This window comes from Macrotis lagotis, chromosome 5 (assembly GCF_037893015.1).
Source record: "Macrotis lagotis isolate mMagLag1 chromosome 5, bilby.v1.9.chrom.fasta, whole genome shotgun sequence".
Taxonomy (NCBI): domain Eukaryota; kingdom Metazoa; phylum Chordata; class Mammalia; order Peramelemorphia; family Peramelidae; genus Macrotis; species Macrotis lagotis.
Genome location: NC_133662.1, coordinates 192,498,352 through 193,070,356, shown reverse-complemented (window position 1 = coordinate 193,070,356; position 572,005 = coordinate 192,498,352). Strand labels below are relative to the sequence as shown.

The 572,005-nt window shown below is 38.3% G+C and overlaps 4 protein-coding genes and 1 non-coding gene across 11 annotated transcripts; 3 read left to right on the top strand and 2 right to left on the bottom strand.

Annotated features, from left to right (window-relative positions):
- Positions 1 to 31,396: 31,396 nt before the first annotated feature.
- GCLM (glutamate-cysteine ligase modifier subunit) lies at positions 31,397 to 55,448 on the top strand. Of its 3 annotated transcripts, none has more exons than XM_074188197.1 (7): positions 31,405 to 31,677; positions 37,669 to 37,734; positions 40,129 to 40,213; positions 44,480 to 44,536; positions 45,487 to 45,689; positions 47,351 to 47,465; positions 52,193 to 55,447. In XM_074188197.1, exons 1-7 carry the CDS (start codon positions 31,552 to 31,554, stop codon positions 52,360 to 52,362), a joined length of 822 nt encoding a protein of 273 aa, XP_074044298.1. In that variant the 5' UTR covers positions 31,405 to 31,551; the 3' UTR covers positions 52,363 to 55,447. The 3 variants fall into 3 exon arrangements, with proteins under 3 accessions (XP_074044297.1, XP_074044298.1, XP_074044296.1); XM_074188195.1 differs by lacking the exon at positions 31,405 to 31,677 and adding an exon at positions 36,080 to 36,261; XM_074188196.1 differs by lacking the exon at positions 40,129 to 40,213 and having other exon boundaries at positions 31,397 to 31,677; positions 37,669 to 37,732; positions 44,498 to 44,536; positions 52,193 to 55,448.
- A 2,438-nt stretch (positions 55,449 to 57,886) lies between these two features.
- DNTTIP2 (deoxynucleotidyltransferase terminal interacting protein 2) lies at positions 57,887 to 70,271 on the top strand. The gene is made up of 7 exons (XM_074188194.1): positions 57,887 to 58,134; positions 58,459 to 59,867; positions 61,279 to 61,417; positions 63,961 to 64,056; positions 65,337 to 65,501; positions 68,105 to 68,214; positions 69,705 to 70,271. The coding sequence occupies exons 1-7, from the start codon at positions 58,063 to 58,065 to the stop codon at positions 69,796 to 69,798; spliced, it is 2,085 nt and encodes a 694-aa protein (XP_074044295.1). The 5' UTR covers positions 57,887 to 58,062; the 3' UTR covers positions 69,799 to 70,271.
- A 14,078-nt stretch (positions 70,272 to 84,349) lies between these two features.
- On the bottom strand, positions 84,350 to 84,434 carry TRNAR-UCU (transfer RNA arginine (anticodon UCU)). Its single transcript is given in 2 exon segments — positions 84,350 to 84,385; positions 84,398 to 84,434. It is a non-coding gene; the product is annotated as a tRNA-Arg (tRNA).
- A 190,789-nt stretch (positions 84,435 to 275,223) lies between these two features.
- Positions 275,224 to 445,749, top strand: BCAR3 (BCAR3 adaptor protein, NSP family member). 3 transcript variants are annotated; one of them, XM_074188188.1, is made up of 12 exons: positions 275,224 to 275,594; positions 288,341 to 288,668; positions 317,988 to 318,027; positions 409,471 to 409,602; positions 416,518 to 416,960; positions 421,576 to 421,679; positions 423,942 to 424,594; positions 434,799 to 434,914; positions 436,982 to 437,153; positions 441,957 to 442,068; positions 442,805 to 443,017; positions 444,910 to 445,749. In XM_074188188.1, the coding sequence occupies exons 2-12, from the start codon at positions 288,349 to 288,351 to the stop codon at positions 445,086 to 445,088; spliced, it is 2,484 nt and encodes an 827-aa protein (XP_074044289.1). In that variant the 5' UTR covers positions 275,224 to 275,594; positions 288,341 to 288,348; the 3' UTR covers positions 445,089 to 445,749. The 3 variants fall into 3 exon arrangements, with proteins under 3 accessions (XP_074044289.1, XP_074044290.1, XP_074044291.1); XM_074188189.1 differs by lacking the exon at positions 275,224 to 275,594 and adding an exon at positions 276,248 to 276,390; XM_074188190.1 differs by lacking the exons at positions 275,224 to 275,594; positions 288,341 to 288,668; positions 317,988 to 318,027 and adding an exon at positions 354,840 to 365,802.
- Positions 441,465 to 547,818, bottom strand: FNBP1L (formin binding protein 1 like). 3 transcript variants are annotated; one of them, XM_074188193.1, is made up of 16 exons: positions 547,576 to 547,818; positions 495,927 to 496,042; positions 485,626 to 485,679; positions 483,541 to 483,688; positions 483,104 to 483,166; positions 480,661 to 480,765; positions 475,528 to 475,656; positions 474,799 to 474,945; positions 466,900 to 467,103; positions 465,398 to 465,556; positions 460,950 to 460,964; positions 457,685 to 457,794; positions 455,488 to 455,620; positions 454,211 to 454,305; positions 452,810 to 452,958; positions 441,465 to 451,849 (listed from the first exon to the last, which is right to left on the bottom strand). In XM_074188193.1, the coding sequence occupies exons 1-16, from the start codon at positions 547,597 to 547,599 to the stop codon at positions 451,671 to 451,673; spliced, it is 1,830 nt and encodes a 609-aa protein (XP_074044294.1). In that variant the 5' UTR covers positions 547,600 to 547,818; the 3' UTR covers positions 441,465 to 451,670. The 3 variants fall into 3 exon arrangements, with proteins under 3 accessions (XP_074044294.1, XP_074044293.1, XP_074044292.1); XM_074188192.1 differs by lacking the exons at positions 460,950 to 460,964; positions 465,398 to 465,556 and having other exon boundaries at positions 441,465 to 450,440; positions 451,691 to 451,849; XM_074188191.1 differs by lacking the exons at positions 460,950 to 460,964; positions 465,398 to 465,556 and having other exon boundaries at positions 441,466 to 451,849.
- Between the last annotated feature and the right edge of the window lie 24,187 nt (positions 547,819 to 572,005).

Here is a 572,005-nt window from a genome sequence, read left to right as displayed (position 1 = left end):
TGTGACTCCATTTGGCATTTTCTTGGCAAGATACTGAAGTAATTTGCCATTTTATATGAAGATGAGGAAACTGAGGCAAATAGGGTTAAGTGACTAGCTCAGGGTCACATAACTAGAAAGTGTCTGAGGTCAGATTTGAACTCAGGAAGATGAGTTTTCTTGAAGTCCAGGCTCTATCTCTGTGTGGTCCAATGCATTCTTTATTTTTTTTAAAGTTGCATTAATTTTTTTTGTTTTTACATCACATTCATTTTCAAATATGCCCCCCTTTACCTGCACTCATAGTTTCCCAATTCTCCCATGAAAGAAAGGAGGTGCATTTTTTTATCTTCTCTAGGCATAAATTTGGTCAGTATAATTACACTGAATTCAATTTCATTTTATTGTTATTTCCATTTACACCAACTGGACATTTTTGGAGGATCTGACTTATTTCCCATTCCTCAGAGCCTAAGGGAGTGGCGAATCAAGGAATTTGGTTCTACTTGCTTGCAATGTAGAATTGCAGATTGTCTTTGTTCAAAGTTCTCCACTTTGCAGAAAGCAACAACCCTAGTTGTCCTAGGGGCCATTACTGTTTATTTGAGATTATATGCCTGTCTAATTTGAATTCACTATGACTCTGCAGAATGTGTCCTCCTCTAAAAACTTAAAGTTGTTTTAGTAGGAGACAGTGTGAATGTCACTTTGTAAAGCACTGGTTATAAGACAAGGAGAAGGTTCAGCAGGGTCACATATATTAAATTGTACTTCAGAGTCAATCTTAACTAGTGGTAGAATCAAAATAAGCTTCAGGTTGGCAGCTTGAGGTATCTACCAACTCTTTGTTTTGTTGACTAGGTAAAAGCTGTTAGTGATTATGGTCCTTGGCCCATTCAATAAATAAGATTCTAGAACTGCAATTGGGTAGTCTCCCAAGGTTCATGGATAGTGTACTAGGGCTGGAGTCAAGAAGACTAAAGTTCAAAGCTGGCCCCAGGTACTATTAGATGCAAATCTCTATTTGCCTCGGTTTTCTTAAATGGAAAAGAACACCTATTTTCCTTTTTCCTTTCTTTCTTTCCTTCCTTCCTTCTTCCCTTCCATGGCCTAAAATTCTACAAGGAAGGTTAGCCCAAGAAGTGTGAGAATGAGATTGTGATGAGAAAGAAAAATGGAGCTTATCTAAAAAACTAATGGAGTTTCATGGAGAACTCAATGACCAATTCAAACTTTGGAAAGGCATTTATAGGTGGCCAGTGGATTGAACACCAGCCCTGGAATCAGAAGGAACTGAGTTCAAACCTGACCTCAGACACTTGTCTCTTATAAACTGTTTGGTCCTGGGCTAGCATTCAACTCCAATTGCCTTGGGGGAAAAAAATTACCCAATAATATAAACACAACTGACAATATATATCACTTTAAAAAATAAAAGAAAATAGAAATGAGGGCTGAAAACAAAGGATGAATATTAAAGAGTAGCATAGTTCTTAAAAGAACAGTGTCAGGTACCCCAAAGGTCAGAATGAGCAGACTCTAAAGCTATAGGCTAAGTACAATAAAAAGGACGTTTTTAGGGGTTCTTAATCTTTTCTATGGACTCCTTTTGCAAACCAAAAGATAAATCTCTCAATGTTTATCTATAGTTAGGTAAAATAAATTCCCAGATTAGTCATGTTCAAAGTTGTCTGTCTTTTTCTGCATTTTAAGTTTAAGTTCAGAAAGGAGGTAAACACCATGTTTCATCTTCATTCTTTAGGATTTGTGGCTTATTATTGTATTGGTCAGCATTTTAAAGTCTTCAGAGTTGTTGAAAGTTATCTTTGAAAATTTGCAGAAAAATGAGAAAAGGATTGGAGATTGGGAAACAATGCAAAGGAAATGGACAGAAATGGTATTCTATATAATAATGGCTTTGATATAGATTCTTTGCAAACTTCTAGAATGCATCCAGTGTGACATTATGGAAGAATGCTTGATTTGGAGTTTAGATTCCAGCTTTGCCATCTATTTCCTTTGTGAACTTGTATAGTCACCTGTGTCAACTCTCTCTAAGTTCCTACATCTGTAAAGTGAGGAGATTGAACTTGGTGACCTCTAATTCTGAACCCATAAATTGTAGAGAATAACTTGCAGTGGTTGAGGAAATTTCCTTATCCAAGGAGTTCCCTAAGCCAACAAAATCACAAATCCATTTTTCTCCCCTTTTATAAATAATATAAATATTAATCAGATTAAATAAATAGTAGCTCTCTGTAAAATTTAGTAGCAATTACTAAGAGTTTGCATGGCTTAGGCAAACCAGAATTACCTTATTCTATCTCTTTTTTTAAACAAGTTATGAGTTCAGAAAGCATTTGATAAAGTTCACAGGTTATCTTTGTAAACAAAATGGCTAAATATGAATTCTGCCAAAGATGCAGCCTACCCAGCTCACTCCTGAGTGAGGCCTAAACCAGATTAAAATAAACTGGGAAAATATTTTTAAAATTAAATAAAAATATAATAAATCAGATAACATGAAATTTTAAAACTTAATATTGATCAAAAACAAAATGTGTCCCAGAGGGATCCTTATCTATGAATTAGTTCCTCTCCTTTTCTTGACATCATCATTGTAGATAGTCATATTTTAACAAAGCAGTTTAACAGAATCTCTCGCTCTATCTTGTAAGGGACTACTGTGTGTGTGAGAGTACTGTAAACTTTTATCACCTGGTGTCCTCCAGCACCAGAGCATTATTTACTGCTTGACTGGAGAATGCCATGGGAGTGGGAGTGGACCAGGGACTGGGGAGAATATTTTGGCACTTGTATCTTGGTAAATAAAAGGAGAACTTAGAGAACTTATCATCTTTGTCTCCTTCCTCTTCAGTGTTTGCCTGGGTAAGGATAAGACAATCTAGCAGGAACCTAACACTATCTTTGTGAACAGAATGATCAGACATGGATTAATCAATAATATATATAGGCAGATCCAGGCCTACTTGAATGACTGACTCCAAAGACTAGTCAGTCATTAAAGAATCAATACCGGGCGGCTAGGTGGCGCAGTGGCGCAGTGGATAAAGCACTGGCCCTGGAGTCAGGAGTACCTGGGTTCAAATCCAGTCTCAGACACTTAATAATTACCTAGCTGTGTGGAATTACCTAGCTGTGCGGCCTTTGGCAAGCCACTTAACCCTATTTGCCTTGCAAAAAAACAAAAACAAACAAACAAAAAAAAAAAGCTGACTTGTTTGGGTGGCTAGGTGGCATAGTGGATAAAGCACCAGCCTTGGGGTCATGAGTACCTGGGTTCAAATCCGGTCTCAGACACTTAATAATTACCTAGCTGTGTGGCCTTGGGCAAGCCACTTAACCCCATTTGTCTTACAAAAAAAAAAAATCAATACCAATAAACGGAGAGGCTCCTGCTCTAAGAATCTGAAAATCAATCCTTGCCCTTCCACTATTCAACTTTTTTTTATCAGTGATATGAATAGGAACATAAATGATGCAGGTAACACAAAATTGGGAGCTGTCAGCAAACATGTCAGCCCCCTTCAACTATTTTAAGGACTGTCATGGAAAAAGGGATTAACTTTGCTCTTTATAACCTCCCATGAGCAGAGGAATGGATGGGAGTAATAGAGAGGTAGATATTGGAGCAGTGGCTAAAGTGTGGGATCTGGAGTCCAGAGGACATCAATTCATATTTGACCTTACACATTACTAAATGTGTGACAAGTCATTTAATCTCTATTTTTTTCAGTTTCTCGGCGGTAGAATGGGAATAACATTAGCATTTAAATCTCAGGGGTGATCATGAGGAACAAATGAGCAATAATATATCTAGCAGTGTCTGGTACATAGTAGGGATTTAATGAATGCTCCAATAATTAGAGCTGCCTCAAAGTAAAATGTACTACTTCAGTTAAGTGGTGTGGTAGATTGAGTGTGGACTGGTCATTAGGAAAACTTGAGGGACAGCTAGGTGGCGCAGTGCATAGAGCACGGGGCCCTGGAGTCAGGAGTCCCTGAGTTCAAATCCAGCATCAGACAATAATTACCTAGCTGTGTGGCCTTGGGCAAGCCACTTAACCCCATATGTCTTGCAAAAACCAAAAAAAAAAAAAAAAAAGGGAAAGCTTGAGTTTGAATTCTGCCCCAGACAGTAGCTATGCATAACCTTGGACAAGTCACCTAAACTCTGCCGGCCTTGGTTTCTTCATCTGTAAAATTTGGATAATAAAAGGACCTACTTAATAGGTTTATTGTGAGCATCAAATGAAATAATGTTTTTTTTAATTTTGTTTATTTAAGTCAATGAGACTAAGTGACTCACCTGAGGTCACACAGCTAGACAATTATTAAGTGTCTATGGCTGGATTTGAACTCGGGTCTTCCTGATTCCAGGGCCAGTAATAGTCTCTCTTTTATTAGAAAAATAAGACTCTCCATTACTAGAAAGAAATATTCAAACAGGGATTGGGTCCTCATGTCATGACCACTTTTTCCCTTGCTCATAGAGAGGGGGGGGGGTCTGGTTCACTGTTCAGTAGAGAATCTGGCATATTAAGTTGCATATTAAACATATTAGGTTGTAGTATTCCCTTAATAATGAGAGGATTACATGAAAGCACATTGTAGATTGGATTCCTGTTCATTAAAGGCATTAGGTGATCTTTGAGGTCCCTTCCAACTCTGTGATTAAATGATCCCCAACAAATCCCTGGTACAAACCCTATCTAGCAAGTCTTCCTGCCTCCATTCTTTCCAATCCACATATCATGCTACTTTTAGAATAACCTTTTTTTACTTATATGTGAGCAGGACAGAGACTTTATAACTGGGAGGGTCAATTCTATTCTTCTCCATTTCAGTCTTGCTAGAGGAAGGAGTGGGAGTGAGAGAGGGTGGGAGGATGATCTGCATGGACCACTAGTGACATAATAGGAATAGAAAACATTGAAATGAATTAACAGTTTAAGCACAAATAAAGATGTTCAAAAGATAGACTTGTCTAAAGTCATAAAGAGAGACTTACAGTTAGAATTGATAGGATCATAAGTTTAGAGATGGAAGAGATCTCAGAAGTCATCTAATCCATCTTCTGAAGAGATGTTTTTACAGACTCACTTTACAAATTCAAATTCAAGTTCTCTAGCCATTAAGCAGGTTCTTTTTCCATTACACCACACTTGTCTGACATTAGTTAAGATATTATGCTCTCATGAGGATCATAACAGAATCATTCTGGCACAACTAACATAAACCTTAGTCAACTTACTTAATTTCCCTAGGATAAAGCTATATAAATAGCAAAGAAATATATGAACAAAATCTCTTCTCTGATAGGTAAATGATCAAAGCAGATGAACAATTAGTTCTCAAAAGAATTGTGAACCATTATGGGGTGGCTAGGCGGTGCAGTGGATAGAGCACCATCCCTGGAGTCAGGAGCCCCTGAGTTCAAATCCAACCTCAGACACTTAATAATTACCTAGCTGTGTGGCCTTGGGCAAACCACTTAACCCTATTGTCTTGCAAAAACTAAAAAGAAAAAAATTGTGAACCATTAGTATCCATACAAAGAATTTTCTAAATCAATAATGAAGGAAATGCAAATAAAAACAATCCCAATGTTTCTTACCTAGCAAATTAACAAAGAAGACAAAACAATGGACTAAGAGTTGTGGTGTATTGTTGGGGCCACAAATGGTGGAACCATTCAGAAGAGCAATTTGAAATTCTATAAACAAAATGAATAAAATGTCTGTTTCCTTTGACCCAGACATTTCTCTCTTAGATATACCTAAAATAAGGTCAATGACTAAAAGAAAACACCCACCCCCAAGACACACACACACACACACACACACACACACACACTTTTTTTTAAGGTTTTTTTACAAGGCATATGGGGTTAGGTGGCTTGCCCAAGGCCACACAGCTAGGTAATTATTAAGTGTCTGAAACCGGATTTGAACCCAGGTACTCCTGACTCCAGGGCCAGTGCTTTATCCATTGTGCCACCTAGCCACCCCTGTATATAAACACTTTTTGTGGTCTTAAAGAGCTAGAAGCAAAGTAGGGAATGACTAATTAGTTATGCTTTATGAATGTAATGGAATAGCACTCTGTAGAAACAATGAATATAATGAATAGAGAACAGAGAAAAACTTTGGAAGACATATGAATTCATAAAACATGGAGAAAGGAAAACCAAGAAAATGATATATATACCATGATTATAACAAAGTAAAACAAACAGAAAAAACCAAAACAATAAATCATAACTGAAGTATACAAAATTATAGCAACCAAAATTATAGTAATATTGACCACAAAGGAAAGACATGAGGACACCTTTCTTTCTGTTTCATTGCAGAGATAGAAGGCCATGAGTATGGTACATTATATAGAATATCAGTCTTTTAAAATATGTTGTCTAGTTTGTAGAATTTATTCTTTCATCCTTTCAAAAAAGATTCCTTATTTTAAGGGTTGGAGGCAGTTAGGTGTCTCGGTGGATAGAATGCAGGCTGGGAGTCAGGAAGATCTGAGTTCAAATTTGACCTTTGACACTTGCTAGCTTTGTGATCCTGAGACAGTCACTTAACCCTGATTGTTTCAGTTTCCTCATCTGTAAAAATGAGCTGGAGAAAGAAAATTCCAAATGGGGTCACAAAGAGTCAGACATGATTGAAATAACCGAAGAACAATGCTATGTGTTGACTATATGGAAAGATTTGGGAGAATTTATACAGTGGAATATATATTTGATATAAAAAACAAAATATGTCAATACAAATTTATCTGTAAAAAATTTCTCTGAGACTCAACTCAGCTGAAAAATTAAGATTAAATTAAATGATATTTTGTGGCTCTTAATCCTATTTGAAAAATTGAAAAGGTGGAGGTTAGTCAAGCTTCAAGTGGGCCTTTCACATCCAGAATACTATGTTAGATACTGGGAGAAATAGGAGTTGAGATAAAACATGGCCCTGCCCACCTAGAACAGTTTGACAACAGGTATGACAGATAACTATGACCATTGATTCACAGTGCTATTCATCATAGGGGTAATGCTTTAAAAGGCATAAAATTATCGCCATGGCTTTTAAACTAGGTAGGAGTGTTCAGACAAATAATAGTGCAAATTGGGGATCCTTCGGAATTGGGATCTGTTGTATCTGTTCAATCTTTCTGTTGCTCTCTTCTCTACAGTCCTACCTACCCATTCATGTTTATATATATATATATATGTGTGTGTGTGTGTGTGTGTGTGTGTGTGTGTGTGTGTATTGGGGGTGGGTGTTTTCTTTTAGTCATTGACCTTATTTAGGTATATCTAAGAGAGAAATGTCTGGGTCAAAGGAAACAGACATTTTATTCATTTTGTTTATAGAATTTCAAATTGCTTTTCTGAATGGTTCCACCATTTGAGAAAGATAAACTCCATTTGAGTCAAGATTTCCTTCCCCACCACTCCAACCTTACTTTCTAAATCTGGGTTCCCTTTGGGACAGGTAAGCTGTCTCCTCAATTGTCTCCCTGACACATCATGTTCCTTTATGCCTCCATATCTTTGCTCAAACTTTCCCCTCAGCTTGAAATGCCCTCCATGTTTCCCTTCAACTACTTTTCCAAAACCTAGTTTAAATCCTAGGGAAGCCTTCCAGTCCAGTTTAGTTTGCTCTTCTTTGAAGTCCAAGTACACCTACAGACATTACCTTCTAGTTTAGCTTGTATAAAAAGGCTGTAAGTTCTTTGAGGGCAGGGACAGAGAGATAGATAGGTAGGTAAGTAAATATTTAGACAAATAAATAATAGATACATAGATAGGTGATTATCATCCTTTGTTCTCAAAGAAGACCAAAATGGCATTACTATGTTGGAATCAAGGTATAATGTGTCCAACTGTGGCTGCTCAGACTTGTATGAGTTTAGAAAGCTCTACCTCAGATTGGGTATAAATAATCCATATATCCACATAATGGATATATATCCATATGATGGATATATACTGATACATTTATATAAACAGGTACAGCTATAAATATATTTGATATAGATATTGAGAGTACCTTCAACATTTCTACATTTTATATTCCTTCTCTTTTTTTTAAGACTCAGATTAGGTACTATCTCTTCCCTAAAGTCTTCCCTGATCCCCTAGTTGAGAGTATTTTAGGAATGTTCAAGGTTAATGTTTACCAGATAGATCAATGTACTTTTCAATTTAATCTTCATCATCATTTTCTCCTTCACTTTCTTAAACCTAGACAATCAATAAAACAATAAATCAAACCCCTTGGGAAGTAGGTTCGATTATTAGTCCCATTTTATAGATAAGGACACTGAGACAGACAGGTCAAATGACTTGCCTTAAGTCACTGTCATACAGCTAGTAAGTGTTGAAGGCTAGATTTGATCTCATGTTTTCATAACTCCAAACCTGGTGTTCTATTCATAGTACTAATGAGCACTCAGAATGTGGGTTAGATCCGGGGCAGAATCCAGGTTTTTCCCTCAAGAAGCTTACATTTGAGGGGAGGAGAAACTTCTTTTGATATTGTTGATATCTTTGGTAGTATATAATATCAACTTTATAAGAAAGTTCTCCAAATTGCAATTTTAAATTAATCTCTCTCAAAAGTATGTTTATATTGTATGTATACATATGATGATGATGATCATATTTTTGTCCTTCAGTCTCAAAGACCATGACATCAAGGAAGATGATACCAGGACAAGCAAGTGAGTTGAATTTGAGTGAGAGAGTACCGTGCTAAGTCACCAGCTTCACTTTCTTCTCCAGAGACATCTGGAGACATCTCCAGTGACCAGTTATGATCAGGCAGTCAAGGTTAAGTGACTTACCCAAGGTCTTGCTAAGTGTCAAGGGTATATATGTATATATATATGTGCATGTGTATGGCACCTTCCTCCTTCAATAAGTCACTTCCCTTCTTCCCTTCAATTTCCTGATCAGCAAAATGAAGGGGTTGGACTAATTGACCTTGAATATCTCTTCTGGTTCTGGATCTATGATACTAGAATTTCCCCCTTCTTTGCAGAAGTGAGGTAAAACATCACACATTATGTCATATTGTGTTGGTCTGGGGGAAATGTTTTGTTTTTCTTTTTTTAATTTTTTTTTTAACAACAGATGACACTGAATAGAGAGAAAAGAGAGTGATAATGTTCAGTACCAAGGATGATGCAAAAATGAACCATATCAATAAAACAGATTTGAGGGGGGACCAATCCTAATTTCATTCTTGCAGTGAGCAGTCTACATTTTATAATCTGAAATAGCTTCTTAAGGCATTAAAAGATTAAGTGACTTCCCCAGAGACCCAAATCCAGAAGGTTTCTGAAAGTAGGATTTGAACTCAGGTTTTCCTAATTTAGACCAGTTCTCCAAATGTTATGCCATGCTGCCTCTAATACATACAAACAAAAATATACATTTAAACATATGTATACATATATTCCAATTTTTCATCAGTTTCCATCATGTAAACAAAAGACTTTTAGTCTTAAGTAATTTAAATGAATTGCTATCTGAAGAGGGTTTGAAGAATCAAGAAAACACTCTAACACTGATCCTGGTAACTGTAGAGAACACTAACAATTTAGATGTCAACAATAATTAAAGACTATGGCTCAAAGGGAAAGAAAGCCTTTTCTCTAAATTAATAGTAAGCAACTTAATGAAAGCTCAAAGTTGGACCAGCTGGGTAATCAGATTTTAATAGCAAGTGCAGTATTAAGCAAATTTTGAATAAACTAAAAGGAAATTTCTTTCATTATCTAATAATTCCCACTGGACTAAGGCTAGCCCTGAGGAATCTAGCACACTAAAAATTTCATAAGGAAGAAAGTGAAGCAATCTCTAATCATAGCAATTAGCAACTAGGATTTTTCTCAGAAAAATGTCTGAATAAGTGGTTTGGACTGATTTCCAAATTCCCTTCTAAACTCTGAAATCCTATAATCCTAGAAAAGATGGTAAATATTTGCCATACCAACCTATTGTTGCTTTTTTTCTAATCAGTTGATTTACCAAATAAAATACTTTTTCCTGTGAATATAGCCCAGAGTGTCAGAGAAAGAGAATAAATAAAAAAACCAGCTATGGAACCAGGAGGACTCAGTTCAAGACCTAACTTTAACAGAAACATACTAGTTTTGTTTGTAACCTTAGGGAAGTCACCTAACTTCTTAGAGTCCCAGACAAATCTCAGTCTAAGTTATGAACTAAAGATTCTGATATGAATGAATGAAAGGGGTCTCCACACTAATGTGGTCATAGAACCACAATCAAAGGTTCTTAACACTTGATAGTAACAGTATGTATTGACCCTTTTATTGTATTAATAGAGCTTTCTCAATTTGACAAGGTATTTTGCAAATATCTCATTTTATCCTTACAACAATTCTATGAGGTAGCTGCTATTATTATAATACCCATTTTATGTGTGAGGAAATTGAGGCAAACAGAGTTAAGTAATGTGCCCTAGTTACTCAGAGTAATTGAGACAAAATCAGCTCTCAGGTCTTCCTGACTCCAAGTCCTCCATCAACTATACCACATAATTGTATGTTTCCCATACATTAAACTCAGGTCTTCCTGCTCTGAAGTCAATTTCATAATCAATATGACATGCTGCCCCATCACATCACCTTAGTGATAAAAAATAATTTTCAAGTTATATGAACTGTGTGAAACTGAGGAAAATATTAATCATTATCTAGGCACCTATATGTTCAATGATGATGATAATAACAGATGCCAATATAAAACCTTATTCCATGGTCATTTAGTGCATTTTTTTCCTGTTTACTGTGGAATAAAGCAGTGTTAATTTTAAAAAAATTATGACCTTTGTTTTAGTATCATATTCATTTCCCAGTGTCTCTTCTCTCTCCTACCCAGGAAGTCTTCCCTTGGGACAAAGACAAAAGAACCAAAGATAAAAGATAACAAAGATAAAACAAAGATTAAAAAGATAAAGAAGAGATAACAAAGATAAAAGAATCAAAACTAACCAGCATTCAATTGGATAACATATGTAATTTTCCACAACCCTATTCTCAGACCTCTCCAGTTCTAATATTAGTCATTACTGGGCAACTTTTAGTTTGGCTTTCTTGAACTTTCCCTTTATATTATTGCAATCATTGCGTATGTGGTTTTCTTGGTTCTGCTTACTTCACTCTGCAACAATTCATATAACTTTCCATGCTTCCCTAACTCTTCATACTCATCATTTCTTATGATATAATTCCTTCATGGATCCTAATTCATTCAATCATTTCCTAGTCAAGAGGCAACTCCTTTGATTCCAATTTTTCTGCCACCAAATTATTGTTATGACTGATATATATATTATATAAACATACATATATATAATTTAATATATATTTATATCATTTAGAAACATAATATATCAGTACCATATTGTACATATGGTACTTTTCTTTTTGTCTATGATCCTCCTTCTTTCCTCCCATTTGAGATATAAACTTAACAGTGAATTATCTGGGTCAAATAGTAAGGACATTTTAGTCACTTTACCAGCATATTTCCAGATTGCTTTTCCAAAGTGGATACACTAATTCACAGCTCTATGGGCATTGTAATAGTATGCTTGTCTTCCTGTAGTCCCTACATCATTGACTATTTCTGCAATGTCCCATTGATTTTTAGCCAACATAGCAATTGAATAGATAGCCTTCCAGTTCTGCCAAGTATGGCAGAATAATGATCTACATTTGGAATTTGAGGGGGAACAGAACTGCTAGGGAAGTAAAACCTGGCTTTGAATAATACTTTTATCTGTGCTTAAACCAACTCCTTTGAAGGACAATTTGCCTAGTCACTGTCTACAGAGGTTGTACTGCCAACAGGATTTGTGACAGCTGCCTAGTACTTGTAAGATATCTTGAGTTAAATCCCAAAAGTTCAATGAAAGTTGATTAGGCATGCTTATGTGGAAAGAAAAATTGCAAAAAAAAAGCATTCATTTTATAGATTAAATGGAGGCGAACTCAATTGTCCAAAGATACACAAGTAGTGAGCATCAGAGGTGGGATTTGAACCCAAGTCCTCTGATTCCACAGTCATTTCTGTCTTCATTATACCCATTCCTGTATGCCACTTACAAATCAATAAGTATTCAGCAACTACTTCCTGTGGTGCTGATTGACCATACTGCTCAACAATTGTGGAATATGCAAAGGAAGTTTATAAAAGGGGCTTTTCTTTCAAAATGCATATAATTTCACTGAAACAAGACTAATGCACCTTAAGCAACATTAAAGAATCAACTACTACAGAAGGTAAAACATATACTACAGTACTAACTTGGGGACAGCTACAGCTGGTAAGTTTTAATACTACCTTGCAGTCTTTGAAATGAAAATGGAAAACCACTTCAGTATCTTTGCCAAGAAAATCCCTATAAGAGACATGGAGAGTTGGACATGACTGAAAAAAAACCAACTGAATAACAAAAAGGAAGCTTGCATCCATTCTTTCTTTTAGTAAATGGAAAACTACTAAATTGAAAAGTTTCATATATATATGTTTATATAATATATATAAAATATATATCAGTCACAGTAAGTTATGCTTTTTTTTATTTAGCTTTGTTCAGGAACTATATGGGGATAAGTTCCACTGGAAAAACACTGGGGTTTATATGATATATAGTAACAAAATTTATTAATACCAAAGTTTTAAAAATAAAAATATATCTCATTAGTATTATGTTTGAAAATTTAAAAGTCAGAGTTAAACAACAAACTTGGAGTAAGATAAATAATTCCCTCTGGTTTATTTTTTTGTTTATAACATAACCATATTTGATGAAAGAAACATTTTAATGTGTATTATAAAATATCTCATAATTATAAAATAGGCTCATCTTTCATAAGGACTGGGTTAATTATATTTTTAAGAAAAAAATGTTAGTTCATTTAGAATCATAAGCAGTCCTACAGAAAGCCACTTTTTCAAAAATTTACAAAAGATATGCTTATATAGATTTGTAGAGAATATAGGACCAATAGGACTTGTACACACACACACACACACACACACACAAATATGGGTTTTGGAACATTTTATTACACACATAATTATTACAATAAAATATATGGTGAAATGGTTTTTATCATGTATCTCAGTGGGTCCATTAAGAAGTTTGCAAACTCCTTAGAGTTGTGACGATCATCTGGCAGATTTGCTTCAAAAAGTCTTTAGTGGCACTTGAAATAGTAAATAATTGCAGAATATTATGAGTAGTATATTATATTAAATCCTTGGAAGTCAGGGTATGAGGAGCAAAAATGTTGAGAACTACAGGTGTGGCATGGCTAAGTGGCGCAGTGGATAAAGCACTGGCCCTGGAGTCAGGAGTACCTGAGTTCAAATCAGGTCTCAGACACTTAATAATTATCTAGCTGTGTGGCCTTGGGCAAGCCACTTAACTCCATTTACCTTGCAAAAACCTAAAAAAAAAATCTTACATATAATTGGGAAAAATACTATTTAAAAAAAAACCTTTAAAAAAAAAGAGAACTACCGGTATTTTCCAAAGGTACTAAAGAACATCATTTTGTGAGACATTTGATTATTTCATATGCAAGTGCTCCTAATAAGTATAATAAATATTCCCAAGAACATAACAGAGCCCCCAAAATAGGAAAATCATCATGGCCCATGCACAATATTTGTTGCAAAAGAGAATTATTCAGGGAATTTCAGAAGACCTTCCATATTAAATCAACATATACTGTAGTATTTAGGTACTTCATATCAGACACACTCAATGGGTCTATGGTGAAAAGGTCAGAAATACTTATCAGGAATAGAGAGTGAAGACCAAAGACTTAGAAACTCCACAGATACCTTCTGCCATATACTTTATAAGTACTTTCTTCCTGGAAAAGAATCAGAGGATGTTAGACATGTTGAACACCAAATACACCGCAAAAAAATGAATTTAATTATTTTTCTCAGACAAGAAATAACTCATTACTAATGAGGAAATAAAAGAATCAGAAGATGTTAGACATGTTGAACAGCAAATAACACCACAAAAAATGAATTTAATTATTTTTATCAGGCAAGAAATAACTCATTACTAATGAGGAAATTGTTATTGAATATACAGTCAGACTACCAATCTATTAAAGAAAAATTCAAAATTAATACAGACCAGAAGAAAGAATATAAATGAGAAAAATATATGACATTTAAATAATATGACAACCTGATCTATTTGAAGAAATTGTTGGCAATGCAAAATGGGTTTTGGATGGAAGTATATATAGATAATAACTACATTAATTTCATAGAAAAGTCATAGTAAATTAACTGCTAACAAGACCAAAAGAACCTTAAAAAGCACCAACTTCAGCAAACACTTGACTTCTCTTGCAAGCAGAGAGACAATAGTTTAAAATATAAGCATGTTTGTAAAGTCTCAGAAAAAATGACAATGGAAGATAATCAATAGTATCATTCTAGAGAACCAAGAAACAGTGAAAGGTCAAATCAATTTAAAGAAAGTTTGACAAGAGATCCAACTAGCAAAAACTTACTGGGGGCAGACAGGTGGTGTCAGGTGGCACAGTGGATAAAGCACTGGCCTTGGAGTCAGGACTACCTGAGTACAAATGTGACCTCAGACACTTAATAATTACCTAGCTGTGTGGCCTTGGGCAAGCCACTTAACCCCATGTGCCTTGCAAAAAACCTAAAAAAAAAAAAAACCTTACTGAAAGCATTTAAGGTTGAAACTGGAAAGGCAACAAAGAAATGAAAAGGAAAATCATCTGCAAAGGTTTTTGTTACAAATTATTTTCACCATCAAGGAAAATGGACATCATCATCTTAGATGCGCTATTAAAGATTGAAAAACCCCTAAAGAATTTTAGAAAGAATATGGGGAAGAATGGTGTGGGTTTTCTATTTCTCATGACAGGGGTACGTGAGAAAAAGAATAAACAAACAGAAAAGGTGGGGAGAACTGAGCATCCCATGAACCTCAATTTTATCTGAACCAATCAAAGGAAGATTGAGCACAGAAACATAAAGAAAATCAAATTAAACTCCATAGGGAAACAGTGATAGTAAAAGGGTAAATGATTATAGAAGAGAGAAAATGGTCCTGTTTTCACAAGCAAAACAAGCTTTGGCTTTGGGAGAGTTGCAGATAAATCGTATGAGAATCCTTTTAAAAAAAAGTAAATCAAAGAAGAATTGAATGGTTTTATAAAAATGGTTCTCCAAGGATGAACTAAAAGTTAAGTGATTCATGTTCTGTTCTATGAAAGTGTTAACTGAACTTTCACTTGAGTTCTGTAATTGTTTTATTTTACAGTGGAATTTTATCCATTTGAAAATATTAATAACCTGAAAATGGCTTATCAGAGAGATTTTCAGAGGCATGGGCAAGCTTTGCTAGTGGTTTGACCTGACCAGGCAGAAATATTTAGAATTTTTAAAATCTAAAATAATGAAAATTGTTTCTGATATGTTTGTGCTTAAAATACAGAGTTTTCTTCCAGTCTTAGGATTTCTGTTCCATCACCTGGGATCAAGGAAAGAAACAACAAAAGAGGCAACTGGTAACTTGATATCTGAGAATTAAGACACAAACTCACATAGGCATTTGTCTTCTCATTGCCATGTACATGTAGCCACCAATGTTACTCCTAGGGAGAGGAAAGGGATTCCATGATGAAAGTCTAAAAAAAAAGGTCCAGCAGACTCCCAAATGGCATTCTAGAAAGAGAGAATGTGAAGTGGTTTCTCCTTTTTTTTATTTTGTTTTTGCAAGGCAATGAAGTTAAGTGACTTGCCAAAGGTCCCACAGCTAAGGAAGTATTAAGTGTCTAAGGATCTGAACTCAGGTCCTCCTGACTCTAGGGTAGGTGCTCTATCCACTGTATCACATAGCTGGTCCAGTGTTCTCTCCTTTTATAGCTTATCCTTTCCTACCTTTCCAGTCTTCTTACCCTTACACCTCTTTATAGACTCTACTGTTCAGTGACACTGGCCTCCTTTTTCACACAAAACACACCATTTCTCTAACTCCTGTGCATTTTTCACTGGCTGTCCTCCATGCTTGGAAACTCCTTCCTCACCCTGTATTTTTGTCTTCCCTCAAGTCTCAGAAAAATCTCACTTTTTGCAAGAAATTTTTTTCCTGATTCTCAATAATCTTAATGATTTCCCTCTGAGATGGTCTGTATATATTTTGTTTGTATATAGTTTTTTGCAATGTTGTCCCCCCATTAGATAATGAGCTCATCAAGGGCACCAGTGCTTAGCACAGTATGTTATATAGAGCAGTTTAATACACACTTGTTAACTTGACTGCTTCTGGCTCAGTTAACAAACATGTTTGACTCCCCTTGCCTGACTTTCATGGGGACCAAGAAATTAATTAAGAGTTTCTGGTCATCGTGGGTGACTAGGTGGTGGCTAGGTGGTGCAGTGGATAGAGCACTGGCCCTGGAGTCAGGAGTACCTGAGTTCAAATCCAGCCTCAGACACTTAATTCCCTAGCTGGGTGGCCTTGGGCAAGCCACTTAACCCCATTGCCTTGCAAAAAAAAAAAAAAAAGAGTTTCTGATCACACTTAAGTCCTTTTAGAAAAGAATTTAGTTCAATTAGAGATGCTCCAATCTAAGGGTGGCTAGGTGGCACAGTGGATGTAGCACCCACCCTGGAATCAGGAGTACCTGAGTTCAAATCCAGCCTCAAACACTTAATAATTACCTAGTTGTGTGGCCTTGGGTAAGCCACTTAACCCCATTGCCTTGCAAAAAAAAAAAAAACTAAAAAAAAGAAAAGAAATGCTCCAATCCACTACCAACCTCCTTTTATTCCCCCAATACATCTACTTTTCTAATTCTCCCCAGGGAAGCATGCCTTCTCTAGAATTGAATAGCCCATTACTGCCACAAAGCATCAGGAGTTTGTGGAGAAAGATAACACATATTAATATCTTCATCTTTATATCTTTATTCTTTAGGAGACTCTCCTTCAATAGTGCTAACCTTTATCCTCACATCTCACTCTCTGCTTTGGGCTCTCTAGTATTGTAATTAGTGATGAGAAAAGGTGCTATTTTAAGAGTACTCCTACTTCTAAATCTGTGCTGAGAATTGTAGATATCTTTATTGGTTGAGGATGTAAAATATCTGGTATGGCTAGTCTTTAGCCTTGCAAGTTTAATCTCCATGGGCATATATGGAAATGATGCTGTGGGGAGGGGCAGGGAGCTTTATCTTGTAGGTGCTCATAACTTAATATGAGAAGGAGTTGAAGAAAGCTCACACAATGAAACTTCTTCAGGAAAACAAAAAAAAGTCAAAATATTGTGTTTTATGTGTTCACTTACACTATGAAATATAAATATCTCTTTTTACTTCCTATTTTCCAATTCTTTTACAGATACATCACACACACACACACACACACACACACACACACACACACACACACACACACACACAGCTCTCCCTCACCTGGATCCAATTTACTTGCATATCATGAAATCACTATCCTATTGTCACAATCCTCTTCAAGAATGATGGACAACCAACTATAACAATACATACATGATAAGCACTCAAAAATGGTATAACAGTCACTAATTGAAACTAGAGTTCCCCATGTTCCCTTCCACCCCATATAATTCATCATTAGAAATTTTTCCAACCAGCTATGTAAGTAGAAGTCCAATTCTAGTTTCTCCTTTCTTAATAATAATAATAATAATGACAATAATAATGACATAAGTAATAGCTAAAACCACTGCTTTCTGTGCCCATATCAATCTATTAATAAACATTTGTTAAGTACTCAGGTATTGTACTAACACTGGGGAATCCAAAGACAAAAGTAAAACTATCTCTGTCCTCAAGGGACTTATTCAAGGATAGCAGTTTCATATTTTCTTCCTCATTTTTATGCCTTTGACTGGAAAGCTGTTGCCACAATGGTGTGGTCTCACTCAGGCCTTCCCCCCATTATCACCTTTCTCTTTCATAGACAATCTTTTCTGTAATCTCTTGGGATGGAGGGTTAAATGCTACCATTTCCCTCCATTCTTCTAAATTCTGAAGTGACCAAGATGCCTTCTTTGGCTTTCATGGTCTGATACCAACACAAAGCATCAGGAATTCTTGGATAAAGATAACACATATAATATCCTCATCTTTATGCTTTTATTCTTTAGGAGACTCCACTTAATAGTGCTAACCTTTATCCCTCACATCTCACCCTCTGCTTTGGACTCTCTAGTATTTAGTTGGCAATGAGAAAAGTTGCTATTTTGAGTACCCTTACTTCTAAATCTGTGCTGAGAACTGTAGATATCTTTACTGGTTGAAGAGGCAAAAGGTCTAGTCTGGCTTGTCATTAGCCTTGCAAGCTTATCATCCATGGCATAACTAACTAGAGGTGATGGTGTAGGGGTGGATGGGCACTGAGAAGTCAAAGGAAGAGGAAGAATAATTTCAAGTCACTTTCCTTCCCAATCTCAAGAATCATCTGTTCTGGAAGAATATCAGTAGCAGAAGGGTAGATTGTGAATTCTTTACCACCTGCAGATACAGCCTCACTAACCAGCTATAACCTCTCATTCCAGCTCCAATATAAACTTCGATCAAACAGTAGCTTCCTTTTTATCCTGACAACCATAGGAATCAGAGGAAATGACATCCCTTTGTGCTCCTTTTCTTTGGTCTTCAGTCCCAGGAAATGGGTGAAGATGGGACTAGACAGCTGAACAAGATCAAATGATGATAGATATGAAAAATTCAGGAAAATTTGGAAAGTTTTACATGAAATGATACAGAGTGAAGTGAGTAAACCTGGAGAAGAATTGACACCAGGAATGAGCATTTATTAAACACCTGTGATGTGTTAGCCTCTGTATTAGGGACTTTACAATTACTATCTAATTTGATCCTCACAACAACCCTGGGAGGTAGGTGCCATTATTACAACATTTTACAGTTGAAGAAATTAAAGTCAACACAGGTTAGGTGATTTGCCCACGATCATAGAGGTAGTAAGTATCTAAGGCTGGATTTGAACTCAGATCTTCCTAGCTCTAGCTCCATCACTCTATCCACTAAATCTATCTCAACCACAACAAGGTCAAGTGAAGCCCAAGAAAGCCAGTGGAATTTGGATCAATGCAATGATTAATTGGGGCTCCAGTCACTTTCAGCAAAGAAGAGGTAGATTATACATGTGAAGTGGGGTATAGATTGTCTGAGGGTACTCGTCAGGTTGTTTTGTTTAGTTAAAGATTATTTCAATGAACATTTGGGGGAGAGGTGTGAAGGATGGAATAATTGGAAAGTGACACTCTTTTGAAAGTTGTGCACTTCAATATGTCCATCAATGAACTTACAATATTATTAATTTGGGTACTCCTTTCAGAACTGCATTTTATAAAATATCTGTCTACTCTTCCCTATTTGATTTTTTGCCCATGCTCTGTAAATATAAAGAAGTAAAAAATTAAAACATACTTTATGATTCAACTTTTTTCATGAAAAAATACATTGACAATGGCAATGTAAATTAATTTATTTTTTCATTCTTTCCTGTTGGAGTATTCATTAATTAGGCATGAAACATTTTATAGCATACATACATGTATGTATATATGCTTTTATATATATACTCAGAGATATTCAAAAGAAATTAGTGCTTAGTTTGTTTTTGGTTTTTTAATAAGATGTAATGTCCAAAAATTGGGTTTGGGGTTTGTATATTGTCTGATGATAATGTTTATTGTCTGAACATTCTTTTTGTCTAATAGATAATTAACTTCAAAACAACAAAAGAAACATGACTGATTTTTTAGTAAAAAAAAAAACCAAAGACCAAATACTGGTATATGTCTTCAATTAATTATATATAACTAAAACCTGGGTGGATAAATGAGGGGCAAAGCTCTGGTTAGATTTCATGGTACTGTTTGATTTTTGTTTTTTTCCTTCCTCAGCCTTTATCACTATGGAAACAGAACAGGAGAGCAAAAATACAAGGAAGTAATTATCCTGTTAGCCTCTCTTTGACTTCTTGTTCTGCCCTATTTTCTATTTTGTTTTGAACTAAGAGAATCTTATCAGGCAGAGTAGCCTAATTTCTCATCCTCTGTCTCTTGTGTAAATGCTATATAACTATGTCATCAGCTTCTATGCCTGAACTATAGCAAAATGAATAAAGCTGTATTTTGGCTTCATGTCTCCTTTCCATTTCTATAACCACAATATGAAAGTGGGAGGGAGCAAGACATGATGGGAAATATTATTATTTGTTAATAGTTGATGTTGGCACTGAAATGAGAAAGTACACCATGACCTGGAATGGAGAGACACTTGTATTCAGATATTGCCTTTGACAATAAATGACCATATCTGCTCTCTGCCTCAATTTCTGCAGGCACAGTAAGATCAGCAATGTCTGCTTCTCTGGATTGGTGTGAGGACCAAATGAGATAATGTATTTAGAGTAGTTTGCAAATGACTAATCACAATTCCAGAGACTATATGATGAAGCCCATGGTGTGCCTCCTGTCAGAGAGGTAATAGATTCAAAGTGAAGAATCAGAAGTGGGTTTTTTGAAACAATCAAAAAAAAACATTTAGTTATGCATATTTTTACAAAGATTTTTTTCATTTGGAGGGAGAAGAGAAAGAAGAGAAAATCATTTATTAAACACCTACTATGAGCCACATACTTTGTTAAATAATTTATAAATATTACTTTATTTGATCCTCGTTACAACTCTAGGAAGGAGGTGCCATCATTATCCCCATTCTACAATTGAGGACAGTGAGGCAGAAAGAGGTTAAATGGCTTGCCCACAATCATGCAATTAGTGGTCAAGTAGCATGATCAGTGCTCCCTCCATGAGCCACCTAGATGCCAAGTTAGGAGGAAGAGAAAATAGAGTTTGTTGTTCATTGAAAAAATTAAATTTAAATTTAAAAATTCCAAATTAAGGGGCAGCTATGTGGCACTGTGGATAGAGCACTGGCCCTGGAGTCAGGAGGACCTGAGTTCAAATTTGAATTCAGACACTTAATAATTACCTAGCTGTGTGATCTTGAGCAAGTCACTTAACCCCATTGCCTTACAAAAAGCAAAAAAAAAAAATTTCCAAATTAAATAAAGTATTTTGCACACCTTAGAGTGATATGAAAATTTCAATGATTAATTCTGAAGGGGGTCCTGATTAATTTTTACTTGAGTAAAATATAGACATCTAGGTGACTCAGTGGAGAGAACTTTAGACCTAGAATCAGGAAGATCTGAGTTCAAACACTGCTCAGACTCTTACTAGCTATCTAACTCTTGACAAGTTACTTAACCTTTGTCTGTTTCAGTTTTTTCACCTATAATATGGGACCTTTCAGGTCAAAAACTTCTTTTTTTTTCTTAGTACAGCTTGCTTCATGAATTTATTTATGATCATAATTCCCTTATCCTTGGCATCCTTACTTCTTAGATAGATTTTCGGGAATCATTGAACTTCAAAGAGAAAAAGTTACATGCATATTTTCACTAACTTTTAAACTGAAATTTAGCTTCAACTAATCAGAAATATCATTCTGAGAAAGGCTCCCTTTTCCAAACTGTCCAAAGGGCACAAAAAGATTAAGCACCCCTAACTAGAGGGAGTTGGCGTTATAGAATGGGAAGAACCTTAGACCAAATGTCAGAACATAGGTTCTAGTTATGACTGTCACTTTCTATTTATTTGACCTTGGACAAGGTATTTTACTTCTGTAGCCCCCATTTACTCAACTATCATATTAACATAACAGAGGTGAGATGGGGGTGGTAGGCAGGAGCTTAACTGAAAGCTGAGTAATTATGATGATACAGTAGTGGGCTCCCTCCAAAAAGGAGTACAGTCCCTTGAAAAGCAAGACTGTTCAACCACTCCTATTTGCCCCCTTATCCTACTACCTACTGACTCATTGCAAGATATTTCTAATATAAACATTCCTTCTCTACTCTAGGAAGTTGTATCAAAGGATATATAATTCTTTCTATTTCCAAGTCCCCAGCAAAACACCTCAGTAATATGTCTTTCTTCTCACTGAGGATGCTTCCTCCCCTCAGTTGCCTCCTCCCAATTTTCAATAAGTGCATCCAAACTTAAAAGGGGGGGGGGGTGGCAAATGTTGTTTACAAAGACAAAGTCAACTTCTAAAAAATGAAAAGTAAATCTACTTTCCTAATCCCAGAGGAAAAGAATTTAGACTTCTATGAGAGTTGCTGTTGTTTGTCCTTAGTTCTCAACCGAGAAATCAGGAAGGGGATACCCTACCTTGCAAGTGAATTGGATTTAAGTGAGGGAGGGTTGTACAAAGTCACCAGCCTAACTCTCCCCTCCAGAGCCTTCTGGGTCTAGTAGCAAGATATAGATCAGAAAGAATAGAGATGGCACTGCTCCATGAGAGTGTTCCTTCCAGGAAAGGAAATACAGGATTACTTTCTAGGGGGGGGTTCTATAGTCAAGGCAGAGTGTTGGTTCCATTACTATAGCATCTTTTCCAATTGACCCAAATAGCTTTGATACCAGAGCCTAGGCCTCTTTCTTTGTAGAAATGTTGCCTCCAGTTCCATTCAGTTTCCTATAGCATCCTTCTTTCCGACTCTGGGAATCCACCAGAATCTCTAGTCAAGAGGGTTGCTTTTCAAATATAATTTCTGTCAAAATAGTCCTTTAAAATGTCACCTCGGGTATGTGGACTATCATTGTTTGTCTAATCATTACTTCCTGTCCTAATTCACTCAAGACATTTGTTTTTCACACCCCATAAATAAATAATAAAGCATTCATTAAGCAATTAAGAGGCAGGTACAATGAGCTAGAAATACAAAAATAAGAAAGCTAGAAAGCCCCTGCCCTTTCAGAGCTTACTTTGTTAGGGGAGGGGGCGGGGCTGCAAATAAGGGAAGCAAGAAAGGGAATGGGGTTGGGGGACAAGACATTGAAAATGATTGCTGAGAAATGTAAACCTGATTCAGGCAAATAAGGCAAAAATTCACATATGAGAGCCCAGAGTCTTATTATCTTGATTTTATTGATGAAGAAACTGAGCCCTAAAAAAGTTAAGTGACTTATCCAGGGTCACATAGGTTGAGTCAGAGTCTGGATATATAACTTGTACTTCCTGACAAGTTCTCTAAGACTGGATTAGAGCAACTGACTGAGTTAGGGAATAAGGCTTTCCTTTTTGTAAATTTAGTGCTTGGTCATTTTTTTTTTAATTTAACAGCCTTTCCAAACCTGCAATTTTGTGGAGGAGGAGTGAAGTTAATGGCAAGAATTGGAGATGCCCAAACAATTTGTGGTTGTTGTTTGTTTATTTTTTGCTTTTGTGAGGCAATGGAATTAAGTGACTTGCCCAAAGGTCACAGTATTAAGTGTCTGGCTGGATCTGAACTCAAGTCGGCCTGGCTCCAGGGCTGATGCTCTATCCACTGCACCCCTCAGCTGTTCCACATGGGTTGATTTTGAAAGAATGACTCACTCCAAGAAGAGCAATCAATCAATCAATCAATAAGCAGCAAACATTTATTAAGGGCCTACTTTGTATCAAGCACTCTACTAAGTACTGAGGATACAAGAAGGGAAGGGAATTTATAATTCCTGGAGGGAGACAACATGAAAACAAATATATATACAAAGTAAATTATATATGAAATAAATATGAAATAATAAACTGGGATTATAGGAAGGCATGTAAAGTTAGTGCCAGAAGATGGGATTTTAGCTGGGACTTAAAGGAAACCAGGAAGGTCAGTTTGTCAGAATAGGGGAGGGAGAGCATTCCAGGAATGGGGAATAGACAGAGAAAATGCCTGGAGCCAAGAGATAGAGTACTCTCATTAGGTACTAAGATTGTTTTGAGGGATTACTAATGATCAGCACTGATGATGGATGGAGAACGTGTCAATATTCTCTCTTTAGGTGACTGTCTGGAAAGTAGACTCTCTTCCAAGCAGAAGTCTTATTGAAGTTAGGGGGTGAGGGAGTGGGACTAGAATATCACACTATTGACTAATAATGAACTTGCAGGCATTAGCATCCCTTAGATCTTTTTTAGACAAACTGCAAGCTAACCTTATGATTTCCCCATCATATGCATCTTATGCATTTTTGAAGGTGACTGTTTTTGAAACCATATAAAATTTACTTTTGACTAAATTTTCTAGCCTACCAAGGTTTTTTTTTGAATTCTGAACACACCCTGATCCTCTCAGTTTTGAGTCATTTGCAAGTTTTCTTTTTAAATATAAACTTAATTATTGACAAATATTTCAATGTACAAATAATAAAAAAGAGAATAACTTTGGAATCGTAAATGATCGACTTGTGAAAATCACTTTAAATTTAATAAGCTAAATAATAAAATTGAGAGATTATGTGGAAATAATACTCAATATGGAAAACCTGGATGCTAGACCTTTAGCACTAATAGGGATATGTGATCTTGGAAAAGTCTCTTAACTGGTACCCCAGGCAACTCTCTAAGTCTATAAATGGCAGAGAATGTGTAGATCTACAATAGAAGAAGGAATTCCTTACCAAAACCATCCATGAAATCACAGGTATGGTCCAGAAAAAGATAATAAAATTGCCCTATTTATTTGTATCCTCTAGTGGATTTTCTTTTAGTTCCCCCCCCACACCCCCACGGCACACTAATTCTCTAAGAAGATTGGATTAAAGCAACTGATTTAGGAAGTTTTTGTAAAGTTAGTGCCAGGCAAAGTCCTTTTAGTGTTATTTTGCTTGTTTGTTTTAATTTAATAGATTTCCCATAAAACCATTTTTGTATCAATCCTCTTTTCTTTTTAAAATAGTTTTTGTACCTCTATCACTACCACTAATGCATATCTCTATACTCACAGCTAGATAGAAGCCCTCCCTCTCCCTTGTAAGAAGTATAATCAGTGCTGGTTGATAAGCATTTATTGGGCACTTACTATTAACCAAGTACTGTGCTAAAAGTTAGGGATACAAAGAAAGGCAAAAGACAGTCCCTGCTCTCAAGGAGCTGGCAGTTTAATATGGAAAACAACATGAAAGTGGGGCAGCTAGGTGATTCAATGGAGAGAACACCGGACCTGGAGTCAGGAGGACCTGACTTTAAATCTGACTTCAGGCACTTACTAATCATCTAGCTGTGTGACTGTGGGCAAGTCACTTAACTCCGTTGCCTTGCAAAAACCAAAAAAAAAAAACTTGAAGGAAATCAAGAGGCAGAGAGAAGAGATACTATTCCAGGCAGGAGGTGAAACTAATGAAAATGTCAGTAAATAGGGAGAATATATTGTATGAGAAACAATAAGGTTAATAATGAAACTGGATTGAAGAGAGTATGTGGGAGGGTATAAGAAGACTGGTCTGGGTGGTGAAGGCCTTTAAATGTTAGAACAAAGGATTTTATATTTAATCCTGGAAGTGACGGGGAGTCACTGGAGTTTACTGAATTGGGGAGGTGATATGGGTGGATCTGTGTTTTAGGAGGATTAATCTGACAACAAAGAAGAAGATGAACTTTGTTCTGACATTAAAAACTTCATCATCTGGTCCCCCCCACACACACACATTTATAGTCTGGGAGAGACTTAAGGCCGGCAGACCCACCAACAGCTTGCTACAACAGTCCAGGTTGGAGGGGATAAGTTAATACCAAAAGGTATTAACAAGAGAGAAGCAGGAGTATACAAAGATATTATAAAGATACAAATTGACAGGATTTGGCAAGTATGGGAAGTCAGTATGGAAGTATGGGAGGTGAGTGAGTGAGAAATTACAAGCCTGGGTGACTAGGAGGATGTAGTGTCTTTGACACTTAAAGGAGAGGATTATGGAGAAGGAATTGGGGGTAGAATGATAAAATCAGCAAATAAACAAAATGACATTCTAAAAATGTTATGTCTCATTCTTCTAGTCCTTCCACTCCCTCTCTGCCTAGAGACACAGCAAATTTGATAAGCATGCCATAAGCATAGTCCATGTTATTGATAAAAGTACTAAAACAGCACAAGAATAAGCAAAGATGCTTCCCACTTACATGACACTACAATTATGATTATAATTCCCCAAAAAACATATTTTAATTCACTCTGTGCTCCTAACTCTAAGTGAATTAAACCCTTCATTTTAATACTTTATTTCTCAAAGGAATTAACCTCTTTGGTACATTTGGTCCATTTAGTCCAACTCCCTTATTTTACAAAGAAGGAAACTAGGATCCAGAAAAATTAAAACAATTTGCTCATGGTTACCTAGATAATGAATGTCAAAGGCAGGATATAAACCCATGTTCTCTGATAACAGATTCTATTCTTCTCACTGTGTCACCTTAGCTCCCAAATATCAAACAACAAAGATTCATGGTTTAGAGAGGAACATAATGGAGGGGGGAAACCCCTAGGACTACGGCAGAAAAACCTGAATTGAAAGTGTAGAGGGTAGTTTGTGATTGCTGTTGTTGTTTGCCCATGCCTATACTGCCTAAATCCATATGGGTTTGTCTAGATGAGAAAAGACATTTCTAGCATCTTTTCCTTCTGTTCTTCTCTAAGGAAGAATTTGATTCTTGCCAAGATGGAAAGCAGGATATTTGGACCAGTCACTCTGCTTTCCTCAGAGAGGAGAGATATGAGGCTAGAATTATATCTGATCCCTTAATTTATTATTAGTCTAGGACCTAGAACCTCTGGCCTGTAGACCACATTAGTCTGGCATTACCAAAGCAATTGCAGGTGAAATCCAATTAATCTGGTAACTGTTAGGGGTGAATTAAATGTTTGCCCAAATATAGCCTGAAAATGATGTTAAGAATGTCCAAATGGCCCTTGTCAGCCCCCCTGGTCTAAGAGAAGTAAATTAAGTTCTAGGGATACTCCTGATCCCTAGACTTGACTTCTTCCTATCAGATGTCAATTCCAAAATGAACACATATAGCAAACAAACCCTTTTATTCAAATATATAACAAACAGAAATCAAAGAAAGTGTTCATATAAGGTAAGAGCTATGAACCAAGATAAGCTAGGTGTGGCCAAACAGGAGATAGAAAGATTAAACATTAATGTCTTGGGTATAAGTGAATTTAAATGGACAAGATTAAGTGCATTTAGTGCAAGTAATCACAATAAATACTAATCTTTTAATTTTTTTGACAAGGCAATTGGGTTGTGACCTGCCCAAGTTCATCCAGCTAAGTACGTATTAAGGTGTCTGAGGCTGGACTTGAACTCAGGTTCTTCTGACTCCAGAATCATTGCTCATTTCACCACCTAACTGCCCTATTATACATACTATTGTGGGTAAGAATCCCTTAGAAGAAATAGATAACCCTCATAATCAATAAAAGGATGAGAAAAGAATATATAGGCATAATATCAAAAAGAACAGAATGTTATCTATCTGGACCCAAGGCAAACTGTTCAACTTCACAGAAATACAGGTCTATGTTCTATAGAATCATGAGAAGACTAAAAATAGTAACAGCAACTTTGATGATCAACAATAATAGACTTAACTTTTCTTAGTTATACAGTGATCAAAGAAAATTCTAAAAGATTCGTTGTGAAAAATGCCATCCACATCTAGAGAAAGAATTATGCAGTCTGAAGACAGATCAAAGCATACTATTTTCAGTTTTTAAATTGTTTTTGTTTTATCTTTCTCATGATATTCTTTCATAACATGACTATTATGGGGGAGGGGGAGAAATAACTTATAGAGTATATCATGAGAAATGCTGGGACAGATGAATCAAAAGTTGGAGTCAAAGTTGTCAGGAAAAATATCAGCAATATGCTCAATTATATGATTCACAAATTGAACAATTTCAATAAAATGGAATGATTATGATGGAATCCTACTATGCTATAAGAAGTGATGAACTGGAAAAAAAAGAAATGATAAATTGGTTGATTTTAGCTTATAGTAATGTCACGAGGACCTCAAAGAAACAAATTTCCTATTTGTATGTGGGTTATTTACCTCTAAAATGAAGATTATCCCTATTGTAGTTCCCAAAGACAAAATACTAAGTCAAATAGGATCCCAGTTCCCCTACTTAAATAGAAGTGTGCCTTTAGTGTAACTCATTGGTTTTCCTGGGTCTCTTTTTCCTCATCTCAAATGCAAATTAAAAGGTTGAATTAAAAGACCTCTATGGTCTTTTGCAGCTCTACATCTATGATCCTATGAAGAATCTTGAACTTACACTGATACTAAATTTAGGTAAAAGTATGTTTTTCAAACTTTACATCATGACAATGTTACTAAAGTGAGCATATTGGGACAGTAAAAAATAGCTCTGGATTTGAAATCAGAAGACCTGGGTTCAAATCCTAACTGTACCACTTATTAGCTATGAGATCTTGGGCAAGTCACTCAACTTCTCTGAGACACAGATTAGTCATTTCCATATAGAGCTGGACTAAAATATTTTTAAGTTGTCTTTAAAGATTAAAAAACTAAAATATTTGAGTATAAGGGCCCTTTTTAATATATATATATGTATATATATATGTATGTATGACAAAATTACAGGGGCTACAACTTCCAATATGATAGGACTTATACCTTAGTAGCCACTGATTGAGAAAAATAATGTGCAAAAAGACACTATGAAGCTAGTACTGCTTTTAAATGAATTTATATTTTAAAAAATCACCACAGCTAAAGAATAGTGCATATTATATTCTAAGGAATTGAAAAAAATTCAAGTACAAATTAAGCATATAAAATTGGTACCATAAAAATCAATCTTCAGATTTGGTACATAAAAATCAAAATGATTGTACTTGACATACAGAAGGATTCTTTGATCCCTTGCAATAACACTAGGTCTCACCAGTGATATATTGAGCATCACTGATATGGCCTAAGGAGAAAGTCCTTACATTCCTGAGACTAAGGTTTGGGAGGACAATTATGATGACCTGTCTTCAAGTTTTTTATTATTGGATTGATTCTGCTAAATCAGACTCTTAAAAATTTAGCTTATATTTTCTGTTAATTTCTCCTTTATGACTCCTATACAGAGTGTAACTAGATAATGAGTGCATCTAGGTGGCACAGAACATAGGGTCTGAAGTCAGGAAGACCTGGGTTTAAATATGGTCTCAGATACTTACTAGATATGTAATCTTAGGTTTTTGCCCTAGTTTCTTCATCTATAAAATGAGTTAGAGAAGGAAATGACAAAAGTTAAAATAAAATATATAAAAAAATGACATGATGAGAGAATATCAGTAAGGACGTAGGCTGTCCATCTATCATCCATTATCCTTTCTATGAGACCAGGTCTTCTTTTCTTCCTGTTGTACATGTCCTTAATACCATTCTTCATCGCAGCTTGCCTTCTGGATTATATTTATTTTCAATTTTTCATAGGCTGTTATTATCCATGTCTTAGAGTCATAAATACCACCCAAGGGACCCAACTACCCTGATTGGTAAGTGAAAAGTCATAAAACCCATTATATTTAGCTGACCCCAGAGCACCAGACCATTGCTTTCAACCATGTCATCTAATTGCAATTTTTCCTACTGCTTCACAGGTACTCCTCTTTTTCCCTCTTGCACTGAGAATTGTAATCGATACCACCTTTGTTTCTAAAAATAGGCTATCAATCAACTCCCCCCATAGCTCCAGGAACCATTCCTTTGTCTTCCCAGACCAAAATATCTTTCCCTAGCCATCTTTACCTTGCATATGTTTATCCCTATTAAATTAATTGAAAGCAGGCATAGGGTGGCTAGGTGAGTTCAAATCTGGCTTCAAACACTTAATCACCTAGCTGTGTGGCCTTGGGCAAGCCACTTATCACCGTTTGCCTTGCAAAAACTAAAAACACAAACAAACAAAAAAAAGAAAGCAGAGAGATTCTCTTTTGTATTTGTATCTCCAGAGTTAACATAGTGGCTGGCAAATGTGGGTACTTGGATAGTCACCATCTACTTTTTCCACAATCGCTTCTAGAATTTTCCCAGAAATCAAAGTCAAGTTCAATGGCCTATTCATTTCTCTCCCTTTTTTGAAAATCTGGACCTTTGCCCCTCCAGCCTCGTGGTATCCTCCAACTTTTCCAAGTCTTTCAAAGATTACTCACAGTAATTCAACATGGCATCACTCAATCATTCGATGAATAAACATTGTTAAGCACCTAGCCAGGAACTGGGCTAAGCTTGGGAATGCAAAAAAGATGCAAAGTTGTTTCAGGATCTGAGGAGGTCTTTTACCTGGGCAACCAGGGGCTCCCTTTACCATCTCCTCACTGAATCTGGGCCCTGACCACCCCTAAGGGGAAGGAATACAGAAGTGAGTGAAGCAGCCAGACCTCGCCTTAAGGAGCTTAGATTCTATTGGAGAGATTCGACACACTGAAAGAGAGTATGATATGTCTCCGAGAGGGGAGTAGGAGGGTCTCGAGGCATCGGAAGGCGAGCAGGCCGGAATTCCAAGCTCGAGTGACATGCTGCAGGTGCGACGCTGGGCGGCAGGAAGACGCTGAACCGTCCATGTGCTCCCAACCTCCGGGCAGGTCGGGTTCTTTGTCTATCCCCCCCCCCCCCCCCCCCCCGCCCCAGTCCTAAGCTGAGGGCAGGCCCGGCCGGGGAGGCTGAGGCTGGGTTTTGAGCGGGAGCATGGAACAACAACAAATAAAAAACAACTCTTGGGTTTCTCAGGAGAAAAGCTCGGTCTCTCAGTCCAACCAAGCGACCTCCCCAGGGCGACCAGGGGTCGTCCTGGGAACGGCAGGAGGCGCCCCCGGCGCCCAGAGGCCGAGGCGGGCCCGGCCCCAGCCCAGTCGCCTCAGGCTGACGCTCGGGGGTCGCGGCCCCTCCGGGGCCACAGCTCTCTAGGCCCCACCGAGCCAGGAGGTAGCCCGCCCCGGCCCAGCTCCGCCCTCCCCGGCCCAGCTCCGCCCTCCCCGGCCCAGCCCCGCCCCGGCCCCGGCCCAGCTCCGCCCTGGCCCAGCTCCGCCCTCCCCGGCCCAGGCTCAGCCCCAGCTCCCCGGCCCGGCTCAGCCCCAGCGCCCGGCTCAGCCCCAGCTCCGCCCGGCCCCGGCCCGGCCCCGGCCCCGGCCCAGCTCCGCCCTCCCCGGCCCAGCTCCGCCCTCCCCGGCCCGGCCCCGGCCCAGCTCCGCCCTCCCCGCCCCAGCTCCGCCCGTCCTCGCCCCGGCTCCGCCCCAGCTCCGCCCTCCCCGGCCCAGCTCCGCCCGGCCCCGGCCCAGCTCCGCCCCAGCTCCGCCCGGCCCCGGCCCGGCCCACTCCCGCGGGTGACGGGTAACGGTTACAAAGCATTTTCTCCCGCCGCTGTTTTTGCTTAGTCATTGCCTTCCAGGAACCAGCGGCTCCCGCGGGCCAGGCCCAGACTCCCGCGGCGGCGGCGGCGTCCCGGCTCCCGGCCCGGCCCCGCGGCTCCTCGGGTCGCGTTCCAGACCCTCCCCCTCCCTCCGGGGGCCCCGAGGCCCCGCCATGGGCACGGACAGCCGCGCCGCCGGGCTCCTGCTGCGCCGGGCCAGCACCCTGCACCTGCAGACGGGCAACCTGCTCAACTGGGGCCGCCTGCGCAAGAAGTGCCCGTCCAGCCACGGCGAGGAGGTGAGCGCCGCGGGGCCCGGGCCTCGGGGGCCGCCCGAGCGCGGGTGCGCGCGTCCGTGTGCGGGGTCCGTGCGCGCGTCCGTGTGCCGGGGTCCGTGTGCGGGGTCCGTGTGCGCGCGTCCGCGTGCGGGCCCGGGCGCCGGGGATCCGGCAGAGCCGACAGCCCCCCCGCCCCCCAGTTCTGGGCTTGAGCGCCCGCCGGCCGCCCCCCGGGGCCCAGGCCAGACCTCGGCCCGGGGGCCCGCCGGGGCAGCCGCGACTCCGGGCCGGGCCCGGGGGCGCCGGGGAGGAGACTGAGCCCCCACGCGCGGCCCTCTCGGGAACTTGGTTGGTCCCGGTTACGGGGAACAGTGAGAGAGGCGGCTCCGCCGCCCGTGGGGCACCGCCGCCGCCGGCCCTGCGGACAGGCCGGCCCGGCCCGGGGAGCCCCGCGGAGCCCCGCGGAGCCGGGCCGCGCGGATTGTGCTTCACCCTGGGGCGTGATCCATCTAACGGCGCCTTCCTGCCAGCAAGATAGGTTGTCTGATGGGGGGGGGGGAGAGAGAGAGAGAGAGAGAGAGAGAGAGAGAGAGAGAGGAGGGAGGAAGAGAGAGGGGGGAGAGAGAGAGAGAGAGAGAGAGAGAGAGAGAGAGAGAGAGAGAGAGAGAGAGGAGACAGAGGGAGGGAGAGAGAGAGAGAGAGAGAGAGAGAGACAGAGACAGAGAGAGGAGACAGAGACAGACAGACAGAGAGAGAGAGAGAGAGAGACAGAGACAGAGGAGACAGAGGGAGGGAGAGAGAGAGAGAGAGAGAGAGAGACAGAGACAGAGACAGAGAGAGGAGACAGAGACAGACAGACAGAGAGAGAGAGAGAGAGAGAGAGAGAGACAGAGACAGAGGAGACAGAGGGAGGGAAAGAGAGAGAGATAAGGAGAAGGGAGGAAGAGAGGGAGAGAAAAAGATAAGGAGACCGGGAGGAAGAGAGAGAGAGAGAATGTGTGTGTGTGTGTGTGTGTTTAATTGAGAGAGACAAAATAAGGGACAGAGAGAATGAACATATGAACCATCACTTGGTGTCTAACTTGGGAGCTGAGCTGCCAGCCTGGCAAGGTCCACCTTAGCCTGCTGTCTGCTGGCACAGCCATCCACACAACTCAGGTTCACTACTGGTCCTTTCTAAGACATAGGAGCAGGTGCCTGGAGGCTTTAAAAGGGTTCTCTTTCACATTTAGTCAAATTAATAATCTTTTTCTTTTACACATTTGATACTTTACAAAGTTATTCTTTTTCATGCCAGGAAAGGGGAACTATGATAGAAATAATTTTTAAGAGTTTTTATATATATATATATATATAAAACTTTAGAATGAGCAATCAATTAACAGATTAAAGCACCTACCATGTGGCAGTCTGTGCTAAGTGCTAGAGACACATAAAGGGGCTAAGACTCTCCTGTCCTGGAGGAGTTCACAATCCTTAGGGAAGTCAACAAACCTATCTACTGAATCCAGGGGGAAACAATGAACAAAGAGAAGGCATGAAAATTAGATAAGGTCTGGAGGGTATTCCTGGAGAAGAGAGACTTTAACTAGAACTTAAATCGATCCAGGGAAGTCAGTGGGGAAGTTGAGGAGGAAGAACATTCTAGGTATGAGGGACAGCTCAAGAAAAACCTAGACCCAAAAGATAGAGTGTCTGGTTTATTGGAACAACCAGGAGACCAGGCTCACTGGACTGAAGAATAAAGTAAGGGAGTAATGTGCAAGAGAACATTGGAAGGGTTGGAGGAGGCAGGTTATGAAATGTCATGGTATTTTATATTTAATCCTGATGGCAAAAGGGGGCCACTGGAGTATATTAAGTAAGGGTGGGGCAATATGAACAAACCTTTAATTTAGGGAAATTAGTATCTAAATGGAGGATAGATTGGAATGAGAAGAGACCCAAGGCTGGCAGCCCTACCCTCAGGCTCTTGTGATATTCTAATTGTGTGTCCTAAGGGCCTTTCTAGGCAGGGTCAGAGGAAAGAAGGGGGCACATTCATGAGGTGTACAAAGATGAATCCAACAGGACAATGGAAATAGATTGGGGGGTGGGGGTGGGATGAGAGGACCATATCCAAGACAACTCCCAGGTTTTAAACCTGGGGGAATGATGTTGCTGTCTACAGTAATCAGGAAGGTAGGAGATGGGGAGAGTTTAGGAGAAAAAAATATTCTATTTGGATATGTTGAGTTTTAAGATGTCTACTTGACATCCAGTTTTTTGGGTTTTTTTTAGATTTTGGCAAGGCAAATGGGGTTAAGTGGCTTGCCCAAGGCCACTGGCTAGGTAATTATTATTAAGTGTCTGAGACCAGATTTGAACCCAGGTACTCCTGACTCCAGGGCCTGTGCTTTATCCACTGTGCCCCCTAGCCACCCCTATCCAGTTTCAAGGTCTGAAAGGCAATTGGAGATGTGAGAATGGAAGTTAGAGGAGAGATTGGGGAGGTGAGAAAAGTTGTGAGCCAACTAACAAACTTATTGAGGAAAGAAAGGCAGTGAACCAGGGATCTGTAGACAACAGCTACCAGAGGTAGATACGATTAGTGGAATACTCAAAAGAGAAGAATTGGGTGGTTGTTGTCTTTCATTCTCTAAAAGAGACAGGTTTCAATATGAGCTTGAAATGCTCAGTCACAGGTTAAGCACAAATACCTAGGGTGGATTCTGCAAATTTGCACAAAACAAATTTCTTTTGAGACATTGGACAGTGCAGGTAGGGGAAAGAACCTGGAAATGACTGAGAAAGCACAGAGCATTCCAACTCCTTCATCTTGATCAGTGAGCCAAGGAGGAGTAAAAGTGCAGCCAGGATTTTGAAGGGTGACCAAGGAGGCTGTGTCATCAGGGAAAAGCCAGATTTCAGTAATAAGGTTTAGGATAAAGGGAAATGTGTTGCTGTGGAATAATCATTCCAGAGGAAATAGTGGAAGGACTGGGAGGTTTTTGATTGAAACTTTGAGGTGAGAAGGTTGAGTAAATGAAAGCAGAAATTGAGTAGTGGGATTGGGGAATGAGGTTTGGATGATGGGTCTACAGGGATTCAGAATCACGGGGATATGAAGACTATGACCAGGTGTGAGAATGTTCATCAGTGAGTAGAAGGCATCACCTCTCTTTCTAAAGGAGGTTGGAGATCAAACTGGAGGCCAGTGCAGTACAAGATAGAAGGCTTCACTCCTCTTCTTCCCTCCAAAGAGTGGAGTTGAGTCAGGAAAGGTGACCCGTGACTCAGCAGGAGATGCAAGTTGAACCTGCTCCAAAGGGGAAAGAAGTCTTTTTCCTGCCTTTCCATACCAACTTTCTTCTTCCAAGATTCAGGCACAGAAGGAGATGGAAGGCCTGAGGTCAAGGGGAAGGTTATTCCTTTTTGCCCAAGTAGACATTGCCTTGTGCTGACCCAGATGGAAGTCATTGCTTTGGAGAAGGTAGAAGACATTCAGCCAGGCCCCTGAAAGTAGCAGGAGAAAAGGAAAGCTTGGCTCTTCTTCTCTTTAGAATATAGTGTATTCTCTTTCTGTAGCAAATTTACCTCCCTAATTATATTTTGTCTTGGCTGATTGTAAAAATTTGAGGTCAGATTTGAACTCACATGGATGAATCTTCCTGACTTTGGGCCTGGTACTCAATTTGCCATGCCACCTAGCTGCTGGCTTAGGTACATATTAAGAGGTTTAGCCCACAATTAAAAATATACTATGATGCTGACAAAATGTGTAAAATTTACATAGAAGCCCTTATTGCCATGTTAAACAGAAAAAATAAATTTTATAATGCCCAATTTCCTGTGACCTATGATCCTGTGAGGTATGTAGTCCTGATCATTGCTAAGGGATATCTGCCAAAAATGATTAATTATGAAATTTCATTTCCTATTTGTGCTGGATCTGAGCCCAGTCAAGTTTAATATTGTTAATCATCAGTGCACTTTTACAGATGAGATCTTTTGGATGTGACTTTAATAGCCATAAGTGATCAGAACCTGTACCTTCGTTTGTGTCCCAAGTTCTATCTTGATCAGTCTGTTTTCTCATATGCTCTTTTTCCTTTAAATGAATATGCTCCTCTAGATTCAATAAATATATTTATTCTTTATACACTGTCCTGCATTTGAAAAAATGTTATGAGATCTTTGGATGAAAAAAAAGTTACCCTGTAAGTCTCATTGCCATAAGCACATTGCTTTCTTTTGCTTTACTAGAGTTAAATTTTATCAAATATTTTTTGAGATAAGTGGACCATGATGTGTGGGACTTTGAAATTCTTTTTTTAACCAAGATTTTTGTTGAAATGGAATTTGGCCAGTTGAAGCATGTCTTAGGAATACTTCAAAAGATCCTTGATTCAATCTCCATAGCTTAGACTTTTTTTTATGTTTATGTGTTTTAGAAAAACAAAAACAACCTTCACCTGGTGACCAGACCAGCTTTCTAGATGCTGAGCCTTCCTGAGCATAGCCCCGCAGACCCTTAGAAAAATGAACACAGAACTCAGCACCCTTCTCGCCTGAAAAACCCAGTAGGAAAGTCTTATGTACACAAATGGCCATTCCTCCAGCAGTGTAGGTACCCTTCCTAGGATGGGTGGAGACTTTTAGTTCTGCAATCTGATCTTTCATTAGTCTGGGAGCTCCTTTAGGGTAGGGACTGTTTTTTGCCTGTCTTTGTTTGCCCATGTCTTAGCACAGTTCCCGTATATCAGTGCTCTCTAAGGAAATCATACATGTGTCTCAGGAATTTTTAATAGGATTGTGGAATTAGAATTGGTAGAGGAACTGTAGATATCATTTGGTCCAGTCTCTTTACAGATTAGAAAATAGAGGTACAAACACACACACACACACACACACACACACACACACTTTAATGTATCATGGTTCTCTGAGGAGTGTCCATATTTGAGCATATATACCTTTCTCAAAAAAGGATAGTGCTTCACAAACCAATAAATATACCTACTTTAAAAAATGATATTAAGTGATCATCTTTTTTTGTAAAACATTAATAAGTGATTAATATTAACAAATTTTGGTAATACGCAATCTCAATTTAGATAATGAGAGAGGAAACCCTTGATCCATGCTATCCTATTGCTAGCAGGAAGAATGTTTTATAATTCAGGACTTTGAGCCTAGTTGCTTATAACAGTTGTTGAGAACCTTCTCTATTCTAATGATCTTGCTATCAGTCATTGGGCAGATTACAAAGACGAATGGGACAGTCTCTGACCTTAGGGAGTAATCCGTTATTTTTAATGTTTGTACCTATTTTTTAGGCATCACTAGGAACATTATATAGGAGTTTTGTGGTGTTTTGTGTGTGACTGTTTGGTAATCGTTTGAGATACTTTCTCAATCTCATCTATTACCATATAAAAGTAAATATGTATGTGTATGTTTTATATATATAATTCAAGTTGATTCCTGCATTTTAGATATTTCTGTTGTTTACCAAATTAGAAAGGCATCAATTCAACTAAGTTTCCTCAGTTCTAGTTCTAAAATTATAAAATTTTAAGGTGTTTAAAATGTTGCCCTTTAAAATATAATTCTACATGAATGCTTTTATGTATTAAATGAACTTTCAAGAATTTAATTTTAATTATCCTTGTTTAGTTTTTAAAAATAAAAAGGCCACAATTTCAGCTCTAAAGTGGAATGTAAAATAGGTTCAGATTTGCCCCTATTGAAGGAAGAGAATCTTTGGATAACAGAAAGTCTGAGCTTGTGATAAAAGTTTATTCATTTTCTGTTTTAACCAGTGACTCCCTTTATCAGTGTGGACCCGAAACCATTGTGCAGTTGATGGTTTTCAAAAGTTGTCTGAGACAGACAGGATGCAGCAGTCATGTCTCAAAGTCAGAACTTGTGAGACCTGTTATCTGCATAATACAAGACTGCCTAATAGCTGATTTTCTCTATACTTAAATCTGGGATAATAATTTTAATGACCAATGTATTATTTTACAGCTACGAGATTGTATTCAAAAGACCCTCAATGAATGGAGCTCCCAAATCAGCCCTGATCTAATTCGTGTAAGTGAATTATTGACTTTTAAGTTTAAATATAGGTAAATAATTAAATATAGGTAAATAATTAAATATTAGTACTGGATTTGTTTATATCAATAGTGAAATAAGCATAAAGTTCATTGTGTCTTTTGCCAGAATAATGTTTGACTTTTCATGAGGAAACCATATTGAATTAACATCAAAATTCCAGTTGATAATTTTCAATGACAGTTTGTTTTACTGGACTACCAGAGGCAAAAGACCAACTGATTCAGAAACATTTCACTAGACTTTGTGAAAAAATAATAATAAAATTCTAATAATGTGATGGGGGTTTTATTTAATGTAAAACGTGTATATGTAAATTTATGTTTATATGTATATACATGCACATGTGTGTTTGCTTATACATGTGAAGGGAGAGAGAATGTAGCACTGCAATTTAAATGGCATAAGTAATTATTAAGTGAGGAAACTGTCTCTACCGATACAAGTTGGCATCTTCTCTGCAGTTGATAGTCTTAAAACATTTTCTGGAGTCTTGAGGCAAAACATGAAGATATGTCAAAGGCAGTTCTTAAATCAAGATGTTCTTGGCCCTGAGGCTGTCTCTCTGTCCACCATAACATGATGCTTTTTGTCTCAAAAATTAAGGTCTCTGAACAACTACTGGTCCAGGGGCTGGCTTTTGGTGATAGTGTTTAAAATGACAAGAGAGAGACAATGAGTCAGAGAGAGAAAGAGATGTTGTCAATTTTTATTGCTTATATATAACATAAATATATGCATGTAGATATTGGAGTGGATGGTATCTAGTTCTAAGCGCTAAAACTGCACCAAGACTTTTGCAATTCTCTGTATATAGCCATTTTAAACATTTTACTAGTTTATTTATCCCAGGCAGAAGTCCTTAGAATGTAAATTATAGTAGGAATAAAGACAGAAATGAATGGACCATTTAACTGCACATATTTCTACTTATTTCCCCTAGTTATATTACTAATTAAACACCATTTATTATATTAATTTTTTTACCTCCAATTTTGAGACTACATACAGTTTTCAATCTGCAAGGTATATCTAGGCCACACCAGGAGAGACAGGAAAGTGGACAGGCCCTCTCTGGAAGGTTGGGTTCAGTTCTGGTGCCTCATTTTGGAAGGAGCTCTGATGAGTGTGTCTATTGTACAGTTTGACAAAGAGCCTCAAGATCATTTAATGTATATGGATCAATTGAAGGAACTAGGGATACTTGACCTTGAAGGAGAAGACTTGGTGATTGTCTTCAGGTATTTAAAAGACTATTATTGGGATAAGAGAGGAATTTGACTTAGTTTTCTTAGTTTCAGAGAGCAGTGCTGAGGGAAGGTTAGAAATTGCAGAAGCTAATTTAGATTTGATGAAAAGAAAAACTTCCTGTCTCAAAAAAGAAGTGAGTGGCCCTGCAAAGCAGTGGACTCCACTTCCAAAAGCCCCAGGCAGTCCTAGGAGAAAGGACAGTTTCTACTAGTTAACAGGCTGAACTAGATGACATAAGAGATACTTTCCAATTTTGAAATACAGTGATTCTGTGATCATTTGCAAAAAGTCTTCATCCATTCAAGAAACTTTCAAAGAAATCTTATAAATATAAATGTTAAGTCCATGTTTACCAACAATTCATTACTGTCATCTCACATAATATTTTTAATTGCAATGGAATTGCTTTTTGTGCCTGAGATTTAACATAAAATTTTGTCCAAGTGTATTGGAGGCACAATAGAACTTGAGTCCAGTTCTTTTATTTTATGAATTATGCTTTATAAATGGTGGTAATAATATTAATAGCAATAATAATAATAATTTTATGTAAAAGTTTTTCTTTTATAGAGGGCTTTCATAGAGATACATATTACACTCCAAAAAGTTTTAAACTAATCTGTATATTTTGAAGAATACAGAAATTTTGAAATGCTAATGCTTTGCATGTGCTGTTTTGTTTTTTTGTGGGTAAATATGATACTTTAGTCAAAATTTTCCATTTGTTTTTGTTTTGTACTGATAATGTTTGCTTAAGGTCATCTTGATTCTAAAACAATTGGCTTTAAGGAGGAAAAGGCAGCTAGGTGGCACGTTGGATAGAGTGCTAGACTTGGAGTCAGGAAGACCTGAATTCAAATTTGGACTCTATATTTACTAGCTGTGTGACCCTGAGCAAATCATTTAACCCTTTTTGCCTCAGTTCATTCATCTGTAAGATGAGCTTAAGAAGAAAATGACTAACCATTCCAGTATCTTTGCCAAGGAAAAAAGCTCTAAAAGGTATCACATAGAATTAGACAAGACTGAACAATGACAAAATTAAGGAGGAAAAAACATAATTATTCATTAGTATTTCTCTTATGAACTCTACTCTTAAACCTTATCTCTTTATTATAGGAGTTGCCAGATGTCTTGGAATGTACCGTAGCTCATGCAGTAGAAAAGATAAATCCTGATGAAAGAGAAGAAATGAAAGTTTCTGGTAAAGTCCAGTTTTTAAAATCCACCCTATTAATACTTATACAATGATTGTAGTATCCAGATCTTTGTTAGAACAGATTGAGCCCATAATCCTTCCATAGTAGAGGATGACTGTCCACACAAGTAATTCATATGAATGGAGGAGTTGTGCCATGCTGGCCAGAAATGGAAGAAGGAAATTCATCTAAGACTTGGATTTAATCAAAAGACAAAAAAAGTCATTTGTACATAAATCAGGTGTCAGATGTAAAACTAGGGCATGGGGATTTTCTGAAGTCACAGGGTAGAATCTCGATTAAGTGTTTTTTTATGGTGCTGCTTAACTACTCTCCATGTGCTTGATAAGGAGAATTAGATAAGAGGCTGTTGGAGCAGAAGAAATGGAAAAGTAATATAAAGACTTTTTTGTTCCTTTTTAAGAGGAGATGTCCTTGTTGGGAAGCTATCTGAGAATAAGGATCTCAGTGCATTTAAAATTAATGCAAGGCAGAGACACTTTGGACATAGACTTGGAACTGAAGGAGACCTTGGAGGCTATTGAGTACAACCTCCTCATTTGAGGAAACTGAGGCACAGAAAGGTTAGGTGACTTGCTTAGGGTCAAATTTAAATGCAGCTAGTAATTGTTCCACGAAAGCTTTGTGATTGATTTGGTAGAAGGCCACTCTTCTAGCTTTGTCTTTTACCCATACACTTAGAATTTGAATAGGTAACCTATCCTTTAATTCCTGAATTAAAATCAACCAACAACCATTTATTGAATGCCTACAGGAGTTGAGAATACAAAACCAAAAAATGAAACAGTCCCTGGTGTCAAGGAGTTTATTTGTATTGGAGGAGACTTGTAGCTCTATATACATATATATGTGTATATACATATATATATGTATATATATACATATATATACATATATATATGTATATACACATATGTATATGTATATATGTATATGTATATATGAGAAACGGCCTGTTTGGATGGACCATAGAGGATGAGCGCAGGAGATGATGCTGCAAAGATGGGTTTAAGCCACTCTCTGAAAGGCTTTCAAAGCTAGGAGGAAGAGCTGATAGCTCATCCTGGTGGTCACAGAGAGCCCCTAGAAGAGATTCAGTAGGAGAGTAGCCTGGTCAGACCTGACGCAGCTTTGTGGAGGACAGGTAGGGAGACTGTGATTTATACAGCAAGTTGTCCCCCACCCTTAGAACCCATGATGAAGTGAACACATAGATTATGAAAGCTTCTGATCACAGCTGTTGCATATCCATTTTTTTTAACAAATTAAACTTTTGTTCCTCTTCCCATGAGAGGAACAGAATGGCAGAGTGGGGAGAGCATCCTCAAAACCAGGAAAATCAGGTTCAAATCTGCCCCTGACCCATCCTGGCTCTTGCGACCCTGGGCCAAGTCTCTTAACTTTTAGTTTTTGAAGACTTGAGGAGTGTAACCTGCATTGATGGAGGGAGTTTCCTTCCCTGGGAGGTCTACAAATCAGTGTAGTCTAAGAGTCAGATGTAAAGGAAAGTCAGAGTGTCAGATTTGTGAGGGGCTTTCAAATCCAACCAGAGAGCGGTCTTTGGATTTTATTCTTCAGGCAATAGGGAGCCACTGAAGCTTTCTGAGCTGTAGAGTGCCAAAGGAGACCCATGTTATTCTAGCAGCTCTGTGGAGGATGGAGAGAAGAGGCTTCTCCTTAATAGGATTCTTCTCTTTTCATTTTTCTGTTTCTCACTATAAAAATGGAAACACCTACTGCGAAAGTCACTTCTTGCTTCCAGGAAGCCAGAACAACAGTGCCAAGGCAAAAGAAGCATCAGGACTGCTGGTGTTCCTGCTTGCTGCTGTGGAAACGAGAGCTTTGGGGGAAAATTATCCTTCCCCTATCCAGCCTATTAGAGCATTGTTTTAACTGTAATATAAAGGACTATATTATAGTGAGTATCCTTTTTGCACGTGCTACACAACTTCAGTTCAACAAACACTTATTAAGTACCTACTGTATGCATTGTGCTTGACCCTAGGGATACAAGGGATACTTCTTCCCCTAGGGAACTTGTGATCTCTCTAGCTAGAGACCCTTGAAGCAACAGAACCCACTGTGATACAAATGAGCATGTGAGAATAGACATCACACCAGCCTTGTAAGAGATGGGAAGCAGGGGCTCAAGTTGATGTGTGCAGCCCTGAGCCAGGCCTTGGAGGAGGGGTCTAGATTTTGACAGTGGAAAGCTCCGGGGCTCATGAGGGACAAACAGCCTGAGAGGTCCAATATTGGAGAGCACTCTGGAACAAGTAGAGCTTTGCAGGGAGGTCAGTGCCTAGGCTGGAGAGGTCAGTGGGAGCCAGCTTTGGTTACCCTTGAGAATGCTCAGTCAAGAAGTCAAGCTCTCAGTTTTAAAAAAAATGGGAGATTTCCAGGATCCAGTCTCTGAGCAGACCTAGGTTAGTGAATTCTCTCTATTGATCAGCCTGTGATCTTGATCCTTGGATGCTGATCATATATATTTCCTCTTAGCTCATCCAGGAGCAGTCCAGAAAAGAGAGAATGTTCTGGTGCCCCACGGAAGGGCCTTCATGGCCCAAGAAGAGGGAATGACATGTAGTAACATGTCCTTGGGAAATTATATAAATTTGGATGATGGTAAACTGAGTTTTAAATATGGAAGGTTGGTAATTATTTAAATAACCTTGTAATGAATGTTCATTCACTTAATTTTTAAATCAGATGTCAAATATCTAATTTGTACCTAGTGCTAGCAGTCACATTGAAAGTACACATAATCCCTGCCTTTAAGAAGGGTTTACAATTTAAGGAAAATGAGATAAACACATGAAAAAATTAAATAACAATATGAGACTATTGTTATGAACTGTTTTTGAGAGTGTTGGTGCCAGTAGATAAAACTCCCTTTTAGATTGGTAACTTGAAGGGGCACATGGGTGAAATGTAAGCTTTTTCAGATATAGAAAGACCTGTGTCTGATTAAAAGTTTTAAAGGAACTAGAAAGAGAAAGAGATTTAAAATGCTAGCAGGAGAACAGAGATCCTTGATTTAATGAGGTCCCAGAGGAGGGTAAAATAGATAAAATCTAATAATAATGTGAATAACCCTTGCCTTTCTTTCCTTCTCACTTTTTTCCCTTTTCTGGATGAATTCTTTGAATAAATTTAGAGTTTTGCATATCAGGTTTATTTAAAGTAGAGCATATTTGTGGTGCTTTTATTGAGTTATTGGAAGAAATTGTAGGTTGTAAACAGTGACCACTTTACATAAAATAAAAATCATTATCTCCAAAGGATTTCTTATTTTTCTCTTTCAATTAAACTGAAACCATCAAGTCAAAATGCTTTACTAAATAATTGAAATATAAAATGCTGAGTTCAAGGTGCTCAAGTTTCCACTAGCATGAGGGTGTCTTTGTTTGAGGTGTAAAGTCCATCATCAGTGCTGCCCCTCCTGCTTTCTTCCCCAGAGGACTTGTGGGTATCACCTCCTGAGAACAGGTCATTAAAGGTCAGAATTGGACTCATAGGATAGCCAAGATCGACAACCCCCTCTAGGTACATACAAAAAAAGATATAACTAGGGACCTTTATAAAAAAATTTTTTTTAATGCATTTATTTTTGATGCCAGAAAGTATTTATCTCTATGGCACATCAGTATTTTGTGGTCAATAAAGTTGCATTTATTTTAATAAATAAATAAAGCCTCTTGTTGGACAGACAGTACAAGAGAAACCCTGTTGGCTGACTTCCCACAGGGTAAACAAGTTCCTTGCCCTGGCTTAGCCTAAGGTGCTGATAGGTGACGCCACTGCCTAAGGATGTAGTTTGGCAGACAGCTAAGTACTTCACCTTCTGTTCTCATAGAAAGAAGGGAAAGATTTTCATGGGATTTCATTTAATGGGAAGGATTTGTACTGATAAAAACTGTTGTTCTCTTACTTTTGTCAAATAAACTCATGATCTGAATTGTTTGCTTAATCTGCCTTGTTCCAAGTAATATAAATGTGATTTAAACTTTTTTTTTGAATGAGTAGATTTCTGCTGAAATGGCATATTATTAAAGAATTATTATAGATATAAACCTTATAATTAGAAAACTAAATTCATTGGATTAAATGAGATCAAAAAAATTTCCATATTATTTAGAAAGGGTCTTGGATTCTTCTGTGCATATTAATTTTTTAAATGTATATTTTTTTGTATTTAGCAATGAAAAGTGAATGCTTACCAACCTGTTTTGTTTTTATTTGGTGCCCAGCAAAACTCTTTATTGTAGGATCAAACTCTTCATCAATGAGAAGTGCGGTTGAAATGGGTAAGCAAGAACTGAACTGCTTTTTCCTTATTATTGAACTCTATGTCAATACAATCTTATATATTGCCACTAACTGACATCAAAGAAAGTATACTGATCTTAACAGAAATAATTTTCTCTTTTAAAAACTCAAAGCGTGATTCAAATATATAAGGTTGATAATAGATTAATATTTTTGTATATTAAAAGTGTGTTTAGTCTGTCTTGCATTAAGTACATGTATATATGTGGTAGATTGAAGATTATTATGATTTAACAGCATTTTATTAGTTTTATTGCTACTTGAGAAATAGCACAAATTATAGTTTACCTTGTATAATGTTTTCCACAATCTGTTTTTACAGCTTGGTAGTAACTTTGGTTTTAGGTGTATAATATACCGTATTGGTTTTTTCTCTTACTAATTGGAACTTGATGTTGACAACTGAAATGAACAGTCCATAGATTCCAATCTTTAGAATCAGCAGTCATATTTAAAAATATGCTGATACTGATAAATTCTTATGCCTTATGGAACAGTCATTTACCAGGGTCTTAACTTTAGATAAGGGAATATCTCAAAATATCAGCCAAGAAACTTTAGACACATATGCTTCAGGTAGCATTGAGCAGGTAGCATTTTTTTTTTCTTTCTACCTTTATAAGAGTAGTAGAGACATGAATGGAGGCTTCCAGTAGGAGCCTTGAGTTCTCAGAACCAGAAGAAAGGGACTTCATTGTCTGTAGTTAGAGGCCTTGTGCAAGGGTGTGCTCTGGAAAGACAGGGAGGAAGAGTTAGCCTGCTGTCTGCTGGACAAAGCAAGACCAGAGGTAAATTCTAGGATTGGAATGGGGGAAGAGGCAGCCAGGGGGAGCCAGCTGCCTGGCAGTGCCTTTGGGCTGGGAAAGGCATCCTCCTGATGGGTGACTCTGAAGCTCCTGAACTGTTTGCTCTCTTGCTCTCCTGCCAGCCTGCTCTGCCCTGGGGATTGCTCAGCTGGATTCTGTGATCATCGCCTCCCCTCCTGTGGAAGATGGAGTCAATCTTGCCTTGGAGCATCTACAACCTTACTGGGAAGAACTAGAAAACTTGGTGCAGAACAAAAAGGTTGTGGCCATAGGGACCTCTGACCTGGACAAAGCCCAACTGGAGCAGCTGTACCAGTGGGCACAAGTAAGGACAGAGGCGGGAGGAAGCTTATAAAGACCTCCAGGAAACCATCTGGGGTTGTTGAACCCTTTTCCTTTCCCCTTGGCTGAGAGACTCCTTAGAGTGATTCCTATCCCTGATTAATATTAGGGATGAATACTTTTAGCATTAACCTCAGTTGAGTAAGTTTTTTTTTTCCCTTACATGTTCACTGAAATATTCATAGAGAAGAGAAGATACTGTTTCTTTGCTCCTTATGTGATCTCAATGTGGTATCCTTAATGTTGAAGTTACGTTAGATTCATCTGCCAGAGTAGAATACCCCTAAATAGCAAGATTTGTTGCTAGCATTATTTACTCAAATTCTTACTTATTAGAATTGTCTATGGGAGGGCCCCTATGCTACAAATCTAAGTGGGAGAGAGAAGTTCTGAAGGTGTCTTTATATTCCCCGCATAATTTTTACTCCTTTATTCACCTCCATCCTTCCCCCCTTAAGCATTTTAATCTTATTATGGCTCAGAGAGCCCAAGGTCCAGGAAATACCCATCCTCAAAATAGTGAGTGTAGGGCAGTGGAAAGATTGCTGGATGGAGAGTCAGGGGGCCTGGGCTCAAATCTTAAATCTGTTACTTTCTGCCTGTTTGTCTTTGGGAAAGCTTCAGTTTTCGGGCCTCATTTTCCCCAGTGTAAAATAAAGAGGCTGGACTGGATGATCTTTCAAGTCCTTTACAGCTTTGACCTTCCTTGATTCTGCGGTTCCGATCTCTTCCTTCCTCAAAATGTTACTCCTTGGGGCTAGGTGGCGCAGTGGATAGAGCACCGGCCCTGGAGTCAGGAGTACCTGGGTTCAAATCCAGGCTCAGACACTTAATAATTACCTAGCTGTGTGGCCTTGGGCAAGCCACTTAACCCCATCGCCTTGCAAAAACTAAAACAAAAAACTAAAAAAAAAGTTACCCTTTGCTTTGCTACTGGTCTTTAAGACTAGAATGTTTATTTTAGAATAAATTTGACACCTTGCTAAATGGCATTTTTAGCAATGGATAGTTAGAATTTTTCCCTATCTTAACCATTTACCCCTAACTCAGTTATCATTGATATAGGCTAGTGAATATATTCACAATTTGGACATTTGAAAATTTAGTGATAAAATGATTCCTTTTTTAGCTCCTAATGTAGTTGAATTAACTCATTGTCACTATGCTACAGAAGCACATTAGTGTCCTTCCTCTTATTTTTATACAGCATCATTTGTAAACTTTTATGAGACCTAAAGTAATTTTTTAAAACTCTGACCAATGTTCCCCCTCCCTTTTTTTGCTATTATGACATTCTTCTTCAGGAAGAATCATAAATGGTAGCAACCTCTGAATTTCATGATAAAAAAAGTCAATAACAGTACTGAGCTTAGTTCATAAAATCTTACACTTTTAATCTACATTTTAAAAGAACTTTAAAAATTGAATATGTCTGTCTATTGAGTTTTTATTTCTTTGTAGTGTGTATATTTTTCTTATGTGCACCAGTGACCCACATATGTGTCCTTGAACTAGAATCTGAATGAAGCTGGTTGAAACCCTGCTAGGGAAGGGTTTTCTTTGAAGATGGGAACTTGTTTATTCCTAAGAATTTAAGATTGGTTTAGAAAATCTTAATTAAATGAAAATTCTTTTCACTTGCAGGTAAAACCAAATAGTAACCAAGTTAATCTTGCCTCCTGCTGTGTGATGCCCCCTGATTTAACAGCATTTGCTAAGGAGTTTGACATCCAGCTGTTAACGCATAATGATCCCAAAGGTGAGCCAGATATTTTCATTTATAAAGATAGACACATTAAAAAAGTCTGCTATTTTTTAGTTATGTACCATATTAGATATGCAGCTCTGGAGTCTGAAATGATTCAGCTGAGTGAATTCAAAATTACCTTTTAATCTTATTTTCAGAAATTATTAAATTTCTTTCTGAATAAATGGAAAGAAGAGAAGTAGAGTAGAGAGTATTCTGAAAGTCTGGTCTCGGGGCGGCTAGGTGGCACAGTGAATAGAGCACCGGCCTTGGAGTCAGGAATACCTGGGTTCAAATCTGACCTCAGACACTTAATAATTACCTAGCCATGTGGCCTTGGGCAAGCCACTTAACCCCATTCATTGCCTGAAAAATCTAAAAAAAAAAAAGTCTGTTCTGTTGACATATGCAAACTGTAAGTCAGAATTGGAAGGGATGAATTTTTTTCCCTCCTAAGATATTCCAAATAATACTGTACTTGTTGAACCTGATGCAACATTATTTTCAGAGAACCAAGTTGCCTCCTAATGAAAGAAGATGGTTATCTGGAAAAAGTACTTGGAATTTAATCACAATTTAAGTCATCAAAAACCTCATATTTATGACCTACTATTTCAAGTTATGTATAACTGTACATTCTACCACCCACAGTTATCAGATATTTGTAGTTTATTGATCCAAAATATCATTTGGATCAAGGCATTCTGATTATGAGGGGAAATAATCCACCTTTCATAAAATGTTAGCCATATAATCCAAATTGATTTGATTGGCAATTAGAGTGAGAGTTTTCACATAAATGTTACATCAAGCTGAAGCCTAGAATATTCTCATAGTTGTAGATCACCTTATTTCTTTTTGTGTAGTCCTTGTGAACAGGGACAGTGTTTGTACCCCAAAATACAGAGCAGCTGACATGGTACATGATATGCAATTAATGAATTTTTGTCCTTGTCATTCATTCATTCATCAGGAAAAACCTTGTACAATTGTTTAAAACTCCAAGGATGTAAAGTCTTCCAAGAAAGTTATAAGTACTAAAAGGGCATGGTGTATACATAAGTAATCCATACAGCATGTTACTGTAGAGGAATGATATTGAAAAGTGATATAAAATGACATGATATCCTTTTATACAAGAAAGGAAAAGGTGGATTTATCATGTAAGAGAAATGAGAGTTTATGGTATAATATTGGCAAAAATTATAGAGAAGAGGAGACTGCCATCTGCACTTACGGAAATATGCCCACACTGATGAAAATACTGGTACCAAGTATTAACCAAATCAAGAAAAATCCCTTTTGCACTCATACAAACTGTTCTGAGGGGATGGGGGAAAGGAATAAATCCTCTATTAGTGTTTAAAAGGTTAGCCCAAGCTACTCATATAAGAGAATGATGATTGGATTTAATATCATTACTTTTAAGTATGCTTCTGATCAATGGGAATAAATATGGTTTAATCTCTAATTAATAGAAATAAACATGATTTAATTTCAGAGATTAAATCATATTTATTCCTATTAATAAGTAAAGGAATATTTTTCAACCATTGGAACTCACAGACTGTAACCATACTAGATGCTTTATTGGTATAAAGAGTAATTTCTATCGACAAAGATCACAGATTCTCAAGGTAATCAATAAATCCATCTATTTTTTTGGCTGCTATACTATTTTTTTTCACTGCTTCTTATAACTTCATCTGATAATATGTCAAACTTAAAGAAATTTACTATTTCATAAAACATATCCACATGATAAAATCATAGCATTGTGTACTAGATGAGAATAATATAGAAATTAATATTTTGGGGCGGCTAGGTGGCCTAGTGGATAAAGCACCGGCCCTGGAGTCAGGAGTACCTGGGTTCAAATCTGGTCTCAGACACTTAATAACTACCTAGCTGTGTGGCCTTGGGCAAGCCACTTAACCCCATTTGCCTTGCAAAAAAACCTAAAAAAAAATATTAATATTCATTTCTCTAAACTGGAGACTTGATTCTAGAGGAAGCAAAGGGAGTTTATCAGAAAAATATTTTTATAGAGGTTTTAGCAGACTTAGTAAGTTGACCTTCAATAGAGTACAAATAGGAACAAACACTGCTTTTGCTGGTTCACTGCTTCTCTATGTGACATTTAGATTAAATTGCCACTCCATAATTATGGTAGCTTAAATTCCTGCGAGAATCTGTTACTCTTTTGAGTAGGTATGTACGTATGTATGTATGCATGTGGAAGTAGTTTATAAGTACATTGGTATGCAAACTAAAATAGAGAGATTGTGGTGCAGTGGATAGGACAACTGGCCCTGGAGTCAGGAGGACCTGAGTGCAAATTCGGCCTCAAACACTTAATTATGTCCTAGACTGTGTGATCTTGGGCAAGTCCCTTAACTCCATTGCCTTAAGTAAAATTTTTTAAAATTAGAGAGATAATTGATTGCTTTATGTGGTGCTTTATTTCTCTTTGCATCTCCCTCAATATGCTAGCATAATACTTTGCACCTAAACATCTAATATGTATCTGAATGATTAAATTTTTTGTCTAATTATTGACATTCAGGCACTGTGGCTTCATAGGTTTGATTCTAAGCCTTCAGGTTAGAGAATTTTATCTAGATCAATTCTGGGCATACTGCTAAAAAATTCATGGTAAACTTTGACCCATAGTGGAGAAATTTTTCTCTTAAAAGAAATATCAGAGGAAGTTATTTCAGTCATTCCTGAAGAATTATGAAGTAGTTAAATATTGGAACAGGTATAGCTCTATTTGATATTTGAAATAATGTTAATTTGTTTAGTTCCCACACTGATGACATCACAGCTTGAAACAGCAAATAACTTCTTTCTTAGGACAAAGGCCTAACAAGTTTAACAAAGTTCATAAACTTCCTAAACAAAATGGTTTTTAGAATCCTGAGATTCATTTCCATGAAAGTTAATGAAATGAAGGATAAATTAACAGACCACAAAGGCCATTTTAGTTCAGAAAGAAGAGCCCTGATTCTTGTGGAATAATCTTGATTACTTACCTCAAATTTTTTACTGATTTTGTCATTAATTGGTCATGTGCTCAGGAAAGTACAAGCTCATTTGATTATTAAAATAAGTAAAACCCAATTTAGGAAGATCTCTCTGCTTTAAAAGAAAATTCAAAACTATAAACCTGGGTCAGAATAGGCAATTTTTAAAGTAAACACATGATTGTATTAACTGTTATCAGCAATAACAATAGCATTTGACCTTTACACAAATGGAGAGCTTTCTGACCCTGGAGTCAGAGGATCTAGGTTCAAATATAGCTCTACCATCTGCTAGTCATATGGCCTAAGGCAAGACCTTTCTAGGTCTCATTTTCCTCATCTGTAAAATAAGAGGTTGAACTAGATCTCTAAGATCACTTCCAGAGCTATCACTTCCAGATTTATCTGAGATTAATGTTCCTCACATCATTCCTGAGATATGGGTGGATTTATCTCCACTTTTTTTGTTGCAAAAACAATAGCAAGAATAAGTGAACTTGCCACAGGTCCCTTGGACCAGAGAGGATGTTTGCAATCAGACTCCTGATGCCCGGTTTCAGGCATGTCTAGCCACCATAACCCCTCTTGCCACATTCATTTAGAAAATCCAGGTTGGACTGTGTAGAAATTTCTAACTTAGACTTTAGGGTCCTGGCAAATGTGGACAGATAATCTCTAATTTCATTTGACATTCTATTTGTGATGATTAATTTCTATAAGATTATAGCAGTATCTGGGGATGGAATGGGAGCAGTGTTTCTCTTGATTTTTTTCTTGTATTTCAAAATTATCCAAATTTGAATTTGGTCCCTCTCAGAATTAGTCATTTTGTTCTATGAATGACTTGCTACAATATTTTTCATTTCTCTGATAGATAATGGTTTTGTTTTTTCTTACAGTTTTGATTATAACACTTTCCAGTCTCTTTAGTATAATGCTCCTTTGCAAAGATTTGTCAATGACTGAGTAGGAAAAAAGAGAAATAGCAGAGTTAGCACTGTACTGAGAAAAAGAAGCCTGGTTTGTATCTTGGCTCCTCCTTCTGGTGACATGAGCTTTTTTTTTTTTAAGGTTTTTGCAAGGCAAATGGAGTTAAGTGGCTTGCCCAAGGCCACACAGCTAGGTAATTATTAAGTGTTTGAGACCGGATTTGAACCCAGGTACTCCTGACTCCAGGGCCAGTGCTTTATCCACTGTGCCACCTAGCCACCCCTGACATGAGCTTTAAGTAGAAGATTTTGGACTTCCCCTAATTTCTTTATCTGAAACATGAAGAATGTCAGTGCCAGTGATCTCCAGTTTATCATGAGAATTAAAAGTGATGACAAGTGTGAAAATGTAGAAAACCTTATATAAATATAGAAAAGCCCATAACTGGACCTTTTACAGTCTTAATATAGCTAAAAGCTAGTGGTGCTTGTCCCAGATTAAGTAATTCCTCTATGCTTAATTAGTTAATATCCTGGTCCTCTGAAGAAGGTACTTCAGATTCAATTTGGCATCTCTGATTGTCATTTGGATCTTGAGCTTTCAGTCCACAGTAATAATATGAATTTCATAAGAATTTCTATATAAGAAGTTTCTGATAAATATGATGGATATTAAATTTTTCCCGATTTTGAGTTAGATTTTAAATCTTTGCTGCTTGTGTATGTATATGGTGGAAGGGCTTATGTGTCACTGTTGATCACATGTGATGATCTCTCTCCCTAGAACTGCTTTCTGAATCGAGTTTCCAAGAAGCTCTTCAGGAGAGTCTCCCTGACATCCGAGCAAATGAGTGGGTGCCCCTGTGGGTACTTCGGTATTCCGTCATTGTTAAAAGCAGAGGAATTATCAAATCAAAAGGCTACATCATACAGGCCAAAAGAAGGGATTCTTAATCTTTCATTTTAGGGTGGCCTAATGACTTTTTACACTGCAGAAAAGTAATTTTTTCCAAGTCAAAAATCCTTAAGGTCTAAGAACCAAAAGTCATAAACTTTAAATTGTGTCAATGAGGCAAAGAGTCTAGTCATATTTTGATACAGTATGTTTTCAAATACTGTATGCTTCCTTCCTTGTCTCGACCAATTCACTCATATATAAAACATTGTATTGTTTTCATTAAACTATTGTTTTCTAATAGAAATTGTCTATAAAGAAAATACTTACAATATAATCTTTATTTTTATGGCTAATATAAATCAAGAAAATTGTTGCTAGATATATTTTGGTCATAGGCATCAGGGTAAGAGATATAGATATATATAGGTATATATAGATTGATAGATGGGCATATCTATCTATCTATATTTTTTATTTACCAAGAAAAACTCATTATTTACTTAATTTTTAAGGCCACAAGTACAGTTGTTAAAACTAAACACTGGAGAATATTCTTTCTATCACTGATTGAAATTACATCTCAAATTAAATAGTGTTTGTAGCTGAATTCTGCTATACTATGGTTTTTTTTTCTTTTCAATATATGAATGAAAATTTATCTTTTTTTCCTGGATTTAGCTATAATGATTTAGCCTTGTTCTTGTGCCATATTTCTTCTCACCTATGTTTCCTACAAGAACAAACTAATGTGACTGAAAAGAAACTAGTAGCATTTTTTAATCACAAAATGACTGAGCTTTTTTGGACAATAATAATTAGCTCTTCATAATCCTTACACCACCTGAACCTTCCTGAATAGTCTGCTATCCAGCTGTTTTGGCTGTCCAATCAATTGAGTACACTGTGTGCCAGTCCGTACTAGTGATCATCAGGTGTAAATGACTACCGAGAAGAGATGACTGAGAGCCACAAATGGGATTTTTTAAATGCCCTTAATTCAGAACCAAAGTTGCATGTAGTAATAGGTATAGTCCAATTGTTTGAAAAAAAAAAAGGTGAATAATAGTATTTTAGTAGTGGAAGGGACCCTAAAAACATTTTATTCATTTGCCATTCATTGGTTCTTAAGCTAATTTTTTTTCATAGTCTGCAGGCCCTAGCAATTGAATTTGAATATGACCACAAAATTTGTATTAACCAATTATTCTTTGGATTACATTCAATATGTTTGAATCATGAAGCCAGAGGAAATTGCAGAAGTCGTTTTTTTTTTCAGCTTTCTCAGCTTAGTTAAACAAGACCTAGGTAAAAATATACCAATATTTAAGATACCATATACATTCATTATATCCCAAGAATTTTTTATGTAAGTGAATGGCTTATTTGATAACGGGTATTGCCATATTGAAATCAGTCGCCTAATTTTATTTCTGGAGATGTAATTATTATCCAGACTTTGAGCTTGCTTAAGCTTTATAGCATTTTTATAGTAACTTTTAATATTGTGTGTTCTCAAAAGCTAAGCAGTAGTTTTAGAAATGTGAAACATTTTTCCCATCTAATGTCTTTTAGACAAAAAGTTTACAATAATTGTTTAAACCTGTAAAATGAATTATTCTCAAAAATATAGAGAGCTTAAATATTAACATTAATTTTTTTTAACTTTGAGTTTGTAAAAATTTAAACTGTTGAGTTTGGGGGTTTTTTATTTTGTTTTGTTTTTAATTGCTTTGGTGATGCTTCTACTGAACCCTAGTTATATCTTGCCTTCTTTTGCTTTGAGCTTACTAAAGAATATACATTCATTCTGTGAAGGGGAAGATCATGTGTGTTGTTTTTTTAAATGAGCTATTGTTCCTTTTGTCACTGAATAACATCCATAGCTTATTGAATTTTTTAGACTTTCTAGTTGTCTGTGCTTTATTTCTACAATTCTTTTGTTTCTAAAAATATTATAACATGATGATTACCTTTCTTTTTTTTATATATTTAGGACTTATTAGAGTGACAAAGCTCCAACACTAAGAATCATAACACTATTAAAAAAAACTGGGTTTTAAAAAAGTTATTAATATCATACATGAAGGATTTGTTTCTGGGGGAGGTATGGTCAGTGAAACAGTATAAATAATTTACATTACTATCTTTTTCTATACTGTAAAAGAGGCTGGCAAGTTATAAATTGGTTTTTTCAGAATATGTCAAAGCCTTATTATAATATGAGCAGTAGTATTATGGCATCATGTGTAAAATGGATCTGTATTGAACCTCATCCAAGAACTTTTAATTCCCAGAAGGACCAAAGTCTCAACATTTATTCTGAAAACCCCATTATAGTAAGGCTCCAATGTAACTCCTACTCAAAAGAAATTAAGTTAAATCGTGATTGGAAACTGATTTCAAACTGTGATCCTCAAAAATAAGTCACTTGGGTGGCTAAGTGTAAAATATAATATGGCATTTTTCTCTATTTGCATGAATGTCCCTTTTTTCTTATTTCCTAGTAATGATTGACAGAAAAAGAACTTTGTTTTCCTAGAAGTACCAATCATACAAAGACCATTCAATTATGTGTATTAATAGCAGATTTTCATTTTAACATTCCACCTACTCGGTGTATTCTATATTGGGGGGAGTGTAAACCAACATACTAATGATAGTCATCAGGTAACTTCTTTTCCAGTCAAGATGTACATTTAGAGGTCATTTAAAACTATTTAATTGTGAATTTAAACTCTTGCTTTAATAGACTGATGTATGTTCTTGCTATCATTTAGATATCCATTTTTGACCATACTTTTTTTTAAAAAGTTAACTGTATAATGTATCAAAGCATTCTTTTTCCATCGACAGATTTGTTCAGTTGGTAAAGGGTAGCTTGCTAGTGGTATTTTTTTAAAAAATAAACATGTAACATGGCTTTCATGATATTTTTATAGTTCTTCAGCATTTCAAATCTATTTAAGAGGGATAAATGCTTTAATTTAGATAGTCTTGCATTTTCTTGTTATATATCTCTTTAGAGGTGTGCTATAAAATTAAGGTAAAATAAAACATATTGCAATATTTATAATAGTTTTTAATTTTACCTCATGAATTTAATTAAAATAAAAGTGTGAATTGAATAGGTCTGAATTGTCTTGCATTTCAGTTGGGGAAATTAAACAGCCCGAAAGCATAACTTAACATTCTTTCAATTGGATATCCTCTCAGCACCTGAAACTCGACAGGCCCCAAATAGATCTCACCTGCTTTTCTTCAAACCCAAGTCTCCATCAAATATCCCTGTTTCTATTGAGGCGACCACTATTCTTCCAGTCACTGAGATCTAAACATTATTCATGTCCCACCCCCAACTCCCCCCAGCCCCACAGAACTGACTGGCTGCCTGGCTTTATCAAGTCTATCTCTTCTCTCTGTTTCTTCCCCTTTGCCCTCCCCCTTCTCTCTCTCTCTCCCCCCCTTTCCTTCTCTCCCTCCCATCCTGTCTGTCTCTCTGTCTCTGTCTCTTCCCCACCCCTTCCTCTGTCTCCTTCTCTCTCCCTCCCTCTGTCTTTTTCTCTCCTTTTCCTCTCTCCGTTTTTCTCTCTCTCCTCCACCCCCTCCCCATCCTAGTCCAAGCTCCTATCACTCCTATCTCCCGATGTTGCATTTTCATCTTTGTATCTCCAAGTCCTACAGCTCTGCCTGGCACATCGTGACTACTTAATAAATGCTTGTGGATTGACCAATTTGTTCCATACATTTACTAAACTTGCCTACCAGTGGAGAGGGAACTAGCTTCAGAATCAGTAACACATGAATTCGAGTTCTGTTTCTAACATACTGACTACTCTGGGCAAGCCACTTAATGCTTGGTTTTCTGGGCAATTCTTTATAATTTATAAAGTTCAGATACCAGTCTTCATTTTGGGGGGGATGGGGTGGGAGGAGCATTCCCTTCAACAATGAAATCACAGATCTGGACCAAAAAATAAGAAAATGAAATTAATCATTTATTCTTATATAATATGTTGTACTTTTAAAAGTTATTTATAAAATGAAGATGACAAATACTATGCATGTTTATGAAAAGCTTAGACTCCAGGTAGACATTAGAAGACACTGCTTCCCCAAGCAGCATTTTTAAAAATTTTTTTTAGTTTTTGCAAGGCAAACGGGATAAGTGGCTTGCCCAAGGCCACACAACTAGGTAATTATTAAGTGTCTGAGACTGGATTTGAACCCAGGTACTCCTGAGTCCAAGGTCGGTGCTTGATCCACCACGTCACCTAGCCACCCCACAAGCAGCAGTTTTTAAGCGACCACTGTATAACCAGGCTGCCTAGGGTGCCATAGATATAAAGAAGTGGAACTTTAGTATAAGGACCCGGGATCCTTATATGATAGACATAGTTGTGGTGGGAGACAACCACATGGGTGATGGTCCACTGGGCTGAACTGAAGAGAGTGGTGGGCAAGATCATCCCGTGAGGATTGGGAAGCACCCATCCTCAGTTTGGAGGCTGTGAAGATCCTCTGAAGCATCTTGAGCCAATGACGTCACCGTATTTTTGGAACATCAATTCGACAGAAATGTTAAGGATGAATTGGGGAGGAGAGAGGCTGAATGCAACAACAACAGTCCAGGTTATTGGTGTTAAAAGCATGAATAGCAAAGACTAAGTTGAGAAAAGAGTGTGGATACAAGCATTAAGAAGGTTTTAAGACATCACACACTCCAGGCGCTTCATTTTTAAAAATGAAGAAAAGAGGGGTGGCTAGGTGGCGTGGTGGATAGAGCACCGGCCTTGGAGTCAGGAGGACCTGAGTTCAAATGCGACCTAAGACACTTAATGACTTAGCCGTGTGGCCTTGGGCAAGTCATTTCAACCCTATGGCCTTAAATAATAAAATAAGTTAAAAAATGGAAGAAAAGAATCACAGAGCTAGCTAGATGGCGCAGTGCAGAGAGCAGAGGCCCTGGGGTCAGGAGGACCTGAGTCCAAATCCAACCTCAAGACACCTAACACTTACTTATTAGCTGTATTACCTCGGACAAGTAAAAAAACAAAACCCAGAAAAGCAGTACAATTCCATCTAAAAAATATTTATTGTGCCAGGAACTAGGAGGGAAAAATAAAAAATAAAAGTTCGTGCCAGGTAGGAGTCTCCATTCAGGGTGAGGGTGGACTCCTAGAGCCAAAGTCCCTGGTATTTGGCTGTTTTTTGCATGTTCACTTAGTTTCTGTATTTCCTGTCTATTTCTTTGCTATTTCATTACAACTAAGGTCACTCCAAATAGGGCTGCGTTCCGCCCGGTGTCGGATTCCCAGGAGGGGCTCGACGCTTTGTTGGCTGGTAGGAACGCCACGATATTCCGGCGGCGGAGGCGCGGCCCGTCCGAAGGCACAAACCGATCCAGCGGGCCTCGGGAGCGGCCTCCCCGGCGAGAAAACCGGAAGAGGCGGAGCTTGGGGCGGCGGTGGGCAGCCCTTCCGCTCATCTGCACCCGGAAGTACCCGAGGAGGCGGGGCCTCTGGCGGAAGGGGCGTGCCTTCCCCGCTCTTTCTTCGCTCTCCTTGGCTCTTCCGGCTCAGCCAGCGCGGCTCCGGAAGCGGAACGGGAGTGACGTCATCCGGGGGAAAGGCAGCCCCCGGGGACTGGAAAAGATGGCTAAGACCAAATTATTAAACGTATTTCCGGGGCGTTCTGAAATAAAAGGAAGTGTCAGAGGAGAAAGACAGCCATAGCCGGCGGAGGAGAGACCCGGCAGGATGGTGGCCACCAGATCGATGCGGAGGCTCTCGCCGAGGCCGATTAAGACCAATGAGTCCCCGGGGCACAGGGTAGGGGTCAGGGATCCGCTTGTGCTTCTGTTTCCCGTTCCCTTCCCCTGCTTTGCAAACTGTCTGTCCGCCCCAAGAGCCTGCGGAGGGCCGCGCTGGGGGGAGGGGCTCACTGGCGCGGCGCCGGGGCGCATGGGCGGGGCGGTCCGGCGTAGCCCCGCCCTTCCGGCGGCTCCGCCCCGCCCCTTCCGGCGGCGTGGCCCCAGTTGAAGCGTTTGGCACGGTCCGTCTCGGGGGGCCGGCCGCCGCGGACAGAGAGGGGGGACCCCGAGGCTCGGGGGCGGCCGCCCCCTCACGGCCGCTCTGTTCCCGCCTCTCTTGCAGGTGCCCCCCGCCGCCGAAGTCATGAAGGACCCCGAGGCCGAGCCCCGGGCCGCCCCGCAGGAGCAGGCCCCGGCCAGGGCCCGGCCCGGCGCCGAGCCGGCCACGGACGGGGAGGTCTCGGAAGCCGAGTCCACCTGCTCGGGCCTGCAGGAGCCCACCGTGAGGATCACCCGGCGGAGGCGCATCGTCATCCCCTGCCCGCCCGAGCCCCGGGCCAGGCCCCGGCGCGGCGCCCGCGGAGACGCCCTCAAGTCCGGCGACGAAGGGGAAGCCTCGGAGGCCGAGTCCTGCTCCTCCGTCCTCTCCGCCCTCCTGGCCTCCCCGGGCCGAGGCAGGACCACCAGGCAGGGGGAGACCAAGTTCCATCTGGACCCGAATTCCGCCCTGTTGGCCGAGGACACGTCCGACGCCGAGTCCTGGTGCTCGGGCATCTCCTCCGTCGGAAGCCGCAGATCCACGCGGAGAGGGCCGAGGAAATTAAAAGCCGACCCTGCGGCCGAGGGGGAAGAGGACAGAGACCGGCCGGATCGCGGGAAGGAGAGTGAGCGCATACCGCCTGCCTACCTGGAAAGCATCTCAGAATCGCCCCTGGCTCCTCCGGGGGGGAAAGAGGAAACTCCGGCCTCGGAAGAGAAGCCCGTCCTGAGAAGTTCAGCACAGGCCGGAAAGAAGAAAGGTGTCGTCGCAAAGGAGGCTTTAGAAGGGGCGCATTTAACCAAAGGGCCTCCTACAGCGAAGGAGGAAGAAGAAACATGTAGTGAGGAATTTCAGCAGTTTGCTTCTCAAAGTCAGTCAACACCAGAGCACAAAAAAGCAGAAACTGACGGGGTAACAAAGGCACTTGCTCCTTCTGATGAATGTAAAGAGGGAAGCCAAGCAAACGAAAAGGGAGAGGATCCTAGCGATGTTATAGAAATTACTGAGAACGAGAACGAGAACAGTGACTGTAAAAGCAGCACCATTGAGGACACTAGTAACAAAAAAGAACATTTAAAAGGTGATGAAGGGATGAGTTCCCCCTCCGGTTCCAACAGGTCCCAAGATTACAGTGAATTTGTTCTGTTATCTCTCAGCAGTGATGAGGACCAGGTGTCTGAAGAGGGTGAACGTGGAGAAGATGATTTGTGTTTTATTGAGACTACTGAGCAAAAGCTTCCTTTAGAAAAAGATTCAGAAGATAACCCATCAAATGATGTATTGTTCGTCATTGATAAAACTCCCGGATTCAGTTCTGGAAAGAATTATTATATAGAAGAAGAAAAAACAAGTGAAGTAGCCAGTGAGCAGGAAAATGATGAGGAAGAAAGTGAACAGGAGGAACTTATAGATGAGGAAGAAAATGAAGAGGAGTTTATAGATGAAGAGTTCAGAGATGAAGATGACTTACTAAGTAACACCAAGTCTAGCCTGTAAGTTTGTATATTTATTTGAAGAATCTTTTTCTTGCCTGTATGTTTTACTAAATCCCTTTAACTTCCCCTGCAAATGATGGGAGATAGTAAGCTGGCAGTGGATCCACGAGATGAATATTTTCTGCCTCAGAAGTGCTCAGTCTGTCTTGTTTCCTGTGCTTCCTTGGGCATATTAGGGCAGCTAGGTGATGCAGTGGGTAGAGCACTGGCCTTGGAGGCAGGAGGATGAGAGTTCAAATTTGGCCTCAAAACCCTTGACTTTTACTAACTGTGTGACCTTGGGCAAGCCACTTAACCCTGATTGCCTCAAATCCAGAGCCGTCTCCAGTTGTCCTGATTCATATCTGACCCCTAGGGTCAGCAAGGCTGGTGACTTAGCACAGCCACCCTTAGTCAAATCCAATTATTGTGCTTGTCATGGCATCACCTCCCTGATGTTGTGATCTCTGAAAATGAGGGACAAACTCTACTGTTCCTAGGCTTATAGTTTGTAGATGAAGAGATCTCTGAAGCATGTATACAGTGAAACTTAGCTTTTGAGTGTTGTTGGAGAGAAGGACACAGTTGCTTTTATTTTTTGGTTTTATTGTTGCTGTTGCTGGGCTTGCCCTGGGTCACACAGATAGGGTTTGAGTATCTGAGGTCAGATTTGAACTCAGATTCTTCTGATTCCAGGGCTGGTGCTCTCTCCACTGCCTCACCAAGCTACCCCTATTTGAAGCTTCTTTATAAGGTCAAGTATAATCTTATCAATCTAAAGAATTAGTATTAAGACGATGCCTGTAGGGGGCTGCTAGGTGGTGCAGTGGGGAGAGCACCAGCCCTGGAGTCAGGAGTACCTGAGTTCAAATCCAGCCTCAGACACTTAATAATTACAAAGCTGTGTGGCCTTGGGCAAGCCACTTAACTCCATTGCTTGCAAAAAAACTAAAAAAAAAAACTAAAAAAAACCAAAACCAAAAAAGATACTTTAGGATTATTGCCAAGGAGGTCATTTTTTCTCATAACATCTAGAAGAACAAAATGTCTTTGAATTTGGTGAATTAGGGATTTAAAAATTATTTGTGATCTTGAAGAGCATTTGAATTCACATTATCAGTATACTACATAAAAGGAAAAGGCTTTGGGAAACGTGCAGACCAATTAGCTTGCCTTGTTAATTTCTATTCCCTTAGGTGTGTCTTTTACTTTAAAAATCCCATTCATGTACTGAAATTTTAAGACAAACTAATGTACAAAAATTTAAATTGTGTAATTGGAGAGGAATTTATCTCTTGGGAAATGTGAGGTCTTAAAAGTCAAATAGTCAAGGGAGGGAAAGATAGGTTTTTTTCAGCTGACCCACCCCTTTGTTTCCATCTTTGTTTAATGATTTAACTTTTTAATTAAATGAAAATTTCTTTTTCAGCTTGAAGTTGTCAAGTAGCAGCATAGACCCTGGTCTGAGTATTAAACAACTCGGAGGCTTGTATATTAACTTTAATGCAGAAAAAATGGACTTTAACAAAAATGCCCTTATGCAAGTAAAGGAGAAAACCAAAAAGGAGGTAAGTTTCCTAAGATATCCTGTTATATTTTTCACATACCCAAACTTCTGGAATACATATTCATTTTCCTTTATTTGTTAAAAGGTTAAATGCTCAATCTGATGCATACTTTGTTTTACTGCTCTACTAGAAAGTTTATGGGAAATATTCTTCCTCTTCTGTTTGAGGCCTAGTTTCTGGACCATTTTTATTCAGAAAACCCTCAAATTTTTATTTTTAGCCTCCAGGTCTGTATTTCTTACTGTATGATAAACATGTCTACCTCAGTATTTCAAATGGAAGATAAAGCTCACTCTTGCCTTTAGCTAACTACCCCTTATTTTCCCTAGTTTTGTTTGTTCTCTGTCATGTGGATGCACAATTTGATGGGTCATCTTTCAGATTGTCCTCTGCCTCCCTGTCATATTGCTGCAGTCTCCACTCTGTCCCTTATTTTTTCCATTCTCACCAAAGCCCTCCAAGAACCATCTGGCTGATCATTTTAACATGTTCCTAATGGATCTCCATATTCTTAGTCTTTTTTTTTTTCCTGCAGTCCATCCATTACTGCCAGAGTAACTTTGATAAAACATAAATGATTGTATTACTCCCTCTGTTCAGAAAACTTCAATTAGGTTTTTGTTGACTGTTGAATAATGTCCAAATTTCTTAAAATTATACAAGGCCTTCCCAGACCTTATCTTTCTAACCTCCTCTACTCCTCCACTTCTTAGCATTCCATGTTAACCATTATGAACTATTTGTTGCTTTTTTTTAATGTATTTTCCTTCCTCCGTCTTTCGTGCTATGCTATTCCATCATCTCTCCATCTACCTGTCTTTCATGGACTTAACTAAATACAATCTCCTGCCCCAGGCAGGAATTTCTTTCTTCCCTCCTCTGACCCATTGCCTCTTTACCTCTCCTTGAATCTTGCTTTCTATTGTATTTGTGACCATGCTCTAGATTTTCTTTTGTCACCAAAAGTATTAGACCACTCAGGCTTTGACCTTTATCCAGTCTAAGAACCTAAGGCAGGTTCCAGTTCTGAATCTGTGTAATGGATATCCAGGTCTACTATGTTCCCCCAAATACATGCCCAGTAGCAGGTTAATGAGAACAGCTCTGTTTCCTTCCTGACCTTTAGCCCTTGGCACAGGACCTTACAGTTGTAAAAATTAGGTGAATTGAAGATGATTTGAACTGTTCTGCATCATTAACTAGAATTCTATTGTGTTCAGGTGATTTGTAATATCAGATCCAGCTATAAAAGTGTCTGTAGGTTCATAGCACTGTCCTCATTGGACCTTTGCTGGCAGTCATTTTTGACTCTTCCTTCAGCCTTCTTGTGGTATTGTTCTGGCGCACTGAAAAACAGAAGGAACACGATGATGGGGAGTAGTTATGCTACATTATAATTATAAGCAAATATATCCAAATGGATCTTTTTTTTTTTTTTTTTTAGTTTTTGCAAGGCAATGGGGTTAAGTGGCTTGCCCAAGGCCACACAGCTAGGTAATCATTACATGTCTGAGGCCGGATTTGAACTCAGGTACTCCTGACTCCAAGGCTGGTGCTCTATCCACTGTGCCACCTAGCTGCCCCCAAAATGAATCTTAAACTTTTAAAAGTAAATCACAATATTGAGATGGTGAAATAAGATAATACAAGCTCTATAAAAATTCATAGAATTTTAGAGCTGGAGAAAATGTATTTTTTAATTCCCCTCATTTGACAATAAACAAACAGATTCAGTTAGAAGTTTCTCCAAGTTTTCACAACCAGTCAACAGTAATAATAGTAGTAGTAGGTAAGACAAGAATCCAGGTCTAGGGATTCCAGACCCTATGTCCATTCCTCCCAAATACAGATGAAGAAACAGGCTTAAAAATTAGGTGACTTGTCTATAGTCACAACTAATGCGTAGATTCAAATCCAGTTTTTATGATTCTAGATCCCATCTTCTTTCCACTGTGCTATTAAGCTTTTCCAGGATAAAGTCTTAGTGATTGATATAGGAAACCTAAAGAAACTGTCTCCCTAAATTCTGAAAACCTATATAACCTTTACTGAGTAACTAATTGGATGTCATTGATATGTGAGATTACAACCCCAACCAAGCAATAGATTGCAAGAGGATTTTTTTATTTGTGCTCAGGGAAAATTTGTTCACATTCAGAAAAGTGATCATTTAAGTTGTTTGCAGCTCCTTTTCAGAACCATGAGCACCTGTGACAGAAATCTAGGTGTTGCTAAAAGATAGTCCTCTACTCTCCCAAACCAAAAACCTTCTAGCACAATCAGAATAGGCATTTCTAGGACTCTCCCTTTTAGATCCTACTTTTTTCTCTGGTGAGTTATAATTGTGTTACACTAATAGGAAAAAGAGCTATTATGATATGTTCGTGATTCAGTCAGATTTTGTGAGAGAAGAGACTTTTTTACCCATCCCATTGCCTTAGTTGGTTTTTATGGTGATATTTGGAGGATATTAAGTATAGTCCATTCAAAACACAAACTATGACTTGTTTATAGCAATCGGGTTCATTCGTTTTCTTTATCAGCTTTTGCAGAAAACTGTAATTACTCCTGATTTTGAAAAGAAGGATTGCATCCCACCATTCAAAGAATCGCAATTTCAGCTTAAGAAAAAACGCAGAGTAAGTAGCAAGATCTTGGGTTAAGATTTATTATTTTGTTCCTTCTATTATAGAAACATTTTGAAGTAATTTATATTTTACAAAAACCTAGGTGGCATCAAAAATGGTAAATGGTTTTGTGTTGAAGCTCAGAGTAGTGTAGAACAGGTGTAGCCAAACAGCACAGCATGTGAGAAATGGATCTACTTTTTTGCATTAATTGACTGGTAGGTATTTCAGCAAAGTGAAGTTCAGTCAGGGAATGTTTCTGTTTTTGGTTTTTTTTTGAAAGATTTTATTTATTTTGAATTTTACAATTTTTCCCCAATCTTGCTTCCCTTCCCTACCCCCCCCCCCCACACACACACAAGGTAGTCTGTTAGTCTTTACATTGTTTCCATGGTATGCATTGATCTAAGTTGAATGTGATGAGGGAGAAATGATATCCTTAAGGAAGAAACATAAAGTATAAGATATAGCAGAAATGCATAATAAGACAACTTTTTTTAAATTAAAGGTAATAGTCTTTGGTCTTTGTTCAAACTCCACAGTTCTTTCTCAGGATGCAGATGGTATTCTCCATCACAGATACTCCATGTTTCTCTTTTTAGTGAACATAGTGGTAAAACTATGCCATTTTCAATTTTTTTCATACACTTGTACACACTGAGGATTTGGTTATATTAAGTCCAGGGACCCTTTCTTCTCAGAATATTATTATGAGTAAATCATAAAGCTGTTAAAAACCATAGATTAAGGTTCCTATCACTAATGTGAAATAGAGTAGGGACACAAAATTAATATTTTATCCCTGGGTAGTTTTGGAAGAAGAGTAATTTATTTTTATTTTTTTCTGCACTGTTAAAAGTAAAAGGAATAAGTGACTTTCAAAAATATAGGAGGAGGAATGAAAAGTTTGGTTGTTTTTCTTAGACTCCTGATTGTGGAAGTACTTTATATTCTATAAATTATTTGTTACATGTATCATCAGAGTGGTAGTATGTGTTCAATAGAAAAACAATTATAGAAATTATAGTTTTCTTCCATTCTTTTACCTATCCCTTCTCCTTTGTCAGGTAATCAGTATACTTATACTTGTCTGAGAAATCCTTTTCCTTTTCAGTACTCATTCTCTTTTATATAAAATGAAAAACCAGGAGACAGATTTTTTTTTCCAAATTCAAATCTTACTGATGCCAATTCACAAAATATTCTTCAATATGTAATTTGAATGAAAATAGTATTTTGTGCTGTCACAGAAAAGTTATAATGATGTTTATACTCTGCCATCTCAATTTCAGGAGGAACGGAGTAAAACTGCAGGAGATGGCTGGTTTGGTATGAAAGCCCCAGAATTGACAACTGAACTGAAAAACGATCTCAAAGCACTGCAGATGAGAGCCAGTATGGATCCTAAGAGGTTTTATAAAAAAAATGATAGAGATGGTTTTCCTAAATATTTCCAGGTAAGAAACACTAATCTTTTATTTTAATTTGGATTAACAGCTAGAATTTGTTTTCTTTTGATGGTCTACAGAAATTTTTATATTGTCTGTCCCAAAATTGTGGCCAAAATCAGAAAATTTTAAATCACAAAAAACCTCAGAAAACATCTTTGATCCATCTTTGAACTTATTTCCTATAGATAGTTAATAACTGACAAAGAGATCATGTTGTAGAACTTTTTGCTTATGATTTTTGGAACTTCAAAGATATTCCTGTAAAATGGGATAGATTACTGACTATAGGAGAAAGTCTATTTTTGGATGAAATGCAGCTGAAAAATAAGGCTGATGGTACTAGTCAGAGCAAGGAAGAAAGGAAAAGGAGCAAAAGAGTGTCTTCTTTTATCCTTCCCATGGAGTCAGTGGATAACTTTTTATTCAGTCATTTTCAGGCATGCCTGACTCCCATTTGGGGTTTTCCTGGCAGAGATATTGGAGCGTTTTGCCATTTCCTTCTCCAGCTCATTTTTACAGATGAAAAAACTGAGGCAAACCAAATCCTCCAGGGTTACACAAGTAGGAAAAGTCTGAGGCCAGATGTGAAATTGGGTCCTTCTGATTGCTGGCCTGGCCTTCTAGTGAATGTTCTACCTAATAACCCTTATGTAGAGAAGGGAGGGAAGGGGAGAGACAGAGACTCAGTTCAGCTTTGGCATTGGTCTAATGTTGAGTAAGCAGCCTGCATTTCACAGTCGTGACCCTGCTCCCCTTGTCTCCTATCCCTCAAATATTTAAGGTTTCTTGTTTTTTTTTAAATAGATACTGGATTTAATTCTCTCAGAACGTGATCAATATGGATCTATGTTTAGCATGGTTATAAATGTAGAGCTTATATCAGATTGCTTTCTGTCGGGGAGGGAAGAAGTAAAATGTAAAACTCAGAACTTTGCAAAAAAAAATGATAGGTAAAAACTCTGTGTTGCTGGAAAAAGAACCATGATCCCAGGGCTACAGAAAAAGGAAGTATAGTATGGAAATTGTCAGACTTTTAGATGAAATTTTGGAATCTTTATTATTGTCTTTATCTTTTACTGGTATATCACCTTAATGAAATCAACTAGTATCTAAAAATATCTGTTTGGATTTGTTTATCCTGTTTATTTTTGAGTAGGTAAAGTTTCTCCAAGTGCTTTTTCCAAAATAAAATTTTTTTCATGTAAGATGTCAGAAAGTATAAACTTCATTCACATTTGATGAAATGTCACAGCCTCCAAGGTCAGCAAACTTCTGTGCTCCACATTGTAGAATAAAATGTTGCAATGACTTCTAGTAAAACTTGCTGTTCATTGACCTTCTTAGTTGTGAGATTTTGGCCAGGTTTGGGAAAACTTGGTCTTCTGTTCTTGCCCTGGCATGAGCTTGACCTACTGATTTCTTGGGAGAACTTGCATTCAGGATACCAGTGTTGGCTTCGTTAAAGCCCTGTGATTTCTATCCAAGTATGTATTTTCCTGCATTTCTCAGACCCGCTGACTTAGTAGGTAGATTTTGAAAATAAGTTAAAACAAAAGTTTTTAAAAAAGAAAAAAATTGGTAGCCAACCTCCCAGTTAGTGTACATATGCATTTAAACATGTTAATGATCCGCTTCTGTGCTGTGGTGGAAGAGCAGTTTAGGGGAGGATTTATCATTCCACCCTTTGGAAATTGGATATTCTTCTGTTCTCAGTTCTGAGAACCATCCACACCATCATATCTCAGGTAAAGTCCACCTTCCACAAGACTTTTTTTGGTTCTCCATAACACTTTTGCTTCCCCCTGGGATTGTCTCCTACTTCTCTCTCCTGAATGTAATGGTGACTAACTGGGGAGTAACCCAGCAGGGCTGGTTTTGCCTTTCTTCATATCCCCAGTGCTAAGCCCAGAGTTTAATAAATGTTCACTGACTGGACACCCCCAAATCCTTTCTCCATGTGTTTCTGAAGTAACCAGGAGGAGCTAACAAATAATTGTGAGTCCAACTGACCTCAAAAAGAAGTGACAATGCAGAGCCTGGATGCCATCTTCTCTCCTTCCCTGACCCTACTCTTTGTCCCAGTCCTCCCTCCTCACTCCATCTTTTCTACTCGTTCCCTTTCCTCCTAACTTGGATCCTTTGTTTGCCTCTTTGATATTTGACTAACTCCCTAGAAGCCCCTTTAACTCCCTGAACACAGCCCATTCTCAGCCTATAAATCCCTGGGTAAATCTATATCATCTATTTTTTGGCTCTTGTTCTGCAGCTCTCAGCCCCCCTAACCTAGGCTGGCCCCTCCTCTTCTACTGATTAGCTTTTTTCCTTTCACACGTGATGCCACCTCTTGACTCCCTCCACCTGGTCAGGAATGCTGCCTGCTCCTCATGTCCTTGACCCTTCCCAGTTCTCTCCATGTCTTCTCTCAGCCTTGCCTCTGAGGGTACCTTCCATCTGTGCTGTATAGACAGTCTCACCTTGCATCTCATCATAAGAAAGTGAACTCCTTGAGAACAAAGACTGTGTTTTTGCCATTGTTTTTATGCTCAGCCCTTGGCAACACTTTCCTGGCTTCTTGACTTTGGGATTACTGTTTCAATCATATTTTTCAGGTTGGAACAATTGCTGATAATCCCGCTGACTTCTATCATTCTCGAATTCCTAAGAAGCAAAGGAAAAGAACAATTGTGGAAGAATTGCTGGCTGACTCTGAATTCAGAAGGTAGATTGATCCATTTGGGGTTTAATTACAAGTATCTCTGTCATGGTGGAAAGAGGCCTTGGGTTTGGGTCCCTGCTCTCCCTGCTGCATAGGTGGCCCACCCCCCAGTAAGCTAGTAAAATTTTCCATGATTCAGTATCTCCCCAACTGTGTGTAAGGGGAGCTCCACAGGCAACATCCCCATATTATAGATGGGAGACAGGCTCTGTAAGGTGAAAATTACTCAGGAGGCCTTGGTTTACAAATTCTTTTGAGGAGTCACTTCCCTTCTCAGTTTATATCTCGGTTTCTCATGCGTAAAATGAGAGGACTGGACTAGGTCATCTCTTGGTCCCTTTTGTATCCTGTTGTGTATTAAAGTGTAAGAAATGAATTTTCGTATTTCAGATCACTTAAAATACATCAGAGGAACTTGAGAATCAAAAGATTTTTATAATTATTTTGTAAAGCAAATGGTAACTGAGTAATGTTTCTTTAGAAAAAAGCATTTTTTAATAATGGTTTCTTAGTATAAACTGAGCCTGCGATGTTGGTGAATTGTCACTTAATTTGCTGACTGTCAGATGCACACTGAATCATGGGAAAGCTTGTTTAAATAACCAAGTGAAGACCACGACAGCAGGGAGGTGATGCCATGACAAGCACGTGAACTGGATTTGAGTGAGGGGGGCTGTGCTGAGTCACCTGCCTCACTTTCTCCTCCAGAGCCATCTGGATCTAGTGACCAGAGATTGGTCAGAGCAACTGGAGATGGCCCTGGATGGGAGGCAGTCAGGGTTAAGTGACTTGTCCAAGGTCACATGTCTGAGACCAAATTTGAAGTCAAATTCTCCTGACTCCAGTGCTTGTACACAGATATCAGATAACAAGCATGATATATGGGCAAATCCAAAGGGGGGGCTGGTCTCTGATGGCTAGCCAGGTGGGAGATGGAGTGGGGGGGTGCTGCTGCCCTTCAGGCTCTGCTGGGGCCACCCTTGGACTACTTCATCTTTGTTGGTTTGGTTTGGCATGTTTGCTATGTAAATCACAGGAAAGTTATGAGTGAAAGATCATTGTGACAGTGTGGATACACTGCTGAGAACAAAACAGGCTCCAGGAACTCCTCAAGATGCACTGGCAATACAGTTTTTAATAAGTATTTAATAACCTCTTGGATTATTGACTATGAACAGTAGGTATTTTTTCAGTCCTTCTGAGATTCAAGAAAACATCAGCAAATCTTCACTCAGTAGAAAGCTTTGAGTTGTGATTCTTCAAAAAGATCATTTGTTTCTTCAAATGAAAGTAAATTTCCTTTCTTTTTGCTCTGTTACAGTTCTTATTTTTCCCATATGCTTTTGTTTCATTTAAAACACTTTGCAGCTTCTGGAAGTAGTATTTGCTGAGAAACTGAAGGGATTTGATTTACAAAAGTCAAGATTTTTTCTATCCTATTTTAGTTTTATCTTACTGTATTATTCCTAGTTAACATTTCAATGTCTTTTCAGGTACAATAAAAGGAAGTATACGGAGATCATGGTGGAAAAAGCCACTAATGCAGCTGGAAAGAAGTTTCGGAAAAAGAAGAAATTTCGAAATTAATTCTACCCTCAAGATTTTTATTTTCATCATTTTTTCCTTTATTCACTAAAGTTGTGTTGAAGGCTGCTGGTGTCTAATAATATACTATAGGGCTGGCCCCACTTATAAAGCTTTTCAACTGGGAAAATAGTTATTTAAGAAAGAATGAGGGGTTTTTTTGGATTTTTTATATTTGTAGTTGAAATTGATGTTTGCTTTTTTGGAGAAAAGAAAAAAATGTGATTTGGATAAAAATGTGCAGGTCGTTAAGAGCCTCAAAAAGGCTTTTTTTTTTAATTTTTAAAATATTTTTATATTGCTGAAATTTTTGTAGTTTGTATTGTCTTTGAGTAATTTAAGCAGTGAGGAGTGTGCCAACATTTTCCAAGGATTTTTTTTTCTGCTCTTCTTAGAAGGGCTTTATAAAGATTCATGTACTTAATTGGACAATAATTTTTAGATTTGAGATCAAAATAAATTGATTATCAGAATGATAGATAGTATCACCTGTTTCACTTCACATATTTTAGTATAAAATTTTGCAGATACCTACACTGTGCTGTATATGAAAAATTAAAACTCATTAAAGTGAGTTTTAAATAAAACATTTCTAATCTCCATTGAAAGTATAAAAGTTAAGAATTATGTTCACTTCCTGAAACTGTTGTCATCTTCAAAATATGCATTCCTGCCCCTTTGGGTGACATTTTAGAGAGTATTGAGGCCTGAAGTTATATATGCACCTGATTTATGACTACAAGGTACCTTGTTTTTTCTTTTTTAGGTTTTTGCAAGGCAAGTGGGGTTAAGTGGCTTGGCCAAGGCCACACACCTAGGTAATTAAGTGTCTGAGGTTGGATTTGAATTCAGGTCCTCCTGACTCCAGGGGTGGTGCTCTAGCTGCCCGTAGAAGGTATCTTTAAGGTATCCTGTACCTCAATCTTCATTGATACTAGAAATTCTGAGAGTATCCTCTAACCCAATAGAAATGTGAATTGTTGGGACTGTTTTCAGCAATGTCATGGGGAGGGGGAGGGAAAGGAGAGAGGTAGAAAAATGTTGGACTCAAAATCTTACCAAAAATGAATGGTGAAAACTATCTTTTACATGTAATTAGAATAAAAAACTAAAATATATTTAATAAAGGAAAAAAAGGGACAGCAAGACTGGACCCTGGGTCTTCTTAGCTCCAGATCCAGTCTGTGTGTTGTCTGCTGTACTGTCTGCTCCTCAGGAAGGGAGTGGAGCTGCACCAACTGAGGAGGTTGGGCCTAATTAAAAAAGGGGAGAGGCAAAAAACATCTTTGGCCTCAGATTCTTTGAAGGGGTTTCATGTTGAGACTTTAGATAGAGTCTTCTTTGCCTGGGGTGGACAGAATAAGAACCACTGGGTAACATCTCCAAACTGCTGAGCATCTCAGTAAATGGAAGAACAAAACCCAGAAGACAAGCAATTATTAAGTGCTTTTGTACCAAGCCCTGGGACTATAATGAAGGGCAAAAATAAGGCAATGGATGGAAACTTCAGAGGGAGGGAGAAGAGGTGAAGGTGAGGAGGGAGAGTGTCCAGCTTATGAGTACAGCCAAGTCCCCAAATGTATAAGGGGATATCTTAATGTTTGATAATTATTGGAGATTACCGAGTAGGGATTGATGATGCTCCTGTCTTCCCATAGGTCACAGCTAGAATTACACAAGAATGCTTTGTGTGCTCCCTTCCCCCATACTATAACAAGCCTTCCCTGCTTATCTCCAATTTATCCTGTTACCTCCCCTATTGGATCATGAATTCTTTTTAGGGGAATGACTAATTTGGGCCTTTCTTTGATTCTCCCTGTGCTTCAGAATGGTTGTCCCATCAATTAGTTTATGTAGAATAGCCCAGAGTGGTGAGAAACTGGAGGCAGGAGGTTGACCAGAAGAGGTGATAAAGGCCTGTAGTAGATGGGTCAACAGATTGGCTGTGTAAGGAAGGGGCTGGTGAAATGGCCTCGGTCTTTTCAGTTAGGTATATTGAATAGAAGTTTTCAGCTGAGAAGATGGGCAGAGGGAGCCACAGAAAATGAGCAAGGTAAAGGTTTGGAGAAGGAGCAGGTGAGATTGGGTGTAACAAATTGTAGCAGCTCCAGATAACTGGATTTCATGAATTTCCTCAAACACCCTAAAGCAGATGGTTGAAGTGATCCACAGTTAAGTTGGCAAGACAAGATCTGCAATCATTCTTGTAGAAGAGACTATAGTGTTAAGAGGATAGGGAAGGGGAGCCTAGGTGGCATAGTGGATAAAGCACCGGCCTTGGAGTCAGGAGTACCTGGGTTCAAATCTGGTCTCAGACAATAATTACCTAGCTGTGTGGCCTTGGGCAAGCCACTTAACTCCATTTGCCTTGCAAAAACCTTAAAAAAAAAAAAGATAGGGAAGAGTCCAGGCATGATGGAGGCTATTAAATACCATGCTCTAGGAAGTTTAACTTTGCTCTTTAATCCCAGTTTTTCTTGAGAGAGAAATGTCTAAACTGGTAAAAATGGCCTCCAATCCAAAACAATTTGTAGGAGTGTTAACTGGTTGTGACCAAGGAAAACATCGCAGAACAATAGTCAATACTTCATCCCTTGGCCCCTCCCAGCCCTTGCAGTACTGTGTAAATAACAGAAGAGGGCACTTCCATCTTTGGACAATTGCTTTAGAGGATGGAAAAAGCAAGGATCTAAGAAAGACCAGGCTCAAATTTAGTTAATCCATTTAAGTAAGAGGGAACCCTTAGCTTATGTTCTACCTTTTTTTCCCAAAGGAAAATGTCTGCAAAGAGTTTTAGGCTGAAGAAACTACTCCTTTAATAGTTTCAGTTGAAGCCCCCAAATATTTTTGAAGTGCTTCCTCAAGGTACAGGAAAGAACTGATGGGTGGAAAAATCAGATTTAGGCTTTTGTCTAGATAATTGCAGCTCCTCTTGCTTACCATGAAGCCACTTAAAATTAGCAAGAAACATTTTTGATACCCCCCATGTGCTTGGTGTGGGGCTAGCTAGTGTAGAATAGAAAAGAATTATGATTGTTGCCTGTTAACTCTTTTGAAGTCAAGAATTTAATCCCATCTTGTATTTTATAAAGATAGTAAAGCTTAGTTTATTAAGTTATATATTTAACAGGACAGGGCAGCTGGTGATTTTCCAGGGAGCTCTTAAACTTTTTTTTAGCATCTTACTGAATTTAGCATCTAAATAACAAGAGTGATTAGTTAAAATAAGGTAAAACTGGCTACATTCTTTTCCCCATAACAAAACAACCTGACTTTGTATTCATACATCTCTGAGTTCATCTCTCTTGGGGTTAGCATTTAGTGCCCATTGGTTGCTATCCGTTTTTCTCTCTGTATTCTTTGAAATCTGCACTTCAGTAATCTGGAATGTATATTAGATTAGACCTCAGGTTCGTCTCATCACAAAATCTATGAGAGTGTTTCTGGTCATTTCCTTCTAAGACTTAACATTTCAAACACCCCCTTCCTACCCAAACACAATTGGTTCCTCTTTTCTGGTAACAGTTCCAGAAAAAAGCTCCTTGTTTTGATTTCTCCATTTTTTGAAAGTTAAGTAAAAAATTATTAGTTGCTTTGCTTAGAAATAGAATGCACTTCAGAAAATGTCCTCATCACCATTAGTCATGTTTTTGTGCCAGGGTTGTGATTATTCCCCAAACACTTCAACTCTTTCCTCTTTCTGTCCAAATGACTTGTAATGTACACCAGTGATATCCCTTCTGTTTCTTCTTCCATTGATCTTTAAAATACTCTACTAAACTTTACCGTTTCCTGGATTTTCTCACATTTGTATATATCTTAATACATAATACTAACCTCCCCCCCTCAAAGAAGTCCTATTTTGTTCATGGACTAGATGGAGAGGTGTAAAGTTTAATTAGTGTATTAATATCCACTTAGAGGGAGATATGTAATGGAGTGCCCTGAAAGACTTCCCCTTGGTTTTGTGTCATTAATGGTAGTCTATGTGCAAACAGGTCTTAAGTCAACCAGTTTTTATTAAGCATTATTCCAAGTATTGGTTAAGTGCTGGGGGTGTGGTTGTAGTACAAACTCAACCTCCTACCCCAACCCTCACTTGAATTGGCATATCAAGACCACAAATGGAGGTTGCAATATCTTTGGGTTCTAGGTGTTGGTCATGAGGACTTGTGACATGAATGAATGAAGAATTTATTAAATATCTATATCCAAAGCACACAAGTAGGAAAATAAGGCAGTACTGATCTCAAGGCATGCATGCCATTATGGAAGTCAACACACTGTTTCATGGTTGTAGAGTGCAATGGCATAGCATATGGTAATGCCTTCATTATCGTTTCCACTGATAAGATTCATGCCAATTTCTGATGTTGAACCATTTGACAGTGACAAGGATTTTGGTGGCAGGAACTTTCTTTTCTGGTTCTTCAGGAGATGTGGTTATAATTCCTGAGAGATCAATTACCAGATTGCGTCTCCACTAAGGATACTTCCCAGAATTATGTTTTCTAGCATGGACTAAAAATCAAGAGTCAAAAAAACCCCAGAATTCATTAAGTGCTTACTATTGTTATTTACTGTGAATACAAATAAGGATGGATTATTTATGAAATGGGAGCAGGCACACCCAGTTTCTCATGAAAGAAAAACCATGATTGGCAAAGGGGAAATAGAGTAGCCACACATACCTAATTAACCCCAGAGATGTGCAGTGACCAGGATACAGAGGGAAGTAGTATGGAGATGGGATGGGATGGGATGATAAAAGGACTGAGGAAGGAGGTGGAGAGGGGGAAAGGAGAAGCAGAAAAGATTACTCATATAACTGTGGATTAGAGACAGCATGGACCCAATGGAGATAGAACAATGTTTGGGAGAGCAGGAGACTGAAATCTCATTTTTATAGATCTTAAGGTGTAAGGGGAACATACTCTTATCTGTGCCACCTTGGGAGTTCATTGACTTATCCAAATCACCTCAAAGTTATCAGTAAAACTTTAAAGTTAACATGTCTGTGTCATCCCAAAGTTATCAACACCTTTTGATGTTTTGCTGGTCTGGAACTGAAAGTCTGGAATTCATCTGGGATTGACAAAACAGGACCAGAAAGTCCTGACAACAGCACCTAAAATAGCTTTGCTAATTCAGTACATCTGACCAAGATGTGAATTTTGGCTACTATATTATTATATTAGTAGTAGATTATGTGCCTTTGAGCTTTGGAAAATGGTTTGTATGAGACTTACAAGTTCCCTCTTGCAATTTTACTTCCTGCTATTGTACTTAATTCTAGATATTGAACATTAATAGCTAGAAGGGGGTGGCTGGTCAGGGAGACCTGGACAACATATAATTTTAAAACAAAATATAAGCAGAAAAACAGTCCCTGCCTTCAAAAGCTTAGCATTCTTAAGGGTCCAAATAACAACCAAAAGGAAGGTGAAGGTGGAGGGGATGTGGTAGGAAGGATCTACCTAGCCCTGGGGCATGAAAATCTGGGATTAAGAACTCAAGATATAATTATCCTGGGTACCTTTCTTAAGTAGAGATTCCAATAGGAGCCATCAAACCACAGGAAGAAGCTCCAGGAAGGGAGGGTACTGTCAATGTCTAAATTTCAAGTTGGAAGCATCTTCCACTATGAAAAGATTTTTGGAGGGTGATAAAGGAGTGCAGCCTGAAAGGAAATGAAACTATTGCTACACCCAAGGTTGCTCTGCAACAGTCTCCATCAGATTCTGAAAGGATATGGTGATAAAGTTGCTGGTGCTGGCTTGGCTTATCCTTTCTATGTTCTCTTCTCTCTCTCTCTCTCTCTCTCTCTCTCTCTCTCTCTCTCTCTCTCTCTCTCTCTCTCTCTCTCTCTCTCTCTCTCTCTCTCTGGGCACCATGATATTTCACTTATCTGCCTGATGAGTGTCAGTTGGTTGGCAATTGGTGGAGGATGGTTGACCCTTTCTTCACAGAAGTTTGTCCTCCAGATAGTAGAAGCAAGGTTGAAAGCAAGAATAGTAGTCTGGGTGGTATTCTCACTCCCAAAGTTCTTGTGTCTATCTGCCCACTGACGGCAACTGGACAACAGCTGCTGACCAGTGGTGATGAGGAAATGAAGATGAAATGAAGCTTGAAGCTGAGATAGAGATTTAGGAGTGAGGGAGATTTTGAGACTCTGGAAGTAGAGAGAAAAATAAAGGGTTATCTTGAACCAGAAAGAGTTGTCAGTCCAGGAGACCACAGAGAGTAGAGAAAGAGAAAGCCAGACTGTGCAGCAGATAAGGGCTCCTTGGAGCAGATGTGGGCTAATATCCCCAATTGTACCCACCTCCTTAAGGATCAAGGGAAGTTTTAAGAACAGGTCTGTTCTTTCCCCAGCTTCTTTATCTAGCATGTTTATCTAGCATTAACATGTGAATATACTATGCTGCTTCTTAATTGAAAAGTTTCTTCTGGTAAAGTGAATTTTCGCCTCAACCATCCAGAGACCAGGATACATACAAATGTAAATTAAAGCAAAGAGACTAATTTTGCTTCATTGTTAAGAATTTTCCTAACTGGGAAATTGTGAATGTACTCCTAACTTTTTAATCTAATTGAAACCCCATAAAACAGAGGAGAAAATTACATGGACTTGAATGACTCCCCTCAGGAGTAAAACATTATTGTCCTAAGAGGGTGTTATACTAATGGTTCAATTAGAAAACTGTTTATAAATAATAAGAGGTTTTTTTTTTTTTTTAACAAAAATGGAGATTGGGTAATTCACACAATTGAAGTAGTGCTGGCTCTTGAATGGGAGGACCTAAATGCTCTTCTTACCTCATGTGGGATCTTGGGTAAGTCATTTAATTTTTCTAGGCTTCAGGGTTTTTTTTGTTTGTTTGTTTGTTTTTGCTTTTTGCAAGGCAGTGGGGTTAAGTGACTTGCCCAAGGCCACGCAGCTAGGTAATTACTAAGTGTCTGAGGTTGGATTTGAACTCAGGTCCTCCTGACTCCAGGCTTCAGGTTTTTAATTGTCAAACAAGGAGGTTAGACATGATAGCATCTGAGGTCCCTTCCAGCTCAAGATCTATGAACTATGAATGATGAGCTAATTAATGCTCTGAATTAATAGGAAGAAAATTATACCCACAGAGTCAAGGGGTGAATGACAGTTCTCATTCAGAAAGAATAATTCATTCATTAAATGTCATAATTATATCAACAACAAACATTTCATATATATATATATATGAAATTTAGCATTTTTATATATATATTCTAAATTATAGGGGCTATAGTGCTAGGTGCTGAGAATATAATAAATAACTCCCTTTTCTCAGCTACAGAATGAGGCACACATGGTTAAGTCTATGCATTTATTTGTTTTGTTTAAATTCACTTCTTAGATATATAAAGCAGTATTCTATGGGGATAGGGCACTAAAAAGTGACAACAATGTTAAGAATGTTTTATTAACAGTGCTTTTTAAAAAGATTGTCATATTGAATCTGAATATATATTGAAACATACTTTTATCTTTTTATTTTTCTTGAGGTTTTTTGGTCTATATTTTCTTTCACAACATAACTAATATGGAAATGTTTTGCATAATTACACATGCATAACATCACATTTTTTGCTTTCTTGATTCAAGGTCGGGTGGGAAGGGAGGAAGGGAGAAAATTTAGAACTCAGTTTTAAAAATGAATGTAAAAAATTGTTTTTGCTTGTCTGGGGAAAATAAAATACTAAATGAAAAAGTTGGGAAAAAGCACCATAAATATTCCTTATAAAGTACACTGGATCCATTTATCAGTAGGGAATGACAGTACTCTGGAAAGAAATTTATATTTGTGCAATTTCATTCAGTTTCCTTCTCCCCTACTCTCATTCCCAATAAATAGAAAATGATCATGTCAACAACAAAGATGTTTATGTTAAAATAAACCTTTAATATATGTCACTTATCATTTTTATATATTTATTATATACTGTAGTGGCTACAGTACAAAGTGCTGGGAACATAGTTCACAGTCCATAAAAGGGTTAAGATATGTACACAAATAATTATTAACCTTATTCAATTAAGGAATAAAGGAAAAGAGAATGTTCATATTCCATGAATTACAATTTATTATTATCAATATAAAGTAGAGATGAAAGGACATAACAAGGATGCGTTTAGAAGATTCTCCAATAGAATGTCCAGGGGAGCTGTCCTTGGTCTTCTACGGTTTTTCACTTGTATCAATGACTTGGATAAGGTCAAATATTGCATGTTTATGACATTTTCAGACAACAAAGAGCTGAGAGGAATAATGCCCTGCATGATAAAGTTGAGACACCAAAAGACTTAGAGCAGTGAGTCAAAACTATTACAATGAAATTTAGTCGAGTCTTTAAGACTTTAATAAAATCTTACACTTGGGGGAGAGGGGGGCATCAAACATCACAAGAGTATAAGAATTTATTCAGTACCTATTATATATTAAACACTTTGTAAATATTATCTTATTTGATTCTCCCAATAACCCTGGAAGACAGGTGCTATTATTCTTCCTATTTTACAGATGAAAAGTTAGGCAAGCCGAGGTTAAATGACCTGCCTAGCTAGTCCGTTTTTGAAGCTGAATTTGAACTCAGGTCTTCCTGACTTCGGGTCCATTCACTTTGAATAAGATCTAGTTATTTTAGTGAATTATGTACAACCTAAATCAATGGTTTAATATAGCAGCCCAAAATGATGTGATCTTCAATAAGAGGCAAAATGTCCAGGAATAAGGAGAAAATAATCCCATTATATTTTGTCCTGTTCAGATCCCATGGGAAGGATTGTGTTCAATTCTGAAAATCACTGTTCGGAAGGATGTTGATAAAGGGGAGAGTGTCGAGATTGAGGAACTATTTGCTGAAATGCTATATTGAGTCAAGCAGGAAAGAAACAAGTATTTATTCAATTTCTACCAGTTTAATAACCATATTTATTTTAAAAAGTCTGACATGATCCATTTTTGGTGAAATCTTGTGGCCTTTTGGATTTATTATCAGATGTTCATCAGTCACCTTTTTAAATCATCCATTCTAGAATTTCCCTGGGAATAGATATTAAAGCCATCGATCTATAGTTTGCGGACTCTGTTCCATTCTATTCTGTGAAAATCAGAACATTTGCCCTTTTTCAATCCTGTGATGCCTCTCTCATCTTCTACAATTTTTCAAATATTACTAATAATTGAAGACAACCTCTGAGGTCTCTTCCAGTTCTGAGATTATGTGATCCTGTGAATCATGTGAAAATCCAAAGACTATATTATTTTCAGCTATACAGTCCATGCAGAATACCATTAATAACTCCCTTCTCTCAGCAAAGAAGCAGTGCACCATAGGTAAAGAAAGCCTCATGCATTGTTCACAAGCATTGATTCCATTCTCTCAAGACACCAGAATGGCATTTCTTTGACTTAAGTGTCTTGAAGACATTTTTTTCCCTTTTCCTTTTTTCTCTTGAGTATCCATTCTCTGTTCTCCATTTTTTTTTTCTTATTTCCACTCTGAAAACCATCATTCTTTTAGGCAGAGAAAACAGGAATTAATTCAACTTTGCTTTTCTATTGTTGGTTGTCATGTCCACCCACTTCAAACCAAGTTCCCACCCCTTCTTTGTTCCTTCTTTTTATTCCCAATTTAGATTTTTGAAAAATTGCTATCCTTAGCTTCCTTTACCAACCTCGGCACATTCAGAGTATCAATTCTTCAGACATTATTTTTACAGGTCCATGTTATGCTTTTCTATGTCTCCACTATTACCTACTCTTGCTTCCATCTTCTTCATATCTCCTTGTGTGTAAGGGCAGTTAGGTGGTGCACCAGCCCTGGAGTCAGAAGGAGGGGAATTCGAATCTAACCTCAGACACTTGACATTCACTGGCTATGTGACCTGGGCAAGTCATTTACCCTGATTGCCTCATATCCAGGGCCATCTCCAGTCTCCATATCTGGCCCCTGGACCTAGATGGCTCTGGAGGAGAAACTGAGGCACACCACCCCTCACTCAAATCCAATTCATGTGCATGTCTTGGCATCCCTGATGTCATGGTTTTCTTGGAGAATGAGGGACATACAGGGTAAATGGTGACCTAGAACTGCTTTTAACCAGGTGCCCCCTCCTGCCCTTCAAAGATGGGTTAGGTTAGTTTTTTCCCTCTGGACCAGAGTGGCCCAGGGCACTAAGGTTCAAGTTTCTCCCTATTTTACATAGCTTCTTTGGTAACCTCTGGCTATACAGACATGGCTTCTCTGCTTATCTCTAGAGTCAGAACCCATGTCCAAGTATATTATCGCATACTGCCTTCTTGACCAGACTGGTTTCCAATGGAAATGAAAGGAATGTGCTTTACTCAAGACAAGCCCTAGAATAACCTTGTTGAACATTCTCTCTAGGCTGTTCTAAGTGAACCTTCTTTGTTAACTGAATGATCTGAGTGCCTCATTCCACCCCAGCCTGAAGAGTTGGTGAGGTCCCTATGTATTCACATAGGTCTTTTCAATCAAATCCCATTATTTCTTTTTTTTTCTTTTTTTTTTTAGGTTTTTGCAAGGCAAATGGGGTTAAATGGCTTGTCCAAGGCCACACAGCTAGGTAATTGTTAAGTGTCTGAGACCGGATTTGAACCCAGGTACTCCTGACTCCAGGGCCAGTGCTTTATCCACTGCACCACCTAGCTTCCCCAACATAAACTATTAAAGCTTAAAACTGCACTAAGACTTTTGGTATATCTTATATAATATAGGAGATAAGGATTAAAGGTGCAAGGGAGCAAAAATCATATTAAGTTCACCTAGCCGCCCCTAAATCCCATTATTTCTCCTGATTTCTTTTTTGTATCTGGAGAATTTCCTTCTTGGGCATCTCTCAGCTCTCCTGAAATTCCACAGGATCCCTACTGACCTTTTTTTTCTGAATCCTTTGAAATATGCATTCCCCATATCTATAGTATATATATCAGACTATGACCTAATTTTTTTTTCCTCCTTGATTAGAAATTCTAGGAGGAAATGCTCACTTCTTTCCCAGCAACTAGTCTCTCCCTGTTAGTGAACATCAGATCCAGAACAAAATTTCCTCTTGTTGCCTCCTCCACTTTTGAAGGATAAAATTATATATAAATCAGGCACATTAACAGTTTAGTAGATTGTATCAAGTATTGCAGTTTTACAGTATAATTGATCAATCAGTATTTATTAAACGTCAGGCTAAGTGTTAAAAAAGAGGCAAAAGGCAGTCAACATAAACTATTTTTTTTAAGATTTTGCAAGGCAAATGGGGTTAAAGTGGCTTGCCCAAGGCCACGCAGCTAGGTAGTTATTAAGTGTCTGAGGCTGGATCTGAACTCAGGTCCTCTTGACTCCAGGGCTGGTGCTCTATCCACTGCACCACCTAGCTTCCCCAACATAAACCATTAAAGCTTAAAACTGCACTAAGACTTTTGGGATATCTTATATAATATAGGAGATAAGGATTAAAGGTGCAAGGGAGCAAAAATCGTATTAAGTTCAAGTGTTCTGAGAAAATCTGGTGGTTGAAGGGAAGTAAATAAAGGAAAGCTTCCTAGGAGAGGTGACATCTAAATTGAGCTTTTCTGAAAAGCAGAGAAGAAAAAATGCATGGTTGCTATTTGGGAGAGGGAGGCAGGGAACAGGACAGAATAGTAATCCAGCTTGGCTGTAATTCTACTACAGGAAAGTAGAGTCATGTGGTATAAGGATGGAAAAGGGATAGTGGTGGGTCTTCAGTGTCACCCAAAGGCACTCATATTTTATCCTTTAGGCAAGAAGAAGCCACTAGATGGTTCTGGAACAGGAGAGTGTGTGGTTAAAACCTGTGTGTTTTGGGGAAGATCTACTTGGCAACTATGTGAAGAATCAAAGTAGCCTGCCAAAAACATTCCAGGAAGAGAAAACTAATCGCATCTTTATTGATTAACATTTACTAAGGACTTCCCATGTGTTGAGTGCTGGTACCAAGGAGATGAAATTTCAGCGGGGAGACAAAACAACTGGAGGGCTTCCCATACTTTGGGTAAGTTGACCAACCATGTCTTCATTCCTCTTCAGGATGCCTTCCTGTACCATACCCCTTGCCAGGTATCTTCATCTTCCCTTCTCCCACTTCTTCAGCGACCTTTTAAGAGTTATCTTTTCCCACTGTGGTGTAAGCTCCTTGAGGACAGAGTCTATTTTATTTTCTTCTTTGCATTTGTATTCCCAAAACTTAATGTAGTGTCAGACACATACTCAGAACTTAATACTCATTTACTTGACTTGAAGAAACAAAGACAAACAACAAACAGTCCTCAAAAAACTTACATCCTAGTAAGGGAAATGATGCTTATACTGATGGGGGGAAAATATAAGACAATATTAAGAGGGAAGGGGAGAGGACTAAAGTTAGGAAGATTAAAAACGTTACATGGTGGAGATGCCTCAGTTAATGCTTGAAAGAAGTGAATAATTCCAAGGTGAAGGTGAGATGGATTTAAATTCTATGACAAAGGTCTGAAAATTGGAGAGGAATATCGAGTTTGTTTAATAACAAGCAGGTTGGTCTGGCTGGGATGTAGAATGTGAGGAGGGCAATAACGTGAAATGAGTCCGAAGGTCTCCTGGAGTCACTGTCCCAGTCAGATTTGGGCTGGGCATCCTGTTGAAGGTATGTAAGGTTTGGGAATTTAGAGCCTACTGATAAGCTTAGAATGCCTCTGTGATTCCTTTAATCTTGAGAAAACAGCATCGAATTTACTTGTTGGTCTTTTAGAATATGTGTGTCTTGGGACAGACACGTGAAATTTCAGCTCCTTTGTTTCTCAAACTTCAGGATCATCATCTGCTTCTTTCTTTTGCTCACGGAAAGGCGAATCCCCCAACCTTGACTCGTGGTTCTATTGCAGACTACCTCCTTCCAGGTCTTGAAATCATCTCCCTTTCTCCCGTCCCATCTGCCTAGAGACACACTCAGATGCAGTCAGTCTTAAGAGGAAACCTGACCTCTTGGCCCTTTTAGTCCGTGTCACATCTCTTTTCCTCTCTCCAATATTGAAGTGAAAATGGTTATACTCTTTGCTTTCCACCTACATGTTCAACTTTTTGGGGAAAGTTTGGATGATTCAATTTTGGGAGGGGGGTGTTTTTTTTTTGCAAGGCAATGGGGTTGAGTGGCTCGCCCGAGGCCACACAGCTAGTCGTCATGAAGTGTCTGAGGCCGGATTTGAACTCAGGGCCTCCTGACTGCAGGGCCGGTGCTCTATCGGCTGAGTGAGCCTGGCATCCCCAAGCAAAACGAGCTTATCCACGGACAAGGAAAGGATGACCTTTTTTTGATGACCTTGTTTCTCATGTAATATCGGAGATGCCTTAATGGCTTGGTGGAGGGCCGCCAGTCTGTGTCCTAAGTACTTCATTCATTCACTCATTCACTCATTCACAATCTGTGCCGCGTTCTTTGCGCCTGCAGCCCGGGCCCCGCGGCCCCTCCCCGTGCCAGGCGCACTGAGCTGCAATGCCGGGGGCCGGGGGCCCGGGGCAGCTCCGGGGGGCCGCGCAGCTAGGTCGTCACTGTCTGCGGCGGGACTCGAACTCAGGGCCGCCGGACTGCAGGGCGGGAGGCGGGGCCGCGGGCAGAAGAGGCTGGAACACAGAGGTCCGGCCCGGGCGGCCCGCTCCTAGCCACGCCGGGCTCCGGGCTCGGCTCCGGTGTCTGGGGTCCCCCCCCCCCCCGTGTGCCACACCTCCACGGAGACGCGTCTTGGGAGCCAGAGGGCGGGTCCCCCCAGCCGCGGGGGCCGGGCGGCCCGCCTCCCGGGGCGCTTCTTGGGGGTCCCTGCTCCTCCTGCCTGGTCACTGCACCGGGGGCCGGGCCGGGGCTGGGCCGGGGGCAGCGGGGCCGGGCCGGGGCCGGGGGGCAGCGGGGCTGGGCTGGGCCGGGTCGGGGCCGGGGGCAGCGGGGGGGGCCGGGGCCGGGGCTGGGGCCGGGGCCGGGGGGAAGCGGGGCCGGGCCGGGGCCGGGGCTGGGGGCAGCGGGGCCGGGCCGGGGCCGGGGCCGGGGGGCAGCGGGGCCGGGCCGGGGGGCAGCGGGGCCGGGCCGGGGCCGGGGCTGGGGCCGGGGCCGGGGGGAAGCGGGGGCCGGGCCGGGGCCGGGGCTGGGGGCAGCGGGGCTGGGGCCGGGGCCGGGCCGGGGCCGGGGGTCTCCGTGTCCGGGCCGGGGCCGGCCCCGCGGGCTCGCCGGAGGCTCGTTGGGGGCCCGGGCGCCCCCCGCTCTGGTCCCGGGCAGCCTGGCCCCGGCCCACTCGGACCCTCTCCGGGCCCGGCTCCACCCGAGGGGCTCGGGCCAGGCGGAGCCCCTCCCCTGCCCCGCCTCCGGGCCGGCCGCGCGCGCGGGACGGGAGCCGCGAGGGCCGCGCGCGGCGTGGGCAGCGGGCGTGGGCCCGAGAGAGGCGGCGCGCGCGGCCGGAGGAGGGAGGAGGGGGCTGGGGAGAAAAGCAACCGAAAAGGAGAAAAAAAACCAAAAAACATCTCGCGACTCCGCCGGGACTCGAACCCGGAACCTTTGAATGGCCTCAGCCTCTAGAAGTCCAATGCGCTATCCATTGCGCCACGGAGCCACCTGTTGGACTCGCCGCGCAGCTGCCCCATAAAGCAGAGGCCGGGCCCGCGCCCCGCCCCCCGCCCGCCCCGCCCCCCGCCGGGGCACCTGGGAGCGGCCGGCGGCCCCGCCCCCGGGCCCCGCCCCTCCCGGCCCCGCCCCCCGCCGGGGCACCTGGGAGCGGCCGCTGGCCCCGCCCCGGGCCCCGCCCCTCTCGGGCCCCGCCCCTCCCGGCCCCGGAGCAGCGCCGCAGCCGGCGGGGGCGGGGGGAGCCGTGTCTGCACGCAGGGAGCGAGCGCGGGCCGCGCGCGTGCGTGGGGACGGGAGCGTGGGCACGGGAGCGTGGGCGGAGGCGCGGGGCCTAGTGGCCCTCCTGCAGACCCACGCGTGCCCGGGGGCGGGCGGGCCTTGCGGCACGCGGGGGCCGTTAGGTCAGATACCTCGAGGGCCCACGAGTGACGCGCCACCCCCTGGCTGGGGAGTGCGTGCGCGTGCGCGTGTGACTCACTCGTGCCCGCGGTTCATGCGCCACCCGGCACACCCGCGACGAGAGATGTCGCACACGGTGGATTCTACAGAAATTCAAGGTTACACCCTAAATAGCGGCTACGTGACCCACTCACACAGGTGTGGGGCTCAGGGTCAGCGCGCGTGCGCGTGCGCGTGTGCGTGACGTCCGCTGACACGTGAGCGCACGGCCCGCCCGTGGGGCGCCGGGGCGCGGCTCACGTGGGGCACAAGCGCCCACGCGGCTGCCGCGCACCTCCGCGGGAGCGGTGAGCCCGGCTTCCACGCCGGCGCGTGCCGGCTCCACGCGCGCCGCGGCCCCGCCCCCGGCACCATGGCAACCAGAGAAGCCTTAGTGCCCCCCCGGATCCGCAGGGATGCTCCTACGGAGCGGCCGGGGAGCCCGTGGGCAGGGCCTGGTCCGAGCCGGACCCCCGCCGTGGGCAGGGCCTGCGTGACGCGCCCGGCCCGAGGCCCCCCACAGCCAGTCTGCGGCAGAGGCCCCCCGGCCGCCGCGGCCTCGGGGGCGAGAAGCGTGGGTAGAGACAACACGATTCGTAGAGAATATGATTAATAAAGCTACAGCCTAACCCCCCAGCGCATGGAAGCCCCCAGGCGTGGGGAGGGCCCCGCGTGCGCCCCCGCGCCCAAAGGACAGTCGTAGCACGGCTTCCCCTCCGCACATCCAGCGCAAGCCTGCAGGCGCCTGGGAACGGCCGACACGCGGGTCAGCGGCGCGTGGCACAGGCTCCGGGCCTTCATCACGCAGGACTCAGACCGCGCCTGCCTTGGTGAGGCCGCCGCTGCGTGCCACCCACGGCGCGCCCTTACCCATCGCCTGACCCGGGCAAAAGGCAGTCGGGCTGGCGGGGCGCCTTGGCCGCGCGCTGAGCCCCATTGGCCTCGCAAACACCTAAAAACCCTCAGAAAGGCCGTGGAAAGCGTCGGGCAAATCTAGGCTAAACTAGATATGTCAACATGCAGCCCTCAGAGAGCCTTCTGAATGGGTTAGTGCCAGCCCCGCCACACACGGGGTTTTGAGAGGGGCATCGAGGTGGCACAGGGGCTAGAGCACCGGCCCTGGAGTGAAGAGGATCGGAGTTCAAGTCCAGCTTCCGACACTTAATAATGACCTAGCTGTGCGGCCTTGGGCGAGCCGCTTCACCCCATTGTCTTAAATTTGAAAAAAAGTTCCATAGAACTCCATTGTTCTCCTGAGTCTTCATATTGAATCTGTTTTGCTAGTTTGTTAGTTGTGGAATATGGAAATATTCAGCATTTGGGGGACAGCATTCTTCCTCTTGATCGATTGTTGGGAATCTCAGATGAGATTTTTCATCTCCCTGAAGGTTATTCCAAAAGAATGGCATTTCTTGTGCTGACCAGCAGATGGTAGCAACACTTTGAATATTCATTTATTCCAAAGCCTCCTCTTTGCCTCTGCGGTATCAGTTAAATAGCTAAATCCTAAATTAAACATTACTTCTTCTTGCTATTTTAAAGTAAAATTACATTGTATAGCTCTGGGTAACTCATACTACATTACTGAGGTTTATGAAAAAGAGACTTAAAAAACTCATGGTTTCTCCACAAAATCTACCTCTTATCATTAATAAATCTTATCATCATTAAATGGAGGCGGCCTTGCGTTCTGAGACTGGGGACACACATATGAGAGAGAATGGCTCACCAAAAAATGAGATTTGTAGGTCAAAGATTTGTAAATTTTCTAGGAGTCTCACTTCCATATTGTGAACATTTTATGTGAGTAAAAACATTAGTTGGGCCTAAATATGGTGAGCACCAAATAATACCATAAAGAATGAAACATATTTTAATAGACAGGAAAAGACTTGTTCAGTGATATGGGAGTCATCTCTGAGCCAAGGTATCTGTATAGGTATAGTCAGACCATTGACTCATCAGAGCAATAAGTTGCTTAGAAAAAAATTAAAATAATGAGAAAAGGCTATGGTTTACAATTTAAATGACTTAGCCCTTGATAATATAAACAAATTGTCATAAAATGTTAAGTGAATAAAATGACTCTGACTATAATTCATCCATAAATTTTAACCTATGTATATAATAAATTGACAGAACAATACCAAAAGTCCAGAAAGAGCCTTGGCCTAAAAACATATGAATGTTGCCAAAGACAGCTATGGATTAGAAGAGAAAGGTATTTGTAAAATCTTTGGAAAAAAAAGATGATGTACCATCATGAATACTATCTTCTAAAGCAGACAGAAGCAATAAAAGATATTAGGTTTATTATTATTATTATTATTATTTGGTTTAGATTTCACAAGGCAATGAGGTCAGATAAGAAATTATTAAGTATGTGAGGTCAAATTTAAACTTCTCTTCCTCACTGCAGGGTGAGTCCTCTCTCCACTGCACCATCTTAGCTGCCTCCTGATGCCAGTTTAAGGAAGCTTGGCCACATCTGAATCAAGTTCATTCAAAAATGAAAAATGGAAGGATTACAAAAAATAGCCTTGAAGTAGTATATGCATATATTTTCTATCTTCTTCCAAACCAACAATATAGAAACATCAGGGAACTGGTTTCTGGCCATTAATTCAATACCCCTTAAAAGATTGGTCTCTCGGGGGCAGCTGGGTGGCACAGTGGATAGAGCGCTGGCCCTAGAGTCAGGAGTATCTGAGTTCAAATCCGGCCTCAGACACTTAATAATTATCTAGCTGTGTGGCCTTGGGCAAGCCACTTAACCCCATTCCCTTGCCCTCCCCCCCCAAAAAAAGATTGATCTCCCAATTTGGCAAATCTGCCCTCCATGTCTCCATCCAAGTCATTAATAAAAATATCCAACAAAGCCTTCAACATTCCATGAGCGACCTCTCCAAACTGACGCCAATCACCACGTTAGGTTCCAGTGGCTCACTCCTTTCCAAATACACTTAATTCTACTTTCATCCAACCCATATTTATATATCTTGTCCACAGGAATATTAAGAGACTTTCTCAGATGTTTTGCTGAAATATCTAAAGTGTTTCCCTGACTTACCAGTCTAATGTTCCTGTCAGAAAAATGAAATTAGATTTGTTTGGCAAGGCTTATTGTTGATGAAACTATGCTGGTGCTAAGTGATTACCATTTCCTTTTCTAAATACTCACCCACTATTCCCTTAACTATGCATGCTTGAATTTTGTCGGGGGTTTGGAATTGATCCAGCTGGCAATGGAGATCTATTTAGGTTGTGGGCTTTCATGCAAGACCTCATTCACTAGACATTTCCTAATCTCCTGCTGTTCTACCAGGCCAGAAACCTCCCCCTGAAGAACTCAACCTTCCTATTCGTTTTCAAACCAAAACATCCCTCCCTGTGATTATTCCCCTATATATATTTTATCCCCCCTTGTTAGAATATAATCTCCTGAAAGACAGGGACTGAATTCATTTTTGTATTTGTATCTCTGACGCTTGGCACAGTGCTTGAACCATTAATACATATTTGTAAAAAATAAATGCTTTTTCATTCATTCAGCAGAGTAACATTATAAAAGCAGTGTTTTAGGAATGTCAGGTGTGCAGGTTGGAGTGGATTAAGGCTTGGCAGGTTACTAGAGGCAGAAAGAAAACTTTTTGATTTGTCTTTGTGTCTGCATATTTTCTTACTTTCTTTTTCATAAACAGGGTTTATTTATTCTATCAAATTATAATCCCATCTAGGACAAAAGGAACCACTTTTCCTTTTGTAATTTCCCATTGTGTTCAATATTAATCTACTTATAGCAAATACTCAGTAAATGTTTGGTGGGTTGATTTTGGCTAGATAGGGAAAACTGTGATGTAGTCATTATCTAACAATAAACTCAGTTTATTCTAACCTCTTAGAATCTCTAGTTTCATTGGGAAACTTAGCTTTCTTGATTCTAGCACAGCTTTCTACTTGAAGCCTTTCCTGATACCCATTATGGTGGCTACCTTCCCTTTCCAAATCATTTTTCCTCTCTTTCAAATACCTAATTTGCCCATGCTGTAATCCTAAAACTACTCTAAGCTCCTTGGGACTGGTAATGCTTCACTTTCACCTGTTTGTCCCCAGTGTCTAATATCCACTAGACAATGAATCAATGCTCATTGATTCACTGATTGATCTTCAGGGTTTGGGTTCCCTTCAGTACTTAGGCAATAACTCAACCCGAATCTCTTGTTCCCATAAGACCTTTGACACTGATTAACTAGATCACCAGTAATAAGCTCATGATATCAGGGAGGTGATGCCATGACAAGCATTTGGCCTCACTTTCTCCTCTGGAGCCATCTGGGAATCAGGACGACTAGAGATGATCCTGGATGCAAGAAAAATCAGGACAAGTGACTTGTCCAAGGTTACACAGCTCGTTATGTGTCAAGTATCTGAGGTCAGATTCAAACTTGGGTCCTCCTGACTCCAAGGCCAGTGCTCTATCCCCACACCACCTAAGTGCCCCTTATCACCAGTATGCTCTCCCTCCCTCCCATGAAGCTTACCTGTTTTGAACATCACCCCCTCACAATTATTTTTCTCTGCTTTCTGGTGTGTACATTAACTAATGTGATGAACTCATTCTAACTAATATGTCAAGGGGAGTGGACTCATTCAATCCACTTTTGTGTCCATAGCAAGGACCAGTCCACTGAGCTTTAAGTAGCCAAATCCCCTAGAAATTAAGAAAAAGTCAGGAGAGGATCAATGAACACAAGTACTTTTCAGAATTAGGAGACTCAAACTTCCAGCATTCATTAGAGCTTTTAGGGTGTGAGTTATTGACTTTTGTTTTGTTTTGTCTTTACAAGGCAGTGGGGTTAAGTGACTTGCCCAAGGACATACACTAGTTATTATTAAGTGTCTGAGACTGGATTTTAACTCAGGTCCTCCTGACTCCAAGGCTAGTGCTTTTAATAAGCAGTTTGGATAACTCTGCTAAAAGGGAAGAACCAATCTGATTTATTGTTCAAAGAAAATGTTCCAGGAATAACCCAGATTCCTTTACTTTCCACTAATAAATAACAAGGAATAAAGAATGTGTCCTATTGAGAATGATCAGTCAGAGTGAATTGAGTGAATTCAGTGAATATCAGAATAACTATAAGAAACGGGGCATGCTAGACAGTCTTTTTTTTAATTTGTCTACTCTATACTAATGTGGATACAAGTAGGCTAAAAAATGGACGCATAACTGAAGTTTAAGATGATTGAAAGTATGCACTCATATCTTATTTAAAAGGAAGTTCTTTAAAGCTGGAGATTTGCAAATATCTAAGGCCTTCTTTTTTTCTATATGTACTTACCAACAGGTCTTTCATCTGAGACACTTCTCCAGGCTTACTTGACCCAACTCCTACTCATATAGACTGAGCAAGTCTCTAGAGAGTGACTGATTAATTCTCCTTTCTGGGTAACCCTAAGGATCTGGGATTTCTAGTAATATTACTCATGAGCCCCCTTCAGTGCATTCCCCTTTGCTTATCGGCTAGACTTTCTAGAAAAAGTATTTACTACAGAAACATTGCCCCCAAACCAGAGACACATGCTTCCCCAAAAGACAAGAGATTCCTGGGGAGAGTGGGCTCAAGCTTAAGAAAATACATTAGCTAAAGGGTAAACTCACAGGTCTGGGCTCCTGATAGTTCTTTTTCTTAGTGTGGCTCTCTACTAGTCTTTCTTTGTAAGTCCTGAAGCTTTGTGTGTGTGTGTCTCTGCCTAGGCTCTGTCCTTGGCCCCTTTTTCTTTTCCTTTTATACTATATTGATTTATTCAGCTCCATGAGTTCAGCTACCATCTTTAGTTAGATGATTCTGAAATATATGTAGCCATTCATAATTTCTTTCCCAAACTCCAGACCTGCATCACCAACTGCCTCTTAGAAAGCTCAAGTTGGATGTCCTCAAGTTAGGCATCTCAAACTCGATATATTTAAAACAGAACTCAATATCTTTCCTCTCTCAATTGTCCTCTTTCCCAGCCTTCCCAGTTGAGAAAACCATTATCTTTCTGGGCACCCCAGCTCTCAATCTAGGTTTTACACTTTACTCACTTATATTCATCCCAATTATCCAGTCTGTTGTCAAATGTCATTTTTACCTTCATGACATTTTTCCTATATATCTTCCTTTCCCCCCTCACACAAGCTACCTTTGAGAGGTACAGGCCAGGAGCAGCTAGGTGGTGTGGTGGATAGAGCACTGACCATGGAGTCAGGGGAAGCTGAGTTCAAATCCAGTCTCAGACATTTAATAACTACCTAGCTGTGTGACCTTGGGCAAGCCACTTAACACCATTACCTTAAATAAATAAATGAAATAAAAACAAAAGAAGTTCAAGCCATAAATAAAATAAAAACAAAAGAGATATGGGCCACTTCTTTCTTGGTCTGTTGCAATAATCTTGTAATTGGTTTCTCACCTCTTCTCCCTCCACTTTAGTCCATTCTCTCTGTTCAATTGCCAAAATGATTTCAATAAAGTAGAGGTTTGAGATCATAAGAAATAAGTGAGATAATACATGTAAAATACTTCATAAACCTTAGTAACATACAAATAAAAACTATTATAGGGGTGGCTAGGTGGCACAGGCATAGGCCCTGGAGTCAGGAGTACCTGGGTTCAAATCCAGCCTCAGACAATTGATAATTACCTAGCTGTGTAGCCTTGGGCAAGCCACTTAACCCCATTGCCTTGCCAAAAAAACACCTAAAAAATTAAAAAAAAAACTATTATAGTATATAGAGTCAATGTGACATGACATGTAATAGACTTTTTGTCAAGAAAGATCTGAATTCAAATTCTACCTCAAAGATTTACTGTGTGACCCTAAACAAATGAATGTCTCTCTGAACTTTCTTTTTTTTAATATCTGTAAAGGAGGGATGAGAGGCAGTATAGAATAGTGGATAGTGAGCTTACATCAGGACCAAGAAGACAAAATTAAATTTCCCTAGGGTCACTTGCAGAGCAGGTGACTGACAGTCTGCATTGGTAAAGGGAATTTCCTCATTGGTAATTCTCCAGAATGATGAAATCATAGTTTGGGCTCCAAAAAGCAGGAAAATAACACCTTGAAATACTTACTTCATAGGATTATTGTGAAGCCCAAATAAGATGCTTTAAGTAAAGGGCCCTGAAATATTTTAGAAAATGCCATATAAATATCAACCATGATGATGATGATGATGATTTTGAGATGCATCCCTGGGTTTCTTTAGACATAATATAGACTATGAGTTCAGGTATCATGCCCAAACCATGCAGATATAGCTTAAGTTCACCCTGGTGCTTCTAGATAGATTCATTTTGAATGAATTATACACTTGTTTTGTTAAATCAGACCATGTGTACCCTTTCTAGAAGTCTACCATTATGCCAGCCCAACAGATACGCAGTACTAAACCTGATGACTTAAAAGATGAAGTTAACCTCATGCCACTCAAGACAGAATGGGCCCCTTGGAGATGTGGTGCCTCACCTGAATTTGGAAGAGATGGATTTTTCCATCTGTCAGATCCAGAGAAGAATGGTACCCAGGTAGAGGGGCTCTTCCTGGAGATTCTAAGCATTGGGGTGAAGCCTACCTGAAATCTCCCATCCGTGAGGGAAATTTCTCCCCAGGGCCCAGGAACTGTTTGTCAGATGGTCAACCCTCTGCCCATAGTCCTAGGGCAAGGGCCATCGCGGCTCTGGCCCCTTCCTCCTGTTGACAAGAATGATGCCTGGGCAGCTCCCAGAATGATTGTGATGATAACTTGGAGCAGTAAGCCATGCCAGCAGGGAGGAAGGCAGACTGACAAGGAGGAGCCAGAGGCTCTGTAGCTGCTAGGTTTGGAAAAACAAATCAGCAAAAAATTGTCAGTATTTCTCATTCGCAGAAAATGTGAATGGAAAGGTAGGTGAAGGTTAGCTTTAGTGGGGGGCATGGATGAGGTAGAGGAGAAGGTGAGGAGGAGGCAACAGCTAGGGATTTGGGGGATTAACCCAGGACAATAACATTGACTGAATCAGAACCCTGAAAAAAATGTGATTATAAAAAAGCAGAAAGGAGCTTACCTCGTTGGGTGCATTCTCAACTGCAGGGCTTGCCTCTTCTCCTTGGTCTGGGGAAAATGGTTTGCTTCTCCTTCAGCCTATGTGATGCTGTCGTCAAAGGCTGGCTTGGTGCAGTGCAGAGAAGAGAGGGAAGTGAGGAGCAGGGGAGGGGGCGCCTGGGCACCGTGATGGAAAGCGGGCCATGTTGTTCACACGTCTTTTCCACTGAGGGAAAGGGGTTGGCAGAGGAAGGTGGAGGATGGGGAGGGGGGCAATGTTTGATTTTAATAAAGGCGATGGTGTTGGACTCAGCCTGCCAGGGGAAGCTCAGGAGCCCTCAGCAAAAGGAAGCCCAGTTTGAAATGTGTTCAGAGCTCTTCTTTCCTAAGGGGCAAAAAAGGTTTTCCCCTGCACAAAGTGTAACCTGCCTGCAGACAGCAGGGGAGGAGGTGTGGCTACCTGCCTCTGGAGCAGAGAAAAGCAGCTTGGGGAGGGGGGATTCTCACCAGATGGCTGTGCCAGTGATGCAGTGCGCCAGCCACACCCGCGGCTGTGGGGGAAGCTTCCCGTGCCAACTGGAAGGTGTCAGAGGCCACTGCGCCTAGGAAATGAGGCTGCAGAAGCTCCTCAAGGATCTCTGGCCCTGAGGTGTGAGAAATGGAACTTATTCCTTAATTATACTCTTTCTTACCTAGCTGGGAGCTTCTTAAGGGCAGGGCCCGCGTTCCAGTCCAAATGGCTCTGCCAACCAATTGCTTAGGTGACCTTGGGCAAATCGCTGTCTCTGCACCTCAGTTTCCTCCTCTGAAAACATAAGGGGGTTCAGCTTTAATTGACTACCAAGATCCACTCCAGGCCTCTGATCCTGTACCACCTATTTCTTTCCTGTCTTTCACAGGGCAGTAGGTTCTCAACAGATTCTTACTGGACTGTTATGGGGAGCCAGACCTGCCCCAGGTGCTTAGACATCGAACTCTAGCATCAAGGAGTCCGTGGAAGGGCTGGATTTCCTGATAAAGTGAAAATCTCTCTGAAAACCCAAGCACAGAAACTCAAAAGCCCAGGAAGGAGTTTATGGACTGTGATAAATCCGATTCAAATGAGCTTTTGATGCAAAGGGAAGGAGATGGTGGGGGGAGAGGAGAAGAAAGAGAAATAGAAGGAACAAGAGGAATAGAGAAAAAGGCAAAGGAACAAAAGAAATGAGAGGAGGAGGAGGAGGGGGAGGAGGAAAGGTCTCCTGGCTGAGGTCTCCCAAGAGAGAATGAAAGAAAGCATAATATAAAGAGTGGGTGAAGGAGACAAAGGGGTTTATTGGATAGCAAGACTGACTGGAGTGGGTTCAGAGAAAAAGATGTAGGAGGGAAGGAGAGTCAAGATGTAGGGAGTGAACCAGTGGACAAAGACTTGGTAGGGAGCCCCATGGAGGAACAAAGAGCAAGGGTTTCCTTCTAAGCACATTCACGGACACACAAAGTCCTCTGTATATTTATTTGGATTTGATGGGACCCAGTAATATAGACTAACAGGCATGCTGGTAGTAGCCCAAACAGCTTGGGTCATCTGATCCTTCCTACAAAGTCATAGCCCTCATCTTTTATCTGGAGTCTTGCTGAGTTCTCTATCATGAACTTTCCCTCTTTAAAGAAAAGGAAAAACTGTTAGGCAGCTCACCCAAGGATGTTATCAATAGTAAGGTATCATAGATACCAAAATATGTATAACTACATCATTTCTAGCAGTAAAGAATTAGAAACAAAGTTAAGTGCCCATTGGTTAGGGACTTGCTGAATAAATGATGGTATAGGAATGTTATGGGATACCATGTAAAAAAGACATGAATATAGAGAAGCAGGGGAAGGCTTATATGGACTGATGCAGAAATAAGCAGAAGAAGAACCATTTACAAAAAGTAAATGGATTGAACAACAAGACACTGAACACTGTAATGTGTTTAGTATGAATAATCAAGAATGACTCGGAAGGAGATTCACTTCCCTCATTGTGTGACTAGTGGTGTGGCACATTGCATATACTATCAGACTCAGCTGGTATGTTAGTTAATTTTTCTGAAAAATTTTCAAAATTGCTTTTTCTGTTTTGCTCTTCTTTTTTTCTTATTTGTTAAAATAGGTTCTGTATAACCTATATTTTATTGCTTGTTGCCTTGGGGAGGATGAAAGGAAGGAAGGAAGGGAAAAAAAATCTTACAAAAATAACTGATGAAAACTATCTCTGCATGTAACTGGGAAAAAATAAAGATAAAAATAAGATTAAAAAAAGAAAAAAATAATGGGTCATTCTATGGGTTGGGGAGAGAAAGGGCTGCTTCCTGGCTGCCCTAAAATTATTTGTCTAGTTAAATTTTCTTTCACTTATTTCATATTAGAACTAGAGCCACAATTTAATTCTCCCTGGTCATTCCAGCAATAGCAAAAGCAATGAGTTAGTCAGTGGATAAATATTCATTAAGAGCCTATTATGTGCCTGCACAGTGCTAAACACTGAAGATACAAGAAGAGGCAAAAGTTCCTGCCCTTAAGGAGTTCATTAAGAGCACCCCAGACAGAAAGACAGAGACAAAAATATAGAGACAGAGACACAGATTGACACCTACAAAGAGACAGAGAGACAGACACGGGGTGTGGGGGGAGAGAGAGAGAGAGAGAGAGAGAGAGAGGAAGGAGAGAAGAGAGTCCTTTTTCAGATCCATGCTTCTCTGCTGCCTCCCTTCAGTTAGGAAAATAAGGTCATCAGAAAAATATGAGGCTTGAGGCTACATTTCTGAAATTTATTAAGATGTTTGGAGACATCAAATATCCAGGAAGACAATGATATATAAAATGGGATTAATAGCACGTACCTCAAAGGGTTATTCCTACAATCTCCTAAGGGACAACCACAACATAATATGTCCTATTCCTCGCCTCCTCACATCTTCATCTTTCTCAATCTTCCTACCCCAACATTCCCCTTCTTAACACCACATTGTCCTGGTTCTTCTTCACTTTTTTTAAAGCTTTTTGCAAGGCAATGGGGTTAAGTGACTTGCCCAAGGCCACACAGCTAGGTAGTTATTAAGTGTCTGAGGTCGGATTTGAACTCACTCCAGGGCCGGTGTTCTATCCACTGCGCCACCTAGCGGCCCCTAGAAGTCTTTTTCTCCCTTTGTTGGGGAGAACCTCTGAAGTTCCCCTTGGGCATCTTGCAGGTTTTCTGCTGAGCTGCCTGTAGAATTTCCTCTGTGTCCAGTGTCTTCTTGGTTTCCAACACAAGGACTGCTCCTACTATTTTCAGAATAGTCCTCCCAGGACTAGGATGACAAGTCTGGAGTCCTCTGACCCTCAGAGTTTACCAGGGCCTTTTCTTTTCAAGAATTGATACCTGGGGGTGGCTAGGTAGCACAGTGGATAGAACACTGGCCCTGGAGTGAGTTCAAATCCGACCTCAGACACTTAATAACTACCTAGCTGTGTGGCCTTGGGCAAGCCACTTAACCCCATCGCCTTGCAAAAAAAAAAAAAGAATTGTTGCCTGCTTGGAAGGGCCCTGTGGTGATGGTAGTGGGGAACTTGCTTGTCTTTTACTCTCTCAAACAATTTTTGACTGGACCAGGGATAGCCCTTCTCTCTATGATGCCAGAGACTTGAATCCCTAAGACAAAATACAGAGTATGACCAAGAATCTCAACCATTCAAACAGATTTCCTATTACACCTAGTTGAAGTGCCTTTAGTTGGGTTCACTAATTGATTCAACACACAGGTTCTCACCTAATGAAAACACCAGAGCTAAGTGGAGAAGGAAGGAATGGAAGAAGGGAAGGAGGGAGGGAGGAAGGAAGGAAGGAATTTCAATCAGCTATAGTGCTACCAAAGAGCCTGTAATGGAATTTCCCTTCAAGTCACAGGTTCCTCTAAAGAACTCAACTTCATCCAAGTTTTTGTGTGTACTTGCTTTTTTTTGAACCCTGAAAATGCTACATGGTGCATTTATGAATTTTTCCTGATGGGCCTAGCAGGAATGTAATTCCAGTGGCTAGCAGTTCAGGCCAGGGCATAAGACTGAGAAAAACCAATATTTCTTTAGAATGTTCTTTAGAACATTAGTCTTAGTTCCTAGACTAACTTTTGAGGTCAGGGACCAGTCCCCTCTCCCTCCCCTCCCTCCTTGTCTCTCATGTATTTGTCACATGGAAGGTATTCAATAAATTCTTATGAAATCATTTTGATTTTGCCCAAGTTTCTCTTTTCCTTCTATTTCCCTAATCTATACATTCAATTCAAACATGGTGGGAAAAGGCAAAACTACCTCTCCATCCCCATTCTGAAGATCCCTAAGTTTTTCCCCACCACAGACTTTTTTTATATTTAATTTAATTTTTTTAAGGCAATGGGGTTAAGTAACTTGCCCAAGGTCACACAGCTAGGCAATTACTAAGTGTCTGAGGCTGGATTTGAACCCAGGTACACCTGACTCCAAGGCCAGTGCTTCATCTACTGCACCACTGCTGCCCCTGCCACAGACTTTTAAAGGAGCAAGCAAATTTGGAGACAATTAATCAACAAGCATCATAAAGTACCTATGACATATCAGACACAGCTTCTTTAATGATAGAGATAGAGTTTACATCCAAGTTTTTACCTTAATATGATTGAAGATAGCATCAGCTTGTGGAACACAGAGAAAAACCAATCAGGTTTATGATTCCTCAGAAGGTTGACCCACTCTAGAAGGCTTAACACTGTACTGTTCTGTTGATTGGAAATCGGGGGGGACAACCAGAAGCATACTGTCCCAAGGGAGAGGATGGAACTAGACCATCATGATCCAGCCTTGGGTGGCCTGCAATCATAGACTATAGGACACAGAGACTTCAGAGAGTTGTTTAGAACTCACTTCTTACTTTTCCTTCCTCCCCTCCTAGATTGTCCAAAGTCCCAGTTCTGTGGTCAGCACTCTTTTTTGATTCAAGGACACACAAATGCTAACTGGATAACTTTGGTTAAGTCATATAAACTCTCTGTGCCTCAATTTCATCATCTGTGAAATGAGGGGATTGGTCTAATGGTCTCTGAAGTCCCTTCTAGCTCTGAATAGATAGACAATTTTACAATCCATTACACCAGCCATGAACATATAGGATCTGGAAGCAATTAATGGGAGTGATTAAGAGCCAAAAGACAGGAAAAGGAGCATTCTTTAAAAAAAAAATCTGATAAGGACTTCTGACCTGTAGCTGGCGACTGAAAGTGTCTCTGGATTGTGTGGCTTCTGACAGTGGGGAAAAGGTGGCCGATAAGCATAGGCAGACCTGGAGAGTTTATTTTAGGGCTGCACAGTCACCTGAATTTATATCTAGATCACCTTGCTCTCCTTCCAGTCCAGTCTCCATGACCATCCTTCAGAGAAGCAACTCTCATGGAGAAGGGGGCCATCTCTCCTCACTATGGAATAGGCAAGCCAAATTAGCTGAAAAATCAAAGACATGGCCTAGGCAAGTCAAATTTCCACCACCACCTCCTCCTCCTCCTCTCCTTACATCCTAATTGGAATAGCCACACAATGATCCTGGGAGAGAGAGGTGCTATAATTATTCTCATTTTACTACAGGGGAAACTAGACCTACAAAATGACTTGCCTAGCCTCACAGCTAGCAAGTGTCTGAAGCTGGATTTGAACTCAGACTTCAGGCCTAGTATTCAATCAACCACCACATGCCGCTGTCTAAAGCCACACATTCCCACCTTTTTCAGGGGTAGTTCTGTTGACATTAGTAGGTCTTCATTTCTCCTGACCCTCCATTTGAGAGATGTTCCAGGACCACAATTCAAATCCTTCAGTGTTGATGAGACTTTCTGCTTTCCATAAAAACCTAATATTTTACCACAAACTTTCCTTCTCTTGAAAGATAAGACCCTATATAATCACTCTGACTTGCAACACAGACAGATGACTGCCTTGGTGTAAGATAGCCCCTCCTTAGGAAGATTCTGCCTCATTATTATTTTCTCTTTAGGAGAGGATTCTGTAGTGGGAGATTCAAAATATCCACCAGTGGTTTCAAAGCATTCTAATTGTCTTCCAGTGTGCTTAACAAATGATCGATCGATTGATTTTCACTTTAACATTTTTTGAATAAAAGGATGACACTTCTCTTATTGAATAACCTACTTTTCCCTTTATAATCTTTTCTATTCTTCAAAATTATACAAGCCAAATGGAATTGCAGTAGTTCAAAAGGAACTTGAGATGTGCAAATTTAGACATCTCTCCTTCAATTGTTCATCTGGGCTATTTGTGTACAAACTATGATAGAACCTTCTGAGTCACTGTTGGCCACACAGTACCTTGACCCCATCATAGAGATATCATTCTGGTCCTCTTCAAGAACAAAGGACCTCCATCAGCTATCCTTCAAAAGGAACTCTGGGATTGAAATAAACACACAGAAGTTAGAATTTGTATTCTCTAAAGTTTCATTATTGAGTATAACCGAAATAGTGTTGGATCTGGAATTAAAAAACTAGATTTCTAATCTGAATTCTAGCCTCAACTATCTTCTGGGACTTTGGACAAGTCTCTTCAAGTCCCCAAGCTTCACTGTTTTAATCTATAAATGGAGGGTAGGGTGAGGGAAGGGCAATTGAACTAGATGACCTCTCAAGGTCCCTCATGCACTCTGACTCTAGGATGGCATGATTGCAAGGGCTGGATGACCTCTTGTCAGGTAGGTTATAGCCTAAGGGAATCATGTTCAGTTACTGGTTGGAGTGATAGTTTTTGAGGCCCCTTCCAATTGTACAATTCCATGAGAATTCTCTTGTAGAAAGTAAATTTCAGATGGATTTTTGGTAATGACATACAATTCTCATTTCCCGTGTGTGTGTGTGTGTGTGTGTGTGTGTGTGTGTGTGTGTGTGTGTAGTGGGTGTGTTTTCTGTATTTTGGAATGCCTATAGGACACCTTGGGGAATACCTATGGGACACCTTAGGGAGGTATGTATAATGGAAGATAAAACATCAGAAATCATAGAAGCTAAAGAATATTTTCCCAGCATTCATTTATTCAAAAAAATATTCTTCAAGTATCTACTATGGGCAGACCACTTTGCAGGAACCAAGGGAAACAAAGGCAAAACAAAAATTGAAAGGATTTTACAAAATTCTCTTTATTGGTTATAGAAGTCCTTTCAATATAAGTGGTGAATTTACAGGTTGTGCCTTTGAAACCCAGAAAGGATTTGTCATTTGTCCCTCTTTTTGGTAGTTGCTTTGTTCCAGAAAAATGATATGGAGGAAAGGAGAGGGGAGAAAGCAGCTCCTTGCTGCTCCTTAGTCCGAGTAATTTGATGGCTAAGGGTGGAGTTGCTTTTATCAGGCATTGATAAGTGATGGTATAAGGGGCTTGATTTAGAGGGTCCTGCAGAGGAATCCTTGCCCAAATAAAACTAAACCAAAATTTCTGTAGTGCAGCATCATAGTATATAGAGTACAGAGTCTGAAATCTTCCTTAGTTCAAAAACTACTTCAGACACTTACTAGTGTGTTACCTTGAGCAAGTCATTTAACCCTGTTTGCTTTAGTTTCCTCATCTTTAAATGAGTTGGAGAAGGAAAGGGCATACCATTCCCATATTTTTGCTAAGGAAATCCCAAATGGGGCCATGAAGAGTCAGACAGATTGAAATGACCAAACAAAAATTCTGTAATTAATGTGCCCTCCCATAATATAAATGTCTTTAGGAATGTAGCACATTAGCATGCATGTAGGAGATAAGGAAAGTATTTGAGTCTATATTTCATTCTACCAGGGAAAATGACTTTTTTGAATAAATATTAATCTTTTTGACTCAATCTAATATTTGCTGCACCCCAAAAAAGCTCAGCAATTTTTTAAGATATGGTCTGCTATTTCAAATTGTGTGCAAAAGTCTACAGGTTCTGATTCTGGAGATTGATTTGGAACTCTGCCCAGAGAACTATAAAACTGTTGGGAGAGAGAGAGAGAGAGAGAGAGAGAGAGAGAGAGAGAGAGAGAGACAGAGAGACAGAGAGAGAGAGAGAGACAGAGACAGAGAGAGAGACAGAGACAGAGACAGAGACAGAGACAGAGAGAGACAGAGGGAGACAGAGGGAGGGAGAGAGAGAGAGGCAGAGAGACAGAGAGACAAAGAGACAGAGACAGAGGCAGAGAGAGAAGAGAAAGAGAGAAAGAGGGAGAGGACTAGAGAGAGAGAGAGAGGGACAGAGAGAGAGCAAGACAGAGACAAAGACAGAAACAGAGAAACAGAAATATTTTTAAAAATAGATAAAATTTTAAAAAGTCCAGGGTTCCTCCTCTTGGTTTTTTCAATGATATTCTTCCCAAAGGCAGGCAGATTCCCTTCAAAATGGAAAAGATAATGGGTTGTTCTATTAACAAAAAAAAAATTACCAAGAAGACATCAGTGAATCCTTATCCACATGCTTACTTTCTCACTTTTTTGGTAACAGGATCAAAGGGTATTTTTATTCTCATTGTTTAAATGGAGAAGTATAACAAATAGTAGACTTTGAAGAATTATTTCTTTCAAAAGGAACTGGCAGAGGGGCAGCTAGGTTTTGCAGCAGATACAGAACTGATCTTGGAGCAAGGAGGACCTGAGTTCAAATCCTACCTCAAGTACTACTTAGCTATGTGACCTTGGGCAAGTCACTTAAACCTGTTACTTCCATACAAATAAGTTATGAAAATAAAAAGCCTGGTACTAAATTCATGGAACTTTTCCCTCTATCATTAGGAGCTGTGAGAAATACAAAGAAATATGAGAAGAAAGATGAAGATGATAATAATAGCATTTATGTGACTTTAAATTTTGAAAAGTGTTTTACACTTATTATCTCATTTAATGCTCACAATAATTCTGTGAGGTAAGTGCTATTATCATCATCTCCATTTTTAACAGATGAGAAAAATGAATAGGAGAGGTTAATTGCCTTGCCCAGGGTTATACAGTAGATTTGAACTTGAGTTCTCCCAGACGTTTGCCTTCTTTTTGTCTGGTTGTACTTTCAGGATTTTACAATTTAGTTGGAGAGACAAGACATAAATTTTTAAAAAATTAAATAATACAAGAGTTAAATAATAAATAGTAATACAAGAAATGTTACAAAGCAATTCACGATTGGTTGCTAAATGAGTAGCTTAGACAATAAGTCCTATGAATTCAGAGGAGAAAAATTACTGCAGACAAGGAAGCTGAACTTTGAAGGATGGATAGAGTTTGCCTAGTGATTCAAATCAAAGGTGAAAAGCATCAAAGTATGCTTAGTGTGAGAAAGCCCTGGGGAGGTATAAAGAGAGAGCCCGGGCAAGGTAAATGATCATTTTGACTAGAGAGGAGGGTTTGTGCTGAAGAATAATGGGAAATAAGATTAGAAAGTGTGTTGGGACCAGTTTGTGGGAGCCTTGAATGCCAATCCTATTTTGACTTTTCAATGGATTTACAATTTCACTGATATGACTCTTTCCCCGGTGCTATGTACTGAACTCATTCACACCTAGTCATCCTCTGCACAAGAATGCAAACTGAAGTTATAGTAGGGATTCTTACCCTGGGTGAGTGAATTTATTCACTTCATAGTTTGATCACTGTATTTTGATGTTAGATTTCCTGTTTATTCTGCCCATTTTGTTGTTGAGTCATTTTCAGTCATGTTTGACTCTTCTTGACCCCATTGGGGTTTTCTTGGCAAAGACACTGGAGTGGTTTGCTATTTCCTTCTCCAGCTCATTTTATAGATGAGGAAACTAAGACAAAAAGGGTCAAGTGACTTGCCCGGGGTTACACACCTAGTAAATGTCTCAGGTCATATTTGAACTCAGGAAGAGGAGGCTTCCAGACTTCACATTCAGTAATCAATCCACTGCACCACTTAGCTACCTCCTCTATGCATTTTATTTGATGCATTTAAAAACATTATTCTAAGAAGGGGTCCCTAAGCTTTATCAGACTGTCAAAGGGATCCATGACAAAAAAAAGTTAAGACGCCCTGATTTAGAACATGGATAGTGAAATTGGACCAGGTGGCAGTACTGGCATGAGGGTGGTGGTGTGAGAAGGACCTACAAAAGTCTTTTCAGAGGAAGAAAATTAAGTTTGGGGGCAATGCTGAAGAGGACAGGGGGACTGGAGAATAAGAGGGAATTCACTAGGTGTGGATGGGGGAGGACAGGCTCTTTGTCCCTACTCTGGAATGGGAGGTGATATTTAATGCTGAACTGTCATCTCCAGGCAATCTCCCTTGATGCCCTTTCTGACAGCACTAAGATTCATACAAATTAAAGTACCTACAAGAAAATGATAGGGGAGAAAAAAAAAACACAAGCCACAAAACCCTCCCAGACAGCCTAAAGCATCAGAGATTTCTCTTATCTGGCTTGTTTTAGTTGACACAGGATGCGGCGGGACCAGGAAAACAGATGGCTGAAAATGTAAACGTGGAACAATGTGGGTAAAGTATAGGTCTCCAGGCCACAGAGAAGGGAATTCTATTATTATAGCTTCCCCGCCCCTCCCCCCCAACAGAGTTTCCTTGCCTGTCCCTGACATTTTCAGGACCTCAGCAAAATACAAGTTTGCACCTGTTTTTGTAATTATAGCCAAAGCTAGTTTCTTTTTCCTTCATCTTTTCATGCATTCAAGACCATTCCTGCTGCTGCTTTGACAGCTCTCTCGAAGCACAAAATGGGAAACTATTCAAATGTTTTCATGGTGGTTACCTATTGCTTGCTTAAACAGAATTGTGATTTTGAAAGGATTTTTAGGAATTGTTGATCAAAGGAAGGAGCACCTAGTATAGCGTCTGAAATGTAGTAGGCACTGAAGAAATATTAATTGATTGATAGAAATAGAAGTTGCCCTATGTTGGACTTGTCCATCTCAGCCAGTACAATAATCAGACAGTTCTAAAGGAATTGTGATTGAAAATATCACCCATATCCAGGGAAGGAACTATGGAGTCTCCAATTTTTAAAATGTTTTGATTTATGTTTTTTTTTCCTTTTTGTTCTGATTCTTCTTTCACAACATGATTAATATAGAAATATGTGTAGCACAGTTATATATGGTATGTACAATATTCACCGGCCTGCTGATGGGAGTGGGGTGGGAAGGGAGGGTGGAAGGAAATTATGTAACTTAAAAATGTGCAATTGAATATGGATGAATGTTGAAAAACTTTCAAAACATGTAACTTGAACAATAAAATAAAATATCAATTGAAAAAACATAGTTGTACATGTATAGCCTATATTAGATTGCTCTCTGGCATGGGGAGGGAGAAAGGAGGGAGAAAGAAAAATGTTGTACTCAAAACCTTACAAAAATGATTGTTAAAAACTATCTTTACATGTAGTTGGAAAAATAAATTTGTTTTAAAAAGAGAAAGAAATAGCAGTTTTAGCACCATCCCAAACTACTCTAAGGGATAAATAGTCAAGATAACAGGAGTTCTTCACATGGGGTCTCTCGATAGATTTTAACAATATTTCTGATAACTATTTCATTAGAATTGTTTTTCTTTATAATCTTACATTTTTTATTTTATGTGCTGAGAAGGGATCCGTCGGGTTCACCTAGGAAGGGGTCCCTAACATTTAAAAAAGAAAGGTGAAAAACTTCTGCAATAGAGAAAAGAGAAATTCTAACAGACTACCAACTCCTAATCTTTCTTAGGCTGCCATTCAGACAGCTCTACACAGCAGCAGAAAGAGCTATATGGGCTTCAGCGGGGTTACATATGTGATGTCTCTAATATGACACCAACTCTTGATTTTATTACTGTGACTAATCCCTCTGAAGATGCAGATCACTACCCTCTCTCACTTAGTAGAGGAAGTTTAAGAACAAATGTGGAGCAGCTAGGTGGTGCAATGGATAGATCATAGACCCTGGAGTCAAGAGGACCTGAGTTCAAATTCAGCCTCTGACTTAAAAGCTGTGCAATCCTGGGAAAGTTACTTCACCTGGCCAGAGTCTCTGCTTTGCTTTGAGAGTTCAGGCTGTAGTGAAGCATGAGAAAAGCATGATAGAGATGACCTACTGTCTCATTAGCGATTATTCAGTCACATCCAACCCTTGATGACCTCATTTGGGGTTTTTGGACAGATACTGGAGTGACTGGCCATTTCTTCCTCCAGTGGATCAAGGCAAACAGAAATTAAATGACGTGCCCAGGGTCACATAACTAGAGTCTGAGGCTAGATTTGAACTCAGGACTTCTAACTACAGATCCAATAGTTTACCTACAGAGTCATCTAAATGCCCCTGTTTAATTACCATGTTGAGATGGAAACTGAGGTCATTTGGTTCCAATGCTATTTGAATAGCTATTTGCTATTTCTTGCAACTAGAGCTGAAAGGGATACGGGAAGCCAATTAATTCAACCACATCATTATTGCAGATGGAGAAATAAAAGCTTTGAGAAGCTAAATGACAGACTTAGGTCATGCAGGAAATAAGTATCAGAGATATGATTTGAACTCAGATCCTCTTGCTCCTGAAGCAGGGTTCTCTCCCCATTTCCAGCAGCCCCATGCCTCCCCATTAATACAATATAACCCAGAAAATTCATTAGATAGGGATCAGCTTTAGAACAGCAACCTTAGAGTGAGATTTGCCTTCTGGTCCTTTCCAAGAGCTGTCAGCCTTCCTTGAGGAGCTTTTTTGTTTCCATCTGAAATCCTTCCAAGACCTGAAGATGATAGGTTACATGTGCTTCTGAGAACATCAGGATGGCTTCTGTTCCCAAGGCAACAGCTAAGAATAGTTAGCCCTGGTTCCCGTCTGAGACTAAATGGAATAGACCCTGCCTTCTGAGAACAAAGCTGAGTAACAATGACATACCTGCTGGTTTGTTTTCAGGCTGAAAAATCATCTCTACCCTGATCTTCACATAAATGGTCATTCCTCCTTTTTCTCCATCATCCTATTTTTCTTAAAAAAAAATGCCCCCCCCCATTCCATCTCCAGGGTTGCTCTCTAGCTAGGGCTGCAGATTTGTCCATTAGGAGTTCAGAAATGTATCCAGGACTTTGAGGGGCTTAGTAATAAATATAACTCATCATTCAGAAATCAGAACTCTCAAAAAGACATAGACTCACAAGCAGTCTTAGGTGCAATGATTAGAGCCCTGGACCTGTATTCAGATTTAGCCTCCAAAACAAACTGTATGAAATTGTTGGATCACTTAACATCTCTCTGCCTCAGGTTTGTAATCTGTAAATTGGGTAGTGGAGCACTTTTCTTGCCTTCTTGATGGGTGGAGGAAGCAAGGAAACAAGAGAATTTGGAACCCCCAAATTTTTATAAATTAATGTTTAAAACAAATCAATAATAAATTTCTTTAAAAGTGAGGAGGATAGGGGTGGTTAGGTGACACAGTGGATAGAGCACCAGCCCTGGAGTCAGGAGTACTTGAGTTCAAATCTGACCTCAGACAAAAAAAAAGTGAGGATGATAAGAGCACTGACCTCCCAGGGTAGTGGTCAGGATCTAATGAGACAACTTTTAAGCAGCATATAATTGGTAGCTATGTAGGGCTTATGCCCATGACCAGAATATCTCTAAGAAAGATAAAAATTTGGCTTAGTTTAGTCCTCCCTTAAGGACATTTATCTCCACTCTTGCAAAATGACCCAAACCTCCAAGTTAATTGAATTTGGAAAAGTTAGAGTAATTTTACTTCAAAAATATATTTAGGAAAGAAGAAACTGTAATGAACCATCCATCCTGAGAAATGCCATCATCTTTCACCCTTCACTTACTAGCTGGGTGAAAGTCATAACATTAAGAGAGGAAGTCCATGCTTTCTTTGTTCAGTGGAGTCATAGTTCTCAGGTCACAGTTTATGTCTCCCCTCTCACCTCATACCTTCTTGTCAAGGACAGCGACAACTGTTACTGGTAGGGTAGATGTTATAAGCAGACTGGAAAGATGAGGAAGAGCTCCATTATGAAGGAATTTGAAGAAAAAATAGACAATTTTATACTATATTTGTATTTTATATTTTATGTGATATCTAATACTCTTTTGAACTATGTATGCTATTTCTGCTGAGGGCAGTTAGGTGGAAAAGTGGATAGAATACAAGGCCTGGATTCTGGAAATCTCATTTTCCTGAATTCAAATATGACTTCAGATATTTAACCAGCTATGTGACCCTGGCAAGTCGCTTAAGCCTATTTGCCTCAGTTTCCTCATCTGTAGAATGAGTTATAGAAGAAAATGGTAAACTACTGCCAAGAAAACCCCAGAGTCACAAAGAGTTAGATATGAATGAAAATGACTGGCATTCCAGGCAAGCATATGTATGCTTGAAGTGGGTTTGCTTCTGAGCATGTGTGACAAAACCTTTCCCCACACTTTGGAGCATGTTCAGTAATTCCTACGTGGCTTCAATCTAATACCTGGAGAGCTAGTGAACATGCTGCGATCTTGAAATGGAAGGACTGATGACTCAGGAGAGGCTGCATCAGAATGGATTGCACATACAAAGAGATTTAGCAAACAGTCTTACATTTTCTTCCCAGGTAGGATTTTAGGAAGGAGACCTGGGGAGGAGCAGGCTATCCTATCTCTTCTCCAGTTGCCATGTGTCTCTATGTATGGTGACTGTTTCTATTGTGTATCTTAGGTAAATGTATATTTTGAGATGGTAATGCTCAGGTAACCAGTGAGAGCAGGAGATATATTAAAGCCATCAGCAATGAAAGTTGCAGCAAAGTCCACTAGATCCAGTTATCAACAGAAGCTAAGTTTTCTGAAGGGCCAACACATTGAATGATTTACTTGAACTAGCCAGCTGTGGACTGAGCTATCAACTGAAATACCATGGCAGCCCAACAGAGCAAGGGCAAATCTCACCCATGTCCAGTGTCACCAAGAAGGAAAATTAATTGGGATTCATTAAAGGGAGAAAAGGACTGCCAGGACCAGGAGTAATATAGTAATATTACACTTTAGACCCATGTATTCTCTATACATATACTTCAATAACATGGATGGGGAAATTTTTGGAAGCTCATTTATGGCACCTGGCCCAACTTATCCATTCATATGATGGGTATCATATCATTCATATCATCTTATACCATCTATGATTAGTATGGACTTATTCAAACTTAGAGCTATCAAAATATTCATTTGACCCCCAAGAAGTACTAGAGTAATCGCTGTTACATTAGAGTTTTTGGAGTCTTCATTATTTAGATCAGATTGTTTAGGTATATTATATTTGTGTGTGTGTGTGTGTGTAAGCAAGGCGCACCCCTGGTTTGGGGTTATGATAAATTGTTTTTTTGCCATATGCTCTCAAAAATTCTTTTTTGTAAAAGATTGATATTGGGAAGTACATTAGATGGGGACTCAGGAATAACAGTATTATAAACCCTAGCCTTAGGATTTCTAGATGATAGTTTCCTTTTTTAAAAATAGTATTTTTTTTCTCTAATTGCATGTAAAGAAAATTTTTGACATCTTTTAAAAATATAATTGAGTTCCAAATTTTCTCTCTTCCTCCCTGCCCTCTCCCTAAGACAGTAAGCAATTTGATATAGACTGTACATGTGCATTCATGTAAACTATATTTCCATATTAGTCATATTGTTAAAGAAGAAACAGAACCACAGTAAAAAAATAGGAAAAAAATGAAAATAGCATGATTTGATCTGCATTCATACTCCATCATACTCCATCATGCTCCACTTCTTTCTTTGGAAGTGGATAGAATTTTCTATCATGAATCTTTTGGAATTGTCTGGCAATGTTTTGGAATTGTCCGGCATCATTGTGTTGCTGAGAAGAGCTAGGTCAGTCATGGTTGACTTAGATAATAATAACCTGAAGGGAATTGTTATTATCTATCAGTACCTTCTGACCCAGCCTTCCCATGCAAAAAGGAACTGGGGCAGTAACCCAGTGGAGTTACTACTCTATGATCCTATTAGTATAGTAATATATATATATATATATATATATATATATATGTAATTTCTTAATTAATAAATTTACATATATTGGGGGTATATACTAAACAACATTTTATTGATGAGGGGGATGGGGTAGTGATAAAAAAAAGTTTGTAGAATTGATAGTACCTTCTAAGTTCCCTCCCAGATCTTTCAGTGGTTCCAATTTCTAGGTCTAAGAACAGTACCTAAGAACAGTATTTAAAAGCAAACACTATATTGATTGTAATGACAGTGGAAGTCTTCCCTATCCAAATCTGTTTTGTATAAAATTGAGTACAAATACATAATTCTGATGCTAATTCATTTAATACATATTTAAGCACCTACTATATACATTAATCAGGCAACTAGGTGGTAAAGTGGATAGAGTACTAGTTTTAGAATCAGGAAGACTCTTGGAATCAGGAAGATTCTTCCTGAGTTAAAATCTGAACTCAGACACTTACTAGTTATATGACCCTGGACAAGTCACTTAACCTTGTTTGCCTCATTTTCCTTAATTGTCAAATGATTGATGGAGAAGGAAATGACAAACTACTCCAGTCCAAAGGGGATCATTAAAAATCAGACAGTACTAAAACCAATGAAGCAACAACAAAATTGGCAACAGCCAATAAGAGATATAGGAATATTAGGTTCTTGGCTGGTAGACTATAATGGATGAGGCAGAGATGAGGGAGCTTCAATCAGCAGAATCCGTTTAGGACAGCCTCAGTGCATCGCCTTGTTGACTATTCTATTACCTCTGGGAAGCTCATTTTCTTCCAGTATGTAATAAACTACCAGGGACCGGTCTCAGTTAGATGCAGCCCAGAACAGTGTGTGTCTTAGCTATTTTTCAAGGATACTTTGAAATGACTGTCCTTACTTAAAAATACCCCATTCTCAGAAATACAGCAATCCAAGACAATTGTGAAAAACTTATGAAAAATGCAATCCATCTCAGGGAAATGACTGATGGAGTCTGAATGAAGATTGAAGCATATTTTTTTAAAATTGCTTTCTTTATCTTGATTTTTCTTTTTTTTTGTTTTCTTTCACAACTTGACCAACATGGAAATACATTTTTCATGACATTTCTAGCCTATATCAAATTGCTTGCTTTCTCAATGAGAGAGGGGAGAGGGAAAGAAAGAATTTGTAACTCAAAGATGTTTCTTTATTATTGGAGCATTAGGGTTAAGTGACTTGCCTAAGGTCACACAATTAGAAAGTATGGAGTATCAAGTATCTGATGACAGATTTGGACTCTGGTCCTCCTGACTCTATCCACTACACTGCCTAGCTTCCCCTAACCCCCCTCCAAAATTAAAGAAAAACCCAAATGTTAGAATTGTTTTCGTGTAATTGAGAGTAAAATAAAATATTGAATTACAAAAATACCCCTTTCCTAAAAGCTAATGAATTCTTGCTGACTCAATGATATTAACTGATAATATCAGTTAATAGCAGAGGGAGGTTATAAGATAGCATTAAAAATTACCCCTATGAGTCTTCTAAACCCTGAAGGTCATAGTTTGTTGTTCTCAAAGGACTTTACCTGCCAGTGTAAGTAAGGGTTGGGCCAGCATCCCCAGAGCATGTGGCGCAACATGATCCTATAATTGAAAGAATCCCTAGTGAAGTGAGCTACCTTGGGTGATACTAGGTTTTCTCTCCTTTGAGATTTTCAAGTCGAAGCTGGATAATCATTTGTCTGGTATGTTAAAGAGAGCACTCTTGCTTAGAAATGGATTGGACTTGGGGCTGCTAGGTGGCGCAGTGGATAGAGCACCTTCTTCGGAGTCAGGAGTACCTGAGTTCAAATGTGACCTCAGACACTTACTAATTCCCTAGCTGTGTGGCCTTGGGCAAGCCACTTAATCCCATTGCCTTGCAAAGTCCCACAATCCTAAAAAGAAATGAATTGGACTTTACCTCTGAGATGTCTTCCAACTCAAAGTCCTGCGTCTGACTGAGACCAATCCCTGGTAGTTGATCACATACTGGAACAAAATGAGCTTCCCAGAGGTAATAGAATAGTCAGCAAGGAGATGCACTGAGGATGTCCTGAACTGATTCTGTTGATTGAATACTTTCCAAAACTGGTTGAACAAATTCACAGATTCACCAATGGTGAATTAGTGTATCTGTCTTCCCATCCTACCCCCTTTTCAAAAATGTGCTTTGCATAGATATATTTTGACACAAGTGCTTATAGGATCACCGATTATAGGCTGGAAGGGAACTTAGAGCCATCTCCTCTAATTCCCTCGAGACTTTCCCCACTCAAGCTCCCACAAAAAAACCTCCTTAATGAGTACTTCCCTCAAACAGTTAAAAGCACAGCACAATCAAGACTGATAACCATTTGTACACTTTACAGATCTTTGACAGAGACGAAGGATGTGAGCTTCCTTTAGGACATCATGTTACTATTGGTGGTGCATTTCATTGGTCCTGAATTTAGTTGCCATTTGGTGGCATTTTTATTTACATTATTATATTTACTGTTCACATATTCTGTTTGCTTTTTTCTATGTCACTTTGATGGAGTAAACTAAAATTTGGTATAGTTAACCCCATCAATTTTATTTAAAACTCTCTATATTTCTCTATATTCTTCATGTGTATCATTAATTACAATATGATAATTTTCTATCATAATCACATACCAGATTGTCCATTGTTCCCCAATTGCTGGGCAATCATTTGTTTCTTTTTTTTTAGTACTCTAAAAAGTGCTGCTATGATTATTTTTGCATTCATGGGTAATTGTGAATATTTTCCTTCATCTTTGCTAACATTGAATTTTGCTACTTTTAAAGATCTTGAGCAGTTTGTAGTACAAAGTACAGTACAAAGGCCAGTTTGATTTGTGTTGTTGTTTGGTCCTTTCAAGGATATCATTCATTCTATATCTTATTCATTTAATCTTTCAAGTGATATACTTTCTACTTTTTTAAAATCTAGCTCCAAATAGTGATTCTAATTACTTCTTTTTTTTTTTAAGATTTTTGCAAGGCAATGGGGTTAAGTGGCTTGCCCAAGGCTACACAGCTAGGTAATTATTAAGTGTCTGAGACCGGATTTGAACCCAGGTACTCCTGACTCCAGGGCCGGTGCTTTATCCACTGTGCCACCTAGCCGCCCTATAATTACTTCTTTATATCATAATTTGATGTCACTAATTCAATTCCCCTTTCTTAATTTTTTTCCATTTTTCACTTTAAATTCTTGACCTTTTGTTGTAGTCTGTCTTGGTGGAGAGAGCTCCCATTTTGACAAGATATAGATCTTTGATATATTAATATATTTACATCTTTGTCTAGGCATACCATATTACTATGAGTCATGGAATACTTCATTTCTTGAAGAATCAGCTTTGAACAGGTTAGTCATTTCTTTCTTTTTTTTCTAAGCATCTTTCAAATTTTTTTTTGGAATGTTTGGACCAATTTGCAACTCTTCAAACAGTGTGTTAGTGTGACTATCTTTCCATTGATTAATTCTACTTTTATCATCACCAATTCTCTGAGTCAGGATGCTTTGATGTACATTTCTCTTTCTACTAGTGATCAGGAATATTTTTTCATGTGGTTGATGAATACTTGTATTTCTTATAAACATGCAGCAATACCACCACTCCATCTTTAGGCCGAGGAAGGCAAAGGCAGGAGGAAAGGTACCCCATTCATATACCAAGATGGCAGCACTTTTTGCAGTGATAAGAAACTACAGAATAATTGCCTACTGCTTGAGGAATGACTAAATAAATTGTAGTATATGATGTAAAAGAATATTATTGTACCATCATGTTTTTGCTGACCTCTATATTATTCTTCCAGAGGTAAAAAGGGATGATAAATTTGCTCTGATCCAGCCTCAGGTTCTTTCCTGGTTCTCCTTGTAACAGATAATTAATTGTACATACTAGCTAGAAAAATCAGTTGTAACTTTCCTTACTACTATGCTGCAGCCATCTCCATCAACCTTTATTTTTCCTCTTCTCAACTTTCAGAGAATCATTTCATCTAACAAATAAATTTTTTTAAAAGAAAGAGAAAAAAATCAAAAGCAATTACTACATTAAAAATGTGAATATAGGGGCGGCTAGGTGGCGTAGTGGAAAAAACACCAGCCTTGAAGTCAGGAGTACCTGGGTTCAAATCCGGTCTCAGACACTTAATAATTACCTAGCTGTGTGGCCTTGGGCAAGCTACTTAACCCCATTTGCCTTGCAAAAACCTAAAAAAAATGTGAATATATATAGAATATTTCAAGCCCATAAGACCTTCCACCTCTCCAAAGGACTCAGGGGAACTGTCTTCTCATAATTCTTGTTTGGAGCTAAGCCTGCTACAAGGTCTTAAATGATGAAAATGGTCTCCCTACTACCTCAAAAAGGATCTAAAACTTTCTCTTGAACAACCTTCCAGGGATAATTATGGAGAATGTGTATTTGTATTTGTATAGGTCACCCCCCCCATTATTTTGTATTTCCTAAAAAAGGAGTCTATCCCTTTTTACCTTCTTTCTTCCCTCCCTCCCTCCCTCCCTCCCTCCCTCCCTCCCTTCCTTCCTTCCTTCCTTCCTTCCTTCCTTTTTTCCTTCCTTTCTGCCTTTTCTTCTTTTCTCCCTTCCTCTCTCATAGTATAATTAGAGTTTGAATCATAAAAATTATAGGGAAATAGAAGACCAAATGAAATTTTTTTTAATCCAAAGCCCTTATATTGGAGGTATAAACAGAGACCTATAGAAATATAATGTCTTCCCTAAGATCATACAATTAGTAATTTTATGTCTGAGAAAGGATTAGAGCAGGTCTTCAGTTCCTAATCCAATACAATTTCTAATGGATAATACAAACTTTTTCATAGTTCACCTCCAGATCAGAGGCGTGTCTCCCAGATCCTGGTTACTTTCTCTACTGTGTTGCTCCCACTTGTTCTCCTGGTTCTGTTACTACTGCTAAAGAAGCTTCAAAAAAGGATCTCTCTTCGAACTCAGAAGATGCCCATGCTTTCCTCAATCCAGCTAACTAATTTTCAAGATCTTCCTAAGAAGCTAAATTTGGAAGCACTACAGACTCAGAAAGTGTAACCCCTCCATGGGAAGCAATCAAGGGGATCAAGGGAAGCCTGGGGCTCTCAGTTTCTCCTTGGAACACAAGGACCAGAAACTCCTGGCCAAGGATTCCATACCACTTCTTTCCCTTAGTTAGGAGAGGAGACTAAAGGAATTCAGAATAGAGAAGGAAAAAAGTGAAGTCATGAAGATTTAATTAGTTTTAAATCTAGGAGGGTGTTAAAAAATGTTATAACTGTTATTCTTCATCATCAAAGAAGAGAAGAGATTTTAAATTTCAGTGAGATCCAGAAAGGACTTTCAAATTAAGAGAAGAGTTGCTGATCCCTAGAAGAGGTTCCTGGGAAGACCATGGAATCTCCATGCCCAAAGATTTAACAATTATAGTTTCTCCTTCTTCCAAATCCCCTGATTACTTTACAGTTCTCATAAGGGCTTATTTATATCCAGATTTGTACTGTAGTTATTTTTGTGTCTACTTAGTCTATCATTCCTAAAAGATAGATTGTAAATGCCCTAAGGATGTCTTCTTTATCTTTGCATCTCCTGTAGTGAACATATAATAGGCACTCAATAAATATATTTGTTGAATTGAAAAAAAAAAGGAGTCTATCTAGGAGAGGTGCTTCTTATCTAACCTTGCAAAGTTCAAGAATTTTGTCCACATCAAGGCTCCTAGAATGTTGGGTGTATCATTGATGTTGAAATTATAGGAGGACCCTGGTTAAGATTTGCTCAGGATGTCCAGATGTGGGTGGGTTGCAATTTGCATAAGAGAGATAAAAATCACAGATTCTTTGTGTCTGACTCCTTGTGACCCCATTCAGGGTTTTTTGCTATTTCCTTCTTTTGCTTATTATATAGATGAGGAAACTGAGGCAAACAGGGTAAAGTGATTTGCCTAGGGTCACAAAACTTGTGTCACACTAGTTGCCTCTCTATGTATTTTATTTGCTGCATTTAAAATCATCATTCAAAAAAATTATTAAATGGCTTGCCAAGGATCACAGAACTAGTAAGTGTCTGAAGCTAGATATGAACTCAGGAAGACTCTCCACTGAGACCCCTTGCTATGGCTAAGTGGTGCAGTAGATTGAGCACTAGCCCTGGAGTCTGGAGGACTGAATTCAAATTTGACCTCAGACATCAAATACTTACTAGGTGTGTGACCTTGGACAAGTCACTTAACCCTGACTGATTCATATCCAGAGCTGTCTCCAGTTGTCCTGATTCTTATCTGGTAACTGGACCCAGATGACTCTGGAAGGGGAAAGCGAGGCTGGTGACTTAGCACAATCCACCCCTCACTCAAATCCAATTCTCTTACTTGCCAAGACATCACCTCCCTGATGTCGTGGTCTTCTTCAAGAAAGAAAGACAAACACCATCACAAGACACTCCATCTCCTGGCACAAGATATTGTCTCTCGTATGCCTGGAATACTCTCCCTCCTGGCTTCCCTGGCTTCTTTCAAGTTCCAGCTCAAACCCTACCTTTTATTGGAAGACTTTCCAAATCCCTTTTCATTTCTAGTGCCTTCCCTCTCTCAATTATTTCCACTTACTGTCTATACCTTGCTCGTACCCATTTGTTTCTTTGTTTTATTCACTAGATGGTGAACTCTCTGAAGACAGGGACTGTCTTTTGCTTTTCTTTGTATTCTTCATGCACATTCCCCAGGCATGATGCTTAGCCCATAGTAGTCACTTAAAAAAAAAAGATGATGATGATGATGATTGTCCTTCCTACCTCCTTCTTCTCTTCCCCTCCCTCTCTGCCCTGTGACATCAGGGAGATGATACTGTGACAAGCACATGATTTGGATTTGAGTGATGGCATGCTGTGCTAAGTCACCAGCCTCACTTTCTCCTCCAAAGCCATCTGAGTCCAGTGACCAGATATGAATCAGGAGGACTGGAGATAGCCCTGGATTTGAGGCAATCAGGGTTAGGTGACTTGCCCAAGGTATTACAGCTAGTAAGTGTTAAGTGTCTGAGGTTGGCTTCAAACTCCCTTCCTCCTGATTCCGAGGCCAGTGCTCTATTCACTGTGCCACTGACTGACAAAACAACTTATGAACAATTCCCAGATAACCTCTATTGAATCAAATCAATCAAAGGTATAATAAACTGGCTTAGAGGTGCTTCCTAGAGCCATTAGATGAAATTGGATTGAGGAAAGGTGTTCAGATTGATTGAAAAGAATAGCCAAACCTCTGGGCCTAGATGTACCAGAGAAGGGATCTGAGTAAGAAAACAGTTGTGCTCTGGGAGTTCTTTGAGAAGCTAGACCCTTGCTTTTGCAACTAGAAAGCAAAAAAAGAGAAAAGGGAGGACAGGAGAGAGCTCAGAGAGGGTGTTATCCTTCCCTTCTCTTGTTGCCCCTCTTTCTCCCCCGCCTCCATCGCTTCCTACCTTCTCTTCTTCCCTCCCTCCTCTTCCCACCTCTTCTTCCTCTTTCTGCACCCCCCCTTGTCCCTTCTTCTTCTTCCCTCCTCCTCCTCTCCTCTCTTCCCCCCTCCTCTTTCTTCTTTTCTTTCCTTCTTCTTCCTACCTCCTTCTTCTCTTCCCCTCCCTCTCGTCCAACTTTCCTCCTTCTCCCTCTGGTACTCACCTTCCTCCTTCTTATCATGTTCCTCCTCCTCCTCCTCCACTGACCATGCCATTTCTGAACCTCAGGGTCTTCATCTCTGATTTAAGGGGAGGGAATGTTGATTGGATAATTCCCCAAGACCAGTTCTGGCTCTAAATCACTGATTGAAAGACTAATTTGTTGTTAGAAAGAATGACATCATATTCCTTCTCTGAGTGTCCTTGGGCAAGACCCAGGGTCTCACTTTTCTTAACTACAAAATGCAGGGGTGATTGGACTAGTTGATCTTGAGATCCCTTCCAGTCCCAATCTCAGGTCCTCTGAGAGCTCATTGAATGACCAAGCCACTTTGGATGACCGGCTCTACTCTCTTTCCCAAGTTTCCTTCAGTGACTAGGGCCTCAGGGATTCCTTGGAGGGGAGGGAATTCTTCCCAAATTTCAGTAATTACATTCCCTTAGTTCTTGGTATCTTAAATATTTAAACTGTATAATGCATAATTCTCAACCAAAATAAGAGGAGAGCTAGTCTCTTCCATAGTGCCAAAGTCAGACTTTGCTAAGGTCACAGCTTTGCCTCCGGCTAACCCTGAAAACAAAGACCTTCTCTCTGGAACAGAAGTGGGCAATGTTCCCACCAATGATGTCCTAAACCAGCTCTGAAGATTCCTCAGTTCTTGTCATCCAGAGATAGAATGTCCACTTTGTTCTGTGAAGGAATCACGGTTATGTTTCCAAAATGTCGACAGACAACTGTAAGTGTGGATGAAACAACAAAAAGAGATCGCTGAACAGAGAGAACATTCAGACTTTTTTTTTTATATATATACACCCCTTGAGGAGATCCTAGTGAATGACAGTGAAAATAATCTCTTAAAAGCAGACAAGGAATATGGTGACAGATCATTGTGGTTGTTTGACTCTTTTTTTTTAGGTTGTTTTTTTTTTTGCAAAGCAATGGGGTTAAGTGGCTTGCCCAAGGCCACACAGCTAGGTAATTATTAATTGTCTGAGACTGGATTTGAACCCAGGTACTCCTGACTTCAGGGCCCATGCTCTATCCATTGTGCCACATAGCTGCCCCATTGTTTGACTCTTTGTAAACCCATTTGGGGTTTTCTTGTCAATGATACTGGAGTGGCTTGCCATTTCCTTCTCCAACTAATTTTACAGATGAGGAAACTGAGGCAAAGAGCTATAAGTGATTTGCTCAGGGTCACACAGCTAGTAGGAGTCTAAGACCAGATTTGAACAGAGATTTTCCTGACTTTGGGCCCAAAACTTAGCTGTCCAGTGCAGATCACAGCCTCCTTTTAAAAAGAAAGTAGAAAAAGAACTGAACTTGGTATCTTAAGAATTGAGTTCAAATTCTTATTCTATCACTTAATAATTAAAATTTTGAGCTGAAGGGGACCTTAGAAATCATGAGATCCAATGCCCTCATTTTACATAGCAGAAAACTGAATTCCAAAAACATGAAGGAACTTGTCCAAAGTCACATAAGAAGTAAATGACATAAAGGACAAATGAGAGTTGTTTGGCTTTTTAAACATCTTTTCCTCTGCTATCACTGAAATAGTTTAACTTTATGTAGAAAGAACTTGTGCTTTGTACAGCTCTAGTGGGAGACCAACTGTCAGTTTACCAAGTATCACCACTAACTTTTGCAGACTTTACCTGGTTGTAACTTGAACACTTTGGTATTCTTTCCCTTGCCTTGGCATCTAACTTCATTTATATTGCCTTTACCAGGAATACCACGTGTTTAATCTGAGGCCCTCTCCTCCTGTAATGTGTTGAATAACACGATTATGGATGGAAGTAAACATCAGAGCTAGTGTTTGAACCCAGGACTTCAAAGCCAGTATTCTTTCCACTATTCTATGCTGTCTACCTGGGCTTGGGCCTTACTTTGACTTCAGACAGAGCACTGGACCTGAAGTCAAGAAGATCTGAGTTCAAATTTGTTTATAGACACTAGATGTGTGACCTTGAGCAAGCCCTTAAATTATATCTCATTTACCTCAATTGTATGATGAGAGTAATAATACTACCTATCTCACCTTGATTTGTGAAGACCAAATGAGATTATATATCTATATCTATATACATATATGTATGTATGTTCAGTCATTTCCCTATATATGTATATGCTTACTTCCCTCTTTCCTTCTTTTCCTTCCCTCTTTTCCTTCCTTCCTTCCTTCCTTCCTTCCTTCCTTCCTTCCTTCCTTCCTTCCTTCCTTCCTTCCTTCCATTAAAATGAAGGCTTTGAATGCCAAGGGCAACCTTCATTCAACGATCCAATGTCTTCAGTGCAGATCACAGCAGCCACTCAATCACACTGTTTGCACTGGAAACCTTCAGCAGGGACAGATTTTTGATAATCATTCAATTTCAAACCAGTGCTCATTCCAGACTTTGGCATCTGTTGTTTGCTTCCTTCGGTTCCAGTTGTTCTTTTGCTCATCTGTGTTTAGTGTAGATGAAAGAGTTTGGGGTTTGGAGTCCAGGTTTTTCTTTTGCCTGTGAACCTTCAACTATATAGACAGTCCCTTATCCTTCTCTAACCTCAGTTTACTCATTTGAAAAATGAGAAGGTTTGATTCTGATGCCTTCTACAAGGCCATAACCTATTATTTCAGAAATGTCTATTCACTTTTGGATATATCGAATACAAAGGAATACTAGTAACCCCTCTCTTTATTAAAGAGGTGGGGGGACAATGGATGCTGAATATTACTCGTCTCATCAGACTAGGTTGATGAATTAGATTTGCAGAATTGCATTCACCCCCCCCCCACACACACACACTACATCCACCCCCACCCCCCCTTCTAAATTTTTTTGTTACAGGGAAGTTTCTCTAGGTGAGGATATAATTAGAAATGAAGGTGATAAAAGAGACAGACATCAAAATAAAAAAATTTTTTTTGGAGAGAAAAGAATGCTGATCTCATTCCTTTTACTACAAAAACCAATTGTTTCTCTGCAGTGAAGAAACAAGGACGACTCCCATTTAAGTGGTGATTTAGAGTTTAAGAAATCCCTTTATCACAACAACCTTGAAGATGATAGTATAACACTTGTCCTTTTTACAGATGAGGAAACATAGATTTTGGTGGCTTCCCCAGGGGCACACAATTCATCTTGGTGCGAGTTTGGGTTCACATTTAACTTTTTTAAAAAGCATGTTGTTTTATTAACTAAAATGTTTTATGACAAGCCTTTGCTTCCATCCAGAGAATGTTAATGACTGGGGTTAAGAATAAGGATCCTTAATCTTTGACACTGTCACTGAACCATTTATTTATTAGGAAGTCAAATTGAGGAACTACAGTATGTTAAAGAACTTCATAAAATACACAGCAGGATTATTTTTTCCCTAGTCATTAAGGTCGCATGACTCAGCTCTTTAGAAAACTTTTGTCTGAGATGAAAAACAAAAAGGGAAAGAAATTATTTATACAAGGATATTTATAACAGCTGTTTTCTGGTGGCAAGGAATTGGAAATTGAGGAGATACCCATCAGTTGGGGAATGGCTGAACAAATTGCGGTATGTGATTATGATGGAATGCTTTTCTCTTATAAGAAATAATGAGCATAAAGCACCAGCCCTGGAGTCAGGAGTACCTGGGTTCAAATCCGATCTCAGACACTTAATACCTAGCTGTGTGGCCTTGGGCAAGCCACTTAACCCCATTTGCCTTGCAAAAACCTAAAAAAAAAGAAAGAAAGAAAGAAAAAGAAATGATGAGCAGGATGCTCTCAGAAAAACCTGTAAAGACTTACATAAGCTGATGCAAAGTAAAATATATTATGTATAAAATAACAGCAATATTGTAGGATGATCAGCTGTGAATGATTTAGCTGAAGGATTTATGATGAAGAATGCTATCCATCCCCAGAGAAAGAGCTGATGGTGTCTGAGTACAGCTTGAAGTGTACTTTTTAAAAATTATATATTTTTTGAGATTTCTTTTTTTTGGGGGGGGCTATATTTTCTTTTATAACATGGATATTATAGAAATGTTTTGCATGACTACACATTTATAACCTATATCAAATTGCTTTCTCAATGGGGGAGGAGGAAGAGAGAGAATTTTGGAATTCAAAGTTTTAAAAGTTGAATGTTTTTGTTTTTATTTTGTAATTATATAATTATAATTATTTAATCTATTTACATTTATAAAATGTTAAAAAATTATTTTACATAAACCAGAAGAAAAGTAAAATAATAAATAAAATAAAATAGAGAAAAACCCCAACTTCTGTCTTAGACAGTAAGATCCCTGTAGCACTTCCATAGCATCTATCAAATCCAGGCTTGTATTGTAGATATTTACATAGGTATCTTAATTCACCTTGTTATTGCTCAGTTATTCCAATCATGTCTGATGGACCCCATTTGGAATTTTTCTTGGCAAAGATATTGGAGTGTTTTGCCATTTCCTTTTCCAGTTCATTTTACAGATGTGGAAATGGAGACAAACAGGGTGAAATGACTTATCCAGGGTCACATACTTAGTAAATATCTGAGGCCAGATTTGAACTCAGGAAATTGAGTTTTCCTGACTCCAGTTCTGTCATTCTTTGCACTATGGCATCACCTAGCTGCCCTCTTAATTGCCTTACTGAGTTTTAACTTTAAGCTTTAAATGAAGTCATTTCATTTTCCAATAGCATCTGTGCTTGGCTTTGATTTCAAGGAATGCCACGCCTTTATGGAAATGATGGAAAAGAGAAATTAAGAGAATTTTGAGGAGATTAAAATAAATACACAGAATGAAAACAGCAGAACAAAGTCAAATATGTGGATTTTTGTGTGTGTGTATATATATATATATACATATGTGCAAATATCTATTTATATATCATTAATATATGTAAAAACATATATTTCTATTTAATGACTGCATTAATGTCATTGAGAAAAGTACCAAAAAAATTCAAATTTGACACAAAGCCTATGTTTGGTTCCAGAGAAAAAGATGAAATAGATTTTTTTTCCTTTAAGCAGAGAAGTAGGACTGGATACACATAGTCAGGCACATAGCCCGTGTCAGCTTGTTTTGATTTCCTATCTTTTTTTCTTCCAAGAGAGGGTTTGACCAACACAAGGGATTTATTGGGAAGTGATAGTGATATGAAAAACAGAAAATATCAATAATACATTTAAAAATATTTTCCTCTTTGCATTCTACTTCCCTAATTCACTTTGATTGTTACCCAGACTTTAAACATTTGGTATAGCTCTTTGAAGTCATGAATTTTATAGTGACTTCATTTTTTATGCTTTGTTCTTATATTTTGTTGTTGAATTTCTGGGCCTCTCCACTCCAACTCTTTTTTCCTACTTTGAATCTATTCTCCATGGTAGTTGGCCAGGCAGAAGGGTGGAGAAGCCTCTTCCACCTTTCTGCTTGGCCAGCTACCATGGGTGGATCAGTTCATAATTCTACCAATTATGCATTATCCCACAATTTTGCATGAATACACCCCTATACACACCTCTGGAACTTTATAGTGGCCTTGAATAGAGAACAATATCTAAAATAAAATTTTTATGGACATATATGAAAGATTAAAAATTATAGAACTAATTTAATTCCTAGATAAAATTTTAATCTCATCTTCATACTTGGGAAGGGGAACTATTTTTCAAGATCTTCAATATGTACTGAACCAAGAAATATCAGTGTAAGGAATATAGGGTGTTTGACTTCCATAGAATGTAAGAGAAGATTGTTAGCTAAAAAAATATATACTTTACAAAGACTGGGGTCTGTCTGTGGCTATTGTGCCTCCTTGCAGGTATGTGAGAGTAAGACAAGAGGGGAGATAAAGGAATTGATCCCAAACAATCACAAAACTGGAAGAGGTCTTCCAACCTGACCCAAAAATGCCAGATCAAGGCCTACCCCAACTAGTCTGGGTTGATCTAGGGATCTGACCTCTGCAAGTGAACTTGCTTAATAAGGTCCATGCATATTATTATACACACCCCCTGTGACAATTGAGGGTCATCATATTGATTAGATTGCACCTGTGTTGATTTAGGCTAATGACTGACTTGGAGGGGAGGAGAAAGCCTTTCAAATCATATATAATACTGGACATTGTCACAATTCAGAACTTTTTTCCAATAGGGGAAATCGCCCTTTTCTGCAGGAAAAGTTAATAAAAGTAAATTCAATCATTCCAGGCTAAATTTTTATAATTATGTGTCATTTATAACACCAGCGAGCTGAAAAAATTAAGAAGAAACTCTCAGAGTTAGACTTAAATTGAATTTTATGAAATTTGTTAGTTCACCTTCAAATATTGACATATTTTGGCAAGTCTTTTTGGTGAACTGTCACTATTACACATCAAATAAAAAAGCAATATATCAAATAACTCTCTAAAGAGACAAACTTTACCTTCCAAAATATATCATTCCATTCTAGAAATTGATGAAATCACTTTGCTTATTTGAAAATTTCTGGCAAACTTATGAGGACATTTTTCATTAAGCAGCTAATAAAAAAAATCCCATTAGAAAAAAAAAAGCCCCTTCATTCTTATCCAGAGGGCTTCCAGGATAGTGAAGGGTCTTGAGTCATATCATATAAGGATCATATAAAAATTGAGGCAAAAGATGACTGAGATTTGGGAAAGACCTTAACTTAAAAAGGTTAAGGTCTCCCATTGCATCTGGGGTTATCTCCAGTCATCCTGTTCTATGTCTTGCTACACTGAACTCCTGGGACTCTGGAAGAGAGAGTCTTTGCACAGTCCTGCCTGGCTTAAATCCAATTCACTTGCAAGTCAAGACATCCCCTTCCTGATTTCATCTGATTGGGGCGACTAGGTGGCACAATGGATAGAGCACCTGCCTGGGGTCAGGATGACCTGAGTTCAAATCATGCCTCAGACACTTAATAATTACCTAGCTGTGTGACCTTGGGCAAGTCACTTAACCCCAATGCCTTGCAAAAACAAAAAAAAGTGATATTCTAAATTCTGATTTCATCTGATCTTCTTCAAGAACAAACAACAACAACAGAGGAACACATGTCACAAATTTAAAATCTTGATAACTGTATTTCAATATAATGGTTTCCTTGTAATTATCTTTATGTTTTTACAAATATTTATGATACATAAATATGTATTTGTGTATATATCTACATACACAAACACATGCACATATTTGACTTTGTCCTGCTGTATTTTCTTTCGGTGTCTCTATCTTAGTCTCCTCAAATTCTCTGAATTTCTCTTTTCCATCATTTCCTGTAGTAAAATAATACTACATGGCCCTTTAAGTTTTGCAAAGCACTTTATAGGCATTATTTCATTTTATTCTCCCATGATGTGACCTTCAATAGCCAGATCATGTAGCTAGTTGGAGTTTATCTTGGTATATGGTTCAAGCTATTGATGTAGTCCTAATTCCTGAAAGATTGCTATCTTGTTTTTCCCATCAGTTTTTGAAAAATACTTTGTAACTAGAGTCTCTGGGTTTATTGAATTGTCTGTTTCTATATATTGTGTACTCCACTCCTCTTTGTGTCCTCTCCTCTTTTTTACTATGTGCATTTCAAATGATTTTATTATTAACATATTATTTATTTTAATGTGATATATTATATTTATAATCTTCCTTATGTTGAATCAACCCTAAATTCCTGATATAAACCTAACCTGGTCTTAGTATATAATCTTTCTAATGTGTTATTGTAGCCCATGTGTTAATTTTTGCTTTCTTTTTTTTTATCAGGGATCATTTAGAACATTTGTAATTTTTTCCTCTGATTTGTCTCTACCTAGTTGAAATATTAAGACTATATATAGGGGCAGCTAGGTGGCACAATGGATAGAGCACCAGCCTTGGAGTCAGGAGTCTCTGAGTTCAAATCCAGCCTCAGACACTTAATAATTACCTAGCTGTGTGGCCTTGGGTAAGCCACTTAACCCCATTGCCTTGAAAAAAAAAAGACAATATATATATATTTAAATCATTGAAGCAGATTGTAAGGATAAGATTGTAAAGAGTTATATAATATTGGAATTAATTGTTCTTTGAATATTTGTAATTCATTTGGTCCTTGAGTTGTTTTTTTTCCCCCTTTGGGAATTTGTGGCTTGTTCAACTTCTTTAATTAATTAAAAAAAAAACTAAAATAGATCAACCCAGATTAGTTGGGGTAGACCTTGATCTGGCATTTTTGGCTCAGGTTGGAAGACCTCTCCCAGTTTTGTGATTGTTTGGGGTCAAATTCCCTTTTCTCCCCTTTTGTCTTACTCCCATATACCTGCACATACTTGCAAGGAGACACAGTAGCCACAGCCAGACCCCAGTCTTAGTAAGACTAGCCTCCTTCTTTGACTCAGGGGCTGCTCCAGTACTGGTTTCTGTCTGGGGGTTCTTGACACAGGGCCCATAAGACATGCTGAATTCTTACCTCAGGTTTTGGAGATTCTCCAGACTGACCTTTCTTCTACTAGTGCTACCATGGAAACCATGATTTTGCCCTAGGCTCCTTTCATGGGCACCTCAGAGATGCCTCAGGCTAGTGCTTGCCCAAGTCCATTCTCCTGCCCCTGATTTTGTCTTTAGGAATTGAGGGACCCCACGGGGACTGCTCTGGGTCCTGCTTCCCATTTACCAAGTTTATCTATTTCAGTGTCTCTGCAAAATTCCCAGAGTCTTCTATGGATCTCTGGGCTGATTGGAAGACACTACAGGCGATTATTCTTCTTTTTTGAACTGGAACATTTGCAGGGTACTTTCTACATCTCTCATTCCACTTCTCTTTCTGTTGTTTAATTTTTATCACTGACTTTGATCAAGGGATAGAAGTATACAGCTGATTCTAAGCTGGGAGGGGTAGCTCTTGTGACTCTGACCCTGAATTTTCTCTCTCCTTTTATCTGTCTCATCCTATTAGATTGTAAACTTCTCGAGGGCAGGACAATCTTTCCTTTTATTAATTGTACAGTTATTCCTTCCACACCTTGACTTTTCCCATTGAAGTTTCTATATATTGAGGGTCAGCATAAATAATTAAATAGATAATTGGGAGAATTTTGTGGAAACCACGGGTGACACAAAAAGGCCAGATAACACAGAGCCTATGACAAAATACTTCCAAATTTTACAGTAAAGTCTTGTATATATTCCATAAAAGAAAAAGAAAAAAAATCAGACTTCTTTTCTGGCACAAAGGGAAGACCAAAGCATGGTACAAGGATTTTCCAGATCCCAGGGGTACTGTGCCCCTAACCCCTACAATGTGGAAGTGAAAACTGTTCCCAAGCACTTTGCACAGTTCTTAGCATATAGGATTGGGCTGAATTGCATTTTCTCTAAGAACTAGGGCTTCTTATCACTTCCCAGCCTGTTCCACAGGCTCTATTAAAATGTAAGCTCCTTGAGGTCAGGAACTATTCTACTTACTCCCCCCCCCCCCCCCCCCCCCCCAGTGCTTGGCAAATAGCAAATGCTTAACAAATGCCCACTCATTTATTCATTCATGATTAAATTTCAGAATCAAGATCCATGAAGATCCTGACAAGGTAGAATGTTAGTATGAATCTCATAAAATTAAATTGGATAGGGATGAACACAGAGTCTTACATTTGTCTTTCAAAAAATCACCATCACAAGTACAAGATGCTGAAAGCATAGCTAGATAGAACTTTCTCTGAAAAAGATCCAGAGGTCTTAGTGGCTCAGAAATGGAGGAAAAAAAGCATCATTTTTTCCCATTTCACAGAATTCATTTTTCATACATTCAGAAGTAGGAAAAGATCTTGAAAAATGATCTGGGTCATCCTCATATTTTTAAGCAAGGATAACTGTGTATTTTTTAAAAATGAAGAAGCTTCCCTTGGAATTCCTATGAACTGGGGATGGCTAGGTGGCATAGTGGATAACGCACCGGCCTTGGAGGCAGGAGTACCTGGGTTCAAATCTGGTCTCAGTCACTTAATAATTACCTAGCTGTGTGGCCTTGAGCAAGCCATTTAACCCCATTTGCCTTGCAAAAATCCTAAAAAAACAAAAAAAACAAAAAACAGAATTCCTATGAACTGAAATGAAGTCTCTCCTGGTTTGAAAGTCTCTTGTTTTCTATCTAAAAGGGAGCAGGGAGGAATGATCAAGTGTTATTTTCCATGCTAGAGACCTATAAAGGTCTTCTGCTCTTCCCCTACCCTGCCTCAGCTGAAATCTTCTCTACCTGGGCTCTCCTTTGACTTGGGCACTAAAAAAATGAAAAGAGGGTCCTGTGTATTGTGTCCCATAGAGAGGTTTCCCTCCAGAGATACATTAGTAATAACTCAGATCTTTTCATTGCTTTGCCTTTAAATTAATGAAGAGTTGTAGCTCAACCTATGTCCTTGCCAACTTTTTTAAAGAAAAGTTATATTGGATGTCATCAAATTTTTTTCCCCCTTTCTTCTTTCCCAGCTCCTTTGTTAGGAAATCACAAAGCCATCTCTCCTTGCTTGTCTTAGAAGCTGACATTACTACCATTGAAGCAAAGACTTTCAAGGGCTTTTAGAACTGGGGATCAGAGACCCTTGGGAGTCAGTATGGACACACTCTAGTCTGGAATCTATGGCAGTCTGCTGCTGTCCTTTATTGGAAGGAGGCCAATCCATGGGGAGTAGATAGGGAAGATAATTATTACTTTAGTTTGCATTACTTTTGGATGCAAGAGATCATTTTCATCTGTATTAGATAAACTCTCCTCATGAGTCTGCTATAGAATTAGATTTGAGGATCCTTTTCTTATCAAGGATAGAGAGAGAAGGGTTTTTAGTATCAAGGTTGCCTGCCTCTTGTCCTAGAGGGGCCTTGTTCCGGATGTTTCATAGATACTCAATCGTAGTGAAATGAGAGGCTCCCGGAGTTCCTTTCCTTCCTTCAGATATTGCCCTATCTCTGCATTCTGTGATATGGGCCTGGGGTGGCCGGCCCGCTGAAATCAGATCCTTCATCTCTCATGGCTGATTGTATGTTATTTTTCTCTAATTCTTCCCACTCTCTGGCCATTTTTTTAGCTTTCTTTCCTTTAGGAAGATTTTACACTTTGACTTATTCTCATTTGCCCCAGTTGTAACTTCTCTTTGCCTAGTTCTGTGGCCTATCCCAGGGTTGAAGAGAGATAGGGAGGGGGGAGAGAAAGAGAGAGAGAGAGAGAGAGAGAGAGAGAGAGAGAGAGAGAGAGAGAGAGAGAGAGAGAGAGAGAGAGAAATATCCTTTCTATCTCTGAGATCTCTCCAGTCTCACCAGCTCTAAGTAGCTTTGAATTAATTCACCGGGGTCATTTTCCCCCTACATTGGGGGAGTAAACCTACCAGGATGTAATAGCTTTATTTATCAGACTTGGCTCTGATTCTGCTTATCATTCCTCAAGCTAAATCTATATACTGTTTTTTGGTTTAGTTTGTTTATTTTTTGCTATCTTTCCCTCTGGTCCTGTTCTGGCTTTTCTTTCCCTAGTGATTTGACCATACTCTGTTTTACAGCTTTATCTAACATTTCAATGAAGACATTTCTCTGGCAGTAGAATTCTTTGTTATGACATTTAGTATTTATCCTCAATAATTTTTCCCCTTGGTCCAGGACTGTAGAAAATCACAAAATCCCCCCCCGCCCCTTGGTTTCTATGCATCCTTGTCCTCAACTCAAGGATCTATTTGAGTATTTGAAGAAACTCTGTAGAAATTTAGCAATAACCCCCCCCCCCCCCAACCCCATGCTGATTTATGGAGTAACACTTTGATGTGACTCTTTTTTGTTAAACCATCAGCTTCTCTTTACTTTATAGTCTGAGAGAGTTGTTTGGGGTCATTGAGAGATTGTGACTTGTCAGGATCATCTGAGCAACAGGTATCAAGACTTAAACCCAGGTCTTTCTAACTCCCAAGACTGGTCCAGATCTAATATGCTACATCACCTTTGGCCCTCAATGACAAAGATTGAGCATGAAACTTAATATATTTGGCTGTCTTTTTGAGAGGAGAAAGTGTAGGGATGGAAACCACCTCTCACCCTCACTCATAATTTCACTAAATAGGAATACTTTTTGATTGAATCACATATTTAGAACCAAGGTGCTGGGCCTTGTATGTCTCCTTGAATTATTAAAAGTATGAGAGACTATGTTCTATTCTAAACAGTTTATATAAAAGGTTGGGACACATGGGGCATGTACTTTTGAGGAATAAAGAATGAATGGAACTGTGCAGGTATGACAGATATCAAAGAGAGTCAATAATTCCACAGGCATCTCAGAAGATGGGATCAGATTGAGGGAAGTTCAAGGAAAACATCATCTCTTTCCCTAATTTCCCTTCCAAAGAGTCTATATTATAATATTTCCTAGTTAAATGAATTTTGCCTCAACATCAGTGATGCCAGGAGAAAAACTAGAGATAGATATATAAATGTAGGTTAGGAAAGACCTCAACCAAGGTATAGATGTTAGATATTTCCCTATCTGGGGCAGCTAGGTAGTATAGTGGATGGCCAGGCCTGAAGTCAGGAAGACTTCTCATCCTGAGTTCAAATTTGACCTCAGACATTTATTAGCTATGTGACCCTGGGCAAGTCATTTAACTGTTTGCCTCAGTTTTCTCAACTATAAAATGAATTGAAGCAGGAAATGACAAATCAAATTCCAGTGTCTTTGCCAAAAAAACAAACAAACAAACAAACAAACTCAGACATGACTGAATCAACTGAACACAAGTTTCCTAACTAGGGGCTTGGAGTTAATGTGATTATACTCAGAATCTTCATCTTCAACTCCCTAAAGCTGAACACAAGGGAACTGAATGGGATTTAGCTATTATATTGTCTCAAAGGTTTAAAAGGAGTTAATTATTGTTGCAGGATATTACAGTGGGTAGTCAGGATTGGTCCAAACAGAAACAAAGAAAGATAAATTTTCTTGTTCTTATCTGGCAGTATCTATTTTTTTTAAGTGTAGTGGGGGAGACTACAGTAATGGAAATAGTGAGGGGGAAAAGATAAGATTGCAGCAGTATGGATTGAGAAGGGTAAGTCAGAAGACACGTAGAGAAAAAGGAATGAAAGAAAATAAAAGAAACTTAAAAGGATAGGCACTTAGCTTTCTCTTAGAAAAAATGTTGAAGATTTACAGTGGGGTAACAAAAGCAATTGATTCTAAACTGGTTGATATTCATGAGAAATAAAGCCTTTCTGATGAGTAATGGGTTGAGAGAAGCAGTTTTGTCCTGACAGTACTTCTCAAAGTCTTTCCTTGCTGAATACATGGGAAAGTGGAAGAGGGGGAATTCATCTCTGGAACAGGTGAATTGTACCCAACTTTTTATAAATCAACAATCTTGTTAAGCACTGGGGCAGTGAGGTGGCACAGTGAATAGAACACTGACCTTGGAGTTAGGAGGAAGGGAGCTCAAATCCAACCTCTTACTAGTTGTGTGATCTTGGGCAAGTCACTTGATACTGATTGCCTTGCTATCTCCAGTTGTCCTGATCCATAATCTGGCCACTGGACCCAAATAGCTCTGGAGGAGAAAGTGAGGCCGGTGACTTAGCACAGCATCCCCCTCACTCAAATCTAATTCATGTGCTTTTCATGGCATCACTTCCCTGATTTCTTCTTCATAAATGAAGGACAAACATTATATGACAGGGTGAATAAGTAAATGCTGGAAACATCAAGCTTCAGTTGACTTATTTTAGTCCCAGGCAAAAAAAGACTTGCAGCTTAACTTATAATATCTCCAATAAGGATCACATATCTCCAGTGAAGAACAAATGGATAATGTATGTAAAACCCTTTGCTAACATGGAACATTGGCCTCACTTTGTTTGATCTGTATAGGTCATTTCAGATTAAAAAACTATCCTCATGGTATGAAATGTCCTAAGAGCTTTCCTTTTCCCACATCTCTGCATTATATGAATTTTTGATCTCAAGCATCTTTAGCCATGTGTAACTTTGTTCCAGTGTCTTTCATCTTAAAACAGATTCCATTAGTGGGGGCTCAGTGAATTTGCCATAGTTAATCAGATGAGAACTCAATAAATTCCCTGGAAACCTTCAACAGATACACTTGAAAAGATTCAGCACAATGGGTTTATCCCATAATTAGAAGATTACAGCTGTGATACCATCAAAGGAAGTGAGACTGTATGTCTGCCTCTTTCTAAGGAATGGTTAGGCTAACTCTTAGAAGGCAGTAAGCCTTGTGTCAAATGTTAATGGCTTGAAAGGTCTGGCCTCATTTAAGGCCTAAGAAATTTCTCTCAACTCAGAAACTTGGAAAAATCTCTCCAGCTGGCTGACACCAAGTTTTCAACATGTGTGATATACTAGAAAGAGCTCGGGTCTTCAGTCAGAATTAAGTTTGAGTCATAATCCCAACCTTACCACTATCTGACCCTAGACCAGTCCCTACATGACAAGATCCTTCTACAAAGGTGGCTATCCAACTTCTCCCTGAAGCCCTCCAGAGTAAAAAGGAACCATACAGCTCATTATACTTTGGGATAGGCATCAAGCCAGAATTCTGCCTCTTCACCTTCTACCCATTGATGCTATAACTAATCTAAGATAGCTATCATGTCATCATGTACACCTAACTAGATTGTTCAATGGATAGAACCTGGGGTCTAAAGTCAGGAATACCCACGTTTAAATATGATCTCAGGGCACCAGTTAGGTGTGTGACCCTGGTCAGGTCACTTAACCTTTGTTTGCTTCAGTTCCCTCAATAATAAAATAGGGATATAATAGCACCTACCTCCCAGGGTTGTTGTGAGAATAAAATGAGCTAATATATGAGCCTTATACCTGGTGCTATATAAATACTAGCAATGATGATGATGATGATGATGATGATGATGGTGAGGAGGAGGAAGAGGATATCTCAACCATTCACTCCATCTTGTTTCTTCCAGGTTTAACATTCCCAATTTCTTCCATTGATTATTCTATGGCATGTTGACCAGGCCTTTTAGTATTCTAGTTTCCCTCTGGAAGTCTTCCAGTTTGTCTCTTTCTTTCCCAAACTATGTTGTTTGTAATGGAACATAGCTCAAATGCGGTCTGAAAAAGACAAACTAGAGAACTGTTGCCTCTTATGTTATTGTTGTTTGTTTGAGGGTTTTGGGTTTTGGGTTTTTTTTGGTTTTTGCAAGGTAATCGGGTCAAGTGACTTACCCAAAGTCACATATTTAGGTAATATTAAGTGTCTGAGGTCAAATTTGAACTCATATCCTCCTGACTCCAGAGCTTGGTGTTCTATCCACTGAGTCACCTAGCTAAATAGTCTGCCTACCTCTTAAGCCAAAAATAGCACTAACTTTGGGGGGTGCAGTAAGATAATGTTGTATCACATTGAACTTGAAGTCCATTCAAATCCTAAGATATTAAACTATTGTTTCCTAGGCACATATCCATCATTCTCTATATCTGAAATGGACTTTTTAAAACCCAAGTTCTATATGAACTTCATACTTAGCATCATTCAATATCATCAGACTTGATTCAGTTCTTTGTCCTTGCCTGTCAAGATATTTTAAAAATCTGAACCCTATCATCCAATGTTGTTGATGTTGTTACCCCCAAGTTTCTTTCATTTGTCAATTTGATAAGTATGAAATTATGCCTTTATTGATATGCATTGGTAAAATGCTTTGAACAGCACAGGCCCATGGACAGATTCCTAATCCTAATTTGATATTAATCCATTATTTGAAATCTGTCAATCCATAAACTTCACATCCACACAAGGGCACTGTAATTCTGTCCAAATGTCTCCATTTTGTCCATAAGGACAGCACAAAAGACTATTTTTAGGCTTCTTTGAAACCTATATCTATTATATCTATAGCATCTTTTGATTTATTAGTCTCTTGTTTACCTTGTCCAGAAAGGAAACAAAATTAAGCTGGCATGATTTGTTCTTTTGTTTTATTAAATATTTTATTTATTTATTATTTTATTTTTATATCTTTAATTTATTTTATGAAATATTTTATTTATTTTTCCAACTATATGCAATTACTTCCAACTACATGCAATGATTCATTTTTTTTTTTGGCATCCTGTATCATCTTATTTTGACTTTTGTCTTGCAATCAGACTTCAATAATTGTGGATGAAAAAGTGAGGCTGACAACCTTATGCAACTTTGCCTCACTTAAATTCGGTTCATGGGCAAGTCAAGACATCATTCCATGATGTCATTCATCCTCTTCCCCAGTGTCGAACAAACAACAACAGCTTTGGGGAAGAAGTCAAGTTTAGATTTCACCACTCTTCCAAATTCCAAACTATTCCATCTCCAGAACTGAACTTGGAAACTCTTACAGGATCATTGCTATAGAAATTGCTCCTCACGTTACAAATGGAGGTCTTTCTCTATCACAGTCTCATTCTTCTACCTCTTCTCTGCTTCACTTCTCTGGAATATGCTCTTCATCTTTGATTCTCTTTTGCTCCCTCTTTTCCAAGTCTAAGACCTTATGGGATGGTAGTTTTGATGCCAGCCTCTGCAGAGACAGGCTGTTGGCCATTACCTACTGTTTGACCTCAGCATGTGATATTATCACTGGAGATTTATAGATGGTAATAAATCTGGAAAGCAAAAATTTGTCCTCAGCAAATAGTCTTTTTCCTCTTCCTCTTCTTCCTCTTTTTTTTAAAGCAGAATGATCCAAAGAAATATTTAAAACACATTTTTTAAAAATGTGAGTAGTGTGCATGGATTTGCTGATTCAGGAAGTAAACAGGGAGGCCTCAATTGCAGCACAATTATTAAAAATACCTATAATCATGTGCATGTTAAGGTTGGTTCAATATTGCTCTGCCTGGATGGGTCTTGAATCCCTTTGTCTTTCACTGAGCTGCATAATCAAGAGTGCAAGAATAGCTTAAAGGCCTGGAAAATTCACAATAGCTGAGCTAGTGCATTCTTTCAGAGAGCCCAGGACTTTATCTCCTGAACATTTGTTAAGATCATAGATGATAACAATAGATTATGGCATTTGAGGACAACAGACTGTGGAGAGACCAGCCCCTTTGTGCTGACCACTGTGGAGCACAAAACTCTGGCTGTTAACAAAAGATAATGTTTTTTTGTGTGTTTTTTTCCCTGAAGGAAATGGAGCCAAATTCTCTAACTTTTTTCAGCATTTTCTACCCAGCCTAACCTCTAAAATTTGCATGGAACAAAAAGGATGATGTGAGAGTTGAAAACAGTCTCTCCATTAAAGTTTCACTTAATCCTTTTCCAGTCTACTGAAGTGGAGTCCCAGGAATACTCAGACCAAGGTGTATGATTAGAAGTAAAAGGGATTTTTGATCATAAATAAGAACCCGAAGAGCCAGAGGAAGTGGTGAAAGAGCGGGAACCTATCATAAGAATTGAGCAGTATTATTAGTCTAGGTTTGCTCAATCTCCTGGCTAGGTAGGTCTGCTTGTTTGTTTCATTTATTTGTTGTTCAATTGTATCTGACTCTTTGGGCCCCATTTAAGATTTTCTTGACAAAATTACTGTAGTGGTTTACCATGTCCTTCTCCAGGTCAGGAGGAAATTAAGTTAAATGAATAGTCCACCGAGCTAGTAAGGTCTGAGACTAGATTTGAACTCATGAAGATGAGTCTTCCTGACACCAGACCCACCACTCTATCTACTGTCTCACTTCGGTGCCCACTTTAAACCTAGATTAGTCACTTCAATTGGTCCTTGTCGTGCAGGTTTACTAGCTATTGGAACCCAGCAGATGGTAGCAGAGAGCAGAAGATTGTCCTAAAGAGGCTAAATAGTTAAAAACCCATGGATGGTAACAGACTACAAGACCAGAAGAGATATTTACGTGATAGGAGCATAATTCAGAGTAGAGAGTGAGTAGAGAGCAACCCAGTTTTTTTTTTAAGCAAAGTGATCCAAAAGAAATATTTAAAACACATTTTTAAAAATGTGAGTAGCGTGGATGGATTAGTTGATTCAGAAAGTAAACAGAGAGGCCTAAATTGCAGCACAATTATTTAAAATGCATATAATCACGTGCATGTCAAGGTTGTTTCTATATTGCTATTTGAGTGAGGACATCAGTAATTTTACAATAGTAGAAGTATGAGCTGTGCTCTGGTCATACTCATCCCTATTTGTATACCCTGGCCATAGGGGTTCTGGGGTGTGCATCCCTTTACTCATATTCCTTGGACATATGTATCACCCAGGTATATTTCCTGGAAATACTTAATCTTTATGAGATACTCTCCATCGTGTTCCCTGGTCATGTAGTCTGTGTGTGTGTGTGTGTGTGTGTGTGTGTGTGTGTGTGTAGCAACCCTGACTAGTGGTAGGGTTTTCAGTAGGATTTTTATTGTTGTTCAGTCAAGTCTGATGCTTTGTGATCTCATTTGGCAGAGATATTGGAGTGATTTGCCATTTCCTTCTCCATTTCATTTTACAGATGAGGAAACTGAGGCAAACAGGGTTAAGTGACTTTCCCAGGATCACAAAGTCAGTAAATGTCTGAGATGGAATTTAAACAGGAAAATGAGTTGTCCTGACTCCAGGTTCATCCTGTTATCCTTTGCACATCTTTCTGCCCCTATTGAGTCAGATAATGTACCCCATTTATATTTAGGGGAATATTTTCTTATCACTTAATTTACTATGCTTTTTTAAAAAAAATGTCTTTTGCTTTGAACCAAATTTGAACTCTGACTAGTAAAATTCATGAAGTTGTGGTTTTCAGTGAGCACCAAATGGCCTTAATCTGGGATAGCTTTTAGACTCTCTCTGCATGATGGGGTGCCTGAGTGAACATTCAGTGAGTTTGGAGATTAGTGCATGTGAATAAGCTTCTCAGTCAGTTATTTGATATCATATGTTCTTCCTTTGGGGAAATTTGCTCTTGCTAACTTGGCCAAACAGAGGTAAAGTAGAGTCTTTGTTGGGCAAACATTTGTCTGCTTCACTTTGAAAAGCAGAATGATCTTTGTGACAGTTTGAGCCCTCAGAGATACCACTGGTTAGGGAGGCATCCAATTAGATGAATGTAGGGGATTCATTCCCAAACTCCCTGAAAAGGATGAATCCACAATCATTGGGTAGGAGAGCTCCCAAAGGGCAAGAGCAACAAGCTCAAAGGAAACTTCAAATGATAGAAAGAATGCTAGATAAGGAGACAAGAGCAAATGATGCTAGTCTGAGTTCTGACTCTTTGGACCCTGGTTTCTTCATTTGAAAATGAGGGGGTTAGACTTGGTGACTTCTAAGGTCTATTTTGGCTTTAAAATTTAGTGATTTTGTGTCACAGATGCTGAAGTAAGATAAACATGAAAAGATGTTTTGGTGATAATATTTCAACAAATTATGTAATTCATTCAAGTGATGTCAAGTATCTCTTTGGATTGGATTGTTTATTTGTTTCAGTTGTGTCCCACTCTGAGAATTTTCTTTTTTTTTCTTTTTTCATTTCTTTTTTTTTAAGTTTTTCAAGGCAATGGGATTAAGTGACTTGCCCAGGGTTGCACAGCTAAGTAAGTATTAAGTGTCTGAGGGGTGGCTAGGTGGCATAGTGGATAGAGCACCGGCCCTGGAGTCAGGAGTGCCTGGGTTCAAATCCGGTCTCAGACACCTAATAATTATCTAGCTGTGTGGCCTTGGGCAAACCACATAACCCCGTTTGTCTTGCCAAAAATCTAAAAAAAAAAACAAAAAAACCCAGAAACAATAGTATTAAGTGTCTGAGGTCAAATTTGAACTCAGGTCCTCCTAACTCCAGGACCAGTGCTCTATCCACTGTGCCACCTAGCTGCCCCCATTGAGAGTTTTCTTGGCAAAATACTGGAGTAGTAGTTGATCATGTCCTTCTCCAGCTTATTTTACAGATGAGGAAAGTGAGGCAAACAGTTAATTGACCTGCCCAGCATCACACAGCTTGTAATTCTGAGGCCACATTTAAACTCAGGTTCTGCTGATTCTGGGCCCAGCACCACATAGCTACTCTAAAAAAGTAATGATTGATTCTCTTCATAGGTCCATAGGTACTATCCAATATCCATTGAGAATGGAAGCATATATGTAGCTTATATATGCAACTCATGACAGTATTTTAACTATTTGAAGATAACTCTCATTTTTCCCCTAAGACTTCTCTTCTTAAAGTCCCAGTTCCTTCATCTGATTCTAATATTGCAAGAACTCAGGATCCTTTATCATTCCCAATTATCCTCTTCTGGACACTCTCAGGACTGTTCCAAGATTGTGGGGAATAAGGACATCCTGAAAGTATATCATGTGGAAGCATATACTTGACTCTGTGGCATATCAATTTAGGCCACTCTGGTTCTTTTAATATCCAGTCTGGTGCTTGAAGCCTCAGATGGTCTTGCCTGAAGTTCCAGTATGGCAATGTTTTGGGATTTTTGGTTTTGGTTTAGATCTGTTACCTTATTAGTGTCAGAAATTCCAGGCATGAAAACTTCCTCTATTAATGCAAACTGTAACTTCTCTATAATATAGAGAGCGGTCTAGGGGACAATGAGAGATTTAATGACTTACTCTAGGTCACTTAATCAGTATATGAGAGGGAGCATGTTAACACAAGTCTTTCTGATTCCAAGGTCAACTATATATTCATTATATCATATTGTATTTTATACATCATCATATGATCCTGTTTAGGGACAATTTCAAATAATATTTTAATAAAATAGCATGGCAAGGTGATGAGATAACAATAATTAACAAATATTGCTTCAGTCCAAGCAGTTAGGTAGGACAGTGGATGGAGAGCACCAAGCCTGGAATCAGGAAAATTCATCTTCCTGAGTTCAAATGTGACCTCAGAAACTTAATAGCTGTGTTACCCTGAGCAAGTCACTTAACCTTGTTTGCCTCAGTTTCCTCATCTGTAAAATGAGTTGGAGAAGGAAACACCAAACCACTCCAGGATATTTGACAAGAAAAAAAAAACAAATGGGGTCTTGATTGAAACAATAGCAACAGCATCAGCAACAAGAACAACAAATCCCTAGTCCCGTACTAGAAATTTAAAAATCTGGCCTGTCTCTTGGGTTGCAGATTGTAGCTCCTCCATGATTTGGTAAATAGTCTTTGAGAGTTGATATGACTGAAAATTCATCAGCCTGCAGTCAACTTAGTCATTAGCCTTTCTAAATTAAATAGTCTGATGTCTGACTGTCAGGCATAAAAGATATTAGCAGTCCAGAGGTGCCAGAGGCATAATTAAGGTATGTGGCTTAACTAATTTGACCTCAGGGTGCCAAAATAAAGGAGGCCCATGACTTCAGCACATAGAAACAACTGAACAGAACACCTAACTGGCAAGGATAATTCACTAGAACAAGAAGTGATCTGGTGGTGTTCATTTCTTTTCTCCTATGTATACAACCCTCCCTCCTTCCTGGGTAGGCTGGATGCTATGGAATGTTTGCACTGTGTCCTGAAGTTTGGGCTTAGAGAACCATGTCTTTGATTGCTGCTTATGTGAAGAGGGGAAATGCTCCTTAGTGCTCTGTGAGGTCCTAAGGCAGTAGCTCTTAAAATTATTCTGTTCATCTATGCAATGAGGAGTCCTAGAACCCTCTAGAAGAACCAAAAGAATGGTCAAGAAATCGGAAGATTTCCCTCACATACCTATCAGAAACATGTAATACAGTATTTTACTACCAAATGCTCTTTGAGGGTCACTGTAAAAAAGAATCTTACAAATTTGTATTGGTGTGATCAGCCACAGTCAGTCATTTTGGTCCTCTTCAAGAATTTATAAAAGTGTCAACCTCCCCATGGGCTAATTGCATCTACCTCTATGGGTACATGAGGCTCAAACATAGAAAATAACTAATGAAGAAGATTGGGCAACTAGGTGGCATAGTAAATAGATACTAGGCCTGAACTCAGGAAGACACATCTTCCTCAGACACTGTGTGAGAACCTGGGCAAGTTATTTAATCCTCAGTTTCCTCATTTGTAAAATAAGCTGGGGAAGGAAATGGCAGGCCACTCCAGTATCTCTGCCAAGAAAATCACAAATGGGGTCATAAAGAGTCAGATATGATTGAAAAATATCTGAACAGCAACAATGAAGAAGATAATGTCTATAAGGACTTAATATACTGATACAATAAGATGACAATTTTTTTTGTAAGAGACAGAGAAGGAGAATATAAGACAAGGGTTTAATTTTACAGAATAGAGAATAAGTTGGTTGATAGCTGATAGTCCCTTGTTGTTGAGGAGGACCAAAGTGTCTGACTTTGACTGATCAGACCAATACAAACTTGGAAGATTCTACCACAACTTGGGCACAAATAGTTCATATGTACCTGTTAAGTGAATATATCAGTAAGTACAAAAAGAGAAGGTGAAAACCAAGTGGATTTGAATCATTAAAAAAAGTGGATAGAGACAGAATGTTGGCAAGGTCTTCTAGGATAGTAAGGTCTCAATGGTCCAGAGGACCAGAGGATTATAGATCCATATCTGGAAGAGACTCTGGAGTTCATGTGGTTATCCTCATCATTTTTGGGATGAAGAAGTTGAGACCCCGGGAAATTAAGTGATTACCCAAGGTCGTGTGGGTATTGTCAGAGGAGGGATTTTAATCCAGTCATTATCTTTCTGTTTTATCTCACTGCTCCCCTGTAGAAGAGCAGAATTGATTTCAGGGAACAGTATTAGTAAAATCTCTCAGATGAGAGTGAACTTAAAATGTCTGTGAAGGGGTATCAGAGATAGGGAAGGGTGAGGAGACTGGGTGGATTTCAGTGGACAGTTTATAATGAATTATAAAGGGAAATAAGGTGAAATAGCTATGATGCTGGCAGGTTGTGGAGGGCAAATCACAGAACCTCCAAACTGGGAGAAATCTCAGAGGTCATCTTAAGCCTATGTCTAAAGAGGAATTTCCTCTATAACTTCCCAGTCACCCCAAAAAGGAATGGGCTGCCTAAGGAGATGCTGAGTTTCTTATTTCTCTGACAAACAAGTATCAGCTACGGCTTAAAGACTCCTAGTAATTATGAACCAGCTGCCTCCTGAGATGGTGGTCCATTCTTCTGTGGGAGAGCTTGAGAAGGATAAAATGAAAGACAGGCCGAGAAGTTTAGACTTGATATGGTGGCCAAAGGAGATCAGCCAGCAGTACTGGAGTAAGAGAGTGATGTATTCATCTGGTAGTTATCAGCAGTATTTATTGAATAGATTACAGACAAATTGTTTCTCTAACACAGCATGTGACAGTTGTTAGAGATGCAGGTCTGGCTTAGGATGATGGCAGTGAGATTGGGAAGGAAGAGACCTATGCAAAAGACCTGGCAAAACAAAAGTTCAATAAAATCTGGATGTAATTAGTAGAGGAGAATGAGGAAGAAAAAATGATTTAAAAGTTTAGAATTTGAGAATAGGAGTCAAAAGTTGACATTCTAGAGGAATGACAAAGTTGGATACGGAGCCAATTACCATTGGAAAGAGAATTAAAAAGCATAACATGAAGATGTTTTGTGGTTTTTCCTCCTTTTTATTTTCTTTTCTCTTCCTTTCTGTTTTCTTCCCTTTTTCCTTCCTTTCTTCCTTCCTTCCCTCCCTCCCTCCCTTCCTTCCTTCCTTCATTCCTTTCTATTTTTCAAATAAGTCCTTGGGCAAAATATTGGAGTATTCTTGGTCTCAGTTTCTAGGTTGTGAAAAACAAATAGTCTTAGTTCCATCCCTAAATACAAGAGGGAAAGAGCCAAGTTTGATTTTGGTGTTCCCAGGTTCTTCTTCTTTCTCTGCCCTCTTCCTTCCCTGTGTGTCTCTCTCTCTCCTCCTTTCCCTTGTCAAAACCCACTTTTAAAGTTTTAAATTGAAAAGGGAAGAAAAAGAATAAAAATACTTATGTAATCTACAAACTAGTTAGTACAAAGAGTAACTCCAGTGTGAAAAGGAGAATAACAATTGAGATACTGAGGTCACAAGAGACAAAATCCAAGAAAGGATCTAGTAATAAAACACAGCCTCCATTTGTATCCACAAATGCACCAAGTATAGGTAACAAGCAATGATAAAACTACAGATTTGTATTCATGAAGGAAAATCTGGCTTCATCAATATCAGTTGAGACAAGAATATTATTTGGGCAGGGAATAACTTACTTAAAAAACAAAGTGGCTAAATGGTCTAGTGGATAGAGCATTGGACCTAGAAGATCTGCGTTCAAATTTGATCTCAGATACCTACTAGCTCTGTGAGTCTGGACAAATCGCTTAACTTCTATCTGGCTCACATTTATCAACTGTAAAACCAGAATAATAATAGCAGTATTTGTAAAATGTTTATTACCGCTGCCTGGCTAAATTGTTGTTTAATAATTGATTGTTGGGGCAGCTGGGTGGCACAGGGGATAAAGCACCGGCCCTGGAGTCAGGAGGACCTGGGTTCAAATCCGGCCTCAGACACTTAATAATGACCTAGCTGTGTGGCCTTGGGCAAGCCACTTAACCCCATTTGCCTTGCAAAAGCCTAAAAAAAAATTGATTGTTCTCTTCCCTTCAAAAGAGACAAGATGGGTGAGGGTGGGATAGGTTTAAAGGTATTGTATATTCAGAATATATACTCAAAGAGTCAGTTTCCAAAAATAACTGGATAGACTTATTAGAATGTTAGACAATCTAATTAGAAGAAATTGAATCAGTGGCATAATGGATAGAGCACTGGACCTGGAATCAGGAGTTTAAATGTGGCCTCAGACACTTAATACTTCCTTAGCTGTATGACCTTGGGCAAGTCACTTGACCCTATTGCCTTGCCAAACCAAAAAAAAAAAGAAAGAAGAAAGAAGGAGGAGGAGGAGGAGGAGGGAGAAGAAGAAGGAGAAGAAGAAGAAGAAGAAGAAGAAGAAGAAGAAGAAGAAGAAGAAGAAGAAGAAGAGGAAGAAGAAGAAATTGAATTAGGATCAGGATTGGGGAATATATAATTAGAACCTTGTCTGAAAAAGATCTGGAAATATTATGATTCTTTTAAATGTATTTTTGGCTGGTTTGAAGAGGAGGAAGAGAATTCAACTCTCTTTTGAATCAATAAAATCAGGGATTTGGGGTAAGAGGTAATAAGTAATAATAATAAGTTCACTTTCATCATTCCCATATGATCATAACAAGAAACATTTCAACTCCTTTGGAATGATGCAATTTTTGAAAGACCCCAAAGAGTTTTAAACAGAAGCATTCTATACATAACCTTAACTGTGCAGTTTCTGGGCATCCTCCACAAATCTTGATTAACAAAGGCCTTGTTCATTTGCAGAGGAGTGAAATGATCTGTCACAAAAGGGCTTGAATCCTGGAGGGCACATGAAAGCTGAGGCTGACTCGCAGCACCCCGGCCTCTCCCCCCAATGAGAACCCATAACATCCTTCCTCTTCTGCTGTGTTCTTAAGTCCTATCACTTAAAGTCCCCCGTCTAACCCATGGGAGTGACTTGGAGCCCCAAATTACTGTTCTCCATGAGTGGCTCCACCTGGATGCCCTTTCATCACTGGATTTCTGAATGGGGGTCTGTTTGTGAAAAAAAGAGATCCTCTGCCACCCCTAAAGTCCTGACTTTCCTTTAGACCCAGAATCAACAGGTAAGAACTTGTCAGATGAGTCACAGAACGTGCCTGGGTTCTATTTTGAGTTAATGGGAAAACAATCCTAGTTTTCACCTTAAAAATAAATGCCTGTAGGACTTGGCCCCAGTTAAATCTAAAGCTGGAGAAGGGCTGGGAGGGAAAGAAGAAACTTCACAGTTTGACTCAATTGGGAGCTGCTTTTTTCTTCTTTCAGACATCATGTCAATTTGCTTCCTAAGGGGATTTCCTGGTAGGGGAGAAGTTATATCCATTGAATTGGAATAAATATCCTGTTTAATTAAGGCCATAAATCAGCTTCAGTGAGGGAGGTCCTTGAAAGCTATACCATATAAGGATTACATATGGGACGAGAAGGAATGGGGCAGGCAGGCATTAACCTCCCGGGAAGCTTCCTTCAAGGCTTTGCAGGGAGCTTCTCATTAGTAGAAAGGGTAACACCAAGAAGAGAACCAAGGAACTGCAGGGAGGCATCTGCCATCTACTTCCCAGTCCATCTCCAAGTCTACTTCCATGGTCCAGATATTTTTTTCTTAAGGATCTGAGCTCTAGAAAGCTACACTGAATTGAGAGTTCATAGGATCATAGTCAGCTGGAAGAGACCTTGAAGGTCTTTTTGTCTTTCCACTCCCTCTTTTTATAGGTAAGAAAACTGAAATTAAGAAGATTGAGTAACTTGCTCAAAGTCTTTGAAACTTAAATACTTTGCCCCAAAGATAGTAAGCATCTGAGATGAGATTTGAACCCAGGTTCTCTGATATTGGGGTTCACGTTTTTTTTTTTTTTAGATTTTTGGCAAGGCAAATGGGGTTAAGTGGCTTGCCCAAGGCCACACAGCTAGGTAATTATTAAGTGTCTGAAACCAGATTTGAACCCAGGAACTCCTGACTGCAGGGCCGGTGCTTTATCCACTGCACCACCTAGCTGTCCCCATGTTCTTTTTTCAATGCCTTCTTAGAAAAACTGGATTCAAATCTCAGCTTTTTTACTTGTACTTGTTGTGTAACATTAAACAACTCACTTCCCTTCTTGATATTTCAGTTTTCTAAATTAGAGATTTCCTTAGATGATCTTAACAGCATTATAATAGGACCTAGAGTTGGTGCCCTCATAAATAAGTGATCAAAGCATGAAAGCAAACAATTCTTGAAAAATCGCAGAGTATTAACTACCATAAAAAGAATGTTCCAAATCACCCAAACCATAAGAAATGTAAATTAAAACAATCTATGGTTTCACTTTACATCCAACAAGTTGGAAGAAATAATAAAAGGAGGGGAATAATCCATGTTGGATTGTTGAAAAGGAAGTCCATTAATGTATTATTGATGGGTTTATAAATTGGTTCATCAATTCTAGAAAGTGAGTCAGAATTATGGAAAATAAGTGACTAAAATGTCCCATACCCTTTGACACACATGATTATTAGGCATAGACCTCAAAGATAAAAACAAAGGCTATTGATAACCAACAAAAAACTAGAAACAAGAATGTAATTAAAGCTAACATTTACAGAACACCTACTGCTATGACATACTAAGAGCTTTATATTTATTTTCTCATTTTATACCACAATAACCCTGGAAGATAGGTGTTATTACCAGCCCCATTTAACAGTTGAGGAAACTGAGGTAGACCAAGGTTAAGTAACTTGTCCAAAGCTGGTAAATGCCTGAACCTAGAATTGAAATCAGGTCTTCCTGACTCCAGACCAAGAGTTCTATCTACTGGACTACTTAGCTGTCTCTGAATATTAGTATGTATGTAGCATTAGCATTATATTAAGTTAATATTACTTGAATAATAGTAAGCAATACTTCTCTAGCAAATTGCCCCCTCTATCATCCTCATTCTCTCACTTACCTTCTTTCTACTGGTTGCTTCCCTACTGCCTACAAATATGTTCATGTTTCAAAAAATCCTCACTTGATCCATCCATCCCTGTTAGCTTTAATCCATATTTTTTCTTCTTTTTTGTGGGAAGGCAGTCTATAATAGGTGCCTCTACTTCCTTTCTTCCTTTCTTTTTAACTTTCTATATTCTGGCCTCCATCATTCAAATTACACTGTTTTCTCCAAAGTTAATAATAATCTCCAACCACTGCAGTATCTTTGCTAAAGAAGCCCCAAATGGGGTCACAAAGAATCAAACATGAATGAACAACAACAAAAAAGCTTTGACAACTCTATACCAATCCCAGTTCACAAAGAAGCCCACCAATTTCCAAGGCTGCCATCTCTACAGTCATACTCTACAAAGGGCTCAATGTTCTGAATTGTTTCTGTGTGGCCATAGTCCTATTTAAGGGACACCAAGCAAGTCTTCCTCCCCACTACAAGCTATCTTCTATACCTGCTTTTCTCAACAATGCTTCATGACAGACAGTATGGTAAAGAGAATAGAGTACTGGACTGAATGTCAGGAAGATCTTGGTTCAAATCTTATTTCTTACAAACCATATGACCACAGATAAGTCATTTGAGTTTTATTTCATCATTTTTAAAAAGAGGCTGAAGCTTCTTGCAGAATATAATTGATGTCAGTGTTGGATTCATTTGAGACAATGTTGGCTTGTAAGTTCACAGATATAGCTGGAGGGAACATTAGAGGTTATCTAGTCCAAGTTTTTCATTTTGCAGATGAGGAAACTGAGACACAGAGAGAATAGGGAGCTTGTCTGATGGTCACACAGGTAATAAATGGCAGCTCTGGGTTTCAAATCCAGGTCATAGTCATAGATTGAGAACTGCAAAGGACCTCAGAAGGAACCTAGTCCAATCCTTTCATTTTACATTCTCCATTTTACAAATGAAGAAACTAAAGTATCTTTCCAAGGTACAGGTAATAAGTATTGGAAATGGGTTTTCTCCCTCCAAATTCACCATTTCTATTGCAACTATGCTCTATGGGGAACAGTATAGAAATACCAGCTATTCCATTTATGGATTATTAAAAAGTAAATATCTTTGGAAATGTCTTCTCAGGCACTAGCACTTTTGTGATGATCAGTTTCTTTTTCTTCTGATAGGAACCTGAGAGGAGAATTTTAATAGATAGGAGATGAGGAGGTGAATGGGTCCAGGGCATAAGGTGCCCCCAGGAGAGAATAGGCCTGTGGATCTCTGGGTAGCCAAGACTGGGAAAAAAAAGGGAGTCAGGAAGATCAGAATTCAAATTGGGGCTAACTTGGTGATACTAGAAAAATGTCTTCACTCCTGACTCAGTTTTTTTCATCAATAAACTGGGAAAAAGAAGAGTATCTCCCTTCCAGGTTTGATGGGATCAAATGAGATTTTTGTAAAAAGCACTTTGCAAACCTTAAATCACTACATATGTACTTATTTATTTTGTGGCCACTGGTTCCATATGGAGGGAAGACACTGGGAAGGAAGAAAGGAAATCACTGAGGAGGGAATGATATTTTTATAGGAGGGGGAAAGGATGAAAGGAAACACTTGGTTTACCTTACAGTCTGGGCTCTATACTCTCATTGGAATTCCAACAAAAATGAGTGTCTTTGAATTGTCTCACCAGGTCCTAGGTTTTTAGTGTCTCTGGTTTAAAGACTCTTATCATTTATCTCAGCTTGCTTCTTCTCCAGGCCTTGGCCTGTGGACCCAGGCTAATTGTGCAAGCCTAGCTTAGGGCCTCTCTTTTATCTTTTGCAAGGACACCAAGCATCAAAGCATATATATATATATATATATATATATAGAGAGAGAGACAGAGAGAGACAGAGAGAGAGACAGAGAGAGAGACAGAGAGAGAGAGAGAGAGAGAGAGGACTGGGTTGTGCTAGAAATAGAAGGAAACAACATTTTGGAAGAGATTAAAGGCCTACTATCTTTAACACTTCAAAAGATCTATGATTTCCTTTATGAGGCATACTTGCCCCTGAGGGAAAGTGTGACCCTCTACACCTAGAAGAGGGCCTTTGTCATTTTGTGTGGGCAGTAAGATTCCTAAGCAAGTGGCAAGTCTTCTGGTCACTTCGTCAGGCTTGATCCTTAAAAAGGAGACACCCAATACATTACCAGGATCCTATGTGAAATCTTTCCAGCTTGGTAGAACCTGCCAGAATCTAGCTTGCATAGCCTTCAAGTGCCCAGAGTCACCTCCTGACCTTGAGGATGTGAATGAACAAATTAAACCAGGGCCAAAGTCAGCAAAAGGAAAGGGAGAGAAGTTAAGAGATTTGTCCTTAAGAGAGGGAGAGAGAGAGAAAAGGAGGAATAGTGAGAGATACAGATAAAGAAATTTATAGGAAGGGAGGAATAGAGACAGAGAGACAGAGACAGACATGGAGAGAGAGAGAGGAAAGGAGGCAGAGTTAGAAAGAGAGAGGAAGGGAGTGAAGGAGAAGGAAGGGGGAGAAGAAGGGAGGGAGAGAGGGAGGAAGAGAGAGGAAAAGATAAACTCTAATCTGTTCCCTACATTGCTGCTAAAGTAATTTTCCTAAAGTATGGAGTAATTATGACCAAACAAGAGATAGCATTAGAGATGTAAAATGGTTAATTTTGATTAAATTAAGTTTAAAAGTTTTTGCCAAACAAAACCAATGTAGCCAAAATTAGAAGGAAAGAAAAATTGGGGGGGGGAGAAATTTTTTTTATACCTAGTGTCTCTGATAAAGGCTTCAGTTCTTAAATATATAGAGATTGAGTCAAACTTTATTTTAAGTTTAAGTCAATTTAAAATTTTTTCCAATTACATATAGACAAATATTGACATTCTTTCTTGCCTAAATGAATTAAAAAAATTTTTAAACATTTTTATTTAAAGTTTTGAGTTCCAAATTCTCTCTCTCCTTCCCGTGCCTGTTCCCTTACATGGTAAAGAAGTCAATATATATTAACATTAATTTTTTAAAATTTTTGAGTTCCCATTATTTGACAAAAATTGTTGGGAAAACTGGAAAATAGTATGGCAAAAATTAGGCATAGATCCACATCTTATACTCCATTGCCAGAATAAAGTCAAAATGGGTACAGGATTTAGACATATAAAGGGCAATATCTAGACCAGTTAATAGATCAAGAATTACTCTATCTCTTGAAGCTATGGAAAGGGGAGAAATTTATAACCAAACAAGAATTAGAGTACAAAATTTCAAAATGGAAGATTTTGACTATATTAAATTAAAAAGGTTTTGCACTAATAAAACCAATGCTGCCAAGATTAGAAGTAAAACAGAAAACTGGGAAACAATTTTCACAGTTAGGGCTTCTGATAAAAGTCTCATTTCTAAACTATATATTGAATTTAAACAAAGTTATAAGGTTACAAGTCATTTCCCAATAGATAAATGAATGAACAGGCAGTTTTCAAATGAAGAAATTAAAGCTATGTATTATCACACAAAAAACCTCTCCAAATCATTACTGATTAGAGAAATGTAAATTAAAACAATTATGAGTCATCATTGGCTAAGATGACAAAAAGGGGAAACATTCGATGTTGGAGAAGTTGTGGGGTGATTGGGACATTAATACACTATGAGTAGAGTTGTGAACTGATCCTACCATTCTGGAGAGAAATATGGAACTAAGCTCAAAAAACAATAAAACTGATCACACCCTTTGATCCAGTAATGCCATTATCCAGTAGTTAGATCTCTATTCAGAAGAAATCATAAAAAAATAAGAAAAGTCCCACATGTTCCAAAATATTCAGAGCAGCTCTTTTCTGTAGTAGCAATGAATTGAAAATTGAGGGTGTGCCCCTCAATTAAGGAATGGCTGAACAAGTTATGATATATGAATGTTATGGAGAACTATTTTTCTATAAGAAACCATGAATAGTCAGACTCTAGAAAAGTATGAAATGAATTACAGGAACTGATGCTGAGTGAAGGGAGCAGAATCAAGAGAACATTGGACATATTAAACAACATTATGAGTTGATCAACCTTGATTGATGCAGTTCCTCTCAGCAGTTCAGAGAGCTAGGAGACTACCCTGGAAGACCTGTTAAGGACAATGCTATCCACATTCAGAGGAAGAAAAACAAAAAAAAAACAAAAGAAAAACTTACAGAATCTGAATGAACATTATGTGCACTTTTAAAAAATTTCTCCTATGTTTTTCTTTTTTTTCTCATGTTTTTCTTTCTTTTCCCTTAGTCCTAATTCCTCATACTAATGACTAATGATTAATTTGTAAACATGTTAAACACAAATGTTTATATACAATGTTCACCAGACTGTTCACCATTGAGGAAAGGAGGGTGGAAGGGAGGGTGGAAGAAAATTATGTAACATAAATATGCATATGCATGTGGATGAATGTTGAAAATCTTTCAAAACATGTATTTGGAAAAATAAAATAAAATATCAATTTAAAAAAAAATTTGCATTACAAATTTTCTTCCTCCCTCTTTTACCTCCCTCCTCCTTGAGACAGTATGCAATTTGATATAGGTTATATATGTGCAATTGTACAAAACATATTTCCACATTAGTCATGATGTGAAAGAAGACACAGATTCAAAGGGAAAAACCCCACAAAAGTAAAGCAAAAAATGGTATGCTTCAATCTGCATTCAGATTCCATCAGTTCTTTCTTTGGATGTGAACAGTAGTTTTTATCATGTCCATTGGAATTGTCTTGGATCTTTTGCATTGCTGAGAATAACTAAGTCATTCACAACAGACTCATATTAATACAGGTCATTCCCCAATTGATAAATAATCAAAAGATATGAACAGGCAGTTTTCAGATAAAGAAATAAAAACTATCTATAGTTATATGAAAGAAATGTGATTAAATTGGTACACTAATGCATTGTTGGTGGAGTTGTGAACAGATCCAGCTATTCTGGAGAGAAATTTGGAACTATGCCCAAAGGACTATAAAACCCTCTAACCCAGCACTGCCACTACTAGGTATGTATCCCAAAGAGATTTTTTTTAAAGGTAAAAAAGACCTAGTTATATATACAACAATATTTATAGCAGCTTTTTTGTGGTAGTAAAGAATTAGAAATTAAGGGGAAGCCCATCAATTGGGGAATGGCTGAATAAGTTGTGATATATGACTATGATGGAATACTATTGTGCCACAAAAAAGGATGCTCTCAACAAAACCTGGAAAGGCTCACATGAACTCATGTATAGTGAAGTGAGCAGCATCAGGAGAGTATTGTGCACAGTAACAGCAATATTATACCATTATTAGCTATATAAGATTACTGAACAATTATCAACAATACAATGATCCAATATAATTCCAAAAGACTCATGATTAAAAAAAAATACAATCCACATCCGAAGAAAGAATTGATAGAATCTGAATGCAGATCAAAGTATACTAGTTTTCATTTGTGATTTTTTTGGTCTGTTTTCTATCACAACATGATTAATATAGAAATACATTTTGTTAACCCATGTCAAATTACTTGCTGTCTCAGGGTTGGGGAAGGGGAGGGAAATAATTGAGAATACAAAATTTTAAAAAATGAATGTTAAAAATTGCTCTCTATATAATTGGAAATAAATAAACTATTTTAAAAAGTGAAGTACAAGAAATATAATATAGATTTACATCTAGATATCTAGAGTCTATATAAATACCTTATATGTCTATATTGCTATTTATCTACATATCCTGAAAAATAAGGATTCACAATTACTCAACACTACTTTCATAGACATTATGAATCAGTTATCTTATCATTCCAATCATATCTTATCATTCCAATCATCATTCCCTCTGAATTCTCTGTCTGAAATATTCCTTTTAAGTCACTACTCCCATATATAGAGATACATATATATATAAACATATATATATATGTTGTCTTCACTTTGTAGAATATAAATTCTTAGAGAATTCTCATATTCTTTAGAATTTAAATTCTTAGGGGACAATCTTATCTGCTTGTTTGTATCCCCGGAGATTAGCAGAGTGCTCAACACATAGTAAGCACTTAATAAATAACTTTTCAATAATTTAATTATTTAATTTTAATTAAATTAATTATTCATTATTATTGTTTAAGAGGAATAAGTTTAATGTACTGAGCCATCACCTGCCTTCCTAATCAGAATTAACTTGCTTACATGTCCTTTGTCCTTACAGCCCTTTCTCAATATTAACTACCATTTATTTAGCATTGAACATGCATTATCTCTTTGTGATCTCCACAACAACCCTAGGAGAATTGGGCTTGGCATTAGGTCAAATTATCCATTGGTCTTGTTATTCCCATTTTACTTTGACTGGATCTGTGAGTCATTGGTGGGGTACTTCCAGATGGGTACCTGCTTTCCAACTTAGAATCTTGTCTGGAGCACTGACAATATTGGGGATCCCAAAGTCACCATCTGTCTGAGGTGGAACTTGAACCCAACTCTTCTGACCCTTAGGCCAACTGTCTCTTTACTATAACTCACAACCTCCAATCATCCTGATCTATATCTGGCCACTGGACTCAGATGGCTCTGGAAGAGAAAGTGAGGCTGGTGACTTAGCATAGCACCCCCTCACTCAAATCCAATTCATGTGCTTGTCTGGCATCACCTCCCCCTGATGTCATGGTCTTCTTCGAGAATGAAGGAAGGAAGGACAAACAGCACCATCATTTTACAAATGAAGAATTTAAGACTAAATGACTTGCTCTATGTCACATAGCTATAAAGTCCCTGAAGCAGATTCAAACCCATATCTTCCTAACCCAAAGGCAAGCTTTTGGCCCACTACACCATGGCTGTCTCTAGACAAAGAAGTCAGTCTAGAGAATGCCCAATTACTTGGCGTCCCCAAAAGACAAGGTCCTGGAGGAAGGCAACATCAGCATTTTCTTCTTTATGACCCATCATTTTATGGTGAAAGGACCCATTGAAGGAAGAATGAACTAAATTTATTTATTTTTATGAAAAGGCTGATGCAAAGGCTGTAAATTTCAGAGCTGGGGCATTAAAGCTGGGCAATGAAAGATTTATGGTGCAGGGAGGAGGCTGTTTATGGCACTGCTGGCTATTGAAGAGTTACTAGCCCATAGATCCAGAAATTAACTGTCACTTCCAAATGATTTTCACTTGGTACTCAATTTTCTCTTCAGCATGGCCCAGTGGGGTGAGTTAAACATGCCAGGAAGGTTTATGTGTGAAACTAAGGGACCCAAACTATTTCCCATCTACTTTGCAATGAAAGGGTCAGAAGGGACAAGACCTGGTCACATATTCTAGAAGGGTAGAAACTTTTTATTTAGGTAGTATTGGCCAAAGATTTTTGTATATAGTAATAATAGTTATTCCATTCCTATGACACTTTGAAGTTTGTGTAACACTTTATGCCAGGTGTTTCATTTGAGCTTAATGACAACCCTGTGAAGAAAATACTTTTTTCCTTTTTTACTGCTAGGGAAATAACTCAACAAAGTTAAACAATTTGTCCTTGCCCAGAGAGATAGCGACATATCCAAGGTGGAATTTGAACTCAGATATTCCTGATGCAACCCCAGCACTTGATTCATTATGCCATATTCCTTTTCTAGTTGGTACATGATACATGTTGTATCAAATGGTAATATTTTAATTTCCCTAAATTGAAAGGTGGTTGTGATTTCATGTTAAGGAAATAGTTGGCATGTAGAAAATACCTATTAAATATTTATTAACAACTTAAGTAAGCACAGGTTTTACTTCTCTGAGAGGGAGAAATTTTGAAAAATAACCCATATTTGGCTGGAGATGTTCCAGAAAGACTGCCTTGTATGCTAAATTCATTGAAGAGGAGGCTCACTATAGAAAAGGGAATAGGATGCTACAGGGAAGGGGGTGGATAATCTCAAACTGCACTGAACGTAGGAGGTACCCTTGAGATCTAGGAAGATTCAAGTATGCAGGAAACTGATGAATTGATTGAGTTCCTGATTGAACTGGGTCTTCCACAAGTATGGCAAGACTACTTAATGGGAAAGTTGTTGACATTTCTTGGCTGGGCCATCGTGAGAGTGAGGATATTAGGGCTGCTCCCTACATTGGTGTCGTTTGGGGAAGTGAGTTCAGGGAGAAGGCAAAGGCTTTGGGCCTTTGGAGGTTAGAAGAGAAAGGGGAGAGGATAGTCTAACTCCCCATTCCTCCATGATCACAATGACAGACCAGAAAAGGGCAAGGGGCTAGGGCCATTGGGGTGCAGGAATGAAGGAATGAAAGAGAAGGGTGTTGTCCCAGGGAATTGGCTTCTGTTCAGCCACCCCCTGAGACAATACTCTGGCATCCCATAGTAACTGTTACTCTCAGTTTTGCCTCCTCCCTGCTTCCATTGCCCTTCTCCTACCTAGGATGTTCCTTCTCAAACACACAAGGAAATTCTGCATTTTAAAGTTCAATTGCTTTCGAGTTATCTCCACAATGACATGACCAAAATTGCCTTTAGCCTAGGCTTCCTCTGATGTCCCTTTCCAAACAATTTTTGTTGAATTGATTTGGCTCCCATCTCCATCTCCGATAAACCAAGACTTGACCTGATCATGGGTAACCTGCGAGAATCATTTTCCACTGTAATCATAGACTGAAAAATAGTGACTTTAGATAAGAACTTGAACCCCGTTCCTTTGCTCAACACCCAGCACTCTTTGTACCATACCAAGCCATTCAGGCAGAGATGTATACTAGGAAGTTACTTGGCAACACAGGCAAGAAATTCAGGAATAAGATGAAAAATAAGAGTATTTTTAAAACAAACAAATCAATGGGAAAAGGTTTAGCAAGTCTAGAAAAAAAAAAGCCGATTTTTCTTTCTAGCTCATCTTGATCTGAGGGAGGTGGCATTTCCATAAGTGCCCTTTTCAAAGTGATGGGATTTCTTCAATTGCCTTCTTTATCCAGTGGCATTTTGGCAAAAGGATTGCTTTTCACTGTAGTGGCATTTCTGAAATAGTTGTGTGTAGCTCTTGTTTTTGTTTGTCTTCTAAATAGTAGGTTTACAAAAAAGGTTCCTGTTTCAGTTTTTTAAAATAACACATTTCAGCAGAAGCCTGGGAGGGTTCCCATAGTTCTTTGAAGCACATGAAAAAAAAGACTAGCTTGTCTAACCTAATTCATACTATAGTGGTGGGGTTTCTTAAACGAGCATAGTCATTAAAGCATATGTATACTGAAAAACTGCTTGTAATTGATGCAACCAGTCAAGTGGTTCCTTGATTTCTAGACCCAACGTGGGGAAACTGGAAAGGAGTGTGTGTGTGTGTGTGGGGGGGAATTCTCCTCTGGAATAGGTGAATTATGCACAACTTTTTAGTCAATCATCAAGCATAAGGGCAGCTAGGTGGCACAGTGGATAGAGCACCGGCCCTGGAGTCAAGAGAACCTGAGTTCAAATGTGGCTTCAGACATTTAATAATTACCTAGCTGGGTGACCTTGGGCAAGTCACTAAAACCCATTGTCTTGCAAAAAGACAAAAAAAATCATCAAGCAATATTAGGCACTCATTATTGTTAGACATGTGCAAATCCTTGACATTTAAAAAAACTAATGACAATCTTTGCCCTCAAGGAGTTTATAGTCTACCTGGAAGAGAGCAGGTTCACATGAATGCATATAGGAAATAAATTGGAGAGGCAATGAGGAGGAATAGGTAGAGCTCTGACCTCTGAGTTTAAGAGAAATTTGGGTTTAAGTCCTTCCTACACTGGGTTAAATTCCTGCTTCAGGCAAGCCACTTAACCCCATTTGCCTTGCAAAAACCTTAAGAGAGAGAGAGAGAGAGAGAGAGAGAGAGAGAGAGAGAGAGAGAGAGAGATACTAAATATAGGTGATTTTTTAAAGATCATTTGAAACTATAAATTACTTGTTAATCCAATAAGTGATGAATCCTGCTATCTTTAAAATGTCAATGATTAACTATTTCAAAAGTCACCATTATTAAATACCAAATCTAATGACCTTTTATCAGTGTTTGTCCTTCTCAACTTATCTATGGCATTTGACACTGCTGGTTGCCCTCTCCTACTGGATAACTCTTTCTTCTGAGTTTTTATGACACTGATGTCTCTTGGTTTTCCTCCTATCCACTGATTATTTTTCTTCTGTTTTTCTAGGTCATCATCATTCACATCATGCCTCATAAATGTGGGTATATATACTCAAAAGCACTATCTTTTTTTCTGAGGATGGATCTCATGGATTCACTTGTCATCTCTTTTATCGCTCTTGAGCGCCATTCCTTTATTGCTTAATGCCTATTGGATAACGTTTGACTCCTTTTTTGAAGAAGACCATGACATCAGGGAGGTGAATCCATGACTAGCAAGTGAACTGGATTTGAGTGAAAGAGCATTGTGCTATGTCACCACTCTCACTTTCTTCTCCAGAGCCATTCGGGTTCAGTAGTCAGATATTAATCAGGATTACTGGACATGGTCCTGGATGTGAGGCAATCAAGGTGACTTGCCTATGGTCACACAGTTAGTAAGGATCAAGCATCTGAAGCTAGATTTGAACTCCCATCCTCTATCCATTTTGCTATCTAGTTGCCTATTGGACATTTCAAATTGATCTATAATATTGATCAAATTGATCAATAAATATTTATTCATACCTACTATGTGCCAGCATTGTGTTAAATACTTGAGCTACCCCACTCAAAAAAAAAGGCAAAAATTAGTTCTTCTCTTCAAGGAGCTCATAATCTAATGAGAGAGACAAAATGCAAAAAGAATCTGAAAAGCAAGGGGAATGGGGAAAAGTATATTTAAATGCGCTGGCAAACTCTGTAGAATCAGAGCACAATTGGGAAGGAAATGAAGGATGACTCGTCTGAACCTGTCTTCAAAATGGAGGACAAAGAAGGAATTCTACAATGCGAGGGGGGGGGGGGGCAATGTTGAGATATGGCAGCAAAGTCTTACAATCTTCATGAAACAAAGCTTTAAGCATCTCAACTTAATCTATCCAAAACTGTAAGGGACTGTTTGTGGGTGGTAGTACTGTAAAGTTTCATCACTTGGTGTCCTCTGGCACCAGAGCATAATTTACTGGTTGATTGAAGAGTGCCACGGAGTGGACCAGGACCTGGGGAGGATATTTAAGCACTTGTATTCTGGTGAATAAATAGAGATCTAGGAGATCTTGGTGTACAGGGAAAACTTGTCTCCCACCCCTTTCAACGATTGCCTGGGGAAAGGTTAAGGGAGTCTGGAAAGTGACTCAACACAAAACAGAGCTACAACTTTCCCCCCCAAATCTGTTTTGTAAACTTTACATTTTTGTTGAGGATACCACTATTCTTCCAGATACCTAGGCTTTCAATCTCCTTATCATCCTCAATTTCTCTTTCCCAGTTACCCCACATATCCAATCAGTTGCCAAGACTTGTTCTCTCTCACTCTTGCATTTGTCCCCTTTTCTCTATTCACATAGTGACCTACCTTGTTCAAGGGATTATTCCATATTATACCATTCACCCAGAATTTTGAAATAGCCTCCTAATTGATCACCCCACCCCAAATCTCTTTCCTTTCTGATCTACCCACCACAGGGTCAAAGGAATTTTTCTGGAAGTGCAGATCTGACCTATCAACTCAATAAACTCCAGCGACTCACTATCAAGTCTAGGATCAAAACAGCTAGGTGACACAATGAATTGAGTGTCTGACCTTCTATTTCCTTGCTAAGATCATACAAGTGATCCAGACCTGAGTAGTAACAGAGGAAAAATTAGCAAAGATGATGGCCCTGTCCATAGACTAAATTTTCACCCTGGAAGGTTCATTAGATTTCAAGAGGAGCCCCTCAAAATGGATCTCCCTTTCATTCTTTCACCCACTGTGGATAATAGATTTAATCACAATGAAGTTTCAGTCTAAATGCTCCTTCCTTCACCAGTGCCAGAGCTATGGCAGTGGGGATGGGGTAGGAGAGGGGGAGGAGAGGAATTATAAAGCTTGATGCTAGATGTAATTACTATTAACTGTCTAACAGCAAACCTTCCAAGATGGAAGAGAAGCACAATTCCCTATCTAGAATTCTCCACTATGCATTTTTCCATTTCTGTGACCACTTTCATTGTTATGAATGCTCTAACATTTCTTACCCAGCTGTATTTCTTAGGACTTCTCTTTCATGCCCTTACCCTAGAATATCTTTCTCCTGCGCCCCCCTTTTTTTTTAGTTTTTTTCAAGGCAAATGGGGTTAATTGACTTGCCCAAGGCCACACAGCTAGGTACTTATTAAATGTCTGAGACTGGATTTGAACTCAGGTACTCTTGACTCCAGGGCGGATGCTCTATCCACTGTGCCACCTGGCTGCCCCCGAATATCTTTCTCCCTTTACAATTTTCTTCTGTATTTTGTCCTTCTGAATTAGGTTGCAAGCTTCTCAAGCACTTTCTTTTTCATAATTATGCCCTCAGAGCTTACTACAGTGTCTGGCACATAGTAGGCTCTCAATGTTTGTTGACTGACTGACTGTTAGTGAGTTTGGAGATGTCGTCACTAATCCAGGGATATAGTTCTTGGGATTATACCCACACATAAAAATTCAGAGTTAAAACAGAATTTTATTTAATAGAGTTAAATTTTGAAAATTCCATTTAATAGAGTTATATTTAAAAAATTTAATGGGGGGCAGCTGGCACAGTAGATAGAATGCTGGCCCTGAAGTCAGGGGTACCTGAGTTCAAATCCAGCCTCAGACACTTAATAATTACCTAGCTGTGTGGCCTTGGGCAAGCCACTTTAACCCATTGCTTTGCAAAAAAATCCAAACAAACTAAAAAAAAAATTTAGTGGGGAAAGCATGAAATTTATACTTAGAAGATCTCAGTTTGAACCCTGGAACCACCACTTATGAACTGTGGAGACTTGGACAAGATTGGTAACCTCTCTAACCTCAGTTTACTTCTTTGCAAAGAAGAGGGTTGGATAAAATGAGATTTGGGTTTCATTAGGCTCTAAAGCTATGATCTATTTCTGGCTAACATATTCATTTAAGTTAACCAGGAGGTTTGATATCAACTAAGCTAGAAATATATGGGCCGAGCTACCCAGATCAAAAGCCAAATCCTGCCTTTCCTGATGCATTGCTGTTATCAATCAGGTCAGGGCTAGAGCCTGTGGAAATTAATTGGAACTCTTTTATCTCAGGGCTAAACCCAGGTGTCTGTTAGTTAGAAAAACAGCAGGTGTTCTAGGGTAATTCCAATTTTCCCATTGAAAGCAAATTAAAAAAATATATATCTACCAGATTTCCCAGTAAGTCCCCTTGAGTTGGCTGTAATCCTCTGATACCTATCACCTAAGATAGCAAAGATATTGGACTAGACTGATGACCTAGAACAAAAATGATGGGAAAGGGCATTCTCTCCCATGACCTCTGCTCCATCCTGAGCAACTGAACTTGTGGGAATCCAGATGCAGTGTCCTGGACTGGAGGTTATGAAGGATAAGAGTTAGGGAAGAGGAGTAAAGTACAAAAGAAGCAAACAGACCCTGAGGGAAGAGAGGAAACAGGGCCAGAAGGTCTCCCTTCCTCTAGAAAACACTGTCCCACATAGGAGGTCTATTCCCACAGAGGAGACCAGTGAAAAGTATTTGCCATAATGAACAATATAACTAAGAACCAGACCTGACAGTAGGATCTGTCTAGATGACTCGATGGTGTCTTAATGGTTGAAACTAAATGGAGCTCCCCACTTGTGGTCTAAACTCAAGAAAGCTTCCTCTCTACAAGATGCCGCATAAGTCTGGGCTGTTCCCGCATGTATCTGTGTATGTGAGTGTGTGTGTGTGTGGGGGGGGGATGCTTCTTTGGGAACATGTTGACTTTTCTAGGCTTGACGGAACACATCTGGTAGTTGCTACTATGTCAGTGGGTAGCCTCAAGCTGAGTAATCTGGACACAGCTGGCTGCTGAAAACCCATCATAATGTGATTGTTTTCCCCCAGAAATAAAAAAGGACTTTACACCCATGACTTTGCATCACTTTACAGAATTATTTTTCCAGACCAATTTCAGAAACCAGTTATTTCCTCCTAGGAGTTTTGTCTACAAATCAATGACCACCAAGTTAGCAGTTGACAATGACTTTGTGGCTCAATTGATGAAGTTTCCATGGTCATGGTGAAAGTCAAGGATTACATGGTATATATATATTCCTACTTATTTTTCTAGCAAAATAATAATATTCATCAAAATCGAAAAGCAAAACTTTTTACTTACTCATAAAAAGATAATTGAGCAAAATTTTTTCTATCTTAATAGTATTTTATTTTTTTCTAAATACATATACAGATAATATTCAACATTCATTTTTCCCTTCCTGCTTTCCTTCCCCACTTCCCAAGACAGCAAGAAATCTGATATAGCTTATATTCATGCAATCATGTTAAATGTATTAGTCATATTGTGAAAGAATCAGACCAAAAGGGAAAAATCATGAAAAACAAAACACAAATTAAAAAAAAAGTGAAAATAGTATGCTTCGATTTGTATTCAGACTCCATAATTCTTTCAGTAGAGCAAAATTTAAGGAAAAAACAAAATCCTAGTTTTGGTACTCACTAATATTCAACTGTTTACAAGAAATATTTCATATAATGCTGGATTTACCCTCAAACTCTATTAGAATTATATTACTTATTTATCTGAAAGTTCTAAATCCCTAAACCAACTTTGCCAGAGGTTAAAATCTCTGCAAGTCTCTTGGCTGCTCTAGGTTTACTCTACTTGAATCTTTATTTTAGCAGAAAATGCCATGTATTCTAATTCTCACAATTTATAGGAGAAAGTTCCTAGAGCCTTGTTCTTTTCTTGCTTTCATCATTCTAGGTGGCCTTTAAAAAGGGGGCAGAGGCAATGTACACAAGTACACATTATGCTGGGCCTTCTCTCTGCTGCTTGTTTCCAAAGTTGTTTCCATGTTCTTTCCTCCATTAGACTGTGAGCTTCTTGAGGACAGCACTATCTTTTCCTTTTATTTAATATTTTTTCTTTTATTTATTTTAGGTTTTTTGCAAGGCAATGGGGTTAAGTGGCTTGCCTAAGACCACACAGCTAGGTCATTATTAAGTGTCTGAGGCCAGATTTGAACTCAGGTACTCCTGACTCCAGGGCTGGTGCTCTATCCACTGTGCCACTTAGCCACCCTATCTTTTCCTTTATTGGTATCCCCAAAATGTATTGTGATGTCTGTCACAGAGTAGATGCTTAATAAATAAATACTTGTTATCTGATTGGTCCCTATAAAAACTCTTTGGTGGCTTTTTTTGAATATTGCTTTATTTTATTTTATTTTTTCAATTACATGCATCTTTTTTGTAAGCTTTTGAGTTTCGCATTTTTCTACCATCTTTCCTTACTTTCCCTCTCCCCATGTCATCCAGTAATCTGATATTGATTATACATGTATAATCATGCTTAACATATTTCCATATTAGTCATGTTATAAAAGAAGAATCAGAACTAAAGGGGGAAAAACCCGGAAAAAAAGGAAAAAAAAACATAAAGCAAGTTTTAAAATGTGAAAATAATGTGCTTTGGTCTGCATTCAGACTCCATCGTTTTGTCCTCTGGATGTGGCATTTTCTAACATATCTTTTAGAACTGTCCTTGATCACTGATCTGCTGAGAAGAGCTAAGTGATAGTCTTTTTCTAATCAATCAATAAATATTTGTTAATCCCCTTCTGTGTGCTGCATACTCTACTAGATAAGAAATTCAAAGTTGTTGAGTCATTTTTTACCTGTGTCCAACTTTTCATGACCTCAAAGTTTTCTTTACAACAATATTTGTGTTTGCTTTTTCCAAGTCATTTTACAGATGAGGAAATTGAAACAAATGGGTTTAAGTAACTTATCGAGAGTCACACAGCAAGTAAGTAGCTGAGGGTGGATTTGAACTAAGGTCTTCCTGATTCTGGGCCCAACACTTTTATCTACTGTGCTACTTAGCTAGCTTAGATCTGAAGATTCAAAGGCAAAAATGAAAGATATATAACATATATAAAAATTAATATAAAGTAATTTATAGTGGGGTGGGAAGGGGTCGGTTTGATGGAGAAAGGTATCAGTTGAGCTCAGCTCTGAAGAAGACTATGCTTTTTAGAGTGGTAGATAAGGAAGCCAATGCATTCCAAATCTCAGTTACTTAAAATTTTGGGCAGGTCTCAGTCCAATAACTAAACAATAATATTCATCTCTGATAAGGTATGATTCTGATTCTGGGTCAGATCTTCATTTATTTGAAAATTTTTCCTGTTTACAATCTTTCCCTTGAGCCTTTCCTCATGTGGGTAGACCTCTCTAACCCCCATTTCCCCCAGACATTGACACAGAGACTTGGAGTATTGAGGGAGTTGTCTTTGGACCCAACATTTCTGAATTTTAACCAAGAGTGCCCCAAATTTCTGGGGCTCTTGTCCCTGGAGAAGAACCTTCCTCCTTCTGGGAAGCCTTTGCTTCCCAGGAGAAGGGACCATTCAGTTCTCACTGCTTCCCTGGGGAAGAGACTGGTCAGACCAGTCTGACCATTCACTTTTCTCCAGTCTAGTCGGGGGGGGGGGGGGGCTTGTGACCTTTAAATGAAGAAACATTCAGATACTTATTTGCCTGCAAAACTAAGAATGTCCAGCATTTATTTATAAAGTACTTCAAATTGTGCAAAGCATTTTATAAATCATATTTAATTTGAGCCATACAGCAACCCTACTGGACAGGTATTTTTATTATCATCTCCATTTAAAGAGGGCAGGAAGAAATTTAGTGACTTCCCAGGTTCACACAGCTAGCAAATACCAGAGGACAGATTTGAATTTAGATTTTCTTGATTTCAGACCCTCACTCTATCCACTGAGTCACCTAACTGGTTTTAAAAGAAAGGGAGTAGGGAAGTAGTTCAGCAAAACCAACCAGCATTATTTCCCTTAATGACATTGCCTTTGCTTGCTGATTTTTTTGTTATGTTACTGTTAATGTAATTTTATGTTAATAACCATTTAGTTATGTCTGACTCTTTGTGATTCCATTTGGGGCTTTCTTGGAAGAGATACTGGAGTGGGTTGCCATCTCCTTTTCCAGCTCATTTTCCGGATGAGGAAACAGAGGAAAACAGTGAAGTGACTTGCCCAGGGTCACACAGCTAGGAAGTGTCTGAGGACAGATTTAAACTCAAGTACTCTGTATTCCAGGCCCAACACTTTATCTACCGTGCCACTCAACTGATTATCTTCTATTTATCCTGAATATACATACATAGTTATTTTCTTATTTTTTTCCCATTAGACATGGGAACTCCTTGAAAGCAGGGACTGTTTTTTTTAGCCTTTCTTTGTATTGCTAGTGCTTAGTACTGTACTCCTTGACCAAGATCACACAGGTAGCCACTAACTCTGGAAGTTTCCTAACTCTCACTCACTCCAAGGACCTTTCTTGTTCACCACTTTACCTCCTACCCAGACCTGAAGTCTGGATCTTTATGTGGAGCCCATAATCACAGGCCAAGAGCTCGTTTCGTCTCCTAGTGCCAGCCACAGACACCTCTTTGACCTGTAGCCAGCATTCTAAGGCTAAGGAGCATTCCTTTCTAGCTCAGCTCATCCTTGGCACCCATCCCCACAAAGGAGGATAAGTACTGGGGGGGGGGGGCTGCGCAGAGATTGCTTCGTCCTCCCCAGCCTTCAGGGTGGGCTCTGGGTGGGAGGGAAGCTGCTACTGTGGTTTAAAGATGGTAGTTAAACTCCTCCTGGCTTTTTTTCTCATAAGACTCCAGAGGGATCTCAATTTATTCAAACTTCCTCTTTCCACTCAAGATACTGGGTGAGACTTCCCCCTTCTTAAAGTCTTTTGCATATTACCTGTCCTTTGCTTCTCCTTCCTAAGAGAAACCCACTCAGTTTTGTGACTCTGGCCTGGGCCAGAGCTGTACTAAAGAGTAAATGAGTTAATGAAAACTCACATAACCAACTTAATGTAGATATCCCCAGACTATACTTTAATTAATCATTAAACATTTATTCAATGTCTACTATAAGTCAGAAGGGCAGTTAGGTGGCACATATCCTAGAACTTTGGGTTTGGAATCAGGAAGACTTATTTTCCTGAGTTCAAATCTGGTCTCAGACACTTACTAGCTGTGTGAACTCAGCAAGTCACTTAACCCCATTTGCCTCAGCTTCCTCCTCTGTAAAATGAGCTGGAGAAGGAAATGACAAAATACTCCAGAAAATCCCAAATGGAGCCATGAAGAGCCAGACAAGACTGAAAAAATGACTCAGCAACATTAACAAAAGGAGGTTCTTGATGCTGAGCCAGATGAGCAAAACCAGAACATTGTACACCCTAACAGCAACATGGGGGTGATGATCAACCTTAATGGACTTGCTCATTCCATCAGTGCAACAATCGGGGACAGTTTGGGGCTATCTTCAGTAAAGAACACCATCTGTATCCAGAGAAAGAATTGTGGAGTTTGAACAAAGACCTTTAATTAAAAAAAACCCACAACATTATCTTATGTAATTCTGCTATCTCTCATACTTTATTTTTTTCCTTAAGGATATGATTTCTCTCTCATCACATTCAACTTAGATCACTGTATACCATGGAAACAATGTAAAGACTAACAGACTGCCTTCTGTGGGGGGGGGGGGGAGCAAGATTAGGGGAAAAATTGTAAAACTCAAAATAAATAAAATCTTTCTTAAAAAAAAAACCCAAAAGGAGGTTCTTCCTGACCTTGTGATTTGAGTTGCTAGGAATTCTAAGAGGGATCGGTGAGAAAGGATCACGTTCTACATTAGGGGATTAACTGTACAAAATCCTGGAGGTAAAGGATGAAATTTCATGTCTATAGAAGAGCTAGGTCAGTTTGACAGACATGGAGGAGATCATGAAGTCTTGTATGCTTAAAGAAATCAGAGCCCAGAACTATTCTTGTTGTTTTTGCAAAGCAATGGAGTTAAGTGACTTGCCCAAGGCCACACAGATAATTAAGTGTCTGAGGCTGGATTGAACTCAGGTTCTGGGGCAGGGGGCAATGCTCTATCCACTGTGCCACCTAGCTGCCCCAAGAGCTACTCTTGATAGGAGCTCAGTTTGGGACCAAGTTCTTCACATGTCTGCCTCAAGGTTCCCCATCTCAGTAATGGGACTCACCTTCTTCTTACCTACATGAAGGGGGATTGCAAATATCAATTAGACAGTATCTCCAAGACACTTTGAACTCCTCGGGGAAGATAGAAACTATGTAATTACAAACTCACACTGTTATTTATGTCCATGATGTCTACTATCCATGGAGAAGCAACCTGCTTTAGTGAAACCTCAGCAGCCTGGGGCTTCCTTCCTTCTCCAATATGTGTATTAGTTCCAACTTCCCCAGGGAAACTTTACAAAGCTGTTGGTCCTATAAGAAAAGTCACTAACTGTAATATCTGTTTATTATTTTCTCCCCAAACCCCCTATACAAGGTCTACCAGACACATCTGGTTCAAAAATTTTATTGTTTTATTTTGAAAATAACATTTCTGACCGTATTGAAGATAAACAGTGTCTCACTTGGGGTTCATGATTTTAAGCAAATAAGAACTACTGGAAAAGGGAGGAAAACTCTCCCAGCTGTGATAGAGGAAACTGGTATTCCTTTGTGTTTACATGGAAGCTTTCATCTGAACAACTCAGGGCTCTCCACAGGAATTCTCAGTTGATTAATCTTCCTCCCACCTCTAGCCCTGTTGGGAAGGACATCTTGGGGAGAAAGACACAGAGAACATTGGCCTCGAGATTTCTTCAATAAGTGCAACTCAGAATAGAACCCAGGATGTCTGCTATAACCAGAAGACAACACATCCTTCCTGAAAACTGCAACCCCACCAGCAGTGGTGGGTTTTATTCTTAACCCATTCTTGCTAAGGCTCCATACTGAGTAGAGCTGGAAACTTTGGAAGATGGGAGTGGGAAGGGGAGATAGGAATGGAAGTGGGAGGGGGAGATAGGAATGGAAGACTCAGGGTTTTCTGCAAAAGACATTACCTCTGTTGGTCTGATAATTGTTGATCCCATATGCCTTAGATTAAAGAAAAATCTTTCCTGGTCCTCATTCTCAGTGGACTAAGAATCTTAAAATTATAATTGAGAGGAGGAAGAATTCTCCTAAGATCTTCTAGTGCCAATGGTTCTTTGGTTAGAGTAGAGGAGGTGGATTCAAGATGTTTATTATTGTTCAGTTCTGATGGACTTTTCTTGGCAAAGATGGAGTGGTCCGCCATTTCATTCTCCAGCTCATTTTTACAGATGAGGAAACTGAGGCAAACAGAGTTAAATGCCTTGCCCAAGGTCACAAAAAAAAAGAGTTGAACCCAGATCTTTCTGATTCTGGGTCTGGCACTCTCTCCTACCTAATCCTTGCAATCAGGAAAATGTGAATTCAATTTCTTCCTTGGATGCTTACTAGCTGTGTATTCCAAGGCAAATCACTTGACCTTTCTCAACTTCAGTTTCCTCATCTGTCAAATGGGAGATAACAGTAGCACCAATCTTGCAAGGTTGTTATGAGGATCAAATGGGTTAACAAATATAAAACATTTTTACAAACCTTAAGAAGTTATATAAATGCTAGTTATAATCATAGAGATCTCATTTTTCAGATAAGAAGACAAGAGTCCTGGAGAAATAAGATGACTAATTGAAAATCACACACAGCTATATAATTCTGCTAAAGCTAATTAAAACTAGGTTCTGATATTGAAACTTTCAGAGTCTTGGTCATTTCATTCCTGACCCATTCATTATTAGTGGTGTGATTTATGGTCTGAGTTTGCTATTATCTCATTGTGGGGATACCAAGAATATGGTCCCTTGGTGAACTTTCCCCCTAGCCCCCACCTTTTTTTTTTTTTAACATACTAGAGTTGTGTTAGGAGGAATTCAGTTCCTAAGCCCCATAACTGGAGGGACCTAAACAAAGAGATTTGGCAGAACTTAGATTCTTTCAATAGGTAGAAATAACTGGCTTCAACTATTTAGCAAAAAAAAAAAAAAATAGGAATAGGGATTGAACTTTTGAGTTTGTTGGCATAGAGAACTCTGTGAGGAGGGAACTCCCTCTATTAGTTCAAATTGCACCCTCTCTACTTATGGTCCTAAAGAGTTTTCTAGAGCAGGGGTATACAACTCAACTAGGAGCAAGGACCTCCCCACCCAAACCAGACAAAGATACCAGCTGCCTATATATTTACTTAGAAAACTACAAATTATCATTATATATGTTCTATTATATTTTCATATTTTGTTAAATATTTCCCATTATATATTAGGTTTTTGCAAGGCAAATGGGGTTAAGCAGCTTGCCCAAGGCCACACAGCTAGGTAATTATTAAGTGTCTGAGACCAGATTTGAACCCAGGTACTCCTGACTCCAGGGCCAGTGCTTTATCCCCTGCGCCACCTAGCCACCCCTATTTCCCATTATATTTTGATCTGGTCTGGTTTACTCCACTTCATTAGTCAACCTGGTGACCTCGGTGAGACTTACTTAGAACAGAAATCTTATTAGCTTGACTATATTTTAGAACTCCTGTAGTTAAGTGACCCTACAGCCTCAACCTCCCCAGAAGCAGAGATTACAGGCATGTGTCTCCATAGCTAATTATTCTTGGTAATGGAATTACTAGGAAAAAGAGAATAGCACTGTTAAAAGGAAAATACTTTGTTTTAGGTTTTTACCCTGATTAATGAGGCAAAACGCAGGAAAATGAGAATTAAAAGAGTTCATTAAAAATTACATCAAGGTAGCAACATGTTAAGGGACTGGCAATTAGATCTCAGCAAGGAATTCAAGATGGAATCAACTTTTATTGATGATTTTTGTAAAGAGATAAAGACTATTTGGGAAGATGGATGTCAACAAAGGGGATGAGCCATTACACCTTAGCTTTTCCCCATTTACCTTATCATAAGGAAATGAGATCATTGATAAGGGAAATGGCCCTTCTATGTGTTGGCTAACAGGTAGGGGCTAACCTGCTACGTGCAGAATAGCAGGTAAAACAAAAGGGGCAGACTGGGTAACACCTCCCCAAACAGAGCCTCTCCAATAAAGATTGACAAGCTAAACTGGCAGCAATGGGATCACTAAGTTAGCTTAACTTTCTCATTTTTGTATTTTATTTTATTTTCCCCTCGGTTTCATGCAAAACCAGGTTTCAGCATTCACTTTTAAAACCCCAAGTTCTGAATTCTCTCCCCTCCTCTTACTCCAACCCCCCTCATTGAGAAAGCAAGTAATTTGATACAAGTTAAAAATGGGTAGTCATGAAAAACATCACCACACAGACAAGCTGTAAAAGTAAACAGCCCCCCACCAAAAGAAACCTCGATAAAAATAAAGTTTAAAAAAATACAGTATAACTTTTAATAGCACACTAGAAAAAATTGGAGTCACCTGGTTAAAATGTATAAATATAACGGACTGCTGTGCTGTGAGAAAAGATGAAGGGGTGAGTTTTAGGAGAACTTGAGAAGACTTGAATGAACTGATAAAAAGTGAGCAGAAGCAGGAAGATAATCTACAGTTACAGCAATTTTATAATCAGCTTTGAAATAATTAGTTATCCTGAGCAACACAATGACCAACCTCAGTTCCTAAGGACTCATTATGAAACTTGCTAACTCCAAATAGAAAACAGATGGATTCAAAATGCATCTTGAATCCTTCCTTTCTTCTTTCTTTCCTTCTTTTATTTTTCTTGCATTCTCCATGGGTAGAGGAGGGGATGAGAGAAACCACAACTGAAAATAAAATAGAATTTAATTTTTTAAAATCAGTTTGAAGGGCAACTAGAAAGCACAGTAGATAGAAAGCTTTACTTATAGTGAGGAAGACTTGAGTTCAAATTCTATCTTAGGTATTTATCAATTGTGTGCCTTTTGAGTACATTGCTTAGCTTCTCTCAGCCTTGTTCTCCTAATCTATAAAGTGGGGACAACAAAACCTCCCTCTTAGAATTGTAGAGAGGATTGAATGAAATGATTTGGTAAAATACTTCGCAAACTTTGAAGTACCATATAAATGCTGGCTATCATCATTATTTAAAAATCAGTTTGATAATGCCTTCCTCACTGTCTTGGAGAAAGCTAGGTAGCACAGCGGATAGGGTGATGGACCTGGAGTCCGAAAGAACTGAGCTCAAATCCAACATCAGACATTTACTAGCTGTGTGACCCTGTGCAAGTCCCTTAACCTGTTTTGCCTCAGTTCCTCATCTATAAAATGAATTGGAGAAAGAAATGACAGACCATTTTGCTATGTTGCCATTTACCACTATCTTTGCCTAGAAAACCCCAAATGAGGTTACAAAGAATCAGTCACGACTGAATAGTAACAAGCATGCCCTCCCTACCAGGATCATTGCTCTCTTGGTGTTGCATATTTTTTCTGGGGCTGTTAGGGAACTGGGTGTGGGTGCAGAGACTAACCATTGCTGATGGAGATGCTTAGGATTCTATCCAATTGGAGATTGCTCTACTGACCTTTGCTAAGAAGTAATCTTTGCTGTAAATGATAAAAGGGAACTGGGGAGAAGGCCAGGAGCACCACTATGCGAAGAATGCTCTATCTGGGACTGACTCTTATCAGGGGATTTGAAAATTGTTCCCAGTCTGTAATAGAACCATTCCATAGAAAATGTGAGTCAGGTAAACCACATTAGCTCTTGAAGCAACCAGTGCTTGCTTTTGAGGTTCTTTGGATTCTTGGCCAAAATGAAGTCCATTGCCAAATACCCCAAATGGCAATATTTTTCTGATTCACATAGGGGCTGATAGAATTCATGCATTTAATGTTGCATTATCTGGAGTCTGGGGCCTAGATGACAGGACTTTTAAACAATTAGAAATGTATACAATAACAGTTATAAGGACAAACGTTTTTGAAAGACTTAAGCATGCTGATTATTGCAATTACCGACCACCTTCATTCCCAGCCTAACAGACTCATGGTGCCAAATGAGGCAATTGTTTTGTACATGGCCAATCTGGGAATTTGTTTTGCTTGATAATGTATATTTGTTACAAGGGGAAGATGGAAAGTAAAGGAAAATAAAATTTAATTTAAAATAAAATCAATAAAAATAACTACTTAGGGTCCTTTAAAAAAGCTTTTCTCCATCATATCTCTGTATTTCTCCATGCCCATCAAGTAATACCAGCTCTCCTTTCAGATAAAGTGTCTTTGTTGTTGATACAAAGCATCCTCTAATGTTGAATTCAATTATCTAGGAACAGATTTAATCCTGTAGTCCTCATCCTTTGCTGTTTTTCCCATCTGATTTGGTTGACACTTCTGAAGCTGTTTCTGCAAATTTATTTCTTTTATTCCAATATGCTAAATTTTTCTTTTCCTTTTTGTTCCCTTTCCTCTTCTCCCCACCCCTGGAGAATATAATGCCTCACCTGGGCTTGCCAAGACATAGAAAAAGGTCCTTTGGTTGTCTTCCTTTGTTTTATTTTACTATGGGACTGGGAGTGGGGAGGATGGTCCCAGTTTAAATCCCACCATCTATAAGAAGCTTTTTCTGAATACCCTTAATGTTAATGCCAATGCCTTCCCTCTGAGATTATCTCCAATTTATTCTATCTATATTTTGTTTGTACATACTTTTTTTTCATCTTGTCTCCCCCAGACTACACTATAGGTTCCTTGAAGATAGAAGCTGCCTTTTGTCTTTCTTTATATCCCCCAGTGTTTAGCAAAGTTCTTATCATGTAGCAAATGCTTAATAAATGCATACTGATTTATAATTAGAGCAATCCCATAATATAATGAGTTATCTTGGGGATGGGGGTGGGACATTGTAGGTTCCACAATGGATAGGTGTATATAGAGCTATTTGAGGAGGGGGATTCTTATTTGCATATGGATAGCCCTAATGTCCCTTGCTTTATAATGCTGTAGTGCATCCTTTGGGGCTGTGTTCAACTCAAACTCAATATGACTGAGTCCCAAGAGGGGCCATTGCTACTCTCTTCAAAGTTCTGGGGTAACATTGAGGAATGGTGGCTCTCCAATACTGTTCCTCAAGAATTCCATTAGTACCACTCTCAGAATCAGTTGAACTTCAATAGCTTTTAGAACGAATAACGAGATTAGTTGGTACAAAACATTACCCCCATCCATTGGGCTCACAAGATCCCTGAAGTGGGCTTAAACCAAAACAGTAGCAAGATACTGGAAGTCAGATCCTGTGAACGCAGATATGGACTCTGGTCACTGGTGGAACTTCGGATGGGATCTCTAGACCTTCCAAATTCACTAGGTCATCTGGGAACTTCCATTTTGGAATATTCACTCTTTTAAGATCAGAAGAGATAAATGCAAAATGAAGGAGCCACACACTCAAAGACCCAGGGTGGGCAAGCATGAAATAGGACAGCCATCTCCACCACCAACAGCTCAAAATAGTCCTGACTATTCACAGCAACCCAAGAAAAGAAACAGATTGTCAGGTCAAACTTTTTGTTCATCCAGATAGTCCCAGATCAAATACTCCTGACTTGCTGGTTCTTGGGCCTCCATGGTCAGTCAGAAGATGTCATCATCACACTGTATCAATACTGAAGCATTATGGCCAGACCCAGGATCCCCAAGCTTTCCCATGCTCTGCACATGTTCTAAGGACTGAAACCAGGTAGGAAATGCATACACACATACCTAACCACACATATTTAAAGGCTGTCCCTCATCAGTTGGCCAGTTCCCTATCATAAGAGAGTCTTTATCGGTTATTCAAGAAATATTTATTATGTGCCTACTAGGCACTGTGAATACAAAGAAAAGACAACCAATCCCAGCTTTTAAGGAGTTCACAGGCTAATCGGTGGCGGGGAGAGATAATATGCAAACTGGAAATAATCAGCAGAAGAAAGACACTAGAAATTTTACAGAAATGTATTAGTGCTAACTTATACTAACTTGAGAGAGCTTATTATTAAATTTTCAATGTGAGCATTTTCACTTCATGAATCTATTTGATTTATTGCTTTGTTAATTATCTAGACCAGAAGTGAGCAAACTTTGTCAACAAAGGACCTGAGAGTTAATAGTTTTAGATTTTATTGGCTGCAAGCAAAATTGAGGATACTGTGCTAACACAAGAAGAAGAAAAACAAATCCCCACAAATGTTTTGTTGATGAAATTAAAAATATTATAATAAGTATAATTTTAGTAATATAAGTCTACTAATGAGAAGAATAGAATTCCTTTTGGGGGGATATTATTTCTCTTAATTGGGGTTCAAAATTGGTGTCAAAGTTAGTTCAAAGTCCTATGATGAAAAATGATTGCAAATGTTCATCTGTTAATACTGATCTGTAATGAGATTTTACATATTTCATCTTCAAAAATAGGTAGGTACTGCCAAATACTAAAACCTGTATGATTTTATATGATTTAATTGAGTTAATAATTTAAACAAGTTTATTTTTTCATATCTTCAACTGTTACTTTCAAGCACAATTTCATTATATTCTCCATTGTAATTGCTTTCCTTGCTTGTCTAACAAGCAAGCCACTCATAAATTTACTTTATTGTAGCCTCTTTGTTGATTTTTTTTTAGATTTTTGTCAGATAATTCTTCTATTTTAAATTTTCTTATTTTTCTGACCATTGCTTTCCTGTGAATATTGTAATACATGGTTTTTTTTTAAATTTAAGGTAATTGCCTTAAGTCACACAGCTAGGCAATTGGGCACCTTGCCCAAGGTCATACAGATAGGCAATTAAGTGTCTGAGGTCAAATTTGAACTCATGTCCTCCTTATTCCAGGGCCAGTGCTCTATCCTCTGTGCCATCTAGCTACCCCCATAATGCATGTTTAGTCTGCAATGTTGACTTAAATTGTATTCTTTTAGCAGAGCTATAGTATCCTTGCATATGTGAGTCAAGAAGCAAATGAACATGGAATGACTGGTTCAAGATTAGAAAAGGAGTAATACAAGACTGTCTCTTGTCCCCCTATTTATTTATTTTATATGCAGAGTAAGTCATGTGAAATTTCATACCTGATGAATTAAAAGGTAGAATTAAGGTTGTTGGAAGATATTTACAATTTCAGATTTGTAGATGATTCCCTTTTGATGGTGGAAAGTGAAGAGGAATTAAGAAACCTTTGAGGGCAAAAGAGGAGTGTAAAAGCTGACTTAAAGATTAACATCCACAAACCCCCTCAAAACTAAGATCCAGCCAACTGGTTCCATCACTTCCTGGCAAATGGAGGGAGAAGAAATGGAAGCAGAGTCAGACTTTATATTCTTGGGTTCAAAGATCATTGCAGATAGTGATTGCAGTCATGAAATTAAAAGATGTTTCTACCTTGGAAGAAAAGCTATGGCAAATCTGGACAGCATATTAAAAAGCAGAGAAATACCTTGCCAACATAGGCCTGTATAGTTAGATCTGTGGTTTTTCTAGTAGCAATGTTTAGCAGAGAAAGTTGGATTATAAGGAAGGCTAAGTGCCACAGAATTGATATTTTCAAATTGTGATGCTGGAAGAGAGTTTTGAGAGTCCTTTAGATAAGGAGATCAAATCAGTCAATACTTAAAGAATTAATCAAGCTATTCACTAGAAAGTCAAATACTAAAGCTGAAGTTTAAACATTTTTCATCATATAATGAGAAGATGGAATCCATTGGAAAAGACCTTGATATTGGGAAAAGCTAAAGGAAGGAAAACGGGTGGCAGAGGATAATTTCAAACGTCATATATAGCTATACTGACTTTATTGTTATTTTTAATTTCTAGTGCATGCTTTGTTGTTATTCAATTGTATCTGACTCTTCATGACTCCATGGATCATAGCATGCCAGGCTCTTTTATCCTTCATCATCTCTTGAAGTCTGTCCAAGTTCATGTTCCTTGTTTCCATGACATTATTTATTCATTTTATCCTCTGCCACCTGCTGCATCATTGCCATTTGTAATACTCTGAACAACAGCTGTGCTAATGAGAGAGACACATGTAGTCTCTGTCCTTATTTACTCTGCAATTATAGCACCAAGGTAGCCCATGTTCTAATAAAATCTGAATTTTATATGATTTTCATGTATAATGAAGCATTGTTCTTATGATTTTTCCTCTCGATCATTAGAAAAAAATCATTCTTGATTTATGGATGGTACAAAAACAGGACATGGAGGCCAGATTAGACCTGTGGCCTATAGTGGCCAACACTTGGTCTAGATTTAAGAAAGTAATAGAGTGGCAACTTAGGTGGTGCAGTGGATAGAGCACTGGCCCTGGAGTTAGGAGGACCTGAGTTCTTCAAATCTGACCTCAGATACTTAATACTTACTTAGTTGTGTGACCTTGGGCAAGACACTTAAATCCTATACACACACACAAAAAAGAAAGAAATAGAGAAAATCTTAATGACCTAGATTAAACTTTAGAGTGTTTTTTTGATGTGTTTTTAATTTTATTTTTTTTCCAAGATAGCCAATTGTCAAACATTTACCAGCATCCTTCTTGATCGTGACTTTTCTTGTAGAAAGTAAGAATTTTCCAACTCTCCATTAGGCAGTTTTAAGTCTTGGGTTTTGACTGTGGCTTTGAGTATAATTAACCTCTTAAAAGAGCTGTTTGTATTTTGATTCTTGATGATAATGCTGATGAGATTTGAGTTATTATAAATAATAGTAGAATATGTATTTACTATCTATTAAGAAACTTTCCTCTTTGAGTTTACATGGTAAAAGACTTAATGACAACATAAAAAAAAATTTTGGCTATATTTTAATGTAACGGATGAGTTATAAGGTTACTGTGACAACATGATCAAGTGGGTTTCAATGAACCCTGAGTGTTTTTGAACAAATCTGAAGGATACGAGTTTCCTGTTGACAGTTTGGTCCCATTGAGTATTGTATGAGCTTATCATTGGGCCTCAGACTTTTCACCTTTCCCCCCCAACACCCAATAAAATGAGGTCCTTGACAATTATTTAACTTACATTAAATGGGGGGAGGGCAGAGTGCCAGATGTAGTATATCAAGAGACTTTTCTCCTGCCAAGAAGGCATTTTTGGGAGCTTTTTCCAATGGTATTTTTACAGGCAACCAGGAGCTCCCTTTTGCAAAGAGATGTTTATAAGTATTTAGATTGTACAGAATCTAGGTACTACAGACTTCAAAATATAGCTATCTCACACAGCACAAAAACTAGCCATTTTCAATCCCTAAGCATGATGGGTAAACAGGAAACATGCAGGTTTTCAGACTGCTGCATATAAAAATGGAAGAATTACCCAAAAGGATTGTGTGGTTCCAAATATGTCTCAAAGAATTGTTACTATATATCACACATTGTTTTTATGTCATTTCAGTTGTATCCAAATCTCATGATCCCATTTTGGGATTTTCTTGGCAAAGATCCTAGAGTGGTTTGCCATCTCCATCTCCAGCTCATTTCACACATAAGGAACTGAGGCAAACAGGATTAATTGACTTGCTCAGGTCACATAGCTAGTGAGTGACTAAGGCCAGATTTACACTCAGGAAGATGAGCCTTCCTGATTTTAGGCTCAGCAGTCTATGGAGCCACTAATCTGTCCCATAGCCTATTTTACCTCTTGTTGTTTGTGATTTCCGTCCATGAGGAAAGAGTATCATACCAATGGGTTTGGGGGATCTAGTTACATATGAAAAGTGCTTTGTGCTCTATAAAAGTGCTATATAAATGTCATTTCATTTTTTTAATATTATATAACATTTATTATTATTTGTAATTATTAAAACCATTTAATAAGATTTATTTAATTTATATGTTTCTTTTCAAATTCATTGACATTGGGGGACTGAATAGAGGTCTAAAATCACTCTTCTGTGTGAGACAATCAATTTAAATATACAAGCAGATCTCAATATACAACACACCTCCTCTTGAGCTAAGTACCTTTGGCTGAAAGGAATCAGGGAATCAGAGAGAGAGTAGTCCTGTACTGAAGTCAGTGTAGTCTTGACCTGAATCCTATCTGGGACACTTGTGTAACCATGGGGAAAGTCCCTTAAATCCTTTGATGTGAGTTTCCTCATCTGTAAAGTGAGAATTATAATAATATCTGGAGCTTCTACCTTGGAAGGAACTTTGATTTTGGTTATTGGTAATAGGATGAAAATCACCAACTCTTTTTTTTGTCTTTTAGTTGCCTTTTCTAATACACAATCCTTGTGTATTACATGAAAAGGGGAAGTTAGGAAGGGTTTCTTCATAATAGTTTCACCAGTTTCTCAGTAGTTTTACTTAGTAGAACCCTAGAGAATAAATGACCTGAATCAGAGAGGTATGATAAAATGTAAAATAAATTTTCTGGGTGTAATGCAATTAAAAGTTAAACTGAGAGAATCCAGAAGACTTAAACATGCCTAAAGGTTTCTTTAACTTGCTGTCTAGATATGTCTAGCTAGATATTTGTGTCAAAAAAAAAAGTTAATCATAGCCCCTAGGACAAACTACTTAAAGAGCTGTCAGATTTCTTCTTATGAAACTGAATAATAACTTAAGAGTAATATATTTTAATAGCAAAAACAATAGGAGAATGCAGCAAAGTATCCAGCAAAGGGCAGCAAGGCAATAAAATGTGTTCAGTCATTTTTTAGTCACAGCCTCCTTTAGCAAAGATATTGTAGTATATTTGTCATTTCCCCCCGCTACATTTCCTACATTTTCCTACATTTCATTTGCATCTAAGCCTTGCCCAGTGTCACATAGCTAATAAGTGTCTGAGGCTATATTTGAACTCAGATCTTTCTGACTCCAGACCTGGCAATCTATCTAATGTACCACCTAACTGCCCTTAAGTAAATGAGAGGAGTGGTAGAAAGAACCCCAGCTCAAACATTATTTTTTTTAAAATGTATTTATTTATTTATTTTTGAATTTTACAATTTTTCCCCCAATCTCATTTCCTTCCACCCACCCCTCATAGAAGGCAGTCTGTCAGTCTTTACATTGTTTCCATACTATACATGGATCAAAGTTGAATGTGTTGAGAGAGAAATCATATCCTTAAGGAAAAAAATAAAATATGATAGCAAAATTACATAATGAGAATATGATTTTTTTAAATTAAAGTTAATAGTCTTTGGTCTTTGTTCAAACTCCACGGTTCTTTCTCTGGATATAGATGGTATTCACCATCACAGATATTCCAAAATTGTACCTGATTGTCAAACAGATTTCTTGATAACAGCTTTTGAGGGGGCGGCTAGGTGGTGAAGTGGATAAAGCACCGGCCCTGCAGTCAGGAGTACCTGGGTTCAAATTTGGTCTCAGACACTTAATAATGACCTAGCTGTATGGCCTTGGGCAAGCCACTTAACCCCATTTGCCTTGCAAAAAACTTATAAACCAAACCCCCCCCCAAAAAAAACAACTTTTGAGGACCAGGGCAATCTGCAGCATTACAAGCATGAGTTGTCCCCAAGACATCCATTTTCACTGGTAATAAATGTTCTCTGGGGATAAATATTTTCCCTCTTTGGGAATCCTAAAGAAGCTGGGGAATCACACTGACAGATTGTCTTCTATGGGGGGATGAGGGGAGGGAAACGAGATGAGGGGGGAAAAAAATTTCTCCCAAAGCTGGAACCTGGAAGACCAATGTCTCTCTTTTCCCCAAGATCTCATTCATCTTTGAAGCAGGATCAGAACACTGAAAACTTAATCTCCACTAATACAGAGAGTGCCCTGCAAATGGCCTCTGAGGTTTGGGGATGACATACACTTCAGACACATCATCAACTTTAGTAGACTAGTCTAGGGACCCAAGAATCAATTATAACATTTCTTCAAGAAAATGGGTTCAGTTCTGAATAACAGACTAACCAATGAAATTATGAAACCATTGAGTGCTGTTTGTGAGTTAAGAACTGTATATATTTTGCTTTGTCAAAGGACTTTCCTGTTGCCCAGGAAACAGGAGGTATTTTTTTTATGCCTTAGTTTATACTTTTATGATATTGGAGATGGGGGGGAGGGGAAGGCAGGGAAGCACAGAGGAAATTCAGAGGAATCCAGTCTGAGACCTTCAGTAAATCAGCAGACAGAGGGGGAAATTAAAGGTCACCTCCTGCTGTCTTTCCCAACTGACTGCTAATCTTGAGGCCACACATTGCTTTTGCCATGGCCTCAGCCCATAAGTGAGATGGCACTTGTCAAATCCGCCTCCTTTGTTGCTCTTGGAAGCTGGTGTCCAGAGGAAGGAAGCAGGAGACTAGAGATTTGGGAAAGCAGTGGGAGAGAGCCATGACTCTGAATCCAAACAGAAGGATCTGGTGTCCTCATGTAGAACAATAATCCACAAATTAGAGATTGTGCCTTTGGTCATTGAAATTCCCCCCCTTACAGTGCCTCTTTCTGGGGCAGCCTCAAGCTATCCCCAAATTAGGAGGATCTCATGGGCTTCCAAGGGAAGTGATGAATGAGCAGCCACCTACTGGGGTACTGATGAGACGTGGAGGGGAAAGCAAGTCCACATTAGAGGCATCTTTGTTGCCTAGAAATTTCAAAAGGATGTGAGAACTAAAAAAGGACAAAATTTGTCATGAGTTTTTAAATTCTTAGAAGATCAAAAATTACTGTTTAGTATTTTTTTCCAAGTTAGTCGTTCAGGTGTTTTAGTCATGTCCTACTCTTTTTGACCCTTTGTGAGGTTTTCTTGGCAAAGATAATGGAATGGTTTTCCATTTCTTTCTCCAGTTCATTTTCTAGATGAGGAAACTGAGGCAAACAGGGGAAGTGATTTGCCTAAGATCACAGAGTTAGTAATTGTCTGAGACCTGTTTTGTTCTCAGGATCTTCCTGAGTTCACTTCTAGTACTCTTTTCACTGTACTACCTAATTTTATATTAGAGCATTGATCAAAAAAAATATTTGTTCAGTATTTGACATAGAGGTAGCATGATATTATACTATATTTGACATAAAGGTAGCATGACATTATAGAAAGAATATAGGCTCTGGAGTCAGAGGCCCTGACTTCAAATCCTATGTGCCACTTTTTGCCTCTTACTTTGAGCAAATTGCTCCACCTCTCTGGGTCTCCATTTCCTTAAGTCTAAAATGAGGGAGTTGGTTGACTGAATGGCCCCTAATGTCCCTTCCTGTTCTAAATCTAGGGTCCTTGTGAAACAGTGGTCATCTTTCCTGAAAGGCATGCCTGGAACTCGACCCCTTCTGAAGCCATATAGACTGTCTTTGGAGCTAGAGGCCTTATCCTACTGTGCCATTTGTTCCGATTCTTTCTGGTAGGTCTCTTAATAAATGATAGGTGCAACCAGGGCCTTCTAGGAAGTTCCTAGGAACTACCTCTCTGTTCCACCCAGGATGGTTTGGGAAAGGGTGGCTGCATTGAGGAGTTGCCCACTTGGTTTGCTTGTTTTCCTTCATTTCTGAAGAAAACTAAAATGACATCACTATGTGAAAGTCAAATGTCCATCTATGATTGATCAAACCAATAAGAGCTCAGAATTTTCCACCACAGTTCGGCACAATTAGGCCATGTGATCATTTGAGGTGAATTCTTTGATTTTTTTTTTTGCATCTTTCATTTCTTTTGAGCTATTCCAATTCTGTTTTGTGCATAAAGCAATCACCTTCTCTAATGAGGGCATGCCATGCTGGCCAGTCCTGTGCCACTCTCCCCTGTCATACAATTAATTTCAAAGTTCTGACCACTGTTTGGTGTGAGTGAACTCTGACCACTACATCAGTGTGAGTTTTCCATCTTAAAGACTTTTTGGAAATCATATGGTTGGTGTTCCAACAGCATAGCCAGTCCATCAGAGTTGCCCTCTCTGTAGTAGAGTTTGAATGCTTCACAATTTAGTTAACAAAAGACCTCAGTGTGTGGCATATCTTAGCCTGCCATGTGAGCTTTTACAATTCAAGTAGAAACAATTCAGTTTTCTGGCATGGCACTGGTAGACTGTCCAGGTTTCACAGGCAAGATGATAATGATTAATAAGACTTGTCCATTCTTGAAGAAGACCATGACATCAGGGAAGTGATGCCATGACAACCATGTGAACTGGATTTGAGTGAGGGGCTGTGCTAAGTCACCAGGCTCACTTTCTCTCCTCCAGAGACATCTGAGTCCAGTGACCAGATATGAATCAGGACAATTGGAGATGGCCCTGGTTGCCAGGCAATCGGGGCTAAGTGACTTGCTCAAAGTCTCACAGCTAATAAGTATCAAGTGTCTGAGATCACATTTGAACTCAGGTCGTTCTGACTCCAGGTCCACTGCACCACCTAGCTGGCATACAACGAGGTCCACAAAATGGCTCTGTAGATCTTCATTTTAGTTATCAGTCTAATCCCTCTTTTCTTCTACACTTTCCATAAAGAGAACAGCAGTTCCCACACAGGAATTCTTCCTCCTCTTTTCTGGATGTATAGGTTTGTGTTTGGATAGCTTTCCCTTGAAGTTACTGTGAGGAAGAGGGGGCTCCTCCCTTTCCTCCCCACCTGCAACTCTGGTGGCTATTTATTTAAATAAATCTGGGACTGAATCTCAAGGTCCTGACTGCTACTTCTGTTTTGTGTTTCTTTCTCTGAGGAGAAATGACTGAATAGCAGTCCTGAAATGGATATTCCAACTCCCTCAAGGACTCAAGAGGTTTGGAATTCATTGAGAGGGATGGGTAATTAGCAGCAGGAGCTGTTCCCTAAAGACATTGTCATGTTTCTTTTTAAATGCCATTTATTTTCATTTTTTCTCAATTGCATGTAAACAAAATTTTTTGACATTTAGTTTTTAAAATTTTGAGTTACAAATTCATTCCTTTCCTCCCTCTCTCCCACCCCCTCTCCTTGAGAACCAATTTGACATAGATTATACATTTCTATATTGTTTATTTTTATTTTTTCTTCAATGTTTCTTCAAAAAAGAGCTATGCCCAAGCCTCACCCTGTCTTGTCAGAAGACACAGATCTTAATGGAGTTCATGTTGTTTAGTTGTCATACATGTTTCATATTTTAAGTATTTATCTCTTGGGAGAGTAACATGGAAGCTCTAGGTTACTCGTTCATATTTTAAGTATGTCAATGTGTTTCTAAGGCATTTCTGATGTGGTGTAGGAAAGAAATAGCTATCTCATACCTAATCAGCTAGCTAGGTGATATAAGGGCTAGAGCACCAAGTCAGAGAAATAGCTTCCTGAGTTCAAATCCAGACTCAGACACTTATTTAGCTTGGGCAAATCATTTTACTCCTATTTGGCTCCATTACCCACCTGTAAAATGGGAACACATTGGAGAAGGAAATGTATCTTTACCAAGAAAAACTTAAACGGGATCATGAAGAATCTGAACCACAACCTGCTCTACCTGAATAGCTATTTAGGAGAGACCCTGATCATACCTTTGGGAGACACATGTGACAAGAGCCATAGTAAGGTTTAGGAGATTTCCCTCTGGGAGCTCTTCTGTGCAAATGTAAAGATCCAGAAGGTGTGAGAAGAAGCTGTTTTTCCTCTTTGGATCCAGGCCACACCAGGACTGAACCTGGTGGGCTTAAGGCCCAGAACTACGGTTTCTCAATGTGAGAGGGATCTCTCTGGCTCCAGCCCGTGTGCTGTTACACTGATAACAATTCACATTTACATAGTATTTAAGATCAGCACTCTGCTAAGTACTTTGGACCCTTGACTTCAAGGAAAGGTAACATGGCTCTGTGTGAAGAACATCCAGCTTGGATCATTGAGACCTAGGTTCAAGTCGAAGCTGTGACACTAAATTTGTGACCTTGGGTGAGGGATTTGGATTCAGTGTAACTATTTCTTGTTCAAGTTCTCAGTAAATAATTATTTTTATTCACAGGGAAATATGTTAAACATGATTATGAATGTATAATCCATATCAGAATACTCACTATCATGGGAAGGGGGCAAGGAAAGGAGAGAGGTAGAAAAATGTGGAACTCAAAATCTTACAGAGATGAATGTTGAAAATTATCTTTACTTGTAGTTGAAAAATAAAATAACATTCAAAAATCTATTTTTATTATAAAATTGATAGCCCTCAGTAAATATAGATCTTCAAAAGGATATAAACAAATCTGACCATAGGCATATACTAGCAGTGACCCTGGTCAAGTCACTTAATCTCTGTTTTCTCCCCTGTAAAATGAGCTGGAGAAGGAACTAGAAACCACTCCAATATCTTTGCTAAGAAAATCCCAAACTGGGTCTTGAATAGTCAGACACATTTGAAACAACTGAACAACATATGAAGAAACTGAGACATAGAGAGACTAATTGACTTACCTTTAAATTAAGGTCTGCCTGACTTCTGGTCCACCTAACTGTATATAGCAAGAATGCAGATTTTGCTGGATCATAGGAGTATGCAAAGAATGTGGAAGGGGGTAAAGTGTAAGAAGACTGAAAAGGTAAGAAGGGGTCATGTTGTAAAGGGCTTTATAAGACAAACAGAGAATTGCGGTTCTGTTCCTGGAAGTAATAGGGAGTCACTGGAGTTTTTATAGGGGAGTGGGGGGTGGAGATAGTTGGTGGTTGGTGTTACTGTCTTTCATTCTCAAAGAGAACCTAAATATCATTGTGTTAGAGTCAAATTAGTGTGTCCAATTGTGACCAATCAGACCAATACAGGTTCAAAATGCTCCTACCATAGATTGGTCATAAATAGTCCTCTAAATGGGTTCTCTAAATTTGCACATCTTATGTTTCTTTGAAGTTGTTTCAATTCTTTTTTTAATCACTCAAATTTTAGAAACCAAATCAATGAATGAGACATATTCATTCTCTCACGTGTTTTATATTTGTTTCTATTTTTTGCTGTTTAGTATTTTTTCCCAATCATATGTAAAAACAATTTTAAACATGCTTCCAAAACTTTGAGTTCCAAATTCTCTCCCTTCCTTCCTTCCTTCCTACCTCCCTTGTTGAGAAGGCAAGTAATTTGATGTCAGTTATGCAAAACATTTTCATAATAGTAATGTTGTAAAAGAAAATAGGTACCCAAAAAAATTCCTTAGGAAAAATGAAGTAAAAGAAAGCGTGCTTCAATCTGTGAATGGATATCATTTTTCATTATAAGTCCTTCAGAGTTGTCTTGGATCGTTATATTACTGAGAATAGCTAAGTCATTCATAGATGATCATTTTAAAATATGGCTGTTACTTTATACACAGCACATTTCATTTTGCACATAAGTCTTTCCATCCTGCTTATCATTTCTTACAGCAGAATAGTATTCTATCATAATCACACACTAGCTAGCTACTTCAATTCTGCTTTGTTCATAGAGCACTGCACCTTCTTTGATGAGGGGACATCATGCTGGGAGGTTCTATGCCAGTGTCTTCCATGTTACACAATCAATTCCAGAGTTTTTCAGAGAGACTTTGAAAGTATCCTTGCATTACTTCTTCTGACCTACATGTGAACATTTGCCCTTTGTGAGTTCTTTGCAAAATAGTATTTTTAGGTAAGCATATGTTTGGCTTCCAACCACATGGCCAACCCATTGGAGATGCCCTCTCTGTAATAGAGTTTGAATACTTGGCAGTGTTCAAGAAAGGACCTCAGTATTTGGTATCTTCTCCTGCCAGGTGATCTTCAGAATATTACTAAAACAATTCAAACGAAAACTATTCAATTTCCTGACATGGTACTGTTGGACTGTCCATACAACAACGAGGTTAGCACAATACCTCTGTTGATCTTCAGCTTAGTAATCAGCCTTATACCTCTTCTCTCCAACTTTGCTTTGGAGTCTCCCAAGTACTGAGCTAACTCTGGCAATGTATGCATTAACCTCATTATCAAAGTGTATATCCCTGGAAAGTAACTGCCAATGTTAGTGAACTCAGTTACAGCATGTAAAATTTCTACCAATGGTTCCACATATGGATGTTGTGGTGCTAGCAGGGTAGCACCTAAATTTTCTTGGTATTAATTGTTAGGTCAAAATTAGCATAAGGAGCAGAGAATAGACCTATACTCTGTTGCACCTCAACTTTAGAGGCTGCATTGAGTGTGGTAAAGCAGTGACTTGGAACAACCAGAAATACATAGGAAACTAAATGCAAAAAAGAAGTCAACAATAAAAATCATTGCCTCAAGTATCTATATACAAATGCTTAGGGAACAGGGAAAAAGCAAGATGAATTGTAGATTCTGCAGGGAAGGTACAGGTAACCTAATATATATCACTGATACTTAGTGGAATGGGACTCACAACTGGACTATGCCTCTGGAAGAGAATAAATACATCGTTGAAAGAAAGGCATACATAAAAGCTAGTAGTGTTGTACAAATTAAAGTGATATACAGTATGAGAGAAGCCAGGGAAGGCTTGTACTGAGAAACAATGGAAGAAAGCAGCTCAGTGAAGATAAATGGAGGCAGAAACAGAGAAAATGGAGAAAAATATTTACAAACAGAGTTTGGTATCAACCACTCAGACAGAAAAAGAAAACTGATGAAGAGTTCATATCACAAACCTGGAGAAGAGGCATGGTATAGTAGGGAAGGGAAACTTCAGTTATCTGGATGACTTCTGAAGCCCCGTCCCTGGTGAAAGTGGCACAACAATCATTTTTTGACTTGTTTGGGTGGCATGCTAGATAGAATACTAGGCTGGGAATCAGGAAGACTCATCTTTCTGACTTCAAACATGGCCTCAGACACTTACTAGCTGTGTGATCTTGGGCAAGTTATTTAACCCTATTTATCTCAGTTTCTCATCTGTAAAATGAGTTGTGGAAGGACATGGCAAACTACTCCAGTGTTTTCATCAGAAAAATACCAAACAAGATTATGAAAAGTTAGATATGACTGAATAATAACTGGACAACAGCAATTATTCTTACCATGAGCTGTACTCCCTTCACCTATATGGAGCAGTAGATAGAACACCAGGCCTAGAGTTGGGAAAAACCTAAATTCAAATCTAGCCTTAAATATTTCTAGTGGTATGACCCTGAACAAGTCACCTAACCTCTGTCTGTCTCAGTTTCCTTATCTGTAAAATGTGGAATAATATTAGTATTTACCTCCCAGTGTTGATGTGAGGATCAAATAAGATAGTATTTGTAAAGCACTTAGCATAGTTTCTGTCACATACTAGACACACAATAAAGACTTGCTCCCTTCCTCTCCCATTTCCCTTTTCCTCTTTTTTCTTTTTTCCCTTCTTTTTCCTTCTTTTTTCTTTTCTTCTCATCAGTGATCCTCTAAGTCATTACCACTGCTCAGCTTCACTTTTCTCCCTCCCAATCTTGATCCAAGTCAATCAGTTCTAAGATACACTGTCCTCTATTCTCTAAACCATTACATTGCTATTCTATCTGCTCATGTCCTGCCCAAAATGATCTTTGAATTCCCTCCACCATTTGTTTCTTCCATTCCATACATGCTACTGAATTGTTTTGGAGAGTCATACAACCCTGTTGTATACATTACAAATTTGATCTAATCTCACCTATCTTTTCATTACTACAGGTCAGGCCTCTGATTCTGTCCTGAATGATACTATTATACTCTCCACAATATCTATTCCAAGAACTTTGCCTTTTTTCCAAGACTTTAATAACATCTCTTCCTACTCCATCTTGGCAGAAGGCCTCAACTCATACTCTGCTGGGGAAAAAAAAATCAGGCCATTTGATATAAACTTCCTCTTTTCCCCTTCTCTATATCTGAAAATCTCTTGATGCATCCTCCATTCTTTCCTTTATTCCTGTCTCTGAAGAGGAGGTCACTCTTTCATTATAAGTCCTTCAGAGTTGTCTTAGATCGTTATATTACTGAGAATAGCTAAGTCACTCATAGATGATCATTTTAAAATATGGCTGTTACTTTATACACAGCACATTTCACTTTGTATGTAAGTCTTTCCACTGTAGAGCCAATCACTCTACAGTGTAAGTTCTGGATACCATTCCCTTCTCTCAGTCAAAGATTTTAACCGAGTTTTCTTTCTGAGATCTTTGGTAATCTCCTTCTTCCTCCCTTCTCTTCTCCCCATCTTTTCCCCCACAATCATTCCTATCCCCAATATTGAATCTGTTCTTTCAAAAATGCCTACAAACATGTCCAGATCTTCATCCTTAAAAAAAAAAATTCTCACTTGACCCCATCAAGCCATCATTCCAGATGTCTCCACTCTTTCACAATCAAACTTCTAATAAGAGTTGCTTATGCTTATTGTTTCATTTCCTCTCCTTTTTATTCACTTCCCAACCTCTTGTAATCTGGCAATTTGTAGCTTCTGATCTCATCACTCCAGTGAAATTGCTGTCTCCATAATTATCAAGGAATGCTAAATCGAGTGAATTTTTCTTGGTCCTCATTCTTGAGATTTCTAAAGCATTTGATATAGTAGAGCACTGTTTCCTGAAAATGCTCTGCTTCCTAGGTTTTGTAGCTCTGCTCTTCTACCTATCAGGTCATGCCTCAGTTTCCTTTGAAGGATCATTATCTATGATCTACCCTTTAGCTATCAGTGTTTCTCAAAACTCTGTTCTGGGACCCTCTTCTGTTTTTTTTTCTCCCTATATCATCTCTTTCTGTGACCTCATCGGTTCCAATGCCTTTAATTATTGTCTCTCTGCAGATGATTATCAATTATTTATATCTAGCCCTATCACTCTTATGAACTGGCCCCAAATCATCCATGGTCATAACTCTTGATCTGACTATAATACCTGTAAGTGTTCCATCTCCATGATAAAGAATAATATGGTTCCATATCATAAGCTGTCCATTGAACATTTTGAACAATATATCTATCTTGCAGGTGTGTAGCAAACTCAACATGCCTTTAGCTGAACTTTCCCTATCTACTAGCATCTTTATTTTAATAAAGTCATTATTAAATTCAGTGAAGAATCTTTATTTTATACTTTTAACAGGGGGGGAAATTTAGAATGAAGTAACCTTTCTGTTGAAGTGAATACTATCCCCCAGCCTTCCACATTTGTAATTCTGGAGTCATCTTCAACAATTTGCTCTCCATCACCTTATTTTTAATGAGTTGCTAAGAACTTCCAGGTCAAGTTAGAGGATTAGATTTTCTTAGATCCTCATGACCTCTCAAACCTTTCCAAAGTAGGAATTATGCACAGGAGATGAGGCAATGTCAGATACCTTCATAACCTAGGAAGAGAACCCTGAGGAAATAAATAACAAACTGATGAGTTAACAGCAGTTAACTCAACACCCCCCCCCATTGTCTGCCAAATTTTTCAGAGCTTCAATAGCTGACCCACAGACTTGCAACAGAACTCAATTCTACTACTGCCTCCTTCTAGTGCCAAGGAAAACCAAAAGGCAGAAGTCTCTCCTGCCAGGGATAGCAGTTTGTCTGCACTATGTTCTGCAAAAGGACCCAGCCAAAGAACTCAGAAACAGAGGAATATGGGGCAAGAGGTATGTGTGGTTGTATGGCACAACACTAAGCCTGGGGGGTCCATCTGGTTCAGTTATGCCCTAACAGAAGTTACTTGGGGCAGAACTTGAGGCCTGTGAAATGTAATGCCCAGAGTGAGGGGAATCTGAGAGAAGAGGAAAGACAATACCACTTACTAGATCTATGTTCCAAAGAACTCAAATAAAGGCTAAAAAGTTCCCCCAAATAAAAAAATATATATAGCTCTGTTTTTAGTGGCAAAAAAATGGAAACTGAGATAGCACCTATCAATTGAGAAATGGTTAAGCAAGATATGGCATATAGGGTGACCCAGTAGATAGAATGCCAGCCTGGAGTCAGGAGGACCTGATTAAACTTAGGTACTTAATAATTACCTAGTGGTATGACCTTGGGTAAGCCACTTAACCCCATTGCCTTGCAAAAACCCAAAAGAAAAAAAAAAGATATGGCATATAAATTTGACAAAATACAGTTGCATTGTAAGAAAAGAGCAGGTTGTTTCAGAAAAATCTATGCAGTTAGTGGAACCAGAAGATAAATGAATCCTATAACAACCCTTTTGAAAGACTTGGGCACACTAATCAACCATGATTCAAGAGAACTCATGATAAAACAGACTATCCATTTCCTGATGAGCTGATGAGCTCAGACTTTTTTTTGGACATGGCCAATCCAGAAATTTGTTTTCCTTGTCTATACATGTTTGTAATAGGCACATGTTTTTCTTGTTTTCTCAATGCGGTGAGTGGAAAGGTGGGTGGAAGAGAAGGAAGATTTTTGTTTGGAAAAAAAATTTAAGGGGCAAGAAGTCAGGAAATATAAGTGGGGGAAAGGAGAGAGAGAGGAGAAGGGAGGGAGGGGAAGAGAATGAGATTACCAAAGATCTCAGAAAGAAAACTCAGTTAAGGTTTTTGAGGATAAGAAGATAATTAACAGGAAAAGTAATAATAGCAGAAGGGGTATGATCAGCTAAACAGTCCAGACATCCATATAATTTGACACAGTAGAGCACTGCCTCCTGAAAATGCTCTGCTTTCCAGATTTTGTAGCTCTGTTCTTCTGCCTATCAGCTTATGCCTCAGTCTCCTTTGAAGGATCATTATCTGTGGATAATGGACAATAAATCAACACCTGGTTAGAAAGAAGAACCTGTGGATTTCCAAAAGTGCATAGAACCACAACAGGGTGTTCCTGAATGATTTAAAAGAAAATGAGATTTGTGGAGGCAAAAATTTGTGACCTGTAGAGCAGAAATAATTGGCAGAATAGAAAAACTTGAATCTATTGCGAGTAGCCAAGTTTTACCTTCACAGCATCTCTTGCTTCCATCTCTTTGTGTCTATTCAAATAGTTAGCACTCTATTTCAGGTCCTCATCATTTTTCACTCAGAGTTTGACCTCAGCCTGTCAATTTGGCTCCACCTACATCCAGCATCTTCTCTCTTCAGTTCATCCTTCACCCATCTCCCAAAGTGATATATTTCTGGCACAAGTCTAAACATAACATTCCCCTTGCTCAAAAACCTCTAGTGACTCCCTATTAGTGCTAAGATAAGATACAAATTACTCTCTGTTGTATTTAGAACCCTTTACTCTTTGGCTCTAACCTACCTTTCCTAGTTTATTAGACTTCACTCTTGTCCCAGAGGAGTACCCGTCTCCCACATGTCATTTTCTCTTTAAATACTTTAAAAAAATCCAAAAAACCCAACAAACTTTAAAATATAAACCAGGGATCAATCACAAAGAATTCACAGCAACTAATAAACAGAAAACTTGTAAGGCCTTTAAAAGATCCATATAAGTCCACAAATGCTTATAAAACACTTTTTAATCTATCACTTCCACCATATTCTTCTAAAGGTAGAATTTCACATGTATCTCAGTCTTCACTGTCCAAATAGCACCTCAAGATCCAAGTCTCTGCCCAGCTGGGTCATGGCTAAGGATTTCAGGTTCTTGGATAATACTATTGGTGGTCATCCCTTTTCCTAAGAAGTGGCTCAATTGCAGAAAGCACTCCACAATGCGAGTCAGCATTCATACTCTGAAATTTAGAATACCTCAAACTCAGTTATGAGCAGCCAAGTCTAGAAATATCCACCTTGTGATTGTTGAAGAAACTCAAAGCAGAAGATACAGCCAGGAATTAGAAGTCTGGCCTTGAGCTAGTCTAGGTGAGCACCAGTTCTCCCTGCTATGATGGCTCATCTGTCTGGGGAATTGGGGGAGAAAAAGGGCAAAGAAAGCTAACTCATTCTCCCCCCCACCCAAAGAAATCAGTGGGAGAGCTATTGGAGACTCCAGCCACAAGTTCAAAGAAGGGAAGAGATCTTTCACAACATGATTAATTTGGATATATGTTTAACATAGTTATAAATGTATAACCTATGTTTGATTGCTTTCTGTCAGGGAGAGGGGGAGGAAAGGGAGGGAGGGAGAAAAATATGAAATTCAAAACCTTACAAAGATGATTGTTGAAAACTATCTTTGCATGTAATTGGAAAAGTAAATAGATAAAATAGAAAAAGAATGAGAGAAACAGAGAGCTATTGAATTTGATATATTCACAACATAGAGATATTGTTCAAAATATCCAATGGCAACTTATGATATGGGACCACATTATTCATAGATTTCTTTATTGTGGACTCCAGTGCATAACACAATGCCACTCAAATAGTAGGTGCTTAATAAATGCTTATTGACTGAGTGGAAAAATAAAAATGACTAATCAGCAGTTGATACTAATTATAAGTAAGGTGAGAGAGAACAGCTGACTGCCTTTCCTGAGTTTAGTTCACCAGAACAACTTTCCAGGGTCCTGAAAGAATAGGTAAATATGATTCCTGGACAAATGTCGGTAATTCTTGAAGGATCATGATAGCAGCAATACCACAGAGAATGCCCTAGAGAAAGGTAAATGTTGTCTGGCTAGAAAATAGAGTTAACCAACTATCAATCAGTGAGTTCAACTTTGATTTCTGGCAACATTTCTAGAATGTTTTGTTTTAACATTCCTTTTTTTGTAAGGTTTAGAGTTCCACATTTTTCTTCTTCCTTTCTCTTTCCCCTTCCCTTGACAACAAATAATCTAATATAGGTTATACATATATAACTTTAATAAACACATTTCCTTATTAATCACGTTGTGAAAGAAGAATCAGAACAAAAAAGAAAAAAAACCATGGAGGGAGACATAAAACATACTTTAACAAACATAAAATAATCTTTAAAAATTGAAAATAGTAAGCTTTGATCTGTATTCAAACTTCATAGTTCCTTCTTGGCTGTGGATGCTAGTTTCCATCACAAGTCCTTTAGAATTTTCTTTGGTCATTGTACTGCCGAGAGAGGCAGTCATCATAGTTTATCATCACACAATGTTGTTAACGTGTACAATGTTTTTCTAAAATGTTTTGCTATAACGGATAGTTTTTAAATAGAATAATTATTAGTGAATATTTAGCAAAGAAACTATCAATAACAAGTAGCCAGCATGGCCTCATCAAGAGCAGATCATGGGCTAAACCAGGGGAGAGTAAATAAAGCAAAAAAAAAGATTTTTACATTTTTTAAAAAATGTTTTATTGAAACATGGCTATTTAGGTATTGTCTGTGACTGGGTTTGATTTACAAAGGCTGAGTTCACTAGCTGCAAGATAATATGTGGCACTTGAATCTCTCCCCACTGCTACTAGGCTCACCACAAATCACAGTGATGCAGTTATGGCTCAACAGTATTTCAAGTGTCATTCCAATCATCATGCTGTAATATTTTATTTTTATAACCAATATATAACCGTTATGTCAAAATAAGAAAAGAAGGAAAAAAGTTTTATTATGATTTCTTGAGCTTAGAACTGAGATTGAATTTTTCTGAATGAGAATCACTCTCAATCATTTTTTAGAATAAATTTATTTATTTATTTTTATTTTTGTACAAATGATTTTTATAATTACTAAAATATTCTTGTTTAAGAGTAAACATAATACCCCCCCCCAAAAAAAAAATATAGACCCTCATGAGAAATAAAGTAAAGGAAAGAGAAAAAAATGTGCTTTAGTCTGTGTTCCAACACTATCAGCTCTGTCTTGGGTGGATCACATTCTTTATGATAAGTCCATCACAAAAGCTACTTCCATATTTTTCCACTGTTGCCATTGCTGATTGCAACTCCCTCCATCTATTCTTTCCCACTACCATCTATTATATTTTCTCTCTCCTTTCACTCCATCCCTCTTCTAAAATGTGCTGTAGCGTAGCTGAGTGGAACAGTGGACTGATTACCGACCCTGGAGCCAAGAGGCCCCGAGCCCACATACCACCTCTAAGGCCCAGCAACCACTGGCCTATAGTCCCGGACAAGTCACCCAATCCCAGCCCCTTGCAAGAAGTAAAAAAAGAAAATGTGCTATATCTGACCACTCTCCCCTATGATCCACCCTTTCCTCTATCACTCACATCCCCACCCTTCCCCCTGTCCCCCTTCTCTTCTTTTTACTGTAGATGTCTATACCCCATTGAGTGTATATGCTGTTTCCCTTCCAAGTCCCCTCTGATGAGAGTGAAGGTTCCCTCATCCCCACCTTGCCTTTCCCCCTTCCATATCATTGCAATAAAAAAATCTTACTATATGAAATATCTTGGCCTATTCTACCTCTCCTTTCTCTTACTCCCATTACATTTCCCTTTTAGTCATTCACTCCATTTTTACAATATATTATATCTTCAAATTCAATGCTCTCCTGTACTTCATCTATAAAAGCTCCTTCTACCTGCTCTATTAAATGAGAAGTTTTATATGAATATTAGCAGTATCATTTTTCTATGTAGGAATGCATGCAGTTCATCATCATCAAGTCCCTCATATTTTACCCTTCTTCCTCCACTCTCTATGCTTCACCTGAGTCCTGTATTTGAAGGTCAAACTTTCTGTTCAGCTCTAGTGGTTTCAACAGGAACAATTGAAATTCCCCTGGTCCATTGAAAGTCCATCTTTTCCCTGGAAGAGGATGTTCACTTTTGCTGGGTAGTTGATTTTCGGTTGCATTCCAAGCTCTTTTGCCTTCTGGAATATTGTACTACAAGCCCTGCGAGCCCTTAATGTAGTTGCTGCTAAGTCCTGTGTGATCCTGACTGCAGCTCCCTGAGATTTGAATTGTGTCCTTCTGGCCACTTGTAATATTTTCTCTTTGACTTGGAAGTTCTGCTGCTATAATATTCCTGGGGGTTGTTTTTTTGGATCTCTTTCTGGGGGAGATCTGTGGATTCTCTCAATTTCTATTTTGTCCTCTGCTTCTAGAATATCTGGTCAATTTTCCTGTAGGAATTCTTTAGAAATGAGGTCAAGGCTGTTTTCCTGATCATGACTTTCAGGTATCCCAATAATTTTTAAATTATCTTTCCTGAATATGTTCTCCAGATCAGTTGTTTTTTCAATGAGATGTTTTACTAAATTTTTGAGAGACAGAACAGAGATGTTCTAATTTTTTATTCTTTTTTGGCGTTGAAATATTGTGTCTTGGCTCCTCGTGAAGTCATCAGCTTCCTTTAGCTGCATTCTACATCTAAAACATTTGTTTTCCTCAGAGAGCTTTCATATCTCTTTTTCCATCTGGCCAATTCTGCTTTTTAAAGCATTCTTCTCCTCAATAACTTTTTGAACTGTTTTATCCATTTGACCTATGCTGGTTTTTTAAAACATGTTATTTTCTTCAGCATATTTTTGGATCTCTTTGACTAAGCTGCTGACTTCTTTTTCATGTTTTTCCTGCATCTCTTTCATTTCTTTCCCTAATTTTTCCTTCTATCTCCCCTACTTGATTTTTGAAATCTTTTTTGAGCTCTGTCATAGCCTGAACCCAATTTCCAGTTGGTTTTTTTTTTGGAGTCTTTAGATGCAGATTCCTCATCTTTCAGATTGAGTATTTTGATCCTTCTTGGGATCATAGACAATGCATTTCTCAATGGTGTTTCTCTTTTTTCTCTGTTTACTCATTTCTCCAGATTGTGCCTGGTTTTGGGGTGCTTCCTGAGCTTTTTGAGTATTATTGGGACAGCCCCCACAAGGATCTCAATGTGTGAAGCTCTGACTTCCCTGCTCATCTGTAAATGACCACAAGCACACCCCTCTGCCATGGGGCTGAGGTGGTGGGGGCCCTGTTCTGTGAGGGGCCAGACTGTGACCAGGGTCTGAATGTGGCCAGAGCCCCAGAGTCCTGTTCTGGGTACAGAGCACAGACCTTGGAAGTCTCTCTCTACTCCCCTACCTTCTGTGGACTGAGCACTCAAGGCTCAGTTGCCTGGGGCTCCTGCTCACTGGCTCTGCTCCTACTTACTGGCTCCACACCTGCTTCTGTTTCCTGGATCTGGGCTGCAGTGTGGCCACAGCCGCTGAGCTGACCGTGCTGACGGTCGCAACTGCCCTGAGGGCCTGGGCTTCATGTGCTCGCTCTGGCAGAGGTCTCCTCTGCTGATCCTCCAATTTGTGCCTGGTGCTTGCTGGGGGGAGGTCAGGAAACTGCCCCAGCTGCCATGAGCTGAGGTTCCCAGGTGCCCTGGGGCTGCCCCTCTAACCCCATGGAGAGGAGCCTTTCCACTATTTTCCAGGTTACCGTGTTCTGGAGAATTGGATCAATGGATCTTTCTGTGGATATGTCTATTGAAATTTTAGAGTCATAATTTTAAGATTTTTGAAATATTATGGAGAGAACACCTAGGAGAGGCTTTTTTCTTGTCACCATCTTGGCTCCCCTCAATCATTATTTTTTAACATTAACTTTGGGAATTAGCTTTTGTCAAAGATTGAAGAATATTTCCTAATAAATTCAATCTAAAATTACAAGGCAAAATTGGTCTTATTTGTATGTGGTAAATTCAATTTTATGGCAGCATGAATAATAATTGCTAAAATTTATATACCACTTACTATGTGCCAGACTCCATACTGTGCTTTACAATTATTATCTTGTTTGATCTTCACAATAGTAGGAGGCATGTGTTATGATTCTGCCCATTTTACATCTGAGGGAACTGGAGGCAAATGAAGGCTAAATGACTTGCCCAGAGTCATAGAACTAGGGAGTATTTGAAGTTAGATTTGAACTCAGGTCTTCCTGATTCTAGGCTTAGACCTATCCATTGCACCACATCGGCTAATAAATCACAAGCAATATCAAGCAACTTTATTCATTTGCCATGCTTTCAAAGGTTAAAATGAGAAGGGAAACTTGCATTTCCATAAAAAAGTACAGCAGGGTTGGCTAGGTGGCACAGTGGATAGAGCACTGGCCCTGGAGTCAGGAGTACCTGAGTTCAAATCCAACCTCAGACACTTAATAATTACCTAGCTGTGTGGCCTTGGGCAAGCCACCTAACCCCATTGCCTTGCAAAACAAAACAAAAACAAAACAAAAAAAGTACAGCAGACCTATTTTCCTAATTTCAGCTAAAATTCCAACAGTGTTTGTCTGATTTTGATATAAATGCAAAAGAAATTTCTATATTTCAAAGTCCATTTAGCTGTTCAATTGAAAAGTTTCCATCTAATCTTCAATTGGAAATGATTAATCTTCAATGTAAAGTCATGCTAAAAGGTAAATATCAGGAGAATATAATAGAATTGTAAAAATACCCTTCTATGAGATGAATATGTTCCGTTAAAATCATATGCTCATGGATTGATATAAGTTCTTGGCAGTACCCATCTTCATGAAAGATGATTTCAAAGATGAAATACACAAACTCTCAGTTAGTAACATTAGGTTTCATTAGTAGACTTGCATTTTTTTAATATTCATTATATATATACACATATATATATAATTTTTTTTTTTTTTTTTTTTTTTTTTTTTAGTTTTTGCAAGGCAATGAGGTTAAGTGGAGGACTTGCAGGTCCTTGTCAATTCAATAACCCTTTTCTTCCCTTGTGACTTTGCATGGGCTGTCTCCTCTCTGCTGGGAATGCTCTCCCTCTTCCACTTTGACCTCTTGGAATTCTTAGTTTCTGGTTATCAAGGTGGTGCAAGGGATAGAGTCCAGGATACAGCACTGGCTCTGGAGTCAGGAGTACCTGACTTCAAATCTGGCTTCAAGCATTTACTAGTGACTCTGGGCAAATGCCTTAAATAGGATTGAACTAAGGTCTTCTTGACTCCAAATTGAGCATTCTTTCTTTTTATTTTTTTATTTTTTAGGTTTTTTGCAAGGCAATGGGGTTAAGTAGCTTGCCCAAGGCCACACAGCTAGGTAATTATTAAGTGTCTGAGGTTGGATTTGAACTCAGGTACTCCTGACTCCAGGACTGGTGCTCTATCCACTGTGCCACCTAGCCACTCAGTATTCATTATATTTTGAATTTCATCAATGAAATATGAAAAAAGTTATTTTCCTTTTCTTATATAAGTATCATCATCATAACCTCTACATTCCCTCTTGGCCTACAAAGTCTAAAATATTTATCTGGAAAAATTTTTCTGACTCCTGAACTGGACTGATTTCATTTCCTTTTTCTGACTAGGTTATCTGACTTGTACATCAAGGGACTTCTATAAATCTAGTTTATATTTTAGCAAAGTGTTTGATAAAGTATATTGTTCTGGTTTTGTGGACAACATGGAAAGATGTGGGTTAGACAATTGAAGAACTAGGTGAATTAGATATTGGATGAATGTTAGACCCAAAGAATAGTCATTAATAATTTGATGTTAACTTGGAAAGAAATCTCTACTTCTGAGAGTGCCCCAGAAATCCTGGTTAGCTTTGTGGTGTTTAATGTATATGTCAGTGACATATAAAACCATATATGGTATGCTTGTTTTGAAATCTGCATGTAGGGAGGCCAGCAATTTGGTTGCTAGGAAAAGTGAAGTAGGGCAAAGGTTGCCAGCTCAAGTAAGATTAGGGGGAAAATTGTAAAACTCAAAATAAATAAAATCTTTAAAAAAAAAAAAAGGTTGCCAGCTCCATAAGCTCCATTCTTTCATTCTTTAATAGTCATTTACTAAGCATCTACTATTTACTAGACACTTCCCTGCCCTAAAGGTACTTACATTCTATTGAGGGACAATATGTCCCCCCCAAAATATCTATGAAGCAAATTATATACAGGATAAATAGAAAATAATTAAAAGGAAAAGCACTCAAATTATGAGAGGATGGAGGGTCAGATTTTAGTTGGGACTTAAAGGAAGCTCCACTCAGTTTCTTCCACTCATCATCTTCCTCTTAAATTATTGCATGGACCTAGATTAGAACTGGAACATGATCAGGGGTTGAGAAGAATCATCATCAGTTCCTTTGCACTGGAAGTTCTAGGAGGATTTGGAAGACCCAGACTGGAATCAATGGGATAGATTCTAAAAAGGGAATTTTTCTGATATAACTCAAATAAGAGTTGAGGCTGAAAGAATCCAAAGAAGCAGCAGAGGACCTCAGTTAGTTTTCATTTTTTGTACCTCTAGCATCAATGCCTTGTCTGAATTATGTTCCTAGAATTGAAGGGAAATGAAAAGGATGTGTAGAAATGGACTTTGGAGAAAGGAGAACACATTTATTTCTCAACTGGGCAACTTCCACACCAGGGCTGAAGCATCACATTCTGACTGGATGGCCAATCTCAAAATGCAGTCCTTGTCTTACTATGATAAGAAGAAGCTGATGATCTTTGATATTTTTTTTAGGGTTTTTTTTTTGCATCTTTGATATTTTTGGTTGGGTCTTCTTTGAATATCTTCTTGCTCTAAAACTGAGTTATGAACTTTAGAAATATACAAAGAAATGGTTGTAAAATATATTGAAAACCTTTTATTTGTGCCTTTTTTTTGTAAGGCAAACGGGGTTAAGTGGCTTGCCCCAAGGCCACACAGCTAGGTAATTATTAAGTGTCTGAGACCGGACTCGAACCCAGGTACTCCTGACTCCAGGGCCAGTGCTTTATCCACTGCACCACCTAGCCACTCGTATTTGTCTTTTTTTAAACAGAATTACTTTCAAATCTCCCACCCCATAATTCTACTGAAAGAGACTGTCCTGAACCCTCACCAGACAATCTACTTGACTCTGGAGTGAGCCATGATACAAAGCTGAGGTGATATGGCTGTGTACCTCAAATATCTTACTGTCCCAGAATCACATTAGCCCCAGTATTCTAGATGCATTGTCATGTCAGACATGTCAGACAGAGCTAGAGATTATTGCTGTTTCTGCTCCTCTCCATTTCTCTTTCTACTCCTTTATAAGGGAGATACAATCAAATCAACATCAGATTTCCTATTCTGGAGGGGCCACCTATCTGCCACCCTTTGGCTCCATTACCCTATGATTCTGATTCTTAGGTTGCCTAGGAATAAATTTTCTTTCCCTGACCACTATTTTCTGCTTCGATTAACCCATTCCTCTGGTGTCCCTATCCCACTCTTTCTTACTCTTCCCTTATGGAACCTATAATTTTAACAAACTATCCTAGACCTGTGCCCTGCCCCTAGAAATTGCATTGTTTATATTTTGTTTACTTATAGACTTACTTATAGACATGTTATTTCTCTCTAATAGAATTTAAGTTCCTTGAAGGCAGGAACTCTTTTGAAGTTCTCTTTCTATCTCCAGAGCCCAGTACAATATTTGTTATTATTGTTCAATTGTGTCCAATTTTTGGCAAACATACTGGAGTTATTTTTCATTTTACAAGAGGGGAAACTAAGGCAAATAGGGCTAAGTGACTTGCCGTCACAAAGCTAGTAAGTATCTGAGGAGATATGAATTCAAGATGAGCGTTCCTTAGTCCAGCCCCAGTACTTTATTCAGTAGCATCCAGCTGCCCTCAACATTCTTTAGGGAAGCCCATTTAAAGAAGGACTCATTTGAAAGTCTGGTATATGGATAAGTCTTAAAATTTTTTCCCTTCTGCTCACTTGCCACTTTGCACCAAAACCAGTCATGCCCTTTTGAGTTTTCATTCAAATGTCCCATCCCACCCTTTGTGGCCTTTTTTTAATTTTGTCTCTCAAAATAGATGAACTAAGAACCTAAAGGAGACTAGCTAGATGGCCAATGCTAACCACTTTGTCTTCCACTGTGTACAACGGAAAATCCTTTTCCCTTTGGGAAGTGGGCACCTTCTGGGTCTGGGGTAAAAGGGCAATAAGAACATTGAGATGAATGGCTAGAGAGGAGGGATGGGTTAGGAGGTTTTGGTTTTGGTTTTGCCTTGTTATATGATGTCTTCCAACAATTATTAAGGGATGAATTAGAATGGGAGATTGATAGACCACACAGGAGAAGGAATAGGAAGATTGTTCGGAACAGAAAAGGGAAATTCCAAAGCTTTTTTGTTTGTTTGTTTGTTCGTTTTATAGGCAGGAAATTTTCCCCAGAGGCTCAGAAATCCAGCTGTTTTTATTTTTTAAATGTTTTTATTGATACCATTTGTTTTTAATATCACCTACATTGACCAATAAAGCTCCTTTCTGTCTCAGAGAATGTCCTTTTCTCTCCATTAATAACAAAGAATTTTAAAAAAAGGGAAAAAGTGCAGTTAGATAAAATTAACCATCTCAGCAATGAAGGAGAACAGGTGTATTTTTATATCCCTTCTTTGGGGTCATTTGTTATTATATATAATTCAGAGTATTTGGTTTCAATTATTTTGTTGTTCTTTTTATAGTCTTTGTACATTTTTTCCTTGGTTCTTATTACTTCACTTTGTATCAATTCATAGCTGTCTTCCTATGCTTTGTGTTTATTACATTTGTCCATTCTTTCTACACATTACATTCATGTGTTAACAAAGTATTTAGTCATTTTTCAATCAATGAACAACCCCACCTGCATAAAGGACTTTCTGTCTCTTTTCCAATCATCTGCTTCTCAGTTTGCCACTCAATTTCCATCCCCTTCTAGAAGCATGCTTCATAAATTACAGTAGTAAAGGACAGCTCCCTCAGACAGTCTGTCAGAGAAAGAAAAGAATGATCATTTTGGAAAAGGGAGTGAGGAAAGAGGAATGAAGTGAAGAAAACAAGTGAACTTCCACCTTGGAACAGAGTCATGGGAGAGAATCACTTCTGCCCAGACAAAGGACTGATGAACCCTAAACTTCTACCTCAAAACTGTGTCCTAGTAAAAATAAGAGACATTTCTATGAGGCTTTAAGATTTATAAAGCATTTTCTCTGTTATTTTGGGTAGCTTAGGTGGCACAGTGGCTAGACTGCTGGGCCTGAAGTCAGGAAGACTCATCTTCTTAAGTTCAAATCTAGCCTCTGACACTAGCTGTGTGCCTCTGGGTTAGTCACTTAACCCCATTTGCCTCAGTTTCTTCATTTGTAAAATGAATTGGGAAGAAGAAAATAGCAAATCACTCCAAAGCAAATCCACTTCACCAAGAAGACTCATAAGGGATCCTAAAAAGTTGAACACAACTAAACAACATTTATTATTTCATTAGATACTTATAGAAACTCTGTGAGGTAAGTTTTGGTTGATTTATTTTAGTGAATAGAGCACCGGCTCTGGAGTCAGGAGTACTTGAGTTCAAATCCAGCCTTAGACACTTAATAATTACCTAGCTGTGTGGCCTCAGGCAAGCCACATTGCCTTGCAAAAACTAAAAAAAAGAAAAGTCTTGATACGTAATGTTTATCAATTTCCCATATAAAGACTCTGAAATTTAACAATCCCCAAGCAGGTAATAGCAGCCTCCACCCATCATGTACCTGCCTCAGCCCACAGTCCAGGAGAGGAGGTAGGCATAAGGTGACTGTATTTTTCTAGCTCTAATAAATATTAATTATTTCAGATTTATCTAATGTAACAGTGTATCCTAGTGGGATTTCAGCAAAACTGAGAGGGTGGAAGAAGGAAAAAGAGAGGGAATTTAAAATGCAAAGGGAAAGTCCTTTCTGGCTAAAGAAAATTTCTACCTAGGAAAGGGTTTCTGGCTAGAATTACTTTTGAGAGGTCAGTAAAAATAACCAAGTTGCCCCTAGGGCACAGGCTGCATGTTTACCTTTGTCCCTGAACATTCCTGTTTTGAAGATCCCCCAAGGAAGAAAATACAGGTTGATGAATCAGAACTGATCACCATAAACTGAGAGGGTGCTAGATTGAGAGAATTAAGGGAACTGGTGCTGAACCAGAAAGCTAAATCTCTCCCACTTCCTACTTGGAGATAACAAACCTTAGAGACCAGGCTCTAAGACAGGTAACCCATGAAAAGTTTCTGTCCCTTCTAGGCTAAAAGTCACACATAGTACCAACCAGCAGAGCCAATGATTGAAGGGAGTGAAAGATTATAGTTGCCTATGAGGAGCAAGCCCTTTGAGGAGCAAGCATGACACCCCATCCAGTATAGGTCGGAAGCATAGTGCTAAATTACAAAGAAAGGCAAAAGATAGTCCCTTCTCTCAAGGATTTCTGTAGAATGGGGGGAGACAAAATGAAACCAACTATGCAGGTCAGATACGCACAGGATAAATTGGAAATCATCAACAGAGATTACATCTTCAGAAAAGAACAACTACTAAGTGTCCTACCCAGATGATGGCAGCTGTCCATCATCACTCTGGGGTCCAGAAGTCAAGGCTCCTGCCTTGTTCGGCCCAGCAGCAATTTCTCAAAAGCCAAGTGATTCAATCATCCCTTCCAGGACTCACCCCGAAAAGCAGTAGAGTAAGTTTTCAATTCACTGATGGACTGATGTCACCCTCTAAGTAACCTGGTTCTTCCTGAGAAAGAAACAACATCTTCCAAAGTTGTATATTGCTTGGTCATATGTATTCCCTATGCAAGTGCCTCCCATTAGTTGTATTCTCACTTTTTGGCTGCCCTCCTCTAGGGGATTTAGGTGGAGCCAGGATGACCTGAATTCAAATTTTGCTTTCTTGCCTCAAAACTCTAAGACCCTGGGCAAATTACTTAATGATTCTTCTCTATAAATTAAGGATAATGCCTCCCAAGTGTTTTGCAAGGATAGAGCATTTTGCAAAGGGTCAAGGAAGAATTGCTAGGTGTGGTTATTATCATTAGCCTACCTTTGTGCATATTTGAGAGAGAGACAGACAGAAATGGAGGGAAGGAGGAAGACAGAGAGAAAGGCAGAGAAGGAAGCAAATAGGGAGAACAAGACAGAGAAAGAGAGAAGGGAGGGGAAAGAGAGAAACAGAGATAGAGAGACAGAGTGACAGAGAGAGAGAGAGAGAAAGGGAGAAGAGAGTAGAGAGACAGAGACACACAAAGAGACAGAAAGAGAGAGCCTCTGAGTTTGGGGAAAATGCTTTGTAACAATTTTTCTTGCTAAATCATTTAAGTAAGTAAATGCCTTTGCTAAAGAATTGAATCCACTGGCCAATTTGTTAAGTGAAAACAACTACTTACCTTAAGAGACAGGATTGACCAGTGAAGAAAGTTTTGGGCTTGGAATCAGAAAAGCTCTGGTCCTTAAGAGCTGTGTCTCCCCCTTCACCTCTACCCTTTTGTCAGTCAGTCAGTCAATAAACATTTATTAAGTGTTTGGCACATGGTAAGTACTTAATAAATGTGCCAGCATTGGGCTAGGGATGCAAAAAAAGAACCAAAAGGCTGTCTCTACCCTCAAGGAGCACAGGCTCTAATAGAAGAGACAACATGAAAACAAATGTGCTTGGCAGCTAAGTGGCACAATGGACCTCCGGTCAGAAAGACCTGAGATAATTCAACCTCGATACTTATTAGTCATGAGACCCTAAGCAAGTCATTTCATCTCTGTCTATTAGTTTTCTCACCTGTAAATGTAAAATGGGGTTATAAGAGTACCTATTTCCACGGGTTCTTGTAAGAATCTGTTTAAATAATTACAGTAAAATACTTAGCACAACTCCAGTTCTTAGTAAGTACTATGTTAATGTTAGGTATTTTTTTGTTTTCATGTTAAGCATATTTCCATATTATTCATACTGTGAAAGAAGAATCAGAACAAAAGGAAAAAACCATGAGAAAGAAAAGACAAATTTTAAAAAGTGATAATAGTATGTTTTGGTCTTTACTCAGACTCCATAGTTGTTTTTTTTTTAATGTGGATGATATTTTCCATTACATCTTTTAAAATTTTTGTTGATTACTGTATTGCTGAGAAAAGCCAAATCTATCACAATTGGTCATCACACAATATTGCTGTTACTATGTACAGTGTTTTTCTGGTTCTACTCACTCCTTTCAGCGTCAATTCATGTACATCTTTTCAGGTTTTTCTGAAATCCACCTGTTCATCATTTCTTATAGAACAGTATCCTTTAAAATTTTAGATATTATAATTAAATATGGATGAACAAGTTATATACAAGAAAAAATAGGAGCCAAGATGGCGACATGAAGGGATAGAGTCTTAGGAGCTCTCTGATAAAAACTCATAAACTAAGGACTGTAACTAAACTTTTGAGAGACAGAACCCACAAAGGGACCCAGTGAGGCAGTTCTCCTACTCAAGGTAACCTGGAAAAGAGCAGAAAGGCTCTGCTCCCCGGGGCCGGAGGGGTGGCCCGCCAGAGCCAAGGAACTTCAGCCTCCCGGAGGCAGCCCCAGGGCGCTGGGGGCCTCAGCTCGCAGCAGCAGGGGAGTCTCCTGAGCTTCACCCCCGGGAGCACCTGCACGGAGTGGGGGAGCAGCAGGGGACCTCGGCCAGAGCGAGCACGTGGAGCCCAGCCCTCAGGGCACACAGCCAGCAGCCTGGTCTTTCGGCAGCCTAGACCCAGAAACAGAAGCAGGCGGAGCCAGTAAGCAGGAGCCCCCAGGGCATGAGCCCATTGTGCTGAGGGAGGGGAGTGAAGAGAGAGAGACTGCCTAGCTCTGTCCTCTGCCTCTGAAACAGGACTCTGGGGCTCTGACCACATTCAGATCCTCATCGCAGTCTAGGCCCCCCCATAGAACAGGGCCCCCCCACCTCGGCCCCATGGTAGAGGCAGGCGCATATGGTCATTCACAGACCAGGAGGGAGGACAGAACCTCACACACTGAGACCCTTGTGGGAGTGTCCCAAAAGCTCAGGAAGCACCCCCCAAAAAACAGGCTTAGGCTGAGAAAATGAACAAACAAACAAGAGGAAGACCATTGGGAAATATTTTGCAAATGAGCCCAAGAAGGATCAAAATACTCAGTCTGAAGATGAGGAAGCACAAGCTCCTGCATCTAAAGATTCCAAGAAAAACAGAAATTGGAATCAGGCTATGACAGAGCTCAAAAAAGACTTTGAAAATCAAATCAGGGAATTAGAAGAAAAACTGGGAAAAGAAAGGAGAGAGATGCAGGAAAAACATGAAAATGAAGTCAGCAGCTTAGTCAAGGAAATCCAAAAAAATGCTGAAGAAAATAACATGCTAAAAAACAGCTTAGGTCAAATGGATAAAACAGTTCAAAAAGTTATTGAGGAGAAGAATGCTTTAAAAAGCAAAATTGGCCAGATGGAAAAAGAGATAAGAAAACTCTCTGAAGAGAATAAATCCTTCAGACAAAGAATAGAATTCAGGGAGATCGATGAATTTACCAGAAATCAGGAATCAATACTTCAAAACCAAAAAAATGAAAAATTAGAAGAAAATGTGAAATATCTCATTGAAAAAACAACTGATATGGAAAATAGACTTAGGAAAGATAATTTGAAAATTATTGGAATACCTGAAAGTCATGATCAGGAAAAGAGCCTTGACATCATTTTCAAAGAATTACTACAGGAAAATTGCCCTGATATTCTAGAAGCAGAAGGCAAAATAGAAATGGAGAGAATCTACCGATCCCCCCGAGAAAGAGATCCCAAAAAACCAACCCCTAGGAATATTATAGCCAAGTTCCAGAACTCCCAAGTCAAAGAGAAAATATTACAAGCAGCCAGAAGGACACAATTCAAATATCGTGGAGCTGCAGTCAGGATCACACAGGACTTAGCAGCAGCTACATTGGAAGCTCGTAGGGCTTGGGATACAATATACCGGAAGGCAAAAGAACTTAGAATGCAGCCAAGAATGAACTACCCAGCAAGGCTGAATGTCCTCTTCCAGGGAAAAAGATGGACTTTCAATGAACCAGGGGAATTTCAAAGGTTCCTTTTGGAATGGCCAGAGCTGAACAGAAGGTTTGATCTTCAGATACAGGACTCAGGTGAAGCATGGAGATTGGAGGAGAGGGGGGAAATATGAGGGACTTAATGAGGATGAACTGCATGGATAGGAAAATGATACTGATAATATTCATATGAACCGTCTCAGTTAATAGAGCAGGTAGAGGGAGCTTTTATAGTTGAAGCACAGGAGAAAGCTGAATTCGAAGATAAAACATAGTGTAAAAATGGAGTCAATAAGAAAAAAAGGGAAATGGAATGGGAGAAAGAAAAAGGAGAGGGGGAATAGTCCAAGCTATTTCACATAATAAGATTTTTTTTTTATTACAATGAGCTATTGCAATGATATGGAAGGGGGGAGGCAAGGGGGAATGAGGGAACCTTTGCTCTCATCAGAGATGGCTAGGAGAGGAAACAGCAAATATACTCAATGGGGTATAGACAACTGGAGTAAGAAAGGGGGGGAGCAGGGGGAAGGGGTGGTGATGTAAATAAAGGAGGAAAGGATGGACCATGAGGGGAGAGTGGTCAGATATAACACATTTTCTTTTTTTACTTCTTGCAAGGGGCTGGGATTGGAAGGCCTGCCCAGGACCATAGGACCAGGTGGATTCTGGGCCTAAGGGGTGGTATGGGGGCTCAGGGCTTCTTGGCCCCAGGGCCAGGGATCTGTCTGCTGCTCCACTCAGTGACCCTACAGCAGAGTCAGAGTGAAAGGAGAGAGAAAATAGAGTACATGGTAGTGGAGAAATAAGAAAGGAGGGAGTTGCAATCAGCAATGGCAACGTTGGAAAAATATGGAAGTAACTTTTGTGATGGACTTATCATAAAGAATGTGATCCACTCACGACAGAGTTGATGGTGTTGGAACAAAGACTGAAAGACATTTTTTGTTATTATTATTTGGGAGAGGGTGCAGGGCAAGTGGGGCTGGGTGGCCTGCTTGGGGCCACATAGGGTGATCATTGGGTGTCTGGGGTCGGATTCGAACCCAGGTGCTCCTGGCTCAAGGGCCAATGCTCTGTCTGCCACCCAGCCAACCCTACTATTATTACTATTTTATTTTATTTTGGGTCTTTTTTTTTTTTCTTCTTTTTGGTTTTTGCAGGGCAGTGGGGATCAGGTGGCTTGCATGTCACATGGCTGGGTGATTATTGGGTTTACGAGGCTGGATAAGGACTCAGGTGCTAGTGGCTCCAGGGCTGGTGCTTCGTCCATTGCGCCACCTGGCCATACCTACAATTATTATTATTATTTTTTTAATTTTAATTTTTTCTCCCCCCTTTACTTTTATGCCCAAGCAAGTCTATCTATATTCATGGGGGGAGGGGTATTTTGTTTACTTGTAAACAAGTATATTTTATTAATGTAAAGAAAAACATTTGTACAAAATGAGAATAAAAAATAAATTTAAAAAAAAGGAAAAAAAAAAGAAAAAAAAGAAAAAATAGCAAATAATTAAAAGAGTGAAGCCAGTAAAATGAAGTAGGGTTGGGAAAAGTTTCCTATAGAAGATTCTATTTGAGTTACTATAGTTTCTGTTGAGACCCAACTCAAGCATCCTTTTCAAAACCCATAGCTTTGTCCCCTTTCTTCCCCCCATCACCTTGTGCAGTCTATATCTCTATCTGCATGTGTTCTCTACTTTGATGCAACCTAAGTCCTTTGAGGATAGGTACTCTTTGTGCCTCTCATCCAGGGCCATCTCCAGTCATCCTCATTTATATCTGGACCCAGATGGCTCCTCAGGAGAAAGTGAGGCTGGTGACTTAGCACAGCCCCTTCAATCAACTCCACTTCATGTGCTTGTCATGGATTCATAACCCTGACATCATGGTCTTCTTCAAGGACAAAGGACAAACACAACAAATGGTACCAACTACATGGCTAAGGATGTTCTTTCCAGTTGTCAAAATCTATTTCTAGTCCCTAGTGCAAAATAGGATTAAAATTTTTTTTAAATTTTCTTCAAAATGAGATTTTTTAGAAATAAGATTAATGAATACTTGTTGATTGACTGTTTTTTTGAATTGTAAAAGGAGTTCTCCAAATATCATAGATTAGAACTGATGGGGTCTTGGAGGACATCTTGATCAACCTCTTTACTTTACTCATAAGGAAATAGAGCCCTGGGAAAGTGAATTCACTAGCTTAGTACCACAAATCTAAGCTATCTGAGGTAGGATCAGAACCCAGCTCTTCCTAGAGCAGGTCCAGTTCTCAGTTGTCTGTTCTCCACTATCTCTAAAATTGACCTGATGTGCTGGTATTTGGCAATCTTTAATGGTCTTGCTCAGAGGTTTGCATTTACCAAGGTCTCTAATCTCTGTTCTTAGGATAGTGACCCTAACTGATATCATCAGGGTTCCCATCTATTTGAATCTCTCAAACTTATTTTTTCTTACTTGAATTGAAGGGTTTGACTCTCTAGGGACCTGATTTTGAGTGAGTGACTCCCTCTCCCTCTCCTTCCCAGAAGGAAGGACTGGGTTTGTTTGCAGCTCTAGTGAGCTCAGGCCTCTTGTTAGCCATCAGAGCACAAATACATTCCTCTCTGTGATTTCCTGCTCTGAAAGTCTCAATCTGAAATACAAGCTTCTTCTGTTCTCCCTGATGCTATTTCACTGAGGCTGCCACATCTGGGTGAAGGGTTTACAATAAAGAAAAACATAAATCATGCTATCAGCCCATGAATGTGATGGAATGGGGAGGCAGATTGTGTTGGGTATAGTTCAGCTCATTCTAAATCCTTGGAGTGAGTCCTAGTTTACAGGCTAGAGGGAACCCAGAGGAATTAAGAATACTGGACCAGAAAGCCTGAGTTCTAATCCTACCTCATACACTAAGTGGCTAAGGTGACCCTGAACATTTGGCCATTTTGAGTCTCAGGACATCTTCTATAAAATGAGGGAATGGAAATAAGGTGCTTTCAGTTTTAATCTATTATTGGATAGAGATTGAGCTTGTGATTTTACTGGTATAGAGAACTTCTGGAGGAGGAAGGTCCTTAACCTAGAGCCTTTGATAGTAACCCAGTAGGTTTATTTACTTGTCCATGAAGCCAATATATGTCAGAGCTAGGACATGAATCTTTGCTTCAAGGACAGTTAATGACATATTAGACCAGGCTGACTCTTATGCTATGAAAGTTGAACTCCTTTTATTACTCAGATCTATGGAGCTGCCTAAGTCACATGAGGTTAGAAGACTTGCTCAGGGTCATGAAGCAGGCTAGGCTTTCAATATACCTTCCTAGGAGGCCTGTGAGGTCATGTGTAAGAGGGGTGGAGTAAATGGATTGGGTTCTGTTGAACACCAAATAGTCCCAGTAACCTCAAAGCACCCTGAGGAGTTTGGCTTGCTTAGCAACAACTAAAAAGCACATAATTAAAGTATTGTGTTACAGCCAAGAATTCTGGGTTAATCCAAATTTTATTTTTATAGCTACCTAAAATAGTTCAGTCTCAGAGGAGGGAAGAAGAGGCCAAAGAACTGAAAAAAATTCAGGCAGGTTTCTTTAGAAATTACATTGGAATAGGTATTGGGGGGTAACTGATATCTCCCCAAATGTGATCATGTCCTTGAATAATAATAACTGATATATTTATATATAACCTCATTTAACCTGAGGATAATCATGAGGTATAGTGATGAAAGTGTTGGATTTTAGAGTTCAGAGATCATAGGTTAAAATCCTGACTCAGTTACTTGTTATAACCTTGAGCAAGTCATTTCAATTTTTCCTTGTTCTTGATTTTGCCTTCTATAGGTAGAGAACGTACTCTGGCACACTTTCCTAGAGCCAGATAGCTACATGTTCACCTCAAGATTCTAAGGTCCCCTGAAGAGTTTGGGGGTGCCTCTTCTTAACTTCATCAGTTTGAACTCCCATCAGGTGGGTTCTCTCTTATTATTTAGCAAAATAATAAATATTTGGGGGCAGTTAGATGGCACAGGGGATAGAGTACAGGCCCTGGAGTCAGGAGGGCCTGAGTTCTAATCTGAATTCAGATACTGAATAATTATTTAGTTGTATGATCTTAGGCAAGTCACTTGAACCCAATAGCCTTCCAAAAACCAAACCAAAAAAAATTTAAACATTTGGCTCTCTTCCAGCCAAGAAACCAAAGTGAATGGTAGGCATTTAATTAATGATCGTGTAGATCTGCGATGGTTGTGCTTTACACTTTGATAAGCCCTAGGGATACAAGAAAAGCAAAACACTGTTCCTGCCCTCAAAGAGCTCACTTTTTTTTTTTTAGGTTTTTGCAAGGCAAATGGGGTTAAGTGGCTTGCTCAAGGCCACACAGCTAGGTAATTATTAAGTGTCTGAGACCGGATTTGAACCCAGGTACTCCTGACTCCAAGGCCTGTGCTTTATGCACTGTACCACCAAGCCGCCCCAGAGCTCACTTTCTAATGGAGGGAAGAACCTGAACAAAATTGTTGACATATAATAAATCTCTATCAGACAGAGACAGAAAGATAGGAGAGGGAAAAGAGGAGAGAGACAGAGACAGAGGGACAGAGACAGAGAGACAGAGAGAAAGAATAAGTTGGAAATAATCACAGAGAGAAGGCACTAGAAATAAGAGGGATCTTGGGGCAGCTAGGTGATGCAGTGGATAGCACACCCGGCCCTGGAGTCAGGAGTTCCTAAGTTCAAATCCAGCCTCAGACACTTAATAATTACCTTGGGCAAGCCACTTAACCCCATTGCCTTGCAAAAAAAAAAAAAAAAGAAGAAAGAAATAAGGGGGAATCCAAAAAGGCTTTTTGCAGAAGTAGTTTTATTTTTATTTTTTTATATTTAAAGAAAGCCAGGAGAAAGAGACTGGGAGAAAAGCATGCCTCCCATGGGGAACAGACAGCCAGTGAAAATTACCTAAGCTGTGAGATGGAGTATTTTATGGGAGGAATAGTAAAGAGGCCAATGTCATTGGATTGTATATCTACATGGAAGGGAGTAAAGTATGATGACTAGAAAGGTAGGAAAAGGTAAATCCCCATTCACATTAACAGGTCAAATCTCTAGAGGAAAGCTGATTACCAAATATCTAAGTACCCACAAGTACCTACAGAGTTCCAAGGAAAATAGACTCAAGCTTAAAAATATGATAGCAAAGAAGTAATTTTGGCTTTGAATGCCATAAGAGGAATTTATAGTTCATCCTAGAGACGATAGGGTTTGGATTTGAGGGGACGGGGATCCTGACAAAGTCAGACCTGTGCTTTAGGAAGATCATTTTGCATACTAAGTGGAAGATTTCATGCAGGGAGAGGAGCCAGAAGATTATTTTAATAATCTAGCTATGAGGAAATGAGGAAGATAATTCAAATCTGAAAGCAAAATAAAATGAAATGAAAAGATATAAAGAGGAGAATGAGCAGTATCATATGCACCATGAATCCACTCAAATGGATGTGCTCAGTGGATGTCACCCCATTGTTGCAGATCTCTCTTGCAGCCCAAGCTTTGAATCTGTGGCCTTTTTTCAGTCTATCTCTTTCCAGTCTTGAGTTTTACTCCCAAGTCTCCTTGAAACTCTGGGATGTATTTCTCCTTTATGTTAATATTGCTACTTAACTATGTTTCTCATACCCATAATCAGTGTACTTTTCCATAGGTAGCTGTCTATAAAATATTGATTCTGTTCCTTTTTCCTGTTATTGTTTCCCTCTGCCCACTCCCCCTCCCCTTTTAGCACTCAATCTGGGCTCATTCAACCCACAGTCACATTAAGAAGTTAGGTCCCCAGAGGAAAGTTGATTACTTCAATCCCATGGGCTCTAGGGATAGTCACAGATCCACAAAGTTAGGTGAAGGAGAGAAGGTCATGAACCCCATAGTTGTACTTATCAATTATGTAGCGCTATTCGTTAGCCAGTCAGAGTTTGTTAGCTTTTAGAAAAGAGTGTTTAGTAAGAATTATTGGTACAAAAACATTTTCCCATATATCGAGTCAATACCTTCCCACAAGTGCACACAGAATTCAAAGGAAAATAGACTCAAGCTTAGAAAATACCTATAGCATAGAAGCAATTCACAGTTCTAATTGGATAGAAGTTTTCTCCTTTTGTAGAGTTCTCATAAAATTCCTCTGAGACTTGTAGTTCCCTGATTAGAACTTAGACTTTTAGAATCCTGATGCTATACTTCTCTATGTATGTCTGGTTTGTCTTCCTTCAGCTCCTGGATCAATACTCTATATGCTGCTGGACTAATCTCTCTAATAAAATAATCAAGTGGTAGGAGAAGGTTGAGGGAAAGAGGGAAGGAAGAGTGAGACACTTCTTTTGGGTTTACTCCCCATACTAGTCATACAATCTGGTACTTATACAATGGTACTTCTCAAAGTGCACCCAAGAGTGACTCCTGAAGCAATTGCTGGAAAAAAATCTCCTTCTAGAGTTTCCTTCTTGGCATATACCAGATCCATGAGGACAATTAGATGACCTCAGACACTTGACTCTAACTAGCAGTGTGACCTTGGGCAAGTCATTTAACCCTGTCTCATATCCAGGGCCATCTCCAATAGTTCATCTCCAGTCTGGCTACTGGAGCCAGATGGCTCTGGAGGAGAAAGTGAGGCTGCTGACTTTAAGCACAGCACCTCCTCACTCAAAACCAATTCATGTGCTTGTCAAGCACCTCCCTGATATTGTGATCTTCTTTGTAAAGGGAGGACAGAAAAAGAAGAAAAAGCAAACAAACATACCCAGATCCAGAAAAGTGTTTCTTTTCACTAATCCCACTATATTTTGTTATCTGATTTCATCCTGTGATTCAAAGTAATTCACTCCTCACATCTAATTTACACCTTTGTCTGGTTGTCTGATTCCTTTGTCTAAGTGATTCAACTGAGGCTATCTAGGACCTAATTATTTATGTTTGATTGATTCTGCAACACAATTTGAGACAATCTCAACAGATAAAGATATCTGAGTATTCTTAAGCTGTGGTACATTGATACTCAAGAAGTCATTGGATATATTTCAGGGGATTTCTAAATTTGGATGGGAAAATTACATATTTATTTTAATATAATTGCTTTCTTTTGTAATTTCATGTATTTTATTGTATACATTTGAAAATATTATTCTGAGAAAGGTTCTGTAGACTCCACCAGACAGACAAAGGAATTCATGACACACAGAGACACAAACACACAAAGATTAAAAATTCCTGGGGTAGAGTATCCCATTTGGATTACATTGAGAACCATGCAGCACTTCATTATGCTTCCATGACATTCTCATTCTCTGTGGAATCCTGTTTTACTATCTTTATCTGAGAGTTTGGTTTTTTCCTTCCTTCCCATCAAATTTCAGTTTAAATCCTTCTTAATCACATCGGGGAGGATTCTGTCAAATGTTTTCTTAGTCTTTGTGAGATGTTCTATATGCCTCTCTGGCAGCCCATTATTTCAGAATCTTGAGCCAAATGCTGTTCTTTGACACCTTCTCTCCAGCCAACTAAAAAATTCCCTTGGCTTCTTTTCTCTTCCAAAATCTCAGACTCCCATCAGAAGAGCTCAAAGTGCTATGTATGTACCTGAGTCTATCAATTTCCAGCTTTTAAAATCACTAGGGACATTCCATGTTTCATCTGATCATATCTTTTGCATCTTCATGAATTAGCAGAAATGGGCAACAGTCAGAAAATTTGACAAGTCTTGGCAAATCCTTCCATGTAGCCATGTGAAATCTGCATATGGCGCTGTCCATACCCCTTATTTTGACTTCATCAAACACCAAGACACATCTCTTCCTGCTGGGAGTAAAAATTGGATTTCTCTCACTTGTTAGTGACTTTATATAGTCTTTGGTTTTGTTGAGAATAGATTCTTATTTATCCTTCTGAGAGTCCATATTTACTTGTTACTGTATAACTAATAGTGAAGTGGGGTTTTTTTTCCTTTCTTTCTCTTTGGTGTCACATTCTTTTACTTATTAACCTCTTTGCCAATTGACTCTAATTTCCATCTGTCCACTCTATTTTCTTCTTTATAGATTCAATATTCTTTCCACATCCCCCCAATAGATTTTACTAGGGTCCAGTTCTAACAGTCTATATGAAAGGGGTACTATTGCTCCTCCAGTTTCTCTTTCCCTGACCCATTCCTTATTCTAATGAAATCTTAGTGCTCCACATCAGAGAAAACAGATAACCTCAAAAGCCTCTCTTCTTTCTCCTACTTAGCCTCATCTCCATCCCTCTCCCTGTATTCACTGTTTCCAGAGTTCTCTTCTTAAGGCAGAAGATACATAATGTAAGAAGAGGGGAAGGTAGGGAGCCCCTGGCCATTGGGCCTCTAGGAGGTATTCCCCAGAAGAACCTGGAATGAATTTTCCTGTAGAAATGTTATGAAGCATTTCTGTTGGTCAATATTTGGGGTACCAAGTGTGTATTTACTTATTTATATATTATGTACAGACAATGTGAGAATCGGAATAGATTGGTGAACAGAGAGGTGACTGAAACCAGTAAGATCTAGGTTTAAATCTGCTGTGATGGTCTTGCTTATCTCAGTAGTACAATAATCAAAAACTATTTCTAATGGACTTGTGATGGAAAATACCATCTACATCCAAAGAAGAAACTATGGAGTCTGGGTGCAAACTAAAGCTTAATATTTTCAATTTTTAAAAGTTGCTTTATGTCTGATTCTTCACAACATGGATAAATGTTTAACATGGTTTTATATATATATATATATATATATATATATATATATATATATATATATATATATATATATATATATATATATATCCTATATCAGACTGTTCTGTCAGGAGGAGGAGGGAGGGAGGGAAGGGAGGGAGGGAGAAAAATGTGAAACTCAAAGCCTTACCAAACCTTTGGAAAAATAAATGAATTAATTAAAAATAATTTTTTAAAAGAACTGAGTTCAAGTGCTAGCTCTGATACAGACTGCCTAAGTGACCCTTGGTAATTTATTTAATCTCTCAGGGCTCTGGGCAGCTCCAATGAAGGTGACCTAATTGGAGTTTCCTCATCTGAGAATTATCTATGTAGCACAATTCTGCACTCACTTTCTCAGCCCACATGTATGCTATCAAAATTATCTGACTACATCTCCCCCTCAAGGCTTTGGGAATACTCCAAAGGTGCAATGAGGTTCTTCTAATACTATTATTGGTTCAAATCCCCATTCTAATATGTATTACTCCAATATCAATCGCAAATGCCAGTTATCATCCCATTATCATTTAACCTATTAATTTCTTCTCAATGTTGATTAACTAACTTTAATTTTACTGAAACAAATTAGTAAAAATCAAAATACAAAAACATTTCCCAGAACTGGGTCACAACCTCTTTGTACCCAGGGGAGAGTGGGTTCAAACTTACACTGGAGGCAGCAAATATTCTTCTCCCTTCCAAATTCATTCAGGGAGCAAGTTGCTCCTTTCTTTGTAGGACATGGTATCTCAGTTACCAAGTCAATTGACTGCAACCTGGGTCAAGCAGGTCACTCCTCACAGTTGACTCCTTCTTGGGCTTGACTTCTGTTAATTCTTCTAATCTGTTAAAGCTCATTGAGTTGCAGCCTGGTTATTCCATCTCTAATATGCACAAGATTAAGTAAAAATAGACTCAACAGCAAATAGAAAGATCATGTACTTACAGATACATGTGACCTTTGTGGAAGAGAGAGCCCTAGGATCCTCCCAGGAACCCATAGCAATCTTTTAACAATCACCAGGTATCATATAGAGCAGAGTATAGTACAGTATAGTACAATAGAGTATAGAGTATAGTTCTGTACTATATAGTACAGTATAGTATACTCCATTACAGGATAGTAATTTGTAACCTTTTATATGCATCCTCAGTTCCATTTTAGCAGTTGATTAAAAGGCTTTTTTTCTTTGCCATACTGTAAGTAAACAGAATATAGTCACAAGATACCTGCACATGCTCTCAATAAGGAACAGGATCCCTTTGTTGAATTTCCTCATGCACCTAAAGAAGAGGGTTCTCCAAATGTCCCATATGGGGAAATCTAATCATAATCAGACCGTCTTGTAGTTTTCTCATCCAAAACAGTGCCAGACTTCCCATTCTTCCTGATGAGGTCTTTCGTGGGGGGCTAGGGTAGGGGTGGGGAGATTGCCAAAATGAAAAGAATTTGTGAGCTCCTTTTGTGAATGTGAGCATTGCCTTTAAAAAAAAAATCTGAGTCACAAAATATTTTGCAAGATTTCAAAAACTGACCTTTCCCCACCACTCAAATGGACTCATTTACTGAGGTTGTTGGCATCCATCTTCTGAAGTCACAAAATACCAGAATTATGGGTCACATTTTCCATATGTTCTCTTCAGTCCAGTAACACTGGTCTGACTGTTCCACTAACAAGATATTCCTTCCCTCTACTTCTTGTATTTTCTTTTGCTCATCTCCAAATCCTGGTTTCCTGTAAGTCCCAGCTAAAACCCCATTTTCTACCACTCTCACTTAATTCTAGTGCCCATCCTTTGTTAATTATTTCCCATTTATCTTGTAAATACCTTGCTTTATGTTGACATGTTATCTCCCCCATTAGATTACAAGATCCTTGAGGGCAAGAAATATCTTTTGCTTCCTTTTGTATTCCCAGCACTTCCCATAGTGTCTGACACACAGTAGTTATTTAGCAAATGTTTACTGATTGATTTTATTTTCAAATGCTTATTTCAGGGCAGCTAGGTGGCATAGTGCATGGAGCACTGGTCCTGGAATCAGAAGGACCTGAGTTCAAATCCAATCTCAAACACTTATTACCTAGTTGTGAGACCTTAGGCAAGTCACTTAACTCCAAATACCCCACCAAAATAAATAAATAAATAGATAAAATAAATGCCCACTTGATTGCCTATTGATTCAATTCCACAAGTATTCATGAAATACCTACTATGTGTTTGATGTGAGATGTACAAAGATAAACAAGGGACAGGTTGTTTGTCTCCTTTACATGTGAAACAGTTCACATCAAAGGCATGGAGAGGAAAGAAGTTGACATCCTGGTTAAAATTAAATTGGGGGAATTTGTGGACTTTGTCACTTGTGCTTTATCCCTAGCCCCCTGGAATGGCCTAATTGAAAGTTGGCTGAGCTCTCCTCAGATGTATTAACGTCTGTTTTGGCAGGTCCTGACACAAATCCAAAAAGGGCACTATCAAGGCCAGGGCCTACAGCTTTTATCTATGGGAGCTGGGAGAGGAAGGAGATAATGATTCATGGTCCCCTTGGTTTTAAACTTTCTCCTGAAGGGCAACCATCTGTCTACCATCTGAGATAAAAAGAGCTGTCAGACCTATTATTACCACCCTGCCCCCTGCCAAGTTGTCAAATCAAATCAACAAATCTTTCTTTTTTTAAATACAATTTTATTTTATTTTCCTGATGTGTTCTCCCCGTCCCTTCCCCTCTTTTCCCTCCCCACTTCTACCCTTGAGAAAGCAAGAAAAACAAAATCCATTACAAATGCATTGTCAAGCAAAACACATTCATGAACAATATATGGATAGTATAGTATATATAGTGTGTTATTGTATAGTGTATAGCATGGTACAGAATGATATAGTATATAGTACAGTATAATATAATACAGTACAAATGTATCATCAAGCAAAATGCATTCATGCATAGTACATAATACAGTAGAGAATTAGAGTACATCATAGTATTTTAAAGTATAGTATATAGTATACTATAGTACAGCACAACAAAGTATGGTACTGTATAGTACTACATAGCACAGAATTGTACAGTACAGTATAATATAATATAAAGTACAGTACAGTATGAAAGCACAGTATAGACTGTGTCAAGCAAATCACATTCATGAACAGTGTAGAATACACTATATAGTAACACTATAGTATTGTACCATATACTATAGTATACTACAATGTACTGTATTTAGCACTTATAGTGTTTTAGTATAATATATAGTATAGTAAATATTATACAATATGGCACAGAACTATATAGTACCACATAGTATGGTAATAGTACAATATAATACAGTATGGTATCATATAGAGTACAGTACAGCATAGTACAATAGAGTATAGAGTATAGTTCTGTATTATATAGTACAGTATCGTATAGTCCATTATAGGATAGTACAATATAGTATAGTACATCACACTATGCTATGGTACAATATACTATACTAAACTATAACATAACATAGTATAGTGTGACGTGATATATTATATTATGTTGTTATGTTATGTTATAATGTAGAATTTGTTTCAATCTGCACTCTGAATCTATCACCTCTCTTTCTGGAGATAGATGCCATGTTTCATGACTTCTCTGGAATTGTGGTTGGTCATTGTGTTGATCAGATTTCCTAAGTCTTTCAAAGTTATTTCAACAAATATTTTTTTCTTTTTTTTTTAAGGTTTTTGCAAGGCAAACAGGGTTAGTGGCTTGCCCAAGGCCACACAGCTAGGTAATTATTAAGTGTCTAAGACTGGATTTGAACCCAGGTACTCCTGACTCCAGGGCCGGTGCTTTATCCACTACGCCACCTAGCCACCCCTCAACAAATATTTCTGAGCACTGTGTTCAAGGTCCTGAGTGGAGAAATGAGGAGTTGCAAAGAGGGTAAATAACTCCAGTACAAATACAGACTCTAAAACATTTGTGAGAATTCAATAAATAAACTGTACAGAAACTGGAAGATTATCACAGATTAAAAACGATGGCCAAATTGGTGCTGATCCATAAGGAAATGGAGGGGAAGAACACAAGCATTTATGAAATGCTTATCATTTGCCAGGCACTATGCTAAGCCCTTTACAGATACCAGCTCATTTGATCTTCACAGTGACCCTGCAATGACTCTGAAAAATAAGTGCATAAAATGTAATATGACATTTTAAATTGATGTCACAATAGTAAAAACTTTCAAAATATAGAGACCTAGAAGATGAAACCAAAATCATGTGGGGTTAAATAGAATCCCCATCATCTTATTTGTTAATGAAATTATCCAGAAATTCCTTTCAGGAAGCCTACAGAAGATGAACTTACATCCTAATACTTTAATTTTTAAAAGTAACTATTCACCTTGCAATAATCTGCTTATCTTATTTTAAATATATTTGCTAATATTATGCTTATGTTATATTTATTTATATTAGTTAATCTGCTAGTACTATTTTTATATGAAATAATAATTGCAACTAAAATAAGAATGATCATCATTATAATGAGAGGCAGAATGTTATGACAGATAGATATCTGGCCTTGGAGTCAGGAAAACCTGGCTTCATGTCCCATCTCTGGCAAATATCTCTCTTAAACATAACCTTTAATTAATCATTCACTCTCCACTTTAGCTGGCTTTACGTCCACTCTGATCTGCTTCATATCCATGGCAGTTTCCTGGCCCCTTGGGTATGACTCCATCCTGAGACCAATTCAGTCATTGATAAGTCCCCGCCTGGAATCTCCAGGTCATGAGAAGACAAGACACACAGCTAAACTCTCCACTATTGGTCATTTTCAGCCTGCTCCACTTCCATACCAGTTGTCTGATGTCTGGTCCCTCTCCACACCCCAAGCTACCCTCTTTTCCTCTACAAATTCTTCTTTCCAGCTCTCTTTTATGTTCTTTTATTAGAATGTAAACTTCTAGATAATAGAGTTTTGGGGTTTTTTTTTTAACTCAATCCTTAGCACAGTGTCCAGTATCTGGTAAACATCTAATAAATGCTTTATCTATCCATCCATCCATCCATCCATCCATCCATCCATCCATCCATCCATCTATTTTTCTACCTACCTACCCCTCAGTCTGTCTAAGAAAGTTTTCTTGCATGGGTGGGGGGTGGGGGAGGGAAGTAAGATTGGGGGGAAAATTGTAAAACTCAAATAATATCTTTAATAGAAATTAATTAAAAAAAGGAAAAAAAAGAAAGTTTTCTTGGTGTTTTGTTACCTTTATACAAAACACACACATACACACATACACATACACACACATGTGTGTGTATGTGTATGTATATGCTTGGGATATTTTTAACTGCTGCAGTCATTGTTACTCTGGAAAGGTACTTAGAAGTTCATACCCAAAGAAATCAAAGAAAGAGGGAAAAGACCCACAGGAACACAAATCAGCTGTTTTTGTAGTAACAAAGATCAGAAACTAAGGGTGTCCATTAATTGAGGAATGGTTGAACAAATTATGGTATATGAATACAAAAATATTCATATACCATTATATATTATACTATATGTATACTATATACTATTATGTAGTAAGAAATAATGAAGGGGTGATTTCATTTAACAGAAAGTTGGGAAGACTTTTATGAACTGCTGAAGAGAGCAATGAGCAGAAATAGAACAATTTATACAGTACCAACAATATTAGAAGGACTAATAACCTGGAAATATTTGAATACTCTTATCAGTGCAATTACCAGATATAATTTCAAAGGACTAATGGTGAAACATGCTACCCATGTGTACAGAATGAGACTTACTTTTTTTGGATCTGGCCAATGTCAGCATTTTTCTTGTTTCTTACAAGTATTGGTCTTTTTTTTCCATAATGCAGTTACCCATCCATGTCTGATGAAACACATTTAGTTTTTGTTCATATCTTCCCAGAAGGTTGTCATGGAGGTCAAAGGGGGGGGGTCTTTCTCACTTTTTGTGATTTTTTGTGATTTTGCATGTCTAGCAATGAAATACACAAATACACATTGTCCCTTGATCTCCTACATGGATTTTTAGCTGGACATGAAATTTAGAGGTCATTTAGTCAAACCCTCTCAATATACAGATGAAGAAACTAAGGCTGATAGTAAGACCTGTCCAGTGGTCACACAGCTAATATGTATCTGAGACAGGATCTGAATGAGGCTCTTGCTGATGTCAAGTCTAGGCTTCTTTCCATTGATACTGAGAGATTAAAAAAGGTTAGGAGAGATAGTCACAGGACAGCTAAGTGGCTGTGGATAGAGCACCGGCTCTGGAGTCAGGAGGACCCCCGGCCTCAGACACTTAATAATTATCTAGCTGTGTGACCATGGGCAAGTCACTTAACCTCATTGCCTTGCAAAAACAAACAAAAACCTAAAAGAGATAATCACCAGAAGTCCAGGTGCTGAAATTTAGGCTGGGATTTGCACAGTAGTCTAGATAGTAGTTCAGTTTGGGTGCCTATTGGTGGGTTATCCTTTTATGTATCAGCACTCCCCACTGGTGCCTTACTAATCCTCAACACCCATGATGGGTGGTGGGGCCCAGATACTGAGTCCCTCCCTGTGCAATTCCTGCCATGAACTATAATCTGTTCCTAACAATTTAAGAAAGCTGTCCATGAGGTCATCATCACAGAAAAGAGTCCCCTTCTCTCTTTAGCTTGTATCAGGCTTGCCATTTAATGTATTACTATTGGCATTCTTTCAGACCTCTGTCAGAGAATAGTTTAGCTCTGACCATTGAACCCTGAATACACAAAAGCCTTCCCATTAAGGTGAGACCTTGGCAAGCGCTTGGGCAGTCCATAGCTCTGCTTCACTGGAGTGGAAAAGGACCAATTCTGAAGATGTAGTGTGTGTCAGACTGTCGGTGCTCGCTCCAAACTGCTTCCCATTTGAGTGGATTCATGAGTCCCTCTTTCCTTTCAGTATGCTTTCACCAGTGCCTGAAGAAAGGGGTAGACAGAAAAATAGAAGGGAATTCGGTCTCTTCTTCATTTCTGAGGGTCAGGAAGTCCGACCTCCTTCAAGGACAAAGAAACCATCTCCCTAATTATCAATGAGGATGAGCCTTCATTTCTGAGTGTTTGTTCTCTGCCTTCCTGCTTTCTGTTCAATTGGCATTTGAACCAGACACTCTGGGAATGAAAAAGAATCTGCATCCACAGGGACCCCCCAGATGCAATTCAAGTAACAGAATTAAGGCTTTTTAGGTTGTGACAGCACCTTTCTTGGTGGTCCTGTTTTTTTCCCCTTAATTACCTATCCCAGATGTGCAATAAAATCCCCAATGATGCTAGAAATGTGATCTTTGTCTTGTGAGTCTGAGATTTGGGTGCCAATACCCATAAAAATGGATGCACCTGGATATGAGGAATGCTCCCGTCTTCCTTGGGAAGGGAACAGATTTTACCATCCTTATGCTTGTAGCTCCAGCAAAACGTGGCAGGAACAAAAGAAGCCATAGCACTGCCTTCTATTGTTCTACTCTGGAAAAAAAAGGAGACCCTTAGTGGCAACCAGAGGGATCTGGTGACACAGTAATTAAAAAGGACAACTTTATGGTGGGAAAGATTTTTTTTTTAATTCATAAAAGGATTTGTAACTAATTTCTGGAAGAATAACAAGTTTCATTTAAACAACATTTTTCCTATCACTCTTATGGATAAAGGGCTATTTCTTTTTCTTTTTTAGAACAGATTAATTGATTTGTATATTTTGTTATTTCCCTGTGCCCCTTCTCTAAAGTATTTTTAGCTGGGTAGAGGGATTAGATTTTTCTGTCTTCTCAGCACAAAAGAAAACCATGCTGGTGGAGGAAGCCTTGATAAATTCATGGAGAGATTAATCTGAGTTTATTAATTTATTGTAAGTCCAACTAGAATGTAAAGGACCTCAAACTCATGCCATATAAGGATTTGTTGAAGGAAATGAGGATTTAGTCTGGAGGAGCAAATGTTTTGGAGGGGGTGGGACAGGCAGTGCATATGATAACGTTCTTGCCCCTTTCCATTTTTCCAGCCTTCTACCAGGTTGGTCCCCATTCGCCTGCATTCCTATCCATGGGCAGCTATGTGGTGCAGTACACTGCTCTTGGAATTAGGAGGACAGGAGTTTGAATCCAGGCTCAGACATTTGACTGTGTGGTCTTGGGCAAGTCACTTAATCCTGATTGCCCCACATCCAGGGTCATCTCTAGTCATCCTGATTCATATCTGGCCACTGGACCCAGATGGATCCAGAGGAAAAAGTGAGGCTGGTGACTTAGCATAACTCCTCGCTCAAATCCAATTCATGTGCTTGTCATGACATCTCTTCCCTAATGATGATGAAGGACAAAACATTATATTCCTATCCAGCAAAACCAGCCTTTGTGGTCCTGGGCAAGTCACTTAATCTCCTTTAGTCTCAATTTACTTGGTTGTTTAAAAAAAAAAAGATTTAGTTTTGACTGGATCAAAAGATTTATTTTGACTGATACAAATAACTTCCAGGAAGGAAATTCCCTCTAGGGAAGCACTTCAGCAAACTCTCCAAGGTTTTTAGGTTTCCATAGCTCCCGGGGCATTGAGAGGTTAGGTGAAACATAGGAAGGCCTTAAATATTAGTCTCACTAACTCGGGGGCCAGTTCTCCCTGCACTAAAATATACTGATTCTAAGACTTGTTCAGTTCTTTTTCAGTAGTGCCTGACTTTCCATGACCCCTTTTGTGGCTTTCTTGGGGGAGATACTGGAATGGTTTACCATTTCCTTCTCCAGCTCATTTGACAGATAGGGAAATTGAAGCAAACAATGAACCGACCTGCCCTAGTTCACTCTAAATATCTGAGGTTGGATTTGAACTTGGATCTTGACTCCAGGCTCAGCATTTTTACTTCTTCACCATCTAGCTACTCTATTTACCAAGTCCCATTACAATGGGGCCAACAATAACATCCATATCACAGAATCGTCAGGTGCATGAAATGAGAAAATCCATATAATGCTGTTTTTAAACCCTAAAACACTAGATAAACATTGGCCAGTATTATTCTTTTCACTGTTGAAGTCAAGGACCAGAAAAGAACTCCTCTGATAGCCTTCATTCAGACTTCCCAGACTAAATAAAAACATTTCTTCCTTTCTCCCTGTCCTTCTTACATGACTGCCCCTTCACTCACTTATACATACCTGCTCCTAATCTCCCTCCCTCCCCCACCCACATCCAAGCCTGGGACATAACTGTTTGCTTGTTGTTTTAGTGATGTTTGTACCTTATTTTTGAGACTTTTAAGCCAGCCTGGCTCAGTATTGACAGTCTTAGTGGGTAAACCTCCCAGAGGGTGGAGGCAGAATCTCTTACCATAGCACCACACCCATGTAAGCCTATAATGTTTAGAAAAAAAGTTTAGGTTTTTTAAAGAGGATAAAAATCCATTTGTAGGGATAAAACATGGAGTGTTCTTTGTCCCCATCTTCAGCTTGGGGGATATTTTCTCTGACTATGTGTATTTGCCTCATCCTGTCTTAGGGACCATTTGTGTTCAAGATGAAAGATTCTCCTTTGCCTGGAAGAATGACTTAACCTACTTAAGGCCCACCTGGTAATTAGGCACCAGGACTGAGGGCTAGTGAGTCACTGTTATTTATCATTAAATCAGCAACTATTCAGACAACTTGCAAAAAAAAATGGATTCTTCCCCACCCCATGACTCCCATGACTCCAATGTTGGTTGAGTTATTTAAGAGAGTACTGGATATCGCAAAAGTAGTCCTTAATCATCCAAGAGACTTAGGGGTAGACAGACCTGATACTGCTGGGTTACTCATTATCCTGCACCCTACAGATCAGACACAGCTCAAAGAGATCTATGCTAGCTCTTTCCTGGGTGAGTTGTAAAAATTCTCCAATACAGAACTAGGGATTCTGCCATACTCTAGCATCTGGGATAGCTCTAAGGGAGTCTAGACCAGTTGCATTCAAATTCAGCCTCAACTTATATGACCCTAGGCAGGTCCCTTCACGTCTGTAGCTGCAAAATGGAGTAGTTGGATGTAATGACTTCTAAAGCCTTTTCTGCTCTAAATCTTTTATTTGCACTTCACCAAAGCCAGCCTTAGGACATTCAAAATTCAGAATCAACTCAGCATTACATAGTGTAAAGAATGCTGGTGCTGGAATCTCAAGCCTTGGGTTCAAGTTCTGCCTCTGGTGCTTAACAACCTGTGTGACCTTGGGTTTATTATTTAATTTCATAAATTTCTTCAATGGGAAAAAGATGTCCTCTGAGGCGGGTCCCAAGGTTTAACATTCACCAGTTGTTATTCAATTGTTTTTCTTTTTTCTTTTTTTTTGAAATAAAACAAAAATTTGTTTAAAAGGTTACAAGACAAAGGAAGAGATAGGGAGAGAGAGAGAGAGAGAGAGAGAGAGAGAGAGAGAGAGAGAGAGAGAGATGGGTCATGGTCAGAGAAGACTGACTGTTCAGTCATTTTTCAATTGTGCTTGACTTTTTCAGATGCCAATTAGAGTTTTCTTGGCAAAGAAACTGGAAAGGTTTACTGTTTTCTTCTCCAACTTATTTTACAGAAGAGGAAACTGAGGCAAACAGGGTTGAGTTATTTGCCCATTGTGACACCTAGTAGGAGTCTGAGGCCAGATTTGAACTTGGGAAGAGTAGTCTTCCTGACTTCAGGCCCAGCATGCCATTTACTGGGCAACCTAGCTGAGCATTCATCATCTCCACCATTCCCTAATGAAGGAGAAAAGAAGTAGAGGCACCTTTGTAACTAGCAGAAGAGGAAAGGGACTTTACACAGGGTGCCAATATCTGGGAGGGGTATAGCTCCTCTAGATTCCAGCCCTGTGGCATTTTGCCCCCAGGAGAGGAAAGAACAAGACTCTCCAGCAGAAGAAGCTATACCCTCTTATCTCAACCACACTAGGGACAAAATAGTCTGGACCTGTGCACCTTTCCCCCACCCTCTGAATTTGCCACATATACAAGTTTCAGCCAGCTAAGGTTTTGGGCAAGAAGTTCTTCTCTTTTATTTCTTTAAGCCAGAAAATTAGGGATAATATTTGACAAGTAAGATTGGAGCCAAGGTTGTTAGGTATCCTTAGATATGACTTTAAAAGATTTATTTTAAATTTTATTTAAATTTCAAATTGACAAACAGAAAGCATTATCATACACGATAGAAGTGGAAAAGAGCAACTTGCTGAGACCCAACTAGAATGGTGAAGGGCTTCAAACATTCAAATGAGAGAATTGTGCATTGAAGCTACAAACTCTAGTATGTACAATTTGCTTTTCTTTTTAAATACACACACACACACACACACACACACACACATATATATAATAGGTTCAATTTGTAGCTTTCAAAGCTGTTGGATAGGATTTTGAAGAGGGATTGAAGATGGAAATCTTTTTTTTAAAACTAGAACAGGGGTGGCTAGGTGGCACAGTAGATAGGGTACAAGTCTTGGAGTCAAGAGGACCCGAGTACAAATCTGGTCTCATCTTACTAGCTGTGTAACTCTGGGCAAGTCACTTAACTCCAATTGCCATGCCATGCCCGCCTCCACAAAAGTAAATGAATCAATTGGAACTGTGATTTAATGACTTTATGAAGCTATCTCCCAGTGGCTGCAGTGACTTCCTTTATCAATATTGCTTGGCAACAACTTTGATGCAGTTTTAGAGTATGCCTGGGCTACTGAGAAGTAAATTGAATTACTCAGGACCACACAGTCATTCTATGGCAGAAGAAAGATTAGAACTCGGATCTCCCTGACTCCCAGGCCAGCTCATTCATTCACTAAGCATGGCACCTCTCGGAGATGATGTTCTTCTGACTCAGCTTTGGGCAGTCTGGGGTTAAGTGACTTCCTGAGGGATTCTGACATCCCTGTTCATCATTTCCTTGAGAGACAGACTTTATAACTCCCAGCTTAGCAATAGGATCTAGCTCTCTCCACGTGAATTTTGGGGATTGGGAGTGTAAGATTCATTATTGGAAAGGAATTTAGACCCAAGTAACTGTAGAAGACCAACAAGCTGTGGAGGCAGCAAGATCAGAGTACAGGGCAGTGAAAAGAGGACTGGGTTTAGAAGAATAGTTGTATAATATGACATCCCTAAGCCTTAGTTTCCCCATTTGTAAAATTAGCCAGAGGAGGAAATGGCAAACCATTCCAATATCTTTACCAAGAAAACCCTAAATGGGGTCACAAGAGTTGGACATGACTAAAATGACTGAACAAAGCAAAACAAAATGGGACACCAAGGGGTTAAATAAGATGAATTAAAAGGTCCTTTCAAAATCTAAATCTATACTGTTGATTCTAAACCTGACTCTCTACTTGAACATATCTTATAAGAATTTATTTTACTAAATTTTGTTGTTCAGCTGATTTAGTTGTGTCTGATTCTTTATTGATCCCATATGGGCTTTTCCCGGCAAAGATACTGGAGTGGTTTGCCATTTCCTTCTCCAATTCATTTTACAGATGAGGAAACTGAGTCAAAGAGAGTTAAGTGACTTGCCCAGGACCACATAGCTAGAAAGTGTCTGAGTCCAGATTTGAACTCAGGAAGGTGAGTCTTCTTGCCTCCAGAACTAGCACTCTTCTCGTTGTAACAACATCATATTTTCCTGGGAGCAAAAATGCCAAAATAGAGTTAACTTGTTTTACTAGTTTCCAGAGGGAAGAACTCAAAATAAGGGGTGGAATTTACAAAGAGGCAAATTTAGGCTTGAGAGAGAAAACAGTTTGCTATAGATTAGAATGGGTGGCCTCAGGAAATATTGGGTTGTTTCCTCGTGGTGACTTTAGACCATTCCCAAAACCCACTGGCTAGCCTCCCTGCCTCCAGTGTCTCCCCACTCCAATCCATCCTCCATTCAGCTGTCAAAGGGATAAAGCATATGGCTCACCCTACTCAATAAACTATATAGTGGTTCCCTACTACTTCTGGGATCAGAGATAAATAAAAGCCTCTGTTTCGGCTTTTAAAACTCTACATAACCTGGCTCTTCCTATTTTTCCAGTCTTCTTACATCTCCCACTCCTTCCATATATTTACATATACCTTATATGTATGTATGTGTATATGTACAAACACACACATATGTATTTATATCTTTACACGTAGTTTGTCTCCTTCATTAATTTAGGAGTTCCTGGAGAGGGCAGGTTGTTTTTTGTATCTTTTTGTATCCCCTCATCTTTACTATATTATGTGGCATAAAATAAGAGCTTAATAAATGCGTGTTGATTTGATTTTTTAAAAAGAAAAACTGAATGGATACTAGCTGAGGGTCTTGTAGAGAACATTCTTGTTCTAGACTCAATCCTTGAGTTCTCTTTCTACTCTGAGATTCTAGGATTCTGTAACAATCACCTCGTATAGAATTTCTTAACTTGGGGTCCACAGACCCCCATAGTTTTCTAGGGGGCCATGAACATGGATGGGGAAACATCACATCTTTCATTTTTAGAAATGTCTCAACTATAGCATCTCCTTCAGTTATGAATGTAGAAAACATACATGGTTCTGAGAAGAGGTCCCTAGGACTCACTACTCTACTAAAAAAGAATAAGAACCCTGATCTAGTTAAACTTCCTCAATTTTCTAGTGAGGAAACTGAGGCACATAAAAGTTAAGTAGCTTTCTAAAGATGGGATAGTAATTAGTGGAGCTGGGATTTGAACCCAGGTCACAGAATCACAGAACCCTCAAAGATTATCTAGTCCAATTGGTACCTTATCAGTAATCTCCTCTAAAGTATCCCTGGAAGGTGGAGATGCAGCCTCTACAAGTGGTCCTTCAAATTCCCTGCTTATTCCATTACTATATATTACCTAAGTACAGTTAGATAGTACAGTGGATAGAGCACCAGGCCTGGAGTCAGGAGGACCTGAGTTCAAATTTGACCTCAGATACTTGACACTTACTAGCTGTGTGACCTTGGGCAAATAAATCACTTAACCATGATTGCCTCAAATCTAGAACCATCTCCAATGGTCCTGATTCATGTCTGGCCACTGGACCCAAATGGCTCTGGAGGAGAAAGCAAGGCTGGAGACTTAGCACAGCCCCTCTTTACTCAAATTCAATTCACATGCTTGTCATAGCATCACTTCCTTGATGTCATGGTGGTTTTCAAGAACAAAGTACAAGGGGTGGCTAGGTGGTGCAGTGGATAGAGCACCGGCCCTGGAGTCAGGAGTACCTGAGTTCAAATCTGGACTCAGACATACCTAGCTGTGCGGTCTTGGGCAAGCCACTTAACCCCATTGTCTTGCCAAAAAAAAAGGAAAAAAAAAAGAACAAAGGACAAACATTATTGTAGTTGGTGATTTGTTTCATGGGTTCCGTTCTGCCCATGAGATGAATTGTGACTCAGATTGGGGAATGCAGATTTTGGAAAGAAAATAGAGATTTATTAAAGGAAATTACAAGATATTAAGAAAGTAATAGAAAAGTTAAAAAGAGTTTAAAAAGACCACGTGGATTGCTGATTGAATTGGCCAGGCCAGCTGAGGTTCAGCTAGAGGCTAAATGGTAAAAGAGAGAGCCCCTTCCTCAATCTCCTTAAATTCTCTCCCAGAGTCCATGGGAGGGGATGGTGACCTAGGAGTGACCCAAGTCCCACTTTGGAGATTTTGCCCTTTGGGGAGGGGTCTCTTTTGGGTGGTCTTGGGTGTTTCCAGTGCCCTGGCTGCCACAGCAGAAGACCATGCAATCCATAAATCAGGTTGATGATCAGGCCCTCAGGTGTGGCCTAGATTACATGATAAAAGAAGAAGGAAGATTCCCTTAACCATGCAAACAAAAGATTTAGAAAATTGGTCTTCAACTAATCTCATCACTCCCATGCCCAGGTTTCTCTGCTTCATTATCATCTTTGGATCCCCAAACAGGCTTCTATAGATAATGCTATTGTATGGAACGAGTACCCTGGATAAGCTCCTTATTTGAGGCCTGAGATGTACAGGCCTCAAAATCTGAGCATGCATCAAAGAAAACCTGTAGCAGTCACAGTCCCTTCTCTCCATCTCTGTAAGAAATTGGAAAGTGAGTAAGCATTTGGAATTTGAAATAGGAAAAGAAAGGGGGCCCAGAGGCACTTGGAGACTGTTTTTTTTATTTAAACACTCCTTTGGTGCTGTCTCTAGGCCAAATGAAACTATGAAGGAGAAGTAAAGAGATTTATATCCATTAATGCTCTCTGCTCCCCTCCCAGGAAGCACATCAGTATTATTCTTTCCATCTCATGTGCCAGAACCTGGAGGACAGGGTAGTGTTGCCAGCAAAGTCAAGGTCACAATCACATGCTAAATTGGTAAGTAGAGCTGTAATGAGGAGCCTAGACTATTTTCCTAGTGACTCTTAAGATGAGACTCTTGGATCACTTTTGAAAATACATCTGTATTTTATTGTGAAGAAACTTCTCTCCTGCACACATATCCTTTGGATGCACCTGGGACAAGGCACTCTGCGTAGTCCTGGCAAAAACCAGTTCTTGCTCTCAAGGAACTCCCAGACAAATGAGGGAGATAAATAACTATGCATAAACAAAATATATACAAGATAAGTTGTAGAAAATCTCAGAAAATCTCAGAAAATCTCAGATGAATGACAATAAGACAATAAGATTGGGTAATATTTGGAGAACTCTCCCTTTGCCAAATTCCTCAGATTTAAGAAGACCATTAACTTCACAAATAATCTGTAACAAATAACTGAGAAGTTTGACAGACTTCTGAGAATTTTAAAATTTGAAAAGACGTTAACAAGTATCTAGTTCAAACTCTTCATTTCATAGGCAATAAATGAGGCCAGGAAATTTAGGGATAGAATCCCAATGATAATTTAATTCTCCAGATTTTGCTACCATACCTTAGCTGATTTCTCACTCTGCAAGTTCCCTTAAAACCTGTCCGGCCTTCTTACCCTGGTACATCCTTTCTCTCCTTCAGTCTTCTTACATTGGTAGTTTCCTTCTAGGACCTCCATTTTGAAGAAGGACCCCAGCCAGGTCTCCCTCATTTCTCTCCTGGCTTCTGACTTCCTGGATTTACCCCCAAGGTACCTCCCCAACATCCCCTTTAGTTTTTTTTAATGTTGTTTTCTCTCCCATTAAAATGTAAGTTCCTTGAGGGAAAGGAATGTCTTTATACCTATTTTTTGTATCTCCAGGATTTAATCTAGTGACCAGCACTGGTAAAAATTCTTGTTGACTTGACTAATAATATTTACCATCTATATGACAATTTATGGTTTACAAAGCAGATTATGATTTTTATTATTGTTCCATTTGCCCTCACAACAACCCTGTGAAATCAGAACTATTATTATTCTCAGTTTATAGGTTAAGAAACAGACACACAGGGTTTTAATGATTTTCCCTTAATCATAAAGTTACTAAAAATCTGAGGCAGGATTTGAATGAGTCTTCCTGACTCCAAGTCCAGTGGGTTATCCAATGGATCATTTAGTTAGCGGCAAAATTGGGGTATCCAATCTAATCCAAATCAATTCAATCTAGTCCAAAGCAACAAACACTGAGGAAACACCATCTCTGTGCAAGGAACTGGGATAAGTACTAAAGAGAACAGTTCCTGGCCATGAGAAGCTCATATTCTACTGGAAAGATAAATTTAAATAGATAAATAAGTGATTTTTGAAGGAGGAAAGTGTACCTTTAATCAATCATCGAATTAGCAAACATGTAAGACCGGGAGATACAATGCATATCTCCACATCCCAAAGGATCACTTTCTTTTTTTTTTTTTTAAGTTTTTGCTAAGCAATGGGGTTAGGTGGTTTGCCCAAGGCCACACAGCTAGGTAATTATTAAGTGTCTGAGGCCACATTTGAACTCGGGTTTTCTTGACTCCAGGGCTGGTGCTCTATCCACTGTGCCACCTAGCTGCCCCAAAGGATTACTCTTACCATTTTATAGTCTCCCTGGGTAATTAATAGTTACTGAGTCCATTGTCATAGCTGGTCATCTTGTTTCCTTTTTAATTCATCCTTCCAGTTTTCCTCCTCCACAATCTGTCATTCACAGAAATGCTTGAGTAATTTTCTTAATACCCTTCTCTAATCAAGCCTGTCCCCTGCTTAAAGACCTTCAGTGGTCCCCCATTGTCTAGCTAATAAAATATAAACTTCTGACCCTGCTATTCAAGGCTTTCCACAACTGGCTCCCACTTACCTTTCTCTCCTACCTACCTCCTAGACATTATACTTCATGATAGAAATGGCCAGGCTTGTTACTCCCAACCCCTCCCAATCATCTCTGTCTGTTGAGCTTCCTTCTACTCCTCTCCCATAAAAGTGACAAGGTAGTTGGGGAACATACTGAATTGAAGGCTGGATTTGAAGTCAGGAAGATCTGAAATAAACTCCTACTTTAAACACTGGCTGTGCGACCCTGGGCAAGTCATTTAACTCCTGCCTACTTCAGTTCCCTCAAATGCTAAGTGGGAATAATAACACTTCTCTTGCAAGGTTATTGGGAGAATCAAATGAGACACATTGAAGGTTCTATATAAATGCTTATTCCAGGAATTCACAGTGAGGGGGAGGCAGAGGGGGACAGAGCCTCACCTCACCTCATCTCTTACTGTGAAGGAATGAATGCCTATAACAAGTACATATGTGATTAACCCTTCACAATAAGAGATGAGGCACATCTCTGCCTCCTCTGCCTCTCCTCACCTCATATCCCTGCTTGAAGACAATTATATCAGAAGAAATAAAAGTACTGAGTCTGTAGTAATTTTTTTTCAGTATTATTTCAGTGTTTTCATTTATTTTTTCAGAATATTCGATATTCAGTATTATTTTTCAATATTATTATTTTTAGTATTCAGTGTGACATAGTGGATAGAAAGTTGGTCTCAGAAACAGGAAAACCTGGGTTCAAGTACCACTGAAATGACTCATCCAGAATTGGCTCTCTAAATTACATAGATGGCTCCAGTCTACATCACAAGGAGTTCCCTATATTAAGAAATCACTGTCCATTCCTTATCTGTTGGTCAGTGGACTTCTACCACCATGAGACAAACAGGTATTGTGATTGGAAAGTATGCAGGCAAGCCTTGCCTTAAGAAAACTCTCTCTGATCATGCAAAAGGGTAAATACATCACTTGTACAAAAATAGTCATAGCAGCACTGTTTGTGGTAGCAAAGAATTGGAAATCAAATGAATGTCCCATCAGTTGGAGAATGGCTGAAATTGTGGTACATGTGGTACACTATTGTTCTATTAGAAACCAAGAGGGGTGGGAATTCAGAGAAGCCTGGAAAGACTTGCATGAACTGATGATGAGTGAGATGAGCAGAACCAGAAGAACACTGTACACCCTAATGACAACATGAGAGTGTTGATCAATCTTAATGGACTTGCTCATTCCATCAGTGCAACAATCAGGGACAATTTTAGTGCACCTGCGATGGAGAATACCATCTGTTCCCAGAAGAAGAACTACGGAGTTTAAAGAAAGACCAAAGTCTATTACCTTCAATTTAAAAAAAAAATGTCTTATGTACTACATAATTTTGCTTTTACTTTATTTTTTAAAATCGTATTTTCTCCTCAAGGATATTATTTCTTTCCAAACACATTCAATTTCAATCAATGTAAAGCATGGAAACAATGTCAATTACCACACTGCCTTCTTTGGGGGGATGAGGGAGGGAATGGAGGGTGGAAGAAAGATTGTAAAATTTAAAACCTTACAGAAAATGATGAGTAAAAACTACTATTGTATATAATTGGAAAACAAGTAAAATATTAATTAAAAAAAAGAAAACCCTCTGTGGTTATGATTCTTGAATCTTTTTTCTATTTCCAACTGCCTGGTGCCTAAACTCACCCAGATATAGGATCATTAATTCAAACTGTTCACATAGCCACATATGTGCTTTGATGGCTCAACCTAGCCTTTCTTAAACACCTGTTTTCCTGTCATTATCTGGGTTCTGAGGATGCAAATACAGAGAATAAAGCAATCATTCTCAAGAAGCTTGCATTAGGGGCGGCTAGGTGGCGCAGTGGATAAAGCACTGGCCCTGGAGTCAGGAGTAACTGGGTTCAAATCCGGTCTCAGACACTTAATAATTACCTAGCCGTGTGGCCTTGGGCAAGCCACTTAACCCCATTTGCCTTGCAAAAAAAAAACCTAAAAAAAAAAAAGAAGCTTACATTAAAGTACTTTGGGGGATTCAAGAACTATCAGATCAACTCCTGGTGGAGCTGCAGGTACTTTGGGGGAGGTGGATTTGGTGTCAAAGGACCTGAATCAAATGCCTGCTACTCTATCACTTCCTACCCTATGCCCTTAGGCAAGAGGGCCTCTTCTTTTTCATCCTCCAATGAAGGAGTTGGCCTACAGGATCTCCATGGTCTGTTTTATCTCTAAACTCTGTAATACTATCTCTGAAAAAGAGTTCATTATCTTCTACCCATTTCTTATCTATTTCTATCCAACATCTTTTCAATCTCATGAATTCATCTTTAACCCCAAAACTTGGAGTTGAAAGGGACCTTACAGATTATATGATCTGGCCCCTTTATTTTACAGAAGAGGAAATCAAGGTCCAGAAAGTTGAGTTATTTCATCGTTTTCCCAGGATGATAGAAGGGACTAGAAGGGACTTAACAGGTCATCAGATCCAATCCTGTCATTTTCCAGATGAGAAAACTGAGGCAAAAAATTTCAGTGACTTAACCAGGCTCATGTTGGTCCTGGTTTCAAGTCTAGTCCAAACTCTACTATACTAAGGACATATAGTAACAAATCTGAGAGTAGAACCCAAATCTTTAGATTCTCAATCCAGGACTCTTTCATTACTCTACACTAATTTCCTTCCCTTACTCTACACATCTAGTCACTTGAAAAGTTCTATCGTTTCCATTCACAACATCTTTTTTTTTTTTATTACTGGCATCACAGCTAGTTTAGGGCCTCATCACTTCTAAAATGATTCTAATATCATGACCAGTCCTCTTGCCTCTGATCTATTCCCTTCCTAATCTATCCTCCATTCAGCAGTCTCAACAATCTTCCAAATACAATACTGTGACTTTCAAGAGATCCCTGTCACCCACTCCATGAGGATTACCATGACATTTAAAGACCACCATCAGGTTCTAGTTCAGTTTTATCTTATACTTTTCCTTTCCTTTCATTTGTTGTATTTTTCCATCTAAATTTTGCCATTCTCTGCCCCATTCTCTTTCATCAATACCTTCCTCCTTCTGCATGTCCACATCCATGTCCCATCTCTGAGAATCTCTAGAATGGTTTCCTTTCTCATCTCTACTTTCTGGCTCTCATCAAGTGCTAGATAAAACCCCACATTCTACAAGAAGCCCTTCCTGATCCCCCTTAATGTTAGTGGCTTCCCTCTGTTGACTGTCTCCCCTTTATCCTGTATATATTTTGTTTGTTCATTGTTGTTTGCATGGTGTTTCCACCATTAGACTGTGAGCACCCCAAGTGATTGTCTTTTATCTTTCTTTCTATCTCCATTATTTAGCACAGTATGGGAAACAAGCAGGTACTCATCAAATGCTTACTGACTGACTGACCCATCTAACTTACCTCCATCTGTTGATGTTCCTCTTGTCTTTCAAAGCTCAACTTAGGCCCCAATTCTTCCATAAAGCCTTTCCTGACTTCCCACTCCCAGATAAAAATGGTAGCTTTCTTCTCAAATTACCTTACCTCGATCTCTCCTTTACAGTTGTCCCACTCTCCCTTGGATCTTCATAATTTGTGTACCTGTCTTTTTTTAAGAATAGGATCTGTGTAATATCTAGCTTTGTATCCCAAGAACTCAGTGCAAGGCCTAATAAATAGTAGGTGCTTAATAATTGTTTGCTAAATTGAATCAAGTTAGAAAAATTTACAATCATTCTGGAAAGCAATTTAGAACTATCTCTCAAAAGTTAATAAACCATGTATATCCTTTGACCCAGAACCACCATAGATAGGGTCTATTAGAACTATACCACAAGGAGATCTAAGAAAAAGGAACGAATGCAAAAATATGTACAAAAATATTTAGAGCAATTTCTGTTGTGGTGGCAAGAACAAAAACAAAAACAAAACCAAAACAAACAACTTGAAATTAAGAAGCTGCCCTTCAAATGGACCAAACTAACTGTGATATAGAAATACAATAGGATACTATTGTATGATAAGCAGTCAGGAAATTATTTCGAAAAGGATTATTTCAAAAAGGATTCAAAGAGACTTGACAAGACTTGTATGAATGGGTACACAGTGAAATGAGCAGGACCAGAACAGTTTATAGAATATCAGCAACTAGAAAACAAACAACTTTGAAAGTTATAAAAGTTATAAAAATTCTGATAAACCCAAAGCCCTTCCAAAATTCCATGACAATGAACATATTATCCACATTCTGACAGAGAGGTGAGCAATTGCTGTTGTTTAATCATGTTAGACTCTTCGTGATTCCATTGGGTGTTTTCACAGCAGAGATATTGAAGTGATTTGTTATTGCCTTGTCCATTTAACAAACTGGGAAACTGAGGCAAACAGTGGGTTGTCCAGGTTTACACATTTAGTAAGTAGTGTGTGAGCGCAGATTTGAACTCAGGTCTTCTTGACTCTAGGTTCAGCTTTCTATCCATTGTGAGTGTACATGAAAAGTAGATTTCTGGGGACATTAACAATGAGGAAATTTGTTTTATCTGTGCGTATTTGTTACAAGAATTTTATTTCATTTGCTTCCCTAATAAAGTAGAATGGGGAGGAGATAGAAAGGAGAGAAAATAGATTTCTGTTTAATTTTTAAAATAAAATTTAATTTAAAAAATAAAAGGATTAATGTATTCATATGTTCCAATACAGAGTTATGGCAGTTAGTCAATTCCTCTTGGACATTTAAAGTATCATTGATCAAAGCATAAAGTGATAAACTATCAATGATGCTTTGTGGGAAAGGCATTGGATTTAGAGTCAAAAGTCTGGGGTTCAGGACATGCTTTTATCACTAGCTCTGTCACTTTGGGAAGGAGATCAGGGGTTATTTCTACATCTTTAAAATGAGGGAATTGCATCAATACTTAAATGTTGATAATAAAGCCTCTTGTAGTAGCAAAGAAATGAAAGTCAAGTGGATTCCTATCAAATTGAGAAATATCAAAGAACTTGTGATATATAAATGTTACTGAATTATGAAAAATCAGAATATAATGAACTTCTTCATTTTCATTTTTTGAATAAGGTAAAATTATAAAGAACAAACTTACTCACTAACAAGAGATATGAAAAGATATTTCTCCCCACAATTCTTTTGTAAAGGTAGGGAATAGAGATGGGACTGAGATTGGCATTCATGAATATGTACCATTGCAAATATTGTCAACTTTTTCCAATTCAAAGACTGACCAGTTTTGCTGAGAGATTTTCCTCATTAAAAAAAAAAAAAACCAGAACTCCCTAGAGAAAGGAGAGGGGTGGGGGAAATTTGGGTAACAAAAATAAAAGATATTAGTAAAGTTTATTTTAAAAAGAAATAATGAATACAAAGAAGCATGATGAACTGATAAAAATAAAATAAGCAGAATCTGGAAACAATATAGGTAATGACCACAATAATATAAATCAAAAAACCAAAAAGTTACAATTGAATGTTGAATAATAATAATAACCAAGGTTAACCTGGAAGAACAAATGTAAAATGTACTATTGCACATACTATTTGATTTCATCAATGTCTTTGCTTAGCTTTTGGTTAGTTTTGCTGGACTGTTGGACACATCTTCCTGAGTTCAAATCTGACCTGTGTGACCCTGGCAAAGTCACTTCATTCTTTTTGCCTCAGTTTCTTCATCTATGAAACAAACTGAGAAAGAAAATGGCAAACCACTCCAGTATCTTTGCCAAGAAACCCCAAATGGGGTCACAAAGAGTCAGACACAACTTAAACATGAGTTTCTAAGATAATGTCTTTTGTATACACCAAACACACCTATGTATTTTTCCATTTAAGACGCTTAGCTTCAGTAAGATTTCAGCTCATCTTTTGGGGCATGTGAGCATCTCTAGACTTTGAGATTAAGGCCTGCCCCCAAATGACTGTGAGTTCCAGCAGCATTAACTGAAAAAAAAAAGAGCCCTTGTTTCCACAGGGATACCAATACTCTTGAAAATAAAAGGTAAATGTGGAAGCAAGCATTCCTTCCCTTCCCTTGGGAGCTGCTAGAACCCATGTCCCTGAAATCCTAGCCCTTAGCCTTCCGAGGAGGGCTTTCAAGCTAATCGGTTCCATTCTGCTGAACTGCCTGACAGCTGCTATGTTTTCATACTTAGGATGAGTTGCTGTTATCTTACCTCTAGTCTTACATGAAATGTTTTGGTTTCATTTCTGTCCTTGACAGAGTGATGTGTCTAGGAGCAATGGAGCCAAACTCAGGGACATTAAATACCTTTCTCTCAAGTCTGGTACCTTTCCTTTTGGCTCTCGGAGTCCCTGAGTAATGACTCCCAAGCAGCAGTAGGTCAAAGATCTTTCATTCTGTAGTTCTTGCTTCTGGATCTCTGAAAAGTCAAGATGAGCTTGTTAAGAAAAACTGAAAGTAGGAAGTGTTTAATTTTTCTGCTTCTGCCTCTGGCCCTGTGATCTGTGTTTTTGTTTGTGTGGGTTCCTTGAAGACACAGTGGATGGAGCTCTGACCTTGGAGTCAGGAGGATGGGAGTTCGAATACAGCCTCAGATACTTTACTAGAAGTGTGGCACATCACTTAACCCTCATTGCCTCACATCCAGGGCCATCCCCAGTCATCCTGATTCATATATGACCACTGAACCCAGATGTCTCTGGAGGAGAAAGTGAGGCTGGTGACTTAGCCCACCTCCCCCCTCACTCAAATCCAGTTCACGTTCTTGTCATGGCATCACCTGCCTGATGTCATGGTCTTCTTAGAGAATGAAGGACAAATATTGTGAGGACTAGATACCTCTGTTCCATGACTCTGACTCTCAGCATAATAAGACCCTTGAACAGACAGCTTGATTGATGATAACCAACCTTAGGAAGTTATTGCTTAGTAGTATGAGGATAGTACATTAGCCTGGGAGGCAGGAATAGCTGAATTTGAATCCTGCCTCAAACACTTACTAACTCTCCCAAAAGTAACTTAACACAAAGCATCCCTTCAATTGTCATTGAGGTGAAATGTGCACATTTCTTAGAGCATTTTAACTGAGACACTATATTCCCTGAACAACCATATGTACCACATTCCATAAACAATAAGCTACCACCAAGAAATCTAGATCATCTGGGTCTTTAGGTGACTTGGATGACTAAGTCTTCTCACTCTGGAAATATTTCATAGGTATTTAAGTGGGGTGGTTGGCACTAATGACAAATATTTCTATGAAAAATAAGATAAAAATTATTAAGCACCTACTATGTGTAAAATTTTGCCAATAGAAACTAGTGTGGTACATTAGAAAGAATCCTGGATTTCAAGTAAGAGAACCTGGTCTCAGATTCCAGCTCTGTTACTTATTGTCCCTTTGACCCTGGGCAAGTGACTTTATGGCTCTGAGTTTGCTCATCTCTAGAATGTGGATTAAAATATCATTGACTTTATAGAATTTATGATATTGATTTAAAGGTCAGTCAATAAATCAAAAACAAAACATTTATCAAGGTCTAGCATGTACTGGTGATACAAAAGAAAGGTAAAATCCAATCCCTGCCCTCAAGGAGCTCACCATCTAATTGGAAGAGACAACAAGCAAACAAATATGGACAAGTGCTATGTACAAAAAAAAAAAATAGGAAATATATTTTTAAAAAGAGAAGGCATTAGAATTAAGAGAAATTGGGAAAAGCTTCCCATATCATTGGAATAAGTAATCTTTTTTTCTGCCAAGGGCCATAATGCTTGTCCTTCATTTTTGAAGAAGACCATGATATCAGGAAGGTGATGGCATGACAAGTCTATGAATTAAATTTGAGTGAGGGGATGTTGTCACCAGCTTCACTTTCTCCGCTAGAGACATCTGGGTCCAGGGACAAGATATGAATCAGGATTGGAGATGGCCCTGGATGCAAAGCAATAAGGGTTAAGTGACTTACCCAAAAGTCAGATATCTGAGCCTGGGTTTGAATTCCTGTCCTTCTGACTCCAAGGTCAGTGCTCTATCCACGAGCTACCCTATTTGGATATTTATATCATTCATGGCCATACAAAATTATCAACTTAACAAATAAATTAGCCTGCTATATTTGAGCAAATATTTAATTAATTCACCCCTAAAAAACTCCTAGAGTTATTGAATTTTGAGTACCTCCTGTGGATTGCCTTGGCAGCACCACTCCAAATTGATTTTACCAGGCATTGGGCCCCTGATGTAGGAGGTGGGGGTTTTTTTTTTAGGTTTTTGCAAGACAAACGGGGTTAAGTGGCTTGCCCAAGGCCACACAGCTAGGTAAAGTAGGTGGGTTTTTTAAAAAAATTGTTTTAAGGCAATAGGTAAGTGACTTGCCCAAGGTCACACAGCTAGGCAATTATTAAGTGGCTTGAGGTCAGATTTGAACTCAGGTTCTCCTGACTCCAGGGCCAATGCTCTATCACTGCATCACTTAGCTGCCAAGAAAGTGGGGTTTTAACTGGAGTCGAAGAAAATCAGAGAAGTCAGGAACCAGAGATGAGAAGGAAGAGCATTCCAGGCATGGGAGAGCATATGTGGGACCAAGAATACCAAGGAAGGCAGTAACACTGGATTAGAAAGAATGGTTGCAGGTATGATAAGATGTAAGAAGCCTAGAAAGCCTTCTCTATCCCTCTCTTCTCTTCCTTTCACCAACCAGATTCTAGACCAATAGGGCCTTCTTCTTTAAAATGAGGGTCCAGGGATAGCTAGGTGGCAAAATGGATATAGAGCACTGGTCTTGAAGTCAATTCAAATTTGATCTCAGACATTTGATTCTTCGTAGTGGTGTGATCTTGGGAAAGTCACTTAACTCCAATTGCCTCACATATACACACATGCATTGTAAAATGTAGATCAAAGAAAGGTCACTTTCTAGAACCTCAGTACTTCCCTCCTTGATAAAGTCAGTCTTAGTTGAGTCCCCTGTTTCCTCTTAAGTGGAAAGATTTCAGTTGAACTCCATTCAAGAACTTGTTTTATGCCATCTCCTTGAGGGATGTCTTTCCTGATGTACTTAATTGTTGGGGCTCTTTACCTGCATAAATTAGGATGAATTCACTTATCTATTTACATGTTGTATCTCCTTACTTAGGAGTTGTACACCCTTACTTACTCCAATAGAATGTAAATTCCATAAGGGAAGGAACTGGTTTTTTTGTTTCTTACTGGGAGCCTAATACACAAAAAATGGAACTCAGTAGACCCTTAATAAATGTTTTGAGATTGAATTGGAGTAAGATCAGCCTACATCCCTCAGCCTTTCCTGAAATTCTAATATAGCTCTTTCCAGGTCCCAGTTCTATGGTATTCCTGTGCATGTAAATGACCCAGTGATTTCCCGTAAGGAGAGCAGACTTATTACCTTTATCATGATCTGCATCTCAGGTACACAGGAAATAGATCCCTCCCTGATTTCACTCTCACATATGATTGATGATTCACAAGAGAGTTTATTCTTCAGAAAAGAGCAGTCTATAAGACCCATTATACAATGTAAATAGAAGTAGAGAAAAAATTGTGATGGGACCCAAGTGGAAAGGAGGACAGCAAATATTAGGGAAAGGGGATACACAAATAATTGACCTCCAGGAAGGCTGAAACCCTATATACAGGAACCCCAGGTCTCAAGACTTTGAGCAAAAGGTCCTGTCATTTTGGAAATAGTGTGACAAGATAACTCTCTAGGGAGGCAGACAGGGAGAAATGGAAGTAACATAAGGAAAAGAATATAAATAAAATTTCATTTATAAACTTATCTAGCCTAACCTGTCTCCCTTCTGTGCTGAGGAGAACTTTTGATATGGAATGTTGTGTGTACTGTTACACAGTTAATGTAGTGATGGTGTTGTTGAACTGTTTTTTTTTTTTAAATCTTTGTTACAAAGAATAGCTCATCGGGGAGGAGGGGAAGAGGGTTTTAGGAATGAAAATGTTAAAAAAGATGTCAAAGTTTTGTCAGTCAAAAGATGTCAATAAAATGGTTTTTAAAAAGAAAGTGAAAATAAAATGAGCTTTTAAGATATGTTTAATTACAGGAATTTATTGGGAATTTTTTTTCTTCTAGATCAGAGTACATCAAATGTTATTTGAATGACTCAGAAGTACAGTCTTTTGTCTGCCTCTCTCCCTTCCTTTCTACCTTTCCTCTCCCTCTTTCCTTCCTTCCTTCCTCTTTTTTCTTCTTCCTCCCTTCCTTGCTTCCTCCTCCCTGTCTATCCTCCTTTCCTTCCTTCCTCCCTTCCTTCCTTTCATCCTTCCTTCTTTCCCTCCTTCCCTCATTCCTTCCTTCCTACATTAATATTCACCTACTATGTATAGAGCACTACCGTTTGCCCAAGACCTTAAAAAGAGAAGGTACTAGAATTAAGAGAAATTGGGAAAAACTTCCCAAATATTAAGTATGCTCCTTCTGGTGGATGATATAAATCCAGATAACCAAAATATATACAAAACCCTTCTGGGTCTCAGTTTCTTCATTAGTAAAGTGAGGCAAATTAGATTAATGACCTCTGAGGTCCTCTTTACCTCTGAATCTATGATCCACTGATCCTAGGAGCCTCTTCTATGTCTTAAAAGAGAAAGAATGATCCAGTGAACTTGGCAGAGCCTTTTGTGCAAGGGTTGGGTGGATAACAGAAAAGATATCCCTGTAATGTTTATACAAATGAAATTAAGTATTAAGAACCTGCTATATATGGAAGACAACTTGATAAAGGAAAAATGTATGTTGGATTTGAAATGAGAGGCAAGGCAATGCTAGGCATTATACTAAGGGCTGAGGGATAAAAATCATAAGCAACCAGACAGTCTCTTACCTAAAGGAATATATATTCTAATGGGGGAAAAAAGACAAAAAGTGGGAAAGGGAGTGGTTCCCTTACTGGGGCATGGTGTCCTAAGTCTGGAAAGTTGGAAGCAAGACAGGGAAGGTTTGAAGGTTGACTGGAGGTCCTAGGGAGCTAATGACAGGAGGAAGGCATGACAAAGTGAGAAAGTACCACTGGCCTGTAGAAGTGCCAGGGTTAGAACCTCTGGTTGACTGTGGTAAAGTTCAGAAAGTCAGAGGCAGAGCTTCTAAAGTGGAAAGACCTACTTTCAAATCCTGTTTATGATACTGAATTCCTACGTAAGGTTGAACAAGTCATTCAATATTTCTGAACCTTAGATTTCTCATAAAATAAGGTCACCTTAAAGATGGTGTCTAATTCTAAATATGCGACCTATATTGGCTACATGGGTCATAGAATAAATATTTGACACAATACTGACTCTCAATAACTTATACTATATTCAAAAGACTGACAGTGAAACAGGATTGTTGTTCAGTCATGTTTGATTCTTCATGACCCCATTTTGAGGTTTTCCTGGCAAAGATACAGGACTGGTTTGCCATTTCTTTCTCCAGTTCAGGTGACTGGAGACTGAGGCAAATAGGGTAAGTGACTTGCCCAGGGTAATCATAGTATCTGTGGTAGGATAGCTAAGTGGTGTGGTGGATAGGGGACCAACCCTGGAGTCAGGAGGACCTAAGTTCAAATCCAGCCTCAGATACTTACTAGCTATGTGACCTTGGGCAAGTCACTTAACCCTGATTGCCTCCCATTCAGGGGCATCTCTAGTCATCCTGATTCACATCTGGACACTGGACCCAGATGAGTCTGAAGGAGAAAGTGAGGTTGGTGACTTGGCACAGCCCCTCCCGATCTAATTCATATGTATGTCACAGCATGCATTCCCTAATGAATATCTAAGACCAGATTTGAACTCTGACCTTCTTGACTCGAGATGTGATGTTCTACCCACTGTGCCACCTCAATGCCCTGCACTACAAGAGTAAGCAACTCCGTATGATTACGCACTCCATTATGTGGCCCAGAAATTATCCTTTCCCTCAAAGGTCTGAAAAAGTAATGACCTACTCTCTTGATGAGATGCTTATTCCCATGGAATATTGTGGCAAGATCTTTCCCAATGGCACCTGGTGGCTCTTTCTACAAGCAAAGCCTGCAGAGGAAAGATTATCAAAATATTTGCCTGTCTCACAGGGATCATTTAAACTCTGCCCACTTGCATTGTTCTTCCTGACTTAGGTTTCCTAGTTTGACCCGGGAGCAGTAAGTGAAGCCTGAGATGCAAACAGAATCTATATTTAGCCTCTTATGATCCATTAGTGTATCTCCAGTGAAGATGTCTGCCATAGATAGGTACACACAATCAGGTATTTTAGAGTTTTCTGGGTAAGAATTTTAGATTAGATCCAAATCCTGAAACTGAGTAAAAACCAATTAACATACTACTTAAAGACTGAGGTATGTAAGAGCTGTCCCTACGGTAATGATAAACCTTCTTTTAAAAAAAAAAATATTTTGATTTATTATTTTGTTTTAAGGTTGGAGTGGAATGGGGAAGGGGAGCCCCAGTGGCTGAGTACCAACTCAAAAAAAGTAACCTGAGTAGAGAAACTGGTGTTCCTAAAAATAATGAAGCTTCTTATTAAAATGATAGCTCTCTTTTCTATAGTGGTTCTTTTTTTTAATGACTTTGTGAAATAAGCTATTATAAGTCTTTTTGTTTGTTTGTTTGTTTTGAAGCAAATGGGGTTAAAGTGGCTTGCCCAAGGCCACACAGCTAGGGAATTATTAAGTGTCTGAGGCCGGATTTGAACTCAGGTACTCCTGACTACAGGCCGGCACTCTAACCACGGCACAACCTAGCCACCCCGCTGAGGTCTCCCCTTGAAGGAATGGGCTACAAAGTAATTAAGTGGAAGAGCCAGGACTTGAGATTTTCTCATACCTACTCTCCTATTACATCCTCTTTATTGGGCTGTCTTTCTCTTCTGTATTCACAATCAACCCATTTCTTACACTGTTACTTTCAGGGCAAAACTTCTACCTGGTTATTCACCTGTGTAAAAATACTGAAGACAGGGGTGAGAGAAGAATCCCTCAGTGCAATTTTCTATGACCTACCTTTATCATATGAGAAGCCTTGTAGGCATGCAATAACTTTTTAATTTAAAAATCAAATTTAAAAAATCTCATTAAAAATCTAATTTAAAACAATCTAATTTTAAAAAATCAAAACTTTAAAGTTTTCAAAAATACTTTACATATTTTCTCTCATTTGAGAATATGTATGGGATGCCAGTTTTAGTTTAAATTACTAAATTACTAATCATAGGTTTCCAAGTAATTAAACTGTGCAGGATAGTGGAGAGAGACTTAGTCAGGAAGACTGTGTTCAAGTCCAGACCCTGACATATAGTCTACTGGTAGAATGACTTTGGGGAAGTCATTTGAACTCTCAAATGACCTTCTGAATCTATAAACTACAGAAAATCTAGTGATAAATACGGTGGAGCATGGGTGTCCAACCTTTTAGCTCTTCTGGGCTGCATTGCCCAACAAAAACTTGTCAAGAGCCAAATATAGAAATTTATATTTATTTATGATTACAATGTAAGCCATATAACCAATAAGTATAATAATAAAATATAATAATGTCATAAAGTATGGACTTTGAGGGCTACATGCAGCCCATAGTCCATGGATTGGACACAACTGGTAGAAAGTTTCCTCAGCAGGATTTCCTTGTACCTGATGATGATGGTAGTGGTAGTGGTGGTGGTGATAGTGGTGGAACATTTTAGATACACTACCTTTTCTCATTTGATTTCATGTTCAGGGTGTGGAGACAAGGGACCCTGTTTTAAGTTTTATTTTATTTATAAAGTAACCCATCAGCAAAACAATTCCTTTTCCTTTTCTTCCTATTTTAGGATTGAATGTTTTTCCTTTTCTCTTTGATGGTTCACAATATCTCTCCACAGAGATTAGCTAAGAAAGGGAGAAGGGAAGTACATCCTTCTGCCTGTTTATCTCTCTCCACCAGCCCCCAGGGGGACCTGAGGTGACCAAACACTCTAAGTTCAGGCTGACACTGTGGGGTTCCAAAGTTTCCCTGTTCTAAGTGTTCCTCAGGCAGGTTAGGGCACATAGTGGGCATGTCCCTAGGGAAGGGGATAAAATTAAAGGGTATGTGTAAATAAGGAAAATTAAAAGAGGGGGAAGGAAGTACAATCACCTCCACCGGCTTGCAAAATTACCATAAATGAACTACTCAGCCCTTTTTTGCAAAAGTTTTCTTGAAGAACCAAAGACAGAGACTGACAAAACATCTCCCAAAGCCAGCAGGGGCATTTCTTCGTATGAAGCATTCCAATATCCCTGCACTGGCCCTAGGGATCTGATGGGGACTGAGGATGTGATTGCTTGTGCCTCAGTTCTTTCCTCTGCCTAAGTCCCACAATCCCTGCCAGAGTCTCAAGACCACCTGTTGGGAAGGGTGTGCTCCAGAGCTGAGTTTCTGGTGTTTTTGCCAATAGCCATAGGAGGCCACTCCCTTTGGGAAACTCTCAGTTTGACAGGGATGGGTTTCTTGGGTGGTCCTCCCAGTTCCCTTTAGAAAGAGAAGTTGGAAAGTTTTATCCTGGGGCCACTACTTGGATCCTCTCCCTTGACAAGGTGAGTGACAATACTGATTTCATCTATTTTTCCTTTAGGGAGAGCAGAGATAACTAAAATGTTTTGATAATCCTAGAGATGAATATGAAGTCTTGTTCTTGGGGGTTTAAAAGTCAACTTCACAAGTACAAGAAGGGGAAGTCACTGTGGCTAGAAAAAGATCAGGAAGTTTTAGTGGACTACAATCTCAATATGAGTCAGTCCTATCATATGACAGCCAAGAAAGCTATAATAACGGCATCTCAAGGTATATTAAAAGAGGTTCAATGTCCAGAATGGCAGCAGGTAGGTGGCACAGTGGATGGAGTCAGAAAGACTCATCTTCCTGAGTTCAAATTGAGTCTCAAACACTTACTGTATGACCCTGGGGACAAGTCATTTAACTCTGTCTACTTCAGTTTCCTCAAATTGGAGGAGGAATTCCAAACATATTGGAGAAGGAAATGGCAAGCCATCTTAGTAGCTTTGCTAAGAAAATTCCAAATGAGGTTACAAAGAGTAAGACATGACTGAAAAAAATGAATAAAAGACAAGAAGTAGCAATGTTCAGAATGAGGGAGGTCTTGGTCCCATTGTCCTCTGCCTTGAGCAGGCTATACTTGGAGTACTGTGTTCAGTTCTGGGGGGAGTGGGGGTCACTTTTTGAGAAGAGCATTGATTGCTAAACTGGAAAACTCATCCACAGGAGGGTAAATACAGATGGCAAAGGGATCAGAGACCATTCTATGTAAAATGAAGGATCATGAGATCATAGTTTAGAGGCCATCTAATCCAACTTTCCCAATTTGTAGATGAGGAAATTGAGGCTAAGAGGTACTGATTTGTCCAGGATTGCAGAGCTAATGAGAATTTAAGATGAAATTTAAGCCTAGAGAATGCCAGACTTCAGGTTCAACCTCCTGTCCACTATACCATCAACTGAAGGTGGTTAGTCAACCTCAAGAAGAGAAAAAATTTGGAATATTAAGATATGAAAAATATCTTAAGTATTTGAAGGTATGTCTCATGAGGAGGGGTCAGACTTATTCTGTTTGTTCCTAGGGAACAGAACTAGTCACAAGAAGCTACAGTCACAGAGAGGGCAGAGATATTGAATAGCCACCTCAAAGTGGAATGGGCTTTCTTGGAAGGCAGTGGTCTTCTATCAACTTTGGTCCTCAAGGCAAAGCTGAATAGCACAGTGCCTGAAAAATACTAGGCGCTTAATAAATATTTGCTGGTTAAAATACTGATTGATTAATAGACAATTAGTCTTAGGGGGTGTAAGAGGAGAAATTCTTGTTCCAATTATATATAGGTCAGAGCAAATGACTTCTTAGTTCTCTTCTTAACTTGTGCATTTGGAGGTTTAACCAATAAACAAGCATCGGATGGGATGTGTGTTTCATCTCTTGTTGGGTTACACAGTGATATGATAGCAAGAGAAAGAATAGAAAGATAAGGAATTAGAAATAACTGAATTTTTTTCAAGAATCATTTGGTTTTTTTAAAATTCAAAAATATGACCTTGGCCAAGAAATCTTCCCTGATCCACTCAGGTTCTAGTGCCTTCCCTCCTCAAACTACTCAATATTCATTTTGTACATGCTTGTCTATTTATATATTGTTTTCTTCAGTAGCATGTAAGGTCCTTGTAGGTGGGGGTTGTATCACTTTTGTCTTGATATTCCCAATGCATATTCCCAAAACTAACATAGTAGGCTCTATAAATAGTTGATTGACTGATTGATGGCTGACATTCATTCAAGTTTTTACAATTTAAAATATTTACCTCACAACAACTCTATGCGGGAATAGGTAATAGAGATTATTATCCCTACTTTACAGGTGAGGAAACTGAGGTTCAGATCGGTCTATGTATCAAGGACCAAGTTAAGTCACAAACTAAATAATCTATCCCTGAGTTAATAACTATTTTGTTATAGCAAAAATCACTATTAATAAACAATCAAATTATTACATAAAATTATAATTATTTCCAAAATGAAATGATTGCAAATTATTGCACACTTGAAATGGATTGTAATACTGAAATTATTGCACATAATTACAATTATTTTAAAAATTGAAGCTGGCTGTTTTAGCTGTGGTCCTATATAACTTTCTCCCCTGAAGCAATCTTGTCACCTATAAAGAGATAGTTCTCCCCAGGTTCCTCCCTCCCCTATCTCTTCTAGATGCCTACAAAAGTTTGCCCTTTCCAGTTTTGTTTGTCTTTAGTGTTTGCTTCTCATCCTTGCTTGCACAAGAAGCAAATAGCAAACACCCTGGGACCTCTGGCCCAGACAAAAGAAAGCCTTTAATTGATCCCATCTAGCTCAGTTTTCACATAGGGGCAATAAAGAATATAATAAAATGCATGCTTTCTGAAAGAACAAATTCCCACCATTCATCCTATACTGCTGGGATGAATGGTGCCCCTTAGTGCTCAGATTAATTTAAAGATTAGTTTTAACCATATCTCTCCCTGCTCCAGCCCCCAACTCAATAAACCCCCATATGACTCCCTGGTTACCTCCAGGATCTAATATGAAATCCTCTGTTTGGCATTTAAAGCTTTTTGTCACATCACATGGTCCCTTTTGACCTTTCCAATTTTCTTACTCTTTACACCCCTACACACATACACACACACACACACACACACACACACACACACACATACACACACACAGATCATCCTTGCCTTTGTGCTGGCTGACCCCCAAGACTGGAATTCTTTCTCTCCTCACCTCAGTTCTTTAGCTGGTTTTATCAAGACTCACCTCCAATAGTATCTCTTGAACACTTTTCTTAGTGGGCAGTACCTTTCCCTCTAAGATTCCATCTACTCTGTATATATCTTATGAGGAGCTAACTATTTTCATATTTTTGTCCCCATTAGAATGTGAATGCCTTATTTAGTGGGAACAATGATATGAATAAATTATGCTAACTATATATCAAATTGCTTACCATTTCAAGCAAGAAGAGGCTAGGAAGGGGGAGATAGAATATGGAACTCAAAACTTAAAAATGTTTCAAATTTTTTACATGTAATTGTGGAAAAATAAAATATTTGAAAAATAAAAAACAAATGTTACAGATAACAAAAATAAAACAAATAGTTAAAAAAACCTCTTAAATCAGAGCCTACTCTACTCAGAGACCAGGTGATGTAGGGGAGAGGGTGTCCCAAGTGTTGGAACAGAAAGGATTGCATTTTTGTTATTGTTGTATCTTCAAAGTAGATAACAGTTTGGAAAAAGTGATATTTACAAAAAGAAGGTGGATTCCTTGAAGTTAGGGAGCCCTAACTCATGATTTTCCCTTTTTTTTTTCGTATCTGGATTTTAATATAGAATCTGGCTTATGGTAAATGCTGGTCTCATGTATAAGTTCCTTTGGAGGACTTTCCCTCTTACCACACAACTTTTCTCCAACAGACTGTTTCGGGATCTTAGGTCTAAAACTGGCCAAATAAAATTAGAGTAGTTAGCATTTACCTGTATAGCGTGATTTCATGGCCCTTTTCCACTTCCCCCAGCCTCAAATACCAACCTCACCTGTTCCCCTAATGCTGGAAATTACAAAGTCAGCATCATATGATGAGGAAGATATGGGACAAAGACTCAGGAAACCAACATTCTAAGTCCCAGTTATGTCCCTAATCAGTTATATGACCTCTTTCTCACAACATCCCTATCTATAAATGAGAGGATTGGAATAAATAATACCTACCACACTTCTTGCTCTAGAATCCATTTCTAATTAGATTCCTTCTTTAAGTTCAGCTTTTTTTTATCTCTGTTAAAATGCAAATATCTCTGGGGAGAGCAATTATCAGTCTTTTATATCTCAGTTTGAATTAATTTACTAGATCCTTCAACAAGTTTTGATAGGAGGAAGGATGAAGAGAATACTACCCTCTTTTTTCACCAGTGAAACAAAAGATTGGATTAGATTAGTGATTTACAAGGGAGGGAGTTTGATCTAAAGAAAATGGATGATCAGCCAACTGAAAGTAGGAAAATGGGTTGCCTCCCACCCTATCAGGCAACCTTATTAATTAGGTTAATAAAATAAACCTTGTTTCTGAACAATATATCCAAACAACCTAATTATTTCTTAAACAAAGAGAAGCAAAAGACAGTCACTGCTTTCAAACTACTTACAATCTAATGGGGCAAGCGAAAGAAAGAATGTATAGCATAGGATGGGCATGGCATAGATCACTGTTAACTCTTTTACACACCTTATTACATTCCCTTCCCTCCAAATCTACCCATTTTTTTGATATTCTCTATTTCCACTGAATGTAGCCCCAGCTTTCTAGTGTCCCAGGTCCTCAACCTCATCATAATACTTGATTCCTCATTCAAGGAAAACTACACTTTTCAAAGTTACTGATGATCTCTTAATGGATAAATCTCTTGGCATTTTCTCTTCTCTTTCTTAATCTCTCTGCCACACTTGACATTGATTGCTACCCTCTATGCTTGGTTTCTCTTCTCTAGATTGAGGAAAATTAGTGAAGTGTCACCTATAAAACTCTCATCCATGTACATTTCAAAAAAGTTAACAGAATTTTCTAATCTGTTTGAAAAAACTTTCAAAACAAATTGTGTGTGTTTTGAATTCATTTGCTAAAAGATATAAAAATGGGGCAGCTAGGTGGAGCAGTGGATAGAGCACTGGCCCTGGAGTCAGGAGAACCTGAGTTCAAATCCAACCTCAGACACTTAATAATTACCTAGCTGTGTGGCCTTGGCCAAGACACTTAACCCCATTGCCTTGCAAAAACTAAAAAAATTCATATATATATATATATATATATATATATATATATATATATATATGTGTGTGTGTGTATATATATATATATATATATATGAAAATGGAACCAACTATGTGGTACAGTGTATAGAGCACCAGCCCTGGAGTCAGGGGGACCTGAGTTAAAATCTGGTCTCTGACACATACTAGCTCTATGACTTAACTTCAATTGCTTCCCCCTTATATGTTCCCTCTTCTGTCCAAAAGAAAATTTAAATAATTGATGGACAGAATTGAATATCTAGATGTGTCAAGGACAATCAATGATTGTCTTCTTCCATTTGGTTTTACCTTTTAGTTATGACAACCACTGAAATCAAGTATCAAAATAAACTGATCTTAGAACTGGACTTTTGAATCACCTTATCACAGTGCTAAGTCAAAATGTTAAATATGAACACATTCAATCATTGCTCTCATTACATTATTCTTGCAAACGATTGTTTGAGTGTGAGGAAAAAAGGCTTTTTAAACCATTAAAAATATTACTTTCAAAAGGTTATTTAATCTTTTTTGAATTTCTGTCTTTGGGGTAAATTTTATCATGTGCTCGTTATCATACAGTAGTGCATAGGTACAATTTACAAAATAATAATAATATAAATTAGTTATATTTATAATTACATTTAAATTGACAATTTATAAAATTTATACATAATAATACATATGTATAATTTATATGTATATAAGTCTACATACTTACAAATATATATAGAATGGATGTTCAAAAATCTATTGATGAGTGTATATAATCAAAAAAGTTTGAAACATGACCTAGAGACCCCCTAAAAAATCTCTAAAGTCCCTTTCAGCTCTAACATCCTATAGTTCAATTTAATAAAATCTAATTCACTTAAATGTATTCATTAATACAAAGTTTAGATTAAAGATGGCTGTTGTGAAACTTGCAGACCAATAGGAGATATAAGGTAAGAAGCAATAATATAGAATAAAACAGAGTAAGTATAATATAGAGATTACCAAAGAGTGGAATGTGAGGTTTAAGAGAAGGTGGTTAATAACAGATGAATCAAGGAAGACTTTATGAAGATAACAAGATAACAAGCAGTATTTTCAAACTACTTTGAAAGAATGCTACTAATCTATACATATGGATCTCTGCCCATGCATTTTTGTCTTAGTTTTTAAAAATGTAATCTCTGTTACAAATCCCTGCTTAAAATGTTATCTCTGTTTTAGTGTATTTTTATTTAGCTTGTTAAATGTTTCACAATTACATTTTAATCTGATTTGGCAGTACTTTGGAGTGTTGGTGGCTAGTTGCATGTGGCTTGTGAGATGTATTAGACAATTCCAACATAAAGTTCTCAGAAGAATTAGGTCTGAAAGGATGGATAGGTATTTAATGGGTGGAGGTAGTGAAGGAGGGCATTCTGATCATAGGGAACAGAAGGAACAAGATAGGATAGCAGAGGTTGGGTTTGATGGACAGAGAAGTAGCCAGAGCAGAAAGCACCCAGAGGAGCAGGATGTAAGGTAAGAAAATTGGATGGATAATCTCAAGTGTCCCTCACCATTCTGGTCACCTTCCTCTGATCTGCTTTCAAAACGAATCTTTTTAAAATCAGGCACAGAATTGCCGATGTGGCTTATCATTGTTAGAGACCATAAGGATCCAGGATCATGGGACTTTTAGATCTAGATGGAGTCTTAGGGTACATCTACATCTAGTCAAATTTCCTCCCTCATTTCTAGCCAACCCCATTTTGTAGATAAGGAAACCAAGATCCAGGGAGATCACTCAGTCAGTAAGCATTCAAGGAAGAATTTGAACTTAGATTGTCTAAATCTGGGGCAATTTTCTTTCCACTGTACTATGTTGATATTAATCTTATCATTAAAGCTCTTTGTGACTAGTCATTCAATCATTCTGAAGTCTCATTTATTTTTCTTCTGTATTTCCTTCCCATTTTTTCCTTATTCTGAGGGAGGGGGTTCAGGAGCACAGCTTCAATAGGGAGAGAGAGAGAGAGAGAGAGAGAGAGAGAGAGAGAGAGAGAGAGAGAGAGATTTACTCAAGGTTTAGGCATTCCCCATGCCCCACCCAGGAACTCTCCTTTCAAAACAGAATCAGAGAGGGGTACTCATGTGTCCATGATTCATATAAGCTGTATTAAACAGAATCTGATCTTCTGGATTTCTATATGCTTACTCCATATTATTATGGTCTGCCTTTTGCGTGAGTGGGTGGGGGAATATAGGGAACATTGCTAGAAATAAGGTGACAAACCGTGCTTCTTGTGCACTTGCCAAGATGATACCTGTGCAAGGGAAGGAACTTCACAAGAAAGTTTATGATGCAAAAGACTCCTAAAGACACTACCCTGGAGCTATGAGAAGACATCTCCCAACTTCTTTGCAAAGGTGAGCGTCTATGGATGTGGAACACTGTATATATCATTAGATTTTTTCAATATGTTGTTTACTTTTGCCAAACATTTTGGTCCCTCTTTTTTATATTTTATTACATGGATGGGTCTTTGGGAGGGAAAAGGAGGAGGGATACACTGGGAAATGTAGATGATGTAAAAGCAAATCATATAAGCAAATAAAAACAAAAACACATAAAATATATTTTTAAAATAAAAATTAATAGAGCACATATCCTTATTATCCATTTGGGGTCTGCCATTTTCAACATAAAAGTCAAGCAGAATGGTATAAAGGACTTAAGAGTCAAGAAGTTCTGGTTTCAAATCCTGCCTCCAATAATAACTAACTGTGTTATCCTAGAAAGTCACTTAATGTCTCTAAATCTCAGTTTCCTTATTTGCAAAAAAAAAAAAGAGAGAATGCTCTCCAATATCCCTTCCAGTTCTAAATCTATGATCCTATGTGCCAATCATTTATTTGTTCCTTCCATATTAAATCTATGTTCCTATAAACCAATCAACAAGCATTTATTTAGTGCCAATATCCCATTGGTACCCCATGACACTGTGCTAGGAGCTAGCAATACAATGACAAAACTGGAATAGTTTCTGCCCTCAAGGAATTTACATTCCTTGGTTAAGATTTAATTTATTTATTTTTGAATTGTACACTTTTCCCCATAATCTCGATTCCATTCCCCCACAGAAGTCAGTCTGATTGTCTTTACATTATTTTCATGCTATACATTGATCCAAATTGAATATGTTGAAAGATAAATCATATCCTTAAGGAAAAAAAATAAAGTGATTCTCTGGTTAACATGATGCTGTGCCTCTGAAACAGTGGTCTTCAGTTTTCATGGTTCTTCCTCTTCCTCCTGACATAGCTTCAAAAGCCTTGTCATTTCTTGAAAGCTCTAACTTAGTAGATTTTAGATTTCCTAACATTATTCTTATGGTGATATTTATCATTCATTCTTGTGGATGACTGTGACATCAGGAAGGTAATACTATGACAACCACATGAAGTGAATTTGAGTGAGGGGGTGCTGTGCTGTCTCCAGCTCCATTTTCTCCTCCAAAGACATCTGGGTCCAGTAACCAGTTCAAATCCAGCCACAGACACTTAATAATTACCTAGCTGTGTGGCCTTGGGCAAGCTACTTAACCCCATTGCCTTGCAAAAACTTTTAAAAAAAAAGGTCATTTAATCTGCAAGAACCTCAATTTTTCCATCTGTCATTTGAAGGAAAGAGACTAGATGGCCTCTAGGGCCACTTTGAGCTCTTGGTTTACAAACCTCTGCCAATTTTTGTTTGTCTTCAGTTACTAGTCATTTCTTCTCCCTCTCATGCATGAACTGATCAATCAACTTGCTGGGCAGCCAGATCAGTCTCTATATAACTCCTCTATTTCTTCCTCATCAGAATCTCTTTCAATGGCTTGGTTCAATAATTCATTCCAGAGACCCTTTCCTTTCAGAATTCAGGGATCATACTTCTCTTTTTTCTTAACTCTTTGAAAGTCTCAAATACATGAATTTAGAAATGGTTAAACAAGTTGTGGCACATGAGTATAATGGTATATTACTGCACTCCAAAAACAGTGACTATGAAAAATACAGAGATGCATGGGAAGACAGGTGAATTTCTATAAAGCAAAGGAATAAGATCAATGAAAACCAAATGAAAAGAACAACCAAAAATAGAAACCAAATGTAGTGAAATTGGAATGACCAGCTTTAGCCCCAAAGAAGACATGTCCTTCACTTTTTTGAAGAATTGTCATTGTTGTGTTGTTTCAGTCACATCTGACTCTTCATGACCCCATTTGAGGTTTTGTTGACAAAGAGTGGCTTGGCATTTCCTTCTCCAGCTCATATTACAGATGAGGAAACTGAGACAGATAAAGGTGGGTGATTTTCCCAAGGTCACACAGCTAGCAAATGTCTAAAATTAGATTTGAACGCAGGAAGATGAGTCTTCCCCACTCCAGACTCAGCACTCTGTCCACTGCAACCCTAGCTGCCTTCTTTGAAGAGTTAGGGTGGCATAGATGTAAAAAAAACTCCACAGAAAATGGAATTTGGTTGCAGTTTTCTGAACTATCTTGTCTTTCTTTTTAGTGCAATGGTCATTCTTTGCCTCATTTCTCTCTTACCTTCCTTAAACCCTGAATTGACATGGTGTCAATCAGACTGAGATCTGTTAAAGACTTTAATATAAAAAAGGCCCTGCATGCAGGGCCATCTCCAGTTGTCCTAATCTGTATCCGGCCACTGAACCCAAAGGGCACTGGAGGATTAAGTGAGACTGGTTACTTTGCACTGTCCCCTCACACTTAAATCCTATTCACTTCGACCTCAGTCCCTAATGTGCCCCTTCCATTCTGCCAATGATGGATGGAAGAAAAGGAGGAAGAATATGCTATTCTTATTAGTTTGCTAAACTTGAATCATCCACATGGTGATGTACTGGAGGGAATATGTTTCAAACTTGATATTTTCACTGTCATAGAAAACAGAAGATAAGGAGAATTTGTAGATAAAAGGAAGGATGGTTTGTGGGCTGTTCTTGGAGAGATAAAGATAGACAGACTTGCTTTTGTCCTACATCCAAAGTCCAGATCTTGGTATCAGCTCCTTGATGCATTGGTCTCTTCAAGAATAAAGAACAAATAACAACGATGGTGATGATGATGATGATGATGATGATGATGATGACAAGGATAGAGAAAGAACTGTCCTCAGAATTAGGAGGACCTGGGTTCAAAGCCTTGGACACTTGAATGACCCTGGGCAAGTTACTTAGTCTCTATGTTATGGTGACTCTCTAAGACTATAAGCGGCATTGAAGGTGCTCACCTGAATTGGTAGAGGGGAAATCCTTTAATTGGGAATTCTCAACCTGATAAAATGATATGACCTGTCCCTTTCCCTATTCCAATCTTGGAAAGGAGGGACACAAGTAACATAAAAATAAAAGATACTAATTAGAGGGAAAAGGAACCTAAGGTGTGAACTGGGCTACTAATAGAAGTAGAAAGACAGTTCTTGCCCTCAAGAAGCTTATAATCTAGTAGAAGACAAAATTCACATAAAAAAAAAAACAACTGAAAAGAGGGAAGGGAGAAGATACCTACCGCAAGGTTAGAGTGGAAAAAGTTGGAAGAACTGAGGGAAGAATGACAACATAGTTGACCTGTGCATTTTTTCTTAAAATGAAGGTTCTGGAAAGAATAAACCATAGGCAGGGATCTAGACCCAGGTGGAATGAACTTCTAGGATGAGGAGACTTCAGTGACTATGTGGGAAATCAGGGGTGGAGCCTGGAGAAGAAAATAGTCACTATTGGTCAATATCAGATCTGAATTAGCCCCTTCTTCAGGGTTTCTTCTATCTTCTGAAAAATGAAATTAGTAACAAAACATGCTAATTATCTGAGATCCAACCTAGCTTATAAGGAAGGCAGCTAGATAGTGTAATGGATAGAGCACTGACCTTGATGTCAGGAGGATGGGAATTCAAATCCAGCCTCAGACACTGGACACTTACTGTAGGACACTGAACCCTCCTTGACTCACATCCAGAGTCATCTCCAGTCAACCTGATTCATCTCTGGCCACTGACCTCGGATGTCTCTGGAGGAGGAAGTGAGGCCGGTGACTTAGCATAGTGCCCCCCTCACTCAAATTCAATTCCTGTGCTTGTCATGGCATCATCCCCCCGCTGTCATTGTCTTCTTCAAGAATGAAGGCAAAATATCAAGTATGAAGAGGTTTTCCAATAGTGTTAATGTATTATAGCTTAGTTGATAGAGCTCCAGGCCTAGAGTTAGAAAGACTCATCTTCATGAGTTCTAAACTGAATTCAGACATTTACGAACTGCGTAACAGAAAACCCTGATTGTTTCAGTTTCATAGTCTATAAAAATGAGCTGGAGAAGGAAATGGCAAACCACTCCAATATCTTTGCCCAGAAAACCCTACACAGAGCCACAAAGATTTGGAATGGCTCAAATGACTGAGCAACAACAATAAGCCATAATCCCTAACATCCTCCTCTCGTTCCCACAATGATGGAAGGCAGAGCATACCAAGAGTCACCTTTTTCAAACCATATTTGAACTTGCATTTAAGTATTGTTCCCTAAACAAGACCTTGAATCATCTACAAGGTGTTGAACTGGAGAAAATGAATCACAATTTTGATATTTTCATTGTCAGAGAAAACAGAGGATAAGGAGAATGGGCAGGTAAAAAGAAGGATGCTTTGCAGGCTCTCCTTGGAGAGAGAAATAAAGGTTGGCAGACTTGATTTTGTCTTGTATCCAAAGACAACAGATAGTGATATTTTATGGAACACTTGTAGAGGTCATCATGAATGTCTGCAAACAGACAATATGAGGTAGCACCAAAATACAAGATGACTTAAGTATCTCATCAAATAATACAATCTATTGTTTTATTGACTGATTGATAGTTTTATACCTAGATAACATCAATATTATTTCCTTTTTGAATCAAGCAAAACTAATTTGTGTTGCACTGATCATCAATGCACATCTCATTCTATATCATTATGCTTATTGTTTGCCAAATATTTATAAAAGTATTTAAGATCAGTAGAGCATGGGGCAGCTAGGTGGTGCAGTGGCTAAAGCACCAGCCCTGAAGTCAGGAGGACCTGAGTTCAAATTTGACTTCAGACACTTAATAATTACCTAGTTGTGTGACCTTGGGCAAATCACTTAACCCCATTGCCTTGCCAAAAAACCCTAAAAATCATCATTTGATTATAACTATTAACCAAGATACAGTATTGTGTGATACGCTTGGTCAGTCCAGGTCAGTCTCTAAATGGAATAGGATGCCCTATAATTGGCAAAGTCTTTTAGACACTTATTTGTAGAAGGCATGGAGCTGTTTTTATCAAGCCTGAAATGCCACTGAGCCTCCTAGATGAAATCCATATTCACTTGCAAAAACCCAGCAAAAAACCAAGAGGAATGAATAAAGTCTATGTAAGTGGAAAATTAACCTTTGATCTAGTCATACCCTTGAGAAAGAACTGACAAGAAATGGACCCAATATTAAATTGGAGTAGGAAAATGGACTAGAATACATTTAGGAAATTGCTTTTTAACAACCTCAACCTTCTTCCTAAAACAAAGGTTCATGTTTTTAATATCAATATTCTGTCAGTGATGTTATATGACTAAAAATCTTGGACCATTACAATCTTCAATGAATGATAGTTATGGATTACCCAAAGAGCTAAAGAAAGATCCATAGCACATTGAGGCTGCCCCATGAAGACTTTATGGTCATGAGTAATAAAGATGGATTATTATCTTTAACTCTAAAAGGATTATCACTACACAGATCCATCAAAGTATATCTTTCCGTGATGTTTATATCCTTTGTTCTAGAAGATGACCATGACATCAGAGAGATGATACCTTGACATACATATGAATTGTATTTGAGTGAGACAGTGCTGTGCTCCTCTGAAGCCATCCAGGTCCAGTCACTAGATATGAATCATAACAACCAGAAATATCCCTAGATGACAGGGCCAACAGGGTTCAGTGACTTGCTCAAGGTCACACAGTAAGTATCTGAGACTGGATTTGTAAAGGTCCTGAATTTAGGGCCAGCAAGCTACCCTCTCTACCATCTAGCTGCCCCACATATTTTCATAAATTCTTCCTTCGCAATCTATTTAATATTGAAGATTTTCTTTAGTATTTAGGACTTTATTGTTTTGTAATATCCCTTAAATAGGGCAGCTAGGTGGCACAGTGGATAGAGCACCAGACTTGGAGTCAGGAGTACCTGGGTTCAAATCTGGCCTCAGACACTTAATAATCACCTAGCTGTGTGGCTTTGGGAAAACCACTTAACCCCATTGCCTTGCAAAAACTAAAAAAAAAAATCTCTTTAATATATCTTTCTTTCCTCTAATATTGCCAACATCTAAATGTCAACCCTGGAGGCTCTAGAGGAGAGAGTGAGGTTAGTGATTTTGCTTAGTTCTCCCTCCCTTAAATCCTATTCACTTACAAGTCATGACATCTCCTTCCTGATATCATGGTCCCTTTCAAGGATGAAAGACAGGTGGCTAGGTGGTGCAGTGGATAGAGCACCGGCCTTGGTTTCAGAGGGACCTGAGTTCAAATCCTTCCTCAGACACTTAAGAATTACCTAGCTGCTTGGCCTTGGACAGGCCACTTAACCCCATTGCCTTGCAAAATAAAAAATGAAAGACAAAACAAGTGCTACCATCCTGGTGCCATTAGAATGAAGAGGAATTGGGAAAGACTTCCTAAAGATGATTCTTTTTGAACTTCTAGAGTTTCTGTTGAGACACAGCTAAAGCAAATTCCCAACTCCTTCCCTTCCCCATCACCTTGTATAGTCTGTATCTCTACCTGTATGTGTTCTTTCCTCTGGTGAAATCTAAGTCCTTTGAGGATAAGTACTCTATTTGAGTATAGGTATTTAACCCCAATTGCCTTATATCCAGGGTCATCTCCAGTTATCCTGATTCATATCTGGTCACTGGACCCAAATGGCTCTGGAGGAGAAGGTGAGACTGGTGACTTAGCATAGCTCCCCCTCACTCAATTCCAATTTTTCATGGTATCACTTCCCTGATGTCATAGTTTTCTTCAAGAATGAAGGACAAACATCATCATTATCGGCCAAAGTGATCTTCCTTTAGCACAGGTACAACCATGTCAGTGCCTCTACTCAAAAAACTTCAGTGGTTCCCTATCACTTCCAGGAGAAAATATTTTAAAAATTCTGTTTAATATTCAAAATCCTTCATAATCTGGTCTTCCTCTACCTTTCTTCCTCAAATAAGATGCTCTATCTCTTGAATTTCCCTTATTGTTCCCCAGAGCTGGAAAGTTCTGTCTCCTCATCTCTGTCTTCTGACTTTCTTCTAGTCCCAGATATAAATTCTGCTGCCCACCCTCTTGTGATGGTTTTCAAGATACCTGTGGGCACCTCCTTTGTATTTGATTATTTATATTGTCTCCTCTGTTAGACAGTGATCTCCTTAAGGACCAGGGCTGCCTTTTACTTTTCTTTGTATTCTCATCACTTGGCATGTTGGGACTTAATCAGTGTTAAAGACTTTCTAGGGCAGAGAGCAGTAATGGTAGTAGGGGGTAGAATCTGACTGCAGGGTTTCTGACTCCAGAGTCAGAAAAGAGAGGGAGAGTAATTGTGGTGACTGTACCTTGAGAATGTTGCTCTCTCTGTTTAGTTTTTTTTTTTATTTTATAAGAATATACATATAGGATGTAAAACCTATATCATATCACTTGCTATCCTAGGGTGGAGGAAGGGAAGGGTGGAAGGGAGAAACTTTTCAAAAATAATGTTGAAAATTATCTTTACAGTTAATTGGGAAAATAAATAATTTTAAGAGAATATAAATAGGGGCGGCTAGGTGGTGCAGTAGATAGAGCACTGGCCCTGGAGTAATTACCTTGCAAAAACATATATATATAATATAATATATATATATATATATATATATTATATATATGTGAATACAGCACCTTGGTCTGGTTGCTAGTGTTACCCCTTGCTCCCCAAAGGGGTCTCTCCCACACCAAGATATATCAGTAAAGATGAGAGCTGTCAAGTAGAAAGAATCTGAAGGCAGCTGAGATAGCCCTGGAATCTGTTTCCAAAGGGGTGGGGAGGTAGGGCACCAGGACACCTAATAATATGGACTTTCATAATGCTTCCCTACCCCTTTATATTTTCATTCTAAAAATATGTAATCAAAAATTTTGCAAGAATCTGGGCTCTGATCCTAGTCTGATGCCATCATTGTCAACTTTCATTCGTCTTAGTGATTCTTTGTCTTTTTATTTTTTTCTAGAACCCTATGACACCCCAAATCACACAGAAAACAGTGGCAGATGAATTCTGCTCCCTTCCTTCAGTACTTCTTCCTGTTTCTAAAAAATGTTGCTTCTAAGACAGGGTTGGGGGGAAGGGAGGAAATGAAAATGACAGTGGAGACTCCAGGCTGAAGATTTATCTCTACAAGGGTCTGAGTCAATAAGTTGTCCACAGGCCCCTTTGCATTGGTGCTCTGGGATCTGCTTGCAAAGTGCAATAACCTCAGACTTCCCCTTCTCCTCCACCCTTCGCTTACCCCTCAAGATCCCACCCTCACATACAAACACTTTTCTTATAAAAAGAAATAGGAATCAGGGAAGTGGCATGAGAGAAGAAATGTGGTGAATGGCCTTTCATCCATAGTCTCCAGAGCTGGGAACACTGACTCTGCAACACTGGTCAGGACTCAGAGTAGAATTAGAGTAGAGAGGCCTTTGAGAGCTGGCACTCACTGTCCTATATGCAGGTCCATTCCAATTCCAGACACGTCCCCAAAGCCCCCCCAGAAAACAGTCAAAACTGCTCCATCACATCCACAATCCTCTAGTTCTATAAGCCAACCCTAGCCCATTGCTAGATGGGACCTCCCAGGCCTTCTGGAACAATTTTGTGGAGAAGAAAACTGAGGCTTCAAGCAGTTGAGGGTTTTACAGAAGGGAAATAAACCCCAAAGGATTTAAATGATTTGTTCAAGGTCATATAGGCAGTAGCAATAGTCAGAAATAGGATCTGAATTCAGGACTTTAGATTCCAGAACCAGAGCTAATAACAATGACTAGTATTCATATAGAGCTTTAAAGTTAGCAAATTGTTTTACAAATGGAATCTCATTTTTATCCTTAGCAACCATTCTAAAAATGGAGAATCTGAAGTCAACGAAGGTTGTTATTTGCCTAAGGTCACACAGCTATAAATTATTTTGAGGCTGGATTTGAATTCAGGTCTTTTAGATTCCAGTTCTGTAACCCTATCCACTGAGCCATTTAACTAGTCTAATTTCAACCACCAAACTTTTTTTTTTAATTTTTGCAAAGCAATGGGGTTAAGTGGCTTGCCCAAGGCCACACAGCTAGGTAATTATTAAGTGTCTGAGGCCAGATTTGAACTCAGGTACTCCTGACTTCAGGGCCAGTGCTCTATCCACTGTGCTACCTAGCCACCACCCCCACCACCAAACTTCTTATGAGCATTAACAAGATGTTTCCCAGCTAGGCCTAGGGATTAACAGGTCTGTCCTCCCATTCCCCTCCTCACTTTGAGTGCAGAGTTGTTAACACTTTGCTGTCCTTTTAGCCAGCATATTTCATAGCCATTGATTCAGAGAGTTAGAAGGAGCCTCTGAGACCATCTAGTCCAGCCCTTACCCGAGGCAGAAATTTCCTCTACGATATTTTTAACAAGTCTCCACTGCTCATTTCGCTCTCAGTCAGCTCAAATTGCTAGCATGTTCTTTTCTTTGAGACTAAATCTACTCCTTTGAAATTCCTACTCCTTTGTCCTAATATTCCCTTCTGAAGCAGAACTCTGGCCAACTCTCTTTCTCCTATGAACTTATACTCTCAAAGGATGATTGTGCACAGAAAGTGGTATAAATATTTCCTTCTAATAATACTCTATATTTATCACAGTGTCTTAAGCATTTTAGAAATATTTGTTGGATATAATTGAATAAGAGTTTAGAATAACTTGTGAAGCACTTGAAAAATGTGATTATATTTGAGACTTCTTTTTGAGTTTTAGGGAAGAGGGGAAACATGGGGAAGAGCTAGTCTGTTGTGTGAGCCCCAAATCATTGCATTAATATCTTCCAACAAGGTTAGAGATGCTTTGTTCCCCAGCTGTCCTTGAAGAGAGAGTCACCACTGCTGGCCAATATCCCAGTAGAAGGATGGAGAGGAAATAATAAAAGAGAGGGGAAGAAAGAGGCTGACCAGAAGTAGACTAGCAACAAGATATATTGTCACATAATTACTAAAGTCATAAGGAACTTCATATACTCCATGGGTAACTCAGCATTGTTCATTATAACTTTGCCACTATAGATGAATCTCCCCACTCTCCTTTGGACAACCTTTATTTTTGATTCTGAGATTATGGTACCCCATGACTGATAGCCATATTGTACCATTGATGTTTACAAATTAAGTTTTTGTTTCACTAAACATATTGCACAAAGTGATAAGGAGTAGTCCTTGTGGAAAATTAGGAAGGAGGAGGAGAAAGAGAAGGAGAAGGTGAAAGAGGGGAAGGAGGAAGAAAAAAGAAGAAAGGAGAAAGAAGAGGATAAGGTCACAACTATTATGTTAAAATTTAGTATATACTTTAAAATAATTAGCAAAGTACTATTTTATAGTCAAGGTGTCATAGACAATCCAGGTTTTATGTTTTTCTTTGTATAAGGATATTTGTCCTTTGTATAAGGACAAATTCAATAAAAAAGGAAAATGTAAATCTGCACCATTTCCTAAATGTAATATGGTCCACTCTTTTCCATTCCATCTATGAATAGACCAAATTATATTGCTATCAGAGCAATAGGGTTGTTCTATGAGATATGCTTAGGAAGATGTATAAAAGATATTATCAAAGAGATGGATGAAAGGAAAAGGAGGTAGGCCAGTAACATAATGAAAATAAAGACAACTTAATCATTAGCCTCCAGACCAGCTAGATGGACAGAAGATAAAGTTACTGACCCTGAGTCAAAAAAACTTGAGTTCATTTTGACCACAGACAGTTGACCCTGGGTAAGTCACTTACCTCTGTTTCCTTAAAATGAGCTGGAGAAGGAAATGGCAAACCATCCAGTAACTTTGCCAAGAAAATCCCAAATGGGGTCATGAAGAGTAGAACATGACTAAAATGACTGGACAACAACGGAAAATGATAAACTGTATTCTCCGCAGTATACATGGAATAATGATAACTAGTATTTATTCACTATAATATATTATAATAACACATATAGTATATCATAATAAGAGCTATAATTTATTATTTTGGACTGAGCACTTTGCTAAATGCTTTTCAAATATTACCTCATTTGAATTTCACAACAATCCTGTGGATTAGATATTACTATTATTTCCATTTTGCAGTTAAGGAAATGATGTTCAGTACTTTGTACTAGGCCACATAGCTAGTATGTGTCTGAGGAGAAATTGGAACTCAGGTCTTCCTGACTCTAAACCAGGGTTCTTTCTACTGAGCTACCACTTGACCTGTATTATTAAGAGCATTTTGGGTGAAACTGTATAGAGCAGAGCTGTCAAACAATCCAAACTTGCAATACCGTAAGACTCAGTAGGCCATTGAAATGTAGTCGGGAAATAGGTAACAAAAATAAATAAAAATGCAATAGAACATAAATAATTTGATATATGGTTTTCCAAGTCAATGTGCAATTTTAAGAACCCTTTTATACTATTTAGTAGCCTCCATATATATTTGACCTCAGTACCATTGGTGTGGATTCCTGGGAGAACATGGATAAGAGGGACCAGGATGAGAAGGTGTAAACCAGTTTCAATCTGTGGACCCATAGATGTGATCAGAGATCCATCAGTGTGAAGTACAATAGATGGAATTAGCTTGGTTAAATTCTTCAATGTTAGGAACCATGTTGGAAAAATGTGATGTTTTGATTCTTCAAATCTGACTTCAATCACTCACTAACTGTGACCTTAGGACAAGTCACTTAACTTCTGTCTGCCTCAGTTTACTCAAATACAAAATGGGGATAATTACAAGAACTAGCCCCCAGAACTCTGTGAGGATCGAACGAGATGATATTTGTAAAGTGCTTATCACTCAAATAGTAGGAGGTTCTTAATAAAAGATTATTTCCTTCCTTCCTTCTTTTCTCCATTCTTCCCTTCCCTTCCCTCCTATCTTTCTTCTTGTATGAGATCTTGTGTTTTAAAGGTGTTCCATAAATATTGATGTATGACTTGCCCTCATTGGAACCAAGAGAACTGTTTTATCTTTCAGGTCAGATTCCATAGAGCAGGTGAGTGTGACTCACCTCAAAATAATTATTGATGACATAGTAATTACCATGAAGGGTCATTTCTTAGCATTTGACATTTCCTCACATTGCCTGATCAATCTCCTCCTCGACCTTTCTATAAATCATGATGTAGAAGAGATCACAGGATTATTACTGATGTACTTTGCACTTCCTAGAAATGTTGATGAAGGAGAAGTGTGCCTCCTCCCTTTCATCTGAAGGAGGAATTGGAACATGGGAAGGGGAAAGGGAGGGCATTATCGACCCCAGGGATGGGGGGTGGGGAAGGAAGTAGTGGGAGGCAGTCAGGACATATTTTTAGCCTCTCTGGGGATGAATCATTTCAGCCAGCTTGATCAGAGAAAAGAGAATTTCTCCCCCTCCCCTTTCATGATGTCACAGGGGAAAAAATGACAGGTAGATTCCTCCTGCTTTCTGACAAAGAGACTGCTTACATGAAGGACCACGAGTTTTAATTGTGGGCATAATGGCTCATATCTGAATCAGCTAGAGTAATATGTTGGGACCTTAATTCTCATCTTGTATAGAAGATGTTATATGCATGTTATCTCCACCATTCCATGTGAGCTCCCTGAAGTCAGGGACAATGTTTTGTTCCTTTGATTTTTGTATACTCAGCATACAACACTTATTGACTGAATGATTGACCCTATGTACATCTATTGAATGCTAGCATAAGTTTCCAATTGTGCTGGAAACAAGAATGTCTTTGAAACCTCTTTCAAGATATTTATTACCTAAATGTCACTCTTGGGATTTAAAGTTGGGGAAGGAATAAATGGATTCTCTGTTATTTCCAAATGACATTTAAACAAATTATTACCATAAAGAAGCTCTGGCTTCCTCTGATGAGCAGAAATTCACCTCCTTCCCATCTGACTTGTGTTTTAAACATAGCTAAAAACCACTCATTGGAAACTAGTGGTTATGTATCCCTTCCTGGCTTCCAGGAGGAAGGAATGACTCTGAGTATATTTCTTGACTACTTTGTACTCCCATGAACACCTTCTGCATGACCAGATTAAGATAAAACATCTTGGGATGATGCCAGACCTGTTTTGTGACCTCGATTCTCTCAGGGGTCATCTTGAGAGTCACTCCTGAAAAGGTAACCCACCAGACTGGGGGTCAGAAACTGACTCTGAATTTTATTAGCTAGCTGACCCTGGGCAAATCACTTCTCTAGCCTCCTTTTCTTAAGTTTAAAAAAAATAGTCCCTATCTCACCAGGATGTTGTGAAACTCAAACCAGATAATGTATGTAAAGTACTTGATAAACCAGAAGTCTAATCAAATTAATAAGCATAGGGGCAGCTAGGTGGGGTAGTGGATAGAGCATTGACCCTGCAGTCAGGAGGACCTGAGTTCAAATCTTATCATCTTAGACACTTAATAATTACTTAGCATGTGATCTTGGGCAAGTCACTTAATTCTACTGCCTTGCAACATCCCCCCCCCCAATAAGCATTAAGTATAATACTAAATACTGAAAATAAAAACAGTCCATACCCACCAGAGCAAATGAGGACTATAGAAGTATTATAGCTATATTACAGAAGTATATAGAAAGACTTCAGATAATTTTGGTTCTCTGAACTGTAAAGTGAGTGCTTTGAACAACATAGCAGTAAATCTTCATATAGCAACTCCCCCACCCCACCACCCCACCCCCACCCCGACAGATCAAACCTGATTCCATTGGTAAGGGCAATTCAAAAGTCATCAGTACCTTCCCCACAGTCTTAAAGACTTGTCTGGGGGCACTGAAAGGTTAAATTACTTGCCTAGAATCACAACTACTCTGAGTGAAAAGTGAGACTTGAACCCAAGTCTTCATGATCACAAGGCCAGCTTGCTATCTAATATACCTCAATGCTTCTCACATAGCATTTTATGATTTACAAAGAGCTTTTCCCTCCATCAGTTTCTTAAGGATTGTGACATGGATCATTTAAGTATCATTTTTCCCTATTTGATGATATTTGTCCTCTTTCTCAAAGAAGACCATGACATCAGGGAGATGATGCCATGACAAGCACAAGAACTGGATTTGTGTGAGAGGACACTATATTAAGTTACCATCCCAAAGCCGTCTGGATCCAATGGCCAGATATGAACCAGGATGACTGTAGATAGACCTGGATGCAAAGCAATCAAGGTTAAGTGACTTGCCCAAAACTACACGGTATCAAGTATCTGAGGTGGGATTCGAACTCCCTCCCAATTCCAAGGCCAATGCTCTATCCATTTTACCACCTAGCTGCCTTTTTTCCCTTTTTTACTTGATGTTTGAATGAGTCCAGACTAAGAGAGCATTGGCCCTATGTCTCTTTATCTGTGCTTAGATCCAACATGGCTAATGAGTATCAGAGGCAAGGAACTGACCTTGGGTTTCTCCAAACTTGTGTTCTAATGTGCTCTCCAATTACAATAACTGCCTGATTATTCTTTTTTGTTTGTTTAGGGTTTTTTTGCAAGACAATGGATTCAATGATTTGCCCAAGATCACACAGCTAGGTAATTAAGTGTCTGAGGTCTGATTTGAACTCAGGTCCTCCTGACTCCAGGAAGTGCTCTATCCACTGCCCCACCTAGCTGTCCCTCTCTGATAATTCTGGTCTCTTCTACCTCTGACATTCTGAGATACTATTACTAACTCTTACCAACTCTGATCTGAAAGACTTCATCTGGGACAGAAATAAATCAGCCTTCTCCATGGTCTTTGTGGTTGTCATAATGCATCCCAGGGAAGTGTTCTCAGGAAGGTATAGAAAGTTGGGATTGGTTCCTATCAATGCCAAGAGTGGGAAGGGGTTGGGCTGGAAAGGTCCTTAGAGATCATTTCCCTTAATTCTTTCATTTTATAGGTGAGGAAACTGAAACTCATAAAGGTTAAGTAATTTATCCAAGATCACAGTGAGCAGAGGTGAGATCTGAACACCAAATCCAAACCAATCAATAAATTTCCCCCATAAGTTCATAGGTCACAGATTCAGAGCTGGAAGGCCCATCCCCTTGTTTTACGAGGAATAAAGACCTAAAGAGATTAAGTTACTTGCCCAAGGTCACATAGTCAATCACCTAATTGGGATTTGTAATCAGGTCTCTGACTTCAAATACAGCTTTCTGATATACCAGGGTGACTCTAAGATCTGTTCTTCAGTCTTCTGGTCTTGCCACTCTGAGTCACCAAAAACAGTAGGAGTCAGGTCAAAGCAGGGAAGAAGGTCTACAATGGGAAAAATGAATAAGGTTTCACTTTGAACCCTCTTGTGCCAACTTGCAGCCACCTGTCTGTGAATGATGCCACCTGCCCCTTGTAGAATGGACTGTGTCCTGTTCTGTAAAATAAATAGGTAGGACAGAGATAAGCATCACATAAATAGCACGGGAAATGAGCTAAGTGACCTGAAACTGGACTCTGCATACAGACTTGACCTGGGAAGAATGTTTGCCACAATACGGCAATGAATCTATCTTGCTCCTAAGTCAATTTCTTGACACCGAGGCTAGAGGAAGAGAGGAGTTCGACTTTATTAAAATTTTTTTCTTCAATGAGAATATTTGTTCTTTAGCTTTGTAGCTCTTCAATGTTTTCTTCTTCTGAAGGATAAAATAAGGACTGCCCACTCAGAAAGTTAAGACACACTGGGGCATTTTAAATATGGGGGGGGCCCTGGCAAAACTGTGGTGAAATTTTTTGAATATGGTGGACCCTTGGCAAAATTTTGAGGAAATTCATCTTTAAGGGCCCTACTTACTCTCTTATGTTATTCTCCCTATTCATTGCTTTCTATGTCTCTTTATCTGTGCTTAGATCCAAATTCTTTTCAATAGTATTTTTAATTACATGAATTTTTGAAATTTATTTATTTTTAATTTTAGAAAGGTTTTATTTATTTTGAGTTTTACAATTTTTTCCCCAATCTTGCTTCCCTCCCCCTTCCCCCACAGAAGGCAGTTTGTTAGTCTTTACATCATTCCCATAGTATGCATTGATCTAAGTTGAATGTGATGAGAGAGAAATCATATCCTTAAGGAAGAAACATATGGTATGTGATATAGCAGAATTACATAATAAGATAACATTTTTTAAAAAATAGTCTTTGATCTTTGTTCAAACTCCACAATTCTTTCTCAGGATACAGATGGCATTCTCCATTGCAGATATCCCAAGATTGTGCCTGATTGTTGCCCTGTTGGTATTAGCAAGTCCATTAAGGCTGACATCACTCCCATGCTGCTGTTAGGTTATACATTGTTCTTCTGGTTCTGCTCATCTCACTCAGCATCAGTTCATGCAAATCCTTCCAGGCTTCCCTGAATTCCCATCCCTCCCTGGTTTCTAATAGAACAATAGTGTTCCATGACACACATATACCACAGTGTGTTAAACCATTCCCCAATTGACGAACATTCCCTCAGTTTCCATTTCTTTGCCACTACAAACAGAACTGCTATGAACATTTTTGTACAGGTGGCTTTTTTTACCCTTTGAAATTTATTTTTAAAAAATTTTGAATTCCCAGTTTATTCTCTCCCTCTCTCACCTTTCCCCTGCCCCAAGATGGCAAGTAATTTGATATAGGTTATATATGTACAATCACATAAAACATATTTCCATATTAGTCATGTTGCAGAAGAAGAAACAGAACAAAAGAAAAGACACAAAAAATAAAGGAAATAAGAAATAGTAAGCTTCAATCTGCATTCAGACTCCATCATTTCTTTCCCTGGATGAGAATAATATTTTTCACCATGAACCCTTTGGACTAGTCTTGGAACATTGTATTTCTAAGAATAACTAAGTCATTCACAATTGATCATTGTACAATGTTGCTGTTTTTGTGTACAGTGTACTTTTGGTTTTGCTTATTTCACTTTTCATCAGTTCAGGTAGGTCCAAGTTTTTCTGAAATCATCTTATTCATCATTTCTTATAACACAATAGTATTCAATTATTATGTTCTTTTAATTTTCAGTTCTCTGTCACCACAAAAAGAGCTACTCTAAATATTTTTATACAAATAAATCCTTTTTCTTTTTCTTTTAAATCTCTTTGGGATACAGGCCTAGTAGTTCCATTGCTGGAACAAAGACTATGCACAGCTTGATTGCTCTTTAGACATAGTTCCAAATTGCTTTCCAGATTGATTGGATCAGAACACAACTCCACCAACAATTCATTAGTGTTCCAATTTTTCCACATCTCCACCAGTATTTATCAGGTCCACATTTCTTAGGAACCAATGATCTTTCACTTCTATGTTGGGAAAATAGCTGCTCCAACTAAGTCACACTAAGGTGTTCGTGGCAAAGTGCTACTTAACCCTGGCATCTTAAAAAAAAAGAGATGACAGAGGGGGTAGATGCTTAGCACATACTTGTGGTGTTGATTTTTTTCCCTGGTAGGACAGATATGAGGTTGTGAAATAACTTCTCTATATCCCTCAAATCAGTTAAAACTGGAGGGCTTCAATGATCAACCTTGATGGACTCACTCATTCAATCAGGGACAATTTGGGGCTGTCTGCCATGGAGAACACCATCTGTATCCAGAGAAAGAACTGTGGAGTTTAAACAAAGACCAAGGACTATTACCTTTAATTTAGAAAAAAAAAAATCTTAATTGTCTGATCTTATTATCTCTTATATCTCTTATGTTTCTTCCTTAAGGATATGATTTCTCTCTCATCACACTCAATTTGATCACTGTATACCATAGAAATAATGTAAAGACTGACACATTGCCTTCTGTGGGGGGTGGGAGGAGGCAAGTAAGATTAGGGGAAAAATTGTAAAACTCAAAACTCAAAATAAATAAAATATTTAATAAAAAAAAAACTTGAGGGCTTCCTTGGTATCCTCCTTATGGGAAATCCCTCAACCAGCTCAAACTGCAACCTATTTATACTTTAGTAGAGAAGATTAGAAAGTTTTTCAAGCTATAGAGAGGTTTAATAAACTTATTCTTGGTTTCACAGCTAATAAGTATTATAAATGGAATCTGAACTGGAGGCAAAAAAGTTTTTAAGCTGGACAGTCATTCCATCGTGCTTCTCTGCCTCACCCTCATAAATCTCATCAACTGACAAACAGCTTATTACTCTTCTACCCGAAAGACAACTCTTATTTGAAAGACCTTAACTGGTAGATGGGAATAAATCAGCTTTCCCCCATAGTCTGAAAACTTCCTCTAACACCTTAACCAGAAGCCATCAGCCTCAACAAGGGCAGGTATTAGCTTCTAGGCTGATCTGATCTCTGACCCTCAATAGTCAAGTAGACTCTCTTTTCCCTTTTACTTGCTATGTAGTATGAAATATCTTCTCTTTTTTTGGTCTTTTTGTTTGTTTGTTTTTAGTTTTTGCAAGGCAATGGGGTTAAGCGGCTTGCCCAAGGACACACAGCTAGGTAATTATTAAGTGTCTGAGGCCAGATTTGAACTCAGGTACTCCTGACTCCAGGGCTGGTGCTCTATCCACTGTGCCACCTAGCCGCCCCAAAGCATCTTCCTTTCAGAGACTTCCCCCCAATTCCTGTCCCCTTAAATTGTAATACTGCTGATTATTGACCTTTGTGCAATTAAGGATCACAATGACTTGCCTCACAACTACTCCAGTGATTGTAGGGTCACGATTATTCTTATGTTCTCTCAAACTGAGGCATGAGGGTGGAAAATGACTTTCCCAGAGCCACACAGTAAATGACAGAACTGAGACTTAAATTCAGCTCTTTGGACATCAGAATCAACATTTTGCCTGCCCTTCCCCTTCCATCTACATTTTTTTTTGCTCTCAATGATGAGCCCCCTACTTTCTCTGTGTCATAGAGTAACTGAAAATTACAAGCATGCCAAGGATTAGGAAAAGGTTGGGAAATAAACTGTGGGTTAAGCCTCTCTGAATCTAGATGTTTCCCAACTCTTTTCCAAATTTAACTTAGCCAGACATGATAATTGTCTTTAAATATTTGAAGGACTGTTATGTGGAAAAAGGTTAAACTTTATTTTTCTTGACTCTAGAAACACTGAGTTGAAGTTATAAAGAGGCAGATTTAGGAATAACATAAGGAAAAAACTTCTTAATAATTGGAGCTGTCTGAAAAAATGGAATAGACTGCCTCAGGTCACATGAGCATCCCCTCCTGGGAGATTTTGAAAAAAAAGCCTGGACCAACATTTAACAGATCATCAAAGAAGAGATTCTTATGCAGGTGGGGTTGGACTCCATGGCCACTGGTGTCTCTTCCGGATTGAAATTCTGTGATTATTTGGTGAATGGATAAATTAGTGGGAAGGAAAAAGGCGGGGAGAGGACAGGGTGCATTATTATTGTTTTTATAACTGTGAGAACTCAAAAACAGAGAGGTTAGGTGCCAAGATTAAAGAATGACTTGGGGTCACAGGGGGGAACTGAGAAAATGCCTTCATGTTTGTTGTTTTCATGAGTATGGGCTCTTACTGTGATTGTGATGATTATTCTCGAATGCTGGCATTTATTGAGTACTCAGAGGGTTCCACTTGAGGCAAACATACCAAAATTGCTAATGAAGCTTTTCTATGCTAGTCCTTCTGGCTCAGTATTCTTAGTAAGAGACATCCTGGAGGAGACAAGCTGAAGGAGTCCTTGGAGTCCATTGCCCCAGGTCCAACTCTAACTAGTTGTTTGCTCATGGACAAGTTAATTACCTTCCTGGACTTCAGTTTTCTCTTATGTAAAATGGGGATGATTATGATACCTGCTCTCAAAGAGTTCTGAGGAACCTTTGAAGTACTCTAGTTACTTTTATTCCTTTTTTTTCTTGTAATGAAGCCATAAGGCATGCTACTTTTCCAGTAGAAGCAATCTTGAAGTACTATATAAAATGAGTAGCAACTATGTGGGCCTTTTAGATTATCAGGGCCTAGAGGTCTGGCACTGTTTTTTGTTGGTTGTTGGGGTTTTTGTTTTTTGCTCTTGTCCTGGTGTCCCCATTGGTGTAGCTCTGAGAGCCTGGAATAAAGGCAATCTTCAAAAAAAAAAAAACTGCTTATCACACAAAACTCAATGAAAAATGAAATTTAGGTGGAAGGCAGAGTAAACAAAAGCATATAACCAAAGAGAAATTTTAAAAGTAAAAGATGTCATTCAGGAGCTATATGAGAAGAAGAGAAGTTGAGTTTTTGTGATCCTTGGATGTCAGGACAACTCATGGAAGAACTCAGTACTTTGAGTAGACTCCTCCATTTCTGGGAGGCCATAGGCAGAGTGGAATGGGTAGGCATGGATGGATTGAGATCTGCACAGATCTATGAGTATTTGATATTCATAATGCCTAATAGTTAGTAGGTAAATACTTATTAGTGGGTTGATAGGCTTCATTGAGGTCAGTGAGATTTTATGTATTAACTAATGATAGAATGATAGAGCTAGAATGGACTTTGAGGTCATCTTGTCCAAACCTTTGCATCCAGGGATGGCCCCACTGCAACCATCTGATTTGTGAACCATGGAAATGAGTTCGGGGTCTCACAACCCTTAGTGTCAGAGCTAAATTCTTCTTGTCAATTTTCTCTAATTCCACTCTCATTTTAGACAGAAAATAGTTAGCAGTTCATTACCCTTTAAAATTACAATCAATGAAACTTGAATGACATCTATTAAGCTGCCCTGTGAGTTTTTTTTCCTCTTCAGTGATTTAAGTTCTCCTGAGTTTGGTTCTCCCCCATACCCACTCCCTTGCTCTTTTCATTATCATTATTACTTTCCTCCAAAGCAATATTGGCAAGAAGTCTAAAAATCCACTCAACAAAAACTTAAATAAATATGCAGGCATATTGATTGTAATCTATGCATTACATTTTCATCAATCCATCCCACACTTGGGATATCACTTGGCGGTGTACTGTGAGGCAATAATGAGTGTCATTGACCTTCAGAAACACCAGATTAAGAGGATCTTAGGAAACTAAGCTTGATTTCTTTACTGGGCAAGTCATGACATCTCTGGACCTGAGCTTCTCCATCTTTAAAAGGAGAGTGTTGGACTAGATCAGGAGTTCTTAACCTGGAGTTCATGAATTAAAAAAATATATAACTTAATTTTCACATAATTGCTTTTTAATTTATATTTTCTTTTTTTTTTAAGGTTTTTGCAAGGCAAATGGGGTTAAGTGGCTTGCCCAAGGCCACACAGCTAGGTAATTATTAAGTGTCTGAGACAGGATTTGAACCCAGGTACTCCTGACTCCAGGACCAGTGCTTTATCCACTACGCCACCTAGACACCCCTAATTTATATTTTCTTATGTATTTTATCTTATGCATTTAGAAACATTATTTGGAGAAGGAGCCAATAGACTTAAGAGCACCAGTATGAGATGGTTCTGCTGGTCTATGGTTCCATTACTCTTTAGAGTAGCTACCTGTAGCTGCTTCAACAGGAGTTCCAGGAACCCAGGTGTGTTAGGAAGAGCTGAATCCTTGGGACCTCTTCCAAGATCTGACATTTATTATAGCGTGGCAATGATTTAGGACAGAGTGGAGAAGATCAACAATGGATTCAGTTCAATTCAATCATATAGCAAATATTTATTAAACTCCAACTGTGTGCAGGTCACTCTGCTAAATACAAAGTCAAAACTAGAACAGATCTTGCCCTCAAGGATTTTACCTTTTAATATGGGAACATAATAGGTACACAGAAAAGGTGTGTATCAGTAAACTGAGGAAGGAAAGAAGTGATTATGACTGAGATCAGGGTAGAGGGTGATGAAAATGAAGGAAGGTTTTATGGAGAAGCTAACTCCTGAGCTGAGCTTTGTGGGAAAAGGAATTTTTATAAGAGTTGGAGTTGAGGAAGAAATACATTTAGAGCATGGGATTGGCTTCTGCAAATGCTTAAGAGCAAGAGAGGGAGTGTCGAGTTTGGGGAATAACTAGTAGTCCAGTTTTGCTAGAACACAGAATACTTGAAGGGAAGTAATATGAAATAAAGCCAGAGAGATTGTGGAGACCTTGAATTACTTGACTAGAAGTAGGAAGACCAAAGAGACTATTGCAGTGGGATCCAGAGATGGAAGAGGCCATCTTGTCCAACCCATATTTGAGAAGAATTCCCTTTTCAGCATTCCCAAGTGGTCATCCACTTTCAAACTGAACATCATCAAGGAGGCAGGGGCAAACCTATGATCTCTCCACCTCAAATCTGAATTTGCCTCTATGGAACATCTCACCATTACTTTTAACTCTGCTCTCTAAAGATCTGAAGACAAGATTTATTTCTTCCAAAAGAGTATGTGTGTATGCATTCAGAACATATACACACACACATACATGTTCTATATGTATATAGAGTATATATATAGGTTAAAGGCACATATATGTGCATATATATATATATAAAGAGAAAGAGACACAGAGAGAGGGTGAAGAGAGATGCAAAGAGAAGAAGAGAGAATATATACAAAGATGGGAGAGAAAGAGAAACTCAAGGTCATGGGGTGAGGGGGCAACAGGAGAGGCAGAGAAGAGCCACCGACTTTGGAAGGATTAAATGCCCCCTCATCCCCTATTCTTGGGAGAGTATATGCATATATATATATATATGTATATATGAATATACATATATATATAATATATGTGTGTGTGTGTGTGTGTGTGTGTGTGTGTGTGTGTGTGTGTGTGTGTATGAGAATTATGTTTGTTCTTCATTCTCAAAGAAGGCCATGACATCAGGGAGGTGATGCCAAGACAATCACAGGAATTAGATTTGAGTGAGGGGTGTGTTCTGATAAGTCACCAGTCTTACTTTCTCCTCCAGAGCCCGCCAGAGCCAGTGGCCCGATATGAATCAGGATGACTAGAGAAGGCCCTGGATGCCAGGCAATCAGGATTAAGTGACTTGCCCAAAGTCACACAGCTAGTAAGTGTTAAATGCCTGAGGCTGCAAGTTGAACTCAGGTCCTGACTCCAGAGCGGGAGCTCTATCTACTGGGTCAATATACATATAACAAAAAATGAAGGTGAGGGGGCAGGAAAAGAGAGAGAAGAAGAATCACAGATTTAGAAGTGAAAGGACCATTATTTAGAATTTGTATGCTTCAGTGAGAAAAGTGATGAATTTAGAGTTATAAAATATGAAGTCAAATCCCAGCTGTATGTGATGTTGAGTCACTTAACCTGTTTTCTCATCTATAAAATAAGAGAACTGGATTTAATGAATGCTAAGGTCCTTTTAAGTTTTAGATCTGTGATCTGTATCTTTAGAGATCACCAACTGAACAGCTAGATAGTGCAATGGATGGCCTGGGAGACCTGAAGTCAGGAAGACTTAGTTTTCGGAGTTCAGGTGATCCTGGACAAGTCACTTAACTGTTTGTCTCAGTGTCTTCATTTGTAAAATGAGTTGGAGAAGCAAATGGTAAAGTCCCTCTGTGTCTCTGCCAAGAAAACCCCAAATGGGTCACGAAGAGTGGGACAGGACTGAACAACAAGTTCAAATCCCTCATTTTAGAGATGAGTAAACTCAGACTCGCAGAGTTTTGAGTGATTTGCCCAGAGGTTACACAACTAGTGTAAATCTGGGAGAAGAGCCCAGGTCTTCTGATTCTAATCCCAGTGCTCTTTTGGACTACAGGGTGTTCTGTCCCCACTGATAAAAGGTTAAAAGCTGGGTGAATTGCCTTGCAGGGATGATGAAACTTACCTGAGTAAGCTGGCCTTAGAACTTTATAGATCTAAACTCAACCGAGAACTGCTTTCAAGCCCCCCCCCCCATTGTTCTCATGGTCCCTCCCTCCTCTTTTTGCTTCTACAAACAGATGTCAAGACAGCAAAGATCCAGCCCCCAGCCCCAAGCCCCCGGTTCACTTCATTAAACAGTGAAGGATGTGTGTTCAGGCTGGAGTGAGAAACGCACTGATCTTTGATTGATCATTTGTTCATTTGTTTTCTGTTCCAATTGCTTACAGTCTCCACGGCTTGGTCATTTTTGCTTCTCTGGGTCGGGTTTTTATTAGGCTCAATAAACTTTTTCATCTTATATTCACTGAATGAATGAAAAGGCTTCTATTTATGTTCCTAACAGGCCTTCTGGAATTGTTGATGTTTTTGTTTACAACTTTTCATTTCCTAAGCCTTCCTCCTCCCCTCCTTTTATCCAGAGAGACATCTGCATAACAAAGATTAAAAGGTCCTATAGGGCAATTAGGTGGCAGTCGTTACCAGTCCGGAGGACAAGAGTTCAAGTCCTGCCTCGTCTCCAGGACCATTTCCTATCTGACCTGTGGACCCAGAGGAGAAAATGAGACACATTCAATTCACGTGCTTGTCATGGCATCCCCTTTCTGATGGTGTGGTCTTCTTCCAAAATGAAGGGAAAACATCATTACACATATGACAGGTATGCAATATTTGCTCCTCCATAGGCCCCCCCCATCACGGCCAAGAGACGGGGACACGCGTTGTCTCCCTCCTTCCCTTGGACAAGCTTAGGTTTCATAGTGCCACAGTCTTCTGGCAGAGAGTTGGCCAAGAGTGCGCAGATGAACTGGGGAGAGCTGGGATAGGTGGGCAGGTGGGCAGGCAGGCAGGTGGGCCGGCGGGCAGGTAGACCCAGTTGCCCGCGGGAGCCGCCCACAGGAGAGGGGGCTTTTAGGAAGCAACAAGTCCACGCGAGGGCCCCGGCGAGCTCCCGCTCTCCCCGGGAGCCGCAAAGGGCAAGGCTGGGTCATGGAATGTAAATGTTGAGGGGTGCGGGGGGAGGGCCTGGGCAGCCTCCCCAGGGGTGGGGCCGGGGGGAGTAGCTCGGGAGCGCCCGCCTGTGACAGTCGGGGCTCGGGCACAGCTCTCCGCGAGCCGCGCCTCTTCGGTCTCGGGGCTCCGGGGAGCGCTCTGGGCGGGCCGGGCGCTGCGGGAGCCGCTCCGGAGGATGAGCGGACCTGGCCGCCGCAGTCCGCCGCTGCCCCGAGCCCCCGCCGGCCCGGAGATGGAGAGCCCGCAGCCCTGAGCCCCCAGCCCCAGGGAGAGAAGGGGGCACCGGGGCTCCCCGGCGTGCCTGCGTGCGTCCGGGAGGGGAGAGAGCCCGCCGGCCGGCCGGCTGCGTGCGGGTGCGGGCGCAGCCCCAGCCCCGGCCCCGGGGCGCCGGCTCCCGCTGCCCGGCTCTCCTGAGTTACAGCCGCGTAACCGGCCTGGCCCCGTGCGGGGCTCGCTGAGGTTAGTTGAATCGCTCGGAAACCTTGGGGCTCAACTTGGGGGCCGGGTTTTCTCCGCTTTCCTGCTCTCTTCCTTTTTTTAAAAACGAAGTTGCCAGAACCGCTGAAGGCTGGGTTGCCGAGGGGGAAGGAATTGCCGCAGCCCCGGGGGAAGCCCTCGGCCGGTCCCTGATAAGCCCAGGGTGTCGCTGCAATCGGGGAGATAGATGCCCAGCAATTTGCTCCCAAGCATCCCTTGCCCATGTGGCCGCCGGAGCTGGCACTTTGTCTGGGTTCACCGAGGGTGTGCGGAAGGCACGCGGGCGGGAGGGGAACGTGGACCCGGACGAAGAGGCCCGTCTTTTGCCTTGTTCCAGAAAAGTTGTTTTGTCCTAAAAGTGTCTGTGTTGCAGCCGGCGTCCCTGGTTTCCTGGGGGGTTGCCAGGATTTTTTTTTTAATTTAATGCAGCTCTGAAGGTTGGGTGGGGGTGGGGAGGGAAGGACGAGACGAATTGAAAAGCGCTCAGCTGGAAGCCCAGAGTTTGGAGGAGGCAAATTTCTCTACTAATCTCTTGGAAAGTTTGCAAAGAAAGCCTGCCATGTAGCTGTTGACAACTTTTGCTGCTTCTTTTTTTTTTTTTCCTTCTTTGTGGAAGAAAAGAATGAATAGCTGGTTGTGTGGGTCCCTCAGTGTCTGGCCAGGGAAGGGGGAGAGGCCTGGGGGCTGGTCTGGAGATGGAAGCAAGATCTGAGACAACAGTTAAGCAATTGACACTTCTACCTCTTTGCAAAGTTTTCAAGGTTGCCCGGATGTGGAGGTCAGATTTCTGGAAGCCTAGAACCAGGTCGATGGGTTCTGATCAGGTTGTTTTAGGGGTGGAAATTTGTTTCCTGGAATTTCTTTCTGGACGTTAATTCATCTGCTTCAGTGAAAAAGAAAGAGGAGGGAGGGCAAAAGGGGAAGAAGCTTCTGAGTAACCTTGTGCCTTCTTTTGATCCAGCTCAGCAAATGAATTTATGCAAATCTATTCTTTTTTTTTTTTGGAAGAGGCTTTAAATCTTTACCATCTCCCAGGGTTGCAGTTCTCTCCAAGGAGAAGAAATGGGGTTATCTGACTTTAAAGAGGGTAGGTCAGATGGAGGGTTGATGCTGCCCCCTCCCTCTTTTTTCACTCCCTCACATTCATTAAGGCAGTAACTGAAATAAGATCTGGGAAGAAGATGGAAGGACCCCACTGCCAAGACCAAAAAGAGTGTGAATTTTAAATTGGAATCATTAACTCAGTAAACTATTGTGGAGTGAGTGTTATGTTAGGCAGTTGCAGACTAAAGTGCCACAAAATTCATTTTAAGTATGAAGGATAGTATGTTTAAACAACATAGACCCCCCCCTCCAAGTTCCAAGGAATTTAACATTCTGGACTTTAGATTTTCAGGATAATTCATTGAAATTCTTATTCTCAGAATTCTAGGGGAAGCCAGTTTGTCAAGTAAAATACTAATCCTAATAACTTTATACTGCTTGAAGTATAATCTATCCATAAACTGAATGGGGATTACTAACATTTTAATCACTTGGCTAGACTTTATAGCTTGTTTAAAATGGAGTGTCCTTAAAGGTATATGCCTTTAATTTTAAGCTTGGGTAAAACTCAGCTTTTTTCTTTTTCTTCTTTTTAAGAAGATCTGATCGTTGTGCTGGTATCACATTGGGTTTTTAAAAAAATAATATTTTCCTCAATTGCATGTAAAAACAATTTGTAGCATTTGAATCTCTGCTCTTAATGTATATGCTAATTTAGAAACAGTGGTTAGACTACCTTCTCTAGTTGCTGGAGGGGGGGAAATAAAAAATAAGTGACATTTCTATGAATTTTAATTGAGATTCACATTATTTCATTTGCATGATAAGAAACATAGGATAATAATCCCAATTTGGCAAATGAGGAAACATTCAGAGAGACTTAGCTAATGTTTCAGAAGGCACAGGGTTACAGATTTTGAGCTGGAAGGGACCTGGGGTGGGAGGGATGTTCATTCAGTGCACTTCTGTCTTTTTTTTATGTATATGAGGAAATTGAGATTGTAGAGAGGTTTTTTGATTTGTCCAAAGTCATATTTGCTATATGTAGAAGAATTTGAATTTCAATCCAGGTCTCTGGACTCCAAACCTGTGCTCTCTCCATTGTATCCCAGAACCTGAAAGGTATTTGTTCCTGATTGCAAGTCTATCCTTCTCTTCATTGTGTAAGCAGTGTTGCAATGATGGAAATCACAACTTATTTGGGCCTCAGTTTCCTCAATTATAAAAAACAAAAACAAGAAAAAGGAGGGTTAGTAAGTGCTCTTTCCTAGAACTAACAGGTCATTTCAAAAACAGGATAATAGTTGACATTATATTCAAATGTGTTTATTACTAAACCCTAGAATAAAATAATGATATTTTCTCTTTATAAAGAGAGAGGTATTAAAACAAGCAGATGGCCAACCCAATTTAATTCTCTTTCATTTTACAAAGCTAATGCTGTGAAATTAGGAGGACTGGCCTGCTTCTACAGCTATTTCAAAACCAGGTGTTTGGCCAGTGTCAAGGTAGTAAGTGGAGCCATGTTTTTTGACAGGTGTTTTCTTCCTTTGTTCGAAATATCAGTTGTAAGTCTTTGAACCTTCCTCCTGGTCTCTTTCCCTTTCATTCTTGTTTCAAGATTTCTAGCCTTTGGACCTTTTCTGTTTTCCAAGGTCTGGAACTGGATGAAGCCAGAAAGACCATTTATTGCATCTGTTGGTCTTACATCACCCATCTGGTTGACACAGGGCTCACCAGAGACTTGGAGATGAAATCTTCTGTCTGAAGTGATTTGCCTCAGTCTCTTTGGCTTAGACTGGCATGTTAGGCCATGCAGGCTGATTCCTGTGAAGTGTTCAATTGTTTTCTTCCTGCTGTCCTTGATTTGTTGTTTTTAATTTTATTGTTCCCAGCTAAAATTTTCCCCTCCTAGAGGATAAGATATGATAAATGACCTGGTATTCCATCGTAGGGGGTGGCATTGTTTTAGGAAGGGGGTTGAGAAGGAATCCCTCCTGTGGGATGTTTGAAGCAAATTGGAAACAAGCCTTCTATTATGGTCATTGTTGAGGTTTAACCATTTATACACAAGGAATTATGAATGACAAAAGAATTCATCAAAGAATTGAATAGGAGAAAAGAAGATGGGCTAATCATGTTAAGAGTGACTTAGACTGTGGACAACCTTCATGCTCTACAGAACCCTACCATAAGGCTTAGTTTCTAGAGAAATGGAGGGGAAAAAGGTATTCAGAACATCAGGTGGAGCCTTGTGGAAAACTTATAGGAGATCATGGACCAGGGAAGCTTGGAAATGGTAGGTGTAGATCTTTATATCCATCCATTGGAGTCTTTGTTATTGGGAGCTCAGTTGCAGTGGTTCAGAGTTTTCATTTATTTATTAAGAAATCATTTCTTGAATACCTACCATGTTTATATTAGTAAATGTGCTAAGCACTGGGATACAAAAAAGAGACAAAAGACAATTCCTGCCCTAAAGAAGCTCACAATCCAATGAAATCAGGAAAATTTTAGTCCTGTTTCCAGTATGTACCTACTGTATGACCCTGGCCAAGTCATTCAGCTTGTCATTAAGACTTAGATGTTGATCCGCATCCATAGAAATGTTTTTATTTTATCAGAAACATTGACAAACATTCCAAGGTAGAAAGAGGGAAGTAAGTTTAGCACTAGAAACTAAGGTTACTCAAAATGAAGTTTTAGGTTAAAAGGAGAAAAGCAGGTTAAAGTGCTATTAAAGACTTGAATTATCTGAACATGAAAAACAGTATTGTTCTGTGATATTAGAACAATGGAGTTGGAGTCACATGGGGCACCAGGGATAAGCCCATTGAGTCTCAGTTTCCTTGTCCTGAGGTATTAGAACACTGGATTTGGAGTCAAAGGACCTGGATTCAAATCCTGTTCTGCCACCTACTAATTGTGAGGTCTTGGATAAGTCATTTAATCTCCTGGGGCCTTGGTATTTTCATTCCTAAAATAAAAGAACTGGGCTTAATGATTTCTAAGATTCCTTTTAGCTCTAATTCTATAATCTGGAATGAAAATCTTCCTCTTTGAGATATAGCAATGATTCCTTCTCTTGTTCTTTTCTTCCTCCTTTCCTCCCTTTCCACTTTTAATGGAATCATAGATGGCTCAGTCATTTTGATTGAAGCACAAAAAGTGAAGCACCAAAGGTAGTTGTGGATAAATTCTAAACCAGTTTGAAAAAATAATAGCGACTTTGAATTATTTGATAAAAGCAGCTTATGCTCTTTGGGAAACACTAGAGATCAAATGATTGGCATACTTCAGGGCCAATGTACAGCAGAGTAACCCAGTCTTGACTTGGGCAAGGTAGTCTTGTGATGGAGGAATTTTAGTCAAACCCTTGAGAGGGCATACCATGGGGTCAAGGAGAGAGAGAACAGGAGGGAGAAATGTCAGGACCTTGTTAGATAGAGAAAATTAGAGATCAGAGATCCCCCTGCTGACCAGAGGCAGTAGCAGTGGCTGCTAATTAGTGGAGGCTGATGACAGAGAATATAGATAAATAGTCAACTAAGGACAGTGACAGCTTCCAGAAAAAAGTATAGACTATGGATTCTAGAAAGGCATGGGTGCTTGAAGCATACTAGACAGCTAAGGGGAACTTCTTGAGAAATTGAGAAAAGAGAAAAGATCTCCTAGTAACCAGGATCTGCTGACCACGTTTGTTGGATAGAATGCTTGGGCCACATGTAACTCACTACTCTACATTCTAAGTTTGAGCCCATTTGTCCTAGGAATATTTTGTGAGCAAAAGTGAAAGTGTACCCTTCTTTTTTTGGGGGGGGGAAGTATTTTTTAATAATAACTATCCTTGGGGATGGCTAGGTGGTGCAGTGGATAAAGCAGCTGCCCTGGAGTCAGGAGTACCTGGGTTCAAATCCAGCCTCAGACACTTAATAATTACCTAGCCGTGTGACCTTGGGCAAGCCACTTAACCCCATTGCCTTGCAAAAACTAAAAAAAAAAAAATTAAAAACCTATCCTTTATATATTTGTTTATTAAATGCCCCCTTTTCAAAGTTAATTAAGCCTGGTTGATAAGTCATCGAAGAACATATCACTGGGGGCTCATGAGCAATAGTAATGGAAAATCAAGAAGATCTGAGTTCCCATCTGGTTTCAGATACTAGCTGAGTTTCCCTCCCTCACTTTTCTGTAAATAGGAATAATAATAGAACCTACCTCTCAAGATGAGGTAAAGCATTTTGCAAACCTTGAAGAGTTATATAAACACCACTATCATTTTCATGTGTATAGTAAGCACCTGTTGGGGAAACTCTTGGGGATATAATTTTGCCACTGATCTATAATTTCTATTCTTGGTTGCTTGGGACATTGAGAGGCTGTGATTTGCCCAGGGGCACAAATCAGTCTATCGAACCCTATTTTTCTGGCTTCAGCCCTCTAACTGCTTTGCCAGACTATCTTTTCTTTTAGGGTTTTTTTTTTTTTGCTAGGCAAATGGGGTTAAGTGGCTTGCCCAAGGCCACACGGCTAGGTAATTATTAAGTATCTGAGTCCAGATTTGAACCCAGGTACTCCTGACTCCAAGGCTGGTGCTTTATCCACTAAGCCACCTAGCCACCCCCAGACTATCTTTTAATCTACATACATAAACTTTTATTTTTGAGCCTTATCTCTGACTTGAAAGAACCTACCTTTTTAGGTAGACTTAACTATGTTTGAGGAAAAAGCTCAAGCCATCATTATTACCTAATTATATCATCCAGAGACTGCTTTTAATGTACTTTTGCTTACTCATTTTAGTTGTGTGCACCTCTTTAGGAACCCATTGGGGATTTCTTGGCAAAGATATTGGAGTGGTTTGCCATTTCCTTCTGCAGCTCATGTTACAGATGAGGAAACTGAGACCAAAAGGGTTAAGTGACTTGACTGGGGTCATATACCTAGTATCTGAGATTGAATTTGGACTCAGGAAAATGAGTCTTCCTGATTCCAGGTCTCCTACTTCATCCACTGTGTCACCTAAGTGCCTGTATTGGGCTTCAGGAAGATAACAAGCTCCTCTTGGAGGTCTTTGGAGAGGCTTGGAGGTCTTTAAGAAAAGGCTAAATGGAGGCAGCTAGGTGGCAGTGGATAAAGCACCGGCCCTGGAGTCAGGAAGACCTAGGTTCAAATCCGGTGCCAATCACTTAATAATTGCCTAGCTGTGTGGTCTTGGGCAAGCCACTTAACCCTGTTTGCCTTGCAAAAACCTTAAAAAAAAAGGCTAAATGACCTTCTGTTTAGTATGTCAGAATGGTATTTTTTTAGGAGTATAGATTGAACTAGACCCCAGAGGTTTCTCCCAGTGTTGAAAGATTATGATTCCATAGGGGAAGTGGGAAGAGAATTTATGTGTGTTTGTGTGTGTGTGTGTGTGTGTGTGTGTGTGTGTATAAATACCTATATATCTCTCTATATGATTATATAATGCCTTTTATGTGCTGGGTAGGATCACCAAGTCATAAGTAGATGGGGGGGAACTGGAGTTCAAATCAGACCTCAGACACTTACCAGTTGTGTGACCCTAAGTAAGTCCCCTAACCCTGTTTGTCTCAGTTTCTTCATCTGTAAATGAGCTAGAGAAGGAAATGGCAGACCACTCTAGGATCTTTGACAGGAAAACCTCAAATGTGGTCATGAGTTCAAGAATTCGTGGGGTCAAGAACTGAATACTACCAAAACCAACTAAACAATGTGGGGAGCATTGTACTAAATACCTATAGTGCAAAACTAAAAATAAAAATGAATAAATACCTATAGTGCAGCCTTAGAGTGGCAATAGCTCTGGACCTTGGTTCTAGTCCTGGCTGGTTCTATCACCAGCCAGCTCTAGTGTGACTTGATTAAGGCATTTAACCTGGTAAGGAAGTCTCCTCACCTCTTTATGTCACCTTCTCATTTCTGTAAAACAAGGGGTTTGAAGTAAATGGTCTCTAAGGTTCTTTCCAGTTTGAAAATTCCGTGACTCTGAATTGATGGTCCTCGGGTGTGACTTTCCCTGCTTTGTGTGGTTTTATCAGTGTTCTTTTTTATGCTAGACACTTTCTAAAGTCCCCTTCCTCATCAGACTGCCTTATAAGAAGGAAAAGCAAGCAAACAAACCCCACTAGTAAAATCACTGCAGCTGACTATGTTCACCCCCTTCTGATCCTCCAGCTGCTCACCTGTCTCCCAGAGAAGTCGGTGACTTTCACTCCCAGGCTCATTCCACTCCCTGTCTATTTTGTGGAATCTGAATTCCAGAGTCCCTCTATTTTCTAGATCATATTCACTGACCTAGGTTCTTCTGTCTTTATGATGAGAGAAAAGGATCAGTCCTGCCTTCTTCCCTTCAAAGGCACCTTCAACAGTCTATTCAAAATGTGCTCTCTGAGCCCTGGCTTTCCTGTACTGGGAAAAAACCATATTAAAGGATATGTGTTCCTTTGCAGAAATGGAGGTGTTGTGGGGGTGTCCTGCTCCTCCCAACTGGGACCTTTTGAGAGATTCCAGAACTTCTTGCTGAAGGGAGGACAGTGCCTAAGAGTGTTTACATTCAGGGAAGGGAAAAGGTGCTGATAACTGGAATAATCTCAGAGCTTTAACAGCTGCAGTGGTTTTGTGTGGTGTGTATGGGGAGGGATGTTGGGTAAAGATTACATCCCAACCAGAACCAGGGAGGAGTTGGAGGATTCCATTTCTTTTTTTAATAATGATGATTAATGTTTAGCAAGTGCTGACAGGGTGCCAGGTTCTGTGGTACACAGGGAGGGGTTCCTCGCACCCTTATGGTCACCCCAGGAGTTCCATACAGGCTTTCTGTGCAGGTTTTCTCTGGGTGTCTCTGTCACTCTCTCACTATGTTTCTTTCTGTCTGCCTCCCTCTTCTTTGTCTCTAACTTTCTCTACTCTTAATTTTTCTTTTCCTTTCTTCTTTCTCTACTCTATTCTTTATATTCTTTCTATCTCCATTCTCTGTATTCTCTCTCTTGCCTCTGTCTCTCTTTCGCTTTCCTTTCCTCTCCCCATTCTCTCCACTCTATATATTCTGCCTCACTCTCTTTTCTCTACTTTTCCCTCTTCCTTTCTTTTTGTCTTTCTCCATTCTCTATACTTTCTTTGTCCTCCATTCTTTACTCTCTTTATTGTCTATATCTCTTTCTTCTTCTTCTTCTTCTTCTTCTTCTTCTTCTTCTTCTTCTTCTTCTTCCTCTCTGTCTCTCTCTCTCACACACACAGACACACACAGACACACAGACACACAGACACACACACACACACACACACACGATTAGATCTGTTTTTAAGTCTGGGTTTACTGTATACCCTCTCTTGTTTTTGTTCTACCTTTCTCCTCCACCTCCTTCCACCTCCCTGTAGATCATAACTTTCTCTTTTTCTTTCTTTTTTTTTTTTGCAAGGCAATGGGGTTAAGTGGCTTGCCCAAGGCCACACAGCTAGGTAATTATTAAGTATCTGAGACTGGATTTGAACTGGGTCCTCCTGACTCCAGGGCCAGTGCTCTATTCACTGAGCCACCTAGCTGCCCCAGATCGTGAGTTTCTTTGAGGGCAAAGTCCTTGGTCTGTGTTCTTTGGCCTAAGTCTCCAAGTGCTCTTCCTCCAGAGAAGAACTGAACTCAGAGGAGTGGGTGATTGGCACCCCAGGAGCACTTGATGTGTCTTACCTACTGGCCAGGTAGAAAGGGGGTGCCTGAGAGCAACATAATAACATAATAGCAACAAGATGGAATCATAAATGTAGATAGAGCTAGAAGGAAGCTTCAAGATTTTTGTTTCTCAGTCTTTGAGGTCAAACCCCTCAATGATGACTGAGAGTAGTTAAATGATTCACACCAGGGGTAAATGTCTATGGCGGGATTCAAAGTCTTGTTTGCCTGACTCCAGGTTCAGACTCTCTCTATTGTGTCAGCAAGGTGGCTTCTTGAAGTTCAGAAAGACCTGAGTTCAAATCCTGCCCCAGATACTTAACAACTCTTCTACCTCACTTTCCTCATCTCTAAAATGGGGTTAATAATATCACCTATCTCTCAGGGTTATTGTGAAGATCAAATTGAGAAAAAAAATGTAAAGTTTATTAAAGTGCTATTTTAATTGTTGCCTATTAGTATTATCCTTCCTTATCTCTAAAGAAAAAGGTGCTCAGGCATGGGGGAATACTTATAATGCCTTTTGGAGGAAGTAATGGTATTAGCTATTTGAGCAATTCAAATTTTAAAGTTGGAAGAGACTTTAGAGATAATATAGTCCCACTGCCTTCTAGAGAGGAAGAAACAGGTCCAAATGGTGAATTAATTTGCACCAAAACAGTGGTTTCTAGCTTCCTGTTATTTTCAGTAGGCAACACTGCCTGTCTGCAGATGGGCCCATATCTCAAGGGAATCTGATGCTCAGGAGAAAAATGACTCCATAGCTTAAGTTTTCAGGGGATTTGTCCAGATTTTTGTAGTGCTTAAAATGTATTACAAAAACTCTTGCTTGGATGCTGAGATAGTTTTTGTGAATTGTTTGAACAGAGCTTGGATGGAGGAGGTGCTGGTCCCCTCCCTGCCCCCCCCCCCCCAGGTTCTGGGTATTCTTTCTGGTTTCCCCAGCTGCTAGAGTCTTCCCCTCTGGGATTTCCATCTATCTACTCTGTATCTACCATGTTCAGTTACTACTGTTGTCATTCCCATGAGAATGGAAGCTCTCTGATGGCAAGGCCTGGTTCATTTTTATCTTTGTACCTCTAGGTCATGCTAGGCACTGCCTTAGTCCCTACTACATAGACATGTGTGTGTCTGTGCATGCACATGCATATATGATTTAGGTTACATGAGTGAATGCAGGCACATATCAGTATCTCTTTATCTCCCTATCTGGCTCCATCCTTGCCAGGGCCATCTTCATTGTGGGACTTGAAAGGAAGGCCTGCTCGGATGAGATCAGACCTCTCTGGCAATATTGAAAAATCAACAGACTCTGGAGGGTCTGTTTATTAATGGGGATACTGCCTCCAATGATGCAAATCACAGCCAGGTCCATCTTGCATAAATCCTTTTATGATTCCTCAGCAGAAGGGTCATTCAATATATGGCTTCTACTTTATCCTATTAGGGGGGCACAGGGTCTACAATTTCTTGGGGAATTTCTGATGACACTTCTTAGGCTCTTCTGACACTTGCTTTGGGCCCTAAGAGGTTAAGTGACCTGGCAAGTATTTGAGGTTGGATACTCAGTGCTCCTATTTGGAGTTGTCTTGGCAAAGATACCGGAGTGGATTTGTCATTTCCTTCTGGAAATTTCCATCTGCAGATGAGGAAACTGAAGCAAAGAGGATTACGTGACATGCCCAGGGTCACACAGCTAATATCTGATCAGATTTGAACTCAGATCTTTCTGACTCCAGGTTTGGCATTCTATCCACTGAGTCACCTAGGTAAGGGCTACATAGCTGGTATGTGTCAGAGACAGAACCTGAACTCAGATCTCTCTGACTTTCAGACCAGTTCTACATTTACTATCTCACACCACTTTTCCCCTTCCCTATATAATTTTTAATGATAACAAATATTTTCAATAATGATAGTCTACTTCCATTAGCCCATCCCAGCTATGTCCTAAGTGCTGCCTCAAATAAAGCAGGTCTGAGTGTTGTTCCCTGCATATTTCTGTGATGATAAGCAAAGGCTGAATGGGCCTGGAGCAGCAAGGCCTTGAGCAAATAGACTTTCTTTTTTTGCAAGTCACCAGGTGTCCAACTATTTTTTTGTTCTTATCTCACTCTCTTCTTCCCATCTTTTCCCACTTCTTTCTCCCCCCCCCACCTTCTTTTCTTCTTTTTTTTTTCCATTTCCCCCCTCCTGGATGGATCTTAGTTACCAGTGGCACTCCTAGACATGGCCTCTCACAAACACAACTTTAGTGGTGGGATTTGGGGCTAAAGAGGTCACCAGTTCTGTGTGTCTCCTCTCCACCTCCCCCACTACCCCCAACTCTGCTGAAGCCCAGCCATACATAGATCTGTGTGAAAGCAGCCTATTTCCTGATCCTTGACCCCAGCCTGTCTGCATTAATTAGAGGGCATTGATTTATTTACAAGCATCAGGCTACTCTGAAGAAAGTTTTGCCCTTTCCTTCTGCGTAGCTTAACTGCTGGACCAGTCTGCCAATGAAGGCAGTCTGGTGGCCAAAGAATTCCAGTCATCTCCTGCTTTTATCATTTGGATACATAGAATCCTTGGGTTCAAGGCTGTGAGAAATATGTGAACGGGTTTTTTTAATGTGCTTATGGTATCTACTTTACTTTTCCCTACGATGGGTTTTTTCTTCATCTATGATCTTCTGCTCAGCTTTGACTTTGTCTTCCTGAACACATATGCTGACTTGGCATTAGCTGATGACCTGGAAAATTTTGGGTTCTTCCAGTGGCGATTCTCTTGTCTGACTGACTATTCCAGCAAATAATAAGTGACATTTATAGTATACTTTAATGTTTATAAAGTAATATATACATATTTAGTTGTATGAATAGATATGTGTTTACATATATTTATGTTCTATATATTTAATATATATTTGAATACATTATATAATGATTATGTTATATAATAAATATATTTTGTCAATATATGAATATATTTATATCACATTATTATGTTATAGAATTATATATTTTATGTATTAAAGTTATTATATGGAAAATATGTGAAATGTAATATATGCATATGAAATTATATATAAATATTATATAATTATATATGAAATTATATCTATATATGAAATGTAAATATATTCACACTTCCTTGACTTCATGCCAACTTTATGAGGTGAGCAGTAAGGATATTACTATACTCATTTTATGAGTTGGGAAACTGAGGCTTGGAAATAGAGCTGAAATGGTCAAGGGGAAAATAGGGTTTGCCCATGATATCCATTGAGATAGAGGCTTTCTCTTCAGGGGACATGCTTCTCCCAATAGGGACCTACTTCTGCCTTCTTGGTCCTATCATATTCTATTCCTCTTCTAGACTTGTCTGCCCTCCCTGTTCCAGCAGGGAAAAGGACCAGATCCACCCTCTCCCCTGGCATCAGTGATCTGGTCAGAACATCCTCTGCATCACTGCCCCCTCCTATATCCATTCCAAAGCCCTTTTTGATCCATGGGTTCTCCTGGGTTTATTACTTGCCTGGAATCACACAACCAGTAAATATGTCAGACAGTTGTTTTTGAATTCTTGCCTTCTTGAGTCACTATTTGACAGGTTTCTGTCAGCTGTCCTGGGCTGCCTTTATTGAAGAGAGCACAAAGGAAGCATGGCTGAGTTCTTACTTCTGTGGCTGCATTTAAGTTTTCTAATTTGTCTTCTTTTTGAAGCTTCAAAAAATTTATTATTTTTGTTAGTATATAGAGTTCCACATCTGGAGCCAGGAAAACCCGAGTTCACGTCCAGCTTGTTACCCATGTGAACTTGGGCAAGTCACTAAGCCTCTATTTGCCTCAGTTTCCTCATCTGTAAAATGAGAAAGTTAGATTTGGTGACCACTAAGTTTCCTTCACTTCCTAAGTCTATGATTCTGTGACATAATGGAGTGATTTCCTTTTGTGAACAGGAAGTCCAGACATGTCATTACTTCAACTTTCCCCTTTTTCATCCTCTCTAGGGCTGAGAATGATGGCAGCTGGAAAATTTGCAAGTCTTCCCAGAAACATGCAGGTGAATCATCAGTTCCCCCTGGCTTCTTCCATGGACCTTCTGAGCAGCAAGTCCCCCCTTGCTGAACCCCGATCAGATGCCTATCAGGATGTGTCTATACATGGGACCCTACCGAGAAAGAAAAAAGGACCTGTTCCCATAAGGTCTTCTGATGCATTTAGTCATATGGGAACCCTCCCTTACTCCAAGACCCAATGGCAAAACTCTCCTGTGATCCAGGATGTGATAGAGGAGAGCCCACTGCAAGGCTGGCGAGGGGAAAAGTCCACCTTCAGGTAACTCCTATTTAAGTTCAGATTCATGCTTCCTTGTCTCAAGAACTTGGTCATAGGCATTTTCTCTTAGCACCCAGTCCCCTTAAAAGTAAACAGAAACAATCCATCTACCCCAGTATGTCCTTGTCATCACTTTACATTACAGTCTATTTCTATTCAATTTGATCAGGGGACACAAAATCTCCCAAAGGATCCCAAAGAATTCGGTCCTTGTGCCGATTAAGTCAACTCAGCTAGTACTTTCTTTGGGCAAGCCTCATGCAAAGTTCTAAAAGCTAAAGCTAGGCATCTATGGACTGGATTAACATTTTTGTTTTGGTGGGGAGGTATAGATTTAATTATTTCTTTTTCCAGCTACTTGCAAAGATAGCTTTCAGCATTTCTTTTTGTAAAATTTTGAGTTCCATATATTTCTTCCTCTTCCCTCCTCTTGATGGGAGCAAGCAATCTGATAGAGGTCATACATGTATAACCATATTAAACATTTTTCATATTAGTCATGTTGTGAAAGAAAAATCAGAGCAAAAGGGGGGGAAACCTCATGAGAAGGGAAAAAACTTTAAAGCATAAAACAAATTTTTAAAATGGAAAATAGTGTGCTTTGGTCTGCATTCAGACTCCATAGTTCTTTCTTTGGATGTGGATGGTATTTCTGGATTGGCTTCTTAACAAAGAGTGATTCCTTGCACCTGAATAAGAAAGAGTGATTCCTTGCTCCTGAATAAGAAAGAGTGATTTCTTACTCCTATCTGCCAGAGATCTCTGTAAACAAGCCTCATAGCTGATAAATGCCTCTTCTCTGGGTTTGCAGAGAAGTCTGATTAGAATAGGATAATTGCCTCTGCCCTTTGGAGCTGGTTTTACAAAGACCCTTGGCTTCTTTTTTTTTAAATTGATGGAAAAAACCTCTGATGCTATCTGGTGAAGTACGTGACATTCTTTGGAAGTAGGCTCTTTGAGTACCCCTGTCCTTCCTTCTGTCTGAACCATCCACTGCTCTAGATAGCAGAAGGGACTAAGGGAGAACCCTATTTATTTTCAGGAAGAGGTGAAGAGGGATTGGGTCCAGTTTACCAGGTTCAAAAGTTGGCTTAAGGTTTGCATCACTCCCTGTGATTTCCTTGATCACCTAAGCAGAGCCTACATGAGTGGTAACCATAGGTCAGAGAGTAGGTAGCCCCCCAGAAAGTTGAATTTCCAGATTAATGAAGAAATACCTAGTTTGATTCCCAATATTTATTAGGTACCTTCTATAAGTCATCTTAAGGCATCCTAATGGCAAGCATCAAATCAGAATGTAGCTGATGGCTCTGGAGTTAGGGGCTAGGGAAGCAAAAGAGAAAAAAGGTCAAGTTCCTATTTAGATCAGTCTATTCTAGTCCTGAGAAGGTGCTAAAGCCTGAGATCAGACTCATCCCACAAAAATCTATTTTTTTATCTAAGGCAATGGGGTTTAAGTGACTTGCCCAAGGTCACACAGCTAGGCAATTATTAAGTGTCTGAAGCTGGATTTGAACTCCGATTCTCCTGATTCCAGGCCCGGTGCTCTATCCACTGTGCTACCTAGCAGTCCCCACAAATATCTATTCAGTTCATGCCATCAGCTAGGTATTGTGATAAACCCTGGTGATACAAATACAAAGAATGAAATAATCCTTACTTGCAGAGAATTTGCATTCTAATGAGGGAAAAACCAAACAGATGTATATAGGTATAGATGGACTAAATATAAATGATCACAAAGTTAGTAAGTTATTAGTAAGTTAGTGAGAACAAGGGAGTTTAGGTGGAAGGATCTGATTACTTGCAGAGTCTAAGAAAGGTTTCATTGAGAAGATGGTGCTTGAGCTGACTTGAAGAAAGAGTGAGATTCCATAAGGCTAAGGTAAGAAAGGAGTGCATTCCAATCATGGTGGATGGCCAGTGCAAACAAGGACAGAGAGGTTAAACATGGAGTGTTGAGTGTGAGGAACAGAGAGAAGGCCAGTTTGACTTGTTTGGAATCCAGGAGAGGGAGTAATATAATTAGGAGGGAGAAAAGATAGGAAGCGATCAGGTTGTGAAGGACTTTTAAAAGCTAAACAGTTTATATTTGATCCAAGGGAACAGGGAACCACTGAAGATAACTGAGAAAAGGAGTAACATTGTTAGATCTGTACTCTAGGAAATTATCTTTGACAGTTGGGTAAAATTAAGAAAATGTCATTGATTTGGGAAAGAGCAATTTCAGTTGGATAATGAGATCAGAAGCTAGATTATTGCAAAGGCTTGAGTGAGAGGAGAGAAAGTAAGGTCAGTAAGTACAGATAATTTTTCCTAGGATGAGGAAGTGTCTCTTTCCCCTGTTTAAGAGCACAATTAAAAAAAAAATTATTGGTAGCTTTTTGTTTTCATATTTTTATCATTCCTTTGCTTTTCCTGAGGGAGCATCCCATATTACAAAGAATAAAAAAGGGAGGGGAAAAGCAGTTCAGCAACCAGATATTTGGTAATATATGCTTATTATTATTTTATGTTATTCTAAGGAATACATACATTTCAATTAATATAATTATATGCTTTATGATATATCTTATTCTTTGGAATATTATATATTCCACACTCAGAGCCTCCCATATCTTCAAAGAGGGGAAGAAGTACATTCTCAGTACTTCCTCAGGGACAAGCTTGGTTGTTATGGTTATGTAGTATTTGGTTTTCAGTATTGTCCTTCTATTTACATTTCCATAGTCTTTGTGGATGTTATCTTCCTGATTCTGCTGATTTTACTTTGCATCAATTTGTATCTCTTGATGAGCTGAAAGTTAACTAGGGCAAAGGACCTACATCTGGAGCTGGCCACTTTGGGATGGTCCCAGGCATTGAGTCAAAATGCAGCTGACAGCCTTGGAGAGTTCCTTGCCTCTCTGACAGTTGTACAGGCCCCTTCTCTTGAAGTTCTGATGCCTGGGCAGGGTGCCAACTCTTTGAGGAGAAATGGCAGTTATTAGTCCCCCTTTCGATCTTGAGGAAGTCCTTAATAAACACTCAAGGCACACAACATCATCCTGCCTGGAGTTCAAAGCTTTGGTTCCAAAGCTGTCTTGGACAGAGTTCAGAATTCCACACTGAAGAGTGTGTCCTTCTGAGGGTGGGTGCATGGCTTTGATTTGAAGTCCAGGATCTTAGAAGGCTTTGTGCATATGTGTGTCCACTATAATTTAACCAACTCTGACAAATGGCATTTTGACCACCATGATATATTCAAGATTTACGTTGTCAGTAGTTAGTCAACAACAAACCATTTATTAAGCACCTACTATATCCAGGTACCATGCTAAGCTTTGGGATTCAAAGAAAAGTAAACACTTTCTGCTCTCAAGGAGCTCACAATCAGTTGGGGGAGACTATATGCATAGAAATAAGTCCAACTAAGTTATCTTGTACAGGATAAATTGCAGATAATCAACAGAAGGAAAGTATTAGCATTAATGGGGGAATTGATAAAGACTTCTTGTAGAATCTGGGATTTTAGCTAGGACTTGGGGTAACGGAGGAGGGTGAGAATTTTAGGTCCTAGAATTAGGAAATGGAGTATCTTGAGTGAAGAACAGGAAGGATGTCAGTCTCATTGGATCTTAGAGTCCATGGAAGGACTAAAATATTAGATACTTGGAAAGGTAGGAGGCCAAGTTATGAAGAGTTTTTTAATTTTCAAATATTTTTCTAATTACATGTAAAAGTAGTTTTCAACAATCATCCTTTTGTAAGTTTTGGAGTTCCACTTTTTTCTACCACTCTTCCTTCCCTCCCACCTTGTAGAGAATTTGCATTCTAATGAGGGAAAAACCAAACAGATGTATATGGGTATATATGGACTAAATATAAATGATCACAAAGTTAGTAAGTTATTAGTAAGCTAGTGAGAGCAAGGGAGTTCAGGTGGAAGGATCTGATTAATTGCAGAATCTAAGAAAGGTTTCATTGAGAAGATGGAGCTTGAGCTGACTTTTGAAGAAAGAGTGAGATTCCATAAGGCAAAGGTAAGAAAGGAGTGCATTCCAATCATGGTGGACGGCCAGGGCAAATAACGACAACAGATAATAAAGGTTATACATGTAAAATCTGATTTAGGTGGCAAACCACTTCATCTTTTCCAAGAAATCCCCAAAAGGGATCATGAAGAGTTGATATGATATAGGTTGTTCATGTATAATCTGATATAGATTATACATGTAAAATTGTGTTTAATATATTTCCATATTAGTTATGTTGTGAAAGAGTTAGGGGGAGAAAGAAAGAAATTTTAGAAGGTGAACATAGTATGTTTTGCTTTGCATTCAGTCTCCACAGGTTTTTCTCTGGATGTGGATGACATTTTCTATCACAAGTCTTTAGAATTGTACTAGTTTGCTGATCTTCTGAGAAAAGCTGCACCCATCATAGTTAATCATCTCATAATGTTGCTGTTAATATGTATAATGTTTTCCTGCTTCTGATCACTTCACTCTGTATCAGTTCATGCAAATCTTTACAGACTTTTCTGAAGGATTTTAAATGTCAAAGGGGGCAACCAGATAATGCAGTGGGTAGAACACTGGTCTTGAAATCAGGAGGACTTATCTTCTTAAGTTCAAATCTAACCTCAGACACTTTTTAGCAATTTGACCCTGGGCAAGTGACTTCATCCTATTTGCCTCAAATTGGAGAAGGAAATGGCAAACCACTTTGCCTTTTTCAAGAACACTCCAAATGGCTTCATGAAGAGTGTGACGTGACTTTCTATTTGATCCTAGAGATAATAAGGAGCCATTGAATGGGGAAAGTGGGGAATCAATTTGTTTTTGTGTGATGCCGTAAAACAATTATTGAAAACCAAAAACAATTTGCATTTGTGTGATAAGCAAAAAAACAAACAAACAAACACTAACTAGAGTCTAAGGATTTGTGTTCAAATCCCAGACCTGCTACTTAGTACCTTGGCCAACTCATTTAAACTCTCTGGGCCTCAGTTTTCTTATCTGTACAATGAAGGAAAAGAGGTTGGACTAGGTAGATTCTGAATTCTAGCTCCAGATGTGATGCCCTTATGGCCTATTTTAATTCTGAGCAAGGATTTAAGGAGTTATACTTCAACAGACATATATAATATGCATATATTATATATATATGTGTATGTATACTTATTTTCATTCACAGACTTAGCATGTTTGTGTAACTCTTAAGTTCTTAATTCAGAAGAATCAAAATACCAACAAACTCTTGCTGTCAGTCTTCCCAAAAAGCAAGGGGAGGCATATAACCTTACTTTTATTTTTACAGATGAACTAAGGGGTACTGAGAAACAGACCTCCCTAAGGTAAAACAGTCATAAATGGATTCAGAGAGAGATGAATGAGAGGAAGATGAAAAAGAGGGAGAGAGAGAGAGAGAGAGAGAGAGAGAGAGAGAGAGAGAGAGAGAGAGAGAGAGAGAGAGAGAGAGATTTTTCTGGTCCCTTGGTTCTCAGTACAAAGCTTTTCTGCTTGAAGGAGTTATAAAAATACCAACTTCTCCCTGACTTTGTGCTTCCACCTGAGACACAGGAGAAAACAGACCATGTTTTGGAACAGGTGAAAGCCACTCACTTAGCTCTTAAGGTAGCTCTTCTGAACCAGACAGGCCAGAATAACATGATTGATTTTGGTTTATTTCAGATCATTTGTGATTTGTCACCTTTGTCATTTTGTACTGTCGGAGATTTTCATTTCAATTGGCTGTGACCAGCTGAGATAGATCTGAAACCCTTCTTCACCATCACCAGTAGTGGTGGATTGTGTCCTGACCTATTTGTAGCCTGAGGGTAGGAATGAGGGTAGGGAGATTTCTACAGAAAGGGCCTTAGACCCTTCTCAGAAAATTCTGTTTCCCCCCTCCTAACAAATTCTGGTTCTGTGACTTAAAGTTTCTCCCTTTTCCCATAAGAGTGTGTTGAATACTATTATATCATTATGATAGCTAGCATTTTTATATAAAACTTAACTTTAAAATATTCTCTCATTTGATCCTTGTAGCAAGTGCTATATGCACATTTTACAGATGAAGAAACTGAGACAGATCAAGTAACTTATTCAGTATCTTACTAAGTGTATAAATTTTTAACTGAGGTCATCTTGATTCCAGGCATAGGCTTTATCCACTAAGCCACCTAACTGCCTCATTATCATGAAGATTTTGGTTCTGGCCTGTGATTTCTTCTCTCTGGAAACTCCAACCCCTAAAGGAGATTGGCTACTCATTTGCAAGCCTGTATTTGAGAATTGTTGTGGGTGGGGCACTGAGAATTTTTAATGAGTTATCCATGGTCACATAATATGCCTTAGACATAGGATTTGAATTTGTCTTTCTTTTTTCAAGAGCATTCTTTTATCTATGTTGCCATGCTGGCTAAATCATCATGTTTTTGTTATTAATTCAATGAATATTAAGTATTTATCAAATGTTATCATATTGGATACTTTCAACCCCTCTGTATTCACTGAAGGTAAAATTATCATCCCTATTTTACTTTAAAAGATGCTTGCTTATAGTCTCAGCTAATGAGTGATATTGATGGGATTTGAACTCAATTCTTCCAAATAACAAGGTCACCCCTGTACCATAGTAACCTCTGAAAGAAAAGAGGTGGAAAAATGATGTAATGGATGAGCTAGTCTTCAAGTCAAGAAAACCTGGGCAGATCACTTATCCTATTATTGATTCATGCCACATAGTAGAGCAAGGCTGGGGAACTTTTTCCCTGCCAAGGACCCTTAGGATACTTATAACATCATTTGAGGGCCATATACAATTTTTCAACTTAAAATTAACCTGTTATATTACTTATGCATTTATTGAATTTCAATCCCTGTCTGCAGTTGCCTTGGCAGTGGCAGACCAAATGATTTCTCTTGTCTGCAGGCCTGACATTCCCTCCTCCTCTAACACCTCCCCTCAAACCAGAGGCTCTGGGTTCAAATCCTTTCTTTGATATTACTTGTGTGACTGAGCCTCAGTTTCATCATCTGAAAAGTATGGTTCAATTAGATGTTTCAGGACCTTCCCTGTTCTGAATCTATATTCCTAAATTATAGGGTTTGCCAATTTGTACCCATGGAAGTAATTTCTTCATTCTGATGAAGTCTCACATCCCAATCTAAAAGACTAAGAAAAAAATTTAATTAAACAGGAGCAATGTGGGAGGCACATTGTGGGAGTTCTTTCTCCACTGACCTCAATTGAAATAACTGAGCCATCCCACCCATACATTTTGTAGGGCCTCAAAATCAGCAGCCCTCCAAGAATACTGGCACACCAATCTGAGCATGGTCCAAAGTTCTTTGTAGAATAGATGGAGCTGGTACTCAGAGCCTGCCCAGTGTTCTCACCACTTTGTGTGAGACCAGGACCATGCCATAGGTGCCAAGCAGAAGAATCTCAGTTCAGGAGTCAGTCTGTCTTTGTCCTCAGGAACCTGTGTCTCTTGGCTTCATCTTCCCCTTGGCTCCCTTCCCTTGTTTTGTGGTTTTGAATGATGTCCAAAGCCAGAATAGTGGAGCTCTCCACCCTCCTGGCTGTTCTGAAGGCGTTGTTGTCATTGGGCACTGAGATGTAGACTCTGGGAGGCTTGCAGACAGGATTTCCTCTTAGCATCACAGCCATGGTGTGAGCTCTCATCCCTTTGATTTCTTTACCTTCCTGTGAGGCATTCTCACTCAAATCTGAGAACTTCCTTGAGTTGAGAGGAAACCTGTTTCTTTATTACCCAAATCATCTTGATATCCATGTAACCATGAAATAAAATCCCTTATTGTAAATGTGGACACTCATTCCTTAGTCCCCTATTGGAGATTTCTCAACTCTTGCCTTGTTGGGGAAGTACAAACACAAAATTGGAACTAGTCCTTGCTCTTAGAGATCATAAATTTAGAGACGAGAAGGGACCTTAGAGATGATGATCTAGCTTACTTTACAGATGAGGAAACTGAGGTCCAAGAAGGTTAACTCACTTGCCTGAGGATGACAGTAAACATCAGAGACTTTCCTTATGGTATTCTGCTTCCCAAAGATTTTACATCCTAATGGGGGAAAGAGAAATGCATACAGTTCGGTCTTGGAGCTAGTGAATCTAAGATAACAGCTAGGTGGCTCATCACTTAACTCCTGTCTCTTTTAGTTTCCTTAAACTAGGTGGTACAGTGGGTAGAATGACAAGCCTGGAGTCAGGAAGACTCATCTTCCTGAGTTCCAATATGACCTCGGGCACTTGCTAGCTATTTGCCCTGATAAGTCACTTAACCCCGTTTGCCTCAGTTCTTCATCTGTAAAATGAACTGGAGAAGGAAGGGGTGAATCGGGGTAGAAGAGTCCAGGACACTCATAGCCTGGATCGGATGTGACGGATGAACTTTAATTTCAAGGAGACTGAGAATAATTGCTGGGAAATCAGTCTTGACAGAATGAAAACTGAGGGAGGATAAAGTACCCAGAAGGAAGTGAGCAGCAGTGTTAAGAGTGAGAATTGAAGACTGAGAAAAAGTCGGATTTAGCATTAAAGAGATAGATGTCTGATGACCTTGGAAAGAGCTTTTTCCCAAGAGAGGCCAAATTGTAAAGGATTGATAAGTAAAAGGGAGGAGAGAAAATAGAGGTTGTGAATGTAATTTGGATGATAACAAATATAGGAGAATTCCAGGGGATTTTAGTTTGGATGATAACAAATATAGGAGAATTCCAGGGGATTTTAGGGTCTAGCAAGGGTTTCTTAAAGATACTGGAGATCTGGGTGTGTGTCTGAAGATCACCTGGAGGGAGGAAAACCCACTGGATTAGGAAGTGGTTGGAAATTAGGACATGAGAGGGTCCCAGATCTTCCTGGGCAAGTCCCTAATAGAGAGGGAAAGTCTATATGCTACCGTTCCTAATAGTGGGGGAAGGGGAACAACTGGTCAATTAGCAAACTACTTACACTGTTTTGGGCCTGCTGTCATTCTGGAAGGTCTAATGGGAAATATGTGGAGTTAGACAAAGAAATTTCCAGGGGAGTAAGCAGTAGTACCTGGGGGGTTTGGGTTGGTGGTCAAGAAAGATCTTATGTTGGAGGTAGTTCCTGATGTGTGTTTGTTCCTTGAAGGAGGTTAAGAGGCAGTAGATAGAGGTCTGCAAGATCTGAGTACAAATCCAACCATAGACACTTGCTAGATATGAGACCTTAGACAAATCACTTAACCCTTTGCCCGAGTTCCTCATCTGTAAAATGAGGATACTCTGGAGAAGGAAATGGCCAACCACTCCAATATTTTTAACCAAGTCTGGGGGATGGGGGCACATAGAGTCTGACACACTGAACAATAAGGGATTTTTAAGAGGTGAAATTGAGGAGGGGGAGTATATTCCAGATATGGGAAGCAACCCTCAAAAGAAAATGGGAGATAGAAGCAGTTTTATGGGTTCAATTTATATAGATCAGGTCCCTGCAGAGAGTATTTGTTTGTTGAATATTCAATTCCAACAGGATTTTCTTCTTTACAATCTGAGATCAAATTTGAACTCAGGTCTTTCTGACTCCAGAGTCAACACTCTTTCCACTGTACTACCAGCAGCCTCTGGTGCTCTATTTAACCCAGAGTATCCACAGACACTTTGAAGCTCATGGATATATTTCAAAGAGAATGGAGAAGACATTTACCTCTTTGTTTTCATTGACCTTCAATTGCAATTTAGCAATTTCTCCAAGTACTTTAAAATATTCTCAAACTTCATCAGACTGCTGAAGGGAGTCTATGACAAAATAAAGGGCCACTTGAGATTTCTAATGACCGGGAGATCACTAAAGCTTGGAAGTATGTGGTACATGAGCAATTCTGATTTGCTCTAAAAGTACCACAAGACTTTTTTTACATCTAATTTTTATTTAATTCTTTCTCAATTACAGGTAAACAATTTTTTAACATTTGTTTTTAACTTTTTCAGACCAAATTCCCCCTCTCTTCTTCCCACAAAGGACATTTTTGTAGGGTTAGCCTGGGAACTGGATCTATGAGTTTATTAGTATATGGAACTTGAGGGGAACTGAATCAAATAGGAATTACCAGGAAGGAACTGATTTGAGAGACTTGGTAGAGATAAAATTGAATGGATTTGAAAATTGATTGGATGGATATTGGGAATATCATATTCAGTTTTTAAAACAACAAAAACAAACCCTAGGGTTTTTAGTGTGGTGACTTGGGAGGATAGTGATACCATTCACAAAAAAGAGGAAGTTAGGAGGAGGAGGAGCTGGTTTGGAAGGAAAGAGTTCAATTTATGGTATATTTAATTAGAACTATAAAATTGGGACATCTAGGTCAGGATAGCTAGCAAGCAGTTGGAAATGCTGTTCAGAATAGAGGGAGTGGTTAGAAATGTAGGCCTTGGAATCACATCTGTAGAAAAGATAATTGCATTTCTTTAGTATCTTCCCTCTCCCCTTTCTCTACAAACATTCTCTCTCCCCAACTTTCATTCCATTCTACTCTACCCTTCAACTACTGTCCATCTCATCTCTCTCCTTCCCTTCTGCCAAATTTAAAGATTAGAGAAATCTTCAAGAAAGATTTCTAGAAGGAAAAGAGAGAATATAAGGCATAGCAAATAGAACTTTTGATAATGCTTAAATTTATTAGGTGTGATAGCTAGCAAATCTGTTAGACCAGAAGAAGAAAAATAAAGAGTAAGGCAGAAGGAAAAATCAGAGAAGTAGAAGAAAACTCAGAACAACATTGTATAATAGAAAGCCAGGTAGAAGAAACTTGAAAGCTGGATGGCTTAATGGATAGAGTTCTGAGTATCCATCCTCAGACATTTATTAGATGTGTGACCCTGAGCAAGTCATTCAATCTGTTTTCTTTAATTCACTGCAGAAGAAAATAGTAAACCACTCCAGCATCTTTGCCAAGAAAATCTAATGGACAATTTTGGCATGCTAAGGCTGAAGGGCTCATGAATAGAAAACTGGGTGACAGTGAACAGACTGCTGAGCACTCAGGTCAAGTTCAAATCCAGCCTCAGACTCTTATTAACAATGTTATTCTGGGCAAGTCACTCAACTTCTATTTGCTTTTTTCTTTTTTAGGTTTTTTGCAAGGCAAATGGGGTTAAGTGGCTTGCCCAAGGCCACACAGCTAGGTAATTATTAAGTGTCTGAGACCAGATTTGAACCCAGGTACTCCTGACTCCAGGGCCGGTGCCGGTGCTTAGCCACCTAGCCGCCCTTCTATTTGCTTTAAGAAGAAAATGACAGCCCACTCTAGTGGTTTTTGCCAAGAAAAATTTATGGATAGCATTGGCATGCTAGGGTCCATGGGTACAACTGAAGGATTCAACAACAACAAAGGAAAATCTTTCTAGAAGAGTATTGTAAAGCATGAAATGTTTGCCTGAAGTTTGGAAAAATGTAGACTGAGAGATCTAGTGATTAGATTTGGTGAATCCAAAAGATGGTGAAGCCAAAGATTTTAGGTTCAAGAGCCTGAAGGGTCCTTAGAGGTCAATCTAGTCTAATGGTTTTATTTTGCTAGGCAAGGCTAAAACATTTATTAAACATAAACTTAACACCAGGCACTGTGTTGAGAGGAAATTGAATCCCAGAGCGGTTGAAATGATTTACTTATAGCTCACCTAGACAGTAAGAATAAGGTTCTCTTTAAATTCAGCATTCCTTCTGTTGGCTTCATCTTGAGGAGCTAAGTTTGCTGTAAATGGCCAGAGAGGCATATGGATTGTTAGGGAATAGTTCTAAATTTGGCAGAAGGGAAAGAGAGAGATGAGATAGACAGTAGTTGAAGGGTAGAGTAGAATGGAATGAAAGTAGGGGTGAGAGAATGTTTGTAGAGAAAGGGGAGACAGAAGATACTAAAGAAATGCAATTATTGATGCCTCCTGATCTGAGAAGAGAACAGGAACTTTTGTAGATACTGAATTCAGAGATGCTGCCAAATTTTGGTTCTGGTAATTTTGAGGAGGTAAGGGAAATTTGGATCTGCAACCCAGGAGGGAACTTGGATCCAGACAGGATCTTATTTTTTCCCAGGCACCAAAGCCAGGCACTGGCTTTGAACTGAGGGGTAAGAGTAAGAGTGAGAGTGAGTAAGGAAGGAAGGATACAATGGACTCATGGGGAAGGAGATGAAGCAAGGTGGTCCTGGAAAATCTTGAGCAGGAATTAAAGGCAAATGAATATGATGAGAATATGTACCTCATACTCCTGAACCAGTGGAAAATGAAATCTGGTTGAAGATCTTCTGTTTGGAAATTGGAGGCAAAGTACTTTGAACTATGTAGCTATGAACCTTTGTTAGTTGGTTGGCTGACTGGCTGAATGAATGAATGAATGAGAAAAAAAAGCATCTGTTAAACTATGCTTATGTAACAGTTATATGAATAAAATGAGCTTTGCTCTCAAGGAGTTTACATTCATTCTATTAAGGGAAGACTATATATAGATGAATAGTTTGAACAGGGCTGTAACAGGAAAGCCATTGCCAAGATTTGGGGATGGGAGATTGAGTTGTATGTTATGAAGAATAGCAAAAAGCTTTGTCTTCAGCCTTAAATAACTTGTCCAGACTTTTATAGCTAATAAGAGTCAGAGGGTAGGTTTTGAACCCAGCTCTTCCTGCCTCTCAGTCCAGAACCAGATCTGTTAGGGGGCTGCTGTAGTGGGAGTTATTTCTAATAAATGGATGGATGGATCAGATAACACCTTTTTCTTGTGCTTTAGGGAATATCATATTCAGTTTTTAAAACTCCAGCATTTACATTTATGTGTTTGTGTTTGTAGGGAGGGGGCAAAACAAACATCTAAAGGTCAGCTTTCACAAACATGCACACACCCCTTGAAAAAAAGAAAAATAGCACATAGATAGCAAACACAGGGAATAGCATTCACTTCTAAAAAAGCTCTGTATTTGGCCTCAGATGGCCTGAAGGTTGGCTATTCACTGATGCCAGTCAATGTTTGTCAGCCAAAAGACACACTGGCCTTGATATGCCAGTTTTCTCATCCTTTGCCTATTCAATTGGACAGAATGATGCCTTCAGAAGAGACTCTCACTTTCCACAGTCACTAGACTTTGGGTTTAGGATGAGCTAACCTATGACCTGCCCCTGTCTTTATCAGTCAGTAGCACTTTTGTTCTCCCTGAATAATCTCTTTTTTGTGTTTATATATAGACTCTCTTGGGCACCACACCTAGTTTCTTGAAAGGGCTTCTCTCTCTTTATAATTAGGCAAACTGTGTCTGAGAAGGATGATACAGTGCTCTAGTTACAATCTTTTTCATGTGAAAGGCATGGCTGTATCTTCTGGATATTAGTATTCATTGTCTAAACCCAATATGTTGCTGCTTCCCTTAGAGACCTGTGTATTGGAGAAGTAGAGACCTTCTTGGAGAAGCAAGAGTTCTTTGATTCTTGGGTTAAAAAATGGAACTGTGAGTCTTAGATACAAATTGCTGATTTCAAACCCTTAGAATACAGGCCAAATCAGTAATTGAGTTCAGAGATTCAAACAGCAAACAAACACAGAAAGATGGATAGATAAATATATTATACACACACACACACACACACACACATATATACACACACACACCTATATATATATATCCACACACATACATTCATGTATATGCATACTTCACAAGAATTCTTGAAGACTATCTTCTAGAATATTATGTGGGGAATATAGAAAAATTAGAGATACTTGAAATATTGAAAAGGGAAGTTTTGAAAAAATTTTGAATGAAAAAATTAAATTTTGAAGGAAGCTGGAAATTCTGTGAGGCCAGTGTAAGAGAGGAAAAGTGTATTAGAGTCCTTCTGTCAGTTGGCAGGGAGATGGAAGCTGGAATATTGTATATGAGAACAGCAAGTGGAAAGATTTAGTAGGATATCTAAAAGGTAGTCTGGAGCCATATTGTGAACCACACAAAGAAGATTATATTTAGGCAAGAGACAAAATGAAATCCATATAGTTTTTTGAGTAGGAGACTGATGAGGTCAGATCTCTTTAGGAGCATTATTTGAGCTAGGTGGAGTAGTGGATAGAGCACTGACCCTCAGGAGGACCTGAGTTCAAATCCAGCCTCAAACACTTAATAATTACCTAGCTGTGTGACCTTTGACAAGTCACTTAACCCCATTGCCTTGCAAAAATTGGAAAAGAAAAAGAAAAAAAGAAGCACTCTTTGGATGCTGTATAGAAAATGAATTGGAGAGGGGAGGCCATTTGAGAGGTTATGACATTATTCTGGGGAGAGATGATGAAAGGCCTGAACTGGGATGATATCTGTATTAATAGTGAAAAGTATTCAAGAGAACTTGAGGTAGAAACTAAGATTTGGCAGTTGACTTTATGTGAAGGAGAGTAAAGAATTAGGGATTGCTCTGGGGTAGTGAACAGCAAGTGACTGGAAGAATCATGGTAACTTTAACCAAAATAGAGAAGTTAGGAAGAGATGAAGATTTTAGTGGAGAGATAACAAGTTTTGTTTTGGACGTGAATTTTAGATTTTTTTATGGAACAGGCAGTTGGCAAAGCGGTGGGCCTGCAGTTCAGAAGAGATACTCAGGTTCAGATTTATATATCTGAGAGATATAGTTGAACTAATGAAGAAGATCCTAAGACATGGATTGGTAGAGGCAAATAGCCGCCCTGAAAAAAATCACAGCTCTTTGAAGAAATGAAATATATTTCTGCAAATGTATGTTCTTATTTTTCATATTAATTAGTTTTCTATGGAGACAGCTAGGTGCAGCAATGTATAAAGTGATGGACTCAGAGTCAGGAAGACCTGAGTTCAAATTTGGCCTCTGACACTGCAAATCTAGATATATCATTTAACCTTTGTTTGCCTCAGTTTCCTGAACTATAAAATGACAACCTATTTTCCAGGGTTGTTGTGAGGTTTGAATGAGACTATTGTAAAGAACTTAGAATATAGTAGATGTCTGTGTGTGTGTGTGTGTGTGTGTATGTGTGTGATACATACACACACACACTATATATATATATATGTATATGCTTATTCCCTTTCTGTTCCCTTTTATTTTATTTTAATTTCAATTTTAATTTTAATTTTAATTAGAAGAGATTTGAACGTACTATTCTGTTGATATGTGCAAACCCATAGCCTAAGAACTGGAAAGTAAAGTGACTTATTCTTGGTCACATAGCCAGCCTGTCAGAAGGAGAATAGAATTGTATGTCTTCCTGATTCTAAAGTTGGTGTTGTAAATTCTCAAATGTTAGATAAATAAATGTATTAAGAAATACATTTGTAAATACATTAGTAAATACATAAATAAATGTATTAATCCAAATTTTAGTAGATGTATATACTTGTGTATATATGTATATACAGTGCATGGGTGTGCCATTTGTTAACATTTTTGGTGTGAGCATTTACACCATGGAAATTGGCAAAATCCAGGCTTGGTTTGTTGTTGTTGATTGTCTAAAATTTAGAAAATAATCCAGAACAGGTAAATAATGCAAATTAAACTTGAGTATATGGTGAGTATAATTTTTCCTTCTTCTGAAAAGTCAGTTGTTAAACATTTGCTTGCACACTCTTGCATTTACACATTTTTGAGGAAATCTATGATTCTATATTGGTACAAGTATGACAGTCTGCCATTTATTCATCTTAGAGGATGACCTAGGGGTACTGAGGAGCTAAATGACTTGCTCTAGATCATACAGGCAGGATATTATAGAGGATGGACTTGAACCTAGGTTTTCCTGACTATCTGCCACACCAGTGGGGTCAAATTCAAGTAGAAACAGACCCTTGCAGGCCACATAAAGACTTAGAAAACCATAAGTTAACAATATCTATGTTGTGTTATATTTTTTTTGTTCAACATTTCCCATTTGTATTTTAATCTGAATCTGGGAGAATCTGAGACCACTGAACCTTCCATGACTGTAAGTATATATATATGTTCCTAAGGAATCACTTTGATTCTAAGACAGCCTTTTTTTGTGTGGGCTCTGAACATTCCTGTCACATGTGCAGAGAGTTTTATATCTCATTTTCACTGTTGCCAAATATATTGGTTTTCCTTCCTTCAACTGAACTATAGTGCAGAAAAAAGTAGATATTAATGAATCTTTTTAATGAATGTCGGTGAGAGTACAATATGCTAGAGATGAAGCTTATGGGATTTAATGGGATTCATTGGGTATTTTTCTTATTTCCTCCTTTCTTTAAAATGTTTTTGAATCCTGTCTCCATGCTCCTATAATGGCAAGGCACATTTTTAATATAAAATTAATTTATTAATGCAATTTATTAGTATTATGGGAAGTTAGGTGATGCAGTGAGTATCACTACCAGGACTGGAATCAGGGATATTCAAATTTAAATTCAGCCTCAGACATTAACTTTGCAACCTTGGGCTAGTCACCAACCCTTGTTTGTCTCAGTTTCCTCATCTATAAAATGAACTGGAGAAGGAAATAGTAAAACACTCTCTGCCAAGAAAACTCCAAATGTGATCTAAACAACAATGAAATTAATATAATTTTAAAAATATAATAATAATACAAGTTATATGGTAGAGATGTATAAGGAAAGAGTCTCTTCTCATTTTTTTTATAATCAGAATTATGAAAAGTAGTTGCCACATATTTGGAAGACTATTTCAATGCCTTTAAAGCTGTAACACATTTTAAATAATTATGGGCTTGTATACACTCTAACTTCTTCCGAGAGCTGTAAAATAGTTCTTTATTAGACTTCTTTATGTGTTTTTCCTAGGCACTTTACAATGTTACAAAACTTAGGAACAGTTTCCTTGGTCCACTGATACAATTGTCAATCTAACCATCTCCCTACCATCTTTTAATGATGAAGTCATCTTTCTACAAGTCAGTTCTTTGTTCACCTAGAACCAACCTCATTTTAAGTATCTTCTTCTCCCCCACTCTCCCATGAAAAGATAATACAGTAAATTCTAGCTATACTTAGCTCCCTTCCTGGTGTTTCAAAAATGTTCCCCATCTTAGATGTGAAAAAGGAAATATTAATTGGAAACTGATCCAATGAAATTGAAACAAATGGTTCAGTTTTACTTTGAAAAAATCTAGAGCTTTCATTGAACTGATTGAAAAGGCCAGTCTACCAGTGGATGGAGATGAAATAACCATTTATCCAGGTAACTCAGTGTCATTATTAAATAACAAGTATATACTTGCTTACTGACAAATGATTTATGTAATGTTAGTGGGTCCTGGAACCATGACTTTCTACCTCAGACATCTTCTTCCCTATGCAGCCTTGAGATCCAAGAAAGAAGAGGTCACCACATTTTGGGTAGACATTTGGGAGAAAGTAAAATGAATCATGATCTCATAGCATATTTAAAAATGAGAGCTTGTTAGGCTATTATAGATCCTGGGACAATAGATTTAGAAGCAGAAAGGATTGAGAAATCATTTAGTTCATTTTATAGATAAAGAAACTGAGGCCCCCCCAAAAGTGAAGTGACTTTTCTGTGGACACACTGATTCAAGCCCAGTTGTCCAACTCCAAACTCAATGCTCCAATCTTTTTTTTTTAGGGTTTTTTTTTGCAAGGCAATGGGGTTAAGTGGCTTGCCCAAGACCACACAGCTAGGTAATTATTAAGTATCTGAGACCAGATTTGAACCCAGGTACTCCTGACCCCAGGTGCTTTATCCACTGTGCCACCTAGCCGCCCCCACGTTCCTTTTTCAATGCCTTCTTAGAAAAACTGGATTCAAATCTCAGCTTTTTTTACTTGTGCTTGTTGTGTAACATTAAACAACTCACTTCCCTTCTTGGTATTTCAGGATCTACTATGAGACCATAAAGCTTTGGTAGCTCTCTAAACCGTTGGCTATAATGATAGCATCTTTTCCTTCTCAGGTTAAATTTCTTTCCTAGTGTGGAGTATCAGAAGCATTTATTGACCACTTTCTATGTATCACCTAGCACTATTCTAAGCACCTGGGGGAGATGAGGTGTACAAATAAAGGCCATCTTCCAAGGAACTACCATTTTAATGAGGGGAGTAAGGGGTAACAGCATGCAAAAAAAATTGATACACAAGATACATGCAGTGTAAATGGAAGGAAATTTCTGAGGGAAGATGCTCACAGGGAGAGATGTCATGTAGAGAGGATGCTTTGCTAAAGATAGGATTTGAGCTAAGTTTTGAAGTCAGGAAAACAAGATGAAGAAAGGGGATAGTAAGGAAGACATCCAGGGATGGGGGAAGGGGTAGAATATAGTCCATCAAAATAATCAACAGTTGAGAGTATTGAGAAGGGCTAAGAGCAAGGACAGTATCCCTGGTAAATCCTATGTGGAGGGAAGATAAGGCTGGAAAGATAGTAAGGATCCAGGTTGTGATAGGCTTTAAAAGCCAAAGACTTTATATTTCATACTGAAAATAATAGGGAGCCTCTGGAATTTTTGAAGTGGGGGGGAAGATGAGTTACATGGTCAGATTTATTCTTTTTGGGATATTACCTAGGCATTTGAGTGAGAGGATGGGTTAAAGCTGAGACAGGGATAAACTTGAAATAGTATATAACAGTAAGATGTGATGGGAGCCTTCAGCATGGTGGTGTCTCCCCTATTCTTTCAGTAGAATTTGGCTGTTGGAGGGATTTAAGGGCTATGGCAAACTTGAAAGTAAGTTGTTTACATAAACTGATGCTGAATGAAGTGAGCAGAAGCAGGAGAACCAACAGCGACATTGTCAGATGATCAATGATGATAGACATAGCTCTTCTCAGCAATACAGCAAAGACAAGACCTGTGGTGGACAATGCCATCCACATCCACAGAAAGAATTATGAAATCTAAATGCTGATCAAAGCATATCTTATCATCTTTTAAAATTTGTTTTTTGGGGCCAGCTAAGTGGTTGGGGTAGATAGAGCACCACCCATGGAGTCAGGAAGAGCAGAGTCCAAATCTGGCCTCAGACACTTGATACTAGCTGTAGACCTTGGGCAAGTCACTTAAACTTTGCAAAAAAAACAAAAAAACTAAACAAAAAATAAAATTCTTTTATTTGGTTTTTCCCTTTTTCTTCTGATTCTTCTTTCACAGCATGACCAATCTAGAAATATGTGTAACAACATTGTACATGTAAAACAAAGTAAATCTTGACCAGCTGGAAATGAGGCATTTAGAAACTAAATACTGAAGATATTGCCAACCAAGCATACTTGTGAGTGGTTGGTGGGACTGCAAAACCTCAATAAATCAGATCTCACTAATTCCAAATTTTTGATCAGTGTAATAGGACCATGTTTTCTTTTCAGTACTTTAGAAAAAGGGCACATTAAGCAAAGTAGTGAGGTAAACATGATATAAAGGGGAAAAGTTTAACCAGATTGATTGAGACTAGTTCTCAGCCTGCTAGGTAGAGGCTGGAGAGCTTTGGGTCCAGGATCATCTTTATACCACACCCTGGGGCCTGCACAACACTCTCTTTTTTTAGCAATTGCTTAACTGCTTATGTACCAAAGGCTAAACCTTTCATCTATTTGTAGAAAACAATGTGCTAATTCTAACCAATCCTTATCTAATCTACCTCCCCTCCCATTCCCTCTTTTGCTGTCCCTACCTGCCATCTCCTGCTTTCTCCAGCCTGTTCCTGTGTAGGTCTTTTCTGCCCCTTCCTTCATGACCTGGTTAATTCTTTTTGGTACAGTATAAACTCTTTGAGGGAAGGGACTTCTGTTTTGTTATATGAGTGTTCACAATACAAGCATGACACATAAATATCTCCTAAGGGAATGTAAACTCCTGGAGATTGGTGACTTCATTTTTTCCCCTGGGTAACCTCCCCAGCACTTAGCCCTTGTGGCTAGCTTAATGCAGGTGTTGAATAATTGCTTGTCAGTTGAATAGAATGAAGTCTAGTCCACAGGAACATAGAAGCAGCTTGGATAGAGCTCCAGTCCTAGAGACAGGAGGACATGAGTTCAAATTGGACTTTAGGCCTTTGGCAAATTATTTAATCCAGGACTATCTCTGGTCATCCTAACTGTATCTGGCCATTGGTCCCAGATGACTCTGGAGGAGGAAGTGAGACTCAAATCCAATTCATGGCATCACCTCCCTGAGTTCATGGTCTTTTTTTGAAAATGAAGGACAAACAACAACTTGCTGTATAAATCCATTTGTGGATTTATTATATGTCTTTTAATATAGTCCCAAAAGTCCTTCCTTCCTTTCTTTCTCTCTCTCTCCAGTTATTAGGATTAAGTGATTTGTCACACAGCTAGTAAGGATCAAGTATCTGAGGCCACATTTGAACTTAAGCTCCAAGGCCAGTGCTCTATCCACTGTACCACCTACCTATCCCCCAAAGTCTTAAGAGTAGTTTTAAATTTCAAACAAACTTCAAGGTGTACCAAGACTTTTGGCACATCATGTATCTATGTAAGTTATAGGTAGATATTTTAAAAAATTAAGTCTTAAATGAAAAAAAAATCAAAACTCTCTCCCCCTCCCCCACCAAAAAAACCTGCCAATTGAGAAAGACTTTATTGTCCATATCTTTTGGTGTGTATGGGTGTGTGTGTGTGTGTGTGTGTGAGAGAGAGAGAGAGAGAGAGAGAGAGAGAGAGAGAGAGGAAGAGAGAGAACGAGAGAGAACTTTTAGAATACAGAGCATGTCCAGAGTTTTAGTGCAGACAAGCTATTAAAGGGAAGCAAGGTGGAGCACCTGGCCTGGTGTCAGGAAAACCTGAGTTCAAATCCTGTCTCAGACACTTGCTAACTGTGTGACCCTAGGAAAGTTAGTTAACCCTGGTTGTCTCAGCTTCCTCATCTGTAGAATGAAGTGGAGGATGAAATGGAACTTAACAATCACAAACTATTAAAGCTTAAGTCTGCACCAGGAATTTTGGGATATTTTGTATAAGAGATGGCCAATTAACAAACTTTTTTCAGTATCACCCATGTGCCTATGCACTGTGTTAGTTGTTATACTAAGAGAACAATTAAGCAGCCTCTGAGCTAAAACAGCTTATAATGTATTAGGGAAGACTATATATATGAATCAGGAAGGTGGCATAGAACAGAATAGAGTTTTGAGCCAGACATTGTAAAAGATAAAGATAGGGAAAGTGCACTGTAGCTAGACAGGCCTGTAACCAGTTTGGAGACAATGGACTGCTTAGTCAACAAGTAAAGGTCAAGATCTCCCACTGCATCCTGGACCATCTCCAGTCATGCTGATCTATATCTGGCCACTGAACCCAAATGAGAGGAGGCAGAGGAGAAGGCGGAGAGAGTAAGACTGATGACTCTGCAAAGCTTTGCCTCACCTAAATCCAATTCACTTACAAGTCATGCCATCGTCTTCCTTCTCTTCGAGAACTAGAAAGAAGGACAAACAACAACTTGTTAAAGTATTCATAATGTACCTGAACAGCCATAGTGCTGAGGGCATAAATAGGGGCCCAGAAGGAAGCTAGTCCCCACCTTCTAAGAGCTTGCATTCTAATGGGGGGGAAAACAACACATAGAGGGTACCTGTGCATGGTGGTTAGGAGACTGATGTAGAAGGATGATGCTGGAACAAGCCACTTTGAAGCCTCAGTTCCCTCATTTGGAAAATAAGGATAATAAAACTGCTGTGAATATCAAATGAGATAATATGGGTAGAATTCTTTGCAAAGCTTAGAATGCCATGTAACTATTAGCTATTATTATTGTAGAAATGATTCTTGTTTAATAACAGCTAACCAGTGTTGGTTAAGAGAAGATGACATTATATTTAGTCACTCCTTTAGAGGCTGTTTTTTGGGGGGGTTAGAGATGGGGTGGAGAGAGTGAATAGAGGTTCAGACTATAATTTCATAGAAGAAAGCTTCCTTAGGAAATGTAGAACCAGTAACTCATTGGCAGCTTTTAGTCTTAGATAATTAGCTGGGGACTTGGAACAGTTAAATGGTCACACAAACTACTGTGGGTCAGAATCTGGACTAGGGACTCAAACCCATGACTTCCTGAATCCAGGGTAATCTTTATCAATGAAGCCATTGTGTCTCTCATGCCTCATTTTTATCCTGCTCAAATGAAGTCTGCAAATTAAAATGTTAAATCAATGTAAGGAGAAACATTTTGTAATGATACCCTTGGTATGTTAAAATGATAACAATGTGTACAGATTCTTAATCTCCAAGGTTTTGTCGTTGTTCATTTATTTTTTCAGTCACGTCCCATTCTTGTGGCAAGGGTACTGGAGGGCTTTGCTGTTTCTTTCTCCAGGCCATTTTACAGATGAGGAAATTGAGGCAAACAGTTATCTGGACACCAAGGTTCTAAAGTGTCTTAAGACTAGATTTGAAATCATGTTTCCATGATTTCACCTTGCTGCTCCATTTCCAAGGCTTTAAGGAGTTTTAAAAACAAGGAGCCTGTTTAGCCTAGTTTATAAAATAGCTACTTTCTTGTTGGTTTGCATAACATGGAGACAAAACCTCCAATTCCCACTCATTGTTCCTGTCTTCTGCTTATCTGAATATTCAACCTTGAATATTTGGCAGAAACTCTTCCTGTTCCCTACTGTCCAATTTGACAATTAATTTTCTTCCGAAATGCTTACGTAGTGGTGTGTACAATTCTAAAGAATAGGATTTCCCTCCTGCTTTGTCTGCTGCTTGTTCATTACAGGCCAAGCATGTCTGTTTGACAATACTTCCTCTTATAGGTGCCCCCCCCAAACCTTTGGGAAAAAAGAGTCACATTGCCTCATTAACAACTTTATTCATAGGCATAAGGGTTTGTTATTGGTTTAAGGGCAGAACTTTTTTGTGTCTACACAGTTTTATTTTCCAAAGTTATTTTTATTGACTAAAGACTGTAAATCTCTGCTTCCTGAACTGTTTATTACTTTGTCTCTTGTGCTAATTAGATACTTTCATAGGAACAGGATCTATAGAACACATTTTCAGGGTATGGCCAGTCCGCAGTGAAGAATGGGACAGAGACAGTTCTATCTTTTCAACTCAAACTCAAATAAAGGTAGTTTAGTTTAAACCAGCTCTCTAAACTTTGTGGTTTTGGAGCATTCTTTGTTTTGTGACTCCTTTCTCTTTTCTGAAGGTTAAAAATTTTTTATTTTATTTTAGAAGACAACTTAGCATAGTGGGCAGAGAGGGTGTGCCTTACAGTCAGGTTATCTGAGCCCTTCTTCTTTTGATCAAATGCCAATGGTATACCCTGGGCAAGTCACCTTAATCCTCAGCATCCTCAGGTAACTCTCTTAGGATATAGTTCAGTGATCCCTTCCACACTGTGACTTTCCCCTTCAAGGTTTGGATATATCAGGGATCAGTTAGAAATTAAATGAGAATTTTTTTGAGAAGTCTCAGACAATACATAGACAACATAGAGAAAGTTTACAAACTCAGAAATGCATAACCCAAATTTTACAATAAGGTTACTGTAACTATTAACAAAAATTCAGAATTCTTTTCTGGAATGAAGGGAGGGTCAAAAAGTTTTACACAGATTTTCCAGATCACTGGACCACCAAGCCCCTATTCCCCAGATGTGGAAGGGATAATTTTGGACATAGAAGTTCTGTCTGATTAATGTTGTGAATAGTAACCTTACTTGATTTCTAAATCAATGAGATGAAATCATAGTTACAGACTATGATCTTCCTTATTTATTTGATTACATTGCTGATTAATTACAGTTATACAAATTTGCTCTGATTTTTCTTCCTTCCCTTCCTTTTTACTCTCTCCCTTTTTCCATACCATTATCTTAGGCATTTATATGCTGTGAAATGAAGTCTGTAGGCTTGGGGATCTTGGTGGTTGGCCAAAGTTTGCAATATCCTTTTCAAAGAGACTATCAGGATTCATAGGTTGCTCATGCAAAGCACTGCAGAGACCTTCAAGCTTTCCCAACTTCCCCTTAGCCTTTTCATTGTTCTCAAAGATCCTTGAATGAAAAATGGCAGCCTAATCCAGAGGATTACCATAAATTCCTCTTGGAATCATTCTCTTTCTCAAAGAAAGAATACTTTAGCTGACCTATAGAAAATAGTTTGGAATTTATGTTCTTGGTTGGTAGGGCCTGTATCCCCAGCTCCTGGCACATGATATGACTGAAATTTGGGATTCAAATCAATCCTTGCCCCCCCCCCCCCATTAACAATATGACTGGGCAAATCTGATTGATTCTCAGTTTCAACAACTGTAAAAAATGAAGATAACATTTGGACTTTCTATCTCACAGGGGTGCTAGGCTCAAATGTGAGAGTAGACACTTAGTCACAATAAGAATTAAACATTGTTATGCAAAGGGTCTAGGGAGCAGCTGGTAGGCCAGTTTTGGGGGCATGGGAAGGGAAGCAATGCAAAAATCAATCTCGAAAGATATTGGAACAAGCTTATCAAAGGATTTGAGTGCCAAATAGGGGAGTTTGTTTTTTATCCTAGGGGTAGTAGGGAGCTATTGAAACTTATTAAGCCAGGAGTGACTTGTGCCTAAAAAATACCAACTTGGCAGCTTTGTCATAGAAGTACTAGTGAGAAGGGGCAGCTAGGTGGTGCAGTGGATAGACACTGGCCTTGGAATCAGGAAAGGTGATGGGAGTTTTAATTCAGCCTCAGACAATTGCCATTTACTAGCTGAAGGACTTTGGGCAGGTTACTTAACCCTGATTGCCTTGCATCCAAGGCCATCTCCAGTCATCTAGATGGCTCTGGAGGAGAGAGTGAAGCTGGGACTTAGCACAGCCCCCTCTCACTCACATCCAATTCATGTACTTGTCATGATTTTCTTCAAGAATGAAGGACAAACATCATCAATCATCACTAGTGAGGGGAAAGTCTTGAGGCAGAAAGGTCAATTGTGAGTCTATAAGGCTGTTTGAGGGGAAAAAAGGGAATAGATCTTAGAAATGCTGTGGAGGCAGATTATATCAGTCATGGTACCTGATTTGGAAATTGGGAAAGAGGGAGAACAGTTGATCCTTTTATGGTGCCCTCAAAAGAAATAGGGAAGTTAGGAAAAATGTGTATATTTTGTATTTTTGGCAACTAGGTGGCACAGTTGAATAGGGTTGAGGATGGTGGAACAGACCTGGAGTCAAGAAGATCTGAGTTCAAATATGGTTTTAAACACTTCCTAAATGGGTGACCCTGGACAAATGACCGAACCTGTTTGCCTCAGTTTCTTTTTCCTCCTCTGACCTTCCACGGTTGCTGTGAGGGTCAAATGACATAAAATTTGTAAAGCATTTCTCACACCGACTGGCATCTAATTAATGCTTAATAAATTGTTTCCTTTCCCACCCCTTTTTTTAAAGAAGTGTTAGGTAGTACAATGATGGCACTGAACTCTGCAGACTTGTGTTGAAATCTAACTAGATATTTAATAGTTGTGTGACCCTGGATGAGACATTTAACTCTTGTTTGTTTAACTTTCCTCATCTGTAAAATGGTATCTACCCCACTGCCCAAACTAGCATTGCCATGAGGATCAAATGAAGTAACTAACCATCATAAAGAGTGCCCAATGTAGTAAGTGCTGTAGTTTACTGTTTAAGTTGTTTTAGTTGCATCTAACTCTTGGTGACACCATTTGGTGTTTTCTTGGCAAAGATCCTGGAGTGGCTCACCATTTCCCTCTATAGCTCATTTTACAGATGAAGAAATAGAGGCAGACAGGGTTAAATGACTCTCTTGGAGGCACACAGTTAGTAAGTATCTGAGGCCTGATTGAATCTAGGAAAATGAGTCTTCCTGATTCCTTACAGTCTTGTATTCTGTTCACCATGCCAACCAGCTAGTCCAGGTACCATATACATGTTGTTATCATCATCATCATTATCACTATTGTTATTATTATTATTATTATTATTAAACCAGGGAGTTAAATTTCTTCATTGTAATTTGTATGTAGGTCTCTGGTGAGTGCTTGCCTTGGAGTTGGAAGATTCGGGTCAGTGCCCAGAAGGGCTTCAGTTTCTACTCTATAGTAGAAGGAGGTTGGACCAATAAACTCTTCTAGCCTTCTCATTCTACTGTCTCTCTGATCCTTTTCAGACATCACCTCCCATTTTACATAAAAATGGAAAAAACAGAAGACTTTATTCTTAAATTTGTATCCATGTTTGACTCTCTCTAGTTATTCTCTCCTTGAAAGCTTTTTCAATCCAGCTTCCAGATTTATATTCCTGAAGTCTAGGTTTCCTTCCTCAAATGACTCCAGAAATGCCTCAAAGATAAAATACAGACTTAACTGTTGGGCATTTAAATTCCTGCAGAACTATTTTATGCCTCTTTTCCAGGTTAATGACATTTATTCACCCCTAACATTCTATCCTCTAGCCAAACTCACTGTTCTTGTTTTTGATATTCTGTCTCTTGGTTCCATCCCTTGGCATAGACTAAAAGACTCTCCTTCCTAAGTTCTGCCTCTTGGAACCTCCAACTTCCTTCAAGGCTCAGCTCAGATCAATGCCTACTTCCTTTAAGTGGCTTTTCCTGATTTTCCAGTTCTTTGTCTTCCTTCTTCCCTCCTTCCCTTCCAATTCTACCTTAAATCATAGGATCATAGCTAGAAGTCATCTCAGAGGTCATCTGGTCCCATTCCCTCATTTTACAGATGAGGAAATAAAGCTGTTTGCCCAAGATCATTCACATAGTAAGTAAATGAGTCTAGATTTTGAACCCAATTCTGGCTCCAAAGCCAAATCTATTGTATTTAATAGAATGTAATCTTCTTGACAACAGAAGGATATCTTTTTTTTTAATCGTCTGTCACAAGGTAATTGGTTGATTTTATATCCAAGGAGTGGAATAAACAACTCGGGTCTAGGTACCAATTGTTATTGGCCTTCCATCAGTCCTCACTCTCCATAAGCATTTAACTTCTTTTTCTGAACTCTTTTTTTCTAACAATTTTTCTTTTTCTGACTCATTTCTCCTTACTTTAATCCACCATCCATCAATCAGTATTCCATACACAGAGTGCTATATAAAAGGTACATTTGGGCAGTGTTGGAGTCACAAAGATAAAAGAAAAAATGATTCATATTCTCAAGGAACTACACTCTATCTTGCTGGCATGGGCACAGGAAAGTGAGGCACATAGAAATGAAAAGCTACATAGCCATAAGTACCAAATGAAAGTGGTGGCCTAAATTCAGCTCTATGGGCAGGCATTCTAGTAGATTAGGTTTGCTATTAAATGAAGTGAGACAATTGTAGGTCATCCAACCAAGGAAAAGAGATTTGGTTAGATAGAGTATAGAGAGGAGAATAAGGTTACAGTATTTAGCAGTGATGGGAAGACTTGGAGATGGCAGGGCTAAATACACATCCAGCCTCGGACAGCAATTAGTTGTGCCAGCCTGGGCAAGCAGTTAACTTCTCTCAATCTAGGTTTCCTCATCTGTAAAATGGCAATAATATTAGTGCCTACTTCTTGATAGAGCATCAAGCCTGGAGTCAAGAAGACCTGAGTTCAAACCTTGCTTCAGACAATTTTTAACTGTTTGACCTGGGCAAGTTATTTAACCTCTGCCTTAATTTCCTATCTGCAAAATGGGGGTGATGAAAGCATCTATCTCCCAGAGTTATTGTGGGGATCAAATGATGTAATATTTGTCAAGTTCTTCCCACAGTGTTTGATATATAGTAAGCACAATATAAATGTAAGCTATCATCATAATTATTATCCTTATCATTATTACTTCCCAGGGTTGTTGTGAAGATCAAAGGAGATAATATTTGTAAAGTGATTTGTTAAGCTTCAAACACTATGTAAATGCTGACTATTATTAGAGTTATTATGTGTCCCCCTTAACTTCCATACAAGCCAGGGTATGGTGACTGTGGGGGGGTGTTGAGGTAGGGTGGGGGAGGTTAGGATATTCTGCCAATTTTGAAGAGCTCAGACCTTGCATTTATGAATCCAGGTGACCAGGAATCACCTCAACATGACCTGAGGTCACCAGGAAACTGTCAACCCTCTTGACCTATCAAGTCTTAGGGAGAGCTTCCTTGCCTTTTGATTTTTCTCCCTTTGGGGCAGGGAACCCTAGAAGATAATAATCCTATTACAAAAAGATTTTTGCGGTATGTGGTTTAAGGGCTGGACTTGAAAGGATTGATTTTTTTCCCAAAATGTCCTTTAGCTACACCTACAGGTTGCTAATAGCATCTGTGACCACAGAGGTTGTTGACCCTGACCTCTGGGACTGCAGGCCATCTGCACATCCAAAATTAACAAATGCATCTATTTCTGGCAAATTTCTGTCTTCCCACAACTCAAGGAAGCTTCTGTTCTACTTCTCTGGAAAAGGGAGGTACCATTAAAAATAGGTGCTTAATTGGAAGTAAGGCAGAAATCCAAAAATATGAGTTGGCAATCACAATTAAAAAACTAATGTATAGTAAAGAAGGAAACCAATACCAAAGGCAAACCAAAAAACCTTTTCATAGAATGAAATGGAAGCCCTGATCTTTTGTTCTTTCCATTAACATCATTGCCAGCTCTCCTTTTTAAGGCCCATTCAATTATTCTGAGTTTTGCCTATCTTCTTACTGGAGTTGTATCTCATTAACAAGGCACATTTTTCATTACTTTAAAATCATTTGGATGTTCCCCTTGTGATTTAATTATTGGCAACTTTTTAATGTATTTGGAGAAAAGTCAATTTTCAGCTGTTTCTATCCATGAAAAAAGAAATGAAAAATTAAAAGAATCATCTTCAATAATTCAAACTTCCCTTACTTCAAAGCCAAGCCCAATTCTTGTTATCCAAAAATTTTAGATGAATTGATCATTATATCTCATTATGAAAGAACTATTATTACAGTTTTAGAGATCAAGAAATCAGGGGTAAGTTGAGAATTCAGTCTGTTCCTTATTTATAATTAAAGCTTGGAGGTAGAGCATTCTATGCTTTTTTTCAGAATGTGTGTGACCTTGAGCTCTTTGGGTATATTTTCTAATAGTTAAAAGAAGCTATATAGTTCTCATTTAGCTGTTGAAATATCAATTTTTTTACTTATTTTTGATCTCAACTTGCCCTGAGGTCACCGAAGCTGTCAACCCTCATGACCAATTGAATCTTAAAGAGAGCTTCCTTGCCTTTTGATTTTCCTACCTTTGGAGTAGGGAACTACTGAAAGCTTGATTGTGTGACCTTCCTCGGAAGTGGATTTATATTGTGAATCAAGAAGTGTAAAATAATTGCAGCATTTTTCTCAATAAGAGAAAGCATTATACTCATTTACATTTTTTCTTTGCAGGGATCCACATCTTCTGGACCCAGTGATGGAATATGTGAAGGTATGTCATAGTGGTCATAACCCAAATCATGTGTGTGGTGTGATTCATAGGGTTTTTATTTCCAAGTGAGTGTTGCTAACTAAAGCTCCAGTCAGATGATAAGAGGAAGCTGGTTCTGCCCTTTGAATCTATTATCACAATTTAAATCTATTATAGTGATGGGTCATGTCCTCTCCCAGTCCCTTAATGCACTCTGGTACTTTTCAATTCTCAGGAGAATTGCCTGGGCTTTTCTTCTGTTTGACTGCATGGCTTTCAGAGCTGCTGAGTCTTTTATTTTGAGGAGGGGATGAATGATGAGTTTCTTCCCAATGGAGTTGTAAATCTTAACATACTTAATGACATTTGTTGCATTGTCAGAAAGATTTTTTTTTCCTAAGGCAAGTCACCTCTTAGGATGTAAGTAATTGTACATAATCAAGCTATTTATAATTATACATATTCTATTTATTTCTACGTGTAGCTGTTGAAATAAGTGGAATTAAAGATATGTTTTCCCTCTTATAATTGATGTCATTACATTTTTCAATTACTGAAGGTCAAGTTATTCTATTTGTGGATTATTTAGACTAGGAATTCTAATTTGGGATCTATGGGTAGATTTTCAGGAAGGGGCTAACTGATGGGGAAAAATTACCTATTTTCTTCACTGACCTCTAACTTAGGTGTATAACATTTCCTTCAATTATGAAGAAAGACAATGAACCATAGAAATATTAACAGTACTTGTGATTTTGTCATAATAGAAATCACACCTGTTTTTGTATCATATTATTGTTAGAAATATTGCTTGTACTCATTACTACTTAATAATAATAATAATAATAATAATGTTTGTCCCTCATTTTTGAAGAAGACCATGACATCAGGGAGATGATGCCATGACAAGCAAGTGTATTGGATTTAGATGAGGAGATCCTGCCACCAGCCTCACTTTCTTCTCTGGAGCCATCTAGGTCCAGTGACCAGATATGAATCAGGACAAATTTCTTTAGTTACAAAGACCTTGTTATAGATTTCAGGTATTCCCAGTCTCTTGAATGTATCTCATTATAGTTGATTTCCTTTGAAATCATATGTATTTTATTTTAGGATCTAGACCCTTGTATTTTCATTGTATTTCCCCTTTCCTTCTCCTGTAGTTCTCCTATCAGTGAATAACTGGGGAAAGACTATAATGTGTCTCATTCCCTTGATGTGGATGATGAAAAATTAATTGTGTTGGTTTATTGGTTATTTTGTGGGTTTGATTTGTCCTTGTCATCCACACATATTTGTATGCCACTCCCCTTGAGTAGCATGGAGGCATGGAATGGAAAGAGCTCTTGTGTCTGGAGTCAGAGATTCTAGGTTTGGTGCTTTGCCATCTTGGACAAATCATTTAATATCTCCAGTCCTCAGTTTCCTCATCTTTAAAATAGGAGAAATCACACATTAGATGGACTCTGGTTGCTTCTAACTCTAAATTGCGATTCTGTGATTGTTGGAATATGTTTATCCGGTTAACATTTATTTGGGCAACTAGGTGGCACAGCAGAGAGAGTGCTTGGCCTGGATCAGGAAATTTTATTGTTGATTAGTAATTTTTAGTGGTGTTGGATTCTTCATGACCTCTTTTAGAGTTTTCTTGGCAGAGATACTGGAATGGTTTTCCATTTCCTTCTTTAGATGATAAAACTGAGGCAAACAGAGATTAAGTGACTTGTCCAGGGTCATGTAGCTAGTGTCTGAGAATGGATTTGAGCTTAAATTTGAGATTAAATGGGTTTTGTGACCTGGGAAGATAACCCTGTTTGTCTCTGTTTCCCCATTTGTAAAATGAACTGGAAAAGGAAATGACAAACTTCTCCTATATCTCTGCCAAGAAAATCCTAAATGTGGTCATGGAGAGTTGGACCCAACTGAAATGACTCAACAAGCATTTATTTAACTCTTTAAGGTTTGAAAAATCCTTTATTTTTGTGAATTCATTTGGTTTTCATAGCAATTCTGTAAATTAGTTGCTAGTATTCTCATTTTGCAGTTAAGGAAACTGAGACAGACAAAAGTTAAGTAACTTGTGCAGGATCACCCAACTTGAAAGTATCTGAGGTTAGATTTGAGCCCTAGTTTTCCTGACCCCTGGCCCCTGTATTCTCTCTGAAGCAGCACCTCACTGTCTCTAGAATATCTCTTTGGATTTAGACACTTTATGGAATCCTGTTATTGAAAGGGAACATAGGATTGTAAATTTGAAGCTTGAAGAACCTTCAAAGGCCATCTAATACAATTCTTTCATTAGTAAATGAAGACCCTGGAAGATTGTGATTTGCCTAAAGTCATATCTAAGTCCCAAAGGCAAGATCTGAACCCATGAACTCAGATTTCAATAATCTTTTCCCTCTACCATGTCCTCCACACCAGGAAACATTGAGATGCTTATTGCAAGTGTTTTAAGTTTTTAAAACAATTTCTTATTCTTGGATTTTATGTAATGCCATTATTGTAGGGCAAAGAACATGACTTGCCAACTGATGGAGGGTGGTATTGATTGATGGTGGTGTCTGAAGAGTTTTGTTAAAGCATTTACTTTGGAGAAATTCGTTTACAGAAGGTTGCTTTACCCAGAGCTCTGAGTGGGGCCCATGTCACTACATCATTCTTCAGACTGGCTATCATTCAGTCATTGATCCTGGCTGGTATCAGAGGGCTATGAATGGCCTACAGAAGGGGCTCCCCTGTAAGAGGGAGGATGCCATCCCTGAAAAGACAGACTGATACTATCCAGGGGAAATGAGGACATGTACTGAGAAGAAGGCCCAGGTTTGGTCCTTTTAGGCTTTGGATCCTCCTAACTGTGCCCTGTAGAGACTAAATAGCACCAGGATCATACCAGAGAGGGCATGCTCTTTGCCAACTACACACCAGATAAGGGCTTTGTTAGCAGAGTCAAGCCTAGAAATTGGATTGTTGAATGTGGATGCAGAACAGCTATAGTTTAAAGGTTTTTTTTTATTAAATTTAAAAATTTTTTTTAACTTGATTTGTACTTGGAGGCAGATAGGTGGCTCAGTGTATAGAGTAGTGGGCTTGGAATCAAGAAGACCTGGTTCAGATCTGTCCTTCCCTAAGAAAAACTGAAGCTATTCATCAAGAGTTCATTCTTCCCCATCTCTCAGCTTCTGCCACTGTTTCCCCCTTTTGCTCTGTATCACATAATGAAGTGACTCTTTCCTTGATCAGGACATATCCCTTGCCTAGCCCTTTGATACCATCTTCTTACTACCTCTATCCTCCCTATACTCTTAGTAATCTTTATTTTCTCCAAGTCTACCAGCTACTTCCTTGCTACCTATTAACATCTCTCCATCTTCTAACATCTCCTACTAACTCTCCATCTTCAAAAAGCTCTCATTTGACCCTTCTATACTCTCTAAGTTCTTTATGCTCTATCTCCCCCCACTTTCCTAGCTAAAATTCTTTAAGAAAGTGAACTATAATGAGTGCCTCCAGCCTCTTCTCTCAATGTCTTCTGTACTTTCTGCAACCTGGCTCCACCCTCATCATTTAATGGAAACAGCTCCCTCCAAAGTTGCTAGTGATCTTTTATTTACTTAATCAGATGGCATTTTCTAATTTTTTCGTAAGTCAGTCTCCAAAACCTTTGATGCTGTTGATCACCCTATTTTCCTGGATGCCTTCTTCTCTCTAGGTTTTTATGACATTACCCTCTCTTGATTCTCTTCCTACCTTTTTGACCCTTTTTTTAAAAAAAAAGTTTTTCCTCAATTACATGAAAAGCCAATTTTTAACACTCCTTTTTTAAAGGTTTGAGTTCCAAATTTTATCCCTCACTTCCTCCCTTTCCTTGCCCTTCCCTGATATAGTAAGCAATCTGATATAGATTATGCATGTGCAATCATGAAAGCATTTCCATATTAGTCATTTTAGGCAAGAAAACTCAAAAAGAAAGACAGAAAGGAGGGAAGGAAGAAAGAGAGAATATATTTCAGTCTATATTCAGACATCAGTTCTTTGGATATGGATAAGCATTTTTCTTGCGTTCTTTCTTTTTTTTTTTAAGGTTTTTGCAAGGCAATGGGGTTAAGTGGCTTGCCCAAGGCCGCACGGCTAGGTAATTATTAAGTGTCTGAGGCCAGATTTGAACTCAGGTACTCCTGACTCCAGGGCTGGTGCTCTATCCACTGCACCACCTAGCCACCCTGATATATTTATTGACTGACTTCCTGGCTGATATTACTTCCCCTTTACCCAATTTTATAAGTACATGATATTTTTTTGCATGTTGCCTCTCCCATTAGAATGAAAGCTCAGTGATGGTAGGGATATACCTACTTTTTTTTTGCATTTCTAAGCCTTATTATATTACTTTGGCACATAATAAGTGCCAAATAAATGTTTGTTGACTTGACTAGAAAATGGCTTAGAGGGGACTGCTGGGTGGCACAGTAGATAGAGCACCGGCCCTGGAGTCAGGAGTACATGAGTTCAAATCTGGCCTCAGACACTTAATAATTACCTAGCCGTGCGGCCTTGGGCAAGCCACTTAACCTCATTTGCCTTGCAAAAACCTTAAAAAAGAAAAGAAAAGAAAATGACTTAGAGCTCTGAGAGATTAAGTGAAATGGTCCAGGTCACACAGCTAGTATGTATTGGAGGCTAGAGCTGAACCCAGGTCTTCTGACTCTCTATTGTGCCTGCCACACTGCCCCAAATACCTTTAGGATCTGCTCTATTTCATCTTTCAGACTGAAACAAATTTCTCAAAATGTGTGGTCACTAGAGTAGTGAAAGCATCATCAAATTTTATATACTATACATGCCTATTATATGTAGTTATTTCTATAGAAGATAAATTTAACTGGGTGATTTTTTACTATTTGTTATTGGTTAATGTTAGCTAGATAAGACTAGACTTTAGATTTTCTACCTTTTTCTGCAAGATAGCTTTGTTTTCAAGAGAAAAGTATCAAGGTAGTTAAATGTCACTCCCCTAATCCAAAAACCCCCATAGCTCCCTATTATCTCCAAGATCAAATATAAAATCCTTTGTTTGGCATTTAAAGTCCATCACAATTTGACCCCTTCCTCCCCATCCAGTTTAAATGCAGTTTATTTTTTCCTTATTTATTGAGTATCTTTAACTTTTTTGCTTTGTTCTTTATGTAAAGTTGATAGTCTGTGATTTAACTTTGAACCACTTGCTTGTTGAAAATGTTCTTTTATTCATGGAATTCTTAAATGTGTTTGTATCATAGATGCCTCTGGCAATCTGGTGAAGCCTATGATCTCCTCTGAATAATTTCTTTTCAAATTCACAATGATAGAAAATAATAAATTTTAATTAGAGGGTTTTGAACATTAGAATATAATTTTTTTTTCACATCTGAATTCATGGAAACTATCCATGAAATTTTGTGAAACCTGAAATTTATCCATAGATGGCAGGGTCAGAACCTCTACTTTAATGATGTAAGATTCTGTATAATAAAATCAAAGCCTCTTTATAAAAAGAAATAGATTGGAGGTGTTCGAGTACTTAGTCTAGTATTAGTCTAGAACTTATTGGTGATTTTTAAAGTGTGATTTTTCTGCTGTGATTCTAGTTTAAATGTCCACCACATTCTTCATCCTTACCAGTTGCTACAAGAGGAGAAAACTGTGAAAAGTAATTGGATTGTTGCATGTTGAAGCCAAGTGGTGGTGGAACTTGGCCCAACTTGTGCACTAATCCTCTTAAAAGCAAAAGAACTGGTCAGTGTGTTTCAGGTTCTCTGTCATGACCTCCAGACCCTTTTATAAAAACTATGCTTACCTCTGTGGTGATAGGTCCTATTTATTTTTATTTTTTCCTATTCCTTTTTAATAGAGTTTTTTTTTTAAACATTTGCCACTCTCCAAAAGAGGTTTATTGCTTCTTTTTTCTTCTTTTTTTTTATTTAATAGAATTTTCATAGGATACAAAAAGGAGTGGTGTGAGACCAAGAATGTCCGACATTTTCTCATGAATCATCCTGGCCTGGTGGAAGAGACAAAACTGGGCCTGCTCAGCCTCGATCCCACCAGAACTGGATGGGGCTTGGGGTTTGGGGCTTGGGGAGGGGAGTGGGGATAGCAGAATTTTGGAAGGGATACAACTTGGAGGAGAAAGAATATAGAATTGAATTCAATCCAATTTATATTTTCTGTCTTCCTACCTGCTGTGCAGTTTACACTGCAACCTTATTAATATGGCATGAAAGGACTGTTGCTTAGCCACCACGTGATTAGTGGGAAGTCCCATAACTGTTTGGAATTCTTGTCAGGGTTTTCTGCCAGGCATTCCTCTTCGGGTTCTTGCCTCCAGCTGGCATTTGAGGACCTTGTGGTAGAATTTTGATATTTAGATGTTATTGGAGGAGTTAGGGATTTTATCATCTAAATTCTTTGGCCTTTTGTTCTTTAGGTTCTCGTTCTGGGGCTGAGGGGGATATTTTGGTATTGCCCTCTCCTCTCATTTGTCTACTTTACCCATCCCTGACTCTTCCTACCTTAAAAAAAATGCAACGACCTCAAAATGGATATCTTAACAGTTTTTAATGTTTTTCCAAAATTGTTATTTAGATCAAGGGTTAACTTTTTGGTAATTGTATATAATGGCATTCCTTCCATTGCTCTAGAAATGAAAAAAAATCTTATTGTCCTTTAGATTGGGAGAGAAAAATACCTCCTGCCTTTGTCACTGCATCTCCCCATTCATTGTGTAACTAGTGACTATGGTTAGTGGCATGAAGTCTTGGTATTTTCCTCTGCTCACAGCACATACCTTAGTAGATGAAACCAAAAGATTTATTTTTTTTAATAGGAGGAAATGCCTTTTAAAGGAATAGCCCTTGGCAAAATGGTGAAGTAAGGGAATGTTTGTCTTTGGGGCCTTTCCAGATTGCTCCCTACAGAACTTTCTTGGCTTCTCTTTCCCTTTGTACCCCCCCCCCTTTTCCCTCTTCTCTCCCCAAAAAAGCCCTTTATCTTTCCTGTATCCTGTCTTCTTTGGACTTCACTATATACAGGGTTAGTTGATCTGATACAATCTTTGTGCTAAGGTGTTAACTTGATATTTGGAGAGATTTTGATTTCATTTTTATGTGCCTAGACTCCTTTCACAGATTTTAGATCAATTCTTTCTACACAATCTTATCTCAGAGAGTCTAGTTCACATCTATTCATAGACCTTCAATGATGGGTTCTCTCAATAATGGGTGGTAATTCTGCTGTACCCTTTGGACTGTCTGTCTGTCCATCTGTTGCCTCTTATTCTTTCTTACTTTGTAACTGGCCACACCTGGCCTCGATAACATCTTTCATACTGCCTTTTTTGGAGTGCACGTCATGGTTAACCATGGGCTATGCCACGCACATGCTCTCTTTGAGTCCCTTGAGATTTCACATCTTCCATGATTGTGGTGTTCCATCATTCACAGCCATGTGGTCTCCTTGGGAGATGGGCTTCTGAGATCATCGACAACTCTGATAAGCATCTCCCGCCTTGTGTCTTCTATCAACATTTTGTTAGGTAAGATATTATTAACAAACATTTTCGAAGACCTTACTAGGGAGACCTAATATTTAACAAATGTTATTTCAGTTCACCTCACAATAACCCTAGGAAGAGGTAGATGCTCTTATTAACTTCATTTTACAGAGAAGGAACTGAGACAAATATAAGTGTTTAAGGCTATATTTGAAACCTAACCTGAATGGCTGAAAGCATCAGTTCTCAAGCTTTGTCTCTGGACCCCTTTATACTCTTAAAAACTATTGTGGACCCCACAGAGATTTTTTTATATAAGTTTTATCTATTGACGTCATTAGAAATCAGAACTTATAGTTTTAAAAATATCCATTTGAAAGCAAGAATAATAAGCTCATTAAAATGGGCATAACTCATTTTTATAAAATATAGCTCTATTTTTAAAACAAAAAATAATTAATAGTGGCATTATTTTATGTATTTTTGCAATTTTTTTAATGTCTGACTTAATAGAAGACATCTGGATTCTCATAACTGCTTTGGTATTTAGTCTATTGCTATATGTTGTTTTGATTGAACATATAAAAGAAATCCAACTGCATGACATTAGAAAAGGGAAGAAGTATTGTAACAGGCAAATAACATCCAATTTTTATTATGAAATTACTTTTGACCTTGAGGACCCTCTGAGAGAGTCTTGGGGGCCACTAGAATCCTCAGACCACCCTACTTCGAGAACCCTTCCCAGATAACATTTAAAGTTTCTTGTCCAAACATAATCCCTTATCCTCAAAGGGATTGCAAATACAAAATGTTATTCATTGCCCTACTGCACTCTGTTGAGGAAGATGTTTTGAGGTGGGGGGGTGAAAATGGTCCTTTGAAACTCTTCAAATTATAACCTGCAAACCTGCTAGTTCTTGTGAACTCTGAACCTAAGAACTGCCCTCCAGGTTCCTATCAATAGTTTGCCCTAATTATTTTGTATCTAATGGTAGAATCAATCTTGCTGCTATGTTGTGACAGAAAAAGCATTTGATTTTTTGGAGTCAGATGCCTTCAAATCTTAGAAGGGTTTAAGCAACTCTTGAACAGGTGTACTTGGGTAAGTCACTTATATGCTATGGGTCTCAGTTTCCTCATCTGTAAAATGACTTCTAAGGTCCTTCCTAAATCTATGATATTTTGTAAGATGTTGTGGTTCTATTCACTCTCTAGTATGGAGAGAGAATAGGAGGGGAAAAAGTGTTCTAGACTTAGAATCAAGAAAGACCTGACTTCAACATCTGGCCTCCAACACTTACTAGGTGTATGACCATGAGCAAGTTACTTAACTTCTCTGTTTCTTTCTGCGAAATATATAATTAGATCTGTAGTAGCTTCCTTGAAAGTGTTGCGAGGCTCAAATAACATAATATAGGCAAAGGAAGTCAGTTAATAAGCATTTAGTAAGTGCTAATCAATCAATAAATATTAAGCTCTGGGCTAAGAATGTGAGTTACAAAAAGAGTAAAAAGATTGTGCCTACCTTCAAGGTGCTTACAGTCTAAAGGAGGAAGACAGCAGATAAAAGGAATGTCCAAAGGGACCCGGTTGGGGATGGGAGACTAGGAGAGAATATCTGGAGTGCAGTCTGGAAAGAGGAATAAGAAGGATGTCCTGGACACCCTCCTTAAATAAAGATTCTGGGAGGACCCTTCTAGTAAAAGGGAGAACCCAAGGTAACAGAGGGTACAATCTACGTGTTCAGGGCTTGCTGCTCGCCTTAGAGCACCAGCTGTTATCTCTTCAAAAGGTTAAGGATGTAGCCCAATTCACTAACAACTAAACTAAATTCCTTCTTGAATTTATTTTCAGCCTTTACCAAACCCTTATGATAGTACATTCTAAGTATTTCCTTTTCAAGATCTAAAGTTGTACTTCCCTTTCGAATTTTTTTTTCTGGCACTTCAAGACAGTGCTTCCTACTTCAGTTGTGTTGGGAATTGGTCAATAAATCTGTATTTGTCTTATTTGTGACCCTGGGTGATTGGGCTAATTTTTGTCATCTCTCACTTATTATTCCCTTTCATCCCCAAATTTTCATCTTTCTAGACTGAAACAGCTCAGTAGTTTTGATCCATCTTTACATTCTATTTCCTTGGTCTTCTTCGTTGATGATTGGTGGACCTTCTCTAGCCTTGATCACATCCCTTTTTTTTTAAGGTTTTTGATAGGCAATGGGGTTAAGTGGCTCACCCAAGGCCACACAGCTAGGTAATTAGTAAGTGTCTGAGGCTGAATTTGAACGCAGGTACTCCTGACTCCAGGGCCGATGCTCTATCCACTGTGCCACCTAGCCACCCTCACATACCTTTCTTGAAGGGTACAGATCAGAACTGTGACCCATCATTTACATATGGATAAACTAGGACTGCCCTTGTGTTAGCTAGGGTAAGTGTCATGATGTCCAGCACTTTGCTTTCTCTATTTACTTAAGCGATTTTTTTGGATGTGTTCTCAGGGAAGATTCTAATTCATTTCTTATCCCATGACTCATGGGTTCAAGACCATGGTTCTTAGAAGGATAGTTTAAATAACTCTAGATTTGGAACACTTATCATGGATCCTGCATATTGAATTTATTAGTTTTATGCTGCATATTTTTGTACATACTTTTTGTCCACTTCTATTACATTGTAAATTCATTTAGAGTAGGGATTATCTCATTCATTGTACTTATATTCTTTTTTTTTAGGTTTTTTTTGCAAGGCAAACAGGGTTAAGTGGCTTGCCCAAGGCCACACAGCTAGGTAATTATTAAGTGTCTGAGACTGGATTTGAACCCAGGTACTCCTGACTCCAAGGCTGGTGCTTTATCTACTACGTCACCTAGCCGCCCCAAGCCACCCCGATTGTACTTATATTCTTAGCACCTAGGTCAACTATTCCTGGAAAAGAATAGGTGCTTAATAAACACTTCCTGATGGATTAATAAGAGTATGGGTCATGAGTAATAAACATAAGACAAATCATAGTGTCATAAAATGTTAAAGCTGGAAGGGACTTTTTGAGTTCATGTAGCACAACTTCCTCATTTTATTTTTATTTAACTAGAGTGGTAAGTTTGCCATAAACAGTAACATGAACAAAGAAAATAGGGACTAAAACTTTCAATAAAATTCAGGAACCTAAATTATTTAGAAAGTGAACTTATGACAGAAAAATATAATATTTCCAACTCATTTTGTCTATTTCCCTTTCTTATCTTCCTTCTCTTTGTATATTTATAAAGGTTTTTTTGCTATTGTTACTGGCTTAAACTATTTATCTCTATACACACTGTCCCAATTCTGCTATCTTTGTTTTATTTTTTTCATATTTCTGTGTATTCTTATTCATCTCTTTAAATGGAACACTTCTATTCCATTATGTTAATCTACCAGAGTTTATTCCACTACTTCTTAACTGTTAAGCAAAGAGGTTATATCCAGTTTATCATTATTTCAAGTGAGGCACCTATGAATATTTTTGTGTAGATAGGTCATCTTCCTGTCTCCTCCACCCTCCTTTAATGAGATCATTAGGATACAGCTTTAATAGTGAGGCTTTGGGGTTTGGAGTTATGATCATTTCTCTGATTCCTGCTGCAGATTGCCACTTTGTTCTCCCAAAAGCTTGTGCCCACATTTTGTTTCACCAACAAAGTAGTGTAAGCAGAATGCCTGTTTCTCCACCATCCCACCAACATGGAATTCAACTCTTCTAGCCCATTTGCTGAGTGAAAGGCCAACTCCCTCATTTTACAGATGAAGAAACCTCTATGCATAAGTCAGTGACAATCATTATCATATGAGAAAGCATTCAGTGAAGAGATTAGTCATCCTTTCTGGTGTCAGAAATAATCAGGACTTCCTGGAGGAAAAATGTAGGATTTCCATTACTTTTCTTAGTAATACCTCCCCACCCAATGACTATTATTTAAAAAAAAGGTTTTTGAATAAAGCAGATTCAGGAAGAACAAAGAAAATGTAGAGTTTGGGCTTTTTTTTTAAAGTGGAGGGGAGGGATAGCAGGCTAGTGGTGATTTTTATCATTTTTGCTGAAAGTAGAAAATAGCATTTCATCATCTGTATCTGCCAGCTTCACAAAGGCCTGGTATCTGAAAAGCCAGATAACTGAGGAAAATGTCATCCCAGAATGCAGGTCCTTGTCTCTCCTTAGCTCCACAGTGGCTTCTTGCCAATTCCACTTGTCAGACTTAAATAAAATCATTTTCTCTTTTTGAGATCATTTTGCAGGTAAACACCAGAAATACGGTCTGCCTTCTGTGTTCCACCAGAACCATTGACCTTGTCTTTCCCACAAGATTAAACGTGAGCAGGGAGACATTTAGAAACTCCATCTTTGTGGTAGTTTCAGAGCCGGTCTTAACGTACTCATTACAGACTTTCCAGGCTCCAATCTCAGCGATGCTGATGCCATTTCCTCCAGTGGAATGTTTTTGCATGAGGTCATCCAGCAGATTAAAAGTGGGGGGGGGGGGGAGAGGAGAGGAATAGATAATTATGCAAAGACCACTTCCAAGAAGATGGACATACCCTGGTATGTTAGAGACAGGGGCTATATATGACTTCAGCTTTTTCCTTTGTGTTGCATTGAAGGCTGCATCCATGGTCACAGTTAAATAGCTCTTTGAGAAGATTCTTTTATTCCAGTAGGGAAAACAGGCTAGTCTGCTTTGAATTAGCCTGCTTACAAAGTCATGAAAGGGACTCAGAAAAACAATAGTTCGTTGTGTGCTTGGGGAAGATTCTAACAAGTTATGTGAACCAAATAATGGGTCTATTGGCTGCCTAGGCAGGTTTTTTTGCCTGAGTCTGCACATCCACACAGCCAGCCCCATCCCCCTATGGGACCCAGAAGATCCAGCCGTGCCAGCCTGGGATGTGAAACAGCCTCTCACATTCATTGGTGCTAAATATAGTCACCACCCTCTCCCTCCCATTCTGCCCCAACAACACTCTGCAATTATTCTTGGGAGGTTTTCTGTTACTACCCCCAAAATTAAATAATCTTAAAAAAAAGAATTTAGTTGAACTGGTATGGGAAGACAAAAGAGTGAAAGAAGGGAGGAGGAAGAAGGGGAATCTAATTAACTGGAAACTGGATCCTCAGGACCTGGGGAAATTGTGGATATTTTACCAAAAATAAATTAATTAAAACTGCAGTGTTAATTTAGGTCAGAAATGCTGCCAGCCCAGCAGGATACTATTTTAGGCTTTGAGGTGAGGCAAATCACTAGAGCCAGACCTCTCGCCTGTCTCGAACATGCTCACCTGGCAGATTTTCTGCTTGTATGAAGAACGAGCTGCCCCTTACCAGACTGCTTTTCCTTTGGCCATTGGCTGAACATCCCTACCTACCCCTGTGCTTGCATCTGTTCTGTGTGATAAGCCAGAGTGCTTTCTCCCTATTTAATATGCTTCAAGTAAATTCACATAAAGAAAATTGCTTATCTTCATGTAAATTTGTAGAAAGAAATTCTGATCTCATGACTAGTTTATGGGCTATTTTATTGCTTTTAAATACACAGTGGACTGATTGACTTATGATAATTAGACACCCACAAACAAAACTAAGTCTCCTCCTTTCCTCTTAGTCCTCTGAATTTCTAGTCTAAAGTGACATGATCTTTATTTATTTATTTAGTTAGTTTTTAGTTTTTGCTAGGCAATGAATGGGGTTAAGTGACCTGCCCAAGGACATACAGCTAGGTAATTAAGTGTCTGAAGTCACATTTGAACTCAGATCCTCCTGACTTCAGGGCCAGTGTTCTATCCACTGCACCGCCTAGCTGTTCCTGGTGACATGATTTTTTATTAAAGGTGGATTATATCTTCTAGTCTCACCCTCTCCCTAATTTTCACCAAATTGTAAGTGGTTAAACTCAATATTGATCAAGGGTTACAGTATGGTGCAACAGAAAGTCAGAAAACCTGCATTCAAAGTCCTGCCACTGACTTTTAGTACCTGTGACCTTGGGCAAGTCATGTAGATTTGAGCATCACTTTCCTCATCTGTAAAATGAAGCAATTGAACCAAATGGTTTCTTAGGTTCCTTTTAGATCCACTTCTATGAAGCTATTTCAAACACTGTTCTTATATCCCTCTTGAGATTAGAGAGACCCAGGACCAGAGAATTAATTAAGAGCCAGAAGGAACCTTACAAGTCCTTCAGTTCAGTGAGGAAGAACTGGGTCTGGAGAGGTTGACTTGCCCAAGATCATGCAGGTAAATAATAGGAACAAGATTTGAACCCATGTCCTAGGTGGCACAGTGTATAGAGCTCTGGCCTTGGAGTCAGGAGGATGGGGAGTTCAAATCCAGCTTCAGACCCTTGCCACTTACTAGGTGTGTGACCTTGGGCAAGTCATCTCACTCAATTTGCCTCAGTTTCTTCATCTGTAAAATGAACTAGAGAAAGAGATGGCAAACTATTCTGGGTATCTTTTGCCAAGAAAATTCAGAATGGGCTCAAAGAGTCAGACACAGAGGAAAGGACTCAAAAACAACAACAAATGAAACTGTAAGAGTGACTTGTGCTTTTCAGATTTCAAACTCATTAGTCACTGCTTTTCAAATTCTTTCAGCTGTGCCTAAAACAATACTTCATATCTGGGACACAGTAAATTTTCATCAGAGGGTGTTTTCAACTAGACCTTATATAGAACTGATAGAAGGAACTTCAGGTGAGAAGCATTCTCTCCTCAAACAGATGGGTGGCTACTTTTCCCTTCTCTGTTGCCTAGAGCACTAAAAATGAAGTTTCTTGCCCAAGGTCACAGAGGTAGAACGTGAACCCAGAGTTTTGACTGAGGTCTGCTCTCATGTATCTTCTTCCATTAATTAATATGACCATTGAAACATTACCACAAGGTCCACTTTCCTCCCTTTATGCAAGATAAAAGCTCTTGCACATTAGTAGCGTAGACTCTACCACAGGGTTATTGGGCATTTGGAAACTATTCTGATTTTCTTGAGAGGTATGACTATCAGAAACAAGAAGGCAATGGGGGAAGAAGGAAGGGAAAGAGTGATAGAGTTGGACCTGGCTCTGTCACTTAATATCTATCACCTTGAACAAATCACCTACTCTGACAAAGGCCTTAATTTTCTCATTTGGAAAAGGAAGGTATGATTTTTAGGTTCTCTTTTTAACTCTGTCTATCATCATCATCATCATCATCAATAAACATTGAGTACCTGCTAAGTGTTGGGGGATGCAGTAAATATAAAGGAAGACAGGCCCTACTTCAAGGAGCTTACAATTTAATGCAGTCTATGATCCTAACTTTGGATATAACTTAGAACAGTAATTTTTTCTCACTCTACTTATGTGGTTATCTCCATACTTGCGCCATAGGAACACCATGGACATAAAGGCTATGCTAATGCAGGTAAGATGAGGTTTTTGAACCAGAATGTTCTTGAGATTCCAGCAAGGATAATTCCCAGGCATCTTAAACTCTTGCCCATTCCTAGCACCTTCTGCAGTTGGAGGTGAAGACCAACTCCCAACCTATTTAATAGTGCCCCCTGGAGACTTGCATAGGAATATGCTCGTAAAGGGTTCATGAATAGGGGTATGTCCTACATCCTGTCTTTGAATATTAGCACTTGAGTATTAAATTTGGGCTGTGGTCTGGGTGATCGAACCCTGGCACCACAGGAGACCAGACGGTTCTTGAGAAATCCTAAATCTGTTCCATTATCACTTTCTGCAGTTGACTCTAGACAGTGAGGAATTGGGGAAGATACTGTTATATTAAGAATTGGCTTTGGGCTGGGAGAGCCACCCTTTAGAGCATTATTTTTTTAGGTTTTAGGGTTAAGTGGCTTGCCCAAGGCCACACAGCTAGATAATTATTAAGTGTCTGAGACCGGATTTGAACCCAGGTACTCCTGACTCCAGGGCCTGTGCTTTATCCACTAAGCCACCTAACCACCCCTTAGAGTCAGCTCACTTCAAGTACACTCATCTACCTTGACCTCTGGGAGGGTGAAGATAAATAGATGTTGCAGAAGTATTCACTTGGAGTGAGTAAGACCTGAATTCGAATCCTTCCTCATGGGGCATCTTCAGCATCTAAGATACCCTCTTTCACTAAACTGCCAAAGCTACATGAGAGAGCAAAAATACATTTAGATGACTGATATTGAATTAATTGTATGTGTGTGTGTGCCCTTGGGCAAGTCACTTAACCTTCTCAGACTCAATTTTCTCATCTGTAAAATGAAAATAATGATAACCACTCCCTCACTGGATTGTTATGCTGATCGAATGGTGCTTTATAAACCTTAAAAGTGCTATATAAACACTAGCTAGCTATTATTATTAAGAAGAATAGGATTTCAGCAAGGACTTATTTGAACTCATCTGGGAGGTGGTCCCCCCACCCCAGTAGCCTCAGATTTTACTTTTTCCCTACCCTGGTTTTTGAAAATCTCAACTTTTAAAAATGCAATCTTGGAATAAATCTGACATAGGACAGAACATTGAATGCCTCTTTTTTGCTTTAGCTTTTTAGATTTAAATTAGATATTGTATTCATTTGTTTTGTTTTTTTCCTGTATTGTTTTTGGAGCGGTTTTTTAAAAAAAGATTTTGATTGTGTTTATCTGTTAAACTGTGCCCTCTAGTGTTAACTGAGTGAAACAGCACTGCAGTGGTTCTGAATATTCACAGATGGTCATTAATGTTAAACAAAGGAAGGTCCCTAGCCCCTGTCAGAGTGGCTGTATAGAAGTCACAGTATTTCTGACTAAAAGGGCCTTGTTGTTTGTCTAATCCAATCTTCATCGAACCAGTTTTCTATACACTATCCCCACTTAAGGGCTTGATGACTGCAAAGGGATGGGAAACCCACTTGCCTCCCAAGACAATGCGTTCTATTTTTCAACAGCCTCAGGGTTGAATAGAAAGGTTTTCCTTACATGGAGAATAAATCTTGCCACTCTGTAAATTCTGTTCATTTTCCTTAATGACTATGATGATGGCTAACATTTATGCATTGCTTCAAAGATTGCAAAGGGCTTTATCTATATTATCTCCTTTGATCCTGAAAGGTAGGGGCTACTTTTACTCCTGTTTTACTGAAGAGGATCCAACTGCTTGAAGATGCCTACCCTTTCCTCCCAGAGCAGCTGGGAGACTTTCCCTTTGTTCTGTTGGTTGTAAGAAGCCATATTTAAATGCAAGTCTCCTACCGAACATTAGTTCCTAGGGTGTAGATCTCCTTCCTCTCTGCAGTGGTGTCTTAGTATCTGCCATCAAGTGATTTACAAATCTAAGAGAGATGATAAGATATGCACCTAAATTAAACTGGGTAAATCCATAGTTTTAGTGCCATTTTAAGCCATTAACATTTAAAATGGCAGATTTAGTTTTAAGCTAGTAAAACTAACTTAAAGAGGTAGTAAAGTTTAAGGTTTGGGGGATAACTTGTGTGAAACCCCCAAACTGTAAACCTTAAAAATATAGGGTCAAAATAAAATGACAAAAAATATAGTTAAACAAGAAGTTTTATTCTCTGGGATTTACCATTAACCTATAGATGGAGGCCATTCTAATAATGACCACCCCAAATGGAGAGACATTAGAATACTTCTACTGCAGGTAGGGAAAGGGGAGCAGAATATACATAACAAGAGTAGACAAAACCTTCCACTTCCCTGAAGACCGCTCTATTAAGTTGGTCACCCTTATACAATGCTATCTGATTAATTGTTATCTCTTCCTGGTCTTCCTGGTCTGTCTTCTAGAATCCTGATCCTTGACTTCCTGAGTTTGTAATTAGCATAAGAGGAGATAGTCTAGGACTTATTATCCACTGTAGGAGGAAGGCTGAATAATACTGTTCTAAAGAAATCAATCTTTTTACCAGAAAAAGAGTTTTGGAAACAATATTATTATAATAATTATTATATTACAGTTTGACACCTGCTTAACTGTTACTAATATAGTACTTTAAGATTTGCAAAGGGCATTTTTGTTGTTTAGTCATTTCAGTCTATATGACTGGTGATAGAACCAGCCCAGGTCAAGAGCTTTTTCCAGCATAAGGATATGGCAAAGATGTTGTGTCCAGCACATTGTTCAGCCGGTTTCAATCATGTCTGACTCTTCATGACCCCATTTGGGGCTTTCTTGGCAAAGATACTGGAGTGGTTGCCAGGTCCTTTTCCATTTACAGAGGAGGAAACTGAGGCATAGAAGGTTAAGTGACTTGTCCAGGGTCACACAGTTAGTAAGTCTCTGAGGCTAGATTTGAACTCAGGAAGATGAGTCAGGCTCAACACTCTGGTTCTTGTGCACGTAGCTATAAAACGCTTTATACACATATCCATATATCCATATATCCATATATCATATTTTTTCTTTTTATCTCTGAAGTAAACGCTATTTTTTTTTAGGTTTTTGCAAGGCAATGGGGTTAAGTGGCTTGCCCAAGGCCACACAGCTAGGTAATTATTAAGTGTATGAGGTCAAATTTGAACCCAGGTACTCCTGACTCCAGGGCTGGTGCTTTATCCACTGCGCCACCTAGCTGCCCAAGTGGTATGTTTTTGTCCATTTTACACATTATATATAGGTATATACGTGTGTGTGTGTGTGTGTGTGTGTGTGTGTGTGTGTGAGATATTTTTTATCCTTACTGGGAGATAAACCCTGTATTACTACATTTTCAGATGAGAACATACACACAAACATAAATATTATAGTTTTTGATCCTTACCTGTGAGGTAAGATATATTATTATTCCATTTTACAGATGAGAACACTAAGGGCAGGGTGGGAGGTAGGGGTAGGCAGAGAATTTAAGTGACTTCACCCTGGTCCAACAGGTAATAATTGTTTAAGATTTGGGAGTCTGACTTAAGGTTCTCAAACCTCTATACCATATTTTTCCTCCATACCATATTCTAGCTCCAAATTCAAAATTTAGCAGTGAGTTATTAAAAAGTTGTTGGAGGAAGAGGGAAAGGAGTTAGTTCAGAACTACTGGGACATTTTGACCATCATTACTCATCATGTTGTAGAGTATTTTCACAAAAACCTCTTCTTTACCCCCTTCTCCTCCACCAAGCTATCCAGTTCCTTCCCATACCTCCTCTCCAACACCAACCCTATGAGGCAGGTAATACAACTTATATATTCCTGAGTTTCTAAATGGGGAAATGGAGATGCCCAGAAGCTAAGCAATTTACCTATGGTCACATATCTACACATATCTATTAAGTGGTGGAGGCAGCATTCCCCCCCCCCCCAAAAAAAAAACCCAAACAAAACAACAACTCCTAATTCTAAGAGGGTTTCCACTATACAAGGATTCACCTCTCACTATGCTACAAGAGAGAGCATTTCCATGGTAGATATTGGAGGAAAGTAGGTGCAGAGCGTAATGAGTAAAATATTAGGGAAACTGGCATCTCAGCATTTCTGGGAGGCAAGTTTGGGGGTGGGGATAGGAACCTTAACAGGAAAATTCCCTGTCTTGGTCTTGTTTTGCTTAACATTCTTTTTTTTTTTTTTTTTTTTTTTTTTTTAGATTTTGCAAGGCAATGGGGTTAAGTGGCTTGCCCAAGGCCACACGACTAGGTAATTATTAAGTGTCTGAGGCTGGATTTGAACTCAGGTACTCCTGACTCCAAGGCCAGTGCTCTATCCACTGCGCCACCTAGCCGCCCCCTTTAACATTCATTTCAAAAGAATGATGTCTTATATTTGTATGTCAAAATAAAAGGAGGCTAATAATATTACAAGTGTAGCCTCATATTATGTAATAGGTCTGAGAAATTGTATTACCTAAACTATTTTTGTAAATATTTTAAGTGAGAGGGAAAAGAGAGGAGTCCTCTCTTTCACTATGTAAAAGAATTCTGACATGAAATTTTTTTGCCATATAATCTCCCTAAATCAATCTGCTTTATGTCATTTTTCTTTTTTTATTTTTTTAACTGAGGTAAAAGGGTTAAGGGACTTACCCAAAGTCCCACAACCAGTGAGTATCTGAGGTCATATTTGAATCTTTCTGGCGCCAGACCTGGCAGTTCATCAACTGTGCCATATCTATGCCATGGTTTTTCCTCTATAAATTTCTTGTGCTTAATTTGCCTAGCAATTGTTTTTTACAATTTATCCACTATTTAGAGGGACCCAAGGATGATTCATTTTTATTTAATAATAAAGGAAGAAAGTAAGAAATTACATTTAAAAGAATGATTCATTTTTTTACTTAATAATAAAGGAAGAAAGTAAGAATTCACATTTAAAAGGGTCTGGATTGGATGCCTTTTCTTTTCACCAACTTGCAGATCATGAAGCTTCAGTAAATGGGAAAGAACAAAGTTCAACTTCATCCTCCCTCTTCTTCAGTGGAAAGAACACCAGATTTCAAATGAAAGGAAATGGTTTCAAATCTGAACTCCATTTCTTCAGCTATCAAACAAAGGTCTTGGGTTCCTCCTCCACTCTTGGGGTCTCTCCTTTTCTTTCCCCTTTCAAAATATATACCTGACCTTTTGTTTATTCAGAAGCTGTATCCTTTACATGTTAGTTCTATTCATGTACTTCATTCATTTAGCTCTCCATCTCTCCATTTATATTTATTTAGACTTGTAGTTTTGAGGAAACTCCCAATAACAATAGAGTTGGCATCTGATCTGCAACATCTTAAGAGACACTGGGACACTGAGAGATTAAATGATTTGCCCTAGGGATACGAGTGTTACATCAGATTTCACTTCTTTGAGCTCCAATCAGGAATCACCAACGGCCTCTTTGACATTTCAAACTGGATGTTCCATAGACATCTCAAACTCAGCACGAACATGGAAACCCTCATCATTATCACGCCCAAACCTTTCCTTTTTCTTAACTTCCTTGCCATTCTCTCTTCACTCCATCCATCTAGGTTTATAACTCTTTTGTCATTACCAGATCTGCCACTTTCATTCATCCCACATATTCAATCTACATCTCTCATATCCATCCTCTTGTCTCACAGTTGCATCTCTGGCCCCAGTTCTCATCACTTCTTTTCTGGCCTCTTAAACCTTCTGGTTGGTCTCCCTCCTCAGCTCTCTCCTCTCCAATTCATCCTCCTTCTAAAGCCGAGTTCTGAAGATATCAGCACCCTGTTCAGTGAGCCCCAGTGGTTCCCTGTATGTATGTATGTATGTATGTATTTGTATATTGTATGTATATACATGTTACCAACGGATTCTATTTGGCATTTAAAGTTCTTTGTTACCTGATCCCTTCCTACTTTTTCAGTCTTATACCTTATTCCCCTTCACAAACTTGATGATTAAGCAGCACTGATTTGCTTGCATCCTCTATTTCTGTCCCTTGTATTTGCTTCCTCCCTTGTCTGGAATGTTTTCCTCCACTTCCCATCTTCTAGGATATTCTAACTGAGCCCAGCCCCCATCCTCTTGATCTCCCTGAGTTCCTTCAAGACTCATTCAAATCTGTAAGAGGTCCAGACTGCTCTTTTCTCCCCTACAGCTGCTAATACTTTCCCCTTCCAGATGTTTTATCACCTCATCTGCATTTTTCTTGTGTGGATCAATCTATTTATGTGCTATGACCTTTAAAGAGTGCAATATGTCCTGTGTGGATCAACTTATTTATGTGCTATGTCCTTCACAGAACATAGTCTTTTAGAGGGCACATTTTGCTTATTATTGGCATATATAAGTTTTGTTTGTTGTATCACGTCCTACTCTTCATGACCCTATTTGGGGTTTTCTTGGCAAAGATACTGGAGTGGCTTGCCATTTCCTTCTCCAGTCCATTTTACAGTTCAGGAAACTGAGGTAAACAGGCTGAAGTGCCTTGTGCCACCTAACAGCATATACTATACTTATACTCTATATTTTGTACCATATATTATATTGCATATGTGTGTAAATATACTGTATTATGTGTGTATATATACAATATAAATGTGCATACATACCGATATACCAAAGGCATATACACTTAGGTGCTAGTTATACTTAATTTACTTGTTGATTGACTGACCAATGCATTGGAACTTAAACCCAGATTTTTATTTTTCCAGGGCTAGCTCTCTGTTCACCATACAATGTTGCCTTTTATATTTTGCATAGTTTGAATAAAAAGATAAATCTGCAGAAAATAAGAGCCAGATTTTTCCAAAGATACTGTGCTTGGGAACAGCTAGGTTGCACAGTGGTTAGAGCACTGTCCCTAGAGTCAGGAGGATCTTACCTTTAATTAAATTAGGGACGAGCCAACCTTATCCCTGAGACTCACCAGTCTCAGACACTTAATAATTGCCTAGCTGTGTGACCTTGGGCAAGTCACTTAACCCCATTGCCTTAAATAAATAGAAAAATTTTTAAAAGATATATACTCTTCCTACTGTCATATAAAGTGCAGTGGAGGAAATCACATGCAACAGCTTAAAAGTGAAGAGATGACCCTCTGATTCTGCAAGCTATTATTAATAGGAACAGAACAGTTCATTCTGTGCCTTCTGGGCTCTATCCCGTCACTGTTTTTGTGAATGAAGATAAGAGTGAGTTAGATACTGGTAATAAAAACATGCTGTTTGACCCTTGGAGGCAATTTCCTTTAGGGTCTTGGTTCCCTCCAGATGGTACCTAATTGTTTCTTGAATGACCCCAGTGTCTGTGTTGCAGAAACCTGGCTCTGGAGGCCATTTCCCATATTTATTGGCCTCTGGATGAGAGAGTTCTTCATAAAGCCCCATTCACAGAGCACAACATTCTGAAAAGAGCTTGTTGTGCCCCAAAGTGATGAAACTGATCAACTACTTCCTGTGACTGGCAGCCTCCAATTAGACTCTTCTTCTCAGACCCAGGTGTAATTTTTTTTGAGGGGAATTTCGTGTGAGCCCATTGACCCCAATATTATTTAGTTTCTTTTTTTCCTCATTCCCACCCTTTGTACCCTGGCCTTCCTGGAAAAAGCATGGGTGGTCTAATGACATCACTATCCCTCTGAATTACCTTCAGCTACTGATCACTCTTAATTCGTGTTTTTTCCTATATTAAAGAGGTTTGAGTTTCCTTGGGCACAAGATTTGGTCATTATTCTAGGAAGCATTTTCATTTTAGGACTCTGATCTACATGTAACCTGAGACTATGGAGTTTGGTGAGTCTCAGGGATGAGGCTGGCTCTGTCTCTAATTTAATTAAAGCTTAAATGCTTTGGGTGATTTGAGATTGGGATAATCTCCTCAAAGTGAAGGAGAGAACCTACTAGTGTAAAATTTCATAACATCATGTGCAGATGGGATGTGGTGGAAAGAGACAGAGGACTTGTATTTCAAATACCATCTCTCATAGCTTCTTACTACTTGTGCAACCTAAGGGAAGTGAGTTGACCTCCCTGAGCTTCACTTTCCTCATTAATAAAAGAGGTCTTTGAGGTTGAGATCACTTCCTGTTCCAAATCTATGGTTCTTTGATCCTTAATTCCTTATCAAAAGAGGTAGCATTGGAGTGAAGATTCAATTTCTGGACCTGAGAGTAGCAGCCAAGGGGAGATGAACTGTTCTCTCTCTTTTTCTTTAGCTTTTTGCAAGGCAAATGGGGTTAAGTGGCTTGCTCAAGGCCACATAGCTAGGTAATTATTAAATGTCTGAGACTGGATTTGAACCCAGGTATTCCTGACTCCAAGGCCGGTGCTTTATCCACTGCACCACCTAGCCACCCCTTGAACTGTTCTCTTCCCCCATTTTGTCTTTGTATCATTCCCAGTCTCTAGCAGTGTCTAGGAGGGATAAGGACTAATACTGCCAGTTATATGGAACTCCCAAAATTTTCTGCAACCTTGAGAATGTTCTCCTAAGTTACTAGAGGTTAAGTGATTTGCCCAAGGTCAGAGAGTTGGAGATGAGACTCAAACTCAGGTCTTTCCGGTTTCAAGACCAGCTTTCTCTCCATCAACTAACCAAGTTACTTAGTAGACATGTGATTGCTTTTTGATTGATTTTTTTTCCTCCCTGAGAAAAGTCTGAAATATAAATAGTCAAATTTGAATTAGGGCTCAGGGGACTTGCAATTTCTAGATTGACTGGAAATCCTCCTTTCCCTTAAGTTATATTATCCTGGAAGAAGGGTCTTTAACAGCCTCAGGAAAGCTCTGATAATCTCTTCTCACCTCTACTAGACAGATAATCTTGCCCATGTCTTTGAGTCAAGAGCCTAATATCTTTATCATCAAAAGGATTTCTAGAAATAACCTCAGTGAGTTAGATGATGCTGGTATTTTTGAGTGAGTAGGTTGAGTCAGTGTTAAGAAGAACTCCCAGAGGTGTTTGAAGTCACAGTGGTCTCACAGAGTCTTGGATAAGTGATGAGTGTGGGAAAGTAGCCCTGGAATTTATTTCTCTAGTTTATGATAAGCCCATTTTCTTGGGTTCCTTCTCTCCAATAGGACTGGGCGAGGACATTCCACGTACACAAGAAAGCTATCTCCTCCCATATGACAAGTCAACTTGTGGCCCCAAACCACCCCTCCACCCCCGCTTCCTCATCCCCCTATCTAACTGAGCCTTGACCCTCCATAGACCTACTCTGTTCCAGCTTATCTACTTTATTATCTGGAATTTTTTTTCCTTCTCCCCACCTCATTTGTTTTGTTCTTCCTTTAGTTGCTTCATACCAAATGTTTCTCATATACTCAACATTCAAAGATGTTTCCTTTCATTCATTTATGCTGTAGAATCACTGGAGGGAGGATTCCCTTCAAATAGTTATCGATTGTCAAGAAATGTATGCCTTTTGACTTTTGTGAACCTTCCTCAATCATGTTTGTGTTGCAGGGTGAATTGGTAATTCCAAGGACCTGATACTATGAGTCATTTAACAGTGGGTGCTTCCCACCTTCATAGACTCCTTTCTCTACTCCCATCCTTGTCCCTTCCCCTCTGTACTTTCAAATTCCAAGGTCACACTCCATGTATTTGCCAATGACTTAAACAATGAATTCCATTGTCAGTAATTTTGACTTGGGTGTGAGACAGCATGAATCTAGATTTTCTGAGTATCATCAATAGCCCTGGGTATTATGCTTGGCAGTGGGCTAGTAATGAACATAACCCTTTGACAGGAAAACCCAGTATTGTTCTGGTGTAGAAATTGTTCACAATTGTTCATATCACCATGCATCAGAGAGATTTCCATTTTGTCCCTTCTTGTCAACATTTCTTCATTTACATCTTGGTTGCTGATTATTCTCATCTTTTTGTACCAGTCCCCTTCCCAATTTCCTCCCCTTCAGGTCCATATATAAATGGTACAGTCTCTGGAGATCTTTTAATGATACTAGCTCCTTGAGACAGGCCTGCCAACTAGCAAATTTGTCACCTTGTCTACCTACTGCCTCAAGAGTCCTTTAGTGTTGGATTTACATATGATAAGATCATGGGCACTGGCTATTATTTTTCTGGTTTCCACCATCTCTTCATTATCTTAGCAAATAGATAACCCAGACCATTATTTCATCAACCATGGCTACTTTAATTCTTTAAAAAATGATTAACTGGTAGGATTGAATGAAGTCATCAGGACCTGAGTTTTCCCTCTCAGCTCTGCCAGAACCACCTGTGTGACCTCATGCAAGTCATTTAACCTCTTATAGAGTTATTTCTCTTCTATGAAAACAAGGGAATTGGGCTCATTTGTTTTATTTTATTTTTGACTCTGAATTCTCTCCTTCCCTCTTTCTCCTCTCCTACCCATTGAAAAAGCAAGAAAAGAGGGGACTTTAGATGGCCTCTAATGCCATTTTCTTTTTTCTTTTTCTTTTTTTTTTTGGCAGGGCAGTGGAGTTAAGTGACTTGCCCAAGGTCAAACAGCTAAGTAATTATTAAGCCTCTGAATCCAAATTTGAACTCAGGATCTTTTGAATCCAAGGCTGGTGCTCTATCCACTGTGCCATCTAACTGCTCCATCTTTTTATTTTTATTTTATTCTATTTTTACATTTTGCAAATGTTTTTGGCTGTTTTCATTTTCTAGTTCTTAAGTCTGTAATCCTAAGAAGGAATGACTGCTTGATCTTATAGCTGGAAACTTGCAAAGCTTTGCTTCTATTTGCTGAAAACCTCACTGTATCATCCCACATGTCTAATGGTTGAAGAGCTTCTTTGGGCTTTCTTTTCCTTTGAACTGCATACCTATAGTCTTTGTGGTAGGGGAGGAAAGGATCACTTTTCTCCTTAAACCCATGCTGTGTTCATTAAATATGGAATGAAGACAAAGCTTTTTTTTTTAATTTTTGACTAGCAGTATGAAGGAGCCCTGTCCCCCTTTTTGTTCAGATGTTTAAGTCACACCAACAGCTGTGTGTTAAAGTTATAAACCACCGTATTAAAGCTATCTTATTACACTTCCTGTTCCTACCACTCACTGCCCCAGTAAAGACCTGATTGTCTCCATGGTAGCAAAGGCATTTTATCTTCTTTCCTGTGGGTGTCCATGGCTACTAGAATTCCCCTCCCTCCCTGATCCAATGTAAAGAGGATGAAATAAACCCTCTGGAAAACCACATTCATCAGAACCACAAAAAAGCCTTTTATTCGTAACAAGTAGGTCATGGCAGGTTGGTCCAATGGAAAGAAGGCAGTATTTGGAGTCAAAAGATTGTTGTAGTTCAAATCCAGCTCTACTAGTTCCCATGTATGAGATCCTTGGCTAAGCATAGCCATTTTCTCATCCATAAAATAAGGGGGTTATTCCAATATCTACCCTACCCTCTAACTGTCCTTTCCAGATTTAAATCCACGATCTGGAGTGATGCTTACCAACATAATAGCAGAATACTGTTTCCTGGGTTTCTTGGCTGCTCATCTGATTCATCTTTATCTTTGACCAGATTATGACCAGGAAGAGATGTTTGATTTTGTTCCATAATGTCAAAGTCATTAGTTGTTGGAATTCATTTGTATACAAAAAGGTAAGATGAGAATAGCATCATTTCCTCCTTCACAAATGTCATCCTGTGATTTTGAAGGGACTTTACTAAACTGACTATTCTGTTGTCTGTATGAACACTAAATAAATTTTCTTACATTATTTGGTAAAACAAATAACTCCTAAGATAAGTCTTAAGTGCTCTGGGATTGATAAGTTTAAAGAGAAAAACTAAATAGTTAGACAATAGTCCACATGGGAAAGAATAGTGGAAGGTCTCCTGGATGAGGAATCAAAGGTACTGAATTCTAATTCTAGCTCTTCACTTTAGTTCTTCATCTGTAAAATCATATGGTTGGAATAGCTGTTCTCTTAGGTCCCTTCCAGATATAGAATCATGATTTTGTGATCCCATATAAGATTTTATGATCCTATATAGTATAAGATCCAGAATGAGGGAGATGATGGTCCACTTTAACCTCACCCTGACCAGACCACATACAGAGCACCATATTTATAGAAGGAGATTGGCAAGCTGGAGTTTGTCTAGAACATGACCAGCAGGACTATTACAACTGAACATTGTTGGAAGGAACTAGGGATGCGTATGTAGCCTGGAAAGTAAGAAGACTTTTGAATAAAATGGGGCAAAATTGTCACCTGCAGATATCTGAAATACTGTCCTAGAGTGGACATTTGATTTATTCTGCTTGATCCTGGAGAGCATTTGAGTTACAGGGGCAGCAGATAAATTATGACTTGCTACTCAGAAATTGAGTAGGTTGCTTCAGGAGGGTTTCCCTGAATGGGAGATCTTCAAACAAAGCCTGGATGACCACCTGATGGAAGTAGCATAGAAGGGCTTCTCCTTTTGGTTTGGAGTACCTGGCCTTTAAGGTCCCTCCCTACTTTGAAGTTCTATAATTACATCTGTTTTTAAAAATGCCAAGAAAAACTTCAAAAAAAGAGGTCCTTAGTTCCCATTGTTGGAGTCTTGAAGCAGTGACTGGATGACCACTTCTGAAGGATTTGTAGACAGAAACCATGGTGGAAAAAAAAAATCTCTTGAATCCCACCCTTTCTCTTAGTTCCCATCACCACCTCCCCAGATACAAGCTCTCATCACCACCACCGGAATCATTGCTATGGACTTCTAAATGTTTTCCCATTTCCAATCCATTATTCCTATGGCTTCCATTTTAGTCTTCCTAATGAACAGATTTAATTACATTGCTCTTCTGCCTAAAATCCCTTCAATGGTTTTCAATAGCATTCAAGACTAATTTTGCCTTCCCTTTCCAATCTGTTCTCACACTGCTCAGCTCCCTTTGTCCTGTGTTTCAGCCAAACTGGTCCACTCACCCTTGTCCAACTCATGGCTCACATTCTCCTGATTCTGTTCCTTTGCTTACCTCATCCTCTGTATCTTGAAGACCCCACCTGCGTCTTATGTTAATATGTTGAAATCTTGCCAATTATACAAATAAGTTAATGCAGGAAGTATTTTGCCAACTTTAAAGCAACAAATAGATGCTAGCTATGATAATGATAGTGATTGAGGACTTGGCTCAAATGCCACCTCCTCCACAAAGCCTACCCTAATTCTTTCACCTAGTCAAGTTCTTTGTCCAACTTCAGTTCTCACAGCCTCTTTTACATTTAATATGTATTATATTTATTTGAGTATTTAGCAAGCTCTCCCTCAATGAGAATAGGGTGAATCAGTTCAATTCATTTCAGCAAACATTTTAAAGTAATAACTCAGTGGGCCTTTAAGTAGCACTTGAATCCAGGTCTTTATACATCCAATATGGGATTCTCTTTCTTATTTTATAGATAGGAAACCAGGGTACCCACAGGTTCATGTCTTGTCAGATGTTACAAGCTTACAGGAGCCAGGTTTATCCAGGAGAAGTTGAAACACTTCTTGGGGAGAAAGGAGGGTGAGTGATCTGGAAGAGACTGTTTTTACTTTTCTTTGAATCCCCAGGTTTTATCAGTCAATGTTCTTGGCACTTAATAAATGAATATCGATTGTTGGTAGTAATGAGATAGAATCTCTCTTGGGCGGGGGGAGGCAATAAGGTGACTTTTGTTCAAATTCCACTTTGCTACTTCTATCTATACCTGTGTGATTTTTGAACATGTTTACAAATGAAGGAGTTTGACAGCCCCCCCCCCCCAAGAAAAGTGCCTATTGTGTGAAAGAGGTACTGATGTTTTAGATTTGAACCCAGGGAAGAGAGGTATAGGACAAAGTTAAAGGAGATGATACGGTCAAGTGAAGGTTTTCATTGGAGCAAAGGGGAAGTAATATATGGAGAAGGTGAGATAAGGGAGCTCACAATTGAAGGGCCTTGATTTTTCTTTTTTTTTCTTTTTTTCTTTATTTATTTTAAGCATTCTTTTTGCTTTTAAATTTGGAGTTCCAGATTCCCTTTCATCCCTCCCCTACTCACTGCACAGGCAAACGTGATTCTCTTGATTTTTCTTAGGAAAGTAGGAGGAAGTCCCTAAAGTCAATAGGCAGTTAATGTTTGTTGAGTTGAACAGTGTGTGTCCTTATTAAGATAAACAATGTGGATGGGTTTGATGATAATGTAGTGGAAAGAACTGAATTTAGATTCAGAGGACTTGGTTTTGAATCCTGACTCAAATGCTTACTGCCTTTGTGACTTCAGGCAAGTCCTATCACCTCAGTTTCCTCATCTGTAAAGCAGGGTGCTTGGTCTAGAGAATCTTGAAGGTCCTTTCTAACTCTCAGTCCTATGTGTAATTCCCTCTTTATTACCTCTGTGATCAAATTCCTCTGCTTGGCCTTTTAAAACTTTCCCAACTTGACCCCAACCTACATTTCTAACCTTTTTCATTTTTCTCATTTGTTATACGCATGTTACCATGGGCATGCCACTGTCCAGTCAACTTGGTTTTTGTGCTCTTCCTCACAGAGGCTCTTCCATCCATCTTCTGTCTCCTTTGCAGGGTTTGCTCACTAAACCTGGAAGTACCCCTTCCTCCCCTTGCCCTCATTTCCTTCCAGATTCATCTTCCTACCTGAGGCCATTGTTGATCCATCCCCGATCAGTCCTTAGTGACTCATCCCTCACCCAACCCCCATTATCAACTTTGTATTGTGTATGTACTTTATACATATGCTGTCTTTTCCAGGAATAGATTGTAAATTCTGTTAGAGCAGGAACTGGTTGTTGTGGTTGTTCCTGCTGCTATTGTTGTTGCTGTTACTATTATCAATCATCATTGTACTCCCAGGATCTGGACATTAGGTGCTTCATGAATGATTAATTGATTGTGAATTAATTTATTTCTTGTACTTTTAAAAATTTTGTTTTGTTGGGGTTTTTTTTTTTTAAAGAATGACAGCAGGTTCTCACTCATTTCATTTCTGAGCCTTTGTTTAACGTTTTTCCATTTTGTAGATTTCCCTGAAAATGACTCCCGTCGAGTCAGGGATGTTGGAAGATTGAGCTGTCAGTGTGGGCACTGCGCACGGGTATGAGCCTGCAGAGATGGTCTGAGAAGGCATTGTTGTTGCTAGATAATCTCGGTTAATAGCACTCTTCTCCTACTCCACTCCCCCTCCCTCTCCCACCCGTTTTAGCTGTCAAACAGACCATTGTCTTCCTAACAGTGATTTAGCAGCATCCTATCCAATTTGCAAGTATCAACCTGGGGAGAATGAAAAAAATAGAAGATACAAAAAAGAAAATAAATGATGATGCAAATGACCGTCACCTATGTAATGTCCATTCCCAATTGATTTAGCATAGAGTGTTACTGCATGGTATAATAGGTAGAAAGCATCTCTCTCTCTCTCTCTCTCTCTCTCTCTCTCTCTCTCTCTCTCTCTCTCTCTCTCTCTCTCCTCCTCCTCCTCCTCCTCCTCCTCCTCCTCCCTCCCTCCCCCCTCTCTCTACCACCTCCCACCCCAAGTGGCTTTAACTAACCTAGAGAAGAAGAAAAAATCAGATTCAGAAGGGAAGATCTTAGTGAGTTGTAATTCTAAGTTTTTGTCAGTAATAGGTTCATTGCCGCTGGTAGATTTGTTGTTTTGTCTAAATTTGTGATTTCATTAGAATAGGGACTCCCTGTTTTAAAATTCAGTTCAGTAAATCATATAGAAAACTCATCATTAATATATAGTCTTTGTTTTTATTATCTTTTGGTTTTGTATCATCTTAATTTCTGAGTATATCTCTCCCCTTTCTTTCCCTTAGCATTTATCACTTACTATGTGCTAAGAGCAGTAACAGTCCCCTGCCCTCAAAAAATCTACATTTTAATTATAAATGTATACACACACCCACATATATATATATATACACACAAATTTATTTTTATATGTACAAAATTTATAACATTCATTTTTCAAAATTTTGAATCACAAATTCTCTCATTTCCTCCCAAACATTCCACACCACCTTGAGAAGGCAAGCAATACAGTTTATCAGTTATACATGTGAAGCCATACAAAGCATATTTCCATATTAGCCATGATGCAAAAGAAAACACATATACAAAGAAACATAAAGAAAATAAAAACATATGCTTCAATCTGCACTCGGAGATAGAAAGCATTCTTCTTCACAGATCCTTTGGAATTGTCTTAGGTGATTATTTTGATGAGAACATCTATGTCTTTCATGACTGATCATCCTTTCAATATTGCAGTTAATTGTGTACAATGTTCTCCTGGTTCTGAAGGAGCCTACATTTTAAAAGGGAGACAGCATGCATAAATAGGCACATACAAAATCATCAAATCCCAGGGGTGGAGCTGTTAAGAACTTGAGAGGTCATTAGATCTAACACCTGTATTTACAGATGAACAAACTGAGGCTTAGAGAGATCAATTAATTAATTAATTAAAATAGCTAATATCTGAATCAGATTTTGATCCTACTTGCCTCTAAATCCAGTCATTACACACACACACACACACACACACACACACACACACACACACACACAAAGAGTAAGTAAAAAAGCTCAGGTCATTTGTCTGATTTGTTTGTTATTTGTCTGATAGCCCATGTAACCCAACTTATAGCTTAGAACTATGATATCACACTCAAAGAGAAATAGGGCCATTAACTGGACCCCTCCAGGTCACATGTTGACCGAGAGAGGCACTTATCAATATTATATTTATCTTACCATGTCTTAATTTATTTTCTAAATACCCACTACATTTTAATATAATTTGGCAAAATTGAGTGATCCTGGCAAGAGGCTCATGGGCTACATGATTGATCTGAGACACCAAGAGGTTATAGGACTTGCCCAATTCTATTGTGTTGCTTGAACCACGGCCTAATTACAAAGCTTTCCCTCTTCCTATGAAGTTAGAGACTTTTATATTGATAATTGAGAAAAAAGGATATGATGCTCTCAAAAGGAACTTTCCTGGCAATAACCTTGTGATAAAAGTACACTGTTATTATCCCCAGTTTTCAGATAAAGATACCAAGTCTTGGAGCATCCACTATCAGGAGACTTCTAAGTACAAGAACAAATGTTCAGAACACAGGGTTGGAATTATTTTGTTTTGCTTTTGTTTTGCTTTTTTTGCTTCCAAAGACTGGGTTGCAGAGCATGAACTCTGGGAGAGGTTAGGAAGCTAGAGGGGGTGGGGTGCAGTCAGTCTTTTGGGAGCAACTAGGGAGAAGTTACTAGGGCGACTTCAACATCTGATTCTTGTGCATCCTTCTCAGATTCTACTTTCAGTGAAATCCATGGGGAAAAAGGATGGAACTCTGAAAGCACATCTGCCCAATAGGGAAATGTGTATGGGAATGAACAAATTGTCCAATTCCTCTGTTCCAAGTGCTGATTAGATCAATATCCCCTCTGGATAGAGACCTCTTTATAACCTCCATCTTCATTCCCTTGAGTAGATTAGGAAAAGTGATCTACACTAGGAAAGTATTTTAAACAAGACCTCCATGGACACTAATGAAGGATGCTATAGCACAATCACTCCTATTTAGATGATAATATAAGGTTTACAGAGTACTTTCCTCCTTGAACTTTCTGAGGTAAGTGGTACATTCCCATTTTATAGATGAAGAAACTGAGTATAGGATGCAAGTATTAACATTTCTATTTTACAGGTGAGGGTCAGAGAAGTTACATCCAGAATCATATTAATGAAGCGTGAATCAATAATTAATAATTAAGTATTTTTAAAGCACCTTTTGTGTACAGATGCTTTGGGCTATATGGTAGAGGAGAAACAAAGTTTAAAGAGATTCTCTGTTCTCTGGAAAACTACGATCTGATACAGGAAAATAAATTGTAAATACTAGAAAGATCTGAACTTAGATCTTCCTAAATGATCTTAAAGCTAACCACTATAAAAAGAATAAAAAAAGGAGATAGAAGATACATGTCATTTTACATATATATGGGTATAAATTTATAGATAATATATGATAGGATTAGTGTGATATATATGTGCATGTGGTATAAACATTTAATAAGTGTGTTGACACAAATGTGGTATAAAAAGTTTGCTCCACTTTTTTTTTAAGGTTTTTGCAAGGCAAATGAGGTTAAGTGGCTTGCCCAAGGCCATACAGCTAGGTAATTATTAAGTGTCTGAGACCGGATTGAACCCAGGTACTCCTGACTCCAGCAACCAGTTCTCTATCCACTGCACCACCTAGCTGCCCCTGCTCCACTTTTTTAATGCAATTATCATAGAACATACATGACATGTTATCTTGGTATGTGTGTATATGGCCACATATATCACATAATCTACACATATAGCACATATTTTTGTATATATTCACTCACCATACACACATGGGTGACCATTATATAGTACATATGGTATACATATGTCTATCTGTCTATATGTATAAATATATACCATACCCTATCATATCCTATCCTACCAAACCACACATATTCTGTTATCATTGCATTAGAGAAGTAGAAAGCAAAATACTTTGTGGGTGGTTGGGGGTGGAATTAAAGGTCAGGACTAAGTACAACCTGAACTCACTTCCTGAGCTCTTTTAGCCTCTCCTATGTCCCCTTAGTCTTGTAAGGGGAGCAAAAACTGCCAAGGTTTCAGTGCCAACTGCTCTTTTATTCTTTTTGGATAGAGTGTGCATTCTTTGTAAGAGCAAGAACCAACAGGAGATTAGTGTCCTGTGGAATATGTAATGTTGCAGGAAACCTTTGTCCAGCTCTTGGCTGGCTTGAAATGGTACAGTGTATTTTGAGAAGGGAGAATGACCTTTAACAGAATCTTCATAACTGGTCTCTGTTACTGCCTACCTGTGTGAGTGAGCTTGGGCAAGGCATTTAGTCTCTGAATATACAGTTCCACCTGTATAAAATGAGGAACTTAGACTGATCTCCGAAGACCCTTTGAGCTCCAGATCTATTTCCCAGGCTATCTTCCTCCAGCCCCCTAGCTCTTAATGACACTCCTCAAAAAATGTATTTTTCTTATGGTTTTTATATGTGGAGATGTCATCTCTTCAGATAAAATGTTACCTCCTTGAGAATAGAGACTATGTGTTTGTTTGTCTGTCTGTCTGCTACTCCATATTAAATACTTCATTTTTGACACTGGTCTCTTTGCTGTATCTCTTAAACTCATTCTGTCACCTAACTGGAAATTCTCGCAGACATTGTTGGTACCTGGAATTCTTTTCCTTTCCTCATCTTGGCCCTCTGGCTTCCTTCAAGTCCCAACTAAAATTCTACCCTTGACAAGAAGCCTTTTCCAATCCTTCTCCTTTTTCTGAGATTGCCACCCATTTAAACTTTCACATTCTGCTTGTACAAAATTCCTTACATGTTGTGTCTTCCATTCGACTATGATCTCCTTGAGAAAGGGACTGGTTTTTGTGGAGGGTTTTTGTGTTTTGTTTTGTTTGGTCTTCTTTGTATCCTCAGTCCTTAGCAAAATGCCCAAAATATAATAAGTACTTAATAAATACATATTGACTTTTATTCATATAATGAAAAAAGTATTGAATCTGGAATCAGGAGGACTACCATTGTGACCTTGATCCGATCACTTAACTCTATTGGTAGGACTGGTTCATCCCCTAAGATTCCTTACAGATCTAAATATGGAACAGTCTCTAAAGATAACAATTCCTGGATAAGGCATGAGGGAAAATGGAATTCATAGAAGAGGGAGATGCAAAGTCCCAAGTTGGATGGTACAACTAACAATCTAGTTTGGCTGGAGGATCAAGGGCGAAAAGAGAAGTAAGATAGAGAAAGGAGTCCATACTATAGGTGGCTCTCTTATACATCTGGGTTCAGGGTCATACAGAAAAAAACAAGAATTTGGCGTTGGGGTGAAAGAGCAAGTGTTATAAGCTCTTTATTCTCTATAGTGGACATTCTAGACCCTTATCATTCAAAAAGCATTTTTATTATTATATGCCAGTCCCTGTGACTGACTGGAGTTACAAACAGTGCCTACCCTCTGTGATTTGGCTTTCAAATGAAAGAGACAGTATATAAATTAGTAGACTTAGATGAAATAGGAACAAGGACAGTAGTCTTAGAGACCTCTAGCAGTTGTGAGAACTCTTGGAAGAGGAAACCAGGGATTCTTCAAGGTGGAGGGGAAAAGGGAGACCATTTCAGGGAAGTAGTGTTGTAAGTCTTAATGTAGAATGGTAGAAAGACCCCACTTTTTTTTTTTTAATAGGAAGATTATTCAGTGGTAGATTGGAAAGGTAAGAAGAGTCCAGATTGTAAAAAACATAACTGCCAAGCAAAGGATTTTATATTCAGTCCTAGGCAAAGCCATTGGAATGGTTTCTTCCTAATTTCATTCGTGCCATATCTATATATATGCTTCTGGATAGAGGGATTGACTTTCTTTTGTCCACTTCAGAATATTGAATATTCTCTGGGAATTGATGCTCTTGCCTCAATCTAAGCTTGTTATTATGCTTGGGTAAATGCAGATGTCTTGTTCATCTTCCCTCTGCTTCTCCATCACCTCAGAGGGAATTTGACTTTGGATGGCTCTGTCTTGCTCATTATTTCAATAAAGTTGTCGGCATTTACTGACAGCCACCCGACTGGGTTTGCAGGAGAGGTGAAAAGGTGTCTGATGGCTTTTTTCAAGAGGATGGAGCATCTCAGCGGCTGTTCTGTAAAACTGGCCCATTCCTGTTTTGTTCACTGGATATTTACCCACTGGGAGTTCATCCCTACTGGACAGGTGACTCTCCTTGCCCAGCCTGTTCACTCGCTGCTGGAAAAAACAATTCAAACTTTGCATGGCAGGATCATTGCTCTGCATTTCTCTGCTTGCCACAGTGGACAAACATATCATTGTCTTCCTGGATATTTGATGTCTCCAAACATCTTAATAAATTTAAGAAATGTAGCCTCAAGCCTCATATTTTTCTGATGATCTTATTTCCCTAACTGAAGTGAGGCAGTGGAGGAGCATGGCTCTGAAAAAGGACTCTCTTCTCTCCTTCTCCCATTTTCTTCTCTCTCTCTCTCTCTCTCTCTCTCTCTCTCTCTCTCCTTCACTCTCTCTGTCTCTCTCTCCTTCTGTCTCTCTCTCTCCCCCTCTCCTTTTCTCCCTCCCTCTCCCCTGTTGTTTTTCTTTTCCAGTCTCCTTCCATAGCTCTCTTCTTTCTTCTATCCTTCTCTCTATCTCCCTCTTTCTTTCCCCTTCCCCCCCTCTCTCTTTCACATCTCTTTACAGGTAAAAATGTACATTTTTCTCTTATGTAAACAGTCTACTTTTCCTTTCTCCCAGGGTCTGTTTGTGTGTGTGTGTGTGTGTGTGTGTGAGATTACCTTCAGGAAAGGGACTATCCCTTCAATACCAGCGGGAACCCAAGTGAGCCACCCCCCTTCCCCCCCTTGTCACTCATCTGTCAGACTGCTAGCAGCAGAGCAGGGAACACTTGCCCTCCTGGGAACTGAATCTCTGTTGAATGTGGCTGGCAGGCAGTATTCCAGTTTCCATGGTTACTAAGTCGGATAGGTTAGTATTAGGGCTGACCATGAAAAGCTGATGTGGAAGACAATAGCTGGAGCATGAACCTTCTTTGGTTCTCTTTTAACCCTTTCCTTCAGGTGCTTTGGAAACACTAGTTTGCTCAGATGCACCCAGAGTTGCTTTTGTGGGTTCCTCCTCACCCCCCACCCACCCCCCATGCAAAAGTGTCCTCACTCTCCCCAGCTCTAGTCTGCTGGGTTATTAACTTAGATCAGGTGAGATAGCCAGAGGGGGTCACTAGAGAGTAGCAAAAAGGCGCCTTTCTTTCTTATATTTTTTGCTTGGCTCTGATTCTTTTTACTGATTTTATCCCAGAATTCTGAGGTGGAGAGAAATCACAGTCCAGACACAGAGTTGGGGTTCAGTATTTAGAAACCTCTTTGTGTGACCTAATTGCAGATAGGTGGCAGGTAATTTCTTTAGCTGAGAGATGTGTCAGGATTTTTTTAAAAACTTAAAAAATTCATGTTTCAATAAGCATACCTCAAGCAACATCAGGGGCTTTGTTCTAGAAAGGAAACCAAGTACATCCCCATTTCTACATTTGTAGGTTCTGTTTTGAACCCTGTTTGAAATCCTGGGCCAAATATCCAGCTTGATCCCTCAGTTTCTCCAGTGATTATGATGGGAATGAATGTGGGGAATTGAGTAGGATTTCCTTTTTAGAAAAAGGGAGAGGCTCAATAGAGAGCATCTTTTACCTTCATGAAACTATTATCTTTAGTAGCAATGATAATAAATTATTCCAGTTTCTGAGCCATTTCTGGAAAAAAAATTGATTAAAAGGTTTGAGTGCTGAGAATTGCTTTTTGACCAGGACTCAGATGGAATGTTCTTAGAAAATGGTTACCTAACAGGATCAGCTTTTTCCTTTAATCCCAAAGGAACAAATTCCACTCAAGAGACATTTACTGGAGAAAACTGGAAGAAAGCTTCATTTGAGTCTTAGCAGTGACCTGTTTATTTTTTGTATGTCTCTAAGGGAAAGTTCATGTTAAAGGAGCAGAGACTAGTTCTATGTCATTTTCTTGGGTAGGTTATTTTTGTTTAGGCATTTTAGGTTTTGTTCACCTCCTCAGAGAGGAGGGGTACCAGCACCATGTTGCAGAAGGGGATGGTTTTTGGTAGCAGAAACTTTTGGCTTACTCTCCATTTCCCTGGCTTCCTAATCAAGATTGATGATCAAGAATGTTGGGGTGTCCCATAGAGCTGCTTTACTCCTAACTCTCATCTGTCCTCCCATATCATCTTTTGACTTTAACAAGTATAGAGAAAGCATTAGGGCCATAGGAAGCAGCTAAATAGACTGTATTTTTCTACTTGTGTGACATATCTCTAGGCAATTTCTGGTTTTGTGCAAGAAGGAATTTCCACTTAAGAGAAGAAAGAATGGTTGAAGCAAACACATTTGAATCCTACCTATCCATCAAGGCTTAACTCAAGTCCTCTCCTCTGTGAAGACTCCCCAACCACACCATTCCAAAGTGATCATTCCCTTTTCTAAAATTTCTCTAGTGCTTATTGATTTTGTTTTTCATAAGGTTATCTATCATATATACTGTTTCATACCTTGTCTTCTTTCTAAGAATCTTTTTCTGTCTCTCCAATTTGATCTAAATTCCAAGATCTAAATTCTTAGCTTTGCAGTGGAAAGAACTTTTAAGTTTAAATCCTGGCTCTGCTATTGTATGACCTGTGTGACCTTGAGACTCATTCTCACCTGTACCAGGTGGGGATGGGGTTGGACTAAATAATATCTAAGGTTTTTTTCTGGACTTAGTTTTATATCCTATAATCATTTTTATAATCATCATATCCTTCATGATGCTATATCCATTCACAGTCAAAGATCCAAGTTAGTTGATTTCTAACATTAATTTTTGGACAGCCTGCATGCATTAGTGGAAAGCTCTAGTCAAATTATCTGAGCTCAGATGTTCACCAGTTATGTTACTCTGGGAAACTCACTTAATAGCTCTGAGCTTTAGGATTTCCATCTTAGTCAAATCAATACCACTCTTGCTTCTGGAAATGTGCAAATTTATGGACCAACTTGCCATTCTTGTGACTCCCCAGATGGAGAAACTCTCTTGATCATTTCTCCCCATATGTGTTGTTTCTTCTTATTCATCTGTAAGCTCCTTGAAGGCAGAGGGACTATTTCACTTTTGTATTGATACTCCTGTTGCTTAGCATAGTGCTCTATAATTTCTTATTCATTTCTTCATAAAGTGGGAAAATAATTTTTACTGACATTTCAGAGCTATTGTATGAGCCTCTAGAAATGTGAGTTCCTGCTAAGTTGGGGCTTCTGAAAGACCTCTTGTTAAATGACTTTTGGGGATAGCTGTTTCTACAGGAAATTCAGACTTAAAAACAGGGAGGTGGGTATCAAAAAGCCTGGTCAGGAACAAGGGAACTTTTGCTGACTATGGTACAATAGAAAGGGTATTGAGTCTGGAGTCAGAGGGACTTGCGTACAAATTGCATCTCTAATACTTGCTGTGTCTGACCTTGGGCAAGACACTTACCTCCCTAGCCCTCAATTTTCCTATCTGGAAAATGATGTTGGACTAGATGACCTCTGAGCTTTAAATGTGTGATTCTATGATCTAAGGAGAAGACTATCACCACCACTAATAATAATAATAATTATCATTTATATAGTATTTTAAGGTTTATGAAGCATTTTATAAATTATCTCGTTTTTATCCTCAACAATGCTGGGAGGGAGATACCTTTGTTATCCCCATTTTAAAGATGGGAAAAACGGAATATATAGATAGATATTGAGTGACTTGTCCAGGATCACATGGTTAATAAGTGCTTGAGGACAGATTAAAACTCAGGACTTTCTAATTAGAGGTCCAGCACTTGATTTAGCTGCTTAGATCCAAAACCTAAGCCAAAAGAATGTCATGACCTTATGACTATCATTGTGGGAACACTTCAGGCAGCTGCCATCATTAAGGAATCATAGGAGTTTGGGTTAGATTGAAGTCTTCTAGCTCAAACCCATTATTTTACTGCCTTATTTGGGGCATCTAGAGAATGCATTAGATGGAACACTGGGCCTGGAAGCAGGAAGACCTGATGCCATTGCCAGTTTTCTTGATTTTTGTCTTGCCACTGGATTTCAATAACTCTAGAAGAGAGTGAGGCTGACAACTTTTCAATGCTCTGCCTCACTTAAATCTAGTTCATGTACTGGTTGAGACATCAGCTGTGATATCACTGGTCCTCTTCAAAAATGAGAGATGAACAACAATTCAATTCTAGTCTCAGATACTTAGAACCTATATGATGACCTTGGCTAAGTCACTGAACCTATTTACCTCAGTTTTCTAATTTGTGAAATGGAGATAATAATAGTATCCTGCTCCAAAGAGTTGTTATAAGGATCAAATGGGATAATATTTATAGAGTGTCTTAGCACAGTGCTTATAGTAGATGCTATATAAATGCTGTTATTTATTAATACCTACACCACCACCACTACAAATGATTGATATGTTATTAGTATCAGTGGTTTCTAGATTCACAAGTTGTGTTCCATATGCTAGAAGTCCAACCTGATAAATGGGTGTCTATTGAATTTCCTTTTTCAATATATGTGTTAGGATCGGATACCTATACCTAGTGTGGGGACAATTGATAGTGCATGGACTCAGACAGTTAGGAACAGTTGAGTTGAACTCAGTATCTAGTAAGTAAGTAAAACAAAACCAGGAAGATTCTAGATGATTTTATTTCCTTCTCCCACAGCAATCTCACAATGTTATAGAGTTTCTGCCTCTTATTTAGGGAATTTTGTGTCCTATGGATTGAGAGTTCTTTTCATAAGTATCCCCACCTTCCTCTCCAATGATTGTCTGACTGGGGGTTTCATTTTAGCGGGTCTTGCCCCACAGTGTGATAGAGAAAGTGGTTTGGATTTGGAGGTGAAGAACATGGGGTGAGGTCCCTACTTTTCCACTTAATACTTACTCTATAATGTAACTTCAGGCAAGTTTTTTAAAATATTATTTTATTTTTGTCAATTACATGCAAAGATAGTTTTCAGCATTCAACTTTTTGTAAGCTTTTGAGTACTACATTCTTCTACCTCCTTCCTTTCTCTCCCCCTTCCCATAACAGCAAGCAATCTGATGTTTAACATCACCAATCATGTTGAACATATTTCCATATTGGTCTTTTTAAAAGTATATTTGGTCTGCATTCAGACTCCATAGATTTTTCTTTGGATGTAGATAGCATTTGAGGAGCTAAGTCCATAGATAATCATCACACAATGTTGCTGTTAATGTGTACAATGTTCTCCTGGTTTTGCTCACTCCACTCATATTCAGTTCATGTAAGTCTTTTCAGGCTTTTCTGAAGTCTGTGTGCTCATGATTTCTTACAGAACAATAGTACTCCATCACATTCATACACCACCAATTCTTTGTCAGACAAATTTATTTTTTTAATTTAATTTTTTTTAAGGTCGAGTGACCTGCCCAAGGTCATACATCAAGGCCACATTTGAACTCCACTCCTCCTGACTCCAGGGCCAGTGCTCTATCTACTGTGCCACCTAGCTGCCCCCAAATTTCTTCACTGAAAGCATCCTCATCTGAAAAAAGAGGGGGCTGGATTAACTGAATATGAGGGTCTCTTCCAGCTCTAAATCTATGATCCTTGTTTGAGGTGATTGCTCCAGGAGCCAGAACTAACAGTTATAATTCTAGATGCCTTTTCAAAAATTAATCAGCAGGTATTTAAGTGCCTGCTATATGCCAATCACAGTGTTGTGCACTAGGAATGAAAGTATGAAAAATGAAACAATCTCTTGATAACAAAGTTTAACAAGTTTCCATATTTGCCACAGAACTATACATTTTCAACCTCCCAACTTTATCTGTGATAGGAATTATGTACAAGAGATAAAAGCAATTTCAACTGTCTCTACCAGGCTAAGATACCAGGAATACTGAAGAGGTAAAATACATTATGAATTAAAAACAGAAGGCTAATCTCTGACACACTCCATACCCTTTCTCCCACAGCCCACAATAATCTAGCAGGACTATAGATATCTCTTCTTGAGCTTGTAACTGAATGTTACTCTACCCTCCTTCCAGTACAGCAGAAAATTAAATGGCAGAACCTTGATTGGGCTTGGACCTTGGTTGAATATTGACTAGACAATTGAAGAATAGAAGAAACTGGGGTAATAGTTTAGGTGTGGGACACATCACTAAGCTTGAAGAAAAGGATCCAAGTTCCAGTTAGGGTCACAGATTTTTCTCCCCTAGAAAGTCAGTTTAAGACATAGAACGAAGCCATCAAAATGTGAATTTTCGGGCATGAATAGTATTGATTTTCTGCTTCCAGAGAAACTAACATCAAAGGGGAAGTAGTCAGAAAGTGAGTAATAGAGAAATATAAGGAAAAAAAGACTGAAATTACCAAAGATTTCAGGAGGAAGAAAACTCAGTTAAAGATCTTACACATAGACAGATATATTAACAACAGAAGGGAATATAGCTAAAGGTGTCTAGACATCTATGAAAAAGTATTGTGAAATAAAAGACAATTAATCAACACCTGATGAGGCAAAAGACATGATAGATTCCAAGAGAGCATGGAACCACACAACAGAATGTTCCAGAATGATGAAAAAGAAAAATAAGAATTGTGAAAGCAAAATTTATGGCATGCACTTTAGAAATAATTGGCAGAAAAAGAAAAATTTGAATCTGCTGTGGCAAATCTTGAAACAACAAAGCAGAGAATAATGCAACTGTATGGAAATGAAAGACAATCTGGAAGAGAAGAAAAAAGCAGGAATGTTGAAAGAAAACATGATCTCCATATAAGCAAAACATAATGATCCTAAAGACAGGATGTAGGGGGTATCTAGGTGATGCAGTGAACAGAGCACCAGCCTGGAGTCAGGAGGACCTGAGTTCAAATTTGGCCTCAGACATAACTGAAGCTGTGTGACCTTGGGCAAGTCACTTAATCCCATTGCCTTAAATAAATAATTTTTTAAATGACAGGATATATAGAAACAACTTAAGGATTTTGAAGTTTCCCAGGGGAAAAAACTACAAATCAAAGTATCTGAGCAGCCTAATGCAAGAAACAACACAAAAAACTTGCCAGAATTTCTGAAAACTTTCTCTCTCTCTCTCTCTCTCTCTCTCTCTCTCTCTCTCTCTCTCTCTCTCTCTCTCTCTCTCCTAATTGAATCCACAGACTATCTCCAGAATAAAAGCCTATGCTACAAATTACCAGACCCATAGAGGTTAAATTGAACAATTCCAATGTCAAACAATCAGTGTTTTTTTTTTAAAGAAAGATTTTATTTATTTTGAATTTTATAATTTTTCCCCTAATCTTGCTCCCCCCCCCAAGCAGGCAGTCTGTTAATTTTTACATTGTTTCCATGGTATGCATTGATCTAAGTGGAATGTGATGAGAGAGAAATCATATCCTTAAGGAAGAAACATAAAGTATAAGAAATTACATAATAAGATAACGTGTTTTTTTTTTAATTGAAGGTAATAGTCTTTGGTCTTTATTCAAACTCACAATTCTTTCTCTGGATACAGATAGTATTATCTATCAAAGATACCCTGAAATTGTGCCTAATTGTTGCACTGATGGAATGAGCAAGTCCATCAAGGTTGAGCATCACCCCCATGTTGCTGTTAGGGTGTATGATGTTCTTCTGGTTCTGCTCATCTCACTCAGCATCAGTTTGTGCAAATCTTTCCAGGCTTCCCTGAATTCCCACCCCCCCCCCACCCTGGTTTCTAATAGAACAATAGCAAACAACCAGTTTTGCCAGTGAACAGGAGAAAGTCCTTCAAATAAAAAGGAAAGAAATTCAAATAACACAAGACTATTCTGAATCTACAAGAAATCACCGAGGAAATGTAATGATGTTCTCTGAAGGGTTAAGGGGCTCTACAGACAATCCAAAGTGACCTACTCTACGAATCTGAACCTAATCATTTATTGGGGGAGGGAGATGGATGTTCAATAACAAAAAAAGGCATTCTAAAGCATTCCTAGAAAGAAAACCAGACTTGAACCAATTACTTGTTTTTCAAATAGCCCAGACAAGAGAAATATAAGAAGGGTAAACAAATACAGCAACCAAGGAAGGACAACAAAGGAACAACAGAGAGACTATTTAGAGATTTTTTTCCCCTCTAAAAGTACACAAGCTGACAAGTGAAAGAAGTCTTCTAGAAGTAATTGAAGAGAAACAAGACTAAACCTCACAATATCTTGCTTATAGAAAAATAAGAAGGCACATAAAAAGGGGAAGAAGAGGAAGATAGAGGGCAGTATATGAGGTACACATCACATCAAAGGTTAACAGTGAGGAGAAAATAAAAGAAAGAGATCCTGGAAGGAGAATGAGCAAGGAGGGGTTAGGAGGGTGGGAAATAGCACCACTGATGAATGCTCTCAAGGGAGAAAAGATATTCTATAAAGGGAAATGGGAATTTTACAATGAACATAATCACCAGAGTTTTGTTACTTAGATCCCCTTCATCCTGCTTCAGGCGGAGAGGAATTGGAACTCCTGGGACAACTGCCACCCAGAAAATTGAGAGGACATGGACCCAGACAGCAGATTTAATGGCAGATGGGGAATAAGAGTAAATGATTATGGGGAAGGCAAAGGTGAATAATGAACTGCACAATTAGAGACATTGAGGAAAATTTCTGCCATGGGGCAATATATTCTCTTAGCTACAGGAATAGAGTGAGGCAAAACAGAAAAAGGGATCATGGAGCAAGGTCTACAAGGCAATAACCTGAATCCAAAATAGATACCTAAAAAGCTTTAACTCTAGGAGGAAAAGAGAATAAAATTAATATTGTTTAGCTGTTTTTAGTCAAATCTGAATCTTTGGGACCTCAGCAAAGACACGAATTGCTATTACTATTTCCTTCTCCAGTTCATTTTACAGATGGAAAAACTGAGGTAAACAGGGTTAAATGTCTTGTCCAGGATCACACAAATAGAATGTCAAATTTGAACTCAGGTCTTTCTGTCTCCAGACCTGGCACACCACCTAGCTACCTGAATATAATAATAGTTGTATTTATAGAACCTTTAAAATTTGAAAAATGCTTTAAAAATATTATTTCATTAAGTCCTCACAACAATTCTAGAAGGTAGGGACTCTTATGCACCCATTTTTCAAATGAGGAAACTGAGTCAAACAAGTGAAGTGATTTGCCCAAGATCACAGCTAGTAAGTATTTAAGGCTGTTTGAACTCAAATCCTTTTAACTCTTAAGCTTAGTGCTCTGTCATCTACTGTGCCATCTCTAGAGTGAACAGAAAGGGAAGATAAAGGAAGGAGAACAAGGGAATGATTCTTTTTTTAATAGCAATATTATTTTTATTAAAGATTTTATTTGTTTTACAATTTCCCCCCCAATCTTACTTCCCTCTCCCCCATGGAAAACGATCTGTCAGTCTTTATTTTGTTTCCATGGTATACATTGATCCAAATTGAGTGTGATGAGAGAGAAATCATATCCTTAAGGAAGAAACAAAAAGTTGAAGAGGTAACAAGATCAGACAATAAGATATCTGTTTGTTTTCCTAAATTAAAGAGAATAGTCCTTGAACTTTGTTAAAACTCCATGGTTCTTTAGAACATCACCCCCATGTTGCTGATAGGGTGTACAGTGTTTTTCTGATTCTGCTCATCTCACTCAGCATCAGTTCGTGCAAATCCCTTCAGGCCTCCCTGAATTCCCATCCCTCCTGGTTTCTAATAGAACAGTAGTGTTCTATGACATATAGTTTGCTAAGCCATTTCCCAATTGAAGGACATTCACTCATTTTCCAATTCTTTGCCACCACAAACAGGGCTGCTATGAATATTTTTGTACAAGTGATGTTTTTACCCCTTTTTCATCATCTCTTCAGGGTATAGACCCAGTAGTGGTATTGCTGGATCAAAGGGTATGCTCATGTTGCCAAGGGAATGATTCTAATGGGAAATAAAGTACATATAAAATATATACACAGCATAAATATAAAGTTAAATTAGTTAAATACAAGATAGTTTGGGGAAAATGGCCCTAACCATTAGAGAAATCTAGAAAGGCTTCTTGCAGATAATATTTGAACTACATCTTAAAGGCTTCAAATATCAGGAGGAAGTGCATTACAGCTTGGAGGATGACCACTTTCTAGGTCTGTTGTATTTGAGAAACACCAAGAAATCCAGTTGGGATGAATTGCAGAAAGCAGAAAGGGGACTCATGTTCAGTTAGGCTAATAAGTAGAAGAAAACTGATATGAGACCAGAATAGTTCATGGCCATTGTATTCCTACATCATTGCTATTCTCAGGAAGACTTCCTCTTCTCCAGCCTCCCATCAACCTCCTCCTCTCCACTCCCATCCCAACTCCATATTCCTTAGGCTAAGACTTGGCTGCTTCTCTCCATGTATTAAATTTATATCAGCCCTTCTTTTCAACTCAGGAGCCACTCAGCTGGACAGTTGAGCAAGAAATGGCCTATTTTCACAGGTGGACAACTTAGTAGAGGTTTCAGAAGAGCTGATGCTAATCCTCTCAGATGCTTCTCATACCTCATTCGTGTCTCGTCTGGTCCTGCTCCTTTTTGAACTGAATATGGCTCAGTTTCTGCTACATGGCGAGTTGCTGCCTGTCCCTGGTTATAGAGAACAACAGGATTCATTCCCTTTTTGGGACACAGCAGTCACAGAAAGTTAATGTTTGGAGCTAAAAAGAAGGAATAGCTTCAGGCAGAAAGCTGGATTCAATAAAAACAGAAATTTTAGGGCCATTGCAACAGGAAACAAAGAGAAAAACAGGTTATCTCTTGCTGAAGCTTCTCATGGGGTCTTGCTATGGGATCCTTCTGAGCTGAAAGACTTGGAGGAAATCTCCCTTTCCTGCTTTCCATTGATGGGGGCTCATGTTCATTTTGGTTGAGATGGTGTTGTTGTCACTGCTGCTGAGTCATTTTTCAATCATGTCCAAGTCTTCATGACCCCATTTGGTCATTTCCTTCTGCCACTTCTTTGACAGATAAAGAAAATGAGGCAGACAAATTTAAGTGACTTGTCCAGGGTCACACAGCTAATAAGTATCTGAGGCTGGATTTGAATTCAGATGAGTCTTCCTGACTCTGGACCCTATCCACTATGCTACCTAGAATAAAAAAATAATGAAGACCAAAGGAAGGACACTTTGAGGCTTTGATGAAGTCCATTTGCCCATCCTGAGTCATGTCAGAAGCCAATAACACAACCTGGTCCCGGCTGCCTCCTGACAGCTTGTGGAGCCATGTGGGATGGGTACACCGCTCTGGGTGTTTGCTGACAGACCTGCTAATTAAACACCAAAAGGCAGTGTTACTTTGCCAATAGCTAATGGCTGTGCCAATGTTATCAGCTGGGTTTTGTGTTTTCCCTACAACTGGCTGCCAGGAGCATCCTAATTAAAAATAAACAGCCTCATCAATGTGGTCATTTGGGTATTTCCTTTTCCTCTTATCCCCCCTAGCTAGGTTACCTAGGACTCAGAGTAACTAGAGGAAAGGAGCCAGACCAGGTGACCTTAATCCAACACCTTCTTTCAAACTAGTCCCTGCTGGAGAGTGAAGCTGAATGATTGGTGTCATTTACCTTGTCCTCAAACCTCTCTGATTCAAAGAAGGATCAGCTCCAGTGACAGGAGGAAAGAAGCAGAGTACTTGATGAAGGTCCAGGACTTTGAAGGGAAGGCTGCCTGTGGCTTGTGGTTGAATGGTTTTGTCCTCGGGGTCTCTGAATTGAAGGGACAGCCAAAGAGCAGAGCCTCTCCTTGGAGGGGTTAGAATTTCATTGGAGAGTGGCCGGTCACATGAGGTCTTTTGGCACACTCTCCATGGCAGTCTGGACACAAGCATGTCAGGATTGAGAGGGTTGATCGTTACAGGCTTTAGCTGGGTAGAGAGGGGGTGGGGGGAAAATAGTCCCACCCTGATCTGGAGAAGGAGAGAGCTCCCATAGCCCAAGGAGGCAGCTGCGGCAGCAGCAGGAACAGCCAGGGTAGGCAGAGGGCTATGCTGGCCGGGACGCAGCTCCCAGAAAACTTCTGAAGCCGCTTGTCTTTGAACCCCAAAGAAAGTGTGTGGTCTCTAGGCCAGAAAGCTGGAAGATGCCTAAGGAATGCAATGCTTTTCATACTCTCTCGGCAGCCCTGTGCTGCTTTTATCACCGGAAGTCTGTCATTGGAGTGAAGGTAAGGAAAGGATTTGAGATGAGGCATCCTCAGTGCTCCCATCATCACTGACAGTCCGAGTTTTCTCTAAAGGACACATGAAAAGTTTACAGCTGTCAGTTTGGGTGTATAAGCTGAGGTATCTTTTTTTTTTGGAGTGATGGATCCTAATGTGCACCTAATGTGAAACTCCTGCTCTCTAGTACTATTCAGTGGTACTCATCTGGAAATGGCTCTGTCACTGGTTCAGTAATCAGATCTTTTTTTTAGAATGCTGCCTGAATACTAGAGCTATATAACTTTATTTCAAAATGCCTGTGGCAAGATGAAGCTATTTTTCTTTCTTTCTTTTTTTTTTTACACTAAACATTTGGTAGCTAGGTCAGTTTTCTTGCCTGTGTTCTAATCTTTTTGTGTGTGTTTGTGTGTGTGTAAGTGTGTAAGATGTATATGTCACAGTGAATGCTAATTCATTTAAATTAGGAACTAAGATTAGCTTGTCTCAGGGGCTGAAACTATCTCCTTCTCACAATTGGAACTGTTAAAGTAGCCTCTTCCCCTATCCCCAAAGGACATTCAGTACTAAAATACTGTCAGTACACTTTTTTTTTAACCTTGCTGAGAATATTATGAGTTCATTTGATGGATTCTACTGATGGAACTATGCTAATGAATGCTGTTTGCACTGTGATTACCTGGCTATGACATACATACAGAATGAACATGAATGCAAACTTTTCTTTATCTTGGGGCTTGTCTCTCTAGTAATGACTTTTCAGACCTGATTTTAACTCACAGAAAGTTGGATTTGGAAGTTCTCCAGAGTTATCTCTATCTTTACATTTCTCCTCTCTCTCCTGTCTCCCTCCCTCCCCCTTCTCTCTCTCTCTCTCTCTCTCTCTCTCTCTCTCTCTCTCTCTCCCTTCTCCCCTTCCCCTAGCTCCCTTCCTTCCTTTCTCTCTATCTAGGGTGTGTGTGTGTGTGTGTGTGTGTGTGTGTGTGTGTGTGTGTGTGTGTATCTATCTCCATCTCTCTGTCTGTCCCCATTTGCATCAAAAAAGCCATTTCAGGGTTTCTGCATTCTGTTTCCTCTTTACTGTACTCTTACAAGGCAATTATGTTTTCAAGAAGAGGGGGAAGAATCCTTTACAGTGAATATACACCAGCTGAAGAGAGGATCTGAGAGCATGCTGTGATTTGACAGCCTAACTCTACTTTTCAACTCACGCTCAAAGCTAATTTTTCTTTATCAAGAAATTTTGAGATAAGACAAGTATATATATAACCATCAGGGAAAGGCAATCCCTTATTCGTTTGAGCCTCCCTTTGCTACCTCTGCTGCCAGTGAAGTGGCCATGTGGTTTCTGGCCTAAATGCGGATCCCTCTGGCTTGAGTAAGATGAAGTCAGACCATTAACATTATTTTAAAGCTGTCAAAAATACCCCAGTTGGTCCTTTGGGACATGTACACTTCTGGAGTTGGCTGTGGTATTTCACTGTTAATAGAAGGTTTTCCGCAGATCCACTTCTGGTAAATACAAAGTCGGCAATTCAGCATTTGGCCCATAAGGCAACAAAATAGGGGGTATTGGGTTTTTGGCTCCGTAGACCTTGTCCTCTGCATTTATAGAATTCATATATGGGTGCAAAGAGGTTTCTTGGACTATTTGCAATGAAGCCTACTTTTCCTGTATGATATTATGTGGGGGGAAAGCACTAGACTTGGAGTTAAAAGACCTGGGTTCAAATCTCTGCCATTTATTACCTGTGTACCCGGGCAATCACTTAACCTGCCTGGATCTCAGCATGCTCATATTAAAAATGGAAGAGTTGGACAAGATGAACTCCAAGGTCTAAATCTATGATCCTCTTTAGCTCAACAATTTAGACAGTCCTCCCATTGAGGTGCCAGCTCCCTCCTCCCACATTCTGAAGCCAGGATAAATATCACACCCTCCACAGAAGGTGCTCCTTAGAACTGTTCATCCTTTTTCTTTTTTTCCCCTATAGGGGCTCCATGGTAGAGAGAAGTTCCTCGACTTATTTTAAAAGCAAGTAGCTTCAGAATCAGAAGTAGAATCCTGTCTTGACTTTGTTTTCAGCCTTATGTCCTCTAAATGCTTTTCTCTTTCTGCCCTCCCCACTTTGGCTTAGCTAATTATCTGGGAAAGAAATTCTCTGCTTTTGTGTGGGGCTCCATCCTGCTGGTGGTTGTCCCAATGATAACACTTATGGCTTTATTGACTTCCGCTTTAATTAGGGATTTCAGATCTTGCTGCTCCTAATTAGTTTCCGTTGCTATTTGCGCTTTGAAATTAAATTGGGATTGATTGTCTGATAGCAAATCGGAAATAAAGCCACGATTCTTGACCACATATATTGCAGGACTTAACAGAGATTCTCATACCAAAAATAACATTGAGGTAGTCATGGTAACTTTCCATTTGGTCTAATCCATATTGTCTCTGGAGAAAGTGGAACAGTATTAATAGTTTTTGTTGTATGGGAAGAGAACTAAAAATATAAAAAGCCTTATACATAGAAACCAATCATAGCTCCTTGCTTTCAGAAAATAAGAAGCTATTTGCAGAGACATTCAAGACTTTTGGATATATTGGGTGCACTCAGATGAACTTCAACTTGATGTATCTTGGAACAACTTTGGTTAGGTTACTGTAATCAGCAGGGGTAGTAAATAATTGGATTTCCTGATTTTAAGGAAATAGGCCCAGGAAGGGAACCGAGTGGGATGATAAGAATGGAGAGAAGGGAGCATCAGGACTATGGACAGCTTGCCAGTATGTGACCCATATAAGTGCAGAAGGAAAAAAAATATTCTTGGGAGGAAAAAAAAGGGGAAAATTCTGGGGGATAGTAGGGACAGGGACAGGGATAGGGGGAGGATAAACATTTATATAGAATCTATTACATTACAGGCACTACCCTATGGATATTTCTTATTAGATCCTCACGACCACCCTGGGAAGTAGGTGCTATTTTTATGCCCATTTTATATTTGAAGAGACTGAAGCAGACAGAGGTTAAGTGATTTGCCTAGGTTTGTACTGCTAGTGTCTTTGAACTTGTTTTCTTGACTACAAGTTCAGGACCATTTGCATTGAGCCACTTACCTGGCTTAACAAGGAGACTTTCTATGGAGTGTTCCAGGAAATGTGGGGGCTCCAGCTCTAATGGTTCAGTGTCCTGATCTTTAAGTCCTTAAAGAAATTCTGAAAGGCACCAAAGAATACTAATATGTATCACAGAATTATGAGATGACGGATTCCTAGTCAAAAGATACCTAAGAGGCCATCTAGTCCAGTCTCTTTATTTTACAGATGAAGAAACTAAGGCATAGAGGTTAAGTGCCTTGACCAAGGTCATACAAGTAAAATGGTCTTACTAATCTAGGTCCCATGGAAATAGAAATGTACAAGATGATTTTATATTTAGATTTTGTAGCATTATTGTGGTACATTCAGGCTCAATATTTTAATGGACAGTGATTTCATCGCTATGGTTGGTACACAGTAGGCACTATTTAAGTGCTTATTTCCTCCCTATTTCTACCCCCTGTGAATGCTATTTCCAGTGGTGCAGATCCCAACTCATCTATGCTGCCATCTTGTTCCATATAAGCTTTCCTGATTCCTCTATCCCCTGCCAGCTCATTTCAGAATAGTGGAAGGGGCTTTCAGAGTTAAACCCCAAGTGAGAAAGCATCCCCATGATAAGCATACTTGTCAAGTGGTCCATTCCCCATTCCACTTAGAAATCCAACTACCCCCCACACACCCTTGTCATTGAAATATCAGTTATTATCATTATATTATCATCCTAAATATACCTAACTATACTATTACATAGCCAAAATCTCTTGTCCATGTGATAGACTTTGATAAACAATTGTCTAAAATCAAGATGAATACTATTAATCCACATTTCCCAAATCTGCCAGTATTTTATTCCCATCAAAAGAGGAAATCAAGCTAATTTGATGTGCTCTGTTCTTTTATAATTTGGGGGGGGGGGGGTTGCAAGACAATGGAGTTAAGTAACTTGACTAAGGTCATATAGCTAGGTAATTATCAAGTGTCTGAGTCCAGATTTGAACTCAGGTCCTCCTGACTCTAGAGCCAGTGTTCTATCCACTGTGCAACCTAGCTGCCCTGTGACCTGTTCTTGATGAGGTCATGCTGGCTCTTTATGAACATGGACTCTCTTTCTTAGCTATTTCCTCACCACCCCTTTGATGAGGCATTCTAGTGTCTTGCCAGGAACAAGAGTTAAGCTTGCTGACTTGCAGGTTGCTGAGTCTCTTTAGAAAACTGGGATGTTTGCCCTTCTCCAGGTCTATTGTACATTTTCCATTCTACACAGTCTTTCAGAGATCATTAACAATGCCTCAGTAATTATACCCTTCCTCTTCCTCCTACAAACAGTCTTGTATTCAATTGCATTCATGCTGTATTCTTAAAGAAGAATATAAATTCATTAAAGGTAAGAGACTTTTTTTTTATCTTTGTAGCCCTGTAATCTGTCACCGTATTTTCCATATAGTAACTGCTTAATAAGCATTCAAATTGAATTGAATAGAGAATGTCCTCAGTGGATGAGGAAGGTATCATTGTAGCAATTAGGTTGTCTGTTATTCCTCATTCTTACTATAAGGCCAGCCCCCTTCCTTTTCTGATTTTATAGATCAGACACCTGGATGATTACCTTTAATGCAATGAGACAGCTGGCTGGTACAGTGGACAGAGTCAAAAAGACTTCAGTTCAGATTTGACCTTAGATATTTAAGCTGTGTAATCCTGGACTCTGTGCCTCAGTTTATTCATCTTTAAAATGGGGAATGATAATAACATCTACTTCTCAGGGTGGTTGTGAGAACCAAATGAGATAATATTTGTAAAGCATGTAACCACAGTAGGTACTTAATAAATACTTAATTTCTTTCCTTCCTACTTATATGCATGTCATTGTTAATATATTGTTCCCTCTTTGCATACACTGAGTGTATCTCTGCTACCCTTCAGTTACTTGCAACTTAATTTTTTGATACCATGATGTTCCATGATTTACAATAATACAAGAAGAATAGTGGTACTTTAAATTTTTTTTTTAAATCCATAGGTTTTGGTCTTATGGAAGAGTTTGAAATGACTGAAAGACTGTTGTATTTTCTAAAATGAAACCTAACCTCCTCCCTTCCTCTGGTTCAGTTCTGGGTCCAACTTATTATTCTTCTGCAGGACTTGATATAAATGTACTCAAATGGGCTCATTCCATGAATTGTCTATACAGATGCATGTCATATCCTGGACAACAGACATCCTTCTTCATCCATTTTGTTTTTCCTATGATGATTCTTGGGCTGATCTTGATTGGTCATAGATGTCATTGTCCTCCAACAATGTGGGACTTAACAGATCCAGAAGAGACAATTTAAAAATTATTGGGCTACCTGAAAGTCATGATCAGGAAAAAAGCTTTGAGTTTATTTTTAAATTTAAATTTCTATAGGAAAATTGCCCTGATATCCTAGAAGCAGAAAGTAAAATGGGTATTAAGAGAATCCACTGATCTCATCCTAAAAGAGATTTAAAAAACCCAGGAATATTATAGCCAAATTCCAGAAATCCCAAGTCAAAGAGAAAAATATTACAAACAGCTAGAAGGAAACAATTCAAATATCATGGAGCTATAGTCAGGATTACAAAGGACTTAGCAGCAGCCACATTAAGGGCTCATAGGGCTTAGAATATTCCAGAAGGCAAAAGAGCTTGGAATGCAACCGAGAATCAACTACCCAGCCAAACTGAACATCCTCTTCCAAGGGAAAAGATGAACATTCAATGAAATAGGAAACTTAATACTTTTTGATCCTAATTATATTCATTCACTTTGTGACAAACATAACCCTTCTTCACTTGTAAGGTAGGAGTTTTGGGTGTATAAGAAGGAGTTACTTTAAAAAATAATAGGCGTAGGAGTAGTTATGCCTTCTATTACATGGTTCATTACAATTTTCAAACCTTACATGATTTCATTTGATCACCACAATGCCTGGAGGTAGCCAAGGGAGGTATTTGTAATGTCTGTTTTACAGAACCTTTGGGCTCTGCTTATGGCACCCAAGGTATTTCCAACCACAGCTTCACACCCATTGGGTGCACTTCACAAAACACTTTCTCTGAAGATCTCTTTGCTATTATCTTATTCTCTTTACCTACTACCTTTCCTCCCTTCCCCTTTAGATAACAATTCTGAAGACCAGGACCTGTATCATATTTATCTTTGTACTCTGGAATACCAGCATAAACCCTTTCACATAGTAGGTGTTTATGAAATGGAATACCAGCACAGACCCTTTCACATAGTAGGTGTTTATGAAATGTTTGTTGAAATAAAGATCAATTCAAAAGTTGAAATGAGATCATCTTAGGCTTCATTTCAAGAAAGAACTTTCTAAAAATTAGAATTGTCCATCCTAATCTCATTTCCCATATTGACTTGGGTAGTTGGAGAGCTCTTCATGGAGGGAAGGGGGACTTGACCTAGGGCTTGGAAGGATGTTCAAGGTTTAGAAAGGAGGAGTACTAGGGTTAGGGCATTTTAGTCCAGGGAAATAGGAGCAAAGGCACTGGATGTCAATAATCATGACCTTCACAGGAGAGTTGTGAGAAGACCTGTCTGGCTAGATTGGAAGGTGAAAGATTAGAAATATACAAGGTGGATTTGAAAGTTAGGATGTGGAATTTTGGTCCAGTCTTCCCCAATGGGGGAGATGATAATGAGATAATATTTGTACAGCATAGTGTCTAGCACATAATAAGAACTATATAAATGATAGTTGCTATTGTTGCTATTATTATTATTAATAGAATTTGAGTCTTGTCTGGAAAATTCTTTTTTCTTATTATAATCTTTTTTTATTATATAAATACTTTATTTGTTTTCCAGTGACAAATAATGGTAGTTTCTACCAATTATTTTTTTACAAGGTTTTGAGTTTTACAATTTTTCTCCCTCCCTCCCTTCCTCCTCCCTCCAACAGAAGGCAATCTGATAAAGGCTTTATGTTTGTATTCATGATAAGTATAGATCAGAATTGAACTTGTGAGAATCAGATCCAAAAGGAAAAAAAGAAAACATTTGAGATAACAAAATTACATATGACTTACTTTTAAAAATTGAAGATAATAAGCTTTGGTTTTTGTTTAAACTCCACAGTTCCTTTTCTAGATTCAGCTGGTATTCTCCATTTCAAATCCCCTAAAATTGTCCCTGGTTATTGCATTGATGGAATAAGCAAGTCCATCATGGTTGAGCATCACTTGTCTAGAAAATTCTAACTTGATTACCAGAGGTTTTCAAGCAAGGGCTAGGCAACTTTCAGGTGTGTCATAAGGAAAAAATTCTTGTTCAGGGAGGGGCTGGATTAGATAACTTTTGAGTCTGTGATTTCATTATTTTGTGATGCTGGATGACCCCAGTCAAATCATTTTTCTCTCTGAACTTCAGTTTCCTTATTTGTCAAATGTGGCTAATATTTTATCAACCTCACAGGATTATTGGGAAATAGTTGAGTACATTACAAATGCAAGTTACTTTTTATTCTAGCAGGGCAGGGAGCATGACTATCACTTTTCCTTCCCTTTCTAAGACTGTTGGAAAATCCAAAATATCCCTTATTTAGGAGAGGGGTGAGGCAAGGGCTCTCTTCTATGGACAGAGACTTACTATACGTTTTTGAGCAGGAATATGATATAGAGCAAGAGATGTTTTATTGTGCTGTATAAACTAATGGAAAGATTTCATCTGATTCCATCACACTGAGGACATGACAAGTTTGCGTATTCTCCCTTCTTCTCCCTTTCTTTTTTTTCCCTCTTAACTCCCTTTTTTCTTTCTCTCTCTCTTTTTCTTCCTTCTGTCTTCTTTTTTCTATCTCTCTTTCCTTTGTTTCTTGCCCTCTATTTTGTTTCTTTCCATCTCTCTTTATCTTTCTTTCTAGTCTTCTTTCCCTGAATCTTTTTTCTCACTTTACTCCTTTTTCTTTTCTCTTCCTCTTTTGCTCTGTCCTTTCTCTCCTTCCCTCTCCTTTTTCTCTCTCTCTGTATCTTTCTCTCCATCTCTCTTCCTCACACACTCTGTCTTTTTCATCATTGTCTTTCTCACCTACTCTCCCTCTCTTTTTTTATGTTTAGCTAGTAACAAAAAGCAGTGAGATTTCTTTACTTTTCCTTTCTTTTTTAAGTTCTGTAACTTGTCTGGAGAAAGAGAAGGTTGCTTAGTGCTAAAAAGTTTCCAGTGGTTGGAGAATGGGGCTTTTGTTTCTAGTGTTACCATTAGCTTGCCTCAAAGCCTAGAACCACCACCTAGTTTCTGCCATTATTATTCTATATAATATATTCTATAATATTATATTATTAAAGTAGAAATACTTATCTTTGACTAGTTATTGTAAAGGTCCATGGGCTGAGGGCTCATTTTCTGACATTGCCTCAGAGAAGTAATTTAGCACATGGTACCCTAATGAAGGTCTGCCAGACACAATATAGTAACTTATTCAGTTTGACTATTATTGCTAAGCTTTGGTGTAAGGGGATAAAGGTCAGGATGATATGGGGGAACTTATGATTTAATTTGCATAGAGAAATGTCAGAGAGAAAACTCCTTCTACCAGTTTACATCATCAATTGTTTTGTAACATAATTTTAGAATTTCTTTAGCACCAAGAAGTTAAGTGACTTTTCCAAGGTCACACAGCTAGCATGTATCAGAGGCAAGTCTTAGACTCAGGTCTTCTTGATTTCTGTGGTCAGATCTCCATGCTTTATTCCTCATCATCTCTTTCTTTGTGAATTACTGGGCTTCCTCTAAACAGAATCTCTTAGCAGGGTCCTGTGGATACATCATTTTTTGGGTGGTATAAAAGATTTTTAGAGACCATCTTCAACTTCATTTTTACAGGTGAAGAAATGGAGCCCAGAGAAGTTAATTCAATTCACTGAACTTTTATTAAGTATCACATAAAATCACAAGTTATGGCAAGTGGCAAAACTGGGATTTGAATTTATGTTCTCTGCCCCCAAATTCAGATTTCTTTCAGTTACCTTTTGGCAAGGTCAGATGTTATTCTGTTGGAGAGTTAAGAGGGAAGTTTTATTTGTTTCTTTTCATTTGGGGGGGGGGGCTTTTAAAGACATATGTTCTTAATTGCCAATGACAAATAGGTAGTTACTTGTCTGAGTGAGAAGACAAAATAAACAGGAAAAAATGATTAGAATCCTGGGATAGATACAGTGTTGGGAATGTCTGGAGCCAGGAAAGATCTGAGTTCAAATCTAGATTCAAACACTCATTACCTATGTGACACTGGGTAAATCATTTAACTCTGCTTCATTTCTTATCTGTAAAAATGAACTAGAGGAGGAAATGGCAAACCACTCCAGTATCTTTGCAAAGAAAATGCCAAATGAGATCAAAAAGCATCAAATTTGACTGAAAAAACTTGTTAACTATATAAACTGGGGAAAATTACGTTCCCTTTTCAGGTCTCAGTTTTCTCACTTGTAAACAAGAGAGATTAGATTAGATGATCTTAGACTATTCTTTTTTTAAATTTATTTTTATTAAATATGTTATTTGAGTTTTTCAATTTTCTCCCAAATTTTACTCCCCCCCCACTGAAAGCAATCTGTCAGTCTTTACTTTGTTTCCATGTTGTACCTTGATCCAAATTAGGTGTGATGAGAGAGAAATCATATCCTTAAAGAAGAGACAAGAGGTCTAAGAAGTAACAAGATCAGATAATAAGATAGCTGTTTTTTTCTAAATTAAAGGTAATAGTCCTTGAACTTTGTTCAAGCTTCACATCTCCTTATCTGGATACAGATGGCACTCTCCTTTGGAGACAGCCCCAAATTGTTCCCGATTGTTGCACTGATGGAATGAGCAAGTCCTTCAAAGTTGATCATCACCCCCATGTTACTGTTAGGGTGTACAATATTTTTCTGGTTCTGCACATCTCACTCAGTATCAGCTCATGCAAATCTCTCCAGGCTTCCCTGAATTCCCTTTCCTCCTGGTTTCTAATAGAACAATAGTGTTCTGTGACATACATATACCACAGTTTGCTAAGCCATTCCCCAATTGAAGGACATTTACTTGATTTCCAATTCTTTGCCACCACAAACAGGGCTGCTATAAATATTTTTGTACAAGTGATATTTTTACCCTTTTTCATCCTCTCTTCAGGATCTAGAACCAGTAGTGGTATTGCTGGGTCAAAGGGTATGCACATTTTTGTTGCCCTTTGGGTGTAGTTCCACATAGCTCTCCAGAAGGTTTGGATGAGTTCACAGCTCCACCAACAGTGTAATCATGTCCCAGATTTCCCACAACCCTTCCAACAATGATCATTGTCCTTTCTGGTCATATTGTTCTATCTGAGAGGTGTGAGGTGGTACCTCAGAGAAGCTTTAATTTGCATTCTCTAATAATTAATGATTTAGAGCATTTTTTCATATGGCTATGGATTGCTTTGATCTCCTCATCTGTAAATTGCCTTTGCATATCCTTTGACCATTTGTCAATTGGGGAATGGCTTTTTGTTTTAAAAATATGATTCAGTTCTCTGTATATTTTAGAAATGAGTCCTTTGTCAGAATCATTAGTTGTAAAGATTGTTTCCCAATTTACTACATTTCTTTTGATCTTGGTTACAGTGGTTTTATTTGTGCAAAAGCTTTTTAATTTAATGTAATTGAAATCATCTAATTGGTTTTTGGTGATGTTCTCCAACTCTTCCTTAGTCATAAACTGCTCCCCTTTCCATAGATCTGACAGTTAAACTAGTCCTTGATCTTCTAATTTGCTTATAGTATTGTTTTTTATGTCTATGTCCTGTAACCATTTGGATCTTATCTTGGTAAAGGGAGTTAGGTGTTGGTCTAATCTAAGTTTCTTCCATACTAACTTCGAATTAACCCAGCAGTTTTTATCAAAGAGGGAGCTGGACTCTTTGGGTTTATCAAACAGCAGCTTACTATAATCATCTGCTGCTTTTACACCTAGTCTATTAGACTATTCTTTTTAATTGGGGGTTCTGATCTTGTAATACTATAATCCTGTAAACTTGGCTTCAGTGGTTGTCATGTGTTCTTATTCAGAAAAAAGTACTGGATTTAGAATCAGAAGAACTGGCACCAACTCTGCCTCACCATGTAAATGGCAAGTTACCTTGGGCAAGGTCCTTATCCTCTCTGAACCTCAGTTTCTTCTTCTGTAAAATGAAGGCAGTATCTTAGATGAGCTCTGAAGTCCTTTCTAATCCTAAATCAAAGACCCAATGTTTCAATGATCCTGAAAAGACCCCTTAATTCTATGATGATGAAGCAAGTCCAAGGAAAATTAAGCACTTGGGTAGAAGGTTATGGTCAGATAATAAATTTTTGTGGACATTGGTCATTTTGTGACCAATTTTTACCAGTTTTTGGTTATGTGATGATCAATTTTTCATGTGGAAAACTTTATTTTGGAGCAGGGAAGCTCAGTCAGTATTAGGTAAGGGACACAGGAGAGATCTCAGTAAAGATTTCTCATCGACATTATTTGTGTTTCAGAGAGCCTGCCTATTAATGTCTAACATCAGTGAAACCACAATGGTAAATATAAACTGAGTAGTGTAATTCAAGCTAGAGTGTTCTTTATATCTGTGACCTGATCTGTGCTCCAGAACCCTCAGTAAAAATGGACTGGTTATGGTGACAGGATTTTTTTGGGGGATGGGAGTGGGAAATGAGAGACAAAGGTGGATAGGGGATGAGGTACTGGTAAAATCTTTTCTTCAAGGATCAGACTTTTCAGAGAGTGTAGTCTGATTTTAGTTGTCATTCACAAAGACAGGATTCTAAATCAGCCAGTCTTGGAGGAGAACTCCAGACTAGTCTTCTCCTCCAAAGTGGTGGTTTTGATAGTTTTGTCTGTGATGACAAGTCCCTACTGAATGATGTCTTAAATGAACCTCTTATAGATTGAACAAGCATGCTATCAGTCAAAATTGGGAAAGAAAGAATAAATCACTTGGGAAATGAATCCCAAGGCAAGGGAAAGAATGCAGTCTTGTAGGTCTCTGTGTGGACTTTGAGTCCTATAAAAATAATAGAATGCATTATTAAAATGGAATGGGATTAAGACAAAGTGTAATGTGTATCACTCTGGCACCAGAACATGACCTCTCTGTGGAGAAATTGAGGAACTTGCTTGTGGGAAAGTCACAATGATATATGATATACGGCATAATGGTAAATGTTTAAGAACAAGCTCTCTGAAAACCAGTGACACACTTTTAAATTTAATTTGCATTATTAACATTTTCTCCATCACTCTTTTAATTGTATTTAATAACAAGGCACAAATCAAAATTTGATTTTGTAGTGTTTACTGGTTTCTAAGGTGTAAATGCTTACATAGATGTTTAACAGTTGGCTTGAGTCAATACTAATGGACTCCAAGATTCACTTTCCTATCAGGGAAGAACCTTGGAAAGACTCTGGTGGATGCATAGTAGATAGTCTGTAACTAGTTCAGGTCAGCTAATCCTGTGGCCTTGGATTGGTTATGAAGGCATTTAAATGATATTAGTTGTTTTCACCATCTTTCTTTACTTCGTTGTTCTTAGATTCATTTTTGTGATGGGATAACATCCAGTTGAGAAGTCACACTTTAAGGGAAGAGGCTTTCTTTTCTTCTCTGAGGCTCTATGGTCTTTCTGAAAGGACTTTGGTCTTTATCTTCTTGGTTATCTTCCCCTTTTAGTTGAAGGCGATTGAATTGTCCAATGTAGAGATTTTGAAAAGTAAAGAGAGAGCCACAAGAGTAAAAACATGGACTAGATTTCGTAGCCAGATCTACACTGATTGATACTCCCATGAGCAAGGAATGCTTTTGGAAGTTGAGTCCGGCATCCATGCTACATCTAGAAATGAATGTGATGGGACCAATTTGATGTAGGAACTGATCCAAATTATGAGAAAATTCCTTCCAGATACTGGTGGAAATCTATGTATGTTTGGTTTTGTTATATCTTTGAAGTCAATTTTAGCTCTGTAAAAGTTAATATTAATTAGAACTGGAGCAATAATCACTCACCCCTCACACTAGGTGTGGAGGTCAAGAAACAGAACTAATGAGGGCTTGAGTCCATGGCAGTAGAGAAGAGAACTATTCAGTCTCTAAGCATCACCATCTGGAACTCTGAAGTTCATGCCTGGACCTGGGAGAGCAAGCCAGGGAATGCACATAATAAAAGGAATGGTTTCTGAATATTTAAAAAAAGAGAGTGATCCTTAAGAGTCCTATGATTTGTTTTTCAAGAACTCATCACCCCAGACTGACCTTATTGCCTTTTTGTTTAACAAGTTAGCTTGACTGGGACATCAAAGGTCAACTAGCTATTTGACTAAGTACTACATGCTTAAGTACAAGATGCAGAAATATGGACATTATTTATAGTATAGTTAGGTTGATTAAGAAGCAATTGAATGACCTAACTCCTAATGGCTACTTGGGGTAGGGAGTGGGCTTTCTAATGAAGAACTTTCAGGACCTCCCTGTCTATAGTCCCATGTTGTTTAACCTTTTAAATGTGACTTGCATGCTTGTCAGCTTTATAATAATTGATAAGAAGAGCTAATTTGTTGAATGAAAGAATCAGGATCCCAAAAAAGGACTTACTTGGAAGGTTAGAATAATAAATGGGCTAAGTCAATAAGATAAAATTTAATAGGCATAATTTGAAGTCATATGATTTTTTTTAAAGTCCCTTCAAAGTACAAGATGGAGAGAGGTAGGTAACACTTCTTGTAGAAAAGCTCAATCAAAATACCCTCTCAGACACTTAATAATTACCTAGCTGTGTGGCTTTGGGCAAGCCACTTAACCCCATTTGCCTTGCAAAAACCTAAAAAAAAAAAGTTCAATCATCCAATCAATCAATCAATAAGCATCTAATAATTATCTATTATGTGTTGGTCACTGTACTAAGTTCTGAGGGTTAAAAAGTTGTATGGGGGGGGCAAAACCACAACTTCTCTTCCAAGGAGTTCACATTCTAAAAGGGGGAGAAACATAGAATGAAACGATGAATCACATAGAAGATATATACATATGTGTGTGTGTATTTATATATTGAGAGAAAGAGAGAGAGAGAGAGAGAGAGAGAGAGAGAGAGAGAGAGAGAGAGAGAGAGATCGAAAGCAGGTGGAGGGGAGGTAAAGAGTGAAGGGAAGGATGACCAAGAAAAGACAATGGCAGAAGGGAGGACGTGAACTGTGTCTTGAAGGAAGCTTGGAGCCCAGGATGAGGAGGGAAGGTACCCAGACTAGGAATTTGAATGAGTTTGGGGGACAGCATGAAGGTCAGTGGCCCGGTATCCCCTATGGAAGGGAATAATAAAGTGTTGGAAGATTGGAAAAGTAGGAAAAGGCTAATTTGTAAAAGACTTTAAAATGTGAACAAAGACATTTTATATTTGACCCTGGAGGTAATAAGGAACCTCATATCCAGGGTCATCTCCAGTCATCCTGATCCATATTTGGTCACCAGACCCAGATACCTCTAGAAGAGAAGATGAGGCTGGTGACTTAGCACAGCACCCCCTCATTCAAATCCAATTTACATGCTTTCAATGACACCACCTCCCTGATGGCATGGTCTTCTTTGAGAATGAAGGACAAGCAACAACAGTTCAGTAGGGAGGGGTGTGATGTAGTCAGACCCGTGCTTTTAAGAAGATCCATCTGGCAGCTGGGGGAGTACACTTTGATGTGGGAAGAGACTTGAGGCAGGAAAATCAGCTGAAAGATCTAGAAGAGGTTGGGGCATGGCAAAGGGAATAAAGTTGTGTTTAGGGAATTGTAGGCTCAATCAATATGAGTCATTAGTATGATGCAGGAGCCAAGAAAGCCAATGCAACTCTAGATTGCATTAAGAGAGGCATTAACGTCTAGAATGAGGAAGATAATAATATTTCTTTATTCTGTTCTAGTTAAACAAAATCTGGGGAATTGTGGTCAGTTCTGAATATCATATTTTAGTAAGGATAACCTCAGTGAATATCAGTCCATGCCATATGAGGATTTAAAGGGACTGGTGATATTTAGCACAGAGAAAAGGAGACTTGAGGTGAGGGGAAGGGAGAAGGGAATAAAAACTATTCAAGTATATGGAGACTTATTATATGCAAGAAGAATTTGAGTTGTTTTGCTTGAACCTGAATGGTAGAACTGTAAGCTGCTTGAGGGTAGGTTGTATTTCCTTTCATTGTGGGTCAGTACTGCTACAGAGTAGGTAAAATGATTATTTTTATTCACAATGAATGAATGTATGACTAAAGAGAAACAGATTTCAGCTCTAGGCAAGAAAGAAACAGAAGGAAAACCATCCAAATAGATGCTTCAGGTATTATTGGGTTGCTCATCCCTGGAGGTCTTCCAGCTGAGTCTTTGGGTCCTCTTCTCATGAGGGGCTCCCTGTTTGAAAACAATTTGAACTCAATAGCCAGTGAGGCCCCTTCCAGACTCTCAGATTCTGAGAGTGAGTAGGGGAACAGTCTTGCTAAACCTTTGGTCAGTCTTTGCTTCTAGCCAATAGAGGCTACCCTTTGTCATTCTAAATGAAGAAGGCTTTTTATAGAGGCCCATTTTAAAATCAGCACCATTCCAATGTGTGGCTATCTAAATGTGTTTCCTCTGCAACTTGAAGTTCCAGGGATCTGGTTTCAGTATTTAGGGGCAGGCCTTACTAACAGAGAGTATGTGCCAGAACTCCCTCCCCCGACAAGCTTGACTTCTGGCAAGGGAGTTGTTTTTATTGGAGGGGTCTGGCTGGGAAGGACATATGGGGCCAGGATCCTGGGAAAGTTCTGTGGACTATCTTGGGACCCCCAGGACAGGAGATTGGTGCCTGCCAAGAATCAAGGAGCATTGTTTGGGAACCAGACTTCTTTAAGAGGCTTTTTTTTTTTAACTGGTTAAGGGTGACATTTTTAGCTTAGGACCAACATCTGGCTCTAAAGATGATGGTCTGTCATCAATGACAGCTTTCATACTTGTGTTAGATTAAAATTCATGGGCTTTTTAGCTTTAACAGCTGACTAAGTAAGAGGGCAGTTGACTCAGGGGACTATAACTAACCCTTGGGTAAAAATCACCCCTACCTGGATGAGGTCATCCTTAACCTTAAGCTATTTTTATACCTCTGCTTGCCAATCTGTATGGTGTTCTGGACATGCATTTTTTGCTGCCTGTTTGTCCCAATGAAATAGCAGTTGATGGGCTCTTTTTGTTCACACTAAGGATTATATTAGTTTGTTTGTATATTTGCATATTTCTCATAGTAGCAGCTTAGTAAGAAGAACCCATGTTAGAACCATAGAATCATTCAATAGTTAAATCAGAATTGACTCTGCTCCAAGCATTTATACTAAGTACTAGAAATGCAAATTAAAAAATAGACCAGCTCCTGTCCTTAAAACACTTACTCACACTCTAATGGGGGAAGTAACATTGACTTAACATTAAACATAAATCTAGAATAGAAGGGAAGGTAGGACCCTGTGGGAGAACCAGAATTCATCTTGGAGTTGAATTTTATGGGATGTTAAGAATTCTCTGTTGTTGTTGTTTAGTCATTTCAGTTGGGTACGGCTCTTTGTTGACCCTATTTGTGTTTGGATTTTTATCCAGAGATACTGGAGTGGCTTGCCATTTTCTTCTCCAGTTGATTCTTACAGATGAGGAAACTGAGGCAAACAGGGTTTAATGACTTGCCCAGAATCACCAAACTAGTTACATATCTTAGGCTGGATTTGAATTCAGATCTTCCTAACTCCAGGCCCAGCACTCTATCCAGTGTGCCATTAAACTGCCCCTGAGAGCATTTTATCATTTGGATACTACATATAATAATTTGCTTGGCATAGAATCAACAATAAAACAATAAAAACAATGTAATAGCAATAGAGTAATGCATAATAAAACATTTTCCACTTTGCTACATCCTCTCTCAGACTCCAGCAGTCCCTTGACAATAGTCCATAAACTGCTTCAAACCCAGGAGTTCTAGGAAATGCATAATTTAATTCACTTAGGCTCCAGGGCTCTTCCTCCTTCAAGTGGGCAATATAGCACAGTTGGAAACTAATGTTTAGCTTGTGTAATCAGCAGGGGTGGTCATTAGGTCATCTGAAACAGTTCTGCCTCCTTTGAAGAATGGGGTGACATCCTATCACTAGCAAGGACCTTGAACCGATTCTAAACAAAGGTCATAGAGTAGCTGTCACAAACCTCCTTTTGACCCTCTTTCCTGAAGCCACATTGGGTCACTTCTGTGGTATATCTTTCTGGATCTCCGTTCCCTAAGACAAAGTTCTCATGCTTTGTACCATTGAATTGGGGGAGGGATAAGAATTGGGATAGATTGAACAAGAAGGCTATTTCACAGGCTAGAATTATAGATTGCCTCTAATGTAATTAAATTGAGTAGGAACAAATATAGAGGAAACTTGGATTCAAAAGTATCAGCTGCCCAAGGATAGGATTGGGAAGGTAAATCTACTTAGCAGTTTATATAAAAGAGATCTAGGGGTCTTAGTGGACTTCAAATTAAATATGAGTCACTAGTATGGCAATACAGTCAAAAAAGATCTAATTCCGACCCAAGTTGTAATAAGAGAAGGAGAATATCTGGAATAAGAAAGTCATGAGCTTCCTAGAATAGGCACTAGTTACACCACATCTGAAATACTATTTTCAGTTTAAGGGATCACATCTTAGGGCTGGACTGACCAAGTAGAATGTGCTCATAGAAAGCCAATAGCAAGAAGAGTGGAGATGCTATGTGAACCTCTGATGAAAGAACTGCGGGTCATTTGCTTGGGGAAGGCAAGACTTAAGAGTGCCCATGATAAGGGGTCTTTATCCTTGAAGCAACCTTTCACGTACTTGAAAAGCAATTAGACTTGTTCTGCTTGACCCCAGGGTGACAGAACTAGCAGCAGGTGGATAGAGATAGTGCAATGACAGATTTAGGTTTATCGGGTGAAACTTCATTGACAGCTGGTGCTGTCCAAAACTAGCTTGAGCTTCTATGAGGTCTGGGAGGCAATGGTTGGTCAGCCACTTTGGCTGGCGTGATATAGGTGACATTAAAGGCCCTTCCAGCTAGGTGTCTATATATTCATATTTGACCTTTTAACCATTCATCAGTACTTATGAGAACCTACTATGTGCCCAGCCATGTCACATGACCGGATTTGTCCTAGAGCAATTTTGATATGTAATCAGACATCTATTAAGGTAATAGTTATAAGGCCCTTAATGCTTGTTTAATAATTGTTTACATTGAAACCAAAGGTGCCAGTCATCTTTTCCATGCTCCAAATTTGTATGTCTCAAACTTTTTGGTTTTAAGACCCCTTGACATTTTTTAAATTATTGAGGACTTCCAAGAACTTTTATTGCCATGGGTCATAATCATCAATATTTACCATATTAGAATTTTTTTATTTTTAAAATTCAAGTTTATTTATTTTTAGTTCTAAAGTCTTTCCTTCCTTTCCCTCCCTCACCCATTGAGAAGGCATGAAAAATAAAACCTAATACAAATATGTATAATTATGCACAAATTCCTGAATTAACTATATCCAAAGAAAAGGAAAAGCTGCTTTTTTCTACATTCTTGAGTCTATTTGGCTCACTATCTGGAGGGGATAACATATTTTAATCATGCGGTATTAGAAAATAAAACTGATCCTTGTGAACTCATTGAAGATAAGAACTGCCTTATGTCTCTTTTTGTGCCTTCTTAGTGCAGGGTCTAGCATACAGTAGGTGCTTAATAAATGTTTACTGCTTTGATAAAAATATTCATTATTTAAAGAGAATCCTCATACAATATGTATGTTACCATAAAGAAAAAATTTAGTGCAAAAAGTAGCATTTAATATATATTTACAAATATCTTTTACTGGCTTAATAGAAGATGACTGGATTCTCATCTGCTTCTGCACTGTCAGCTGTGAGATGATATTTTGATTGAAGTATATGAAAAAAATTCTGATCCTTAGATTTGAAGTTGAAAAAGGAGGGATGGGGCATGTAGGTGGCACAGTGGGTAGAGCACCAGCCCTGGAGCCAGGAAGACCTGAATTCAAATGTGGCTTCAGACACTTAATACTTAGCTGTGTGACCTTGGGCAGGTCACTTAATCCCAAGGTCTTGCAACCCCCTCCCCAAAAAAAGGATAAGGGAGGGGCATTTTAATAAGCAAATAATATTAGTAGGAAAATAATTTTTTACTTCAGGGCCCCTCTTAAAGTCCCCCCAGGATTCCATGGACTGCACTTTGAGAACTGCTGCTCCAAGTTGAAAATATTTCTAATGCTTTGATAGCCTGTTGGTGTTTTGTAAATCTTACCTTTTCCCTTTCCAATGACCCTACAGCATCCACAAACTACTAGAAGACCTCCTTCTTCTGTAATAAACCTTATTTGAAAATACAGCAGATAAAGGGGAAAAGTCAATTTCTGAATGAACAGGGCTATTTACTATCTATCTATCCCCTTAACTGAACAATCTATATGTAATTACACAGGTCATTTCCCATGTTTGAACATTTCCCATTCCCCATTTAGATTATTTATATGCATATTAAATTATTCTTCAAGTAAAAATCACTGACCTATGGTAGCTAGTTCTCTGAGAAAGGAAGTTGGTACGCCAGTCAGTCAGTAGACATTTATTTAGTGCCTCCTGGGTGAGGGGCACTGTGGTAAGGACTGGAGATACAAAGAAAGGTAAAAGATAATCCCTGCTCTCACAGAGGGAGACAACATGCAATCAACTATTTATAACCAAGCTGTTCTACAGGATAAGTTGAAAATAATCAATGGAGAAATATTCAACCTATCTACTACATCATTTAGCTACCCAAGATAGTCTAATCATATGTCTATTTATTGTCAGAACATCAACCTAGATAAATTTGAGAAGCTCAAAGGCCAGAAGGTAGGAAATTTGGTCATTCCAACTCATAAAAACTGGCTATTATGATATACCAAAGGAGAGTGGTCCACTTCAGGGTTGGGAATACCTACATTGATATCTCAGATCTGTGGAAGCATGGTGGTATAAAATAAGCTGGAGATAGAGTTGCCTCTGGGGGGTGATTTAGAGCCTTTTAGCTCTGCTCACCACACTAGGAAATCATCTGAATTCGATCTAGAGGCAAGTGACTCACCAAGAGTTTCAGGAGAGCAAAATGTTAGCCATCCAATGGAAAAAAAAATCTCATAGGGTTTCAGCTTCCTTCCTAACTGGGAAAGGTGAGATCAGTTCTGCGTCTGTGCTTAAAGATGCCCTTATGAAAGTGATATTTTTGTCCAGGGAAGAAGCAGAGGTGGTCTCTTTTTAGGTCAAGAAGAGTGACCGGAGGAGATCATATGATATAAATGAAGAGCTTAGACAGATTTCCTGACTTAAGGCTAACCTTAGTGGGGGGTGGGGAATAAAAGCCATTTATTTGTTTTGGGGCATGCTGAATTCTTTTAAATCTGATGTGTTCTGAATTCCCTACCCATTTTTTTTTCCAGGAGAAATTCAAAATTATTCAGTTTGTTCTCATACTGCAGCTTTAAAAAGAGTTCTTTTCATTCCTTTGATAGTCCAGCTTGGTGAAGAAGCATGGAAGGCACAGTGTGCTCCATCGTCCAGAATGATGGGAATGTGTAGAAGAGACTCAGCCCAGAGAATAATTGGGGATAAAAGACTACATCAGTTTAACATCAAAGAGACTGACGCTAGAGCCAAGGGTACAGATCAGAATTATTCTAATGTAATTAGTTTGGCACATAGCTAAGAGAACAGACTCCACAGTAAGACTCCAATCTGCACAAATTAAAATTAAATTAGTCTTTTTTTCATTTGCACACAGGGCAAGTAGAATTTTAATGGAACTTCTCAGAGTCTTGATAAGCAAGGAATTCCACAGATATCCTCTTCAAATTTACTATTCCGTAGTTTCTGAGCCTCTTTTGATAAGGTTGCTGGGAGTAAGAATAAATTAAGTAAAGTCTCTTGGATTTCAGTTCTCTGGGGCTTCAGTGGTATTTTCCAATTTTCAGTGCTGTCTAATAGCTTCTATATCATCATTTGTCTAGGATGAAGGAAATCACAGTAGGAAAATGAAGCTTCTTAATTTAACAGCAAATTGCAAATTTGTTTTTTAATGACACTGAAGTAGAAATTCTAGAATAAAATGGAATAAATGAATCAAATCTGACCACAAAAATAGCAAAATAACTCTGACATTCATCCGCAAAGGGTCATCAAGAAATTAATATCTTTCTTAGATTTGAGTAAGAGAAAATTATAGATCACTGAGGTATTTGAAGGAGAACATGGAAAACATTAACACATTAAAATTCTGAGAAAGCTCTCCTACTATAGCTGTTTGCTGAGAAGAAAAAATGGAAAAAAACAATGGACTGAGAGTTAGAGGACTCAGGTTCTGATTCTGATCTCAGTTTCCTGATTTGTATATCATATTGTTGGATTAGATGAGAACCACTAATAATGTAAAAGTTGGAGACATGGTCTTAGAGTCTGGAAGACCTAGGATTAAGTTCCAACTCTGCCACTCTGTCTGAGTAATCATGGACAAGTCACTTAACCTCCCTCCACTCCAATCCAGGGACCTTCTCAGATTCTTTGAAATTGCAAGAAGTTATCATCCTGTATTGGTTTGCTCATTTTTCCAGCCTATTTCCTGACTTTGGACTTTATGTAAAGGCTGGATGTCACGTACCTCTGGAGGAAGTTTGATCTGGTCTGGTTCCATAGCTACTTCCTTGAAATGTTGAGTTATTGTCTTATTCTGATATCTCAGGGACAGCTCAGGATGGAGACTTGAAAGCTTCCCATGCTCCCAAGTAGTCTGATCCAACATAAAGTCTTTATCATTACCCTCCTGGTCTGAACTCTGCAAGTTTCTGATTTGTATTTGGGTCTGAGCCACATACTTGTAAGCATGCACCATTTTGTGTTTCAGAAGACTGCTGTTAGACTTGGCAACTATTAGCCATCTGGAAAGCTCTGCCTGTTGAGTGATACAACTGTAGATTTCCCTTTGATCTAGGATTCTTGCCCTGGTTATTTCTCAACAAGTTCCAGACTAGACTCAAAGCTGGAATTGAGACCCCATTCCACTCCTAAAGTCAAAATCATACAGTTACTCTTACTTTTGAAATTTTTCCTTGCTTGGTACATATCTAGGGCTCACATCTTTTTAATATTTCCAGGATTTGTGACCTGGAACTAGGTAGTGAACTACAGAGCTGCCAATGCCACTTGTTTTTATAGCCTATACAAGTTTAGGGCCCCTCTGCTGGATCTGGTACCTCTTCTTGCTCTTGGACCAGAGCACTCCCTTTACTGGAATGCTCCAAAAGGCATGCTCCTGGCCAGACTCTATTCCCAATGTCCATATCTGTCTTCCTTGGTTGACCTACCTGGAAAAAATGACTCACTGTAATTTTTTTCCCTTAGAATTCTTGAACAAGATTCAATCTGATGTATTTTCTAAATCTGTTGGGAGGAGCTGGGAGTGGAGGGGGAGTAAAGCTCAATGTTCTTCTAGTTACTCTGCCATCTGTTAGCTTTGCCCTCCCATCCTGCATTAGCAGGAGTTTCTCATCAGGAGCTTCCTCTAAATCACAGGTCTAATTTAAAAAAAAATCCCTTTAACCTCTACAGTTCTTTGAAGTCTATATTGATTTCTTCCTGTAGTGAGAGAATATGCCTTCCTGATGATTCATGTCTTTCTGATTCATTATGCCTCACTTTCTTGGTTGATGAACAAATTAGAAGTAGACTTAGTGCCTACTTACAAAAGGTTAAGTGAAAAATGTTCATCTCTTGCCTATGTAGCTTTGCACAGGCTCTTCCCTATATCTGAAATGCACCCCCCTTATCACTGCTTCTTTGTACCTCTCTTTTTTGAAGGGGAAAATCCTAGCTACTAGTATCTTCTTCCTCTTGAAATTACTTTGTATTTACTTATCCAAGTATTCATTGTAGCCGCATAAACATAGTAAGCTCCTTGAAGGCAGGAACTGATCATTTTTGCCCCCTGAATCCTGCATACAGCTAGGCAATGTATATCAAATTGAATTCCTCTGTTCAGCTAACATGTTCTCCTATTCAGTAATTCTTTACTTTTCCGCTCAATTTAGTATATTATTATAGAAAATTACTGTTTAATATGTTTTTGGTCTTCCCCCATTAGAATCTTTTTATTTTTAAATTGATGTTTTATTTTATTTTTTCAATTACATGGGGTTTTTTTGTTGGGTTTTTTTTAGGTTTTTGCAAGGCAAATGGGGTTAAGTGGCTTGCCCAAGGCCACACATCTAGGTAATTATTAAGTGTCTGAGACCGGATTTGAACCCAGGTACTCCTGACTCCAGGGCTGGTGCTTTATCCACTGTGCCACCTAGCCGCCTTTTCAATTACATGTTATGAAAGTTTTTCCACATTCATCCACTGGTATATTTATGTTACATCCCTCTCTAATGACAGTTTACTAAAAGTTGTAAATATTCATTTGTGTTTAACATGTTTACATAGTAGTCATTTTGTATATGAAAAGTTAGGACCAAGGGTAAAGAAAGAAAACCATAGGATAGGAAGAAAAAAGATAGGAGAAGTTTTAAAAAAGTGAACAGAGTATCCCTTCAGATTCTGTAAGTTGTTTGTTTTGTTTTTCTCTGGATGTGTGGATGGCATTGTCCATAACAGGTCTCCTACAATTGTCCTAGATCTATGAACTGCTGAGAGGAGCTGCATCCATTATATTTGGTCAGTTGGTTAATGTGTACAATATTATCTTGGTTTTGCTCCCTTCACTAAGCATCATCTTCTCCAAAGTCTGACCATTCATAGTTTCTTTTAGAACAATAGTCCTCCATAATATTCTTATATCATAATAACTTGTTCAGCCTCCCCATTAGAATCTAAACAACCATGTCATATGCTTATTTTATGTTCCATATAGGGGTATAGTAATAAGTACTGAAGAAGTTCTTAGAATGGAAAGACTGGCAAGCTAGAAGAGAAGCTCAACAATGTAAGGATGGAGCTGTTTGACTTTAATCCTTAGTATTTCAAGACCTAGCACAGTTATTGGCATCTTGGCATACAAATGCTCGTTGATCAGTTGGTGGTATTCCAATGGATATCTGAACTCTATTTCATTTTTAAATGATCAAATTAAATATTGTAAAGTGTCTAATATGTGGAGAGGTTCCCAGTTGTTGAGAAATCAAAATCAAAATAACCCACAGGGTTATTCTGTTGCAGAGATAGTACACACACTAGCAAATACAAAGTGTTTATTTCTATAGAAGTTTCAATTCCATTCAATAACTATTTATTAAGAATATGATATAGTGGAAAGAGTTCTGGGGATGGTCAAAAACTCTGGGATTAAATTTTTGCTTTTATATTTGCTCCCCTTGTGACCATGGTAAATTGCCTAATCTCTCTGGGTCTCAGTTCCTCATCTATAAAATGGGGGTGTGGAACTAAATGGTTTCTAAGGGACCTTACATTCTATAATCCTGTAATTACTAGACAGGCTTTTAAATAAAACAAAAATGGAACAGTCCTTGCCTTCCTAGAGCAGTTGCCTACTGGGAAGAGGGCATAATGATAGACCACACATTCATGTAAGTGTAGAGGCTAATCAGGTGAGTTCTCAGATCAGCTTCACTAGTTTCTTTTTCCTTTAGGAGTTTCATTTCAGAGCAAATAGTGAGGCAAAGACATTAGGAGGCTACTGCAATAGTCCCAGAGAATGGTATTGAGGTCCTGAGGGCAGGGGCTGTGTGGGTAGAGTGATAGAAGAGATGAGAATGGCTACTGAACTATCTCCTACTAAAGCAGTTCTGACCTACAAGGTAGTTCTATGGCATTGAAATCCTAGTGAACTTTGGTGTACTTCATATTAATTAGTAACTTATTGACTATAGGTGAACAGTCTGAGGCAATAGAAAAGTCACTAGACTAGTCAGAAGACTCAGGTGTGTTCTCAGGTGAGATGGTGAATCTCCCTGGTTTTCTGTTTCCTCATCTCTAAAGTGAGGAAATTAGATGAAATAATCTTCCAGTTCTTTATCTCTCTTAGAATCCCATGTTTCCTTTATGACTCTGCCTTCTACAGAAAACCTTTTCTGATTTTTCCCTCAGAAGCTATGATGCTTTCTCCCCCCCAACTAACCTGCATTCATTTTGTATATATTATGTTTATATGTGTGTATATATTCACATATGTGAATATATACACATGTATGTATAAATATGTGTGTAAATGTATACACACACAAATTGCATTCCCTGATAGACTGGAGTCACTCTGAGGACATGGACTGTTTCATTTTTGTCTCAGTATTCCTAGCACCTAGCACAACACCTGATATGCAGTAAGTGTTCTTTGATTAATTTGACTTCCATCTTTAAAGTGTTATCATTCTTTGCCTATATATTTTTTTGTAAAATTCACATATATTGCCACACTGACTTAATATTGGTAGAACTGCAAATCAGTTCAACTATTTTAGAAAACAAAGTGAGATTTGTGTGCAAAAAATTTCTCTGACCAATTTGTACCCTTTGACCTAAGGGTTCAAACACTGGGGATAAAACCTTGACTATTTGATTCATTGAAAAATTTTGAATATCCTTTACATGCAAAAAATATTCACAGCCACAGAGGATAGTCATGAACAAACAAGTAGAAATAAAGTGGGTGTCTGGTTTAGGAAATCATTTTTCTGTTGAAATGGGAAATGAAGAGAGATATGAAGTTTCTTTTGAACTGATGCAGTGTAAACAGAAAGAACTAGAAAAAGAAAGCAGCACCAAAAAACTTCTAAATTCATATTAATTCAATGACAAATCTGAAGATTTGAAAGCAGATGGAGAAACATGTTTCCTTTAAATAGAGAATTATGGAGATTAGTGGGAAAAGATAAGTAGGTCAGTTTTACCTACGGAAGCAGAGTAGCACAATCAGATATGATTGCTGTAAAAAGTCAGCATTAAACTTTTTTCTTTTGGTTTTTTTGCAAGGCAGTGGGGTTAAGTGACTTGCCCAAGGTCACACAGCTAGGTAATTATTAAGTGCCTGAGGCCACATTTGAACTTAGGTCCTCCTGACTCCAGGGCCCATGCTCTATCCCTGAGCCACCTAGCTTTCCCTAAACTTTTTTTTTAAGTCCTTGAATTTATATTTAAGTTCACAACATCATTAATGTTAATGAATAGATTGAGTTTTATTGTGTTCCTCAGGAAAAGAGGAGTTTTGTGATAGTAGGTAGAACCTCAGCTTAGTTGTGATCCTTTTAAGGATGCTGCAGTCTTGCTTTGGTAAAGATTTGCTAGGAGCAAAGCATTTGAAAATACCTCGTGGCATTTCCTATATTTCTCTTTACAAATCAATGTCCATAGTGAACCCTATAGTTCATTTAAAGACATATTCATCCCTTTCTCTAAATGAGATCCTGCACTTATTGTGAAATTGAACTCATCAAACAATATTTTTATTTAAAATTGTAATTTCTGACTTTTAATTTTGTTTTGGCTTCTTTAAAGAATTTCTTGGTTTTGGACTGTCATTGACTTCTTTCTCAAAGTAATGAGCCACTTTATGCAGAACTGTTTTACTGAAAGACCAGGTTCTATTTTGTGCATTTCTTTTTTTTTGAGGATCAAAAATGATATTATGCTTTTAATGAACAATGTGATTATCAGTAACCAATGATTTGGGGAGATCCAGATCTCCTTTTTTTTTAAAGGTTTTTGCAAGGCAAATGGGGTTAAATGGCTTGCCCAAGGCCTCACAGCTAGGTGATTATTAAGTGTCTGAGACCCGATTTGAACCCAGGTACTCCTGACTCCAAGGCCAGTGCTTTATCCACTACGCCACCTAGCCGCCCCTGATCTCCTTTTTTTTTATTAAAATATTTTATTTATTTGTTTTTCCAACTACATGCAATGGTAGTTTTTACCAATCATTTTTTTGCAAGGTTTTGAGTTTTATGTTTTTCTCCTTCCCTCCCTTCCCCCCCCCCGACAGAGAGCATTTTAATATAGGTTCTACATACATAACCATAAACATAGATCCATATTGATTATGTTGTGAAAGAATCAAATCCAAACAAAAGAAAAGAAACATTAGAGAGAAAAAATGACATAATATGTAAGACAACTTTTAAAAATTGGAGATTGTAAGCTTTGGTCTTCATTTATTCATGTAGAAGGTATTACCCATCACAAGTCTTTTAGAATTGTCTTTGATTATTGCATTGCTGAAATGAGCAAGTCCATCATGGTTGATTATCACCCCATGTTGTTAATGTATACAATGTTGTTCTGGTGCTGCCCATTTCACTCAACATCAATTAATGCAAGTCATTCCAGGTTTTTCTGAAGTCCCTTCCCTCATAATTCCTTTTTTTTTTTTTTTGCTAGGCAAATGGGGTTAAGTGGCTTGCCCAAGGCCACACAGCTAGGTAATTATTAAATGTATGAGGCCAGATTTGAAGTCAGGTACTCCTAACTCCAGGGCTGGTGCTCTATCCACTGTGCCACCTAGGCACCCTTCCCTCACAATTTCTTATAGAACAATAGTGTTCTATTTCAATCATATACCACAGTTTGTTCGATCATTCCCTTAATTTCCAATTTTTTGCCACTACAAAAAGAGTCGCTATGAATATTTTCATACATTCAGGGTTTTGTCCTTTTTCATGACCTCATCTGAATACAGACCCTCGGATCAAAGGGTATGTACAGTTTTATTGCCCTTTGGGCGTGATTCCAAATTGCTCTCCAGAAAGGTTGGATCAGTTCAATGAACTCCCTAAGAAAAAATCTCTAGGGCCAGATGGATTCACAAATGAATTCTACCAAAACATTCAAGGAACAATTAGTTCTAATTATATGTAAACTATTTTACATATTTCTATTTGATCATTCCAACCCGTTTAAATGTTCCAGGAGCTAGATTTGAGAAACTTGAAGTTTTTGAACTTGAATCCTTAAAGAATTTGAATTTATTTTTCCTCCCTTCCTCCCTATGAGCCAACATGAATGGGCTCTAAGAGACCCGGGGTGCCCTGCATTTGTTCTCACTAAGCCGTACGGTGAGTAAAGTTGACAGAGGAGAAGTGAAGAGATTCCTGACTTACCCATGACGAATTGTTGACCAGCAGCCCCTCTCGCTTTTCATCCTCTCTGTTTTCAGTCTCATTCCCTCTCCACTGTCTTATGGCAAATGCCCAGCCCCAGTGGGTATCCTTTTCAATGAAAGGAAATTAGGAGTCAGTTCAATCAGGCAGCTCAGGGCTGGATCTCATCATAGTTTCCATCATCCCTTATTTCTCTAGTATGAATACATACTGATGTGGACCCTGGACCAACCCTGCTCTCCAGATCTCTGGAAACATGCCCTCTCCCTACATTTGCCACAGTCACAATATAGAGAGAGGAGGATTTGAGTCCAGCACCACAGCTGCCATGATTGGGACTTCACTCATCAGTATGCCACTGAAGGCAGGTCATCTGCTTTAGATTTAACTTATTTGACTGACCACTTGTACATTGGGACTTATCCTATATTCCCCAATTCATTAATAACAATACAATAGACATTAAAGTTCATATAGCATATCTTACAAATCTCAGTACACTTTTAAACTTTAATAGCTTAATTAGCTTAAACCTCATTAAGCCTTGTGGGATATCCCACACACATTATTCGTTTAAAAAAAGTTATCCCCTGTCAGAGAGGGATACATTGACTCTGGAAGCTCCACTAATACCTGCTTTCAAATTCTGTATTTCCTGTGTGACCTTGGACAAGTAACTTAACCTCTCTGGGCCTTAGTTTTCTCATCTATAAAATAAGGAGTGTGTAGTAGATTAGTGTTATTATACCTTGGAGTCTATCAACTTAAAAAAATCAATAACTATTTCAGTATGATTCATTTCCCCTGGAATCTTACATAATTTATGTCTTTAAAAACATTGCTTCTGAGAAGTCTATAGGCTTCCCTAGACCACCACAGGGGTCCATACCACAAAAATGGTTAGGAAACCTGTCCAGATACTCTCTGCCCATAGTACCTCTCCTGATTGTGGTAAAATTTCCTCTTTACTTCTTTCTCTCTCTCCCTTATCCCTTGAAGTAGGGACACTAACAAATGTATTTGACTTCCAGGGATGCTATTATAGATAGTGAATAAGCATAGTTCCAGATGAATCCATAGTTCTACCACACAGATTGTGGTTGGGTCATATTAAGTATGCTAGGGGTGTGTATCTGATTAAAAGGGATTTACTTTGTTTAAATATGTATATTCAAGATAACAGCACATGATGAAACAGGAAATACTGAAAATTAAAAGCTTATAATCATGTCCATAGGGATGACAGGGCAGTTTCTGAGAATTTTGAACCAGAGGAACCTCTTCATGACTCTCCTGGCACCATGCTCCAGGCATTGAGATGAGCTGCCCACTACCTTGGAAAGAACACTAAATGAGGAGAGTCTGGACTCTGCCTATGTAATAAGGATAGTCTTAGCCTCCTTGTTCTTTTTAGTTCACTGAGGATCCAATTGCTCTTGGAAACTTCAAAAAGAAGCTAAACCAGAATGCTTGCAAACAACCCAAAACCCTGCCCAGGACTTGAGACTAATTTTCTGCTCTTAGTTTCTCACTCACAGTTAAAGAAATCCTCGTAAATATCTTAGGATGGGAAATTTTGTATTATGTTTTCTTTCCTTGTCCAGCAGATGCCTCTCAATCATTCTGATATTCCATTGAAATCCTTTTATTGGGTATATGAGTAATTTTGGGAAAGTGCCTTAACTTTCATACTTCAGTTTCCTCATCTGTAAAAAGGTTCTAGACTTTTGTTACCCTACCTGTAAAAGTGTGCTAGGAGAGGGGATTCTGGGAAGATGGGCAAGTAGGTCAGAAAATTCCAAGTTCTTCAGATTTCCTCTATTAACAAGTGGGGGAAAAAACACCTCAGGGTGAAAATTAGAGTGGCAAAAACAAACAAAAACTGTGGCAGAGAAGTGTTCCTTCTGGGACAGCCAGAGAAGATCCTTAAACAATAAGAGGTGATTCCCTAGGGATAGCCCTGGACAGTGTGTGAGTTGGGCACCTGAGCCAGGGAAGAGAGGAAAGGAACCTCTGCTGATAAGGGATGCCAGGCTCAACTGTGCAGGTGAGATGCAGTCCTAGGCAAGAAGGAACCAGTACACTGCAAAGGCAGTGATGTGGAGACCATGCTGGTTGTGGACACTTAAAATAGAACTGAGTTGTTGGTCTTGATTCTAGGCCACAGAGGAGAACTGAAGGTTATGGTCACTGAAGAGTTTTCGGGGAATAAGATCATTTCCAGTGGTGTGTGCTGATGGGGCCCCAGCTATGGCTTAAAGTGGGAAAGAGGTGCAGGAGTTAGACCCAGGACAAAGCTCCTAAAGTCAGAGATACCATCTCCTACACCACAAGTCTAGAGGTGAATGTGGGGAAAAGCTGCTAAAATTGTCTTTTTAAAAATGAGCAGGCAGAGGAGAAAGAACCTAAGCAAAAACAGTTACTGTGGGATAGAAGACTGAGGTTTGTCTTCAGAGGAGGTTCCTGAAGCAAAAAAAACAAAACAAAATGTGTCTCCTACCCCAAAGAATAACCTGCTCAAAAAAGAATTCATGGAGGAAATAAAAAAAAGACTAAAAATCAAAAAGAAAGACTGAAGGAAAACTAAAAAAAAGAAAATAAGAACAATCCAAGAAAAACAAGAAAAGTAGGAAAGGAACCATCTGGAAAAGGAGAGTCAGTATCTTAAGGAAGAAAATGATCCTTTGAAAATTAGAATTGAGCAAGCAGAAGTCAGTGACATTATGAGACCAAGAAACAATAAAACAAAATATAAGGAACAAAAAAATTGTATCTGAAAGCTACAATTAAAAAAATTGATACAATAATACAGGAAATAATCAAAGAAAATTGTGCTGAGAGTGTTAGAACAAGAGGGAAAACTGGAAGTAGGGAAAAAAGTAGCACCAATCATCATCTGAAAGGGATCCTAGGAGGAAAACTGACAGGATTAGCATAGCTAAATTCTAAAACCCACGGGTTAAGAAGAAATTATTAAGAGCAACTGGGAAAATATAATTCAAATATGGTAGAACCAAAATTAGAATTACATAAGACCTAGTAGTGGCTACTTTAAAAGATTTTTGGTCTTGGAACATAACATATCAAAGAACAAACTGGAGTTGCAGCTAAAAAATAACATGCACAGCAAAATTAAGAATAATCTTGAATGGGGAAAAAAAAGAACATTCAATGCATTGCCAGAAGTTCAGGATTTTGTTGCAAAAAGATAGGAACTTAATAGAAAATTTGACATATGAGAACCAAGAAATTATATGATAAATATTAAAGACTTATTATAAAGGACTTACTAGGGGCAAATTGTATACTATCTATATCTGGAAATGTAAAGCATATATATCCAAGATAGTTATTAGTTAGGTAGTTCAAAGGAAAGATGGCAGTAGAGCTCAGTAGGGTGGTATTATTAAAAGTAAAATGGTCTAGGAAAAGATGGAGAAAAAATGAGCAACCATCTTATACAAATGTGGTGCAAAAAGAAGAACTGATAATAGAGGAATTAAGAAAGGAGAGCTGGTAGTTCAGGAAACCTACTCTCATAGGGAATAGGTTAAAGAGGAAACTATATCTATCTATCTATATATATATTTATACATAAATATATATGGCTATTAAAAATCTTCTTAGTTCAGAAATAAATAAGAGAATGGGATGGGGTAATGAGATAAAGGGGAAGGGAAAAGGATAAGAGATATATAGAAAAGTGAATGTAGATCAATGGGAAGGGGGCAAAGAAGATAAGGGAGGAATTTTTTGAAGGGCTGTTGATTACAGAATAGGAAGGCAAGGTAGTGAGTAGAAATTAAGTAGTGAGGAAGGGTTGTTTTCAGGAAATGTTAAAAAAATGAGAGATACACTTAAACCAAATATATATCTATTTATATGTATGTGTATGGGTAGCTATATAGTTATTTGTATGTGTGTGTGGGTGTCTGTATATGTATGTGAACATAGATATAAGTCTATATTTATAAAAGGGTATAAATATAGGTGTATGTGTATAAGTATATAAGTATGTAGATGTTTACACACATATGGCCTATGTATGTATAAATCCATGCTTAATTGTCGTCATCCAGGAGGCAGGTAGCAGAGAAAAAAAGTAAACAGTGCAAAGCAGAGAATAGAAGAAAATCTACAAGGAAGGAAAGAAAAGAGACAATTTTGAACACAAGACATAATATTTGTTATAGGCTTTCTTGAAATTGAAATTTATTGCTTTCTATTTCATGAAGGGCAGCCTCTCCCCACCTCAACTCTCAGGTGTTGAGTCTGCAGACATCTGTTAAGGGCCAAGATTTCTGGAGTCTTTAAACTTTGGTCATAGAATACTTAAACCACACCAAGTAAATAATGAATTTTTTAATGATGGATTTAATGGGAATGCTAAGCATTTGGGACTTAAGACTATTGGGGAAATTAAGAATTGATAATGATATAAATCTAATTTAAATGGAAACTTCAAGAACATGAACTATAAGGGGAACTATTTACTTTATTAACTCAGTAGTGAACATACAATTCTACCAAAAATGATTTAATAATGAAAATATAATCTTTTAAAAAATAATTTATTTCTAGTTCCAAATTCTTTTCCTCTCTCCACTCCTTCCCTTATGTGTTGGGAAATAATATGATACCCATTGGAAATATACTCCTTAACAATAATCCTAAAATATATACGTGTGTGTATGTTGTATGTATACACATAAACTGTTTATATACATTTACTTTTCCCTTGAAAAGAAGGCAGATCCTCTTGGACCCAGTTGGTATATCTAAAGTTGTGGTCTTGAATCTCTCTTCCCTTTTATTGCCAAATTCCTTTAAAAAAAAAGTCATCTACACTCATTACCTACCATATTTCATCACCTTCCACTGACTTTTCAGCCCTTAACTATCTGGCTTCCAGGCCCATCTAAAATTGCACTTTTCCAGTGATCTTTTTTCCAAATCCACTAGCTTTTCCTCAGTTCTCATTTTCTGTAGCTACACTGTAGCTTTGATCTTGTCAACCTGGACACTTCCTTGAGTTGTCATGAGATTGTTCTCTCCTAGGTCCTCTATTATCTGGAGGCTGTTTCTCTCCAGTCATTTTTGTTAGTCATTAACCATGCCCCATGTTGTCCTAAGCCTTCTTTTTTTATAATTTTTACTTATTTCATTATATGATCAGAAAATTGATTCCCTAAATTCAGTCTTCCTGATTCCTTGGGTACTTCATCTCTGATTTTGTCTTCTGTAGCCCTAAGAGGACTTTCTACCTCTAACCTGTTTATTGTAATAACCAAAGCCTAGGTAGCCTGATTGAATCAATCAATCACAAGCAAAAACAAAGTCCCAACAGCTATTTTAAAGGAGGTAAGTGCTTTTTGATCATTGGTTCAAAGACAGATGATGTGATTAGCTGAATCAGACATACTTTGGGCTTATAATAATATAGAAAATCAATTTGGAATATCTGAGTCCAGCCAAGGGTGTGTTGGATGATGAGAGCATTCCATCCAAGTCCCAGAGAAAATTGCTTGTCAAATCCTCCCCATCCCTAACAAGGTAACTGAGTTTCGGCTACCCTGAGATCCCATCAGAGCATACACCAATGACCAGACTTGCTAACAAAGTTCATCAGAACTAACACAGTAGCCAGAGGAATTGGGAGGTGATGTAGTAGTAACTTTGAGATGGATATGACCAAGGGAAAACCTTATAAGAATGCAGTCTGGAGAAATTGCATGGATGCAAATAGACTTATCCAACAGAGATACTACAGCAACCAGTCTATCACTGATGCCAGGCCCTACAACAAACTTACAAAGGGAGGAAATAATAGGAAAGAGGGAGGAGTTGTGATTTTACCTTTCCTACACCTGTTCTCTATGCCTATACAGCAGTACTGCCATATTGTAGGATTTGAGTCACTCTTTCCAGGGCAATCTGGTGGTCCACTCGACTCCTAGTTTCAGGGAAAATGGTTTTATATCAACCAATCTTATATACCACCTCTGTAAATACCTTTTAAGCTAATTAAATCTGATCAACTAATTTATAGTGGAAAACAGACCTGTTGGGGCTTATGAATAACAGAATTAGAAATCCAGTCCCTCAGGGTTACCTGGGAAGAAATAGTCTTCCTCTGATGTGCTCATCCTCATTCATACCTTTTCATTCTAGGGATCCATTGGGGACCATTTCTGTACAGATAGGAGCTTGGTGAGAGCATGGGTGCTTCTTCCATACCTTCCTTCTTGCAACTAACATGTTGTGACTTGAGCCAAGGAGGCTATGGACCAATAGATAATCTCTAAGGTCCATTCTCAACTAAAATCTGGAGTCCTCTTTTTCTGTGGAATTAGCCAGCTTCTTCCAGGACACCTTGCCTACCCCAGTCTGGTCCACAGATCCATTAGATTTTTTTAAAATTATATTATTCACTTAATGCCTACCATAAGCCATAAGCTAACTTATATTATCCTTTTATCTCCTATTCCCTGATCTCAAGCTAAACTACAGACTCCTTAAAAAAAAGAGACATGTTTTCCCCTTATTATGATTCCCAGCATCTAACCCTTGAGTAATTCCCACTCTACTTCTGGTATTTCTTTTATCTAGGCCAGATCCCTGAATGCATTTTTATCATCTTTTTTTCTTTTTTGCCTCTGCAGCTTTTATACTCTACAGCTCTGAGACATTTCTTGCACATGAGAGGAAGAATAAAACAAATATATGTTATCATGCTGATGGCATCTTGCTTTAATCCTCCAGACTGTCTTTCATATGTAAATCATTTCAAGGCTCCATTTGGGACATGGTTGGTTTCTGACAGATTCACTCACTGCCTCTATGTTGCCTGTGCGCCCAGATAGTCTAATCGTGGGGCTGATTTATTAACAGCAATCCCCTGCGATTTAGAAAGGGAAAAAAAAAAACCAACGCTGACTGCACTGCCTAATTTTAAATCCACACTTTAATTTCATTTCTATGCATGGCCTCCTCACAAGATGAGATACTGAAGTTGATTTTTTTCCTGGATGGAAATGGATTTTCTCTCTCTCTCAGAGCTGTTGAAATGTCAGCATTTACTCTGTTCCCAGTATGTTGATTGTCTTGGCAATGGAATTCACACTCCCTTGGCATTGTTCCATTGCACCCCCACCCTACCCCAAATGTGCTTTCTAATAATCACCAGTGTTGGGGCTTTGTCAAGACTAGGTTGCTCCGTTTCAAGATGCAAAACTGAAATTTGAGGGAGTTTTGGCAGATGGGGTCAATAAGATGAGACCAGGAGGATAGGTCACAAGATAATTCATCCACAGATGAAAAAAGCCCTTATTGTTTCCTAGGTGATAAGCACTGGGAGATCATACTCTAGTTAGGGGAATTTATGAGAGGGAGAGGGGAAAGGTCCACAAAGTGGTGGGTTGGATGGCAAAGCCCCAGGATGCATCAACATTTCAGGTGGTAGAATTGAGGGGTCTGGAGGGCTAGTGAAAGTGTAAGGCCCTTAGTATTTGCTAATAGGCCACATGATGAAGAGTGGTGCTCCTCCATTTTACCTGAAGGATTATAGTTGGTGATTCCCAGCTCATCCAAACCACGTTGATAAGCCATCCTGTACCTGTTCTCATTTGCAAATCACAGTGGAAAAAAAGTGGGAACAGGACCTCCATTGATGAATTTTACCATCCAACTGCCTCCTTAGCTCTGGACAGCCAGGGAGGAGAGGTCAAGGAGAAGGGAAACTTGAAGCCTAAGTCATTTAACCAAGGTTACATAGTATGTGTCAGAAGCAGGATTTAAACCCAAGTCTTCCTCAAATTCAGTGCTTTTCTGGATACATCATGGTTTATAAACTGCTTTAGGCTGTCCTAGTGCCAGAGGGGTGACATTGGGATGGGGAGGATATGGTACCATCACCAGCCAATTCTTCTTTTTGGTATATATCTGCCCTTCAGGGGCTGAAGACCGCCCATAGCTAAAAGCCCTTCTACTCAACATAATCCATTTTTGTTAAAACACCATTCCCACCTCTGACCTGTATAACAGCCTTAGCCTTTCTTCCAGTTTACTGAGGGCCCAGAAACTCTGGGGAGGGATTCCTCTTGGGGTCTTCATAAAGAAATGAAACTGAGAGTGATATAGCAACAGCAGCAAGACTTCACCCAAAATGTGGGGGTTTCTTCCTCAGGGATTAGTCTCTCACTCTGGCTAAGTGAATAGGAGAAGTACCACTCCTTGACCCTCTTCTCTCACTCTCAAATCCTAGTAAATATCTTAAGGTGAGAAATGTTGAATTGTATTTCCTTTCCCTGTCCATGTCTCAGTTATTCTGGATCAGTTGAATCCAATTTAATGGCCATTCATCCATTCCCCAGAGCTCTTTCTGGCTTGTGATAGTGAGGTCTGTTCTAAATTAGCCCTTAAACACTTCAGCATTTCAAAGATCTGTGATTTTTCCCAGGGTGGGGGCCTCCTGCCACTAATGCAGATTAGTAACTCCTTAGAGCAGTTGCTGGGTTTGAAAAAATTTGCAATTCTTGATCATAAAAAATTGATGATGACTTTCTTACCTAGTCCAGTCCTTTTTGTCTCAGTTTCTCATCTATAAAAATAAGCTGGCAAAGGACATGGCAAATCACTCCAGTATTTTTGCCAGGAAAAACCCCCAAATGGGGTCACAAAGAGTCAGACACAACTGAAAAACGACTGAACCAATAGCAAAATTTTATAAACATTTTAAGCATTTATTTCATTTTATTTTTTTCATTTATCAAGCATTTATTTCTCTCCCTCTCACTCCTCCCCAATGGAAAATAAAAACAAAACTATAACATGTGCATAATTAAGCAAAATGAATTCACATATTGGTCATATACAAAAATGTCTCATTCTGTGTCTGGAGTCTATCATCTCTTTGTCAGAAGAAGGTAGAATGCTTTATCATTTGTCCCCTGGAATCATGGCTCATTATCTTTACAATATAAATTATTCTCCTGGTTCTACTTATTTCACTCTACATCAATTCATACAGGTCTTCCTGAGGTTTTTCTGAAACTGTCCCTTTCATCACTTTTTACTGCACATGAGTTCTATTACATTCATAAGCTATAACTTTATAGCCATTTCCCAGTTGATGAACATTCCTTTAGTTTCCAGTTCTTTGTTAACACAAAAAGAGCTGCTCTAAATATTTTTGTACCTAGGGTTTCTTTTTCTCTTTTCTTTGGTCTTTCTGGGTAGGTTTCACCCTATATTGAGGTATATCTCCTTGCTCTGCTCCAATGCCCATCTTGACTGCTTTTATTACTAAAAGAATTGGTGTAGGAAAGAGGTGAATAGATTCACATAAGAACACTATAAGGAAAAAAGTTCATGAATAAAATGAAGGAATCTGCAATTATTAGTTGTGGAGAAATCAGGAAGGGGGTGGTTAATTTTCTCTTAATTTTTTTCCAATTACATGCAAGGGTAGTTTTCAACTTCATCCATTTGCAAGTTTAGAGGTTCCATATTTTTCTATCACCCCCTGGCAGCAAACAGTCTGGTAAAAGTTGTACATGAACAACTGTGTTTAATGTATTTCCATTCTAGTCATGTTGTGAAAGAGGCATTAGAACTATAAACTAATAGAAACCTTGAGATCAGGGATTGTCTTTTCCCCCTTTTTGCAGGTGTGTATCGATGCTTTGGACCAGATTCCTTACATGTTCCAGTTTAGGGGGATAATGGATCCAAAACATTTCCCTCAATGCTAGTACCTTCCACCTGCTGATTATCTCCTATTTGTCTGGTCTTTATCTTATTCTGATAGAGCCCTTTACATGTTGCTTTCCCCTTCAAACCCAACTCCTTGAGGGCAGGGAGGCATCTTTGCCTTTCTTTTTATCTCCACTACTTAGCCTACATGTGGGGGGTCTTATGTTTTGGTTGTTTTGTTCAACTCTTTGTGACCCATTTGGTTTGCCATTTTCTTCTCCAGCTCATTTTACAAATGAGGAAACTGAGGCAGCCAGGGTTAATAAATGTGTTGACTTGTTCACATCTTTCAAATCTTTCATTGACATTTTGGGTTTCTTTTCAATGACAGTCCCACAGAGTAAGAGTCCAGAGTCCAAGGCCAAGCATTCTTGATTTAAAACAAAGCAGCAGCAGCAGCAGCAGCAGCAGCAGCAACAACAACAACAACGATAACACGTCCCCCAGAGGGAGACATTCAGAACAGCTGCTGTGTGTTGGTGGCAGAGCCTGGGGAGAGGGGAAGTTTGTAGGCCGGGAGGCAATTCCTGTGCTAGCTAGGCACGTCTCACCCTGTTCAAAGTTTCATATGGCACCTGTTTTGGTTCCTCTCTCAATCACAGAAAAGACTGAGTTTGAAAAACTAAGAGTAATGGGAAATAGAAAAGAACTTCCTAGCGGCTCAGTGATACCTGGGCAAATGCCTTAACATCCCGATGCTCTCCGTTGGCCCTGCATTGGGAGGGCGAGGGAGCAGAAGGAGGAGTCTCATCTATTGAAATCCCATTTACATCCCAAGTCTGGTTGCCTAGTTGTAATTTATCTCGGGACCATTTCTAACTGCTCAGCACAGGATCACTTGATAAATGCCTATTGACTTCACTGTTCTCACTGAAAAAAATGAAAAGAGAATGAGGATGATGCTAAAAAAAAAATCAATGAGAGTCCTTTCTCCCCCCAACTACACCCTACACACACACACACACACACACACACACACACACACACACACACACAGAGCTTGTCACTGTTTTGGTGAGAGTGGATGTAAAGCAATTTCAGGATGCAGTTTTCTGTTCTTTTGAGGGGCAAGGAGGTTGTGGTGCTAGTCCTGCTTAACAGCCGTAGCAGTGGGTCTGGCTTCGGACTCTGGCTCTGTGACCCTAGGCAAGTCACTGAGCTCCATTTGCCTCAGTTTCTTTGTCTGTAAAATGAGCTGGAGAAAATAATGGAAAACCACTCAAACTGCAAAGAGTGACTCGATAACAAAAAAAAAAAAGGCGGTGGGAGTAGGACCCTGGCCTCTCTGGGACTCAAGTGGCTTCATCTATAAAATGAAGAGGCTGGTCCTATTAAGGTTCCTTCAATCCATAAATCTAGGCTTCTATGACACTCTAGCAAAGAAAACCCCTTCCTTTCAAATAGCAGCAGCAACAGCATCATCGTCATCATCATCATCCTCATCATCACTACTATCATTTATATAGCACCTACTAAGTGCCAGGCAATGTACTATAGCCTCAGGAGGCGTGGGTGCAGTTGTTCTCCCCATTTTTCAGATGGAGAAACTGAGGCAAACATAAGCGACTTGCCCAAGGTCACACAGGTAGCCAGCAACTGAGGCCAGATTTGAGCTTAAAGCCTTTTTGATTTGGAGTCTGGTGCTCTTACCTAACTACCTATTCCTGGGGCTCTATACACATACACAGAATACATAGGTCCTTAGGTAACATATACAAAGTCATTTCAGGGAAGCAGGGAGAATTCTTCCCAAGCCCAGATCTCTCTCCTTTAGATGTCACATTGCCAACAGTAGCTGACAATAAGTGTGTGGTTTCCAGACTAATAGACTCGGACCAAATTGTTACTTACTGTCCAATTCAAGTTTGAGTAGAATTTCAGCAGCAGTTGTTTGACAAGCCTTGAGTAAGGCCTAGCTGCATGAATCTGCCAGGGCTCTTAGAAGGTCACTAGAACCTGGGACACCTACAGGTCCTGTTCTTTTTTGCCTCTCCTTTTATGAAAATTGCCTTTCCCTGTTTCACTGTCATCGGCTCCAAATCTGTCAGATCTTAGGAAGCAGAGCAGAGACGAGACAGGCTGAGGGGTGGCTCCCTGAAGGTGGGGTGATGGAAAGATGCTGCCTGCAGAAGGGGGAGACAGATCTCAAGGCTTCCAAACTCGTTGATTTTCAATTTCCTTATTGCTTTTTAGTCACTAAGCATTTATTCATGGGGTGCTAGACCGACCCCAGCTAACAAACAGAAGCCCCCACGTAGTGTTTGATAACCTGCTCTACTTCTGACCTAAGCTAGTCCATCCTCCTCGGCCCACCTAGCTGTCCCCCTGCTTCTGGGGCTTGTCGACTTAGAGCTGGACTGAACCCGGGCGTGGAATCCACTTCCCTTCTACTGCAGTTCCAAATCCCAAAATACAAGCCTTGGACTCCCCAGTAACAAGGACAGCAGGTGCATGTGACCGGTCACCTCACTAGAGCTCATTGCAATTTCTGCCCATTTTAGTTCTCTCCTCCAAGGTCAAGAAACTAGTACATCTAGGAAATAACTAGGAATTCCTAGAGGAAAAAACAAAACAAAACAACCCAACAGCCGGGGAGCAATTGTCTTACTATTACCAAAAGGAGCACAAAAGAATACACCATTACTGAAATTCCAGACTGTTATCTGGCAAGGAGACAAGAAGGTGTCTTCTATGGCAGCCGTTGTGAAAACCTAGCATCCTGGCCTGAAGAAAGCCCAGAGATTCAGAAAAATTTCTGCTTATTCCCAATTCGACAGGAACAGCCAGTGGTAAGCATGATTCATTAGACCAACACTGATGAAGTATGGCTACAAGGAGGTAAATTTTACCAAACCTGCTCTGTAAAATGCTCCCATCTTTACTGTGAGGATACGCAGACAGGAGCAGACTGTTGGGAGGAAATTATCTCTTCAAAACCAGGGGAAGAAGATACCAAGAAGATGCATGCAGTATGTAAGCAAATGTGCTAAGTTCTTCCTGAACGAACCAGTAAAGAATAGAATCATACATGTAACACTACAATTCAATTCGATCAGTATTGATGCAAGAAACTCTGCTGGGGAAACAGCCCCCTCCTCCCCTCAAGAAGCTTTTGTTCTCCCTGAACACAAAAGACTTGACTACCAATACTGCAGAAAAACCCACCAATAACTGGGGAGACTCTGGGAAGGGATGAGAGAAGATGAGGAGGGCTTTGAGAGAAGATGGGGAGGGGAGACCCTGGACTGGGCCTTGAAGAAAGATTAGGATCCCCAAGGGGCAGAGATGACGACAGAGTGGGGGCATTCTAGGCAGATCTTGGAGTAAAGAAAAGTGGGAGATGGAAGGAATCCTGCATTTTGGGAATCTAGAAAATGGTGAAGAATAGTATTCAAATCCCCAAAATGGTTGGATGGAGAGGGAGGTCATGCTGGAGAAAAGAACACTGAAGCAAGACATGGCATCTCCTTCTTCTGAGGTCTCTAACCAGAGCTGCCTAGAAATAGAGTAGCCCAGAGACAGAGGATACTATGAGTTACCTTTAATTTCTTTTCTCCAGAGGTGGGGCTGGCATGGGGGGAGGAACATGAAGAGTTCACTATATGTAAGGCTCTGTGATAAGCACTTCACAAAATAGTATTTCATGGAGTAGAAAAAATGAATTCTGTGTTGATTGCCCACATTCTTTGGAGGATTTGGGTCTGACAAACCTTGAAAGGAGATGCTCATTTAGTAGGCACTGAGGAGACTTGGGTTTGAGTCCTGGTATCTGTAAGACCATAAGCCTCAGTTTCCTTTTGTAAAATAAGACTGATAACACCTTGCTGCATTCTTATGGCTGGTTGTGAGAAAAAAAGTACTTTAAAAGAGAAAGGCCAGTGTGATGCCCACTGTTATTTTGGATTTGGAACTCTGATTTCATTAATATAATGACTTCCCAATGTGGAGACTCATTCTTATCTATATAACCTTAAAGAACAGATTCTTTACCTTTTTGTGTGGCTTAGACCCCTCTTTGGCAGCCTGGTGAAAACCTATGAATCTCTCTCAGAGTAGTGTTTTACAATGAGTAAAATAAAATACATAGGATTGCAAAGGAAACCAAGTCTATTGAAATATTATTATTAAAACAAGTTCATTGACCTGCATCTTAGAGAATTGCCCCCAAACACTGAAGGATTATGGCCTACCAAGGGTCACACAGCCAGTCTGTGTCAGAATTGGGACTTCCTGGCTCTGGGCCAATTCTCTATCCACTAAACCATGCCACTTATTATTAATTATTATTAATATTATTTCACATTTATGAGTGCTGAATAGTCAGCTTTGCAGAGCCTAGAAGTTAACTCCCCACACAGCCTGAGCAAGCCAAGACATGAGACTTTCCTTTCTATGAATTTCTACTTCTCATCTCCTCGCAGTCTGAGATGCCTCCTCTTGAATTGGTTCTGAAATATAGAGTGGCATGCATGGCAGGGGTGGGCAAGGATTCCAGGTGTAGGTTCTAGCAAGTTCTTGAGTGATGAAGAATGTGGGACCAGATTTGTGGGCCCAGGGAGTGGTTTGACTCCTGACTCAGATGCTCAGACCAGGTGATGTCTCCTCATTGGATCTCATTTTCCTCCCTCCTCTTCTTGTGAGCCCTCGGAGGGGTTTAATTTTTGTGTCTGGCCTTCTGTTCTTAGTCTGTAGGAAGTACTTAAGGAACGTTCCTGCAGTTTGAACAATTCTACAAACCTTTCCAAACTTAAAAATATTTGTTTTTTAGAAATGTAATAGTTCTGATTCTGGTGAACCAATGGTGAACTTTTTTCCTTTAGAGTCCTGAAATCTGTTGCACTAGGATTTTAGAACATTCACATCTAACAAAATTCCAAATTTGGATCTAAACATTCCAAATGATCGAGGATTCAGAGCTAGGCCAGGAAATACTGTCCTCTCACATTTAAAATATTTTACTTCTGCCAACATGAAGCCAAAAGAGGACAGGGGATAAGTCAAGGGTGGTGGGGGGAGAGACATTCAAAAATCTAGACAGAGAAATGTACCTTTCTTCATCCTTGATGGAGAGCTGGAATGAATTTCAGAAATCATCTAGACCAATCACCTCATTTCATAGATGGGGAAACTGAGGCCTATGGAAGGTAGGTGATTGGCTCAAAGTTACTCAGGTAAGAAGGCATAGAGATTGAATTTGATCTCAGATCTTCTGATAAAGTCCCATTCTGTTTCCTCCTCTGGTATCATCATGAGGTAAAATGAGAAAATGACAGAGTCCTTAAGAGAACATGCTAGGCAGGTCCCCTGTGCCCCTCCTGCTGGGCTCCAGATTATCAGAGGCACCTGCCACCTTTGTTGATTGAAGCAGGGAGCTTGGCAGGACTCCCTGCCATGTTCCCCATGCAGAGATGACATTTTTATGACATATTAGCAGTTGGTGGAATGAAAGGTCACCATGGATGACCGCTCTTATCTGAGTTCCTCAAACTGAATTAGAGTTCTGACAAGTGCTAGCTTGGCTATCAAAGCGGGTGGTGGCCAGCCCTTGCACTATAACTTGCTGTGTGGGATGAGTGGTCCAGGGAAAGCCAAGTCACTGCTGGTGTCTTTTATTGCAGTTCTCAAAGGAAAGACATATTATGGACAGGACCCCCGAGAAGTTGCTCAAGAAGGAACTGGAGGAAGAGCTGCAACTCAGTGGCGAAGACTTACGCAGCCATGCCTGGTATCACGGACGCATTCCCCGACAGGTATGCCTTGTTCCCAGAGTCCTCTTGTCACTCTGGCTCTTTCTTCACTTTAGAGCAAATAGAGAAGGTAGACTTTCCCAGGAAAATGCCAGCTGAACCCCTTCAAACTACTCCATTCTGAGACCTTGTAAGGTGCTCCTGTGTGGTTAAAACAAAAGAGATTCCAACTCAACAATCTGCATCATGTGCAATGTACAGTTTACTTAACACACCCTTTTCTATAAAGGAACCCATAGGGAAATATTGGGGTCAAAAATCCAAAGTCCATTTCAGTTTTAGCTCATTCTGAGAGCTTAGTAAACAGAGCCTGAAATATAATTAAAAACAGCAAGTTTTAAAATTTTTTTCAATTCATATGTATCTATGTACACATAATGCACAAATATTTTATGTCTATTTATATGTGCATAGATACATGTGCACATGTGTAAATAAATATAAATATATAATGATAGTGATACAGATCAAAATGTCTATCTCTATAGATATCACATAAAGATAGATGTAGATATCTGTATCTATCTTTATCCATCTATTGAGATATCTACATAGATAAAAATAGTTATAGTTATCGCTATGAAGGAAAAAATACAGATCTCTACATAGATAAAGGTAAAAATAGATACAGATATCTACATAAAGACATATATCTCTAAAGATGAATTAAAGACATAGATATCTACATAAAGATACAGATATCTATAGTTAGAGATGCATAGAAATATATATATATATATGTGCATTCAGCACTGAAGCTTAAAAAATATATATTGTAGACATTTTAGCACACTATCAAAGATGCTACTTTAAAGTAGTAAAAAACCAGTAGTTACTTCACTTGAACCAATGAGTAGTCTTGAAGGACTCGTCTACATTTTTTATATTCTGTGACCTGCAAATTTCCATGCCACAAACATCACAAAAGTTACTTAATGATGTTAAACTCTTCATTATTCAGAATTATGTATATAGAATTATAGGATCATAGATTTATAGCTGGAAGGGATCTTGCAGGTTATTTACCAAGTCAAATCCCTCATTTTACAGATGAGAAATCAGAACAGTTAATAAGTGACATATCCAAGGTCACATGTTAATAAGTATTGGAGACAAGATTTGAACTTGGGCTTTTCTCACTCAAGCCCAGTGCTCACTCCCCTATACCACCTAAACTGAATACCTCAATATGATGTTCATTAATGGTGATCTTAAGGCACCATGTCAATTGGAAATGCCTTTTGGCTAACTCATGGGCAGCTAGCTGGTGCCCAGAATCAAGAAGACCTGAATTTAAATGTGTGACCCTGGGGCAATCACTTGACCTCTTTTTGCCTCAGTTTCCTTAGAAGCTACAGAAGAAAATGACAAAGCACTTCATGGTTTTTTTTTTACCAAGAAAAACCTCAAAAACAAAGCGTTGGATAGGACTGAAATGACTTCAACAACAACAACTTTGACTAGTACAGGAAAAAAATGATTGTACAGAATCTCAGAGCTGGAAGGGACCTCAGTCAGCCAGCAAGCATTTATTAAGGACTTTCTGTATGCAAGCAATGCACTGAGGATACTGGGGTCTTTACCCTCGAGCAATTCAACATTCCAGTGGGAGATGGGAATAGATAGGTGGATAGGATGGATTGGATGGATGGATGGATGGATGGATGGATGGATGGATGGATGGATGGATGGATAGAAGGAAACATTATGTACAAAATAACATACAGCACTAAGTGGAAGGTAACACCAGAGGAAAGGCATTAACAATGGAAGAGGACCAGGGACTTCTGCAGATGGTGGAATTTGAACTCAGTTTTGGAGGAAGCCAGGGAATCTAGGAGATAGAGGTGAAAAGAAGATTGAAAAAAACGTAGAGAGCATTCCATTTAAGAAGGGAAGTTTCTCACTTCTTTCCTGTCTGTACTTCTTTGGGACTTCTCTGACTTTTCCACCATACCTCTTGTCTAGTTCCTTCACAGTCCTGCCCGAACCCACTACCTCTAGCTTTTGGAAGCTCCATGAAAAGACACAGTAAGCATTTAATAAATGCTTATTAATTGACTGGCATGGGAGTTAGCCAGTGGCAAGGCACAAGTTTTAGGACATGGGGTGTCTTGTCGGAGGAAGAGCAAGGCCAGGGTAGTTGGAGAGGAGCTTGAGTAAGGGAATAAAATGTAAAAACTAAGGGTCAAATTGTGAAGGGTTTTTAAAAAGCCTTTAAAAAACTGTTTTATACTTGATCCTGGAAGTAATAGGGAACAGAGTTTATTGAGTAGTGGTGGAGGAGGGGTGGGGGGAGAGTCAGGTCTAAGATTTAAGAAGATCGCTTTGGCAGCTGAGTAGATTATAACTAAGAGTGGAGAGAATCTTAAGGCAGGGAGAGCAACCAGAGAGAATAGATGGAAGCATTTATAAAATGCTTCCTAGAAGAGCTATTATAGTTGTCCAGGTATAAGTTGATGAGGGCCTGCACCAAGCTGTTTAAGTGGAGAAAAAGGTAGGGGTGTGTGTGTGTGTGTGTGTGTGTGTGTGTGTGTGTATACATACATACATATATGCACATACAAGAGATGATGGGATGATAGGATAAGACCTGATAAAAATTTGGTTACATGTAATATTGTAAGGGTAATCAATCTTGAATAACTCAGTTGCTTTGATCAAGACAATGATTCAAGATAATTCCAAAGGTCTCACAATGAGATAATTGATGGAAGTATGAGTACAGACTGAGTATAGTACTTTTTTTAACTTTATTTTTCTTGGGGGTTTTTTGTCTGTTTACTTTGACATTATGGCTAATATAGAAATATATTTTGCAAGAATTTTCATGTATAATCAACATCAAACTGCTTGCCTTTTTGAGAGGAGAGGGATGAGATGAAGAAAGAGACTTTGGAACTCAATTTAAAAAAAAAGAATGTTAAAAGTTTTTTACATGAAATTGGGAAATATTTAATGAGATAAATACAAACATAAAGGGAGGAGACTGGCTATATGGAAATCTCTGACTTCATTTGATAATCCCCCAAAACCTATTATTTTTAAGTTTATTATTCAGAGTATCAGGGAATCGGGGTCCTCTATATTTCTGAATCTGCTGCTAACACTGTTTGTTGATAACTCTGAGTAAGTCATTTAAACCCTCTAGTCCTCAGTTTTCTAATCTGTAGGATTAGGGAATTCAGTACTGGGATAGCATTGGAACACTTGCAGATCCCATATTCTGAACCTCAAAGATCCAAAAAAATACTGTGAGCACTGGGATCCAGGACTGGACTAACCAACCATTTCACCCAAAAGCACAGCAGGGGTAGAGCTTCAGATGTCAGTAAACCAAGGGAGACCAGTTTATTAACTTATTGTCAATCACAAGGAGACTGGAGTAACTATAACAATTGCAAAAAAAAAAAGAATCAAAGGGAGAAAAGAGGATTTTCCACAAAGACTATAATATTTAAATATCTAGGAGGAGGAGAAAAAGAGAATAACTTCAAATTATTGAGAAAGTAGAAGAAAATGAAGGTATCAGGAATAGCAAAATTGGAAAATGAGTCAAGAAAAGATAAGAACCACTGCAATTTCTGAAAACCATGATAAATGAAAACTGCCCACATTTATTGAACTTAGAGGACAAAGGGGTGGCTAGGTGGCGCAGTGAATAGAGCACTGGCCCTGGAGTCAGGAGTACCTGAGTTCAAATCTGGTCTCAAACACTTAATAATTATCTAGCTGTGTGGCCTTGGGCAAGCCACTTAACCCCATTGCCTTGCAAAGACCTAAAAAAAAAGAAAGAAAGAAAAGAAATAAGAAATCAGAGTACAAAAGGAAAATAAAAGATTCTACCCATCACCTTCTGAAAGAAAGAAATAAACAGAAATCTTGGAAATGTAATAGCCAAAACATGTCACAGGCAAAGTATCACAAAGTTTAGAAATAGTATAATTACCAGACAACCAGTCAGAATCACATAAAAGAGAGGAGAACTTGGAACACATAAGAAAGAAGGGGGCAGCTAGGTGGTGCATTGCATAGAACACTGGCCCTGGAGTCAGGAGTAGCTGGGTTCAAATCCGGTCTCAGACATTTATTAATTACCTAGCTGTGTGTGGCCTTGGGCAAGCCACTTAACCCCATTTGCCTTGCAAAAACCTTAAAAAAAAAAAAACAAAGAAAAAACAAAGACCTAGAAAGGTAAATTTATTTGAGCAGCTAGAAGGAGCTGTATGATGTGTTTCTCCAGACCACAAATATCTTTAATGAATATTTACATAAATAATTTTTGTAAAAAAATAGACTCAGAGATTGGTTGGTTTTATTCTAAAAGTTTGAAGAGGAGAAAGAAAAGAAAAGGAAGAGGATAAAAAATTTAGTAATATAGAAAGGATGAATTAAGAGTAGAACCTGTTCTTTCTCAAAAGTGAAGTGTGTGAGAACATATAGAAACATGGAGGAAGCAAGTGAGAGGGCATCAAATGAATATCACTCTTCTCTGAAATGAATAAAGAAAGGTTGTACATGCATATGCATACTCTCAGATTGGTGTAGAAATAAATCAAATTCTTTCAATAATTAGTGGTAAGAGAAATAAAAATCAAAACAAAGCTGGGGCTTAACCCCATACTGAAAACTGGCAAAGCTAACAAAAGATGGGAAGAGTTAGTCTTGGAAGGGTTGTGGGAAAATAGGAGCATTAATGCATTGTGATTCAATATAACCATTTTGGAAAGTAATTAGGAATTATGCAAATAAAATGACTAAAATATCTATAGTCTTTGACTCAGAAATATAGGCTTATATTTACAACTATACTTTGTGATAAAAAAAAGAATTGGAAATAAAGAAAATGTTCATTAATTAAAAAATGGCTGGGATAGGTGGATGGTACAGTGGATAGAGTTCCAGACCTGGAATCAGGAAAAAACTGAGTTCAAATCTGACCTCAGATATTTCCTAACTGTGTGACCTTGGTTAAGTTACTTAACCCCATTTGCCTCTTTCCTTATCTACAAAATGAATTGAAGAAGGAAATGGCAAATCACTCCAGAATCTCTGCCAAGAAAACCCCAAATGGGTTCACAAAGAGTTGAACTTGACTGAAAATTGACTGAAGAACAACAATAATACAAATTGTGGCACATGAATGTCATGAAATATTACTTTTGATAGGAAATGATGAATGGGATAAATTCAGAGAAGCATGGAAAGGGTGAAGTTAACAGTCAAGAAAACAATGTAGGCGATGACCACAACATACAAAGTGACCATAATAATGTAATTGGAAAAAAACAGTCAAACAAGGCAAAAGTGTAATTAACAACAACAAAAAAAGAGCATGGCTCAAAAGAAGAGAGATGAGAAGACCCTCTCAACTTACTTCTTTGAAGAGGTGGGAGGCCCACAAGTATTGTACATTGCACATTTTCTCAGACCTTATGTATTGATCAATTATGCTTTTTTTTCTCTTTTTTTGTCTTTAAAAGATACTATTTGTTACGGTTTGGCTGTCAGTGTTGGGGAGGAATACTAAGGGGAACTGTTTAAAAAGAGACTGATAAATTCATTCTAAAAAATACATTAAACTCAACAGAGAAACAAGTAGGGAATTAGAAGGAGGTAGAACTAGGGGTAAAAAGGAAGGAAAATAGGGGCAGCTAGGTGGCACAGTGGATAGAGCACCAGCCCTGGAGTCAGGAGTACCTGAGTTCAAATCCAGCCTCAGACACTTATTAATTACCTAGCTGTGTGGCCTTGGACAAGCCACTTAACCCCATTTGCCTTGCAAAATCCTAAAAAAAAAAAAAAGAGAGAGAGAGAGGAAAATAATAGTGGAAAGGAAATAGTTTCAGGAAAACAATTTCTTCATCCTGAAAGGAATAGGGTGAGACAAATGACTGCAGAAAATCCTGGGTAGTATGAACAGGATGAAATAATGATAATCAAGAGAACTATTTATACCAGGACAATAGCAATGTAAAGAAAAACAATTTTGAAGGACTTAAGAACTCTGATCAGTGAAATGACCAAGCTTATCTTCAGGAAACTGAATGCTAGCAAAAAAGGTGCAGAAGGAGACATATTTATGGACATAGTTGCGAGACATATATTTGGAAATGCATTCAGTTGCTTGAGTTGCCTTATATGTTAAACAAAGATTTCTTTTTTTCTTTCAGTTGTGAATAGAGGACGACAGGGGTTACAGGTTAGAAGGTGGGGTCAACAACAGAGATGCCCCCAAATAGGTCAATGTAACATTTTTAAAAATGCACAGAAAAGAAGGAAGCACATAGAGGCAAAACAACTTTGAAAGTAATATGTTGAATTTATTTTATATAGTTTTTGTTATATTTTTTCTTCTCCGTAAGCAAGCAGTTTGAAATTACAATTTCACAGTTTGATATATACTTCACTTTTTGTGTTCTGTTGATTATTTGGAAATGTTCTCTTTGGGGGATGATCAAACTGAAAAAATAAAATTACTTTTACAAAAAAAGAAAATTATTATGATCTATATGGTAAATCTCTTTTATCTAGATTGTTTGTTTAGCTAAAATACCCCTAGATATTCCATGACCATGGTAGATAAAACTGGAAGTACATTTACAGATACTGGGAAAGTCAAGAGACCTTGGGGAGCAGAGAATGACAAGGAGGTAGACAATTTTGCTGATGATACATATAAAACATAAATCTTGACAGGAAAAGTTATCAGATAACATTTCCTCCATGTTCTATCCCCCAAAATTTATTTGCCAAATATAATATGAATTTTATATTCTATTAATCTGTCATATTGAAAAAAAATGGAAAGCACAGTAGAAAATTTTAACCTCACCAGAAGTTATGTGGAGTAGTTAATGATAATAATATGCTAAGTAAGAGTGACTCTTCTCTTTCTCATGTGTCTTTATCCTCAAGGTATCAGAGAGTCTCGTACAGCGAGATGGAGACTTCTTGGTGCGGGATTCTCTCTCTAGTCCCGGAAATTTCGTCTTGACCTGTCAGTGGAAGAATACAGCCCAACATTTCAAGATTAGTAAGACAATTCTCCGGCTCAATGAAGCCTACTGCCGTATCCAGTATCAGTTTGATCAGGAAAGTTTTGACACCATCCCAGGCTTGGTCAGATGCTACGTGGGGAATCGTAGGCCAATATCCCAGCAGAGTGGAGCTATTATTTTTCAGCCCATCAACAGGACTGTACCACTGAGATGCCTGGAGGAGAAATACGGCACTTCTCCTACCCGGTCAAGAGAATACAGCCTCTCAGAGGGAAAACTAGAAACTACAAAAAGACTGAGCCTCAATATGTGCAATGTGCCATCTCGAGAACAGAGTTTGACCAGAGGAAATCTTCTAAGGTAAGTTCATTCAAATCAACCCTATAGAGATTAAGAGCCTAAGTGGCTATTTTAGGAACTGAGTAGCATGTGAAAAAGTATGAGATGTTCAGTGTCTAGCATTGGGAATATGGACCCAAGAAAATTCCTAGAAAATTCCCTCCACTCGAGGAGCTTAAGATTCTGTTGGGATAAAAATACATACATACATAGATCATGGGGCTTAAAGGGACCTCATGGGCCCTCTCATTCAATCCATTCATTTTATAAATGTGTAAATGTGTAAACTGGAGACTAATGATATAAAGGTCACATAGGTTGTCTAGGTCTGAGCTGGGATTTCAATACAGGTTTTTGTCTCAGAGCCTGAATTTTTTACACTATACTAATAAAGATAAGTTTGCATATATAAAATGATTATAAAGAGAACCTTTAAAAATTGAGGGGATTTAAGAATTAACACTCCCAGCTTAGAAGCATCTAGATGTGGATGGGTAAAAAGTAAAAAAAAAAAAGTAAAAACATGTCCTGAGTTGGGTCTTTCAAGGGAGAGGCATGGCATGAATAAAATAAAATACAGGTTCCATAGTAGTGTGGGTGGTGAGCCAGTTTGGATCTATGAAGATCTGGGTAGAGGGGATGGTGAACTGGCCTTGGATCCATGAAAATCTGGGTTCAAGTCCCATCTCTTATAGATGCCAGCTGTGGGATGCTGGGGGAGTCATAAAGCACAGAGAAGGTGCCAGTTTGTGTTTCTTAGGAGTTTTCTTTTCCAGGAATTTCCTTTACCAGTGAAAACTCAAGGGCAGTACCTGTTCTAGTCCTAATCTTCTGGTAACTAGGGTGGTGCAGTGAACACAGAGCCAGGCCTGGAATCAGTAAGAACCAAGTTCCAATCCAGCCTCAGACACTTACTTGCTGTGAGACCCTGGGCAAATCACTTAACCCTGTTTGCCTCAGTTTCCTCATATGTCAAAGGATCTGGAAAAGGAACTGACTGGCAAATCACTCCAATACCTTTGCTAATAAAAAATCTCATATGGTGTCATGAAAAGTCAGATTATGACCGAAATAATGATTGAACATACAATCTTCTGACAGTGTATAGCAGAATGGTGAGGAAGAAAAAGAGCTTATAGACAAACCAGTCTCCCCTACATATCTCACTGATTTGCCCAGTCTCAGAGCATCCTGTGCGCTTTCCTATCTTTAGTCTTTGTTCATACAATACCACCTCCTGTAATGCCCGGCCCAACCCTGTCCAAATAGCCAAATCCTACCTATCCTTTAAAACTCAGACCAAATCTCATCTTCTATAAAGCCACTGAGGAATACTTCTGGCTAGAAGCATATCTCCTTTTGGTAATAAGGCTGGTGAAAGAGGTGGAAATGGAAAGGTGCTAGGAAGGAAGACTCAGTAGGACTCGATGACAACTGGTTATGAAAGAGAAATCAAGTGGCTAAGAATACCAGAGATGTGGATACTGACATTAATCATTATTGGATAATTAAGTAGTTTTGAAGTATACTAAATTAAAGAGAATAGGTTGTAGAAAAGAAACACTAGACAGCTGGAAATTTGGGACTTGAATCCAGAAGAATAATAAGGGAATGGTGTACAAATAGGTAAGGACTAAACTTTGGGGGGTTTTGGTGGGGAGGAAGACGACCTGATAGCAAAATAGTTTTTGAGCTTGAGGGGATATGAGTGGTCATCTAGATCATTATACAGATGAGAAAATTGGATGAAGTTGGTTGTCCCAAGGTCACATAAAAAATGGGCAGAGCTGGGATTCAGACCTAAGTTTTATGATTCCAGAGACAGTATCCTTTTCACTGTGCAATATTGCCTCTTAAAAGAGAAAAGAAGGGAATAGAGTATGAGAAGAAGAAAAGCAACTGCATCAAATTCATGTTCTCCACCCCATAGTCAAGTATTGGTTGGCCCAGCTATATTATCTTTTAGTTGAATAATACTGGCCTTACTGGAAATTAAAGAAATCTTGAATTTATCATCTGCTCTCTTTAGAAGAGATGGACTGACTTTTTCAAAGTTCCACTGCTGTTCAATTTTTTTTTTTAAATCCTAGTTCATGATTGCTAGTCTTATTTTCTTCCTTTACATCAATCCATTCAAATGACTCTCTTCAAGGGAAAATTTCATCAAAGATGAAAACTATGTAGCAAGAATTCTGAGAATGGATTTGAATGGCAAAAGGGAATTGTATAGTTAGATAATAGCTTCATGTGAGACCTGAGACCTAGTTAGGCACAGTCAACAAGTTTGAGTATTTGTGTTTGATGCAGGGAAAATTGAGATTGAGAAATTAACCTCCCATCAGTCACAGTAAATTTGCTGAACAGAGATGAAGATGAATCACAAAATCAGCATGGAAGAGTCGGAACGCACATTGGAGGACTATCGAGGTCCATCCATACCTGAGCAAGAATAGATCCCAAGATTGGCCATCAAGATTTTGCTTAAAAACCTCTAGGGAGGGCAAATCCATTACCTCCTCAGTCCCGTCCCCATTGCAATAACATGAGGGAGTTTATCTTACATTAAACCATAATCTTCCTTTCTGTGAGGACCATCCATTTCTCCTTGTTTTGCCTACTGGGCCAAGTAGAATAAATGTAATTTCTCTTTCATATGATAACCTTTCAGATATTGAAATGTAGCTCCTTTCATCTCTATACCCTCCTGCCCAATTCATCTTTTTTCAAGCCAAATATCTTCAATTTTTTTCAACTGATCCTTAGATGACATGAACTCAGCAACCTTTGCCCTCCTTTAGGCTTCCTCCAGGTTATCCATATCCTTCTTAATTCATGATGTCCAGAACTAAACATGACAGCCCCAAAGTGGTCTGACTAGGGCAGAGGATACAGCAGGACTCCCACCTCCCTTACCCTGGACACTGACTAGGGTGTTAGAATAGCTTTTTAGATTGTATTATTATATTGTGGACTAATACTGAGCTTGAAATCCATGAAAACCACCAGATCTTTATTAGATTACAAGTATTTTAAGCTACTCCTCCCCCTAGGTTCTAATTTTCACTCTACTATTTATAATGGATAGGCAAAGTCCTATAAACTCCAGAATTCAGTTTCCTTGTAAAATAGAAGGGTGCTATGCTAGTCTGTAAGATCCTTTGTAACTCTCAATTCTGTGATCTTAGGAATAAGGTATTGGGGGTGTGTATCTTTGTGTCTGTGTGTGGTTTGGGTAGGAATAGCAAATCTGAAGGCATTTGAAGCCGGTACATTAAATTCCCCATGTTGACCTATTGCCAGGGAGTAAACCACAGACTCCAGATGGTGCCCAAGAGTTCCTCCACTTCATCCTCCCTGGCAGCCCACAGCATGTGACGGTATCCAGAGCCAGTGATTGGCATTTCTGATGTCGTCAGGTTACATTCCAGCCCGTTCCGGGACAGGACAGGACGGCAGGGCTCAGCAGTCCTGCCTGCAGCGATTGCTCCAGAGTTAGAGTATCACTTTACTGAAACTATTTCCCTTTGGAGATTACTCTCTGCCCCCCACTTATCATTGAGGGGTTGCTGGTTTCGAGGAATGCCTTTCTTGTTGAAGGGTTGGGGACTTTTTTTTATTTTGAAGCTAACAAAGGTAGGGAAAAAAAGAACTTCCCTCCTCCTTTCTGAGAGTTCCAGGCCACAGTTCAGGAATGCTCAGAGCTGGTGGCGTTCAATTACAACTTGGCCAGGAGCAGCCTTGCAAAATGCAGTTTCGCAGTCCCTCTTTTGATTTAAGAGGGATTTTTCCCCGATTCGTGGAAAATGAGGAAGCCAAGGTGGCATTGTTCCTAGAGCCCTTGTGGAACCATTCAACAGAAATTGCATGGCCTTTTGTCATCTAGTGTATGGGGGCAAAGAGCAGTGATTCTGGAGGAAGAGGATCTGGGTTCAAATTTGGCCTCTGATGCCTCAGTTTCTTCTCTATGAGATGATAAAGGGCCTTGGATGTTCTAACTCATAGTTCCAATGAACCAATATTGGTATCAGAGTGTCATGGTTTAAGGGAAAAAAAATCTTCCCCATGCTCTCTCCCTTGGAAATCTGAGGAGTCTCCTGTCAGCAAGGGTAAGCAAACCAGGGAGGTTTCTACCATGACGTTTACTGGTATCTCTGGGATACTCAAATTTGCACTGAAAAGGAAATGGCCCAGCAACAGCTTTGAAACCCGTAACTCGGTGGTAGTGGTTGTTGACACATGGAAACTGCTGTGAAAATTGCACGTTAGTTAAAACGAGTCATCTGCCCTAAGTCTGCAAGTAATTTTAGGCTTTGTTGAAATGGCACTTAGTTGTTAGTTTGATTTTCCTGGGAGTGTCCCGAAACTTCCTCCTCCTCCCCATCACCCTCAGCCCCATTCAACAGGAAGGGCCAGGTTGGATGAGCCAACACCATTGTCCCGTCTTCCCTGGGATTAAGGAACTAAAAAGTAATGTGGACTCATTGGGCACTTGTCATTCTTTTCATCCTTTTCTCTTTCAGATCAGCAGATTTCACCCTGCTAGCCATGGTGCTGTTCTCAAAAAATTATGGTGCTACTCAATTTTTGTTTTTTTCATTTGTGACATTTTTCTACCTTCTTTTGTGTCTCTCTTCAGAAATAAAGAAAAAAGTGGAAGCCAGCCTGCTTGCCTGGATCACATGCAAGATAAAAGATCCTTGTCTCTCAAGGCCCATCAGTCAGAAAGCTACCTGCCAATCGGTATGTCCTCAGGAATCCAGACACAACAGGAGCTGGGATTCAGTCTTGCCCTTCCCATCCCCGATGTCTTTTCTTTTTTTTTTTTTTGCTGACAAATAGAAATGATGATAACAATGGGAAAGGAAGGAATTAGCATTCATAACGTGCCAGCTAGGGGCCAGGCTTTACCAATTATTATCTCATCCAAATTTCACAACAACCCCATGAGGTCACTGCTATTATTATCCCCATTTTATAAAAGAGGAAACTGAGGTAAATAGAGGCTAAGTGATTTGTTCAGGGTCAATACACATAGTGGATACCTGAGGTTGGATTTGAACTCGAAGTCTTCCCAACTCCTGGTCTGGCACTCTACCCACTGGTGCCATCAGTTGCCTCTAAGTAATTGTATTTAAATATTAGCATTTTGGTTTAAGTGAATATTTTTTATGTACCCACTACATGCGAGGTGATGTGTTTGAAGGTTTATGAAGCATTATCTTTACAACTACCCCCCAAAGAAGTAGGGAGAAGATCTCTTTTACATCTGTGTGCAGATTCAAGGGATTTGCTGTTGGTTTTAATCACAGTGGGATTTAAACCCAGTTTTCTGCCCTTTCCACTCCATAGTGTTATATCTGCACGGCATAAGGATGAACATTTTTAGACTGATGTCTCATGGCCCTTCAGTTTCTCACAGTTCCCCTTTTCCCCCCTCCACTAGTTTTTATTTTTATGTTATCATTCTTAAGAAGCAAAGACCAGAAAGTGTTTAAAAAGGGGTTGGACTTAGGAGCATTTGGGAGAACTTCTGCCATTCCTCCTTGGTCTGAGGACAGGACCCCCCATACTATAAGTTCTTCCTTCCTTTTCTGTGAAACCCCTTTCCTGTCACTGTCTCTTTGGAAGTTGCACAACAACTATCTGGATTGGAAGCATGGGCGCACTGTAGCATGGTGGACAAACCTGCCTCAAACAATACTCACTTAACCTCTCTGATTCTCAGTATCCTCACCTACAAAATGAGAACCATGATGACAAGGCTATTGTGAGGCTAATTGAGTAGGATAATTAATAGATGTAGAGTGCTTTGAATATGGTCAAGTGGAATCTGAGTGTGCATTGCATTATTATTCTTTTGGTGTGGTGATATAAGAAACAGGAGAAAATGCAGTAGGCAGTAGGTGGTTAATGGACTTGGCATCAGTTAGATCTGATTTTGAAACCTGCCTTTGTGGGATACTGGGCAAATCGCATTACCTTCCAGGTTCCGCTTCCTAATTTGTAAATTGGGGTTAAGGTAAATAACAGCATCCACTTCAGAGGGTGGTTATGAGATTCAGATGAGATATGTTTTTTGCCAAACTTCTATACAAGGCTTTAAGTTGTTAGCCGCAATAGTGAATAGAACACAACCAAACTTTCCCAAACTGAATTCTCCTCAGCCTATGACTCCCTTTTAGCTTCTCTTCTCCAAGCCCTTCTTGTTGTGTGGCTAGGCTTGGAGGGTGACTGAGAGCCCTGATACCAAGGGCTTACAAGCTTTTTTCTCTTTAGGAATATATACAGATCACCTTCAATTCATATATTCCATATTAGAATCCAGTCCCAACATATTAGCTCCAATTTGTAAATTAGTCTCTACTGGATTAATCCCATGCAAAGTACAAATGGAATATTGATAAAAGGATTCCCAGATGATTAGGAAATAGCTGACAACAGGCATTCACATTAGGGGATGCTCTGCCCACCCCCACCCCCAGAAATGGGACATTCATTGAAACATGACTTCTCCCAATGGATATGAGGTTTTATAACAGGGAGTCTCTGGAAATGAACATGGAAATGTAAATAAAGCACAATCCATAGATTTAGGATCATTATACAAACTATCAAATGAAGTAACTGAAGTTATCTGCAGTTTGCCCAGGATGAGAATTTGGGAATTTTTTTTTTTTTTGGTTTGGTTATTTGGAGTTATTGGTAAGGCAATGGAGTTAAGTGATTTGCCCAAGGTCACACAGGCAATTATCAAGTGTCTGAGGCCAGATTTAAACTCAGGTACTCCTGATTCCAGGGTTGGCACTCTATCCACTGCACCAGCTAGGTAATTATTAAGTGTCTGAGTTAGATCTATCCTGAACTCAGATCTTTTTACCTAGAGTTTCATATGTCATACTTATATGTCATACTCTCATGTTGAGTTTACTAGGAAGGGGGAGGTGGCTTTTTTCTTTCTTTTCATAATACTTGGCTCTTGTGACCCTCCTTTTGTATTCCTAGGTTCTAAGCTGCCACCCCCTTCCTCTGGAGCAGACCCAAGCCCCTGTCCAACTTCCCCAGTGTTCAGGACAGGCAGCGAGCCAACCCTTAGCCCCACAGTGGTGCGGAGGGTGTCCTTGGAAGCCCAGGTCCCTGGAGAAGCCTTGCGAGGATCGGACAGTCAACTGTATCCCAAACCTCCCCCTAAGCCCAGCAAAGTGCCTTTCCTAAAGCCACCCCAGTCTCCTTCCACTTGGCACAACTCAGAGGCAAACTATTGTGAACTCAATCCTGCCTTTCCCCCTGGCTTCTGTGGGACAAAGCAGGCTCTGTGTCCCCAGAGGGGCTGTGGGGAGCCTCTAACAGCCAAGGAGAACGGGGCCCTCTCCCATCGCAACTCTGGCACCAACTATCTGATCCTGGACGACGATACTCCGAGGCCTTCTCAGGCTCTGTTGGCCGCCCAGATGGAGAAGGGCCAGAAGGGAGGCGGGGTGTTTGTGGCACCCTTTCTGGAGACAGTCTCTTCATTCAGGCCCAATGATTTTGAATCCAAACTCCTTCCTCCTGAAAACAAGCCTCTGGAAACATCGATGTTGAAACGGGCCAAGGAGCTGTTCACCAATAATGATCCCAAGGTCATCGCCAAGCACATGCTTAAGATGGACTGCAAGGTAAATACTCGCATCTTTTGAAACAGTAAGGGGGGGAAAACACAGAAAAAAATGACCTTTCTATCTTTTCACTTATCCACACCTTGCTTATGAGAAGTTTCTGAGATGGCTGAAGATGCCATTGAGTGGGGGTGGGAGGCCAGAGCGGTCATTCCCTCCTGGACTTCAACCCAGACGCTTCTTCTGGCAGATTGATAGAAGAGTCCAGGGCTGAGACTGGACAAGTATATACCTCTTGTGGTCTTAGGAAATGAACCTTGGAAGTCTCCTTTGCTGACTGGTAGTTCATTTTGTAGATTTTTTTTTTAGAGCTGAACAACAACAAGGAATCCTTAACTTTTGTTGCATCACAGATCCTTTTGGCATTCTGGTGGTGCCTATGAACTCCTCAGAATGATGTTTTTAAATGCATGAAACACATCAGATTACCAAAAAAACCTAATTACATTAAAATAGTTATCAAAGTATACATTATTTTAAATACACACGAGCTAGGTACCTCCTCTCAGAAGCCCTTTCTGCTCTCTCCATCAGCCTTTTGCCCTGTGTATCTCAAATGCACTTTGTACTTGTGCTTCTCTCAACAGCTTTCTCTATTATTTCATAGTCATACCTGTACCTATAGACTATAATAAGTTCCCTTGCATCTTACTCAATTGTTGGTATTGGATCCTGTGCCCAGCTTATTGTGTTTGTTTAATTGAACTGCGTCATTCAGAAAGGGCATTTCTAGGAAGTTTGTGTCTCAAGCCAGCTTGAGCCCAACCCTGCTCCCAATGGTCATCTCTAGATAAAGAAACTGGTAACTGAATTGCTATGCAGACCATTCAAAAAACTGGACCTATTTATGGCCCAATGTGTCAAATGTCACACTAATATAAATTTCTAAAAGTTACCTTTCCCTTTCTGGGATTATTATTCATTGCCACCATGGAGATTAGCATCTATGGCAGTCCCCGTCATGGGATGGGAATAGAGGGACAGCCAGCAACCCAGGATCCCTAGGCAACATGAACAATATAAGGACCTTGGAGTTTGTTTGTTTTATGCTTGCTGTTATTTTTGTCTTAGTTGATCTGTTTTTTATTGGTACATACTCTGCCAGTGAAAACTGGTACTGAGACCCCAAGCAAGGATGCTGGTTTGGGAACAGAATGGAATTCCTAGCATGGAAGCCACTGCCTCCCAATTTTGGGCCTTCTGTTTGTGTGTGTGTGTGTGTGTGTGTTTATGTTTTGTCTTATTTTGTTTTTTAATTGCTCAACCCTGTAAGGTTGCCGGTGTCACTTGTGAATGAAAGATGCTTACTGTCTTTGGTCAGATTGTGAGAAGAGTAGGGTTGAGGCATTAAATAATAGGAACTGACATTATGGCACATTGGAGTTTGCAAAGCAGAAGTCTACACTAGCATTTGAAGCAGCAGTTACGGGTAACATTGGCCTCATTTGTTCAGATGTGGCTCAGACCTCAATGACAAGGAACAAGATTTGAACTGGGTCTTCCTGACTCCAGATCCAACACTTTAGATCACAACTGAGATTTGCCCCACATATGGTTTATTGCAAAGCCTTAGCTATTATTACTGATGATCAATTTTGGTCAATTTGTGAGTAAAAATTTTGCTTGGACTGCTGGGAGGTTAAATAGGGGGGATGTAGGGGTGGGAGAAGTGCTACACTGATATTAATATTATTGTTGTCATCTTGAGTTTTTCATATCTCATGAATGGCATTATAGGATCAAGACTATATAATGTGCTCCCCCTCATCTAGCTAAGAACCTCCCTGTAGGAGCTATAAGAGGGAAGGACAATTCCTTCTTCAGGGGACTGTCAGCAGGTGAGGTGTAACACCATTGTTACCTTATACAACATGTTCAAGAGCCAGGTGGAGAGATTGAAAGCATCTTGCCATCTTGAAGCAAAGACTAAACCACCTCTTCTTCCTTTTTCTGGTATGTCTTCTCCTGTCTGTACCTCTTGGCAACATCTTATCTGCCAGTTTTATATATGGAACACATAGGGAAGGAGCCTATCTAATTTGTGCATCACTTTGATGGGATAGTGATGAGAGTTACGGCTGAGGTGGTGGCCATGGTTACCATGGTCTCTATTCTTGGCTGATGCAGAGCCAGGCTTGCTTCTAAGTCATTTCTTCTTATGAGATGTCCAAGAACACTGGGAGGCATGGTCAATCCTCCCAGTTGTGTCTTTGCCATTTTATATCACCACAGAGCTCATTCATTCTCTAGACATGTATTAAGTTCAGGCGCCCAGGGGTCTCTGCTTCTCTTCCCTGGCACAATTCACTATTAATCCCCCTTGCCCTTGTGTTGGAAATTTCCTTTGAAATGAAAGGATTGCTTTTTTTCCTCCCCCCCCCCCTTCCCCTCAAAAGCAGAGTACAATTTCAGAAAGAGAAAAGAGGCAGAGCAGAAAGCAGCCCAAGTGGAAAGGTGAACCCTGGGAACATCTGGACCCCACATGGTGCCTTTCCCAGATCCTGTCCTTTCCCTTTCCTCTATTCATTCTCATATTTTCATAGCCACAAGAGACCAAGGGGTCATCTAGTCCAATCTCTCATGAAGATGAGGAAACCTAGTCTAGAGGAGAAGTTATGTGACCTGTCTATAATAATACTGGTAATAAGTGACAGAGGGGAGACTTGAACCTAGGGCCTCTGAATCTGAACCCTAAGTTCTTTTTTAGCATACCAGGATACTTAAGAAGTTCTCTTACCTATTGAGAGGCAAGGGCTTTATAAATAAAAGTCCTAAATTACATTGTTTGCACAATGGGTAACATATTAATGACCATTAAGCAGAGAGAATGAATGATAATGACTATAAAGGGAAATAAATTCTTAATTCTTCATCGGTTTATAATTAAACCTTCTCTAGCTTCTTGGATAAATGGCCATCCTCTCTTTTCTTAGAGACCTCGTGTCAGGGGGACAAGCTGGCTCCCAAGGCAGGCCATTCCAGTTTTGGTGAGCTCAGCAAATTTTTCCTTATACTAAGCCTAACTACATAAGCCTTTCTGAAACTGATGCCAATTAGAGCTATTGCAATATTTTAAGATGTTTTGTGTTCTTCACTTATACCCTTATGTTGAGTGCAAGAAAGTAGCAGTGGCCGAGACCATTTACCAACTAAATTTCTATCTTGAATGTTGCTTCCTAGAACAGGACAAAAAAATGTTTGAAAATTGTAACTGCCTTGATGTAATTAAATCTATCAAATATCATTATTGAGCTCCTGCTTTGTGCTGGTCACCAAAGACTGAAAAATGATAAACATGACCTTAGATTAACTAATTTTTCAAGGCTTTAGATTCCTTTATTTGTAGAATAGGGGATGTAGATTTCTAATGTTCTTATATGTTGAAATATATGTTAAAAAATCCTCTAATGCAAAATGGGAATTAAATACATAGGAAAAATCAGATTGTCCAAAAGGTTCTGAAAAAGGGGTCACTTGGGGCTATCAAGGATTAGAAAAAACTTTATGGAGGAGGCACTAGGATTGGTTTTTGAAGATCAGAATGTCAATGATTCATGGTGGGTTGGAGGAAAACCCATTCCAGGCCTAGGGCAGGATGAGACTAGCTAGAAACAGTACAGATAATCAATCAACCAATCAGTGAGCACCTACAGATGTGTATCTATTGTGCTAGACCCTGGGAGGATATAAATCACAAAATGGTGGAGATTGTTCTCACAAAGATTTTATTGGAGATGGTGAGATCTATGAGTATATTCTGGTTATCTGGGCTATAAGTGGTGGGAATCAGAAAAAAAAATTTCTCAAATGGAAGGTAGTGTGCAATCTGAATGCTGAAAGGATGGATTTTGTAAGCTAGAGTTGAGAACAGAAAAGATCTCAAGCAAGGGAGACAGCTGATGTGAGATGCAAGAAGGTCCGTTTAGTTGGACCCTAGAGAAGTGAGTAATGTATAATAAATCTGGAAAGTTCTATTGGGGTCAGGTGGTAAAGGGCTTTAAAATCCAAACAGAAGAATTTGTAGCTTAGAAGCAGAGAGAGATCAATTCAAAGAGCACTAGAGTAGTCTAGGTGAGATGGTAGTGGTCTGAATTAAGTTGGTGGGTGTAAGAGTGATATGAAAAGGATAGATGAGGTGAGGTGCCACAGGTTTTGAGCATCAGATTGATACAATAGATCATTAAAAAGAAAATTTGGGCAAGCTGTGAACAATAGACTGGAATAGGAAGAAAGAAGAGGCAGGGAAACCTATTAAGGGCCATTACAATATTGGATCATTTATGATAATAATCCAAGTAAGAGGTGATGAAGGACAAGGAGGGTGATAGTAAAAAAACAGAGACAGATGTAAGAGATTTTTAGGACTTGCCTGCTGATAGGATGTGGGGAGGTAGGATGAGGAGACCAGAACTACTTTGAGGTTTTGAGCATAGGTGACTAGGGGAGTGATGGGGAAGTCAAGAAGAAAAGGCTGATTTGAGAGGTGAGATGAAAAATTCTTTTTCAGATGTGTTGAGTTTGAAATGTTAGTTATCTATTTGGAAATGTCCAACAGACAGCTGGAAATAGGAGACAACTTCAAGAGTCATCTGTAAAGAAGTCTTGGGAGTGGCTAAGAGGAGGGGTAAGGGTGGAGCCCTGGGGTAGAAGCAATGTTTGAATCCTCCTTTTAGGGAACCGGAGAATGAAAACCCAGCAATGAAAATAGAGGAGGATCTGTCAGGAAAATGAGACATGGCAACATCTTGTAAGCCAAGGGAAAAGAGGGGAGCAAATAGGGACAGTGGGGGGGGGTAGTCAACAATGTCAAATGTTTCAACTCTGGGACAGCCGGCATCCTATGTATTATGATCCACTAGACTGACAGCCTTTCAGGCTTCACCTATATGAATATTTTTATGCCAATTGAAGACTAAATATACTTTGTGCCAATTAGAAATATGTGCATTCACAAAAAGTCTTTATGATTAGGGCTTCTGTGCATCTGGTCTCTTCCCAGTCCTCCAGTATCTACAATTTAATCTTGCCTAGACACCTGGATCTTGTTCTTGTCATTTATTTCAATCTTGTCTTATTCTTCGTGGCCCTATTTGGGTTTTTCTTGACAGAGATACCAGAGAAGAAAATGGTAAAGCTCATTTTACAGATTTTATAGCTCATTTTACAGGCAAAGAGGGTTAAATGACTTGCCCAGGGTCACCCAGCAAGCCTCTACACGCAGATTTGATCTTATGACAAGTTCTAGGCCCAGTGCTCTATCCACTGTGTCACCTAGCTGCTCAGATCTTGTTTTGTAAAACCTTTAAAAGTCTACCCTATTCTCTTCCCTTCCCTCCAAGTGACTAACCCCTCAGGGGACACATTCACAGGATTAATCATTCAAGAGTAGCTTAGGGTAAAAGAACTAGAACCTGCTACAAACAGAATACAAAAACTTCTTTTAGGATCAAATATGGATGTTATTCTCTCAGAGAAGTCAGTAGTACTTTGAGGCTGACTGTGAGCATTGGTTCTAATGACTTCAATTTTTTAAGTTTCATTTCTACTTCAATTAAATCCAATTCAACAGGTATTTTTTAGGGCACTTTGTTAGCCACTAAAACTAAAAGTTAGAGTTCTTGCCCTCAAAACACTTACTGCCAGGGTGGCTGGCTAGGTGGTGCAGTGGATAGAGCATCAGCCCTGGAGTCAGGAGTCCCTGAGTTCAAATAAGCCTCAGACACTTAATAATTACCTAGCTGTGTGGCCTTGGGCAAGCCACTTAACGCCATTTGCCTTGCAAAAACCTAAAAACAAACAAACACTGGGACTCTTGGAATCCAGGACTCATTTGCATAAAACAATTCTTCATCAATCCTCCAGATCTAAGTGAGGAGCTTGAAGAAGCATCCTAGATTTTTGATTTCCAAATTTTAGAAATAATACTCTCTCTTTCTCCTGGTTCTGGGCCCCCTTCTCTACTTCATTTGGTGATCTCATCAGCTCCCATGAATTTAATAATCATCTCTATGCTGATGATTCTGAAGACGGCCTATCCTGCCCTAACATTTCTGCTGATCTCCAAATTCACATTTCTAATCACCTTTCAAATATCTTGACCTGGATGACAGCATTCTCAAAACAGAACTCATTACAATTTCTGCTAAACCTTTCCTCCACCTGAAAAATATCCCTGCTACCATCCCCATCCTTGACTTTACACAGTCTCCAACCTTTCCATATCCAATGTGCTGTCAGCATCTTGTCAATTTTGCATCTGCATCATCTTCTCTCTCTTGATATAGCCAAGAGACAAGTTCTCATCACTTCATGCTCATCTACTACCACACAGCCTGCTGGCGGTTCCTCCACCTCAAGTCTCTCCCAACTCGATTCTGTCCTCCATTCAGGCACTGCTAATTTTTCTATAGAGAAGGTCTGACCATGTCACCTCCACTCTGTAAACTCCTGTATCTTTCTTTCACTTTTAGAATCAGATATAAAATGGCAATCAAGCCCTTCATAACCTAGGCCCCTCTTCATTTCCTTTCCAATCTTATTTCCTGCTGCCTTCTCTTTGGTTCAGTGACACTTGTCTCTTGGCTGTCCCAAGGACTAGATGCATCTCTAGGCATTTTCTCTGGCTTGCCCCACCCCCACCCCCCCAAAGCTTCAAGGTTCTTCTCATCTTCACCTACTGCCTTCCCTGGCTTCCTTCAAATTGCAACCAAAATCCCATCATCTCCAGCAAGTCTTTCACAATCTCTCTTAATTCTAGTGCTTTATTGCCTGTTTTGTCTTGTATATCTCTGCCCATCTTTGTTGTCTTTCCCCCATTGGGTTGGGAGCTCCTTTGGTCAGAGTCTGTCTTTTGCCTCTTTTTGTATCCTTAATACTAGTATTTTCTATTTGTCAGGCCCTATTGTAGACTGGAGACACAATGGCAAAAAATGAAATAATTTCAAGGAGATTACCAAGCCTATGATCTTGCCTTTATGCTGGTTAAAAACGTGTATTTTGTGTGTCTGTCTATATATATATATACAAAGGTATTAGATATAAATAAAATATTTATACATCTATGTATATACATATGCATATAGGATCTGTATTTATATATACTACATAATAACATATCATTTAAGTAGTATAATGCTTTATAAATCATGTTACCTTTTTAATTAAATGAACTGTTTTATTACTGTTACAGTCTTTGGGGATATTGCAAAATATTTAGGAAAAGGGAGGTTGGTGAGGGATGGGCAGAACCTATAAAAAAATTTTGCTGACACCCCTATACATAAATGGCCTTTTCTCTCCCATAAGCATCCTTTTAACCTATTTCTTCAACACCAACACGATGGGGGAAAAAAAACAACAAAATAATTTCCAGTTGTGGGGAGTGGTAATTGATGTTTGAAAAATGCCATTGAAGTATTTAAGTATTATTTTTCCAGTCCTGACGCCAGAGAGTATAATTAGTTTTTCAAAGGAACAGCAGTGATTTCTCAAGTGCCTGAAACTTCTTTCAGATGCACTTTCTAATTGGAGGACTGTAGCTCCTTGTTTGCTCTGCCTTTTTAAACCTTTGCCCCTTCCTGCTGTCAGATGAGTTGATCTGAGGTAGGTCTCTGCCTTGTGATTGTCTTTCACTTCTCTCCCCCAGGGAGAAAATCCACTTCCCTGGCTTTCAATGACACATCAGAATTCACTGTTCCACCAATTTCAGGCAGCTTCTTACTTACTTTACAGATGGGTCGGTGGGGCCTCACAGATGAACTGATTTTTAACTTTATATCTGGGCTAATGGAAGAAATGGTACAAGGTCAGTCCTCATTGAGGTTCCCTGATACTCAGCCAAGTTCCTGCTATAGTCAGATTAAGGATGCCCCAGAAATGGCCTCAGAGCCACTGGGACCCTGGGACTCTTTCAAGGAGCACTGGATTTTTTTTTTAATCAGTCATAGATTTAGAGTTAGAAGGAACTTTTTCAGCCTTGTAATGTCATCTGACCTCATTTTAGAGACAAGGAAACTGAGGCTCAGAGAGGTTAAAGAATTAGCCTAAGGTCACGTGGTTTAGATAAGATGTTTTGAGAGGGATACTGTAGATGCACTGTTCCTGGTTAATGGTTTTGTAAATGTGAATCCAGAGATATTGCTATGAGTACAGCCACCTTGGGACCAACCAGTTCCTGTACTAAAGGCAAAGGGATTCAAATTTCACTTTGGTTTTTGTTTCTTCATGGCTGGCACAGAAGGTCTTTAATTAGTGCTTAGATGAAGTGGAGATTTTGGTGTTTCTGATGCCCCTCACCCTCGCTTTCTCAAAGTCAGCTGCCAGCTATTGTCTAGTCATGGAATAGAAACTTTGATATTTAGGAAAAGGACAAGGGGGCATCAGATGTATTTCATGGTTTTTGACCTGCAGTCAAGAAGTTAGTGTTGGGTTCAGATCCTCCAAGGACACTGGCTAGGAACAAAAACAGACCCCTTCCAATGTTTCTGAGACTCAGCTGCCCTATAGTACCACTGAGGCATAAGGATAATGGATGTAAAGCTTATGTGAACCTTTAAGTGCCTCTAAGTATCAACTATAATTATGATGTGGCCTTTTCACTCAAAATAGTTTTTACGAAGACATTTTGCTGTGATTTTTTTTAACTTGAAACATCTCAAGAACTTTTTAATCTCATTACAATAGTTTATAAGAACAAAAGGAAATAAGTGAAGATTTGGGGCTTAACAAGAGAATACAGATTTCAGCTTTCAAATCACAGTGCTAACTGAAAAGGCTCAGCTGTAACAAACGCACCTTTTCTCCCATGGCCAAAGATGTAAATGTGCTCTAGTGAATGGTGCCTATAACAATTCCCAATGTACAACCATGCTAAAGTGACTGCTGTCATTTTAAAAACACTATTCTCCCCCAAATTGTCAATTAATTGAAAAGCAAACTATTTATTAAAATGCCTACTATGCTATAGGCACTAGGTAATAGGGATACAAAGCTGTAAATAAAATAGTCCCTGCCCTCAAGCAGCTTATAATCTACAAACTATATAGGAGTTACTAACAACAAAGATGAATCAGGAAAGACCCCTATGAAAGTGGCCCTGAAGGGAGCTAGGAATTTTGAAGAGAGGTGCCAAGTCATTCTTGGTCTTTTGTATATGGGAAGATGGTTGTTGTTCAATTGCCATCTCCTTCTCCAGCTCATTTTACAGATGAGGAAACTGAGGCAAACAGGATTAAGTGACTTGCCCAGGGTCACATAGCTAGTAAATGTCTGAGACCAGTCTTCTTGACACCAAGTCCAGGGCTGTATCCATTGTGCCATCTAGCTGACTCTATTTGGGGGATACCAAAGGCCAGAGCACCTTAGGGTAGAAGGTCACACAGGTGCCTGGACTTGCTACTGAATTCCCATGTATTTTATTTCTTTGACCCTCAGTGGTTCCTTTGCTGAACCAAATAAGGTCATGGTTAATAATAGGGGCCAGGCTTCCAGGTGTTTTGTTTTGCATCTGGAATGCTGCTAAAAAACTAACAATGGAATAGAGCATTCTGTTTCATTATGATTCCCTTTCACAGTAATTACAAGTGTGGAATTGATACCTCCAGGTATTGTGGTGGGTCTCATAGCTTTACATGCAAGAAGTCAGGCGACCTTTCTCCTTAAATATTAGAGAACTTGCATTCCCATAAGTAAAAGTCCCAGGAAGAGAACAGATGACCTCTAAAAGTCCCATTCCACTCTATGTCTAAGGTGCACACTTCAAACCTGTCCCTCAAGCCTTCAGTGACAAAGCCCTAATCATTTCCAGACTTAAAGGGCTAGCTACTCCTCGCAAGAGAAGCATCTTTAAGGATATAATCAGCATACTTGTGAGAATTGGATATGGGAAAGGAAAATTTGGAAATTTCCATTTCATTCTTTCAGTAAATTGATGGAATTCAACACACATGCACATACAGACCTGGCATGGGTAGCAAGATATTACTACAGGTCTCCAGGAAAACTCAGATGTTTCTTTGGTTGGAAATTCTTGCCAACTCTACATATTGCCAAACAACTCGGTCCCTTTTCCCTTCTTTTCTTCCAGTGTTTTACTTTCTAATGCTGAGATCATTGTAAAACACAGATATTTTTAGATAAGGGTACTTTTGAGTGTGCCTTTTATTCCTGTAGCTTTTAAATATATTTAACCTTTTCCACTTGACAGGTTGCCAGGATACTAGAGGTCTCTGAAGAGATGAGGAGGATCATGGGAGTAAACTCAGGTCTGGAACTCATTACCTTGCCTTATGGACACCAACTGCGCCTGGACATCATTGAAAGGTAAGGTAAACATTGCTTGTCTTGAAATATTCATTTCAGTCCTCTGACCTTTGTCTGTCAGTCCGTTAGAAGACTGCACGACAGCTCTCATTTATCAGGACACCATATTTAGAAAGATTAAAATGGACAAAGCCATTGTGTATCCCCAATACAATGGGGACAGCCTGTTGCTCTGAATCTTGATTTTTCCTCAGGAGACAGTTGCACAAGAGGACACTTTGTGGACATTAATAAAGTCATAGCTGTGTTTACACCACTGCTCTAGAGGGAGGATGAGGAAGAAAAGGACTCTTTGTCCTCAGCTGGTGGCCCTGCTGGTCCATAAACACAGGAGTCCCTAATCAGGGCCTTGGGGAGTCGTCTGGGGGGTGTTCCCAACCCCTTGTAGACAAGATTTCCTCATTCTTCATACCTCAAGGCCTTTGTCCATTTGAAAGGCAACTAGATTCAAGAATAATTGGTGGGAGTTGGTGAGCAAGGTCAGAAAAGTCTCATTTTTTCTGAACCAGCAAATTTGCTATGAAAGGAGTCAAGTTTTGTGGAGTGAAAGTCAAAGCAGGTGATATAGCAAAGACTAAGCTCTTGGGTTCCTGTTTCCATTGAAAATATTACTTGTGACAAGTGGGAAGTTCTCTTAAGGGGATCTATGCCCCAGGCCACCAGAACACTCCACCTGCTGCTGGAAGTCCCCAAGTTCCTCTGCCCTCTCTTTAACCTTCACAAAGATTGATGCTTGTACTTGGAAAGAGTTCCCCTCCATCTCAGCCTTTTGAAATACTTCTCTTCCTTGAAGGTTTCAACTTTCCTTCTCCCTGCTCCATCCTCCTAAGCTGCATGTAAAGTTTTTCTTCCAAAAATTTTCTCAACAGCCCTTTGAATCTTATCCATTCCCTTGTTGCATTCTGTCTTTTTTTAATTATAATTGGGCATATGTTATAGTGCTTTGGTTGTGCTACTTCATATTTCCTAGCACAACCTTTAGGTGCTTTGTAAAACGTTGAACTACTGAAGCATGCACTTAAGTCCTATTAAAGTCTCACAGGAGGAACTCTAGAAATGTAAGAAATGATTAGAAATAGCAAATTTAGAAGGGACTTTTCCCCTTGGAACAAAGCCTCATGTTTTAAATTTCAACATTCTGCTGATGATGCTTGTCATGGAAGACTAGTCTCTGAAGAATTAAAATTGCCCATCACTCAGGATGGCAGTGTAGAAGGCACATGGTGGACCTGAAGAGGCTGTAATGTGAAACAAATAAGGAACTTTGAAAAACTGGTGTAAAGATTATCAAAGAAATGTGCATTCGGAATAGATTAGTCACAGGACTAGAGGATGGAGACTCCTTGTGCTCCAAGGGAGTCCTGGGGGGAGGGGTTGTTAGGAGGTGGGGAAAAAGTCTCCCTCAACCCCCTGTTGAGAGAATATATACAAAGGTTGGGCTCATGAAGACAGGATGGGCTTTAGTCTACACTGCTAAAGAGATCACTCCAAAAATATTGTTTTTGAATATTTGAGAGATAACTTCTTTGTTTTAAGTGGCTTTAAAGTTTGCTGAGTCCCTATATGAGATAGCATTGACTTATCTGTCTCCACACCATTTCCTACAACATACTATAAGCTCCTTGATGTTAATAGCTGATATTCATATAGCATTTATAGTGTTAAGCACCTTATAATCATCTCATTAATACCCTATGGAGGCATTGTTATTCTATTTTGCTGAGGAGGAAACTCAGGCCAACAGATTAAATGACTTGCCCAGGATCACAAAACTAGTGAGTGGTTGAGATAAGATTCAAACTCAATTCAAATAGGGACTGCTTTATGTTTTTTTTCTTTGTATCCCTAAATACCTTGTTCAGAGGTAGATGCTATTTCCAATTTACAAATTAGTAAACTAAGTCTCAGTGAGATTCAATGATTTATCTGTGACCTGCCCAGCCAGACTCTTGGCCCATTGTGCTTCACTGTTAGGAACAGCTTTGAGTGATACAGGGGTGATGCCATTGGCTTCACCATACTAGTTGACTCCATCACCAGAGTGACCTCATTCCTTCTCTCTTCCAGACATAGTACCATGGCCATAGGCATAGCGGTGGACGTCCTAGGCTGCACGGGTAGTTTAGAGGAGAGAGCAGCAACACTCCATAAGATCATTCAGGTGGCTGTGGAATTGAAGGACTCCATGGGGGACTTGTATGCCTTCTCTGCCATCATGAAAGCCTTGGAAATGCCACAAGTAAGTCATCATTTTGTCTTCTTTGGCCTCAAAGGTGGAGATAATGTTTTTTAGCATAATTGTCAGCCAGACAAATCTCTTAACTGTCAATAAGTAAACTGAACTGAATCATGATAAAAGCTGCCTTTGATTACAAAGTATTGTGCAAAGTACTTTGTTTGTGTTTTTAAAACAGTGGATAATTGCTGACAGTCAGCAAGTGCCTCTGATGTACAATGAGGAGTGTCATCCAAAAAAAAAAAAATCAATGTTTTTTGTGAGAAACCAATTAGGATGGTATGCCACGCTGTAGCTTGTGTTTGCCAGAAACAACATATTTCTGTCTGGATCTTTGCATGTGTTGACAGTGTAGTGTTTTAACTCTATGTTGCCTAGAATTTTTGGGAAACTTGTCTAAGGAACAGTGAATCACAAATGAATAACCTAGTGAAGGCATCTCATTTGGAACTTAGAAACTTTTATGTCTTGTCTATCAATGCATTTCTACATTTATTTAGTGCCTTCTCTTCATGTAGGCCTAAAGGACACAGGAGATGTAACTACCAGCTCTGAGGAGAAGAGATCCTTTGTAACTGGGGATGGGTACTAGAAAATGGGAGAGATGAACCCCTAGTTGTTCCCTGAAACAATGGAGGAACTTGATTACAGAACTAAAGATGGAGTAGGAAGTCTATTCCAAACATAGAAGATAGCTCAAATCAAGGCAGGGAGATAGGATAGGGAAGAACAAGAATGGAGATGGAAGAAGGAATAACAGAATTGAGAGTTCCAGTTTGACTTGGAAACAAGTACATGTTTAAAATCCAGTAACATTAATTAAACACCTGGTATTTGCACAACACTTAAGCTGGAGTTTTATACTGGGAAGGCACTGAAGTTTGTTTTTTTGGTAGAATAATGAAATGACAACACTGGTGCCTGAGAATTTTCAGTAGCTGTGTGTGTCAAAAGGATGGGTGGAAAGACTAAAGGAAGGGAAGACCAATTAAAAGGCTAGCTGTCATAGAAGATGTGGCAAAAGATGAGAGCCTGCATGAGGATGGTTGTTGTGGATGCGAAAGGGATGGATGTGAATGCTTTGGAAGTTGATTCAGTAAAACTTGTGAAATGGGAGGGAATTAGGGAAGAACCAAAGATGGCTTCAAATTTCTATTCCAGGGCGCAGCTGGGTGGCACAGTGGATAGAGTACCAGCCCTGAGTTCAAATCCGGCCTCAGACACGTATTACCTAGCTGTGTGACCTTGGGCAAGTCACTTAACCCATTGCCATGCAAAAAAAACCAAAACCCGAACAAAAAAAGAAACAAATTTCTATTCCAGGAGTAGTGGTGCCATCAATGGAAAAACTAAGAAGGTTAGGGAGAAATAATTCAGTTTTGGAACTATTGATTTTTTTTAATTAAAGATTTTATTTGAATTATACAATTTTCCCCCCAATCTTACTTCCCTCCACCCACAGAAAGCAATTTGTCAGTCTTTACTTTGTTTCCATGTTGTACATTGATCCAAATTGAGTGTGATGAGAGAGAAATCATATCTTTAAGGAAGAAACAAAGTATAAGAGATAACAAGATCAGATAATAAGATTATCAGGTTTTCTTTTTCTTAAAGGGAATAGTCCTTGAACTTTGTTCAAACTCCACGGTTCTTTATCTGGATATAGATGGTCAGCCCAAAATTGTCCCTGGTTGTTGCACTGAAGGGATGAGCAAGTCCATCAAGGTTGATTATCACCCATATGTTGCTGTTAGGGTGTACAGTGTTTTTCTGGTTCTGCTCATCTCACTCAGCATCATTAATAAATTTTAAGTTGCTAATTGGATGTCCAAGTGGAGATGGCCAGTATGTCTGAGATGTGGGATTGTAGAGGTTAGGGTGTAAAAAAATAAAAGGTCAAAGAAATACTTTCCAAGATGACCCAGAGGAACCAGGATACTGATGTTTAAAGAAGAAAGATGAGGGGGGCAGCAAAGGAAGTATAGTAGTACACTGAGAAGAACAGAGGGACACTGAAAAGCTATAAGACCTTGAACAATTGATTGTTAGACCCCAGTTTCTTCATCTAGAAAAGGATGAAGCTGAAGTAAGTGGTCTTTGAAATCTCCTTTAATTCTGGGATCCTATGAAACCAAGAAATAGCAAGGAAGATAGAACCTGAGAAAGAAATGTCATGTGGAAAAAGAATCAAAATGAGAATGGACACATGCCAGATGCCACCCAATATACATTCAGAATTCCTATCAGGTTGAAGACACTATCAGACCAGAGGCCAGTCAGGCCTCTATAACTAGTTTGGTTGATTGGAATAATGACACTAATGAAATCAGTTTTCTGCCAGTAACTACAGAGCTTATTAGAATATCAACTCAAAAGGGATTTTCTTTTCCTTTTTTTTTTTGGTGAGGCAATCAGGGTTGACTTGCCCAGTGTCAAACAGCTAGTGTCAAGTGTCTGAGGTCACATTTGAACTCAGATCCTCCCAACTCCAGGGCCAGTGCTCCAGGTCCCTACAGGAAGTATTTCTTCTCTTTTTTTTAAAGGTTTTTGTAAGGCAAACGGGGTTAAGTGGCTTGCCCAAGGCCACACAGCTAGGTAATTATTAAATGTCTGAGGCCGGATTTGAAGCCAGGTATTTCTTCTCTTTCAACCTCAGTTTCCTCATGTGTAAGATGGGGAGAGGCAGCATGGTATAGGGAAGAAAGAACTGACTTGGGAGACCTGGGTTTAAATTCTGCAATTCTGTAGGCCTAAGGGGGATGCAGGAGATGTAACTAATCTCACCAGCTCTGAGAAGAGATCCTTTGTAACTGGGGATGGGTAAGACTATAAATTAGCTAACAATTATTGAACCCAGCTGCATTGGTAGTGGGAGTTTCCTCACTAATGAAAACACAGATTTGGCCCCCTTCCTTCCTAAAGGGGAAAAAAATAAGGAACTGGAAGAGAAAATCTTTGTAACTTCAAATCTGTGATCAATATGTTAATTTCTACCTTTTGGATTAAGTAATTCACTTCTCTCCTACTGTGCCCCCTTCCCTAATTAAGTATGCCATCATATACTAAGAGGACATATAAACATGGTACAATTACATGTAAAGATTCTGATCCTGAGAGTAGTAGTCAGAAGAGATTCAAGATGATGCAACAGAGACTTAGGGAGAAGTCCTTATGTCCTGCCTGCTATATGTTGCTCATTGCTCTCCAAAATCCTGGCTGATTAATGATTTATTGATTTAATTTCATTTAATTTAATGATCCTTCTGCAACCTCATATTTTCTCCGCTGTAAAATCTGAGTTGAACTAAATGAGGTCTCTTCTAGATCCTGTGATCCTCTCAGAATTATTTGGGTTGAATTTGCATTATATACATTCTTCCCTTCATTTCAATCTATTAGGAACTACTTCTACAATTACATGTCTAAAGAAAGCCCTGGGGAGAACAATAAGGGAAATAACTCACTGGATCATAACCACTGTCCATTCAACCCAATACTTTCCTGACAGTGCTACCTGTGTGGGTATGGGTGGGGGGAGGTTGTGTGCCCATATCCTTTTGTGGAAGGGCAACGTTATTAACCCTCTATGACATCAACCTTAAAATATTGGGGACTTACCAGATATCCCTAGGAAGTTCCCTAGCTCTGTGGAAGTGGAATAAAGCTAGTTACACTTCTCTAAAGGCACTCTTCTCATTCTCAGCACAAGAAGTTAGCATGGGGTTAGATTTTAAATTGTGAGAATTGCTAGTAATAAAGTGGAAATACTTTAAAATCTGGAGATTCCAGTAAAGTATGACTGATTTCTGTTCTATCAACAAACTATTGGGTTCTAGAGAGACAGAATAAAATGATTTTTGCATACTCTCAACCAAAGAGATGTGTCGATTACAAATGTAACTATAACTGAATTTGGACAGGGAATAGGCTCTGAAAAAAACCTGAAGGTATCAGACTTGTGTTTGAGTGTATACATACATAGATAATGTTGGGCAAGCCTATTCATATATTGTTCCACTGGAGCATGAACTCTTAGATCAGAGTAGTGACAAATGAGAAGGCATGAGAGTAAGCAAGGAGACAAGAAAATTAAAACTTGAGGTTTAAAAAAGTGAATAAACTTTTGGTTTAGAGAGGAGGGGGTAAGCAGGAAGGGAAGAAAAGCCCAGGCCATCATTGCCATCAGAATAAATTGTACCTATGTTAAGTCAGAAATATTCCATATTGGTCCCCTCCCCCCCTTTCCCCTTGGATAATAAATGGGATACCTAGAAGCCATCCCTCTGTCCTAGGTCCTGATCAGAACATATTTGTAATATGTTCTCTTCTGGGCATGTTAAAAAAAAAGAGGTCTATTAACTGATGCCTTCTGAATTTATATCATTGGACGCAGGGAGCTTAATCATGAGCAATGAGAAGGTACAAGAAAGAAAATTTAGACTAACTCCTAACAATCGAAGCTATCCAATAGTAGAATGGACTGCCTAAGAAGGCAGTGAGTAGGGGCAGCTAGGTGGTGCAGGGGGATGGAGCACCATCCTTGGAGTCAGGAGTACCTGAGTTCAAATGTGACCTCAGACACTTAATAATTGCCTAGCTGTTGTGACCTTGGGCAAATCTCTTAACCCCATTGCCTCAAATAAAATAAAAAAAGACAGCGAGTTCTCCCTCCCTGAAGGTCTTGAAGCAAAAAATGTTTCACAAAGGAGTGCTAGTATCACCAAGACCCACAGTCCAACTTGTGTAGGACCCAGAGGGTTTATTTCCAAATGACATCAGAGTTACTGTGACATGTGTCTTTCACAGATTACAAGGTTAGAGCAGACATGGACTGCTTTGCGACATCAATACACCCAGACTGCAATCCTCTATGAAAAGCAACTGAAACCTTTCAGCAAAACTTTACATGAAGGCAAAGGTAGGCACAAAACCAAACATAAACATACATACTCACTCACTCTCTCTCTCTCCCTCTCTCTCTCTCTCTCTCTCTCACTCACCCACCCTTCTTCCCCAACCAAGCATGAGAATTTATACTTTAGCACTCTCTCAGGCAAAAGCTTGTCCATAGTGATCATTGATTTAGGGAGGTTCTTTTCTAAAAAATGATAATTTCAGGGGAACAACCAAACCCTGGCTGCTTCCATTAATATATACTCTCAGGGATGGAAGGAATCCCAAAGCCCTATTTCTTGTTGAACCCATACCTAAACAAGAATCTCCCTTTTCCAAGAAATGCCACCATCTTGGCGTTGTCAGAGGCAGCCAGGTAGCCCACCGAATAGAGAGCTTGGCCTGGAGTCAAGAAGACCAGAGAGCAGGCCTAGCCATGTAACAGCAAGTGACTGAGCAAGTCACTTAAGCTCCTTGACTCAGTTTCCTCATCTGTAAAAGGTCTTGCAGATTTGTGAGCTATCTGTGAAACACCTGGTCCTTCATAAATACTTATTACCTTACCTTCATACAGCCTTTGCCTAAAGACTCCCACTCAGGGTGAACCTAGGACTTCAGCCAGATTCACTGCCACTGATCAGATCAGAATCTGCACAAGGTCCCAGTCAACTGCTCACGCCCTCCCCACTGTCTTGTTCCTTGGTTGATCCCCTTGGAAAGAACCGTATACCCACCAACTTCCATTTCTGCTTCTTTTCCAGAGACTGCATGTGTTCCCCAAAACAAGGTAACAGTCCCACTGCTTATGCCTCTAGTGACCTTGATGGAGCGGCAGGTAGTCATTTTTGAAGGGACAGACATGTGGGAAAAAAATGATCAAAGCTGTGAAATCATGCTGAGCCATCTAGAAACAGCCCGATTCATAGCCCAGGCTGCAGACATGTACCGAGCAAATGCGGAGAGGATCCTACAAGGTAAGCAGGCATGTCTCTGATACAGTGATAAACTGATGAGGCAGTAACACAAAAAATTCATGGAAAAATGAGTAATTCACTACTTTACTGAAAAGTAGACAAGGTAAAAATTGTGAAAATTCAGTTTTTTCATAATTTATTCTCCACCTGAATACTGTTAGATCCATTAGATACTATAACTTCCAATGTATTCTAGATAAACTAGCCTGCATATTTAACTGTTTCTCAATTTTTCCCCTACTGCTTGACTTCCCTTAGTAGCTTTGCATGTATAAAATTCCTATCTTTAGGGAATGTGTGACTAATAGATTTCAATGAGTATAGCAGTAACTGATCTTTATAAAAATAGGACAGTAGTTTAAAAAAAAAAAACAAGTCATGTGGCTAAAGTCATCTATTTTCCTCTTCACTTACTTCAGAATTTTTGAATTCATCAAAGGTTCACATTTTGATCAATGAGGCTACAAAAACCCCATAACCCACAAGAAACCAATTCCTTCAACTAGGCAACACACTATCCCAACCCTGAAAGCACATTCAAGAAGTCAACTAAAAATACTGAAGCTAATTCACTAAAATATGTTTAGTAATTTTGTGGCTTAAGTAGATTTATCTAATGCAAACTCTGATCTTACCAGATGGGGAAACTGGGGTCCAGAAGAGGAAGTGACTTTCTCAAGGTCACACGAGTAATAGTGGATCTGAACTCTCTTGATTCCAAAAGCAGCAAGTGCTCTTTTCACTGCCCAAATTGTTTGTTAAATATAAAATATCTTTTTAGGATGGGTGGACACCTTTCACCCATTTCATGCACAGTGAACAAGGAATACAGATGTCTACTGCTTAGCAGTAGGGAGCTCCCCATTACTGTTAACATTTAGAGTGGTTGGATAACCATACATCAGATATGACATAGAATGAACAAGAAGGAAGAAATTGTTACTAGGCTACTTCCAACTCTTGAGATTGTGGTCTAAAATTTATTTTAGCCAGCAACTCCACCATTAAGTGCTATCTCTATCAAGTTCCTGCTTAGACTGGATTCCTTCCTCAAGTCCCCCTTATAGTGAGTGGGCTTCTCTATCACACTCTCCAATTTTCCTAGAACAATTTTCTCCCCTCTGCTAGGCAGAACATGTTTTTCTAACATTCTCTTTTCTTTTGCTTCATTTTGTGTCTAACAAAAACCCAAGTGTGGGACCATGTTTCATCTAACTAGTGTCTCTGTCTCTTAATTCTGCATATAAATGTATATGTATGTATGTATGTGTGTGTATATATATATATATGCCATGCTTATTAATTTGGCAGATGACTAAAAACAACAGATAACACACCAGATTTCATAGTCAGAATCCAGGAAGATCTAGTCAGAAGAGACCACTGGATTGAGCTTAGTTTGAAAAGAATACATGGAAACAATTATAGTTAGTTAATTTATTTAAAAAAATAAATTTATGGATCCCCAGATAGGAGCTTATGGCCTGGATGGACACTGATATCCCCTCCAACTCTGAAATACTGTGATTCAATTCATTTTGACAACCTCCCCCCGCCCCATTAAGAGATGAAAATTTCTAAATCATAGAAAATTCCTATAGTAAATAGATCCTTGGAAAAATTTTAGGAGGAGTTACAACTTGTCATTAACAACCTTGGCTTCATTTTGCAAAATTCCCATCATGAGCCTTTTTTAGAACATGTTAAATAGTCTTCAGCCTGCTAATTTTTTCCCATTATCTTTAGCTGGATCAGGAACAGTGACCATTGTTTTCCATTCTTGATATTCAAGACTTTTAAAGTGGAATTAATTTTTTGTCATTTCACATAAAGAAGTTTTCCATTTTAGTGTGAGCTCAGATATCACTCATTACTTTTTTTTCTTTTACTAGATTTTCAGGCAGATGAAGAGATGAATGAAATCTTCAAGACTGAATTTCAGATGAGATTGCTATGGGGAAGCAAAGGAGCACAAGTCAATCAAACTGAGAGATATGAGAAATTCAACCAGATTTTAACTGCACTCTCACGAAAGTTGGAACCTCCTCCTGTGAAGCATGCAGAGCTCTGAAAAGTCTTCAAAGAACTATAAGATATTATTTCAACCTTATCCAGTTTCCTCTTTGAGAAAGGTTATCATTTGATAAGATAATTAAGTACAAATGTGACACTATAGGGAAGCTTTAGTATCCACGGGATATTTGAAAATGTAAATTGCACAATGCACATTTATTTATGAATTGTTAAAAATTACTACTGATTTTTAAAGGAATCATAATTTATTAATATAACTGTTGCTAATGATTTGTTAGTCAACTTTTAAGAAAATACCTTGTGAGACAGGAGTTGGCTGATCCCATTTGATCAGATTTAACTCTTCAAATAACTGCATTTGACCACTCTAGGAATTTCAAATCCCACAGGATGATGCAGCAGAAGTGTAAATAGAAGAGTAGGTTAAGAACAGCATGAACTATTTCAGAAGGTATCAGTTGTATGATATTCTTTATTTTTTTTTTTAATTTAAGGCAATGGAGTTAAGAGTGACTTGCCCAAGGTCACAGAGCTAGGCAATTGTTAAGTGTCTGAGGCCAGATTTGAACTCAGGTCCTCCTGACTCCAGGGCCGGTGCTCTATCCACTATGCCACCTAGCTGCCCCTTGTATGATATTCTTTAAATGAATATAAAACCTGTGTAAATAGTCATAAATAAAAATATATCTTTATGTGAATGTCTCTTCATGTCTCTTAATATTGAAAATTAAATTATTCATGGTGTTAATAAAATGCATTTGATTTAGTTGGGTTAAGGAAGAGTTTTCTTAAATACTAGTAAACTGGATTCTTGCTTCCTGCTATATAATATGAACACTATCTTTTCTTCATATTTAAGTGACCCTCCTCAGGCTTAGGTGTATTTTTGCTTAGTGTATATATCTGAATATGTGTGTATGTGTATGTATGTGTGTACACACACACACTGTAAATTATCTTTAGAGGACTCCTAGTTCTTGAGATCTTTTCTCCCATTGTACCATTATATTTATATGGTCCTGTACCCCCCCCCCCAAAAAACCATACATACCCTATTTAAATATAAACAGGCAGGTAGTCTTGAATGGAAGGGGAAATAGGTAACTGAAAGAAAATCAAACTGGTGAAGTGAAGGTATGGCCATCTATTTCTTGGCTCATTGAAATGCAGGTAGCCAGCTTCTCCATTCTCTATTAGCGTGGCAGAAACCACTTTTCTAGATTGGTATCTTCCCCTTAAGGAAAAGAAGAAAACCAAGTCTTTGTTAAATGTGCCTAACTGGTACAGTGAGAAGTACTGGGAATGTTAAAAAGCAATCTCTGCCCTCAAGGAGTTCACATTCTAATAGGGGAAAAAACTATACATAGTAGAGACCTGAAAACCAGGGGGCCAGGGAGATGCCCAGAGGCAAATGAAAGGGTTTGACTTGGACCTTCCCAAAAGGGAGGCTGCTATGCCACAGCCCTTGAGTTAAATGATCCTAATCCTAGAGCATAAGGGCAGTTTAGCATCATCCTTCACATTATACATAGCCTGGTTGAAGAAGATAAGGTCTTGGGTAATGTAGTACAGTCTGGGGTGGAATGCAGAGCGTGAAGTCAGACACTGAAATATGAAAAACAAGTAGATGAGGGAGGCAAAGATACTTTCAGGTCAGAGAGGGGATCGCACTGAGTGTGCATCTTGGCCAGTTGGCAGCAAGAACTCCATGAAGTCTGGGCATATCCAGCTTTGTGAGGAGGAAGAAGGGCTGAGCCAGGGCCCAGTAGGTCAAAAGACCACATTACAGAGGCAATAACAGTCAGAGTCATGATGTTGCCCATCAGTTTTCTATCTTGAAGGACCCTCCAATTCCTGGGACAAATTCAGTCCATCTTCTTAGGACACTGGAGAAGGAGGGCATGCCTAGGGCACACAGTGAGTCAGAGACGGCAATGGACCTTACCTCCCCTGATAGGAATGGCCAGTCAATGTACCATTATCACAGTATAGCATAGCACTGGTAAGGGAAATATTTTAACTTCACTGGGATTAAAATACTATACTACGCTCAGCTAGGTTTTACATAAATATGGCAAATCTCAAGAACTGATTTTCTCCAGTTATCTAGATCAGAAAAGTGAAAAAAATTGTCTAACTCAGAATAAAAAATAAAGCAATAGGGTCCTATATACACACCATGACTATAGCTCAGATACTCTCTGAAGATCTGCTATGATCAGAAATATGCTATGAGCTTATAACTCTTTGGGGAATAGCTAGTCCTGCAACTAAGTTTCATGAAACATAATTCACAGGGTATCATAGCTAGGCTCAGAATCAACCAGGATGTAAACTTTCCTATCCCTAAGGGAAAGGGCACATTGGGCAAATGAGGCGATTTGCTGAGGTTTTTAAATTTTGAAAAAATTAAATTTGAAATGTGATATTTTTCTTATTCATTTGTACATCTTTTATAAATCAGCTCCTTATAGATCCCAGGTGATTTTTTTAATCTCCCCCTTATCCTCTTCCCCTCATTTTTTTTTCTCATTTCTATTATTTACCAGTGAATGTTCATTTTTGGTTAGTACCAACACACATGCATAATACTCTCATTGAGAGACAAGAGATCATAACTATTACCAAGGCACAGTTTACATATTGGTCTGGGTTGAATTCCAAGATAACATTCTTCCATGATTCCTTGAAAATATAAGCAGCAGAGCAAAGCAATCTAGACATGGATATTGGAATGAAGTGCCAGCAAGGTGACCATAGAGTTTAGGGTTGTTCTGATGGTACATAAGGATTCTGAGAACCACTATATAGAAAAGATGTTTCTAGTTCCATTTGGGGTTTACTTGGTGAAAAGATCATAAGATGTTTATAGAGCTAGAACTGGACCTGATCATAGCCTTAGTTCAACCCCTTCATTTTAAGATGAGGAAATTACAGTATGAAATTAAGAAACAGTAAACCAGAGAGGTGAACTCTGAACCCAGATCTGATTGCAGTCAGTAGTCATTCTGCTGGTCTCTACTGTCTCCTTTACCTGAAGATCAAGTCTGTTCTGAATATGTACCTAAACCTTTCATTCATATAGGAGACCTATGGTTCACAGAGGAAAAAGAGACATCACACTTTACACCTGACTGACCATGAAAAGATTGTTTATTCCATGAAAATATTCTCAACAGAGAACACTATTTTAAACAAAGCCATTTACCATTAAGAAATCAATATGCACACAAAAAGAATAAAAATTACTGAAAAAATTGAAGATTTAAGACAATTCACATGTTCCAATTTTCAGGATGATTTTAACTAACTGTGCAAGTACAAATATGTTTCCTATATGTAATAACCCATATACAGGTTGCACTATCCCACATGAAGGGACTTGTCCCCAAAGGAAGCAAATCCTGCTTTTAGAAAAACAAACAGTAGCTTGAAAAGAACAATTAGTCCTTACAAGGAAGCTTTAAACTTTGACCTGTTGGCTGCTAGCCAGGCAAACACAAGAACTCCAAGCCTCGTACAAAAGACAAACAGCCAGATCACATTTCCTTCCCACTGCTAACCTTTAAAATGAAAAAAAAAAAAGCACTAGATTTCAAAAACTACATTGTGTAGTTTGTCAGTATTGAATAATGTCACATAATATAAATAACCCTGTATACAATATCCAAAATCTAAACTTGATAGTTTCATAGCCCCCAAAGGTAATACATGGTTAGCTGTAATAGTGGCATATTCATGTTAATAAAGGAGTTAACTTCCACACAATAGTCACTCAGCTTTAGTTTTACTGGTAGTACAAGTCAAATAACACTGGAAATAAGAGTCTTTTAAAAGGAGTCACAAAGCTTCTAAAATATTGCTTAAAAACCAATGAAACACAGACCATTTCACATTCTCTTTCTCCCTCAAACAGCATAGAACTGAGTTAATGAAGCATGAGTGGTACAAGTATTTCCCTTCCCCTACTTCACTATTACTCTAATAAATCAGGAATGATGTAAGTCATTAACAGAATCACAAATGGGAGGCAAGACAATATAAGCAATAGGGGCACTGCAGACAACTCTATTTACACATATAAACATATTCAAATTGCCATTTTACAAGTAAAAGTGCACATAAATCATTACAAAGTTCCACTCAAATTTAAACTGGTTCAAAATGAAAGCATCACTTGAGAACAGACTATCATTATAGTAATTAAGTGGTAGCTTCATTACCCCAAAATAAAAGACAATTGCGGGGGTTTCCCCATACAAGTTCTATTAAAAACATTTAGTAAAGTAAAATGGATAGATACAGTCTTGAGTTCTGATGCACACATGAGAAGAGATGCACCAAAGATGTAGACGTGCTCTAGAAGACACCTACCAGGGCTCCTTCTGCAGCTGCAGTGGCACTGGGGAGAGTTAGAGGAGGTCATGCCAAGCCAAGACATCCAGCCCTTTGTAGGATACTGTAGTGGTAGTGTTGGCAATCAACAGATTCAGGCACTCGAGTTTAAGGCAGTATTTGAAGGGCAAGCAGCTGACTTTTGAAAAGAGTCATTTGTCTTGCAGTGATGGTAAGTATCTTCTGTGTTACTTTGCCAGGATTTCAGTGCTCGTTACAGGTCCTTCTCAAAATGAGATGTTGGAGATGGATCACGTCAAAAAATTCTCTTGACTCTGTTGTAGGCTAGAGCAGAGATGGGTTTTTTCCCCTAATCACCAAAAAAACTCAGGGTCCACAGACCACTTCTTCATGATGCCAAAACTGGAATGTGATGATGGTGGCAATGAATGGGCACATTAGAGCAGCGTACATGAACACTGAGATGAAGACGTTAGTGCTGGAGAGGTGTCACATAACAGTGGTTCTCATTACAGATGTAAAACAAAACACAAGCACTGAAAACAAGAGGTTATGAAGACATGCCTGACACAAATCTAGTCCAATCATTCTAGACATGCAACAGGATGTTAGGCGAGCCTGGAGGCGGAACAGGCAGACACTGACAAATGGCCAATGAATACGGGGCCTGAATGAAGAGAAGAGTACTGGGACAACCAGAATGAGGGAAACAAATGGAAAATCTTCTCTGTATTTTTTCTGAATTTAACAAAAAGAGTGAAACAAATGGGAAAAGGTGGACAAGACTGTTTTGGCCTTTTTCTAATAGAGAATTCTGAGGATTTTTAATATCATAATTTTTAAAAAAAAACAATGCATGGAAATGAGGTTAGTGAAAAATAATAAGGTATGCCTGCATGCATTCATGCACTTTTGTTTGCGCTCTCTCTCTCTCTCTTTAAGCCTGCCAACTCTACTCCCCTCCCCCCCAGAGCAGCTGCATGTAACCTCCTTCCACATCTCGCCCATTTTCTCAGAAACCCTCTTCAGGAACCTGCAGTCCAGGAGGAAAAAGAAAAGAACATAATTACTGAAGACCTTTGGAAAGACAGAAGGAGGTGTTCAGGTTAGTGCCTGTCCCAAACGTCCCCTAGCAAGTCCCGCAGCCGGAAGGCCTTCCTGTGCTTCGTTCCACGTGGACACAGTCCCTTTCCCAGTTGCTCTGCTGTTTCCTCTCTACAAAGAGCTAACTTCATCCAAAGAGCCTGCCTTACAGATAAGAAGCATCTCATAAATGATTGTTTGACCTGAACTGAGAAAAAAAAAATCCCCATGCTTTCTTACTCATAAAGAATGCCTTATCTGGGGACCATATATGTATATGGTTATGTGATTAAGTCAGAATTCAGTCAGCAGAGCATTATTTAGTTTTGTGTTGTTGTTTAGTTTTTAAAACAAGGTTCTGACTACATTTATGTTCGAAAAATTCCACATCCAACTTATTTGTCTTGTTACTTATGGGCTCTTAACCCATGAAAAGAATACTCTCCACAAAGTATTTTCAAGATGAGAAATGCAAGGATAAGATGAATTAGAAATATATACATTATTGAAAATAACTAGAAATTCAGAAAACATTTCCTGGTCAGGAAACATACAATTTACAAACACACAAAGTGACCACGTCAAAGTTTTAAAGATACTACCTATGTAGGCAATGTTTTTTCCCCTTAAAACAATGTGTTTTCATCAGACTAATGTTACAAAATATTTAGAAAACAAAGAGAAAAATGAGCATTTTTCTTTGGCCAAGCTCATCAGGTGGTTAGTGAACTTTCTTTCTGGGAACTATCCCTTTAATGAACATTGCTAAAAATAGATTATTACTATAGCTTTATGAATTTATCTTATCTGTTTTCTGAAGCAAGGAGAATAAAATGTTTTAAGTCTACAAGAACCTTCTTAATGGTTAAAATGCTATGATCTGTCAAGTAGAAAACCACAAATCTTTTTCAGGTGGATTGTTGAGGACATAGGGCCAACAGCAGTGAATAAACCCCAATGAATTTTGCTCAAATTAAAAAATAAACATAAAAGGAACATTTTCCTTCCACAATATTCACAATTCTTAATTAAGCATTAAGCCCGAGCCAAGCTCACATGGTGAACAATAAACCTTCATTGCCCTTTATGAAATGTTTCCTAACATTTTTCATCCCACTGAATGTGTATGTAGCATTCTCTTTCCTGGGGAACATAGGATACGAAGCTGCCTGGTTAGAGTTTAGATATAAGTTACTGCACCTTTACTGTTTTTCTCTAGAGTCACATCTATGTAAGATGTTGGCACATAGCCTTCTTCTCCATTCTGCCTCCGGGCTCGTGTCCATCCATCTCCTTTGTCCTCTTCAATGATGTAGAGAACTTCACCTTCCTTCATGGCCAGGGTGCCTTCATTGTGCCCTAAGACAAGAGTTGTTGAAGTTTAGGTATGATTTATGCTAAATGATCCTTTGGATTAATATCTACAAAGTATAAGTAACTCCCAATATAAAAAAATTTAAATGCTTGTAAAACTGATAATAAAAATTTGTTTAACACATCCTGTTTTTCCACTTTTGGGTTGAATTGTTGTAGGGTTGTGTTAGGAGAGTGAATTATAACTGAAAAAAGTACTTAGTGGGAAAGGAAGAAGAGCTAAAGAAAATTGCAGAAGGGACATCAAGAGAAATGAAAGTATAAATGCTGATGTTGGCAGCAGAAACATCTATGGCAAGGCATATGGTCTGCTCTCATCCTCTCAAATCTTGCTGTTCTTGTTCCTACTATAAGCAGTACTACTTTGGTTTCTGCTACTATTACTACTTCAGTCAGTATGGGTCAATGGGGGCAGAGGATCTAAACATTTTCTAAGTTTTAAAGCAGTGAAGATTAAAATCCCCTTCAATTTTAAGTAAGATTTAACTTGGTGGGCTATCTATCTCTAGCTGAAAATGAGGAGGGCAAAATGGTCTGAAGCCACTGACACTGACCCTTCCTTCCTGATTTGTGGTAGCATTTTCTCTTAAACAAGTAGGAATAAAAGGTAGAGAGTGGCTTCCTATCTTGGAGCATAAATACAAAGAAAATCAGAAAATGAAGTGTGGGGTCAGCAGTCAGTCCACGAAGAATTAGTTTGACTTCACAAATGACCTGGAATGGCCTAACTCCTATTTTACATTGTCTTGAAACTTCATTTTGTCATATTCCACCCTATATGGAAGAGAAAGAAAATGCCCATGCTCAATAAAAAAAAATAATCCAAGTCATGGCAATGAACTTATGATGCTCTGGTAATTTTATTTAGTAAATGATTCATCTAACAAGTTGATCAGACACCAAATGACCAGTTTTATCAAATATAAAACAACAAATCAATCATACCATCAAAAGGATAGATAGCTTTACAATGTCCAATTGCAGGTAAGGGATCATCATCTTCAAATTCATCATCAAATTCATTAGGGTGACTATGCTGCTGTGGTGGTCCTCGGACTTCTTGGTTTGCATCATCTGTATAACTTCCTTCAGGGCTATAACACAAATGAAAATAAATAAATCTCATCAAGTTTCTCATACATAGAATAGTTTTCAAGAAAATCAACTTCAGGGAATCTTCCCAGATTCACATTTTTTTATCAAAAAATATAGTACACTAATTACTTCAGAACAGAAGGCTTCTCAGACAGAAAAAAAAAATAGGTTGAACTTTTTAAAAAATACATTTTGATAAATATATTTTAATATAATTGGGTTCCATTTTTATCCTATGTATTTTATTTTAAGGGAGCCACAGACTTCATTGGAAGGGGTCAGTGACACAATAAAAGGTCAAGAACTTCCAGTCTAAAAGAAAAATGCATAAACAGTCAACACATCATTATTTATGTTAATGGAAAAACACTATGGTATGAATAATTCAAACTAGATATTTTTAAAAGGATTTGTTTTTGACTTTTAAATGCTTTACCATGATATCTAAAAAAGGCTTAAATTTCCATTCATATTTTGCTGATTCTTGCTGATTAAGCTTTCAATTAAGTCAAAGCCAACAGAATTAAATATAGGCCAACCAATGTTTCCTAGTAGGCTTTTTACATGATCCAGGGATCTTACAATTTTAGATTTTTCCTGGTTCTTTCTCCCCCTCCTTCATAATAAAATAGCTTTATTCCTTTGAGGGAAAAGTACCCCCCCCACAAAAGCTTGAAAATCTATTCAGTCCTATGCCATGTTGGAAATTGTAGAACCACAGCAATATCTGTACTAGATACTGTAATCCCCACCTAATTTCACTCCTTCAGAGAATCATACCAAGACCATCCTTCTGTTATTTACTCCTTGATTTTAACAACTGGAGCATAAGAAGGTCAAGGTTTGGCAATCCTATGACCCCAAATCTTTCTCCACACTCAGGACATTGATAGTTTAAGAGACTATAACTATAACATCACTTTTCACTAGCAAGTATGCCATATGATATATTCCACTAAGGTTAGTTAAAACAAATTCAGATTTTCATCAAAGTGAAAAATTCCCTAAATTTATTTTACTTTGAACAAGGGAGAATTGTCTTCAAAGCAAAGTTGCAGAAGACAAGAGCTCTCTGAATGACATTTATTTGAAAAGCTAAAGCTAGTCAATTCAAGAAACAAATCTCAGATGACATGCTAGAAATTGTAGAACCACAGTAATATCCTTACTAGATACTGTAATCCCCACCTACCAGGAGGGGAGAAGGTTTCAGGTCTAAAAAAAAGATCTAAGTTTAAATAAAACAATGACCTTTCTCTTCCTTGTGTTACCAGATGATTTATATCACTGCTGTGTCTTCTGTCTCCTCTCCCACCTGTTTTACCTTCAACTTCAGAAAGCCAAGCCTTCAGAGAAAAATGAATCAAATAAAAAAAAATGAACTAGCATCACGGAAAAAAAATAAACATCAATGTATAAAGACATTTAAACAATGAAAGTTTAAATGTACCGAAGTTACTTAATTATTCAATTCTATGAGAAAAAAAAACCACAATCCTAATAGAGTTCTTCATATCATTATTATTCCTGGTCTGATGTTTCATCAATGAGAAAAGTCTGTTCTGAAATCTCACCACTGAAGTAATAAATTACAGTTTTAAAGAAGTATGTGGAGCATTGAAAAGTGAAATGATTTGGCCACAGACATAGAGACAGTCTGGGTAAGAGACAAGACTTGAACCCAAGTATTCTGGGTTCCAAGAACAACTCTTTATCCTCTCCTAAGTCATGGTGCCTCTCATATCAAACATCATGAGTAATAATACCAATTCACATTTATATAAAGTTTTACAATTAATAAAAGACTTGGATATAATAATCATCAAAATAATGTTGTAGGCAGTGGGATTATAAATGCTTATCTCACAGGGTCACATTAGAATCAAATCATGTACTATTGATGTAAACCTTAAAGAACCACACATTAACATCATCACTGTTTTACTGATGGGAAAACTAAGGAGTCCAGCAAAGTCAGTAATTTATTCAAATTCACACAACTAGTAATTGGCACAGCAAGGACATTCTAAGTCAGATGTCCTTTCTACTCATGAGAAAAATTTTTTAAAATGTTTAAAAACCCCAAAACACATTCATGTAATTTGTATATTTAAAGTATTCATCAACCTCAACTAGAGGCAGATTGGTGGTACAGTGGATGGAAGGCTGGGTCCCCGTTCAGAAGACCTGAGCTCAAACCTGGACTCAGACATTTAGGAGTAGTGTGATCTTAGACAAAGTCATCTCAGTTTCCTCTTCTACATAATGAAAAGAACAGAGCACCCACCTTCCAGGGCTGTGTTAAGGATCAAGTGATATAATGATTGACAACTAATTAAGTACTATGCCTGCATGCCAGGAGGTACTCTATAAAATGTTAACCGCTACTATACTATTAAAAGAACTTTTCATTAAAAGATTCATTTCAATGATTACCTAATTGATTTAAACAATTTGGAAAATTCATAGTGAAAACATTCTATCATACAGTAATTGATACTCTACTAAAAACAGCATAATAGAGTCACCTCATTCTTATGTATTTCCATACGCAGGCGATCAATGTTATTCATTGTCTCAACTAGTTTGGGCTGCAAACTGCATGGATCCCCCATTTGTGGATTTTTCTCATATACATCTTTCATTTTGTTGAGTGCATCTCTGCAATACAAAAGAAAATTAATTTATTTACAGATACAATAAACTAGTAACTTTCACATTTTTAAAGGTTTCCAGTTTATAAAAACAAATCAATTAGGCATACATTCTACTTGGCACTTCTGGACTTATACATATGATTTGATAAAATAGAGAACCATAACTCTTAAAAGTAAAATATTTAATTTTCTCATTAAAGTTTTGTTTATATAAAATAAATTATAAAGATATAAAGCATAAGTATTAAACAGAGTTGAACTATCTTTTTTTTGAAAATGCAAATATGTATAAACTGATTTAATTTAACTGAACCAAGGATGAAAAATAGGGGCATATAAGTGGCACAGTGGCTAGAGCACCAAACCCTCAAGTCAGGAGGACCCGAGTTCAAATCCAGTTTAATAGTTACCAAGCTGTGTGACCTCACTTAAGCCATTGCAAAAACTTTTTTTTTAGGTTTTTGCAAGGCAAATGGGGTTAAGTGACTTGCCCCAAGGCCACACAGCTAGGTAATTATTAAGTGTCTGAGACCAGATTTGAACCCAGGTACTCCTGACTCCAAGGCCAGTGCTTTATCCACTACACCACCTAGCTGCCCCGCCATTGCAAAAACTTTTTTAAACAAGGATGAAAAATAAATGACATCTCATTACTTAAGTCTCTTCTAGGCTAAGTATTTAGTCCATGTGTCTTCAGAAAGAACCTATCATTAACCTTGAATTACTTTAAACTTTATAATCATTTTCATCAATTTATTAATAATGACTAAGCTAGTGATACTGTTCCTTAATGATTTCTAGTGCTTATTTGGGAACAAAAATATGGGTCCTGGTCCAAAATCAAATTAGGAATACAGTTTTAATCTTTTCTCAGGTGGTATTAATAAATGATATATCATTTTATTGTTGAATATATATTTTTTTTAGTTTTTGGTTTTGGTTTTTTTTTTTTTTGCAAGGCAATGGCTTGCCCAAGGTCACACACTTAAGTAATTATTAAGCATCTGAGGCCAGATTTGAACTCAGGTACTCCTGACTCCAGGGCTGGTACTCTATCCACTGCACCACCTAGCCACCCCTATTGTTGAATTTATATGACTTTCCTATTGAATTTTCAGATGAACCTAATTTTATCAAATAGTCAACATTTACTTCTTGCTTCAAAAGAAAATCCTATAATAGGCCATTTTCAGTGATGGCTTTTATTTAGTAAATTTGCAGTACCCAACTTTTATCTACAGGTAAAAATTCCACCTAGTTGGTATTACCCCTTAAAATAAAAAAAAATTATTCCTTAAAGAAAATATACTAGTATAAAACTATATAGTTTATCCTTTTTTTCCCTGGTTTAATCTCAGCAGAAATGGGTCATAGGATCTCTATAATAAAAATCAAAAGGAAAAAAAGTCAAAGAGGAATTTGAGGTTGAGGGGAAGATATACTTTTTTTGTTGTTGTTATTGTTTGTTTGGGGGTTTTTTAGATTTTTGCAAGGCAATGGGGTTAAGTGGCTTGTCCAAGGACAATTATTAAGTGTCTGAGGCTGGATTTGAACCCAGGTACTCCTGACTCCAGGGCCAGTGCTCTATTCACTGCACCACCTAGCCACCCCAAGACATAAGGTTTTTAAGAAATCACCTTGTAACTTATCTTCAACTTTTCTATTGCAAATGACATAATGATATGCTCAGATTGCCTGAGATATTTATATTTATGCACTAAAGTCAAACCTAGAGTTTTAAAATATTCTTTAAAATAAATCGTTATTTTGCAGTCAATCTGAAAAAAAAACATCCATGACTAGTAATAAATGTCAAATTGTAGTCAAAGAAATTACTTATTACTTTTTTTCCTCCAAGACATGACAACCTCCCAAATTGATAGTTTTAACAGTATAACTGTTTAATTTATTACAAAGTTTGAGGGTATGTTCTGTTCCCAAAATAATTACATTCAAGAAAACTACTGATTAAGAAAGAGGCTGTGATAATTTCTCATGTCACATTTAAAGACATTCATTGAAAACAGATTCTGAAAGTAACAATAATGAAAAATTTAACAAAAAATACTTTTGGTCTAATTCTTTTTGTAGTTCTCTGTTAAGTTCATCAATCCGCTGCTGCAATTTTTTACGTCTCTGTTCTGGGGGTAGGTGACTGAAATCTTCTAATGCTGGACCCTGAAATAAAGAGACTATGTCATTACTAAATATATTTTCTGGAGACTTCATCTCACTCTAAGCATACCTGCAGTTAGCAAAACATGTTAGCAAGAAACATACATTAATTAAAAAGAACATACAGGACAAATAAATTTGCAAGATGAGATTAAGAAAAAATTAAACACAACAAAGCAGAAAATAAATATTTAAGCTTACTAGGAATACACATATTCAGAAAAATTTTATCTCTGGTTATTCCTTTCATCTTAGAATTTTAAAAAGTAGCAAATAAAGGAATTTTGCAATGACAAGTCTTTTTTAATCTATACATGGTAACTGCAAGGCTGGAATCACATTAAAATGATTAAACCTTGCTACAGCACCACCAATGAAATAGAAAAGTGACATTTCTTATCTACAAAAAGATTTGTTTACAGTTTAATCACATTTCCATGTTAAACCCAAAGTCATACTGCTTAAGTAAAAATATAAAATTAAAATAGGAATAGAGTGAATATTAATACTGTGAATTACTATTGTTGTTTTATTATTCAGTTTTTTTGCAGTCATGTCCAACTCTTCCTGACCCTAGTTTCCTAGGTTTCCTTGGCAAAGATACTAGAGTGGTTAGACATTTCCTTCTCCAGCTCATCTTACAGATGAAAGAATGAGGCAAACAGGGTAAGTGACTTGCCCAAGGTCACCCAGCTAGCATCTGAGGCCAATCTTGAACTCATGAACATGAATTTTCCTGACTTCAGCCCCAGAGCTCTATCCACTGTTCACCTAACTTTCAAGGAAATTACTTACCTTGCACTAAAAAAATTGTCCAATATGTGAAATATTTTAATACCTATATAACTTTGTGGACAGATTACCTATAATCAAGGAAGATCTGATAATAGTTAAAGTTAAATTAAAAATAGAACTGCCTATTAAGTAAGTAGCAAGAGAAAACTAAATTCACTACTACTATGTTCAATAGTTTTTTGGGTAACAATAGTAAGTGAAAACTTTATGAGAATAGGGATTATGTGTTAAATTTTATTTTTCCCAGCAGTGTTCTTCACCAAACTACTCCTTAACAAATACCTAATTTGTCCAACCAATAAAAATCTAACTCAAAACTGTTTAAGATTTTTTTAAGATAAAGAAAAAGGCAAGGCAAGAGGGGAAAAGAATGTTGGCAATGACATACAAAATAAGGACTTGTATAAAATTATAAAATTCTGGTCAAATTACCAATCTAAGTAAACTATAAGTTTATTTTTATGACATTTCAGTTGTATTAAAGACTAAACAACATACATGATATAATCATGAATTTACTAAATGTTCTCATTTATTATTCAACTACTCAAAGTTTTCTTATCTCTTTTCTAATGATGATGATAGTTCTTATTGAACTACATAATCTTTATTATAAATCATACGCTCTCAAAATGGTGACTAAACAATTATAAAAGACTTGTTTTGTAAATGCTATTGGAATATGCATGCGCATTTGGACATTCTGCACATTAGTCAATTATATACATATTAATTGACTCCATATGTGCCAGTTTTACAACACAATCTATGTTGCATTTGCCTCTGCAAGAGTGAAAGCATAGACTTTGATGATGAGCTTTAACCCATTTTGGTTTCCAAATTAGTACAACTTGAAACCATTTCAGAAGGCTTTCAAACATTTTCTCAGAGGCCACAGTGTACTTTCCCAGAACAATTAAACATAAAAGACTCTACCCATATATTCAACTCTTATTGATATCATATCATGTATTATCACATTAATATGAATAGTGATAAAAGGATATCATATGATATGAAACTCATATGAATTTCCCTTTTTAACGTAGCAATTAATGATCAGTGTCATTTGTATTAATTTTAGGCTCAGGTTTTTAAAACCTATGATGATGGTAAAGTCTTCTAATATCTTAAATCATTTTAAAACTAGAGAAGTTATATATTTTCTTTCTTTTTTGCAAGGCAATGGGGTTAAGTGACTCACCCAAGGTCACACAGCTAGGTAATTATTAAGTGTCTGAGGCCTGATTTCAACTCAGGTTGTCCTGACTCCACAGTTGGTGTTCTATCCACTGCCCACCTACCTGCCCCAAGAAGATATATTAATTTTCTGATCATATCTTTTTTGTTTCCTAAAGGTATATTATTCAAATTTTCATTTACTCTTCAGCAAATTTTATTTCCAAATCTATACTTTAGGTTTGATTTTGGGGTCTTTTTTTTCCTATCTCTTTTACTGATCATTACCAACAACTAGGTTTATAGTCTTTTTAAAAAAATTTTTATTTATTTATGACAATGGGGTTAAGTGACTTGCCCAGGGTCACACAGCTAGGTAATTATTAGTTGTCTGAGGCTGAATTTGAACTTAGGACCTCCTGACTCCAGGGCCAGTACTCTATCCACTGCACCACCTAGCTGCCCCCTAGGTTTATAGTCTTGTTCCAGACAAAGTAATGGAAGTCATCTGAAACATTTAACCATCTCCCCAACTCCAGAGAGGCTTCAAGAGAGGGCAAATCAAGTCTGAAATTATGGTTTATTCCTAAATCTAGTAAAACAATTTGGTTTCCAAATAATTTCTAAGCCATATTCAAAGCTATTATTTTGTTCTGAGTCAATTTCTATATTCAACTACAGGAAGAGATATGCTAAAATACAAATAATATGAGACTCTCTTCCATTCAAACAATAAAGAACTAGCACAAACTTGTCAAAATGAAATTAGATGAATAGAAATTTTTCTTAGAAAAATCTGATTCTTGAAATTATGAATTTAAAATCAAACATGAATGCTTTGTGATTCAGAAAAAACATATATAATGTGAATATATTTCTAAGTGTAATCATAATTTTGTTTTATTCTTCAATAGAACATGAAATTCACTCAATACTTTATTAAAGTAAATACATAATATTATAATTCAAGCTTATAGTTAGTCTTCTGTTCTTAAAATTATAGAATTGAGTGTTAAGTGAGGGGACACCAGGTTACATGAAATGTAGATTAAATCATAAAATAAAAATCAGGTTGACAATGTGGAATACAATTTACAACAACTAATTTTGAATTATTCAAATATAAATTATTTAAGAGATTACTTAATAGTAATACAGTATATAGATCAGCTCATAAGGCTTACCATCTTCACCGACCACTGAACAGTTCAATTGAAAATAGAAAGAAATGGCAAATTATTCACATGCAACCATAATATAAGATGTAATAACCTAGAGATGTATATTTTCCACAAAATTTAAAGCAAAGTATACACCTTTCTATGATCTGAAAAAATCTGTCAGAAAAACAATTTCAAGCACATTTTTTTGAAAAGTCACTGACAATAGAAGCATACACACAATGATAATGGGCAGATATTTTGTGATTTTTAACTAATTAAAATTCAAGATTAAAGATAATCTGTTCAAATTACCTTAATAGCAATCATTCATTTTCTGTATAGAATTCACTTGCATGGATAAAAAATGATATATAGATATATGAAAGGATATTAATAAAGATCATAAAAATGCCCCACTAAATTCTGGTTTTTTTACACTGCTTGCCAGAGGCTGCAAAATCAAACTTGAGCTAACAAAATTCACAAATAAGACCAATTTTTAAGTTTAAAATATAACAAATATGGAGGAAAATATAAATAAGCAATATATATAAATGAGGGAATGGTCAACATTTCTGTTTTTTCTTATACATGTCCCCTTATTTTCAGGGGCTTTTTCCTTTTTAAGAAAGAAATTCATATATTTGAATCAAAAAATGATAACTCTAAAGAACATAATTTTCCAATTTTAGAAAGTGAAAACTACGAAGACTAAATTCTGACTCAATGCTTGTTTCCCCAAGTGCCATAATTATAAAAAATCTCAAATATTTTTATTTATAATGTCTTTATAGTTTACATTTTTTGTATTACACAGCAACAGATTAATTAGTGGTAGAATGAAACTGCTATTCTTATGAACTAAAGGTATCCTAAACTGAGATCTTTGCCATACATTAAATTGATTTTTACTAAGTAAATTATCTGCATATTTGTTAGTGGTCTTTAAGTATTTAAGTTTGCAGAAAAAAGAAAACTTTACTTTTCACTGATTAAATTTTCTAAATTTTAAATTTAGAAGGAAAAAACTTGAATGCTAATCTATGGATGAATTTTAACAAGTATCTGACAAAAATATCTACCCATTTATCTATGATGAATATTGATCAAATGTATTAATGTTTTATGATTTAACAGAGGATGACATCTGCTATCATGGTCCTTTCCAAAAAAAATCTAAATAAAATGCTTTAGAATGCTTTTTAGACTGCAATAGATGGAAATGAACAACAAATATCATTCTATATTTGTTTTATATGACATTGTTGGTAATTCATGGGAATGCATGAAGCATGGCTAAAATAATGTATTTAACTATCATGGTCTTTAAATATTTCTGGAATAAAATCACACATAGAACAAGAAAACAAAACATTTAATATATTTAACTTAATTATCTTACATGACAATTCTGGGCAAAAATTTCTTTTAAAATTAAATCAAAGTTCTTCACACATAGTTGATATTTAAAAATGGCTGCAAAAGGAAGAAATGAATAACTTGTGTACATTAGCTCTCTCTCTCTAGCATGTTACCCTTTTGAAGAAAATGTATGATAACAAAATTACTATATATTAAATAGCTCATGTTTCATTAATCTAGATGTATCAAATAACAACTATATTATATCAGTCATTGATTATATTTTATAAACAAAACAAAAATTACTAGTACAAAATTATGTTTATTTCTACACTTTTCTATTTGCTGTTTAGGTCACTCATTGCATAAAAAAAAAAGGAATAACTGAAATAGAGGAAGGTGATCTACAAGATTTTCTACCCAAGACCAGATTTTTAAAAACTGTAATAAAACAAAATCTGAGAAACCTCTTATAAAAAAATCACACAAGGTGTAGACACTAATTATTCACCAAACACCAAACACCAAACATTATGACCAAACAAAATGAGACAGGATACATGGAATAAAAATCAATATTCTTGCACAAAAAGGTATCTCAGTTCCATGGTCCGAATCAAAATACTAGTGTGTTTGACTATTCAACATAGTAGGTTCTCATTCTTAATTGCAGTATGTATTTAAAAGAAATACCAACTAAATAATTGCTTGTAATGGCAATTTAAATAGGCTTAAAAATACATATCTTAGGAGGGCAAAGTTCAAGTGTGGCTCTGATTTTCTTAAACTGAACACCTGTATGATAAAATTAATTAAACTAATTGGTTTAATTCTTTCTCTCGGCCTATTTTATTTAAAAATAGAAAAGAACACAAATTTCCACAAACTAATCACTTGATAAGTGTCAAAACCTGATAGTATGCATAATTATATGAGGTATTTGGCTTGAAGTCAGAAAGCCATGAAATAATACCCTAATTTACAAACTGTGTGTGACAGACAAAAATCTTGTGCTTCAAGCAACTGCAGACTTAACTAGATCTTTACTATGCTTCCACAGAAGTAAGTCACTTCAAGAGCTGCCAGTTTCTCAGATAAAATCACAGATTTAATGGGGGGCGGGGGTACAGGGGGACCCAAGTCAAATGTTTGACTCCAAGGTGCTAAGCCTGCGGACAGCACACAGCATAATGTTCTAAAAAGCCAGGTCTCCATTAAATGAATATAGTTGCAAATGAAAATAAATTTTTTTTTAGGTTTTTTTGCAAGGCAAATGGGGTTAAGTGGCTTGCCCAAGGCCACACAGCTAGGTTAATTATTAAGTGTCTGAGACCGGATTTGAACCCAGGTACTCCTGACTCCAAGGCCGGTGCTTTATCCACTGTGCTACCTAGCCGCCCCGAAAATGGATTTTAAAGTAAGAAAATGGAGTTCCCCTGCTTGCCCAAGTTCAATTTAAAATTCTTAAACCTCTTTCTTTATACATCTGAATCTCCACATAAAAAATCAGGGCTTCCAAAACTGAGCAAAATATCAGAACAAAGGTTAGGCATGCTCAACTCTGGAAAGTTACTAAGAACGGAAGGAAGGACAGAAGGAAGGATGGAAGAATGAACAGAAGGAAGGAAGGAAGGAAAATACAAAGACAAAGAAAAAAACCAAAATAATCCTCGAAATAAAACCCTAAGATGAATAATAAAAATATGGCACTTAATACTATGATTTCTCACAATTCAAGTTAACACAAAGCATTTACTACATTATGAATTGGCACTGTGAAGCATTTGGGTATTTCTACATTCATTACTCAGGCACTGGAACCCACTTATAATTGTTGTTAATGATTTTTAAAAATTACCACATTTCACACAACATTAGGGCTATAAGTGTATTCTTTTTTGTGGGTCATTTAAAGGAATAATCTTTATTTTTATTTGTGTACTGTTAGCTGCAGGAGTCATAAAGTTTATATTATGGACAATTAAGAAGAAGCTCAAATGAATAATCAACAGAAAAAAATTCAATGATGAAATAATCTATTGCACTGCTAAAATCACATTTTTGTCACACTTTCCCAAAGGAGAGGTGATCAAATACCACATTAAAGTTAATAAATTTTGAATGTGTGATCAACTGATGCATATAATTAAAATAAATTTAAAATAATAATGTTAGGGAAATTTTAAAATTTAAAAATGAAATGCAAATGACAGGTCTGACTTCAGTCAATAAACACATTTCATATGACACTCTGAAGAGTAATTTTTTCTCTATATATCATTAAGATATAGCATGTAAAAATGACTTTATTTTTCATAATAAATAAAAAGTGGCCAAACAAAATATTACAAAAATATCTAAAACTATACTCCAAAAATGCAAACAAATCCCTAATACAAAAATATACCAAACTATGTTTCACTGACATAATGGGATAATAATATAAATTTATTTATAACTAATATAATATATGTTGCTAGGAAACCACATTACTTTTCTACCTCAACTGACTCCCAAAACAATTCTATTTATAGGTAATGGCTTTAAAAAATGGTTTAGAAGTGTTGATGGAAAGCATTTTACTTTTTTAAAAAAATCCTCAAGAAACCCAATTCAACTTGGATAATTGATCACTTCCATTTAAAAGTTAAATTAAGTACCTGATTTTTTTTAACTGGATAAGAACTATAATTTAAGTAGAGTTAAATATTTAAATTATTATCAAAATGATACTACAGAAAAGTGGCAGATGAAGTCAGCATAACTAATTATTAGAAGATGAAGTTTAATAATAAATTACTGCAAGTAATGTAGAATACAGTACAAGACAGTGGTGGACACACATGATTTCATGTAAACAGAAAAATAGCTTTAATATATGATTGCACCCAGCACCCTCTTTATAACACCATCCTTTAGAATCAAGCATTTCAAATGTTATAAAGAGGAGATTTCTTTCTCTTTTAACTTGAGGGTAGCTATACTGGTTACAGTGGCATTTTTAACTGTATTCTCAGAAAGAGCCTTATAATGAGGGTGGAGAGTATTAAAAGCCACACCACACACACAATAGGCCATCATGCATTTTAACCCATTATTAAACTTACCCCTCTTTTGAGGCTTCTGAAAGAAGGAATTCTGGGCTTCCCTGTTTTTATTTCACTCATACAATAATGCACAGGTTCAATGGAGAATGTGAGAAACTGGGACCCATTAGGAGTACTGGATGTGAATAAACTAGTAGGGGTAAGGGGTGGGGACTGTGGCTAACATGGAAATAAAGAAAGGAATCAATAAGCCAAATGTGCATAGTGTTTTTTTCCTTTTTAAATGAAAATGCTATCTTTGGCAGCATGCTTTTTTCCCCACAATATAAACCTCACAGAAATGTATCCTACCACATATTACAAAAAGTTCAGTTAACACCTGTTGAAAATTAACTACAGACGTTTAATATACTTTTAAAATATACCATTCAACTCAATAGTCTGTTACAAGGTAAATAAACTAAGTAAAACTTAAATGGCACAAACTAAAAACACAACCCTCAAGAGATAGTGGCCTTGAATAATTGTCAAATCCCTGGCAAAAATGGATCTCTATAGATTCTTTACTATGAGGTATTTACTATACCTGTGGGGGGATATTTATTTACACATTTGGGGTACCTTATGATTACTGTTGCAGCTAAAATAATCAGAACAGGTGTTAAACATTAGGAGAAAAATTTGTTTTAGGTAAGTTTTGTGGCTGATAACTAGAATAGGTAGGAAAGTTTATTTTATGTATGCTTATGGCATTTCAACAGTTTGGTCCTATTTGCCATTATTTTCTCTCAGCTGAACAATGTATTCATTAATAGTTTAGTTTATATTCATCACTGACTACAGCTTTGCTTGGTAATAATTTAATTTCACAATATTTTTAATTCTTATTTATACCTACATCATGATTGGAAAATGTTTTAGAATAATTAAACATTACATTTCATAAATACAGTAACATTATTGATAAAAATCACTACAATTTAAATTAGAAGATTGTAATTGTACTTTGTTTTCAGAAATGAATTTATCTACCTAAATAAAACAAAAAAGTCAAGTCTACGCATGTAACAGAATTCTCTCATTAAAGTAATGACTTCAAACTTCAACTAAGAACCTTGAATCTCACCTATTAAAATTTTCTCATGAAGATTTAAATCATTTATGAGACTGAATGTGAATAAAAATAACTTTCAAAAGCAATCAATTATTCATGTAGATTATCAATAACAATACTAGTAATCTTTTAGTTGAACCCTATGGATATTTCAATTCAAAACATTTAACAAAATATTAGCAACTTTCATTAACAGTCTTATAAATTCCAGGATTATAGACAAAGTCTGGTTTTTTAGAATCATGATTGGAAAAATATCTCCATTCTATTAAATTCATAGATAATCTAAAATTATTTGCTTCTATTAACGTTTAATTACTATATTTTAAAATATTCACAAATAACTGACCATTCAATATCTATGCTATCTATAACTTCTGCAACTAATATGTGAAATTCTCTGAAATCCTGGTTTTAAAAAATTGTCTAATAAACCTATAAATCTTACCTTTGGTTTCTTTCCAAAAAGCCACAACTTGCCCTTGGCCTTTCCTACGGTGGTTTTGGCATCAATCTTCCCACTGTCCTGCTTGGAGGCACTGATAGTACCATCAGAAACGGTCCTGTAAATATGCTGGCTGTAATCTTCAAAAGGAAAGTCTCCTGGAGGTTCAAATCCAGACTTGAAGGAGTCAACCACCATTTGTGAGTCCTGAGCAAAGGAAATTTCGAATTTTAAAAATCAGTACTTATGTTTCTACATGTGTTGATGACAATTTCCAAACATTAGCCAAGACAAGGGATACTAACAAATTTTAAGAGGGATTTCAAATCATAAAATCTTACAGAAATTAAGTGAACAATTTAGTTACAAATAGTTTCTTCTTTTCTACTCAAGAGTATCACTCAAAAATATCAACTCATGAATATATCTAAAATACCAACAGAAAAATGTACTTTTCTTATTGTTAGCTCCTAGAAGATTTATACAAGTCATTTAGTTTTAAAATCCAAATTTCCATTATACTTGTAACACTAATGCTCAGAGTTTTAATAATTTAGATTAAAACCAACTGAAATCCAACTAGGTGTTATAAGGAGAAAAATGGATTCACCCAAGAGGAGAAAAATAAACAATAAAACAGATTATTTTATAATCTCCTTTCCCAAAATAATGGTTTTAACTGCAAAAATAAAACATAATAGATTACAAGGGAAACATTACATGAAATGCAGTAATAAAAAATATTTGTATAAAACGAATTTACCAAACCTGGGTTAAGAAATCCAGTTTTAAAGGATCATCTAAGTGGGCACGAGTTAAAGAGGTTTTCCATTAATGTTAAAACTAAGGACAATTCTAGAAGGAGCACCATATCCATACATCTCTTTTACTTTACAGAAAAGCAATTCTTCTTAAGGAAACTACTCAAAAAATACAACTGCACCACCCAGCTACCCCCATCACATCATTATTAAAAATGGATAATACAAGTAAAAATTTCTTTACAACTAAATTCATTCCAAGGAAGTTTTGTTACAATAAGGGATTATCTAGTCCCACCTTCAACCAATTAGAACGATTACTTGGTTCCTAACTATTTTATTTAGTCCTACTATCAAAATCTAAATTATTCTGCATTAATCCTTACTGGACTTAAATATTTTAGTTTCCTAAATAAAACCAATTTAAAAGAAACAATGCATAACAGTTAATATGCACAGAACTCCTTCACAATTGCTAATTCACTTCAAAGAGGTTGTTTTTCAAATCTCATCCTGTAAAGTGGGAATATGATTTCTAATACTATACTCATTTTAACAATATCCTAAAATTAATGTATAAAACAATTTCTAGTTCGCTGAATAGTTATTTAACTATATTGTAAAGCTATTTTATTTTTAATAGTATTTTATTTTTCTTCCAATTACATGTAAAAACAATTTTTAATATTTAGTTTTCTGTAGAGGTTTTTTAAATTCATTTTGAGTTCAGTAAGCAATCTCATATTATAGGTTCTATTTGTTCAATTAATTATTTCATGATTTTTATCCAGTTTTGTTCTGTAGTATATGAATATTTGCAAAGTCAGGGGACAGTTCCTCAACAGTGCAAGGGGAGGTGGTCAAGGAACTCAAGAGGACAGACTGTAGAGTTGAACTCTTTTACTAAAGGAAAATAATGGAAAAAGCAGAATACAGTTAGTGAAAGAGTGATAGTCTGGGTATTAAGTGATAGCCTGAAGGGTTGAGGGATTAGAAGGTACAGTGATAATGAAAAGGATATGCAGTTGCAAGGCAAAAAGAGATAAGATTAGGGGATATGAGAATTTTTGAACACAGAGGCAATGTAGGAGGATGGCAAGATTGAGTATACATGTAGCTGATGTGGGGTGAAGGAATAGGGCATGGGAAATGATTAAACTGAGAAACTGTGAGGTCGTTATGTTTGAAGACCTATCTCTATCTATCTAGTCCTTTAGTGTGAGATCTATATTGGGATCTCTTCTATAAATCAGAGAGGAGAATAAATCTTTCTGATTGGTGCCTTATTTGATGTTTATGATCAGAAGGTTACTAAGCAAGGTTACTTCTAACATAACTCTCAAGGACTCTTAAATGAAGTTGATATATAGATGGAAGACATCTTGTTGGAAGTAAACTTTTAGGAAGCATTTTGCTTTAGCAAAACAATGAATTTTCTTAATCTACAAACAATGCGCAAACTGGGATCTTGTATACTTTATGTTTTTTCTTTTTTTAGGTTTTTGTTTTTGTTTTTAGCAAGGCAAATGGGGTTGAGTGGCTTACCCAAGGCCACACAGCTAGGTGATTATTAAGTGTCTGAGGCCGGATTTGAACTCAGGTACTCCTGACCTCAGGGCCGGTGTTCTATCCACTGCACCACCTATTTATATATTTTTTTCTATCAATTGTGTGATCATAAAGATGTGATCCACTGTGAAATGACAATTGTCAAAGTCTTTTCCCAACCACTACCTTCATTGAGGATGCCCTCAATTAATCTGAGTCTCAAAAAATTTATGTAAATGAGAAAGGAGATAAATGAATCAATGGTTGTTTATCTTTTACTTTTTTTGGTAGTAATAGTTCTGAAATCTTTCTTGCCATCTTTCCCTCCTTCTGAAACATTGTAAATTGATCCTTCAACATTCTCAGAATTTATCACCTCCAGCATGGATCTCCTTATTTGGTCTAATCTCATTGCTCTTCCTGTTTTTAATCTTGTAGTAGCATTTCTACTTCCTCTATAAGCAATATCTGGAACTATGATATTAAAATTCAAATGTAGCAACTCTACTGCCCTTGGTGAGAACAGCAAGAAAAATCTTTTGTTTTTATCCATTTCACTTCTGTTTACTGTCTTCTACAAAGTCTTACTCACCTGCCTGATCTTAGCATAAAGGTAACTCTGAGTACTTAAAGATTAAGCTACCACAGTGTAAGAACAGCCAGGCTCAATAATGATAAAGAGTAAAAATATAAAACTGAACTAAACTTTTAAACTTTTTGTATAATGCTGGCAACAGACCAAATTTATTTTACAAGGACCATTTTATCCAAGCCACTTAATAATGAATTCTTTTTTTTTTAGGTTTTTTTTGCAAGGCAAATGGGGTTAAGTGGCTTGCCCAAGGCCACACAGCTAGGTAATTATTAAGTGTCTGAGACCAGATTTGAACCCAAGTAACTTCTGACTCCAGGGCTGGTGCTCTATCCACTGCACACCTAGCCGCCCCTAATGATGAATTCTTTAACCATGACCAGACATGAAAAATACAAAATAGTCTTCAGAAAGAAAAAGGAGCTACTATTAAAACTCTAAATATGAGGTTCCCTGTCCAAAGATCAATGATTGAAAATACCACCAGAAAAATGCTGTTTACCTCCACAGAGAGAGAACTAATGAACCAATGAAGTACAGTGCTTGAAGCAAACTTTTTTCATTTTATTTTTCTTGCTTTTTGGTGGAAGTATTTTTTTGGTAATATGGTGAATATGGAAATGTTTTGCATAACTTCACATATATATGGCTATCAAATTATTACTTACCACAATCAAGGGTGGAGAAAAAATGGCAAGGAGAGATTTGGAATTTTAAATTTTAAAAAAATGAATGTTAAAAAATTAAAAATTAAAAGCTTGAGAGAGAAAAAAAGAAAATATTATTCAAGTAGCCAAATAATATCGAACTTGACATTCTTATTATTAACAAAAGCAGGAAAAAAAGAAGGAAGTTTACAGTTAAATGGAAACATAACTCATAAGAATATAGGTTTAATCATCTATTCCCAAAATAACAAGAAAAACTATTATTTCTTTGACTTTTTGGTCATCTTTTAAGGGTACTCATCCATTAAAATAATTTCAATTTATACACTAAAGGTAAATGAAGAGGTAGAGAACTAGGCTAAGACCTTCCACATTATCATCAGACAGTGATACACAGTGACTTCAATATAATGATTGAAATAGGTGATAATAGAATAAAATCTTATGAAGAAAAGTGATAGATAAATATGAACATATTGCCTCATATCAGAGAGAAAACAGGATAACTCAGTTTAAAGAAAGCTTGGTAAGAAATCCAACTTCGCAAAGAAATTAATGTCTCTTTGTTAAGAATGAGAATGTAAGGAAGATATTCTTGCTTTTGGCATAAAAAAAATATTGTCAAGAAAAAGCAACACTAGATTTAAGACAGCCACACAAAAAAATTATTGTCACTAACTCTACTACTAATCAGAGAGAAACTGTTCAGTCTAGCAAATAAAAGAAAATCAAACCTAACTAGCTTTCAAACCTTCCTATTTCTATTAAAGGTATCACTGTTCTTCCAGTGACCCAGATTTATAACCCTAGATTATCCTCACTTCATTACTCTTCTTGAACCCATACATCCAATCAGTTGCCCAATCTTATCATCTCTATCTCCAAAACATCTTTCATCCCACTCCTCTCTCTTCATACAACTATTTCATTTAAGCCCTCATTAATTATTTGCCTAGATTACTGCAATTAATCTCCCTGATTAAAGTCTTCCCTCCCCAGCCCTGCTATACACTATTGTCAAGGTATTTTTTCTTAAGTCATTCTCCTTTTCAATAAACTCCTGCATGTCTAAATTATGTTTTGTTCTGAACTTACATGTGCATACATGACAGGCATTTCCATAAAGTGGATAATAGATTAAACATTGATTCTCCATTTCAAACTATTTCTCTTAAAAAGGAATATAAAATAAATTTTACATGTGACTTTCAAAAATTATCCTGTTTATCTCTGTTTCCCTCTGAATTTCCTCCTCTTCACTTCTGTGATTTTGAAAATGTTTCAGTGGATTCCTTTTTTATTTGGCATTGATACCATTCTGAATCTGTGATTATATGTTTAATATGGGAATGACATGTCATAATTTCAATGTATGGATCATCACAGAGCACTGGACCAAATCTGGATGACTCAGGATAACCCACTTAAAAATATTTTAGATTTAGGTTCTTCATCTATGAAATGGGAGAAATAACCACATACAGAATTATTATTATGAGGATCAAATGAGATAAAAAATATTTAAAGCACATGTTAGCTAGAATGGTTTAAAAGCCAAGAAATCTATTCAATTTTCAAGTTTCTTGCCTCCTTGTCTTTATAAAATCACTGTGTATTTACTTCTCTGTACATATATTGTCTTCTACCATTCTCGAGAAAGGAGGGACTACTTCCTTTTTAATTTTGTAAGCCCAGGACCTGGAATAGTAATAAATGCTTGCTGAGTTAAACTAAATTAAATTCCATTCAGTATACTAAAAGTCTGTTTATATTTTGTCCAGTATCAATTAACTATTGTATTGTTATTCAATCATGTCCAACTCCTTTAGATGCCATTTGGAGTATTTTTGGCAAAGATACTGGATGAGTTTTGCCATTTCCTTCTCCAGATCACTTTTACAGATAAAGAAACCAAGGCAGGGACAGCTAGGTGGCATAGTGGATAAAGCACCGGCCCTGGAGTCAGGAGTACCTGGGTTCAAATCCGGTCTCAGACACTTAATAATTACCTAGCCGTGTGGCCTTGGGCAAGCCACTTAACCCTGTTTGCCTTGCAAAAACCTCAAAAAAAGAAAAAAGAAAAAGAAAAAAAAATGAAACCAAGGCAAACAGATTTAAGTCTCTTGTCCAGCACTGCTAGTAATGAAGTCTTCCTGACTTCAAGTCTGTAGATCCACTGTGGCCCCTAGCTGCCCATGGTTAACTAAATAATACCTTTCTTTATCTTGGTTCCCAAGATAATTTCAAATAAATTACTCCAGAACTTTAAAGCTGTCTGATAAGTTTTAATTTTCCTTTTACAATGTTAAATTTTTTTAATAGGGGGGGCACACCTATCTTAAGAAACAAATCCTTGCAGTACAAATTCTTGTCCTTTATGCTAGTGACAGATGTTCTTTATTCCATTCCCTTGGGTCTTAGAGAGTTAACTTTTGATCATTTTCTTTCCCTAATTTTCAATCTCTTTTTTCCACTACCATTTAAAAAAAATGCTTATAAAGCCTACATTATTTCCCTCAGACTTAAAAAAAATCTCTTCTTGTCCCCACTACACTCTTTTGTTATCAGGTGTCTTTTCTCATTTACACAGCCAGACTTCTATAACGAAAACTCTATTTGCTTTTATCTATCATCATATCCCACTCACTTCACAACTCCTTACAACTTGGCTTCATTATCACACATCTCATTCCAATTATTCAAATTATTATTACTCTTTTCGGTTTCTCTGGACTCTTGTGCTTACATTTCAAAGATCCTATTCAGCCCTGGTAGTTTCATCAGAAATGTCTGAAAATCCTCTATTCCATTCAAGAAACTTTTTTTTTTCTTTTTAGGATGTTACAATGACTTGTCACTATATTTACCCTTGTAGAACACTGTCTCTTTTTATTGGTACCTGAAAGGTGTTAGTAATATTGCTGGGACTTTTCCTTTTATAGGTTCCTTTAGAAAGTGGCATCTTCCTCTCTTCTCTTTCTAAGAGATATAGTAAGTTTTTGTTGATTACTTCTTGAATCATAGTGTCCAAACTGAAAAATCACAGTTTTATCTCTGACTTGTTTTATCTATTTTTTTAACAGCAGGTTTTTTTTTAATCTTTTTAATTTTCATTTATTCTAGAGATTCATGCAGCTCTTGTGAAAAATGCATTTTTTCCTTTTAATCATTGCTTGCAGTTGTTACAAAGATACTTGTTCCTTTTAGGGGAGGGGGAGAGTTAAATCTCTAGATATACAATAATTATTTATACTGAATGGTGTTTTGATTTATTCAACCTTCAGCTTTAGTTCCTAAATGGGGCTTTGGAGCAGAGCTAAGTTCTGCCACCTACTATTCTTTTGGGTTGAAACTCAGCTGAATTCTCATGCTGATCACTCAAGTTCTTTTACTGGGCTTCCTTCCTTCCAAGCTTAAGCCTCTGGATTTTTGAGGTTCCTAGCACTGTATCTTCAGGGCCTTCTATAACATCTCAAGACATTTCAGAGAATCTGAACTCTGTTCTTGATCATTCTGCTTTCCAGGGAGCTCCCCCGAAGTTCCCCATGCTCCCTGGGCTTTTCTCAGGAGGCCCTCTGCATTTGCTGCCTCTGAATATAGTTCTCATAGGCTACATCTGGTTCTAGTTGTATTAGGAGGCTGGTCACTACTAGACTGTGCTAGTGTTGATTTTGTTGGAGATCCCCTTTCCTAATTCTCTTGGGTTTCCTGCTGACTTTTTATACAGTTCTATGATAGAAATTTAAGATTATCATTAGTTTCACATCTTATATTTTTGTTCATTATTGACTCTGGTGGGAATTTCAGACTTTTGCTGAAGAAAGTATGTAGGAAGTAGGCAATCTTCTGGAAGTCCGTGCCATTAATTCTAGAAGCATATATAAACTCCTCTACTTAACTTTTACAGCCCTATACAATATCATCCTACCAACCTTTCTACCAAACCTCCCTCCCAGCCTCCATAATCGGCAACCTAATTAAACTCATCTTCTCTTTCTTCCTTTTTCACAATTACCTCCCACCCCCAAAGTCTGGAATGCACTCAGATTTCCCTTCTAACCAGACAAAATCACCTTCCTAAATTCTTATTTCTCTATAAGAGAAAAGGTTAAAATAACATTTGAACTTTGTATTATGCATTATAAGAATAACAAAAAATGAAACATGACAACTTTCTAGTAAATAATTTGAAATCAAGAAGAATTTAAACTATACAAATTAAAGTTCAAAATATGTGGTGCTCTAATTCAAAGAGAAATATTCAGTAATATATAAACTTTATAGATTTTTTTATTCATATGTATCCAAGGAGAATACATTTAAGAGTACTTACTCTTCTTTCATCAACTGACTTTGCAGCATGAATCATTCCTTCCAAGCACTTTGAGATGATCGGAACAACTTTACGTTCTGAATCTGCAAATCCTTTGTAGCATTCACTGAGTTTGATGGTTCTTCGTTCATCCATTTCCTGAAGATGCTATCAATCAAAAAATTACATGGAGAAAAATATATGAGTAAATGTGGCATTGTGATTAAAAGCGTCAGCATACTACTAGATGTGATGATAATAATAAGAATAATGATAAGTAGGTAGAATTTATATAACAATTTGAGTTTTCTAAGTAGTTTACAAATATTGTTTATTTTATCTTCACTACAACCCTGAGAATTAGGAGCTACTATTAGTCACACATAGAGAGTTTATATGACTTGCCCAGGATCACACACGTTCTATCTGAAGCCAATTTTGAAATCAGATTGTACTGACTTCCAGGTCCAGCATTCTATCCACTATTCTACTTAAGTTACCCACTTAATGATGAAGGATAATAACTAACATTTATTTTTTAAATGTTCCTCTTTCATTTTTGTGGGCTATTATCTTAATTCTTGGGACTCTACCATCTTAAAAAAAATCTGAAAAAAATTTTCAAATTTATAATCATACAGATTTAACTTGTGGCTAACATTCCAGTGTCCTAGATCTGAGAGAGAAAATGCAAAATACTAAGGCCTTTCAGAAATATACTACAGGATTCATTTCATTTATAAAACTTACTTTATATATCTGAGGAATGACTATGTAAAAATGTTTATGTTGTTCTCCATTAAAGTTCTGAAGTTGTGCAGCATATTCATTTTTATTTTCATCAGCCATGTGTGTCCGAAGATTCAACTGTTGTTTAGCCTAACAACGAAATATCCAGAATAAGTTATTACAAATAAAAAAACGCATGTTTTTAAGAATCAAGACTAGATTTTATGAGTGGATAATAAGCCAAAGGTGGGTATTAGGAAGAAAAATATACTGACTATTTAAACACCAGCATATATTTAGTTATCACTGGATCTAAATTGTACTAAATTTAAATTGATCAGTTAATTTAAACAATTAACTTAAGTGCTAGCCCAATTTGTCTGAAGAGAACAAAAAGCATCTCAAAAACTATACAGTACCTTAAGATAAAAACATCATCCATTTTTATCAGCATAATAATGAAACTAAATATAATTGTATTAATAAATAATAAATATTATTGTTGTTGTTAAAAGATAAATCTATGTCCAAGAGCCTTGATTCAAATGATAGTCCCTTAGTAAAGGTGATATTGGGTCAACTACTGCAGCATCTCTGGGTCTAACTTTGCTTTACCTTTAAAATTAAGGGATTAGACTAAATGAACTCTAGGGTTCTAACTCTGGGCTCCAAAAACAATGTGAAATTGTCTAAAGTACAGAGTCGAAAGGTTTACATTGAACTTTTAAAAGTAATTAACTTTCCTTCACTGACACATCAGACATTTCTGAACAGCTCTGGCTAATGATTGCCTCCATAATGACTTGGTCCTCTTCAAGAACAAAAGACAAACATCAACAACATTCCTTCTGTTAACTCTAAAAAGCCACTGGAATCCTGGGATTTGTAGCTCAGACAGACAAGCATTCCCCAAGCCCACTTGATGGAACTTGGGATCTTTTAGGACTGAGTCCTGACAGATGGTCTTGAAGGGTAAAAAAGACCAGGGTTAACAAAGCTGGAAAGAACATGTACCAGAGTTAACAATCAGAAAAAAGGAAAAGCAGGGCTAAGCTGAGACAGAAAAGGGGGAAATGAGAATGGGACACTAGCTCTACAGGTGTTTCCTGGCATTTTTGGAGCAGAAAATATAGACTGTAGCTACCAGTTCTAACATTTTAAGGGCTGAGGGAATTTCCTCAAAAAGGTCTGATTTCCCCAAACTTCCCCTCCCCTCCTGATGTGGATCTATTAAAGTTGTAAACATAATTTACTAGTCTATTTACTCCAAAACTTCTGATAACCTGAATTTCTGCCTTGATAATATAGTTTAAGAATTAGCTAGAGATAAAGATAAATTCAAATCAGGGCAAAGAACCAACAAATGTTTGAAATTTTCCTAGCTCTATTGTGAGCTGTGATATTTCCTAGCTATATTCTGAGCTATGTTGTGATCCTGCTACCAACTTTTCATCCAATATAAATTCCCTGAGGCAGCAGAAGAAAAGAAAAAACATAAGGAACTGAAGAGCCATTACAGCTAATTACAACAGTATGATTAATTTAAATCTCCAGAGAAAATGAGAATGAGTATGAGAAGAGAGGGCAATAACAAATATCAGGAGGCTAACTACATTCCCCACAAAGACCAAGCAAAACCCTCAAACACCAAGTTATATTTGCTATTCTTTTTATGTGACAGATCTAATCCTTGGATTCAAATTCCAAAATGTATGCATGTTCTTAAACTTATGCTCATTTCCAACCCCAATAACACTAACAACCAAAACAAACTTCAGCAAAGAAAACAATGCAACTCTAGCAATCGATAACACCATGGGGTCAGCCAGAAACAGCAATAAAGAGCTTACATTCCATTCTCAATTCTAATCCTATCTCATCCAAAATTTAGATAACTACCTATGAAAATAAGTCAACAGTCATTTCAAAATCACTGAGAGGAAATCTGATCAAAAGAAGTATTTTTTCCTTAGGACATAAATGTTCCCTCCTTCTTATAATTTTCCCCTCTATTTTACCACCCTTTCGCACCTTTTCTGACTTTACTGCTCCACTTTTCTCATTTGTTTTGCCTTCTGTGTCTACAGCTGAATGCAAAGCAGAGCAAGAAAGGAAACCAGAAATAATTTAAGCCAATATTTTAAAGCATTCTCCACTATTAGAATGTGAGCTCTTTCAAGGCAAAAACTATTTCCTTTATTTTTCCTTTGAATTCTCAATACCTAGCATAGTATGTCTCATAGTAGGTGCCAGGCTGGGGTTCTGGAGACCCAACCTAACCTAATCCAGCTCCTCTTTCTCTGGTCTTTACAACCTCTTACTGTTCCTTTTTTTTCAGTACCTTCATTTTCTCCACCCTTCAGTTTTTTCTACCAACTACATTCTCTTTCCTTCCCTTTATATGACACTTATTGAACCAACTCAATATCTTGTTCCATTCCTTCCTGGATTACTCCCATCATCTGTATCCTTTCCCACTATTTACATACTGCTCAACATAACTGGAAGAAACCATGACCTCCAACTGACTAAATCTACTATAAATTTATGTTCTCTAAACTCAATTCAAACCTCAATTCAGCTAGTCAAAAATTATATTCCTCCATCAATGCCCTACACCACTCTTCACAGAGGTTGTTCCAACACTTCTCTCATCACTGCTCAAGTTTCAGATGGAGCCCCACCACCATCATCTAAAAACCTGACACCATTTAACAAGATTTCCATCTTTGCCCATTTTCCACATTCCATATCACTCAAACATCTTTACAATCCTCATCCTTCTAGTTTCAGAAGAAAAGAAATTCCTTCTTGCAAAGATAAAACCTTCTCTATGCACCATGGCTGTCATTACTATCCTGCCCATTCTCACTCTAATCTCCAATTTTTCTTTTCTTAATACCTAAATTTCCACATCTCCTTCCTCTTTAAATATTTTCACTTGATCTAACCCTACATACTAGCTACACTTCCCTTCTGAACTAAACACTTTGAAAAGAAGTCTCTAAATACCTTTACCTCCTCTCATCTCATTCTTTTAAGCCTTCTGCAGTCTAGCTTCAGATCAAGATGTTCAATAAACCTGGGTCTCCAAAATCACCAATAATCTATTAATTCCTAAATTAAATAAATGACCTTTGGTCAATCCTTTTCTTCCTTGACCTTTCTGCAGCCCTGGACACTGTCAATCATCTCTTTTTGAATACTATCCTACTTCTCTCTGTTCAATTACTCCTTTGTCTCCCTGGCTTAGTTTTGTCCAATCCTCCATTTCCTTTCATTATGGTATTTCACTTGGCGATTTCCTCAGTTCTCATTGACTCAATTATCATTTTTGGGTACATGACTATAAAATAAATCAAGCCTTAGTTTCTCTGAGAGCTACAGTAACACCTCTCCAAGTGTCCCTGGATATATCAAACAGAACTCATCTTTCCTCTCAAACATCCCTTTCTGAATTTCTTATCACTGTGGAGGTACACCCCCCCCATCCTTCTCAGTCATCCAGCTGGCAATTTTAATGTCACTCGCAACTCCTCATTCACACACTTACTACAAACAATGAAGACCTTGCCAAATGCTATAACTGCTACTTCCACAACCCTCTGGGCCCCTTATCTTCACTCAAAACAGCCAGAACCATAATGTAAGTCCTGAAACTTCTCACATGGACTACTATTATAGCTTCTATCTGGTTTCCCAGTCTCAAAGCTCTCCCTATTTGAATCTATTCTCCACACAGTTGTCAAGGTGATTTTTTTCTTTTTTCTCATTGTTGTTATTGGTTGTTTTTTATCTAATTACCAAGCATTTATTTTTTTCTGTATCTCCTTTTCCAATGAGAGGGCAAAAAAAGGAAAGAAATAAAAAACCCTTATAACCAGTAGTCAAATAAAACAAACCATTACACCGGCCACATCCAAAAAATGTGTCTAATCCTTCATATTAGTTTTCTATTACTTCTCTGTAACGATAGTCAGCTTACCCCATGGAATCAGGATTGATCACTGCATTAATCACAAGTGCTTAAGATTTTTCAAAATTGTTAATTTTATAATACTAACATCACAGTATAAATTGTTTTGGTTTCACTTCACTTCACTCTCCACTAGTCCATACCAATTTTCCTGGTTTCTTTGAAAACATTCCTTTCTTGATTTTTTATAACAATAGTATTCCATCATCTTCATATACCATAACTTGATCAGCCATTCACCAAATGATGTGCATCCCTTTATTTCCAGTCTTTTGCCATAACAGTAAGAGCAGCTATAAATATTTTTGTAAATTTAAGAACTTTTTCCCCTCTCTTGGATCTCTGAGGTAGTAGTGGTATAATCAACGGGTGAAAGAATATACTCACTATAAATTTGTCATTTTCTTTTTTACCAACCTTGCTAATCTGATGGGTGTGAGACCGAACCTCAGATGAGCTTTAATTTGCATTTCTCTATCAGTGATTTGAAACATTTTTCATATGACAGAATATCCTGGATGTCTTTCCATGGGGATCACTATTCATATCTTTTGATCATTTATCAATTGAGGATTAGATCTTATTCTAATAAATTTGAATCAGCTCCATATATATATATCTTGGCATCTGTTTCTCTCCTAATTTTAACTGCATGGAATTTGTGCAATTTTCTTTAAATTTCATTTGTTTAAAATTATACTTTTTCCTTCTCTCACCCTCTCTGGTTTTTTTGGTCTTGACCACTTCCCTACACAAGAGATAAGAAAGGTGATAATGTGATCTTTTATAATTAGATCAGATATCCATTGAAGCTTATCATGGTATATGATCTGAGCTTAATTTATTCCTAACTTTGAAAATTGGAATTGGCTTTTGGCTTTTGGCTTTGTTTTTGATTCCAGGCTCTCAGGTCAAGACCTAGTACAAAATGATAATTCTTTTCATTCATTTTTAATTTATAAGCATATTTTCTTACCCTATTTTTCATGAAACAGAAGTTCTTTGAAAGCAACAATTATGTCTATGCACACATATATACAATATATATTAAGTTAAAAAAAAAGGAAAAACTATTTAAATACCACCAAAGAAATTGCAAATACTGCAAGAAAAGCATGTCAGATCCTCTTTTAACCTCAAAGTCAGTTGAGGTTGTTTCTAATTTTTAGACATCTTACCTTTTCCACATCTGCCTTGGTTGCATTGGTGTCATTGTCCAGTCTTTCATAACTCTGCTGAGCTTTTTCTGCCTCTCTGCATTCCCTCTCAAACTTCTTTTTACTCTGCAGATGATGTGAAAGTATGATATTGAAATCAAATGAACTCATTTATTAAGCAATCATTTTGAATGTTAAAATCAGTACACTTGTCTTAAAATGTTAGATATTGCCAAAGGCAGCTTCTGAATGTAAAAGTCATCTTTGTATCTGATCAGACATTTGTTTCCATTACAGTAGGGATTTCATAGCCTTTTTTATGTCAATTGGTCCCTTTTGGCCATCTGGTTAAAAAGCCTATGGACTCCTCAGAATAATGCTTTTTAAAATATAAAATTCAAAGTATGAGATTACAAAGGGAATAAATTATATTGAAATACGTTAGCTTTTATAAAAGCTCACAGACACCAAGGTAAAAAAAACCTCTATCATTTTATCTATTGTTCTGTGACACTACTCTAGCCATTCTGTATCATGTATGAAGCCTTCTCCCATTTCTATGAACTCTTCCTATCATTCCTTCTGTCATATAATATCCATTATAGTTTTATATTTCACTGTACACATATTTTGTTTTTTTGTCACAAGTAATGCTGCTTCAAACACATTTTTTTCTCTCAACAACTTCCTTAGAATGGGGTTTTTAAGTAAATATATCTATACTTCAACATCTGCCAATAATAAACCAGAACATTCAGTTCTAGATTTTTGATGAAGCTAAGGAAAGTTCTCTGCCAGCCAATGAAGTATTTTGTTTTTAGGGATGCATTGGTATAAATAGGAGAGAAATAAAAGAGAATGAAGAAAAGGTGAAAGAATAATGGATAGATGTTCTCGAAGGTTATGTACCTATTCATACAATCACAGAATCAGAGATAAAAAGCTCAACAGTCATCTAGTGTTAATTTAGGTCATATAGCCTGTTTTAAAACCTCAGATGGGGGAAATCCACCACTTTGTGAAACAGCTATTCCATTCCTGGAGAGCTTTTAATACTAGGAAGTTTTCCTCATTTGAGACTAAAAGAGCCACTTTGCAACATCCCCTGTTACTTCTCATTCTGTTTCTGGGGCCAAAGACAGTAAATTCAATCCTTATTACATGTGACAGTCCTTCAAATTCTTAAAAATTGTTCTTCTCTCTCCTCTCTGTATACTCCCTTCTCCAGGCTCACACCCAGTTTCTTCATCCAGGGAATCGAGAACCTTCACCATTATCATTGCCTTTCTGGTCATGTTCTGGATTATTAATGACCTTCTTAAACTGTGGTGCCCACAATATTCCAAATGAGGCATCAAAGAAAACTGGAAAATATTATCTTCCTTTTAAGAAAACTCAGGATTTCATCGGGTTTTTTGACTGCTACATCACAATGCTGATTCAAACTGAGTAAGCACAACTGTCCATTGAAAACCCCAGATCTTCTTCATAACAATCACCATCTAAAATTCCCCTAACTTAAATGTTTTAACTTGATTTTTTTATACCCAAGTCCAAGACTTTACATTTATTACTATTAAAGTTTGTCTTGTTAGATTTGGTCTAGTATTATTGATTCAGACAGCCACACTGTGCTAGTTATTTCTTCCAGCTTTGTGACATCTATACATTTGATGAGTATATCATCTATGTCTTTATCTATGTCATTGGAAAAAAAATTTAAGCAGAACAGGGCAAGCACAGATGCCTTAAGTATTCCATTAGTAACCTCATGCCACACTGGAGAGAGAAAGAATTTATTAAGTGCTTAAAACATGCCAGTAGCCAGACAGGCATAGTGGCCGCAGTAGGGCTAAGGCCCACAGAGACTTGGGAATGGGAAAAAGGGATTACGACGCAGAAATAGAATGGGATTTCTAGTTCCCCTAGTTCAATGTAGGTCTGTTTTTTTTTTATCTCAGTTTCTGGCACTATTACCTTCTATTTCCTTGAGAGGCTTTAGACTAAACCTGAGATTTCAGGAACCAAAACTCCCAGGGAAGAGCTTACTAATCAACACCACAGAAAGGTTATGCAACTGGTAACAGCAGCAGAACTTGAATCTTGAGATAAAAAACTATTTTGCCTCTTAAACTGTCTTTAAATATGCTAGAAGTCAACTATAGGGGAAACAAGACCCTTCTCTAAAGTTTAAGGTGGTCAAAACAGTATTACTTTAAACATGAATACATAACGTAATTGTAGAACTCAAAAGGTGAAAAATTCCAGTAAAAACAAAACCATCATACCAACAACAAAATATTCTGTTTACTATTTTATAAGCTATTAGGTTATAAATCTAATGTAGATTTTCAATACTGTACTTACACATTAAACTCAAAAAGATGCAGATTACAAAAATACACACGAGGCCCAAATGGGTCTAACAAAACCACACACTAATCATGTGAACATTAAAACTCACATTATCCATTTGTTTCCAGCACATGTCAAGATATTGCTGAGCTTTTCGTCCTTCTTGGAGATGCTAAAAAGTGCAACAGAATAGAAAATGAAATTATACTTAAAAACTAACTAAATAAAATTTTTTAATCTAACATGTAACTTTTAAAAAGCTTTCTTGATTAATGAATTCTAACAAAACATGTAAAGAGACTGCCATAGGAAATAATTTTGAAGTTATCAATTGGCATAATCTTGTAAAATGAATTACTACTTGAAACTAAAAGACTGTACAAATTAGGTAAGTAAAATTCCTCTTGCAATCATGAGCCCATTAAAAAATTTAGGAGAAAAGAATAAGTCCAAGCTGATAAAATAAATTAAAATTAAGTAAGCTAGTGATTTTCTTCAATTACAATATTTTGAATATTAGGTATGGATATAAAATATAATAATTACCATTTTTCTTTCTGTTTTCAGATCATGAGAATACCTCATTAATTCACCATATACTCTGTGTCCCATTTCTTCTGCTACTACTTCTCGTTGTCCAGCATAGTCATTTAACTCATTAAGGATATTAAAAAAGGCTATACAGGAGGTAAACCTGTCAAAAAATAAATATAAAAGGATAATTTTTTTAATATTCATTAAGGATATCTTTAAGAAAGTATAAAAAGAATTTGAGGTGATAACAAATGTAAAAATATTGAACTTAATTACAGTTAAACTCTTATGAACTTCAAAAGGGAAGATCCTACACTAGGTCTTTAAATGGACATATGCTTCCATATTTGTTGAAGCAATCTTAATATATAAATATAAGAATATCTGGTGTGGAAAAGAAAGAAAAATACTACCTGCAGACCCTTTTAGCATACTGGTAATTGCTTAAGATGTCAAATTACTGGCCTGATCTTGGTAATGAACTTGGGTTCCTAGGCTTGGAAGCTGAACTTGTTGCAGAGATGATGTGCTTGCGCCAGGGTAGAACCTGCCAATCATACCACTCAAGTGCATTCCGATGGGTGATTTACAGGACAACTTTTGTATCAGCTCTGGACACAGCTGCCTGTTTGCCTGCCCACCTCCTGAAGGGAAGTAAGGTGCCAATATGGTTGGCACTAAAAAGGGGGATAAAGGGGGCAAAAATAAGGGGAAAGAATGTGTGTGGGGGGAAGGAGAGAAACAGAGAGTCACTATATTAAAATACAGAGATCTAGCCTTTTTATTTTGATTACCTTTTATTAATTGTGAAAAACTGCCAATATGGTGGTCTGATAGCTCAGAAATTCATAACAAACCTAAGAATCCTGACTTCTAATGTCAGGTAATTCTAATATTTATTTATTTTCATACAAAACCACACACAGTGAGTGAGTGAGAAAGAGGAGAGAGAGAATTTTCTGAGGTCTACTTTCTTCCTCTTTCTTTAAGGTATTTATCAATTAAGTACATTTCACACATATGCATTTCAATTATAATTATAAATGTGTTTGTCTAAAATTACTGTTACTTGTATATAAGACCATTCTATTTTCTCCAAGTGACTAGAACTCTGCACTCAAAATAAGCCTTAATAAAAATTTGCTATGTAAATGACCTTGACAAAATGACAATGGGGCATTCTCTTACTCTGTTCAGGAAATTATAATTACTCTGAAAAGTTATTAGTTATAACAATTAGGAATCAGTCAACAGTCAGAACATTTTCTCCAACAAAAAGAATCCCTATAAAATAAGATATTAAAAACTGGTGTTGAGGGGCGGCTAGGTGGCACAGTGGATAAAGCACCGGCCCTGGAGTCAGGAGCACCTGGGTTCAAATCTGGTCTCAGACACTTAATAATTATTACCTAGCTGTGTGGTCTTGGGCAGGCCACTTAACCCCATTTGCCTTACCAAAAAAAAAAAAAATGGTGTTGAATTCTAGTCAAATTTTCCTCTGAAGATTGTGGCACACATAAAAGATGCATAAGCCCTAAAGCATGGTCTTAATTCACTCAAAAACTTTCTCTTCAATTATTTCAAAAAGCAATTCATCAAGTCCATTTAAAAAGATAATGTTTATAAAAAGGAAGCTCTTTTTCCCATATCTTACTGAATCAAGTTCTTTATTAATTTCATTTTTGTATTTGAAATTAATTTTGAAATACTGTTGGAAAGTATAATAAGTTACCACAAAGAAAAGGTCATGACAAATCACTTCAAATTGTTTTTTAAATAACAATCCTTTCCATATTTAAGACAATCCTATTCATACTTTAGTTAAACATCATCAAGTAATACATTTTATGTCTACCCTAGCTTCTAAAATATTTTTCATATTGGTCAAGTGTCTTTCTACAACTGATACATCATTGTTCATCTATATTCTACTATGATGAAAAAAGAACTGGCAATCTATAAAAAATGCTCATGATGAGTTCTAGCAATAATAAATATTTTTGTCCAAGTTAGTTATATAATTGCATAATGACATCATGTTGTTAGGTAAGTAAACAAATGTTCTATAAACAGATACCAAAAATGTTTGTACTTTACCTAGGCTCTTCATCTTTTGATGAACGCTTAGGACAATATTTCTTAACGAGATTCCTAAACAGAGAAAAAGATATAAAGGAAATTATACAAATGCTATTAATTGAATAAAAATACTATCAAAGTTTCCAATTCTCATATATACTATTATATGGTTAGAAAAGTAGAAGATAATTTGAAAACATTTCTTAGTGAAACAAGGCAAATGGCAAACATATCTCTACTATAAAGCACTCCCCTACTGACATTCACTTCTGAATGGGATTGAAAAAGCATTCTTAGTCATGTTGGAATAAGAGAATGAAAATGAAAGACGGAAAAATTGGGGGCAATTTTTTAAGTCCATATTATTTTCTTTGATTATGATCTTTAACAAATCAGCAATTTTTCATACAAGCCAAAACTCAAATTTTTACAGACAGGTGAGTGCTGATGTTTTATCATGAATAAAGATGAAAAGCATTTGAACACAATTCTTTGCAGTTACTGTATCTTGCTTTAAGCAACTTGCCAATTTAATTAAATCTCTTCATGGGTTTCAAGAACTTCTAAAACTTAGTGTTTATACCAGGGCTTCAGTTTATTATTTCAGTGATGTAATAATAAATTTGCTCGTCTATTAACTGCATCAAGCAACTTGACTCTTTGCTGCAATTCAAAGCAGGTTACTTTCATTTCACTCTTTAAAAAATGTTACTGATGCTCACTACTCAATAAAAATAAAACTGCCATGTTGGCCCCTTATTAAAAAACTACACAAAAAAATCCTCTCAAAATACTGGTCAAAGATTAATTTCTTGATAAACTCTTGCCATATAAACCTTGATTCTGTGAATGCTGGCAAGGACTACCATAAGTAATGTAATTTTTAAATGTCAACATTAAAACCAAAACCCCCCCAATATTCCTAAACTCCATGATAAAATTAGTTGTTTGGAACTTGTAATCCATTTTCCCTATACAGATCATAGTTTTATGCGCACACACACACACACACACACACACACACTAACACAATTAAATTTACTCACAGGATCAAGGTCTCTATGTTAGTCCACAAAAGCCCATTTAACTCATAATAAAAATAAACTATATATCACACTAGTCATAAGTTTTCTCCCCTTTCAATAGTGATCCAAGGCAAAACTGATGCAAGCCAACCTTATTTATGGCACCCTCCATTATTTTTATTTTGTCTTCTGGCTTCTACAAATATTCTCAGTTCTTTGCAATTATAAAATATAAAAAAAAAACATTTCATTGGTCCGTCTATTTTTTATGTATGACATATTTGAAAGCCATACACATTACAATGCCTCCATTTCTTTAAAGAAAGGTAGTACAATGGACACTTTTCTGGATTTGGAGTTAGGTAGACCCAAGTTCAAATCCAGCCTCATATATGTAACTAGCTGTATGAGCACAGGCAAGTCATTTAACTGTTATTTGCCTCTGTTTCATCATCTGTAAAATGGGGATGATAATAATACTGCTTACCTCGCAGAATTGTTGGGAAATAATACTAGGAAAGTGCTCAGCACATGCTTGGCACATATATTAAGTACTACATAAAGATTAGCGATTACTATTATTATTATTATTATTATTAATTCTTATCTATAGGCAGTCACTAAGTGGGGATATGAGAATGGAATACAAGACTTGGAAATCAAGAAGCTCTGAATTTAAAGCCTGTCTCAGATATGACTAAGTGTATGACTTTAGGCAAGTCACTTCACTGCTCAGCTTCAGTTTTCTCTATGTAAAATGGAATTAATAGCACATATCTCAAAGGGTTATTCCTACAATCTCCTAAAGGACAACTACAACATAATATGTCCTATTCCTTCCCTCCTCATATCTTCATCTTTCTCAATCTTCCTACCACAACATTCCCTTTCTTAACACCACATTGTCCTGGTTCTTCTTCACTTTTTTTTATGCTTTTTGCAAGGCAATGGGGTTAAATTGCTTGCCCAAGGCCACACACCTAGGTAATCATTAAGTGTCTGAGGTTGGATTTGAACTCAGGTACTCTTGACTCCAGGGCCAGTGATCTATCCACTGCGCCACCTAGCTGTTCCTTCTTCGCTTCTAAATGGATTCTTCTGTGTTTCTTCTCAAATACTTAAAAGTGAGTATTCCTTTAACACTCTATACATTTTTCCTTGGAAAATTGCATTCACCCCTGTGAAATCAACTATTACCCCCACCCACAAATGAACACCAGATCTCTAAGGGAAAGTCAAGTAGAGGCACCCCATGCTTTCCCTCGAACCCAAAGACCAAGGGAGGGAATAACCCCTTTCCAGTCTGGGCCCCATCATGAGGAGCTACAACAACTGTTGGGAAAAGAACCATTGGTTCTACATTATCACTACTATGAACAACTGCAGGGAGACCTCAGAGCTGCAGGAGTGGCAGCGCTGTCCAGATCTCCCAAACCGACTTGTAGCTCAGTTCCCCACAACTATCATCTGGGAAAGCAACTCCTGTGGAGCAAACATCTCTGCCAACTGCTGACATTCCTTAAGTATGAAAGTTAGTCTAAATGAGGAAAGCAGCAAAGTTCCTCTGAAAAAGAGAAGAGAAGCAGCAGGTACTAGAAAAGTCAAGTTATCCTCCCCTCCCTTCAGATTCTGATCAATATAGGCCAGAACCTGGAGTCCAGCCACTGAGAAGAACAGATCTAAATTTCTTTATGTCACCAAAACCACCTGTTCACCAATTGCTTGCATAAAAGTTAAGTCCAAGGGGTCTGGAAATGGCAGTTTTCCCAGTCCCTTGGTCCTGCTTTGAGTTCAAGTCTCAAAGACATCATCCAAGTAAACAAATGTTTGTAGCTATTATATAGTTAAGATTTTTTTTTTTACAGTTACATTTTTAATAAAATTTTTACACTGGTATTTTCTTTTGATTTATTCATCCATCTAGTTTTTATTTCTTGAATTAGGGCTTTGTGACAAGGCCAGACCCCACCTCCTGATGTACTTTTGGGTGGGTGGGCAACCCTATTTAATTTTTCCCTAAGTTACCTGAGGATTTTTGCTGACTGCCTTCCCAGGACAAGGATCAGTCTTCCCCCAAGTCAGCCAAACACCCCAATCTTTTGAGATTTGGAATCCTGGACCTTAATAAGGGCCCTCTCTGGGACCTCAGGACAGTCAGAGATCTGAAAGTCCTATCAAATGTGACACTGTCCCATTTCCCAGTCACTCTCAGATGCTGCTCTCAGGATCTACATGGTCTCCACTCTGGTATTTCTCAAGAAAGTCTTCTCTTGCCACTGACTGTGAACACAGAGCTTGGAAAACTACAAGGTATGAGTGAGGGTAGAAGTCCCCACTATCATTTCCAGCTGGACAGCTTGACTGCTGTTCAGGCATGATGCTAACTTCGCTGTTTTGTTAGAGGTAGGTATGGAGGAGCCAGACAGCTCACCTTAACTTCAGGTCATCTTGGCAGAAAATCAGACATCCTTTCACTTAGCTATGACTTCCTCTGCTTGTTTGGTCTCAATCATAACATCAAGATTGAAAAGATCCAGTTCCACAGGTAAAATGTTACTAATTAATCAGACAAAGAACTCACATTTTATACCACCAAAACTCAATGTCCACGTTTTATATTTTCTACACTCTTGTCACAAATGAAAGGAGACCACATAAGACAGAACACTCTTTTGTATGTTTTCTCCAATTGAAAAGGACTTTTTAAAAATAGAAAAAAAATGATTAACTTTATTTAATTTGGGTTTATTTATAGCATGTGAAATAAGAGCTATACAGAATAAAGTCTCTGTGGCATCTGTGCTAGAGACAGAGGTGTATCAAAGAGACTGCTTGATCTGAAGTCACAAAGTTTTGGGTACAAATACTAAGAAGTTCCACTACCTGTGAATTCTGGGCAATTCATTTAAGATCTCTGGGCCTCAGTTTTTCCATCTGTAAAATGAGGGTACTTGATTCTTGTTGCTTCCAAATCTAAATCTATGATCCTATTTAATTCTAAAAACAAGATAGTCAAATACCCACTGTTACCATATGCCCAGTATATAATGTGCTTGCTTATTAGTATTTTATCATAGAAACCTGGCAAGAATATATATGACCAAATTTAGTGATAAAGGCTGGTAGTAACATAGAATACTTCTTATGATTTCTCTTTTTCCTTAAATTTGAATCCTAGCTACCACCAAAACCTAAAAACAAGTAAATTGTACTATAAAATAAAATATAAGATCCCTAAGGACAGGGACCATTTCTACCTGTTCAAACAGTAGGTATTCAATAAATCCTTTTTAAATTTAATCTAACTGAATTGAAAGGCAGTATGAAGTACATGAAAGCACACTGGAGACTAGGTCTGGTATAAAGTTCATTCAAAAATTATCTCCATGGAGATAATTCCGTTACCTTTCTAAGAATCGGGTTTTTTATCTGTTAAATGGACAAGGTGGTCTTTCTAGTTTGTTTGCTTTCTATATGCATTTCTACAGGACAAAGTCAAAACACATACAAAAACTTTTACAATGGGAATACTATGAATTATGTGGAAATACAGTGATCTGGACACTAAATTTATTCTGTTTTTTCTTTCTTTTAAAAATTTATTCAGCATGTTATTTTTAGAACTTTGAGTTCCAAATTCTCTCCCTTCTTCCTATTCCACTCCCCTCATTGAGAAAGCAAACAATCTGATATGAGTAAAAAATGTGGACACCAAATTTATTAAAAGCAAATATTTACTTTTAATTAATTTTTTTTTTAGGTTTTTGCTAGGCAAGTGGGGTTAAGTGGCTTGCCCAAGGCCACATGACTAGGTAATTATTAAGTGTCTGAGGCCGCATCTGAACTCAGGTACTCCTGACTCCAGGGCCGGTGCTCTATCCACTGCACCACCTAGCCACCCCAATTAATTCTTTTTCAATCAGTAAAAATCTACCTTCTTAAACTCCTAAGTCTTGCCCCCTTCCTCCCCATCTGAGGAAGAAAGAAAAATAAAATGATAAAGTTCCCCTATGGTCAAGCAAAACAAAAGTCCACAAGGAAGGAAAATGGAGGTGGGCTATATGGGGAAGGAGAGAGAGAGAGAGAGAGAGACAGACAGACAGACAGAGACAGTGAGAGAGAGAGAGACAGAGAGAGGACAGACAGAATGAGAATATGAACGGTTAATCATCACTATGACTAAAGTTCCTATTCTTTCAAAGCAATTAGTCTCCATAACATTGTTGTCATTGTATAAATTATTCTCCTGGCTCTGCTCACTTCACAATGCATAAGTTGATACACATTTACCCAAGTTTCTTTGAAATCATTCCCTTCATCATTTGGGGGGGGGGGCAGGAGAGCAATGGTTAAGTGACTTGCCCAAGGTCCTCCTGCCTCCAGGGCCAATGCTCTATTCACTGCCCTTCATCATTTCTCACACTCCCAAGAGTATTCATCCACCATAACTTATTCAGTCACCCCTCCAGTGATTGACGTCCCTTCAGTTTGCAATTCTTTATCACCACAAAGAGAGCTATCATAAATATTTTTGTACATCCTTGTTTGATTTGGCTCAGATCTAAACCCTCTCTAAATCTACACTCCCTCTAAATTCCCTTTCTGCTCTTGCATTTCCCTCCTAATTCTCTATTCGGTGTCCAACTTTGCACATATACTCTTTTCCTCACTTTGACCATTCAAATGAAGAGTGAGGGTCAATTTACTCTCAACTTACTATCCTGTTCTCTTCCTAGTGTACTCCTCTTGTATTCCCTTTTCCTTCTTTTAAGATTATCCAGTCATAAAAGAACTACTTCAAGTCTTCTAATTATCTATAATCTCTGATGATGGTAGGACTCAAAGTAGACGCATCATCTCCCCACATTAGAATGCAAACAATTTATTTCTCTTTAAATCCTTTTTTTTGCATGTTAACCCCTTAACATTTGACTGGCATTTCTGACTCCAGTATTTGCACTTCTAAGTTACTTAACAACTCTTGTCTTTTCATCAGGATAGTTTAGAATGCCTCTATTTCATTAAAGCTCCATTTTCCCCTGAAGGAACACTGTTTTGATGGATGGGTCCTGGTTGCACATCTATTTTTGCTTTCTAGAATATCATATTCCAATTTCTCCATTTATAATGGTAGCTGCTAAATTGTAAATGATTCTGACTGTGGCTTTACAGAGCCTGAATCCTTTCTTTCTGGCTGCTTTTAAGTATTTTTTTTCCTTTGATGTGGAAGCTCTGGATTTTGGTCAAAATATCGTTAGAAGCTTTCATTTGGGGCTTTCCTTCAAGAGGTACATGACCAGTAGATTCTATTTTTAGTTTGTCCACTGGTTCTTATATATCTTTTCAGGTAGCTCAAAGATTCTTAAAATAATCTCTCCTCAATTTGTTTCCCAAGTCAGTTGTTTTTGCTATGAGGTTGTTTCCATTTTCTTTTTTTTTTTTTTCCAAGATGACTTGGTTCTTTTTCTGTTTGCTCACTCTTCCAGCCCACTTCCTGACTTTGCACTTTATGCTGGGTGGTCTATCCTTAGTGAAATCTAATTGCAACTCTAACCTAGGTTTGTGTCTAAGGCCTACAGGCTCCATTTGGAGTTTCAAGAGACCTCTAGACTCAAGTAACTATTAGCTACTTGGAAAGTTCTACTGGTTCAGAGTGATAACAGTCAAGACTTTTCTTTCATCTGGGAATCCTGCCCTAGTTATTCCTCAACAGGCTTCAGACTGGACTGGAAGCTGTAAGTAAAACCCTGCTCTGCTGCATAATCTAACCCACACTAGGGCTGCTGCCTTCTACACCTGGCTCTACCTTTACAAATATTTATTTCCAACAAAGTTATGATCATTCAGTTATTTCTCATTTAAACTATAGTGTCTATTTTATATAATTATAGCGTACATATATACACCTGTACATACATTCCTTTAAGTTTCCTTAATTTCTTAATACTTACACGCTCGGGGACAGCTAGGTGGCACAGTGGATGGAGCACTGGCCCTGGAGTCGGGAGTACCCGAGTTCAAATCCAGCTTCAGACACTTAATAATTACTTAGCTGTGTGGCCTTGGGCAAGCCACTTAACCCCGTTTGCCTTGCAGAACCCCTCCCCAAAAAAATTACTTACACGCTCATTCTTTGATCCTATTTCTGGTTAATACAGGAAAAATTTCCAAGTCCTATTTTCCAACTATTGCCTCTTAAAGAAACAAACTTGAGTGAAATGCTGTTATAATTATACCAGCAAGTAAGAAGACATCTCAAATGTCATAAGAGGAAAAAAGGCACGTGGCAAAAAAGTCACATGTTATTTGTCTTCCAAATCCCTGCTTTTCCCTCCACATAGCTAACAGATCAAAAAGCCAAAGGGATTAAGAAAAACTTTGTAGATCAGAAGTGGAAAGAAGAAAATATATTTACATCATCTGACTAATAATAATTGTTAAAATATTAACTAATAACATTGTTAAAAATAAGGAGACAAGAAAAACTTATTTTTAAATCTATATGGAGATAGCATGACACAGTAGCTCACAGGACTCATTTCAAATCCTAGCCCTGTCACTTATTATGATTTTGGACATTTAGCCTTTCCAGACTTCAGTTTTCTCATTTGTAAAAAAGAAGGGATTAGATTAGATGGTTTCTGGTGTTCCAAACAGCTCTAAATCTATCAATACATTCCCAATGATCCTCTAGTTTACTGAAATACAGTTTCTAAAATGAATGCAATGAAATAAAAGTTCCTACTTAGTATTCTGAAGATGGACTTGTGTTTGTTTCCCTGACATAGTGGACTGTAGTAATGTACTTCACCAAAAGAAAGTTGTATGTTTCTCATTAGGAGAGAATGAGCAGAAAGTCATTCAAAGTGTTAACTTTTAGCTTATCTGCAGCAATTACAAAGGCCCATACTTGTACTCCTTGTTGCAGAAGAGTAGTTGCTAGAAGGCTTGAGTTGGGGAATTCTGAACTGCGAGAATGGTAGTGCTGAGCAGGCATCCAGTTGGTTTGTTGGTTCTTGTCCTTCATTATCAAAGACCAACATGACATCACCATATTTGAGACAAATTATTGTGTATCTTACTGCAGCTGATCAGACCTATATGAACTCAGAATGCTCCTCTATAGGTTGGGCACAAACAGTCCATGGGGACACCTGGAGTGGGTACTATAATCTTATGGATATCATGTTTCTTTTCAGCTGCTTCCATTCTGCTTTCCTCATAGAGCACAGCACCTTCTCTAATGAAGACACGCCATGCTAGGCAGTCCCATGCCAGTGTCTCTGATGTTGAACAATTCATTCTAAAGTTCTTCAAGGAGACCTTCATCCCAGTATCGCTTCCTCTGACCCTGTTGTGAGTGCTTGCCCTGTGTGAGTTTTCCATAAAAGTTTTTTTTTGGCAAGCATACATCTGGCATTCTAATAATGTGTCCAGCCCATTGTGGTTTCCCTCTCTGTAATGTTGGAATGTTAGGCAGCTTAGCTCGAGAAAGGACCTCAATGTCTGGCATCTTCTCCTGCCAGGTGATCTTCAGAATCTTCCTAAGACAATTTAAATGGAAGCGACTCAGTTTCCTGACATGGCGCTGGTCGACTGTCCAGGTTTCACAGGCATTTAGTGATGAGATCAACACAACAGCTCTGTAAACCTTCAGTCTGGTAGTTAGATTAATACCTCTTCTCTCCCATACTTTCTTTCAGAATCTCCCAAATACTGAGCTAGCTCTGGTGATGTGAGTGTCAACCTAATGGTTATAAAGTGATGTCTTTTGTTGCATATGTGAATTGGATTTAAGTGAGGTAGAGCTGTACAAAGTCAAATGCCTCTCTTTTGCAAAGTCATCATGATCCAGCATAAAAGGACAGTCAAGACAACTAGTGATGGCTCTAGATACAGTGGATGGCCTTGACACCTTTGATGTCTAGTCAAGCTCTAAGAGCTCCACAGCATTCTGCTTCAGTTGGTCCTTGGAACAAATTGTTCTCCTCCACCCGTTATACTAGTGGAAGACTTCACATGCTTGGGAAAGGTCTGAAGACACCCCTCACTACTCACCGATGAGGGTGAGACTCCTTCGGTTACCTTAACCTGATTTAGGCACACCTGCTGAAAACAGCTGATCAGGCTGTGCATGCTTCAACTGCTTGGAGCCACAGGTGAGAGTTAGGTGGCTCAGGTGGACTGGAAGCCCTCACTCCAGTATCAATATGGCAAACCCCAGGAGTTGAGGACTACCAGCCCACCTTGAAAAAAGTCAAATTGACCCAGAATGGAAAAACAGAATAGGTTAAACATTCCACATAGTTAGAATTGAATCAATGAGTATACTACTAGCCTAGAAAAGATAGGGAAGAAATAGTGCTAATAATTATAAGAAATACATAAGATAATACTGTTAGGATACAAAAAGATTGCAAAAGGGTAGAAAAATGAGTCAAATCTAAGATGAAATATAATGAAGATAAATGAATTCTAAATTTGGATTTTTAAAATCAATTTCATAGAGGATGTGTGCTTTTCCACAAACTACAGATTGTGGGGGAAAAGTTTTAGATACTGTAGTAAACAAGATTAAAGAGAAAATATAACACAGAAGGAAAAGGGGGGGAAATGTATCCTCGAATTGAATTTACAGAGGAATAGTGATCAGAGCAAGGTGAGCCATAGTCCACTGAACTATGGATAATCTAGATCTAGACCATTATATTAAATTCTTGGCATGATATCTTAGAAAAGAAATTGGTAAATTTGAGTGCTTTTACAAACTGGTAGTGAGTGGAGTGAAAATCAAGCCAAATGATCAGCTGAATAACGATATTTGGCTTGGAATTTCTGCTTGGCCCCAGAGAACAAAAATAAAAACAATGGATAGAAACTGAAACGGTGGAATTTGAATTGATATAAGGAAAAGCTTTCTAATAGTCACTGCTGTCCCAAAGTGGAAAGAAGCTCCTTCAAGGAGGACAGAGTTCATCAATTGTCACAGATTTTCAGGCAGGAGAAGGATGACTCACTTGACTCATCAGTGACGGTGAAGGGATTTCTGTTTGAGTTTGAGTTGCACTAGATGACCTCTTAAGGTCTTCTCAATTCCAAGATTTTGTAAAAGTATTCTTTAAGGTTTAAGAACAAAAAAGAAAAGTAATCATTCATATAATCAATCATATCTGGGAAAGGCAGAAAATGATAACAAATTAAGAACACAAGCTTTCTCCTCTGATAATGCACTTATTTATCAATCATCTTTAAAAAATTAGGTGTGAATTTTTAATATATAAAAATTTAACTTACCTCAACTGCTTTGCATAGTTCTGTTCAATTTCTATCCTTTCTTTAACAAATTTTGCATATCTTTCCAAGAAGTCAATTCCCCACTGTGTATGCTTGTCTAGATTATCAAACTGATCCTATAAAATAGGAAAAAAGTATTAAAGGCCTAAATATTTATTCACAAATATCAGTTCCAACTTCTGTATTTTCTAACCACACACAAAAAAGAAAAATATAATTCTTTTTCCAAGGAAGCAAAGATATTAATTAGTAGGATAGGAATAAAATTCAGGACTTTTGATTCCAAATTCACTCAATTCACTTTCTGTACTACTGTGGTCAAATGTATATACCCAAGGAGAAGGTAAGACAAAATTTTTGATATTCCTGTTCTCTCTCCCTCCCATTTTTTGACATTTTTTCATCACCTTCATTTCTAAATATATACCTTTTTATTCCGTTAGCAAGAAAAAAAAAGAGAGGGAAAAAGCAGTTCAGTAAACCTAATCAACACATTAACTGAGTCTGACATATACAATGCTTCACCTACTCCTAGTACTCCCAACTTCTGCCAAGATAGAAGGGAAAAGAGCATTTTCTCATCTCTACTTTGAAGCTAACCTGAGTCACATATAGGAGGAATGCTATGGTATTCATAGAGCAAAATAAATAACTTTAAAATCTGCTGCAATTAACTAGTATAGAAATAAAAAGAATGATGATTCTGTAGTTGGCATATACAGATCAAAATTTAAATATCTTAGTTTTGAATGTCAGTTAATAAGTGAACAACAACACAGATTATTTTTCTTTTGGATAACAACAGTAATTGGCACTTATGTAATGTTTTCAAGTGTAGAAAGTGTTTTAATCCTCTTAACAACCCTATGAGGCAGAATCTAATATCTCTTTTTATAGAAGAAGAAACTGAGGCTAAGGGATGATATTAAATGGCTTAACCCAGGAAAACAGAACTATCAAGTACATGAGCTGAGACTTGAATTCAGGTCTTTTACACTCTATCCACTTTACTACCTAGACAACAAAAAGAAATGCTATAAGAAATATATAACATGGAATAATCATAAATGACAAAGATTTGTCTTGAATTTTCCTTTATTCTTGCTTTATGCAGAAGTGGGTTCAACCTAGATATATACAGAGCAGTTCCATTATAGAGCTAGGAAAAGAATCCATGGCATAGTTTGAGGAAAATGGGAGTAGGGAGAGTGAAATCTTTTCAGGGGAACTGACAAAGAACAAAAATAAATGGGCGTTTTCAAGTACAACTCCCTCATGTATCTACTTTTATCAATGGAAACAAAGTTTAAATCAAAATCAACAAAACTGAGACTAACTTGACATACTGACTTAAATTAACAGTAAATATAAGGAGAATTGAAAAAGCAGTACACACAAAGTTAAATTTCAATGTCTGCCACTATTACCATGAGTCAGCAAAATTGTCACCTTTCTTTTGCTGCAATTCAGTACAAAGTTTTTTAAGTTCCAAGCTACACAATTTTTGCAATGGAAGTATTATCAGCAGGATTTCTGAATGGCATTCATTTTATTAAATGCAATACAAACTTATTCTTGTTTTTTCAAGGCAATGGGGTCAAGTGACTTGCCCCAGGTTACATAGCTAGATAATAAAGTGTCTGAGGCCTGATTTGAACTCAGGTCCTCCTGACTCCAAAGCTAGTGCTCTATCCACTGCACCACTTATCTGTCCCAAGCTTATTCTTTAAAAAAACAAAATTAAAGTGAATTGTCTTAAATTACTTATTGTCAATGCATGTAACTAAAAGGGGAACTGTTGTACTTATGTAGCAAGGATGATTCACCATTAAACAAAATCATTTTACAGAAATATCTAAAACCACTATTATATCAATCAATCTTGTGACAAAATGCAACATTCATTTTGTGATAAAAGCCCTACAAAACACAGGAATAGAAGGATCTATTAAAAAATTAAGATAATCAGACTATCTCAAAAGCCAAAAAGCTAACACTATTTGTAATGGAGTATGAAAAGTTTTCCTAACGAAGTAGTAAAAACCTCAATGAATTTGCAAAGAAACAGATACAATCAAAACCTTCAATGAAGAAACAGAATTATAAGATCATTAATTTAAAGTTGTAGGGAACTAAGACTGCAATCTACTCCAACTTCCCTCATTTTACATTAGAAGAAACTGAAGGCCAAGATTAAGTAACACAAAAGAAATCCTCATATCAACAGTATGTCAAAATGATATTAACAAAAACCTGTAGCAAATACCAGAAAAGGAGAGAGCTAATTTAAAATAACTACAAATATTACAAAATATCTGTGAGTCAATCTACCAAAGCTATACCAAGATATAAAATCTATGAATGCAAATTCAAGATAAATAACTGGTGTCATATTCATGACTCATGGTTGGGCTATATGAATATGCTAAATTGTGATATTTCCATTTCTAAAAATATGCCATTTAATTATGTCTCCTACTTCTTTCACCACCATAATTATCCCAGGATCCCTTCCAAAGAGTCATCTTATATAATAAATAACACTTGTTTTAAAGGAGAAATCAGCACAACTGAAAATCAGCAACACACTGAAAAAGTCTGGAAAAATTCACACTAACAACTGTAGGAAGTTTCCACTTCCATGAAGAGACTAGTTGGAGTATCCCCTCATATCTCTTTTGTAGAGTCATGCTAGATTTTTATAATTTTGTTACATTTACTTTTAATGGGGGGGGAGAATTGTTCTTTCCATTTTCTTGCTATAGGTATTGTATATATCATTTCCTTGGCTCTGCTTACTTTGCTCTGGATCAGTTTGTGTAGACCTTCTCTGTATTCCTCATATTTTCCATTACTTACAACACAATAATATCCCATTAACTTCATGTACCACAATTTATTGAGCTATTTCCTCAATAAGTGGACATCTATTTATTTTTTCTACTTTGTTTCTAATTCTTAGCTATTACAAAAAAGTGTTGTTATATTTTGTTGTATACATTAATGATGATATCTAAATTAATTTACAAATTCAGTCCTAACTTACCAAATTATGGAGAACATGAGATATAGATAGGGAGGCAGAAAGGAGTTTACTTTGTAGACCTAGTAAAATAATAACAAATTTCATTTAATAGAAAGAGAACTATAATTTCAAGGCAGATAATGAAAAAAAATCATACTTTAGACTTTAAATGATATTACAAAGCAGAAATCATCAAAAACACTTGCTACTTGTTTTAAAAACACCAAAACAGAAACAGATCAGCAGAATGAGCAGTCAGCTACTCAGCCAAGCTCAGGAAAATCCTACCATAGACCAAGCCCAACAAGTACGTAAAGAAGGGAATAATAAATGCTGGAGGAATCATGGGAGGACAGGCATACATTACTGATAAAAACCAATTGGAAAGCAATTTCTAATCACGTTTAAAAAATGAAAAAGGAGACTACAATGACCCTGACCTCTGATCTAGAGATCCTATTTCTAGGCAAAAATTGTAAGGCAGTCAAAAAATATAATTCAGGATATCTATCATTGGAATTCACAAATACTATTATGGACAGAAAGGAAAGCTGTTCTGTGTCTGTTTCATATAAATATTTTAGCTATATAGAATAACATATAGCCCAATAAACTGAAACATGCTAAAATATATGAAACTTTTTAGCAACGTAGGGAGAAAATTAGATGATTTCTCATAAATAGAAACAAACTAACAAAATCTCTATCAATAAAAAGACCTACAAGACTAGTGAATTCCTTACATAAAAGGCTTCATTCAATAGAAATTTTGTTTTCAACTACAAACTATCAATATTTTTTAAATGAACCCTGGAAAATTCTATGCAAGCAGCTTTGAATGATGCTATCTGCAGAAAAAAATGGTAAGGGTATTAGAATAGCCCATGTGTCTAAAGATGAAATTAAAACCTTTCTACCTGGCATTGTAAATGAAAAACCACAACAAATACAAATAAAGATGATTATATATATTATGATAAACTATTGAAATTGCTATTTCTGACAAAGGACTCATTTCTAAAATATATAAAGAACTAAGTCAAATTTATAAAAAAACCAAGCCATTCCCAAATTGACAAATGGTCAAAGGATATGCAGGGGCAATTTACAGATGAGGAAATCAAAGCTATTCATAGTAAGGTGAAAAATTGTTCCTAATCACTGCTGATAAGAGAAATTCAAATTAAACATCTCTGAGGTACCACCTCACACCTCTCAGATTGCCCAATATGACCAGGCTGGACAATGTTCAATATTGGAAGGGATGTGGGAAATCTGGGACACAAATACATAGTTGGTGGAGCTGTGAACTCATTCACTTTTCTGGAGAGCAATTTGGAATTATGCCCAAAGGGAAATAAAAATGTCCAGCAATACCACTATTGGGTCTATACCATGAAAAAGATCATGAAAAAGGGTAAAAACATCACTCGTACAAAAATATTCATATAAGTTCTATGGTGGCAAAAAATTGGAAATTGAGCAAATGTCCATCAGCTGGGGAATAGCTGAACAAATTATGGTGTATGTACATTATGGAACAATTATTGTTCTATTAAAAACCAGGAGAGATGGGATTTCAAAGAAGCCTGCAAAGACTTGCATGAACTGATGCTGAGCAAGATGAGCAGAACCAGAAGAATACTGGACACCCCAACAGCAACATGGGTGATGATGAACCTTAATGGACTTGCTCATTACATCAGTGTAATAATCAGGGACAATTTTAGGCTATCTGCAATGGAGAATACCATCTGTATATATAGAAAGAACTGTGGAGTTAAAACAAAGACAATTTAAAAAAAAAGTTGTCTTATGTACTACGTAATTTTGCTATCTCTTAATATTTTATTTTTTCCTCAAGGATATTTTTTTCTCAACACATTCAATTTTGATCAATGTATAGCATGGAAACAATGTGAAGACCATCAGATTGCCTTCTGTGAGGGTGTAGGGGGAGGGAAGGAAGATTGGGGAAAAATTGTAAAATTCAAAACCTTACCAAAAAATAAGAAACCACTAACAAAATATTAAAAAAAAAAAAAAGAAATTGCCATCAGGGAAAATGTTACTTTGCAAACCAAATGATGGAAATATCACATTGAAATAAAATTATTCTTTTAATCAAATAACAAAAAGAATACACATGGTATTTTCTGCAATTTGGACATATGGGATGCTAATTTACATATAACCACTTGTATCAAGAAATAGGAAAAAAAGGAGTACAAATAATGTTTCAAGTTGCTAAAAGTATTGACTTTTAAAAATATATATACTTCTATAATAATACAAAACATATTTTCTATATTTCTATATTTTCAAAGTTGCAGAAAAGGAAATTGCTTCTAATAATTTTTAAAACATCAAAATAATTTCAATAAAATGTCATAACATTCATATTATTATAGTAGAATATTTAATAATGATGTTCCTTTTTAAAATGTGCTCTGTTTTATAAACTAAATGTTTAATGCAAAGACTTCAAACTGATGCTCTGATTCAGAAAGATAAAGTGACTGTATTTCTAAAAAAGAGCTATAAGGAAATTTATAAAAAAATTTTCATGGTTTCTAATTTTAAAAATTCAAATGAAATGTAAGAAATTAAAAGCCTCCTTTATTAATCATTTTACTTATCTTCATTCAGAAGCAACTCTCTTTTTAACTGCAAAAGCCTAGATGCTTTTAATTGTGAATGGATAAAGAAAATACCTTCCATTGAAAAATATAATAGTCCTAATAGTATTCTGAACGAGAACAGTTATTAGCTTTTCAACCTGAAAATCTTATTGTTTAGGCTATGAATGAATGAAGGTATTTTAGGTTATCAAACATAAGGATAAATATTTTACTTAACTATTCCTAACATTTCTGTATTATGAAAAATAGGATTTTCTGCTGTATTTGTTATAAAGACAAAACACTGATGATGATGGTAACAGCATTTATATAGATCTTCAAAGTTTTCCAAAGTGTTTTGAACATGTTATCTTATTTGATTCTCACAATTCTGTGAAATAGGAGCTATTATCTACTTTATACAGTTGAAGAAACTGAGGCAGAAACAATTAAGTGGAGTACCATGAAATAAAGTTAAACCAAGGGACATCCTGACTCCAAGTTCACCACTCTATGCACTGTATTTCCTAGTTGCCTCATCTCCATTAATCACTGAAAAATAACAATAAGCAGCATTACAATGAATGATACCCAAAATGGCAACATCATTATGTAACATTTGGAATCTACTTCCTCACTTCCTCAAAGCACTGACTTCAAAGAAAACACTGTATAGTTAGGACTATAATAAATGTGGGGAAAAGGTATTGAAATGGCAATTAATGGTTGAGCCTTTTCTAAATTTATAATTAGTCCAAAGAGCAATTCATTCTTCAAAACAGTCATCTCAGACATAAGAAATATTACCTATAGAGGGTTCTCTCACAAGCCAGAAAAGGCACTGTCTTTACTGCTCTCTAATAACAAAGACACTACTCTAATTCTTCTAACCCCCTTCAGCTATTCTTTAGTTCAAATCCATAAATAAGTGAGACAGAGAGAGAGAGTAGTAAGACTAGGGTCACTCCTGGAATAGTAGCTCAGGCTTGGGCATACTCAAATAAGGATTGAAGGAGAGAATTCTAAAGATAATATATGGTTAGTGACCTTAGGAGGCAGTGATCATCCCAAGTAATCACAGTGGATAATAATTTATTCTAATGACAATCTTGGAAGAAAAAAATTGTTAATAAGCATTTATTTAGCACTTTCCTTGCACTGTGCACTGGGATATAAAGGTCTTTGTAGGGGTGTATCAATAATATTCAAAAGCTCAGGAAGCACCCCAAAACCAGTGCACTGGCTGGGGAAATGAGTGAACAGAAAAAAAAAAAGGGAACCTGACCTTAGACAATTACTTTGGTCCCATGGAAGATCAAAAAACACACGCTCAGAAGATGACAAAGTTCAAGCTTCTGTATCCAAAGCCTCCAAAAAAAATATTTCAGAGCTCAAAAAATATTTTGAAAATCAAGTTAAGAGAGGCAAAGGAAAAACTGGTTAGAGAAATGAGAGAGATGCAGGAAAAAGATGAAAACCAAATCAGCAGTTCAGTCGAGGAGATACAAAAAATTCTGAAGAAACCAACATGTTAAAAACCACTTTAGGTCAAGTGGAAAAAGGAGTCCAAAAAGTTAATGAGGAGAAGAACACCTTAAAAAGCAGAATTGGCCAGATGGAAAAGGAGATAAAACTCTGTGAAGAAAACAAATCTTTCAAATGTAGAATGGAGCTAAAGGAAGCTGATGACTCTGGGAAGAATCAAGAAATGATAAAATAATGCCAAAAGAATGAAAAACTAGAAGAAAACGTGTACTATCTCAGTGAAAAAACAACTCACCTGGAAAACAGATCCAGGAGAGACAATTTAAAAATTATTGGGTTACCTGAAAGTCATGATCTGGAAAAGAACCTTGACTTCATTTTTAAAGAATTTCTAAAGGAAAATTGCCCTGACAGCCTGGAAGCAGAGGGCAAAATAGAAATTGAGAGAATCCACTGATCTCCTCCTGAAAGAGATCCCCCAAAAATTAACCCACAGGAATATTACAGCCAAGTTCCAGAACTCCCAAGTCAAAGAGAAAATATTACAAGCACCAACAAAAGATTATAAATATCTTTATGCTGCAGTCAAGATTACCCAGGACTTAGCAGCATCCACATTAAGGGCTCATAGGACTTGGGATATAATATTCCATTCCACATATTTTTTTTTACATTTTTGCAAGGCAAATGGGGTTAAGTGGTTTGCCCAAGGCCACACAGCTAGGTAATAATTAAGTGTCTGAGACCAGATTTGAACCCAAGGTACTCCTGACTCCAGGGCCAGTGCTCTATCCACTGTGCCATCTAGCCGCCCCAAGGAATATAATATTCCAGAAGGCAAAAGAGCTTGGAATGCAACAGAGAATCAACTGCCCAGCAAAACTGAACATCTTCCAGGGGAAAAGATGGATTTTCAATGAAACAGGGGAATTCAAATGTTCCTATTGAAACGACCTGAGCTGAACAGAAAGTCTGACCTTCAAGTACAGGACTCAGGTCAAGGTGGTCAAGAAGGGTAAATTATGAGGGACTTAATGATGGTGAACTGCATGTATTCCTGCATGGGAAGATGACATTGATAATACTCATATGAACCTTCTTATTTATTAGAACAGATAGAAGGAGCATATGTAGACAATGAAACTGGAGGGAGCTAAATATGAAATATAATATACTGTAAAAATGGGAGTCAATGGGTGAAAAGGGAATATACTGGGATAAAGGGAAAGGAAAGGTAGAATAAGCTAAGATATCTCATGTAAAAGAGTCAGGTAAAAGCTTTTGCAATGGTATGGAGAGGGGGAAGGTGAGGGGGAAATGAGGGAGCCTTCATTCTCAATGGATATGGCTCAGAGAGGTAACAACATACATAATAGGGTATAGAAATCTAGAGGAAAAAGGAGATGGAATAAAGGGGATGGGGGAGGCTAAAAGGTGTATAGGTGATAGAGAAGAGGATAGATCACATTTTTTTTAATGTTTCATAAGGTGGTGGGATTGGGTGGCCTGCCCAGGACCATGGGGCTGGGTGGTTGCTGGGTTTCTGGGGTGGGATGTAGGCTCAGGGTCTCCTGGCCCTAGAGCCAGTGCTCTGTACACTGCACCACTTGGCTGCCCCACAGCACACTTTTGAAGAAGAATAGAGTGAAAGGAGAGAGAAAATACATTAAATGACAGTGGAGAGAAATGGATGGAGGGAATTACAATCAGCAACAGCAACTGTAGAAAAATATGGAAGTCCATTACTTATGACAAAGAATGTGATCCAACCCAGACACAGAGTTAATGGTATTAAAGCACATTTTTTCCCCTCTTTCACTTTATTTCTTGTGAGGTTTTCTGAGATTACATTTACTTTTACAAGACTTTTTGTAATGTATAAATAAAAATGTAAATTTAAAAAATGCTTAATATATATAGACATATATGTGTATATGTATATATGAAGCATATATACTATGCCAAACACTAAGAAGACAAATACACCCAAACAACTCAATCCTGGGCCCTCTCATGAATGGGTGCTGCCCGTCAAGTTTTACCCATCAGAACAGGTCTCAAAGGCAAGGATCAGGACCAGAAGGCAGTTGGTGGTCAGGGAGATGGAAACAGCCTTAACCTGCCTACAGGAAAAGGTCATCTTTCTGACCACATTCCATAAAGCCCTTGGGATTCAGTCTTCCCAGCAGAAACTGAAGCAAGTGCTCTGGATCCAAATGCATAATCTCCTGTTATGCCAGAATAGAAAAGGGAAAATTCTCTTAAGGGGAAGAAGGGACAATCCTTGGGACACTTTTGGTGGGCCCATCTTTAGTGTGTCACTTGATTAACCCAACACAAGGGAAGAAGAGAAGAAAATAGAAAAACCAAAGAATAAAAAGAAAAGTGATGATATACTAGGTGTGCTCAAGTAACCAAATGTAGAGAAAAATAACACAAGCCAACAAAAAATCACCCATCATGCCTCTTTATTATAAGATGGCCTATCTCTACTCTGCCTTCTGGGTCTAATCTCTACTATATCCTTTCCAACCATTCCTTTCTGGAAAAGTTCTTTCCACGGGTTTTATTATTTGCATCTTTCCACCACCAGTATCTTATTTCAAAATGCATCTCTAAGAATCATCTCTGTTTTGCTGACAGAAAAGCTTTGATTTTTCTTTTTTCCTTCACCATTCTTTAATTATGCTAAGGTTCAAGGTTATTTTAATTTATTCACTTTGCTAACTTAAGAAAGGTTCTCTTAATTAAAGCTAGCCTTCAAACAATTTAGAACTATGCCCAAAGGGCTATAAAACTGCAATAATACCACTACTAGGTCTATACCCCAGAGATCATAGAAAAGGAAAAAAGACCTACACATACAGAAAATTTATAGCAGTTCTTTTTATGGTGTCAAAGAATCGGAAATTCAGGGAAAGTTCAGCAATTGGGGAATGGCTGAACAAGCTGTGGTGTATAAATATAAAGGAATACTATTGTGCTATAAGAAAGATGGGCAGGCAGATTTTCAGAAAAAAATCTGAACTTACATGAACTGATGCTGAGAAAAACAAGCAGATCCAGGAGAACATCATTAACATACAGCAACACAGTATGATGATCAACTATGATAGATTTTCAGCAATACAGTGATTCAAGACAATTCCAAAAGGCTCATGATAGAAAATATCATCCATATCCAGAGAAATAACTACAGAGTCTGAATACAGGTCAAAGCATACTATCTTCACTTTTTTTTTTTGGTTTTCCTCATGATTTTTCTTTTCTTCTGATTTTTTTCTTTTACAGCATGACTAATGTGGAAAGTATGACTGATATGATATGTATAAGTATAACTTAGAATAGATTGCTTTCTGTCTTGGTGAAAAGGGAGGAAAAAAAATTTGGAACTCAAAATTAAATATATTATATCTTGTTCCAAGTCTTCAACTATGCAGCTATGCAGACAGAATGCAAGGATAAAAGGGGTCACCTATAAAATCAGTTTCTTTATTCATTTGTCTGTTTAATCTTTAGTCTAACTTTATATTAAAATGGCTTAAAATATTTTTATATCCCAAGATAAATTACAACTTTCTCAGATATCTTATTTTCTATGTGTTTTTTCTAATTGCTTTGAAAATGTTAGCCTTGCATCCAAATCAAGTCCTAAAAAGGTACCCCAAGGGTCACAACTATTTAAAAAAAAAAAGATTTCCTTCACTGAACAGCAGAACAAGGTCTTCGCTGTCTCAGTTTGGATTCACTCATTGCTCTGTCTTTCTGCCAAAGTTTCTTCAACATTCTTGAATACAAACTGATGCTGTTTTAGACTATGCTATCCCCTCCCCCCAAAATATAAAATTTACATCAACAATTGATTTTTTTAAGCCTGTAAAATCAAGTGGCCTGAAAATATATATATTTTTTAAAATACAGGTATCAAGAACTGTCCCTCTTAAAGAACCCAGGCACCACACAGAAGTAAAAAACAATTTTATTAGTTAATTTACAAAAGGAATTTGAGATAAAAGGCATAGAAAAGACTGACTAATAATTGGAAACACGAGGCATTTTGACATAGGGGATAGTTGGCTTCAGACTCAAGAGACCTAAGCTACAGGCTTATCTGTGGTAAATAGAAGAAATGTGACCCTGAGCAAATCCTTTAACCTCCTGTTATGCCAGGCATTTCTATAAGACTAGAAAAGCTGCAGATTAGTTACTGAGCTGCAATGATAAATTGATCGTTGGATCAAAAATCTAGAGCAAGTGGGGAATCTCACAAGTCATCTAGGTAAAGAATCTTGGCCTAAGAAAGGTTAAGCAACTTCCCCAAGGCAATACAAGTAATAAGTGCCAGGGGAAGATTTGAATTAGTCCTCTGATTTCAGAATTTTATACCTAAAACCAGTCCCAAAAAAGATTATGCAAATATAAATCTTTTATCTCATCTAACAAGCATTGACCATTTTTAAGATACAAAGAACTCTGTTAGCTCTGAGAAATGATTTAAAGCTTAGATAAGACTGCAGATCTGTCTGCACACACTTTGGTGCACAATACTGTAAGTTAACTGGGTAACTAAGAACTACAGGAAGTCCGAGGAGGAAAAAGTTATAAAGAGCAAGGATATCCCATAAGACTTCACAAGACTTGACAAGACAGAAAAGGGAGTAGGCATTTGTATTGGGTTAAAGAAGAGGTAAGGGTAAAGAGGTAAAGGGTAAAGAAAAAGGGAAGACAGTTCAGATATACATAATAGTTTGAACCTTTGTTAGAAGGTGAAGAAAGAAGAAGAAAGATGGTTAGCTCATGGTGTAATCACAGTTAAAGATGAGAAGTAATAGGAAGTAGTATGGAAACACAATATTAAAAAAAATCCTAATAATAATAAGCTTACTTCACCCAGAGAACTTTTATTAACAAAATTTTGTAGACAAGTATCTACCCAAATGGGTAGTCAATCTACCTAGATATCACCAGGTACCAGATTTTACTTTACTTTAGTAAAAGAAAGTTGGAGGAGGGATTCTTTATCATATCCAAGAAAAGTCAAAAGTATCACCAAAGAGGACCAGCAACCATACTAGAGAAACTAGGATTCTAGAGGGAGTCCTTGGCCATCACCTAACAAATGGAATTCAAGACCTTGAGGAAAATGAAGCATGAAAAGTCACCAACCAAACAAAATTTTTAGGGTGGATGGGTAGGAGGGAAAGGTGTGTAGAAGTAGTGACCAATCATGAGGAACCAAGTTCTGGTCAGATGACCCTGGAACTGATGAGGAGCACCGATCGGCTTAACATCTTTCTTCCCTTCTTCCTCTCCTGCTCTTTTCCTCCAGTGGGTAAAACCATTTTCCCTTTTGCCAATTAATCTTTCTTTTTCCTTCCTGTCTCAAAGCAGAGAGGCTGGAAGGAAAACTAGTCAAATTTTGTCTCCTCACCATTGGGCAAGTTCTCTGATGGCTTACTCTCCGTTTCTGTGCTATTTACTGTTACCATAAAACCCCATTTTAAAGAGCTAGAAAAAATAGAACAAAATTCATCTGGAGGAACAAAAGGTCAAGAATATAAAAGAAATTAATGAAAAAATAAAACTGCAAAGGAAGGTGACCTAGCTGGACCAAATCTAAAACTGTATTATAAAGCAGCAGTCATCAAGTCACCACTGCCTGGTACTGGTTAGGAAATAAAGAAGTGGATCAGTAGAATAGATAGGAACAAAAGAAACCATAGTAAATGATTATGATTGATAAACCCAAAAGACTCTCGATTCTGGGATAGGAACTCATTATTTGACAAAAATTGTTGGGAAACCTGGAAAATAGTATGACAAAAGCTAGGCATAGAACAACATCTCATATCCTATACCAAGAAAAAGTCAAAATGAATATAGGATTTAGATATAAAGAGATAATAATAAGCCAATTGGGAGAGCAAGGAGTAATCTGCCAGATCTATGGAATGGGGAAAAGTTTATGAATGAAGAAGAGAGAGAACACAATATCAAAATGGATAATTTTGAATACATTAAATTAAAAAGAATTTGTACAAATAAAAACAATGCAACCAAGATCAGAAGAAATACAGAAAAACGGATAAAGGACTCATTTCTAAACTAAAGAGAGAACTGCATCAAATTTATAGGAAGACAAGTCATTCTCCAGTTCATAAAATGGTCAAAAGATATGAAGGGGCAGTTTTCAGATGAAGAAATGAAAACTATCTGGATTGATATGATAAAATGCTCCAAATCATTACTGATTAGAAAAATGCAAATTAAAACAATTCTGAGGTACCATTCCATTCCTATCAAGAGTGTCTAAGGTGACAAAAAAAGAAAATGATCAATGTTGGAGAGAATGTGAGAAAATTGGGACCCTAAAAGTGATCCAACCATTCTGGAGAGCAATAAAACCGTGCCTACCCTTTGATCTAATAATAGCACTACTAGATCTATATTCCAAAGAGATCATAAAAAGGGAGAAAGGACTCACGTGTACAAAAATATTTACAGCAGCTCTTTTTGAAGTAGCAAAGAACTGGAAATCAAAGATGCCCATCATTTGGGAAATGGCTGAACAATGATATGAAAAACTATTGTTCTATAAGAAATCATGAGCGATGTTCCATCAGTGCAACAATCAGGGACAATTTTAGGCTGTCTACAATGGAGAATACCATCTGTATCCAGATAAAGAGCCATGTTCAAGGACTATTCCCTTTAATTTAGGGGAAAAAACAGATATCTTATTGTCTGATCTTGTTATCTCTTATACTTTTTGTTTCTTCCTTAAGGATATATATGATTTGCCTCTCATCACACTCAATTTGGATCAATGTACAACATGGAAACAAATTAAAAGACTGACAGATTGCTTTCTGTGGGGGGGGGGTGGGGAAGGGAAGTAAGATGGGGGGGATTGTAAAACTCAAAACAAAATCTTTAATTAAAAGGGGGGAAAAAAAATCATGAGCGACCTGACTTCAGAAAGCATAGAAATACTTGCATGAACTGATGCTGAGTGAAGTAAGCAGAACCAGCAATATTGTGAAATAATCAACTATGATGTAAAGAGCTCCTCTGAGTATCAGATCTTGAGAGACCTGTTAATGAAAATGCCATCCACATACAGAGAAAAAACTGTGGAGGCATACTACGTTCACTTTTTTTTTTTAGGTTTTTGCAAGGCAAATGGGGTTAAGTGACTTGCCCAAGGTCACATAGCTAGGTAATTATTAAGTATCTGAGGCCACATTTGAACTCAGGTCCTCCTGACTCCAGGGCCAGTGTTCTATTCACCTAGTCGCCCCCTATGTTCACTTTTAAAAAGTTCTTTTATATTTCTTTCTCATGTTTTCCCCCTTAGTTCCAGTTCTGATTTCACAGATTGACCAACATAGGGATATGTTAAATTGGATTTTACATATATAACCTATATCAGACTGTTTGCTGACATGGGTGAGGGGGTTGTAGAATTCAAAAACTTGCAAAAGGATAAATCTTGAAAACTCTTTTTAAAAAATTTATTTATTTTGAATTTTACAATTTTCCCCCTAATCTTGCTTCCCTCCCCCCACCCCCCCACAGAAGGCAATCTATTCATCTTTACATTGTTTCCATGGTATACATTGATCTAAGGTGAATGTGATGAGAGAGAAATCATATCTTTAAATTGAAGGCAACAGTCTTTTTTTGGTCTTTGTTCAAACTCCACAATTCTTTCTCTGAATACAGATGGTATTCTCTATTGCAGATAACCCAAAATTGTGCCTGATTGTTGCACTGAAGGAATGAGCAAATCCATCAAGGTTGATCATCACCCCCATGTTGCTGTTAGGGTATACAATATTCTGGTTCTTCTCATCTGACTCAACATTAGTTCATGCAAATTCTTCCAGGCTTCCCTGAATGCCCATCCCTCCTGGTTTCTAATAGAACAATAGTGTTCTATCACATACATATACCACAGTTTATTAAGCCATTCCCCAACTGATGAACATTCACTCAATTTCTAATTCTCTGCCACCACAAACAGGGCTGCTATGAATATTTTTGTACAAGTGATTTTATTAACATATTATCTCTTCAGGGTATAGACGCAGTAGTGGTATTGCTGGATCAAAGGGTATACACATTTTTGTTGCCCTTTGGCATAACTCTAAATTGCTCTCCAGGAAGGTTGGATGAGGAAAATTATCTCTGTATGTAACTGGAAAATAAGGAGGAGAAAAAAATGAAAAAATTCCATGGTCATGAACTGGAGTTGCTTGCTTACTGAATGTAAACCCTAATGAAAGGAAGCAAAAACCCTAGAAGAGGAAAGAAAGAAGACATTTGTACTCTGAGCACAAACTGGGATTAGAAGAGCTAACTGAGAGTATGGGAGACTATGCTATTGTATTAAAGATGATTTAAATCCTATACTAATTTCCTTTTCAATTCTGGTAAAGCAAAAAGTGAAAATGAACTAAGGCAAGCTGAGCTATGGAGATACTGTCACTTTTAACTTGAGGACATCTTAGAGTAGGCAATTTCACAGTGTGTAGATACCCCACTGAAAGCCTAGCAGGGAGGGAGGCAGAGCAATTTGTGATTACATGGGTCTACCTGCCAATATTTGAGGTTAGAAGATAAGTGGTCTCATTCAAATGCTCCCTCACCTTTGGTTATACCTATATAAGTAGCTAAAGGATAGAGAAATGAAAAGAAAAACAAAGAGGTGGGAAAGAAAAGGAAGAAACGGGGGGGGGGGGGTGTCAAAATATGGCCCTACAGCCCAAGGTCAGCTCACCTAGTGAAACACTTCTAGAAATGATTGCCAAGTGGCCCAAGAGAGAAGGCCACTAACCCTTTCATCACTCCATGCTCTGAGGATTAAGAGCAAACAAAGGTGTCCACAGTACTTCTTGTTCAGGAATCAATAAGGAAATTGTTTTGTCATTGACAAGTGTCCAAACACTCCTAATCACCAAGGAGGCAATGAGACAGCTATTAATACAAGTCAGTAATCTACAGTTAGGGTTTACATGCTAGTTACCTTCAAATATTTGATGTGCAGTTACATAAAAGAAGGAATACACCTGACTCCCCGCAGGGCAAAACTAAGAACAACAGCAAAGACAAACTGATGTCAAGAAAAACTTACTACAAATTAGAGTTCTCTGTCAATGGAATAAGAGACCTGAGAAGATGGTGGATTCCCCTCCCCTTACTACAAATATGTATGGGGTCTGAGTCCATTCTCAGAGCATGGAGAGAAACAAGGATTATGACATGTAATGGAGGTTTCCTACTTGTTCTCAGATTCAGATCTGGTGAATACAATTCTTAAACGATACTGGCCCATATATCACGTGACGAAGAGAGAACCTTTTTGATTGCCTGCTAAGCTGGAAATAGGATATATTCAAAAGGTACAACTGATCCAGGTGAGAACTTCCTTTCCCAGCATGCACTAAAACTCTGGAGGGGAATAAATTTCAGGTCTTGCCCATATAGAAAAAGGCCTCTGTTCTTTTACCTCTTTGCTTTTTGCTTTTTTCCTGATTTATGAGGAGGAGGAGTATTGGAGATAAAGTATGACTATGTAATGCCAGAAGTCCAGCAAATGAAGTCCAAGTTGAAATATAGCATAAGTTTGACCCAGCATAAATTAAAGTTAGCCAAGAGGGAGCTACAATAGTTATCCATTGATTTTGACAAATTTTGAAGTGAACTTGATAGTATGAATTCTCTACAGAAAATGTGTGAAATTTGAGGCTGCCTCCCTCACCTTCACCCCAGCAGGTAGTAACAGTGGTAGGGTATGCTTTTATACTTTAGTTCTTGTTCTGTTTTTAAAGCAGTAAAAATCCTTTCGGAAATGCTTATTTTAATAGGCTAAATGAAAACTGAATGGGTTGAGCACTGGAGAATTAACCTATTTCTCAGAGGTGCCCCTAGAACTACAAAGAGATTATGGGTGCTGCCACAAACTAGAACCAGAACCCAAATCCCAAACTTAGAATTCAAATCCAATACCAAAAACTAAGGAATCAATGAGGCTCAGCTGCAGGAGCAGAGACTCCTGACTGAACAAAAGGATACAGCCTTATAGGTTTCAATTTAGGCAGGAGATAAACTGGTATGGGATACCTTAGGACTAGACAAGGAAACGCTCTTCTTCATATTAGCTGTCTCTTGTAAAAGCCTCCCTAAGAAATAGGACTGTCCTTGCTTTCTCAAACATAAGAAAGGTCACAGACAGCAAAAATTACAATGCAAATAGTCAAGGGCAAGACAAAAAAAACTGCAGACAAAAATGGAGTGGTTCAGTTTTCTCTGTTACAACAAGATGTAGGAACAATATTGTTGATCCAATTACAGGAAACTCCTTAAAATAAGATCACTTTGAAAAGAAAAAGGCATATAATAAAAATAATTATACATATAGTAATTATGCAAAATAACTTTTCAGTAGTATATACATATATATATATACACACACACACACACACACACACACACTACTTGAAATAAAAGAACATTTCCTTTGTGTCTTTAACTCCCTAGTGTCTAGCACCTGAATTGTTCATTAAATTGAAAATTACTTATTTGTTTGGAATTAAATTATCAAATTTTAATTGGCTGTTTGGCAACATCTACCCATTGGTTCCTGGTCTTCCTTTCTGGGAAAATTGAGGGAATGCCTACAATTCCACAAAAGAAGTAGAATCACTCCTCCACATGATGGTCCTTCAAATCCTGAGCACAGCTATGTCTTTCCCAAGACACCTCTCTTGAGGTTAAACATCCTCAGCTCCTGTAATAGATAGATACAACCCACTAGATCCCTTCATCTCAATATTTATATGCTTTTCATTCCCACCATTTACCTTTCTATTGTCATCTATAAGACATCTCACTGCCATAAAGCAATATTAGTAAAAGTATTGAAAAAGTGAGCCTCTGCATTCATGGGAAGCTTGGGGGGGGGGGGGGGTCAGTAACATAGTCTTTTGATTTTCTGAAAGTAATCTAGTTCACTCTCTACTTTTCAACTCTGAGTCCAACTCATTTTTTCATATACCACCTACTAGGCAACCTCTAAATGTTGAAATCTGGGCAACAATCTTTATCTACCGAGTCTTTTCTGTATGAATGGACATTCATTACAAATCTCTTCTAGGAATACTCTACAATGATCTTGGTGATGATGTAATCAGAACCATCAGAAATACAAATATAAAAATGAAGGGCATCAATAAAAGCTTAACAAAAAGAATCTTCTATGATGGTTTACCAAATGAGCTCCAGAGAAAATCAAGGATGGCAAATGTATTGAAGGCAATTTATTCTATAAACAGATGTTAGGCTGGTTATGTAAACAAAGGAGAGACTGTCCATCATACAGACTGGATGTCACTGAATAATTAACAACTCCCTGGAATGAGTCAATGCTATTGTCTTTTGGAAGAGATTAACTCTGGGAACCAGGGATCCCGGACTGTGGTGTGCATGTGGACCTGCGTCACATCCAGCAACAACAGGCCTGAATGAATCCATTATAGTGAAGCAAAACGCAATAGCTGTCTTTTGAAATAGAATTCCTATTCCTAGAAGACATTCAAAAAGAAATTAGAAGACTATTTGAGGATCAGAGCAGCACAAAATTGTTTCATTGAAAGCAAACTTGGAAATCATTTGGTCTCAACATTTGGAAAAATCCAAAGAGGAGGAAAATGATTACCTAGATCTTGCTGCATGATGGTATCAGGATCAGGATTAGAATACAAATATCCTTATTCATAGAATAAAGTCATAGAATGGATATGGCATTAAACATTAAAGCATTTTCTCTAATGTTCCTTCCAGTTCTATAATTTTGTGGAAAATAACAGTATTTCTAAAGATTTCAATGCCCTGATACGAAATAGCAAAAAAGATAATTTAACCATGTTTTAAAAAAAAAATCAGTCTTGCAGATCAGCCTAAATTCCATTCAGAAGATTTGACAGTACTGGAATTTCTTCAAAAGTATGACTTTAGCCAGGGTGCTTACAAGTACAGTACTGAAAAATGAGCAGTCACATTTGACATTTATGATAGTGCTAATACAAAACCTATTAAAATTTGCTTAGTCCTCTAAAGGACTAAACTACAAGCATGATGATAGAGTAAGGTTATCAAGCTTATAATTTTCCCTAAAATGTTCCCTCAAAACTAATATACTGAGAAAACAAAGAAAGCATCAGTAATATATAAAACTTTAAATTGCTGATCAATATTTTCCTCTTTTTTATTAGAGCAGTACCAGTAATTAAATGTGCAGCATATTCATTCCTTGGTCTAAATGTGGTGGAAGGGTTCTGGTTCACAGAAGACAACACATATAATCATGGAATATGAAACCACACCAACACAGAGCTATATCTAAACATAACATTATCATTCCCTGAGGTCAATTACATCATCAGACGCCCATAATTTCCATATAGATTCACTATATGCCTTTAAAAGTTAAGATTTCTACTCCTCTCAACACTTATTTTTGCAAAAAAAAAATCTTTTTTAACTCTTCTAGCTAGAAATATACTACTATGAAAGAATTAGTAATAAGGAAGAAGAGAAGGAGAATTGTTCTTCTGGTCATTCCACAATAGATAAATGGTTAAAGAATATGAAGAGGCAGTATTCAAAAAAGAAATTTATCAACAACAAGGTACTCCTAGTCCCTAAGGAAAAGTGAAATGTACACTCTAAGAATTACCTTAGATTATGGGTGAACAAACTTTAAAAGGTTCAGAGTAAAAATAGGTAGGATCCTACACCATGAAATAGAATCACAAAAGATAGATTACTCTCAATAACAAAATTCTGACATAGATATAATGTAGGGCATTTGGCTTCCAAAGTATGTAAGAGGAGATCGTTAGTTTAAAAAGAATACATATATAACACACACACACAAAACAAAGACTGGGGTCTGTCTGTAGCTATTGTGCCTCCATGCATGTATGTGAGTGTAAGGTAAAAGAAATGACACTGACCAATCATTTAGCAGACAAGCAACATCAACTCACCTTGCTGAGCAGAACCAATAGAACATTGTACACATTAACAGCATCACAGTATGATAAAAAAAAAACTATGACAGACTAAGCTCTTCTCAACAATACAATGATCAAAAAACTAACCCAAATAGTCAAGGGGACCTAAGGTCCGTGTCCTCTGCTTAATGCTTGCTTAATGAAGTCCATATATATTACCATACATTCTCCTATGCTGATCAGAATAAGGAAAACATTAGAGAATGGAATGAGGTAAGCATATTGATTAGATTGTAACCCTACCGATTCAGACCAATGGCTGGCTCAAAGGGGAGGAGAAAACTTTCAAACTGCATTTAAGACATGACCTTGTTGCAAATTGGGACCTTTCTTACTAGAGGAAATGGTTACTAATTTTAATGGTAAAAGATGGAGTTTTTTTTTAAAAAATCAATGTGACAGCATAGATTCATTAAATGGCTCAGATTTTAATAAACTATCCTACCTCTGATATTCCTCCTATAATCTCAGGCAAGATATTTAAACAACAATCATTTATCAAAGCATCTATCTTTCTGGGCCTCAGTTTCTTCAGTTACTATAAAATGAGGTACTTCAATTAGATGCCCCTGAGGTTCTAGCTCTAAATCTATGATCATATGTATACAAAATGGAAAGTATCAAATAACTGAAGAAGTATGCAAAAGTATACAAAGACTGGGATAGTCTTATGAGAATGTCAAGGATACTGATATTGGAAATACTAACTTCTTTAGGATGACAGTTAAGGAAAACAAACAGAAAAGAAAAAAAGGTTTTTCTGCTAAATTGGGAAGAACAAGATTAAAGAAAGGATAGGACCTTGACTCATGATGGCCCTAACAATAACAGAATAATAGTAAAACAGAGAAATGGCCAAGTCAGCCCATTTTTATTTTGTTTCTGTTTAGCAAGAAAAAAATAGTGTTTCAGAAATATAGGAAAAAACAAGGAACTGAAGGCAACATAAATGAGGAGATGATGTGAGATTATCTGAAGTCATCAGTCATAGACAAACTATTTTCTGTTAATGATCTTGGAAAAAAACTGAAAAATAAAAGGCAACACATTACAATTATAACAGAATGGGCTTTAGAGTCAAATGACTATAGTTCAAGTTCCAATTCTGCCACTTTCTGCCTACAGAATTCTGGGTAAGTCACCAAACTTCTCTAGGCCTCAGTTTCTCCATCTCTACATCTATGATCCATGACCCCATATCTAATATGAGCCTCGACAGACAAGAACAATTATTTTTGTCTTTAGTTTATGAAGGTAACCCACCAAGAACAGTTGGTACAAACACCCTGCCCTCCCCCAATAGTTGATGACACTCTTACAAGTACAATACAGACTTCAAGAGAAAATTGGCTCAAGCTTAGAGGGCACTGTGGGCAAACAGGTAATTTTGTCTCAACAATCTTTAATCTCCTTGAGGACAGAGACTATTCTTTTTGTCTCCCTAGCACTTAACACAGGACCAGTACACATAAATGTATATTGAATGCACTAGCTGGTGAAAGACCTTTTCTCCCCTTAGGCACTGTGTAGCATCTTGGCTGGCCTCTTTGGGATACAAGGATATGATTTATATGACTTCACAAAGAAAATACTGTTGTCAGAAAGACCTAGAAAAGCCTACATGAACTAATGCTAAGTGAAGTGGGAAGAACCAGGAGAATGTTGTATATATTAAGAGCAACAAAGAGTGATAAAAAAAAACTATGACAGACTTAGCTCTTCTCAACAATACAATGATCAAAGGCAATTCTAAAAAAATCTTGTTTTGGAAAATGCTATCCACATCCAGAAAAAGAACAATGAAGTTAAATGCATATCAAAGTATACTAATTTCACTTTTTAAAATTGTTTTTGTTTTTCTTATAGCATTTTCCCTTTTGTTCTGATTCTTCTCACAATATGACTAATACAGAAATATGTTTAACATGATCGTATATGTAATAATCTGTATCAGATCACTTGTTTTGGGAAGGTGAGAGGGAAAAGGAGAGAGGGAGAAAAATGTAGAACTCAAAATCTTACAAAACTTTATGTTGAAAATTATCTTCACATAATTGGGGAAAATTTTTTTTTTATCTGGGAATACTACAGGACACAATGTGAAGCTGTCAATTTCAAAATCTTCCAAACTCTTCAAAGCTTGCAAAGATCTTCCTCTGGCCCAAGAAGAAGGCCCATGTCTGACCAAGATGGAAGCTAAAGCTGCCCAAATGGTTACTCTCAGAATTTTTACTGGAAAATAACTTTAATTCTCAACTTAATTGATATTTTATAAATGAATCCTCAATAGAATACAATTTCTGCACAACACATTTCCAAGGGCTATTCACACAAGTTAAAGCCTATGATTGCATGACTGATACTGAAGGCAAGACAAATCTCCAGGCCATCATCTTTTTTTTTTTATTTGGTATGAAGTAATTGGAGTTAAGTGACTTGCCCGGGATCACAATAGCTAGTAAATGTCTAGTATCTGGCATCAATTATAACTTAAGATCCTCCTCACTCCAGGACTAGTGCTCTATCCAGGGCGCTACCACATGTTCCAAATCCTTCCAAGATCCATCCTTATTCCCGAGCCCTCATCTCACAACTCCTAGGAAGAAACAAAAGAAACTTATTTTGTCTATTGGGCTTGTATGTTTTTAAAATAATATTATCCCAATTAATTCAATTCCTCCCTTTATCCTTATTTTACTCTCTCTTGCTCACAATCTTGCAAACAATTCTTCAGATGGTGATTTTCTTGGGAATGGGATCTCAGTGTGCCTCAGCCTCTTCCCATATTGGGTGATTCAGAACTCATTAGCCTAAGTTATCTGTCCCAAGCGCCTTTTTGAATTGGACAGACACCCAAGGACAAAACCATACACAATACACATTCACACACTCCAGTATTGGTAAAAGACATGTAATATTACTTGAGAAAGTATACCTGTTCTCTTCTATAATACCCTTAACAAGGTTATCCTTGTTATTAGATGCAGGTATTCATACCTATTGGTATTTTCTCAGTTTTTTCTTTCTTTTTTTCCTATGATGATGTCAATTTTTTTGTTTTGCTTAAATTTTTTTCTATATTCTATGTTACATGAAGCTAGGTGACACAGCGGCTATTTTCCTGATTCTCCAACCAATGCTCTGAGTTCAAATGTCTCAAGACACTGCTTACCCTATGAAGTTACCGTGTGCCTCAGTTTCCTTATTTGTAAATTGGGGATAATAGCAGCAACTTATTTTGAAGATCTTAAAATTTAATTATAAAGTGCTTAGCATACTAGGTAGTGAATGCTATGTAAATGTTAACTACTGTGGTATTAGCTATCAATCACCTTCCTGTCTCTCATATTCTACTCTCTCTACTCAAAGAAAACCTGCCCCCATCCCAAAATACCTTTGACAGCATGTGCCTGGGTTACTGCAGTACCTCCTGGTTGGTCTCCCTGCTTCAAGTTTCTCCTTATTCCAACTTCCACTCAGCTTCCAAAATGATTTCCCTAAAGCACAAACCTGGCATCACTCAGTAAAAAATTTTTAAATTCTCTTTTGGCTTTTCAAACCTTCACAATTTAGCACCTTCCTACCTGTGCATTCTTCTTGTTCTTCACACCCTTCTAAATATTCCTTGACCCAGCCATGTCAGCCAACTTGTGCCTCCTTACACACTGCACACAACTGCCTAGCATGTTGCCTCTCCCCCTCACCGGTACCTTCTGCCTGCTTTGAAAACTCCACTCAAACCCCACCTTCGTCAGGAAGCCTCTCTCTCGTTTCTTCGTTCTTCCTTCCCTTGCTAGTGTCTTCTAGCACTAGCTTCTTCTTCTTCTTCTTCTTCTTCTTCTCTTCTTCTCCTTCTCCTTCTAGGGAGCAGGGGGCAGTGATGCTATGAGAAGCACATGAACTGAATGAGTGATGGGGTGTTGTGCTCACCGGCCTCACTTTCTCCTCTGGAGCCATCTGGGTTCAGTGATCAGAGATGGGTCAGGACAACTGGAGAGGGCCCTGGATGTGTGGCAATCAGAACCAAGTGACTTGCTCAAGGTCACACAAGTGTCTAAGGTCATATCTGAACTCAGATCCTCCTGATTACTGGGCTTGTGCTCTATCCATTGCACAGCATCCAGTTGCTCCACATAGTAAGAACTTAAAAAATACTTGCTGATTGACAATTGAGGAAATCATAAAAGGATTAAAGAAGATCTGAGAAAGATTAGGGAGGACAACCTGAAGAGGTAGAAGGTGGTCCAAGAGGAGGCAAGCAGGAAGAAAAAGTAGAAGAATTAGAAAATAAAGCAAATGTATATAAAGCCCAAGGGCATATGGGACAAGCTGTTAAACAGGAGTTTTAGGCAAGGCTGAAAGGGAGATAGGTCAACCTAAGACTTGTGTCCACCAAGTCTTCTCCCATTAGGGAAAGTAGAAGAAATTACATCCCATTTACCATGCTCACTACCACAGCAAAAGTTGCTCTCCTTCCAGGAGGACAAAGAGTAAGGTCTCTAAGAACAGGAAGAATAAAGTGATCCTAAAGGAAAAAGGAAAGAGACTTCTGTCTGACCTTGTTAGGATGCTGAAGAGCAGAAGAACAGTTTTCATAGAGAAGAAAAGGAAGGAAAAGGACAGACACAAACTTAAGATCATAAAAACAGTTTTAAGGCTTCTCTCTGAAGAGAGAGACTAGAACACTCTGAGGAGAAAGGTTCCCTGTCTTCCAAAAAATGATGTATTAAGCGTCAAAGAGATCATCAAGATGCTCATCCAGGAAGGGTTCTAGGAAGAAAAGAAGAGTAAAAGCTATGATACCCTGCCCAAAGGGTCTGGGCATCTAACTAGGCAGCACAGTGGATAGAGCACTGGCTCTGTGAGAGTCAGGAAAATGAGTTCAAATCCAGTCTCAGACAATTAATACTTACTTAGCTGTTTGACCTTGGGCAAATCACTTGACCCCATTGTCTTGCCAAAAAAAAAAAGCTTATCTTCACAGTCATCTGGATATTGACTGATCTCTTATTTCTACACTCCAACCTCTATCTCCTACCCAGAACTCAGACTCTCATCAGGCTGAGACCTTGGACTAGTGATGTAACCAGACCACCCCAGGGGCTGTCTAGGTATCTTCCTTCCATGTCACTATATATATGAACCCTTCTCAGTCCACCATGATTGCCAACTCTGAGAACAGTATCACACCACCATTCCTCAAAAAGACAAATCAATCAAATGCCTATGATCATAACTGGGGCAGTTAGAAGGGGCAGTGGATAGAGTGGCAGGCCAGAGTCAAGAAGACCTGAACTGGGATCTGACTTCAGACACAATGTCTGTGTGGCCCTTGACAAGTCACTGGACTTCAAATGAAGTCACAGAGATTTAGACACAACTGAAATGATTAAACAACATACAAGATATTCATGAGGATCCAATTCAAATTTTTAAGACCATCCAACTGATGTTATCAAAGATAATCTTCAAAGAAAACAATACAAGCCACAAATAACCATAAGAAAGTTTATAAATGGGGCGGCTAGGTGGCGCAGTGGATAAAAGCACCGGCCCCCGGAGTCAGGAGTACCTGGGTTCAAATCTGGTCTCAGACACTTAATAATTACCTAGCTGTGTGGCCTTGGGCAAGCCACTTAACCTCATTTGCCTTGCAAAAAAACCCTTAAAAAAAGTTTATAGATTAACTATTGATTAGAGAGAAATATGCTGAATCAACTTTGAGGTTCTACTTCACACACCCCAGACTGGAAAGAAGAAAAAAAGTGAAAATAAGCAGTGCTGAAATGAGTGCATTGTTTGAGAATTGGTGCCAGCATTCTAGAAAGCAACTGGATCTATGACCAGAAAGATACAAAACTATGAATACCACCTGAACCTGATTTTCTTTAGCTTAAAAAAGATGAATCTATATGTACAAAAACATTTACATCACTTCTTTTCATGGCAGCCAAAAATTGGAAACCAAGGGGATGAGGAATGGCTAAATAAATTATGGTATATAAACACAATGGATTAACATTTCATAAAAAAATAACCAAAAGCAAGAAGAACTCTATGTACTCATATAGAGCAAAGTGAATTACAAAAACAATTTATGCTACAATCACATTATAGAGAAAAACAAATTTAAAAAACCTTAAAATTCTCATCAAAACAATAATAAACCAAAAGGGATAAAACACCATTCACAACCTGACAGAGAGGAGATGAAACTTGAAATGAAGAAAAAAAGACATTCTGATAAAACCAATGTGGAAATATGCTTTAATAAATATGTAGATCTGTAAAAAGGGTTTCCAATTTTTGTTTTGCTGCTTTTTTTCCCCCCTCAGGAGTTTGGGAATGGGATTAATGAAAGAAAAATTGAAATGCATTTAAGAGATACAAACTACATCACAATTTTCTTATGACCTTGTTAAATTTAATACTATCACCTTATTAAATTTATTTTTCAATTGGCACCTCCCCTCATTCGTTCTCTCCCCTCATGTAAAAACAAAAAAACTTCTATTATTAGCCTGTATAGTCAAGTTTTAAAAAAAAGAATATTATCAATTAAACATTGGTTTTTTAAAAAAAATAGAAATCCAACAAACAAATCAAAAATTAGCAAAAACACAGAGACATTATTGATGCAAAGAGAAATTAGTATATTAGAAACTATAACAGACAAAACAAAAACTTTGACAAGTCTAACAAAAATAGTTTTGGGGGGCAGCTAGGCAGTGGAGTCTATAGAGCCCTGGAGGACCTGAGTTCAAATATGGCCTCAGACACTTAATAATTGCCTAGCTGTATCACCTTAGGGAAGTCACTCAACTTCATTTCCTTAAATAAATTTTTTTACAAGTTTTGTAAATTTTTAGTCATTCTGATTAAAAAGAAAAAGGATGAAAATCATAACTACAAAATGAATAAGGAGAAAAATAACAAAAAAAAAAATAATTTTAAAAATTCACAGAATCATACAACTGAGAATACAAGATAATTACCTTCAAAAATACAAACCACCTAGGGTGGTATTCAGAAACAAAATACTGGAGAATATGGATAAAGGGGAGGGGAGGGGGAAAAATACAAACAGAGGGAAGATAGCATGGAGGGCAATAAAGAATTAGTAGTAAACATAACCTTGAATGTGAATGGGATGAACTCTCCCTTAAAACGTAAGCAAATAGCAGAGTGGATTAAAAACCAGAATCCTACAAAATGCTGCTTACAAGAAACTCATCTGAAGCAGAGGGATACATATAGAGTAAAGGTAAAGATTGGAGCAAAATATATTTTGCTTCAGCTGAAGTTAAAAAAAGCAGGGGTAGCAATCCTTATCTCAAAGCAGCAACAAAAATAGATAGCGCTAAAAGAGATAAGGAAGGAAACTTTATGCTCCTAAAAGGTACCATAGACAATAAAGTCATTTCAATATTGAATATATATGCACCCAGTGGGACAGCACCCAAATTCTTAGAGGAGAAGCTGAAAGAACTACAGGAAGACATAGACAGCAAAACTCTACTAGTGGGAGACCTCAACCTCCCACTATCAGATATAGATAAATCGAATCATAAAATAAACAAGAAAGAAGTTAAGGAGGTAAATAGATTGTTAGAAAAATTAGATATGGTAAACTTATGAAGGAAACTGAGTGGGGATAGAAAGGAATATACCTTTTTCTCTGCAGTACATGGAACTTATACAAAAACTGACCATGTACTAGGACATAAAAACCTAATGATCAACTGCAGAAAGGCAGAAATAGTGAATACATCTTTCTCAGACCACAATGCAATAAAAGTCATATGCAATACTGGGCCAAGGAGATATAGACCCAGAACAAACTGGAAACTGAATAACCTCATTTTAAAAAATGAGTGGACCAAAAAACAAATTATAGAAAGAATTAACCATTTTATCCTAGATAATGATAATAATGAAACAATATACCAAAACCTATGGGATTCATTCAAAGCGACTCTCAGGGGATATATCATAGCTCTAAATGCTTACATGAATAAATTGGAGAAAGAGGAAATCAATGAACTAAACATGCAACTAAAAAAATTAGAGAAAGAACAAATCAAAAATCCCCAATTAAATACCAAATTAGAAATTCTAAAAATTAAAGGAGAAATAAAATTAAAAGCAAAAAAACTACTGAATTAATAAATAAAACCAAAAGTTGGTATTATGAAAAAAACCAATAAAATTGATAAACCTCTGGTCAATTTGATTAAAAAAAAAGAAAGAAGAAAACCAAATTGCTAGTATCATAAATGAAAAAGGTGAACTCACCACCAATGAGGAGGAAATTAAAGTAATAATTCAAAATTATTTTGCCCAACTCTATGCCAATAAATTTGATAATCTAAGTGAAATGGATGAATATTTACAAAACTATAAATTGCCCAGGTTAAATGAAGAGGAGATTAAATACCTAAACAACCCTATCTCAGAAAAAGAAATTCAACAAGCCATTCTTGAACTCCCTAACAAAAAAAATCTCCAGGGCCTGATGGATTCACAAGTGAATTCTACCAACCATTTAAGGAACAATTGGTTCCAATCCTATATAAACTCTTTGGAAAAATAGAGAAAGATGGAACTCTGCCTAACTCTTTCTATGAAACCAATATGGTGCTGTTACCTAAACCAGGAAGAGTTAAAACAGAGAAAGAAAATTATAGACCTATTTCCCTGATGAATATAGATGTAAAAATCTTAAATAAAATCTTAGCAAAACGATTACAACAAGTCATCACTAGGATAATACATTATGATCAAGTAGGATTTATTCCAGGAATGCAGGGTTAGTTCAATATTAGGAAAACTGTTAGTATACTTGATCAATTATATCAACTACAAACCTATCAGAAACCATATGATCATATCAACAGATGCTGAAAAAGCTTTTGACAAAATACAGCATCCATTCCCTATTAAAAACACTAGAGAGTGTAGGAATAAATGGACTGTTCCTTAAAATAATTAGCAGTATCTATTTGAAACCATCAATAAGCATTATATGGGGAGAGGCTAGAGGCATTCCCAATAAGATCAGGGGTGAAACAAGGGTGCCCATTATCACCACTACTATTCAATATTGTATTAGAAATGTTAGCATCAGCAATTAGAGAAGAAAAAGAAATTGAAGGAATTAGAATTGGGAAGGAAGAGACAAAACTCTCACTCTTTGCAGATGACATGATGGTCTACCTAGAGAATCCCAAGAAATCCAAAAAAACTACTGGAAACAATTAGCAATTTTAGCAAAGTTGCAGGTTATAAAATAAACCCTCATAAATCCTCAACTTTTCTATATATGTCTAGCAAGAAACAGCAAGAAGAGCTAGAAAGAGAAATCCCATTCAAAGTAACCTCAGACAATATAAAATATTTGGGAGTCTATTTGCCAAAACAGACTCAGAATCTTTTTGAACACAATTATAAAACACTTCTCACACAAATTAAATCAAATTTAAATAACTGGGCAAATATCAACTGCTCATGGATAGGTAGAGCTAATATAATAAAAATGACAATTCTACCAAAACTAAACTATCTGTTTAGTGCCCTGCCAATCAAAATTTCAAAAAAATTACTTTAACAAGTTAGAAAAAATTGTAAGTAAATTCATATGGAGAAATAAAAAGTCAAGAATTGCCAGGAGCTTAATGAAAAAAAAAGTGCAAAAGAAGGTGGCTTAGGCCTACCTGATCTAAAATTATATTATAAAGCATCAGTCATCAAAACTGTTTGGTATTGGCTAAGAAATAGAGTGGTGGATCAGTGGAATAGACTATGTGTAAAAGCAGGAGATGATTATAGTAATCTGCTGATTGATAAACCCAAAGAGTCCGGCCATTGGGATAAAAACTCCCTCTTTGATAAAAATTGCTGGGATAATTGGAAGTTAGTATGGAAGAAACTTAGATTAGACCAACACCTAACACCCTTCACCAAGATAAGGTTCAAATGGTTACAGGACACAGACATAAAAAACAATACTATTAAGCAAATTAGAAGATCAAGGACTAGTCTACCTGTCAGATCTATGGAAAGGGGAGCAGTTTATGACTAAGGAAGAGTTGAAGAACATCACCAAAAACCAATTAGATGATTTCCATTACATTAAATTAAAAAGCTTTTGCACAGATAAAACCAATGTAACCAAGATCAAAAAAAAATGTAGTAAATTGGGAAACAATCTTTACAACTAATGATTCTGACAAAAGAATCATTTCTAAAATATACAGAGAACTGAGTCATATTTTTAAAACAAAAAGCCATTCCCCAATTGACAAATGGTCAAAGGATATGCAAAGGCAATTTACAGATGAGATCAAAGCAATCCATAGCCATATGAAAAAATGCTATAAATCATTAATCATTATAGAAATGCAAATTAAAGCTTCTCTGAGGTACCACCTCACACCTCTCAGATTGGCCAATATGACCAGGAAGGATAATGATCATTGTTGGAAGGGTTGTGAGAAATCTGGGACACTACTACACTGTTGGTGGAGCTGTGAACTCATCCAACCCTTCTGGAGAGCTACTTGGAACTATGCCCAAAGGGCAACAAAAATGTGCATACCCTTTGACCCAGCAATACCACTACTGTGTCTATACCCTGAAGAGATGATGAAAAAGGGTAAAAACATTACTTGGACACAAATATTTATAGCAGCCCTGTTTGTGGCGGCAAAGAATTGGAAATCAAGTAAATGTCCTTCAATTGGGGAATGGCTTAGCAAACTGTGGTATATGTATGTCATGGAACACTACTGTTCTATTAGAAAGCAGGAGGGATGGGAATTCAGGGAAGCCTGGAGGGATTTGCATGAACTGATGCTGAGTGAGATGAGCAGAAGCAGAAAAACATTGTACACCCTAACAGCAACATGGGAGTGATGATCAACTTTGAAGGACTTGCTCATTCCATCAGTGCAACAATCGGGAACAATATTGGGCTGTCTGCAAAGGAGAGTGCCATCTGTATCCAGATAAGGAGCTGTGGAGTTTGAACAAAGTGCAAGGACTATTCCCTTTAATTTAGAAAAAAACAGATATCTTATTGTCTGATCTTGTTACCTCTTAGACTTCTCCTCTCTTCTTTAAGGATATGATTTCTCTCTCATCACACCCAATTTGGATCAAGGTACAACATGGAAACAAAGTAAAGACTGACAGATTGCTTTCTGGGGGGAGGAGCAAGATTGGGGGGGGAATTGTAAAACTCAAATAATATCTTTAATAAAAATAAATTTAAAAAAAATACAGACCACCCAACCTAACAGAATCTCAACAATGTTAAATAATCTAGTCTCAGAAAAGTAAATAGGAAATAGTAAAGGAACTACTTAAGAAAAAGGCTCCTAAGGAAGGGCTGATTCACAGGAGAAATTCTATCAAACTTTAAAGACTAATTAGTATCCACTCTATATAAATTGCTCTCAAAAATTAAGAAGGCACTCTAAGAAATTTCTTTTATGAAATAAATATGCTAACACCTAAACCAAAGAAAAGATAAAGAAATGTAGAATATCAACATGGAATATCAATTCAAAAATTTTAAATAAAAAAATCCTCTCACAAAGAAGCTACAGTATTTCATCTAGAAAAGCACTCATTATGATCAAGTTGAATTTATATCATGGATATAAAAATGTTTTAACACTAGAAAAAATTATTCATGTTCACAACAATATCTGAAACTACAAAATTACCTCATTTAAAGCAAAAAAATCATTTGACATAGTACAACATTCATTTATACTAAAAATTCTATGAAGTATAGACATTAAGGTATTTTTTAGTATCATTAAAAAGGAGCCTTCTACAACCAAAAACAGTTATTATTATTTTTTGCAATAGGAACATACTGGAAGCTAGAATATGACCACACTAGGTTGAAGACCTGAGTTCAAATCCAGTCTCAGATAAGACTTGTCAGTCTAGTTTCCTCATCAATAAAATAGAGATTAATAATGGCATTTACTTCCTAGTATTACTGTGAGGATCAAATGAAACAATTTTTAAGCACTTAGCACTGTGTCTGACACTTTGGTATTTAATGAATGCCTGTTCCTTTTCTTCTTAACCCAAAAATAGAAAGAAAGCAAAGATATGCTTTCTCCCTTCTAGGAAAAACTAGTAATAACAATAAGAGAGAGAAATTAAAAGTTGTAAAGACAGACAAAAAGGAAAAATAAACTTACCCTATGATTAAATTACAGTTTATTTTAAAAAATCCAAAGGAAACTGCAAAGATATTATCTGAGAAAATAGCTTCCTTAAAACTAAAGGCTGCAAAAGAAAGTCACAAAAATCAATAGCACTTTTGGATAACAAAAATAGAAAATAAAATTCCATTCCAAATACCTACAAAATACATAAAACTTGGGCGGGGGGAAGGTCAGGGGGCAGAGAACTTAATCTTCCAAAGCACATAAAATACATTTAATTAAGATTCTATTAGAAATAATGAACAATTTAAATAACTGGAGAAATGTTTAACGTCTGTAGCTAACTTGTGCCAATATAATAAAAATGACAATACCAAGTTAAAAATAAAATCCATTTGGATAAACCAAAAGATCTATAATATCTAGGAAAATGAAAAAAGTAGGGAAAAGGAGAGTGCTTAAAGAATTGGAGGGTCACGGGGCTTGGTATTGAAAGGCATACTAAGTCCATTGGAATACCAAAACAATGATCAATAAGACTGTTTTGCCTTTCTTTGTGGCTCCGGTTGGTTGGTGCTACAGTCCTCTGTTTTCTAAGAAGACCAAAACGACATTACTATATTAGAGATGAGTTACAATGTGTCCGACTAGAGCTGACCAGACCAATATGAACTCAAAATGCTCGAACACAAGTCAGACACAAATAGTCCATGTGAATGCCTGAAAATAGTTACTCTAAACCTTTGTAGGTCACGTTTCCTTTGAGCTGCTTTCATTCTACCTTCCTCATAGAGCCCAGGACCCTCTCTGATGCTGGCCCATCCTGTTCCTGTGTCTCCCAAGTTGTACAATCAATTCTAAAGTTCTTAAGAGAAAACTTCAGGGTGTCTTGGTAATGCTTCCTCTGACCTCCCTGTGAGCACTTGCCCTGTGTTGAGTTCTCCATAAGTGTCTTTTGGGCAAGCATATTTCTGGCATTCTAATGGTCCAACCCATCATAGTTGCACTCTGTTGTAATGTTGGAATGCTTGGTAATTTAGCTTGAGAAAGAACCTCAGTGTCTGGCATCTTCTCCTGGCATATGATCTTCAGAATCTTACTAAGACAATTTAAATGGAAGTGACCCAGTTTCCTGACATGGCATGGTTGACTGTCCAGGTTTCACAGGCAAACAGTACAACAGCTCTGTAGACCTTCAGCCTGGTAGTCAGTCTAATACATATCTCTTCTCTCCCACACTCTCTTTTGGAGCCTCCCAAATACAAGCAGGCTCTGGCAATGCAGATGTCAACCTCATAGTCAATGTGTACCTTCCTGGAGAAAGGACACTGTCAAAGTAAGTGAACTAGTCCACAGTATTCAAAACTTCCATTTGCTGTAACTGATGGTTCCACATCTGGATGGTGTGGTGCTGGCTAATGGAGCACCTGTGTTTTCTTGGGGTTATTGCTAGACCAAAATTAGCACAAACAGTGGAGAATTGATCCCTACTTTGTTACATCTCAGCTTCAGAGGCTGCATTGAGAGCACAATTATCTGCAAAGAGAAGATCCTGCACCAACACCTCCTCCTTTTTTGGTCTTGGTTTGCAGCCTTTTCAAGTTGAAAAATTTGCCAACAGTGCAATTTGCTCATCCTCATTGAAGGCTTTTGATAATATGACTGAAAACAACATGCTAAAAAGTATGGGAGTAAGGACACATCCTTGTTTCACTTCATTGGTGATGGAGAAATCTCAAAAGCATCGTCCACTCTCCAGAACCTGGGCATGCATATTGTCATGGAACAGACATACAATACTGATGAACTTTTCCAGACAACCAAATTTTGACATTAATTTTCCATAAACCCTCACGACTGACAGTATCAAAGGCCTTGGTCACATCTACAAATGTTGTATACAGACCTCTGTTCTGTTCCTGGCATTTTTCCTGGAATTGTTGGGCAGCAAATACCGAATCAACTATTTGACCCTTTCTGAAGCCACTCTGGCTGAAGGATCAAGCCTATTGAGGACTCTGGCAAGAATCTTATCAGCAATGACAGAGAAACACCCTGTCATTGTCACAAGACAATACTATTCCTTTTACCTTTATATAAGTGGATGATGGAGGTATCCTTGAATTCTTGGGGGATAGTTTCTTCATGCCTGGAAAATTTCAGTCAGCTTTTGGATGAGCAATGGACCCCCCCCATCCTTGCAGATCTCACTGGAAAAGAATCAGCACCAGGTACTTTGCCATTTGAAAAGGAGCTTAATTCAAAACCTCTTCTTCACTTGAACTTCATTTAGGGGAGTAAGTGACTGAGGTAAACTGTCAATGGTTTCTGCACTGATTGATGCAATCTGTTAACAACACTATGAAGGGTTATGCCCATCTCTCTAGGATTGTCTCTATCACTAATCAATGTGGCTCCATCAGAACTGACACACCATAGGTCTTTGGCCCATAAATAACCTTTGGTGTGTCATAAAGGCACTTTGGTTTGTTACTATCCACATAAAACTGAATTTCATCTGCCTTCCTACTGAGTCTTGCATCTCTAAGCTTCATTTCTACTTTACTTTTGATCAAATTAAATGCTGCCTTCTTAGAAATAGATGAACTATCCTGCTGATAACCCATGTGGAGTTCTCATTTTTCATTTAGTAGCTTCTGTATTTCCCCATCATTTTCATCAAACCAAGTCTTGGTGTTTGTGAGTGCTCTGAACATATGGGCAAATGTACTGCTGTCCACCAAACTCTGAAAGCTGTCCACTCCTTTTCTGCTCCACTGTTGCCAACTACATTGGCCCAACTTTCAGTCCAAATTAGCAACAAACCATCCCTGCTCAGAGAGACACATAATCTCTTAACACTGGAGAAGATGAACCTGTGATCAGTCCAGGGCTCTGTGCCTCACATTGCCTTCATCACTCTCACCTCCTGTCTGTCTCTTCTTCTTACAATTAAACAGTCACTCCTTAATAAATGTTTTCTGACTTTTCTGACTGATTACTACTCCCTGCTTTCAGAGTTCATCAGCCCAGCTGCTATGGACTCACTTCCCCTTTACAGACTGGACCTAATGCCTGGCCTGTTCAACTTCATAGTATCAACAGTCCTTACCAACATATCCTCTTACAGTCATGCCCTCCAAAACTCCAACTTTTACTGCCAACTCTCACTTAAATGTTCGGCAAATCTATCAAATGAGTTCACTATAAATTGATGCTATCTAGTCTCAACTGGGTCCTAACTATCCTGCCAGGCCTTTTCTTTCTCCTCTAACCTCCTTCTCCACATTCACAGAATCCCAATTTTCCTATCTTTGGCAGATCTCAACTCTTACTTTATTGAGCAAGTAGAGATCAACTGCCATGAGCTCCTTCTCCTGTCCTGCTTCATAGCTTTAAATCCTTCATCATGCCCAATTCTTACCTTCTCTGCTCCAATGCAATCCTCCTTGCCAAGAAAAACCTCTTTCACAACTACAAAAGTTTACTTTCCTTGATCTCTCCCCATCATTCTCCCCAGACCAACCACTAGCTCCTTCATGTACAGGCTACAAATATTTCCACTTCTTTTCCTATCCTTAAAAAAAAAAAAAAAAAAAAAAAAAAAACCTTAATTTGACTCTACCATTACCCCATAAGCTGCCAATCTCTTTCTCTTCCTTTGCACAGCCAAACTCTTAGAAAAGTTCATTATGTTCACTTTCTCCTACAATATGGCTTCTGAACTCACCCTTTGAAAAACTTGATGTTTCCAGAGTTATACTATTGGCCAGCCTCCTGGCTGCTTCTTTGGTTTCTGCTCTTGTCAGAAACCCTCTGCTGAATTATCATCCTTCATCCACTCCGGAAATGTGGGCATCCTACAAGACTCTGTCCTGGGCCTTCTTTCTTATCTTGTATAAGCTCTTTTTTTTTATTTAACAGCTCCCATCACATCAAAAATTTCTATACAGATTACTCCTTACTTTATAATTTATATATATATATATGTCCCAATTACATTCCCATATTATACCTTCTGGGGTATCTCTCTACAAATATCCTATTAGCATCTTTAATTCAACTGAATTCATAACTTTCTCATAAAACGATTTCTCCTCCAAACTTGCGTATCAGTTGCCAAGTTCTCACATCTGTTCCCTTTTCTCTACTCACACAGCCTTCTCTATCATAGTTTAGGATACACTTCAGGGTCTAAAGTCTAACAGGTTCCTAAAATACTTATCTAACCATGTCATTTCTCTACTTAAAAATCTCTGATTCCCAATTGCATCTGGGACAAAAAATAAAAATCTCAGGCCTTCCACGAAGTTTACTTCATCTTCCTCCCCTTCAGACACTTGTTCCAGTCAAACTGGCTTACACTAGCAAGCCTACACATGTTATTTCCCATACCAGAAATTCTATCTCCCACCTCTGTACCTATATACAGGTGGTTCCTCAAACCTGCAGAATACTTCCTTGATAGTTCCTCATAGTATCTGTATGTTACTTCAAAGCATCCATCAGAGGTCATCTTCTTAATGAGGTCATTTTGACAGAACTAAGTGCACAAAAGGGAGTAATATAAATAAAAGTAGATTAGATTAGGAGGACAAGGCTAAGAATTTTGTACATATGAGTATCCCATCAAATATAAACTTAATGGCAAAGATAATTTCATTTTTACCTTTACAGCCCAAAATCTAGCATAAGGTTTGTTGTAGTTTTTGTGATTCGGTCATTTCAGTCATGTATGACTCTTCATGACCCCATTTCTTGGCAGAGTTTGAAGTTATTTGTCATTTATTTCTCCAGCCTATTTTACAGATGAGAAAACTGAAGTAAACGGTGTTAACTGACTTGCCCTAGGTCACACTGCTAGTAAGTATCTGAGGTCAGATTTGAACTCAGGAAAATTAGTCTTCCTGACTCCAGACCTGATGTTACAAGCTGTTGTTAGTTGTCTTGAACATAATAATAAGGGGTTAGTTATTGAATTGAAATGTGCACAAGAGTATCTTTTTTGATTTTTTAAAATTTATTTTGAGTTTTATAATTTTTCCCCTAATCTTGCTTCCCTCCCCCCACCCCCCCACAGAAGGCAACTTGCCAGTCTTTGCATAGTTTACATGGTATACATTGATTCAAATTGAATGTGATGAGAGAGAAATCATATCCTTAAGGAAGAAAAATAAAGTATAAGAGAAAGCAAGATTGCATAATAAGATATCAGTATTTTTTTTCTAAATTAACGGTAATAGTCCATGGTCTTTGTTCAAATTCCACAATTCTTTCTCTGGATACAGACTGGTATTCTCCATCACAGATAGCCCCAAATTGTCCCAAACTGATGGAATGAATAAACCCATCAAAGTTGATCATCACCCCCATGTTGAATAATAGTATTTTTAAAATATTGTTTTAAGAAGATTAATCTGGCAACAAAACATGATAAAGATTGAAAGAGAAAAGCAATTAAGACCTAGGGCCTAGGTTCTCTTCCCAATGCTATTTATAAAACAGCGAAATGAACAAAACGCAAGGAGACAAAAAAAAGTGTGTGGATAATAGAAGTAGTGCTTTTTTTCACTCAATCAATATTTGTTGACTCAATATATTTATAAAAATATACATTTATGCCAATGAATGAGTAGTAGCCAAGAAACAACATTATCAAGGACAAATGAGATTCTTGAACTAAGTGAAAGATCAAAAATCCAAAACAACTGACACTGCATCTAGAACATAAATGGCTAAGTAAGTACTGCCACAGAGTTTGTAATCTTACATCAGCAAAAAAGAATTATCTAACTGTTATTTCTCTTCTTGGAACAAAATTTTGAGTAAAAGAATCAGCCAAAATGTCTTATTTATGGAAATTAACTGCATTCTGCAATAAAATTTCAGGGTCAAGAAGATCATGTTTTAAATAAAACAGAAGATTTTCATTATTTTAAATTATACCACCACCCTCTTTTTTTTTGCCTTATATAATTGTAATTACTGACATATATCATTGGATACATAAGCCTGCTACCAAGACAACATTAGAATTTCCATATGTAACTGCATTAGAAAGAAGAAAAATAAAGCAAGTGGAATGATATTCTGCTTGCTAACAAGTTACTGACCAAGAAAAATGATCAACTCTAATTTCACTGTTTTCCTTAAAGTTCTTTAAAATAAATATTAAAATTCTACCACAAACCATAACTTTAATAAGTCAGAGAAAAATATAATTATAGTATCTTTTCTATAACACATTTCAGAAAGAAAAATAAGATTTTTTTCTTTCAATTTTCTCCATTTCTTAATACAACATATAACTTAGATGATTACAAAGTCTTAAAAAGTTATTATCATTTTACTAGACTATTCCATCCCATAAAAGTTTTGAGTTTTATCATTAAAAGCAAATTAATAAAATATCCGTCTCACTAGCCTAACCTGAAAAGCTAAAGATGGAGCAGTGGATAGAGTACTGGCCTTGGAGTCAGGAGGACCTGGGGTTCAAATATGGCCTCAGGCACTGACTCAAATCCAGTCTCAGACACTTCCTAGCTGGGTGATCTTGAGCAAGTCACTTAACCCTGATTACCTTGTTATCCAGAGCCATCTCCAGTCATCCAGATCAATATCTGGCCACTGGACCCAGATGATTCCAGAGGAGAAAGTGGAGACTGGTGACTTAGCACAGTTCCCCCTCCCCAACTCAAATCCAATTCATGTGTTTGTCATGGCATCACCTCCCTGATGTCATGGTTTTCCTCGAGAATGCAGGAATCCACTTATCAAATTAGTCATGTTAAGTAACAATTTCAGACAAATAACAAAAAAATTCTGACAATTTATTTTATGACCCAAGAAGTTCCAGGACCTGTGTACAAAACACACACATACATACAAACACATGCTTTGTTTTGACACATAAAGCTATCTGCCAAAGTTTTTTTTCCCCCTTAACAATTACAATTTTCTAATGTATATTCCAAAAATACCTTAATCTCGCTATACTTGATCTTACTTCTTTAAGAATTTCTTTAAAATAATAAAGAATCAGGGGCAGCTAGGTGGCCAGTGGATAGAGCACCAGCCCTGGAGTCAGGAGTACCTCAGTTCAAATCCAACCTCAGACACTTAATAATTACCTAACTGTGTGACCTTGGGCAAGCCACTTAACCCCATTGCCTTGCAAAAACCTAAAAAAAAAGAAAAAGAAAAAAAAAGAAAGAATCATCTTATCCATCAACACAAATTACTGCACTCTCTTAAAGGGGGAAGAGTAGAAATCAAACACTTTCCAGGTCTGTTCAAACCAGCTAAATTCCCACCCGATTTAAATTGTTCCATAAAATAATCAAACGATATGTGTGTGTGTGTGTGTGTGTGTGTGTGTGTATATATATATATATATATATATAAAATATGTGCATTTGTGTGTGCGTGTATATATATATATACACATATATATTATTGCAGCTTTACAGTACTATTATACAGAAAAGCCAAATGTTCCCTTTTTTCTAACAATGCAAAGACTTTAAAAATCACCATTTAAAAAAAAAGACTAGTTAAGTCTTCATCTTTAACAGTACAGGCAAAGTTCTCAGGCTTAAAACTAATATATATAGGAAAATGTCACACTAAGAGATATAAATCACATTTCCAATTTATTATATACAATAGCTCCCTATGGTTAGACTATATTAATAATATCTATATTTTCAAAAATTAAACTATTTCAGCAAGGTATCTGAAAATTCCAAATGTAATTTAAAGATAAAATTTTCATAATTAATGTCTTCTCACTTCTTGGAAAGAAGAACAAAATAATTATTAAAACTATGAAAATCTAAATAAGTATATACACTTTTTTAATTTTAAAAAATCAATATATATTGTCAAGGACAAATGAGACCAAATTCCTGACCTAAGTAAAAAGTACAAAAGATCAAAAGACATTGCATTTAAAACATAAATGGCTAAACAATTACCCAACAGAGTTTGTAATCTTACATCACCAATAAAGAATTATCATATTACTGTTCTTCTTGGATCAAAATTGAGGGAAAAAAAACAGCCAAAATTTCTTCTTTTTTGGTTTCATGAAACAAAACACTAATTTTTAGTTGTCTCAATAAGCTATCACAACAAAAGCTACTCCCAAATTTATAGAAGGTAGTATCAAATATTAACTACTGGCAAAAATCTGCTACCTTTTTTTTCTTTATCATTCTGTATTTCCCTCTTCTCCCAACTCTCTAAGAAACTATGAACTATGTGGCTGATTACCAAAACACAGTTGCTAAGTAAGAGTTTTGCATTACCTGGTATTCTCCTATGGCAGGCAACACAAAAGTCTGAGCATTGTCACCATGGCAACTTCCTGATCAGATCATTGTAGAGTTAAGTATTTTCAGCACAATTTAAAAAATTACGTAAGTATACTATATGTAATTTTTTGCAAAATTACAGTTACACTTCATTATTCCTGTTCATGAATTCTTCAAGGTGCTATAAATATCAACCTGAAAATTTCATCAAATACTATTCTAATCATGGTGTGGTGGTGACCCTAATTCAAATAGGCTTGTCAATGAAGCATACTTTATGTACTTTCCAAATTAGAAAGTATTAGTATTAATGATGGAAGAGTAGAAGCCTAAATTTGAGACTCATCACCACTCATCTATTACCGCTCAGAGGTTTCCAAAGCAGGAACCTTGATCTGTCCCTAAGTCAAACAATCAATGTGAGAAGAAGATGAGTTCATTTCATCTCCTTTCCATAGTGGAATGTCTTCAATACCATCACACTTGCCCTTATTCCTCAATCTCTCCTCAGTGAACACTCCTATTGGAGCTCATTGGCAGGTGCCACCCTTGCCCCTGACTCTCTCCCCAATCATCTTCTAGCTGAGGCAGGTGACCTTAGAGGGAAAAGTTCAAGAGGCAGTGACTGGTAGAAACTTTGTTTTTCTCTTTTTTTTTAATTTCAGGTGGGAAAGAGTAAACTCTTATTACCCACTTACCTGAACAACAGCAATAGTCTGCTAGTCTCCAGCTTCAAGTCTCTCTCTCCCCTATCCAAAATATCCTCCACAGAGCTGGTGAGGTGATTGATTAGGACAAAGTAAAGACTCCAGGATCGATAATCTTACCCTATTTTTAATTTCATTTTTTTTGTAAGTTTTAAAACATGCATAAGTATGCACAGTGTAGAGGAATGTGTAGAAATAAATATACATATATTGTAAGCCATGTTCAAAGGCAGCACACATTCAGGATATATTAATATACTAGTGACATAGGTAGAGTACCTTATCACAATATATACTAAGGTATAGAGGGGTCTTGATCAATCAAATTACAGATGCTTCATCCACTGGAGTAAGAGGAATCCTGACAACCTGCTGAAACCCATTCAAGGTGGGCAGCCTTCCAGCCTTCTCCTCAGGTTCTTTAGTCACAACTGCCTAAAGTATTCAAGAAGATGAAAGAATAAAGAAAATGATGACCTGGCCAATGAGGCATCCTTCTTTGAGCTTTTAACAAATTCAAACACCTTCAGCAGTTCTATATTACATGTCAGGCACTGATGCCTGGACAAAAATGAAAAACTGAACAACCTCTGCTCAAGGAGATTAGAATCTAACAAGGGGGTCTATGACATATACAAATATAATACAAAATAAAATGCATGAAAGCCAAAGGAAAGTTTTAGGAGGTTTCAATGGAGATGGCACCCAAGCAGGGACTTAAAGAACAGATTTCAAAACATTGAGGAACCCAGATATAGAGATTCAAAGTTCTAAAGAAACATCAGGCTCTAATTCAACCTCATTTTATAGATGAGGAAACTGAGGCCCACAGAAGTTAAGTGAATTGCCCAAGGTCACAAAGGTTTGAAGTGATCAAGTCAGGACTAGAACTCAATTCCTCTGACTCCAAAGTCAGTGGGTTTTTTTTTGGGGGGGGGGGGTTAGGGTTTTTTTTGCAAGGCAAACGGGGTTAAGTGGCTTGCCCAAGGCCACATAGCTAGGTAATTATTAAGTGTCTGAGACCGGATTTGAACCCAGGTACTCCTGACTCCAGGGCCGCTGCTTTATCCACTATGCCACCTAGCCGCCCCATGTCAGTGGATTTTTTGAAACACTTTTCTACTTTACCTCCTTCCTGAGCAGAGGAGACAAACAATATGATAGAAGAACAGATATCAAATAGTCCAGTTTAGATGTAACAGAAGAGTAAATGGAATATAAACTAAGACCTATATATTTGGAAAGCTATTTTAGTATCAACCAAACAGATGGTTTGAAAGGGCTAGGACTGGAAATAGGGATAGCAAGGCTACAAATGCAAAAGAGCCTGGATCATAGTAGCAATGTAAGGGGGAATAATAATGCAAAAGGTACAGACAAGGTTGAATTAACCAACCATAGCAAGTAATTTTTGGGGGGGTGGGAAAGAGTTCAAATGTCTTCAAGAGTTAAATTTGGGTCTTAAATTGAGGATGGAAACCAATGTCTTTCTCTTCTCTTTTATTTATTTATTCAACTCTCCTTAAGAGTTGAAAAAAAATCACTGAATATCTTTAAATTTGAGAGTTAGTTTCTGGACCCAAACAAATATTGCAAATATCTGTTAAATATAGGTTAAAAGAAGCTTCAAAGAAATACTCAGATGATTTTTGAAAATATAATTTTATGACTTAAAAATTTGGCAAATTATTTCCTATCAATGTTGAAGTCAATTCTTCAAAAATATTCTTAAAAATTTATGATATTTCAAAATAAATTTCCTTTACAACAATGAATATTTCAACTTTTGAGTCTAAAATTTAGAAAAGAGAATTCCACTGAGCTGTCAAAACAACATAAGGCATTTTCCTACTAAAGGCAAAAATAAAACAATGGTACAATAACTTGATGTGTAATTAATTATTGCCTCATGGAGGAGGAGAAGCTTAAACAACAGGGAGGTGGTATTAAACAAGTAGCACTTTATCTCATATAAACATAATAGTCTAAGAAAGCAAAAGCATAAATCACCGAATAATGCTAACAGTTTAACCTCAAGACCTCAATGAGTAGCATATCCAGCAGTGTCCTGTGCAAGCAGGGAACTTAAATGTTTGTGGAATGATATGCTGAGATTCTGCAGCAGAAGACTCTGCCAAATGATTCTAGACTAGCAATGCAATTAAGTTCAACAAACATTATATCTACAAAGTACTGAGGCACTGAATTCTCTACCTTTCTGAAGTAATGTGTGCTATGCTACAAAAGTAAACCCTCCTTCTACCACCAGAAGATAAAGGGGATAAATTAAATTCTCCTATAGTCACAAACTGACAGTATTTGAGTATTGAAATAAATATTAGCATATAGTAAGGGTAAGCAACCTGCAACATGTAGCCACTAAAGAGTCTTGAATAAAAAAGACATCTTCAAGGAATAGAAAAATGAGCAAGTCAACTGTTAAGGCCAAGAGATGACGTCCAGAGTTATGTGCCAGCGATCCTGTCCTAATTGGGACTTGCAGTAAGATATGGATAAGGGTCAGACAAGATAGGTAGGAAAGTATGGGCTTTAATCTGTATCACTGAGGGAAACTTCTAATGGATTAAAACACTGATTCATTTGAATATTTAAATACACTAGCCAGCACTAATTAATAGAATTCATTCCTTTAGCAATGACTGGGTGGGTCAGAAGAACCAACCTGTTCTCATCTTAATACTGCTGCTCATCAAACCACCACTTTCTCTTAACAGTCTATGCTGCTACATTCTAATCTCCAGTGTATCACTATAACTATAATCTATCCTCCTTCCTTAATTCCTGGCTCAATCTTTCCATTGCTTGTCACACAACTAGCAAGTGTTTGAATAGAATTCAAACTTAGTCTAGTCAGCATACTAGACTACCAGTCAATTTAGAAAGATATGTAATAAGATAGATCCAAAGGAAAGCAATAGAAGAATACAATTGTGCTGGCACAATTCTGAAAGAACAGTGTCAGCAGAGTTAAACTGTAGAATGACCTAAGGCTAGCAAGAAAATAGGACACTAAATAGAGTTTGGGTTTGATTTGGGTTTTATTGTTATTGTAGTTGTTTTTAAACTCCAGGGCAAGGAAGGAGGATAGAAAAAGGATTTAATTGGCTAGCAATCTGGGGTGGAAAAAGCAATGCTAACTGACATTAGGTTCTGCCAAAGCTTTTGTCTGCCAAAGAGAATAACCTTTGGACCAAAAGGAGAACCAAAAAAGACTTAACACAGAGTTGAAACCGAAGATAAGTAAGAAGTTAACAAGGAGAGATGAATTCAAGTCACCTGGCTGAGATGCACAACACTGTCAAGGACTTAAAGAGCTGAAAAAAATCTAACTACTGAGCCAGGATCCAATCATGAAGCAAAAGTGAGGGGGAAAAAAAAAGAGTAGTTATCACAAATCTGAAGATGAGAATGCATTATTCTGAGTTTCAAAAGGGGGTTAAAGCCCACAAACAATTGGCAAACAACCTTAAGTTCTATTTCTTTGAAAATTCCAAAACAAGATATAGAAAAGGAAACTGCAAATACAAAGAATCAGTATAGCGTAAGAATAGTTCATATCCTATTAATTTTATTTTCTTTCCTGAAAAGTACTAAACTGACAGATCCCTGGGAAATACTGTAACTATAGAAAACACATAGTAATAACTAAAGGGGATCCACACTAAAATTTTAGCAAAGAGCGTAATTCATTAATTACTTGTGGAATAATGAAGAGTTAGACAATAGCACAAGTAGATTTATTTGGAAGTGGTCAATGCATAGATGCCCTACATGTACTCTTCATCCAATTCTATTCCCTTCTTGTCCCTTCTATCAAGCCCTCTATCTCCAACCTCTAACCTCTCCCAATCTTCTTCCCTGCCTCCCCATATCCTTAAAAAAAATCCCTAGACTCCATCATATCATCAAGCTATTGTCCTATCCTCTCTCAAACTCCTAGATAAAGCTATCATACGCTTTTCATTTCACTTCCTCATCCTCTAAAAGCATTCTCTTACCAACTCTTTGCTGGATTGGGCTTTCACTCGCATCACTTACCAATTACTCCAAAATTATCAATGATTTCCCAACTGTCAGATGTTAAGGTTGAGCCCTCATTATTCTTGATCTATGCTATTTGACACTGCTGACCACTAGCTCCAACTCTGAGTTTTCATGACCTCTGAAATATTAAAGGATCATATATCTTAAGCTGAAAGTAACCTCAGGAGCCATCTAGGCTGATCCCTCATTTTCTAAAAATGAAGAAACTAAGACCCAGAAAGGCACTTGGATCCCACCAGTCTAACCATGCCATCTCAATCTCCTTTGCTGGCTCAACATACTCCCAACTGTGGATGGATATGAAAGCTCTATCTTAACCTTCCCTTCCCCCATCTTCTCTCTTAACACAGTCTTAGTGATATCATCAGTTCCATTCATTTAATTACCATCTCTGTACAGATGATTTAGATTTATATATTCAACCCCCCCATTGATCTTCTGAGTTTCAAGTACCAAATCACTAACAGGTGCTTCCACCTGAATGTCTCAGAGACATCTCAAACTCAACAAGTCCAATATAAAACTCATTAATTTTCCCTCAAAATTCACCCCATTCCAAAGGCCCTACCATGCTTCTAATTTCAAGTTTATAACCTTGGCATCATCTTTGACTCTTCATTTTCCCCCTCACTCCATTATATCCAGTTGTCAAATCTTGCTATTTCTGCTCTATGTATACAACCTGCATGTTATCTGCTTTTCTCTTTATCACCAGCACATAGCAGGACCTTCAAAAACACTAGCTGACTGACTGCCATATATTGGGTTGTTTTCCTATGTAGACTGATCAATTTTTTTTTAAAAAAGGCATTGTGCTAAACACTAAAGATACAAATAAAATGGCAAAACAGTTCTTCCTCTCAAGTTCACATACTAACAGGAGATAACACTTAAAGAAGGTTTCAACGGAAAGTCAAATGGAGCACCGGCTCTGGAGTCAGGAGTACCTGGGTTCAAATCCAACCTCAGACACTTAATAATTACCTAGCTGTGTGGCCTTGGGCAAGCCACTTAACCCCATTTGCCTTGCAAAAACCTAAAAACAAACAAAAAAATAAAAAAATCACCAGATTCCAATAGTTAACTGTCGTATAGGCTAAAAGTAGGACTAGTGGCAGTAGAAGAGTAACTGCTGGTTACAAGACTCCTCCCAAGTCTATAATTCTATAATTGTGTGTCTCCATTCCACCTTACTAACTTTCTAAATGCTCAGGGGCTCCCATTCCCTCTGGACTATTCCAATACCTGATTTTTTTTAAATCAATTTGCCCAATTGCAAACAATTTTACTCTCCTCTTTCACTATGCCTAAAAACCTAAAAATACCTTCCCATAATGGTGCCAACTTCTAAAACTACTGTCCTGCCTCTCACTACCAAACTTCTAAAAAAGACTATAGTCCACAAGAGAGAAGATTCTTGTAGGAGCACCTAAGTGGTGCAGTGGATGGAGTATTGGTCTTGAAGAAAGGAGGACCTTCAACTTCAAATACTTGATACTTACTAGCAGTGTGATCTTGGGCAAGTCACTTAATCCCATTATCTCACCAAAACAAAAAAAAAAAAAGAAAGAAAACTCTGTAATGTCAAGAATCAGATTAAAATCTAACCAGGAAATATTTATCAAAATAAAAGGCAATACAACATTATTTTAATTTGTTGTTTTCTAAATCAATATGCAGCTAGAAGAAATCACTGGTCTACATTCCTTATCACCCACTCCTCCAGTTCTTGAAATCTGTAATCAGTTCTCATTACAACTAAAATCACTCTCCTAAAGGTCATGAAGGGCCTCCAACTTTCCAAATGTAATTATCTTTCTTCTCAGTTCTCATATTCCTTGAACTCTGTGAGGTATCAGAAACCAATGATCAACCCTCTCAGCCATTAAAAACTTTTCTGACAGAACCCTGTCAGTTCTCCAATCTTAAGAATAGCTATTCTAAATATCTTCTGGCTCCTCTGTGCCTCCTACCCCCTAGGTAATTCTCCAAGATGACAGCTTAAATCACCTTCCCTCCCTGCAGAGAATTCCCACATATTCCTTCCACTCCCCACCTCTCTCCGGCAGCCTCACATACACAACTACTAAGCAAGACAGCTCCACCTAGCCTTCCAAGGTCTCAAAGTCTCTTAAACTCCAGAAAGCTGTTTCAAGAGTGATAAAATAAGACTGTTGGTTCCCTTCTCTAAATCTATGATTTTATGGAAATTCAAACTTCCCTCTAAAACTTGATTCTCCTCTTGATCCCTTTTTTTTTAAATTGAGACTTTTTGCCCAATATCAAAATTTTTTTTCTCTCCCCTCATCCAAAAATAGGAAACAAAATCCCTGCCACCAACAGGTATAGTTAAGCAAAATAAATTCCCATGTTAGAAGCATTTAGGTGGCAAAGTTGATAGTCTAAGTTTGCCATCCAGAAGACCTAAGGTCAAATTAAGCCTCAGACACCAGTTATATAACCTCTCTTTGCCTCAATTTCCTCAATTATAAAATGAGGTTAATAAAAGTACCCCCCCTTAAAGTTAATTGTGAGGATCAAATGAGATATTTGCATTCTTAGCACAGTGCCCGCCATATAAATAGTAGTCATATCAATGCACTTCCCTTCCATATCAAATTCTGTTTTATTATGGCCATCAGTCCTCACCTCTCTGCCAAAAAGCATTCTTTGTCTTCATGGGTTCAGGTGATTGGCATCCACACTTGTTCAGTTTTAACACACTGCTGCTAGGGTATTACTGTCTTCCTACTTCATAAATGCCTCCCCAGGTTTCTCTGAAACTGCCTCTTTCATCATTTTCTGAGGTTCCTGGGGCACCTCTAATTCACTCAGCTTCCACTGGTTGGTCCATCAATTGATGGGCAGCCTTTAGTTTCTACTTACTTGCCACAGGGTCCAGCTGTCATTATGGAAGAGGACCAATAACATCACCAGTTGGATTTCAATGAGGATCAGCTGCACAAAGTTGTCAGCCTCACTTTCTATTCCCCAGTTATTGAAGTTCAGGGATGAGACAAAAAGCAAGACCACACTCAATGGCCCAGGAGACTCCTGGTCTGGGCAGGCTCTCAAGAGTCCCATACTCCTGGCTTCAGTCACCAGGAGCCACAGAAACAAAGTGTTCTATCTTCCCATTCTTGGGGTAGACAGCCCCCTAACTCACCAGCCAGTTTAAGGCCCCTTCGTTTTACAGGAGTGGGGTCACTGTTCATGCCACATCTTCCTGGAGCCCCTTGTGAGAGCTGGTAATAACAAGTGGATACCAAAGGGGGATGAGCAACCCTGGCACGAGAGACTAGTACTCCCTGAACACCCCATATAGCCTAACACAGAACAGGAACTATATAAATGATTATTCCTCCCCCTTTACTCTTTCTTTGATCCCTTTGGGGTATAGGTCCGCTGGTGGTATTGGAAGCCAATAAGTGTGACCCCTTTTTGTTAATAACATCTCCATCTTCCCAGGCTGCAAATTTCAAAGTCATCTTTGACTCTTCCATTTTCCTAAGCTCCCACATTCCATCAGCTGCCAAATCACAATTTGCCAATTTTCCTATCTCTTTCCCATTTGTCCTCTATTCTCCTATGAACTCCCACCAAGTCTAAACGCATTACATCTTGTGTGGATTATTGCAATGAACTGTTGAACATTTATTTCTATAGCAATTTTAAGGTATGCAAAAAGAGGCAACATGAGTAGATTAAAAAGTCTCAAACTGGGTTGAGTCTTGACTCTCACACAAACTGGTTGTATAAGGCTCTCTAACATGATGCTAGATTATCAATCAGAACTCCACTTTAGCAAAAGACAGGTATCACAGATCAAATCACGTATTCAGCAAACACCCAATTAATAATGGCATTTTTGTTGTTCACTTGAACCTGAATGTATGACCCCATATGTAATTTTTTGGTCAAAGATACTAGGGTGCTTTGCCAATTCCCTCACCAACTCATTTTATGGAGGAGGAATAATGATAATGTTTGTCCTTTGTTCTCAAAGGGACTGTGATATCAGGGAGGTGATTCCATGACAAACACATGAACTACATGTGAGTGAGGGGGGCTCTCCTGAGTCACTAGCTTCACTTTCTCCTCCAGAGCCATCTGGGTCCAGTGGTCAGATCTGAATCAGGTTGATTGGAGATGGCCCTAGATGTGGGGCCATCAGGGTTAAGTGACTTGCCCAAGGTCAGGCAGCTAGTGTCAGAGGCTGAATTAGAACTCCTGTCCTGATTTCAAGGTCAGTGCTCCATCCACTGTGAGGAAAGAGGTAAAAAAAGGTTAAGTGACTTGCCCAAAGTCACAGGAAGTGTGTTAAATTCAATTTGAAGGGGTGGCTAGGTGGTATAGTGGATAAAGCACTGGCCCTGGAGTCAGGAGTACCTGGGTTCAAATCTGGTCTCAGACACTTAATAATGACCTAGCTGTGTGGCCTTGGGCGAGCCACTTAACCCCATTTGCCTTGCAAAAACCTAAAAAAAAAAATTCAATTTGAACTGAGGTCTTCCTTACTCCAACTCCCTTGCTCTATCCACTGTACCACCTAGCTACCTCTAATAAAGGTATTAGACTTGGGTTAATTCATCACTAAGTGGTTCTACTAAGTCTCAGTTTTTATAAATAATAGCTTTATAGAGGGTGGCTAGGTGGTACAGTGGATAGAGCACTGGCCCTGGAGTCAGGAGTACCTGAGTTTAAGTCTGGCCTCAGACACTTAATAATTACCTACCTATGTGGTCTTGGGCAAGTCACTTAACCACTGCCTTGCAAAAAAAAAAAACTAAAAAAAAATACCTTTATAATCAAATCAAATACACATATCCAAGAAAGAATATAGTCTAGTCCCACTTCATGCTGCAAAACACTCCAACCAACTCAATTTTTAGAATGTCATTCTAAGAATTACAAATAAGACTGCTTATGAATCTAAAATTTCCAAGAACATTTTCTAAAATTCAGTCTTCTTAAGGGCATGAAAATCATCATGTGTTTCCATTACGTCCCAGGCAGGAGTAAAATAAATTTCTCAGAACCATCTCACTCTATAATTTCATTTGTAAAAGTCATGATTCAAAAAACCTGAAAGGAAATTCTAGTAAAGTGGAATACCACGTTCTATTTTACATAGTTTACAGAACTGAACAATCAGCTAGTCAAAAATTGTTTCAACCTATCCTCAGACCATCAAAGCTTTGAAAAAACGAACTGTTTTGCATACTAATGGATTATGCAATTAAAGTTTATTTCTCTCTTCCGAATTTATTTCATTTTACTGTCAGCACGGTTCAAGAAAGAAAAATGTTACACAATTGTACTGCAACACAAAGTCGTTTTTCAATTATAAAAGGAAGTGTAAATTGTAATTTTTCATTTTGCAGAAAAAGCTAATCAAAACCAGAATTCTGTTCAACAGGCTAAAAGTTCAACAGGTTGTTTGGGGGAAGAGAAAGGAAAAATATATTATTAACGAAAATCCTTTTAAGAAAAACTTTAAATGTGGGCCAAAATGCTTGGTTACCTTTTCTTTTAAAAATAAAATTCGAAAGGAAAGCAATCGGGGCGCCCCAGGGGGCTGCGCTGCTCCTTACGGGTTTTCTCGGTGTAGACCGTCTGCACCTGGGGGGGGCGCGGCTGGAGGGAACTAAGTCTCGGGAGAGCCGGGGCGGCCCGAACCCGGGACCCCGGCGGCCCGGGCGGCCCAGGTGGGGGCGCGAGGGGCGGGGCCGCCCGCCCCCCGCCCCGCAGGAGCCCCCGCGCGCACCTTGGCCCCCGCCCCGCCCCCCGGGAAGGCGGCTCCGCCGCGCCCCACCCGGCCCCGCCCCGGGGGGCGCTGGCCCGGGCCGCGGGGTCCGGTTCGCCTCGGAGGGCGGCGGCGGCCCGGGCCCGGGAGGCCGAGGCTGGGGGCGTGGCGGCCTCGGAACAAAGCCGCGCGCCCCGCCGCCCCGCCGCGCCCCCCGCCGCGCCCCCTACCTGGCCGGGGGCTCCTCCGGGACAATGGGGCCCCGCCCCGCCCCTCCGCCCGGCCCGGGTACAAAGCAGCGGGGCCGGGCCGGGGGCGCACAGGACCCGGCCCCGCGGCCGCAGCCACACAAAGGGCCGGCCCCCGGCGGCCGCCCCGCGGCGCAGGGAGGACTTGGGGGCCCCGCGCCCGCACTCACCCACAGCTCCGTGCCCCAGCTCATGGCGGCGCCTCGGGCGGGCCGGGCCGGGCCGGGGGCTCCGCTGCGCTGGGTCCTGCTGGCTCCGGCTCCCCGGGAGAGTGAGGCGCAGGGCGGGAGCGGCCAGACTGGAGCCGCCGCCCCGCCTCCTGGAGTCGGGGGGCGGGGGCGCCGCGGTGCACGCCGGGACGGGGAGGGCCCCGCAGCCCGGACCCCCGCGCCCCTCCTCGCGGCCGGAGCCGCCCGTTGGCGCGACCCCCTCGAGCGCCGCCCGTTAGGGGCGCCGGGCCCGCGGGCTGGGGGCGGCCGCGCGGCGGGGGCCGCGCCCAGCCCCCCGGGGGGCTTTCCCGTGCGGGAGCCCCCCGCGGCTGGGCCAGCGCCGCCCGCCTCCAGAAAATTGCTCCTAGAATACTCGGAACCTGGACTGACCCCCGGGTTGTGGCTCGGGGGTCTCCTCCCCCCTCCCACCCCCACAAGCCCCACAGGTCCTCTTTCCAGGGGGCTCTTGGACTCACAAAGCATTTTTTCCCCATTTTCCCGAGGTACTTCCCACATTCAGATGATGAGAGTCCTTGGCCTTGCTCACACAATCAGAACCAAAGCTTATTTTTTTTCTTTTTCTTTACATAGGCTTATGATTTGTACCACCGCCCCTCATTGAGGGAAAAATGGAAAAAATAGTCCAACAAACAAATCCCCGCACGGCGTGCCCGAAGCTCCCTGTCGGCTCATCTCTGAGGAAATCCGCGTTTCTTGTTGAACTCTTCTGGATCCCTGCCTCGCCTGCCCTGAGTTCGGATCTAACTCCAGAGTCAAGGCTCAGTCCACCTCGGGGCTGCCACTCACTAGAGCTGAAAGAAACCTAAACCAAAAGGTCTCCTTTCTACCCAGACGAGAAACCGAAGCTTAGCTTGTAGGTGCCGTGACTGAGGCCGACAAAGGCAGTGAAGACTGAGACAAAATTAGGACCCTGCTTTATCCTCTGCAATCTGGCCCTTTCTCTGAGCACCAGCTACCTCTTCTGTCCTCTTGTCATAAAGCCCTTGGAAGTCCCTAAAATTTCCAAAAAAAGAGAGGGCATAGTGAAAAGCCAAGGAGAGTTTAAACTTCAACCTCAGAGACAAGAAACAGTGAACATAGCCCTGAACTCTTCAGTTTATTTTAAGTGAAATGTTCTAATTTTAGAAGTTCCATATGCAACTAGACAGGGGAAACCAATCAATCCCTCTTCCAAAAGTCCAACTTGTGGTGTTGTGAAATAAGATTCAGGGGCGGCTAGGTGGCGCCGTGGATTAAGAGCACTGGTCCTGGAGTCCGGAGTACCTGAGTTCAAATTCGACCTCAGACACTTAATAATTGCCTAGCTGTGTGGCCCTGGGCAAGCCACTTAACCCCATTACCTTGCGAAAAAAGGAACTAAAAAAAAAAAAGAAATAAGATTCAGAACCAAAGTCAAATAAGAGCAGCTTGGAACCAAGATTGTTCTCCCACTTTTACCAATAGTTAAGAGGGAGGGAGAAATTTGTGAGCTAGATAGCTACCAAACTACATAAATTAAACATTGTGTCTATGAAGAAGCTTCTGCATTTAGGTTTCAATTTTTAAGAAAATTAACCTTTAGATTATCTGCAACATTAGAGGCAGGGCTTCTACCTCGTTGAACAATCATTAACTACTCTCAGCTAGTTCATCCGGTGCCGTCAGCAACTCCCTAGTAAGCTTTAGTATTAATTATATCCCTACTAAGAAAATTACATTGCAAACCACTTAGTTAACCTAGGACTTCCTGACCACTATGTCAACAAAAAGGAGGGAGGAGAGAAGGCAACACCAGTTTAATCATATTATGAAGATCTAGAGTTATTTCACAGCAAGCTGTACCTTGCCTCATGACCCTGTCCTGCAAAGACTGCCTCTCTAACTCCATCTGCCCATTAACTTGCATCCCTGTTTCTTCACACTCAGCCTAGGATAGTTTTGGGCTTAACACTTGATCCCCATAACAGCCCAGTTGCTAAATTTTGTGCTCTACACTGAGACCATTAGGACCATATATACTTGCACCCCCAGTTCCAAGTAGGCTGTGACACATTTTAAAATTTCCAAGTATATATCATTTAATGGAACAGTCATGGAGCACTTATTTAGTACTTCCTTCTATATGCACAATTCTTTCCTATTCTATTTAAAATCTAATCTCACTCACAGTCTCCTCAGTGGCACTGTGAATACTTGAGCTTACTGCCATGACCTGGTTCTCTACCATTTTAATGTTTACCAAAAACAGTAAATAGTCCTAAAACCCTAGCAATCTTAGCATTCATCTTAACTGTCTTTGAATCAAAGATTTTAATGTGAGTATGGAAAGTTAATTAAAATCACAGTGTTATGCTACTTCATTAAACTATGTAATCTAAAATGCACTGTGTTCTAAAACCTCTAATCATGCTATATAGAGACATCAATGAAAGATACTGGCTTACCTCCTGAAGAAATGTGGGTTGGGTTTTTTTTAAGTTTCTATATGGAATCCACTTTTAGGACAATCTTTTTCCCTTTGAAGATTATAAATTTCCAAACTATACTTCATATATTTCCATGCAAAATGAAAACTCAAGGGGGAAGAAGAGGAAGGCAGGGGAAAATTACATTTATCCAGATTTCTTAGTGCAATTTGAGTCTAATTTCAATTGAGAATCCTTTCTGACCAATAAAACTATTTCCTCTGAATCATACAAATTAATATAACACAGAGTATTGCAGCTTGAGTCTCTTACATATGGAAAAGTGGTCTAATCAAAATAAGCTCTTCCCTTCGATGCCAGGATTGATAAAGTGGAATTGATAGGTTGGCTGAAGGATCCCTACACCACTCCATTGCCTTCCCTCTTAGAGTTTTACATTCATTTGAAAAGGACAACCTTCCCTGTCAAAGCAGTAACTATTCTTTGGTTAAGGTTATAAAAGACTTGTTTGAAGTTCTCAAAGACTATTTGTAGGCATCTATAATATTAAAATTTACTATGTTTCAACAAAGTCCATAAGTCATTGGCATACAAGGTGAAAACCATCCCTCCGGAAGAAATTTTGTATTTTTTTATAATACTGGAAAAAAAGAAGGAAATTATCAGTACTGTACATCTGAGAGTCATGAAAATTCCTTTTTCTAAAACAAAGTTGAAGGTCACCCAAAGGACAGTGGAGAGGCAAATAGTTATAAGTAGGTGGAAATATTACAGTGTAGAACAGTCCAGAAGCAACAAGAGGTATGAAGGGTGTCATCAAAAAGATGTATGATGGCAAAAGATGACAGGTCAGCTAAGTATCAAGAATGAGGGATGACTCTTAGACAACTACGCACTCCAAAATGCAGTTTCAAGAGATGTTGAACAAGGGTTCTTGCCCTTTTTTGTGTCATAGGCCCTTGTGGCAGTTTGTTTAAACCTTTGAACCCCATCTTAGAACAATGTTTTTAAATTCATAAAATAGGGAGGAGGAGAAAGCATTTATATTACTTCTCAGTATACCAATCACTGTGCTAAGTCCTTTTCAAATATCTCATTTAATCATTTAAAATAAAATACCTGTTTATAAAGGAAACTAGTTAATTTTTTTTTAAAAAATTCATAAACACCAAGTCTAGAAGATGACCCCAAATTCATACAGAACAGATAGATGGAAATGAATCATATAGGATAAGTAAACTTAGGTTTTAACCAGCATCTTTGGAGGTTGTATCTAGACCTGTGGGGGGTTTTCTGTGTGTGTGTGGGGGGGGGGGGGTTGTTACAAGGCAGTAGGGTTAAGTAACTTGCCCAAGGTCACACAGCTAGGTAATTATTATGTCTGAGATCAAATCTGAACACAGGTCCTCCTGACTCCAGGACTGGTGCTCTATCCACCTAACCACCCAGCTGCGTGCCCCCCCCCCCTATTTTAATCAGCATCTTTGGAAGTTGTACCTAGACCTGTGACATCACATCCATCACAGTATCAAAGAGTTTATTGCAAAAACAATAAAGTTTAAGGATATTCTTCCTCATAAAAAGAAAAATAGAAGCCAACAATGCTATAGAGTTGAGTATGTGTGTGTATATATATATATATATATATATATATATATATATATATATATATATATTCCAGAAGTATTTTCTTTACTTGGTATGTATGTTAACAATTTGCAAAATTTTGAAAAGATGACAAGTCTATGTATTATACTATGATTCTCCATTTTTACTTCCATTAACTTTCATAATCTGAGGATCAGTGTGATAGTAGTGAATAAAGGTGCTAATTTGGTGTCAGACTTTCAAGTTCTGCCCTGAAATACAAGCAATGTGATTATGAGTGGGTCAAGTCACCTACTTTCCTAGTCCTCCTTCCCATTCCCATACACATACCCCCCCACCCAGTCCCCTTCCCCCCCCCAATACTAAGACTTCTAGTTGCATCTGAGTAGTTGATCTCCATCAGTGCAGAGGGTTTCTTTACTAGCAGTCCTGCCACTGTTGGAATCATGGGTTCAAGATTTCTCATCTCTATGCCCTGACCAAAAACAAAAATCTGAATTTTCCATGGTCTGCTAAACCAATCCTCTAATTTTAAAATTTTTTTATTCTTTTTATTAAAATTCACTTAATTTTGCTTGATTTTCACACATTTCAATAGTCAGCATGTTAGAAAGCTTCTTGTCTCTTCTCTTTTCTAAATGGTTTACCTGAATTCTTAATTAAAGAACAGAGGTCAAAGAGAAATCATTTGCTCTAACCAGAATGTTTTCTTCATGTGTTTTATCTTGGAGTGGTTCTACTTTATAAAGCTGAAGGAATTCAATTCTCTACAGGATTTTTATATTTCCAAATCCTTTTAATGTCTCTTTTTTAAACTAATAGGAAAAAACTATTTACTGCATAAGCCTAATGTATTTTCCCTTTTAGGTCATATGTTTGAACACTGGTGATTTGTGTTCTCTATTCATAGAGATGCTTCATATTTACATATTTTGAGCACCTCATTATGGCTCTCTTATCATTCAAATTATTAAATTTGGGTTAATGTTCTCTTTAGTCTGTCCTCCCCACCCCCAAGTTTGAATTCTTTTACTAGATGCAGTGTGATATATAGCTCATCACTGCTGAGTTTTGGCATATAGAATAATCCACCAATCCAAATATGTCAACACTGACTATAAATCAAGAGACTGGGAATTCAAAGTCAATTGCTTGTGAAGATGGAGGGACAGTCAGTATTTTGTTGAAAAGTTTTCCAAAAAAGAAGCAAAACCAAATTCCCTGGTCCACATGGTAGGTAAAGGGAGACTATTCAGAGTTATTCTGGGTACATATATATTTCGTTTGTGACATAAGCATCGTCCACTGTCAGAAGATGACCTCTGGCATCAACACAAGCAACTCCTTCCTAACTGCAAGGAAATGCAGAACATTTTGAAGGCTATTTCATAAAGGCCAAACTTCAAGGGGAGCTTCTACCTTATAATTATCTAAGTAATTGAATCAATCCATTAAAGCTAAGACATGACTGTGAAAAGTGCCCAAGGGACATGTACCTAGCATTTAAATGTTTAAACTGAAGCATTACACTGGAATCATGTACTCCCATAGGGATCCACACCACTCCAATGAAAAATGGCCACAAGACTGGTTAATCACAATCACTACTTCCTGGACTGACAAGGGCTGGAACAGGTCCCAAAGTTCAAGAACATAGTTCAAGGTGGCTCATTGCAAAAAAGAAACCATGAATTATTTTATTTCTTTGGAGGATCATACTGATCATTAATAATTTCATGCTTTGCATTAATGAAACTTGGCAGTAAAAGGGGAATCCTTTTTAAATCAAATGGAGGAAATCTGTTTAAAGGGGTAACTGATTTTAGGGTTTTTTTTTAAATAGTACTTGGCACCTTTCCATTGGATTATTATGTAACTACAGACCTAGTAGTCATTCTGTTGAAGAGTGGAATTCTTTAACATATTGTTAAGAGATTTTTTTTTAAAACCTCAGAATTAATTTGAACCAAATTCCATTATTAGCTAAGGAAATTTGGTGGGGCAAAACACTTTGATCTGTCTAAAACCTTCCTAAAATTAAACTTTCCTGAAACTGCTACAAAATTTTGAGATACCATAATTACAGATGGGTAATAAATACAGATCTCTATTAGCCTAACAGATCCAAAAAGTTTGTTGTCCTAGTCTTTTTTTAAAAGGATCATTATTATTTAGGAAATGGCATAAAATAAATCATACCCAAAAATGTATGATTGAGAAGATGAACAGATCACCTGGTGAAAATTTCCTGATGGACAATATTCTACTGGTATCCTGATGGTGAGATCAGCCATCTAGATAAGGTGGTGGATAGTATACTGGACTTGGAGTTAGGAAGTCTTGAAGCCTATTTTGTGCCTCTCCATTGTCCTTTATGTGATTCTTAGGTAAATATTTGCTACCTTCATGACCATGAGAAAGTGGCAACCTCTCTGATTACCAGTTACATCATCTGTAAAATTCAAATAAAAATACTTGTAATATATAATCATCATCATTATCATTACTATTACATTCTTCACAGGCACAGGGTAATAGGGAATAAAAAGTATGTTGTCTACTTTGTTATATCCAGTTTCTGACCAAACCAGAAAATGGAGTATTCCACTCCAGATTTGAAATTCCACCACCATGATAAGAAACAATCCCATGTGCTTAAAAGTAGTCCTGAGTCATCTCTGGTTCACAAAATTCCAGAGATTCTCAGTTGATTAAAGCCCCTTTGCCCTTCCCCTCTCAAGTTACATTTGGTCTAGGAAGCATTCAGAAGGATCTGGAATTCCAAACTGTATATTCTACAGTATCTATTACACAGCAATTGATCCCCTTAGATTATGGGGGTTCAAAAAATTTTTGTGTAGACTTTGATTAATGCCCTTTAGGCACTTGAGTGGTCTATGGATACTGTTTTTCTTATTTTTATATTTTTGTCACAATTTTTAACATTCATTTTTTGTAAAAATTGAGTTCCATGTCCAAAGGGCAACAAAAATGAGCATACTGTTTGATCCAGCAATACCACTACTGGGTCTATACCCTGAAGCGATGATGAAAAAAGGTAAAAACATCACTTGTACAAAAATATTCATAGCAGCCCTGTTTGTGGTGGCAAAGAATTGGAAATCAAGTAAATATCCTTCAATTGGGGAATGGCTTAGCAAACTGTGGTATATGTATGTCATGAAACACTATTGTTCTATTAGAAACAAGGAGGGGTGGGAATTCAGGGAAGCCTGGAGGGATTTGCATGAACTGATGCTGAGTGAGATGAGCAGAACCAGAAAAAGACTATATACCCTATCAGCAACATGGAGGTGATGTTCAACCTTGATAGACTTGCTTGTTCCATCAGCACAACAACCAGGGACAGTTTTTGGGCTGTCTGCAATGGAGAATACCATCTGTATCCAGATAAAGAGCCATGGAGTTTGAACAAATTTCAAGGACTATTTCCTTTAATTTAGGGAAAAAAACAGATATCTTATTGTCTGATCTTGTTATCTCTTATGCTTTTTGTTTCTTCCTTAAGGATATTATTTCTCTCTCATCACACTCAATTTGGATCAATGTAAAACATGGAAACAAAATAAAGATTGACAGATTGCTTTCTGTGGGGGGGGGGGGAGTAAGATTGGGAGAAAAATTGTAAAACTCAAAACTCAAAATCTTTTAAAAAATTTTTTTGAGTTCCAAATTCTTTCCCGCCCTCTCTCCTCTCTCCCGTTTTCCTGAGACAGTTAGCAATTTGGTATGTTATACCATGTGCATTCAGGCAAAACATATTTCTATATTAGTCTTCTTGTGAAAGAAGACACACAAAAAAAAGAAAAAATAAACTGAAAAATTGTATGTTTCAGCCTGAATTTAGATAGCATCAGTTCTTTCTTTAAAGGTAGAAAACCTTTTTCATCTTAAGACCTTTGGAATTGCCTTGGATCATTTTATTGCTGAGAATAGCTAAGTCATTCACAATTGATCACCATACAATATTGCTGCTACTATGTACAGTGTTCTCCTTGTTCTCATCATTTTACTTTGCATCAGTTTGTGTCTTTACTTTTTTTTCCCTCTGAAATCATCCTACTCACCATTTATTATAGCACAATAGTCAGAATAATGTTTTTAATTTTATGAAATACAATTCACAGGATTATAAAAAACCAATTACATAGAAATTCAGTTATCTATGTATATATATAGGTATATATGTATATATGAGCACATAAATACATAAACATGTGAACAATTTCATGGGCCCCACCTTAAAAGGATTCCAAAACTAGTAGGGTCTTTACAGGATGATTTTATAGGACTTAGAATCCCTCAAAGGGACTCCTATAGAAAAAGGGTTTTAGGCTATGCATGACCAGCTTAGATCACAGATCCATTTATTCATTCTCTGATGATGTCCTTCATTCTTTTTTTAATAAAAGAAAGATTTTATTTATTTTGAGCTTTATAATTTTCCCCTAATCTTGTTTCCCTCCCCCACCCCCACAGAAGGCAGTCTGCTAGTCTTTACAATGTTTCCATGGTATACATTGATGTAAGTGAATGTGACGAGAAAGAAAAATCATATCCTTAAGGAAGAAAAATAAAGTATAAGAGATAACAAAATTACATAATAAGATAAGTTTTTTTGTCCTTCATTCTTGAAGATGACCACAACATCAGGGAGAGGTTGCCATGACAAGCAAATAAGTTGAATTTGAGTTAGGGGATGTTGTGCTAAGTCACTAGCATTTATCCTCCACAGTCATGAGTCAGGAGATGGCCTTGTATGCAAAGCAGTCAGGATTAGGTGACTTGACCAAGGTCACACAGCTAGTACGTCTAAGGCTAGATTTGAAGTCAGGACCTCCTGACTCAGGGGCTGGTGTCCTATCTACCATATCACCTAGCTGCCAATTCACTAGTGATTTAGTAACTTCCTACTATGGGCAATGGTTCTATTATTTTTAATTAAGAAAAAAAATGGGCATGTGTATTTTGAAATGGACCTAGCATAGAGCACATCACAAAGAAAAAAGATTTGATTCCTGCTCTCAAAGCATTTACCTGAAGGATTTGGGGTATAGGAAGGATAAGAATGAAGGCATTCTAGGAAATTTGAGCAAAGATGAAGTATGTAGTATGTCAAATGTTTAACTCCAGTTGGAGTCCTCAGCAAATAAGTTTCAAATAATTTCAGAGGACAAAACTGGCAATTAACCACTGACCCATTATGTAGCCTGTACTCTTTATATTTCTAATGAGTAGTGATAGCCAGATGTGAGCCGCTATGATATAATGGATTGTATTTTGGCATTGGAGTTGGCCTGAATTCTGATAGTCTGCCCCTGATATACAATGACCCTGAGAAAATCACTATTCCTCTCAGTGACCCAGGCAACTCCCTAGATCTTGTCTCCTAAGTCACACGGGTAGTTCTCCACTAGGAACTTTTACTGACTAATGTAATGAATGGTGACAGGGACCTACAATGGCCTGTCACTCCTGGAACCCAACCTTGTGACCCAGAAGCAAGAATTTGCTCATTCTCCCTCGTGGAAGAGTAGGTTGCCTCACTTTGCGCCATTCATCACATGCTATTGCTCAGACTTTCCATGCTCTGCTTGTAGAACCTTCCTTCAGTTACTATGCTGCAACTACAAAGCTTAAGGAGGACATCAAGTAAGCAGTCGGCACCTACTATGTCACCAAATGAAGTCTGAGGACTATAAAGACAAAAGGAAAACAATTTCTGACCTAAGTTTACATTCTATTGAGGGAAACAACATATGGATAGATAGATAGATAGATAGATAGATAGATAGATAGATAGATATAGTTATACAGAGATATATATGTGTGTATATGTGTATGGATGTATGTATGAATAAGGATTTGTAAATTTGTAAGTATGTGTATTTATTTATATAGGTTGCTTTGGAGAGGAAGGCAATAGCTGCCCAGGAAATCAATGTGGTTTAGTTGAGAAGATTTAATTATGCAGATGGAGGTGTTGGAGCTGAGTTTTGAAGGACACAGATTCCAAGTGAGGAGGGGAAATATTCCAGGTTTGCAAGACATTCAGTACATAGGCATAGAGAGATGAGATGAAGCATCATTTGTGAAGAGTAGAACAGCAGCCAAGTTAGAGAAGTCAAGTATAAGAATACTAAAGGTGTGATGGGATCTTTTTTGTGGTTTTACAGCATTTGGTAAGGAGAGACACTTTTGGGGTGACTAAGTGGCACAGTGTATAGAGCACTGGCCCTGGAGTCAGAAGTACCTGAGTTCAAATTCAGCCTCAGACACTTAATTACCTAGCTGTGTGTGGCTTTGGGCGAGCCACTTAACCCCATTTGCCTTGCAAAAACCGAGAGAGAGAGAGAGAGAGAGAGAGAGAGAGAGAGAGAGAGAGAGAGAGAGAGAGAGAGAGAGGAGAGACAGATCTTGTATCATGGATCCCTTTGGCAGTCTGTTAAACTTTATTGGACCCTTTCTTTGGATAATGATATTAAGTGCATAAAATACAACAGGTAAGATTACAAATGAGATCTGTACTTAACTAAGAACCCCAATGTACCAACTTCTTCATTTTAGGAAAAGAGTCAGATCACCTCAGATTAGGTCATTTGCCCTAGTTTACAAAGGTAATATATTTCTTCAGTTTCATATAAGTTCTGAGTTGAGCAGAATCCAAGAATTCAGACTTGCATCTTCTAAATCATACTGTCACAAAAGAGTGCTTACCAAAGCAAGAAATCTCCTATCCATTTAACTTTGAAGGATCCCCCCACCAAAGAAACCTTAGACAACTAGCAATGCTGTCTAAAGATTGTCCTTTCTTCGCTGAAGAGGGGACTCTCCTATTACCTAGATGAGCCATCAATGAAAATTTATGGTGGGTTTTTCCTACCTGTCCCCAAACTGACATTGAAACCCTAAACCTTCCAAACTCAAAATGGGATGGGTAAGAGGAGGGAGGGAATAGACACACATCTTGAAGCGGTCCTTCATCTCTGAGGGAAGCATCTACCTCAGCCTTTATATGGGGTGGGGAACTTTTTTTCTGCCGTCATTTGGATATTTATAACATCATTCACCTACTATATTTGATCCAACATTTAATTAATTCACCCCTAAAAAGTTCCTAGATTTGTTGAATTTTGAGTCCTGCCTGCAGTTTGTGTGGCAGCACCAGACCAAATGGTCCCAAGGCAAGACATTCCCCACCCCTGCTTTACATTATTAATCAAGAAGGTTGATAGCTTGTCATAAGCAAGAGTGGAAGATTCTTGATGTTTTATCCAATCTTGGTCTCTCCCAGAAGGAAATTATACTTGCAGCTGCCCAATATGCTACTTCCTTCCTACAGGATCTTCCCTGTTCAAATAACTCATGGAAAAAGCACAAGGAAAAATTCAAGTTTCTTGCTCCTCCATCTTATGGCTTAGACTTGACTACTGTGCCTCCAACTTACCAACAAAAGAGTCCTGGGTTCTTTGTATCAGAAGATACATACTGTCCACTGCAAATGCAGAAATAACGGATGTTTAAAAAATAACAGTTTTCCATGTAAACATCAAATACTTTGTATCAATCACACAATACTTGAGTCTGGTTTTGTAAATGCAATATTGGTACGAGACATATATGTACAACTGAATCAAAGGTCTTGTGATCATCAATAAAAGCAGTTTTAGTGTTACAGTAATTTTTATTGAACAGTATTGACAATGTTCAATATTTACCAATATGTAATATGGTTCTTTATAATCCTGGAACTCTTTTTTTGCTCCTCAGATAATATATTGTTTCCTTGTGTGCATACTTTTTTTTTTTAGATTTTTGCAAGGCAATGGGGTTAAGTGGCTTGCCCAAGGCCACACAGCTACGTAATTATTAAGTGTCTGAGGCCGCATTTGAACTCACTAGACTTCTTTCTTGTGAGACAAACTGTGAGTGCTTTGTTTAAAGAACATAATCTGTATTGTGAATGTTGTTTTCAACTTGAATGTCATCAGAGAAGCTAGGTGGTACAGTGGATAGAGCACTGGCTCTGGAGTCAGGAGGACCCAAGTTCAAATTCAACCTCAGAAACTTACTAGCTGTGTGACCTTGGGCAAGTCACTTAACTCTATTGTCCCCCCCCCCCAAGTCACACCATCTGTTAAGAAATATGAAATCAGGTTTATATCTAAGAGGAAGTTTTGCTCTTAATCCATGTGTCACTGTGATGTGTTGGAGCCAATGATTATGTAGCTTCTCTGGCCCTATCTATTGCTTGGGTCTCTGTCTTTTGACATAATTTTTCCATCAGTTCAATATGCTGACATCACACAGCTTTCCATTTCTTGTCTGATCCAATGCATATTTTCATTGTATTGGATTACTTGTAACCATAGAGATAAGCAGAAGTTGTCATTAGTCCCCCTCACCTGTAATTTCTCTATTTCTCAAGTCTCTGTAGTAAAGTTTTTGTTTGATTGATGTTGAGTTATTTGTTGTTGGCTGTGCTTTGACTCCTTGTATTGGCTGAAACATGTAACCTTTGTTTCCAATTACCAATTAAGGGAGTCTCAAATTTCTGGTCTACTTTGATTTCTGAATTCTCTTTCTGGTTATTGTTGTTTTTGCTACCTTTTAATTGGGTAGTATTTTATTCAAGTTTTCTATTACTTGTCCTAATCAAATATGAACAATAACTCCCTCAAGACACTTGGGTCATGATGGTGTTTGACCTCTGTGCTTAGTAGATTCAGTTTTCCTCCTGTACTTTTTACTGTTACAATGGCCTCTGCATATGCTTAGGAGAGGGTCTGGTATATAGTAATCACTTCAAAAAGACTTGTTGATTAATTGAAAACAAAAATAGTTGAGGGTATACTCACTGGGGGTTCTGCAAATGGAGCAATGAGATAGAAAAACAGTCTCATATTTCCAAGGGATCTCAGCTATCACCTTGTCCATCTCCTCTATGATGTCTCTGACACATGGTAATTCATCTTCTGCTGCAACATCACTCAGTGCCTGTAAAACTGTTATATCATCTCTAGCATCTATCACCATCAGAAGTGAGAAAACTTCTACAAAAACAACTTAGAACGTTGTTTTTCAGTCCATCTGATTCTTCATGACTCCACGGGGATTTTCTTGGCAAAGATACCAGAGTGGTTTGCCTTTTCCAAGACAACTGAGGCAAATGGTTTAAGTGACTTGCCCAGGATCACACAGTGAGTATGTGAAGCATAGTTGCCCTCAGGAAAGTGAGGCTTCCTAGCTCCAGGTCCAGTGCTCTATCCATTGAGTTACCTAGCTGCTTCTGGAGCTTGGAAACTGCTCTGTAATTTAATCTTAGGGATAAGAGCTTTCTGGAGAATTGAGAGGTTGGTCCTAAACATATTTATAGCAGGACATACCAACCCCCATGTACTCACTTTCTTTGATCTTGCTTCCATCTTCTGCATGTCTTTCTAAAGTCTAAACTGATATTTGAGTTCTTCACACATCCATGTGGGCCTCTTCTTCTTTATCAGAAACATTTGTGTTTGTGTCGTCAGAATATGAAATCTTAGAAAAAGAAGGGAAATACAAATGTTAATGGAGCTTCAGAAAGCTTCAGAATGTGACAAGGAACTTATTTTTTGTTTATTTATTGACTATTTGTTACTAACATCTTTGACCAGTAAATCCTCTGGCAGCCTCCCCCCCAACAAATCTTAATTCTTTGACTTGTGTCGCCCCTACTCATAATTCCTGAAATTCAGAATACAGCTGGTGACTAGGTCTCCACAAATGTGGCAGAGAGGTTCCCCAGAGTCTACGTAATCATTCAAGGTAACAATAATCCAGGATCAGATAGAAGACAACCTTTAATCCACTCCACAAAAAATGAAGAACGTACACAAAGGACTCAAAGGAGCGCATAAATTGTCAATATAATTTGACAGTTTTACCTTTCCTCAGGATCCTGCAATCCTTTAGGCTCATAGCGCCGCTTTGTGGGCATAATCATAGATCACAACTGGTTTAGTATTCTCCAAAGCAAAATAAACTCGGGGTGGCCAGTAGGACAACCCGAGAGTCTCTTTGTTATCCCAGAGATCTCTAGAATTATCTAGTTTTATGAAAATATCCTTGAAGGAAAACATACACTTGGGGCTAAAAGTCAGGCAATTCCCTTCACATAACATCCACAATTTTCAAATAATTCATAGTAATTGTTGCAGAGTTTATAAAGTCCAGGTCCTTGTATCCCTGATAATCATAGTTTAGACTCTGGCTTGTCCTCCAGCTTCCTTACTATGGTTAAACTATATCTAATGCATTTCATTCAATCCTGGCCATCACATTTTAGGGAAGGATATGTTGGATGACATCCAGAAGAGAGCAAACTTGAATACTCTAAGGATTGGAGTCCATGACATGCCAGGATCAATTAAACTAATCTGGAAAAGAGAAGATTCATCTGGGGACATGTAGCTATATTCAAAGATAAAAAGCTATCACCTGGAAAGATCATCAGACTTATTCCATTTACTATAGCTAGAAGAAGTAAGACTAAAGGGTAGAAGTTGTAGAGAACTGAAAAACATGTAAAGATTCCTGAGGACATTGAAAAAACACACGCAACCTTCTAGTCCTAAGTATGCTGGGGTCAGGATAATAAAAATTCCTGTAAAAATTGACAATTAGAAAAATACACATTAAAACAATCTGGAAGGACTGCAAATTTATTCAACATCTTGGAATTATGCAAAAAAAAGTTAACATCTCTTTGACCACAACGTTGCACTTCTGGAACTGAAACCCAAATAAGCTCTTGAAGGAAAAAAAAAAAGACCCATTCACACAATCATCTGTAATGATAAAAAATTCAAAATAAAACAATTGTCCAATGACTGAGAAAGACTGATTAAATTATAGGGCATAACTAGAGTAGTTTTTTTTCTAGTCCTGATCTGTGATTTCATCAGTGTAGGAAACTCCCAATCCAGAAACTCTCTCCCCATAGCACGTTAGCTACTTTCTTTAACATATTTCATTCTTTATGTTTCTAGTTACATCACCTAGAATAGCTCTCAGCCCATAGTATACCCCTAATTCTTTTGATTAATTGATTAATCTTTGAGAAGTTGCCTCAGGTCATACAGCTCTTAAGTATTAGACTCAAAACTTTAACTTGGGAATTTCTGACTGCTTCTACTTGCAATCCAATTCCCACTGGAATATTAATATATTTATTTTTATGACAAATTTTTCTAATGATAAGAATTCAGAAAAACATGAAAAATATAAAGTGATATAAAGTAATAAAAACAGAGATGAAAGAATGATATGCACAATGACTTCAATAACAAACTCAACAAAATATACATAGAACCAAATCTACTGCTCCTTTATTTGTCTCTCCTAGGAGAGCTAGTTCTGTGAGCTTCATTACATTTAGCTTCAACTTCCCTTTGTCTTCTGGGATGATTTGATTCATAAGTGTATGACCACTTATGGGTCTGAGATCAGGAACTCACATTATGAGTGCCAGCAGTTGGGTTAATGATCAAGATGAACTTAAAAAGATGTGATTGTGCCTCTGCTCCTTTTTCTATCTCTTAGCCACCCTTGTGGCTAAAATAAAAAAGGGGATACCCAGGACCAAGGGTCAGATTCTATTTTTATCTGTTTCCTGAGTTGCCATGGTTAAAGAATCTATTAGCAGCCAGATTGTTTTAGCACAGGTGTGGGGCTTCTGTATTTAATTAGTCTGTTTCTTAGATAGTAGGTACTGTCTGTCACCAGGTCCCAATAGAATTTTAATTCTGCAGGTTTATTAAGGGTCAGGCTCTGAGAATTTAAAGACTAAGAAATACAGACCTGCTCTCAAGGACCTTACAATCTCAGGAGGAAGGCAATATGTAAAATGAATAAATAAATAATGTAAAAACAGGCAAAATACAAAATAAATAGAAATAGTCAATAGATGGAAGACAACAAATTTAGAGAGATTGGGAAAGGTTTCCTGTTAGAAGGTGGGATTTTAGCTGAGACATGAAGCAAGCCAGGTATGTCAGGAAGTAGAGAAGAGGAGAGAGAGATTTCAGTCAGAGTAGTCAGAAAATATGAAGTGTTGTGCTCATGGAACAGCATCATTGGATGGAAAAATATGCAGGTGTAGTTGTGTGTGTGTGTGTGTGTGTGTGTGTGTGTGTGTGTGTGTGTGTGTGTGTGTGTTGGGAGGTGCATAAATATCTAAAGACACTGTAAAGCTGGAGTGGAGGGGCAGGTAGGTTTTGGAGGGCTCTGAATACCATACAGGGGATTTTTGTATTTCTTCCAGATCTATCACAGGAATAAATAATTCAATCAATAATGTTATGGATCCTTGTGAGTCTATGACCATATTTGGAGTTTTGCTAAACATTGATATTCTGGCACAAGCAAAGAAGACATTCTTTACCTTTAAGAGGTTTATCTTTGAATGGAGGAAGACAACGTCATAGAGAAGCTAAACAGCAAGGGGCAGGGGAGGAAAGGATGGCCAGCAACATGAAACAAGAAAGGGGAATCAGCATAAGGAGTCTGGGCATGAGTGAGATGAAGTTAGAGAGGAGAACTTTTGTGGAGAATCCAAATCCAAATGGTAGATAGCTCACAAATGCTGAAATTTAACATCAGAATAATTAACCAAAATATATGATCAAGAGTAAAATAGAATTTTAGGGGTGGCTAGGTGGTGCAGTTAGAGCACCAGCCCTGGAGTCAGTAGTACCTGAGTTCAAATTGGGCCTCAGACACTTAATAATTACCTAGCTGTGTGGCCTTGGGCAAGCCACCTAACCCCATCTGCCTTGCAAAAAACCTAAAAAAACAAAAAACCAACAAAAAGTAAAATGGGGGCGGCTCATGGGGCAGCTAGGTGGTGTAGTGGATAAAGCACCGGCCCTGGAGTCAGGAGTTCAAACCCGATCTCGGACACTCAATAATTACCTAGCTGTGTGGCCTTGAGCAAGTCACTTAACCCCATTTGCCTTGCAAAAACCTAAAAAAAACCAAATAAAATAAATTTAAAAAAGTAAAATAGAATTTTGCAAGTGTTTCTCCAAATCAATCAATCAATCAATAAACATCAGGATGGGACCTGTCAATCTCACAGTATGAGTTAAAGCCAAATACCATCTTAGAACATTCCATGAAGAAAAAGGATCCAAGGTCAAAAATCTAAATTCAGTCACTTGGAGTCTGAGTCAAAACCCAATAATTCCTACAGAAGATAGGGTCTATAGCCATAGTACCCAGGAAGAAGCTGGACTTAACCAGCTATCTAAGAGATAATTCCAAGCAAATTAAATTTCTAAGAGATTATATCTAAGAGAATGGAAGAGAACAAAGTCTAACTGAAATACAAAACTTCAAATCAGAAATTGAGGCTGGAGATATGAATAAATAGAAAAAAATGTCAAACATGATGAAGAAATAACCTGATCTGAGAGAAGTCCAAAAGATAAACCAAACTCAAGAGCAAGAGTCTCTGCAAGAAATGAAATGGAAAATACAAAATGTAATATTAAAAGAACTGAGAGCTAGGGTAAAAAGAATGGTAAGATGAAAAAAATAGGACAGATGGTGGTCTTACTCAAGAATCGAGTTCTTTGTAACTTAAAATACACCAAACAGAAAACAACTCCATGAGACAAAAAATATTAAAGCAAAATCAAAAGAGGGCTTACAAGCATTCTCAATGAAAAGGCCAGAAAAGAATTTGAAATTCAAATGCAGGAATCAAGAGAACATAAAATATATTCAAATAATTTTTGGAGACTATATGATGATTAATTATTTACATTTTGATAAAGAAGGGAAAAATATGTTGTTCAGAATCCTAATGTCTTCAAAGGTCCTCAAGGAGATTGCAACATTGAGACTGAAGACCAGGTCCTATTAATCACAATTGTGTATAGACAGACACAATGTCTTTATTTTCTTAAAATTTAGCATTCAATTGATGCTTTTTTAAAATCACTGTCATTTCCCAATTATCCTCTCTTCCTTATTAAAAAAAAAAAAAAGCTTATTTAAGCAAAAAAAAAAAAAGCCCAATACACTGGTCATGTCTAACAACTTTTGTTTCATTCTGTACCTATAATCTACCACCTCTCTGAAGAAATGTCACAGTGTCATTTGGTCTAAGAATGTCCAGGAGAATTCTAATATCAAGAAAGCAAGGTATATTGTAATAAGATGCTGACCAAGAAATTCGTTTTTAAAAACTGTAACCCCTGAATTTCTATTTGGATAACAAAATCATTGGATATGTGACATCATTTAATAATTGTCTTTTGACTAACTGATTTAAAGTTATGTGATTGACTAATTTTGATTTATATGTATTTGTTTATTTGATCAACTTTTGTTAAAGGCCTCAACTCCAAGTCAGTTTATCTGGCTAGTTTCAATCCCACTGTCAAAGCATCATCAGTTTAGAGCTTTAATGGATTTTAGAGGTCATCTATTACTCTCATTTCACAGGGAAAGAAAACAGACTCAGAGTTCGACATGACTCTTAATTGACTAAGAGAAGGATGAATATATTGCTGCATTGTTGCATTAGGGACATAATTCAGTTGGCTGAAGAGAACTTGAAGGGATGGAGTGGAGGATGGAGAGGGGGAGGGAGAGGAGGGGAGAGAGAGAGAGAGAGAGAGAGAGGGAGAGGGAGAGGGAGAGAGAGAGAGAGAGAGAGAGAGAGAGAGAGAGAGAGAGAGAGAGAGATTTTTTGAAAGGTAGACCAGAGACCCCAAGCCACAGCTGGGTAAGGGCAAGCTTCTTATCTTTTTTATGCCTTGTTCTCTGGCACTTGCAAATCTACAGATTGCTAAAAGTAGATCTTCCTGTGGTAAGATAATTTTTTTCCTCTCTCTTGATTTGAGCTGAGGTGATTTATATCATTTTCATCTGAAGAAGATTTTTACTGTTGTTTGTTTTTGCTTTCATATTTTGTTGGCCTACTCTTAACCTGCAGCTAGGTGGTATAGGTAGGTGGTGCAATGGATAGAGCCTAGAGTCAGGAAGACCTGAGTTCAAATTTTCAGATTTAGGTGTGTCTTACTGGGCAACTCAGATTTTCTCAGTTTTCTCCTCTGCAAAATAAACTGGAGAAGGAAAAGAGCAAACTACTCCAGTATCTTTACTAAGAAAAACTCAAAGGAGTCACTTAAATTAATGCTAGGGGTGGGGGGATAAACTGGTGGCTCTAATCTTTCCCTTTGACAACAATAATAAAAGATTTCCTTTGAATCCCTTAAATTCATACCCCTAGTGTTTAAAGATTAACAGATATAATCTATCTATTTATTTCTTCCCTCTTGGAAACTGAAGGGGAAAAAAAACCACCTTAAAGATAATGAACCCTCCCTGATCCATCCTCTGGTTCAATTGTTTGCTCTATTGTCATGGACCTTCTACTACTTCCTATAAAGGAAGAAAAGCAGTCCTTTGGACATAGGGTGGGGTAGATCTGATTTCAGAGCTTATCTCTCCATGTCAACCACAGACCACATCTATATATTTCAACAGCCCTACCCATGCAGATAGATATATATGTACATATATTATAGTTATTTTAATCTATTATTTAAATATTAAGGAATTTTAAATGTTAGCTAGAATTTTGCAAAAGATTGATGGAAATTTTCCTAAGTTTGAGAGAATATTTCTATAAAGATATCCAATACTGGACATAAAAATTCGAACTTTAAAAAGATCCAGTTACATAACAATTATTTAAGGATATCAAGACAATTACACTTATAAAGGCCCATAGAGCCTATGATTTAGAGCTGGACGTTGACCTTATAAGTCCTTACGTCCAAAAGTTTCTTTTTATGGATTGAGAAAACAGAGGCATGGAAAATTGAATGACTTACTCCATCTCACACAACTAGGAAGTTTCAAAGGATTTTGGATGCAGTTTTTCCTGAATCCAAATCCAGTCATTTACACACAATTTATTAAAGTTGACATCTCTTGACTAAAACAAATTGAATTTATATTTTATTTACATTTAGAGGAAGTCTACTCTGATGCTACCTCTCCTAGGGTAGAAGTTACAAGTTGTAGGAAACATGTCCTGCCAAACTTGGAAAAGCTGACCATTTGAAACAAAATTAACTCATTATTGAGTTTAAAAGAAAAACCAGCACAGTTGCATTAGGTGTGACTCCCATCTAGTGGCAAGAAAGCAGTAACACAAATTGAAACTAAAGCAGAAAAAACACTGGATACAGTTCTCAGTTTAGCTTTTCCTTGTGTCTGCCTGATTGAAGAACCTGAACTCTGCACTCCCTCTCTATAAAAGCTCAAATTTCTCATTATTCCCAAGGTGCATGGATGACTCTTCCTCTCTTCTAGTTTCTTATCATGGAAAACCAAGGGAGGAAAAAAATGTCTTGCTAAATCACTTCCTTGACTGTGCACCAAGAAGTCTGAGGATGATGTTTGTCCTTTATTCTTGAAAAAGACCATGACATCAGGAAAGTGATGTCATGACAAGGATTTGAGTAGAGATGACCCTGGATGCCAGGCAATCAGAGTTAAGTGTCTTGCCTAAGGTCACACAGCTACTAAGTATTTGAGGTTGAATTTGAACTCAAGTTCTTCTGACTTCAGAGCCCATGCTCTATCCATTGCCCCATATAGCTGCTCTAAAAATCCTAGTCTCACAAAAGATCAGAGGAAAGTGATATTTAAGATAGTCACTGAAGAGCAGGTTCTTTCAAATGATGATAGTCTCCTTGACCTTGAACTCAGGGAGGTAGGAGAGGGGACTCTGGTACAATGTTAGTATTTTATTTCCTTTAATTTCCTATAAGTTTTGTGTATTTTTGAGGCTTCTGTATTTGAAAACTGGAGTGATTTCTAGGTTTCTGGGCTGCTTCTCCCTATCAGGTGTACTGGTTAACTAACCTAAAACCTTTTCTGACATCAAAGAAAGGATCCTTCTAAAGTTGGGAGACTGCAGACTGTGTAATTCTATTTGGAAGTTTTCCTGAATGTAGCCTTCATCCTGAAACTCGAGTAGCTTTAAATGATTGCTCTTGGGTATATCAATAATAACTCAATTGTACAATACTTCAAGTTTCCTTTTCACAGCCCAGTGAGGGACAAATGATGGAACTGAAGCCCAGAGAAACTATTAATTCACCCAAGATCACACAGCTACTCAAGTGAGGATCTGAATGAGATAGTCCTGAGAGGTATTGTGTTCACCCTCACTAGAGTTCTTTAAATAGAAACTAGATGAACCTTTGTCAGACATGCCCTAAAGGGAATACTTGTTCAGGTAGTTTGGATTTTCGAGATTTCTTTTAACTTGGAGATTCTGGGATTCTGTCAACCCAAGCCTTGGGATCCCAGGCTCAGTGATCTTCCCATTCCATCAAACTGACTTTTATATACTGAACAATTTGTAATCAACTAGCCATCATCTATTCTTCTAAAGAGAAACTGTCCTTTCTTGAAACATAAGAATACCACCCTCCAGAAAGGTTTGAAGCACCCAAATGTATATCATTTTAAGTCTCTTTAATCCCTTGATTCCCTCCAAGACTAAAACATTGAATGAATTTATGAGATTATGAAAACATTTCAAACTAGCACTGTAAGACATTATTCAGAGATTTTAATTTTTCAAATAGACTCACAGACTCTCAGAGCTTGAGGAGACTTCAGAGGTCATCCATCTAGTCTAAAAGCTTGGTCAAATGAGATAAGATATATAAAGCACTTTGGAAGATATAAAATACTATATAAATGTCAGATAAGTAACCGATTATTTCTTCCTCATCCTCTTCCTCTTCTTTTCCTCTTTTTCCTTCTTCTCTTCTTTCACTTCCTTTTCTTCTTCCCCTTCTTCCTGTTTGTTTTGCAAGACTTTACTGTATCAAATACCAAAATTTTAGGTATTGTTTAGATCTCTCAGATTGTAAAATCTGGTATTACAAAAAGAAAGACAAGTGAACCTTTGAAGCAGGACAAATATTACCCTGGATATCTACTCTCTGGTGCTACAACTGGTTAATAATATTTAAGTTTCTAAATTTTCAAACCAGTGAACTTGACTTTAAATCTTGGCAAAATTCTAGAACTTGTTCTTAAAAGTTTTGTTAGTGAACATTTACAAAAGGAAGCATGTATGTATAACCTAATACATGTAAAACCTTTAACAGATTACTTGTTGTCATGGGGAAAGGGGAGGGAAGGGAGGGAAGCAGAAAAATATGGAACTCAAATTCTTAATAAAAATCAGTGTTGAAAACTATCTTTACCTGTAATTGGAAAAAATTAAATAAAAAATAGGTCATAACAAACTAAACTTTTTTGTGATATCAGAAGAATGCTATATTGTTCAATGAGATTTTAACAAACATATGATAAACCCTCTCGCTATATCAAGACGTAGACTACACATATTCAGAATGGGTTGAATGAATAGATTTTGTAAAAAGTGATTAATGGGGTACGGCTAGGTGGCACAGTGGATAGAGCACCAGTCCTGAAATCAAGAGTACCTGAGTTCAAATACGGCCTCAGACACTTAATAAATACCTAGCTGTGTGGCCTTAGGCAAGCCACTTAACCCCATTACCTTGCAAAAACTAAAAAAAAAAAAAAAAAAGTGATTAATGATTTAATAGAATGGAGGAGGTTTCCTGTGGAATGCCCCAGGATCTTTTTAATGTGTGTATGTGAGAGAGAATTTTGATCAACTGAGTCCTCCCTTGGCCCCAACCCACTAGATAAAATTACAGTATATGAGGGAGGTAGATAATAAAGACAATGAGGCAGTAAGGATTTTCCCCTTTAAAGAGGTTGTACTCTAGTATATAAAGGAAATGAAATCTTGAGGGGTTCACACCCTGATTAACCTATGGGAAAAGTGTAAAGGTGTGAAGATTCATCCTTTACAGATTTTGATGGGTCATTGTAAAAGATGGTAAAGGAGTGTTATCTTTAGGAGTTACAAAGAACTTCCTTCATCAATCTGACAGAATTCTAGAGAGGCTAAAAAAAGAATAAATGACTAAAGGAACAGATATTCCCCAGAGGTCTTAAAAAAGGCAAGAGATAGTTCCAAGGAGCTGAATTTTGATCATGGAGAAGAGAGTTAGGTAAAGAGTTCAACTGCAAAGTTGAGTTGAGTTGTAAAGAGAATCAAATCCAGAGGTCCAGCAGGAAAACATATTCAGATTTTTAAACAGAGATGCTGTATCCATAGGAGCAGCTAGATGGCACAGTAGATAGTGTGGAGCCTAGAGTTAGGAAGATTATCTTCCTGAGTTCAAATCCAGTCTCAGATACTGTCTGGGTGACCCTGGGGAAGTCACTTAACCCTGCTTGCCTCAGTTTCCTTATCTGTAAAATGAGACAGAAAGAACTGGCAAACCACTCCAGTATCTTTGTGAAGAAAATCTCAAATGGGATACAACTGAACAACAAAAGTTGTATTCATGGGGAATAGTAAGAAGGCTCATGAGAAAAGAAAAAAAAAATTGGAGGTCTACATTTTTTAGAGGTGTGATTTGCTTCAGCTATATGTGTAGCCTGTTTGTTTACCTTAATACTAGTGTTCTCTCTCTCTCTCTCTCTCTCTCTCTCTCTCTCTCTCTCTCTCTGTCTCTCTCTCATATATATACGCATATATATATATACATATATACATATATGTGTATACACACATACATACATATATACCCTTTCTTCCTCCTGACTGTATTTGTGAGAAGCTGCCCCCCAGGTTTTATTAGGGGTAATTTCTGCTGATTAATCTTTTTTGCCAAGGTTTTGCTTTAAGCAATTTCTGTCAAAAGACTGAATATTAAAAGTTGTTTGCACCAACAGAGGTGAGGGATGGGAAGTGGGAAAAGATCCATGAGTGAAATAGCTTTAATAATGTGGATACCTTGAAGATGGGATAGTCATCCTCCAGGGAAACCAAATGACAACCACAAATTGGGAAAGGGTAGTCCACAGTGGGTACTGTACTAACATTTTTTAGTGAATGGCTTGATTAAAGGCATAAAGGGCATGCTTAGTACATCTAAAGATGACATAGAACCATCCATCCATTCTGGAGAGTAATTTGGATTATACCCCAAGAACTATAAAAAAAAATAAAGCTATTCTTAAATCTATGATGGTTCTTTTTGATCATGGACTCTTCTTATAAATGTTAACTAAACAAATCCTAGAATTTTGTCAATATCATTACTAGTTCTGTATTCCAAATAAATAATTTTTAAAAAGAAAATGGATCTATTTGTACAAAAATCTTTATAGCAATTCTTTTGTGGATTGCAAAGAATTGGAAATTGAAA

Bases quoted from the DNA above. Each gene is read 5' to 3' on its own strand.
- GCLM (XM_074188197.1), top strand. From the start codon at position 31,552: ATGGGCACGGACAGCCGCGCCGCCGGGCTCCTGCTGCGCCGGGCCAGC. The intron at 37,735-40,128 runs GTAAGTGAATTA...TCTTTATTATAG, and splicing joins TCAGCCCTGATCTAATTCGT to GAGTTGCCAGATGTCTTGGA. The intron at 44,537-45,486 runs GTAAGCAAGAAC...CTCTCCTGCCAG, and splicing joins GAGAAGTGCGGTTGAAATGG to CCTGCTCTGCCCTGGGGATT.
- DNTTIP2 (XM_074188194.1), top strand. From the start codon at position 58,063: ATGGTGGCCACCAGATCGATGCGGAGGCTCTCGCCGAGGCCGATTAAG. The intron at 58,135-58,458 runs GTAGGGGTCAGG...CCTCTCTTGCAG, and splicing joins ATGAGTCCCCGGGGCACAGG to GTGCCCCCCGCCGCCGAAGT. The intron at 68,215-69,704 runs GTAGATTGATCC...ATGTCTTTTCAG, and splicing joins GCTGACTCTGAATTCAGAAG to GTACAATAAAAGGAAGTATA.
- BCAR3 (XM_074188188.1), top strand. From the start codon at position 288,349: ATGATGGCAGCTGGAAAATTTGCAAGTCTTCCCAGAAACATGCAGGTG. The intron at 288,669-317,987 runs GTAACTCCTATT...TTTTCTTTGCAG, and splicing joins GGGGAAAAGTCCACCTTCAG to GGATCCACATCTTCTGGACC. The intron at 442,069-442,804 runs GTAGGCACAAAA...CTTCTTTTCCAG, and splicing joins AACTTTACATGAAGGCAAAG to AGACTGCATGTGTTCCCCAA.
- FNBP1L (XM_074188193.1), bottom strand. From the start codon at position 547,599: ATGAGCTGGGGCACGGAGCTGTGG. The intron at 480,766-483,103 runs GTGAGTTTTAAT...CATCATCTGCAG, and splicing joins GCTGGAAACAAATGGATAAT to AGTAAAAAGAAGTTTGAGAG. The intron at 467,104-474,798 runs GTAAGTACTCTT...TCCTTTGCTCAG, and splicing joins AGTCAGTTGATGAAAGAAGA to GACTCACAAATGGTGGTTGA.